Below are 567776 nucleotides of genomic sequence, written 5' to 3'. Positions count from 1 at the left end.
GAGTATCCTTTAGAAGAGCACTGAGGGAGTTCCCTGACCGTCCAGCAGTTAGAACTCCACGCTTCCACTGAAGGGGGCCAGGGTTCGATCCCTGGTCATCAGAGAACTAAGATCCCACAAGCCATGTGGTGTGGCCAATTGAAAAAAAAAAATTGGAGTCAAATGTTAAGAATGTTAAGAGGGCATTGAGGGCAGGCAGCTCAGCTGGAAGAGGGGACACACCATGCCCACTGAGCACTCACTGTGTGCTAAGGCAGGGCCAGAGGGCAGAGTGCCCTTGACTGGCCACATCCCAGCCAAACAGGCCCTGACTTGTGGTCTGGTTTCTAGTCTGGCCTCTGCCATTGACATCATTAATCACAAAAGCACAGATGAATGAACTAAAACACAGAGAGGGAAGAGGGCATTGACTTGAGTCACACAGATTAGTCCCCAAGGCTGGACTGGAACCTGATGTTCTGTATTGAGATACCTAGAATCTGCCACCCAGGCTTCACCCATCTTTCAACAGCTTGGCCCAGCTCCTGTCTATACACATCCAAGGTTGTGAAATCACGGAAATGTATGCCTTTGAAGCAGCCACCCAATGGGTCTGATTCTAGACCAAGAAGTGTTTCCCTTTCCCCCACTGACAACAAAAAAGAGAGGTTCAAGAAGTTTGGGGTGGTGACTGGAATGGTAGGAACCATGAGAAAGAGCTGGTCTTGGGGTGGGGGGAGGGGAGGGACCAGGACTAAAAGCTTCCTCTACCCATTTGCTAGGATGCCAGAAACTCTGCCCCCTTGGAGCCTTGTCCAGTCCACCATCCCTGCTAGCACCTCTTGTACATTTCATGTTTGTCTTTCTGCACATCAGGGTGGGAGGGAGGGCTAGCCCCCCTCCATGGAGCTTCCAGCAGCCTTGTCATGGCCAGTTTCCCACAGGTCTTTTCTGTACCACTGAGGGTGGGGGTGGGGAGGCTGGTATGCAGGAACGGAGAGCTCCCTTCTCCAGGAGCAATAGGGGGGAGCTTGAGTGGACACTGCAGAATATCTGGGACTGGGGACTAACACTCCCGTTCTGTGACCGTGTGCAGCCTTAGAGTCTGCCCCAGTTTCCCTTCCAGCACTATATGAGTCGGCTGAACTCTGGCCAAGTCCTCTCTCAAGACCAAGATTTGAATTTTCTGGGAGGATCTTTGCTCTGTTCTCCCAGTTTTGGGCAAAGGATCCCTCACCCTGGTTGGCTACAGAGCAAGTAAGTCTTATTTTTTTGGTTCCCCTCACCAGGATTTCTGGTTCCTTTTCTCAAATCCAGGGCAGTATTGACTTCTCCATCTCCTGGCCACTACCCCATGTCAGATCTTATCAGTTCTAGCCTGGACCATTGCAGTGGATTCCTAACTCTGTCCACTCTTGAACCCTTAAATTCAATCAGTATAGCAGGCAGCCAAGGAAATCTTTCTGAAATTCAATCAGGTCATTTAGGAAAAAATTCAAGCTCTGATGTTCAAGACCTCTAAGATCTAAATTCTTCTCACACTTCTGTTTTGCTCACACACACATGCTTATGAGCATATTTTGAAAATCATTTGAAGAGATACTCCCTTCTGTTCTGGGAACAGCTGCACAGCCCATCCCTATGAGAGGAGGCCTACCCAGACCAGCCTTGAAGAAGACTGCAGCAGCAACTGGGTGATTTCCTTTCCTGCCATTGTCCGACTCAGTGGGACTTCTGCTGACGCCCTCCCCTCTTTGGTACACACCCCAGCTCCCAAGGAACAACGTGGTTTTTATCTTCAGGCTAGCTATTTTAGTTCATCATGCCCAAGGATCTTTCCAGCAGCTTGAGGGGAGGAGAGAATTTCTTTTTTTCAAAGTACTTTACCATTTTAATGGACTATAGGGGAAAAGAGAAACTGAAATTTTTGTTAAAATGAGGCATCAGTAACATTATATTAACTTCAGGTATTCAGTGTAATGATTTGTTATTTGTATATATTGCTAAATGAGCACCACAGTAAGTCCAGTTAACAGCTGTCATCAGTTACAAAAAAATTTTTTTTCTTGTAATGAGACCATTCAAGATCCACTCTCCTACCTACATTCAATACAATACAGTATTAACTATAGTCACGGCCATGCTGTTCATTACAGCCCAAAGACTGTATTTATTTATTTTATAACTGAAAATTTGTACCTTTTCACCCCCTCACCCATTAGGAGAGAGGAGAAATCTTGGCCTTATGAGGTTAAGCCCTGAATCTGAGGGTGGGCCTGGGGGAGGGGGGAAAGCTGAAGAGGAAGAGGCTCAGTCCCTGGGCGGGGAGGGGGAGTGGGTCCCAGTCTGAAGAACAGGAAGAGATTGTGCCTCAGTACTCAATATCCTAGTGCTGTCTTTCCCCTCCATAGCCCCTTTCCCCTCCTCAGGGGGTTCTGTTGAGAGCTTCCTATTACATAATCTGAGGTGGAGGCAGGGTAGGAGGGGAAGGAAGCGAAGGGGGAGGGTTAGAAGGAAGGTGGAGAGCAAGCTTCGCTGGACTCTAGCACAGCCTCTAGGGGGCAGCAGTGAGGTTGGCACCGCCCTCTAGAGCTTAAGGGACCCGCTGGATTACTCAGGGAGCAAGTCAGCCTCTGCTTCTCACAAGTGGGGGCTCCACTTGGGGTCCCACACCAGCACCAGTATTTCAATTTAAATTCTAGAATTAAAATCACCCCTATAGCGCCATGCCTTTAGGTCTTCAATTCAGCAAACAACTGCTTACTGTGGGGGTGTAAGATACTGCTTCTGAGAGTCAAGAGGGCATTTTGGTTTTCCAGAGCCTCTATCAAAGGCCCCCAAGAGGGGGCAACTTAGGACCATCCTCGTGCGGATTAATTTACTAGACGCTTCTTCACCCCGGGATGGGCTTCCCTGGTGGCTCAGAGGGTAAAGAATCTGCCTTCGATGCAGGAGACCTGGGTTCAATCCCTGGGTCAGAAACCCCTGGAGAAGGGAATAGTAAACCACTCCAGTATTCTTGCCTGGGGAATTCCACGGACAGAGAAGCCTGGTGAGCTCTAACCCATGGGGTTGCAAAGAGTCAGACACGACTGAATACTTAACATTTCACCCTGGGGTGGTGCAGGTGGTAGTCAGGAAAACAAGTGCAACTCCAAGAGAAGCCTCTTTGGGTGTAGGTGGGGACAGAACCGTGTTTACAGAATGAGTGGTTGTCAGGGAAAGCTCCCAGGAGGAGATGCTCTGGAACCTGGTGGGAGGGCCTGAGACTGAAGGGGAAATTGCAGTCTTAGCCCCATGACCCTTGAACAAGCCCAGGCAGCCAAAAGCAAAGTGGTGATGACAACAAAGCCCACTCACCTGTTAGATCCCAGTCTCAGCTCTGCTCTCACCCTCCCTCATCCACTACCGGTTAACATGCCCCAGTCACACCTGTCAATTCTTCCCACAAAGCGAGCAGCTGAGAGCAATTTATCCACCCCCCTTCTCCAAAGTACCTGTGTTTTAATGGAAAACTCTGTAACGCCTAGAAGAATGACTCCAAAGCTACACAAGATATTCTAAAATAAGAGTCCCCTCGGGCACCTAATTCTCAAAGGACCTCACATATAGACAATTGCCAGGGCCATCTACCTTCTTAAGCCTCAATATTCCTAGCTTAAAAAAAAATGAGCAGCAGAATCAGGTCATTTTCCAGTTCCCTTCAAAGTCTGATGTACAAGCGCTGAGCATTTTGAGATTCCACAGACTCCCTCAGACTCCCATGCTGAGAGCACAGGGCTGGCCAGCCCTCATTAAGAGGCAGCCAGTCTGTGGTTTGGCACCACTGCCCAGCAGGCATTTATTAAATCAGTAGGATGTGGTCCCTGCTGGCCTGGAAAGAGAACACTAAGCTCCAAAAACTTCCTGCAGCAGGCCTCCTTCAGGGAGTGCCGCTCAGAGGGGTGAGGAACAAAACCGTTCAGGCCCCTGGCAGGGCTCCAAGATCCTGTTCACTAGTACTTCTGCCCTGTCTGCACGGAGAATCGGTGACTGAAAACATCTGGAAGCCTGTCAGAGACCGGGGCGACTTCTCTATTTTGTCTGGGGGTGCCTGTTCTTGACCCTGGTAATCCAGGTTGACCTTTGCCAATGCCCCTTCCCAGCCAATCTTCCGCACTTCATTGGGCAACAACCCTCAAATGAAATCCACATGAACCCAGCTGCTAACAGCTCCTGGAAGGGCTGTAGGATTTAACACCTTCCCTGCGTTCTGTGAGCCCTAGTAGCAAGGGAAAAGAGGGCCAGGGCCTAACTCTTGCACCTCTGGATCTTCCAACAGAATTGTGGAGAAAGGGAGTAGGTAGGAAGAGAGGAATGGCAATGAGCAAGGCCTGCTAAAGGTGAAGGCCGCAGTAGGCGAGGACGGCACAGGGGAATGGCAGGGCTGCAGGTGGCCCAGCAGAGGCCCCAGGCTCATGCCTGCTCCTCGCCAGTGACCTCAGTCACACTGACACCACACTGACTGTGGGAGTCAGGACTGGGCCGGGAGGCTGGAGTGTGTGTGTCATTGACCTGGTGGCCCAGGGCTCCCTGACCCTCCTGTCCCTGGTGTGACCGGGGATCTGTTCCAATGTTCTCTGGGTCTCTATTTTAGGAAATACTTACTGAGCACCTGCAACATGTGTCCCTGGTGCCAGGAAAAGATACATTAGTGAGTACAATCGTACTCCATTATCTGTGGAGAACTGGGGGACCCACTATGGATACCAAACTCCACAGATGTTCGAGTCCCAGTGTGGGTCCTCGGCATCTGTGGATATGGCGGGTAGACCCAATTCCTACGCTCCAGTCCCACTCACTTGTATGTCCATTCTGAGGCATGTCAGTGGGGTGGGTAAGAGTGCTTGGAGGTTCAGGGACAGAAGAGCTACCCTGGTCATGTTGGGTCTCCCTGATTCTGACTCCCTCCCTCAGCTTCTCTGGGGCACAGTGGTTGGACCCAAGGTTCCCTCCGGCTAAGGTTGGAGCTCTGATCCACTCTAGTTTTCTCCACCGCCCCTCCACGCCCAGGGCAAGAGTCCCATGAAATAAATACAGCAGGTTAGAGGGAGAGAGAAGCTGCTTGAAGTTTATTCATAAAGTATAAGGAGGCACTCACTGGACCTGGGCTTTTTTTTTTTTTTTTTAAACTCCTCCTTTCCCTTCTTTTCCACCTAGCAGAGATTCTTGCTTGCTCTCCTCTGAGAGTCCTCAGCTGATTTTACTAGCCTCTCTGCTCTCTGCTATAATGAGCCAAAGACCAAGGAAGTGAAATGAAGTGAAGGCAGTTCATCTCAGAAGGCCCTGAAGGATCCTACTGAGGCAAAAGACCCGACTCTGGTCAGTTCAGGTCGCTGTGGAACAGAGAAACTGGTGTCCTTCTTGGAGTGCTGCCTTCATCTCCTCAAACTGAGCCAACTGGCAGGCATCCTCCAGCTCCAGCCAGCGGTAGGCCTGGTGCTCGTGGGAGAGGCGGACCTCCACATCGCAGTCCTTTACCTCCGCCAGCCAGTAGATGACGATTTTAGGCTTCTCTCTAGCCACGTAACTGAGCTCCCTTCTGAAGCCCTCAATGATGGTCAGCTGGCCTGCTTCTATGCCTGCTTCCTCCTGGGTCTCCCGAAGGGCTGTTTCCAAGTCACTTTCTCCTGGTTCCACATGGCCTGGTGAGAAAAAAAGAAGAGGAAGCGAATATAATCATCAACAAAGCTAGATTTTCCAGGTCAGATGATTTAAAGCTGGGGTCTCTGGTGACTTTTCTAGGTGTTGCTAGGCTTTGGCAATATCCTAAACTGGCAGGGAAAAGGGTACAGGGCAGGTAGGGTCTGGCTCTGTGGTGTCTGGGCAAGCCCCTTCCCGACCCCATCTTCACTACAGAGAGTGAAACAAACCAGATATTTGGCAAGTCTGGTCTAGAATGCTGCTCCTCGATGTGGAAATCGGCCTCCCCCAGACCTCTGCTCTATTTTTCTCTGGAGCTCTCTTCATCCCATGTTCTCAGGGAGACCCTTCCCTGGGAGACCTTAACGTGACTTTCCCAAGGAAGGGTGGTCCTTTCTTGCCAGGTGGGAGCTGGCTGAAGAGGGAGTTCTTCGCTTATAGCCCACAGTGAGGACTTAATATTGTCTACAGTTGGTGCCTGAAGTCCCAGGGCCAATGGACAGGCTCTAAACCCTATACCAAGGCATCGGCAGCTGTTTCCAAGTAGCTATCAAGGCTCTTCCAAATTGTTTTCATCTTTCTGAGTAAGGCCAGATTCTAGTTTCATAGGGAAAATCCTGATGGGAACTTAGACTAAAGACAAGCCGAGAGCCAGTTCTAAGAAAATTTGTTGGCAAGGCCCAAACTCAAGCAGACAACTGCCAAGAAACTGTTGTAAGAGAACTTGAAGCTCTGCAGACTGGAAGCAGCCCTCGGCTTTGCCTCAAGGCCCTCCCTGCAAATTCTCAGCTTGCCCAGGGGGGCCAAGAAGGCCTGGGAGGGGTCTGGCAGCCTCGATCAACACATGGTTTCAACAAGTTGTTGGGGGCCTCCTGGTTCGGGAGCTCATGGGAAGCAGGAATTCTTAGCTGTTCTCTTCTTAGCTCAAAGACAGGGCTACATCCTAGTCTCCTCCTTCCCAGGGGTCCCCAGAGCAGCGCTCCAGTCAGCTGCTGCTGCATAGCTCCCACAGAAAGCAACCAGGAGTCTGGACTTAAAATTCCATTTCTGTCCCTGGCTGTTGGGGGATTTTCTCTGGAAGCACCTCATATAGCCGTGGACACAAAGCCAGACAGGTACTGCATCGGGGGAGGCAGGTGGGAGGGATGCTGGTGGGCAGAGAGGTGACACTGATTCGGGATGCCTAACCTTCCCTCAGAACTGTGTGCGAACCTCTGAGCACACCCCACCCAACAGCATCTATTTAGCATTCTGCCCATCAGTGCTAAGACGGTAACTTCTCTCTCGCCTAAGGCAGGGAAATTCAATGATATCCTTTGAAATCTTTCATCGAGAGGCACCATGCAGTGTGACTCAGGTGATCAGGAGGCAAGTGTGAATATTCCTATTCATAGTATTGGTGACATCTCTTTTTTTTTTTTTCCACTTTGTTTCTCCTCAGTGGAACTCAAATGTGCCAATTGTTTTTCCTGTTCCCACTTCCTTGTTCTCCAACCCTAAGATGTTAGTCGCTCAGTCGCATCTGACTCTTTATGACCCCATGGACTATATAGCCTGCCAGGCTTCTCTGTCTATGGAATTCTCCAGGCAAGAATACTAGAGTGGGTAGTCATTTCCTTCTTCAGGGGATTTTCCCAACCCAGGGTTCGAACCCAGGTCTCTCAAACTGCAGGCAGATTCTTTACCATCTGAGCTATCACGGAAGCCCTCCTCCAACCCTGGAGGAGCCTTGTTCACCTCTCCCCGACCCCACTTTCCCTTAAAGTCTGTGCTCCCTTCTGTCTGGGGGCTGTTCACTTTTAACGTATAGCCCGGTAATGACCTGGCCCCAGGGTCCCCAGCTGCCAGCCCAGTGCCTCTTCTTCCCCACCATTCACTGGAGAGGCTGACGCTCTGGTGACCAATACAAGAAAACCTGGTATTCAGTCACAGAGTTCTATTTCGGTTCTTCTCTGGCCTGGCCTTGTAGACCTTGTATGCAGAAAGGGCCAAGAGTTTCTCCTCACACACCCACCTCCTGCTACACAATCACTGGGAAGCAAGTGTTGTAGGGTGCCTGGCAGCGTGGATTTCTGAACAGCGCTTGGCATTTCCCCACAGCCCACCCCCTGGCCTCTCACCTTTGGGAGGAGTCCAGTGATGAATGCCATCTGATGCCTGTAGCAGGAGAAACTCAATGGCAATGTTGTCCACCTTGGGGATGAGGCGTCTTCGGAAGATGATCAAGCCACATGCTCTCAGGGCCATGGTCTACCTGAAGGCGTAACAAAAGATGTGCCAAATTACACAAAATAGGAAGATCCATACTGAGGAGGCTAGAGGGGGGCAGCACTCTGGCGCCGGGGAGTCACACAGACCAGCTAACAGTGACCTCGTCACCTACATGCTGAGGACCAATGCGGGGAAGCCAGGAGTCAGACAGGCCTTTGTGTCTAACTGCAGGCCCTGGCTTCTAGCTGGTAGTGTGGGTCTGTCCCAACTCTTCCGGGTCTCCCTGCTGGAGCAGGGCCCATGTGTGTATGTAGAGATGGGAGATCCTCAGATGCAAACTCACCAAAATTGGAGAGATGCTGTGAATGGGAGAGATGCAGTACAATGTCATCATCAAATCCACAATCCCATTTCCCTCAGCCTCCAGCTTGAGACTCTGGAGCAAAGAGACCCCAAAGTATGGTTTCTTTGTATTTTTTAACTTCTATCGTTTATTTATTTTGGGGTATAGCTGATTTACAATGTTGGTTAGTTTCTGCTGTACAGCAGAATGAATCATTATACATATACCCACTCCATTTTAGATTCTTTCCCATATAGGCCATCACAGAGTATTGATTAGCATTCTCTGGGAAACAATGTGGTTTCTGATGGCTTAGAAGGGTCACTTAGGAATGGTGGTTTAGTGTTCTAAACATTTATTTGTTACTGATTTTTTTCAGTCTTTTATGTTTTGGAATGTGATACATTCACATGGTCCAAAATTCAAAATATAAAGGAGCACCCATGGTAGAAAGTCTCCTTCCCATCCCATCAGAGGCGAACCAGCAGAGTGGTCAAGAGTATGAACCTGGAGGCTGGGTTCAAGTTCGGGCTCTGCCACTCATTCACCATGTGATGAGCTCCTAAGGCTCAGTTTCCTCAGCTGTAAGACAGGATAATGATTGCTCTGCTATAAAGGGTTGCTGTGAAGATTACATGACTTAACTTTGTCAAATGGTTTAGAACAGTGCCTGCTGATTAATAAGCACTCAGGAGACTTCAATATGCACAGAAAAATGTCTGGAAGAGGATACACATCATTAATACTGTTTTCTTGAGGATGAGATTATGGGGAAACTTTCATTTTCTGCTCCATATATATCTGTATTATTTGGAAATTTACAGAGAACATTAACTTTATAATCAGCTATACAATAACAGACTTTTTTAGTCTTCTTTCCACTGCAGGAAAAAATGTCAACAACAAAAGACAGGAGGGACTTCCCTGGTGGTCCAGCCTTTAAGACTCTGAGATTCCACTACAGGGGGTGTGGAACTAAGATCCTGCATGCCATGCATGCAGCCAAAAACACACACACACCAAAAAACAAAAAACATGGAAGATCTTTTCAATAAGGCTCTGCTAAAGAAAAACTTGTGGCATTTGTTCATGCAGCAAATATTTATGGAGCACCTACTATGTACCAAGTACTGTGCCTGGCCTTTGCCCTCACATGAATATAGAATATAGTTTATAGTCTAGTAGGAGAGGAAGACTTTAAACAAATAGTTAAGCAAATTTAAAAACATTTGTCAATAAGGTCTGTGTTCCAAAGGGAAAATGTATGATTGGAAACTTGACCTTGCCTGAGAGATCAAGGTATGCTTCTTACACTTGATCCTAGCCAAAAGGCCAAGAAGCAATAAGGAATGCTTCCTGAAAGAAAGGTATTTGAGCAGAGAAGTAAAGGATGCATAAAAGGTAAACTGACAAAGGGAAGGAGGAAAGTGTGTTCCAGGTGGAGGGAACAACATGGACAAAGATTCCCAGGTGAGAGGGCAGAACTGAAAGAAAACCAGGGGTCTAAAGTGCAGTTGAGGTCTGAGAGACTGGCCCAGGCAGGGAAAGGCCTGAGCTGCAGGGCCTCATCTGCAGGATTCCAGGGCCAGAGAAGAAGCTGGTGCCCCTAGGTGGCACAACTGATGCTGAGAGGAGTGGCTGGAATAGGAGTTGATGATCTCCATGGCCCCCTTGATGCTGCTCAATCAGGATGAGCTTCCCTGGCAGTCCAGTGGTTAAGAATCTGCCTTCCAATGCAGGGTTCAATCCCTGGTTGGGGAACTAAGATCCCATGTGCTGTGGGGCAACCAAGTCCATGTGCCATGACCACCAGGTCTGAGCTCTATGGAGTCTGTGCCCCTTAACAAGAGAACCCCTGCACCACAATGAAGACCCAGTGCAGCCAAAATAAATAAGAATTAAAATGTGTTTTTTAAAAAATGAGGTAGAGACAAATGTGCTGCTTGTAAAAAGATTTTCAGACACACTAAGTGGAAAAAGAGTGGCTCATAACAGTATGTAAAGTGTGGATCCTTCTGAGTTTAAAATTCATACATAAACCGGTATCAGGGCTTTTATTAAATGTGGTATTCTGTTCCCTGGTCTCCCAGGGAATAAATACATGCTGAAGACTTTATTCTGGAAGCCAGAAAGAACCTTGTCACCAAAGAACTAGTGAAGAAAGATTTCAAATTACTGGCTACAGGTTTAGGTAAGAATAGGTACCTGATCCCAGGCCTTCCTATCGTGATGATCAGAAAGCATCAGCAAGTTACAGGTGCAGGGTACCTTGCCCCTGGTTCGAGCAGAGTCCCATGAGATGGATGTTGGGACAAGCTTAGGCATCCAAGGCTAGAGGGCACAGCGCCCTGCCTAGGACAGGAAGCCCCTGGGCATTCTTTCACACCACTGCTGTCACCAACACTGCATGAGGAAACAAAGATGCCTCCATGGGGGCCAAGAGAGACAAGCCTGCAGTGGCCATGTGGCACCACTGGGGAGAGGGCAGCAGGCCAGTACTGTCCTATGGGGAGGAGGCTTAGGTTAGTGATAAGGGTGCACCCTAGCAAAACTGTATCTCAGTAGATACCTGTATTCAGCAGTGACCACAGCTAACAGCCAGACCAGAAGAGCTAGGATCAAGAGCCAGGATCAGACAGATGTTCACTTTCTACCTGTGCTCTGTACCCAGAGAGGACAGAAAGGCAGAATTCCTGCTCACCCTCCAATCATGGCTTGAGCCAGCTGAACTCTACAATTTCTCCTTCCTTCCCCATCCATGCATCCATGCATCCAGTCACCTTCTGGCTTCTAATCCCTCCATCTTCTTGGCCTTTTACATGGCCTGAATAATCTACTACTGTCATGTTTGATAAGAGAAACAGAATACTATAAGAATTCAGGGTAGGGAATAGACCTTGTCCAATCAGGAAGTTGATGGAGAAACCCATGTATCTCTGTCACCTCCACATCTGGTGTTAGGCCTGAAATCTCTGTAAGCTGGTGATGCCAGCAGCTGGAAAGGAAAGCTGACTGTGAAGTGGAAGACAACAAGGAAAACTGGAACCTGTGAGAACAAATCGACTTCTGTCCACTGTCTCCAAGCTCATTGACTTGGATGACTTGCAGGAGAAGCTGGTGCCCTTGCCACAGAGCTGAGTGTACACCCAACCCAGGACTCAAACAGCTGAAGGAGGCGATGCAGCAGGAGTTGGGGAGCTGCGGGCCTGGGTGCTGTCCTGCACCCTAAAGTGAGCCAGCAGACCAGAGTGTCCAGAGGTATGTCCTGCAATCATGCCCAGGATCCTGCTCTGTCCTTCACAGTGGACTGGCTGCTACTTCACTTCAGCCTTCCAAATCTTGCACAAAATTCTCCTGAGGTCAGCCCTAACCTGGAACTATCCAGGAAGGGACCCCTGGGAAACTCAGTTCCAGCTTAGCTACAAAGCCATCACAAGCATGCACACCTAGTATGGTAAATCTCTGTACCTCTGGCAGATAAGAGCCAGACTGTGAGCTATCTCCTGCGACCCAGCACAGCAGCTCTCAACAGATGTTCATTGACTCAACAGAACTGTCTCCCCACCTCCCACTCAAACAAACGCTCAGGTTATATTCTGGGACTTTGGGAAATAGCCCAGTGTTTTCCTGAAGAGTGCCATTTACATAAAAGTCAATGGAGCTATTGTTGGAGGTTTTCTGTTTTTCTGGAGACCATGGAGCTGAAACTGTCCTGGGGTTTTAAAGTATCCAAATTTCTTTCTTCCTCTCTCTCTCTCACAGATACACATATATACACTCACTCCAGCACACAAACTCTGAGTGGATTCAAACCTCAGGGGGTTAAAGAACACACCATCTAATATGCAAATATGCCTGCAGCCAGATTGCGGAGGTGAGAACTCCAGGCTGACAGCAGGCAATTCACACTTCAGCAAAGTGGCAAAGTGCCTTAGGTGGTTTAAAAAAACCTGAACAAACCCCCTTCAATGTCATCAGAAGGTTCCAGAAGCTCAGGAAAAGTGCTCTTGGCTTTCTCTGTAGATACAATTCCCTCACCACCTAGGAGGTTGAGGACTTAGGTGCCAAAAAATAATTCACAGATAAATGTCTACACTGATGTGTTGTGGTCCAATATTTTCATCAAATTAATCAGAGTGCTATTGCAAGCACAGCTCAACCACAGGAGCCGTCACAAATGTACCTTTAGAAAGAGCTCTCCAAATCCTCCTGCAACCTGTTCCTCCTAGTCTAAAATCCCTCTAGCAGAAACGGTATTTCATCCCACCATGTTATCAATTAAGAATCTACCCCATGCAAGGTTTTTTATCTTTTATAATGCTCAAGACAACTCTTCACAATAAGCATTGTTACCTCCAGTTTAAGATAAGGAAATTCAGGTTCAAAATGTTTAAAATACTTCCCCAAACACATAACTGGTCTGTGAATGCTGAGATTTGAATCTAAGTAAAAGTGAAAAGTGAAAGTATTAGTCATTCAGTGGTATCTGACTCTTTGTAACCTCATGGACTGTAGCCCTCCATGCTCCTCTGTCCACAGAATTCTCCAGGCAAGAATACTGGAGTGGGTACCCATTCCCTTCTCCAGGGGATCTTCCCAACTCAGGGATCTAACTTGCGTCTCTTGCATTGCAGGCAGAATCTTGACCATCAGAGATACCAGGGAAACCAAGTCTAACTCCAAAGTTTGTATTTTTTCCATTATACAACTTTGCTTACCACGAAAGAGCAGGGCTTAGGGCACAAGTGGCCCTGAGAGAGGATACGAAAATGATTTATTAAATCGCTTCCAGCCCCCAAATTCCCACACTTTGATCTACATTCATATGGAGGATTTTAAAAATGTCTAACTGGAATCCTATTCATAGACGTTTTAGTTGGAGGCTGACATAGATGAAGATCCTGTTGCCCAAAGACAACCCTGGAGGGGTATAGTCTGATGCCCCAAAACTTTGTCTCTCTGATAAAGGTTTCTATGCCTCTGCTTTTTTCCTTTTCTGGGAAGCTGGAGCCTATAACCACACGTTCAAAACCATACCCAGTGTAGCCTGAGGGTTCTCAAGCACCAAGTACTGGGGACATGCTTGATGCCAACCTTGGACAAGCACACAAGTAACTAACTTGGGGCACTAGTGTCCAGGAAATTTGCCCAGGCCACTCCACTATGAGGAGGAAGGTCAGCTCTGCCTACCTACAAGCAGCTAGCTATGTGACTGCTCAGCTTCTCTTCACATCCCACATCATAACGGTCTCTTCTCCAATTCTCCTAGTCCCTTCTTCCCTTTCGAAGAAGTGAACAGAAATAAGGCTCCCATCCTTGAATAAAGCAACATCAACAAAAAGATAAAACTATAAAAGAAAGAAAAGAAAAAGCCCCCAACTACCATAAACTGGTGAGTTGAGACAAAGAAAATGTTCCCTCAGCCTCACCTTTACCTGGACATCTGCCACTGTTTCAGCGACTAAGCTGCTGAGTCATCTTGCTATCTTTGCTGTTTGGCTGAGGGAGGAAATGGGAGATTTCACCTGTAATGACATGAATACTGGCTTCAAGGATGAAGTCAAAGTCAGACAAGGTTGGGACAAAAGTCATTTCTGGTGAAGAACTGTTAAGTGGCCTATTAGTGCCATCTGCTGTACAATTCTGGAAAGCAAACATGAGGAATTCTAATACTAGAGCCTGAAAGGATTTATTCTCTCATCTAATGTCTCTTGAGTGTGTTCCATTCGACAAGCAGTGTGACAGGACTGAAGAATAGATAAGAAGCTGAATACTAGTGAAAGTGGAAGATATTTAAACAGACAAGTCACTAGATGTGTTTTGTGCATCACAAAGGTATGTGTGAGATGTAAAGACAGCAAAGAAGGAATGATTATCTTTAGGTCATGCGGTACTCCATAAGGGTTTTAAAGGATGACTAGGAGTTTGCTTGCTTGCTAAGTCACTTCAGTCGTGTCTGACTCTTTGTGACCCCATGGGCTATAGCTCTCCTGGCTCCTCTGTCCATGAGATTCTCCAGGCAAGAATACTGGAGTGGATTGTTATTTCCTCCTCCAGGGGATCTTCCCAGTCCAGGGATTGAACCCCCTTCTCTTATGTCTCCTGCATTGGCAGGAGGGTTCTTTACCACCAGCATCACCTGGGAGGCTTCCCTGGCGGCTCAGACGGTAAAGACTGCCTGTATTCCAAGTATTTTCATGTTTTCTCAATCAAAAACAGAACGCACAACACAGAAATGCATGGCTGGCTTTGCAGTGAGAAAGACTTAGCTCCCTAATTCAACAGCATGTTATTTTGAGCAACACACTTCTCTAGGGCTCATTTTCCAAATAAGGAAATACCAACCTACTATTAACAGTTGTTGTAGAGTTTAAAATAAATAATGTATACGTAGGGTCTGACATATCAGAAGTACTAGATATATGTCATACTTAACCCCTGTATAAAATGTCATCAGAAAGCTTCTCTGTTATGTTTTAATGGCATGCTCTTAGCTTTCATTAAGTTGAATTAAAAAATGGCTTTTCATATTTTCTACAAAACTGTCAGCGAACACACTGTTCATCACACCATGTACATACATCCCTCACAGACCCACAAGATGTTTTAATATAGCGACTAGGAAGAAATTTCGCTCTTTTGAAGAATGGATTGTTTCCTTAATTATTATTTAACTAACAAGTTTTGAACTAAATTGGCCAATTACAGTACATCTACTGGTTCCACTGGCTAATATATTTTCTTATTTCTAGTATGAAGATAATAGCTACCACTTTTGGAAGAGTTACTACTTGTCAGGCATTTTGCCAAGTGCTTTACCTTCATTATTTCACTTAATTTTCACAACAACCCCATGAGGCATTACTCCCCGTTTTCAGAAGAGGAAAAAGAAAATTACAGCTCAGAGATGAGTCTGGGTAGAGACTCAAAAGCAGATCTGCCCATCCTGGACTCTACACCAGCTACATTTGGCTACTTGACTGCATTCAACTTATTTAATGTCATTCATATATTTCCCCCCTTAAGAGATATAATAGATACATAAGGTCCAAACTAGGCCACAAGAAAAAAAGTTTTTAGGTAGTAGGACTCTCCTGTGACTTTCTTTACTTCTGTTGTAACTGTCACGATAGTATCCATTCAATAAAGGAAGCAATTAGTAAATATAAAACCTCTCTTGGAAAGTAGGCAGGGTTTAAATAGTAATAACAAAGTTAAAACTGAGGCCCAAGGAAGGGAAGGTATGGCGCTCGGATCGCTGGGCCCCACACCCAGTACTCTGGGTTTCCGACGACCTTCCCAATCACCACTCGTCTCGGGACAAACAAGGCTCGCGGGGCCCCCAGAGGGTCCCTCCCTTCTCTCTGCAGCGGCTGGAGTCTGGCCTGCTCGCGCCCCACAGCCAGCTGGAGAAGGGCAAGTCCACTCCTGACCCTACAGCTACCGGAGGTTAGTCAGCTGCAGACTCTCATTGCTCCGAGACTCAGTTTCTCCACGGAGAACTAAACCCAGTAATCCCTCTGTAAGGCTACTCACCCCAAGTAGAAGAAGGCAAAAGGCGGACCTTGGGCAAGACTGGCAGTCCGTCGACCAATCCCAAGAGCTGGGTTGCGCTTTGGAAGACCAACAGCTCGGGGCGGAAGGATCCTGAACCCGCCTCAAAAGTGCGTTTCTCTCACTTAGAACATCGCGAGATTTTCATTTCAGTGGAACGATTGGTTGAACGACGGAAATTGAGAGTTACGCCCACTGTTTAATCGGGTTTCTGATTGGCCTTCTAGAAGAGAAGGCGGTTCACGTCCACGAGTTCCCTCGATGCTCATTGGTGGACTGTGTGGGACTGCCGGAGCGCGGGCGTCGGCGCGGGCGTTCGAACCGGCGCTTGGCGGCGTTGCCATGGGGATGAGGCCTGGCCGCAGGCTCCAGCTTGTGAGCAGAGAGGGCTCCAGTCGCCCTCTTTGGGGCTTTCTCCTCTCAGCGTTATCTTCAGTCTTCAGACAAAGTTGACCGAGGAGGAATTTGGAAGCCTCCTAGGTGAGAAATGGCGGAAGAGAATCAAGGCGGGTTGGCCTGGTCGAGAGCCTTAGTGCCTGCCCTCGCCGGAGAGGGTGAGCAGGGCGCCCGCCGAGCGCGTGAAGAGGCGGGCAGTTGTAAAGGAAACCGGGAGTTGACCTCTCCCTGTCGGCCATTCACCCACTCGCCTACCCTTCTTCCCCACTTCTCCTGTGAAACCTTTTCTGAGTCTCGGGGTCTTGCTTTTGAACTCAGCCCTGACTGGAAACTCTCTCAGAGCGCTTCTGTTCTGCTTTGGGTTATTTGTGTACTTCCGTGAACCCCGTTCTTCTCCCTTCTCCCATCTAATTCTGAAGTCTCTGAGTCAAGGCAAGCATCTTACATATTTCACACATAGTAGATTTTTCAGGAAATATTTGTTGAGTTGAATTTAGATTCCACAAATAGATTGGATTTCTCTGTATGCTCTGCCCCGTTTTTCCTCCCATACAGAGATTATTTTTTAGTTTTTATACAACTAGGAGGAGGGTATTCTAATCTCTTAATGCACAAAGACCTGAAAGTTCACGGTTAATCTTTCCACTCTGTGAAATGGAGAACGTTTTGGTTGCTTACTGGAACTCTTCCTACCTCGTGGCTTTTAGTCTTGGTCTCCCAGTGTTTCTTATTGAACTTTGTGTTAGTGTTGCTTAAAACAAACCATTCTGTTGTTGCTGTATGCCAAGAGACATAATGTCAGTTTCTTAGTGACCCACAGCTATTGTCACATTTTCAGTGTGTTCTGGAAAACGTTTTATTTAAATCCTTTTCTCTTTTGTATTTGTATTCTGCGTTTAGTCTCCTTCAGCACATATAACAGCTGCTCTGGTAGCCTTTCCATTTATCAGGTGTCCCTGATAGAATTGCATTACCAAGACTGTTGTTTCGTTTTTAACTCATAAGACTATATGTTGCCATTATGCTTTGCTGATTCTTATATAAAAATCATAGCTCAATGCTGACTTTAATAAAAAGATTGAAAAAAGTTAGGTATAGCAGCTCTGTTCTTAACTACTTTCCTATGACAGTTTGAATAAAACCCTATAGCTAAGCCACAGACCTGTGACATGTAATGGAAACCCGACTGGGGATTCAGGGTTTGGTCTTGGTTCTAACTCACTCGCTATGGCTGGCTTTTCAGGTCATTTAGCTCTTTTAGATTTCTCTTTTTCCATCTGGAAAATCAAAAGGTTAAATTAGATTAGAAGTCCTGTGGCTCTATTATCAATTTAGTCAAGCAGTTGTTGCCAGGTAGATATCATGCACTCAGCCTTCCAAAGACCATACAGCTAGAGGTAATAGCTACCATTATTGAGCATTTACCATGAGAAAAGCACTGTATCAAGGCCTTTATATAAATATTACATTTTTCTTAGCATAGTACAGTAATGTACTACCCACATACCACTTCGTTAAAAACTTTTGGTTTCTGTTGTAAATGAAAATCTTTTAACTATTCATAGTATGGCCTTGGGGCAAACTAGGGTATGGTTCTCTCATCTTCCCATTGAGGAGAAACAGCAGTTTCTTTCTCTGGGCTCCAGTTTTGTTGTTTGTAAAGTGAGTTGAAATATTCTTCTCAGATCTGTTTAATTGATAAATTAATCCAGTTTCCTGCACTGGTTCAGCAAGCCTATTCATAATTTGTTCAGAGTAGGTCATCAACAGATATTGTTAAATGAGTGATGGATTTCTACTTGTATTTTGTTGTAATCATTATATACTTCCCAAGATGATGTCTCAAGGACTTTGATGTTCATCATCCTATTAAACAAGAAGACTTTTCCATAAGCATAAACTAATAGGTACCATTCATACTGGAAAAATTCATTTTTCCACCAGTATGTCTTTTTTCCTGTGTAGGGAAAAACCACATGTGTCAGGGTTCCCCCTCCCCGCCAGAACAATTCTCCATGACACCAGCTGGGTGTTCTGCAATTTACCTCAATCCAGCACTGTTTACCTGGAGGTAGTGTCAGATCCTAGAGGTTAAGGGATCCAAGACTGGTCCCATATCACTTGAGATACCAGTTACAAGTATTAAGTCCTCAGATACCCACAACTTCTGTCAGATTTGACTACGAATTGGAGGTTCCCAAGCCCCCTCCTCAGGTTCAATTAATTTGCTGCAGTAGCTCCCAGAACTCAGAGAAACGCTGATGTTGACCAGTATATTAAAGGATATGATAAAAGATTCAGATAACAGTCAGATGAAGAGGTAGACAGGGGAGGTTTCAAGTGCAGGAGCTTCTGTGCCTGTGGATTTGGGATGTGCCACCCTCTCAGTATGGATGAATACGCCCACCCGAAAGCTCTCTGAACCCTGCACTTTTGGGATTTTCACGGAGGCTTTATCATACAGACATGATCAGTTATTAACTCCATTGCCAGCCCTTCTCCCATCTCTGGAGACTAGGAGCCTCCAGAGTGGCTGAAAATTCTAAGCTTCTCTTTGTGGTTTAGTCTTTCCATCCAGGAGCTGACCCAGAGTTGCCACTAAGAGATACTCCTAGTGCTGTTATCACTTGGGAAATTACAAGGGTTTTAGGAGCTCTGTACCAGGATCTCAAGGCAGAGACCAATGTATATCTTCTATTCTTAGTCTTTGTTTGTTTTTTTTTGAGTGCTTATGTTATTTGATTGCTTATTTAGCACTTTATTACATTATCCCAGTTAATCCTCACAAAAGCAAAAATCTCTTCCAAGTCACTATCATTTTTTGCCTGTTTAACAGTAGGTGACTAGATGAAAGGTTTTTATTACTGTAACCATAGCTTTGTCCATAGCAATTCGTTTGTGTGATAGGAACTTCTTTCATTTTCTTGCTCAGAAGCAGTGAGTCAAGGCACTGCCAACTCTGCTATAGTTTTCCTAAGTAATCAAACTATGCCTGATATAAAAGTTTCTACTACCTGTGACTGCAAATGGTATCAAATGCTTTTTTATAGTTTTAAAAATAGTGTAGGGATATTTATGCATTGAATAATTATTGAATGTTTATTATTCCCAGGACTCTTTAGGTTCTAGGGATAAAAAGATTAATAAGACACATTCCTTGACCACAAGATGATATTCTAGTGAAGAAAATAGACATACTCATAGATAATTATAACAGAATGTAGCTTCAATAATAGAAATATGCAAAAAGTATGATATGAACATAGAAGGGAAATCCAACCGCATCTGGGGAAACCAGAAAAAACTCATTTGTGTTTTAATCAGTGGGTAAGAGAAAAAGTGAGGTTTGATGAGAGTCAGAGGAGGCCATTTAAGAGTACAGTGTGTATAAATGCAGAGATAACAGTCTAAGAAGTTGACTGAACTAAGGAGGGAAGTGGGGAGAGGAATGAGCTAGACTGTAGAGCTTTGTTGTTGTGTCTGACTCTTCCGCGGTCCCCTGGACTGCCGCACACCAGGCTTCCCTGTCTCGTACTATTAGTTGTTCAAACTCATGTCCATTGAGTCAGTGATGCCATCCCACCATTTCATCTTCTGTTGCCCCCTTCTCCTTCTGCCCTCAATCTTTCCCAGCATGAGAAGCTTTGTAGGACATGCTAAGGAACTTGGATTTTGGCCTTTAGATAGGATGCCACTGAAAGGTTTTAAATAAGGGAGCAGCATGGTCATAACTGTGCTTTCAAAATAATGATCTGGTTCTCTAGTGCAGTCAGTGGCTTGGAGGGGGCAAAACTGGAGGTGAGGACAGCAGTTAAGAGGCACGTGATGATCTAGGTGAACCACCGTCTGAGGCTGAACCATTTCTGTGGTAGTAGGAATGAGGATATCTAAGGGGAGATGTGACAGATACTTGGGAGATTAAATTGACTGGACCTGTTGATTAGGTTTGGGATTAAAGGGGAAGGAGTCTAAAGATGCTTCCCTGTTTAGCTCTGAGTGTCTAGATAGGTGGTATTTTGTCACTTACCTCACCCCAGCCCCCACTTCTCCAAGGCACAGAGAAATGGAGGAACAGATTTTGTGGGGAGTTAATGAGTTTAGTTATTGACAGATAGTTTGGATGTTCACTCTTGAGGACATTTTGATGTGATACCTGCATATTTTTGCTGCAGGTTGGTGGAAAAGATACTATAAGATGGTTAGTTTTATTGTGAGGTGAGATAAAGGTACACTGAGATTCTGAAGTAGCTGGTGAATAATATTGCACGATATCCAGGCCAAAACGACTAGTAGAGATTTCACAAGCAATGGGGAATAGTAGTGTCTATTATAGTCTTTTAAGTTTCCTGCTTATGTTGAGATTTGATTGGTTAGAACTTAGAACTAGTGGTATAGAATTGTGTAGCCAACATACAGATATCTGATTGCTGTCAAAACAAATTCATATAGCTGTTTTTAATAAATTTATGGATTGGTTTCATTTATATAAAGCGAGGTGATGATAATTGCCATCTCTCACAAAAAGTCTTGGAAGATTAATCAGGTAGCAGAATTAATTCAGTTCAGTTCAATTGCTCAGTTGTGTCCAACTCTTTTGAGACCCCGTGGACTACAGCACGCCAGGCCTCCCTGTCCATCACCAACTCCCGGAGTTTACTCAGACTTACGTCCATTGAGTCAGTGATGCCATCCAGCCACCTCATCCTCTGTCGTCCCTTTCTCCTCCCGCCTTAGTCTGTCCCAGCATCAGATCCCAGTGAATTGTTTTAGTTGTTTTAGTTGTTCTTTGTTTTCTCAGCAGCATTCCTTTAGAAATAATTTCTAGTGCCATTGTGGTAACAGTTCCCAAGAGAGTATAACCCTGAGTAAAAGAATCTCTTATCATCTTAGTAATTTATAAAAACTATAATAGTTATTTTTTCTACAAAAATATCATTATAGGAAACCATAACTATATATTATATAAAGTTATGTAATGATACAAATATAGCTATATTGTAATAGCTATTAACCATGTGAGATGTATTTTATGATAAATATTTTATAACTGCAAAATGACAACAAATCTGAAAGTGACCAGCATCTACAATTGGATTGTACATGTGCACTGTTGCTTCAGTGGTGTCCGACTCTGTGCAACCCTGTGTGTAGCCTGCCAGGCTTCTCTGTCCATGGGATTCTCCAGGCTTGAATACTGGAGTGGGTTGCCATGCCCTCCTCCAGGCATCTTCCCAACCCAAAGATCAGATCCATGTCTCTTACATCTCCTGCATTGGCAGGTAAGCTTTTTACCACTAGCACCACCATAATTGGATTAGACCAAGATTTAAAAAATAAAACACTGAGTTTAAACCCAATATTGGTTACCACCTGTTGCAGGGAATTCTTTCAAAATTAAACCTCTGTATTTAGAGAGAGCAATACTTGCACTGTTTTAAAATAACTGAGTCCAGCAGTTTTGTTATGCTTATTTTTAGGTGATTGCTTCCATGCTTTGCACCAAACTTAGAAATTTTAAAGTGTCATAGTGGGGCTCTTGAATGAAATTGCAGTAATTGCAAAGCATTAGCTACTTAACCATACACCTTGAAACTTTTTTTTTTCAGTTGCAAAAATAATCTTTCACAAGGTACTTTTGGGTATAACTCATATGATTTGTATCCCAAAGTTCACATCTAGCCTTAAGAATTACATTAGGAATCATATTCTTATCCCTTTGCAGCTGTTGTTTTAAGCAGGTGTCTAGTATCCCTTTCTTAAGACCAATGGTCTATAGATAGAACAATATCTGGAGCTTGAAATAACTTAATTCCCTTGTTGGAGGAAGAGTATATACTCTGTTATCCACCTTTTAACCTCCCACTGGCAACATTGAATTCTTGTGTTCTTAATTAGGGATCTTATGCCTATTGTAGGGTATACAGACGTCTTAATGCAGTTTCATTGAGAATATTGGATTTGTATTGTATGCAGTTACTAACACTACTGTGTGACTTTGTGACTTTTAAAGTGGTCATTATTACCTAGGGCCAGGTGGATTGGTGGTTTAGTACTACACATACTAAAAAGGTATATACTAAAAGGCTTTGGAACATTAAATGGGTTAGTTGTATGGTATATGAATTATATCTCAATACAGTTGTTATATAGGTATGTATTTTTTAAGTGGCTATTGTCACAATTTAGGGGAACTTAGATAAAGAAATACTTCTTGTCAGTCAGAAGCTATTTTAGTCCTTGAATAATATTTCACATCACCTCTATATTAATGAGAGCATATAGTATGTTCTAATGCCTGCTGACCTGCCTATGTAGTCCCTTACTTTCAGAAACAGTATATTCATTTAAAACATATATAACTCAGTAAATAGAAAGTGGAAAATAGTAAGGTGTTTGAAAAGACCACTGAGGTTTAGCCTATCAAAGCTGTGTAACCTTAGGCAAGTCACTTAATCATTCAGTGCCTCAGATACCACATAAAATGAAGGTGTTGAAGCAGATCCTAGTTCTCAAACTCTGATGTACACAGGGCTAACCAATTAATGGAAATGAATAAAGTTGGTAGGTATAAAGGAATGGGGAGCAGGGGGACTATGGTGTATAGGGTAGTATATGTCCTTCTAAAGAGTACAGCCATAACTTAATTTTAATTGTTCCTGCTTTTTAAATATTGAAATTTTAAAATGTTTTAAACATTCAAGCCAGACTACAAGGTGTGAGGAAATCCTTCATGGGCCTAGTATTATAGACTTTGTTGTTGTTGTTTAGTCTCCCAGTCATGTCCAACTCTTTGCAACCCCATTGTCTCCAGCATGCCAGGCCTCCATGTCCTCCAGTCATCTCCCAAAGTTTGCCCAAGTTCACATCCATTGCATCAGTGATGCCATCCAGCCATCTCATCCTCTGATGCCCTAGATCAGCTATAGACAGGATGGTCTCTGTTGAAGGGGAAAGCTGTAGGATTCTTTTTTCCCCCTGTATCTTAATGTAAATATTATGTGCTACATTCCAAAGGGTATTATGAAGCATATATATGTAAGTTACAAAGCATAATACAAAATGAATAAATACCTAAGACCTAGTGGATAATATCCTGTATTCTCTTCCTGTTCACCATTTTCTTGCTCTTCCATCAGAAATAACCTTTATCCTACATTTTCTATTTTGATACCTAAATAATGCAGTGGATTTGCTTGCTTTTGAAGCCTTAGGAAAAGGGACATTGTTTTCTGGGATTTGTTTTTTTCCTCATGATGTTTCTGAGATTTGATAAGTTGTTCAGTATAGTTTGTTCTCTTACCACTGCTGTATAATGTTCCATTGTTTGAATATACCCAAGTTTGTTCATCCTCCTGCCAGTGGGCATTCAGGTTATGTTGTTTTTGGCTTTTGTGAACAGTGCTGCTCTGAACATTTTCTGTGTGTGCCTCATGAAGCTCCCGTGCAGAGGTTTTTCTAAGGAATATACCTAAGAGTTGAGTTGGTTGGTTGTAGGCTATATAAACACTCAAAACACCACACTGTTTTTCAGTGTTCTTTACCCCCATAATCCTTTGTTCTGAATGTTCTCCATAACTCTCCCTTCTTTAATTTGTTTTCTCTTCTGCCACATCTTTTTCCCCTTAGTGAAGATAACCTGCCTCACTGCCCCTTATTTTCTCTTTCTGGAAAGCTTTATGTTCTCTGCCATATCATTAAAAATGTTTCCTCTAACATAATCGAATCATATTTAGAAGTAAATATTACTCTTTTACACTTACATTATAAATAACTTCCTAAAAGTGTCCTTAAAAGGCTTGTCCATGTGGAATATTTATTTTAAAATTTAATGGTCTTTTAAAGAGCTTGTAAGTTTTATTTGTCAGGTTTGATCTAGGATTAATTATATTTAAGTTCTATTTACTGTGTGTGTGTTTTTAATTACCTCACAAATGATCTGGTTATTTGTAGCATTGGTGAAATTTTAGTTGTTTCCGGGATTGCTCAGCATAAATAATTTGAAATTTTGTTGTTGAATGGAGTGAATTTTTTAAAACTTGAGAATATGAGTTATTTCTGAATTAACTTTGAATATTTTTCTTTTAAAAAGTCTGTGACACACAAATGTTACCAACTTTTGTTTTTTCTACCATAAAAGTTACCCAAAACCACATTTTACTTTCCTCTTCATTGTATTCTTTAAAACAAAAATAAATACCCCTTTAAAGAATTATTTAGTTAAACATTATAAAAATAACAGATTATTTGATATGTGAAATACATGGACAATTGAGTCAGATTTTCTTTCTGTTTTAAACAGGGTGATTTATTTAAAATAAGTGAGGGTAGAGTTCCTAATATTCTTAATAAAATGAAACTGGCTTTAGTTTATGCATTATTAGGTTTATATTGAATTACTTCTTAAAAACTATGGCCATAAACGCCCACCTGGAACATGTTCGGAATGCTCTTCTAATTTATTCAACAAAGCTCTTGAGATTTCATTCTGTGCTACAAGAGTCTAAAAAATAATTCAGCCTGTACCTTCTTAACAGCTCTTAACCACAGCCTAAATTTCCACAGAAACTTTCAATACCTTTTCTTGATTTCTTCCGTGATTAATTTTGTTTTTGTTAATTACAGAAGTAAATGTTTTATTATATCTCAAAAAAGTTATTAAAGTTTAATGATGTTCTGGGGGGGTGTATTGACCCTTTTTTTCCTTTTTCTCTTTGATAATTTAAGTATTTGAAATGTAACATGAATTTGAGAAACTGATAATAGCTTGGCTGCTTTAGAACTTGGGCGATTTTCGCCGTTTTTCTGATTGACCAGGAATATATAGACCTTAGATTTGGGTTGTCTACTTTTATAGTGAGCAATAACCTATTGGAAATATTAAATAGTCTTAAGGGACTTCTGTGATGATCCAATGGCTAAGACTCTGGGCTCCCAATGCAGGGGCCCTGGGTTTGATCCCTGGTCAGGGAACTAGATCCCACACGGTACAGGGAAGATCCCATGTGCTGCAACTAAGACCTGGTGCAGCCAAATAAATAAATACTTTTTTAAAAAAAGAAAATTGAGATTTTGAATTGACATTTATACAGTCAAGCAGCAGTAGATTGTGATATTTTCTTCAAATTTGTTTCACTATTCATTTTTCTGTTAAATTAGACTGATATAAGAAAATTTTTCCTTATTAGCAGATGTCATTTAGGTCAGTGAAAAAAGAGCTATGAAAAATAGTATAATCATTTTAACTTTTTCCCAAAGACCTAGGAAGGGAAAAATCCCCCAAATTTCAGTCTTTGTATATTAAATAGATTTAAACTAACAATGACACTATATGATTTTATTTTATGAAAAATTGCAGAAAATACACTCGCCATAGTGACAGAAAGCAAATCAAAGATTAGCTGGGACCATGGGTGGAGGAGAGTATTGACTCCCAAGGGCGCTGGGAAATCTTTTGATGGGACTGTCTTGGTTGTATTGGTGTTTTGATTGATATAGTGGTTACACAAGTATGTATTTGTCAGAACTTATGAAACTGTTCTAAAATTGGTCTGGTTTGTTATACATAAATTATACCTTAGTATTTTGGTATGTAGCATCATCTAATATCTCTATATAATACATAGTAACTAAGTGTTTGGACTTTCCTGCTGGTGCAGTGGTAAAGAATCCCCCTGTCAGTGAAGGAGAGGAAAGTATTTGTACAGTTGTTATCGATGAAATAATAAGTTAGTAGAAGCCTACACATAGTACTGCTATTAATTAGTGTATTTTGCAAGTATAATTCCTCTACTTCCATATCTCTAATCTCTTACCTTTTGAATCTCTTACATACTCAACTTTTTATAAATCAAATAATAGAAACCACCTTTTAATAGTTCTAAAAATCTTTAATATGATGTATCTGTTTCTAATAAGTCAACACTTCTTACAAACCAGGCATAGTGACCCAGTGCTGAGTAAGAGCATGGCTCCATTTTTATGGAGTACTTTAAAATTTTCAAGTTAGTTTTACATAAATATTTTATCACATCCTTTGAGAGGGGGAAATGAAACTCAGAGAAACTAAGTGATTTTGCCCAAGGTTACACAGCTAAATGACTGAGAGTTATCTGATTCCAACTTCAGTTTCAGGCAGTTTAGGTGGGTAGAGTTACATAGTTTAGATAGATGAATGAAAAGTTTGAGGGGACATGTTAAATAGTTGGATCTTATCCACATCCTGGAATGTGAATCAGCTTCCTTAATTGTGTATAAAGTTGCATGAATTCCCCTTCCAGTTTATTTTCTCTGCCACCAGGATAAGAAAATTTGAATTTCTGCCAGTTGGATTTCTTCCAAGACTCTATTTCTGATTGTTACCCCAACAGCTGAGACCTAGCATTCTCTGAGTCACAAAGGAGCACTGTGCATACTTGTGGCATTGAACGTGAGTGGGCCCTCATGTAAAAATCTGCCCATCTGGCCTCCATTGGGTTTTACTGATTTGCAGGACATTTTCCTGGTGGTGGCAGCTGTGAGAGATACCATGCTGCAGCACAGATCTGCAGGAGGCAGCCATTCTGCTGAGCAGGGTACATAGTGGGCGTCTTAGGGGAGCTGGCGGGGAGCTGTCTTTGCAGCTGCTTTTGATGGAGGCCTCATGGAATAGTGCAGAGAACATGGGACTAGCCACGAGAAGACCTAAGTTTGAATCTGAGAACTGTTCCTTGAGAGCTGTGTTAAAACTTGGGCAATTCACTGATTTATTCTAGTCTTTTTCCTCCTGAGTAAAATGAGGGTGTGACATGTGCATTATGGATGAATCTCATAATCATTATGCTAAATAAAAGAACCCAGATACAAAAGAGAATATATTGTATACTTCCATTTACATAAGCTTTCAGAAAAGCAAACATATGTAATGACAGAAACATCATACAGATCAATTCAGTCGCTCAATCATGTCTGACTCTACAACCCCATGGACTCAGCACGCCAGGCTTTCCTGTCTATCACCAACTCCTGGAGCTTGCTCAAACTCATGTCCATCGAGTCGGTGATGCCATCCAGCCATCTCATTATCTGGCATCCCCTTCTCCTGCCTTCAGTCTTTCCCAACATCAAGGTCTTTTCCAAGGAGTCAGATCAGTCGTTGGCTAGGGCCAAGGGCAGAGGGTAGGATGCAGTGCAAAGAAATGTGACGAATCTTCTGAAGGTGATGGAAATATTCTGTATTTTAATTGTGGTGATGGTTTTACAGGTGTTTACAACTGTCAGAACTCATGGAATTGTACCCTGTCGTGCACTCACACCCAAAAGGAGATTTTGAAGCTGTTTCAGAGCTTAATAAGAAAGAATTGAGGGAAATTCCCTGGCAGTCCATGGTTAGGACGCACTGCAGGGGAATAGATTCTATCCCTGATAGGGAACTAGGATCCTTGTGCCTTGTGGTTCACCAAAAAAAAAAGAGAGAAAGAATTGAAATAGATTTGGATTATTTACCATGGGTACAGGAAGAGAGAAAAGCAAACCAGTGAAGTTATAGCTAATGTAACAGGAAAGCTCAAACACTAAGCAAAATCAATAGTCATCCACCTTGACTTCTAACTCATCTTTTATCAGTTTGCTATTTTTATCTGAATCTTTATAAACTAGTAATAGTAGGGGATGTTTAAAACAGACAGATTTCTTAAAATACTTAATTTACTAAAAATTTTTATCTATATTCCATTGTCTGGTCCTTCCACTTCTTAGTGATTATTATATCCTGTCACTTTTATACTGACGAACTACACTGACATCCTTATTGTCACAGTGCGACAAAGGTGTCGGTGGTACATTTTTAACTTCAGTATGTAAGAAGGGCTGCAAGAAATAAAATGGAAATGACTTGCCCTTCCCAGCCCCCAAATTCTCATCTTGTTTTCTATTAATGATTGTAAATGCCTCAACATCCTTCTTAATAAAGCTTTCCAGAAGCCACAACTAATTTTTGGAGTTGACACTGAAGTCAGAAATTGACCTAGAGAGAATATTTAGTAACTCAAATATACAGTAGTTCAGTTCAGTTCAGTTCAGTCACTCAGTCATGTCCGACTCTTTGCAACCCCATGAACCACAGCACGCCAGGCCTCCTTGTCCATCACCAACTCCTGGAGTTTACCCAAACTCATGTCCATTGAGTCAGGGATGCCGTCCAACTATCTCATCCTCTGTCGTCCCCTTCTCCTCCTGCCCTCAATCTTTCCCAGCATCAGGATCTTTTCCAATGAGTCAGTTCTTTGCATCAGGTGGCCAAAGTATTGGAGTTTCAGCTTCAACATCAGTCCTTCCAATGAACACCCAGGACTGATGATCTTTAGAGTGGACTGGTTGGACCTCCTTGCAGTCCAAGGGATTCTCAAGAGCCTTCTCCAACACCACAGCTCAAAAGCATCAATTCTTCTGTGCTCAGCTTTCTTTGGATGTCCAACTCTCGCACCCATACATGACTATTGGAAAAACTATAACCTTGACAAGACAGACCTTTGTTGACAAAGTAATGTCTGCTTTTTAATATGCTGTCTAGGTTGGTCATAACTTTCCTTCCAAGGAGTAAGCGTCTTTTAATTTCATGGCTGCAATCACCATCTGCAGTGATTTTGGAGCCCCCCAAAATAAAGTCTGACACTGTTTCCACTGTTTCCCCATCTATTTGCCATGAAGTGATGGGACCAGATGCCATGATCTTCGTTTTCTGAATGTTGAGCTTTAAGCCAACTTTTTCCACTCTCCTCTTACATTCTCATCAAGAGGCTCTTTAGTTCTTCTTCACTTTCTGCCATAAGGGTGGTGTCATCTGTATATCTGAGGTTATTGATATTTCTCCTGGCAATCTTGATTCCAGCTTGTGCTCTTCCAGCCCAGTGTTTCTCAAGATGTACTCTGTGTATAAGTTAAATAAGCAGGGTGACAATATACAGCCTTGAGGTACTCCTTTTCCTATTTGGAATCAGTCTGTTGTTCCATGTCCAGTTCTAACTGTCGCTTCCTGACCTGCATACAGATTTCTCAAGAGACAGGTCAGGTGGTCTGGTATTCCCATTTCTTGAAGAATTTTCCACAGTTTATTGTGGTCCACACAGTCAAAGGCTTTGGCATAGTCAATAAAGCAGAAATAGATGTTTTTCTGGAACTCTCTTGCTTTTTTGATGATCCAGCGCATGTTGGCAATATGATCTCTGGTTCCTCTGCCTTTTCTAAAACCAGCTTGAACATCAGGAAGTTCACGATTCACATATTGCTGAAGCCTGGCTTGGAGAATTTTGAGCATTACTTTACTAGCGTGTGATATGAGTGCAATTGTGCAGTAGTTTGAGCATTCTTTGGCATTGCCTTTTTTTGGGATCGGAATAAAAACTGACCTTTTCTAGTCCTGTGGCCACTGCTGATTTTTCCAAATTTGCTGGCATATTGAGTGCAGTATTTTCACAGCATCATCTTTTAGGATTTGAAATAACTCAACTGGGAATTCCACCACCTCCACTAGCTTTGTTTGTAGAGATGCTTCCTAAGGCTCACTTGACTTCCCATTCCAGGATGTCTGGCTCTACGTAAGTGATAGGCAGTAAGTAGTGTCTATTCTAGATTAGCTACTTGTGGCTGTATAGAATTCTTCCTATCTGCAAAAGGAAGATAAAAGCCAGTGTGGTTGTGCTCATTCTTTCCCCTTTTTTGCTAATGCCCAGGCCCTCTCTGCTTAAGACAGGCATACATAACCTTTAGCTGGATGTGGGACAAAGGGCAGTTACTTCCAAAACAGAAATACATATTTCTTGAAAAAAAGCTGATTTTAGATTTTGGCTCTCAAGACTAAGAAAATTGATTGAAACACTTGAAATATATAAAAACCCATGAGTTAATAGTGAATTTGAACCCCCCCACCTCCCAAAAAAAGAAAAGCAAAACTCCAGAACTCCTCATTGGATACCATCCAAAATAACTAGCCACTACTTAACTCTGAAAATTAGAAATTAAAAAGAAAGAATACTCATGCCTGCCTTCATGTGCTAACTCTATTTTGGATAATCAAATAGCCCTAGTTGTTGACAGAAAGTTTTTCTTTATAGGAAAATTCCAAAAAGAGTGATAGATTCAGAAAACCACCATTTTGCAATCCCAGTGAAATGATTGAGGCAGATAAGTCATCAGTGGACGAAACCATTGGATTAATTGGTTGATGAGATTGCAATGAAGGAAATCAGTCTGCAATTTGCAGACATTGAATGTATTCTGGTGTGATATACTATGAAGCACATGGTAACACCTATGAAATATTTTTGCCCAAATTGTGGAACTTGATTCAAATATAGAGTTGCCAGCTTAAGCCAGCATAAAATAGGACACTTAGTTAAATGTGAATTTCAGATGAACAATGAGGAATTTTTTTAGTGTAATATATCCCATACTTAGGACATATTTGGTTTCTGTGTTAAGTCAGTGGAATATAAAGGAAAAAAGAAAGAATGGGGTACTGCCCTGTGAGAAAAAAGGAGACATAACAATGAAATTCACAATCCTTGTTTTTATTCTGATTTGAACAAAAAAATACTTTTGTAAAAAGATACTTTAAGATATATATGCATTATATATTTAAATATAAATAGAGATTTTCTTTTAGATAATTGGGTAAATTATATTATGGACTGAGTATAAGATACCAAAGAATTATTTTTAAACTTACTAGGTTTTCTATATATAGGTCTTTAGTTTCTTTAGGTAGATATATTCCTAAGTATTTTATTCTTTTCGTTGCAATGGTGAATGGAATTGTTTCCTTAATTTCTTTTTCTTCTTTCTCATTATTAATGTATAGGAATGCAACAGATTTCTGTGTGTTGATTTTATATCCTGCAACTTTACTATATTCATTGATTAGCTCTGGTAATTTTCTGGTGGAGTCTTTAGGGTTTTCTATGTAGAAGATCATGTCATCTGCAAACAGTGAGAGTTTTACTTATTCTTTTCCAATTTGGATTCCTTTTATTTCTTTTTCTGCTCTGATTTCTGTGGCCAAAACTTCCAGAACTGTGTTGAATAGTAGTAGTGAAAGTGGGCACCCTTGTCTTGTTCCTGACTTTAGGGAAAATGCTTTCAATTTTTAACCATTGAGGATAATGTTTGCTGTGGGTTTGTCATATATAGCTTTTATCGTGTTGAGGTATGTTCCTTCTATTCCTGCTTTCTGGAGAGTTTTAATCATAAATGGATGTTGAATTTTGTCAAAGGCCTTCTCTGCATCTATTGAGATAATCATATGGCTTTTATTTTTCAGTTTGTTAATGTGGTGAATTACATTGGTTGATTTGTGGATATTGAAGAATCCTTGCATCCCTGGGATAAAGCCCACTTGGTCATGGTGTATGATCTTTTTAATGTGTTGTTGGATTCTGATTGCTAGAATTTTGTTAAGGATTTTTGCATCTATGTTCATCAGTGATATTGGCCTGTAGTTTTCTTTTTTGTGGCATCTTTGTATAACATCATGTAGGAAACAAATGGCCAGTCTAGGTTCGATGCAGCATACAGGATGCTTGGGGCTGGTGCACTGGGATGACCCAGAGAGATGGTATGAGGAAGGAGGTGGGAGGGGGGTTCAGGATTGGGAACTCATGTACACCCATGGCGGATTCATGTTGATGTATGGCAAAACCAATACAGTATTGTAAAGTAAAATAAAGTAAAAAAAAAAAAAACAAAAAAACTTACTAGGTATAATAACGGCACTAGGGTTACATAAGAAAATATCTGTTTAGAAAATTTAGAAGTAAAATGACATATCTAGGATTTACTTTTAAAATATTTCAGGAAAGGAAAGAATAGGAGAAGCAAGTGTGGGAAATTTTGATAACTGAAGAATCTATGGGTAGATAACATGGGAGTTCATGGTACAATTCTGTTTACTTTTGTGATGTTTGAAATTTTTTATAAGGAAAGTATTTTAAAATGCTATAGGTTGATCACTATGCCTGCTGTTTTTTGGGCACTTAGTAAATGCTTTACAGAATCTGTGTACTGCATAATGAATACATTTATAGAGTACTTTTTTTAAAAAATTCATTTTTTTGATTGCAATGAGTCTTCATTGATGTGCATGGGCTTTCTTTCATTATGATGAGCGGAAGCTACTCTCAAGTTGTGGTGCACGGGCTTCTCATTGAGGTGGCTTCTCCTGTTGCAGAGCACAGACTCTAGAGCATGCAGGCTTCAGTAGTTGCAGATCATGGGCTCGAGAGCACAGACTCAGTAGTTGTGGTACATGGGCATAGTTGCTTCATGGCGTGTGGAATCTTCCTGAACCAGGGATCAAACCCATGTCTCCTGCATTGGGAGGCAGACTCTTAACAACTGAACCACCAGAGAAGTCCCTGTTTTTTTTGTTTTCTTATGGATCTGGGATGGGGCTCAGGTATCTATATTTCTTAAAGTTCCTGGAGTGATTCTGATCATTATCGCAGAAGAAGGGAGGAGCTGGACTTTTTGTGACATGGAAAGAAATGTGATACAAAGCGTATCTATTTAAAAAAATTTTATTGGAGTAGATTTACATTGTTGTATTAGTTTTTGGTGTACAGCAAAGTGGATCACAGCCTTGTTGTGATGAAGGGGCTTTCATAACTCAATAAAGCTATGAGCCATGCTGTGCAGGACCACCCAAGACGGCCAGGTCATAGTGAAGAGTTCTGACAGAAGATCCAGTGAAGGAGGAAATGGCAACCCAGTCCAGTATTCTTGCCATAAGAATATGAACAGTATATAAAGGCAAAAAGATATGACACTGGAAGATTACCTGACCCCTCAGGTTGGAAGGTGTCCAGTATGCTACTGGGGAAGAAGGGAGGGCAATTACTAATAGCTCCAGATAGAATGAAGCAGCTGGGCCAAGAGGAAACAACACTCAGTTGTGGATGTATCTGGTGGTGAAAGTAAAGTCTAATGTTATAAAGAACAATATTGCATAGGAACCTGGAATGTTAGGTCCATGAATCAAGGTAAATTGGACATAGTCAAGCAAGAGATGGCAGTGCTGAACATCAACATCTCTAGGAATCACTGAACTAAAATGGCTGAGAATGGGCAAATTTAATTCAGATGACCATTATATTTACTACTGTAGGCAAGAATCCCTTAGAAGAAATGGAATAGCCCTCATAGTCAACAAAAGAATCTGAAATCCAGTACTTGAGTACAATTTCGAAAACAACAGAATGGTCTTATTTCGTTTCCAAGGTAAATCATTCAGTATTACAGTAATTCAAGTCTATGCCACAGTACTGATGCTGAGGAAGCTGATGTTGAATGGTTCCATGAAGACCTATAAAACCTTCTAGAACCAACACTAAAAAAAGATGTCTGTGTAATCATAGGGCATTGGAATGCAAAAGTAGGAAGTCAAGAGATAACCCGGAATAACAAGCAAGTTTGGCCTTGAAGTACAAAATGAAGCAGGGCAAAGGCTAACAGAGTCTTGTCAAGAGAACATGCTTGTCATACCAGACACCCTTTTCCAACAACACAAGAGACAGCTCTACATGTGGACATCACCAAATGGTCAGTACCAAAATCAGATTGATTATGTTCTTTGTAGCCAAAGATGGAGAAGTGCTATACAGTCAGCAGGAAAAAGACCAGGAGCTGTGGCTCAGATCATGAACTCCTTATTGAAAAATTCAGGCTTTAATTGAAGAAAGTAGGGAAAACCACTAGGCCATTAAGGTATGACCTAAATCAAATCCCTTATTATTATGCAGTAGAGGTGACAGATAGATTTAAGCGGTTAGATCTGGTAGAGAGAGTGTCTGAAGAGCTATGGACAGAGATTTGTAACATTGTGCAGAAGCCAATGACCAAAAACATCCCCAAGAAAAAGACATGCAAGAAGGTAAAGCAGTTGTCTGGGGAGGCTTAACAAATAGCTGAGGAAAGAATAGAAAAGGCAAGGGAGAAAGGGAGAGATTTACCCAACTGAATACAGAGTTTCAGAAAATAGCAAGGAGAGATAAGAAGGCCTTCTTTAATGAACAGTGCAGAGAAATAGAGGGAAACAATAGAATGGGAAAGACTAGAGATCTCTTTGAGAAAACTGGAGATATCAAGGGAACATTTCATGCAAGGGTGAGCACAGTAAAGGACAGAAACATTAAGGACCTAACAAAAGCCGAAGAGGTTAAGGAGAGGTGGCAAGAGTACACAAAAGAACTATACAAAAATAATCTTAATGACTTGGATAACCACGATGGTATGATCACTTACCTAGAGCCAGACATCCTGGAATGTGAAGTCAAGTGGGCCTTCAGAGGCATCACTATGAACAAAGCTAGAGGAGGTGATGAAATTCCAGCTGAGCTATTTCAAATCCTAAATGATGATGCTGTTTAAGTGCTGCACTCAGTATGTTAGCATATTTGGAAAACTTAGCAGTGGCCATAGGACTGGAAAAGGTCAGTTTTCATTCCATTCTTAAAGACAATGCCCAAAAATATTCAAGCTACCGTACAATTGTGTTCATTTCACATGCTAGCAAGATTATGCTCAAAATGCTTCAAGCTAGGTTTCAGCAGTATGTGAACCAAAAACTTACAGATGTACAAGCTGATTTTTAAAAAGGCAGAGGAACCAGAGATTAAATTGCCAACATTCCAGAAAAACATCTGCTTCACTGACAACACTAAAGACTTTATGTGGATTACAACAAACTATGGAAAATTCTTAAAGAGATGGGAGTACCAGATAACTTTACCTGCTTCCTGTTAAACCTGTATGAAGGCCAAGAAGCAACAGTTAGTACCAGTCATGGAACAACAGATTGGTTCAAAATTGGAAAGGAAGTATGTTAAGACTGTATATTGTCACCCAGCTTATTTAACTCCTATGGAAAGTACATCATGTGAAATGTCGGGCTGGATGACTCAGGAGCTGGAATCAAGATTGCTGGGAGAAATATCAACAACCTCAGATATGCAGATGAAACTACCCTTATGGTAGAAAGCAAAGAGGAACTAAAGAACCTCTTGATGAAGGTGAAAGAGTAGAGTGAAAAAGCTGGCTTTGAAACTCAAAAAACTAAGATAATGGCATCTGGTCACTTCATGGCAAATAGATAAGGAAACAATGCAAACAGTGACAAACTTTATTTTCTTGAGCTCCAAAATCACTGTGGATGGTGAGTACAGCCGTGAAATTAAAAAACGCTTGCTCCTTGGAAGAAAAGCTATGAAAAAACCTAGACAGTGGATTAAAAAGCAGAGACATCACTTTGCCGACAAAGGTCTGTATTGTTAAAGCTATGGTTTATCTAGTAATTATGGACGAATGTGCGAGTCAGACCGTAAAGAAGCCTGTCAGTTCAGTTCAGTCTCTCAGTCTTGTCCAACTCTCTGCGACCCCATGGACTGCAGCACGCCAGGCTTCCCTGTCCATCACTATCTCAAAGAATTGATGCTTTTAAACTGTGGTGTTGAAGAGGACTCTTGAGAGTCCCTTGGACTGCAAGGAGATCAAATCAGTCAATCCTAAAGGAAATCAGTTCTGAATATTCATTGGAAGAACTAATGCTGAAGCTCTAATATATAAGCCACTTGATGCAAAGAGCTGACTCATTGGAAAATATCCTGATACTGGGAAAGATTGAAGGCAGGAGAAGAAGTTGGCAGAGGATGAGATGGTTGGAAGGTCACCAACTCAATGTACATGAGTTTGAGCAAACTCCAGGAGATAGTGTAGAACTGGGAAGCCTGGAGTGCTCAGTCCACAGGGTCGCAGAGTCGGACCTGACTTAATGACTGACAGCAGTACAAGGGCTGTTGACTAGGCCTATAAGTCACATAGTGTCATTTCTACCACTTTCTGTTGGCCAAAACATGTCACAAGGCCAGCCTAAATGCAACAGTAGTAAATTTCATCTCTTGGTGGAAAGCCCTGCAAAGAATTTTTCTTTTTTCATCTACCACAAATGGAAAAGGGCAGGATGAGTTTAGAATGTGCTTTTTAGCCCCTTTGACTGTTTCCTCCGAAGTTTGTTACTCAGGGTCCTTTAATTAACACTTTTACCTGGCCCTGACCTCTTTTTCTGTTTCTCCTAGAAGGAAGATAAAATATAAATTAAAGTGAAAAAACAGAAAAGCTTTACTAAGAACTAATAGAATTTTGAAAACTCTGAATTATTAAAAAAAAATTTTTAGAGAAAATGTAGTTTACTTACCTTTCAATATTCTTATGTACTTGAACTTGATTAACAGTGATACGAAGAACTCCCCAGGGTCCTGACTTTAATAATAGACTAGGATTATGTGTTATTACCACATTGTTTGTTAGTATTTAATTAAATAGCTTGTGTTAAATTTTTTAAACATTTTAATGTGTGGCCATTAAAATTTTTGACCATGGTATTAATTTCCTAAGTAAATTCTTTTATTCATGTTCTGTATATAGGTAGACATCTATAAACACCTGCCTTTTAGAATGATCTGAAAATCCTGAATTAGTAGATTCTGGATTAATGTTTTTACCTCTTTATTCAACTAACTTCTACCAGTACTCAGTGTATACAAATGTGATTTTCTCTGAATTATATTCATGATCCTCTGTGAGTCACTATTTAATTCTGCTTTCCATTTTGAAATAGTTCTTAGCCTTTGTTCGTTAGTCATGGGAAACAGTTGTGCGACATGCCTTGACATTAACTTGAACATCTAAAATTAGTCCCGTAACAATCAGCAGTTGGGGAGAAGGTTTCAGTAGTTTGTGGTATATGTGAAGTAGACATTGCAAGACTGGAAGGAACTCCCTAGAATAAGTAAGTGATTTGTGTTATGTGTATGTGCACGTACCTGTGTGTATACATAACTGAAAGTCTCTCTTTATTAAGCAAAGGACAGATTACTGCAAATGCGTTATAAGCATGTTTATACATTATGCTATTTAATCATTTTAAAAGAAAAATGTATTTATTGAAAACCTGGAATGCTGGGATGGATTTTGCTGCATATTTCTTTTGTGGGTTTCTTTTTTTTTTTTTCCCAAGGAATAATTGTATTATATATACTATATTTCAAGTGAATGAATTTTTTTTTTTCTCTACAGAGTTTATAGAAACAAACCTATTCACAAAAATGACATCCTGGTTGTATGAATGTCTTTGTGAAGCTGAACTAGCACAGTATTATCCTCATTTTACTGCCCTTGGCCTTCAGAAAATAGATGAATTAGCCAACGTTACAATGAAGGACTACTCCAAATTGGGAGTCCATGACATGAATGACCGCAAACGTCTCTTCCAACTTATCAAAATCATTAAGATTATGCAGGAAGAAGATAAAGCAGTCAGTAGCCCAGACTATCGTCTTCAGACAAGCAATCTGTGTGTCAAGCCTCAGAAATCCAGATCTGGCCCTCGAAGGCAACTGCATTTTGAGTCTCCTACTGACAACAAAGACAGAACTACCAGCAACAATCAGTTTGAACTGTGTGATTTATCAGACTTTTCTGCAAGTGAACAGAAGTCTAACTACATAAAAGTACTGGAGCACATGCTACCAGATAATTCCCAGTACCATATACAAACAGGAATTCTGAATGCCACAGCCGCTGATTCCTACATACAAAAAGAAGCTAAGACTTCATCCTTTTCATCTAATTACTTTTCTCCAGTACAGGGGGATTGTGATAGTTCAGTTATTCAAAGAATCTCTCATGTTTCAGGGTATAACTATGGAATCCCTCATTCCTATATCAGGTAATAACTTTTTATCTTTTTCTTTTTTCTGGAGGGAAAGGAGCCTTAGGCAAGGGCAGGGTTCTCCATGAGCAGAGGAGACCAACTACTCCGTATTTACAGAAAATAATAGTGAACAGCTTCTGTGGTGATAATGCAGATACCTTGACTGGGGGAAATTGATGAAGAATTTGGACTTTCCAGATGGGAGAAAGATGATTGTTCATGTGCATCAAGCAGCTGCTACTTACCAGGGTCAGCTGCAGACCTGTTTTTATTATAGCATGACATGATATATTTAGTGCATCCATGAAGGTAAAATAGTTAACTTTCCTCTGCAGTAGAAAAAAAAAATTACAAAATCCATAGGATTTTTTTTTTTTTAGATTGTCAAATTAACTTCAACCAGGGCTCATGAAGCTTAGTTTTAAAAAACCACTGCTTTGGGGAGGGTGGGAAAAAAAAAAAAAGCCGCTGCTTAATTCAGCTAGTTGAATTAAATAGGTCTTTGGAGCAGTTGATTTACCTGCAAAATTTGAAATATGGTCCTGATTTTGAGTGCTTTTTACAATTCCAGCCCTGGAAGAACAGATGAGTTTGGTCATTCCAAATAGTAAGATACTTTTGATAGCATTTACAGTTTGGGAGCCAGAGTGACAATAAGTTATTTTCACTTAGTGGTATGAGTTAGAATTTGAAAAAGGTCCCTAAGAGTTGAAATATCAAGTAATCCCTAATACTAACCTTGGTATAATAGAAAATACATTCTTTTAAAAATAATGTGTATTGCCTGTTTTGTTATTTTAAAAGTTACAGTTGGTGAGTTACAGAGAAACAAAATACATTCTTAAGCCACTTTAAAAAAAAATTAGGGCTATTATTCTACCTTAAAACAGAGTATTTCCATATGGTCTTATATTGGCTACGGTTTCAGAGGATTTCATAACCAACCAGTTCTTTTATTCTAAAAGAATAGAGGACCCAATTTTAAAGGTAAAAATGTCTTCAGTAATTTGAAATACATAAATGAATTCTATAGTTTTTCTGAAAATAAAATTTTTTTGGCTTGGTTTAGCAAAGCACAGAGCATATAGTATTTTTTTCTTCTTTTAGTTGTGAAAGGACTAGATTGTTCTATGACCATCAATACCATGATTGTTGCTGTCCTGTTGGTTAGCTCAGCAGTGAAAGAGCAAATACTTTTTTGAAAGTTAGTCTTTTATTGAACAAGATATAAAAATCTAAATTGGAATTATTTATAAATAGAATGAAGATATTACTTTCCATTATTTATTTAGATAGAATGGATATTTTAGTTTAAATATTGCTGCCTTATTTATTTCACATATATAGAATACCCCCTCTGCCTGTCCTGATTCTAGATATAAAGATCATTAGAATATCTGGAGACTCTGAGACTCTTAGGGGGCAGGGTGAGTGGGAAGTCAGACAACCATAGAGTGAGCTAAGTGCTCTCACAGAGGTTTATACATGCCAGACGCAGGACGAAAGGTGTTCAATTGAGCTTTCTCACCTTTTGTATCATCTTACTCTTTCCATTCCTTATTATATTAGAGAAATGGAGGTTAAGAAAGTTCATTGTCCCAATAATTCTAATATTGTCTTCTCCCCTAAATTCTAAGTAGGAGCCAGAGTTTCAGAACCCTGAGAAACTCCCTCACCAACTTGAAGCTTCCTGTTAGTGAGTCATCCCTATCCGAAGAGCATTCTCTTTGGATACCTCAAATTAGGTAAGTTCAAAATAACTTATTGGACTCTGAATTTTAATGAAAGTAAGGCATTTAGAGGACTGGTTGCCCTGACTTATTTAAGGTTGTGAACAGACCTAACTCTAGCTGTATTAACTTTGCATGTCAGACAGATATAGTTTATTTCTTCTAGGGAATATTGCACATTAAAACTAGAGCCTTAAAAAAAGAAAAAAGCTAGAACCTTTTCGGAGAAGGCAATGGCACCCCACTCCAGTACTCTTGCCTGGAAAATCCCATGGACGGAGGAGCCTGGTAGGCTGCAGTCCATGGGGTCGCTAAGAGTCGGGCACAACTGAGCGACTTCCCTTTCACTTTTCACTTTCATGCATTGGAGAGGGAAATGGCAGCCCACTCCAGTATTCTTGCCTGGAGAATCCCAGGGACAGAGGAGCTTAGTGGGCTGCTGTCTGTGGGTCGCACAGAGTCAGGCACGACTGAAGTGACTTAGCAGCTTAGCAGAACCTTTTAGGATGCTTTAAAAAATGTGTTTTATTCTGAGAAATTCTCAGTGGCCCAGTGTTTAAGACTCTGTACTTTCACTGCTGGGCTTAGGTTCAGTCCTGGTTGGGGAACTAAGATCCTGCAAACCCCACAGAATGGTCCAAAAAAACCCCAAAAAAGTTTTTTTTTTTTCTTATAAAAAATAAAACACATGCGAAAGAAGAGAAAATACAACAGTGAACCCCCACATGCCTGTCATTCACTTTTAATGATCGTCAGGATTTTGCCATACTTCAAGCCAAAATGGTTCTTTTTTTAGATGTCTGCTATACATTGGTTAAAAAAATAATAACATGCTTCAAAAGCCTTGAGTAGTTTTTTATGCATTATATTAGAAATTTTATTTCTTACTTTTTACTAATTTAGATCCTGGCGAAAAATAATTTTCTAGCCAGTTAGAGGTATCAGAAAATTGAAATTGATATGAAACAATTATATAGTGAAATATCCTGTGTAAAATCTATTATAAAAGGCTGTTTAGGGGTTATTAATCAAATTCTAAAGTGTAAAGGAAGGGAATGATTTGTCTCTCTCAGACATTCTAAGTATATGTGCCAAAGGCATTGGTCTTGGTAAAACATCTACTTTCAAGGATTCTCTTTTCTTGTTACCTTGCTTAAGAGGCATTTCTACATAGGTAAAGTGGTCAGTGCTTAGATGTATCATATATGCCACCATTAGGCTCAGCTAGTAAACCTGATGAATTTTGTACTCTTAACCCAAGGAATATTGCCTCTCTTCTGGATGTTAAGGTAGATGAGTTCACTGAAGACAGCCAGAGAAGAAATGTGTCTGAATAGAAGGATGAATTAGTGGTGGACAGCACCAGTCATAAAATTGTCCTGGGAGTAGGATCATGTTCTAACAAATAAACACATATCAGGGTAGGCAAAAAAAAGGAAGCAAGAGGGACAAAGGGAGGGTCAGAATATACCTGGGAGAAACACGGGGGAAATACATTGAAACCTACCACCAAATTCAAGGTGTTTAATAAACCCAGGTAGGATAAAAAAAAAATTAGATTGAATGGTCAAGAAAACAGTAAATGTACAATAATAAGGATTGAAAGGAAGCAAGAAATTTGCACTTGGATGGGATTGAGTAGAGATGGAGATAGAAGTAAATCAGGAGGATTTAGAGCTAATGAAAGAACTTTCTCAGTGTCAGCACTTTAGTATATAACAGATATTATGTGTATATGTGTGTGTGTGTGTTTGTATTACACCTAATTTATAACAAAATATACTGATACTTTGACCTCTTGGGTAGCTTTATTCCGTTAACTAAAAATTAAAGCCCACTTATAAACATATATCAGACAGAACACTTCAGAGAAAGAGAATCCTTGGACTGAGATGGAGAAAATCAGAGTTTGTGTTCGAAAACGCCCTCTGGGCATGAGGGAGGTACGTCGTGGAGAAATCAACATTATTACTGTGAAAGATAAAGAAACTCTACTTGTTCATGAGAAGAAAGAAGCAGTTGACCTCACACAGTATATTCTACAGGTATGATACTTTCCTTCGATGGAACTAACATTATCAAGTGTCAGGTTTTTTGTTTGAATAGGAGTACAAATTCTGAAATTCAGTTTTTAGGTTTGAGTGTTGGCATTCATTCTGTGTGACGCTGCATCAGTCACTGATAACACTTAGCCTTCATGTTTAAAAAATACAGTGCAGTAGGGGATAACGCAAGCATAATTCCTCCTCTCTCGTGCAATAGAGTTGCATTATACATTCACTCACCATGCTTTATGTGAATTTAATTATACCTATTTAGTCATAAAAGAGCAAATGGGAGAATAAAAAGAGTTTAAATAATGAACTGCTGGTAGGAAGGACTGTCACTGAGTTGCCCCAGACCAACTGTGAGATGGTCACACAGTCTCTGTTCTCTCCTGTCTCTCAGTGTGAACTTACTTTGCTGAGCGCACGTCTGAAGTTTAAAGATGGAGAGCAAAATGGCCCCAGGTTGCCAGCCAACTGCTTATTTTGATTCTTAATTATGTTTAGGCATAGAGTTAAGTTGGTAGAAATTGGGTTCCTGAACAGGCCACTTTGTATAAGGTAGATTGCAGTGAGTAAAGATAATCCAGGAATGTGATTTCACATTGAACATGTATGGGTTTAAGTAAAACACTGGTAGCTCAAACACATTAAGAAATGTTCACTCCCTGCCAGGATGATTATGATTAAGTCCAAGAACAAAGAGTTTGATATCGAAATGAATTTATTCCTGGCTCTTAGGTACCCTTTCAATAAGTCCTTCAGTCCTTCAGTCCTCCAAGCAGCATTCCATTGATGGAAGATATTATAATTTAGGCACTCTTAAAATCATGAAGCAGTTAGGAATAATCTATTAAGATCTGGGAATTCAGAGTTTCTCTTACCCTGAATGTTCATATTATGTCCATTCTATTCTCTCTGTCTCTTGCTTCAAAACTCAATGACTAAGAGTTTCCTGGTGGTCTCATGGTTAGGATTTGGTATTTTCACTGCTGTGGCCAGGGCTCATTGCCTAGTCTGGAAACTGAGATCCTGCAGGCCAAGTGGCATAAGAAAAAAAAAAGTACAAAACCCAGTGATTAGTAGGAAGGAGAAAAAAAAAAAGAGATGGTGAGTAATCTGGTGTGCAGACAATTCACCTTGGTCAGCTGAGATTTTACTCTACTGAAACAAATCCTTCAACACTGAAGTCAGGTTGTTAATCCTCTCCCCTCTTTAACACTTGCATTGTTCTTTGTTTTCTTTGCTTACCAAAATTGGGTTTCTCAGTAAGTCAAAGCAATGCAGAGTCTTTCTATGGGCACTAAATTACTAGGCCACTGTCTAACCAACTCAGTCACTTTAACAGCCTTATCGATTGCTGGTCAGTGCACAATCTATTAGCTCTAGGTGGGAGGTATTTATATTGAAGATGGTCCAAATGACCAATTAGTTGTAATGCTATCTAGTTCCATGGCTACTTATAGCCATAGTAATAGCCCTATCCAGTCACCATCTACCCAAGACTGCCTTAATGATGCTTCTGTCACAGTAATTCCCTCAAGGAGACATCATTTTATCTTTTGTATTTTTCCATTATCCCAAAACACAATAACCTTACTTCTTTGTCATTACCATTGGTCAATACTTATTGAATATCCATAGTTTCCATAGCTCTTTCTCTGCTGTTTGAACTTTGGACCTTTGCTGTCATAGGTCAAACTCCTTACTTGTCAATGCTTATAATATGTGTTGAGAGGCCTTTTTTCTCCCTCTCTTTCTTCCTTAAGTAGAAAGAAGAAAAGGGAGGTTCATAGCAAACGTAGCAAGTAAATATTTATCCTAGATTCTTTGGGTTTTATTTTTAATCTTATTCAGGTATTCAAACAATTGATTCATTTGTCCTTTAATTAAATATCTTATCCTTTCAGATCTTTTGTTACTTAATATATGTGATCATATACATACATTGTGCTGTCATACTTAACCGTTAAATTTTATGATAGCAACATAATCAGTGAAAAAAACAAGGAAACAGAGCTGTTTCTTTCATCCCCAATTTCTTAAATAAAGGAAAATATATATAGATTAAAAAAAGATGGTACTGAAATATATCAAAGTCAGTAGTGGCCCTCTCAGGGTAGTAAGATTTACAGATAATTTGATATTCTTATCTGTTGTAATCCATGTTTAAATTTTTTTCTGCCATCAGCATTATTACTCTCATATCAATAAAATCAGAACTTTTGAATAGGATATAGATCATGCTATGAAGAATGTCTCTAATCTCATTTTGTCCTTGAAGACAATCGATATTCTAAGTGTATCTTTCCAGAGATATTTTAGAAATACATTTATAATCTGAAAAAAAAAATCTTTAAAATATAAGCTATGCAACTCTTATCATATCAAGGCTAAAGTGATTTTTTATTTTTTGGCTGCACCCAGAGCAGCTTGCAGGCTGTTAGTTCCCTGACCTGGGGTTGAATCCAGGCCATAGGAGTGAAAGCCCAGAATTCGAACCATTAAGCCACCAGGGAACTCCATGAAGTGAATGTTAATCAAACTTCACTGATAAAATATGGTCAAATCAAAGTGTATGTGTTGCAGAGGACTTTATGAATTACAATAGTAATCTTGCATGTTCCCATATCTTTCATGAGAGACTCTTACAGAAGTATTAGAAAAATCAATACTTAAGTTCTATTGGAAGGAAAAATTGTTGTTGTTGTTCAGTTGCTAAGTTGTGTCTGACTCTTCGCAACCCAATGGACTGCAGCACGCCAGTCTTCCCTGTTCGTCACTATCTCCCGGAGTTTGCTCAAGCTCACTGAGTTTGATGGCATCACCAACTGGAATCAATGATGCCATCCAACCATCTCATCCTCTGTTGTTCTGTTCTCCTTCTGCCCCCAATCCTCCCAGCATCAGGGTCTTTGGCAGAGAGTTGGCTCTTCTCATTAGGTGGCCAAAATATTGGAGCTTCAGCTTCAGTATCAGTCCTTCCAACGAGTGTTCAAGGTTGATTTTCTTTAGGGTTGACTGCTTTGATCTCCTTGCAGTCCAAGGGGCTCGCAACATTCTTCACCAGCACCACAATTCAAAAGCATCAATTCTTCAGTGCTCAGCCTTCTTTATGGTCCAGTTCTCCCATTGGTACATGACTACTGGAAAAACCATAGCTCTGACTATTATGGACCTTTGTCGGCAAAGTGTTGTCTCTGCTTTTTAATACGCTATCTAGGTTGTCATAGCTTTTCTTCTAAGGAGGAAGCATCTTTTACTCTCATGGCTGCAGTCGCTGTCCACGGTGATTTTGGAACCCAGGAAAATAAAATCTGCCACTGTTTCCATTTTCCCCATCAATTTGCCATGAAAAATCAATCTTTAGTTCTATTAGATGGAAAGATACTAATTCCTTTAATGAATAAATGTTTTCAAAAATGTTTACCCAAGAGCACTTATAGAAAGAGGAGAATAGCTGTATACTCATTGAAATAAAGGAAAACCAAAACCAGTTTATTCCTACATTTATTTCTCTTCCTTTTTAAAAGTTTTCTGAGAAATGCCAAAAATGCTTTAGATATCATCAGTTCAGTTCAGTCTCTCAGTCGTGTCTGACTCTTTGCGACCCCATGAATCACAGCACACCAGGCCTCACTGTCCATCACCAACTCCCGGAGTTCCCTGAAACTCATGTCCATCGAGTCGATGATGCCATCCAGCTGTCTCATCCTCTGTCATCCCCTTCTCCTCCTGCCCCAATCCCTCCCAGCATCAGGGTCTTTTCCAGTGAGTCAACTCTTCACATGAGGTGAACAAAGTATTGGAGTTTCAGCTTCAACATCAGTCCTTCCAATGAACACCCAGGACTGATCTCCTTCAGAATGGACTGGTTGGACCTCCTTGCAGTCCAGGGGACTCTCAAGAGTCTTCTCCAACACCACAGTTCAAAAGCATCAATTCTTTGGCGCTCAGCTTTCTTCACAGTCCAACTCTCACATCCATACATGACCACTGGAAAAACCATAGCCTTGACTAGACAGACCTTTGTTGGCAAAGCAATATCTCTGCTTTTCAATATGCTGTCTAGGTTGGTCATAACTTTCCTTCCAAGGAGCAAGCGTCTTTTAGTTTCATGGCTGCGATCACCATCTACAGTGATTTTTGGAGCCCCAAAAAATAAAGTCTGACACTGTTTCCACTGTTTCCCCATCTCTTTCCCATGAAGTGATGGGACCAGATGCCATGATCTTCATTTTCTGAATGTTGAGCTTTAAGCCAACTTTTTCACTCTCCTCTTTCACTTTCATCAGGAGGCTTTTTAGTTCCTCTTCACGTTCTGCCATAAGGGTGGTACCATTTGCATATCTGAGGTTATTGAGATTTCTCCCTTGACTCTAACTTGTGCTTCTTCCAGCCCAGCGTTTCTCATGATGTACTCTGCATATAAGTTAAATAAGCAGGGTGACAATATACAGCCTTGATGTACTCCTTTTCCTATTTGGAACCAGTCTGTTGTTCCATGTCCAGTTCTAACTGTTGTTTCCTGACCTGCATATAGGTTTCTCAAAAGGCAGGTCAGATGGTCTGGTATTCCCATCTCTTTCAGAATTTTCCACAGTTTCTTGTGATCCACACAGTCAAAGGCTTTGGCGTGGTCAATAAAGCAGAAATAGATGTTTTTCGGGAACTCTCTTGCTTTTTCCATGATCCAGTGGTTGTTAGCAATATGATCTCTGGTTCCTCTGCCTTTTCTAAAACCAGCTTGAACATCTGGAAGTTCACGGCTCGCGTATTGCTGAAGCCTGGCTTAGAGAATTTTGAGCATTACTTTACTAGCGTGTGAGATGAGTGCAATTGTGCGGTAGTTTGAACATTCTGTGGTATTGCCTTTCTTTGGGATTGGAAAAAAAACTGACCTTTTCCAGTCCTGTGGCCACTGCTGAGTTTTCCAAATTTGCTGGCATATTGAGTGCAGCACTTTCACAGCATCATCTTTCAGGATTTGAAATAGCTCAACTGGAATTCCATCACTTCCTCTAGCTTTGTTTGTAGTGATGCTTTCTAAGGCCCACTTGACTTCACATTCCAGGATGTCTGGCTGTAGGTGAGTGATCACACCATTGTGATTATCTTGGTTGTGCAGATCTTTTTTGTACAGTTCTTCTGTGTATTCTTGCCACCTCTTCTTAATATCGTCTGCTTCTGTTAGGTCCATACCATTTCTGTCCTTTATCAAGCCCATCTTTGCATGAAATGTTCCTTTGGTATCTCTGATTTTCCTGAAGAGATCTCTAGTCTTTCCCATTCTGTTGTTTTCCTCTATTTCTTTGCATTGATCGCTGAGGAAGGCTTTCTTAACTCTCCTTGCTATTCTTTGGAACTCTGCATTCAGATGCTTATATCTTTCCTTTTCTCCTTTGCTTTTCACTTCTCTTCTTCTCACAGCTATTTGTAAGGCCTCCCCAGACAGCCATTTTGCTTTTTTGCATTTCCTTTCCATGGGGATGGTCTTGATGCCTGTCTCCTGTACAGTGTCACGAACCTCCGTCCATAGTTCGTCAGGCACTCTATCAGATTGAGTCCCTTAAATCTTTTTCTCACTTCCACTGTATAATCATAAGGGATTTGATTTAGGTCATATCTGAATGGTCTAGTGATTTTCCCTACCTTCAATTTAAGTCTGAATTTGGCAATAAGATATCATACTTAACTATTAAAACATACAGTGATTTCTGAGCAGAGAAAGGATTTGTCTCCTTGCTTAAAGACCCATTTATGAGTTAGGTATAAATCATGTCCATTAAAATGGGATTTTAGAAATGTATTTTGCTCTTTATTATTGCCATTTTCAAGCCTAATCAAAAGTATAACCGCCATCTACCTATGACCTAGCTTCAAAGTTAGATTTTACTGTTCTTAAAATCAGTCAAATGTTTCAGAACACTAAAAGTTCACAGATCTCTTTGTCCTGCTTCACAGCTTCATGTTTTTCTCACCTCCTAACTTTCGGAGACTTTTTTCTCTTCTTTTTTTGGCCACACTGTGCAGCTTGCAGGACCTTAGTTCCCTACCCATGCAGTAGAAGCTGGAGTCCTAACCACTGCGCTACCAAGGGATTCCCTGGAGAATTTTTTCTATTGATAAATTTGGCTTTGTGGCTCCAATTTCTTCTCAAATGACCTAACAAATTTCCATTCTAAAGTAATGTATATGAAACAGAATCATACTTGGGGTACAGTGACCCATAGTAAACTGGCTTAAGCCCATTTCCACCAGAGAAGCAGCTCAAGACGCAGACAGACCTTGTTTTTTAATTAGGGAAAAACCAAGGCTAGACCATAGACCTTTGTAAAAAGAACCTTCTATGTTAGTGTTCTAGTATTGCTGAAAGATCTGAAATCTAGGGGATTCGATGATCAATGGATGAATGTAGACACAAAACCGTAACACTTGTATGAAGATATAAAGTGCTGAAAATATTTTTCCTGTTTCCTTTCCATTTTTTTAAAAAATCTTAATTGTGCCCTGTACTGCAGTTGTTAAAAGTTTTATTGCAAAAAAAAAAAAAATTCCCCATAAAATTTTGTCTTAACTGAATATTTAGAGTAGGCCCAAAAGGTAGTATAAAATATGACTTCATCTCTCATTCATCATGTGTGGACTGCCATTATGATACTACAGTCAGACTTGAAATTATTAGGATTTTTTACCCAGATATAGTTGGGCTGCCAACTTGGTAAGCCTCTAAATTATGCAAATAATTATGGTTGCTGAACTAACACTTTCCAGACCCAACCTAGTGGGGTCTCCTACCTCTCCTCTTTCAGATTACCATGGTTTTTCATTTGGGAATAATCTTGGATTCCTTTCTCTCCCCAGCTATCACATCCAGTCAGCTGCCAAATTTCTTATGCGCTCATTTCTTTTTATTTACATTGTCATTGTCTAATTTAGACCCTTCTTAACCTAATCTAAAATTCCATGGATGGAGGAGCCTGGTAGGCTACAGCCCATGGGGTCGCAAAGAGTCGGACATGACTGAGCGAATTTCCTTTTCTGTCTTTAACCTAACCACTAGTGTTCATGTTTCCAATCCACGCACAATATAAGGCAGATTAATCTTCCAATAAAATGGCTCAGCTCATCCCTCTCTTTTGCAAAGTTTTTTGCCTTCCCACTTGTACTAAATTAAATATAAGCATTCCCTCCTCTCCCTTAATGCTGGTGTCCCAAGACCCCTACAGTATATATAGTCCTAACTCCTTATTCTCACCTGATATTTCACTTTTCTACCTGCCAGTATCCTGTATTTCAAACACAGTAAATCCTCCCTGTCTTCTAAACATTCTTTGTGCTTTCCTGCTTTGCCTCTTTGCTTATGTTTCCCACATCCTCAGGCTGGGCTATGAGAATAATCTCCATAGAATTCAGTAATTCAGTTCCTCTCCTAGACTTAAGGAGGATTGGCTCACTGTTAACACTCATTAATTTACTTCCCTTAAGAGAGAACAAAAATCATGTGGCTTAGTTTTTCCAGTATAAGAACATGTCTACAGAGATCTCAAGTAAAACTAGCCCCTGTCATTTGACAGTTGATAATTGCTTATTATCTCTAACTTTGTCATGGACAGTTACTATTAGTTAAAAATGTATTTCCACCTTTATCCTGTGTCAGCTAAAATAGTGATGAAGAAAATCCAGAATGTATCTTTCTCTAAAATCAAATTTCTTTTTCAGCATGTTTTTTATTTTGATGAAATCTTTGATGAGGCGTGCACTAATCAAGATATTTACATGAAGACTACTCACCCACTCATTCAGCATATTTTCAATGGGTACGATAGAAATTATTTTCTCCTCTTGCCTTTTATTTTCTATTTTCCGTAAATCATATTTCTTTGTAAACATTACTTATGCTTTTCTATTATTTTGAATTAAATATGAAATTGTGTTTTGACCTAATGAATTTAAGTTAGACTCTTCTGGAAAATTCCATGTCTCCTTATGGGATTCACAGAACATTTAGGAATAGTCAGAATTTTCATTTACATTGATGACATTGATTCTCTGTGCTTAGTGGAAAAATATAAGCTGCCAACAATATTATTTTTTCAAAGTCCTTAGAATAAAAAGATGTATGTGGTTGTAATTAGTTTGAACTTTTGCTGATAGGAATTATGTATTCTAGCTATAGTTTCATTAACTTTTTTTCAAGTAGGATAGATAGGTGACTATCACTCACTTTTCATAGATGTATTTTTTAATTTAAAAATAATTATTCACACTTAGTAAACATTAAATGGGACAGAGTAGGTACTTGGTGGGGCTCTGTTATATATTTAAAATATATAATAGTCAGGTATGGGTAGAAAATGTTGGGTAGTTGATTTCAGGGTATTTTTACTTTCATTTTTTAAAATAACTTTTATAACTTAAAAATTGAAGTATAATTTACATACATCAAGATGCACAGATCTTAAGAAGTATGTAGATTTGATGAGTTTTGATGTATCCAAGTAACCAATATCTGGAATAAGATATAGAACGTTTCCACCACCCCAGAAAGTTCTCCTACCTTCATCTCCAGGTCTTATATAACCACTGACTTGCTCTCTGTCACAGTAGATTAGTTTTGCCTATTCTAAAATGTCATAGAAATAGGGTTGTTATAAATCTTATGCCTGGCTTCTTTTGCTTCACATAATGTTTTTTGATATTAGTACATGTTGCATGTAACTAGTTCTATTGCTGAGTAATATTTCCTTCTATAAATATTCCAGTTTTTTTAAATCCATTCTTTTGATGGACATTTGGGTTCTTTCCAATTTTGGAGTGTTATGAATAAAACTGTATGAACATTTTTATCCAAGTCTTTTTATGGATATCTCTTAATTTATCTTGAATAAAAATCTGTAAATGGAATTACCAGGTAATTGGATAGGTCTATAAGAAACTGTCAAACAATTTTCCTTGCTCTATTTTATATTCCCAACAGCAATATATGGGAATTGAAGTTCTGTACCATCACCGTATTTGATATGGTCAATCTTTTTTATTCTAGCCAGTTTAATGGGTATGGAACTGTATCTCATTGTGTGTTGTTTTTTTTTTTAATAAATTTACATTCCCCAGGATCTAATACTGAGCATCATTTCATGTGCTAATTTGGCCACTCAGATATCTTCATTTGCCTGTTTCTTATTGTCTTTTTATTGTGGTTGTATGGAAGTTTGTATTTTTATGAACAGGTTAAAGTGAACTTTCTTTCTGGTTCAGTTTCTTATGTACCAAATTTAAGAAGTGCATTTTGAGAGAGCAGGTTTCTAAAATAAGTCAACACTTAAATGTTAAGACATTACCAATAAAGAATAAGAGAGTTGCAAGTTAGGTGAAATTATTAGGTTAAGTTCTGTAAAGTGTAGTAAGAGCTTTCTTCATTTTTTTTTTTTTGACTTGAAGTTCATCACAGAAATGTTCAGAAGATAAGATAGATGTTGTTCTTTATTATTCTTATTCTGTTAGATCTTCTTCAATGTGTTTACATTTTTCTCCTGTAATTCTTTTCCCAACTGTGACTCTGCCATTGTATTCAAATGCCCACACTGTTGGGAGCCATGATTTAAAAGACAAGGAGTAACCAACCAGTCTCTGCTTCTAAACAGCTTACATTTTAATTTGCTCCCATGTCTTGATTCTCACACTTCTATGATTACTTTGCTCTTGGCAAATCACTGTTTCTTTGGTTTCTGTCTGGCTTCATGTCCTTTCTGTGTATTCATCTCTTTGTCCACCTCCAGCCTCCCCTTCCCCTGTGTCCATACGTATTAATAGAATATTTTTCTTGCTACTTTTGTCATCAATCCATAGGATGCCTGTATAAGAGTCTAGCTACTTACTGCATAACATTATGTTCACTGTTTAGTACTACATAGTACTAGGACTACATAGTACATAGGATCCCATAGTACTCAGGTAATCTTGGCCTCATCTCCTCCTAAAATACACTATGGCTGGCAGGTTGGTCTCCCAACTTTTCTGTCCACCTCTTATTTTACAGTTTTTCACACCCATCCAGCTCGTGTACACACACATATCCACATGCAGGAACAGTGACTTCCACTTAGAATCATAGGACATCAGGGCTCTAAGGGGTCTTGAAAATCAAGTAGCCCAGTAATTTATTGATGAAAGTGAAAACCAAGGCCATAAGAGGTCTTTTGTGAATCCTCCTTCAAATATTTTGCTTCTGTTGATTTTGCCTGTGTTTAAACTTCCTTAATATTCTTATAAGTGATCACCACCATATTGTATGATCTTCTGTTATTTATTATATTTAGTTTTCTATTACTTCTTTCACTGAACTTATCTTTAAGGATTAACACAATTTTTTTTTCCCCCTCAAGGATCCTCTAAAGCACCTAACATCAGGTCTTTGTTACCATATCTTCTAGAGTTGTCTTATGGTCGTACCAGTTCCATGAAAAATTTCTATAAAAAAAACTTAAATACTGCTTTGAGAATTCTTTTCCTCCTCCTATATTTTTATAATGTAAAGCCCTCTTAAAGGACTGTATATTTTATAGTTGAATTTTATGGAGGATTCTTTTTCCACCTGGCTTTTGTCATTTAAAAATCTGTGTTAGCAGTTCTCTTAAAATTTAAAAGTAAATACAGATGATTCTTCCCCCAGAGGCAATGCCACTTGCTTCTCATATGGACAGACAGGTGCTGGAAAGACCTATACCATGATAGGAACTCATCAGAACCCAGGACTGTACGCTCTGGCTGCCAGAGACATCTTCAGACAACTGGAAGTGTCCCAGCCAAGAAGGCATCTTTTTGTGTGGATCAGCTTCTATGAAATCTACTGTGGACAGCTTTATGACCTTCTAAATAGAAGAAAAAGGTACTGGGTATGAGTGGGAAACTGTAAATCTGTTCTTTATTCTTTTAAGCCAGAGTCCCACTGAAGCTTCAATACTTTGGCCACCTGATGCAAAGAGCCAACTCATTGGAAAGACCCTGGTGCTGGGAAAGACTGAAGCCAAAAAGAGAAGGGGGTGGCAGAGGATGAGGTGGTTAGATAGCATCATCGACTCAATGGACATGAATTTGAGCAAACTTTGAGAGATAATGGAGGACAGAGGAGCCTGGAGTGCTACAGTCCATGGGGTCACAAAGAGTCTGACACGACTTAGTGACTGAACAACAATAACAACCCAGTGAATTGTGGGATTTAATGAGAGGCTTTGGTATACCAGTGCCCTTTTATGAATGAGGGTCTCCTGAATCAGAGGCATATTTTTTAAAACTGTTAATTCAGCTACAGAAAAATGTAAATTAGCCTTCCAGTAGTATTTTTTAAGTGATCAATATCCTTATGTTCATCAAAAGACTATGTCTCTTTCATTGTAGTCTTTGAAAAGGTCATAATTTCAGGAAGTCAGGATACCAACATATACTTAAATCCCTTCCTATTCTTTTGATCTATTATTATACTGGAAGAACTATAAATAATGTTTTCCCACTTCCTCTTGTTTTTTCTCAGTAATCTTAGGGTAAACTTAATGATAGTATTCTGATATCAATAAAAATAAAACATTTTCTTCACAGTAGACTTTTATAAGGCTTAAACTATTCCCTTTACAACATAACACAGTACTTTAGAAATGTATTCTTTCAAAAACAGATTTTAAATCCCTCTTGTATTCTTCTGGCATAGAGTTTTGCTTAGGTTGAAACATGATTTTAACTGAGTAGGAGGCAACAAAGTTGTGAAGGTATCAACTGATGGGGAGAACAGGGAGGAGAGAGGGGCTAGGGGAAGTGGAGGGATAGAAGGTTGCCATGATAGAATTAACCAGACCTGAGACCTGTTGGGAGCAGCCACACCAGGTGGAGAGGAGAGAGCTGAGGCTGAGCATGGTGGAAGTCTGGGAAAACCAAATCAAATGATAGACACTATCCTGCTGTAAAGGTATCCAAGCCCCATAGAGTTGTCTAAAAGGTCGTGAAAGCTTCATGTGCTCCAGGACAACACTGGAATGGGAAGGAGGGGTGGAGGAGCAGCTCCAGTTCATGGAGAGCGTGATAGGTAGACTCCCATCACAGAGGGGCACTAGTGTAGTATAACTGGAGAGGTCACAGAAGTGGGCTTAGGCAGGCCACCATTCTGTGGACTATTTCAACTGAAGAAAGGACCTTCAGTATGCCACAGTTCAGAGAACGTACTGGAGTTGAGGGTTCAGTCATGACACAACTGCCAAATAAGGAAGGGTTCTACTTTGGGGTTACTTTCAGGAAGAGATGCTTTTTTCTGTTCTCTGTGTTGGTTTTGAAGCTTCAAGTTAGCTTCACCACAGCTTCTCCTTCTAGCTTAATACCCTTATTTGGAGCCTTTTCCAGTCAAAATGGCCACTTCCTTTAAAGAATAGTTGCTATAAGAATAAAAGCATCTGTTGTGCCGTGCTGTATGTGTGTGTGGTTTGTTTGTGAGTACAATTCTTTAATGATATTTTTGTGAGTACAGTTCTTTATGTATTATTGCCCTGTATTTCTGCCTTTTTTGATGATAGCTACAGGAATGGGGATATGCTGACTTCTGGGTAAAAGCTTCTGTGGAGTTCCCTAGAGAAAACTCACTCTGAAAATGTCTTCATTTTCAGACATTTTAGGGTTTTGGGGTTTTTTTTTAATGTCTTTGGTCAATTGGCTTATATCTCTTTTTTCCTACTTTCTGAGACTTCTGAAATGTCCTGCTTCAATGATAGCACCCTTTCTTATTTGTTTAGAGCTGTTATAACTTATCCTGTTGTTTCTTTTTTTTTTTAATTTTTATTTTTACTTTATTTTACTTTATAATACTGTATTGGTTTTGCCATACATTGACATGAATCCACCACGGGTGTACATGCGTTCCCAAACATGAACCCCCCTCCTACCTCCCTCCCCATAACATCTCTCTGGGTCATCACCGTGCACCAGCCCCAAGCATGCTGTATCCTGCGTCAGAAACTCAGAAATAGACTGGCGATTCGATTCTTTTTTTTTTTTTTTTTACATGGTCCTGGGTTTCTTTTATTTATTTATTTAATTTTAAAATCTTTAATTCTTACATGCGTTCCCAAACATGAACCCCCCTCCCACCTCCCTCCCCATAACATCTCTCTGGGTCATCCCCATGCACCAGCCCCAAACATGCTATATCCTGCATCAGACATAGACTGGCAATTCAATTCTTACATGATAGTATACACGTTAGAATGCCATTCTCCCAAATCATCCCACCCTCTCCCTCTCCCTCTGAGTCCAAAAGTCCGTTATACACATCTGTGTCTTTTTTGCTGTCTTGCATACAGGGTCGTCATTGCCATCTTTCTAAATTCCATATATATGTGTTAGTATACTGTATTGGTGTTTTTCTTTCTGGCTTACTTCACTCTGTATAATCGGCTCCAGTTTCATCCATCTCATCAGAACTGATTCAAATGTATTCTTTTTAACGGCTGAGTAATACTCCATTGTGTATATGTACCACAGCTTTCTTATCCATTCATCTGCTGATGGACATCTAGGTTGTTTCCATGTCCTGGCTATTATAAACAGTGCTGCGATGAACATTGGGGTACATGTGTCTCTTTCAATTCTGGTTTCCTCGGTGTGTATGCCCAGCAGTGGGATTGCTGGGTCATAAGGTAGTTCTGTTTGCAATTTTTTAAGGAATCTCCACACTGTTCTCCAAAGTGGTTATACTAGTTTGCATTCCCACCAACAGTGTAGGAGGGTTCCCTTTTCTCCACACCCTCTCCAGCATTTATTGCTTGCAGATTTTTGGATCGCAGACATTCTGACTGGTGTGAAGTGGTGCCTCATTGTGGTTTTGATTTGCATTTCTCTAATAATGAGTGATGTTGAGCATCTTGTCATGTGTTTGTTAGCCATCCATATGTCTTCTTTGGAGAAATGTCTATTTAGTTCTTTGGCCCATTTTTGGATTGGGTCGTTTATTTTTCTGGAATTGAGCTGCATAAGTTGTTTGTATATTTTTGAGATTAGTTGTTTGTCAGTTGCTTCATTTGCTATTATTTTCTCCCATTCAGAAGGCTGTCTTTTCACCTTGCTTATATTTTCCTTTGTTGTGCAGAAGCTTTTAATTTTAATTAGATCCCATTTGTTTATTTTTGCTTTTATTTCCAGTATTCTGGGAGGTGGATCATAGAGGATCCTGCTGTGATTTATGTCGGAGAGTGTTTTGCCTATATTCTCCTCTAGGAGTTTTATAGTTTCTGGTCTTACATTTAGATCTTTAATCCATTTTGAGTTTATTTTTGTGTGCGGTGTTAGAAAGTGATCTAGTTTCATTCTTTTACAAGTGGTTGACCAGTTTTCCCAGCACCACTTGTTAAAGAGATTGTCTTTTCTCCATTGTATATTCTTGCCTCCTTTGTCAAAGATAAGGTGTCCCTATGTGTGTGGATTTATCTCTGGGCTTTCTATTTTGTTCCATTGATCTGTCTTTGTGCCAGTACCATACTGTCTTGATGACTGTGGCTTTGTAGTAGAGCCTGAAGTCAGGCAAGTTGATTCCTCCAGTTCCATTCTTCTTTCTCAAGATTGCTTTGGCTATTCGAGGTTTTTTGTATTTCCATGCAAATCTTGAAATTATTTGTTCTAGTTCTGTGAAAAATAGCGCTGGTAGCTTGATAGGGATTGCACTGAATTTGTAAATTGCTTTGGGTAGTATACTCATTTTCACTATATTGATTCTTCCGATCCATGAACATGGTATATTTCTCCATCTATTAGTGTCCTCTTTGATTTTTTTCATCAGTGTTTTATAGTTTTCTATATATAGGTCTTTAGTTTCTTTAGGTAGACATATTCCTAAGTATTTTATTCTTTTCGTTGCAATGGTGAATGGAATTGTTTCCTTAATTTCTTTTTCTACTTTCTCATTATTAGTGTATGGGAATGCAAGGGATTTCTGTGTGTTGATTTTATATCCTGCTACTTTACTATATTCATTGATTAGCTCTAGTAATTTTCTGGTGGAGTCTTTAGGGTTTTCTATGTAGAGGATCAAGTCATCTGCAAACAGTGAAAGTTTTACTTCTTCTTTTCCAACTTGGATTCCTTTTATTTCTTTTTCTGCTCTGATTGCTGTGGCCGAAACTTCCAGAACTATGTTGAATAGTAGCGGTGAAAGTGGGCACCCTTGTCTTGTTCCTGACTTTAGGGGAAATGCTTTCAATTTTTCACCATTGAGGATAATGTTTGCTGTGGGTTTGTCATATATAGCTTTTATTATGTTGAGGTATGTTCCTTCTATTCCTGCTTTCTGGAGAGTTTTAATCATAAATGGATGTTGAATTTTGTCAAAGGCCTTCTCTGCATCTATTGAGATAATCATATGGCTTTTATTTTTCAATTTGTTAATGTGAATTACATTGGTTGATTTGTGGATATTGAAGAATCCTTGCATCCCTGGGATAAAGCCCACTTGGTCATGGTGTATGATCTTTTTAATGTGTTGTTGGATTCTGATTGCTAGAATTTTGTTGAGGATTTTTGCATCTATGTTCATCAGTGATATTGGCCTGTAGTTTTCTTTTTTTGTAGTATCTTTGTCAGGTTTTGGTATTAGGGTGATGGTGGCCTCATAGAATGAGTTTGGAAGTTTACCTTCCTCTGCAATTTTCTGGAAGAGTTTGAGTAGGATAGGTGTTAGCTCTTCTCGAAATTTTTGGTAGAATTCAGCTGTGAAGCCGTCTGGACCTGGGCTTTTGTTTGCTGAAAGATTTCTGATTACAGTTTCAATTTCCGTGCTTGTGATGGGTCTGTTAAGATTTTCTATTTCTTCCTGGTTCAGTTTTGGAAAATTGTACTTTTCTAAGAATTTGTCTATTTCTTCCACGTTGTCCATTTTATTGGCATATAACTGCTGATAGTAGTCTCTTATGATCCTTTGTATTTCTGTGTTGTCTGTTGTGATCTCTCCATTTTCATTTCTAATTTTGTTGATTTGATTTTTCTCTCTTTGTTTCTTGATGAGTCTGGCTAATGGTGTGTCAATTTTATTTATCCTTTCAAAGAACCAGCTTTTGGCTTTGTTGATTTTTGCTATGGTCTCTTTTGTTTCTTTTGCATTTATTTCTGCCCTAATTTTTAAGATTTCTTTCCTCCTACTAACTCTGGGGTTCTCCAATTCTTCCTTTTCTAGTTGCTTTAGGTGTAGAGTTAGGTTATTTATTTGACTTCTTTCTTGTTTCTTGAGGTATGCCTGTATTGCTATGAACTTTCCTCTTAGCACTGCTTTTATAGTGTCCCACAGGTTTTGGGTTGTTGTGTTTTCATTTTCATTCGTTTCTACACATATTTTTATTTCTTCTGTGATTTGTTGGTTATTCAGAAGTGTGTTGTTCAACCTCCATATGTTGGAATTTTTAGTAGTTTTTCTCCTGTAATTGAGATCTAATCTTAATGCATTATGGTCAGAAAAGATGCTTGGAATGATTTCGATTTTTTTGAATTTATCAAGTTTAGATTTATGGCCCAGGATGTGATCTATCCTGGAGAATGTTCCATGAGCATTTGAGAAAAAGGTGAAATTCATTGTTTTGGGGTGAAATGTCCTATAGATATCAATTAGGTCTAACTGGTCTAATGTATCATTTAAAGTGTGCATTTCTTTGTTGATTTTCTGTTTAGTTGATCTGTCCATAGGTGTGAGTGGGGTATTAAAGTCTCCCACTATTATTGTGTTATTGTTGATTTCCCCTTTCATACTTGTTAGCATTTGTCTTACATATTGCGGTGCTCCTATATTGGGTGCATATATATTTATAATTGTAATATCTTCTTGGATTGATCCTTTGATCATTATATAGTGGCCTTCTTTGTCTCTTTTCACAGCCTTTGTTTTAAAGTCTATTTTATCGTATATGAGTATTGCCACTCCTGCTTTCTTTTGGTCTCTATTTGCATGGTATATCTTTTTCCAGCCCTTCACTTTCAGTCTGTATGTGTCCCTTGTTTTGAGGTGGGTCTCTTGTAAGCAGCATATAGAGGGGTCTTGTTTTTGTATCCATTCAGCCAGTCTTTGCCTTTTGGTTGGGGCATTCAACCCATTTACGTTTAAGGTAATTATTGATAAGTATGATCCTGTTACCATTTACTTTATTGTTTTGGGTTCGGGTTTATACACCCTTTTTGTGTTTCCTGTCTAGAGAATATCCTTTAGCATTTGTTGGAGAGCTGGTTTGGTGGTGCTGAATTCTCTCAGCTTTTGCTTGTCTGTAAAGCTTTTGATTTCTCCTTCGTATTTGAATGAGATCCTTGCTGGGTACAGTAATCTGGGCTGTAGGTTATTTTCTTTCATCACTTTAAGTATGTCTTGCCATTCCCTCCTGGCCTGAAGAGTTTCTATTGAAAGATCAGCTGTTATCCTTATGGGAATCACCTTGTGTGTTATTTGTTGTTTTTCCCTTGCTGCTTTTAATATTTGTTCTTTGTGTTTGATCTTTGTTAATTTGATTAATATGTGTCTTGGGGTGTTTCGCCTTGGGTTTATCCTATTTGGAACTCTCTGTGTTTCTTGGACTTGGGTGATTATTTCCTTCCCCATTTTAGGGAAGTTTTCAACTATTATCTCCTTAAGGATTTTCTCATGGTCTTTCTTTTTGTCTTCTTCTTCTGGGACTCCTATAATTCGAATGTTGGAGCGTTTCATATCGTCCTGGAGGTCTCTGAGATTGTCCTCATTTCTTTTAATTCGTTTTTCTTGTTTCCTCTCTGATTCATTTATTTCTACCATTCTATCTTCTATTTCACTAATCCTATCTTCTGCCTCCGTTATTCTGCTATTTGTTGCCTCCAGAGTGTTTCTGATCTCATTTATTGCATTATTCATTATATATTGACTTTTTTTATTTCTTCTAGGTCCTTGTTAAACCTTTCTTGCATCTTCTCAGTCCTTGTCTCTAGGCTATTTATCTGTGATTCCATTTTGATTTCAAGATTTTGGATCATTTTCACTATCAATATTTGGAATTCTTTCTCAGGTAGATTCCCTACCTCTTCCTCTTTTGTTTGGTTTGGTGGGCAACTCTCCTGTTCCTTTACCTGCTGAGTATTCCTCTGTCTCTTCATCTTGATTATATTGCTGCGTTTGGGGTGGCCTTTTTATATTCTGGTAATTTGTTGAGTTCTCTTTATTATGGAGCTTCCTCACTGTGGGTGGGGTTGTATCAGTGGCTTGTCTAGGTTTCCTGGTTAGGGAGGCTTGTGTTGGAGTTCTGGTGGGTGGAGCTGGGTTTCTTCTCTCTGGAGTGCAGTGGAGTGACCAGTAATGGGTTATGAGATGTCAAAGGTTTTGGAGTAACTTTGAGCTGCCTGTATATTGAAGCTCAGGGGTGTGTTCCTGTGTTGCTGGAGAATTTGCGTGGTATGTCTTGTTCTGGAACTTGTTGGTCCTTGGGTGGAGCTTGGTTTCAGTGTAGGTATGGAGGCATTTGATGAGCTCCTATTGCTTAATGTTCCCTGAATTCAGGAGTTCTCTGATGTTTTCAGGCTTTGGACTTACGCCTCCTGCTTCTGGTTTTCAGTTTTATTTTTACAGTAGCCTCTAGACTTCTCCATCTATACAGCACCGATGATAAAACATCTAGGTTAAAGATGAAAAGTTTCTCCACATTGAGGGACACTCAGAGAGGTTCAAGTTGATATGATTTCCTCCACAGAACAATAAAACAAAAGAATCTTCCATGCAGTGACACCCATCCACTGATGCCTGGTTGTGGGGAAGTTAAGCCCCACAACTCACGCGGAAAAACCCTAGCTCCCCCTATCCTGTTGTTTCTAAATTAATATATTTTCTGTAAAAGAGGCTTTGACAAAGGTAGATAGAAGTACATGTGCTCAGTCTGCCTCTTAAAAGCCAAAGTTTATAGATCTTAAAATTAACTCTTTAAAGTAGAAGATAAGGTGTCTATACCTTTTTATTAAAAGTTGTACAAACATACTTCTTGCTTATATGATTTGAAGATACAGCAGTACACTTTAGGCTATTCATTAGGAATTTTCCACGGTGAGCTCAGGGAATAGGGTCTGGGAAATATGTTCAGGAATGATGTGAGGGCACTGAAAGCTTGATCCTTTTATTCCCAAAGCCCAGCTGTTCCAGTAGAGTTGTCTTCTTAGAGGTCATGAGCATCGATGAGGCTGTTTCCCTATCCTTCTCTAAAAATTTGGAAACTTGGGGAGAGGGATAGACAGAGAAAAACATTTTTTGAGAAAGTCTTTTTGTTTGGCTACGAAGTGAAATTCCAGTATTCATTGTAATCACTATCTTACTGAGGGAGAAAATAATCTTAGTGTCTTTGATAGATGCAATACCTGCCCCTTGGGCAGATCTAGCTTGATGGTGGTAGATGTAACCATTCATTACACTGTGCTCAGGCCTGAGGCTTTAGTTGCAATACCAACTCTTCCTTGCTTCTTCAAAAATGTATCAGAACTCCTTATGTTGCAAGTAGTAAAATAAAACCATACTGTTAACTGGCTTAAGCATTTAGGGAAGTCATTGACTCGTATAACTAGAAAGCCTAGAGAAGCTTTAGGGTCTTTTGACTCTAGAGGTTCAGAGATGTTATAAGACTCCGTTTCTTTGCATTTCTGTTCTACCTCCCATGGTGTTAGCTTCATTCCAAAACGGTCTTTTTTTGTGGATGCAAAATGGCTACCGCTGCTCCCAAGGCCACACGCTTTTCACTTCTAGAGGGAAAAAGGAGTACCTAACAGCCAGAGACTGAAACTTTATTTTGATTGGATTAGCAGAGATCCTGTATCAACTCCTGAGCCAGTCACTGTATCCAGGAATCCACTGATTGGCATAGGTCTGGGTTAACCACTCATTCTGTTCCTTGTAGCCAAAGGTGTTGATTTATTTATGTACAGCAATCAAAGACCACCCCTGAAGCCTAGCATTGGAGTCAGGAGGTGTGGGGGTAGGCAAGGAGAAGGCATATCAATCCCACTCAGTAGCAAAACTGCTACGTAATGGGGGAGTGGTGGAATGGGTTACGAAGAGTCTATTACTGGAGCTCTGCCAAACCAACCATCTTCTTGTCTCTGCAGGCTCTTCGCAAGAGAAGATAGCAAGCACGTAGTACAAATAGTGGGACTGCGAGAGCTTCAGGTGGATAGTGTGGAGCTCCTCTTAGAGGTAATCTTCCTCCTTTACTACCCCACTGTAGCAGCCCAAGTACAAGGAAAGACTTCATTTTGCTGTCTCACAAGTATAATGGACTCAGATTTAGGGCGGACTTCCCTCGTAGTTCAGTTGGTAAAGAATCTGCCTGCAATGCAGGAGACTCCAGGTTGATTCCTGGGTCAGGAAGATCCACTGGAGAAGGGATCGACTACCCACTTCAGTGCTCTTGGGCTTCCCTTGTGGCTCAGCTGGTAAAGAATCCACCTGCAATGTGGGAGACCTGGGTTTGATTCCTGGGTCGGGAAGATCCCCTAGAGAAGGGAAAGGCTACCCACTCCAGTATTCTGGCCTAGAGAATTCCATGGATTGTATAGTCCATGGGTCTCAAAAGAGTTGGACACAACTGAGTGACTTTCACTTCACTTAGGCAAATGGCAATGACAAACACGCCATTTCACATTTATAAAATAAAAATCCTCATCTGAGAGGATGGCTCCTTTCTCTACAAGGTCTCAGTGCCTTGATAGTGGGAAGTAAGGTATTTGGGAGACTTGAGAGTCCCTTGGACTGCAAGGAGATCCAACCAGTCCATCCTAAAGGAAATCAGCCCTGGGATTTCTTTGGAAGGAATGATGCTAAAGCTGAAACTCCAGTACTTTGGCCACCTCATGCGAAGAGTTGACTCATTGGAAAAGACTCTGATGCTGGGAGGGACTCGGGGCAGGAGGAGAAGGGAACGACAGAGGATGAGATGGCTGGATGGCATCACTGACTCGATGAATGTGAATCTGAGTGAACTCCGGGAGTTGGTGATGGACAGGGAGGCTTGGTGTGCTGCGATTCATGGGGTCGCAAAGAGTCGGACACGACTGAGCGACTGAACTGAACTGAACTGAATGCAGGAGAGGATACTTTAGGGCCAGTTTCAAAGGCTGCTAATGTGCTTTTTTATGGTAATAGGCTCTGGTAAAGGCTGCTAGAGAGGGAGTCATATTTTAAATAAAAATTTTAATGGATAATACCTTCACATAAATTCAAAATTCAAAAGTTACAATGAAAATGTTCCTTTCATTCCCTATTCTTGTGGCAGCTAATTGATTTTTTAGTTTTTTTATGTGTCCGTCCAAAGGTACTTTACAATCTGTTTTTTCACGTTCACCCTTTTAAAATACACAAGCTAGTGATTTTTTTTAGTATTTTCAAAAAGTTGTGCAGCTGTCACCACTATCTAATTCCAGAACATTTTCATCACACCAAAATGAAATCCTGTATCATTAGCAGTTACTCTGTTTCCCCTGCACCTGGTACCTGAAAACCACTAATTTCTATCTGTATGGATTTACCTCTTCTAGCCATATCATATAAATGTAATCATACAATATGTAACCTTTTGACTCTGGCTTTTTTCACTTAGTGTAATGTTTTCAAGGTTCATCTATGTTGTTGAATGAAGTATTGGTAAATGTACTTCATTCCTTTTTATGGCTAAATAATATTCTGTTGTATGGATATACCATATTTATTCATTTATCAGTTGATGGGCATGTAGTTTCAACCTTTTGGCTATTATGAATAATGGAGCGACAAACATTCATGTACAGGTTTTGTGTGGACATATGTTTTCAGTTTTTTTGAGTATATGTGTAAGAATGGAACTGCTGAGTCATACTTTTTGAGGAACTGCCAAACTGTTTTTGAAAGTGGCTGCACCACTTTATATTCCTACCAGCAGTATAGAAAGGGGGGTATTGTTTTAAAAGCTCCCACAGTGATTCTAACATGTAGCTATCATAGTCATTCTAGTATATCCAACAAGCCTGGCTAGAGGCAAAGGGAGAAGCCTGAAAGGACAAGTTGGGTACTTGACAATAACCGCCTGTAGAACAGCTTCACAGTACATCCCTCCAGGGACTTGGGTATGTGAAATGGCAGAGTGGCCCACCATTGACACCAGTCTTTTTCTAACAGTTTCTTTTTCTTGGGACAAATAGGTAAATTTTATTTAAAGTCTGGGACCTTGTATTTATGTGATTATCAGACTCCTGAGTCCTGATATCCAAAATCCAAGGATGGCACCTTTTGTGGCTGTTTTTAACAGTCACCTGAGAGCCGAGACCCTCTTTCCAGTGATCTTAGAGGCAGATGCAGAACAAAAGTGGGTGGGACATGTTGAAGGGCTCCCTTGAGACTTGACTATTCTTGACCTGTCCAGAGCTCCCCCCATGGCAGAGTCCTAAGGAGAGTGTTTCTCATATGCCTGTTCCTTGTGGTCTTCATGCCCCCACTTCCCCTAGTCATTCCTTTATTTGGCTGGGAGTCTCAGGAGACTTGGTCCTCATGATGCTGTTGTTCCTGGAAATTAGACCAATTGAATGGGAAAGGATCAAACACTAAAAGGAAGTCCCTTTTCCTTGGCTATGGGTCATAACTGTGTTAGTGGGCAATCTAGTGTCAAATCACTCTCACCCTGGAAGAGTTTATGGCACTGCTCTGTCCTAAGGTATATTTTCTAAGACCAGCAGAGGGAAGTTTCTTGTTAGTGAACATATCACCGTTATCGCCACTAACCTCAGTCTGTAATACATGTGAGGTAGTACAAGAAGGAAGCCAGCTGAGACCAAGGTGGAAGGTTGATGTAAATTATGTATCTCTGGCATGGCTACCCTCATAAGCGTTTATTGACTTGAAACAGCAGCCCTTGCTAACTCAGGTGTCGTGCTTCCTCTCAGGTGTCCCCATTCCCCTCACTCAGGTGTCATCTATGCGCTTGCTCAAGTGTCACCCTCAGGTGTCACCATCGCAGGTCACCCACAGGCTCACGTAGGCGTGGCCACTTGTTGCCTGCCTGCACAACCAGCAGCTTCATTTTTCACACAGGGTTGTCCTTCCTCCAAGAGGTTTCTCCTTCCAGGTATATTTATTACCTGGTCTTAACAATCCAGACACCAGGGTTTCCCTGCCTTTATAGAGGACTAGCTAATTCATCCAGATTTGGAATCAAGATTTTGTCAGGCAAACGATGGGCATTTTTTCAGTTATATAGGCTTTCAGGTTTTTAAGTCTTTCTTACAGACATTTCATGTACTTATAGGTATCCATTCCCAAACTTCTAAAAAATCTTCATGTTTTAATGCTGCCTTGGCTGTAATTGGTAGCAGAGGCCCACAGAGCAGAGCTTCCCTAAGATAAGTCTCAGTCATATGCCAGTGATAGAGACTTAGTCTATACACAGTGCCTCTCCTGCTCAAGTGCTCACAGCCCATCTTTGGTATTTGTGCTGGAAGCTTAGTGATTAAAGCCTGGATGGAGCTGGGTCCCAGCGCCATGTGTCCTTGAACACGTCTTACCTTTCTGAGCCTGAAACATGTGGATATAATATGATTGGGTTGGGTGATAGAGAAGGAAATGAGATAATGTACATATAATGCTTACTGTGATGCTAGTTGAATTTGTCATGTCTGTTATTCTTTTTTTTTTTTAATATATTTATTTATTTGTCTGTATCTGGTCTTCGTTGTGGCATGAGAATCTTTAGTTATAGCATGTGACCTCTTAGTTGCGACATGTGGGATCTAGTTCCCTCAACAGAAATCAAACCCAGGCCCACTGAATTGGGAGCATTAAGTCTTAGCCACTGGACCATCAGGGAAGTCCTCACATCTATTAATCTTATTAATAAGTCCCCAAATATTTTCCATTGCCAGAGAATTCAACAGTTGTCTCTCCTTTCTATTGTAGCAGGTCCCCATTTTACTACTCATACGACATGTTTGTCTAAAGGGTCTAGGTTAAGAAACTTGCCCAGTAGACTTTATAATGGAAGGAGGACTTTGAAAAGAAAGAGGGAGTGAGAGAAACGGGAGGCCTGTGATTTTTAAGGTGATGCATTAATTTTATTCTGTTTCCTGACTTGCCTTTCTCTCAAATAGGTTGTCTCTTTTTGTTCTTTATCCTCTTCCTTTCCTTTTCCTTCCTTCGTTCTTTTTTAAAACTTTTAATTGTACTTGGGAGCCATGGAATCTCATGTTGATCCATAAAGCTCTATTTCTCCATAGATCTCTGATTATTTTACATTTTTTAAAAGAAATAGTTTATGTTTTGGAAGTTTACACAAATATGTTAGTTCTTTAGTATATATTTTTAATTAGTATTTATTGAGAACTTATATGTGCTAATCGTAGTACTAAGTGCTTTACTATGTATTATCTCTTTTTGGTCTCAAAAATAACTTATGAAATTACCATTTTATAGGTAAGAAACTGAGGCCCTGAAAAGTTAAGTGATTTTCAAGAGTGCAGACAACCGTATTGTCAGAACTGGCATGTGGACCCAGACAGTTTAACTTCATATTTTTGTTTCTAACTGCTACACTTGAGTTGTATGCCACTTACAAAGTTTGTCTGATGATCTTTGCAGACTGCCTCATTTTCCTCCTCAGAGCTCAGCTGCTTTATTCCACAGTTTCTGAAAAACATGGTGATTACAGACTGCTACTGAGGCTGAGGTCTACTGGACCATAGACCAGAAATTGCCTCATGTCTTCCTAAAAGGCATTTAGTCAGGAAAGGTCGTGCCAACATGTTAGATTTTCTGAGATACACTCACAGGTACCTAGTACATCGTGGTGAATAAGGTGTACTGAAAAGTCAAACATAAAACTCTTTAACAGAACCTCAGAAGACAGTCTTTCTTAACTCCCCTGGGAATGAACCACAAGGCCACCCCCTGAGCTTCCTGTCAGTAACCACAGTTCCTGACTAGGTATGACCTTGAGGCCTCTCTGAGCTCTCATTAGATTCCAGCAGAAGTAGCATCATTGCTGCCATCATGTGGCAAAGGGTACCTGGCTTCTATCCCTAGCCTGACCATATGCTGCCTGTGTGACTTTGGATAATTAACTTCTCCTTTATCTATCAAGCATATCACTTACACAGATCACAAATGTAGACATTTAAAAGATCTCTGTTTCTTCGTGAAGTTTGTAAAAGGCTGTGTGTGTGTGTGTGTGTGTGTGTGTGTGTGTGTATCAAAAGAGCTGTGAGAACCCTGAAACTCTGGGAGGAGGAAATGCACCAGAATCTTTTTAACTCTGAAGTTATGGAAGATATATATTTTCATTTTTATATTTTTCCTATATTTTCTAAGTTTTCCACAGTAAGCTTGTCTTTCTAATGAAAAAAGAGAAGTTTAGTAAAAATAATACAGATTTAAAGTAATCCATCATCTTTGCATTATAATCTTTGAAAGTGTGAAATCAGAATGATAGGAATTCCCTGGCAGTCCACTGGTGAGAACTTGACACTTTTCACTCCCGTGGCTCCAAGTTCAATCGCCAGTCAGGGAACAAAGATTCTGCAAGCTTCATGGCATAGATAGAAAAGTAAACCAGATGGTTCAGTCATAGATCTGGTCTTAAGTGACCTAGCCAGCATCCAGCCTTATTTATCAGTATTTTGGGGGAGGATTTGTTGTTGTTGTTGTTTGGCACTTACCACAACCAGTATAAGGGATACTACTATAACTCTTCTGATTTCTGATTAGCAGCAGCAAGCTGTCCATGCAGTTGATAATCCAGTTTTGTAAATTAACAAGTTCTGCTCTTTACAAAAGGATTCATAAGGTAATCCCTTTAAACTTTTAACAAGCTATTTACAAAATGAGTGCATTTAAAATCTGGTTCTAAGATACAACTCTAAATCGCACAGGTAATCTTTAGAGACATAACTATCACTTAGGCCATGAAGAAATTTAATATTAGTTAATTTTTTTTTAAGTACTTACCCCTGCTAGTTAAGGTATTTTATAAACTGTTGTTGAAGTTTGACTTCATCAACTTTTGAACTCTTAATTTGGAAACGGTAGCTATGTTCAATATGATAAAAATTAAAATTCTGAGAGATTGAGGAAAAATGAGATAGGACTTCCTTTAGTCTAGTTCACACTGCAAATAGATGAATTTATCACAAGTGTCCCCACAATGTAGTGGAAACCACATGGGCTTTGGAATCAGCCACACTAGGTGCTAGATGTAGAATTTGGTTCTGCCACAAAACAGTTATTTGTGAGCAAGTCTACCTTTGAATTTATTCCTCAGTTATATAAACTGAGCATAATAACCATACTCACGACGTCTTAGACTACTGAGGATTCTGTCAAATGTTTTTAAAGTCCATCACCTATTTGATTCTCAGTAATTAACACTTCCCCAAATCAGGGCAGCATATTCATATATGGCTATGTTTTCAGTGGCTTGAGGCCATTCCTGAGGCTTCACCTCTTCTCCCCCATTCCTTTGTGACCAAAGGTATCCACATTAGTCTTCACTCCCATTTGAAGCGGCAGTGGTCTCCAGGGTAATCATGGGCTTGTAGCAATTGTGATAACTCATTACTTCCATGTTTCCACGTGTCAGGCCTGGTCTCCTTTATGACTGCATTGTGGTGGAACAGGTGGATGTGATTATTCATTCTGGGATGCACATTTCTGTCCTTTGCTTCAGTTACTACGACAGATGGGTATTATGGGACCTTACTCTGGAGCCAAGTTATGCCCTGTGGAGTTGAGTCAGGATAAATCCATCAAAGATATTAAAAAGAGTGTATGAGATCAAGAAGTAAATTAGCTCTTGAGCTGTTGAATGTTCTCCCCGAAGATTAGTTTTCCACATTGTTGTCATTGCTCTTGGGTACTTACTCTTTATGATTTAGTGTTTAGGCAGTTTTCCACATAGAGGGAAAAGACTGCAGTATACTGACAAATTTCTGTCTGGTCTCTGCTGCTCTCAGCCAGCTCTTAGGAGCCAAAGGGCTTTGTTTACTCCTTGCAGAAGTCACCCTACGGATTTTATTTTCAGGTGATCCTCAAGGGCAGCAAGGAGCGCAGCACCAGGGCCACTGGAGTTAATGCAGACTCCTCCCGCTCTCACGCGATCATCCAAATTCAGATCAAAGATTCAGCCAAGAGGACATTTGGCAGGTGAGCTGGAAGTATGCAGAGAACTGCATTGTCTGCCTTTCCTTAATGTGACTTTGAAATATGTGTTGTCAACAACAGGACATCCTGCCCCATAGAGTTCTTTATTTCAGGGATACACCATAGAGTTATTAACTCTGAAATAAATCATTGTACCAAAGTGCCACCAGTTGATTAACCATGAAGTAATGACCTATTGTTGGTCAACTCTAAGTTATTAAAAGGAACATTGATTGCTTCTAGTGTGAAACACAGTATCAGCAGAGGAATAGTAGGAAATGCATCTCAGAGAGCTTACAGGTCAAAAAAAAAGGAAAATTAATCCATCCTTCTTGAAAGAAGCCATACGACAGATGGGTACATTCATCGCCTCTCTGGTGCTATCTTAGCATCACTCTGCCACAGTGATGGATGAGCCTATCTCACCTCTAAGTAATGAGTCTTTTGGGGGGTGGGGAGCTGGAAAGCAGCCCACAAAAGTCTCTATTTAATTATCTAAGTGGTCACCTAAGTGATTTGCATTGTAGTCATTTAGCCTTATGGGAAGAATGTTTAATGAATTTCAATCATACTTTCTCACAAATGGTTAAAGCCAATAGAAGAGTGTAAGTGAACAGTGCCAGCTATAACTGACAGATTAAAATCTTGTGATACTTTTGGAAAACTGACAGTAATGTCTTTAACTTTCCTGAGGATGGGCCTGTGTTGATTTCTTCCTGCCATCACAAAATGTTGGCTGATATAAGAAGATACCAAAGCCCCAAAGAAATCTTGCCTGCTATGTCTGTTCTCTAGGATCTCTTTCATTGACTTGGCTGGCAGTGAAAGAGCAGCGGATGCCAGAGACTCAGATAGACAGACAAAGATGGAAGGCGCAGAAATAAACCAGAGTCTTCTGGCTGTAAGTTGTTTAAACCTTTCATCTAAAAGTCCTTCTTGAGAGATTTTGCCCATCTTTACATGCCGCCAAAGTGGGTGAGGGTGGGTTGGAATAAGGCAGTGGAATTCCAGGGGTGGAGATGGAGGCTGCCCAGTCAGATTCTCGGCAGTTCTAGACAGCTCTTCCTCTCTCCCTGCCTTCTCTTCCTCTGGTCAGTCCTGCCAGTTAGAAACAAAGAAGTATTTCTGCAGTTGCGTGAATGGTTCACTTAAGTACATTTTCTGCTCTCATCAAGTTTTAAAATTACCATCAGGAGATACAGAATGTCTGATTATCTCTTCTTGTGATTTTGAGAATTAAGGAAGAGTCAAGTGTTACCAATCTAATTCCTCCATTATTATGTTTCCTATCAACTTTTATGCCTTGTGGTTTTAGCAACTGTCAGTGAGCATTACTTTTATCCCATTGCTTTATTAGGGATTCCAAAATGGTGATATTCTAATTGTAATATTCCTTCTGTATTTATTAGCTGAAAAGAACTTTCTCCCAACTATCTGATTATCCTGAAGTCTAGCTTATGCAATGGAGGCAAGATAAATGCTTGGTTCTTTGCCTTCACTCACCAGTTTTCAGAATGAGTTGATGTCCTGGTAACCTGAACATGACCATGAGTTTGTTGGTCTTTACTTTTTTGTTTGTTTTTATATTATTATAAACTCATTGTCCTCCTCTTTTTTTTTTTTTTTCGCTTTTTAATTTATACATTTTTGGCTGTTATGTTCCTGTGTCTTTTTGACACAACCCTACTAATCCCTGGCTTTCTAGTATGACAAAATGTTGTAGGCTTATCTTGTACATTTTTTTCGCCAGAACTTAAATCAGCCGTTTCTTCAACAAGCCTTGGTTTTAGAGGGAAATGGTAGTTAGGGAGCATTTAGGAGTGCTAGTGGTGTTTATCACCACTGAGTTAGTTCTTACTTCTAGGTCTTTTTGATGGACAGAGAAGGGAAAAGTATATCATGGATTCATACTAATAAATTAATTAATATTTCTCTCCCTTTTCTCTTATGCTAAAATTCTTAGTTCCTAACAACATTAATATAATTTATTTGCTCTACCTCAATATGTATGTATACCAAAATAATGGTATATTACTTTTAATATGGTTACTGAATTCAGATTAAGATTTCTTTGCAGTTGTCTTTTTTACCCTTATGTTGTATCCCTCTTGGGATGTACAGTCATAATATTATATTGCAAAGTCTCTCTAAATAATTCTGTGTGTTTAAGCTCACCAATTTTGTGTTCAGTTAAAGAAAAATTATAAAGTAAGCCACGTTCAGAGAAGGCTAGTGTTCATCTCAGTCCCCTCACTCCTGTCATTCCCCTCCCCTTAGGTAACCAGTTTCTACCAACATGTTTGTTTGTACTCACCCCTTTCTCATGGGAAAAAAGAAAAGGCTAGTATACTGTTAACACTGCTCTGCAGTTTGCTTTTTTCACTTAACAGTATCCTGGAGCTCATTCATGACTGTGTTAGAGACCCCCATTCCTTTTTAGTACTGCCCTGTTTCCATCCACGTCAAGTCTTTTTGATTAGAACTGAAATCTCCTACTAGACACATTACTCTCAGGTCTCATGAGGGGTAAATTGAGAGGCTGAGAGAGGTGAGAGAGTCAGCATCTTTTTTTTTATTATTTAAAAACTTTGAAAAATTTTAGATTTTAAAAAAGCTTCAAAAATAAACATGTAGCATTCCTTCACCTAGCCTTCCCAGTGTTAACATTTTATGTAACTAGAGCAACTTAAATCAGGAAATGAACATTAAAACAATTCTGTTAGCTGTCTATAGACCTTGTTTGAATTTCATCAACAGTCCCACTCGTGTCCTTTTTCGGGTCTAGGATTCTGTGCTACCTTTAGCTGCCTTGGCTCTGTAGTCTCCTCAGTTTTGTCAGTCTTGACCTTAACACCTTTGAAAAATGCTGGCCAGTTATTTTGCAGACTGTGTCTGAATTTGGGTTTGTGTAATGTTTTCTCATTATTAGGTTGAGATAATGAATTTTTAGCAAGAATAGTACAGAAGTGATACCCTTCTCAGTGTATTGTAGCAGCCAATATCTCATTACTGGTAATGTTAAACTTGATCACTGAGTTAAGGTGGTTTCTGCTAGGTTTCCCCATTGTGAAGTTATGATTATTCCCTTTGTAATAAGTACCTTATGGACAGATACTTTTAAACTATGCTTATTTACATCATAATTTTGCTAATTTTAATGTCCATTGATGATTCTTACCTGTAACAATTATTACTGTGGTGTTTACATGATGAGGTTTTTCTGTGTCCATCATTCTACATTAGGGGATCCCCTTGTGGCTCAGTGGTAAAGAATCTGCATGCCAATGCAGGAGATGCAGGTTCGATCTCTGGGTCGGGAAGAGCCCTTGGAGAAGGAAATGGCTACCCACTCCAGTGTTCTTACCTGGAGAAGCCCATGGACAGATGAGCCTGGCAGGCTACAGTCCATGGGGTTGCAAAAGAGTCAGACACGACTTCGTGACTGAGCACACAGTCTGCATTAATTAGTTGGATTTCTACTGCAAGAAAGAGCTGTTTTTTTTCTCTTTATTTATTTACTTACTTACAACAGTAAATGATCTGAGCCACAGTCAGCTCCCAGTCTTGTTTTTGCTGACTGTATAGAGCTTCTCCATCTTTGGCTCCAAAGAATATAATCTATCTGATTTCGGTGTTGACCATCTGGTGATGTCCCTGTGTAGAGTCTTCTCTTGTGTTGTTGGAAGAGGGTGTTTGCTATGACCAGTGCGTTCTCTTGGCAAAACTCTATTAGCCTTTGCCCTGCTTCATTCTGTACTCCAAGGCCAAATTTGCCTGTTACTCCAGGTGTTTCTTGATTTCCTACTTTTGTCTTCCAGTCCTCTATAATGAAAAGGACATCTTTTTTGGGTGTTATTTCTAAAAGGTCTTGTAGGTCTTCATAGAGCCGTTCAATTTCACCTTCTTCAGCATTACTGGTTGGGGCATAGGCTTGGATTACTGTGATATTGAATGGTTTGCCTTGCGAACAGAGATCATTCTGTCGTTTTTGAGATTGCATCTAAGTACTGCATTTCAGACTCTTGTTGACCATGATGGCTACTCCATTTCTTCTAAGGGATTGCTGCCCACAGTAGTAGACATAATGGTCATCTGAGTTAAATTCACCCTTTCTAGTCCATTTTAGTTCACTGATTCCTAGAATGTCAGCGTTCACTCTAGCCATCTCCTGTTTGACCACTTCCAATTTTCCTTGATTCATGGACCTGACATTCCAGGTTCCTATGCAATATTGCTCTTCACAGCATCGGACCTTGCTTCTATCACCAGTCACACATCCACAGCTGGGTATTGTTTTTGCTTTGGCTCCATCCCCTCATTCTTTTTGGAGTTATTTCTCCACTGATCTCCAGTAGCATATTGGGCACCTACCAACCCGGGGAGCTCCTCTTTCAGTATCCTATCATTTTGCATTATCATACTGTTGATGGGGTTCTCAAGGCAAGAATACTGAAGTGGTTTGCCATTCCCTTCTCCAGTGGACCACATTCTCTCAGACCTCTCCACCATGACCCACCCGTCCTGGGTGGCCCCACAGGGCATGGCTTAGTTTCATTGAGTTAGACAAGGCTGCGGTCCGTGTGATCAGATTGGCTAGTTTTCTGTGATTATGGTTTCAGTGTGTCTGCCCTCTGATGCCCTCTTACAACACCTACCGTCTTACTTGGGTTTCTCTTATCTTGGACGTGGGGTATCTCTTCACGGCTGCTCCAGCAAAGTGCAGCCGCTGCTCCTTACCTTGGACGAGGGGTATCTCCTCAATTGCACTCATCTCACATATTAGTAAAGTAATGCTCAAACTTCTCCAAGCCAGGCTTTAGCAATACATGAGCCGTGAACTTCCAGATGTTCAAGCTGGTTTTAGAAAAGGCAGAGGAACCCGAGATCATATTGCCAACATGTGCCATCAAAAAAGCAAAAGAATTCCAGAAAAACATCTATTTCTGCTTTATTGACTATGCCAAAGCCTTTGACTGTGTGGATCACAATACACTGTGGAAAATTCTGAAAGAGATGGGGATACCAGACCACCTGACCTTCCTCTTGAGAAACCTATATGCAGGTCAGGAAGCAACAGTTAGAACTGGACATGGAACAACAGACTGGTTCCAAACAGGAAAAGGAGTACATCAAGGCTGTATATTGTCACCCTGCTTATTTAACTTATACGCAGAGTACATCATGAGAAACACTGGGCTGGAAGAAGCACAAGCTGGAATCAAGATTGCTGGGAGAAATATCAATAACCTCAGATATGCAGATGACACCTCCCTTATGGCAGAAAGTGAAGAGGAACTAAAAGGCCTCTTGATGAAAGTGAAAGAGGAGAGTGAAAAAATTGGCTTAAAGCTCAACATTCAGAAAACGAAGATCATGGCGTCTGGTCCCATCACTTCATGGGAAAGAGATGGGGAAACAGTGGAAACAGTGTCAGACTTTATTTTAGGGGCTCCAAAATCACTGCAGATGGTGATTGCAGCCATGAAATTAAAAGACACTTACTCCTTGAAAGGAAAGTTATGAGCAACCTAGATAGCATATTAAAAAGCAGAGACACTACTTTGCCAACAAAGGTCCATCTAGTCAAGGCTATGGTTTTTCCAGTAGTCATGTATGGATGTGAGAGTTGGACTGTGAAGAAAGCTGAGCACCAAAGAATTGATGCTTTTGAACTGTGATGTTGGAGAAGACTCTTGAGAGTCCCTTGGACTGCAAGGAGGTCCAACCAGTCAATTCTAAAGGAGATCAGCCCTGGGTGTTCATTGGAAGGACTGATGCTAAAGCTGAAACTCCAGTACTTTGGCCTCCTCATGCAAAGAGTTGACTCATTGGAAAGACTCTGATGCTGGGAGGGATTGGGGGCAGGAGAAGAAGGGGACGACAGAGGAAGAGATGGCTGGATGGCATCACCGACTCGATGGACATGAGTTTGAGTGAACTCCGGGAGCTGGTGATGGACAGGGAGGCCTGGCGTGCTGCAATTCATGGGGTCACAAAGAGTCGGACACGACTGAGCAACTGAACTGAACAGTAAATGGGTATTTCTTTCATTTGCTAAATTACAATCCATTTCTATCATTACTTATTTTCTTGCTCACGTTTTCCCAAATGGCTATTGGGAGTTCTTTCTGGGGTTCTGTCCATAAGTTCTTTCAGGTTGGTTTTGTATCCTTTTGACATGCTCATCAATTTTTTAGCATCTTCTTGCCTTTTAGCACTACAAGGTGTTACACACTCTTCCTTGCCCTTGCCCTGAAATCAATCATTTCTCCAAGGAGCTAATACACTTTTGAATACATACTACATACTAGTGAGTTTAATCTTCACAACAGATTCTCTTATTCCCACTTTATAGATCAGGATTCTGAAGCTCAAGTAAATTTGCCAATGGTCTAAAGCCTCTAGCTGGAAGTCTTTAATTATTATGTTTAAATTTATGGTCCAGGAATTAACTAGGAAACCTAAGAGGTACCTGTTGAGAGGGCTTCCCAGGTGGCGCTAGAATCTGCCTGCCAATGCAGGAGTTACAGGTTGGATCCCTGGATCGGAAAGATCCCCTGGAGGAGGGCATGGCAACCCACCCCAGTATTCTTGCCTGGAAAATCCCATGGGCAGAGGCGCCTGGAGGGCTATAGTCCATAGCGTTGCAAAGAGTCGGACATGACTAAAGCAACTTAGCATGGCATGGCATGGCACCTGTGGAGTATCCTTTGGGGTTTGACTGTCCATCTCACATGGGAGACAACATGTAAAGGAGCCTGGAAACAAGCCTTAAAGAATAGGATCAAAATCTTGTGCTTTGTGAGGCGTACAAAGATGCCCCTTTTTTCTTTCCTGGATATGTCCCTTGCTCTTCCCTTAGAGCTTGGTAAAGTCTACTTTCCATTCTGATTCAGCAAGGCTAAAGGGACCCAAGGGCTCATAGAGATTGATGGCCACACTTGGATTTGAATATGTAAGGGGCAGGTGCAACTCAGGGGCCAGGTTTGGTTACCTGATCATCCGTTCTATAGAATCTTCCCAGTGGGGATATTGGACTGACTTGTAATAAGAGTGGAAATTCCTTTATACCATCTTATAACCTTGCAGCTTCTTGGATAGAGAAGGGTTAGCTGTGGACATCTATGGCTGCTGCCAAGAACAGTCACAGGAGACTCTCAAGGCTAATTACCTTTTCTTGGTGAACTCCCAGCACTGGCACTTCCAAGGGATCCCTTCCATTCTCTTCCCTCCCTTTCTTCTCATTTACTGTCGCTTACCCTAGATGCATGACTCAGAAATAGAAGGTGTCTCCTCCCTGGTCTTGTCCCCTCAACCCCTGCTCTTTCTGATGGGCGTGTTGCCCTTGGAGATGTATATATTCAGATTTATGCTGGCACTAGTGATGTCCAGTGAGCACTTCTTTGAGAGGCTCTGCCCAGGAGCAAGTGACATACCCTTCTTTGCCTTTGGGCCACCATCCCTACTTTTTTTAATGAGGGTATAGACCTAGGTGATTTTCCAGTTCCTTCCCAGCTCTCCCTGTAGGATTTCTCCTGTTCCATTCAGACTACTTGTATCTGAATCTGCACTTGAAGCTGTACCTGCCGGTGTGCATGTGTGAGCAGGGAGGCGGGGTTGTGGCATGAGTATTTTCTCTATTTAAGTGCATCTTGTAGTTGGGAAGAGTGAGGAGAGAAAGGAAGCTGGCAAGCCAGAACTGCCACCACATAAGCTGGACTCTGGGACCAATGGGAGGGTCCCTGGGTTTGTCAATTCTGCGCTATCAGCTCTAATCCTAGGTTCACAGCCTTTAAGTTGAGAGGGGGCCGGGGGCAGGGTGCTTAACCAGGCATAGCTAGCATAGAATGATGTTTTCCAGTCTACCTTGATTGTTCTTGTTGAGCAAGAAACTACCAGGGCATTTTGACTTCCTTTTGGAGGAAGGTTGCATGAGTGTGGTTTATTAAAAAAAAAAAAAATCTGATCTGTTATTCTCACTTTGCATGTGATATTTGATGTGCTTGTTATTCTCCCACTTTGCAGCTGAAGGAATGTATCCGTGCATTGGATCAGGAACACACCCACACTCCTTTCAGGCAAAGCAAATTAACTCAGGTAAAGTTAAATATGAGCTTTGAGTTCTGGTTCATTCGTGTGTTCCTTCTTCCATTCATTGAATCATTCAGGAGAGTATCCACTGCCAGCAAGGCATAATGTGGGGGAGGGAGAGGGAGGAGGAGAGGAGTCACCTTCCGTCTAGGAGCTCTGTCTTGAAGAAGAAAGGGCATCCTCAGGCAGGGATCCCTGCAGTACACACACAGCAGCCAGGAAGCAGTGGTCACTGTCCAGCAGCTTTCCATTTATTTCTAACAAAAAGAAACCTTGTTGATTTAGTGGTATCTCTGAGCCTTTGAAGGGGATGGTAATGTAGCTGTCTTGGTACTCTCTTAGTTGAAGACTTAGATAGACCAGTGTTTCAAGACAAAAAATAATGGCAGCATTTAAAAAGAATGAGATGGATTTTTGACATGTCCTTCCAGGAAAGATGACCAAGATCTATAGTTTAAAAATATGAAATGAGAAAAAAAACTACACAGAAAAATTATGCATCTCTGTCAGCTGATTATTCTGAGTAGTAGGACCATAGCTTTTTTTTTTTTTTTTTCCATTTTTCTGTCACGAAAACGTGCTTTGATAGGAAGCACCAAGGAGAGTGGCCCATGGAGGGCTCAGCCTCGGTACAAATAGCTATGAAGACAGTTACAGGGACCCCTGGTTCCCTTTTGCACCAAGACTGCACAGTAGAGCAGACTGGGTAGGAGGCAGTCTAGGTGAGGCTCTCTGGGTTCTGGGAGCAGTTTTCACTGTGCAGCTAGACCAGCAGCTTCACAGGAACCGGGGCAGAGTCCATGATAACATAGCTCCTAACTTACTAGAATCAGTCATCTATGGGTTAGATGGTTTCTTCTCAAACATGACTACAACTGGGGACTCGGGAAACCCTTCTTTTGGATGGTTAGTCCTGATTCTGACATTGGCTTTGTTATTTTTCAAAACATGTCCTCCACCCCCAGAAATTGTGTTCCTATTTAATTAAATCAGTAATTTCACACATAAATCCACCTACAGAAACATACGCCTTTTTCATGCAAACATAAGTTTTAGATCTTTCCAGGTACCTAAGTACATATATCCATAATTCGTTTTTATGGTTGTATGCGGTTCATAATTTTTTAGTGTTACTTGTTTATAGACTTAGAGATTTTCCAAATTTTACTATTATAATAGTGTAATGAATATCCTGTGTATACTTTTTTTTTTAAAAATCAGTTGAGCAATTGTCTGTTAGGATAAAGTCTTTGAAGTGTGATTGCCAAACCAAATATAGGAACATTTTTTTTACCAGGTTTTTACCATATTACCAAACTGCCCTCCCAAAGGCATGTACCAATTCACACTGCATAGTACGTGGGCAGCATAGCAATGTACAGGAGCACCCTTTCCCTAGACCCTCACCAGAGCAGGTTCCTGTGAGTCTTTCTTAATCTTATAGCCCCCCAAATTTTATTTTTTTAATTTAATTTATTTATTACTTGACTGCACTGGATCTTAGTTGAGGTAACGAACTCTGAGTTGCAGCATGTGGGATCCAGTAGACCACCAGGGAAGTCCCCACAAATGTTAATTTTGTAAAATGGTTTCTCTGCATTTCTTTGATTAGTGGTGCAGTGAGTACCTGTTTTGTTTGTTTATTGATCATTTGTGTTTCTTCTTTTGTGAATTGCCTTTTTTAGAAGGTGGTAGATATGAGTATGGCCCAGTGTCCTGAACACAGGAAGTAGTCAATATGCCCTTTGTTAGTTGATTTCACTGACCTGCCTTCTGTTTCGAATAGGTGCTGAAGGACTCTTTCATTGGCAATGCCAAAACCTGCATGATCGCCAACATTTCACCAAGCCATGTGGCCACTGAACACACTCTGAATACTTTGCGCTATGCTGACCGGTGAGTCGCCCTCAGGTGTCAGAGTCGGGGGGTGGGGGTGTGTGAAAAATGCACACACAAGGATCTGACCTTGAGCTCCCCAAACCTGTTCTTACTGCCAGGGGAATGTGCAACTGGCCATGTGAAGAATGTGTTTTGGTAGGCCCTGTCATTTTACCAGTGTGAATGTGACAAGAGGAAGGTGACATGTTCCTTTGTTCAGGAGACAACTCCATCAGTGGCTCTTAAATAGCTAACCGGAGATGAAATATTTCTCCAGGGTGGAAGGCTTCATGAGGTTTTCTTCCTGCCAGCCTCAGCCCTAACTGTTAGGGATAGAGTGCCTATTGTCAAGGCAGAAGTACTCAGAGCTATGTAGGTCCAGAAGAGATCAACCTTGTTTTATGGAAGGAGAAACTGAGGCCCAGAAAAGAGCAGGAACCTTCAAAGGGCTCACTGGGCGTTGGTGGCAGAACCAGTGCATCTGACTGCCAGACCAAGGCTCCAGTGACTTTGGCATCTGCCAGGGTCCCTCCCACTCTTACCCAGGTCAGGTGTCTCCTACTCGTTTGACAGTGCTCTCGTTACCATCCTTTCCTCTGGCTGCTTTGCTGCCTGGTCCTACCATACAACACCTCCTCTCAGTCTCTCAGAAGCTGCCTCCAGAGTTAACAGACTATTTGAGGGGAACCTGGTTTTCTTACAATTGCTGTTGAAGAATCTTTCGTATCTGTGGCACTTTATGAAACTCACTGGGAAGGAAAGATAAGCTATCATTTAAGTTCCATGAGAACAGGAACCTTATCTTTTTCTCCACTGTCTCTGTCCTGCCTAGACAGTACTTGGTACCTAGTAGGTGTGTTATTAATATTAATGAATGAAAGGAGGAGCTCCCCCTGGGCGTCAGGGCTTGAGTGATGTTCTCTGTGTACTTTATCTCAGTTCAATAGGAGAGACCATTTACAAAGTGGCTACTAGAATGGACTCTAGAGTGAAACTATCTGGGCCAGTACCTTGCCTCTGCCACTAGCTAGCTGAGTGATCTTGGCAAGTTTGCAGCTTCTCTGGACACATTAAGTTCCCTTAATATGAACACGGATAATGATAACACCTACCTCATGTAACAGTTACATGGATTCAGTGAGGTGACATGTGTGAAGGGCTTAGGGCCACACCTGGCACAGAGTGAACACTCATATATGTTAACTTCAACAATGATAGTAATATTATAGGCATATGCTCAGTCGTGTCTGACTCTTTGTGGTCCCTGGACTATACAAGTTCCTGTCCATGGAATTTCCCAGACAAGAATACAGGTATACTGCGGAGATACTGCAACTTTGGTTCAGACCACTGTGATAAATCGCACTGAAGTCTCAGATTGGTTTCCCAGTACATGTAAAACTTATATTTACACTATACTATGGAGTTTATCATGTGTGCAGTAGCATTATGTTTTTAAAAAACAATGTACATACCTTAATTTAAAAATAATCTTGTTGGAAAAGTGGCACTGATAGACTTGCTCATGCGGAGTTGCTATGAACCTTCAGTTTGTTAAAAAAAAACTCTCCTGATCATGGAATATTGGATGCAAGCTAATATCCTCAGAGAAGACACTGATCTTTGTTCAAGTAAAGTGACGTATTTCATGTTGAAATAGAATATCCTCTTTATTCTTTCCTTTATTCTCTCCCAGATGAAAAAATAATTCCCAGTTCTTGTAATACTTTTCTTTGGTTTTTGTTTTCTCTGAAAGCTATAGGAAGGGAATTCCAGGAATGTACATTAACATAAAATGGTCATTTACAGGGTCAAAGAACTAAAGAAAGGCATTAAATGTTGTACTCCAGCTAACAGTCGAAATCGAACATCTGGAAACTCTAACTCTTCTCCAAAACGAATTCAGAGCTCTCCTGTGGCCCTGCCAGGGGACAAATGTTCTCCCAAAAAAGTCAAGCTGGGGCTTCAGCAGCCGCTCACAGTGCCATCTGGCTCCATGAGAGGGAAGGCCCATCCTCTGGCTAGTCACCCAGCCAATATCCCTTTTGCTTCTGTACCTAAGGTTCCTGGCAAAGAGGGTGGCTCTCGAGGGAGTCCTCCCCGAGAGTGGGTCATTCAGACTAGCTCTAGCAAAGGAACCGTGCTGTCTGGACATGTAGCCATAAAAAGGGCAGAAGAATCAGCTGCATTATGCTCTGAGAAAAACCCAATTGGCAACAAAACCGCCCTAGGCTGGGGAAGCAGGGCGCCAGGCCCAGGAGGGGACCTGGCCCATGGTAAGCCACCCTCCCGGTGCAAGAAAGTGCAGCCTGTGCAGCCTGTGCAGAAGCAGCTTGTGTCTCGAGGTGAGCTCTCCTTTGGCAGCGCCCAGCGCTTAGCGGAGTACGGTCAGGGCAGCAAGGAGGGTGCGCCGAGCTGGCCTGCCTCTGAAGCCTGGACCAACATCCCTGCGCAGCAGGAGGCAAGGGAGGAGCATTTGCGCTTTTACCACCAGCAGTTCCAGCAGCCGCCTCTCCTCCAGCAGAAGTTACAGTACCAACCCCTGGAAAGGTTTTTATGCCGGTCCCGGCCCCCAGAAGGGCAGCTCCAGAGTGACATCCCTCCTCCCTTCCACCCTCATCGTGCTGAGAGTCATGATGGAGCCCAAGTCCCTCAAGCCGAGGACCCTGATGACAGCGACTTCAGTGAAGATTCTTTTTCACATGTCTCCTGTCAGAGGACCACAAAGCAGGGAGAGAGCCCAGAGAACAGCGAAGGCTCGTTCTTCCTTCATCAGAGGGAGCAAGGTCCTGAGGAGCAGGTGGCTGAAAGGCAGCAGAGTCTGTTTCTCAGCCCAGATGGTGACAAGGAGGGTGTAACTAGAAGCTGGGTGTACTCCAGGGACCCCGCAGGCCACAGAAGGATAGCACTCAATCACAGCCGCAGCCCAGGTCAGGTGCCCTTGGACTGGAGCAGAGAGGAGGACTCAGGCTCCTCAGGGCCTCCTCCCAGAGAAGATCTGGCAGGGAAGCCTTACTGCTCACAGGTGGACTCTGTGTATGATCGGGAAGGAGGTGGTGGCCCTGCTTTTGACCTCAGACAGGAAGCCTTCAGAAGTGAGGTTCCTGGGCAGGCCGAGGGCAGCTTGCCATCCCTGGAGGAAGATGGTTTCACTTGCTCACTATCCCACATCGCAGTTCCTGGATCCCCAGACCAGAGAGACACAGTGAGCACACCCCTGAGAGAAGTCAGTGAAGACAGCCCAATTCTGGAGACCAGACCAAGGAAAAACAGTAACCCTTTCCAAGGAGAAGACTCTAATGGTGAATTAGGCACGTGCTCTGAGTATGCTTCCGGACTGATGGCTCCACTCACCATGTCCCTCCTGGAGAGCCTGGATGATGGGGGGGCTCCTTCCTGGGAGCAGCCGGCCCAGGATGGAACTGCGCATGGTCTCGTGGCAGTGGACACAGAGGGGCCGGCAGTGGGCCGCGCAGTGTCATCGGGTGATCCAGAGGCGGTCCTGCCAACATCTTCGGCAACCGAGCACCTGTGGCTCTCCTCATCTCCCCCCGACGACAAGCCTGGGGGCAGTCTTCCAGCTCTGTCCCCATCACCGATCCGTCAGCGCCCACCTGACGAGCTGCCCAACGGGGAGGCTGACCCGGGGGAGGCCTGCCAGAGCAGAGGGACCGCACTCTTCACCCGGGGGCACCGTTATGCCAATGCTGAGACAGAGCTGGACAGCTCCCAGGGTTTCCTGGGAAAGCCCTTCCTCACCTTACATCCTGGAGGACCTCACGCTGGGCCTAGACTCACCCCCCGAGCAGGAAATAGTGATGTGGCTGACCAGCCTGGGGCCCAGGAGAGAAAGCAGCTTACTGGGCCCAGCTGGCTGGAACTGGGTTTCTCCACAGACCCCATCACACTGTCTTGCTACAATGAGGACATTGCATGGCTCAAACATAGGCCAATCCCAAGGTCCTTAGCAAGGCCAGGCTCTCCCCTGGTGGCCAGCTGCTCTCCCAAGACCGCTGGGACACTCCGTCAGCCTGCCCTGGGACATGCACAGTAAGTTGGACTCTCCTACCTAGACTTGGGCCCTTTGGCATCCCTACTCCCACGCCAGCTTATTGTCTGTTCTGGGAATAGCTATGGTTGGCTCAGAGACAGGCTTTGTCCACCTTTTCAAGGGAGCCTGCCTAGATGCATCTGACATGAGCAGTAGGAGTAAAATGTATTGGAGCAGGCCTGCCAGGGTGGGTGGGCCCTCAGCCTGGGAAAGCTAGATGTGAGGGAGAGAAGGGAGGATCTGATCCCGTGACCAAGCCTGAGACCCGAGGTGAGACCAGAATCCTCTTCATTCTGGTGGGTATGTATTCTTGGAAGTGCTGTCCCAGGATACAGCAGCAGCAGACTGTGCCCCCAGAGCCCCAGCATTCTAGGCACCTTCCAGGATGGCAAAGGTAGGAAACAGGGGCTGCTGACTGTGCTGCTTTCCCCAGAGGAGGCTGGATGGTACAGCAGAATAAGACAGCCTTAGAGGATGTGAAAGGAGCGGGGCTCGAGGGCTAGAGGCGCAGGACGGCAGGATGGCAACAGATGCTTCTCTGTGAGGCCGCAGCCCTCCACTCTGGCTCGATTCCCAGGGCCAGCTGTCTGCCTGCTCACTGGGGCTTGGCCTGGGCCTTGGGCAAAGAGAAGGGCATGCAGGGATGTCCAGGGCAGGAGCCCACCTATAGCCAGGGGACAATCATGCTGTTGTGTGGTCTCTACCCATAAGGGGGTCTGACAGAAGGCAGATCCTCCAGCTTCTAGCCCAGACCCCTTTGCTCTGGTCCCTGAACTCCCCACAGAGAGGAGAAATGCCCGCAGGCTAGGTGGCAGGCTCTACCTTGTGCCACGTGCGGGCTCCAGTGGCACAGCCTTTAGCTTCTGTGCAAAGAAGCTGTGAGCAGCTCCAGCGGAGAAGCAGCATCCAGCCCTGTCTTTCAGTGAACCCGGGAGGCCCTGGGGGGCAGCTCCCAAAGCCACTGTCTCTTCCCAGTACCTCATGGCTACTCCCTAGTCCCTTGACAAGCCCTTAAAAGAACGGGTGAAGAGGCAGGAGATGGTGGGGAGCTTATTCCCATCAAAGCCTTGACCTCTTTGGGAAGCAGCAGCTCCTGGCCTAGAGATGAAGCTCAGTTCCAGAAAGCTGCCCATGAGAGATGGGAGGCCCAAGGCTCACAGCATCCCTTCTGCTTCCCAGGCAGGTGGTCATCCAAGCACACCAGGAACAGCTGGATGAAATGGCTGAGTTGGGCTTCAAGGAGGAGACCCTGATGAGCCAGCTGGCTCCTACTGTAAGTGGTCTTGGCTGGAGCCTCCAGGGCTGTTGGGACTTAGCTTGCAGCTAGTTTGACGTTGTTTAGTCACTAAGTCATGTCTGACTCTTCTGCAACCCCATGGACTGTTGCCCACCAGGCTCCTCTGTCCATGGGAGTCTCCAGGTAAGAATACTGGAGTTAAGTTGCCATTTCCTTCTCCAGGGGATCGTCCCGACCCAGGGATTGAACCCACGTCTCCTGAATTGGCAGGCCTGTTCTTTATCACAGAGCCACCAGGGAAGTCCAGCTAGTTTGATAGTCATCCCTGTTTCCTGCAGTGTGTGCAGAAAGGGTGTGCTGCCACACTGTAGCTTTGTTGAGGCTTTGAGCCTTCTCTTGCCACTCCTCTGAGCTGACTTGAGGGGCGCAGACAGGTGGGAGATAGCGTGACACTCCCTATTCCCAGGCCACTGTTTCCAGCCTCTCTCCTTGCCATTCTGCCTTCTAGTGGCTTATTGGAGGCCCCTCCCTGTGATGGTAACAGTGACTTGCCTTATGCAGACCAGAGGTACTTCTAGAAAAACACCCTTGTGCCCTGCAGATACCTCTCTGTAGAGAAGGGGGCCCACCCTATGCCATGGTGACTATCCTGCAGGTTTTCCAACTGGAGAAAGGGCCTGGGCTCTGAAATCCTCCTGCAAGAGAAGGGATTAGAAAAGCAGATATGACAGAGGGCCAGTAACAGCAAAAGCTCCATTTGACCTTTGTTTCCTTTCTCAGGATTTTGAAGGTTTTGTGATTCAGCTAGATGAAATCATGGTTCTGAAGTCCAAGTGCATCCAGAGTCTGAGGAGCCAGCTACAGCTATACCTGGCCTGCCACAAGCCAGCTGCAGGCCCGGAGAGGACAGCGGTGTCTTAGAGTGGAGTTGGTACGGGGTGGCTGGGCTCTCAAGAGCTGGAGGGGCCTCCACCAGGTCCCCCTGCAGATCTCAGCACCCACTCCCTTGTCCCTCCCATGCTGGTCGCTCCCTCACCACTCATGGCCTGGGCTGGGGCCCAGCTCCTCTCTCAGAGCAAGCATCTGTCCAATTCCAAGCACCGGGGCTTCTGCAGGGAAGGACAGATGAGCCTGAACAACTTCTAATAGGTCTCTCCCTTTTCTTTGGGGTGGAGGATTTGCGTTACTGACCCTTTGTGGAAACACAGTTGGGTCTAATAACCCTGTAGATGTTTCTGAATTTGGGGGTCTGAGGATGGGGGGCGGGGGCGGTGGTCAGCGGTAACCTACAGGTTGGAGGTCGCAAGCTAGGGGAGAGGACATGCTGAGCCTAGAGGTTTTACCAGCTGGATTCTGTGCCTTCCTCCAGGACTTGGTCAAAAACTAAAACGCTGGTGCTAGTGGGGTGGGGGTTGGGTGAGATCTGCCCCACCAGCCCTTGGGAGGTTAGCTTTGAAAACGTAAAATGAATAAACCGTAACTCAATGTCTTTAACAGGAGCAGATGCGGGACAGGTCTTTTGCTTCCAGTTCCCCTCCCTCTCTGCAACCCAGTATTTAGACGGAAGAGGGCGCTTGCATCACTGCATTCTTTACCAATCTCTGCCTTTTGCTGAGACCATCTGCCTGCATCATATTCCTAAGTCCTATCTGTGAGTCCTCACCCACTGTACTCCCCCACAGAATAGCTGAATGGCTGGAGTATCTCAGGCAAGTCCATCATCTCCTAGCCTCACCTTTATCCAGGGTCGCCCTGGCCATCTACTCGCCCTTTCAGTGGCCTGTGTTCAGTGCCTTGGCATTAAGTGCTCTGGCCAGTGAGACTCTAAAGCAGTTTTACACACATACATGCACCCCTTCATGTGAGTTGTTTGCTGTGTATCTTTTTAGCAGAAAGAAGCTTAAGAAATACCAGGTAGTCCATCACTTACCAAGGCCACCTTGGATCAAGTTGAGATTCACATGTCAAAGCCTTGGCCCTGACACCCATTTTGATATGAAATTTTGATCTCTTGTAGAAGTTAAAGGATAACTTCTACAAATTTTAAAAGAAGGGTTTAATTAATTTTAAAGGCCAGAAGAGGAGCCAACTGGCTTTCTGAGACAATGGCCATGCCTCATCTGACCACCAGAGGGTGGCCTCTTTCCAGCTTACTGCTCCCCAGCCCAAAGGTTCTGTATCCTCATATCATCACTACAAAAATTAGAGACCCATCCAAGCCAAGAGCACAGGGAGGACTGTGGGAGAGAGAGTATTACAACTAAGGACAAGAAGCTAGGGATAAATCTAGTACCACTGAGAGCTAGTGAAGAAGTCTGAATCCCCGTCCTACCTGTGGAACACATAAATATGACTGATGCTGCTCACAGGACAAGGGACTTAGTCCTCACTTCTGAGTGCGTCTCCCAAAGGCCCAGCCCGTCTCACTTCCACAGTCAGTCTTGCAGGAAGGCACATGTCTATGTCCTTAACCCAGAAACCGAGCTATGCCAGGTTTAAACAGACCCTTGTGTCTAGGCCTGCCTTTCCAAACCAAAAACCTGGGTTGCACAGGCCTAAGAGTTGGAAGAAAGGAGTGAAATGACAGAAAATGGTTAGCTTCTGTTCCATCCCCAGCAAATCCGCTTACCACTCACTAACCTCCACCCTGCGGCGAAACATTCCTTGACAATAAAGAAATCATCACAACAGGATATACCTTTTAGATTTTTATTAGTAGTTCTCTCTGAAGAATCAAAATAGTTAGCAAATTACTTTAGATTCATCAAGACTGTATATCCTTTGTATTTAGATCTTTAATGATGTACAACATAATACAAAACCAACCAAAGAGACTGATTTCTATGACTAGGTGTTTGTTATTCGTTGTGTCGTCCTAGAGCAGGGACTGGAGGGAGAGGCTGTTCTCCAGGGAGAACTGAGGTGGAGTTAGTGCTGGGGGACTAAATCATGGCCTGCTTTTCCCCCACTTGATGTGCTGGGAAGCGACAAATGATTCCTTAAACTGACAACTGTTTCCTAGAGTAGGGGGCTCTAAAATCCTGGGTAGCAGGAGATTGTAGTCCAAACCAGGCCAAAAGAAACAGGCTGGGGCAGGGAAGTGTGGTAACTGCCTGGCAGAAAAGGCAAACTCAGGGCCCCAAGGGGTAAAGGGCATTCTCTGCACCTCAGAGACATTGCAGAACCAGTGTCACACTAAGTGACATTGTTAAAAAGGGAAAGAAAGAAAACCCTGGAAGAACCTTTCAATTGCACTCAACTTGGATTAGAGGTCAGCCCACTCTTGCGGACGAGGGAACATCTAGCCCCGAAGCAGCACTGAGTCTGGCCCCACCACCTCCTCCTCCCCAGCTCCTTTTGGCAGCCGGGCCAGGTTTCAGCTGAAGCCATACAGATCCCAAAAAGACCAGAGAAGTGGATCTGGAGGGCCAAGGCGGGAAGGACACTTCTCAGGATACAAATACTTTTAATATGGAAGGAGCCAGGACAGTTCTGGGGGCATGTGCATGCCCAAATCTTACCCACTTTCTCCCCAACTCAGGACCTAGGCTTGTAGAGACTTGGCAAGCACAGTCTCCACACCTGACCTTCCACCCCCAAAAGAAAATCCGGAAGTGTGTCCCTTCTCCTTCCCCACAGGTGGGCTCCTCAGGGCCTCCTGCAGGGGTGGTTCTGTGGCAGGGCCTAGGCAGGGCCTCATCTCAGCTGGCTCCCGCCCGAGCCATGAGGTCTTCCAGAGCATTGTCCTGGTCGTTGTTGTGTAATAGCAGAACTTCCTTAATATCTTTCAGTTCAAAGCCCATTTCCTTAAATTTGCTCATTAACTGAAGAAACTCCATCATCTAAAGAGAAGTAAGAGAATACAGATTCAAGAAAGGGTTCCGGCCACATAGCACAGCCAAGTAGCAGAATACATGCCTAAGGGGCTGCTTGGGAGGGCATCCTTGCCGGAGCCTCTCAGGGCCCCAAGCAAGCAGAGGAGGGCCGTGGAGGAAGACAGGTTGATGCCACAGCCAGTCATCCCTCAGGGGCCACACCCAGGCCCCAAATCTTAATGACCTTCATTCAGGTCCCAACATCGACATCCATGCTCCCATCCAGCCTAGGCAAAATGACTAGACGTCTCCCCCATCATCCGAAAGTACAGCTTTTGCCCAAGTCATTTTTTCCCATCCCTTCTCTGGGATCGTTGACGGTCTTCAACCTGATACTTCCATGTGAGCCAAACATCCACATGCCTGTCTGGACACAGGAGATTCTTGCTCCAACTAGTTCTGCCTACAGTCAGTGGGAGGGATGAAGGCTGTGGAACAGGAGTGCCCCCAAGACAGACTGCTTTGTCCCTTCTTTCCAGAGGGTTCCCATGGAGCATGGAGGCGCCTACCTTTTCCTCTGAACACTGCTGCATTTCCAGAGCCTCTTCCACCAAAAGAGGGTCAAAGCCCTTCTCACAGAGCTGTCCATGTGCAAAGAGATAGTCGAGGATCTAAGAAAACAGAAAGGGTTTAGCACCTACTGCCACTGTTTTCTGTGCTTCCCAAAAGTCTTACACAAATCAACACATCTGCTCCCCACCTTGACTATTACATCCTGGATAGGACTTGACTTTGTACCTTGAACTGTGTCCAACACAGCAGGACCCCAGTGACTATTTGCTGATAGACACACCCTTTTAAATATGCATTCACAGTCTTCAAAGGAGTTCCTGTCACAGCTGACTCACATCTCCCAACTGACGTCAACCCCACAGCCTGGGCAGGATATTCTCCTAAGAAACCACCCAAGTCAGAAAGTGCTCCCAAGACTTAGGGCTCCAGTACCCTATATTAGAACTGCCTGGGTGCTTCTGACAGGATAGACATTTGTGGAAGACGACATCTGACCATACCTCAAGCCTATTCTGCCACTGCCTCAGGAGACGCAGAGAAGAGAAGAGGGGTAACCGGGTAAGGTAGTCCTCAACGCCAGTACTCCCAAGTCTGTCCCTCAGCCTAGGTCCCAGAGCCCCCAAAACAAGCACTGCTGGAAACTCCCAACAAAGCCCCCCGAGTCCTGCCTGCCCTCCCTAATCATAGGAAAAGACAATGGTGCTGTGAGTCTGAGGGACTCCAGGACGGAGGCAGGACACTCCAGCTCCCGAGATCGGGGGCCTCTCCCCTGCCCCGGCCCTGTGGCTGGCCAAGCACTCACCTGCTCAATATTCTCTCCTTTCTTCTTCATGGCTCTCAAGACACACTCGTATGAGTAGCCCATGCTGACCACTGTCTCCACACAGTGCCGCTCGCTGGGGGACAGCGCCTGCAGTTCAGAGTAAGCCTGGGGACAGCTGGGAGTGTTGGGCACTTGTGACACTGAGAGATTAGGAGGTGTGACCTAGTGGGAGAGAGACAAAGGATTAAGGCAAGCAGACAGACCCAGGCCCCAGAAGACAAGTCACTGAGGTGGCCCAATCCAGGGGTTTATCAATCCTGACCTAATCAAGCCTCCAGTCAAGTAACCTGCCTGCAAGAAAGGGCCAGATTTCTGGCCAGACATCCTGAGGAAGAACAAGGGGGCAGGGGAGCTCCAGCTGAGGGACAGAAAAGTTGGGAAGACACCTGCAAGTGTGACTGTCCTCTGACCTCATCCTGCCTTGCAGAGTGAGGAAGCCTTGCTTTTGTAGCACATGAAATCACATGCCCTTCCCTGCCCAAATCCCCTGGGTTTATAGTGGAGAAAGAAGTTCTGAAAATCGCCTTTGGTAGCACCCTGCTGGCTGCTACGACTTCTCTCCAGGGCTCCATTATCCCTTTCCCAAACTGCTGTATCTGAGTACTAGAGGGATCATTAATCTCAAATCCCCTCACTCCAGAACTGACTGTCCAGTAACCGTGTCCATCACCTCCCAGTGTCCGTCATCACGTCTATCACTGGGCTGGTAGATCGCCAGCTCAGGGCTCCCATGCTCTGCTACAAAAGCAAGGCTGAAGACTACCGCCCCTCCAGGCTGTACCCTCAAGGACTGGAACATGGTCCCTAGGGCCCAGCCTCTACTGCACTGGCCACAGGCGGCCTGCTCCTACCACCGGCCCCCAGCCTGACTGGACAGATTCCCAGACTTAAACCCTACCACCATTTCTGATAATCAGCCCCAAGACAAAAAGGCAGCTCACTCCCAGGCTGAAGGACAGAACCACCATGGGAAAAGCTGACAACTTGGCTCATCTCCCAAGAACCAGGAAAAATCAAGAAAATTTTATTTAACCCTCTCCTTTTTGGGGGGTTTGGGGGAGAGGAAGAGAGGAGGAAAAGAGCCTGCTTATCCTAGAAGCATGTTCAAAATTCTATAGCTATAACCAGATACTCTCCTCCAGGTCAGCTGGGGGAAGCCAAGAAGCTTCAAAGCTTGCAGTGTCTGCTGAACCCTCTCACCAGAGCACACTCCAGGCAGTACAGTCCTGGGGCTCAGTCATCAGGGTGCAAAAGTCACGACAGCACGGGAACTGGAGCACACCAGTCCAGCCACTTTACGGGCCCCAAGACTGTCTTTAGGGACAGGTTCTGCCTGGGCCTGGAAATACCAATAGCCAAACGGCATCTTCACATTGCTGGCACAGTACTACTCACACAAGGAGCTCCCAGGCATTAGGTACAATGTCGCGTGCAGTTCTGAATGCTCGAAGCCTGGCTCTGAGCTTGAAACTTACACGGCCCTGATACGCCTGTCTGTGTGCTCAGTGGCTCAGTCATAATTAACTCTGTGACCCAAGGACTGTAGCCTGCCAGGCTTCTCTGTCCTCGGAATTTTCCAGAATGGGTTGCCATTTCCTTCTCTAAGGGATCTTCTCAATCCAGGGATTGAACCTTCATCTCCTGCGTCTCCTGCACTGGCAGGCGGATTCTTTACCACTGAGCCAGCTAGAAACCCTGCGCCCTGATACATTGATTCTACCTTCCAAAATCCACTGAAACGATGATAAAACTGTATTAACCTTAGAAAAAGAGGGCATAACAGAAGACGATGTATTTCAATGAAATTTTAGAAGGTGGAATGATAACGGAGGCGGAATAACTGGCAGAAGCAGTGAAGTTACAAGTGGGAGATGGGAGAGTCACGTCCAGCGGGAGACCCCTGAGAAGGTTTCAGCATTTGGAAGCACCAGGTACTGTTGGGGTAAGGCAAAGTACGAAGGCAATGATCAGCAGAAAACCCTCAGGAAGACCTTCCCCAACCCACCTTCTGTGGAGATAGAAGGTTTAATCTAGAAAATGGGAATCAATAAAAAAAGGACAGATACCAGGCACAGCATATGGCAGAGGGAGGTAAAAGAACCAAAACGGGATTAAGTAAGCCTATCTCAGTATCCTCACTTTCTTTAGCCTTCAAGCAGAATTCTTAGATAAACTTTAATAGCCCCCAAGATCTTCACATGTTGATGTTTGACAGAGCTCCCTTCAAAGCCCTGGTGGCTCAGACGCTAAAGCATCTGCCTGCAATGAGGAAGACTTGGGTTTGATCCCTGGTTCAGGAAGATCCCCTGGAGAAGGAAATGGCAGCCCATCCTAGTACTCTTCCCTGGAAAATCCCATGGATGGAGGACGCTGGTAGGCTACAGTCCATGGGGTCACAAAGAGTCCGACACGACTAAGCAACCTCACTTTGACTTTCTTCAAAGCCTTCTCTGGTGGCTCAGATGGTAAAATCTGCCTGCAATGCAAGAGACCCACGTTCAATCCCTGGATTGGGAAGATCCCCTGGAGAAGGGAATGGCAACCCACTCCAGTATTCTTGCCTGGAGAATCCCATGGACATAGGAGCCTGGAGGGCTACAGTCCATGGAGTTACAAAGAATCGGACACAACTGAGTAACTTTCACTTTCACGTCAAAGCCAACTAACTAGTCAATCTTAACGATCAGCAGGCACACCCCAACATACATATTCCCCACATTTTGACTGTTTTTCTTTTAGTGACTCACTCTGAAAAGTGAATAGAAAGCCAAAGCCACAAACATAAGACCAAACCAGAAGAGGGAAAAGACAAAGCACCTGGAAATTTAAAATAAAGTAAAACTTTTATTTAAAATATTGTGAGATTTTGTTTTTAATGGTATGATAGTCAAGGATACATTTCAGATAGTAAAACATAAAGTCAAAGAGAAAGAAAAAAGATAGCAAATTAGAAAAACATCAAGGAGGTCCAACATCCAGCTTATAGGAAGAACAGAGAAAACAGAAAAGTATAATACCAAAAACAAACCACAGCAACCAGATTTTGAAGAGTGAGCTGAGCCTTTGCTTGAAAGGATCCAGGAGGGTCAAGCACAATAAGTGAAATTTACACTGGTAAATGTCAAATCTCCAGAAATGAAAAAAAAAAAGGATCCCAAAAGCTTGTGGGAGCAGGGGAAGAACTCCAAATGGCACAGTATTGCTAGAAATCAGAGGTGCTTGTACTTCAGTTTGAGAGCTTTCTGGTTTTAGTTTTTATTTATTTATCTGGCTGCATGGGGTTTTCACTGCTGTGTGCGCACTTTCTCCAGCTGCATCAAGCTGGGGCTGCTCTTGAGCTGGGTACACAGGCTTCCACTTTGGTGGCCTCCTGTGTTGCGGAGCACGGCTCTAGGCGCGCAGGCTTCAGTAGCTGCGGCTCCCGGGCTCCAGAGCACAGCTTTGGCACACAGGCTTAGTTGCTACAAGGCATGTGGAATCTTCCCGACCAGGGACTGAACTCACGTCCCCCTGTTGGCAGGCAAATTCTTAACCAGTGGACCACCAGGGAAGTCCCTGAAAGTTTGTTTGTTTGTTTTCTTTTTTTTTAGTTTGTTTTTAAGGGAGTAATGTCTTAAAAATTTTTTAAAGAAAATGATCTTCAACTAAGAAATCTAAATTGAGCCAAACTAGTATTCATACATGAGGATAAAATTTAGACATTTTTGGATATTCAAGGATTCAAAAACAATAGGTTAACCAACAAAACAATGTATTTGAATGAGAAAATTATCATTAGGGTCTTTGACACTCTTGGAGCATTTGGACAAAACTAGCAACAGGCATAAAGAAATTACACAATTTTTAATGGGGCAGTTAAACTATAAGAAATAAAAGCTACCAAGAAAATCCTCATCACCACCACAGTATTCCATCCCAATCATAATATTAACTAACATTAATTGAACCAAAACTTGTGATATAAATATGACGAAAAATACAAGAAGGTGGAGGAAAGGCTACTATAAGGGCTAAATCCTCAACTTACTGTAACAGGAAGTATAAACCTGTCTAGAATTAATAAATTTAGAAAATGCAATGTAAGCATCCAATTTAGAAAGAGATAAATCCCAGTATACAGTTTGAAGAGTTAAAAGTACCTGACTATGGGAAGCAAAACTGGAATCAGAGAGAGGTGAGGCAGGAAACTACTCTTTTTCAATATAAGCCTTTTAAATGCTACTTGGTTTCATTAAAATATTCTTGTATTACTTTGATAAAAACAAATTCATTTTTTACTTTTTAAAATTTTTCGTTCAGTTCTTTGTGTCTTTCTTTTTCAAAGCTTCCTATTTTTTTCCTATTTCTTTTTTTGGCTGTGCCACGTGACTTGTGGGATCTTAGTCCTATCCATGAATGGAACCCAGGGCCACAGCAGTGGAAGTGCCGATTCCTAACCACTGGACCGCAAGGGAAGCCTCTCCTTTTTTTAATCTAGAGATGGAGAGTGACTCTCTAAGTATTAAAACAATGGCAACATGAGAAATGATTAACAGATTTAAGCACCAAAAAGCTTAGAGAATATATATTATCAGAAATCATTTGAAATACAATTTAAGAGTGAACTGGCACTTCTCATATCCTTCCTGGCCACAATAAGTAAATTGAGAACTCAAGTACAAGGAAAAAGGCAAATGTTTCACTGAAGTAACTCTGACAGAGTGGAGAATATACACCCACACCTGGAGAAAGAGAACCCGATGGCAGATGAGCCTAAGCTGTGAGCAGAGCAAGGCCTCTGGCGGGGCTGAGCCACGGTGGGAAGACACACTGATAAGGGCTAGAGCAGGCAGCTCTGTGCTGCACACACAATAAGGGCGCATCTCAAGACTGTTCCTCTCAAGATGACCCCTGGAGTTCTCAACTGCTAAGATTAGTTTATACAAACAATGACACATGAAAATCTGAAAACCGAGACCCAAACACTGGGCCTGAAATAGATGACAAGAACTAAATTCCGGAAGTTCCCTGGGAGTTCCCATGTGAAGGATGTATATGGCCCAGCTGACGACCATCACCCCCTACCTCCAGTCACTGTCTTGAGGAGAAGTGCTTCTCTCACCAGGAAAGGTTCCAACTAGCAGCTTCAAAGACTCACCAAGACAGAAAGCCAGGATGGAACTAGGCTTTGCTCCCTAGGAGTAAGGGCCTCGACTTCCTTAAAGAGCACCACAACTCCAACTCTGTTTAAACCTGCCCCCACAGGGCAGCAAATCCCCAGGCCAGGATGAAGCAGGGACCCTCGTACCCTAAAATGGATGGGCCCAAAAGAAACTGCACCATCAGATGTGTCAAAGAATGATGAGTGTTCTGGTTTGAGAAATACCCTCTGCAATTAGTTCACTGGCTTTGGTCTCTCAATGGTTCACTTTAACACTCAAGTTAGATGGGGGTGAGGGTGGGGGATGGTGGTGGCTGAGGATCCCTAACCTTCTGGAGTGTATTTAATTTCTCTAAAGCATACAATGAATTAGGGAGCAGAGAGGAGTATCCTGCTGACCAGAGCCCAAGCATAAACCAGGGGGAGTTAGGGTAAGGCCCAGGCTAACAGATGTTACAGGCTTCACTGGGGACTTCAACAGTAAAGAATCCACCTGCCAATGCAGAAGACATCTCTGGGTCGGGAAGATCCCCTGGAGAAGGAAACAGCAATCCATTCCAGGATTCTTGCCTGGGAAATCCCATGGACTTGAGGAGCCTGGTGAGCTCCAGTCCTTGGAATCGCAAAGAGGTAGACATGACTGAGCGATTAAACAAAAACAAGAGATGTTTATGCACTCTATTGAGGTTCTCTGGGCCAAGGTCCATGGACATTTACAGGCAGCAGTAAGCTCTCTGACAATGGAAGCACTCACACAGAAACAATCATTTATCAAGAACGTTACGGCTGGGAACCTGCACTCTTTCTAAGGCAGGCCAAAGCTCATCTTTTCTACCAGCTAAGAGCAGGCTGATTATGGTCTCAGAGATATACAACCAATACAATCAGGCTCCTTTCTGACTCTAAATACCGCCCTGATATCCTGTTACTTAAAAATCTGAACTGGTATAAAAAAAGGTTCTTGAACTTCTATGATTTCTATTCTATAATACAATAACGTATTGTTCTGTGCTGCTAAAACCACCACATAAAGTAACCTCCCTGTATATGCAACTTCTCTGTGTGACCAAATCAGATTTCCTTCAAGATGATACAGTTCAGCTCAGTCACTGAGTCATGTCCAACTCTTTGCAACCCCATGGACCGTAGCATGACAGGCCTCCCTGTCCATCGGCAACTCCCAGAGCTTGCTCAAACTCATGTCCTTTGAGTCGGTGATGTCATCCAACCATCTCATCCTCTGTTGTTCCCGTCTCCTCCTGCCTTCAATTTTTCCCAGTATCAGGGTCTTTTCCAATGAGTCAGTTCTTCACATCAGGTGGCCAAACTCAAGATAACACAAGTACAATTTTTCTATCAATCCACCCTTCAACACTAAATCTGTTCCAATCTTCCCCTCTCCCTCCCTTTGAAGAAAACTGCATAATTCTTAGTAGTAAGCCAAAAAAGAGGAAAAACAGTAATTGCAGTATTAAAATCCACAGGTTTAAAAATGGCAAATTTCAACCTCTGGCTCAAACTTCCCCAGTTACTAAAGTACCACCTAGTTTAAAGAAACATAACCCCAAACCAGTCAAACACACAGAAGCCAACGTCAAGGCAGAATGAGATGGGAGGAGGGAGGAGAGGGAAGTAGAAGATAAAATAAGGAGTACCAAAAGTAAGTGTAAAAAAAAAAAAATTAATAGGAAAAAGTAAACAGGCACAAAGAGAGCAAACCTTGAAAAAGTGCAAACACAAGACACAGCAGCATGGAAAACAACAAACTGATTAGGCAGGAAAACATCATTCACATGCTACACATTATCTTTTTGAAGGAAAAGATTAAAAAGATACAGGGAGGAAAAAATCATTACCAGGTTAGCTGCAAAGCTAATAATCCATGTCCTCAAAAGAATAACCAGAACTATATGTACTTAATGTGATCAAGGTCAATTTGGTCATGCCCCATCCTTCCCTAAATCTTGAAAAGAAGAATGTGAGGGTGGCAACTGCTAGGTAGGATCTAGAAATCTGTGGAGGTTTAATACAGGGCGATTTAAAAGGCTTACCGTGGGACGTGTATTTGGAGGTGCTGATTCTTCTGTGCACACAGACAAGACAGACAGGGAAGGCGTCTGGGGAGGGGTCAGGGTTGGCACCTCTGTGCCACTGTCCAAGTTCAAAGCTGAGAGCCCAAGGGTAGGATGCCCATTGAGCTCACTGGCACTGCTTTGGGTGGAAGGCTTTAGGAAATTCCAGAACGTGCCACTGCGGAGGCAGGATGTGCTATGGAAAGTGCTTGCCATCTTGGGTGTCTTCTGACTGCTGTCATCAGAGTCAAGTTTGGGGAAGGACAAGGACTTGATATTGCTCACTGCAGGAATGGGGGGGAGGGACACTTTGGAAGACAGCGACATCTTTTCACAGTTGCCCAGCTGTGGTAAGGTTACAAAGCCATTGGGTTTGTGAAGAGGCTTGAAATCTAGGGTGGCCCGCTCCAGGGAGGCCAGGACCTCCTCCTCCTGTAGCACAGACCCAGAGCCGCCTCGAGGCAAGTTACTGTCCAATAACTGGGCCATAATGGGTCCACTGGTTCCCACCAGAATGTTTCTCAGCTCTTCCTTCTCATCAATAGTTTTTAACTCCAGATTATCAAACGGGTCTTCTTCACACTCAAAGTCAGCAGGATTGAAGTCTGCCTTTGTGTGGGGCGGGCTGAGAACTTTCTGTTTTGGGGCACTGCTGCTGACGCGAGTCGGGGTGAGGATGCTGTTGTGCTGTAAGCTGGCGAGGATGGGGTTCACAGGAGGCGGCATGGTGGCTGCACTGTGCATCTTGGAAAAGCTCATCTTGCTGTCACCCTCTGGGCCACTCTTAGAATTCACTTTAGCTTCTGCTTCCTCAGCCTTGCGCTCTGCTTCCCACTGGGCTTCTTGGATCTTCTTAAGATCTTCAGCCCACTCAATGGTTTTCTTTTCCAAGGAGAAGTCATACTGCAAAGATATATCAGAGAAAGGTGTGAACCCAGGAGGCCATCGCTCCCCCACCGAATTCACTTCTTTCTCACCCTGGGACAAAGGAACTGGACAAGGCAGCATTTAAGATGTATGGGAGGATCCCACCTCAGGAAAACTAAGACTTCCTAAGCTTATAAGATTTAATCAGACTTTGCTCCCTGGTTACGTAGAGAAATTAATGAGAAAGAACTCCCACCATCTCTAATCATATACCGAGGTCATATGTACCTTGCGGCTTCCTGTGCTTCTCTCCCCTCAGGCCATTTCCCTTCCTAGAATTCTTCACTGGTGGCTCAGGCAGAACTCAACCACCTCCTCTATGAGGCTTTCCCGATGGCCCATTCCTTCCTCTGAACTCTTACACAGTATCTGTCTCTACCATTTGATGCTGAGCACATGTGACCACATGAAATCTTTCTCTAAAACATTTCTGCAACACTACCACAAGCCTCCTGTGGGCAGCAACTGGGCTTTAGACACTCTTAAGATCTCTATTATCTAACACAATGTCCTCTGTGCTCAATATAACAACAGGCTCTAGTATTTAAGAAGGACTTACAAGGTGCCATGCATGATTCTAAACACTTTTTATGTATTAGCTCTCTAGATTTCCTCAACATTACAACGGCTATGCTCAAGTTCATGACGCTGCTAAATGGTAGAGCCTGGATCTGAACCCAGGCTGACAATATAGTCTATGCTCTAAACCACTACCAAATTACAATGAACAGATTGTACTCTAACTGTAGGAAAAGTGCTTATTAAGAAATCTAGACATATTCAAATTAAGATTTTTACAGTGCAAACTCAACAAAAACAAACCACCTCATAAAAATATGGCCAGAGGATCTGAGTAGAATCTTCCAAAGAAGCCATACAAATGATCAGAGGCACATGAAAAGATGTTCAACATCACTAATTATTAGGGAAATGCAAATCTAAACCACAATAAGGTATCACCTCACGCCCATTAAAATGTCTATTATCAAAAAGGCAAGAAATAACAAGTGTCGGAGAGAATGTGGAGAAAAGGGAACCTTCATACGTATTGTTGGTGGGAGTGTAAACTGGCACAGCCACTGTGGAAAACAGTATGGAAACTTCTCAAAAGAATTACCATATAATTCAGCAATTCCACTTCTGGGTATTTATCCAAAGAAGACACAAAGACCAATTCAAAAAGATATAGGCACCCCTGTGTTCATCACTATTCACAATACCAAGATACAGATACAATCTACATGCCCATCAATGGATGAATGGATAAAGAAGATGTGGGGGAGGGGTATGTGTTTATGTATGTGCAATACACACACACACACACACACACAATATGAAATTAAAAAAAGATGAAATTTTGTCACCTGCAACAACATGGACAGACCTTGATGGCATTATACTAAGTGAAATAAGTCAGAAGGTGAAAGATAAATACTGCGTGATTCCACATGTATACACACACAAGCATACAAAACAAAACAAGGACACACAGAGAAAACAGATTAGTTATGAGCCGAGGGACAAAAATTGAGTAAAGAAGGTCAACAGTGTAGTGAGAGATGGAAACTAAATTCTGGTGGTAAAGGTACTGCAGGGTATACCCAAGTCAAAACATAATGCTGTATACATGAAACTTCCACAAAGTTATAAATCATTGTTACCTCAATTTTCGACAAAAAGATTTTACAATATAAACTGCACAAAAATTCCCTTCAAGGTTCCTTAATAGCTTTAAGCACTGTTCAGTTACTAAGTCATGTCTGACTCTTTGCAACCCCATGGATTACAGTACACCAGGTTTCCCTGTCCTTCACTGTCTTCAGAATTTGGTCAAATTCATGTTTGTTGAGTCGATGACACCATCAAACCATCTCCTCCTCTGTCACCCTCTTCTCCTGCCTTCAATTTCTCTCTCCCAGCACGAGGGTCTTTTCCAAAGAGTCCGCTCTTTGCCGCAGGTGGCCAAAGTACTGGCGCTTCAGCTTCAGCCATCAGTTCTTCCAATGAATATTCAGGGTGGATTTCCTTTAGGATTGACTGGTTTGATCTCCCTGTTGTCCAGGGTACTCTCAAGAGTTTCAGTGCTACAATTCAAAAGCATCAATTCTTAAGCACTCAGCTTTCTTTATGGTCCAACTCTCACATCCAAACCTGACTTACAAAAACCATAGCTTTGACTATATATAGACCTTTGTCAGCAAAGTGATGTCTCTGCTTTTTCATATGCAGTCTAGGTGGGTCATAGCTTTTCTTCTAAGGAGCGTCTTTTAATTTCATGGCTGCAGTCACTGTCCGCAGTGATTTTGGAGCCCAAGAAAATAAAACAGTCACTGTTCCCACTTGCAGCTTCAAGTATAAAGTATAGATCAATTTATAAAAATTTCATTTGTATACTTGGAAAAAATTACCTATTATATTAAACAAAATTCACCTAGAACAGAAGTAAAAACCTCTGGTGTTCACCCTAAGGCATCAAAGCTAAACAGTGTGTCTGGAGACACAATAAGAGTAAAGAGGGGAGAGAGGAAAGAGGCCTACCATGACAAGAGTCTCAGAGTAGAAAAAACACTGTAGAAGAAAGTAGGGTTCATCCCTAAACCTTTCAGCTGCAAACAGCACAAGAGAAGCCTGGAAATGCACACATCCAGAAGTTCATTTACACACTCCTGAGTCAGTTACTGGGCCTCAGAAAAACACCTGGGGTATCACAGGGCTTCCTTTCTCCCTCTAACGGAACAGTGAGAAAACACTGGCCAAAGGTTGCTGCTTCTAACTAGGGAGGAAATTCAATTTTGCAACTGGTTTTACCCACCAAAAACAGGCGTGACCAACTTCCCACTACCTGTAAACACAGGTCTCTGAAGTTTTACTCCCGAAAGCAACTGGAAATTTCTTTCCTCTGTAATAAAACCTTGAGTTTTTTTTAAAGTTACCAAAGTAATGTAGAATACTTGGCACATAGTAAAAAAAAAAAAAAAGAACAGAAAAAATTAGGAGAATTACTATAGTGAAAAAATGTGATTTTTGAGTGCGCAGTAATAAGTAACAGCATCTAATATTTATGGAGTACTAGGAATCAGAGTAAGCATTATAAATGCACTATTTTACATAATCCTTATAACAATCTTTTAAGATTACACAGCTATTACTCGGCAATTCCAGCCCATGAATCAGTGAACCAGAGTCTGCTCTGAGCTGTGACACTAAGGGCCACCCTCCACTACTGCGGCCGCCACTACTGTTTCATTTTCAATGAAAACTTTCTGGGCCTGGGTAGAAGGTCTCCGTATGATTTACTGACTCGCTTTGAGGACTTTTGATCTGAAACCCAAGGGCAAATATGAAAAAGTTACACGAAGCTTCAAGCTACCTGTTTAGGGCTCTAGGTCTGATTCCTTTCTGGATGGAGAGGGAGCAGCACCAACACCACAGCCTAACCGCCTCCCGGAGACCCGAAGCAGCCAAAGTTTAAGGGAGCTAGCTGCAGTCCCAGAACAAAAACACGGCAGCTAGCCCACACAGGAATGGAGCTTGGAGCCTTGATCTCCTCTTTTGTCATTAGTGGGCACGGGGAGTATGGCAGGCAAAGAACCAGGCACTCATTAGGGCTTCACACAGCTCAAAAAGAAAATTCCCCGCAAAGCCAACAACAGCAACAACTGTGGGATTCTAAACAAATTTTCTGAATGATTCAATGAGGCAGTGAATAATATGAGAACTACTGAAATAAAATGCAGGTGTTATTTTATTGCTAATAATGTCCTGCACACAGGGTACTATTTACTCAATATTTGTTGTTGCCAATAAAAAAGCCACTAGGCAAACAGAACAAGGTAAAACTTCATATGGGAAACTGCCATCTCTCCTGGCTCAATAAATTCTCCATACAAAAGGAGGATCAATTCAGTATACAAAAACATGTAAGATATTCAACATTACCTGAAACTAGGGAAATGTACATCAGAACCACCATAAAGAGGGACTCCCCTAGCAGTCCGGTGGTTAAGACGCACTGCTTTCACTGCAGGGGATGCAGGTTTGATCCCTGGTCAGGAAACTAGGCCTACATGCCACACCGTGAGGCCAAAAAGAAAAAAAAAAAAAAAAACCATGAAACCACCGCACACCCATAAGGATGTATACAACCAAAAAGACAGATAACAAAAGTTGGCAAGGATATGCAGAAACTGGAAACTTCATGCAGTGTAGGCAAGATTATAAACTGGTACGGCCACTCCAGTCTGGCAATTCCTCAAAAGGTAAAGCAATTAATATATAATCCAGCAATTCCACTCCTACGTACATACCCAAGAAAACTGAAAGCATCCGTCTGCACAAAAACCTGTATACAAATTGTCACAGCAGTATTGTTTCTAAAAGCCAAAAAACTGGAAACCGTCAAAAATGTCTATCAATGGTGGACTTCCCTGGAGGTCCAATGATTAAGACTCCTAGCTTCCACTGCAGGGTGCACAGGTTCAATGCCTGGTCAGGGAACTATGATCCCACATGCCACTCAGTACGACCAAAAAAAAAAAAAAAAAATCACCTGATAAATGGATAAACAAACTGTGGTATATCAACACAATGGAATTATTCAGCTATAAAAATCAATGGGTAAAACTTGAAAACATCATGTTACATAAAATAAACTTATCACATATGTATTTATATAGTCATATATAAAAGACTAAATATTCTATTCCATTTATATGATATTCCAGAATAGACAAATTCATGAAAACAGAAAGTAGTTTTAGTGGTTGCCAGAGTTTGATGGGAGGAGAAAATAGGGATTGACTACTAACGTACACTGGATTTCTTTTTGGAGTGATAGAAATGTTCTGGAATTAGATGGTGGTAATGGTTATACAACTCCAAATATAATAATAAAAAGACTCCACTTATTTGCATACCTTAAAAGGGAAAATTTTGTGGGTATGTGAATTATTTATCAATAAAGCTATTATTTAAAAATGTAATAAGTTCTCCCACTATGATTATTCCCTACAAAGACCAGAAGAAAAAATAAAGTTTTTATTATTTTTTGGCTGTGCCATGCTACTTGTAGGATCTTAGTTTCCCAACCAGGTATCAAACCTAGGTGCTCAGCAGTGAAAGCACAGAATAATCCTAACCACTGGATTGCCAGGGAATTCCCAAATATTTTTTTCTCCCAAAGAATACACTTTAGAGTAACATGGCAATGCTTTAGTAAATTCCCTGTCTTTACCAAGAGGTTGTATTTTAAAAATCTAAAGTCACAGAAATAAGTATTTGGGTGAGTAGTGTACCCCTCTGTTTTCCCATGTAACTTCTTCTCTAAACTATAAGCTCCTCAAGGACAGTGTAAGGCATTTGTCTCTATCCTCAGCCACAGCAGTGTCCCTCAAAGCAGGCATTCAGTAAGTGTAGGAAGTCACATAGCATGGGGGCATTTGCTGCTTTCAAGATGTAATTTTATACACTTATATATAACTGAGCTTTAAAGATGCAAGGACTGAAAAAGAAGCTATTGAGGGAATGGCATTTAAGCACAGTCGAGAAGAATAAATAGATTTTTAACAGGCAGACCACTTTCAGTATGGTGAGAAAGAGGAGACTATTTCAAGTGGATATAACCACTCATGAGAAAAGCATGATACAGACAAATAATACATGTAGTACATTCAACAAACCACTAGTATCCTGGTTTGGAGGGAATATGGAGGAGATGATAAGCTAAGGTACTCGACCATTATCTTATATCTAGACTTGATTCAGTAAGGGTTGGTGAATCATTGTAAGTTTTTATATTCAGGGATATTATTCTAGAAGCAGTATGAAAAATAGAAGAAAAATTCTGTAAGCTTCTCTGTAAGCAGAGGAGCCCATTGAAGAGACTACGGAAATAGCCCAGGTGAAAAACTAAGGTAAGGAATAAACTGAATGGCAAAGGGAAGACACAGTAGAGAGAAAATATTATGTAACTTGAGTGACCAAGAAGGTAATGAGCACATTTATAGAAGGGAAGAGGAGAAGAAGCAAATCAGATGAGCAATAGGAATTTGTTTTGCATAAGGTACAGAACCCCAGGAACATACAACCTAACAGATTATACAAGATCTGTAAAAGATATAGAAACATATACAAGGTGCTGGGCAGGGGGGGTGGGAGGGGCGCGGGGGGGGGTGTGCACATGTGCATGCCTGTGTGTGAGAGAGACAATGTGAGCCAAGCAATAACAGGAGCTATCAGAAACATAAACAAGAGATAGATTTTTTTTTCTATTGCACTATACATCAAATTCTTACTCCTTAACATTGTAAATGTACTAAACTTTAACTAAAAATTACCACTTACCTGTACTTCTCTGACAACCTGCAAACAATCAGGCAAGGAGAAGCCAATAGGAAGACCAACTTTAGCTGGTGTTTTGAATTTGTCTCCTATCTTAAATGGGACATCATCAAGGTAACTGAAAGTCCCTACAATCAAAAATAAAGTAGAAAATATCAGCAAAGAACTTATTATTTGTTTTTGTATAATCTTATGTCTAGGATACAACATTAATTTATGCTATCCTAAGACTAGAAGTTACAGAGTTCCTTCTCTGACTGCTTACCTTTTCCTGACCAAATATCTCTAAGGAAGAACTCTCACTTGAGGCTACTTGATTTTACTTTGGTTGGGAAGATCCCCTGGAGGAGGGCATGGCAACCTACTCATTTTCTTGCCTGGAGAATCGTCATGGACAGAGGAGCCTGACGGGCTACAGTCCATGGGGTCGCAAAGAGCAGGACAGGATTAAAGTGACTTAGCACACATGAATACTTGGCACAAAGGCCAAAGTACCCATAGCAACCTAAAAGGCCTCCCCAAATGCCATTTCCTCTCTTGCCCTCAACTCCTGGCTTACTGCATTAGGTCACAGTGATTCTCTATTCCTCAACCATGACGTGGTCAAAACTACCTCAAAAAATCTGCACTGGCTGCTCCCTCTATCTGGAATGCTCTTCCCTCAGACAGTCACATGGCTTACTCCTTCACCTCCTTCAAGTCTTTGCTCAAATGTCACTTTCTAAGTGAGGCTTACCCTGACCACCCTTTAAAAAATTACTCCCACACCCTAACCACAGTAATCTCACATTACTATCTATGTTTCTCCATAGCACTTATTAGCTTCTAACACATTATGTAATTTTCATTTTAATTGTATTTATTGTCTGTCTTGCCCAATGGAATACAAGCAACTTGCAAGTATTTAAGTTTTATTTACTGAAGTAGTCTCAAAACCTACAGTACTGCCCAGCACATATAAGGCACTTATTAAATACTGCTGAACTGATGACAGAATCTTGATAGAATCTCCACAAAAGAACCTCTTTGGTTAGGATTTCTCTACTCCAGTAAGGATCATTTTTTAATTAATACAAAGAACTACCCTAAAAAAATTTTTAAAGTGATATTTTGGAGATATGGAAGGAAAACCAGACAAGACCAGAGGAATCAAGACTAGGATTATCAGGAGACACAAACCATACACAACTGAACTGCTTTTAACTCCCTTAATGTTCTCTGTCCATCACAGATGAGTAATACAGAAAAGACGGGACATTATAATCTACTGACAGGACCAGACAAAATGAAGTCGTTCCTGTCTATGAATCTTACGAGGTATACACTTCAAATCAGACCATCTTTTCTTTTCTGGATCAAGTCTGGGGCTAACATGCTGGCAGAAGTATCAGGGACAATGAAATACAGTTGATAAAATAAATTTTGCTTTTTTAATATTAGCAGCTGGTAGAATAAGGCTTGTTTCTGGGTCTCACACACATACATCTTCTTGAGTATTCTCATGGAAAGAGTAAGACAATTACACATCTTCCATGAAGAGGCTTCTCTTAATAAAAACTCCATAGATTTCAAGACTTATCAAGGTCAGGATATATTTGTAATCTTGTCATCATTCCCATTTCCCAAGAGTAGTAGACACTGCTCTGATACACCTGAAACCTCCAACAGAAAGAAGGCTCCTGTTCCTACCCTTGGGGGAGAGGTTCTACCTCTTTCCCATATAACCTCTGGCTAGAATTAAAACATCTTAACTGTCTCTCACTTAGATAGTAAATTAAATCCACAACTGTGTTCAATTTAATAATTTTTCTGAGGCACAACCATAATTGTTAACATTCTCGGAAAGTTTTCATATTGGTCATATTTGTGTAAGTGTTTGCTCAGGTGCCAATGCCTGTCACATTCCTACCCTTATTTACTTGATTAACTATGTCTTGTTCTTTAAGAATGAGCTTAAGAAAAACTTCCTTCTCAATCTCAGAACAGGTCTTATCACTCTGTATTATTAAGTGTGTTTCCTTATACCCCCTGCCTGCCTCCCACCAAAGACTTTGATCAACACTTTGATCAAATTGAGCAGATCTCATGAGAGTAAAGACCATATGGTCTTATACTTCTCTTAGTATTTATTAAAACTCAAAATTATTTACCTAAAATGGCAAAGCTAGTGATGAAAAAGTTTTAACAGATATTCATGCAAGATGTAAGCACATTTGTAAGGTTCTGCAGAAAGTCACAAAAATGTACCAGAGGTACCTCAGACAGTAAAGCGTCTGTCTACAGTGCGGGAGACCTGGGTTCAATCCCTGGGTTGGGAAGATCCCCTGGAGAAGGAAATGGCAATCCACTACAAGACTACTGCCTGGAAAATCCCATGGACAGAGGAGCCTGGTAGGCTACAGGCCACGCGTTTGCAAAGAGTCGGACACGACTGAGCAACTTCACTTCACCATCATAGCTTGCCAACAAAACCCTGGTTACAACACTAAAACCTTCTGTCACTTAAAATGCTTTACAGTATAGAGATCAAAAGCAAGGTTCTTTTTATTTGTAGAGAAGTTTTACCTGTTTTCCATGAAAACAGGTGCTCAAAAGTTACTGAAAGAGTCTACCTTCAGCTAGCGCCCTGATTAACTGGAAACAAAGCTGGAACTGGTATTTTCTAAGAAGCACTGGAAAGACTTACAGTCAAGTTAATAATCACAAAATTAAGTCTTCTGTTTAAGAAAATTTTAAGTACACAAAGTAGGTCAATTATATGACACATATATATTTTAAAACGCCTATGTATAATAATACTTATGTGCATATATGATACACAAATATAAGAAAACCTATCCACGTTAATACTAACAAAAATTTTTTTAATGAATAGTTCTTTTAGAGTTTGGTAATGGGGAGTTAAGGGGGGAAAACTATTTTAAAAAGTACTTAAGATATGTGAGCGAAATGATAATATCTTTAAAGAAAGGTGTTCAGTTTCCCTGCACACCTTTCAGTTAGAAAATTATGACAGTGCTGTATATGCACACGGATGACTTCTATTCTAAAAACGGAAGTAGGTCCTGGCTTAAGGACGGACCAGATCAAGTAGCACACCTTGAAACAACTGTGATTCCCCTTTATTAGCACCAATTACAGGTAACTGGTTTAAAAAGCAGTTTCATTTCACTAACATAGCCAATCCCCCAGTGATTTACCACATTCTCTAACCTTCTGCCCCCTCCCCCAAGCTTTGTTAACAGGGAATGAGTAAAGAAGTTTCATGATTATTGGGAGGAGGGGTTAGAGCTAAAAGGCAAAAGGGATTTAAGAGATAGCAACAAAAAGCAACTTTTAAAATAATGGACAGAGATTAGTACAACTGAATAAGGTTGCTTTGAGGATTACAAAGAATAATTTTACAAATATAACCAACTATACCTTAGGAACTATTCATTTTTAGCCAATATATCAGAATATCTATTTAAAAACATCAATTTCTCTTGTATCTCAATACATTTTATTATTAAATAGATTCAATAAAACCTCAACCACACGGCCAAGAGAATTAAGCTCTGTGGCTAACAATTTTCTGGCTCAACCCAAGTACCTTTTAGTTTCAGTCTTTATTACTGAAGATCCTTCTAAAACATCTGAGACCATTACCCTCAGTTTCATTTAAAAAAACAAAGTACATCTCTGATGGAGGGGTTGTTCCTTGAGGTCAGTTTCTGCACACCGCTTGCCATTATGCCATGGCAGAAGGAAACAGGCTCAATGTGTAAACGACTCAGGATAAATTCTGAGAAGTTTTCATTCTGTTTCCCTTCTTTCTAAATTGCTGATACATTTATGATCTTGTAACCTGCCTGATTTTCTGGAAAAAAAAAAACAAAACAAAACACTAATTCTACATGGGGATAGAAATTCCTAATAGAGGGTAGCAAACAGATTACGCTTAATGCAGATTTTACTGTGCGTTCAAATTGAGGTTTTTGAAAAAGACTAGATCAAATTTAAAATTAGGTGAAAATGGCAATTCCATTAACTATCATTACCTTAAAGCTATAAATCAGGTTAACAGTTGCAAAATCAGATCCATAGATAAATGGAGAGACAAACATACACACATATACACACATACAATTATGTAAGTATCACTACAAGATAAGAAGTCAGAAGGAAATGGTATTCATACCCTAACAAAAAACAAGATAACCTACAAAATCAGCTTTTTAATATGCAGGGTCTGGCGTTAAATCAAAAATAAGACAAAAAACAAACAAGAAAAAGTGATTCACCATCAAAAGAAGAACCCAAATTCAGGGATAGCAAAGGTACTGGAATTCTCAGAGAATTTTAAAACTGTAATCAATGTGTTAAAGGATCTAATGGAATAATAGGTGAACATGTGTGAGCAGATGGGGAATTTCAACAGAGAAATGGAAATAGAGACAAATGAAAACACTAAAAATTCAGTACCAGAGAATAAAATTTTTGATAGTTCATAAGCCAGACTATGCTAATCAGAAGAAAATACTCAGAAGAGGAAAGAATTAAAGAATTTGAAATTAGGTCAAAAGAAATTAAAAGAATTAAAACACAAAGAGAAAAAAAAATGGAACAGAGTCTTAAGAGATCTCTGGGACAATATCAATCAGCCTAATGTGCATGTGATTAGTCTCAAAAGGCTGAGAGAGAGATATGTAGCAAAAGAAATGAGAGAGGAGATAATCGCTGTGAATTTTCAAAAGTAGTAAAAGACATCAACCCATAGATCCAAGAAGTTTAGCTAACTCCAAGCAGGGTAAATATGTAGAAAATCACACCAGGGCACCTCATAGTCAAAATGTTGCAAACAAAAGCTAAAATCTTAAAAGAGGGGAGATGGGCATCATATTTTGTACACAAGAAAGTGATTAAATGATGGCTGACTTCTCTATATTACACTGTTACTTACAGCAGTAACACATCAACTTTTAAAACAATCTATGGGCTTCCCTGGCAATTCAGCAGTTAAGTCTCAGCTTCCACTACAGGGGCACGGGTTCCCTTAGTTAGGGAACTAAGATTCCACACGCCACATAGTGTGGCCAAAAAATAAATATATACATTTTTTTCTATCATTCAGCAGAAAAAGTAATTCAATATCTTAGTAAAAATGACACAAAGAGCAAAATAAACATTTCTAAAAGTTAGCTAAAAACGGTCATAAATATGACAGCTTGGCCTTTCAAAGGAGGGAGTTTAGTTTTATTAAGCCCAATTACATTTTTTTTTTCAAATTAGAATCTCAAGGCATTTTTCCAGATACTAAAAAGTAATTTATTTGTGGAATCAGTTTTTAAAAAATCGTTTAAAATTCACCTCTGGAAAATAACTTTTTCTCAGATAAAACAAGCGGAAAATTAATTAAAAATTAAAGACTGATATTCAGAAAGGCCAGCTCTAAACGAGCCAAAGGTTTGCAATTTACATAATATAAGAAAAATATTTTTAAAGGTCTTTGAAAAGTTACTATATCTCTTATTCTATTATTTAGGTGTATATCGTTATTGATGACAGTGAAAGAAGTTCAACCTCAGATGAAAAGAATGAACTTGAAGAAAAATAAAATACTAGTTATAAGACAGCGTAGTATAAGATATAGTCAGCCCAAATATTTAAATTTTTTAAAAAGTATTTTCATATCCAGTCATGAGAGCAGCTGTTACCTCCTTGTGCACACTCCCAAATGACCTAGAATTACACACACACACACACACACACACACACACACACACACACACACACACACACGTATTATCTAACCCCCAATCAGGTAATACCTAACTTAGGGGGGACGAACCCAGAGGCTCATAAACTAAATAGTGTCAAATCAGATACTCACTTGACCAGGAGATACAAAAACTTTAGCTATATGATACTAGCCACTTAAGTTCAAAAATCAGGTGTTAAGAACCAAACATAACTAGGGAGGCCATTTTTGGCCCTGTGCACTCTACACAAGTAGGTCAAAGAAAGCAAGTCTATAAACAGAATAAAAATGGAGCACATCCGCAGAGAAGAGCACGAGAGATGGACAGAGCTGTAGACTTCGTTTCCTGGGTTTCTAATTTCAGCCTTGTAAGGCCAGGTGGAATTTGATTTCCTGCATTCAGATGCCTACAAGATTGCCTATTAAATATCCTCCACTCATTCCCTTTAATTTCTATTCCTTAAACTACACAATATCTAAAAATAAGATTATTTATTTTAAAAACCGAACTAAAGCCACCAAAATTCAAGTAGGAGCTCAGCAAATTAAAGCAGAAGCCAAAGAGAGAAAGTCTTCTCAAATTTTACTTGGATAGAATGAATGTCTCATTTAAACAATATTTCGGTTAGGAATGTAAAGAGGAGGAGGAAGTTCTTAAAAATTAATCTTCACTGATCAGAATTATAATCTTCTCTCTAGACTGCTTAGCTGGAATACCTAATAAACTAAGGTCCAACCTATTTTCACTCCAATGAAAATGGAGTTTCCTTGTTCTTTTCTCTCCTAGGTCTTCCCTCTCTCCTTGGCTCTGTCCTCTCTTTTCCCTTGAAAAAGTGATCCAGAGGCAACTAAGATCTGCCTCTCTGTATCATGTGAATACTTTGAAAAAGCCCTGTAATAATCCTTAATGGAGTTAGCTTACCTAGAAGATCTGATGCCTGACCCATTACACAGAATACAAATTCCAGAGTTTGAATGACTGATCCAAAAGGATTTAACAAAACATGCAAGCAATGTATGTAAGCATATGCACAGTGGTGGTTCAAAATATTAAAGCTGTTGCATAAAATATATAAACAAGTTAAAAACCATAGTAACTGTTGCACTACTCTGACTTAGCTAGTGATATTTTGTACATCAGAAGAGCGTAATGATACATGTTGCCATCCAGTCTAATAAATCACTTTTACAATGACAATTTTTAGAATGAAGATTAGTTTTAAAACCCCTTTAAAATAACTGTGTTATCTGGATATTTCTGGTGTTTCTTATCTTTTACTATATGAAAAGATGGTCTAATTTTAACTTCCTAGGTACTTCCATTCCTATCAAATGCAGATAACAAAGTTTACTCATGTATTCATTTTGGAAGGTTGTATCTCAGAAAAAGATGATAAACTATTAGCTTTTAAATGCAAAATTGTAATTCCTGTTGGTTAGTTGCTAAGTCATGTCCAACTCTGCCACCGCATGGACTGTAGCCTGCCAGACTCTCTGTCCATGGAATTTCCCAGGCAAGAATACTGGAGTGGGTTGCCATTTCCTTCTCCAGGGGATCCCAACCCAGGGATCAAACCTGTGTCTCCTACATTGGCAGGAGGATACTTTACTGCTGAGCCACCACAGAAGCCCAATTTGTCATTACAACTACCAATACTTCTGTAATATATTGACCTGCTAATCATGCCTCATTTGTTGTAAATTACTTCTTTTTATGGGGGAAAAACACCTAAATCAAAACATTATAAAATGTTAATTAAAGGCTTAGAATTGTTCACACCTGACTGGAGAAGAGATGGACCAGCGAATAAGAAAGGGCATGGTAACTACTTCAAAATACTGCTGAAGAACAACAGAAACAGGCTCCCTATCCAGCTCCATTAGTTTCGAGTATAATAAACACAATGACACTCCAAAGCTTAACTATCTATTTGAAGAACTGCTTCAATATTAAAGTTATATGTGAAGTTCTATGGAATGCATATATGCTACACTGTTGTACAACTTTATTTTTCTCAATCGGTTCATTTAAATAAACAAAAAGGGACATTTACTAATGTGATTTCAAATTATCTGATCAGATCAAAACTTAAACCATTAATATCTAACAGTCCACTTACCATGAAAATCTGCACCCAACTTCTTAGAAGCCATTTAGAACCTGAAAAACAAAGAAATATGTCTTAGCCACATTACACCTCAAGGGGATGTAAACAAACCATCATAAGAAAATTTAGATACAAAAAAATACCCAGAAGACTAAAGAGTTCCAGGACTGATACAACCTCAAACTTCTCAGTCCCAAAGTCTTAAAAAAGAAAGCAGAAAGGAGGAGAAACCACTTTTCTATACAAAAACAATCCTGTAATCTACATGTTCTGGAAACAAACAAAATATTAGAACAGCAAACTGGCCACTGACCAGTTTATACGCAAACTGTCAAAAAAAAACCCCTACTAAACACTTATCTTCCTGATATAAACTACAAATGTCAATATTTGGCAGTTTTCTCAAGATTTTTAAACCATCTCATTTAATTCAGTTATGTAAATACAGACCTTTTATTGACAATGAACTGTAACTGTTAAGACTGACACTTCTGAATTAAGGAGTCCATGACGTACAATCTTACCTATCTGTTTGGCTACGCTGGCCTTAGTTGCGGCACGCAGGATGTCTGTTCTTCGCTGTGGCATGTAAACTCTTAGTTATGGCATGTGGGATCGAGTTCCCTGACCAGAGATTGAACCTGGGCCCCCTGCACGCACTGGGAGTACAAATCTTAGCACCTGGACCACCTTTGTACTGTTTCAATTTTGTAAAAAATTCCAAAAAGGGGAACCTTCCTGACAATTCAGTGGTTAAGACTCCATGCTTCCACCGTGGGGGCCAGGATTTGATCTCTGGTCAGGGAACTGAGATCCCACAAGCTGTAATTCCACAGGCTGTGTGTGTGGTGCTGCCCCCCAAAACTGAAAACACCAAAGAGGAAAATCCACCAAAGCACACATCTAGCTTAATACTATCTTTGCACTTCGCCCCTACATAAGCAGTTACAAAGTCCTTCTCTTGCACAAACAACCTGAGTTCTTCAATTTAAAGTTTATTTACCTTGATGCAGTGTTTATACTTTTAATGTAAGATATAAGAATAATGAATTTATAGCATGGTCTCTACCAACTTGCATTACATACAGTACAATGAGAAGCATCATACTCAAAATGATCTACAAGCATATCCTATTCTACTGCAATTCAATTTACTGCACAAATTAAAAGTATGCTCAACCTTACATTAGCAAGTCTAAGGAGTGAGGTGCCATTTTTTCATAAGTATTGTTCACCTCACATCTGGTCACTTTTAGGTAATTCTCACACTATTTCAAACTTCTTCATTATATTTGTCATAGTGATTAGTGACCTTTGATATTGCAATTGTTATGGCATTTTTTTTTAGCAATAAAGTATATTTTTTAATTGAGGTATACATATTGTTTTCTTAAATGATGCTATTATTACACACTTAACAGGTTACGGGGTAAACATAACTTCTCTATGCACTGGACAACCAAAAACCTGTGTGACTTGCTTTACTTTGATACTTGTCTTCTTTAGTGGCCTGGAACCAAACCCACAGTATCTCCAAGGTATGCCTATATTTTCCACTTTTTTTTTTTTTTTTTTTTTTAAAAGAAGGCAAGAACATCACACCTACCATGTGGAAAACCTTCAGAATAATTAAATCTGTACACGATTTTAAGAAATTGACAAGTTGATTTTAAAATTTACATGTAGAACTTCCCTGGTGGTACAGTGGGTAAGAATCTGCCCACCAATGCTGGGACACAGGTTTGATCCCTGGTCTAGGAAGATTCCACACGCCAAGGAGCAACTAGGCCCCATGGACCACAACAACTGAAGTCCACATGCTGCAGCTATGGAAGCCCATGTGCCTAGAGCCTGTGAGCTGCAACAGGAGGAGCCAACACAGCGAGAAGCCCACGCACTAGCAGTGAAGAGCAACTTCTAGCCGCAACTAGAGAAAGCCCATACACCGCGACGAAGGCCCAGCACAACCAAAAATAAATCCTTTAATAATCAATTTTTTAAGTAATAAAATTTACATATAATGGCAAAGGAAACAGCCAAAACGATTTTGAAAAAGAACAAAGTTGGAGAACTTACCACCTAACTTCAAGTCTTGCTATTAAATTACAGTAATTAAGACAGTATGGGGACTTTGCTGGTGGTTCAGTGATTAAGAATCCACCTGTCAATGCTGGGGACACAGGTTCGACCCATGGTCCAGGAACTAAAATCCCACATGCCACAGGGCAACTACTGAGCCCACACAGTGCAACTACTGAGCCCACGAGCTCTAGAGCCCATGCTCCGCAACAAGAGAAACCCATGTGCCACAACCTGAGAGAAGCTCCCACTTGTCTCAATTAGAGAAAGCCCACACATAACACAATGAAAAGCCTGCATACCACGAGGAAGTCTCAGCACAGCCAAAATTTAAAAAAACATTTTTTACAATCGAAGGATAATAAATTAACTCCCTTTAGTGAGGGGGGAAAAAGCAGCTACCAAACAAACAGAACAAACCACTTCCAATAACCCATTCCTGATTCTAACTTAGCAACGCCATCTCACAGAGGCAGTTCTATAGCTTATTTCACATCCCAACTTATCTGCCCCACACTGATTAGAAAGTCATGCTATATACTGTCCTGATATTCAGTGACCCAACACTGCAGGTAATGTAGGTGTTCCCACATTAAGACCTACTACTAGCCAGCAAGTGTCATTCAACGGTAGTGTTAAGTGTCAACAGCAAACAATTCCCACGCCATTTCCATTACTCATTAAAAGTTACTGGTTAGTTAACTGCTATGGACTTAACCACAACACTGAGCAGAAGATAAAGGTTGTCCTCAACCCCATTAAGAATAAAAAGTATTATGGAAAAAGTACACACTTGCAGATTTTAAAAGAAGATATATTTTAGAATATGTGAAAAGAAAAACATTGGAAGGAAATACATTAAAAATATTTAAAGTGACTGCCTCTAAGTGGCAGCACTGGGAATAATTCATAAAATTTCTCTATAGTTTCTGGACACTCTATGGCAAGCAAGTACTAATTTTATAGTGTCTTTAAAGCTCTACTTTAATAGTTTCAATTTCCAGTATGATGTTGGGATGAAGCATTCTGGTTGCCATTCTACTAGTTAACAAAATTAATAATTTTAAAGTATATGGATCATCAATTTTCAAAGAAGCAACAAACCATACTGAAAATGACTTAATTTTTTTTTGTATGAACCGAAGACTTCATAGAAACTTACAGGCTTCAATATCATTATAATGTACCTAAACCACAATAATACAGGGAGACTTTTAAACCTGGAAGCAAGATTCTTGGCAGCCTCAATCTTCCCACAGAGGCACAGACCAGAAATGCGTTTTTTTCTAAATCTCTGTTGAAAGCAGGAGAATCTAAGCATCTAGATACTCACAGACAGGTGCAGGAAATTAGTGTTTTCATGTCTGTTCCTAATATTTATTGATATTGTGGGATATCAGCTATTTGAAGCAGCAGCTGTTTTTGAGCGGTAAATGGCTTAGCAGAGGCTCTGATTTTTTTTTTTTGAGGCAGTGATTTAGTAAATTATTTTGTGAATAAGCTAACATCAGGAATGTCTTAGAGAAGTTCCACCAAATTTAAATGAATTTTTAATGACTTTTTAAAAAAGGTTCGACCAACGACAACGCACTGAACGGGAGAAAATGATCTGCAAATTTGATCTGCAAATCATCTATCTGATAAAGGACTTTTATCTAGAATATATAGATAACTCTACACTTCAACAATAGAAACAAATAAGCCAATTAGAAAGTAGGCAAAATAATCTGTATAGTCAATTTCCCAGAGAAGATATACAAATGACTAAGAAACACATGCTGCTGCTGTTGCTGCCAAGTCACTTCAGTCATGTCCGACTCTGTACGACCCCAAAGACGGCAGCCCATCAGGCGCCCCTGTCCCTGGGATTCTCCAGGCAACAACACTGGAGTGGGTTGCCATTTCCTTCTCCAATGCATGAAAGTGAAAAGTGAAAGTAAAGTCACTCAGTCATGTCCGACTCTTAGCGACCCCATGGACTGCAGCCCACCAGGCTCCTCCATCCATGGGATTTTCCAGGTAAGAGTACTGGAGTGGGGTGCCATTGCCTTCTCTGAAGAAACACATGAGAAGATGTTTAACACATCATTATTCACCAGTCAAGGAAATGCAAATCAAATAACTATACCCCCACCCCATTAAAGCACACATATTATCAACAACAAAGCAAAATTTCTCTTAAAGTAAGAATAATAAATGAAAATTAAAACACCATACCCCTTTATTACTAAACAATTATAAAGTATTAAATAAACAAACAATTAAAAATTCTTTAAAATAATGCCTTAATAAGGTGATAAAACATAGATTATCTAGGGGTCTTCTTTAAATATTAAAATAGCTCACTGAATGCAACTCTGATTATATTTTTCACAAACCTTAAGAATACGAGAAATTCATCCATATTTGGTCACTTTAAGAAATTTTTTAATGTCTGCTATGCAGTCAATCTCTGAAGTATCAAAAGTATTTTAGGGACTTTCCCAGGGTCCAGTGGTTGGGTCTCTGGGTTTCGAATGGAGGGGACACAGTTGGATTCCTGTTTGAGGAACTAAGATCTCACAGGCTGTACAGCGTGACCAAAAATAATTTTTAATTAAAGTATTTAACAGCTACTTGGGATCAACTTTCTTTTCCTGGAACATCTGAGCAAAATCAAGTGCTATGTGTATGTGTACAGAAGGTTCCACATAAACTTCCTATATTTTAATCATAAGCACTTTTTTGTAACATTTTCCTATAATCTAAATGTTCAATCATGGAAATGATTAAATAATTGGAAATAAAAAAAAGTTTGTGATGGCATGAAGAGTATTCACTAAAAGCACATGAATGATGGGAAATAAATTTTAAATTGTTTTTACAAGTTGAACTGAATTACTTTTACTATGTAAAAAATGTACACAAAAAAAGACTGAAAAAAATAAATTTTGCCCCAAATAGAATTATAAATGCTCCCAGGAGACAATAAATTCATAAGCAATTATAAATTTCCACTAAAATAAATATAAATGCTTCTATTAAAGGAAAAGTAGAAAGCAGAACAACAACACATTTTAAATTCATAAACTTTACACTAATAAAGTGCAGAACTCCCTCATATGGCCAAGAATTAAAAACAATGTTCTACTTTACTAGCTGAGTGCCATTTCAGTTCAAATGCTACAGGAAAATAACCTAATAATTTAAATTTTTGAATCACTGATGGAAGACATCTAAGAACAAAGAGAGATGGGGAAACAGGTAACAAGAAGAGAAATAACTGCAGAGAGAGAAGGAGCTAGAGGGCAAAAGGCAGAAGAGATAGATAGAGTAAGGAATGGAAAAAGGGAAAGGTGAGGAGGGTAAGTGAAAGGAGGTAAGGGTAGGAGACCAGGAGAAGAAAAACATTTTAAGCAAGCCCCCGCCAGCTTCACAAGGGGAAGAAAAAGCCCAAGAGCAATTTAATATTAATGTCCTAAATTTCTTTTCTTTCTTGTACCATCATCAAATTACTACTGCAAGAAATTACGCTCTACAAACAGCTTCATAATACACAGCAGCAATTTACTCACTCAGTAAGCTATCCCAGTCACACACAATATGAGCTATAATCATCAGGAGTATCCCAAGATACAAAGTAATCAGGAAATCTCCAACTTACAGGAAAAGATGGCTTGGGGATCCAGAAAACTGCAAGTCTGAAAACAAAGCTAACACCCATACAGCATATATATGACCAAAAATCACAAATGCAGGGGCCTTGGCAGTCCGGTGGTTGGGTCTCAAGTGTTTGTGACTTCTCGTTTTCACTGCTGAGGGCAGAGATTCAATCCCTGATCAGGGAGCTAGGAACCAATATGCCAAGTGGTATGGCCAAAAAGAAAAAAAAAATCACACATGTAAATGCCATTTAAATGTCAATACCAGGCTACCCTATACTCATGACAAAAAGCTTTCTTTTCTCTCAGGTCTCAGAGACATTGTGGGGCCTTAGCTTTTCTCATGGGTAAATAAGGGTAGTAGACTGAATAATCAACCAAATCTAAATGTACTATAAATCTATAATAGTAGAATTAAGGAAATTTTTCAAGATGTCCTTTCCATTATAGGGGACCAGAATGCAAAAGTAGGAAGTCAAGAAAGACCTGGAGTAACAGGCAAATTTGACCTTGGAGTACAGAATGAAGAAAGGCAAAGGCTAATACAGTTTTGCCAAAAGAACGCACTGGTCATAGCAAACACCTTCTTCCAACAACACAGGAGAATACTACACATGGACATGACCAGAGGGCCAACATAGAAATCAGGCTGATTATATTCTTTGTAGCCAAAGATGGAGAAGCTCTATACAGTCGTTAAAAACAAGACCAGGAGCAGACGGTGGCGCAGATCATGAGCTCCTTATTGCCAAATTCAGACTTAAATTGCAGAAAGTAGGGAAAACCACTAAACCATTCAGGTATGACCTAAATCAAATCCCTTATGATTATACAGTGGAAGTGAGAAATAGATTTAAGGGACTAGATCTGATAGACAGAGTGCCTGATGAACTATGGATGGAGGTTTATGACACTGTATAGGAGTCAGGGATCAAGACCATCCCCGAGAAAAGAAATGCAAAAAAGCAAACTGGCTGTCTGAGGAGGCCTTACAAATAGCTGTGAAAAGAAGAGTAGCAAAAAGCAAAGGAGAAAAGAAAAGATATACCCATTTGAATGCAGAGTTCCAAAGAATAGCAAGGAGAGGTAGGAAAGCCTTCCTCAGGGATCAATGCAAAGAAATAGAGGAAAACAACAGAATGGGAAAGACTAGAGATCTCTTCAAGAAAATCAGAGATACCAAGGGAACATTTCATGCAAAGATGGGCTCAATAAAGGACACAAATGGTATGAACCTAACAGAAGCAGAAGATATTAAGAGATGGCAAGAATACACAGAAGAACTGTACAAAAAAGATCTTCACGACCCAGATAATCACGATGGTGTGATCACTCACCTAGAGCCAGACATCCTGGAATGTGAAGTCAAGTGGGCCTTAGGAAGCATCACTATGAACAAAGCTAGTGGAGGTGATGGAATTCCAGTTGAGCTATTTCAAATCCTGAAAGATGATGCTGTGAAAGTGCTGCACTCAATATGCCAGCAAATTTGGAAAACTCAGCAGCAGCCATAGGACTGGAAAAGGTCAGTTTTCATTCCAATCCTAAAGAAAGGCAATGCCAAAGAATGCTCTAACTACCACACAATTGCACTCATCTCACACGCTAGTAAAGTGATGCTTAAAATTCTCCAAGCCAGGCTTCAGCAATACATGAACCGTGAACTTCCAGATGTTCAAGCTGGTTTTAGAAAAGGCAAAGGAACCAGAGATCAAATTGCCAATATCCACTGGATCACTGGAAAAGCAAGAGAGTTCCAGAAAAACATCTATTTCTCCTTTATTGACTATGCCAACGCCTTTGACTGTGTGGATCACAATAAACTGTGGAAAATTCTAAAAGAGATGGGAATACCAGACCACCTGACCTTGAGAAGCCTGTATGCAGGTCAGGAAGCGACAGTTAGAACTGGACATGGAACAGCAGACTGGTTCCAAATTGGGAAAGCAGTATGTGAAGGCCGTATATTGTCACCCTGCTTATTTAACTTATATGCAGAGTACATCATGAGAAACACTGGGCTGGAAGAAACACAAGCTGGAATCAAGCTTGCTGGGAGAAATATCAATAACGTCAGATATGCAGATGACACTACCCTTATGGCAGAAAGTGAAGAAGAACAAAAGAGCCTCTAGATGAAAGTGAAAGAGGAGAGTGAAAAAGTTGGCTTACAGCTCAACATTCAGAAAACGAAGATCATGGCATCCGGTCCCAGCACTTCATGGCAAATAGATGGGGAAACAATGGAAACAGTGTCAGACTTTATTTTTTTGGGCTCCAAAATCACTGCAGATGGTGACTGCAGCCATGAAATTAAAAGACACTTACTCCTTGGAAGGAAAGTTATGACCAACCTGGACAGTATATTAAAAAGCAAAGACATTACTTTGTCAACAAAGGTCTATCTAGTCAAGGCTATGGTTTTTCCAGTAGTCATGTATGGATGTGAGAGTTGGACATCCAAAGAAAGCTGAGTCCCTTGGACTGCAAGGAGATCCAACCAGTCCATCCTAAAGGAGATCAGTCCTGGGTGTTCATTGGAAGGACTGAGACTAAAGCTGAAACTCTAATACTTGGCCACCTGCTTCAAAGAGCTGACTCATTTGAAAAGACCCTGATGCTGGGAAAGACTGAAGGTAGGAGGAGAAGGGGACGACAGAGGATGAGATGGTTGGATGGCATCATTGACTCAATGGACATGAGTTTGGGTAAACTCCAGGGACTGGTGATGGACAGGGAGGCCTGGCGTGCTGTGGTACATGGGTTGCAAAGAGTCAGACACGATTGAGCGACTGAACTGAACTGAACTGTGACCTCAGAGAGAGGAAAAAAGAATACATCAGAGGTTTCTAGACCAGTAAGAATACTTGAAAACACACAAATGGTTCTAGGTAACAGACTTCACAGAGTTATAATGCTGGCAACGGAATGAAACACCAACACTGCAGAGTGGTTTGAATCTTTTTACTTTTAACCCCTTGCTTCTTACAGCTGCTTTATTTTATATCCCTTGCACAACAATCTACAGGGCAAGTTGCCAAACACCATAATTCAGCGACTATACAGTACACAGGCGCAGGGCGAGATAACCTTTACCTTGACTTATTTACAGCAGCTAAGACTTTGTTTTGGGGAACTTCCTTATCAACTTAGAATCCGTTTTGTCCCTGGGTCTGTTCCTTTTGAGGAATCAGAGAAACATCCTTGTGTGCAAGAAATGTTATTTTCCCACGGGAACAAACAGAGGATTCTTAGCTGAACATCTCATTTGCAAGAATGTTCAGCCCTGGTTGAGAGTCTCGTTTGCAAGCACTTTTCAACCTTCCTTATACCTTGTTCCCTACAGTATAATATAGGTGTTTTACTTTACTGACAAAGAATGGAGTTCATGACAGATAGCAGAGGAGGCCTCAGTGAGGGCAGACTGATTTTACAACCGAGCTGGAGGTGGGCAGCGAAGACAGAGGACAGAAGTAGCAGTGCAGCCTGGCCGTGGCGCTGGGGGGCCGGCGGGGCAGGGGGAGCAGGGGCGGCATCAGCGGGAGTGGCGGAGTGAAGCAAAGGGAACTGCACCCTCATAGCTGAGGTCCTGGTAACAGGAAGCGGCTAGCTAGGCAGAGCTGCCTCTGGCCCCTGACACAGGCCCTACAATTTGGCTCCTTTTCCCTGGGGCTGCAGACACTGTGGCCTTCTCCCACTTTCCCTCCTGTCTGGCAGTCTGGCTCCTCTGCTGAGCTATCAGCGGATTCCTGGAGGGCCCCAGCTACCAGCCTGAGCCATACCTGTCCAGATCTGTTCGGATCCTGACAGCAGACAGGCCTTGAGCTAAAACCAGACCCCTGCTGTATACGCATCCTGTGAAGAACAGCCTGGGCTCTTCCTGAAGAAAGAATTATTTAACATTTCTTTTCCTTTTTTTTTTATTTTGAGGGGGAGGAGCCACTAAACACACACAGGTGGTCCAAATATGTCTTCATATTAATAGAAAGGCAAAGGAGAAACATTTTAAAGTACTCCCCTCTGAGGGCAACCTGGGCAACCTATAGCCACCAAAGGGCCCAAGAATAGAGACTCAAATTTTTGCTTCTGTTCTGTGGTCAAGTTTCTGTCTAGCTGTAAAAAAAGATGAAAACCAAAAAATAAAAAAGAAGAATGCAATCCATGATGGGCTAATGTGACAAAATGCTTCAAATAACATAGCATCAACACTCATAAAGCACAAACTATAAGAAGAAAATAACTAGGTAGAAATACATAATTTGTAAGATAAATCTAACATATTACGTCAAAAGTACCCTGAAATCAGAATATACCTTTTTAAGCATCCACAGAACACTATATAAAAAACTTGAGTAATTATTAGGCCACAGAGAAAATTCCAATGAATTTCAAAAATCAACAGTAGTACAGCCCATAGTCAAAAGGCAAAAAAATTATAAATTACATCAGAAAATAAAAAAGCCCTACTGCCTGAATTTCTAAACTGTCTCTTAGAGAAATCATGGCTCAAAGAGGGCACCAGAAGGGAATTCCCTAGCAGCCCTGTGGTTAGGACTCCGTGCTTCCACTGCTGGGGGCTCAGGTTCCATCCCTGGTCAGGGAATTAGGATCTTACAAGCCAAGTGGCACAGTCAAAAAAAAGGCAACCAAAAATAAAACACAAAAGATAACGACAATGAAAATACTACAGTTGAGAACCTACATACTATATGTGGCTAAAGTGGTACTCAGGAAAATCTACAGCACATAGCAGTACTCAAGAGGAAAATCCACAGCATGAGAACTTAGGGAAAACACGAGAGTGCAAACAGCAAAGATATGGGCAGAAAATAATAACTTATCAACTAAATAAACCCAAGAGCTGATTCTTTGGAAATTAAAACCATCCACCTAAGGTAATTTTAATGGAGGTTGGGGGGAATATGTATACAAAACAGAGGAAATTAAAATAATCCCAAATCACTGCTTTGTTCACCTGCTTTCAAATACATTTGAGAACCTGGATAAAACAGATCATCTTCTAGAAAAATATTATCAAAACTGACCACAGAAGAGGCAAAAATCTTAACATATAACCAAAGAAGAAATTGAAAAAATTATCAAAGCACTCTTGCCACCCAAAAGAAACCTTAGTCCAATGACTTTAATGGTTCAAAAACATAAAAGAAAAGTTTCTAATTTTTTTTAGAAGTAAGACTACTGGGACTTCCCTGGTGGTCCAGTGGCTAAGACTCCATGCTCACCAATGCAGGGGGCCCAGGTCAGAGAACTAGATCCCACACACCAAAACTGAGGATCTCACATGCTGCAATGAAGATCAAAGATTCCACAAGCCACAACTAAGAACCAGTGCAGTCAAATAAATAAATACATGTATATATTGTTTTAAAAATTAAAACAGTAGGACTATTGATTACATAAAAGAAAAAACTACAGAAAAATCTCATGTATAAATACAGATTAAAAAATCCTCAAAAAATGAAAATTTATAGGAAAACATCATGTCCAAGTGGGATTTATGTTATGAATACAGGACAGTTCAATGTTAGGAATCTGTTGATGTAATTCACCATATATTAATACATCTAAAAAGAAAAATCATATAGCCATCTCCTTAACGTAACATTAAAAATAGTAACAAAAATCATCTCACTCAATACCAAAGCCAGAGAATACTAATGGAGAAACTATACAAAGACTTCACTAAGCATAGGAATAAGACAAAGATGTCCATTATCACAACTGCTTTATTTAACATTAGATAAAAGGTATAAAAGTCAGAAGACAGACTTCCCCAAGGAGGTCCAAAAACTGAAAAACTATTACAAACAAGAGAATACAAAAAGGTGTTACTCAGTACAAAATTAACATTCTGAAACAAACAGCCTTCATACATACAATGATCAGATAAGAAGTACAATGGAAGCAAAATGTACCATAAGAGGTAAGACAACAAACTGCTAAAATTTCTCAAAGAGATGGGAATACCAGTTCATCTTAACCTGCCTCCTGAGAAACTGTATGCAAGTCAAGAAGCAGCAGTTAGAACTGAACATGGAAAAACAGACTGGTTCAAAATTGGAAAGAAGTATGTCAAGGTTGTATATTGTACTCTGCTTATTTATCTTATATGCAGAGTACATCATGTGAAATGCCAGGGTGGATAAATCACAAGCTGGAATCAAGAATGGCGGAAGAAATATCAACAACCTCAGTTATGCAAATGATACCACCGAGATGGCAGAAAGGAAGACAAATAAGCCTCTTGATGAAAGTGAAAGAGGAGAGTGAAAAAGCTGGCTTAAAACTCAACATTCAAAAAACTAAGATCATGGCATCTGGTCCCATTACTTCATGGCAAATAGATGAGGAAAAAATGGAAATGGCGGCAGACTTTATTTTCCTGGACTCCCAAATCACTGTGGATGCTGACTGCAGCCATGAAATTAAAAGATGCTTGCTCTGTGGAAGAAAGGCTATGACAAACACAGACAGCATATTAAAAAGCAAAGACATCACTTTGCCAACAAACTCTATAATCAAAGCTATGGTTTTTTCCAACAGTTATGTTCAGATGTGAGAGTTGGACCATAAAGAAGGCTGAGTGCTGAAGAATTGATGCTCTCAAACTGTGGTGCTAGAGAAGACTCCTGGGAATCCCTTGGACAGCAAGGATATCAAACATGTCAATTCTAAAGGAAATGAACCCTGAATATTCATTGGAAGGACTGATGCTGAAGCTGAAGCTACAATACTTTGGCCACTTGATGTGAAGAGCTGATTCATTGGAAAAGACCCTGATGCTGGGAAAGATGGACAGCAGGAGGAAAAGGGGACGACACAGGATGAGATGGTTGAATCATCACCAGATCAATGGACATGAGTCTGAGCAAACTCCAGGAGTTAGTGAAGGACACGGAAGCCTGGTGTGCTGCAGTCCATGGGGTCGCAAAAAGTCAGATATGACTTAGGAACTGAACAACAACAAAAAAAGAAAAAACACTAAAACTATTAAGACACAAAAAAAGACACAACTGCAAAAAACAATTGATAATCTTGGCTAAAACATACAATATCATTAAGATCAATTCTTCCCTAAGTTGCTGTTTTTGTTTTCCCTAATCTTGTTTTTGTTTTTTTAACAAGACAAGCTGATTCTAAAGTTCATATGAAAATATCAGTTAACAATAGCCAAGAAAATTTCGAAGAAAATAATAAATGGAAAACAGCCTATCAGATACTAAAGTACTTATTACAAGAAACAACACTTAAAGCTGTCCTGTACTGGCACATAAAATCAATGGAAGAGAGTAGAAATCCCTAAAAATATCCTAAAATAGACATTTAAAGTGCCATTTGAAATCTGTCAAGTGATGAGACAACCAAATAGCTACCTAGAAAAAAGCTGGATCCTCATCTCACACTTCCATACCAAATTCCAGACAAAAGTACAGTATCAGTGCACAACTGCCCAAATAGATAAATCCTATTTTCACTCTATACGGAAAGCTAACAATCAAAAATAACTTTCTGAAACATAAAATCCAATGTAATGCTTGCTTCATGAAAAACTTCAAAAACAAAGATTATTTTTAAAGGCAAGTTGTTGACTGTACAAGGTTTTTCACTAATTTCTCTTGCAATTGAGGTTTTCACCAAAGCTACTAATCATGTAGTATACTAAAGACTTTAAGAAAAGCAAACAGTGAAGTAAGAGGGAGGCTTAAGAGGGAGGGATATATGTATACTTATAGCTGATTCATACTTGTTTGAAGTATGGCAAAAACCAACACAACATTGTAAAGCAATTATCCTCCAATTAAAGAAAAGCAACTAGTGATTCAGTGCAAAGTTCATTTCACACAATTTAATAAACACCAATTATAGTTAAACATGGGGACTTCCCTGGTGGTCCAGTGGCTAAGACTCTGAGCTCCCAGTGCAGGGGGCCCAGGTTCGATCCCTGGTCAGGAAGCTAGATCCCACATGCTACAACTAAGACCCAGAGCAGCCAAATAAATAAATAAAATTTAAAAATATATATATATATCTATATAGTTAAACATGAGCTTGCTAAAATTTAGAAAGCAACAAGTAGGGACTTCTTTGGCAGTCCAGAGGTTAAGACTCTGTGCATCCAATGCAAGGGATGCAGGTTGAATCCCTCGTTGGGCAAAGAAGATTCCATATGCCCTGCCATGCAGTTAAAAAAAAAAAGCAGTAACTAAAAAGATAACATAGTACTGTCAAGACAAATTACTGACCCAATCTGATGTTATTAAAACTGCAATTAAGAACTCTACCTAATTCCAAAATGGGTCAAGAAAAATCCAAACAAGGATTTTCCTGGACTCTGGATGCCTCTTAATCCTCCAAACATCTAGCACAGCATCTAATCTTTAGTAGAGGTGGCTTTTCATATCTTCCTGCCCTCTCAAACTTTCTGAAAATATGATAATTCTATATCACTAACTAATACATAATTTGGTAATGAAACCAGACAAAACAATGCCCTTAAAATCAAAAAGTTAAACAATGATTTCCTACAGTTACCAATAAATACTCTGAAATTATTAGGCCTATGAGACTAACCTATGTAAGAATAGAAATGTATTGACTAGCTAAAACTTAGTATTGGAAGTGATAACCTAAATCATTAGTCAATTAAAAATTTCAAGTCAGTATCTTAGCCAATTCATTAAATTCACTTAAAATGTTTTCCTCTATGTAATTTAGAGTTGTGATTAACAGTACAATATCCCAAGAGGAAATACAGCCATAAACCTATTCCATTAAATTTTTAAAACTATGAATAAAAAAATTAACTGGGAAAAAATAATTTCAAGAAATTGTTGAACCAAAATATCATCTGGAACCTCCCTGGTTGTCCAATGGTTAAGACTCTGCCTGCCAACACAGGGCATACATGGGTTCAGTCCCTGGCCCGGGAAGATTCCACAACCACAGAGCGACTGAGCGTATGTTCTGCAACTACTGAGCCCGTGTGCCGCAACTACTGAAGTCCATGCACCACGGAGCCCGTGCTTTGCAACAAGAGACGCTGCTGCAGTGAGAAACTCATGCACTGCACCTAGAGAGAAGCCGCCACATGCCATAGCTAGAAAAAGCCTGCGCACAGCAACAAAGACCCAGCATAGCCAAGAATAAATAAATAAATAAAATCAAAAAACTTGGGTTCTGGTCTCACTTCTTTCATCAATTCGGGATGGTTTGAAATCAGTCAAAACTTCTGAAAGAAAGAAGGAAAAAAAAATTCAGGGCTTCTTCTGTAAAAAGAGAAGCATGGAGTAAATGATCTCTGACAATCTTTTCAAAATCTTTAAGGGTCCAGACACATACTTTTATAACTTTGTACTTCAATTGTTTTTACAGTCATATATATATAAGGGGCTTTCCTGGTGGCTCAGATGGTAAAGAATTTGCCAGTAGAAGAAAATCTGACAGTAAAGAATCTGCAACACAGAAGACCCCAGTTCGATTCCTAGGTCGGGAAGATCCTCTGGAGAAAGGATAAACTACCCACTCCAGTCTTGGGCTTCCCTGGTGGCTCATTCAGTAAAGAATCCTCCTGCAATCCGGGAGACCTGTGTTTGATCCCTGGGTTGGGAAGAGCCCCTAGAGTAGGGCATGGCAACCCACTCCAGTATTCTTGCCTGGAGAATACCCATGACAGAAGAGCCTGGCAGGCTACAGTCCATGGGGTTGCAAAGAGTTGGTCATGGCTGAGCAACTAAGCACAGCACAACATATATATATATATATGAAAGATATCAGAAGACTTTCCATTCTTAGTTATGAGGGCACATAAAAACACGTAATCACTTGGTGAGTCTATGACTCAGTAAGTGTACATAGTCCACACCCATGTTTTTCTCAAGGAGAAAATGCTTACTATTTGACACTAATAATACTATTTCACTCTACAAGAAGCCAACACAAAATAACTGGTTAATGTAAAATACAAAGCAGCTAATTATCATACCAGATGCTATTAATCTGACCTGAGAGAAGTAATCACAAACATAACTTTTCGTCCTTTCAGCAGTCTTCACACTCAGTGGATTACTTCAGTCTGACTGTCCCAGTCATGTGAAATCTGAATGATTTTTTTCCCATAGAAACAACGAAATAACAGAGCCTTGTTCCCTAAACTTAAGAACTCATTACCCTCAGGGGAACACTGTGCAATAACAGGGAACAAATAAAGATGGTGCAACATCATAGAATATCAAGGATCTGAGGTTAGAAGGTTAGGGTTGCTAAGTAATTTCACAGGCAAAGAAAATCCCTTTATGTAAATATAAGTACCAGAATAATTTTATTTAAAGTTCTATCAAGTCTTTAAGAAAATAATTATTCCAACACATAAATTATCCTTAAATTATCCTTATGCATAAAATGGAAGCAGACAAACACAGCTTTGCAGTTTAGTTTTATACAGGATTTATTTATTGCCTAGCTTTCTCCCCCAGGCTTTAAGTACTGCAAGTACAAGAACCACTTTGGTTTTGTTCACTATTTCACCAAACATACTGCCCTGTGAGTAGTGCTCAATAAGTACCTACTGAATGAATGTTGCCAAATTTCCAAGTTATTATATGAGATTAGCATAATACTGACACCAAAACTTGACCAGGGAAGGAGAAAAACAAGAAAATAAGAAATAAATGTATGCATGGGTGCTAAGTTGCTTCAGTCGTGTCCAACTCTTTGCAACCCCATGGACTGTAGCCTGCCAGGCTCCTCTGTCCATGGGATTTTCCAGGCAAGAATACTGCAGTGGGTGGCCATGCCCTCCTCCAGGGAATCTTCCTTACCCAAGGAATGAACTTGAGTCTCCTGCATTACAGATTCTTTACATCTGACCCACCAGGGAAGCCCACATATACTTATCACTAATTTCTAATTAAAACAGTATTAAATTGAATTAAACAGCAGACTCCTGGCTGTAGGATATTTTCCAAGAAAAATATTGTGTTGACTTCAACAAAAAATTTCAAAGGAGGAAAAGAAAAAGGAAAAATAGAAAGGAGGGAATCTATAAGTTAAAAAAAAGAGGGTAAGAGATAAATCTAAAGCAGTCACAGTATACAGATTTCTTTATTTGGATACCAGATCCCAACCCAAATAAACTGAGAAAAAAGACAAAACAATTGAGAAAATATTAACACCCACTGGACATATGATAATATTAAATAATAAGTTAAATTTTAAGGTAGGATAATGGTATCAGGTTTTTTTAATTTCTATCTTTCAGAGATACACCAAAATATATTTACAATTAGAAAGCTACATCTGGGATTTGTTCCAAAATAACTCTGAAAAGGACATGTACATGAAACAAAATCATTATAGTAACTATAAATGCAGTATAATCTCTAAAATTTGTGAATCACTATACTGCACACCTGAAATTTATTTTTTAAAAAAGGAACAAAAAAGATTAACACCTGTTACAGTTAGATCTACATTTATAAGTTTAGAACATTATAAAATAAAGAACCAAAACAAAAAGATGTTACTGCCATAGTGTAAAATGACAGGCTGCAATTAATCACATTTTAATTTTCTAAATTTTCTAATTTTAATTTTCTAAAACTATGAATTAAACCTAATATAATTGGCAACCATCATTATCAATAATCTATAGTTTCAGCAAATGCTAAAACTACTGGTTCAAGTTCCACAAGAGTAACAGAATATGTATATGGTCTCAAAGTATCTCCCCCCAATATATTTTTTTATTAATTATAGTGGAGAAAACAGTAACTTTCTCTTGGCAGACACCACTTTAACCAAGTAATCAAAACTGATTAACACCACCAGTAACAAGACAAACTGACACCTCCATATATGATATACTGAAAACACATCAATTCTGCAGTATTCCTGTCAAACATTAATCTATCATGAGAGGGTATCAAACAACCTGAATCTAATCATGAAGAAGTATCAAAACAAACTGATCTTGAGGGACATTCTATGAATGATCTGTACTCTACAAATATATCAAAATCATGAGACAAAGACTGAAAAACTGTTTCAGATTAAATAAAGTCAATTTAAGTGACAAAACCACTAAATGTACTACATGAACCAAGATGCTTTTCTGTTGTTAAGAATATTGCTGGACAATGGGTGACTCAATAACAGTTAATTTCCTGATTTTTATCACTGATATCTAGCTATGTAAGAGAACATTCTTATTTTTAGAAAGCACACACTGTAAAGTAGTACTAGGGTATCATGCCTGCAATATTTCAAGCAATTATGAAAAAGACAGTATGTATAATGTAAATACAAATTTACAGATAGATGACACAGGAGGAGAATAAATGAAGATAAAAAATATGAAACACTTAGGTATCTCAGTAAAAGGTATACAGGAACTCTCTGTACTATTATTGAGAGTACTCTGGTGAATCAGAAACTATCAAAATAAAAACTTAAAGATAAACTCAATAAGCACATATATTTGCATGGTTTTTTTATCAGGAAGGATTCATACCAAACTGTTAACAGTGGTTAGTTCTAGAAGAAAGTAAAAAGAAAGCTTTGATGTTCTTTTTTCTATACTTCTGTATTTTTATTCTGGAGCTGAAAAATTCAATAACTGAAACAAAAAGTTGACTAGAGGAATACAAGAGTAGATGTGAACAGGCAAAAGGAAAAATCAGCAAACTTGAAGATAGAGCAATGTCTACAAAGAAAGGAAAAAGAACAAAGAAAAGCAAACAGAGTCTAAAGGACCTGTGAGATGCCTTTAAGCATAACAACATCCCCTTTAGAGAAGTCTCAGAAGAAAAAGGATGACAGAAAGACTATCTAAAAATATAATGGCCAAAATCTTTCCAGATGTGATGAAAAATGTCAATCTACAAATCCAAGCAGCTCAATGAACTCCAAGTAGGATAAACTCAAAGAGATTCAAACCCAAACACATTATAACCAAACTGTTGAATGACTCTTTAAAACCAAGAGAAGGAACTCATCATTTACAAGAGAGCCTCAATAAGATTAACAGCCAATTTCTAATAAGAAACTATGAAGGACAGAAGACAGTAGGATGACATATTTAAATTGCAAAATAAAACAAAACACTGTCAACCAAGAATACTATATCTGGCAAAGACTATCCTTCAAAAACGAGGGAAAAGCTGAAATATTCTCAGACATATGAACCTGAAGGACTTTCTTGCCAGTGGACCTGGCCTGTAAGATACATTAAAAATGCTTCAGGCTAAAATGGCAGAATACTACACTAAATCAAAGCCCTAAGAAGAAATAAAGATCTCTGCTAAGGATACATAGGCTAAATAGCTTTTTTGGTTTCCAACTCCTCTTTTTTCTTGTACAGAATTTTTAATACACAAGAATTATTATAAATCTATGTTACTGTCGTTCCATGTCTGGTTTATTTCACTTACCATAATGTCCTCTAGGTTCACTCATGTTGTATATAAAGTTGCACTCTGTGACAACAACATTTAAAAGGGACAGGATGCAACCATACAGGAACAGAGTCTTTATATGACACTGAAGTGGGTTATCAGTTCAAACTAGACTATTAGAAATATAAGAGGTTAAATATAATCCTCAAGAGAAATGAAAACATACACCCACATAGACAAAGTGAAAGCAACCCAAATGTCCATCAACTGATGAATGGATAAATAAAATATGATATATCCACACAATGGAATGTTATTTGGCAATAAAAAAAATACTATGGCATGGTTAAACACAGAGAACATGCTGAATTAGTAAGAAGTAAGTCACAGAAGACTACACATTATGTTTTCATTTATGTGAAATGTCTAGAATAGGCAAATCCACAAACAAAGTAAATTAGTGGCTGCAAGGGGCTGTGCTAAGACAGTAATAGGGAATGAATGTTAACAGGCATTAGGATTCTTTTTAGGGTATTGAAAACTCTCTGGAACATTTTCAATAGACTGCAGTGGTGGTTTTACCACACTGTGAGAATAATAAAAATCACTGAATTGTACATTTTTAATGAATGAATTTTGTGGTATATGAACTATATCCTAACAAAGCTATTTTTTTAAATGCAGCCCCAAATACAGTACAGGACAGAAGGTAGAAAAAACTACCACAATTAAAGTGTTTCAAGCTCAGGATCAATGGTTTTAAGCAGTTCCCAAATCTGTCTAACAACTTTCTCAGGAGAGAACTGAAATAATGAAAAAGAGAAATAAAACCTCTAAGAGCCGGTACTCACCTCTTCCAATTCAAGAGGTGAGTACCAAGCAAAATGCACTTGTAAAAACTGAAATCTAGACACATCATAAAAATTTAGATCACCAGATTTTTTATAAATCTGAGTAACAAATAGCTTCCAGATAGACAGTGGTTATCTTCAAAGGAAAGAGTAAGACTAGCCTCAAGAACTTTCACTATCAACAGCTGAGGCTATAAAAGTATGGAGCTATTATCTTCAAAAATCTAATTAAGAATAGTTCTAAGGATTTCCCTGGTGGTTCAGCAGTTAAGAATCCACCTGCCAATGCAGGAGAGACAGGTTCAATCCCTGCTCCAGGAAGATTCCACATGCCACGGGGCAATCTTGTGGAATGTGCACCTGTGTGCCACAACTACTGAGCTGGTGCTCTAGAGCACGTGCTCTGCAACAAGAGAAGCCACTGCAAGGAGAAGGCCACACACTGCAACTAGACAGTAGCTCCCCCTCGCCCCAACTAGAGAAAGCCCCGCACAGCAACAAAGACCCAGTACAGTCAAAAATAAATACATAATAAATAAAATATTGTTCTAAAATTAGAATCCCAGTATCCAAATGAGTTGGCAAAATGAAAACATTTCAACATCCAAAGACTGAAAATTCACCTTTCATTGATTTCTCCCTGAAAAAAGAATCCAGATAAATAGTTCAGCAAAGCATAAAATTAATCTAAAGTAGGTGAAATGGTGCTCACTTCGGGAGCACATATACTAAAATTGGAATGATACAGAGACGATTAGCATGGCCCCTGCGCAAGGATAACATGCAAATTTGTGAAGCATTCCATATTTTTAAAGTCTACAAGCAATAAACGCTGGAGAGGGTGTGGCGAAAAGGGAACTCTCTTACACTGCTGGTGAGAATGCAAACTAGTATAGCCACTATGGAGAACAGTGTGGAGATTACTTAAAAAACTGGAAATAGAACTGTCTGATGACCCAGCAATCCCACTGCTGGGCATATACACTGAGGAAACCAGAATTGAAAGAAACACATGTACCCCAATGTTCATCGCAGCACTGTTTATAATAGCCAGGACATGAAAGCAACCTAGATGTCCATCAGCAGATGAATAGATAAGAAAGCTGTGGTACATATACACAATGGAGTACTACTCAGCCATTAAAAAAATACATTTGAATCAGTTCTAATGAGGTGGATGAAACTGGAGCTGATTATACAGAATGAAGTAAGCCAGAAAGAAAAACACCAATACAGTATACTAACGCATATATATGGAATTTAGAAAGATGGTAACAATAACGCTGCATGCAAGACAGCAAAAGAGACACAGATGTATAGAACAGGCTTTTGGACTCTGGGAGAGGGAGAGGGTGGAATGATTTGGGAGATTGGCATTGAAACATGTATAATATCATATAAGAATCGCCAGTCTAGGTTCAATGCAGGATACAGGATGCTCCGGGCTGGGGCACTGGGATGACCCAGAGGGATGGTATGGGGAGGGAGGTGGGAGGGGGGGTTCAGGAACATGTGTACACCCATGGCGGATTCATGCTGATGTATGGCAAAACCAATACAATAAAGTCAAAAAAAAGGAAAAAAATAAAGTAGGTGAAATGTAAAACATCAGAAAAGGCAATGGGCAGGGACTTCCCTGGTGAAAAAATGGTTAAGAATTCACCTTGCAATCCAGGGAATACGGGTTCGATCTCTCTTCAGGGCCTAAGATCCCGCATGTCAAAGAGCAACTAAGCCTCGAATTCTGAGATTGCAAGCTCTGGAACTCTCACACCACAACTACAGAGTCCATGTACTGCAATGAAAGATCCCGAGTGCCACAACTAAGACCTGATGCAGCCTAATAAATATTTTTTAGAAAGAAAGAAAAAGCAGTGGGCAGATAAATCAGTAAAATATATTTAGTCCAACTCCCAACATAAAAGTAATAGATCTGGAACTGAAATCTGAGATGACCTAAAATGGGAGAAATATGGGAAAGGAAGAAGTAAAACAAACTTGTCTTATTGTAGAGATCACATATGCAGCACACATAGATTTAACATATAAAAATTATATATAAAAATTTTAACAACCACCAACAGGAATAAAGAGTAAGATAAGCAACTTTCAAGTAACTAAAGAAGTCAAATATAGAAAATTCATCAAAAGGAAGAATGAGTTTGAAAAACAAGAAAAAAGGAAGGAAAACAGAAAATGTAGAATAAGAATGAAACTAAATATATTTTTAATCACAATTAACATGAAAAAATTTACTCCCTCTGTTCAAAGACCGATTTTCAGCCTGGGTTCCAAAAAGAAAAAGTATAAAAGATAAGCTTTTTAGAAAATGGGCGAGGAACTGTTATGGAAAAGATAACTGTGTGTTTCAAGTCTAGGAAACAAAATCAACAAAGGCTCCTCATCCTTTGAAAATATCAACTAACATATTTTGCTTCAGATTACTGCATGCAGCAATTAAGATAACAAAATTATTAGCAACTGTCATAAGGTCTATACTTCTAAAGCTGAAGGTACATTCATGTCTATCTATGTTGACTTGTGAGTACCTGAAAATCAAACAGAAAACCCTCCAAAAGGTAAAAGATTTTTTTTTTAAAGTTAAAGATATAATTTCAGCATTCAGTTCAGTTCAGTCACTCAGTCGTGTCCAACTCTTTGCAACCCCATGAATCGCAGCACTCCAGGCCTCCCTGTCCATCACCAACTCCTGGAGTTCACTCAGACTCGCATCCATCGAGTCAGTGATGCCATCCAGCCATCTCATCCTCTGTCGTCCCCTTCTTCTCCTGCCCCCAACCCCTCCCAGCATCAGAGTCTTTTCCAATGAGTCAACTCTTCGCATGAGGTGGCCGAAGTACTGGAGCTTCAGCTTTAGCATCATTCCTTCCAAAGAAATCCCAGGGCTGATCTCCTTCAGAATGGACTGGTTGGATCTCCTTGCAGTCCAAGGGACTCTCAAGAGTCTTCTCCAACACCACACTTCAAAAGCATCAATTCTTCGGCGCTCAGCTTTCTTCACAGTCCAACTCTCACATCCATACATGACCACTAGAAAAACCATAGCCTTGACTAGACGGACCTTAGTCGGGCAAAGTAATGTCTCTGCTTTTGAATATGCTATCTAGGTTGCTCATAACTTTTCTTCCAAGGAGTAAGCGTCTTTTAATTTCATGGCTGCAGTCACCATCTGCAGTGATCTTGGAGCCCAAAAAAATAAAGTCTGACACTGTTTCCACTGTTTCCCCATCTATTTCCCATGAAGTGATGGGACCAGATGCCATGATCTTCATTTTCTGAATGTTGAGCTTTAAGCCAACTTTTTCACTCTCCTCTTTTACTTTCATCAAGAGGCTTTTTAGTTCCTCTTCACTTTCTGCCATAAGGGTGGTGTCATCTGCATATCTGAGGTTATTGATATTTCTCCCGGCAATCTTGATTCCAGCTTGTGTTTCTTCAGCATACATATGTATTAAATCTTTTGAAACTCCTCTCGAAAATAACCAAAGCTCTACCACCCTCCAAAGAGTATAAAAGTATTCCATTAAGTTTCTCCTCTCATCATCACATAAATTTTTAAAAAGAATGAAAATACTGGCATATTTTATTCTAGGGCAAAAAATAAAATCACAGCAGATAAAAATGTCAACACAGTGAACTTTGTCTATTAGTAAAATATTAATATTACCTTTTCATATCCATGTTGAATAGAAATACAAATCCTACCAGGTTACTGGCCCAAGTTGCTTAAATATAGCATCCCAGTGTCTAACCTGAAATTTCCAACTACAAAGTCAGAAATATGACATATTGGTTTGCTCTACTACAGAAATGGAAGCTTCTGTTAAAAGTATATTTAGGAAATTCCAAACATAAAAGATTTGCTTAATTTGCAGCATTTACATAACACAGAACTATTTCTAAGGCAAATGTAAACACAAGTTGTAAAAATCCTCATTTCCTAATAGAATAATATTATGACTCTATCAACATGGTGTACAAATTATCCAACTATGTACAAGCTAGTTAATTTACCTATAATGCAATTACTGTATATTATTTTCACAAAAATGAGAAACATTGACAACTGTAAGCAAGTACAGTGGTCTGGAAAAATACCTATAGCACAATGAAACCATCAGTGCCTGGACCCATATTAAAAATCAGAATACCACTGATTTCAAATTTTAAACATGTCAATTCTTTTCTAAATAATCATTAAGAAAAACAGAAGAGAAAAAATAATAAAGACAAAAGTTGATTCTTTGCAAAGATCAATAAAATTGATAAAACCCCAGACCAGGCTATTTAGAAGAAAACAAAATGACTGATTGCAGGAATGGAAGACTTCGGAACATCACTATAGATCTTATAAAGACTAAAAGAGAATATAATACAGAAACAATTTTATGCCAAAAGTTTGGCATTTTAGGTGAAATGAATGAACCAATTTCACAAAAAACACAAATGACCAAAGCTCACCCGAAATGAAATAAATAGCCTCAATAGCCCTATACCTTTCAAATAAACTGAATTTGAAGTTAAAAATTTTATAAAGAAAACTCAGGGCCCAGCTGGTTTTACTGGTGAAATCAATTATTGAACACAAACTCTTTCAAAATATTTAAGAGGAAGGAATAATTTCCAAATCAGTTTATACAGCAAAAAATTATCTTGATACAGAAACAGCCAAGACATTATAAGAGAAAACGATAGGACAATATCCCTCCTAAACATCAGTGCAAAAATTCTTAAAAAGTTTAGTAACTCAAATCCAACAATATATAAAAGTATACCATATAGAGACAAAGTTGAGTTTTTCCCAGGAATGCAAAATTGGTTGCATATATTGGTTGAATATAATTTAAAATAATTGGTTGAATATCTTTCTAAAAAATTAATCAGTGCACCGGCTTCCCTGGTAGCTCAGAGGTAAAGAATCTGCCTGCCAAAACAGGAGACAGGTTCAATCCCTGAGCTGGGAAGATCCCACATGACGCCAAGCAACTACCTGGTGTACCACTACTCCTGAGCCCATGTGCCACAACTACAGAAGCCCACATGCCCTGGAGACTCTGCTCTGCAACAGGAGAAGCCACCGCAATGAGAAGCCCCTGCTCACCACAATTAGAGTAAAGCCTGAGCAGCAATGAAGACACAGCACAGCCAAAAATTATTAAATATAAATAAAACTAAAAAAACATTAATCAGGGAAATTCACCATACTGGCAAATTAAAAAAGAAAAGCCATACAATTATCTCAAGAGACACAGAGAGTTCATTTAACAAAATTCAACACCCATTCCTGAAAACCTGAGTAAACTAAGAATAGAAGGGGATTTCCTTAACTTTAATAGATGCCCTCAACGATAAAGGGCATCTATTTAAAAAAAAAAAAAAAGCCTGTAGTCTACATCATACCTAACGGAAAAGACTTTTCTCTTAAGTTCAGGAATAAGGCAAGGATGTCCATGTTCCATCACTTTTATTCAATCTTGTATTGGAGGTTCTAGCCAGTACAAAAAAAAAAGAAGAAAATAAACAAGAGGCATCCAGATTGGAAAAAAAACTATGAAACCTTATTCTGGACAGCAAGGTCTGTAGAAAGTCTAGTGGAATCTACAAGAGAATAATAGAACTAGTAAACTATACACAAGTTTAGCAAGATCGGAGAACATAAGATCATTACGTAATTATTACATTTTATACCCTAGCAATGAACAATGAAAAGCTGAAATGCTAAAACTCATCATGTACAGTTTCAGTTCAGTTGCTCAGTGGTGTCCGACTCTTTGTGACCCCATGGACCACAGCACACCAGGCCTCCCTGTCCATCACCAACTCCCAGAGCTTGCTCAAACTCATGTCCATTGAGGCAGTGATGCCATCCAACCATCTCATCCTCTGTCGTCCCCTTCTCTTCCCACCTTCAATCTTTCCCAGCATTAAGGTCCATTTCAAATGAGTCAGCTCTTCGCATCAGGGGGCCAAAGCATTGGAGCTTCAGCTTCAACATCAGTCCTTGCAGGACTGATATTCAGGACTGATTTCCTTTGGGATTTATGGGTTTGATCTCCTTGCAGTCCAAGGGACTCTCAAGAGTCTTCTCCAACACCACAGTCCAAAAGCATCAATATTTTGGCGCTCAGATTTCCTTATAGTTCAACTCTCATATCCATACATGACTACTGGAAAAACCATAGCCTCGACTAGACAGACCTTTGTTGCCAAAGTAATGTCTCTGCTTTTTAGTATGCTGTCTAGGTTGGTCATAGCTTTTCTTTCAAGGAACAAGCGTCTTTTAAGTTCATGGCTGCAATCACCATCTTCAGTGATTCTGGAGCCCCAAAAAATAAAGTCAGCCACTGTTTTCACTGTCTCTCCATCTATTTGCCATGGAGTGATGTAACCGGATGCAAAGATCTTAGTTTTCTGAATCTTGAGCTTTAAGCCAGCTTTTTCACTCTCCTCTTTCACTTTCATCAAGAGGCTCTTTAGTTCTTCTTCACTTTCTGCCGTAAGGGTGGTGTCATCTGCATATCTGCATTATTGATATCTCTCCCGGTAAACTTGATTCCAGCTTATGCTTCATCCAGCCTGGCATTTCACATGATGTACTCTGCATATAAGTTAAATAAGCAGGGTGATAATATACAGCCTTGACGTACTTCTTCCCTGATTTGGAACCAGTCTGTTATTTCATGTCCAGTTCTAACTTGACCTGCATACAGATTTCTCAGGAGGCAAGTAAGGTGGTGGCCTGGTATTCCCATCTCTTCAAGAATTTCCCAGTTTGTTGTGTCTACACAGTCAAAGGCTTTGGTGTAATCAATAAAGCAGAAGTAGATGTTTTTCTGGAACGCTCTTACATTTTCGATGATCCAACAGATGTTGGCAATTTGATCTCTGGTTCCTCTGCCTTTTCTAAAACCAGCTTGAACATCTGGAAGTTCACGGTTCACATACTGCTGAAGCCTAGCTTGGAGAATTTCGAGCATTACTTTGCTGGTGTGTGAGATGAGTGCAATTGGGCAGTAGTTTGAACATTCTTTGGCATTGCCCTTCTTTGGGATTGGAATGAAACTGACCTTTTCCAGTCCTGTGGCCACTGCTGAGTTTTCCAAATTTGCTGGCATATTGAGCACAGCACTTTAACAGCACTGTCTTTTAGATTTGAAATAACTCAACTGGAATTCCATAGCCTCCTCTAGCTTTGTTCAGAGTGATGCTTCCTAAAGCCCATTTGACTTCACATTCTAGGAGGTCTAGCTCTAGGTGAGTGATCACACCATCATGGTTATCTAGGTCATGCAGATCTTTTTTGTATAATTCTTCTGTGTATTCTTGCCACCTCTTGTTAATATCTCCTGCTTCTGTTAGGTCCATACTGTTTCTGTCCTTTATTGTGCCCGTCTTTGAATGAAATGTTCCCTTGGTATCTCTAATTTTCTTGAAGAGATCTCTAGTCTTTCCCATTCTATTGCTTTCCTCTATTTCCTTGCATTGATCACCGAGGAAGGCTTTCTTATCTCTCCTTGCTATTCTCTAGAACTCTGCATTCAAATGGGTGTATCTTTCCTTTTCTCCTTTGCCTTTAGCTTCTCTTCTTTTCTCAGCTATTTGTAAGGCCTCCTCAGACAACCATGTACAAGAGCACTCAAAGTTATGAAATACTGTGGAATATATCTGACCAAAAAAATGTGAAGACCTGAACACTGAAAACTATAAAGCACTGCTGAGAGAAACTTAAGACTACCTCAGTCTGTTCAAGTTCCTGTAAGAAAATACTTTAGACTGGGTGGCTTAAAAAAACAGGAATGCATTTTTCACAGTTCTCAAAGCTTTGGAAGTTCAAGATCTAGCCAAAAGCAGATTCGGTGTCTGGTTACAGACTGCTTCCTGGTTTGTTGATAGCTGTTTTTTTGCTATAACCTTACATGGCCACGGAAGGGGGTAAGGGACCTCTTTTATAAGGGTACTAATCCCATTCCTAAGCGTTCCTCCTCATAACCTAATTATCTTCCAAAAACCCAATCTCCAAATATCATCACATTGAGGTTTAGGTTTCAACATACAAATATCGGCGTACACAAATTTTCAATCTACAGCAAAGACCTAAATAAATGGAGAGACAGATATATCATGTTCACAGGTTCTAACTCAGTATCTTTAGGGCACTGACTCTCCCCAAATTGATCTGTAGATTCAATACAATGGCAAACAAAACACTAACATGTTTTCTGTAGATAGTCTAACAAGCTAATGCTAAAATTCACAGAAAAATGTGAAAGGCCTGAACACCCAAAACAACACTGGGAAACTTCCTGATTTCAGAATTATACAGCTACAATTATCAAGATAGTATGATGGCATACAGACAGATAAGTAGATCAAAAGAACAGAACAGAATCAAAAATCAGATCCTCATACACACAGATGAAATATTTTTAAGGTGTAAGAGCAATTCAATAGAGAAACGGTAATCTTTTCAACAAAAGGTGCTGGAACAAAGAGATACCTATATTGTTAAAAAAAAAAAAAAAAAAAAACCTTCCATTCATACCTCATACCACATATTAAAAAATTAACTAAAAATGGATCACAGACTTTGTAAAATCTGAAACCACACGTCTAGAAGAGAACATAGAAAATCTTTCCAACCTGTGATTAGGTAACATCTTCGATATACCACCACAGCACGAATCATAAATGAAAAAATACACCATTAAAATTGAAAACTTCTCAAAAGACACTGCTAAGAGAATAACTCTCAAATGCATGAAATATAATTTTAAATGTTTATCAGCACAGAAAACTCAACAGTGGCCACAGGACTAGAAAAGGTCAGTTTTCATTCCAATCCCAAAGAAAGGCAATGCCAAAGGACGCTCAAACTACTGCACAATTGCACTCATCTCACACGCTGGTAAAATAATGCTCAAAATTCTCCAAGCCAGGCTTCAGCAATATGTGAACTGTGAACATCCAGATGTTCAAGCTGGTTTTAGAAAAGGCAGAGGAACCAGAGATCAAATTGCCAACATCTGCTGGATCATGGAAAAAGCAAGAGAGTTCCAGAAAAACATCTATTTCTGCTTTATTGACTAGGCCAAAGCCTTTGACTGTATGGATCACAATAAACTGCGGAAAATTCTGAAAGAGATGGGACTACCAGACCACTTGACCTGCCTCTTGAGAAATCTGTATGAAGGTCAGGAAGCAACAGTTAGAACTGGACATGGAACAACAGACTGGTTCCAAATAGGAAAAGGAATACATCAAGGCTATATATTGTCACCCTGCTTATTTAACTTATATGCAGAGCACATCATGAGAAACACTGGGCTGGAAGAAACACAAGCTGGAATCAAGATTACTGGGAGAAATATCAATAACCTCAGATATGAAGTTGACACCACCCTTGAGGCAGAAAGTGAAGAAGAACAAAAGAGCCTCTAGATGAAAGTGAAAGAGGAGAATGAAAAAGCTGGCTTAAAGCTCAACATTCAGAAAACTAAGATCATGGTATCCGGTCCCGTCACTTCACAGCAAATAGATGGAGAAACCGTGGAAACAGTGGCTGATTTTATTTTGGGGGGCTCCAAAATCACTGCAGATGGTGACTGCAGCCATGAAATTAAAAGACGCTTACTCCTTGGAAAGAAAATTATGACCAACCTAGACAGCATATTAAAAAGCAGAGACATTACTTTGCCAACAAAGGTCCGTCTTGTCAAGGCTATGGTTTTTCCAGTAGTTATGTGTGGATGTGAGAGTTGGGCATCCAAAGAAAACTGAGCACAGAAGAATTGATGCTTTTGAACTGTGGTGTTGGAGAAGACTCTTGAGAGTCCCTTGGTCTGCAAGGAGATCCAACCAGTTCATTTTAAAGGAGATCAGTCCTGGGTGTTCTTTGGATGGAATGATGCTAAAGCTGAAACTCCAGTACTTTGGCCACCTCATGCGAAGAGTTGACTCATTGGAAAAGACTCTGATTCTGGGAGGGATTGGGGGCAGGAGGAGAAGGGGCGACAGAGAATGAGATGGCTGGATGGCATCACCTACTCGATGGCCATGAGTCTGAGTGAACTCCGGGAGTTGGGGATGGACAGGGAGGCCTGGCGTGCTGCGATTCATGGAGTCGCAAAGAGTCAGACACAACTGAGCAATTGAACTGATGGTAGGTCAATTTTTAATTTTGGGGGGAATCTCTACACTGTTTTCCATAGTGGCTGCAACAATTTATAGTCCTACCAACAGTGCATGAGGGTTCCATTTTCTCCACATAGTTGCCAACACTTGTTATTTGTTGACTTTTTGATAATAGCCATTCTGAGAGGTGTGAGGTAATATTTCACTTTGGTTTTGATTTGCATTTCCCTGATGATTAGTAATGTTGAGCATCTTTTCATGTGCCTGATGGCTATCTGTATGTCTGCACTGAGAAATGGTTGCTTTCAGATATGGATAAAGAACTTATAAGATAAACCTGGGCCATTTGTTGTACATGAAAATAAGAAAATTTCCAAAGATTTACAGGTTATATCAAAAGGCTACCCATTTTTAAAAACTTGTGCATCAAAAATAATGACTATAGTTGTTTTAAACACACATTATAAAGCCACAAGTCTATGATGATATTCAAAGGTCCATAGAAAACTATCAGAAAAAAAACAAACCACAAATAACCTACTACTATTAAGAGATAGCTATTATACCAACTTTGAAACTGGTAATTAAAAGAAAAGATTAAGCATTCCTCATTCCTTTCCAGTAGGAACTACACTTCAGGGTAACCCTGCTGATGAGGGAAAGCTCTTCTTCATAGAAGAATGGGATCTCATAAACATAAATGTGAAAAAAACAGTGTGATGATACAAGTTCATAACTTCTAATTATATAATTGATTCAAGTAAGTATCATCAATGGATGTTAAATTATTAGGTAAAGATCAACAGGGAGCTTTATAATAGAAGGATGGGGCTGACACCATCTGAACATAACTAGAATCACAGAAAGTGGGACAACCATTCATTACATACCTCCTGATGGGATGTAAAAAAAAAAGGACACAGCACCAATTCTATGATGGCTGCTACCCCCAACCAAACAACAAAAACATGAATTAAATCAAGCTTCGAACCCTTTCTTTACAAGAATGAGAGGAGCAAGCAAAAAAGACAACACAAGAACACACAGACAAATCCTCAATTTGGAATACCTTCAGGACAAATGGCCTGGTTTCTCCAATGAAAAGGTGATAATTACCATATCACAGAAGAAAGTTAACAGACCTGAAAACCAAATAAGTGATAAGTATGGACCTGACCTGAGTTGTGAATGGAACAAACTATCTGTAAAGTGACAGTTCTAAGACAATAAGAGAAATTTTCATATAGGATGGTTATTACATTATATTAAGGAATTACTAACAATTGTTAGATAATAGCATGATAATTATATTTTTTAAAGACAGTTATCTGTTTTATCAGTTAGAAACACATTATAATGTATTTATAGGAAAGTTTGAGATTTGCTTTAAAATATTTCAGGCACTTCCCAATCCCCAAAAAAGGGAGGAGAAAAGACTTGAAAAAGATCAAATGGTGATCTTTGTGCAAGCTGGGCAATGGGCACATGGGAGTTCATTACACTTTCTCCTTACTCTCTGGTACACTTTTAAATTCCCATAATACTGAAAAAATGAAAAGGAAACCTAAGATATTTTTAAAGTGGTTTTATTGGACCTAGAACTGAACAAACCATTTTGTACAATAAAGAATTTGGTTAGCCTTTGTCTCTGGTTCTGGGAAGTGAAAGTGAAAGTCACTCAGTAGTGTCCAACTCTCGACGACCCCGTGGACTGTATAGTCCATGGAATTCTCCAGGCCAGAACACTGGAGTGGGTAGCCTTTCCTTTCTCCAGGGTATCCTCCCAATGCAGGGATCGAACCCAAGTCTCCAGCATTGCAGGTGGATTCTTTACCAGCTGAACCACAAGGGAAGCCCCTTTTTCTTAGAGGTATCCTCTAAATCCTTGGAATTTCCCAAGTGATACAAAAATCTTTGTTTTTCTTGGTGGGCCCCTAGACCATACTTGGATGTTTATGTTAACAAGATGACTTAGGACAGAGGATGACCATACCAGAAAGACAAATCATGTGATTAGAAGGTAAAGATTTTAAGCCATGTAACATGTTCAGCCTTGAGGGAGGGGAAGAGGAGGGCTGGAGATCAAATTCAACCTTGTGGCCAATGAATCATGCCTATGTAATAAGTCAATAAAATGAAATCTGGACACACACTCTGCTGAGCTTCCCTGGTTAACAATATTCTGTGGATCTGGTGACACAATGATGAGTCAAGAGGGTGACACATCCTGCTTCCACCAGGAGAGTATTTTCATGTTTCTGACCTTCCCAGGTTTCACCCTGTGGCATCTTCTGACTAGCTCTGATTTGTATACTTTTTGCTATAACAAGTCTGTAATCATAAATATAGCACTTTTCTGAGTTCTGTAAGGCATTGTAGCAAATTATCTAACCTGAGGGCTGTGTGGGAACCTCTAAATTTGTAGCCAGTTGTTTCAAGATGTTCTGGGAACCCCTGAGCTTGTGGCTGATATCTGGTCAGTCTTCTGAATGACTATGCCTTTAACCCGTGTGCATGTGTGCGTGCTTAGTCCCTTAGTCATGTCCGACTCTGCAACCCTCTGGACTGTAGCCTGCCAGGCTCCTCTGTCCATGGGACTTTCTGGCAAGAATACTAGAGCAGGTTGCCATTACCTCCACCAAGGGACCTTCCCAACCCAGGGATCAAACCCACATCTCCTGCATTAGCAGGGGGATTCTCTACCACTGTGCAACCGGGGAAGCCCATTAACCTAATTCTAGGTAGTGTCAGAATTGCACTGTGAACTCATAAAAGACATTTAGGCGACAAGTGAGGAAATGTGAGTAAGTACTGGCATAATATGATAATATGAAATTATTGTTGGGAGTTCCCTGGGGGTCCAGTGGTTGGGACTCAGCACTTTTACTGCCATGGCCCAGATTCAATCCCTGGTCAGGGAACTAAGACCCCACAAGCTGTGTGGCCTGGCCAAAGGAAAAAAAACAGAAAGAAACATTGTTTACCATAGATGGTTGGGCATGGTTAACAGTAGTGTATTTATGAAGAAAAATGTCGTCTTTTTAAAAAGTTATATAACATTCTAGTGTAAAAGGACTATAATTTAACTCTAAAATATTTCTGAAAATAAATCAGACAGCAAAAATGTTGTTAAATCTTGTTAAAAGGAAACCCACAAGAAATTGTACACAATTAACTAAAATGAGTCAAAAGAGCACAGTAAGAAAACACAGGAATATGCAAACAGAATTCTAAAGTGAAGAGGTATGTTATTTGGCTTTCATTTTTTCCCCTCAATGGAAAAACTAGCTATATAATTACTTTTGTGAGTGTGTGTGTTAGTCATGTCTGACTTTTCGCAACCTCATGGACTGTAGCCTGCCATGCTCCTCTGTTCTTGGGATTCTCCAGGCAAAAACTGGAGTGGGGAATCATTTCCTTCTCCAGGGAATCTTCCCGACCCTTTGTTACCCGCTTAAAGCTGGTTCCCAATCAACTTCTGTTGATTTAAAAAAATATCCCTGCCTGGTCACAACAAAAGGCAATTAATTTCTGACTTATCTGTCTCATTCATTCAACATCTGTTTAAGGTGTACCTACTATTACTGCCTGATACTTCTCTAAGTACTCTGCCCACAAAGTTTCATATAATCAAAGCTATGGTTCTTCCAGTAGTCATATACAGACGTGAGAGATGGAACAACTGATGCTGAAGCTGAAGCTCCAATACTTGGCCACCTGATAAAAAGAGCCGACTCACTGGAAAAGTCCCTGATGCTGGGAAAGATTGAGGGCAGGAGAAGAGGATGCCAGAGGATGAGGTGGCTGGATGGCATCACTGATACAATGGACATGAACTTGGTCAAACTTAAGGAAATGGTGAAGGACAGGGAGGCCTGGTGTGCTACAGTCCATGAGGTCACAAAGAGTCAGATATGACTTAGCGACTGAACACACACACACACACAAACACACACACTTCTCTCAGTGGCAGCTATAACAGGACAAAACATCTCATTGAAATTAATTCTAATGGGGGACGTTCTCTGGTGGTCCACGTTGGGAACCGCCTGCCAATGCAGGGGACACGGGTTCAATCCCTGGTCTGGGAAAATTCCATATGCCATGATGCAACTAAGCCCATGTGCCACAACTACTGAAGCCCGTGCTCTACAACAGGAGAAGTCACTGCAACAAAAGGCCCTCACACCACAATTAAGGAGCAGCCCCCACTAGCCACAACCAGAGAAAAGTCCACGCACAACAACAAAGACCCAGCACAGCCAAAAATTAAACAAACAGATAGACTATTAAAAGAAAAATCCAAAAAGACAGACATTAAACATAAAAGAAAATTAAACTTACTGAGAATCACTGGATAAAATGTAGTATATTACCTTTAGAGAATAAGGATATTAGCTGACAGTGAAAAGGTATTATGCTTCTATTGAAGCACATGTTAGAAACTTTACATAATTTTCAAAACTATATGTTGAAGTCTTACTTAGTTTTGAAAATACCATCACATACATCATCTTATGCAAAACTTACATTCTATGAGATATAAACAAGTATTCCTATTCTCGTTTCACAAACTAAAAAGTTCAAGTCTGAAAGAGATGGTTAGTTTTTAAAAAGGAAACCTGGAACTACAACTTTAGACCTTTAAACTCACTCTACAGTTCTGACCATTGCAATATAATCTCTCCAGGCAAAAGACACTAATTAAAAAGCTTATAATAAATTAAAAATTTTAAAAATTTCATAAAAAGTCCCAAATCAACCTCACATTATAGTAAATTCAAAAGTTTACTATTCAAAGTATGATCCTTGGGCCATCAACATAACCTGAGAATTTTTTTAAAAATGCACAATCATAAACCTACCCAGAACTACTGAATCAGAATCTACATTTTACCACAATCTCCAAGTGATCTACATGAACAATAAAATTTAACAAGGATTGAGAACAATTTAAAAGAACTTTTCACAATGATAAAAATGTTTTATATATCCACTATCTATGTGGCTATCATATTGGACCGATCAAGAACATTTCAAACTAGAATTCTGCCTAAATATAATTTTCTTACCCACTAAATAAAATAAGCCTGTTACCGTAACATGTACTCTTTCACTGAATTCTGTCAGCAATACATACAGACCAAAATCATCTTTTTTAAAAACACAACTCAAAATGTATAGCTTCCTAGAGACATTTGGAGTAAGACCTATATTATTATAGAGTATGTCATACATTATTACTGGCTGCATTATATAATCACATTTATAAAAGACTCATTTAATAATCTTCCAATAATTTTAATATGGGCTTTCAAAGAAGAAATGTTCCATTATCTTTAAATTCTGCTTATATAAAATGCTGAGATCTCTGAATAAGCCAGGTAAGTGAAATATTATTATAAAAACTACCTACTACAAGGATAAAGTTAGATTTCCTATTAAATTATAAGAACTAGGTGGAATTTCCTGTTTTAGAAAATGGATGGGACATTTGAATGAATGAGTAACAATAAACAATCAATAAACAATTCAAGACCTTCAGTGATTTTGAAGTATTTCAGAACAAGTTGGTTTACTATTGTTATTATCACTTGGAAATAGAATAACCTTTGACGGAATTCTTTGAGATTTCACTAGCTACCCCTAAAACCCACTCCACATGAAAGTGAAGTGAAAGTGAAAGTCACTCAGTCATGTCCCATTCTTTGCCACCCCATGGACTATATAGTCCATGGAATTCTCCAGGCCAGAATATTGGAGTGTTTAGTCTTTCCCTTTTCCAATGGATCTTCCCAAACCAGGAATCGAACAGCGGTCTCCTACATGGCAGGCGTATTCTTTACCAACTGAGCTATCAGGGAAGCTCTAAAATCCACTTCACATAATAATTTGTAATCCAACATTGGACTTTGAATTCCGCCCACAGAAAGGAATCATTTATCATACATGGCGTGGAATAAGGTATAATCTACCAGAAGGAGGAAAAAAGGAAGCTACTGCCCATATCCTTCCCCAATGAACCCTAAAAGGAAATGTTAACACTCCCAACTACAGGAAGGTATTAGGATTAGGAAGATCTCATTCTTACCAAATGAAGGAAGAAATGACAAAGAGGATATGAACTCTGCCTGGGACTAAGACCATGATGATGAGATGCAGCACAAAACAAGCAAAGCCAGTCTGACCTTGAGTTTCCAAAGGATTAATAAAGGTTAATTTATTAATAAAGGTTAATAAAGGTTAGGGATAGGCCATCAAGCCTATCCCAACAAACAGTAAGAGACTGAGAATTAAAGGTAGCCAAAGATGGAATTTAGCATCACGATCTTTAAGTTTGTTTTTCTTATCTATTTACCCATCAAACCTGAGGGTAACTAAAAATTTTGTATTATACTTTTCTATAAACTATGAGGGACATTCTAAAGTATGGTATTTATGCAAGGACTCTCAAAAATCTAGGAAAATAGCTTTTACAAATATCAAAGGTGTACTGTATAACACTATACAGTATTTGCAGTATAATTAAAGCCTGGTGGATGTTTTATATTTCAACGTGATCTTTGCCAGGATCAGGACATCCAACTCCCTAGAAGAACAGTTCCTTCTTATGAAAAGAAAAAGAGTTTTTAAGAGGTTTTAATACACAAAAGAGAAATTCAAATCCCTCAAGATTTTAATAAAAATAACCTAACAGGTAAGAGTTTAATGTGGATAGGAGACACAGCCTAAAGAACTGGGCAGAGTTTAAAAAACAAAATAGAACAACTATATCCTCCATCACATATTTTCTACCTGATTTGCAATTTTCATCATAACTTTTTTCTGGTCACGCGGCACGGCCTGCAAGATCTTAGTTTCCTGACAGGGATTGAATCTGAGCCCTCAGCAGTGAAAGCACAGAGTTGTAACCACTGGACCACCAGGGAACTTCCCATCATAAATCATAACTTTAAATAGTTTCTCCAGTACTAAGAAGAGTTATTTCATTCTTTTAAAAGTATCTAACAAAATTTAAATACCATAAACATATGATACTAATCCCACCTCCCCAAAAAATACCCCCCATATAAACAACTCATTAACTGTGAAAATGGACATATTTCTTTTTATTTAATCGTGTAATTACATTCCACCTAATTATATAATACTATATTACTTGAAAATAAAGACAAAATACTCTTCCAAAATGTTTCCGAATCAGCCCTTTGACAATTCACAATTATTCTTGATAAAACCCAACACTAGACAGACTAGACATCAAAAAATCTTTATGAACATATTTTAGTAGAAATCCTACTGCTCAGAATAAGTGACTCATTATGAATTGTTCACACAAGAAAAAACTCTCACTGTCAAACCACATGGTTAACATTTAGTAAAACATATGTGTTCACTAAGTTGCTTCAGTCGTGTACGACTCTTTGCGACCCTACGGACTGGACTGTAGCCTGACAGGCTCCTCTGTCCATGGGGATTCTTCAGGCAAGAATACTGGAGTGGTTTGCTATGCTCTACTCCAAGGGATCTCCCCAACCCAGGAACTAAACCCGACTCTCTTACATCTACTGCATTGGCAGGCAGGTTCTTTACCACAAGCGCCACCTAGGAATCCCAATAAAATGTACACGTCATTCACAAACCTGTTAAGTTTCCCAGCTTGGGGAAATATATATAACCTGTGTGTACAATTCAGGTTGTGCTTTTAAAATCCTTTTAAAACCCCCTGGCCCGGGATTTCCCTTTCGGTCCAGCAGTTAGTATACCAAGCTTCCACTGGATGAGGCATGGTTTCAATCCCTAATCAGAGAACTAATATCCTCCATGCCACACACACAGCCAAATAAATAAATATTTTTTAAATAAAAAATAATTTTTAAAAAACCCTCTGGTTCTTAAAACTCCAAATACAATACGAGCACAACTCCTGAGAAGCTGGCCTTTCTCATCAAGCAAATATTGGTATTAAATGTCAGATTAGATGCCACATGACACATAAACTTTAGTACTTATTAAAATAACATGCCCAGCAGAAGAGGATTTCCTAAACATGATACAAAAAGCATAAAAGTCTGAAAAGTTCATTCAGTTCATTAAAATCATGAACTTTTCTCATCAAAAGACTATGAAGAGATGGTAAGACAAGTTAAAAACTGGGAGAGAATATTTGCAAACCATAAATTAACAAATAATTAATATACAAAATACATAAAAATGTATTAAACTCTCAAAAATCAATCAGAAAAAAAGACGACTCAAAAATAGGCAGAGAACTTGAACATACATATCACAAAGGTACAAATGGCTAATGAACATACAAAATAGATGCTCAACTTCAGGAAATGCTAATAAAACATAGTAGATACTCTTTCAAACCCAAAAGATAAGAAAAAAATTTAAAAGTCTGACAATATCAAGTACTGGGGAGGAAGTGAAGCAACCAAAACACACACTGCTGGCTCTTAACTCAGTAAACCACAAGATTCACAAATACCATATACCAACTCAGTGAGTCAAACACTGGAAGTGTTTAGTAAGCATTAAGCAACTGACAATGACCAATCCAAAATTCTGAGAACACAAGTGGATTACTGCCAAATACAAATTTTGGCCCTTGATGAACCAGGTCTAACTTGACTCAGCAATTACAATTATAAAAACTTTTAGTCCTTTATCCAATTTACACAGTTCATTTTGTTAAGTACAAAACATTCAGGTATTTATTTCCTCCTAGAACTGATGACATCTTAAGTGACTTAAACTGTAATGAACTATTTGTCATTCCAGCTACGCTATTTCAATTAGAACAAGCAGTTTAAAATGACATTACTTTTAAAACTCATGCTTATAGTTTAAATTTACTTCATAGGGATTGGAGTGGCCCTGTGACCATGTAAGAGGGGCAAAATGATGTAACTATGACAGAGTCAGTGAAGTTCACTGAAGTTGCTCAGTAGTGTCCAACTCTGCGATCCCATGAACTGAAGCCTACCAGGCTCCTCCATCCATGGAATTTTCCAGGCAAGAGTACTGGAGTGGATTGGCATTTCCTTCTCCAGGGGATCTTCCCGACCCAGGGATTGAACCCAGGTCTCCCACATTGCAGGCAGACGCTTTACTGTCTGAGCTAACAGATAGAGTAAGAGCACTGAAACTGGACGAATTTAGAGCAGTACCTTAGTTTAAGTTACTTTTCTGATCCTCAGTTTCCTCAATACCTAAAAAGCAAGCCTATCTTTGCCTATCCAAACAAATCATATGAATAAAAGTGAGATGATGTAAAGTGTTTAACGATGCCTAAGCTCATTAATATAGACCCAGTGTTAGCACCTATCCCTTTGTAAATCTAGCTCTCACCTAAAATTTTTAAAATCTGAAATGTTAACTCTCAATTCATAGGAAAATAATATTCTTACATTCAAATTATTTTCAAATACTACAAGACACTGTGTGCTAAGAAAAGCAACACCCTGATTACATCTTTCTCTAACTGAAAGGCTCTTTTCCTATTAGAAATTAGATTCTGGAAAAGAGGACAGATTTTCAGTTATCTTCATGACACAGAAGTAAGGATTCTCATGCTATGTGGGAAACTAAATCCAATTGATTTTAAGCTTCAATTCAAGGTTTTCTTGATTCTAAGAAGCTTATTTAATACTTAATGGTGGAGGTGGTTGTTTAGTCACTAAGCTGTGTCCGATCCTTTTGCAACCTCCTGGACTGCAGCTCTTTAGGTTCCTCTGTCCACGGGATTTCCCAGGCAAGAAAACTGCAGTGGGTTGCCATTTTCTTCTCCAGGGAATCTACCCACCCAGGGATCAAACCCGAGCCTCCTGCACTGGCAGGCAGGTTCCTGACCAATGGGCCACCAGGGAAGCCCTAATACTTACAGTACTGCACGCTAACCTTTGCATTTCTTGAGAAAGGCTATCTGAAGAAAATTACCTGTAATGATGACCAGATAGTAGCTTGTTTTTGGTTTTGGTTAGTCTGTGGAAAATATGGTTATGCTTAAAATAATCTACATATGGAAAAAAACCTCAAACCATTCAACAATATAATTAAATAACAGGAAAAATGTATAATACTGACAACTACACTCTACAGTAATGAAGATACATTTATAATGGTGAAAAAATTCAGAGAAATTTGAATTAAACTTCAGGAATCCTCATTTTAAATACCTTACCATAGTCGAGATATCAAAGAAAAGTAGTAGCACAAGATAAAGAGATATTTGCCAACCTAAGAAATGGGAACAACTACTAATGAGAACTCATTACAGACGTAATACAATCATATCAGGATACTGCCTTCTTCAAAAGAAAAAGAAAAGCTTTCAGATATACAAAAAATATGTCATGATGAAAAAAAAAGTATGTCACGATGAAATACTGAGTCAAATACTACACAACGGAAAAATTCAGGAAGTTCTTATATTTACATAATTTTCTTCCATAGTCTTCATTTCCAAAAAAACATTGTTTCTTCCAATGAAGCTGTACAGTGATAGAGTCTAACTAGAGAAACATTAATTTTCCCATTTCCATAATTATAATGACTTATTAATGCAACACAAAGTAGGCAGTAATAAACACTGAATAAATAAGTCACAAAATGAATAGGATGGATTAGAAACAAAACTCTAATTTATAAAAACCTACTATAAAAACACACCAAAAAAATCCTACTTTATAAAGTAGATTAATGTAGACAAAGGAATTATTTTAGACCTCGGACATTTTACATTCTTTGCTACAAAATAATACAGAAACTTTCAGTTTAACTTTCAGTTTGGGACACTTACAAGAACGAACTGGCTATCACTAAAGACTAAGTGCCGTTCTTCTTATCATCAAATAGGGAAAAATTCTAAAGAGAAAAATCCATCAAATCTACCCACTACCCACCATTCTAAAATACTAATAATTAGAACTGAGGAAAGAAGCCCTATTAAGTGGAGTTAGAACAAAAGCTACTTAACAGATAACTAAACTACCAAATCTGGTTTTGCAACACTCCATGGATCTAAAAACTCTTAAAATTTTATCTCACTTTAATATAAAATGTATTTTTATGGCCAGCCACACTTTAAACATGTGAAGACAACACAAAGGTCAGAGATCACTATTAGAGATCAAATAAATGAACTGTAACTTCATGTTTCACAAGAAAGATTAGGAACTGTTTCTGAAGTCCAGGTGGACTGGACAGATAAGTCTCTACCCAACAAACAAAAGCGGCAAGACTAACATACCTGGAGAAGACCAGGCAATGTCGAATATATCTCCAAAGATCACTCGCCCCGAGTCTGGTCTCCTCCCTTTCCCCCTAATCTCATCGCCTCAGAGAAAACTAAATCTGTATCTCAGGTCCGCAGCTCACTCTCAACTCCCCATCACTCACCTTTACTAAAACCTAGGTCCCTCTCTCTCCCCGACATCCTCTATTTCCCACCGAGCTCTCGTTCCAGACAGCTACGTACTGCGCCTATTTTCCAGCAGAACATTAGTCCCCTTAATCCGAACTCACTTATTTTTCCGCATCCCATCTGCCCTCCGCCCCTTCAATGCTGGTCCCCTCACCCCGTCCCTTCTCCCAGAATCCTTCCCAAGTCACCCATCTCTGGCCCCTTGGCCCTCACACCCCCTGAGCTGCAGCTCCTTCCTTCCACTCCGTCTCCAGCTTCCTCCTTGTCCCTCCCCCATCCGTCTCCCGGTACCGGCTCCCACTCCCAACTCCGCCCCTCTCCTCCCTCCCCCAGCGAGAGGCCCCCTCACCTGAATGCTGCAGCCGCCGTGCCAGAAGCCGAAAGGTGCTGCCGCCGACCGGCCTCCCTGGCTCGGTCCCTGCTGAGCTCCTGACGGCCCCTAGGAAGAGCGAACACTACCACCTCCAACTCTGCCCGCCCCGGGCCAGACCGTCACCGTAGTCACCCCCAGTACCACAGCCGCCATGTTGAAGTCCCACTTCCCTCCTCCTTCTCCTCACCGCTCCTCCCCTTTGGGCGTCTGACGTCGTGGCGTCGCGCCCCACCCCTCGAGCCAATGGGAGGAGTCATGGTGACGTAGCTAATTTCCCCCAGGAGCGAACATCTGCTGGTATCTGGAGGGTTGCAACTGGAACAAGTGAACCCGGCTGACTGGAGGGTTAGAGGAAAGCTGCGGGGGTCACCGACAGGGTAATGCGTAGGGATTAGAAGAGCCTCCCAGGAGGAAGCCCGCGATCCCTGAATCTCAAAGAGAAGCACAAAGGCTTTCCAAGGGGACCTGCTTAGAAATCAGAATGTCTGGCTTCAGATCCTGAGTCATGGACTTGGTACAAAGTCCTACCCTTTCTGGGCCTCACTTTCCCAATTTATAAATTGTAAGGGATTAGGATCCTATAAGGCCTTTTCAGAACAGACCTCCACCCATGTCCTCCTCCTGCCTTTTGTCTGTAGAAAAATTTAGTCAAGGAATAAATTTAATCAGACAAGTGGAAAAAATACAGAAAAAAAGAAAACAAGCATTACAAACTAATACTTTAGCCATTAAACGAAGTTGAGGACCTTTAGTTCTTCCTCAAGGACTATAGAAAATATTCTGAGCTATGTCATTTAAGCTGTCTTGCAGATACTGAAGCCCCTACCCCCACCCCTCGCCCCACACCACCACCACCACAGAGTGGGAGAAGTTAATTATAGGCAAGCGAGAAGGAAATGGCAACCCACTCTAGCATTCTTTCCTGGAGAATCCCATGGATAGAGAAGCCTGGCAGGCCATAGTCCATGGGGTCTCAGAGAGTCAGACACAACTGAAGCGTCTAAGCACACACGCAAGCACATAGACCCCAAACAAGTTGGAACCAAAAGCTTTTGATTACCTCACCACCATCCAATCATAAGAATGCCCACAAGCTGACCACGCCCCGCTTCTTAGAACGCTATAAAACTTCTTACTACCCCCACCAGGGTGGGACACACAATCTTGAGGGCATAAGCCCACTGTGCCCCTTTTGCCTGGCAAAGCAATAAAGCTGTTATTTTCTATTTCACCCAGAACTCTGTCTCCGTGTTTCTTTTAGGCACTAGTGAATAGAGGCCAAGTTTCAGCAACAAAATGAATGAGTTGAAAGGTGACCTCTAATAAATCTCCCTCCAATTCTGACATTCAATGGATTTAAACCAGGTAATCCAATCCCAAACCTTTACTTCCTTCTGTTTCCTAGAATCAGGTGCCTGGATGTTCACAACTGAATGAGATAAATCTATGTTCCAAAAAGTTCCTAGGTGGTGGGAGAAATAGAAGCATAAACAGTAACTCTAGAAAAAGAGTGATGGTGGCTTCAGTTGCTCTGGGAAAAAACTGAGTTTTAGCTAAAGGATTAGGAAGATTTTCATCTCTACAATTTCTTGATTCTACAGGTAAAGAATGTATACATTCTGGTATCTAATTCTCTAGCCCTATTTTCTGTCTAGAACTCCAGAGCAGGTAATTGTATTTTGAAGAGTGCAGCAGTTTTATTGAGAGAAGGTGGGTATTCCAGAAGGGGGGCAGTCAAAATGAACAGAAAATAGGAAATCATCAATTCTGGACAACTTACCTGCTTAATTCAAACACAGCCACAGAAGGTTTGTGGAGAGAGCAGTGATCTGAGCAAATCTCCTCAACAGGAGAATTTAAATGGTTCAGTTCAGTTCAGTCCCTCAGTCGTGTCGGACTCTTTGCAACCCCATGAATCGTAGCACGCCAGGCCTCCCTGTCCATCACCAACTCCCGGAGTTCACTCAAACTCATGTCCATCGAGTCGGTGATGCCATCCAGCCATCTCATCCTCGGTCGTCCCCTTCTCCTCCTGCCCCCAATCCCTTACAGCATCAGGGTCTTTTCCAATGAGTCAACTCTTCGCATGAAGTGACCAAAGTATTGGACTTTCAGCTTTAGCATCATTCCTTCCAAAGAACACCCAGGACTGATCTCCTTTAGAATTGACTGGTTGCACCTCCTTGCAGTCCAAGGGACTCTCAAGAGTCTTCTCCAACACCACAGTTCAAAAGCATCAATTCTTCGGTGCTCAGCTTTCTTCACAGTCCAACTCTCACATCTATACATAACCGCTGGAAAAACCATAGCCTTGACTAGACAGACCTTTGTTGGCAAAATAATGTCTCTGCTTTTGAATATGCTATCTAGGTTGGTCATAACTTTCCTTTCAAGGAGTAAGCATCTTTTAATTTCATGGCTACAATCACCATCTGCAGTGATTTTGGAGCCCCCAAAATAAAGTCTGACACTGTTTCCACTGTTTCCTCATCTATTTCCCATGAAGTGATGGGGTCGGATGCCATGGTAGCAGTGAATAAAATGGATTGGAGACTACCAGGTAGACTTCTTTGTGTGCCTGCATGCTTAGTCGTATCCAACTCTTTTGCAATCCCATGGACTGTAGCCTCCAGACTCCTCTGTCCATAGCATTTTCCAAGCAAAATCACGAAGTGGGTTGCCATTTCCTCCTCTAGGGGATCGTCTCAACCCATGGCTCAAACCTGAGTCTCCTGTGTCTCCTGCATTAGCAGATGGATTCTTTACCCTTGAGCCACCTAGGAAGCCCAAATGTTTATTTATTCATTTTGGTTGCTTCAGGTCTTAGTTACAGAATACAGGATCTTTCTGTGTGGCATGCGGGCTCAGCAGTTGCCCAATCTTAGTTGCCATTTGCCTTGGGGGATCTTAGTTCCCTGACCAGGAATTGAACCCTTATCCCCTGTGTTGGAAGGTAGATTCTTAACCACTAGACCACCAAGGAAGTCTGGTAGACTTCTACATTGAGTTGAATACTTACACCTGGACTAAAACAGAGACAGTGGGAATGAAGACTAGATCAACTGGAATAAGACTTGGGAAATAGACTCACAAGATTTAGAGAGTTTCTACATGGGAGGAGCAATCATGAAGAGGAAAGAGCCAAGTTCTGGGGGAGTCTTATTAACAGAAGTAAGACCTAACTTTTACTGAAGTACCAAGGGAAATAACAAAGAGTGTAGCTGGCCAAACTGAGATTAGGATGATGGCAGATTTTCTGGACAGATGCTCAGAAGGAAATGTGAGCTTGAAAATCAGGAAGGAGGTAAGGAGCACATAGGTATAGAATAGTGGTACTCCTTAAACAAATGAATTTTTCATTCATTTATCCAGCAAGTATTTATTGAATGCCTGCAGTATGCCAGGCATTGTTCTATGCACTGGTGATACAGCAGTATATAAAAAGACCTCCTGCTGCAACACCCCCCCCAAAAAAACCCTGCTCTCACAAATCTTACATTTTAGAGGAAAATAATAATAATAATGGTTACAGTTGTTACAAAGAATAAAGCAGGGAAAGGGGATAGAAAATATCCAGGATTGGAATGTATAAAGGATGGCCAGGGAAAGATGGCATCTGAGAAAAGACCTGAAGGAAGTGAGGAAATGAGTTAGGCAGATACCTAGGAGGACAAAATGCCAGGCCAAGGGAACAAGTACAAAGGCCTGAGATGAAAGCTCACCTTCTGTGTTCTAGGAACAATAAGCAACCCAGTGTGGCTGGCATGGAGTGAGCAATGAAGAAAATAATGGGAGCTGAAAGCAGAGAGGTAACAGGGGGCTAAATCACATAGGGATTTGTAGATCATTTTATGGACTTTAGCTTTTTAAGTAAGCTGAAAGCCACTAGAGAATTTTGAGCAGAGAAGGAAAATGATCAAAATTTTTATCAGGATACTCTAGTGACAAGACTGAGCGTAAACCAAAGAAGGACAAGCAAAGAAGAAAGACCACTTAGAGGTTATTGCAGTAGCCCAGGCAGGAAATGACAGTGCTGTAGACTGAGAGGCAATAGCAGTGAAAGTGATAAGAAATGTTCAGGTTCTGGGTACATTTTAAAGGTAAAGTTGTAAGAATTTGCTCACAGATTAGATGCACAGTGTGAGAAAATCAGAAGACTCAAGGATGACTTTTAAAATTTTTGACCTGAGTCAAATTTGCACGTATGGCTAGAAGAATGGAAAATGAGATTAATTAAAATTTCTAGGACTGGGACCCTTTGGAACACTGACAAATAGGGCATGGGAAGATAAAGTAGAGAGATGCAAAGGTAGTAGCAAAAAGTAGAAAAAGAATGAGAAGACCATGGTGCCATGGAGGATTAGGAAGGAAAATCCTCTGGAGGACTGGGTGTGTGCCTCTCCTCTCAGAGTACGACTCTCTGAGACCAGAGACAAACCTCCTCCATCAGACAGGGGCTTTCTGAGATTCCTCATCAGCCTTGGTCTCCTGATCTAGTAATTTTTCTTCTCTATCTTCTTGCTTTAAGTGGGGACCAAGTAGCTAACTGGAGCTTCCCAGGTGGTGCTAGTGGTAAAGAACCTGCCTGTCAATGCAGGAGACATAAGAACTGTGGTTTCAATCCCTGGATTGGGAAGATCCCCTGAAGGAGGGCATGACAACGTATTCCAATAGTCTTGCCTGGAGAATCCCGTGGACAGAAGAGCCTGGAGGGTTACAGTCCCTAAGGTCGCAAGGAGTAGGACACGACTGAAGAGACTTAGCACACACACAAGTTGGTGACCACCTACTCCTGAGCCAGCCTGCCATGTCCCCTCAGCCTCCATGGAGGCAACTCATCCTTAAGAAATGGAAAAATGGGATTTCTGTGGTGGTGCAATGGTAAAGAATCCGCCTGACAACCAGGAAACATGGGTTTGATTCCTGGTCTAGGAAGATCCCACAGGCCTTGGAACAACTAAGTTCGTGTGCTACAACTATTGAGTCTGTGCTCTAGAGCCCTGCAAGCTGCAACTACTGAGCCCACGTGCGGCAGCTACTGAAGCCGGCTCACCCTACAGCCTGTGCTCCACAACCAGAGAAGTCACCCCAGTGAAAAGCCCTACCACTGCAACGAAGAGTAGCCTCCACTTGCCTCAACTAGAGAAAAGCCTGACAGCAACAAAGATCCAGCACAGTCAAAAATAAACAAATAAATAAAAAGTATTTACAAGAAAAAAAGAATCCACCTGCCAATGCGGGGTCACAGGTTTGATCCCTAGTCCAGGAAGACCCCACATGCTGTGGGGCAGCTTAAGCCCTTACGCCACAGCTACTGAACCCCACACACCTAGAGCCTATGCTCTCCAGAGAGAAGCCACTGCGATGAGAAGCCTGCACATCACAACTGGAGAGTAGCCCCAACTCACCCAAACTAGAGAAAAACTTCACACACCAAAGAAGACCCAGCACAGCCAAATCAACAAATAATAAATCTTTTTTAAACAAGAAATGGAAAAGCATAGAGAACTGCATTCAGTTTACCATGATAAACCATAGTGAAAAAGGATATTACCAAAAAAAGAATGTGTATATATATATATGTGTATATATATATATATGTTTATATATACATATCAGTTCAGTTCAGCTCAGTCACTCAGTCGTGTCCGACTCTTTGCGACGCCATGAATCACAGCACTCCAGGCCTCCCTGTCCATCACCAACTCCCAGAGTTTACCCAAACCCATGTCCATCAAGTCAGTGATGCCATCCAGCCATCTCATCCTCGGTCGTCCCCTTCTCCTCCTGCCCCCAATCCCTCCCAGCATCAGAGTCTTTTCCAATGAGTCAACTCTTTGCACGAGGTGGCCAAAGTACTGGAGTTTCAGCTTTAGCATCATTCCTTCCAAAGAAATCCCAGGGCTGATCTCCTTCAGAATGGACTGGTTGGATCTCCTTGCAGTCCAAGGGACTCTCAAGAGTCTTCTCCAACACCACAGTTCAAAAGCATCAGTTCTTCGGCACTCAGCTTTCTTTACCATTCAACTCTCACATCCACACATGGCTACTGGAAAAACCATACATAAAAAACTGAATCACTTTCCCATACAGAAGAAATTAACAGAACATCATAAATCAACTAAACTCTAATTTTTAATTTAAAAGAATATTTTTTAAAAAGAAATGGAAAGAAAGTGGGGAAGTTTTCTAGAAAAACAAATAGTTCTTTATCTTCCTAGGAGTGACTCATACTTGTCAGTTTCCAGGTGTTGATTCCAGCGGTAACTCGCCTGGGGTCAGAAGATGGTGAACAGGGTGCCAGTCCTCTCCTTTTCCTATCCTGTGTCTTTCACTTCCAGTGCCAGCACACCTGGTGCCTTAGAAGGAGCACTCCAGACAAGCAGCACCAAGTTTGCATTCCTCCTGCATTTCTTCTTCTTTCTCTCTCCCTTCATACACTAGGATTTGGAGACAGGAAAGACATACAAGCAGCTCTACACTCTTTCATTCATTTAGCCATCCAACATTGACAAAGTCCTACTATGTGCCAGGAGCCATGAGTCTATAAAGATGCTCTAAAGACAGTTAAGTAAGGAAATTAGAGAGTTGTACAGATAATGAAGTACACTGAGCGCCAAAGAATTGATGCTTTTGAACTGTGGAGTTGGAGAAGACTCTTGAGAGTCTCTTGGACTGCATGGAGATCAAATCAGGCAATCCTAAAGGAAATCAATCCTGAATATTCATTGGAAGGACTGATGCTGAAGCCCAAGCTCCAATACTTTGGCCGCCTGATGTGAAGAGCTGACTCATTAGAAAACACCCTCATGCTGGGAAAGATTGAAGGCAGGAGAAGTATATACAATTTATATAATGACAATACAAACTGGTGAAAACTTTGTAGAGCAATTTGGCAGTGACTATCACAATACATTGTGGAATTTAAAAAGCAAATTGCAGAATAATGCGAATTGTATTCATTTTTGTAAAATAAAACTACATATAGATAGGTATTAAATGCCTAGATTAAAAACTGAAAGGAGGGAATTCCCTGGTTAAGGGTCCTTCTTCCAATGCAAGGGACATAAGTTTAATTCCTGGTCAAGGAACTATGATCTCACATGCTTCGGGGCAACTAAGACCATGCACCACAACAAAAAACATGCCACGATGAAGATCCCACGTGCCATAACTAACACATGACTCAGCACAGCCAGAAACAAGTAAGTAAATATAAAAACTGAAAGTATACACACAGAGCTATCAACAGTGGCTCTGGAGGGGGCAGGACTTAGCTGAAGGAAGATGGGCAGCAGGACATGGAACCAAGCAAGGAAGGGAAGTAGAAATCATGTATTACAGAGGATGGCAGGCCCTGCTGGGAAATACTCCCACAGCTACAAGAGAGAGGAAGAATCACCGGGACTTCTCCCTTCCCTCTTTTCTGCCAGTGCCTCACTGGCAGTGAATGAATCTAGCTAGTATCCAGTCAGCAAAGGAGCTTGGAAATGCAGTTTTCAGGAGAAAATAGAGAATTGGCTTGGAAATTACAATGTTATGACCAATTTCAAAAAGTTATTGTGTAGTTCACGAGATCAGTGAGAGAGATGGATATGAAACACAGGAGAAAACAACAGAAGGCAAGGGAAGAGTCTTTCTGTGAAAGAATAAAAGTAAATAGTAGGGCTTTTCTGGGGCCTCCCACGTGTCTCAGTGGTAAAGAACCTTCCTGCCAGTGCAAGAGTTGTGGGTTCGCTCCCTGGGTGGGGAGACCCTAGAAAAGGAAATGGCAACCCACTTCAATATTTTCACCCGGGAAATTCCAGGGACAAAGGAGCCTGGCAAACTATAGTCCATAGGGTCGCAAAGAGTTGGACATAACTCAGCAACTAAACAGCAACAACAAGGGCTTTCCTGGTGGTCCAGTGGTTAAGACTCTACCTGCCAATGCAGGAGAGGAGATGTGGCTTCAGTCCCTGGGCCAGTAAGATTCCACATGCTGTGTGGCAACTGAACCTGTGTGCCACAACTGAGTCCAACCTCTAGAGCTCTGCAACAAGAGAAGCTACCTCAATGAGAAGCTCGCACACCAACTAGAGAGTAGCTCCCGCTCATTTCAACTAGAGAAAGTCCAAGCGCAGCAACGAAGAGCCAGCATAGCCAAAGGAAAAAAAAGACCAGGTTGGTGGCCCAGTGGTGAGGACTTGGTGCTTACATTGCCAGGGCTCACGTTCAATCCCTGGTTGCGGAACTAAGCCATGTGGCCAAAAAAAAAAAAAAAAATTTTTTTTTTGGAGGAAGACAAACATGTAAACAGACAACTACAGTAGAGTTAATTGCAGCAAGCTCAAGGGCAAGGCCGGCCACTAAACTGTGCCTTGTGTAAGATAGAAAAAGGCACCCTCTCTGAGTGGATGCCGTGCCAGGGTTTATAATTTGGCCGGCTGAATGCAGCTGGATTTTAGCTCTCTGGACCCTCAGCCAGGCACTTTCATACAGAGAACAAAGTGAACATCCATGCACAGCTGCCTGGCTTAAGGAGACACTTATGGAGAGTGGGGCTTCATAGGTGGCTCAGTGGTAAAGAATCCACCTGCAATGCAGGAGCCACAGGAGATGTGGGTTCAATTCTTGTGTTGAGAAGATTCCCTGGAGGCAGACATGGCAACCCACTACAGTATTCTTGCCTGGGGGATCTCATGAACAGAGGAGCCTGACAGTCCATAGGGATCTACAGTCCATAGGATCACAAAGAATCTGACAATACCGAAGCGACTTAGCACACACGCACAGAAGTAGCCTATAAGGATGTACACCTGTGGAGCAGGAAGCTCTGGGAGCCCGGCCTCCTGGCCCAGAACATCATTAGAAATCTCAATGATTTCATTTGTTTCTGGTGTTAACTGTGACAAGGAGTTGGCAAAGAGAACCCCTGGAAATTTGGAAAGGCTCTTTTGGAAGGCAAAATTGACAGATGGTGTTTACAGCTTTGCTTTGGTTCTCCCATCAGAGTGAATGCCAGATGTTTTCCTTGGTTTCCAAGACAGTGTGTGAGATCTAAAAGGCTCCTTTGCCCCAAAATAATGAAACATCGGTAAGAGTTAAGTATGAATATCTCAGCAAGCGAATTAATTGTGTGCCCAAGGTCAGCAAAATTTGATTTGCTGCTGTGTAAATCCAAGGTTTAACATCAGCATTCTAGTCATTAATGTAACAGAATGTAACATAAATATAATAGAATCAGTGTCCCATAGTAAACGGGTGGTTTGATAAATCCATATGAGACAATGTTATGCAGCCATCAAAAAGGAAGTTATAAAAGACAAAATTGTTGACACAGTAAGATCAGTGGTTGCCAAGGTTTGAAGAAGGGGAATGAGTAGGTGAAATACATGACATTTTTAGGGCTGTATCTGTATGATACTGTAATGGTGAACACATAACATGCATTTGTCAAAATCTACAGAACTGTACAGAGTGAACCTTAATGTCAACTACGGACTTTAGTGCTTCAATACTGGTTCACTAATTGTAACAGATGTACCACACTAACGCAGTATGTTAATAGTAGGGGAAACTGCAGTGGAGCTGGGGGAATATGGGAACTCTGCACTATCTACTCAATTTGTTTCTGTAAACCTAAAAGTGTTCTAAAAAAAGGATGTTCCAAAGAATGTAAATATGAGACGATTATTCTAAAACATTACTAAGTTAAAAAAGAACTACTAACAATGTCTACAATATGGTCTCATTTTTGTAACATGATATATACATGCACAATATAATTTTGAATCTGAAATTCTGAAAGCACATATGCCAAAATATTTACAGTCGTTAAGTCAGAGGAAAGATTATGGGTAATTTCTAATTTCTTTTTGTTTGCTTATTTAAAAATGTTTTTGAACACTTTTATTAGACAAATGCATGAATACTTTCCTGTTGTAAATGGTTCAAACAATCAGTTCAGTTCAGTTCAGTCGCTCAGTCGTGTCCAACTCTTTGCGACCCCATGAATCGCAGCACGCCAGACCTCCCTGTCCATCACCATCTCCTGGAGTTCACTCAGACTCATGTCCATCGAGTCCGTGATGCCATCCAGCCATCTCATCCTGGGTCGTCCCCTTCTCCTCCTGCCCCCAATCCCTCCCAGCATCAGAGTCTTTTCCAATGAGTCAACTCTTCACAAGAGGTGGCCAAAGTACTGGAATTTCAAACAATAGGAAGCATATTTTAGGACTGTTGTGGTAGCTCCCTCATATCTCCACCCTTCAAAAGTGAAGTGTTCATTCCCCCAGCTGCTACGAGTGTTAATGACTGATCATTTCCAGTTAAGCTCCCCAGGTAAACTTACCTGAGGTTCATTTCAAATCATGCCTTTTTCCCCAGGGCAGCCCACACTCAAAGACTGATTGACACAAGGGCATAAAGGCCCAGTTACCTTGGCTCCAAATAGAGACAATTCTGCAGGTTCATCCTAACTCCAGTGCTCTGCCTGGAATAGCCCGAAGCTCCTTTGTGAATGCCTTTCACCCCATAACTTCTTCTGCCCACCCTTGCTTTCTTCACCCTCCCACAATGAACCTGAAAATTCTCTACAATAAACTTTCAGGATTCAAATCTCTGCTTCTTGGAGAACCTGACTGACAGGGATCGGGGCCAGGAGTGAGCCAAGAAAGCAAACTCTAAAATGGGATTTCATGCTTATGAATAGCCTGGTGAGCTACAGTCCATGGGGTTGCAAAGAGTCAGGCACACCTAAGCATGCACAGGCATGCTCACACACCATCAGTTCAGTTCAGTTCAGTCGCTCAGTCGTGTCCGACTCTTTGCGATGCCATGAGTCGCAGCACGCCAGGCCTCCCTGTCCTCCCCAACTCCCGGAGTTCACTCAAACTCATGTCCATCGAGTCAGTGATGCCACCCAGCCATCTCATCCTCGGTCGTCCCCTTCTCCTCCTGCCCCCAATCCCTCTCAGCATCAGAGTCTTTTCCAATGAGTCAACACTTTGCATGAGGTGGCCAAAGTACTGGAGTTTCAGCTTTAGCATCATTCCTTCCAACGAAATCCCAGGACTGATCTCCTTTAGAATTGACTGGTTGCACCTCCTTGCAGTCCAAGGGGCTCTCAAGAGTCTTCTCCAACACCACAGTTCAAAAGCATCAATTCTTCGGTGCTCAGCTTTCTTCACAGTCCAACTCTCACATCCATACATGACCACAGGAAAAACCATAGCCTTGGCTAGACAGACCTTTGTTGGCAAAGTAATGTCTCTGCTTTTGAATATGCTATCTAGGTTGGTCATAACTTTCCTTCCAAGGAGTAAGCGTCTTTTAATTTCATGGCTGCAATCACCAGTTCTAACTGTTGCTTCTGCAGTGATTTTGGAGCCCCCAAAAATAAAGTCTGACACTGTTTCCCCATCTATTTCCCATGAACTGATGGGACCAGATGCCATGATCTTCGTTTTCTGAATGTTGAGCTTTAAGCCAACTTTTTCACTCTCCTCTTTCACTTTCATCAAGAGGCTTTTGAGTTCCTCTTCACTTTCTGCAATAAGGGTGGTGTCATCTGCATATCTGAAGTTATTGATATTTCTCCTGGCAATCTTGAATCCAGCTTGTGTTTCTTCCAGACCAGTGTTTTTCATGACGTACTCTGCACATAAGTTAAATAAGTGGGGTGACAATATTCAGCCTTACCGTACTCCTTTTCCTATTTGGAACCAGTCTGTTGTTCCATGTCCAGTTCTAACTGTTGCTTCCTGACCTGCATACAGATTTCCCAAGAGGCAGGTCAGGTGGTCTGGTATTCCCATCTCTTTCAGAATTCTCCACAGTTTATTGTGATCCACACTGTCAAAGACTTTGGCGTAGTCAATGAAGCAGAAATAGATGTTTTTCTGGAACTCTCTTGCTTTTTCGATGATCCAGCACACCATAAGTCTAGTTAAATATATTGTCAAAGATAAACAAAGCCAGACACTAGTTAAGGTGAAAAGGACAAATTTTGATCTGTAACGTACTATTGCAACAGGGAAGGGAGTTCAGCATGAACCAAGCTCAGCTTTGACTGGTAGAGAAGTGACGAGGAGAAAATGAGGGAGAAGGCAGGGGGAAAGGTAGAGGCTTGAGTAAAACTCAGGGAATTGAAAAATCACAAAGGGCTGGTCAGTGTAAATGCCATTTAAAGCAACTATGTTTGTTACTGGCCATTATCTAAGTCAGGATTCTATCCTTCCACAGAGTGTGGGAGAGTCTTATCTATTCTGATGATTACATTTCAAAGGAATGGCTTTCAGTCCTTGAGAAAGACACTATGGAGTTATAAGAGATAAAGATACATCTCAAAGGGACAGGAGAAAGACTCATAATTGAAACCCCTTTTTAGTAAATGCTCTAAGAAAGAGTGGTCAGGGGCCTATTGTCAGGTGTGGGATTAAACAAAACAAATTTTTTTTGGTAACTGAGTTTTCTCGGGCACTTTAAGGAGGATTATTCTAGGGCTGCTCCCTTGAGCTGTTAAAAACTATGTTAGTGTTTTGTAAGACTTTCATTGTGAGGGAAGGGGACTGAAAAAATAATTTGTGCTAAGAGTCTATAGTTTTTATAGGCTCAAATTGAGTCCTAAACAAAAAGAGGGCTCAGAGGAGCCTGGCTAGAATTTAATCAAAGACAACCTTTGTCAGACTGTAAGAGAACTGTCAGCTGAACAAGTCCCAGAGCTCACACGGGGCTGGAGGAGTTTAGTTTTCAACCAGAAAGGAGAACCCATTGAAATGTGGGGAATTTAGTAGAGATCCCCAGAGAATCTCACACTTAAAGTTATACTGAACCAGCCTTAGAGAAAAAGCTGCTTTAGACCTTCCATAATAAAGGTTAAAAATAAGCCTTGATAGGATCAAGCTTATCTGGAAGTAATTTAACAGCAAGCCAAAACAAAAGTCAATGCTACTAAAAGCGGGGAAACCCAGACTCTCAACAATGTTACATTCACAATCTCTGGAATGAAAGTTTTTTAAATGCAAGACATGCAAAGAAGCCAAAAAAAATGTGACCCAGAACCAGGAGGAAAAAAAAAAAAAATCATTATCCAATCAAAAAATGGGCAGAAGACCTAAACAGACATTTCCCCAAAGAAGATATATAGATGGCTAACAGAAATATGAAAAGATACTCAACATGGCTAATGGTAAGAGAAATACAAATCAAAACTACAATGAGATATAACCTCACTCCAGTCAGAATGGCCACCATACCAAAAAGTCTACAAATAACAAATGCTGTAGTGTATGTGGAGAAAAGAAAACTCTCCTACCCAGTTGGTGTGAATGTAAGTTGGTGCAGCCACTATGGAAAATAATATGGTAGTTCCTCAAAAAACTAAAATAGAGTTGTCATATGATCCACTAATCCCACTCCAGGACATATATCTGGACAAAACTATAATTCAAAAAGATAAATGTACCCTATGTTTATATCAGCCCTATTCACAATAGCCAAGACATAGAAACAACCTAAATGTCCATCAAGAGATGAATGGAGAAAGACAACATGGTACCATATATACAATGAAATACTACTCAGACACAAAAGAGAATGAAATAATGCCATTTGTAGCAACGTGGTTGAACCTAGAGATTATTGTGTTAAATGAAATACATCAGAAAGAGAAAGACAAATACCACATGATATCACTTGTATGTAGAATTTAAAATTTAACACAAATGAATTTATCTAAGAAACAGAAGCAGACTCACAGACATAGAGAACAGACTTGTAGTTGCCAAGGGGGTCGGGGGGGAAGGGAAGGATGAAGTGGGAATTTGGATGCAAATTAATATGCATAGAGTGGATGAACCACAAAGTCCTACTGTATAACACTGGTAACTATATTCAGTATCCTGGAGTAAACTATAATGGAAAAGAATACAAAAAAGAATGAGTATGTATATATATGTTTAACTGAATCACCTCTCTGTACATCAGAAATTAATACAACATTGCAAATCAACTATAAGAAAAAAATTAGTCATTAGAAAGATAGGTGATAGAATTAACAGGCAAGGACTTTAAAAGAATTATTATAAATATGCTCAAAATATTTAAAGAAAAGTGTGAACATAATGGAGTGAGATGGGAGATGTAAAAGAAGAACAAAATCTTACTTCTAGATATGGAAACTACAATAGGCCAAAAGAAAATTTTACTGGATGATAAAATAGCAGATTAGATAGTACTAAAAGGAGACGCCAATGAAACTGATGTCATTGCAATAGAAAGTATACAGTATAAAACACAAGGGAAAATAAGACGGAAAAAAAAATGAATAGAGTCTCACTCCTCTGTGAGACAATATCTAGTGTTCTAATACATGTGTAATTGGAGTCTCAGGAGGAGTCAGGAAAATTTTTTAAATAATGTCCACATTTTCTTAATTTTTCTGAAAAATCATTTATCCAATTAGGATGAAGACAAACCATACCAAGGCACATTCCTGGAAAACAGTAAGATAAAAAAGAATCCTAAAGGCAATTAGAAAGAAAAAAGAAAATACATAGGAATAGATATAAGAAAGATCAAAGATCTCTCAACTGAAATTATGCAAGCCAGGCAACAGAATGACATCAGTGAAGTTTTTAGTTGCAACCCATAATTCTCTACTCACAAAAAATATCCATCAAAAATAAAGGGAAAAAATGAAGGAAAAAATAGCACATTTAAAAAGTGGTTATACATATAAAGGAATATTTTCAGCCATAAAAAGGAAATTCTGGGAATTCCCCTGCAGTTCAGTAGTTAGGACTCAATACTTTCACTGCGCTCAGCCTTCTTTACAGTCAACTCTCACATCCATACAGGTGCTTAAAGAACATAATAACACAGAGAAAACTAGTGGATTACATTTCTGTGGCAGGGAAATTACAAGGTAAACTTAGGAGATGTTACATGGAAAAATCAAGGACGCTTTCAGACACCAATGGAGTTACATCAAAAGTTCACAGGAGTTGATCTTGAAGGAGCTCCTATCGTCCAAAGCTAGGTAGATTTGAAAACTGAAAAAGTAGTGACTGTTATTGAATGAAACACAATGAATCTCTAAAAATCCAAAATAAAATCTGAAAAGTAAAGTGAGAAAAAAAGTACTTTTACCAAATGAAGCAGCTACAAACTGAACAGAAAGAATTAAACATTTATCCTACCTTTTCAGTAGAAACCATATTTCATTGAAACTAAATTGTCCAAGTAATGAGATAATATTCTTCTATATCAAAGATAGCTTGCTAATAAATGTATAAAAAAGTAGTTAAAAATTATCATTTCCCAGTACATAATTGTATTATTAATTCAGGTAAAGTTTATTAATTGATGCTAATCATTAATGAGTGGTTGATAGGGAGCTGTGCCTCTGTATCTCCAAAGCAACCCCACTCTGATGGTAAGGTGAAGAAAAAAATAAATTTCAAGCTGTCACCTTCTCAGTCCAGCAATCAAAATAGGTCTTACTCTTAATAATGGTGGGACAAACCAGTGTTATGTATCTCCTTGGAAGGTGAGGGGCAATATACAATATCATCTGTGATGTATTTTTGTTGAAAGTGTTTAACTTGAACTAATGAAGCCTTTAAATCTAACTTTCACTTACAAGAAATAGAAGAACAAATTGAATGACAGCTTGAGGAAGCAATCAGAATAATTTATAAAGTCAAACATTCGGCAGGAAAAATGGTCTAGTTTCCAGTATTACTTTTTAAAAGGAAAAAAGAAGAGAAAATACATAAATAAAAGGAAAGTAGATTTTAAAATAGTTAAAATGGTAAATTTTATGTGATATACTGTTTACCAAAATAAAAAAACCTACTCTCCTGTGAGATGTTGATAGTGGGGGAGGCAGTACAGGGCCTATGGTGCAAACTGCTGTCCTTTCTGCCCAATTTTGTCATGAATATAAAACTGCCCTAAAAAATAAAGATTTGGTGTTTTTTTTTTTTTTTGGCTGCACTAGGTCTTTGTTGCTGTTCTGGGGCTTTCTCTAGATGTGGTGAAGCGCGGTCTACTCTCTAGTTGTGGTGTGCGGGCTTCTCATTGCGGTGGCTTCTCTTGTTGCAAAGCACAGTCTCTAGGGCATGTGAACTTCAGTAGTGACACTTGAGCTCAGTAGTTGTGGTGCATGGGCTTAGTTGTCCCAAGACACGTGGAATCTCCCCAGATCAGGATTATAACCTGTGTCTCCTGCATTGGCAAGTGGATTCTTAACCACTAGACCACCAGGGAAGTCCTAAAGTTATTTTTAAAAAGTACTCTCATAAATTTAAAAAGGCTTAAAGGGATATAACAACCAGATTCGCAGTCTTGTCTGTGGTTGGATCCTACTTTGGACAGACCACCTGTGTAAGTCTTTTTCGGTACAGTTGGAGAAATATGAATAGGAAGTGAGAATTAGATCAGTTGAGAATGCAAGAGACTTAAGAATGGCTGCTTGCATATGTGCTAGGTTGCTTCAGTCTTATCCAACTCTTTGCAACCCCATGAACTGTAGTCTGCCAGGCTTCTCTGTCCTTGGGATTTTCCAGGCAAGAATACTGGAATGGGTTGCCATGACCTCCTCTAGGGAATCTTTCCCACCCAGGGATCAAACCCAAGTCTCTTATGTCTTTTCCATTAGCAGATGGGTTCTTTGCCACTGAGCCACTTGGGAAGCCCTTAGGAATGGATAGACTGCTTTAAAAATAATTCAGCATTGGGATTCCCTGGTAGTCCAGCAGTTAAGACTCTGCCCTTCCATGTCATTCCATTCCTGGTCCAAGAAATAAGATCCCACATGCTGCTTGGCGCAGCCAAAAAGTAAAGTAATAATAATAATAATAAATTTTAAAATAAAATACTTAAGGATAAAAAATTGAATTGAAAAGGGAAAAAATAATAGACTAAAATCTAAAGAAGTTTAAAGAGAAATATTTATCTGTTCCTAAATTAATTACTCCTTTCAAAAATCATTATAGTTAAATTTAAAATTCATAAATTAAACAAAAAATTTAAAATACTATAAAAATATGTGTTTCTGAAGAACTTTCCTGATTAAATTTATTTTGACCTAAGTTATCACTGTAGATTAATTTTTCACCATATATAAATTAAAAGTTATGAAAGAGAGACTTCTCTGGAGGTTTAGTAGTTAAGAATCCACCTACCAGTGCTAGGGACATAGGTTCGATCCCTGGTCCAGGAACTAAAATGCTGAAGGGCTGCTAAGATCATGTGCCCTAGAGCTCTGCTCCAAAGCTAGAGAGTAGCTCCCACTGGCTGCGACTAAAGAAAGCCAGCACACAGCAAGGACAACAAGCCCTTGTGCCTTATCAAAGACCCAGCACAGCCAAAAATAAATAAAGTTAGGAAAGAAAAAAGTGAAAAAGGAACATTCTAGGTCAGCACATTTTATTACAGTTAACACTATAAACTCAAGCAGACTTGAAAAAACATTACAAAATTAAATGTTACCAAATTATAATAATTACTGTCCTTGGGCTTCCCAGGTGGCTCAGCAGTAAAAGAATCCACCTGCAATGCAGGAGATGCAGGTTCGAACCCTGGGTGGGGAAGATCCCCTGGAGGAGGGCATGGCTCCTAGGTTTCAGTTCAGTTCAGTTCAGTTGCTCAGTTGTGTTCGACTCTTTGTGACCCATGAACCACAGCACACCAGTCCTCCCTGTCCATCACCAACTGCTGGAGTCCACCCAAACCCATGTCCATTGTGTTGGTGATGCCATCCAGCCATCTCATCCTCTGTCGTCCCCTTCTCCTCCTGCCCTCAATCTTTCCCAGCATCAGGGTCTTTTAAAATGAGTCAGCCCTTCGCATCAGGTGGCCAGAGTATTGGAGTTTGAGCTTCAACATCAGTCCTTCCAATAAACACCCAGGACTGATCTCCTTTAGGATGGACTAGTTGGATCTCCTTGCAGTCGGAGTTCACTACTAATTTTTGCAATTAGTAGTTTTTATTGAAGAAGCAATATTATCATGAATATTATTTAAAAAATTAAGCAGGAGGAAAGGATATACACAGACCCAGCACAGCCAAAAAAAATTTTTGAAGGGTGGGAGAGTGTTTGGCTAGCCTGAGTTTTTCGTTCGGGGCAGAAGGTCATCTTGACCGGCAGAGCCCCAGAGTGTACATTCTCCAAAGATAAATCAAACTACACTATTAGAATAAGGGAAATTAATTACTGGAACTGGCAAAAACATAGATTCCACCATTACTTAGCATGTGGTTGGCATACACATACATCATCTCATTTACTCTTCACAATAACCCTGGGTGCTAGGTATTAATCTCTCTCTTACAGAGAGACTGTAAGAGGTTACTGATCAAGAAGCAATTCAGCAGCCTAATCAGCATTTGAAGTCAGGTCAAACCCCTACTTTCTTTCTTTTTGGGGCTCACCGTGTTGCACATGGGATCCTGGTTCCCCGATCTGGGATCAAACTCATGCCCCTTCAGTGCAAGTATGGAGTCCCAACCACTGGACCACCAGGGAAATCCCAAAACCCTACTTTCAAAACTCAAGTTCTTTCTATTACAGCATGCTATTCCACTGGGGAAAAGATTAAATTTCCACTCCTCAGTTTTCCCAACAGTAGAAAGAAGTAATGACTTGCTCTGGGTGTCCTGAGTGACTTGGGTCTCTCAGCTAACAAGTTTGCAGAGCAACCAGTGCTCCCTTGGATGTGAGGGGCCTCCTACTTCCTTTGTATCTTCTGTCATTGATTCAGTTCAGTTCAGTTGCTCAGTCTTGTCCGACTCTTTGCGACCCCATGAATCGCAGCTCGCCAGGCCTCCCTGTTCATCACCATCTCCCGGAGTTCACTCAGACTCATGTCCATCAAGTCAGTGATGCCATCCAGCCATCTCATCCTCGGTCGTCCCCTTCTCCTCCTGCCCCCAATCCCTCCCAGCATCAGAGTCTTTTCCAATGAGTCAACTCTTCTCATCAGGTGGCCAAAGTACTGGAGTTTCAGTTTTAGCATCATTCCTTCCAACGAAATCCCAGGGCTGATCTCCTTCAGAATGGACTGGTTGGATCTCCTTGCAGTCCAAGGGACTCTCAAGAGTCTTCTCCAACACCACAGTTCAAAAGCATCAATTCTTCGGTGCTCAGCTTTCTTCACAGTCCAACTCTCACATCCATACATGACCACAGGAAAAACCATAGCCTTGACTAGACGGACCTTAGTTGGCAAAGTAATGTCCCTGCTTTTGAATATGCTATCTAGGTTGGTCATAACTTTTCTTCCAAGGAGTAAGCGTCTTTTAATTTCGTGGCTGCAATCACCATCTGCAGTGATTTTGGAGCCCCTAAAATAAAGTCTGACACTGTTTCCACTGTTTCCCCATCTATTTCCCATGAAGTGATGGGACCGGATGCCATGATCTTTGTTTTCTGAATGTTGAGCTTTAAGCCAACTTTTTCGCTCTCCTCTTTCACTTTGATCTAGAGGCTTTTTAGCTCCTCTTCACTTTCTGCCATAAGGGTGGTGTCATCTGCATATCTGAGGTTATTGAGATTTCTCCCAGCAATCTTGATTCCAGCTTGTGTTTCTTCCAGTCCAGCGTTTCTCATGATGTACTCTGCATAAAAGTTAAATAAGCAGGGTGACAATATACAGCCTTGACGTACTCCTTTTCCTATTTGGAACCAGTCTGTTGTTCCATGTCCAGTTCTAACTGTTGCTTCCTGACCTGCATACAGATTTCTCAAGAGGCAGGTTAGGTGGTCTGGTATTCCCACCTCTTTCAGAATTCTCCACAGTTTATTGTGATCCACACAGTCAAAGTCTTTGGCATAGTCAATAAAGCAGAAATAGATGTTTTTTTGGAACTCTCTTGCTTTTTCCATGATCCAGCAGATGTTGGCAATTTGATCTCTGGTTCTTCTGCCTTTTCTAAAACCAGCTTGAACATCAGGGAGTTCACGGTTCACGTATTGCTGAAGCCTGGCTTGGAGAATTTTGAGCATTACTTTACTAGCATGTGAGATGAGTGCAATTGTGCGGTAGTTTGAGCATTCTTTGGCATTTCCTTTCTTTGGAATTGAAATGAAAACTGACCTTTTCTAGTCCTGTGGCCACTGCTGAGTTTTCCAAATTTGCTGGCATATTGAGTGAAGAAAGGAAGAAAAAAAAAAGCTTAGTGTAATGGCATGCATAATATTCACTGTTTTCCAAATGCTTAGTTTTGGTTGCCTTTGATTTCGTTCACCAATTCAGAGGCTCTGGATCTCTGGGGCCACCAGTGCTAACTGGAGTACGAAAACAAAAGCAGGAGTCCTTCCCATCACACAAGAGCTGGTCTGAGGTGGGGTGACCTGCTTCCTTCCCAGGGGTCTCAGTAGTTTATCACTTTATCACTCCAAGCCCAGCTCTGCCCACAGTCTCCTGTAGCCATAGTCATGGTGATAGATGAGGCCTGCCCACCCTCACCTGCCTGAACCCCATGCAGATCCTAAAGTCCCAAATGAGGGTCTCCTGATCAGATGACTGCATATGAGCCCAGACCAAAGCAGTGGCTAGAGAAGGAATATAAGTAATAAGATTTCTGATAAATCAAGTGAAAAACAACTAAGGTGGTTTTTTGTTTGGTTGGTTTTTGTCTGTTTTGCTTGTTTCGTTTTGGCTGAACATTTGGAAGAGCTGAAATGGAGAAACTGATGTGGCAGCAGACTTCAGGGGAAAATGAGGAGCTGGATTTTGCCCTTGCTCTTTCTGAGACCCCAAGGTAGAGATGATATACAGGTAGCTGGGACTCTGGTCTGGAGTTGAAGGAGGGATAACTAACACAGTGATGTCTCTGGGGTGACAGCTTAAGTCTGAGACCAGGACCAAGGCTGAATCTCAAATGTAGGATGGAAAGGCTTGTCACTTTTCTGTGAGACAGGCTGAGAAAGGAAAGAAAAGAGGGCTGGGGCTATGGGTTGTAGGGGAGGGAGGCAGGGCAGGATGGGTGGGATTTTCTGAGGCCAGCAGCAGAAGGGAGGGTCCTGTGGCTCCCAGGCTTTCTGCATGAAGATGGAGATGGATGTGTGATGCAGTGTCTATTTACTGTTCTCAAGACTCAGAAGACTGCCCACCCCTGTATATCCAGAGAAAGTTCAGCCAGGCTGATGGAGCAGCTCAGGCTCTAAAGAGCCCAGGTGCCTCAGCTCTCCCAAAATCTTACAAGTTAAAGCTATATGGCTTTATATTAATGGACATCCCTGGTGGCTCAGATAGTAAAGCGTCTGCCTGCAATGCAGGAGACCTGGGTTCCATCCCTGGGTCGGGAAGACACCCTGGAGAAGGAAATGGCAACCCATTCTAGTACTCTTGCCTGGAAAATCCCATGGACAAAGGGGCCTGGTAGGTTACAGTCCATGGGGTCACAAAGAGTCAGACATGACTGAGCAACTTCACTTTCACTTTTATATTAATATTTCTCAGCCATAAAAAAGAATGAATTTGATCAGTTCTAGTGAGGTGGATGAACCTTAAGCCTGTTATATAGAGTGAAGTAAATCAGAAAGGGAAAAACAAATATTGTGTATTAACCTGTATATATGGAATCTAGAAAAATGGTATCTATGAACATATTGGCTGGGAGGGAATGGAGACGCAGGTATAGAGAACAGACTTGTTGACACTGGAGCAAAGAGAGTGGGACAAACGGAGAAAGTAGCATAGACATATTTCCATGTGTAAAACAGATAGCTGGTGAGAAGTTGCTATATAACACAGGGAGCCCAGCCAGGCACTCTGTGATGATCTAGAGGGGTAGGATAGGGGGAGGGGAGGGAGGCTCAAGAGGGAGGGGTTATATGTATAATTATGGCTGATTTGTGTTTTTGTATGGCAGAAACCATGACAACATTGTAAAGCAATTTTCCTCCAATTTAAAAAAAAAAACAAAAAACTATGACCTTAACAAGATAAAGTTATACAAGCCAAACTTTTGATCTTTGTCACCAGTTCCTGGTAGTAAAAATCTTTGAAATTTTGGGAGTGTTAGGAATAGTTTCTGGTTTTCATAACCAGCCCCTGTCATCACATAGGAGTTTATACTAAGAAGGTGATTTAGGGTGGGGATCCTAGATAGTCATAGGGTCGGGCTGATCACTGAAAAGATCAATGAAAAGAAGTTTACACTTTCAGCTTGGGAATTCCCTGGTGGTCCAGTGGTTAGGACTTGGCACTTTCCAGGCCCAGGTTCAATCCCTGGTGCAGAGCGTGGCCGAAAAAACAAAAACAAACAAAAGAGCTTTCAGCTCTACACTAGATCTCCCGAGGACGGAAAGGGAGCCAGGGAGGAGGTATAAAAACTGTTTAATATAGAGATTCTCAGAGCCTCTAGGTTGATAAACACATTTAAAAAGTGGAAGTGCTGGGAGATGGGTGCACCTACAGAGGGAATGGAGAGTCCCCAATACTACCCCCACCCCCACTCTTTGCCCCAGACATCTCTTCCATTTGGATGTTTCTCCTGAGTTGTATCCTTTGTCACAACTGAGTAAAGGTAAAAAGAAAAAAAAAATATGTCCTAAGCATAGTGTTTTATATTCCTCTTTGCATTTAATTCTGTTAATAGTCCCAGAAAGTAGACAATATCATTAACCCCAATTTACAACAAAGGAAACAGGTTTAGAAAGTGTACGTTTTTGCTTAGCACTTTCAAACCCTAGTCCTCCTGACCCCAAAACTGGTGCCCTGAACTGCTATACCGCCCTGCCCACCTGAGGCTGTCCTGTCCTTTATGTACTGAGGCCAGAGAACCATCTCTTTGCCAATTCTGAAGGTACCCTAACTCTGATTTCTGCTTCCACTGGCAAGACAAAGAGCTGAATTCTGTGTTAAGCAAAGAGCTAAATTTTGTATTGTCCGAATCACTTCCTAAAACTATTCCTTAAAATTAGCACTGGTACACAACTTCATGGGTTTCCCAGATGACGCTAGTGATAAAGAACCCGCCTGCCAATAGGAGACATAAGTGATGTGGGTTCGATCCCTTGGTAGGGAAGATCCCCTGGAGGAGGGCATTGCAATCCAGTATTCTTGCCTGGTGAATCCCTATGGACAGAGGGGCCTGGCGGGCCACAGTCCATAGGGTCGCAAAAGTCGGACACGTTGAAGGGATTTAGCACGCACATAGCTTTACAGGTGCTTCAGACACTGATTCCTCAGGCCTCAGGGGCTCCTCACTCCTGTACCTCTGGTTCGCAGGAGCAGCCTATTGGTCAGGTGATTGAAACTCGTGATTGTAACTCAGGCCAGAAGGTTTACCAGGAAAAAGAGAAGTGTTTCCAAATTGTGAGAGTGGTTAGAAAACAAAACAAAAACTCTTGAGCTCACTCTAACTCTCGGGGCACATCACACTCAGAAACTGGGTGAAGTTTCTGTAGAACCCAGAGAGAGGTAAGAGCAAAGTCTCATTTAATGGACTTTGTGCCAGGACCAGCCCTGAACCAAGCTCTGAACCAAGAGGTAGGCGTGGCTTATTCCAGTAAAGAAGGAGGTTCTGGAAGATTGGAAGTGTGGAGATGGTCTGCAGATCAGTCAGAGAAATGGCTGGATAGGGTGAACAGTGAGATATAAGAAAGAGAAGTTGGAAATTCCCTGGCAGTCCAGTGTTTAGGATTCCCAAGGGTCCAGCATTCAATCCCTGGTCGGAAACTAAGATCCCATGAGCCATGTGGCATGGCCAAAAACATAAATAAATAAAGAGAAGTTGATAAGAAACATGAGCCACCCTCTGAAGCAACTTTCTTCAATTTTCTACTACTCTTGCCCTCATCTTCAGCTCTATTTTCTTTCTATCCCATATTCTTGAGAGAGTAGGAAGGAGTCAATGAAATTGATGGGAGTTTACTGCTCAACAGCAAAAAAAAAAAAAAGATGCAATAGTTTAAACCAACTTTGTCCTCTTCTTTGCTGCTAACTCGCTTCAGTTGTGTCCGACCCTGTGTGACCCCATAGATGGCAGACCACCAGGCTCCCCCGTCCCTGGGATTCTCCAGGCAACAACACTGGAGTGGGTTGCCATTTCCTTCTCCAATGCATGAAAGTGAAAAGTGAAAGTAAAGTCGCTCAGTTGTCTCCGACTCTTTGCAACCCCATGGACTGCAGCCTACCAGGCTCTTCGTCTGTGGGATTTTCCAGGCAAGAGTACTGGAGTGGGGTGCCGTTTGCCTTCTCCGGTCCTCTTCTTTGTCAGTCCACAATTGATGTCATTGTAAATGGTAAATAGAAATCTGAAGAAATCCACTTTTGCTCAGAATTTTTCATTATAGAGGCTGATTTTAACTAGATCAATATATGGTAATTACTAGAATTCTGCTATCATGTCATTAACCTGCATTTAAGCCTAGAAAAGTTATTTCCTTTCTCACCCTGATGACTCAGCCTTGAACTTAAGTCAGGTCTGCAAAAGGGAGATAAAGGAGTAGAAGTCTCCACAGAGGGAGGAGAAAAACACTCTTTCAGCCAGAATCAGTTTCCACCCAAAGGCAGCTCTTGGATATTGGTGGGTGGCCAAGAGTGGGCTGATGTCAAGTGGTCCCCTGATATTTGCCAGTCCCCAAGCTACCCGGAACACAGCTGGGTGGGAAGGACCTCTGCCTAGAGCTTCATCCCCCAGTCCTACTCTCTAACAAAAGTGATTCCACAGCCAGATGGTAGGGAATGGGAAGTAGGGAAGACTGGAGAAGAGGAGGACTGGCCAGATTAGCACGTGGTTCCTTCATCAGAGCCAGGGTTTAAGGGTCAAAGAAGGGCACAGATGGTCTTCCAAGTAATTAGAGAAATTAAATCCCCAGTATTTTTAAATCCATGTACATCCTGACTGTTAAAAAAAAAAAAAAAGATGACAAAGAAAGGAAGGAAAGGGGGGAGAAAGGGGAAGAGAGGAAGGAAGGAAGGAAAGCAGAGGAGAAAAACAAAAAGAGAGAAAGAAAGGGATGGAGGGAGGAGGGTGAAAAGTTCTTTGAGTCTTTGCTTGGGCAAAGTGCTAGTCTTGACATTCCTTCCCAGAAGCACTAGAGTTTTCTCATTTCCCTCTTTTACAATTTCCTGAATCATGTTTTATCCTTTATCTCTTCCTCTGGCCCCCACCCTCTCCCATCTGGCTCACATACTTAGGAGAATTGGCTGAAATACAATCTCTTGGCTGCGGCCAGAAATCTCTCTCTTATGGGTTCTTGCTGATTGTTTCAGCTGAATTCCCATTAATAGTAGAAAAATTTCATTATCAATACACTCAGTAATTTTACAACTTGACCTGGGAGCTTAGGGTACTGCTTGATACTCTATCCTTAACTAATTGTGAAGGATGAGGGACCCTTTCTCACTAGCACTGTCTACACACTGATGATGACAGGTGTACAGGATCTAAGGTAAGAGAGACCTCGTGGTTCTGGCCAATAAGAAGGGGTTTTACAAAGAACCAGAGGGGCAGATGGCCTTACAGAGCTACCGGTGCCTAGAATGAACTTCCTAGACTGTGATGGGCCTTTGTGAGTGTTGATTTCACTGCTACAGAAGGTGAATGGCATCCCTAGCAGTGTGATAAAGGAGAAAGACTGTTGACATGGTTTTAGTCCTGCCTCTGCCATAATTCTGGAGAAGGAAATGACAACCCACTCCGGTATTCTTGCCTGGAGAATTCCATGGACAGAGGAGCTTGGTGGGCTACAGTCCATGGGGTCACAAAGAGTCGAACATGACTGAGCAACTAAGCAGACACACACAGACACACGCTGTGTTGCTTCTGCAAGTTGCCTTACCTCTCTGGAACTCAAATTCCTCCTTTGTAGAATGGAGATGACATTGTCTTTTTTCTCAGGGCTTTTGAAAGTTTCAAAAGAGTGCTGTGATAGTGTTTTAAAAAGCATGAAGAGTTACAAAATAGAGTAGAATATTATTTTATTCATCTTTACCTCTAATCATTCTTTTATATTTTAAATGTATGAATAGATCCTTCATTCCAGATATCAACTCCAGGGAGAACAAATTTGACCTGAATCATGCAATGATTTCAGAAGTTACCAAGCATGGACTGAAACGGACTTGAAGAGATGTGGATCACTGGGTCATGATTTAGCAGTTTCACTGAGGGCATGTGTTCACTTATTCACACAACAAAAGAGGCAGAAATGAAGAGGTCCCCAACAGTTTGTAAGGGACTCTGGCCAGGGCTTCCCTGGTAGCTCAGTGGTGAAGAGTCTGCATGCCAATGCAGGAGACATGGGTTCAATCTCTGATCTGGGAAGATTCCCACACGCCAAGGAACAACTAAGCCTGTGTGTCACAACAGTTGAGCCCGTGCTCTAACGCCCATGCTCTGCAACAAAAGAAGCAACTGCAGTGAGAAGCACTGAAACTAGAGAGTAGCCTCCAGTCACCGCAACTAGATAAAAACCCTCGCAGCCACAAGGACCCAGCACAGCCAAAGTAAATAAAGAAAAATGTTTTTAAAATAGCCTCTGAACCAATACAGCATTGTAAAGTAAATAAATAAAATAAAAAATTAAATATTGCAAATAAATAAATAAAATAGCCTCTGGCCAACTATCTTATCTAATTACCATGCTGAATAGTCAGCTGGTACCAGGGAAGGAGAAAAGAAGTTGCTTTTCTGCTATTTGTGTAGACTTTAGGATTCTTGTTTGGAAGATTTTTTAAAATACCTCCAGCTGCCTTGAAAGCACCATTCAGAAGGCGAAAATGTAGTAATCAGGCTAAAATGTTTTTAGTTGTTGTTTTTTTTCAGACTAGCAAATATTTTAAAAATTCATAATACTCAGTGTTGGCTGAGATTTGAGAAAACAGACACTCTCATAAGGAAAGTATAAATAGTAGAATCTTTGGAGGAGGATGTGGCCTTTCTACTCAACTCTAGATTTTACAACACAATCAGGCTGTAGAAAGGAAGAGGGATTCCCTAGGTCCTAAAAGTCCACTTTATAATAATTCTTAACATTTTAGAGCATTTTATAAGTCATATATGTGATCTTATGTGACCCTCAGTATAATTCAATAACACATTCATTTGAAAAATAAGGAAACCAAGGTTCAAATGTATTCCCTTGATTTGGTTAGAGTCTCACTGTTAGGAAGTGGTGGAGGTAGGATTAAAATCCCTGAAATCCAGCTGGTGTCCTTCTTCCTACAGAACAAAATGGACAGAAAACAAAGGAACAGACTTCTTACTAGATGGGACCAACAATACTTGCCAGAATATGATGGAATACAAGTCAATTAAAAAAAAAAAAGGAAACATCTAGGTAGGGATAACATCTGCCGAAGTGTCACTTAGGTATTTTTTTAATTAAAATTTTTTGTTTATGTAGTGGCTGTGCTGGGTGTTTGCTGCTGCCCAGGCTTTTCTCTAGTTTCGGTGCATGGGCTTCCCTTTGCAGTGGCTTCTCTTGTGGCAGAGAACAGGATCTAGGGCACTTGGGCTTCGGTAGTTGTAGCACATGGGCTTGGTTCTTGCAGCTCCCGGGCTCTAGAGCACAGGATCAACAGTCGTGGTGCATGAGCTTGGTTGCTCCACCCAGGCGGGACCTTCCCTGATTAAGGATCGAACTCATGTCTCTTGTATTGGCAGGCAGATTCTTTACCACTGAGCCATCAGGGAAATCCGTAGACAGGTGTTTTTGATATGTTCTATGGATTATCAAGTTTTGTTTGGTTCCAGTGACAGAAACTGTATTCACACTGCAGCAGGTTTCCCAGAGGTAATCATGCTTGGCTTTTATCCCTAGCTTCTGCTTTCCTCAGTGTTGACTTTATTTTAAGATAGGCTCCCTCCTGCTGGATCCCAGCAGCTCCAACATTATATTTACTCTTCTAGTGTCATGATCTTAGCGTTATGAAAGCAATTCCCCCCAACCCCCACCTCCAGCTTTGAGCAGAACTGGATTACGTATGCATTCCTAGGGTTAAACGGTTGGGTCAGCCCCAGTCCAAAGCACAGGAACCGAAATTGAAAGTAAAAGCAGATTCTGTTACCAAAAGCAAGGATATTGAAAAGACCAAAACAATACTTAAAATACCCTATGAAGTAACATAAAGAAGTTAGATGTTTTGATTGGAAAAAGGAAAGTAAAGGCATTTGTGATTCTCACATTGAACACTTCCTCAAAAGACCCTTTTGTGGAAAGACAGAAAGCTTCCCAGGAAAATTACGGTTCCTCTGTTCCCTACAAATTGATTTGTACAAAGAGAACAATACCCTCCATCCACAGTGACAAAGAAGATGAGCCTGTCCACAGCTCATCCACATGCCTACTCCCTCACTATGCTGAGGCGGGGAACCTCTGAGGAACCTCTGTAAGTATGGTTTCCATACTTACAGCTATTTCACTTGTAGCCAGATTAAGCAGGAAAAACATAGAAGATATGAGTCTATTGATATGTCTAGAGCTAAAAATCTGGTACCAGTGGGATACGGAAGAGCAAATGTGTGTGTATACATGTATTTGTGTTTGTGTTTGTGTGTATGTGTGTATACATTTATGTATAACTATAGGAAGCAAGTGGCTTCCCAGGTGGCTCAGTGGGAACGAACCTGCTTGCAATGCAAGAGATACCAGAGATATGGGTTCAATTCCTGGGTTAGGAAGATCCCCTGGAGGAGGGCATGGCAACACACTCCAGTATTCTTGCCTGGAGAATCCCATGGACAGAGGAGCCTGGCAGGCTACAGTCCATAGGGTTGCAAAGAGTCGGACGTGACTGAAGCGACTGAGCACAGCCCATAGGAAACGAAGGATAGATTAGAAGAGGGGAAGGAGGGGAGAAAAAAGAAGAAAGGAAAAAGTGAGAGTTTGCCTTTCTTAGTAGGTTTCATATCCTCATTACCTTTCCTGTCTTCTTCCTGCTTTTATTAGTTAGGATATTGACTAGATGGAGACAAAAATATCGGTGGCTTAATCAAAGCAGAAGTTCTGTTTCTGTCTCAGGTGAAGCTCTGAATTAGTAGACTGTGCAGGGCTGATCAGAAGCACTGTTCCCCAAGGTCACCCCTGGGTCACCCAGTTCTAGCCATCTCATTACTCCACCCATAGTAATATATTTGTCCATAGGGTCAGTGTTGACTCACCATTATTATTTCCCAAAGATAGAATGAGAAGTTATGCCACTTCTTGTTAAACATGTGACCTGGGGTTGCCAGCATCATTTTGGCTTACTTCCCTTTTGACCAGAATGTAGTCATATTGTCATTCCCAACTGTAAAAATGTACTATCAGGGTTAAAAAGTGTATTATTATTATTTTTTAAAAAGGGACTTCCTTGGTGGTCCAATGGTTAAGGGCTTCCCAGGTGGTGGTGCTAGAGGTAAAGAACCCACCTGTCAGTGCAAGAGACTCATGTTCAATCCCTGGGTCAGGAAGATCCTCTGGAGGAGGGCATGGCAACCCACTCCAATATTCTTGGTTGGAGAATCCCATGGACAGGGCAGCTATGGTCCATAGGGTTGCAAAGAGTTGAAGCAACTTAGCACACACAGCACACCAGTGGTTAAGAATCCGCCTTTCAGTGCAGGGGAAGTGGATTCAATCCCTGGTTAGGGAACTAAGATTTCACATGCCACGGGGCAACTAAGCCCTCATGCCTCAATTAGAGAGCATGCCAGCTGCAATGAAGAGGCAGCGCAGCCAAAAAATAAAAAGTGTTACAGCTGACTGCCAAGCACCCAGGTAAGAAGGATTCATTACTAACTGAAAGATGGGGTTATTGGAGAACAATTAGTGGTCATTCTCCTTCACTCCTCCAATCAAAGACAGATTCTACTCATCTGTCTCCCTTGAAACACTCAACATCCTTCAAGAATTAGTTTATATGACCTCTTTTAAGAAGGCGTTCCTGGTCCTCTCCCTTGATTGAGCTCCCATGGTCCTTTCACACATCTTATGTCCCTTAGGCTGTCTGGCATTTTAGGTAGATGGGTTCTCCTACCAGCCTATGAGTTCCTAGAGGACAGAGATGAGGTCCAAGTCAGATTTCTGACATCCACCACACCCATCACACAGTAGAACCCAGAAATGATTACTAAATTAGCAAACCTGCTTCTCTTTTCTGAACCTCTTGAGAGTAAGTTGGAAATATTAGAATGTTGAAAAGTTAGAAACTCCTAAATAATTCAGCGTTTGTTTTCTAAAAGCAAGTAACATAATCGTATTTCTTCATTGTAGTTGGATAGAGAGATTTCCTTACATTCTTGGAGGAAAAGAAAGAAGAAGAAAAAAGGAGCAGAAAAGGGGCAAAAAAACTCTCCATGTCTTTGCAGTAATCTGTGTTGTTTCACTCCCATGCTTAGACAGGTTGTTTGCAACCCTGACTTAACCTCCACTTCCTGCTTTCCCTGAGCCTAATGGCCAGAAGTGAAAACGTATGGTTTTCTCAATTCTTCTCTAAGCATGTGTCCTTCCCTTTGCATGTATATGGCTTTCTGGATTCCAGTATATACAGGAAACTTTCAAAGTCCTTATTCCCTCCCCTCTTTGAATATCACTCCCTGCATTTTCCTCCCTAGAATTTTGGTGTGCCTGTCATTTGCTCCAACTATTATTTTTTTGTCCAGGGAAGTGCTAATTTGTTCATTTGCCTTTCAATGTTTTTAAGGAAAGTCCTCTGTATAGCTTCTCTGCCCCATAGAGTTCCAGGTTAAGTGAAACAAAAGAAAGCCCTTTACATCAGTCCTTTGAGGAAACCTCAGTCAGGTCAAAAAGACAAACTGTTCTTTTGGAACAAGGTCCCCTCTGCTTCTTCCAGAAGCAGGTACCCACACCAGGAATATGGGCTGCCAACTTTAAAAATGCTACCGCACCAGAGAGCAGTGGAGAGGGTGGGGCTTGGATAAGATAAAGCATCACAAAGATCTCCTGCTGGGTTTCAGTGGCCTTTCTCTGTTTTAGCGTTTAGTTGCTATAAACTTTTGACTATCTCCCAGAGTTCTGGTAAAACTGAGACAGTTTTTGCCAGGTCTTTTCAGAGTTTCTAGAGACAGAACCCATACTTTGGCATTTTTTCCACTAATGCCACTTCTATCCTCCATGTCTTTTTACTATATATTATCTTTTTGTGACATCCTCTCAGTGAATTCCTCAGATCAACCTTACAATTCACTAAGTCTCTCTTTGTATCAATTCAAATTATGTCTCTTGTATTGATGGCCACCTCGACCCCTCCCCCACCAATAACTGTATTTTTCCACTTAAGGAAATCCTTTTAAGGATTTTTAATTGATTCATTTATTTATTTACATATTTTTCTTAATTTTTGTTTATTTATTTATTATTTTTGGCTGCACTGGGTCTTCGTTGCTGTGTGTGGGCTTTCTCTAGTTGTGGTGAGCAAGGGCTACTCTCCAGCTGCAATGTGAGGACTTCTCATTGTGGTGGCTTCTCTTGTTGCAGACCATGAGGGCTTCAATAGTTATGGCACATGAGCTCAGTAGTTGTGGTGCACAGGCTTAGTTGCCCTGTGGCATGTGGAATCTTCCCCTACTAGGGAGCGAACTCATATGCCCTGCATTGGCAGGCAGATTCTTAACCACTGGACCACCAAGGACATCCTCTTTATATTTTATAAACTTCCGATTTTGAGGTAACTTTATATTTACAGAAGAATTATAAGATCATACAGAGATTTCCTGTATATTTTTCATCCAATGATAACATCTAACTGTGATACATTTATCATATAACAATCTAAAAAAGTAGCATTGATTCGATGCTACTAACTTTATTCAGATTTCCCTAATTGTTTCACTAACGTCCTTTACATGTTCAGAATCCACCAAGATATTACATTACCTCCTATAGTCGAGTCCCCTTAGTTTCCTCCAGTTTCTTGGTCTTTCCTTGTCTCTCATAACCTCAGCACTTTAGAAGAGTACTGGGCAGATATGTTGTAGAATGTCCTTTAATTTAGTTTTTTTTTTTCATGTTTTCTCATTGTTAAACTAGAGTTATAGATTTGGGGGGGAAATACCATAAGCCTGAAGTGGCTTCTCATCTCATCACACCAGGGAGTATATAATATCAATCTGTCAATATTATTATATTTTATCAATTTATCTGCTAAGTCTCTCTACTGAAAAGTTATTATTTTTCCCTTTTCATACTCTGTCTCGGAAGTGAGTCACTAAGTCTAGCTTATACTCAGGAAGAGGGAAATTAAGCTCCATTTCCTGGAGGAAGAAGTATCAAGTAATTTGTGGACATTATTAAAACTACCATAGTATTTATTAATTAAATTGATTGATTTTTATGTATACCTGTTCATATTTTTTGCCTGTTTTAATTTCACAATATTTTATTCTCTTTATGCTTTATTCAATCTCTTGTTCTTTCTTTGACAATTCAGAGCATACTTATGTTAAAGTCTTTTCAAGATTGTTCTTTTTACTTTTTCCAGAGAAAAAGATAAATTCACTTGTTCCAAATTACAGGTCCTCCATGTTGGATCAAATCCATATTGGGACATTTCAAGGTAATGGTGCTACCATTTCAACCAGTTATTGTCATGACTGTGGGCTCTTGGATACCTCTAAGTGGTGAGAGGTATTATGGAACAGCCAGAAAACAATAGCTTCTTCATTGTGTATGTGCTCTGTTTATGTAGGGGTCTTGTGTTATTGTGAATATGTATGTGGTATGTGTTCTGTGTGTTGAATGATGTGTTATATGTCTTGTGTGTATTGTGTGTGGTATGTATGTGTTTCTTGTGTATGTTGTGGGTACATGGTATGTGTCTTATGTGCTGCGTACGTGTATATTACTATCTTGTGTATGTCTTTTTTTCCTAATTTTTATTTATGTATTTATTTACTTTTGGCTGCACTGGGTCTTCGTTGCTGCACATGGACTTTCTCTAGTTGTGGCCAGCAGGGGCTACTCTCTAGTTGTGGTACTCTCTAGTAGTGTGTACATCTCATTGCAGTGGCTTCTCTTGTTGCAGAACACAGTCTCCAGGTGCTCAGCTCAGTAATTACAGCTGATCGACTCTAGAGTACAGGCTGAGTAGCTGTGGTGCACTGGTTTAGTTGCCCTGCAGCATGTGTGATCTTCCCAGACCGGGAATCGAACTGGCGTCCCCTGCATTGGCAGGCGAATTCTTAACCACTGGACCACCAGAGATGTCCTGTGTGTGTCTTTTTAAAGTATAACTGGGGACTTCCCTGGTGGTCTTCACTTCCATTATAAGGGGCACAAGTTTAATCCCTGGTTAAGAAATGAAAATAGACACAGGGATTCTTGTTCCAGTTCCAAATCCCTGTTTATTCATTAGGCTGTTCCACAATTTCATTGCATTCAGTTCTACAAGATACAACTGAGATGCTACTTCATTGCAAACTAGTTGTTTTTACCTATAAGAGGGTCTTTCTAATCACAAGCTAGCTTTTGTAGGATGATTTTTATTGGCCAACAGCAAACAGAATGTGTGCTACCTGCTCTATTGAGGTTGGAGGTGATGATGTTAAGTAGAAGGTGAGGTTGCTTTGGAAATTTCTTTATCATAATTGCAGCAATTTTCCAACTAGAAAAGACCTCATCAGTCTTTCTCTATCAATGTACTATGCCTAAAAAAGTCCGGCTTATGTTGGCTGTAAGATTTTTGATTTACCTCCTCAACAGAAATCTCTTTTGAGAACAGTTTATTCAAAGTAGTTGATAGTGACAACATGTAGTAGCAGAATTAATAACAATGTGTTGAAATAGACAATGCTCATGTTTCTAAAGGGTATGAACTCTGACATGATCTTCCTGAAAGGCAGTGGGATTTAATCTATCAAGAACCTTAAAAATGCTTATACCCATTGACTTAGCACTCTTCCTTCTGGGAATTTATCCCCTGAAATCAAAGATATGCACAAAGATTTCCCCAGGAGCCTGCATAATTCATTGTGCTATTTTGTCACTATCCAATATTCATAGGTTGAGGAATCAAGGAGTGGAAATGGAAGTGGTGCCCTCACTATGATGCCTAGTAATCTACTACCAAAATTTTTGCTTTCTGTGCCCATAACATTGCAGAAACAAGGAAAGGATTGTAATTTTATGTATATTTCTTTTTGTTGTTGTTCTGAACATGTTTGTTCATTTCAGTCACTCAGAGGTGTTCGATTCTTTGCAACCCCATGGACTGCAGGACACTAGGCTTCCCTGTCCATCACCAACTCCCGGAGCTTATTCAGACTCATGTCCATCAAGTCAGTGATGCCATCCAACCATCTCATCCTCTGTCGTCCTCTTCTCCTCTCGCCTTTAATCTTTTCCAGAATCAGGGTCTTTTCCAATGAGTCAGTTCTTCACATCAGGTCACCAAAGTATTGGAGTTTCAGCTTCAGCATCAGTCCTTCCAGTGAATATTCAGGACTGATTTTCTCTAGGATGGACTGGTTAGATCTCCTTGCAATCCAAGAGACTCTCAAGAGTCTTCCCCAACACCACAGTTCAAAAGCATCAGTTCTTTGGCGCTCAGTTTTCTTCATAGTCCCACTCTCACACCCGTACATGACTACTGGAAAAACCTTACCTTTAACTAGAATACGTTTGTGATGTGTATCAAATACCTTTGTTTCTTATCCTTTTATATAACATAAGACACATTAATGAAGTTAACTTTACGTTGAAGTGTTTCACTAACAAGATATCAAAGTGAAGCATGGATGTCACCCAAAGATTTTGTGTCCTTTTCTGGGGAAAGAGTTGGTGTATTTTTGGTAGTATGCGGGATAGTTGTATTACGCTAGGCGGAAGTATGATTTTGTTATTGTTCTTATCTGAAGATTAAGTCTAACTTGACCTAAGTTTAGATCTTAAGTTGACAAGGGGTGGACTGGGATTAGTTGTATGTGTCAACTTTGCTAGGCTGTTATTGTTGTTGTTTGTTGTTTAGTTACTGGGTCGTGTCTGAGTCTTTTGAGACCCTGCAGACTGTAGCCTGCCAGGCTCCTCTGTCCATGGGATTTCCCAGGCAGGAATGCTGGAGTGAGTTACCATTTCCTTCTCCAATCTAGGTGTTGTTGTGAAGGTATTTTGTAGATTAGATATGGCTGGTCAATATTCTACATAGTTTACAATACCATATTGTACAGTTGAAAGTTGCTAACCTGACCTGCCTTTTGAGAAACCTGTATGCAGGTCAGGAAGCAACAGTTAGAACTGGACATGGAACAACAAACTGGTTCCAAACAGGAAAAGGAGTACCTCAAGGCTGTATATTGTCACCCTGCTTATTTAACTTATATGCAGAGTACATCATGAGAAATGCTGCGCTGGAAGAAGCACAAGCTGGAATCAAGATTGCAGGGAGAAATATCAATAACCTCAGATATGCAGATGATACCACCCTTATGGCAGAAAGTGAAGAAGAACTAAAGAACCTCTTGATGAAAGTGAAAGAGGAGAGTGAAAAAGTTGGCTTAAAGCTCAACATTCAGAAAACGAAGATCATGGCAACCAGTGCCATTACTTCATGGCAAATAGATGGGGAAACGGTGGAAAGAGCGGCTGTCTTTATTTTACTGGGCTCCAAAAACACTGCAGATAGTGATTGCAGCCATGAAATTAAAAAGCGCTTACTCCTTGGAAGGAAAGTTATGACCAACCTAGACAGCATATTAAAAAGCAGAGACATTACTTTGTCAACAAAGGTCTATCTAGTCAAGGGTATGGTTTTTCCAGTGGTCATGTATGGATGTGAGAGTTGAACTATAAAGAAAGCTGAGCACTGAAGAATTGATGCTTTTGAACTATGGTGTTGGAGAAGACTCTTGAGAGTCCCTTGGACTGCAAGGACATCCAACCATTCCATCCTAAAGGGGATCAGTCCTGGGTGTTTATTGGAAGGGCTGATGTTGAGGCTCAAACTCCAATATTTTGGCCACCTGATGTGAAGAGCTGACTCATTGGAAAAGACCCTGATGCTGGGAAAGATTGAGGGCAGGAGGAGAAGGGGACGACAGAGGATGAGATGGTTGGATGGCATCATCGACTCAATGAACATGGGTTTGGGTGGACTCCAGCAGTTGGTGATGGACAGGGAGGCCTGGCGTGCTGCAGTTCATGAGGTCACCAAGAGTCGGACACAACTGAGAGACTGAACTGAACTGAAAAGAGTAAATCTTAAAAGTTCTCACCGCGCATAAAGAAAAGTAACTACGTGAGGTGATGGATGTGTTAGTAAACCTTTTAACTTTGATGCAGTAATCTTTAAAAAAAACCCTGTCTTCCTCCTTTTTTTCCCTAACAGTTAACTCAAATCTGACCTTACAGTGTCAGATCCCGCAAGTTAAGGGTTCAGTCCCACAAACTGCCCTCAACTTCAGGTTTGAATGGCAAGTGGTAGGTCCCCAGGTTACTGAAAACTTCTGTTTCACTTGGATATAATCAGGGGGTTCCCATGACCTCCTCCCCTTTGGATTTATTTGCTAAAACAGCTCACAGAACTCAGGGAAACGCTTACATTTACAGGTTTATTATATAACGAAGGATATGATAAAGAAGACAGATAGACAGCCAAATGAACAGCTACATCAAGGTGGTCTGAGAGAGTCCTGAGCACAAGAGCTTCTGTTCCTGTGGAATTAGGGGTGCATCACCCTCTTCGTAGTACATGGATGTGTTCACCAACTTGGGAATTTCTTGAACACTATACAGTTGGGATCTGCATGGTTCAGTTCAGTTCAGTTCAGTTGCTCAGTCGTGTCCGACTCTTTGCAACCCCATGAACCGCAACATGCCAGGCCTCCCTGTCCATCACCAACTCCCAGAGTTTAACCAAACCATTACAAGTTCAACCAGGCCCAGAAATAGTTGAAAACATGGCAGAGGTCCTGGGTTCCATTTCCCACTCATGGATTTTCTGCCTATGTGACTTGACTTTTTTGGCTTCAGTTTCCTATAAATGTAAGAATTCAGTGAGATGAGCTATCTTTATAATGGGCTTCCCAGGGATGCTAGTGGTAAAGAACCTATCTGCCAATGCAGGGGACATAAGAGACGTGGGTTCAATCCCGTGGGTTGGGAAGATCCCCTGGAGGAGGGCATGGCAACCCACTCTAGTATTCTTGCCTGGAGAATCCTACGGACAGAGGAGCCTGGCAGGCTACAGTCCATAGAGTCGCAGAACTGGACACAACTGAAGTAACTTAGCACACACGTGTATCTTTATAGTATTTTCCACCTTTAATAATCTATGACCCAGGATCAGAAAAATATTTCCACAGGGGTGAAATAATTACCACTCACATGCCTTGGGGACTTCTAACATTTTCACATCACCAGAGAGCAGTTGTTGAGCTGCCATCTGTGCCAGTTCATGCTCCTGTGTCTTTCAGGTCTCTTTTCTTTCTATGTTCTATTATGGTTTGTATGAATTAAAATTCCAAGTACTTTTGCTAACAGAAATTATTTCCTCCTGAGCCCTTTGCTAGCAAAGAGAATTAATTAGCTCCAACACATTAAGGGAAATGTGTTGTGACAACATCTGCTTTGTTTGTTCCAAAGAATCTCTGCAAGTAAACATGAGGAATTATTGTTACTAAGCATGTATAACACAATCCAATTTGTCCAGAGTATTAAAGTATTTTATAGCATTTCTTGTTATTTATTCTTCCTGGCAAGACCAAAACAAAGAGAAAGTAAGAAACAAGCAGGTCCTTTGTCCCCACAACCATTGATGGGCTTCCTTTAGCACACTGCATTGTGATGGAATGGTTACCAGGGCTGACTTGGAGGTTTGGAAGTGAAGATAATGGGAATTACTTAGGTTTTTATTTAAAAATATAAAATAGTATAGTTTAGGGCTTCTTGGTGGCTCAGTGGTAGAGAATCCATCTGCCAATACAGGAGACACGGGTTCGACCCCTGGTACGGTAAGGTTCCACATGCTACGGAGCAGCTACACCTGTGTGCCACAACTATTGAGCCTATGCTCTAGAGCCTGGGAGCCACAGCTACTGAAGCCCTAGAGCCTGTGCTCCATAAAAGAGGCCACTGCAATGAAAAGCCCACACACAGCAACTAGACAGTAGCCCCCACTTGCCGCAACTAGAGAAAAGCCTGTGCAGCAATGAAGACCCAGTCCAGCCAAAAATAAATTATAAAAGTTTTTAAAAACAGTATAGTTTGAAATAATCTTTTAAAAGAACCATTTATGGATATATAAATACAGATACAGTTACATTAAAAAAAAGAATTAGGAAGTTTCACATCCATATGTAAACAGTGGTTGGTTATCTGAAAGGTGGAATTATGGGTGATTTATTTTGTGTGTATTTTAAAAACATTTATTTATTTGTTTGTTTCATTTTTAGCTGCATCGGGTCATAGTTGCAGCACTCGGGACCTTCGCTGCATGATTTTGGATCTTCCCTCGTGGTGCACAGTTTTCTCTCTAGTTGAGGCTCCTGGGCTTGAGAGTTGCAGTGCTTGGGCTTAGCTGTCCTACAGAATGTGGATTCTTAACCACTGGACCACCAGGAAAGTCTCTTTTGTGTTCATCTTTTCCTTTCTTGCTTTCCAAGATTGCACTTTGAACACATTTTTTTAATTAGAAAAAAAAGCTATTTTAAATAAGTAAATAGATTTACTCAGGATTCTGAAAGCAAGTTATGGCAGCATTACTCTCATCATAGTCTCTTCCCTGTACCTACTGTTGACATCACTATGAACATACCTAGAGGACTTTGAGAAACATACATTTGACTTACTCTTCATTCAGTCATTCAACATCTAGGGAATATATCGAATGTGGTAGATGCCTTCCCAGGCACTAGGGATGTGGTGGTAAATAAGGATGTCGTTTGTTTGAGTAGCTCTCAAGCTAGCTGGAGAAACAGTCATATTGGGAGAGAAAACAGACCATTACAATACAATGTGATAAATTAGCCATAAAGAGTTTCCGTGGGCGCACAGAGGAAAAGTATCTTAGCCAGATTGAGAGATGAGTAATGGTAGTAGGAGACTAGTCACAGAAAAGATGATGCTCAGGTCCAAGAAATTATTTACTAAGAATGAGTGATTCTGGGATTTCCCTAGTGGTCCAGTGGCTAAGACTCCACCCTCTCAATGTAGGGGGCTTGGGTTTGATCCCTGGGGAACTAGATCCCACGTGCCACAACGAAAGATCCTGCATGGCGCAACTAAGACCTAGCACACCCAAATAAATAAATATTTAAAAAGAAAAAGAATGAATGATTCTTATTAGATACTAGAATGAGTAGACAAACAAGGGACACATTAATCTTGGAAGTTTCAAATTGCACTCATTCATTAATTTATCCATTTAGTCAACAATTATTTGTAGAGAGCTAGTATGCGCTAGGCACTAGAGATATAATGGTAGCAAAAATAACTATAGTTCTTGTTCTTGAGGAGCTTATCTTCTAGTAGGGGAGACAGACATTAATCAAATAATCATATAAATAAACATAAAATTCTAATTGTGTTAAGTGCTACAAAGAAGCATATGGTGCTATGAAACTGAATAATTCAGAGGGGAAGGATTATAACTAGTCAAAGAGGCCAGGGAACACTTTTCTGAGGAAGTAATGTTTTAACTGAGATCCAAAGAATGACTAAGTATTACGATAGCAAATAGTCAAACAGATGAACTCAGTTCAGTTCAGTCACTCAGTCATCTCTTTCCGACCCCAGGGACTGCAGCAGGCCAGGTTTCCCTGTCCATCACCAACTCCTGGAGCTTGCTCAAACTCATGTCCATCGAGTCAGTGATGCCATCCAACAATCTCATCCTCTGTCATCCCTTTCTCCTCCTGCCTTCAATCTTTCCATGAACTAAATAGAGGTAAAGCTGTGCCCAGGTCCTGGAGTAGGAGGGAGCATTTTGGTTAGGAAGAATTGAAAGAGGGCCAGTATGGCTGGACCTGAGAAAGGAAGAAGAGTATGGTATGAGATGTAGCTGGAGTCAAGTTAGGAACCAGATCATGCAAGGTCTTATAGGCCAGATTAAGGATTTTATCTTGATCCAAAGAACAAGAGAAAGACATTGAAGAAAGTTAACCTGGAGGTGAGAATGGGGATGACTTATTCAAATTTGCATTCAAAAAATCTGCAGAACGCAGAACAGAATAATAAAAGAGGTAAGAGTGGATATTGGTAGTTCTTTTAGGAGACCTTCACAAATGGTGGGATCAATAAGTGACAGAGTTGGACTAGGGTAATAGAGAGATGTGAATTGACTCAAGATACTTATAAAATAATTAGGGCTTGGTGATGGAATAGATGTGTGAGTATGTGAGAGGGTATGAGAACTGGGAGAGGCAAAGGTGATTCCCAGTTTTTCAAATATCTGGAGAGAATTTTTGTTTTGTTTGCAAAGCTGAAGGCAATGTGGTAAATTCAATGTCCTCTCAGGTTCATCTCAGCCTATGGCTACGGTTTTAAAAATTTTCCCCTTCCTGGCCTGATTGTCTCTTATAAATTACAGAAGAATCCAGGTGAAAGAATTTAGAATGTTTCTTTTTTCCTGGCTGTTCCACACAGCTTGCAGGATCTTAGTTCCCTGACCAGGGATCAAACCTGTGCCCCCTATAATGGAAGCACAGAGGCCTAACCACTGAAATGCCAGGGAATTCCCATAGAAAATTTATTTCCTTATATTGAGGTATACTTACTTAAACTGCACAATCATTAAATCTACAGCTTGATGAAATTTTATATATGTGTACACTAGTATAATCATCACCAAGATTAAGATATAGGTATTTCCAGCACACCAGAAATCTCCTTGGGTTCTCTTCCCAGCTAGTAACAACCAAGAATAATGACTATTTTGATTTCTATTACTGTAATGTAGGCTTCCAAGGTGGCAGTAGTCATAAAGAACCTGCCTGCCAGTGCAGGAGACACAGGAGACTCGGGTTCAATCCCTGGGTCAGGAAGATCCGCTGGAGGAGGGCATGGCAACACACTCCAGTATTCTTGCAAAGAGTCAGGCACTACTAAAGCCACTTAGCACACATCCGTTACTGTAATACTGTGATATAATAAGAAATACATATATCTGGTTTCATCTCTGGTTCAGCAAGAGCTCTTAAAACTCTCATAACTTACCAAGTGATAATGTTTAGAGAAGAAGCTTTTGTTATTCATAATAAGTCCCTTTCAACCACACTTGAGTTTATGTTAGTAAGGTGACTCAAGATGGGCCCCTAGGGCTTCCCTGGCAGCTCTGAGATAAAGAATCCACCTGGAGATTCAAACAGGAGACATGGTTTGCTCCCTTGTTCTGGAAGGATCTCACAGGCCTCAGAGCATAAGCCCGCGAGCCTGTGCTCCAGAGCCCAGGAGCCACAAGTACTGAGTCCATGTGCCTCAAATACGAAGTTTGCTTGCCCTAGAGCCCGTGCTCTGCAACAAAAGAAGCCACAGCAATGAGAAGCCTGTGTACCACAGCTAAAAAGTAGCCCCTGCTCTCCACAATGAGAGAAAAGTCTGCACAGCAACGAAGATCCAGCACAGCCAAAAAGAAATAAAATTATTTTTATTTTAAATTTAAAAAGGGCCCCTGGAGAACTTTAGGATGGGGGCTGTTTACCAGAGAAATCAACCTTGTAATTAGAATGTTGAAACTTTCAATCCCAGTCTCCTAATTGTCAGGAAGGAGGGAGGGACTGGGGACTGAGTTAATTATCAAGGGCTAACAATTTAATCAATCATGCCTACATAATGGGACCTCCATATAAACTGTAAACCATAGGGTCTGGAGAGCTTTCAAGTTGGTCAACATATCCACGTGTCATGAGGTGGAACACCCCCAACTCCATGGGGACAGAAGTTCCCATGCCTCAGGATCCTTCCAGATCTCTTGTACCTCCTCATCTGTTTATTTGTATCCTTTTTAATATTCTTTATGTGTGTATGCTCAGTCATGTCCAAGCCTTTGTGACCCCATGGAGTGTAGCTTACCAGGCTCCTCTGTCAATGAAAATTTCCAGGCAAGGATATTGGAGACTAGGTTGCCATTTCCTCCTCCATGGAATCTTCCTGACTCTGGGATCAAACCCACAGCTCCTGCATTGGCAGGAAGATTTTTTACCACTGAGCCTCCTGGAGGTCCCTAATATCCCTTATAATAAACCAGTAATAGTGTTTATGTTCAGTGAACCATTATGGCAAACTATCGAACCTCAAGAAGTCATGGGAATCCTGTTAATCTATTTTACTATTGATTGACATTTGAACTACTTTCAACTTTTATAATTAGGCATCTGGTCCCATCTTCAAGGGAAATAGGTGGGGAAACAGTGGAAAGTGTCAGACTTTATTTTGGGGGGCTCCAAAATCACTGAAGATGGTGACTGCAGCCATGAAATTAAAAGATGCTTACTCCTTGGAAGAAAAGTTATGAGCAACCTAGATAGCATATTGAAAAGCAGAGACATTACTTTGCCAACAAAGGTCTATCTAGTCAAGGCTATGGTTTTTCCAGTGGTCATGTATTGATGTGAGAGTTGGACTGTGAAGAAAGCTGAGCACTGAAGAATTAATGCTTTTGAACTGTGTGGAGAAGACTCTTGAGAGTCCCTTGGACTGCAAGAAGATCCAATCAGTCCATTCTAAGGGAGATCAACCCTGAGTGTTCTTTGGATGGAATGATGCTAAAGCTGAAACTCCAGTACTTTGGCCACCTGATGAGAAGAGTTGACTCATTGGAAAAGACTCTGATGCTGGGAGGGATTGTGGGCAGGAGGAGAAGGGAACAACAGAGGATGAGATGGCTGGGTGGCGTCACTGACTTGATGGACGTGAGTTTGAGTGAACTTCGGGAGATGGTGATGGACAGGGACGCCTGGCGTGCTGCGATTCATGGGGTCGCAAAGAGTCGGACACGACTGAGCGACCGAACTGAACTGACTGATGACTATTATGAATAGTAAGATATTCTTGTAAATGACTTTTGGTGGACAAAAACACTCATTTCTATTTGGGTTTACAGCCAGAAGTAAACTACTCCTACATGTGTTTAGCTTTGGTAGGTATGATCATAGATTTTTTTTCCAAATTGTACCAATTTACCACACCCACTAGCAATGTATGAGAGTCCCAGTTGTTTCTCACCATTACTTCATATTATCAGTCTTTTAAAAACAACTGTAAACTTTAAAACTTCCAAATGAAGTTTGGGAAGACCGAGGCAAAAGAAGAGGGCAGCAGAGAATGAGTTGGTTGGACACCAATACCTATTCAATGAACATGAACTTGGGCAAACTCCAGGAGATAGTGAGAGACAGGGAGATCCATGGGATCGCAAAGAGTCAGACACGACTTAGCGACTGAATAACAACAACCCACTTTCAAATAACTCTTCATTCTATTTTATTTCCACAGAAATGGTGAGCTCCACTGGAAGGTACATTCAGGGATAGCTCCTGGGATGTCAAGATGAACTGCACCAACCTGGAGGATGAGCCTATAGCCTATGACAGCAGCAGAGGAGACCAAGATCTAAGCACAGCCCAATATGACCCTAGAGATTCTCAAAGGAATTCCAGACTCTTGCCCAATGAGCTCCTGAGTCATCCAGGGCATTGTGAGGCAAGACAGAAGTGGAACAACAGGCTCAGAAAAAGGAAGCTGACCCACTTCTGATCCACTTACTGTGTGTATGTCTCTGAAGGTCTAGACCTGACCAAGTAAGATGGAGCTGCCTTTCCCAAGGTGGAATTAAGTGTTAGTGGCAGTGCTGACTTGGGATGGCGGAGGACACTGTCTCAATCTGGTCTTTGGTTCGGCTTGGAAAACAAACCCAGATCTCCTCCTAGGCAGAACTTCAGATGGGCCAACAGAGCTCCCTGGAGGTATGAGGCCTGAGGCCTGAAGCCTGAAGGGATCAGCAGGTAACTGGGCACTAACAGCCTGAGGCCCATCAGGAAGCTCTCTGCTTCCTCAAAGGATTTCTTTGCCTGAAAAAAGGTGGGGGCTGGCACTCACACCCCTACAGAATCTTCTGAAAATGGAAACAAAGGTGATCCTGAAGAAGGCCCCTTGCCTGGTGACCAATGTCAGCCCTCATGGAACTGAAAAGTCAAAAGCGCCTCTCTTCTCTGTGATTCAGATTTTCATCCTATCTGCCTTGATGGAGACACAACCTGGGCCCTGGGGGACAGGCAGGCAGTGGCAGTCCCCTGTTCATTCCAGTCCTCAGGACTGCGTGGGAGACCTAAGAAAAAAATTACGGTGGCACGCCTATTTCATACAGCACAAAAGACAGGGTGACCGGCAGGTCACGGGACTCTAAAGGGAGGCGAGGTCTCACGCAGCAGCTAAAGGAGACGTGACTCAGGGGCGGTTGCGATTAGGGCAGCAGAGACTGTAAGGCGGCGGAGGAGGCCAGTGGAGGGAGAAGACTGTGGAAAATGAAGCCTGAGAGCTCCCCAGGGGGTGTTGAGGGGTACCTGGGCTGATTGTGGCAAACAGGGTAGGTTCTCTACAGTGTGCAAGTCCGGTATGCTGGCAATGATTTCGAGTCAGACTCTACTTTGTGGGGTGGGGTGCAGTGTTAGCCTGACTCTTTGTGACCCTATGGACTGTAGCCCACCAAGCTCCTTTGTCCATGGAATTCTCCAGGCAAGAATACTGGAGTGGGTAGCCATTCCCTTCTCCAGGGGATCTTCCCGATGAAGGGATTGACCTGGGGTTCCTGTATTGCAGTTAGGTTCTTTACCGTCTGAGCTACCGGGGGTGGGGAGAGGAAGTTAACTCCTCCTCTCACAGAGTCCAGCCTTTGGCGCCAGGGTTTGGTTTCATAGGTTCCGGAAAACGCACAGGGCTCGAGATATAACTAGCGGCGACTGCGGGGTAAAGGCGTGTTGGGAGGGAGTCCTTCCGCGAGCGAGGTTAAACATCCTCACTTCCGGGTACGTCCGGATGGGCGGGTGGGGCTCCAGTGTCGGCGGCCAAAACCTAGATTCCTTTGCCCCGAAGTCGCGAACCTCCAGCGGCAGTCAAACGGCAGTTGAAAAAGAGCGGGCGGCCGTGAGCAACAGCCGCGAACTCTACGGCCAGCCCTAAACCCCGCCCTTCTCTCCGGACTGCGTCTCCGTGGCGACGCGAAACGAACTGCGGCTGCGCGAGGGTGACGGAGCGCGGGCGAAAGGGAGGGGGTGTTTTGGTTCCAGCCGCTCGCCGTCCTTTGAAGACTTGGTCGTCTACAAGCTTCGGGTTCCTGTCTCCCCTTCCCTTTCCCTTCCCTTTCCCTGCCCCGGTCCTCCCTCCCTCCTTCCCTTCTGCCTGCCTTTCTTTTTCTATTGCCGCCCGGAGTCCGGGCCATTTTCCGGGCCGGGCGCACGAAGGTGCGCGGCCCCGGGGCCCAGTATATGACCCGCCGTCTCGCTCCCCCGCGATTTGCCCGCCCCATGTGGCTGCGGGGCCGCGGCGGCGCTGCCCACTATGGCCAGGAAAGCAGTTAGCAGGAAGCGGAAAGCGCCCGCCTTGCCGGGAGCTGGGAGCGACGCTCAGGACCCACAGGTGAGGGCCGAGACGCCTGGCCCCGGGTGATAAGGCCGAGGCACCCAGAGGGTAGGGTTCGCACATTGGGAACCGGAATGAGGTCCAAGGTCTTGGCGGGGGGCGGGGGGAGGGGTGGTGTACGGAGGTGCGTAGAGCGGTGTTCTAGCCTATAGGATCAGGCCTGGGTCCTTAGGAGTTCTTGGGATAGCAGATAGGCCCGCAGGGGTCAGAAACTAAAGGGGAACTTGAAAATGAGGCATGTTCCGGGGAGATCTACAGGCGGGAATGGGGCTTGAGGAAAGAACAATCTGGGCTTCGGAGAAAGGGAAACCAAAGTCGAGGAGAATCGGGGACAAAACCTCGCCTAAGATATTGGGAGGGAGAGTGAAGTCTGTCTTTCGGTGGCCGGGGGACGGAGATGGTTGCGTCTCTCAGGAATGAGCCTCCCTATGGGTACCCAAGCCCCCTAGATAAACAGTTTACCGATATCACCCTGTCCCGCTCTCTGAGACTTGAGTCTCTTCAGACTCATATTTCCCGTTCCTGTCACCCCGTTGGTGTTTGATTTTTTGAATTCTACAACTGCCAGGAGCGCGGACCTGGTGACAGGCAGACGGCCATTGCTAGGGCATCCCTGAAACACCTGGGACCCCAGCTGGGCTTCTTGGGCCGCACCTACCATGCTCCGCGTAGAGTACAGGCTGAGAGGGAGAAGGGGGTCCATTAGAGATGCAGCCCAGGTCTGTATGGTAATCTCTGGGCCCTTCATTCCCTTCCCTATTAAGGATAGTTTTAAGGTTAAGGAATCCATCTGGAATGTGGGAGACCCTGGTTCGATTCCGGGGTCGGAAAGATTCCCCTGGAGAAGGGATCGGCTACCCACTCCAGTATTCTTGGGCTTCCCTTGTGGTTCAGCTGGTAAAGAATCTGCCTTCAATGCGGGAGACCTGGGTTGGGAAGCTCCCCTGGAGAAGGGAAGGGCTACGCACTCCAATATTCTGGCCTGGAGGATTCCATGAACTGTATATTCCATGGCATCGCAAAGAGTCCAACCGTACTGAGCCGAGTTTTACTTTCACTTTAAGGTACCTGAATCCTTCACTTTAAAAGGCCTTAAAAAACCTATTGTCCTCTTTTATTGTCCTGCTTTCATTCCTTTGTCTTCCAAGTCCTTTTTTCCCATGGGTATGACTATGAGCAGCATCTTTTCTGTGGCCTTCAAGATTGACTTTCCTGTTGCATTGTGTTTGTAACTCTGTTCTATGTAAGTCCTGCGAGATGAGTTCTATAATATGGGAGGATCCCCAATTCTGACAAAAGTTGGCAAAGCCTTGATTTCTCCTTTTGCTCTCCACAGTTGGGCTGGGATCACTCACTTCACAAAAGGAAGCGACTCCCCCCAGTGAAGAGATCCTTAGTGTACTACCTGAAGAACCGAGAAGTCAGGCTACAGAATGAAACCAGCTATTCCCGAGTGTTGCATGGGTATGCAGCACAGCAACTTCCCAGTCTCCTGAAGGAGAGAGAGTTTCACCTTGGGACCCTTAATAAAGTGTTTGCATCTCAGTGGCTGAACCATAGGCAAGTGGTGTGTGGCACAAAATGCAACACGGTAAGTGTCTGGGTGGATATGAACTTTCTCCTGGCTCTGGATATATGGCTCCACATGCCCTAGTATCTCTCACTGCTGGTTTTCCCATCAGTTCTTTGGGGAAGAGACTGCCTTATTCTCTGTTACGTCCCCTCGTATCTGTCCATGACTTCTCTATTCCTTTTTCCACTTCCACATTTCTTTTCTGATAAATCTTCAGAGGAGTCTAGTCCTGCAGGCCTCTTGTATTATGGTTATGCCACTGCTTCTAGATTTTTTTTTTTTCCTTCTTATGTTGTTTTTCTAAGTCAGAGACCTCAAAGGAGAGGAAAGAATGATGGTCAGGGCATCATTCAGGATACAGGATAGTGAAAACCTTGGTGTTGTCTGCTAGCCTAAGGGCATATATAGATGTATTTAAACTCACACTTGGCTGAAGATAGTTCAGTTGCTCAGTGGTGTCCGACTCTTTGCAACCCCATGAACCGCAGCACACCAGGCCTCCCTGTCCATCACCAACTGCTGGAGTCTACCCAGATCTGTGTCCATTGAGTTGGTGATGCCATCCAACCATCTCATCCTCTGTCGTCCCCTTCTCCTTCTGCCCTCAGTCTTTCCCAGCATCAGGGTCTTTTCAAATGAATCAGCTGTTTGCAGCAGGTGGCCAAAGTATTGGTGTTTTAGCTTCAACATCAGTCCTTCCAGTGAATACCCGGGACTGATCTGCTTTAGGATAGAGTAGTTGGATGTCCTTGCAGTCCAAGGGACTCTCGAGAGTCTTCTCTAACACCACAGTTCAAAAGTATCAGTTGTTTGGCGCTCAGCTTTCTTTATAGTCCAACTCTCACATCCATACATGACTACAAACCATACCCTTGACTAGACGGACCTTTGTTGGCATAGTAATGTCTCTGCTTTTTAATATGCTGTCTAGGTTGGTCATAACTTTCCTTCCAAGGAGTAAGCGTCTTTTAATTTCATGGTTGCAGTCACTATCTGCAGTAATTTTAGAGCCCAGAAAAATAAAGTTGGCCACTGTTTCCACTGTTTCCCCATCTATTTGCCATGAAGTGATGGGACCAGATGCCATGATCTTAGTTTTCTGAATGTTGAACTTTAAGCCAACTTTTTCACTCTCTTCTTTCACTTTCATCAAGAGGCTTTTTAGTTCCTCTTCACTTTTCCATAAGGGTGGTATCATCTGCATATCTGAGGTTATTGAGATTTCTCCGGGCAATCTTGATTCCAGCTGTTGCTTCCTCTAGCCCAACATTTCTCATGATGTACTCTGCATATAAGTTAAATAAGCAGGGTGACAATATACAGCCTTGAGGTACTCCTTTTCCTATTTGGAGCCAGTCTGTTGTTCCATGTCCAGTTCTAACTGTTGCTTCCTGACCTGCATAGGAATAAGGCAAACACTTTATTTTAGGGGATAGAATCTAAAGATGTATTTTTTATTAGAAAGGGTAGGGAAGTGTGTTTGGTGCTATATTTCAGGAAATAAATGCTTGGTCTTTGCAAAGTAGCCTTCTGAAAAGGTTTCAGAAGCAAGAAAGTTGAATATGACATGAGTAGGAGAGTATTTTTTACATAGCATGACTTAGATAATTATTAGTGAATGAAGGGAAAATTTTATCAGTAAATTTAGCCAGAACAATTAAAAGCATGGATAAAATAAGTCAATTCGTGATTGGATATTGTGGATATTGATTGGGATAGAAGAGTACAAATAGCATGATGTCAGATAAATAAAGACCGTGGTTCGGATACCAATTTTCACATCAACATTTTCAGGCTTAGGTTTAAGAAGTTGTTTATCTTGTTTACCTCGAAGGTGTCAGGGTGAGGGGGGCCTGGGTGGGCTGCAGCTTCCTCTTGCTTACAGCCCAGACAGTGGCCTGGACAAAAGCCAACATCCTCAGCACCTTGTGCTAGAGCTCAGCCACCTCAGCCTCTTTCCATAGACATGGTGAGCACATTTGCAGGCGGATTCTTACGCACTGTAGGACCAAGGAGGTCTCCACAGACAAAGATTTACATAGTAGTTTTAAGGAAGAGTACAGTACCATGGTGGTTGAGGCCAAACTTTCATTTCCTCTTCTGTTGAAGGCTGCTTATTATAAAGAAGCCTTTCAAAACCAAATAGTGGTGGCAGGCTCCTGCAGAACTTCTTTTTCTTAGTCTCTCAGGCTACTATTCTTGTTTCAAGCGAACTGTCATCATTGTCACTTGACGCAGAGGAATTTAGAGGAATTCATTGCACACCCTACACAAACCATAGTCTTTTGCCCAGCAAATGTTGCTAATTGTAAACTGAGTCATTATAGTCTTCTGTTTCTTGAATTTATTGACGACCTTTTGAAGGTGAGAATAACATTAAGTAGTAATTTAACCTACTCTTGATATGTTCCTTTTTCTGTCTTCCTGTTTCCTCATGACTTAAAGTATATTTCCTTCCTAGGTCCTTATGGCTCAAAGTGGAAGCTTGTTTTCTTTTTTTTTTTGCTTGTTTTCTTTTTGTAGTGTTTTTCTTTGCTTAGCTTTCAGAACCAAAATTAGGAATCAGAAACAGTGCTCTTCTCTGCATTTTGTAATATTTGGCAAATGGTTCCTTCATCTGTGCCTTTGTTTTCCAATCTGTAAAATGGGAGTGGTAACATCCAGTGCTGAGAATGTAGCTGTAAACATCTTCAGAAATATTTCAAGTTAGCAATATCTTATTCTTCAAAAGGAGTAGTGGTGATAATGAATCCAAAGCCTTTTCCCATGTTCTTAGCACTCCCTGGGACTTCCCTCAGTTTAAAAGGAAAATTACTTAAACAGTTAGAACTCTGTTTGGCTAACAGTTGAAGATTTTGGAGAGGGAGGAGATCATGTCTGATTCTTGGTAGTAAAGTTTTGATGTATTGAAATTTTACTGTCAATGAAATGATTTAAATGTAGGAAAAATATACCACAACTATTTATATTCTAAAATAATCTTTTAATATGTATCTGTGGGTTAGAAGCTGTTTTTCTCTTGGCTGCTGTTGGTATTTATGAGCTATGTGCACACAGGTCATTTGACACAGATCATTTCCAGACTAACTGACTTGGGGCTGTAGTATAGAAACATTCACTGAGGCAGTGGGTCGTCCTCTGTGAAAAAATTAGCAGAAGTATCGTTAATTATTCTGTAGCTTGATTCCTGCAGTGGGAATTTCCCTGTGCTGTAGGCTAACACTCAAACTAGAGGCAGTCCTTCAACCTCTCTGAATTCCCTGGGCCTAGTAATTACAGGAATTAGATGGCCAGCTTATGTTGTTGTGGTGATTGTTTATTTTTTCCCACACCACACAGCTTGTGGGATCTTCGTTCCTTGACCAGGGATCAAATGTGTGCCCCCTACATTGGTAGTGTGGAGTCCTAACCACTGGACCACTGGAGAATTCCCACATCGATGTCCTAATCATTAATGACATTGTTCATTCACTAAGTTCTGTCTGACTTTGTGACCCCATGGACTGCAGCACGCCAGGCTTCCTGTCCTTCATCGTCTCCTGGAGTTTGCTCCCACTCATGCCTATTGACTTAGTGATGTCATCCAACTGTCTCATCCTCTGTCACACCCTCTGTTTCTGCCCTCAGTCTTTCCCAGTATCAGGATCCTTTCCACTGAGTTGGCTCTTCACATCAGGTGGCCAAAGTATTGGAGCTTCAGCTTCAGCATCAATGCTTCCAATGAATATTCAGGGTTGATTTCCTTTAGGATTGAAACATTAGTACATTCATATTTTTACTAAATTATTTAAAGAAGAGGAGGTAGTCTAACCTTAATTGGAATATGGGTTGGGGAACCAGGATGAATAGGTATATTTTGCTGATATAGTGTTACAGACTCAGGTTATGTGCAGAACTATACAGAAAAGCTAAATAAGAGTAGCTTGCCAGGCACAAAAAAACATTTGAAGAGAAAATATTTAGTTTTGTGCTTTTAATTAGTTGAAGTTTGAGAGGGGGTAAAGATTGAAGTTGGTGGTTTAGGAGTCACCTATGTATAAGGGATTATTAAAACTGTTCTGTTCTGTTACCATGGAGAGAGGGTAGAGAGGTCTCTCTTGGGTTTTATAAACCTTCCCTAAAATTGCAAAAATGTCATTTTATGTATATTTTCTGGGCATAATGTGGGGAGAGTGGTGTAGGGGAGCAGATTTTATTACATTTTCTTTATTTATTTGGCTGCACTGGGTCTTTGTTGCAGCACTTGGGATCTTTAGTTGTGGCACGTGGGATCTAGTTCCCTGACAGGGATGGAACCCAGGCCCTCTGCCTGCATTGGGAGCCTAGAGTCTTAGCCAATGGACTACCAGGGAAGTCCCTCACTACATTTTGAAAGGGTGTTGGGAGCCAGAAATGGTTAAGAACCATTGATATTGACAGAGAAGTTCAAACAGACCCTTGAAGAACACCTGTATTTATGGGGCAGGAAGAACTGCTATAGGGGGTGCAGGGAGGTCAGAGGAAAACCCAGAGTATACCAAAAACAAATCAAGAAAGTGGATATTTTGAGAGGGGTCAGTTTGGGAAGAATGGTGACAGGCAGAGTGATAAGGTATCCAGAGTTTGGGGAATTAATTTTAGACATGAACTCTTTATTTCCCATTTTTTGACTTGGAGACTCACTCACCTATAGTAGATAAAATTGCTCCTTGCAGTTAGGGTGACCTCCACCATAGGGAACTGTGGAGCCTCAGTAGAGGATGTTGGGAAAGACTTAAGTAATAATAAATTGGATTTTCGCAGGAAAATCTCCTATGAAATTATTTTCACCAAGACCCTAAAGCCTGACCCAGGCTAACTCCTGGGTAGCCAGAGCTACTTTTATCTTTCTCACCATCTCCCAAGTCATGGTCAGAGATATACTGCTGACTTCACTGTTAGGCTTGGTGAATCATTATGATGCAGACAAAATGAACTTGGGCTGCAGTTTGCTGCCAGATAAGACGAAGAAGGACCTTGCAGAAGCCTAATTTGGGGGTGGAGTGAAATGGTAGTTACCAGAGTTAAGAAGACAGCTAAACTTTTTTGTCCTTGAGGTGACATGTTCAGATTCCTAAAATCATAAAAGCAGAATATTAAACTCAATTTGAGATACATGGAAACGAAGGAAAAATGTGGGAGTTTGTCCTGACCAGATGTTTTTTATTCATTCCTCCTTGTCTCACTATTTTATTTTCCCAAAGGGATTACCTTTAAAAAATGCTTTAAAATGCTTGCAGAATTCCTTGGGTTCAGCCAGATGTACATCTCAGGTTAACAGCATTCTTATCTGTATGATCTGCCTGTATTTTGTAGTTAAGATATTAACCTGCTAACTAGGTTTTTCGTTTTTTAAATGGCATATGGTTATTCTTTGTCTAGTAAAACATGTTCACAGTTATCCCAGAATTAGTCTTCATTTTATTTTGGAATATTTTACTCTTTTGAGAGGAAGATTTTAGATGTGAAAGCCATAGAATTGCTATCTCGGCAAGTTCATTCTGCTGGGGCACGTGTGCAGAAGTGTATCTAGATTGAAAATCATCGTGGAAATGCTTCCAAAAGTCTGAAGTTCTCTGTCAAGTTAGTTGATGTTATAAGGCTTTAGGAAGAGGAGCAGTAGAAATAAGTTCATGCCTATTATATGTGATGGTGTTAGAGTTGGCAGCTCCTTTCTGACTAGGCTTCATCTTGAGAAGACCTTGCTTGGCTTAACACAGGTATGTGCTCCAGAAATCCTAGTGTATTGCAGGCTTTGGTCACCCTCTGTATGTGAGAGAATTAATGGTCAAGAGTGGTAGGGCCTGACCTGTGCACTGGAAAGGCAAGAATATACAATGGACAAAAGACAGTCTTCAGTGAAAATTGATGCTGGGAAAACTGGGCAGCTACAAGTAAAAGAATGAAATTAGAACGTTTTCTTATATACAAAAATAAACTCAAAATGGATTAAAGGCCTATGTTTAAGACTGGAAACTAGGATAAAACACCTAGACGAAAACATAGGCAGAAAACTGACATAAGGACTTCCCTGGTGGCCCAGTGGCTGAGACTACACTCTTAATGCAGGGGGCCTGGGCTCAATCCCTTGTCAGGGAACTAGATCCCACATGCCACAACTAAGAGTTTGCGCGCTGTAACTAAAGATCCTGCATGCCACAGCAAAGATCAAAGATCCTGTGTTCCACAGCTAAGACCCAGCACAGCCAAAAAATAAATATTAAAAAGAAAACTGACATAAGTCACAGTAGTATTTTTTGAATATATTGCCTAAGGGAAAAGAAAAAGAGCATAATAAGCAAATGGGACCTAATTAAACTTTTAAATTTCTACAGCAAAGGAAACCAGCCACAAAATGAGAAGACAACCTACTAAATGCAAGAAAATGTTTGTAAATGATATAAACAATAAAGGGTTAATACCCCAAATGTGTAAACAGCTTATACAACTCAATATCAAAAGAACAACCAACCAATTAAACATTGGGCAGATAAGACATTTTTCCAAGAAGAAATACAGGGACTTCCCTGGTGGTCCAGTGGTTAAGAATCCACCTCACAGTGCAAGGGACACTGGTTTGATCCCTTGGCCTGGGAAGACCCTGCATGCCTCAGAGCAGCTAAGGCAGTGTGCCACAGTTACTGAAGCCCATGTGCTTAGAGCTCATGCTCTGCAGCAAGAGAAGCCACCATGATGAGAAGCCTGAGCACAGCAACAAAGAGTAGCCCCCATTCGTCACAACAGGAGAAAGCCAGCTAGGGGCAACAAAGGCCCACCACAGCCGGAAACTGAAGATAAGCCTTTAAAGACAAGATATACCAGGTGGCCTAGAAACACGTGAAAACATGCCCAGCGTTTTTAGTTACAAGAAACATGCAAATCAAAATCATGAGACATCACTCACACCTGTCAGAATGGCTGTTATCAAAAGACCACAAATAACAAGTGTTGGTAAGGGTGTAGAAAAAAGAGAACCCTTGTATGCTGTGCATAGGAATGTAAATTAGTACAGCCGCTATGGAAAACAATATGGAGGTTCCTTGCAAACTGAGGATAGAACTGTTGTAAGATCCCAGCAATTATGGATCATAATTTGGATTTCTGACCAAAAAAAAGTAAAAGTAAAAACTCTAATTCAAAAAGAAACAAGCACCAGTGTTCATAGCAGCATTATTTACAGTTGCCAAGATATGGAAGCAACTTAAGTTTCTTATCAACTGATAAATAAAGATGTGAGGGACTTCGCTGGTGGTCCAGTGGCTAAAGCCACCACATGCCCAGTGCAGGGGGCCCGGGTTCGAGCCCTGGTTGGAGAACTATATCCCACATGCTGCAACTAAGATAAAAGATCCTAAGTACTGCAACTAAGACCCACCACAGCCAAATAAATAAAAAATTTAAAAAAAAGGACGTGAGATACAAGCACACACCCATACATACATACATGTGTGTGTATGCTCACTCACTAAGTCATGTCCAACTCTTTGAGACCTCATAAACTGTAGCCTTCCCGACTCCTCTGTCCAGGGGATTTTCCAGGCAAGAATACTGAAGTGGGTTGCCATTTCCTCCTCCAGGGAATCTTCCCAACCCAGGGATCAAACCCATGTCTCCTGCGTCTCCTGTACCAGCGAGCCACCTGGGAAGCCCATATACACATACATACATACGCACACAATGATGGAATACTACTCAATCATAAAAAATGAAAACTCGCCATTTGCAACAACATGGGTGGACCTGGAGGGTATTATGCTTAGTGTAATAAGTCAGAGAAAGACAAATACACTGTATGTTATCACTTACATGTGAAATCTTAAAAATTAAAGTATGTACAGAACAGAAACAGATTCTCAGATATCAAGAATAAACTAGTAGTTACCAATGGGTAGAGGGAAGAGAGGGGAAGGGAAAGATAGAAGTAGGGGATTAAAAAGTACAAACAAAAGAAAAAGAAGTACAAACTACTATGTGTAAAATAAACTACAACACAGGTTATATAGCCAATATTCTATAATAACTTTAAATGGGAGTATAAGCCATAAAAATTGTGAATCACAGTGTTGTATACCTGAAACAAATATAAGTAAATTAGCTATGCTGCTGCTACTGCTAAGTCGCTTCAGTCGTGTCTGACTCCATGCGACCCCATAGACGGCAGCCCACCAGGCTCCCCCGTCCCTGTTATTCTCCAGGCGAGAATACTGGAGTGGGTTGCCATTTCCTTCTCCAGTGTGTGAAAGTGAAGTTGCTCATTCGTGTCCGACTCTTAGCGACGCTATGGACTGCAGCCCACCAGGCTCCTCTGTCCATGGGATTTTCCCAGCAAAAGTACTGGAGTGGGTTGCCATTGTCTTCTCCATGAAATACTTAAGTAAAAATTTTTAAAAAAAGATTAGGGCCTGAACAGCAATCGTATGGAAGGATTCAAGAATTTTAGGGCAGCTTTTCGTAACCAGAATATTGATAAGTGTTTTGGTGGTTTCTTCCTTCTCTGGGACTTTACCTCCTGTTGCTGGATGTTTCACATTCTTGGCTTCTGCTCCATACATGACAGCAACCCTGGACCTTGAACCCTCAGTTATTGTGACAGTCAGGCCACATGCACAAGTGTACATAGGCAGACATGCCTTTTTAGGCATTGTGCCCTCAGTTGACAACCACCTCAGAGCTTGAGGTATGCTCTTTATTTCATAAATAGTCTGTTGGAAGCTTGGGATGTTGGAGAATGAACATAGAGTTAACATGTTGACTCTTACCCTCCAGGCTGTATTTTCTGATGTGATCCTTGATAGGTATTACAATCAGAGAAAACTGTCTTTACTTCTGGTCAAGCTGACATATAGGCATTTTTTTCTGTTGGACTGTGAGTGGTACCTGGATCTGGTTCAAGGTGAGAATCAGAGGAATGAGTTTTTCCTGGTGATATCTAGGAGTGTTGCTCTCCAGCTTGACCTTAAGCAAGATTCTTCATGTGTTTCCTGGTCTAGGAGATAAATGGAAGAAACTAACCCAAAAGTGGCAACTGGGTTCAACCCAGAATTATGGTTGGACTGCAGCTTCTGGTTTCTTAAACTGATTCCACTTGAATGGCCTTACAGGCCTTCAGATCCTTAGAGGCCATCAGTCTCTCTTATACGTTAAGTGGGGATGTTTTCATCAGGACAGTTTTTGAATGTGAGAAGAAATAGGATAATGTTTCTCCATTTCATTGGCTAGAATGTAGTAGGACAATTTTGTGGTTTGTGTCTACTTTTACTAAATTTATAAATATTTATTGATTTTCTCCCAAAGATAGCAGAACGCTACTTTGTGTGGGATTGGAGAAGCCTCAGCAATGAGAAGTCCATGCACTGCAATGAAGAGCAGCCACCACTTGCTAGACAAACCCCGCTTGCAGCAACAAAGACCCAGCGCAGCCAAAAAAAAAACCTGTTCAGCAGCCAGTTAGATGTAATCACTTTGAGGAAGCCCTTGATAAATAATTATTTTCTCTATATGCCTGTTACTGGTCTCAACAGCTACTGGTCTCAATAGCTATGGACAAAGTGAATGACAACATAGATACCTCACTAGAAGTGTCAGCCAGGACTGCTCCAAGAAGGAAGTCATTCCTAGCTAGGATATTCAGAGGGGATTTCCTGGAGGAGGAAGAGGCTTCTGCAGTGGAAAGGAAGCAGGGATGTCCATTTTATAGCAGAGTCCAGAACACACAAGGAGTGTGGAGGGACCCTAGATAGACTCATTTGGCTGATGCTGGGCAGAAACAAGAGAAAGTTCAAGTCACGGGGTGTTTGGTTGATGAGACTAACTGAATCTCCTTTGGATAACATTTTTTCTTTTTCCTAGACTCATGTGTAGTCTTTAATAATAAATAATCCTGTTAATCACCTTTCTCACCTGGAGAATTCAGTCACATGCTTCGCAGCATGTCCCTGGTGAATTTATGGCCTGTTCTGGCAGTCCTGGAGGCTTGGAAGGTGGGAAAACCCAGGTTACTGAGAGTGAAGGTTTGCTAACTTCCTGAGGAAAGTTAATAAGATAGTCTAGTTACTTCATTTGGTTCCTGTTTTCCTTGGACTTTTCCTTCAGTCTTCCTTTGCAAGTCCATATTCTTCTAAATTGATGTGTATTTGATTTCTTTCTGATTGCATAGGCCTTTGTTATCTGTATCATAGTCACTTGAGGTATGTGTTTAAAATGCAGGTTTGCTGGTGCTGACTAATTCAGGATTTTTCCTTCATTGAAACCTAGAAATTGGAATTTTAAACACACTTATAGGCAGTTTTTATATGAATCACTGGCTTAGACTTGATGCTTTATAGCAGTAATATATATATATATTTGTCATCTTTTTAAATCTAGACCATTTGTTTGAATCTTCCTTGTATTTTCTAAACCACACTCAGGGCACAGATGGGACATCATGTTTAATGGATCTGGAAGAATTTCCTTGTAGGCATCTTGGTTAATATCTGTTTAGTAGGACTTGCCTGGTCCAGTGGTTGAGAATCCGTCTGCCAATGCAGAGGACACAAGTTCTATCCCTGGTCTAGAAAGACCCACATGCCACGGGACGGGGCAGCTAAGCCCATGCACCCAAACTACTGAGCCTGAGAGCCACAATAAAGAGAAGCCTCAGCAATGAGAAGTCCATGCACTGCAATGAAGAGCAGCCACCACTTGCTGCAACTAGACAAACCGCGCTTGCAGCAACAAAGACCCAGCGCAGCCAAAAAAAAATATGTTCAGCAACCAGTTAGATGTAATCACTTTGAGGAAGCCCTTGATAAATAATTATTTTCTTTATATGCCTGTTATGGGTCTCAACAGACAGAGCAAGAAATTCTTTTTTATTTTTATATTTTGACCTCACCATGAAGCTTGACCAGGGATTGAACCTGCACCCTACTGCATTGAAAGTTTTAACTACTGCACCACCAAGGGAAGTGCCTGCCTGTTGTTTTTTTAGGTCAAATCTTAACTTAGGTCATTAGTTTCCAATTTCTTAGTCTCTCTACTAGAAGAGTTAGAGTAAACTTTAGTCAGGGGCTTCCCTGGTGGCTCAGAGGTAAAAGCGTCTGCCCGCAATGCAGGAGACCTGGGTTCAATCCCTGGGTCGAGAAGATTCCCCTGGAGAAGGAAATGGCAACCCACTCCAGTATTCTTGCCTGGAGAATCCCATGGACGGAGGAACCTGATGTGCTACAGTCCACGGGGTCGCAGAGTCGGACACGACTGAGTGACTTCACTTTCACTTTCACTTTACTATGAATAAGGTTCAGTCATTCTGTATTGTATATTTGGATTCAGAGATTCATGAGTTGAATCTAGGCTCCATTTCCTATTTATTTGGCTGCACCAGGTCTTAGCTGCGGCAGTCAGGATCTTTGATTTTCCTTTCGGGATTTTAGTTGCAGGATGTGGAATCTAGTTCTCTGACTAGGGATCAAACTTGGACCCCCTGAATTAGGAGCATGGATACTTAGCCACTGGACCACCAGGGAAGTCCTGGGCTCCATTTCTTATTAGCTTTGTACCCTTGAACAAATATCTTCTCCTAAACCTTTCTTTCACCTTTAAAATAAATGGAACAAGTAGTATCTGCCTACCAGAGTCATGAAGAAAATTACATAAGAGGTCGGTTAGCGAAGTGCCTAGAATATGTGCTTAGTAAATTGTTGATGTGATTAATGGCAGTGGTGGAGGAGGAAGTGGTAGCAGTAGTTTGATGGCTCTACTCTTTAGGTGTATTTCTGGCCAGATTCATATACACCAAAGATAAGAAGCTGGCATTTTTCTACCCTGTGAATGACCTGTTTTTTGTATGTTAGTCTTATCCCAAATAGCTTAAGCATTTAAAAATTACTCATGTAGATATTATTTATATGAGAAAATATAATTAAATTATATTTAATTTCATCATGAAAAGGATTCAGATAAAAGATGTTTTCTGTATACAAATTAAAGTGTTACCTAGTTCTGATAAGAATACAGCAGAATAGATAATACATTTATAATGCCACTAAAACCCTTTTTTGAAAGTAATTTAACATGTTTCAAAGACCTGGGATATATTATTTGTTGAATGAAGAGCCTAAAATATTATGCCCTTTGACCTAATCATAACAATAATTATTGGAAGCTATTTTTAATCAAAATGCTAATGCTAGAATACTTAAGTAATTTATGGTAAATCAAATCTGTGTGATACTATGGAGCCATTGACATGATTGTGAAGACTGTAATAACATGCAGAGCTTTTGATACGTTAAATGTAATGTACAGAATTCTCTCTCTCTCCTGATTATAGCTATGCACCATTATACACGCATGTGGTTAACTGAATAGGCACTTGACAAATGAAAAACAGACAACAGACTTGACAAGAGATACGATTCTGAACAATATTTCCTGCGGTTTTAAATTTCCGGTATTGTAGATAAAGTATTGTCAGTAAACTCTATAATTAAAAAAAAAAATTGTTACCTTCAGCTAGGTGAATCTTGTATTTTCTTATCCTAAAGCAGTGGAGAAAGTGGCCTTGCCCAGTTTCATTCATTGCTTGTCTTGTTTGCTGACAAAGATGGAGCAGTTATGTAATATACCTCCTCTCTGGGGAAAGGATGTAAAGAAGGAACTTGGAAATAAGGTGGTGTAGGATATATGGCATTGGAGAAGGAAATGGCAGCCCACTCCAGTGTTCTTGCCTGAAGAATCCCAGGGACAGCGGAGCCTGGTGGGCTGCCATCTATGGGGTCGCACAGAGTCGGACACGACTGAAGTGACTTAGCAGCAGCAGCTGCTAAGAAGGCAAAAGAGTTTCCCCTCTTAGTCACACAAGTGTTTTGAGCTCCAAATAACACCTGGAGAGGGGTCTTGCCTTTCAGTGGGCAGTATATAACCATATTATTATTAAGTCTTTGTGCTATAATGCTCAGGAAATAAGAATGAGGGGAAAAGATTATATTATTGTTTTAATACTGTTATTATTAAAAGCTTATGATCTCTCAGTATACCAGATAATTAGTTAGTGTATAATGACAATCTGCTCTTTAGTAGTTTGCAGTTTAGAGAGAAGGCTTCCTGTTAATTCTGAGTAAAATAGCTTATGCCTTAAGATTCTCTAGGGAACAAAAAGCTGAGAGTATCTTGTTTTCTTCTGAATAATCTATACACTAAGTATTAGTATCTTTCAATGCTATAGAATTTATTTTTCATTATTCATGGCAAGAAATGAAGATTTGTGTAAAATGAGGCTAGTTGGTCAATTCTTTTGCTTATCCTTCAATCTTCTTTTTAAATTATTTTTTTCAAAACTTAATTAAAATTATTTATGTATTTTTTGGCTATGCTGAATCTTCCTTGCTGCCTGTAGGCTTTCTCTAGTTTTGGAGAGCCAGGGCTACTCTTCGTTGCGGTGCAGTAACTTCAGTAGTTGTAGCACGTGGGCTGGCTCCCAGGCTCTAGAGCATAGACTTTACCGTTGTGCTCGGGCTTAATTGCTCTGGGGCCTGTGGGATCTTCCTGGACCCAGGGATCAGACCCGCATCCCTTGTATTGGCTGGTGGATTGTTAACCACCAGAAAAGAAGTCCTCCTTTTCTTTTAAAATAATGCATGTCATATGTGTTTATTGAGGGAAAAAATTAACATTCCAGGACTTAGGTCTTTAAAAGGGTATTCATTTAATAACAGCATGAGAAACTTTCCGTGTTAGTAAGTCTCCTCCACTCCATCATTCTTAAAGGCTGTATCATAATCCACTGAGTGGTTATTCCTCATCGCCTGTGGTGGTTTACTAGTTTAAAAGTCACTGTAACTTGGGACTTCCTTGATGGTCCAGTGGTTAAGACGCCATGCTTCCATTGCAGGGGGCATGAGTTTGATCCCTGATTGGTAAATTAAGATCCCACGTGCCACAGTGCAGTTAAAAAAAAAAAAAATTAATAAATAAGTAAATGGAATTCATTGTAATTAAAGCTATTCACTTGTCATGATTTCCTTAGCGTAATTGCAGCATTTACACATTTTTAATCTTTGATGCGTATTGGCTAACCATTGTTTTGCTGTGTTTCTTGGTCTTGGCTCTCTCCTGTCTCCTGTCCCCCTCCATGTCTCTGTTGGGGACAGAGAATGTATTCCTCTGCTAGGTTTCAGTCTTCCCTTTCTCAGACTTAAGCTGCCCTCTGGCCTTTAATTATCTGACTCCATACAGTTCATCTTGATATCTGTGCCTCCCGTGTGGATTTACTTTCCTTTCTCTACTAGCTTCCGCCTAACACACTCTGAGTTTTAGAGACTTTGTGAATCTCCCCTCCCCCCATTTTATTAAGCCATCCTGGCTTTCTGTGTAGGCACAGTTACATATGTCTGTAGGCAGATACATGCAGGCAGAGGTGTCCTCGCTGGTCTTAGAATCTTCCTGATTGTAAGGCCTTTGCTTTCTTTTTTTCCCTCTGCCCTAACTTATAAGCTGCAGGGAGCCATTAAGCCTCAAGCCTACCCTGCCATGCTGCTGGTTGCTGGCAGGTATCCCAGTAGGTGAGTGGGGAGCAGTCCCATTCTGGGAAATATTACAGGAGCTGTATGAAGCCTTGGCCCCTTGTCACACAGCTTGGGGAGACACTATGTGGCATCCCATCCACATTTCTTAAACTTCCTTTGAAAAAGCAAGGGGGCTCCCTCCTTCACATGCTGCTTTGTCATTCCTTGGTGAGGGTGAGGTTGTAGGTAAACTCGGTTTCCTCTACAGAGCCAGCCATTTGCATCTCCCTTGTATGAAATTTTGTTCATCTATTCTGTCTTATAACCTGCGAAATGAAACAAAACATTAGAATAGACTATCTCTGAACCAGTACTTGTAAGGCACCTGTTCTGTCCTGAGCCCTGTACTAGATACTTCACATTTTATTAAATCTCTTAGCAGCCATATTAGATAAATAATATTATTTAAGTTTTCTAGATAAGCAAGATTCAGAAAGGTTAAATGACTGATCAAGTTCACATAGCTGCTAAGTAAGCATTCTTAAACCTAGACCCCTCCCAAGTCCAAAACTGGAGAGGTTGGACATAAGACTCTCTTGGATGCAAATAAATAAAGCCGTTTCTCTTTTCTTTTCTGGGAGGCAGAAATGGAGACTTGTTTAAGGTATAGGGTTGTTTCTTATCAAATACATTGTCCTTAGTGTACAGAGCAGATTGTCTCTACGCCAGTGCTTCTCAGACACTTCCGTGTACTTGGAGATCTTGAGAAACTCCAGATTCTGATTTAGTAGGTCTAGGGTGAGGCCTGAGATTCTTGGTTTCCAGCAAGCTTCCAGATGTTCCTTTGACTAGCACAGCTCTAGATCAGTGGTTTTTAAACCTGAGCAGTCAGTAAATTCACCTGGAGATTCTTGACAAAAATTCAGTTTTACTGGCCCCAAATTCAGAACTTTCTACTTGAAGGAGTTTTATGGTAGACTATGGGAATTATTTTTTGTTTTGTAGTTTTTTTAAAAAGAAACTTCCCCAGGTTATTGTGATAAGCAGTTTGAGAATCACTGGTCTAGAAGCTGACATATTACGGGTACATTGTCCCATAAAACACAGAGGCGTAAGTGGGCAGTAAATTTTGCTGTATTTAATATTTGAGGGGCTGTGTTGGTTAGGTTAGGGCTTCCCTGATGGCTCAGATGGTAAAGAATCTGCCTGCAACGCCGGAGACCCAGATTCAACCCCTGGGTCAGGAAGATCCCCTGGAGAAGGGAATAGCTACCACTCGAGTATCCTTGCTTGGAGAATTCATGGACAGAGAAATCTGGCAGGCTGTAAAAGAGTAAGAAACACCATCATATTTCTTGGAAGGGCTAGCTCGCAAACCCCAAGAGCAGAAAATATTCCTGGATCTCAGAAGGAAACAGCTGGGAACTGGAAAGCCACTAGGACCCAGGGGTGGCTTCATAAATTTACTGTTTTCCTTTTCTCTGGGAATGGCTTTGGTAGAAAATGGCCACCCAGTTTGGTTTAGCACCAACAGCCAGTTCCATACAGCTGAGAGAATTTGAATGACCTAGTCTAATCTAGGCTCTAGACTGGTTCTCCTTGAGCCAGGAGGCCACCCCAGGACAATGCTGTGATCTGGACATCTGGGCTTATATCAGATGAACTCAGCTCCAGGGCCCCACTCTGAGTGCAGGGACATAGGGATCCCCTAACATCTTTGGGCAGGCCCTGGTAAGGTGGTTACTCTTTAAGTGCTTACTGTATAGCTCTGTGTTGTTGGGGCAGGAGAACAGAACCAGATAAGATAAAGCCCCTGCTCTTGGAATTGAGAGGGCATTATTAGCTTAATGGAGAAGAGAGACAAGTGAATATTTTAAAACTGTGATAAGATCTAAGTATTGTGAGTAGAGGGCTATCTTGGAAGCCTGCAAGAGAGGAACTTAATCAGCCTGGACATTAAGAAATATTAGGAGAGGACATGTCTGAACTGAATCATGAAATGTAAGGACATAATGGCCAGGTAAAGAAAAGAGTAGGCAAAAGCATTTCTGGCATTAGAACAGCCTAACCATGAAATAAAGTCACTATATATCATTGAAGATTTTTGTGTGAGTAATAATTTATAAGACTTCCCCAGTGGCTCAGACGGTAAAGCGTCTGCCTACAACGCGGGAGACCTAGGTTTGATCCCTGGGTTCGGAAGATCTCCTGGAGAAGGAAATGGCAACCCACTCCAGTATTCTTGCCTGGAAAATCCCATGGACGGAGGAGCCTGGCAGGCTGCAGTCCATGGGGTCACGAAGAGTCGGACACGACTGAGCGACATTTACTATTTACTACTATAAAAATTTATAAGCACCTCTTTCTATAGTATAACGTCCATGGAAGGATGTGAAGCTGGAGAGATAGATAGGGGCCACGCTGAGGAAAATCTTGATGCCATGCTGAAGGGCTTGAATTTAGGGGAAAGTGAAAGTGAAGTCACTCAGTTGTGTCCGTCTGTTTGTGACCCCATGGACTGAAGCCTACAAGGCTCTTCTGTCCATGGGATTTTCCAGACAAGAGTGGGTTATCATTTCCTTCTCCAGGGGATCTTTCCAACCCAGGGATCGAACCCAGGTCTGCATTGTAGGCAGATGCTTTACTGTCTAAGCCACCAGGGAAGTCAAATTTAAGGGAAGGGGAACTATTAGATATTTTTTAATGGACATGGGAGGATTTCCATTCTTTAGGAAGATGAATGATTATAGTGTGGAGTAGAGTTTTGTTGATGGCCTTTCCTGAAGGCAAGTCGTGCGGAGAAGAGAGGATGAAGAAGAAGGAGCCAACTGTAAGAATATTTAGGAGGAAGTTAGGAGTCTAGGGTGAATCCCAGGCTTGAGTGAGCAGATTGTGGTGGTATCAGATGAAATGAACAATTAGGGGAAGAAGATAATTTGTTTTAGACACATTGAGTTTGAAAATTTGAAAATGCCTGTCAGACACATCGGTGATGGTGCCAGTTAGGTGGGGCTTGGCCTTAAATAGTTGTCAGGGTTTACAGGTTTGGGAGTGGTTCCCCTCACTATTCCTTTCTTTTTAAAATCCGCACCCCTCCCCACCAGTCTCTGCTTGACACTTTTATTCTAGCTACTCTTCCTTTTCTTTTTCTATTTTAAATTTAAGAATTACCTACTTCCTCCTTTCATAGATCTTCCTATGCAAGCAGTAGGTTGTTTATACAAAGATTTGACATGTTTTGGCTTCACGCTGGGATTTGCTGATAGAATTTTAAATGAACTTCCTAGACTATAAGGTATATGAGGATAGAGATCATTCCTAGTAGTTAGGTTTCTCACACCTAGAACAGTTCTTGGCATTGAATTGGTGCTGACTCAGTGAGCAAATAAAGGAATGAATCATTGACACATAAAGAGTTTAATAATAGACTCCATTGGGAATGAATGCCCTTTCTCTAAGACTGATCTTTTCTATCAATCATTTCTCTGAGTTGAATTTTGGAGAATGAAAGAGGGTTGGTTTGTTGCAGAAGTGGATAAGGGCATTTCAGGCAGGAGGAGCAGCATAAGCAGAGACATGGAGACACAGGACAGATGAGTAGTTGAGATGTGAATGTCTTTTTCTCTCATATCTCAGGTCACTCTAGCAAACCCGGTATGGTTTATACTTAGGTCTAATAGTGGTTGTGATGTGTTTTGTTTAGTTTTCTATACATGTGTTGCTAAGAATTAGTGATACATAATACGGTTGCACTGGTAGAAAACCTTTCATCAGGTTTATTAGGTCCCAAGTCTAATACAAGTCTTCTTTGAAGCCATCTTTGAATATCAGGCAGAATTTACTTCTTCCTCTTCTGTGTTTATATAACATACTACACCTATCTCTGTTATGTTTTCTTATTTACATGTTTCATTTGACTAGTGTAGCCCTGACTTTGCAGTTAGTAGACATTAATTAAATGTTTGATGGATAACTGAGTGAATGAATGGATATTTATACCCAAGGTCAGCCACACTGAAGAGAAACTTCACTTTCTTTATCTCTTTTCTCTTGTAGCTGTTTGTAGTGGATGTCCAGACAAGCCAGATCACCAAGATTCCCATTCTGAAGGACCGGGAGCCTGGATGTGTGACTCAGCAGGGCTGCGGTATCCATGCCATCGAGCTGAATCCCTCTAGAACACTGTTAGCCACTGGAGGAGACAACCCTAATAGTCTTGCCATCTACCGGCTGCCTACACTAGATCCTGTGTGTGTGGGAGATGTAAGTTTTTAGACAGAGCCCAGCAGGTAACATGGACCTTCCTCCCGTAAGCCCTTCAGGAAGGAATAGTTTGCTTACTGCTGACTCGGGGGCTGGGGTGGGGGTGAGGAGTTGTAATGGTGAGATGTGGGTGTGGAGATTTCAGAATGGGTACTGCGCTCCCCACAGAGAGCTTCACATGTTGGCAGAAGGTATGTTTGATAAAGGTGCGCACAGCACACCTCAGATGCCAGCAGCAGTGGCTTGGTGTTTGAGTCCACAGTGTTTACACATCTCCTACTGCCCATGGTCAGAAAAGTTTGTTAAATTATTCATTTAGCAACTATTTTTTGACCCTTCTGTGGCCAGGCATTGTTTTAGACTCTGGGGATGTAGCAGTGAATAAAAGAGACAAAGCCCACCCACCCCCCCCCCGCCCCATCCTCTTAAAGCCTGTGCTCAAGTGAAGGGAGGCATATAAACCAACAGAAATGTACCAGCAGTAAGTCAGAGCGGTGAGTGCCATGGAGAAGAGTAAAGGCAGGCTAAAGGGAGAGAGTGTGGTGGAGGATGCTATTGTCTGGGAAGGCTTCTTTGATAAGAATAACACTGAGCAGGGAGGCTTAAAGGAAATGTGGGTACAAGCCATGCTGATGTCTGAGGAAGAGAGTTCAGAAGATGGAAGAACATAGAGGTCGGTTCTAGCTGTTGTCCCAGGAAGCAAAGGGGAGAGTGCCAGGATGAAGTTGGAGGGATGAGAGGTGGGTAATGGTGTGTAGGAGCCGCAGGTAAGACATCGAGAGATAGAGTGCTGGAGCAGTGTGTCCACCGGCCATGTTTACAGCCCGTAGGCCAGCCAGTTTCATTCCAGCTTTGAGCTTCTCAAGACAGAAAGTTAAAAGATTGTAGGATCATGCCATTTGGGTTGTGATCACCAGAGATGGGAATTGTAATTTTTAGAGATACTTCCATTCAGCCTTTTAAGCTTTTCAGGGGCGTGCATTGCTATCCTCATTTTACTCGTTTCTCTTCCCCCCTCGCCTCCCGCACCCGTCGCGCCCTCCTCTTGAAGGACGGACACAAGGACTGGATCTTTTCCATCGCGTGGATCAGTGACACTATGGCCGTGTCTGGTAAATTGCCCTTTTGCAAGGAATTCTGGTGTGGCAGGGTGGGAGGGAGGCTAGAAGTTACAAAAGGGATAGTAGGGGGACTGGAAATAGCCCAATAACCGACCATCAGCCAGGGGCCAGAAAACCTCGTATTGTCTTTTTCTCTGACTTAGCATGTGACCTTGGATAAGTCATGTCCCTTGTATGTTCCTAATCTGGAAAGTACTGGAAGTACTGGCACACTTATTACTCATACTCTGCCTTTTTTAAAAGAGCCTGTGTGATGGCCCCTTAGCTTCAACATTTTGTTGCGATTTGCTGAGACAGTAGTTGGGAAAGTGCTTTTGGAAAAGTTGTGCTCTGGAAAATATTAGGAGCAATTATCATTTTCTGTACAACTCTATAATGTTAATAAAGCTGTACAGGATTGGGGGAATTCCCCTCCCAATGGTAGAACAGTCAGGAAAAATACATGGAAATGAGTGAAGAGATACTCAGATGCTTTCTGAATACCCACAGCAGCCTAGAACGTAGGCTCAGAGTGCCAGCCAGCTTTTCTGGGTACCTGGCTTCCCAGGTGGCACAGCAGTAAAGAATCCGCCTGCCATTGCAGGAGACACAAGAGATGAGGGTCAGGAAGATCCCCTGGAGGAAGAAATTGCAACCACTCCGATATCCTTGCCTGAATAATTCCATAGATAGAGGAGTCTCAGGAGCTATGGTCCATGGGGTTGCAGAGAGTCAGACATGACTGAGGGATGGAGCATGCCTGCATATATATGTAAAAATATAATCGCCCATTCCAGATTCCCAGATTTTTAAAAAAATCACAAGAGTTGCTAAATTAAGTGCTTCATATGTTATTTCTTAGAACCATCATAACAATCCTAGAAGGTTTGCATTGTTAGCCTCATTTCACAATTAAGAAGATTTAGATTCTGAGAAGTTATAATTTGCCAGAGGCTACAGAGACAGTGAGGGATGGAGTCAGGATCTGAACCCAGCTCTCAGTTCAAAGCCCATGTTTAGAACTGCTACGAACAAAGCTAAGGAAACATAAATGTTTCTTTCTTTGGAATTTTTGCAAGGCAATAGAAAACAGCAAGGAAGGAAGAGAAGTCTAATGGACAAGCATCGTCACAGTTCAAAATTTTTCAGTAGTGGTTCAGAAGCTTTTGGATTCCCTGTCATTTGTCTCCCCAAGAATTGAGAGTTCCTGGAGGGCAAAGTCTGAATCACGTTCCCTCTATAGGGACTATGTGTATGACAGTAACTTGAACTAAATGGGCTTGTTGGGAGCCAGGACTTGGCTTTTTTGGAGAGCTTTCCTTCTCTTTTTTAATATACCCTGGGAGCGTTCTATGTTTTCAGACTGATAGCTTCCAAGACTACATTTTGTGAACAGTAAGCAGGTTTTAAGAATACTGGCTCTGAAACAGGAACAGACTCACAAATATAGAATACAAACTTAGGGTTACCAAAACAGAGAGGGAGGGAGTCGGGACAGATTAAGGGTATGGGATTAACTGATATAAACTACTGTATATAAAATAAAGCAGCAAGGATATACTGTATAGCACAGGGTATTATGCTCAGTATCTTATAATAACCTATAATGGAATATAATCTGCAAAAATACTGAGTCATTTTGTTATCTACCTGAAATTAATATAGTGTTATAAATCAATTATATTTCAGTTTAAAAAGAAGAAAGAATATTGATTCTGAGAGAACTATACTCTGAAAACTGTACAACATTTATGAAGGAAATTGAAGATGTTATAAAGGGAAGGAAAGATATCCTATGGTCTTGGATTAGAGGAATTAATGCTGTTAAAATATCTGTATTTCCCTAAGCAATCTACAGATTTAATGCAGTCCTTACCAAAATACCCATGACATTTTTCATCAAACTAGAGCAATCCTAAAATTTATATGGAACCACAAAAGACCCCAAATTGCTAGAGCAGTTTTTTAAAAAATTTTGTTTGTTTGCTTGCTGGCTTTTGGCTGCTTTGGGTCTTCGTTGCTATACACAGGCTTTTTCTAGTTGCAGAGAATGGGGGCTACTCTTTGTTGCAGTGTGCGGGCTTCCCATTGTGGTGGCTTTTCTTGTTGTGGAGCATGGGCGCTAGGCACTTGGGCTCAGTAGTTGTGGCTCTTGGGCTCTAGAGGACAGGCTCAGTAGTTGTAGCACATGGGTGTAGTTGCTCCACAACATGTGAAGTCTTCCTGCCCCAGGGATCGATGCAGGTGGATTCTCATCCACTGTACCACCAGGGCACTCCTGCCAGAGCAATCTTGAGATAAAAAAAAAGAACAAAGCTGGAGATAGCATGCCCCCTGACTTCAGACTAAACTACAAAGCTGTGGTCATTGAAACAGCATGGTACTGGCACAGAAAGACACTCAGATCAATGGGACAGAACAAAGAAGTAAAACTGGTCAGTAAATCTGTGGCAAAGCATATGCAATGGAGAAAAACCAGTCTTTTTAATGAGAAGTGCTGGGGAAAATGGACAGCTATATGTAAAAGAATGAAATTATTGATAGAACATTTTCTCACACCAATATACTAAACTAAACTCAAAATAGATTAAAGACCTAAATGTAAGACTGGAAACCATGAAACTCCTAGAAAACATAGGCAGAACTCTCTTTAATATAAATCATAGCAATGTCTTATTTGATCTCCTGAGGCAAAGGAAACAGCAAAAAAAGACAGCCTATGGAATGGGAGAAAATGTTTATAAATGATATGACCAATAAGGATTAATATCTAAAACATATAAACAGCTCATACAACTCTATAAAAAAATAAACAGCCCAGTTAAAAATTGGTCAGGGGACGTCCCTGGTGGTGCAGTGGGTAAGAATGCACCTGCCGATGCAGGGGATACAGGTTCAACCCCTGGTCGGGGAACTTAAATCCCACAGGCTGAGGAGCAACTAAGCCCACGTGCTCCGGAGCCCCACAACTGGAAAATCCCTGCACCATGATGAACAGTGCCACATGAGGCAGTGAAAATCCCATGTGCCACAACCGAGACCCAAAGCAGCCAAAATAAAATTTAATAAAATAGGTAGCTGTGGAATTCCCTGGCAGTCCAGTGATTAAGACTCTGCGTTTCACTGCCACGGGCACAAGTTCAGTTCCTGGGTAGGGAACTAAAATCCCATAAGCCACGTGGCACATCTAAAAAGCTAAAACAGGTAACGACAAGGACCTATTATATAGCACAGGGAACTCTGCTCAATATATTGTAATAACCTAAATGGGAAAATAATTTGAAAAAGAATAGATAGATATATATATAACTGAATCACTTTGCTGTACACTTGAAAGTAACACAATACTGTTAATCAACTATATTCCAATGTAAAGTAAAAATTGAAAAAACAGAAGATGTGGTATATATACACAATGGATTATTAGTCAGCTATTAAAAAAGAATGAAATTCTACCATTTTCAACAACATGGATGGACCTGAAGGGTATTATGCTTAGTGAAATAAGTCAGTGAAAGACAAAAACTCATCACTGGAATGTGAAATCCAAAAATAAAATGAATGTATAAAAACAAAAAGTTTCACAGAAAAAGAGAATAAACTAGTGGCTACCAGTGGGGGTCGGGGGCCAAGATAGAAGTATGGAATTAAGTACAAACTACTATGTATAAAATAAGCAACAGGGATATATTGTACAGCACAAAGAAATATGGCTATTATTTTATAATGACCTTAAATGGAGTGTAATCTATAAAAATATTGAATCACTGTGCTGTACACCTGAAACAAATAGAATATTGTAAGTCAACTAATACTAATACTAAAAAATTAAAATCTAGGGACTTCCCTAGTGGTTTAGTGGTTAAGACCTCTAATGCAGGGGGCCCTGTTTAATCCTTAATTGGGGAAGAGCCCATATGCTTCATGGAGCAGCAAAAAAAAAAAAGAAAGATTAAAATCTAAATGCGCTATTCTCATCTTCTATAATATAGAACATACCTTCCTTTTAAACTGTAGAATAAATAAAAACTATATACACAACAAAAACCCATCAATGTTCCTAATATATAATTTTGCCATCTAAATTGAGGAAATCTAAGTTGGTACACCTTCCTACCCTAGTGATGGAAATGCCCTGTGACAAGCTGTGTGCAGGATACACACCACCACATACAGTTGTGGAAGCTAAAGAGTAAAATCACAGTATACATTTTAAAACTATAATATGTGCAGAGACAATAAGAAGCCTAATTTGGAGGAGTGATATATATAAAGAGAAACGGCCTCAAAATTTTGCAGTAAGCAGCTCAGTTGCAAATATTAATAGCTCCAACATTCAGCTGTGCAGGAGAGCAGGGGGGAGATTTTTGGGGAGGAACTTCCCTGGTGGTTCAGTGGTTGAGACTCCACGTTTTAGCTGCAGAGGGCCTGGGTTTGATCCTTGGTTGGCATCCTAAGATCCCATAATCTGCACAGTGCAGTAAAAAAAATAAAGCTGTTGAATTTTCAGTTATGCTTCATTTACCTCCAAATCAGGAATTTCATACTCTGAGAGGTCACATCAGCAAGAAAGTTCAGGTAGTTCTAAGTCAATGTAGATGTCTTACTTAATTGGGTATAAACAAGGTTCTATTATTTACCAAAAAAGAATGTTTGATGTACCATTAACATTAAAATAGGTTTTGCTGCATTGTAAAAAAGAATATTGGCTCTGATAATAAAGATGTGAATTTGAATCCTGGTCCTACCGCTTATTAGCATAGCGGACAAGTTACTTAAGTCTTTTTAAGACTTGGGTTTAAACATGGATAATGATTATACATACTTTAAAGGGTCATTGGGAAGATAAATGATTTAGTGTTTAGTGGCTGCCATAGTAAAAATGCTCAATACTTGTTAACCAGTGGTAATGTTCACATTTGATGAACATCAACCCCTTGATGATGAACATTCCCCTCAGATTCAGGGTATTCAGACTCATCCTCTCCCTCCCAGGACCACACCTCTCCCTACCGTTGACATATTGGTAAATGCTCCTACCTTCTACCTAGGCACACAGCCAGGGAACTAAGACTGTTCAGTCTCCGTAGATTACCAAGCCCTGTTGATATGATTTTCTACAATATCTCTTACACCCATCAATTTATTTTCTGTCCTCTCTGGGTGCTTGTCATCTGTCTTTTGAATTATCCCAATGTCCTTCCATATTTTCTCTCTGATTCTAGTCTTATCTCCTCTAATCTAATCTTCATGTTGCTGCCAGATTAGTTCTTTAAATAAATTTTTCCTTACTGCAAAAGTAACATATGTTTGTTATAAGAATTTTAAAAATTCAAATAAAAAAGGAAAGCATTACCCACACAATCTCTGCCTAGAGATAGCCACTGTTAACATTTTAAAATACATCTTGCTAGTCTTTTTTCAGTACATATTCCAGTTGTTAAAATGGGATCATTACTAGGTTAAAATAGGATCATTTAGAGGGATAGATAGATGTGTGATATACCAAGTATAAGAAAAACATTGATGGTAGACTCTAGATGTAAGTATATAATTCATTGTAAAATTCTTCCAACATTTCAACATGCTTGACATTTTTCATAATAAAGCTTGTGGTGGTTTATTTTTTTAACTTGCATTGTAACTCTTACAAGATATGCCCTTCTCTTGGTGTCCTTTTCTGGATTTCACACACATTGAACCCTCTGTTTTGAACCTGTCCACAGACCTTACGGTGCAAACAAATTGAGTGATATTTCTCCCATGTTAGACAGTTTTTATTGTGAAGTATTCAGGAGATTTAAAGTGTGGGAGGGGCACCTTCTGGTCTGAAAGGAATGTTGGTAAATATTGATACTGAAAGGAATTTGAGGATTTTTTTAATGGTTCTTGATACTGTTTTACATCTATCCAATAGACCTGTTTTAAGTGCTTCATTATTGTTTCCTAAGGAAAACAATTTATGTTTAAGCATTCATCTTATGTAGAACAATCATTCTTAATTCAGGAGTTGTGGTCCTTTTAAGGGGCCTAGGAACCTCCCTGAAGTTGAGTGTGCAATGTAGATCCTTGGTATATTTTTCCACAGAAAGAAGTCTTTAACATTCCTAAGTCTGAAGAAGAGGTACTGTGACTCAGAAAATGTTCAGCACCACTGATCTAGAGTGGAAGTTGCCAGACCTGTTGCCTAGTAGAAATCACCTGTGCATTCATGCCCCAGTAACCTGAGCATTTGGCTTGGAACATTACTGAGCTTTGTCAAATGTATTATGTTCTCTTTTGAAAAGTCTCACCAACCACATTACACTTAAAGGTTACATTTTGATGTAACCACTTCCCTGGCAGTACAGTGGTTAAGACTGCGCTTCCAATGCAGGGGGTGCAGATTCGATCCCTGGTTGGGGAACTAAGATCCCACAGGTTGTGGGACAGGCATGGTCAAAAAAATATACATATACATGATTATATATCATCTCCTACACTTCAGTTGAATCATCCTCTCAGTGTAGCTGTTAAAATGCATACTGCTCTCCGTTTTGGTTTGGGCCACTGGCCAGACTTCTGCACATGTGAACATGGTGCCCAGAGGACTAGGCTAAGAAAGTCCTTCTGGCTTCTGTGGGACTGTCTCATGGCGAGTTGGTATGTCTGATACCCATGGTTTCCTTGCCTGGCAGGCTCGCGTGATGGTTCTATGGGACTCTGGGAGGTGACAGATGATGTGTTGACCAAAAGTGATGCAAGGCACAATGTGTCGCGAGTCCCTGTGTATTCTCACATCACTCACAAGGCCTTAAAGGACATCCCCAAGGAGGACACAAACCCTGACAACTGCAAGGTCCGGGCTCTGGCCTTCAACAACAAGAACAAGGTATGAGCTTGCCAGAGGTCCCTGAAGCCTATTCCCCTTGCTTCAGTTTCTTGGCTTATGTCTTGGAAGATGCACTTCCCTTCTCTTTTCCCGAGTCAGAGCTTACTGCATAACTCGGTTCTGAGCCCAAGTGGCATCTCTTGAAGACTGAGGGATGCTCAGTAACAATCTCTCTCTGAGAAAGAGTATAACTAAAATTACGAAACCTACCCCTTGCAGTGAGTATTCTTTGCATGGTTCATGTCTGTTAATCTCTCAGAGTTTCCCCAGGGCCATTCTGATCTGTCTCTCATCTGCACGTGACCTTGCAGGTGCTTTGTTTGGGGTATGATTTTCCTATGTGCACTCACTTTCTTCTCTCTTGTATTCAGTTTCTTTTCATTCTTCACAGCCTCTTCTCAATGCTTCCATCAAGTCTTAATCATCTGAGTCAGATCTCCTGAAACTGAACTATTAAATAGACTGCTGGTTTGAAGACCCAGACCCATAAGAGAAGAAAGGCTTTTCCCAAAATTTGAGTCAGACCACAATTTGAGGGCTAGTTCCCTTAGCCTCCCATCTCTCATCCATGTTTAGGGGTTGGGATAGACTTATCTCCTACCTTAGACCCTCTACTTACAGAAGCTCTCACACTGAGACTTACAAAACTGGCTTTCATGTGTGTGCTCTGTTCTAACTGTCAAACAGGATGTCATGTGTATGATTGTATGCTGCTAGTTTTTTGAACCTTGAGTGTCTCCGTTCAAGCCTGGACTAGCTTCTTGGGTTCTCTCAAGAAGCAGCCTTGCTTTACTACGTTGTCCAGCTGCATTTCATAGAGTGAGATGAGGGGCTGATAATCCCTGGCACCATCATGGGATCCAAGTGAGGAATGGAGGACCCCATCCTGCAGGTATTCTGCTTACTGTTGTATGTTAGTTGCTGTGTGTATGACCTGTTTTTCATTGCTTTTGCAGGAATTGGGAGCAGTATCGCTGGATGGCTACTTTCATCTCTGGAAGACTGAAAATACCCTATCTAAGGTGTGATGAACATGACTTAGTAGTTTCACCTTTAAAATACTGTAATCTTCTCGGAATTTTTCATTCTTATCTAAAACATGGATTCTTGAAGTGTCTGGACGTGTGATCACGTGGTACATGAACTTCTGAGTCTAGCCTGCCTCTCTCGAAAATCTTAAAGAAGTCAGTGGGGTGATGCTTTCACATTGTTCACATTGCAAGGGCCTGCTGAGAGACTCCTCTAACTCGCAGTCCTCCATTCCACAATGCATCTCAGTATTTGCTTATGCATTGTGCACTATTTGCAGCATTGTAAGGGCAGGCAAACCTAAATGTTAGGAGTTGTTGACAAAAATCAATTAAAAGAAGTCATCTCCAAAATAATCATGTAAGGTATGTGTGTTGGTTGCTTAGTCGTGTCCCAACTCTTCGCAACCCCATGGGCTGTAGCCTGCCAGGTTTCTCTGTCCATGGAATTCTCCAGACAAGAACACTGGAGTAGGTTGCCATTTCTTTCTCTAATGCAAGGTATGAATTTACAATATTTGCAAGCAGCTTTTGCCTAAAGCTAAATGTACCTGTCAATCCTTTGCTCTGTTCTTGTCCCAGAGGCCTTTGAGACTTATTCCTTCTTTGATGGAATCTCTTTCAAGAGGAAGCAGAGCTCCAGGAATCACTGATTCCTTCATGTCGCAGGAGCCTTTGGGCTCCACCACCCTTTCTGGGTGCCTCAACTTCAGTGGGCTCTGAAGATTGGCTAAATGATAAGGATCCAGGGTCAGCGCTGATTGGGCTGCCTGGGTTGAGCCAGAGCCACGAGTGTGCTTTCTGTAGTGTAAGCTACCACACAGTGGGGGATTTAGGCTGCAGGTAGCCAGAAACGAGGTCTCCTACCTGAAGATCAGTGAGAAGGTTAGGCTTTTCCTGGGAGAGAAAACAGATGGGCCCTTGGCTTTAGTGCCCTGGAGTTATCCCTGGAAACAGCCTGTGGTTTTTGGCCTTTCTCTCTGCTTCTCATTATTTAATTCCAGCTTGACCTTTTCCCCTAACCAGTCCTCTTCAGTACCTAGATCTTGTTTATTATCACCACCCTTTATTTCTCTAACATGCCTTGGGATGGAACAATACATGTCTTTTGATCTCTGACTTTGCATGTCTTGTGTATGAGGAAAGCCCACAGAGGTGGGCAGCAAAGAACAGCGCCCTTCTGTATACACTCTAGTATTACCATGGTTACCTTTCTCCCCTCTCTGTTTTCAGCTCCTCTCCACCAAACTGCCGTATTGCCGTGAAAATGTGTGCCTGGCCTATGGTAATGAATGGTCAGTCTATGCAGTGGGCTCCCAAGCTCACGTCTCTTTCTTGGATCCACGGCAGCCATCATACAACGTCAAGTCTGTCTGCTCCAGGGAGCGTGGCAGTGGTAAGAGTCCTGTGTGCCCCTCAGGCTTACAGCTGCATGGCCATTGGTTTTTCACCTTCTGTTTCTATATTGGTTTCCAGACAAGTAGAGAGATCTTTATGAAGGTGTTTGGTAACACAGGGGGGAGCTGGAATACCTGCATGGCAGCCAAGCTTCAAACACTTTAGACAAATGTGTGGTCACAGAAGCCTTTGATGGAAACCAACCGTCAGGATATTGGTGGTTTCCGTACTCCCTCACATCACCCTACTCTCTTTCCTGTGTTAGTTTTTTTGTTGGAACTCTGCCTGAACTAGAAAATTCATTTTATGCTAAGGGATGATGCAGTCGACTGAGGGGCATTTTGCAGAGGGCTATGAGGAAACTTCTGGGGGTGATAATGATTATTTTGGTTGTGGTGATGGTGTCGTGGATATATACATATGTTAAAATTCACATTGTGTACTTTGAACATTTGCAGTGCATTGTATATTGATTGTATGTCAGTAAAGATAAAGAAGATATTTAGTTCTGACCACTGGATGAACTAGACTTCAAAACCCCACCATCACCACCACCACCAATCTTTAATAGCATATTCTGTCTGAGGGCACCCTCATTCTTTATTGAGGAATAAAAAGGCATGCTTGTACTGTACTTAAAGATTTTAGAATACTTCAGTCAGCCATCTCATTTCATCTTACAAAGAACGCTGTGGGAGACAGTTTACACCCCGTTTTATAGAGGAGGAGACTAGGACCCAGATCGGTTAAATAACTTGCCCAGCATCACACTGGGTTGGTGGGGGAACAGCCCAGGGACCAGAATCTAGAGGATCCAATTTAACAAAGTGTGTTTTCTTCTTCTCTCTCCTTTGTCCCCCTTGTAAAAGCGTGGCTGCAGTTAAAAGGCACTGCATGGGTTACACTTTAGCTTCCCTTCTCTCTTTCAAGTAGTATTTATTTTCATGCAGATGTTGCAGATACGGCCTTTGTTTGGGGCTTGTTTTTAGTTATCTTTGAAATACTTACATTTCAGAACTGAGAGAGTAACTGTGTGTAGGTAAGGGCAAGAGTAAATTGCCTTGGCAGGAATGATGTCTGCAATGAAGAGATTTTGGTTACTGTTATAGGAGTGGCATTCAAACCTAATAAGAAGATACTGATTTCACAAATACTAGTGAAACCTCTTTGCATCGCATGCTCTTATTTAATCCACAGATGCAGCAGATGTGTTTTCCCTGTGACCTAAAGGGATTAGGTGACTTGTCTTAAATTCATAAGTGAGAGACTGTGCACCTTTGAGTCTTGAGTTCTAGGCGATTTGCCACTCTCCTAACACACTTAATACCAGATAAAGACCTCTTGCCGTGCCATGGTAGTGGTTTTAGGTCAAATACAAGAAAGTCCTTGTTAATGTAATGATTTATAAATATGCACATTACCCTCAGTTTCAGTGTGGGTTAGAAACATATGATGGAGAAGAGCTCAGAGTGATGAAGGATGATACAGAGTGAGCCAAGGGGAGGCAAGAAGGTTCAGGGCAGACTTGCAGTCCTAAGCCACAAGCATCTCAGGCATCATCAGGCACTTCTCTGAGGCTTACGGGAAGGGTCCTGTTAATGTGTGGAGGGCCAGTATGGCATCACGGTGCTTTGGCTTGTGCGTGAGCTAGGTCTGCCGTAGGAAAGGTGCTGTGGTATGTCGGGGTGGCATGTGAACTCAATGCCAGAGAAATTCGGGCTCGCAGATCGGATCGCCCTTTTACTTTTCTCTCTCTCAGGGATCCGGTCAGTGAGCTTCTATGAGCACATCATCACTGTGGGCACAGGGCAGGGCTCCCTGCTGTTCTATGACATCCGAGCTCAGAGGTTCCTGGAAGAGAAGCTCTCAGCTTGTTACGGGTCCAAGCCCAAACTCGCAGGAGAGAACCTGAAACTAACAACTGGCAAAGGCTGGCTGGTGAGTAAGCCCGGGCCTCACATGGTTACTGGCCAGTGACAGAAAAGTTGTCTTTACGTTCCCACCCCTACTAACACATCATAGTTTTTCACTAGTAAGAGGCAGGTAAAGACACTGTCCCGTGATTTTTGTTTTTGTGTCTGCACATCCATGGGAAAACTGAGGCCCAGAAGACACACCAGTTGACCCAGGATAACCTGCAGGTGATAACAGTCAGAAGGAGAAGGAGCCTCCCCCTGACACTGCCAGTGAATTATTAAAGCATTGGTTCCAGCAGTCCTGAGAAGACCTTAGGCTTGCGTAGCATTTCTTCATCCTACTTGGCTCCTCCCTAATGTCATTTGGAAAAATGGGGCCCCAAGTCCATGAGCACCAGTCTCCTGGGATCCATTGATACCTAACAGGACCTTCTCCTTTCAAGGGGCCCAGAAAGCATTCTTGTCCCTTCTTTCACCTTTTCTGCGCACCCCCCCCCCCCCGCAAGTGCTAACAGAGTCTCTTTTTTTTTCCCCCATAGAATCATGATGAAACCTGGAGGAATTACTTTTCAGACATTGATTTCTTCCCCAATGCTGTTTACACCCACTGCTACGACTCGTCCGGAACGAAACTCTTTGTGGCAGGAGGTCCCCTCCCCTCAGGGCTCCATGGAAACTATGCTGGGCTCTGGAGTTAATGACAACCAACTCTCTCCCAAAATGCAGAGATTTACACTAACTTCCATCTTCAGTTTCCATTTCTTCTTTTCATTTTTTTCCAATTGTGTGAGGCCCTCATATTTTAGTGGGAACACCAGAGTTTGCCTATGCTTTAAGCACTTGATAGGAAGAACCTCTGTACAGAAATCTAAAGGACTTTTTGTTTTTTTTGTTTCGTTTTTTCTTTCTTTGGTAAACAGAATTTAACTTTACTATCTTTTTTCTTTCTGGCTTCTCAACTAGACATTGTTAATTCCTGTTTGTATTTTTTCTTTAAGTGACACACACTCTCCCCTTTCTGGGTTCCTTAGATTGACATAGTCGTTCTCACCCTTACTTCACTCTTGAGAGGTAGGGCTCTTTTATAATTATATAATTGCTGTCCTAGACTTTCTGTGAAAGTTTGGGGGCTGTGTGTGTATTGTATGTGTAGTGTGTGTGTGTGAGAGAGAACTTGTGTGCCTGCAAGTACCGTGTGTCATTGAAGTTACCTGGAGTGAGGATTACTGTAATTAAAATATTTATAAAAGAAACAACTTTATTCACAGAGTCCAGCTTTGGGACTGGTCTTTATCTTGTTTTGTAAAGTCTAACAACACTGATTATAGGAAGTAAAAATAGAAAGGAAAACAAATCACCAGTAGGAAACCCTTTGAGTTCGATTGAAAGCTTCCTGGGACTCTGATGCCAGGACCCCAGAGTAATCCATCTCCCACCTGCCTCTCCCCTTCTGTGTGTCCCCTGGGGGAGGACATTGCTGTGTGTGTGTCACTTCCACTTCAATTTCCCATCTGGTCAAATCCATGGCCACTACCCCCAAAACATCAGAGTCTCAGTTCAAAATGCGGCTCTGGCAGTTGCAGAAGGTCTGGTGGGACTTGGTAAAAAGAATTTCCATCCCAACCTCCCTCCCCCTCCTTTCAGACAAGACCTGATATGGTTTCTCAGGGACCTGGAATGGGAGACCTCAGGTCTGCTAAAACTCACACGCTTTGGTCCCTTTGGCTTTGAGGAGAAACTTCTTTGCCTTTCTTCTAATCTCCCCAGTGGGTTTTGCTTGTGTTTTCTAAAATGGGTTCAGTTCAGGAGGGTGGGATGAGCAGGGGATTTATCTGTGTGTAGTGAGTGCCTCATGTGTGGAATGTGTGTTTTCTGAAGACAGTGGAGCCACTCTGTTGGCTCAGCCCTGGGATGGCGACGGGGTGGCCTACAGCCAACAGCGTTGTGCATGTAAAAGCAGCAATGTGATCAGTGATTTGTTCCGCCCTTGAACTGTTTAGCCTGAGGTTTTTGAACTCGCAGGCAACTGACTGACCAGTTACTCCTTGGTTTTTTATACATCATATTGCAGATAAGAGCTGTTCCCACCCACACATTCCTCCACCACTCTAAGCACATACTCTGGTAGCAGCCCATTCTGGGGGAAAGAAGTCATATTCCTGCACTCTAGTGTCCAAGTCGCTTTCCCAGTTGTCCCCCCTGCTCTGGGTGTAGCTGAGGAGATTGGAAAAAAAAAACAAGAGTGTCTTCTCTTTGGCGATGGGGGCTGATGGGGAGGGGAGACAGCAAGTCCACCCTGTATAGTGTTGCAAGGCATACACCATAGGTTCTAGAATTCTCATCTTCTAACCTAGAGATATAGGTGCTATAAACAGGGAATTAAGCAAAAATGCTGGATGCTACAGATCTTTTAATTGTCTTAATTTTTTTCTATTATTAAACTACAAGCTGTAGATTTCTTAGTTCTCACAGAACTCATTTTAAACCTACTTGTATAAAAAAATAATTTTAGAATGTTTTGTACTGTTGCCAGACCCTCTTCTGTGATGGGTAATGCATTTGATTGTTTGAGGTTTTGTTTTTCAAAATGTAGCACTTGACTTTTTGCCAAGTAAAAATAAATAAATATTCCAGTGCAAAGTGGTTTGAGTATGTGTAGCCAAGAGGCAGCAGGAAAAAGGTCCCAAGTGACTGGTTGGAAGGTCAGTTTGGGGTTCTCGGATTGCTTGAAGCAGAACACAGGAGTTTCCTCAAGGGTAAAGGTGGGTCACGGGCAAAACACACTAATACCTGCTTGCTCCTGGTCCCCAACCCTGGCCCAGGAGCATTTGCTCTGGAGTCCAGTTGAGAGTAGGTATGCCTGGAGGAAGTGGTGTGGTGCTTGGAGAAAAGTACAGACTGACAGGGAGGGAGCATGCTAGTCCTTGCTCTGAGTGACTGGATGAGCAAAGTGACCAGCTCCTCTTACATAAACCAGGGGTGGTGATGGGCCCCATCTGCTTCAGTGGAGGGGCCCTGAGAATGACTGAAAGTGCCCCAGGAACAGGCTTTCATTTTGTTGAAGTTGGAACCATAGATGCTCACTGTAGGAGGAGAAACCAGTCTTTAGTGAGTGATGTTCTTCCCAGCGGGCTGTTGCTGAGAGAAAGGTGGACTGCTGAACCCTACCACTCCTCACAGTCATCTCTGGAGGACCCATCAGGACTGGGCCACAGAGTCAGGCAAGCTGGATACACAGCTGCTGTTAGAGACTGCTTCAGAAGATGATTCATACAAGCAACCACCTATTGATACATGATCAAAGGCTGCAAAACAGGAAAGGGGAAGTGAAGGAGTTGAAGCAGTTGAAAGGGCTTCCCAGAGGAGAAGAGCTAAAGCATTTGGAAAGGGACTGACATTAGCCTTTCCCAGAATGAGATTTTTCAGAATCCCCAATCCATAGAATAGTAATGGTTGTTTGCAAAACGTCCCATGTTCAGATTACTTGGGGGAAATGCAGATGAAAACAAAGACATGTTTCTTCACAACCTGAGGTTTGGGGTTACCATGGGACTTGTGCATGAGACATGCTCAGAAAAAGGTGACAGAGTGTGGGGAGGGCCTGGCCTAGACCTCTGGCCTCTGTGGAATCTTGGCCCTGCTCCCACTTTCCAGCCAGACTTTGCAGCATGCTATGTATCACAGAAGGGCTTTGTGGACTTATGTGGTCCCTCCCATTCCTGCCAGCAGGCCTTACTCCCAGGCCGTGAAAGAAAGTCCTTGTTTTTAGGCACATGCCTCATTCTAAATGGTCTACTGGCTCCTCCCATCATACTTTGGGTCCTTTTGCAGATGGCTTTGGAATCTCATTTATGCTCCAGGTTCCCCCATCCCTGCCACTCCAAAAGTGGATTAGTATTAGTCTGGTCCATTAAGATAACTTTTATTACTGTTCCTAATAAAGCTAAAGATTGCCAACCCAGGGCTCTGATCCTAAACATTTCCTAGAGCAGGTACCCAGGAAAAGAAGTCAGGGTGTCAAGATCCTTGGTTTAGGATTGTGGAGTCAATCTTCTAAGATCCTACAATCCAAGTGTTTTCTTCCTTTCTTTTCAGTTGGCTAGTGTCTCAGAGACAATTTGGGGGCACAGGGTATGAAGGAGAGAAAACAAATACTCCATGTTTCTTGCTTTTACCCACGTCTCATTTCATACTATTGTGCTGAAATGGCTGGAAGCTTTGGAAGGGTAGAAACATGGGTTTCTAATTCTGTAATTACTGACGAAGACAAAAAAAAGTTCAGGTTTGTTAACTTGATTCTCCTGCCTTCAGTTCCTCCAAAGAATTATCTAGAGAAACAGATGGTAGAAATTTGTTTCTAAACTACCTCTAGAGAGAGAGAGGTGTGAACTGAACTCAAGATGGAATTGTGTAAACTTATGATTCAGCTCTCCAGACAGGTGTGAGTTGTCCTCTTAAATTCCCCCTGGGTTGAGCCTCACATCTGAACACTCCTCTTTATTAGTGTGTAATTGCTGAAGTCAGAACTTTTAAACGATAATAATACTCATTAGCTGAGCTCAGTGTCACATGTTTACTGCCTTTGTTAAGCAGTATTCAGAATTGTAATTAACATCCCTAGTGCTATGAACAGGAAGAAAACAAATGATCAACTCCCATCTTAAAATAAACTTCCCTCACTCGTAGCTACTTTTTCCTTAGCTGATGACAGCTTGGATAGAGGATTGGAAATAATAATCTGGCTTCTTTGTTCCCCAGGGTCAAGGCCATTTGTCAATGCAGAGAACACTGTGCTGGGTACCTTGGCCTGAGGTGTAGCAGTTTGGGCCCTACAGTGTGTTGCTTACCTAAGAAGCATCCTTCACCACCACCACCACTACTCTGCTTCCCTTGGCCCTTCTGCTAAAAACACAAAATCATTGCTCCAATCACCATGCTTAAGTTTCCACCATTAGATCTTTCTCTTTTCTTGAGGGAAGAGGATGTTATATTACCCGATTAAAGATACTGGAAGGGAAAAAAAAAAAGACACTGTTGCTCTTCCCTGGAGGAGGTAAAGTGCCAATTCCCCAAGGTGAGTGTGGCCTGCAAGGGGAGGATGTGGGTTCAGTTACAGTTCTACCACTGATGCTTATGGACATGAGTTTAAACAAGTCTTTACTCCTCTCTGGATATGAGTTGTTTTTTTTTTTTTTAAATCTTACACAATGAAGACAGGAATTCAAATTAGACATTAGATTTCTGTTATCCACAACTATTGTACTAGTGCAGGGAAGCCTAAGAAGAATTGGAATTGATCCTCTACTAGTGTTCTCAAAGCAAGTAAATAGAGTAGGGTTTATTAAATGAGTCTTATTTTCCTAATAGTTTCCAATAAAACACTGGAAATTGTAGGTTGAATGGTGTGCCCCCAGAATTCAAGTCTACCAGAACCTCAGAACAGTGATAGGGTTAGTCATTCAGTTGTGTCTGACTCTGTGATCCCATGGACTGTAGCCCGCCAGGCTCCTCTGTCCATGGGATTCTCTAGGCAAGAATTGTGAAGTGGGTAGCCATTTGCTCCTCGAGGGGATCTTCCCAACCCAGGGATTGAACCTGGGTCTCCTGCATTGCAGGTGGATTCTTTATGGTCTGAGCCACCAGGGAAGCCACCAGATCATCAGTGTGACCTTTAAGGTCTTTGTAGATGTAATTAGGAAGGATTGAGATAGGCTTATACTGAGTTAGGGAATGAGGGCTTCCCTGGTGGTTTAGACAGTGAAGAATCTGTTTGTAATGCAGTAGACCTGGGTTTGATCTCTGGGTTAGGACAATCCCCAGGAGAAAAGGGTAGATTCCAGTCTTCTTGCCTGGAGAATTCATGGACAGAGGAGCCTGGTGATCTACAGGCTATGGGGTCACAAAGAGTCGGACATGACTGAGTGACTAACACACACCCATACACACCAATGAGAGTGACTTTATGAGACAGAAAAGGACATACGGGATCAACCAGAGAAGATGATGTGAAGACAGAAAGAGATTGAAGTGATGCATTTGTAAGCCAAAGAATGCCAGGAGCCACCAGAAGCTGGAAGAGGCCAGGAAGGGCTCTTTAGAGCCCTAGGAAGGATTGTGGCCCTGCTGACATCTTGATTTTGGATTTCTGGCCTCCAAAACCATGAGAGAATGAATTTCTGTTGCTTTAAAGCCACCAAATTCGTGGTAATTTATTTCAGCAAACGTAGCAAATTAATACAGAAGTATTCTGAGGAATTTTCAGATGCCAATTTTTACAAAATCACTTGAGATTTAAGAAAAACTTTTTTCTTTTCTGATAGTACAAAGAGGAACTATACTTACATAGTAGTGCTAAGGCTTATAAAAGCAAAAATTAAAGCTCAAGGATTTTCCTGGCAGTCCAGTGGCTAAGACTCCATCCTCCCAATGCAGGGAGCCCAGGTTCAATCCCTGATCAGGGAACTAGATCCTGCATGCTGCAACTAAGACCCGGCACAGCCAAATAGATAAATAAAAATATTTGCTTCTGGCTGAAAATCCTGTTCCTTCCAGAACTGAGGCAGTAATCCCCAAAGCTGCCTATCCCCGGTTGTTTTTTCCTATCTCAAACTGCCTCAACATTTTAAACTTTTACTCTAGGTCACCTTTTCACAGTATAGACAGTAGAGACTCAGGGTGCTTTCTCATTCTTACTGGATTTATTAGCCAGTAAATATGGACAGCTCTCTGCAGTCCCCTTTGAAAATAGAAAATAGAAGATCTAGTTAAGGCCTAATACACCTAAACCTGCTTTATGATAGGATCTGCTCCGTGCCTGTCTCTGTGGACCTGGAGCTGCTAGCCAGAGTAAGAAGGATGCCCAAGTCAACAGAAAAGTCAGCCCTGACTTAATTGTTCCTAAGCTAGTGGTTTATTTTATTTACTATGGTCTTAATTGGGAAGACAGCCTAGCAAAATGGTATTTATTGCATTGAAAAATTCTTATCTCAGGACTTCCCTGGGAGTCCAGTGGTTAAAATTCCACACTCCTAATGTAGGGAGTGAGGGTTCGATCCCTGGTCTGGGAAATAAGATCTCACATGCCGCACAATGCGGCCAAAACAAAAAACCACAACAAAAATTATTGATTGCCTCCACTGACCCAGACTTGTAGAAATTTTAGGAAATATTCTAGACAAGTATGCGAAGAGAGATGTATAAGAATGGTTGTTGGGCATTATTTCTTTTTAATATGTTTTCTCAACTTATCAGAGTATTTTTTATCTATTTATTATTTTTGGCTGCACTGGGTCTTGGTTGCTGCACACAGGCTTCCTCTTGTTGCTGAGAGCAGGGGCTACTCTGGTTGCGGTGCATGGGCTTCTCATTGCAGTGACATCTCTTGTTACAGAGCAGGTGCTCTAGGGCATACAGGCTTTGGTAGTTGTCGCCCACGCTTAGTTGCTCTGAGGCATGTGGGATCTTCCTGGACCAGGGATCGAACCCATGTCCTCTGCATTAGCAGGTGGATTTCTAATCACTGGACCACTGGGGAAGTCCTGTCATAGCATTAATTAGCAAAAAGACAAAACAAACAACTGGAAGTTCATGCTCAGGCTCAGTCAAAGGCTGTAGCCTCAACAGGCTCCTCGACCCATGGGATTTCCCAGACAAGAATAGTGGAGGGAGGAGCATGATTTGAGATGGTGGAACAGAAGAACATTCGCTCGCCTTCTCCTGCCAGAGCACCAAAATTGCAAACAGATGTTGAATAGCCATTGACGGGGAACCCACCAAGAAAAGATACCCCACGTCCAAGGACAAAGAAGCTGCAGCGGAACAGTAGGAAGGGCACAATCAAGATAAAGTCAAATCCTATACCTGTCAGGTGGGCAACCCACAAACTGGAGAATAATAATACCAAGGAAGTTTTCCCACTGTTGTGACAGTTCTAGGCCCTCCATCAGGCTCCTCGGCCTGGGGATCTGGACAAGGGACTGGGAATCCCCGGGGAATCTGACTTTGAAGGCCAGTGGGATTTGATTACAGGACTTCAACAGAACTGGGGGAAACAGAGAGTCCACTCTTAGTGGGCACAGACCAAATCTTGTACACACCGAGACCAAGGGGAAAGGAAAAGTGACCCCACAGGGAGCTGAGCCAGACTACCTGTGAGTGTTTGAGGGTCTTCCTGCAGAGGCATGGGTTTGCAATGGCCCACCACAGGGACGGGGGCACTGGCAGCAGCAGTCCTGGGAGCTACATCTCTGGTAAGTCGTCTTTGAGGTCACCAATAGCCCTCCCATAGAGCCAGTATGGGCTTCCCTTGTGGCTCAGCTGGTAAAGAATTTGCCTTCAATGTGGGAGACCTGGGTTTGTTTCCTGGGTTGGGAAGATCTCCTGGAGAAGGGAAAGGCCACTCACTCCAGTATTCTGGCCTGGAGAATTCCGTGGATTGTATAGTCCATGGGGTCACAAAGAGTGGGACACAACCTTCACTTCACTCACTCTAGAGGCAGTAGACTCCAGGACTGGGTCGCCTCATGCCAAATAGCTAACAGGGTAGGAGCACAGCCCCCACCCCCTCATCAGTAGACAACTGGATTAAAGTTTTACTGAGCACAGCCCTGCTCACCAGAGCAAGACCGAGTTTTCCCCACAGTCAGTCCCTCCCATCAGGAAGCTTGCATAAGCCTCTTAGCCTCATCCACCAGAGGGCACACAGAGGAAACCGGGCAAGAATACCAGAGTGGGTTGCCATTTCCTTTTCCAGGGGATCTTCCCAGCCCAGGGATCTAACCAGCGACTCTTACGTCTCTTGCATATTGGCAGGTGGATTCTTTATCGCTGCGTCACCTGGGAAGCCCATTAATAAGGAAAGAGTTAAATTTTTAAATTAAAAAAAAATTATATATTTATTTGGCTGCCCTGGGTTTAGGTTGCAGCACCCAGGGCCCCTGCATTGGGAGCACAGAGTGTTCACTGCTGGACCACCAGGGAAGTTCTAAATAAAAATGTTAAATATTCTTGGTTAATCTTACTACAGAGACAGACCACCACATTCTGTGTTCCTCCTGATGGGTTGCAATAGGAAATTAACAGGATTGCTTAAGAACTACTGTTGCCAGAAAATCAAACTTGATCTGAGCAAGCTTTTGGATCTTTAAGTTTTCAGAAAATCCAGTGGCTAGAAGAACATATTAATGGTATAGCAGGGATGCAAACAACCAAATGCAGAACCTAAGGAAAATGTTCTACTTTTTTCAATAAACAAATAGCATGAAAAAAGAGAACTATTATATATTAAGGGAGACTTGAGACAGGGATAGGAAGCAATGTAATGCATAAGGGTGTTTATATCCTAATTCAAAACAATGCAACTGAGAAAGATAATCAGGGAGAGAATTCCCTGGCAGTCCAGTGGTTAGGGGCTTTCCAGGTGGTGCTAATGGTAAAGAACCTACTTGCCAATGCAGTGAGCTTAATCCCTGGGTCGGGAAGATCCCCTGGAGGAGGGCATGGCAACCCACTCCAGTATTCTTGCCTGGAGAATCCCGTGGACAGAAGAGCCTGGCAATCTATAGTCCATAGAGTTGCAAAGAGTCAGACATGACTGAAGTGACTTAGCATGCATGCACCAATGGTTATGTCTCAGCACTTTCACTGCCGGCAGGGTTCAGTCCCCACAAGCCATGGGGCACGGCCAAGAAAAAAAATGCCACTAAAAAAACACAAACACTGATAATTAGGGAAAACTTAACACTGACTGGATATTAGATAATAGTAAAGAATTACTATTACTTTTTCTAGGTATAATAATGATACGAGTATGGACTTTTTTTTAATAATTACATTTTCTTTTAATCTTACCTCTTAGAGATATTTTATTTATAGATGAAGTAACATGATGTCAAGGATTTGTTTTAAAATAATCCTAAGGGAAACTTCCCCACTGGTCTAGTGGTTAAGAATCTGCACTTCTACAGCAGAGGGCACAGGTTATATCAATGGCTGGGGAACTGAGATCTCCTATCCTCGAGGTGTGGCCAAAATTAATTAATTAATAATAATTCAGAGGGTTAGATTATTTTAAAGAGCTATGTTGATAATCGTTGAAGCTGTCAGATGGGTTTATGGAGGCTTATTATGCTAGTCTTTCTAATTATGTAATATTAGGGAATTTTTTTGTAATAAAAAGTGTTTTAAATGGTACATAACAGGTAAGCCTATATGCAATGACATAGAATAATTAAAACATAGGCTATATTATTAATTAAGAAAGTTATAAGGCAGCTTCCATCTCTTGTAAAATTCATACATACTAGATTTAAGTATAGGAAAAATCTGAAATGTTATCACTAGACTATCACTAGTGGATCTCTTGGTGTGTGTGCTCAGTTGCTCAGTCATGTCTGACTCTTGGTGGCCCCATGGACTGTAGCCCGCTAGGCTCCTCTGTCCACAGAATTTTCCAGGCAAGAATACTGGAGTGGGTTACTGTTCCCACCTCCTGGGGATCTTCCTAACCCAAGGGTAGAACTCGTGTCTCTTTTGTCTCTTGCATTGGCAGGCAGATTGTTTATTGCTAAAGCCACCTGGGAAGCCCATGGGTCTTTCTATTACCCCCTTTGGAATTTTGGCAGCAGAGTTTTAATGATTTTTTTTAAATTCCCTTGCTCATCTGTATTATCTACTAGTGTCATTTAAGATACACCTCTCCCAGGCTTCGCTGGTGGCTCAGTGGGAAAGAATCTACCTGCCAGTGCAGGAGACATGGATTCAATCCCTAATACGGGAGGATCCCACACGCTACTGGAGCAACTATTGAGCCTGTGCTCTAGAGTCTGGGAGCCCCAACTACTGAGCCTGCATGCCCTTGAGCCCCAGTTCTATAATAACAGAAACCTCTGCAATGAGAAGCCCTCGACCATAGCAGAGAGTAGCCTCGGAGAGAGTAGCTTCTGATTTATGCAACTAGAGAAAAAGCCCGAAGCCCCAGCTCAGCCAAAAATAAATAAATAAAATTTTAAAAATAAAATGGAAATAAAACACACCTCAGTTTTTTCCCCAACATGTGCTGGTTGTGAATAAGTAGTTAGTAATAAAGGAGGAGAGAGATTTTTAAAAATGTTTATTTATTTATTTGGCTGCACTGAGTCTTAGGGTAGCACATGGGCTCTTCAGTACTTGTTGCAGCATGTGAGACCTTTTAGTTGCATTATGTGAATTCTTAGTTGCAGCATATGGGATCTAGATCCCTGACCAAGGATGGAACCCAGGCCCCCTGCATTGGGAACATGGAATCTTAGCCACTGAACCACCAGGGAAGTCCTGAGGAGAGAGAATATTGATTGCTCCTTTGCTCAAAAAAACCTAGAACAAAAATTCCTCACTTCCCTTTTCTGGGGCATGAACCTTTTGCTTAGGCCAGCCAACTCATCCAACCCTCTCAATTCACACAGCACTTCCCTTGTCAAAACTGCTCACAACCAGACTTCCCTGGCCATCTAGTGGTTACAACTTTGAGCTTCCAATGCAGAGGGTACAGCTTCAATCTTTGATGTGGAAATTAAGATCCCACAAGCCATGCAGCAAGGCCAAAAAAAAATTGCTCACAACCAAAATCTTTCAAGGTGTGGTTCAGAGCCTAACTCTTTTAGGAAGTCTTCTGTGATCACACCCCTCTCAGGGAGCCCAGCTTCTCAGGGTCTTTCCAAGCTCAGGCAGGTACATCATCATTCCCAGAGCCCCAGAGTCTTCTGGAGAGGCTGAGTAATTCCTTTGGGCCAATGAATTCATCATACACCCAGTAGGGGGAGCCAGAACTTACTTCCCAACCTCTGGAGGCACCACCCCTGTATAAGCAAACTCCATATGGAGTGTGATCAGAGATAGGTACAAAACATGTTTTTTAAGAGGGGAGGAAGAAGGAGTAGGCTGGGCTGTAACGTAAAGTCTTAAAGAAGGTTTTCTTGTTTTGTTTTCTATAATGGACTTTTCAGAGTGACCATTCTTGAACCAAACTCCTCTATGCATTTATGTACAGATTTAACTTACAAAAATGTATGCACACAATTTCTCAAAAGTGTGTGTGTGTGTGTGTGTGTGGGTTTAAAGCCAGATAGACCTCACCATGCCAGGAATGAACAGGATGTTGCCACTGAATCTCCAAATTCAGTAAACTGAGCGTTGGAGGAATGAGGTAGGAGGCAGTCTGGAGAAAGACCACTGGGTCTAAGGTTGATGTTCCTAGTGGCATCCTGAATCCAGTCATAAACCAGCTATTTGACTGTAGGCTGTCTGAATCTCTCTGGGCTGATGGGGAACTTCTGCGATAAGAGGTGTGAAGAGGCTTTGAAATAGGGCACAAGTGTGAAGCATTCTTAGGGTTCCCAACAGGCTGAGCCATCTGTTGAGATTTCACAGTCTCAGGAAGATGGCCAGCCTCCCTCACTCAAACTCAAGTCTAAATAATTATAACTATGGGGCAGCTAGGAGCATGGGAACTAGCTGGAGTTAACTTGGACAAAAAGCTCCAAGCCTTCAAGCATCCAGCCAGGCCTTTACCACAGCAGGAACCAGGAGCCCCTTTACCCTTCCTGTGCTCAGCCTCCTGTTTTAACCATGGAGAGAAGGAGGCTTAGCCACATTGCCTATGCCAAAGGAAGCCATTATTTGGCCTTTCCCTAGGACACAGGGGACCTGAACAACCCTGGAGAAAGAAGCTGAAAGCAGGGCTCCTAGAGTCATAGATGGGATGTAACTTCTCTAAGAACTCTACTAGGAGCTGAGCTGGTAGAACTGGAGCTCAAGGAAAGAGATGTTTTTTAACTAATTAGGGTTAGGGCTTGATAAACGTTAGCTTTTCCCTCTATAGGTCCAGTTTGGGTTCATCTATGTTTGGCCACCTGATGTGAACAGCAGACTCATTGGAAAAGACCCTGATGCTGGGAGAGATTGAAGGAAGAAGGCAAAGAGGGCCCCAGAGGATGAGATTGTTGGATGGTGTCACTGATTCAATGTACATAAACTTGGGCAAACTCCAGGAAATGGTGAGGGACAGGGAAGCCTGGCATGCTGCAGTCCAAGGGGTCACAGAGTCAGATACGACAGAGCAAGTGAACAACAGCCATAATGTTTGGAGTCAGGTTCTGACTTGTGTTTTCTCTGAGGTCTTTCCCCTCTTTCTGCACTGTTAGTAGCTGACCGTGGCTACAGTTGAGGCCAGTTGTTTTCTGCAGGGGCTATTCCTCAACGGGACATGTTCAGGCCTGCAGGAACTGGCTTGACTTGCTTCTGAGAGTCTTAACTCCACCCCAGACTCCTCTGGCTTCAGGGAAAGGAGGAATCAGGGAAAGGGAGGAGGAGACAGGATACAGTCAAAGGTAACTGTGAAATCAAGAGAGGTAACTTTACTCTGAGGAAGGAGAAGTTTCCCGAGGTCTCCCTGAGCTTTCACCGAACTGTTTCCTCGCACAGCCCAGGACAGACTGCAGCCCTCTCTGTCTCTTGTCTAGTGGGCATCTCTGTTGATTCTCCAGAAAGTCTTTCCTGCCCGAAACCATCACACAGGTCTCCAGGAGGAGTCATCTATGGTCAGGCCTCACCCTTTGTAGACTAGACTCAGATTCCTTGAGGGCAGGGCCTAGGCTGTTGTAAGGTTCTCCCCCAGGTCTGTGTGGAGTCAGCACTGGGCTGAGGAGCAGAGCAGCCCCTGGATACTTCCATCCACCTATCTAGTCTCTGCTTCCCTCAGCATACGAGAGCAAAGTGCTCTAACTTGGAGCTTTGTTGCATCCTGTTATATGTTATATTCCTGGCAGCTTGCTGTATTGCACACTTTAAGGCAAATTTATGGGGCATAAATAGCATTGTTAAAAAATGTCAGTAAATAAAATGATGACAGGTTGGGCTTCCCTGCTGCCTCAGTGGTAAAGAATCCACCAGCCCATGCAGGAGACACGGGTTCCATTGTTCCTCGACCCGGGAAGATCCCATATACCTCAGATCAACTAAGCCTGTGCTCCAGAGCCCAGGAGCCACAACTACTGAGGTTACATGCTGCAACTACTGAAGCCCATGTACTCTAAAGTCTGTGCTCCGCAACAAGAGAAGCCACCACAATGAGAAGGCTGCTCACCACAACTGGAGTGTAGCCCCTGCTTGCTGTAACTAAAGAAAAGCCCCATGCAGCCACAAAGACTTGGCACAAAAATAAATAAACAAAACAATTTTTTTAAAAAAGAAGCCAGACACAAAATAAAATATTGATTAAAAAAAAAAAAAGATGACAGTTGCTTCCTTTTAAGTTCCAGATCTGTTCAGGGCTGCAGTTTGGTCTCTTACCAACACACTTCCTTATCCTCTGGCTTCTGGTTAGTTTCAGCCAATGAAGGCTAAAGGAAGGGGAAAGAGGGATGTGAGATTGTTTATTCCACATCACAATCACACACCCCACCTTTCTAAAAGCAGGGTCTGAAGACACCTTTCCATATACTCTCTTCTCCATCCCATTGTCTCCTCAGTTCAGTTCAGTCGCTCAGTCGTGTTCGACTCTTTGCAACCCATGGACTGCAGCATGCCAGGCTTCCCGGTCCATCACCAACTCCTGGAGCTTGCTCAGATTCATGTGTATCAAGTCAGTGATGCCATCCAACCATCTCATCTTCTGTTGTCCCCTTTTCTTCCTGCCTTCAATCTTGCCCAGCATCAGGGTCTTTTCCAGTGAGTCAGTTCTTTGCATCAGGTGGCAAAAGTATTGGAGCTTCAGCTTTAGCATCAGTCCTTCCAATGAATATTTAGGACTGATTTTCTTTTGGATTGACTGGTTGGATCTCCTTGCAGTCCAAGGAACTCTCCAGAGTCTTCTCCAACACCACAGTTCAAAAGCATCTGTTCTTCGATGTTCAGCCTTCTTTATAGTCCAACTTTCACATCCATACATGACTAGTGGAAAAACCATAGCTTTGACTAGATGGACCTATGTTGGCAAAGTAATGTCTCTGCTTTTTAATATGCTGTCTAGGTTGGTCATAGCTTTTCTTCCAAGGAGCAAGTGTCTTTTAATTCCATGGCTGCAATCATCATCTGCAGTGATTTTGGAGCCCAAGAAAATAAAGTCTCTCACTGTTTCCATTCTTTCCTCATATATTTACCATGAAGCAATGGGACTAGATGCTATGATCTTTGTCTTTTTAATGTTGAGTTTTAAGCCAGGTTTTTCACTCTTCTTTCACTTTCAAGAGGCTCCTCAGTTCCTCTTCACTTTCTGCCATAAGGGTGGTATCATCTGCATATTGAGGTTATTGATATTTCTCCTGGCAATGTTGATTCCAGCTTGTGCTTCATCTAGCCCAGCATCTTACATGATGTACTCTGCATAGAAGTTAAATAAGCAGGGTGACAATATACAGCCTTGACATATTCCTTTCCCAATTTGGAATCAGTCTGTTGTTCCATGTCCAGTTCTAACTGTTGCTTCTTGAGACCAGCATACAGATTTCATAGGAAGCAGGCAAAGTGGTCTAGTATTCCCATCTCTTTAAGAATTTTAAGCATTGTCTCCTCAGGTCCCATAATGATCAATTTCCCCTTGTCACTGGCCTGGGGATTATCCTTTGTCTCATGCTGGGACCCTGATAGACGGGGCAAGTACCACTGAGATGTATGAATTACCACCTAACCTAGCTCTGTCACTTATCTGTGGCACCTTACGTTACTCAGCCTTCCTGAGCCTCGGTTTCCTCCTTTGTAAAGCACTGCAGGGAGGGAAAGAGTGAGCTGAGATCATTTTCAGCTTTTAGACTCTTCAGTTCCAAGGTGATAAGTGTAGCTCCTATTAGAATTTAACCAGGAGACTCATAGGCCTGAATGAAAAAATATGTAGAATTATTCCATTGGGCATCTGGATGTAGGAGTTACAGAGGTTACCTCAGAGTTAAGAATTGGTGGGAAAAGGCAAAGAATACCTCCAGGGATTTCCCTGATGGTCCAGTAGTTAAGAATCTGCCTTCCAATGCAGGGGACATGAGTTTGATCCCTGGTCAGGGAACTGAGCCCCCACCTGACTCAGGGCAACTAAGCCCCATGATTGGCAACTACTGAACCCTTGCACCACAGCAGGAGAGTCTGCGTGCTGCAACTAACACCCAAGGCAGCAAAATAAAAATTGTTTTTTATTTTGGAAAGGAAAGGAATATTTTAAAAGGAAAGGAAGAAATACCTCCATCTGTGCTGCATGTGTGTTTATTTTAAACATGATCCTTTCCAAGAAATTCTCTAGCGCGTGGTCGGAGTCTGCTCTTAGCTCATCTTCAGCCCTGTTTGTATTTGTTTTCTCTTGTTAGAAAATGTAGGAAAAATCTTTTTCTCTTGATGTTTTTTTCTTTTCCTCAATCTCTCTGTTTCTATTAATCTAGTCTCTCTCTGTATTTGTTTTCTTCTTTTTATTCCTCTTTCTCTCCAATAAAACAAAGAAAAGGAAAGGAAAAAAAGGTATTCCCCTCAGCACCTACTTAGCTGGGGAGAACGGAAAGTTCCTGAAGGAAGGCTCCTGGCAGGCATCCAAATGAAGTTGAAACTGACCTGCACCTGGAGCTGCCAGTCACAGGGAGAGTCCCAGTGTTGGAAACTTTTGGCTCTGGAGGAGTTTTCCCAGACAGACCCAGACTGACAATTTTAACTTTACACTTTGGACTGAGTCCACTGTGGAATCTACCTGGCTGTCTCTTGTACCCCTTGGTGGCTTGTACCTGTGATTTCAGGAAAAGTACTTGAAAACCAGAGAGGGAGGCTGAAATTTCTCTTTAACTGGAGTCATAGAAAGCCCTAAGATTTCTAGAGCTGGAAGAACTTCAGAGATTATTTATACTGAAACCTCTATGTTTTACAAATACAGGAACTAAGATCCTGGAAGAGGAAGGGTCTTGCCCAACAACACACAGTAAATTAACAGCAGTGTTGAGCTAGTCACTCAGTTCAGTTCAGTCGCTCAGTTGTGTCCGACTCTTTGCCACCCCATGAATCGCAGCACTCCAGGCCTCCCTGTCCATCACCAACTCCCGGAGTTCACTCAGACTCGCGTCCATCGAGTCCGTGATGCCATCCAGCCATCTCATCCTCTGTCGTCCCCTTCTCCTCCTGCCCCCAATCCCTCCCAGCATCAGGGTCTTTGCCAATGAGTCGTCACTGTCATGTCCAATTCTTTGAGATCCCTTGGACTGGAGCCCATCAGGCTCCCTTTGTCCATGGGTTTTCTTCAGGCAAGAATACTGGAATGGGTTGCCATTTCCTCCTCCAGGGGATCTTCCCGACCCAGGGATCAAAACCCTGTCTCCTGCATTGCAGGCAGACTCTTTACCATCTGAACCACCTGGGAAGCCAGCAGTTTAAAAGGTACAAAATTAAAGGTACAAAATGCCTGTTAATCCTCATCACAACCCTATGGAGGCAGTATTAGTATCATCACCTTCTTATTTTACAGATGAAAAAACAGGCCCAGAGAGGAAAAGGTGTTGCTTGCACTGAAGTCTATGTTCTCTGCTAATTCACGCTACCACCCCCAGGATGATGATGTAGCTTGCTGTAGCCTGACAAACTCTGAGACTTGAATGATGGGGGGAATATTCCTATCGCAGAAATCAGCAAATGTTACAATTAGCTTGTTTTGTTGATTGTTATGGCTTAAGAAAGTGATGAAGGACTTCCCTAGTGGTCCAGTGGTTAGGAGCTCACTGGCTAAAGCAGAGGACATGGGTTTGATCCCCAGTCAGGGAAGATTCCATATGCTGTGGGGCAACTAAGCCTGTGTGCCACAACTACTGAGCCCATGCTCTAGGGCCTGCAAGCCACAACTAGTCCGCATGCTGCAACTACTGAAGCTCACACGCCACAGAGCCTGTGCTCCACAATAAGAGAACCTACTGCAATGAGAAGCCCGCATACCACAAGTAGAGAGGAGCTCCAAGAAAGTGATGAAGACCCAGAGGAACAGGAAGATGCAGAGTCTCCCCCGACCCCACCGATGAGAAAGATGGAAGGATCACTCCCCAAACAGCCTTGGATTTAAACTAGTTTCCAGATGGATCTTATTCTCTCTCATGTATAACCTTTAAAGTAAACTCCTTTGTTCTGAAGTCTTCCCCATATCAATAAAGATCATTTCTGGGCTGTGTGTGTGTGTGTTTAGATATAATTTCTATAAAATAAAATGCAGAGATATTAACAATTGAGTTTTTACAGTGTATATCCCCAGGCAACCACAAGTCAAAATGAGACATAGATCATTCTCATCATTCCAGAAAGTTCACTCAAGCCTCTAACCAATAAAATATACACCACAGTATCCAACCTGCCCTTCCCCAACCACTTTCTGATTTCTTTCAAGTACATAGGATTTCAGCCTTTCAGCTGCTCAGGCCAAAAACCTTAGAGTCATCCTTCACTCATCTTCTCTCACATCCCACATCCATCGTGTTTCTTGTCAGGTAGATTTTCAAAATATACCCAGCATTGAATCACTTCTCATCAACTCCACTGGTGCCTCCTTAGTCCAAGCCACATCATCTCTTGCATTCTGACTGGTCTCTGCTTCCTCATCTTCCCAAGCTCCTCTGTTCTCTCTACAATCTGTTCACACAGATACCTGAGCCATCCTTTGTCATGTAAATTCAGATCATGACACAACTCTATAAAACTCTCCAATACTTACCATCTCTCAGGATAGACTCAACCTCAGTCTCTACCATTGGCCTTTTTGGATCTCGATCTCCTGTTCCCCACTGGTTAACTGGGCTCCAGCCAAACCAGCCTCTTTACTGTTCCCTGGTTACACAAGCATATTCCCTTCTCACAGCTTTGGCCCTTGCTGGTTTCTCTACTTGAGATGCTCTTCACATGGCTTATTTCCTCAGTTCATTCAGGTCTCTGCTCAGCTGTTATCTAATTATAGAGAACTTCCCTGACTGCCCATTCGAAATAGCATATTCCCTGACATTCCAACTCCAGACTCTGTTTATTTTTCCTTCCTAGTCCTTAAGACCTTACATTATACTACATCTGCTTATTTGTCTTTTTTCCCCCCAATGAATGTGCTGGCAAAATGTTTAACAACTAGCTGTCTGTAAAATGTGAATGTGTTATAAAACAGTTCATGTGCCTGACGCACAGTGAAGGTAAACAAACCGGAACATCGGCCTTTTGAGGAGAAAAAGGCTTATTGCAGGACCAAGAAAAGAAAACAGATGGCTCATGCTCTAAAACTCTAAACTCTCTCATAGTATTTGGGGAAAGGTTGTCTTTTTTTTTTTTAGGCAAAATTTGGAGTGAGGGCTGCAGGATGTGTGACTTTCTTCTGATTAGTTGGTGGTGAGATAAGAGGGCGTTGCTCCAAGGATCTTGGATCTTTGGGATCCAAGCTCTTCAGGATCTCAGCCTGAAGTTACCATCCTCTACCTGGGTAGGGATCCTAGTTCCCACAGAATAACTCACAGATGTTATTTTCTTTGCTGTTAAAGTGCTGCACTCAATATGTCAGCAAATATGCAAAACTAAGCAATTTCCACAAGACTGGAAAAGGTCAGTTTTCATTCCAGTCCCAAAGAAGGGCATTGCCAAAGAATGTTCAAACTAACTACTGTACAGTTGCGCTCATTTCACATGCTAGCAAGGTCATGCTCAAAATCCTTTAAACTAGGCTTCAGCAGTATGTTAACCGGGAACTTCCAGATGTACAAGCTGGGCTTGAGAAAGACAGAGGAACCAGAGATCAAACTGCCAACATGTTGGATCCTGGAGAAAGCAAAGGCGTTTCAGAAAAACATCTACTTCTTTTTCATTGACTATGCTAAGGCCTTTGACTGTGTGGATCACAACAACTGCGGAAAATTCTTAAAGAGATAGGAGTTCCAGACCACCTTACTTGTCTCCTGAGAAACCTGTATGTGGGTCAAGAAGCAGAGTTAGAACTGGACATGGAACAACTGACTGGTTCAAAATCAGGAAAGGAGTATATCAAGACTGTATATTATCACTGTGCTTATTCAATGTCAACTACAAACTGGCTCTTGCCAAAGGCATTTGCCAGTGACTGAACAACAACTACAAGGGTATTTGCCATCTGCATCTGCGGAGATTGAACCCTGTGCTGCTGCAGCTGTTGACCTTTGACATGCCCTGAAAGGAGTTCAGGGTGAAGAATGAAGCACTCTGTGCTCCAGGGAAACTGGTGGAACAGGTCTTCAGATAGATATTTTCAGGAGCTGGTTTTCATGATCCGAATCCTTGCACCTCCTCATATCTAGAAAAGCACACTAAATCCCTTCATTGTGGCATCAGTTCCTCATGACCAACCAGCAGAAAACCTTTTGTAAAATAAGCACTTGGCTGCATTAAACTCCTGCTTCATCAAAATCATATGTACTGACCTTCCCCCACTACCTTTTTGGAACAGTTTCTCAGAGCTATCTGAGAGGTGTTAGCTAGGACTGTCTCCCAGACTGCAGTCTTCATTTTGCCTCAGATAAAACCTAACTAGCAGCTCTCATCTTGTGCATCCTTTTTTAGTTGATATTAACTTATATGCAGAGATTTTTATTGTTGTTGTTTAGTCCCTAAGTCGTGTCCAACTCATTTTCAACCCCATGTGTTATTGAGTCCAAGGACTGTCTGCTCACTGCACAACAGGCCAATTAACCAAGAGAGAGGAGGTAAGGAATATGACTTTATTCAGAAAGCTGGCTGACTGAGAAGAAGGCAGACTAATATCTCAAAATAATCATCTTGTCAAGATCTGGATTTGTTGTTCAGTTATATTCGACTCTTTGCGACCGCATGGACTGAAGCACGCTAGGCTTCCCTGTCCACTATCTCCACGAGTTAGCTTAAACTTGTGTCTGTTGAGTCGGTGATGCCATCCAACCATCTCATTTTCTTCTTCATTTGTTAAAACAGGTCACAAGAGTCAGGAAAATATTTATTTATGTTTCTCAGTTTATTGTAAAGGATATTATAAAGAATACAGATGAGCAGCCAGATGAAGAGGTACGCAGAGCAAGGTCTGGAAGGATCCTGAGTGCAGGAGTAGAACTATGGTATGCCACCTTCTGGACCAGAAGCTCATAAATCTTCCCTGAGGTCAGTGGGCAGGACTGAAACTCTCTAATCATTGGGACTTCCTGATCACCAGTCCAATACTGAGCCTGTGTAGGAAACCTCCCCAGGTCAACCAGCAGCATAACTAAGATGGGAGAGAGTAGTAGTAGCAGTCGTCGTCATGGCTCAGTCGTGTCCAACTCTTTGTAATCCCGTGGCCTGTAGCCTGCCAGGCTTCTCTGTCCATGGAATTCTCCAGGCAAGAATACTGGAGTGGGTTGCCATTCTCTTCTCCAGGGGATTTTCCCAACCTGGGGATCTAATCTGGGTCTTCTGCATTGCAGGGAGTTTCTTTACCATCTGAGCTACAGGGAAGCCCTAAGGTAGGAGAGAAAGGGCTTATTGTGAATAACAAAAGACAGACAATCCTACCACTGAGATAAATACAAAGATTTTATTAGCTTTCTTCCAGGAACCAGGGCTCAAGTACAGATGGTCTTCTAGCCCTCTGTATCTGTGCATTCCCATCTGCAGATTCAACCAAGGGAGGATGGAAAACACTCAGGGGAAGAAAAAAAATTCCACCAACTTCCAAAACCTAAAACTTGAATTTTCTGGACACCAACAACTGTTTACATAGCTTTAAATTATATTAGGTATTATAAGTAATCTGGAGGTTAAGTTATAGTATACAGGAGTGGGAGTTCTCTGGTTGTCCAGTAGTTAGGACTCTGAGTTTTCATTGCAGAGAGTGTGTATTCAATCCCTGGTCCAGGAAATAAGGTCTAACAAACTGCCGGTGCAGCTGAACAGAAAATACAAGGGAGAATGTTAAATGCAAATACCATGCCATTTTATATAATGTACTTGAGTATCTATGGATGAATCCTCTGGGTGGGTGGGGTGGGGTGGGATCCTGGAGCCAATCCCCTCTGGATATTGATGAAATGAAATTCATATTTAATCCCAAGACAAGAAAATTTAAACAAAATTTTTCTTTGCCTGTTTGGGCCTCCTCCCTCCCCTTTATTGTGTACTATGCATCTACATAGGAATTCCCTGGTGGCTCAGATGGTAAAGAGTTTGCCTGCAATGAGGGAGAACCACGTTCGATCCCTGGGTTGGGAAGATTACCTGGAGAAGGGAAAGGCTACCTACTCCAGTGTTCTGGCCTGGAGAATTCCATGGACTGTGTAGTCCATAGGGTAACAAAGAGTTGGACACCACTGAGCGACTTTCACTTTCACTTTCTTTCAAGAGTCACTACTCCTTAGGAGATAGTTCAGTTCAGCTGCTCAGTGGTATCTGACTCTTTGTGACCCCATGGACTGCAGAACACCGGGCCTCCCTGTCCATCACCAACTCCCAGAGTTTACTCAAACTCATGTCCATTGAGTCGGTGATACCATCCAACCATCTCATCCTCTGTCGTCCCCTACTCCTCCCACCTTCAATCTTTCCCAGCATCAGGGTCTTTTCCAGTGAGTCAGTTGTTTGCATCAAGTAGCCAAAGTATTGGAGTTTCAGCTTCAGCATCAGTCCTTCCAATAAATACTCAGGACTGGTTTCCTTTAGAATGGACTGGTTGGATGTCCTTGCAGTCGAAGGGACTCCCAAGAGTCTTCTCCAACATCACAGTTCAAAAGCATCAATTCTTCAGAGAATTCTTAGGAGATAATCTTCCTTCTTAATCTTGCAAGGGGCCAACTCCACCTAGGACCTGCTACTTTGTACCTGTAGATCTGGATTGTGTAAACAGTCCATGATACATCATTTGTCTCAAAAACTTCTACAATTGTGCTTTGACTTCCAAGGGGAGAATAGTCCTCACAGCTTTCTAAGAGACTGTCTCCCAGACTATAATCCTCAGGTTAGCTCTAGTAAAATTTTCCATTTCTTTCTTAGGTTGACTTTTTTTTAAACTGGAGGATAATTGCTTTACAATGTTGTGTTTACAATGTCTTTACAATGGGCTTCTCTGGTGGCTTAGCTAGTAAATAATCCACCTGCAATTCAGGACCTGGGTTCAATCCCTGGTTTGGGAAGATCCCCTGGAGAAGGGACTGGCTACACACTCCAGTATTCTGGCCTAGAGAATTCCATGTACTGTATAGTCCATGGCGTCGCAAAGAGTCAGACATAACTGAGTGACTTTCACTTATTTCACAGTGTTGTGTTGGTTTGCTGTACAACAACATGAATCAGCTATAAGTACACACATATCCCCTCCCTCTTGAGCCTCCCTTCCACTCCTGCCTCATCCCACCCCTCTAGGTCATCACAGAGCACCAAGGTGAGCTCCTTGTGGTGCCTGTAGATTGAATTTTTTTTTTTAAGTAATTTATTTATTTGGCTGCATCAGGACTTAGCTGCAGCATGCAGACTCTCTTTGTGGTGTGTGGGCTACTTGTTGCAGTGCGCCAGCTTCTCTAGTTGCAGTGCATGGGCATAGTTGCCCAGCACCATGTGGGACCTTAGTTTCTCAACCAGGGATTGAACCTGTGTCCCCTCCATTACAAGGTAGATTCTTAACCTCTGGGCCACCAGGAAAGTTAATTTTCCTTAGATTGACTATTATTAACTTTTTCATCAACAGTACTGAGGGACAACTATATATTTGGCTTTAAGTTTTTAAAAAATTTCACTGGAGTATAGTTGATGAGGAACCTGGCGGGCTACAGCCCATAGGGTTGCAAGGAGTCAGACACGACTGAAGTGACTTAGCATGCATGTACATGCATAGTTGATGTATAATATTATGTGAATTACAATTGAGTAATATAGTGATTTACACTTTTTAAAGGTTATACTCCATTTATATTTATTATAAAATATTGGCTATATTTCCTGTGTTGTACAATATATCCTTCTAGGTTTTTTTTTTTTTTCCACACTGTATGGCTTGTGGGATCTTAGTTCCCTGAAAAGGGATTGAACCTGGGCCCACAGCAGTGAAAACACCAAGTCTTAACCACTGCATGGCCAGAGAATTCCCTGTAGTTTAATTTATACATAATAGTTTGTACTTCTTCATCTTTTGCCCTTATATTGTCCTTGCCCCCTTCCCCTTCTCCACTGGTAACCACTAGTTTGTTCTCTGTATCTGTGAATCCGCTTCCTTTATGTTATACTCACTAGTTTGTTGTATTTTTTTTTAGATCCAATATATTACTGTTATCATACAGGGTTTGTCTTTCTCCATCTGATTTATTTAACTTGATATGATGCCCTCCAAGTCCATCCTTGTTGTTGCAAATGGCAAAATTTCATTCTTTTATGGCTGTGTAGTATTCCATTGTATATACGTACTGCACCTTCTTTATCCATTCATCTGTTAATGGTTAGGTTGCTTCTATATTTGGCAACTGTAAACAGCGCTGCTATGAACATTACTGTGCATATATCTTTTTGAATTAGTGATTTTGTTTTTTTCTATCATATATTCAGAAGCAGAATTACTGGGTTACATGTGTATACTTTTTTCCTTGGTTGGGGGTGGTTCACCACCCTGCTTGCCGGATCTCAATTCCTCAAGCAGGGATCAATCTGTGCTCCCTGCAATAGAAGTGTAGAGTCATAACCACTGGACTTCCAGGGAATCCCCAACATGTGTATACTTCTTATCACACAATAAACAGGAGAAAAGTGTAGGGACTTCATCAGTGAAGTGAGCACCTTACTAGCTGAATAATACATTTTGAGTACTGGAAAAATATTTCTTTAATTTTTGTGGTATCCACAGTGCAACAGCTAGAGACATGAGACACTTGTAATTTGCATTGTTCATATTTTTTCCATCACTTTCTTAAGTCTAGACAATGAACAAAACTAACTCTGATTTGTAGCATTTGCTGATTTCTGTGGGTAAATACTCCCACCATAGCCTATTTCAAGCTGCCAACAATGATGTCACTGACCATGAGTTAGGAAGAAATGCACTGTAGCACACCATTATATGGTTTCTCCTCCATACAAATATAATAGAGTAGATAATAGTAACATTGGAGACAGGAATGGCAACCGACTCCAGTATTCTTTCCTGGAGGATCCCATGGACAGAGGAGCCTGGCAGGTTAGTCTAAGGCGTCACAAAGGGTCGTACGTGACTGAAGCCACTTAGCAATAGTAATATCACTAGAAGGCAATGAATTGGAGTATTTATTATCTTTATTTTTATATAACTTTTAAAAGTTTATGTAATTCAATTTTTGAGGACTTCTCAAATTTCTGAAAATTTAGCAAGTGGCTCTCGTGAGCCCAGGAACTGGCAACCCACTCCAGTGTTCTTGCCTGGAGAATCCCAAGGATGGCAGAACATGGTGGGCTGCTATCTATGGGGTCGCACAGAGTCGAACATGACTGAAGTGAGTTAGCAACAGCAGCAGCTCGTGAGCCCATAGCAGCCATCTCTAGCATACCCTGGTTTCTTATGAGACTGTAAGATCCACGAAAATAAGGCCTGGCACATAATATATAGTCAATAAATGCTTCTTGCATAAATAAATGAAAGTAATTTTAGTGTTATTCAGTTTCTTGCCACCTAAAGAACTTGATTAAATTAATTTGACAGGGAAGAGATGGGTACTGTTTGAGCTGTTGTCAGACACTCATGCCATTTCTAAAGAAATCTGGGAGCAGGTTAGATAAAGGAGTAAATTGGTCAGGGAGGCCTGAAAACACCGGATTGAGAATGAGGGGGAGTGAGAATATCCATAACACCATCACTCAGTCACCCTCCACAATGTCGCCATCAGTTATTTTTTGTTGCTGTTTTTTCTTTATCCTGCTGCATTTGTTTTGATTTTGACATTATCCACTGGTATATCTCTTTATTATTTTTGGCTCCGGTGGGTCTTCACCGCTGCACTCAGGCTTTCTCTAGTTGAGAAGAGTTGGGGGTCCTCTCTGCTTGTGGTGCACAAGCTTCTTACCGCAATGCCTTCTCCTTTATGCAGAACACGGGCTCTAGGCACTCGGGCTTTAGTGGTTGCAGCACAGGGTTTCTACCAGTTTTGGCTCTTGGGCCCTAGGCGGTGCAGGCTTCAGTAGTTGTGGCTCTCAGGTTCTAGAGCACGGGCTCAGTAGTTACAGCGCATCGGCTTGCTCAAGGCATGTGGAATCTTCCCAGACCAGGGATCAATCTGTGTACTCTGCATTGGCAGGTGGATTGTGCGTATAGTTTCTAGTCTCTGAGGTTTTAGCTGCTGCCCCATCCTCTCTGGCATAATTAATTCTCTAGTATTTTCATACACTGGATTGGGGAGATGTTGGTCAGGATATAAACTTTCAGTGATAAGAAGAATAAGTTCTGGGACTTCCCTGGTGGTCCATTGGTTAAGAATTTGCCTGCCAATGTGGAGGACACCAGTTCGATCCCTGATCCAGGAAGATCCCACCTGCCTCAGCGCAACTAAGATCCTGAATCACAATTACTGAAGCCCAAGCGCCTAGAGCCTGTGCTCCTCAACAAGGGAAGCCACTGCAATAAGAAGCCCTAGCACTGCAACTAGAGACTAGTCTCCACTCACTGCAAACAGAGAAAGCCTTTGTGCCGCAACAAAATCAGTGCAAGCAAAAATTTAAAATGAATAAATTAAATTAAAAAAAATAAATTTTAGAAGAAGTAAATTCTGAGGATCTAGTGTACAGTACGGTGACTACAGTTAACAATACTGTCTTGTATACTTAAAGTTGCTATGAAACTAGAGCTTTCACATTCTCACCATAATAATACAAAAAAGGGAATTTCCTGGTGGTCCAATGGTTAGGACTCTGTGCTCCCACTGCAGGGTGCCTGGGTTCCCTCCTTGGGTGGGGAACTAAGATCCTGCTGTAGAGTGGCCCACAAAATAAAACAAAAGCAAAAAGCAAACCAAAAAACATACCAACACAAAATGGTGTTAATGTGAGGTGACGGATTTGTTAGCTAACCTTATTGTGGTAAACATTTGGCAGCATCCATATATATCAAATCATCACATTGTATATCTTAAATTTACACAGTGTTGTATGTCGGAGAAGGCAATAGCACCCCACTTCAGTACTCTTGCCTGGAAAATCCCATGGACAGAGGAGCCTGGGAAGGCTGCAGTCCATGGGGTCTCCAAGAGTTGGACATGACTGAGTGACTTCACTTTCACTTTTCACTTTCATGCATTGGAGAAGGAAATGGCAACCCACTCCAGTGTTCTTGCCTGGAGAATCCCAGGGACGGGGGAGCCTGGTGAGCTGCTGGCTATGGGGTCGCACAGAGTCAGACATGACTGAAGTGACTTAGCAGCAGTATGTCAATTATATCTCAACAAAACTGGAGAAAAAAAGAATTGACATATCTGTTTCCCTGCTAGCCTGTGAAAGCCTTGAGGACAGAATCTGATTCATCATCTCCCGTGGCCCAATTTAGTCTCAGGAATTCACTTAGTAGGCAACAACAATTGTTTATCAAAGGGATAGTCTAGGGAGAAGAAAGTACAACAGCTAATCTCTCTAGGCCTCAGATCTTCCTCTTTAAAGATAATGTTTCCTTGCCTGCCGGGAAGCTGAAGGAGATGAGCTGACAGGTCATTTCTCAGATCCATGAGATGCTTCAGAATTTCCCCTAGAGTGGAGCCCAGTTTCAGACATGTTGAGAAGCACTGTGGTTTTATCCTTCACCCCAAAGGTATTTGATCTTACTTTAAGAAGCCAACAGGTGTAGCCATTCTGTTGCTGCCAAAGGCCACACTGAACTATCTTTGGCCCGGAAGAGGGCCCAAACTGTTGGGAGATTTGTGTTTGGCTGGGGGAATGTCAGGGAAGATCTGGGCTCAACAGGTTGTCAAGTCCCCTCCACAGCCAGGCTGGGAATTTTCCTCGTCTTTCATCGGAGCAGATTTCTCCTGGCAACTACCGTGTGCTTGTTCTTGGAAGCGCGATAGGAAAGTTTTGCTCAGGTTTACTCAGGAACTGAAAATTGACATGCAAGTGAGTGTTGAGGTATTCTTTCTTTAGTGACCACAGCTGGCCCACTCTCAAGATGGCAGAACTGGCACCGTATCAGCAGAGGATCTGAGGGGGTGGCCTCCTCATGTAGAATATCCACCCTTCCACCTGTCATTCCACCATTCAATCTGAATTCCTCAGTGTCTCTAAGGAGGCTTTTCTGCTTCTAGAAACCCATGACATTCCACTTCCTCTGGAGAGAGCATTTTAGCCAGAATGAGTAACAGGAGGAAATAAAATTCCTTAGCTTAGCATCAAAATACTACACAATCAGATACTACCGAGCTCTACAATTTTATCTGCCACTGCATTGATCCCCAAAGAAGTCTCCTTTAGCCAAACTGGTTTTTGAGCCTACCTTGCTTTTATTACCCCCTCTGCTGTCCATGCAATTTCCTCTGCCTGGAATATTTGGCCACCCATCTTCCCCTAGTCTGTCTCTCTTTCTTTTCTCAGTAGACATTTAAAAAAAAAATTATTATTTTTATTTGGCTTCGCCAGGTCTTAGTCGGAGCATGTGGGATCTAGTTCACTAACCAGGGATCAAACCCGGGCCCCCGGCACTGGGCACTCAGAGTCTTAGCCGCTGGATCACCAGGGAAATCCCCTCAGTAGATACTTGTTTATCATCTACTCCATGGGAACGCAAAGACATGTTCCTTTCAGACATGACTGAAGCAACTGAACGCGCACACACAGACACACACAGTGAAGCACTGTGTAAGGGTTGGGTTTTTGTTTGTTGTTTTTCAATTGTTTACAGCCCCCAGAACAAAGCTAGACACATACTGGGCATACAACAAACCCAATGTGAAACTTGCCTTATATTCCTTCCATCTCTAGAATTTGCTGGGCTTCCCAGAAGCCACTGGTGGTAAAGAACTTGCCTGCTAATGCAGGAGACGGTAGGAGCTGGGGGTTCAATCCCTGAGTCAGGAAGATCCCCTGGAAGAGGTGGGCATAGCAACCCACTCTAGTATTCTTGCCTAGAGAATCCCATAGAGAGAGAAGCCTGGTGGGCTACAGTTCATATGGCTTGAAATGACTTAGTACCCATGCTAGAATTTGCTAAGTTATAATTTGGATATGCAGCTGGGTATGTATTGGTTTCTGCATTTCCCTTGTAAGCAAAACATAGAAAGTAAAAAATACAATTTTGTAAGACTGAAAGCATCACTCTTCATTTTAAAAATACTGAGTATGCTTGCTATGAGCTAGAAATAAAGACATGAAAGGACATGCTCTCTTGTCTCTAGAAGGTTATACTCCCATGGGAAGAGGCAAGCAAAAACACTAGTGATGTTGGAGAAAATTAAGTACTATGTTTGGAATTAGGGAGATCTGAGTGTTAATCTTGACTCTGCAACTTGTTAGCAGTATGTTTTGAATTAACCCTTTCTGAGAGGTGATGATGCTGATGATACTTCTGAGTTGCTGTGGGAAAATAATTTCTATTGAACATCTTGCACTGGACCTGGCACTTCACATGGGCTCAATAAATATTAGTTTTCCTTCATTTTTCCTTAAACCACAAGCATTCGTTGAGTCACTCTGAGTCTCATGAGGAATACAGGCCAAGAGTGGATTTAGAACAAGTACCAGGTGTGATTTTCTGCTAATTTATAGTCTGTTAAAATAGACTGTGAGACAGGATCAAGGAGGGCTGGGATTTCCTGGAGAGGTGGGCCTGGAGAGGAGATGAGACCTGTGTTGTGGAAAGGTAGGTATCGGGGAGGGACAGTAAGGGTATGTAGCCATGAAGGTCTTGGGATGAAGCAATGGAGGTGCTTTGATGGATAGAAGTGAAAAATAAAGTGGAGCAGGGAGTATGATTGCTGAGAGAAATATCACTAACCTCAGATATACAGAGGACACAAACCTTATGGCAGAAAGTGAAGAACTAAAGAGCCTATTGATGAAAGTGAAAGAGGAGAGTGAAAAAGTTGGCTTAAAATCCAACATTCAGAAAACTAAGATCATGGCATCTGGTCCCATCACTTCATGGCAAATAGATGGGGAAACAATGGAAACAGTGAGAGATTTTATTTTCTTGGGCTCCAAAATCATTGCAGATGGTGACTGCAGTCATGAAATTAAAAGACGCTTACTCCTTGGAAGAAAAGTTATGACCAACCTAGAGAGCAGAGAGACATTACTTTGCCCACAAAGGTCCGTCTAGTCAAAGCTATGGTTATTCCAGTGGTCATGTACAGATGTGAGAGTTGGACTATAAAGAAAGCCAAGCGCCAAAGAATTGATGCTTTCGAACTGTGGTGTTGGAGAAAACTCTAGAGAGTCCCTTGGACTGCAAGGAGATCCAACCAGTCCATCCTAAAGGAAAGCAGTCCTGAATATTCATTGGAAGGACTGATGCTGAAGCTGAAACTCCAATACTTTGGCCACCTGATGCAAAGAAATGACTCACTGGAAAAGACCCTGATGCTGGGCAAGATTGAAGGCAGGAGGAGAAGGGGACAACAGAAGATGAGATTGGATGTCATCACCAACTTGATGGACATGAGTTTGAGTAAGCTCAGGAAGTTGGTGATGGACAGGGAAGCCTGGTATGCTGCAGTCCATGGGGTTGCAGAGTTGGACACAAGTGAGTGACTGAACTGAGGGAGTATGAACTAGATTATGGAGGGTTTTGAGAAGTGGTCAGAGTTATTTTACGCTGTTTTTAAAGCACTATGTTGATTTTTGAACAGAAGAGTGGTGTGTTTTAAAAATATAATTCTCTATACATTTAAAATGTACTTACTCTGTAAAGGATAAATATACAGTTACCTTTCTTTTTGGCTGTGCAGCATGTGGCATCTTAGATTCCAGACCAGAGATCAAACCTATGCTCCCCGCAGTGGATGCACAGTCTTAACCACTGAACTGCCAGGGTTTAACCACTGAACTGTCCCCTGTTTAAAAATTTTTTTAATCATAAAAGACCTGAGTATTAAAGGCAATTTGAAAATATAGAAGTGAAAAATGAGAAAATGTTATCTATAATCTCATTGTCTAAACACTTGTCTGTGCCAGGTCCCTTTGGTCCTGCTGACACTCTGTGACCCTGTGGGCCATAGCCTGCCAGGCTGCTCTGTCTGGGGGATTCTCAAGGCAAGAATACTGGAATGGGTTGCCATGCCCTCTTCCAGGGGATCCTCCTGACCCAGGGATCAAATGCATGTCTCTTAGGTCTCTTGCATTAGCAGACAGATTCTTTAACACTAGCGCCACCTGGAAAGCCATTGCCTGCCCCCTCCGCCCCCTGCCCAAATAAATAAACATGGCCCATATTTATATTGTTTTGATACACTTTTATAGCCTTTCCTATCTGTAGTGATCTTACATAGTTACATTCTTTTAGCAGGTTTTGGCTTTTTATACCTAGCTCTATACAGCCAGCATTTCCCCATGTTTTGGCATATTCTTCGTAAATGTTATTTATAAAGGCTTCGTTGTGTGGGCTCTCATAAGAATGCCATAATTTACTTACCCATTTCTCTACAGTCAGACATGTACTAATTAGATGTTTCCAATTTTTTGCTGTTATAAATAAAGCTGTGAGAAATGTTTTTTTGGCATAACAATTTTTCCATATTTAAAATTATTTCCTTAAGGCAGGGTACCAGAATTGCTTTGATTGAAGGAATTTTAATATATTATGACTTTTGTAATGGTTTATGCCAGCATATATTTCTATTAGCCGCATAAGAGAGTGCCTCTTTTACAAAATACCAGTTAGCATTGGGTAACATCATTATTTTCACTGTTATTAATTTGGTAGGCAAAATACATGTTATTGCTATGACTTTTGACTTAAAAACTTATGAGCGAGCCAAACATTTCCCTATGTTTTTTGATTGTCTCTATTCCGTCTTTTAGAAATTGTTGACAACTTATGTACAGAAATTTCAGGGTTCTCCATTTATACGAGCTTTTTTGGTAAGTATTATACATCAAAAATTTGTTTCCCACCATCTATTGTTTCTTTTAATTTTTTTTAATGTTACATAAAGAAGTTTTCTATTTAAGAGTAGTTTTATCTCTTAATTACTTCCTTTCTGCCTCTCCATGGTTTAAATATTTATTTCTGTTTCCTTTAAGCTTTTCTATTTTTAAAAAATGACAATTTTTGTTCACTAAACCAGGCTGGTTTTTCGACTAAATCAAATTGAGCATAGCCTGGTTTAGTGGAAAGAGCACAAGTCTTCTCCTCTCTGTTCTGTGAAATCTAAGTATCTACCTAGAATATTTGTAATTGGGATAAAAATAAGATGGACATATATAGCACTGTGCCTGACATACATTAAAAGCTTACCTTTTATCTTTAAACCATTTCATCACAGAGAATGCAGTGTGGCTCTCAGTCTTTCCCCTAGATTGGTAATAGATTATATCACTACTTTTTAAAATGATGATGATGATGATTATTATTATTATTCTATTTGGCAGCTCTGGGTCTTCGTTACTTTGTATAGACTTTCTCTGGTTGTGGTGTGTGGGCTTTTCTTAGTGGCTTTTGGCTTCTCTTAGTGAATGATGCTAAAGCTGAAACTCCAGTACTTTGGCCACCTCATGCAAAGAGTTGACTCATTGGAAAAGACTCTGATGCTGGGAGGGATTGAGGGCAGGAGGAGAAGGGGACAACAGAGGATGAGATGGCTGGATGGCATCACCGACTCGATGGACGTGAGTTTGAGTGAACTCCGGGAGTTGGTGATGGACAGGGAGGCCTGGCGTGCTGCGATTCATGGGGTGGCAAAGAGTCGGACACAACTGAGCGACTGAACTGAACTGAACTGAACTGTGGTTCATGAGCTCTAGGGCACTTGGGCTTCAGTAGTTATGGAGCAAGGGCTTAGTTGCTTCGCACAAACACATGGAATCTTCCCAGACCAGGGCTCGAACACATGTCTCCTGTACTGGCAGGCAGATTCTTAACCACTGGGTCACTGGGGAAGCCCTCTCACTACTTACTGTAACTACTGTCTGCAAAGGCAGAATTTGTTTCATTAGCGGACAGCAAGCATGCTCCTTTCACAGTTGTGGATGTTTGTGAAGTCTAACTTAAGTTAAATTTTTTTGTTTCCCTGGGTCTTTTTCTGAAATATTTCCTTACCACCTTAATGCTAAGAAGAATATATATACTGAAACTGGAATTTCTCAGTTTGCTGGAATATTTTAGGCATAACAAGTTTGAGAATATGGAAGTAGAGTTATGATGAACTATTTTATTTTATTTTTGGCTGCACCATACAGCATAGCATATGGGATCCTAGTTCCCTGACCAGGAATCGAACACAGGCCCTTGACAGTGAAAGCATGGAGTCTTAACCACTGGACCACCAGGGAAATCCCTGAACTATTTTATTACACCAAATTAGTGTCTGTCTCTTCTACTTTCGGAGAAGGCAATGGCACCCCACTCCAGTACTCTTGCCTGGAAAATCCCATGGACAGAGGAGCCTGGTAGGCTGGAGTCCATGGGGTCGCTAAGAGTTGGATACGACTGAGCGACTTCCCTTTCACTTTTCACTTTCATGCATTGGAGAAGGAAATGGCAACCCACTCCAGTGTTCTTGCCTGGAGAATCCCAGGGACGGGGGAGCCTGGTGGGCTGCCGTCTATGAGGTCGCACAGAGTTGGACACGACTGAAGCGACTTAGGAGCAGCAGCTCTTCTACTTCAGCCTGAACTGTGGTTGGCACAGAGGATACATGCCATTCTATATTGAGGTCCATGCATTTTCAGCCACTAAAGGCAAATCTGTCTTGAAAAAAAGAAAAAGTTAACCTGGCAGAAAATAAACAATATTTTTGGATCTTAGTACTAATATTTGCTCAGCACTTATAATGTGCCAGACAATGTTCTAAGTATTTGTATTAATTCATATAATTACTGTGAATATTATAAAGGTGAATTTTCTCTCATTCCTCCCATGTATATTAATTGGAATTCTTCTGTATGGAAGAGTTTTCTCTTCTCCTTATTTACTCTTCCATTTATTTATATCAGCATTTACTACTGGATGTTTACTTTATTCCTTGAGGTATAATTAAATACCATCATTATTTATTTTGCTGCTCAAGTTGTTCCATTTTTGGTCATTGAATGCTCTTTCTACTTTTAAAAAACAGAAATAGAATAGAATATCAGAGTTTAATGTGCTGTGATTTTGTAAAATGTTAACATTAAGGGATGCTAGATAAAGGGGATGAAACTCAGAGTACATAATTATAAGGACAGCTACTGTTTTATAAAACTTATTTCAGTTTTATATGTATGAGTATATATTTCTTCTGATGATTCAGTGGTAGAGAATCTGCCTGCATTGCAGCAGGTGAAGGACACTCGGGTTCAATCCCTGGGTCAGGAAGATCCGCTGGAGAAGGAAATGGCAACCCACTCCAGTATTCCTGCCTGAGAAATCTCACGGACAGAGGAGCCTGGCAGGCTACAGTCCATGGGGTCACAAGAGTCAGACCTGACTGAGCATGCACATTTCTTCTTCTGGGTTGCAGTCAAAGAGTACTGAACCCTGCCTTCTTCCCAGTCCCTTCTTTGCAGTCCAAGGAACTCTTAAGAGTCTTCTCCAACAGTTCAAAAGCATCAATTCTTTGGGGCTCAGCTTTCTTTATAGTCCAACCCTCACATCCATACATGACCACTGGAAAAACCATAGCTTTGACTAGACAGACCTTTGTTGGCAAAGTAATGTCTCTGCTTTCTAATATGCTGTCTCAGTTCAGTTCAGTCGCTCAGTCGTGTCTGACTCTTTCTGACTCCATGAATCGCAGCACGCCAGGCCTCCCTGTCCATCACCATCTCCCAGAGTTCATTCAGACTCGCATCCATCGAGTCCGTGATGCCATCCAGCCATCTCATCCTCGGTCGTCCCCTTCTCCTCCCGCCCCCAATCCCTCCCAGCATCAGAGTCTTTTCCAATGAGTCAACTCTTCGCATGAGGTGGCCAAAGTATTGGACTTCAGCTTTAGCATCATTCCTTCCAAAGAAATCCCAGGGTTGATCTCCTTCAGAATGGACTGGTTGGATCTCCTTGCAGTCCAAGGGGCTCTCAAGAGTCTTCTCCAACACCACAGTTCAAAAGCATCAATTCTTCGGTGCTCAGCCTTCTTCACAGTCCAACTCTCACATCCATACATGACCACTGGAAAAACCATAGCCTTGACTAGACAGACCCTAGTTGGCACAGTAATGTTTCTGCTTTTGAATATGCTATCTAGGTTGCTCATAACTTTTCTTCCAAGGAGTAAGCGTCTTTTAATTTCATGGCTGCAGTCACCATCTGCAGTGATTTTGGAGCCCCCAAAAATCAAGTTTTACACTGTTTCCACTGTTTCTCCATCTATTTCCCATGAAGTGATGGGACCAGATGCCATGATCTTAGTTTTCTGAATGCTGAGCTTTAAGCCAACTTTTTCACTCTCCTCTTTCACTTTCATCAAGAGGCTGTTTAGTTCTTCCTCACTTTCTGCCATAAGGGTGGTGTCATCTGCATATCTGAGGTTATTGATATTTCTCCCAGCTATCTTGATTCCAGCTTGTGCTTTATCCAGCCCGGCATTTTGCGTGATGCACTGTAAATATAAGTTAAATAAGCAGCCATAGACAGTACATAAATGGATAAGCGTGACTGAGCTTCATCAGAACTTAACACTGAAATTTGAATTTAAATTCTGTGTGTTGTGAAATATTTCTAATCCATTAAAAAATGTAAGAACAATTCTTAGCTAGTAAATTGTAGAAAACAAGAGGTGGGCTGGACTTGGCACACAAGCTGTAGTTTGCTGACCCTTGTTCTGCAATCCAGGCCTTCTTGGATTCTTCTAGAACTCATGCCTTTACCACTGACTAGAGCTATATAGGTCCTGGTGTAATCAAAGTTCTTCCTGATAATAATAGCACCCTATAATTTTTATGGTCCAATTATTTTGGGGATTTTCATAGGCAGTATCTGATATGAACCTGACAATGCCTTATAAAGTTAGCAGTATTTAGCTCCTTTATATAGATGAAAGAATAAGTTTAGAAAGGACAAGTTATCAATTAGTAGAGTTAGAAAGGAACTGGACTGTTAGAGAAATGAGACACAACAGTGTTACCAAGGAGTTTTTTTTTTTTTTTCCTAAATAAATCATTTTATTTATTTATTTATGGCTATGCTGGGTCTTCATTGCTGTACATCAGCTTTTCTCTAGTTGCAGTGAGTGGAAGCCACTTTCTAGGTGTGGTGTGTGGGCTTCTCATTGCAGTGACTTCTCTTGTGGAGCACAGTCTCTAGAGCTTGTGGGCTTCAGTAGCTGCTGTTCCCAGGCTCTAGAGCAAGGCTCAGTAGTGGCACTTGGGCTTAGTTACTTTGTGACGTGGGATATTCCTGGACCAGAGATCGAACCCATATCTCCTGCATTGGCAGGTGGAAACTTTACCACTGAGCCTACAAGGAAGCCCCACCAAGGAGTCTTTTTGGCTATTCCACACAGGTCTCACACAGACTCATTCACACATTAACTGTTTGTTTACTATTTTCAAAGGTCAGAGTGCCCACAGCTGGCTCTGGGCATAAACATACTTCAGAAACTGATGGTATATTCCAAATTGTCATTGTCACTATACTAATTTTCAGCCAAACAAAACAACATATGGTCTTCCAGTTAATAACACATTCACACCTCTGGAGGAAAAATCATGAGAAGCCAAATTTTAATTGTAGCTTGTTGGTGAGTTGGGAATTTCGGGGTATCTTTATGAATAGTAAGGCATGGAGCACTCATCTCTATCTGCCAAATGCAGATCTGCCAAAGGGACCAGAGTGTCCCACATATGGGTCCGGTCACCGTCTTCCCTGCATGATGTATATTTTTGCTTAAGATTCTTTTTAAGATTCTATACAGACCATTCTTTATGAGTTATCACATTCTTCATGCAGGGTATAATGCATTTGATTATGATCATTTATTTTACTATAAGTGAATAATTAGATTTGAAGTGTGATTAGCTTTATCTATATTGTGAAAATCCTTTATGAGCCTATATTTTACCATAAATGAGTAGATTAGACTTGAAAAGTGATTCATTTTGTCTAGATTATGAAAATCCTTTGAAATTTATACACATTGATTCAACCTTCCTAAATGGAAGCTACCAGTTACTGATTTTTTTCTGAGATGGGCCTTATTTCAGAATGACTAATTTCACTCACCTACCTTAGGTACAGACTTAAAAACCCAGGCTTCTGAGAATTTCTCCAGTGTATTTTCTATCACCTTGAAATGCTCTCCCTTCAGTCCAGCCAAGAGCACTTAAACAAAAGCTAGTGAAAGGGATGGTAGTGTGAAATTAGTTTCAATTTCTCAGGCTGGGTAGAAAAAGGTGGTGGTGATATCCCTCAGGAGAGATTATTTTCAGAGGATAGTTCTATTGCATTCAGGTGGTAGGAACTATAATCAGAGTGGATTTAGGACTTTGATGCCCTTAGTTTTCCCCCTTATTCTAAATCTTAGGTAGGACTTCTTCCTTGATAATTTAGTGAAAGCACCCAGTGCAGTATGCCTGGAATAGAAAAACAGACATTTTAAAATATAATAACAAGAGATAATTGAGGCCTGGAGAGGAAACATAGCTTGTACAAGCTAACACATGGTCTCTGGTTTCACTTTTCTTAAAAGTTAATCTTCAATTAAAACCAGTACTTTCTCCATGTAGAAATGAAAACATTACAGATTAAATTATAGTTTCTTTCAACTAGCACTCTCAATCACAAACCTCTTCCCACTTCCCAGAGACAGATGTTATCAGGTTTGTCCACATCCTTTTGGAAGAGCTTGGGCTCTCTCCATTGTCTTTGCCTCTCGAGGGTGGTTTCCATCTTTGACTCTCCCACACATTTCTATACAGCAGAAATACAAAAAGGAGGAAGACTGAATTGCCCAGACACAACCCTAGCTCAGTGTCAAAAGAGAGATAAGACATATCTACACATGAAAGGTCATGATAATAAGCTCTGTTTGTTAAAGGCACAGGCTGAGCATTCTTTGATAAATTCAGATGAATAACAAAGGCTTCCCTGGACTGAGTGGGACAAGGTTTCAAGTGTTTTTCAAGTAATTTAATCTATAGCTAAGAAAGGCAATGTCAAAGAATGCTCAAATTACCATACAATTGCACTCATCTCACATGCTAGCAAAGTAATGTTCAAAATTCTCCAAGCCAGGCTTCAACAGTACGTGAACCATGAACTTCCAGATGTTCAAGTTGGATTTAGAAAAAGGCAGAGGAACCAGAGATCAAATTGCCAACATCCGCTGGATCATCGAAAAAGCAAGAGAGTTCCAGAAAAACATCTGCTTTACTGTGTATGCCAAAGTCTTTGACTGTGTGGACCACAACAAACTGCGGAAAATTTTTCAAGAGACTGGAATACCAGACCACCTTACCTGCCTCCTGAGAAATCTGTATGCATACCCAGAAGCAACAGTTAGAACTGGACATGGGGGGCTTCCCTGGTGGTTCAGTGGCTAAGACTCTGGGCTCCCAGCGCAGGGGACCCAGGTTTGATCCCTGATCAGGGAACTAGATCCCACATACTGTAACTAAAGATCCCATATGCCACAACTAAGACCCAGTACAGTCAAATAAATAGATTTAAAAAAAAAAAAAAAAAAAAAAGAACTGGACATGGAAGAACAGACTGGTTCCAAATCATGAAAGGAGTACATCAAGGCTGTATATTGTCACCCTGCTTATTTAATTTATATGCAGAATATATCATGAGAAATGCTGGACTGGATGAAGCATAAATTGGAATCAAGAGTGCCAGGAGAAATATCAATAACCTCAGATATACAGATGACACAACCCTCATGGCAGAAAGTGAAGAACTAAGAGCCTCTTGATGAAAGTGAAAGAGGAGAGTGAAAAAGTTGGCTTAAAACTCAACATTCAAAAAACTAAGATCATGGTCCCATCACTTCATGGCAAATAGATGGGGAAACAATGGAAACAGTGACAAATTTTATTTTGGGGGGCTCCAAAATCACTGCAGATGGTGACTGCAGCCATGAAATTAAAAGATGCTTGCTCCTTGGAAGAAAACTATAACCAACCTAGACAGCATATTAAAAAGCAGAGATATTACTTTGCCAACAAGGTCCATCTAATCAAACTAATGGCTTTTTCCAGTAGTCATGTATGCATGTGAGAGATGGACTGTAAAGAAAGCTGAGCGCCAAAGAATTGATGCTTTGGAACTGTGATGTGTTGGAGAAGACTGGAGAGCCCCTTGGCCTGCAAGGAGATCCAACCAGTCCATCCTAAAGGAAACCAGTCCTGAGTATTTATTGGAAGGACTGATGCTGAAGCTGAAACTCCAATACTCTGGCCACCTGATGCAAAGAACTGACTCACTGGAAAAGACCCTGATGCTGGGCAAGATTGAAGGCAGGAGGAGAAGGGAAGAACAGAGGATGAGATGGTTGGATGGCATCACTGACTCAATGGACATCAGTTTGAGTAAGCTCCGGGAGTTGGTGATGGACAGGGAAGCCTGGTGTGCTGCAGTCCATGGGGTTGCAAAGAGTTGAACACAAATGAGCAACTGAACTGAATTGAGTCTATTAGTAACTAACAAGTTAGTAATCTGCATAGTATCCTACGCAAATATCACTTTATGCTTAACTCCCTTTTTACCTTTATTAAACTTGTTGTGTCCAAAGGGTATATACAAGGTGTGAAAATGATTACTAGTATTTATTGAGGGATTGCGTGCACGTAAATCGCTTCCGTCTTGTCCGACTCTTACTACTCTGTGCCGAAGTGGTACTTCATGTAATCTCATTTAATTTCACAAGCAGGTGAAATGTTGTCACAAAGTAATGCTGGAATTGCGGTGAGGCCTGCTGGGCTCCAAACTCTGCGTGTCTAACCAATTTCGGATATGCCTGTGAGGATCCAATAGGCCAGCAAAAGAGAAAAGACTAAAAACCACTGTGCCATAATTATGACCCACTATCTTCTCTACAAGACCTTTTAGAATTAACACCCCCCCAAAAGATGTCCTTTTCATTATAGGGGACTGGAATGCAAAAGTAGGAAGTCAAGAAACACCTGGAGTAACAGGCAAATTTGGCCTTGGAATATGGAATGAAGCAGGGCAAAGACTAATAGAGTTTTGCCAAGAGAACACACTGGTCATAGCAAACACTCTTTTCCAGCAACACAAGAGAAGAGTCTGCACATGGACATCACCAGATGGTCAACACCGAAATCAGATTGATTATATTCTTTGCAGCCAAAGATGGAGAAGCTCTATACAGTCAGCAAAAACAAGACTGGGAGCTAACTGTGGCTCAGATCATGAGCTCCTTATGGCCAAATTCAGACTTAAATTGAAGAAAGTAGGGAAAACCACTAGACCATTCAGTTATGACCTCAATCAAATCCATTATGATTATACAGTGGAAGTGAGAAATAGATTTAAGGAACTAGATCTTATAGAGTGCCTGATGAACTATGGATGGAGGTTGGTGACATTGTACAGGATACAGGGATCAAGACCATCCCCATGGAACAGAAATGCATAAAAGCAAAATGGCTGTCTGGGGAGGCCTTATAAATAGCTGTGAAAAGAAGGGAAGCAAAAAGCAAAGGAGAAAAGGAAAGATATAAGCATCTGAATGCAGAGTTCCAAAGAATAGCAAGAAGAGATAGGAAAGCCTTCCTCAGTGACCAATGCAAAGAAATAGAGGAAAACAACAGAGTGGGAAAGACTAGAGATCTCTTCAAGAAAATTAGAAATACCAAAGGAACATTTCATGCAAGATGGGCTCGATAAAGGACAGAAATAGTATGGACCTAACAGAAGCAGAAGATATTAAGAAGAGGTGGCAAGAATATACAGAACTGTACAAAAAAGATCTTCACGACCCAGATAATCACGATGGTGTGATCACTCACCTAGAGCCAGACTTCCTGGAATGTGAAGTCAAGTGGGCCTTAGAAAGCATCACTGCGAACAAAGCTAGTGGAGGTGATGGAATTCCAGTTGAGCTCTTTCAAATCCTGAAAGATCATGCTGTGAAAGTGGTGCACTCAATATGCCAGCAAATTTGGAAAACTCAGCAGCAGCCATAGGACTGGAAAAGGTCAGTTTTCATTCCAATCCCAAAGAAAGGCAATGCCAAAGAATGCTCAAACTACCGCACAATTGCACTCATCTCACATGCTAGTAAAGTAATACTCAAAATTCTCCAAGCTAGGCTTCAGCAGTACATGAACTGTGAACTCCCTGACGTTCAAGCTGGTTTTAGAAAAGGCAGAGGAACCAGAGATCAAATTGCCAACATCCGCTGGATCATGGAAAAAGCAAGAGAGTTCCAGAAAAACATCTATTTTTGCTTTATTGACTATGCCAAAGCCTTTGACTGTGTGGATTGCGATAAACTGTGGAAAATTCTGAAAGAGATGGGAATACCAGACCACCTGACCTGCCTCTTGAGAAATCTGTATGCAGGTCAGGAAGCAACAGAACTGGACATGGAACAACAGACTGGTTCCAAATAGGAAAAGCAGTACATCAAGGCTGTATATTGTCACCCTGCTTATTTAACTTTATGCAGAGTACATCATGAGAAACGCTGGGCTGGAAGAAGCACAAGCTGAAATCAAGATTGCCAGGAGAAATATCAATAACCTCAGATATGCAGATGACACCACCCTTATGGCAGAAGGTGAAGAGGAGCTAAAGAGCCTCTTGATGACAGTGAAAGAGGTGAGTGAAAAGGTTGGCTTAAAGCTCAACATTCAAAAAACAAAGATTATGGCCATCTGGTCCCATCACTTCATGGGAAATAGATGGGGAAACAGTAGAAAAATTGTCAGACTTTATTTCTTTGGGCTCCAATATCACTGCAGATGGTGACTGCAGCCATGAAATTAAAAGACACTCCTTGGAAGAAAAGTTATGAGCAACCTAGATAGCATATTGAAAAGCAGAGACATTACTTTGCCAACAAAGGTCCGTCTAGCCAAGGCTATGGTTTTTCCAGTGGTCATGTATGAATGAGAGTTGGACTGTGAAGAAAGTTGAGTGCCAAAGAATTGATGCTTCTGAACTGTGGTGTTGGAGAAGACTCTTGAGAGTCCCTTGGACTGTAAGGAGATCCGACCAGTCCATTCTAAAGGGGGTCAGTCCTGGGTGTTCATTGGAAGGACTGATGCTGAAGCTGAAGTCCAATACTTCGGCCACCTCATGCGAAGAGTTGACTCATTGGAAAAGACTCTGATGCTGGGAGAGATTGGGGGCAGGAGGAGAAGGGGACGACAGAGGATGAGATGGCTGGATGGCATCACCGACTTGATGAACGTGAGTTTGAGTGAAACTCCGGGAATTGGTGATGGACAGGGACGCCTGGCGTGCTGCGATTCATGGAGTCGGAAAGAGTCAGACACGACTGAGCGACTGTACTGACTGACTGATCTTCTTTACGCTTAATTATAGGAGTTAAAACAGGTGAGGTCATTTTGAGAGGCGGGTTATTCATTGTTTGGAGATAGAAAACTTGGATTTGGGTCAGTGCAGCTGGGAAACTGAATTCTCTACTCCTAAAACCGGACAATTCCTGCCTGAAAGGGTTGATTCTATGACTTAATAAAACAAGTTGTATGACGACCGACAAGAGTAGGCTTTTCAACAAATGCTAGTCTTTTCGGGCAGAAGAGGCTTGGGAATGCAGAATTCAAGGCCGCATTGAACAGGACAGAACCTGCGAGGTCCGCCCGCCCCGTGGAGGCGCTTCCTGAATCCCGCCGGGCGCAGCGGCTACCTTTGCAAGCCGTTGGCGTTTTCCCGCGCAGGGGGCGGGGCGGAGCGCGAGCCCGGGAACGTGTTCGCAGAACCCCACGCCTGGCCGGAACTACATCTCCCAGGAGGAGGCACCTGGCAGGCGGCGCCCACTGTTATCAGTCTCAGGTGGTAGCCCTGTCAACTTTTCGCCTCGGCCTTCCCTCGGACCGAAGTCACAGGCGCACCATCTAACGAATCCAGGAGGGAAAGGATGTGGTGGTGGGTGCCTTTGCTGTACAGCAGTTTGGGAGACGTAGTCCCCTCGCACAAGGTTTGGGAGGCTGGGTTTGTCTTGAGTGGTCGGACCACATCACGTGATGACGGAAAGGCGGCCGTAGGCAGGGGAGCGACCGGTGGTGCCTTGTGAGGTCATCACACAGCGACGACGAGCTGTTCTTGGGCATCCTCGAAGCGGTGGGTAGTACGTCTCTGAGAACTCCGAGTTCGAGAAACTCCATAAAATCTCCCTCGTTGGCTCCATCTGCGTGCCTTCCCCTGACCCGCAGCTGTTGGCCTCTCGGGGTGGGAGTTGGGGGGTGGCTACAGGAAACAGCGCGCTGTGTAGGCGGGCTGATGAGCCGCGCGGCGAGCTACGTGTGTTGGCTCCTCCTTCGGCCGTGACGCGAAGTCACGTGACGGGCCGCACCGCCTCTGCCGCCGCCGCCGCTTTGTAAGAGGCACATTGGCAGGTAACGAGCGGCGGCGGCGGCGGCTGTGGTGGTGGTGGTCGTGGGTCCCGAGTCCAGCGAGAGCAGCAGCGGTAATTGGCACCTTCTCTCGCTCCTTCCCCGTTCCAGCTCCTTAAGGGCTACAGCCTGTGCTTAGTAGACCAGGGTTCAGGTCTTCTTTCCTCTAGAGCCCTTCCTACTGCCCCAGCGTCCACCCTGAGGTCGGGCCGAGCTTCCCTCGCCGGTTTCGTGCGTCCTCAGTTTGCCCAGGCCTGGGTGCTGTCCTCCCTCTCCACCGCAGGTTGTCCTGCGCTCGTTTCTGCCTACCCCTTCCCGGTCAGCCCAGCCCCACCCAGCCCCAGGGGGCGCCTACCCCTCCCCCCTTAGGGTTTCTGTCCTGGAGGGTGTGGTTTTTCTCTCCCACCGTTGTCCCTTCCTGCCTGTCCGCTTGAGCTCCCGCGCCACGCTGTCAATGACCACCTTTCCGCGTTCACGCCTGTCGCTAGTCCTGGAACTGGACATCTCAGAGCCCAACTTCTGCACTCTCTAGGCTTTCCCGGCAGCCCGGAGGCGTAGTTCAGTTCTACTTCTCCTCCTCATTCTGGAAGGCTTTGGTGCCAGACTCTTGGGATTCAGTTTTCCTCTTCGGTCCTAGCTCCTGTAGGCTGGCTGTGTCACGGTTGTTCTTTAGTGTAGGTTTGAGAGGGGTTTCTAAACTAAAACGCGCTCTTTTATTTTATTCCAAATGTTATTCTTTTCATTGGTGCATTGCATCTCAGTTTTCTTTGCCGCTGAATCACTTTTCCCATTCGGCATTCCCACCTTTTCCCCTGGGTTTTCAATGTAATTAGTTATCCAAGTATCTCAGGTACCATCACTGTTCTCACCACTCTGGTCTCTTCCTTTTTCTAGGAGTTAGCTGATTCCATCATCATTCCTTTTATTTCCTATTTGATCTAATCCTGTAGTTTACTTCCACCTGTGTTGGATATTGTTTCTGCCTGTATTCAAGGTGTCTTCGCCAGTATTTAGGCTTGTTCTACCCTTGTGTGCTGTAACTGTTGAGAACTTTTTTTCTTTTTTGTGGTCTTCAACATTTTATTTTTTATTTTTTGATGGCCCTTATCAATTCGCTTTATTTTACTTTACAATACTGTATTGGTTTTGCCATACATCAACATGAATCTGCCTCGGGTGTACATGAGTTCCCAATCCTGAACCCCCCTCCCACCTCCCTCCCATACCATCTCTCTGGGTCATCCCAGGGCACCAGGCCCAAGCATCCTGTATCCTGCATCGGACCTAGACAGGCGATTCGTTTCTTACATGATTTTATACATGTTTCAATGCCATTCTCCCAAATCATCCCACCCTCTCCCTCTCCCACAGAGTCCAAAAGTCTGTTCTATCAATTGAGAACTTTTAAAGGTCTCCACAGGGTACCTAAAGATCATGTTTTATTTGAAGGGCATATAATTCACTTTTTGAGTGAGCCCAATTGCTTTATATTTTCTCTTTGATTATGATAGTATTTTTAAAATCAAAAGTGTCTCAGTAATTAGTGTGTTCCTCACTTTTCCACTATGAGTTGTACATTCATAATTTTTAGTTGTAGTTTAGTTTGTCTAATAAAAGTGAAAGGAAGGTGAATGTAATCCTAAGGATTGGGCGACTCTTGGGGTGGGATCTGTCTGTCTCAGGAAAGGGAATAAATTCACTCGCTGGAGATGAAGGGTCTTCCCGTACCCCAGCATCTCTTACTTGCAGAGCCCTTGGCTAGGACTGCCCTCTCATTGCGGTGGCTTATCCAGGCAGAAGTGATTAGTTTCTCCTACACTACTTTTCTGCTTGCTTCCAGTATGTTCCTCCTGAGTTTGTCTCAAGGCTAGTTCACATGTGTGGTGAGATTTTTTTTCCTCCACTCCTGTCCTTGTTTCCCACAGCTCTGATTTCCTCCGTCTGCTTCCTTGTTTCTGATCTTCAGTAATTAAGAAAGCGATTGAAAGAAGGGAGGTTTTTGTTATGATTGAAATATGACTGGAAGTGGTGGCATGGGAATGAGGCCATGGGAAAGGCTCGTGGTAATTGCCCCTCCTGCCTATTTCCTGCTGCTCTGGTTTCCTCTGGCTTCTCTCCTTATATGTGGGGTGGACCAGCTCTCAGAGAGAGCTGCCTTTAGAACTGGGCTAGAACAGCGGTAACACCGCTGCTTCCCTTTCCTGATAACTGGTCAGCCTGTGCAGTGCTCACCAGTGGTGTCTCTTGGTATTAACCTGAGTGACTTTTATTGTTTGGTGAGAAATGGTAGGAGAACCAGGAGGAGGATGGGTTTATTTCAGGATTTGTGTTTTGACAGAAACTGGTTGCCATCTCTGTTCCCATGAGTATAAACTGCATATAGAGAGTATAAACCAGTCCTGAAGGTTTGAACTGGTCTGAGGTGAAGCCTGTACTTTTGCAGTGTTGATTCCCCAGTCCTCTTTAAAAATGAAAACTTACTACTGTTAAGGTTTTGTTGTCGTAAGAAACTTTTTGTGGGGGGTGTGTGTAAGTGCATTATAAAGGATTAATGTCTGCTCAGAAGTGGTCTGCACGAATTCACAGGTTGTGAAGTTCCTTTGCTTTTATTATTTTTTAAAATTTATTTTATTTATTTGGTTTTGATGGGTCTTTATTGCTGCGTGAGAGCTTTCTCTAGTTGGGGTGAGCGGTGGCTTCTCTTGTCGTGGAGCACAGGCTCTAGGGTGCACAGGCTTTGATAGTACTGGCACTCGGGCTTAGTTGCCCTGTGGCATGCAGGATCAAACCTGATCCAGGATCACACTTGTGTCCCCTGCATTGACAGTCAGATTCTTAACCACTGACCAATAGGGAAGTCCTTTGATTTTAAACAAACCTGTCTTTTATTTCTTCTTGTGAGGCAGCTACAAGTCAGCAATGATCAGTTAGCTCTTAGTTGTTAACTTGAGTATATGCAGTGTCCTTTAAAAGCCAAGTAGTATGGCACAGGTGGTGTTTGACTAGTGAGAAGGTGGATCTCTGATAGAGCTTAGAAACCATTGTTTTCTCTTTTTTCTTTTCCCCAAAAGAGTGGGAATATAACTTGAAGTAAGGTGAAGAGAGGGAATATCACCTTAGAAGCCTGTGGTAGGTTTTGAAATATTTTTGATCCAATTATTGAGAATCCCTTGGGCTGCAGGGAGATCCAGCCCTTCAATTTTAAAGTAAATCAGTCCTGAATATTCATTGGAAGGACTGATGCTGAAACTCAAACTCCAATACTTTGGCTGCCTGATGCGAAGGACTGACTCATTGGAAAAGCCCCTGGTGCTGGGAAAGATTGAAGGAGGGAGGAGAAGGGGACAACAGAGGATGAGATGGCTGGATGGCATCACCGACTCAAGGGACGTGAGTGTGAGCAAGCTTGCTGATGGACAGGGAAGCCTGGCATGCTGCAGTCTGTGGGGTCACAGAGTCAGACATGACTGAGCAACTAAACTGAACTGAACAAGTAGACTCCTTTTTTTAAGTCCAAGAATCAAATTAGTTTGTTTTGTTTTGACAATTACAATGTCAACTATGTATGCTGAAATTTCCTACTTTTAAAAATTTTATTTTTTTGGCCCCGTAGAGTGGTGCGTGGGATCTTAAGTTTCTCCACCAGGGATTGAACCCATGCCTGCTAGAGTGGAAGTGCAGAGTCTTAATCATTGGACTGTCAGGGAAGTCCCTCTCCTACTCTTGACAGTGTTTCTCTCAAAGATGCTTGTTCTGTACTTTTTAAAGAAAGTTATTTTAGTTTTGAAATTTCTTGGCCTAGGTTTTGAAGAGCAGGCTTGTGAAATTCTGGCTGACATAGCATGTGTATTATAGTGTGTTTCAGTTTTCAGAAAACTCATTTTCATACTGGAGTTATGAGCTCAATTAAATTGAAACCCAGTTCACTGTTTGGAATTAATTTTTGAAACGAGGCTTGGACCAAGGAGTAGGTGTTTCATTTAAGACTAGGCAGTGCTCTACTTTTAAAGGGTGTTAGCAGTGTGGCATTGGCACCCCACTCCAGTACTCTTGCCTGGAAAATCCCATGGACAGAGGAGCCTGGTGGGCTGCAGTCCATGAGGTCTCGAAGAGTCAGACACGACTGAGCGACTTCACTTTCACTTTTCACTTTCATGCATTGGAGAAGGAAATGGCAACCCACTCCAGTGTTCTTGCCTGGAGAATCCCAGGGACGGGGGAGCTTGGTGGGTTGCCGTCTATGGGGTCGCACAGAGTCGGACATGACTGAAGTGACTTAGCAGCAGCAGCAGCAATGTGTTGCTTGTTTTTTTTTCATTTGGAACTCTAAAAATAATAGGACGTATATTTGATTAGATTAAACTTTATTTTCAAGGATTTGTAGAGTAGAGAATTTTATTTGGATTTAGACTTGTTGCTATACCTTCATTTCTTTCGTTATTAACTTTTTACGTAAGTTGTCTCATAGTAGCTTACTCATTTAAAGTTACACTATACATACATAATCCACTAATACTTTATTTATATGTCCACGTCATGATATCTGGGATGTTAGTTCCCTGACCAGGGACCAAACCCATGCCTTTTGCAGTGAAATTGTGGAGTCCTAACCACTGGACTGCCAGGGAGTTCCCCCAGTACTTTAATGCTTTGCTCTTTACTCAGAATTTTTTATATGTCACGAAGAAAAGAAAGGAAAGAAAGAGAAGTTGCCCACTTGTATCCGACTCTTTGCGAACCCATGGACTGTAGCTGACCAGGCCCTTCTGTTCATGGGATTTTCCAGACAAGAATACTGGAGTGGGTTGCCATGTCTCAATCCTTTCATCAAATCAGTTCTAGGTATACCTATGGAGACTTCTGAAGCTCAGCGTTCCTTCTCGCTATTAATGTCTTTCTCCCTCTTTGTCTTCTTGAATTCTTTCCATTCCTGTCCTGTTTTCCTCTTCTTTCTCTCTTTCCCTTGTTTTCTCTTTCTTTTTTGCCTTCTGTTCCTTCAGCCACATACAAAAATACTCAACACGCAAGTCTCAACTGAGGAGGTTGTATTCCTTCTGACTCTGTTTGCCACCATAACATTGCTGCTTCCTAAGCAAGCAGATGAAAACTTGAAATATCTTTGCAGTCTCACGGGCTTGGGGAAGGTGTATAGTGCTGTCTGTATTGTACATGTCTACTCAGCTGGAATGTGTGCTGTTTGGAAGGTGGGATTTTTCATTTGATAATAATGTTTGTTGTCAGATCATAAACAAGAGAATAAGTGGGCTTAAAAAATACAAATTTAACTGAAATAAGGTCTAGGGAAAAAGTAACTGTCTTTAGGATTTATTGACAAGCCTAACTTGTTTCCTAGACCAAACCAGTTCTTCCCCCTCTCTTTTTTCAAGTTAATTTACAAATTTCCATTTTAAGATTGGTTTTTGGGTCAGGCTGGCTGGGATTGTTTTACGTAAGAAAATGCATTTTAGAAAATTTGAAAAAAAAAAAGTAGTTTATCATTGTTTAACATTTTAGTATAAATCTTTTTTCTTTTTTCCCTAGATAAAGTGTACACTTTGAAAAGAATGAGCTCACACCTTGCATACTTTTTTTTAAATGGAAAAATATAAACTACATGCCAAAGGAGGTATATGAAGTAGGAAAAAATGTGGAGTTTTCAAAACCAAAAATAAAATGACCAATCAAGAAATGGAACATTAATGCCACCTTAAACTCCCTTGTGTATTCCATCTCCTAAGTTAATTTTTCCCTGGGGGGTTACCATTACCCTATTATTTTGGTCTTACTATTTTTAAGAATAATTTTTACTTGATATGTATCCATAAATTATATATAGTTTAGTAGTGCCCATTTTCAGTCTTGATCTAAATGGGATTGTGTGATTCTCCGGATACTTTACATGTTTTAGATTCATCCATTTGATTCTCCTCCATCATTTTCAGTAGTATGTTACTCCATTGTAAGGATATGACGCATCTTATTCTATTGTGATGAATGTTTGTCTCATTTCCAGGTTTTTTTTCTTATTACAAATTATTCTCCTTGTGAACATTTGCACCCCACCTCAAAACGAGTAAACTAGTTTGCTGAGATTGTATGACTGAGAGTGGAATTTTGGGGTTGTGTGTAGGATATGTGTAACTTTACCAGGTAATCCCAAAGTATTAGCGTTGTTTTGGTCACTAAGCCTGGCCCTTTGCGACCCCATGGACTGTGGCCCCCCCAGGCGCCTCTGTCCTTGGGATTTGCCAGGTAGGAATACAGGAGTGAGTTGCCATTTCCTTATCCAGGGGTCTTTCTAATTCGGGGATTGAATCTCCTACATTGCAGGTGGATCTTTTTTTTTTTAAGGGGAAATTAAAAAAATTTTTTTATTTGTTCATTTTTGACTGTGCTTGGTCTTTGTTGCTGTGCATGAGCTTTCTCTGGTTGTGGCGCGTGGGCTTTTCATTGCAGTGGCTTCTCTTGTGGAGCATAGGCTCTAGGGCTTTTGGGTTTTAGTGGCACTTGGGCTAAGCAGTTGCAGTTACTGGGCTCTGGAACACAGGCTCCAGTAGTTGTGGCACATGGGCCTAGTTGCTCCAGGGCATGTGGACTCTTCCTGGATCAGGGATCAAACCTGTGTCTCCTGCATCTCTTTACCACTGAGCCACCTGGGAAGCCCATAGTGTTATACAGTCATTCTTAACTAGGCTCCTCATTTGAACCACTGTGTGCTGGGCTTAGTCATTCAGTCCAGCTCTTTGCGACTCCATGGACTGTAGCCCACCAGACTCCTCTGTCCATGGGATTCTCCAGACAGGAATACTGGAGTGGGTTGCCATACCCTCCTCCAGGGGATCTTCCCAACCCAGGGGTTGAACCCAGGTCTCCTGCATTCCAGGTGGATTCTTTACCATCTGAGCCACCATTTGAACCACAGAACATAGAAAGTTACTATTTCCTCAGTTCTCTTGAGGATGTTACATAGCTGGTCTCATTCTAGATACCTATAGGAAAATATAATTCGTACATACAATGGATATGTTTGACACTGGAGCTTAATTCTTAAAGACTGAATTGGTGAGAGCACCACATTCTTGCTAACATTTGGTATTGCTTTAATTTTTTGTTTTAGCCAATTCTAGTGGGATGTTTTAGATAGATCTTTTATGAACAACACACAGCTGGATTTTGCTTTGTTATTGCAACCTGCCAACTTCTCTTTTAAAAACTGGAGCATGGAGACCATTCATGTTTATGGTAATTATGGATGTTTCGGGTACATTTCTGCCATATTGTCCTATACTTGTCTTTGTTGTTTTTCTGTGCTTTTTGCAGTTTTAATTCTTTTTTTTTTGTTTGGCTTCCTCCAATTTAAAGACATTTTTCAAATTTATAAAAGCTGAAAGAGTATACTGTATACCTTTGAACTAGTTACTACTTAATATTCACATTGACTTTTTTCTGTATATACTCCATGTGTTATCTTTTGAGTCTAAATGATTTGAAAGTAAAATGCAAATATCTTGACAATTATGCCTAAATGTTTCCTTAGCAAGTGTTTCTTCACAATAAAAACTTCTCATAAATAGCCGCAATAACAGCTTTACACCTAGGAAAGGGAATGCTTATTTAAAATATAATGTATAATGTCAATAAAATTTGACATCCACATTCAGATTTTCCCAACTGTTCACAAAATATCTTTTATAATCTCCCTATTCAGTCAGGGTTTCTGTTTCTTTTTACCCTATTTAGTTATTGTCACTGAAGTATACTACTGAATAATAATCCATTTCTTAAGTGATTATTTTCTCAATTATTTATCAGATGTAACTGCCAGTCAGAAAGTCATCTGATAAGCGAGAGTTAACTATTGCTGTTACTTGTTCAGTCACTAAGTCCTGTCTGACTCTTTGTGACCCTATGGACTGCAGCACGCCAGGATTCTCTGTCCTTCACTATGTCCCTGAGTTTGCTCAAACTCGTGTCCATTGAGTCATTGATACCTTAATCCAACCATCTTATCCTCTGGTGCCCCCTTTTCCTTTTGTTGTCAATTTTTCCCAGCATCAGGATCTTTTCTAGTGAGTCAGCTCTTTGCATCAGGTGGCTAAAGTATTGGAGCTTCAGCTTCAGCATCAGTCCTTTCAGTGAATATTCATTCAGGGTTGATTTCCTTTAGGACTGACTGGTTTGATCTTGCAGCCCAAGGGACTCTGAAGAGTCTTTTCCAGCACCACAGTTCGAAAGCATCGATTCTTTGGTGCTCAGCCTTCTTTATGGTTTAACTTTCATGTCCATACATGACTACTGGAAAAACCGTATCTTTGACACTGTTAACTTAGTTAAGATAATTCTTGTAAATGTTAAATAAATTTCACTTTCTTGGACTCTTGGAAGTGTCAAAGTATATCCTGTTACTCCTTTGCCCACCCCAAGTTTTGAAACACTGATTAAAAGTTCCCTTTTTAGCGTGTGAAAATGAAGCCAAACTATTACATTTATAAAAACTTTTAGATAGTATAGTCTCATGACAATTCTCTGGAATGTTCAGAATGTAGGTTAATCCAGATTAGGTTTGAATAACAGTTTTTTGATGTTACTGGTATATGCTACTGTACAGGTGTTCAGTTGAACAAACGTGTACTGCTGCTACTTGTTGGCAGTTGTTAGATGCTAGGGATATAGGTGAATAATGCACTGTCCCTGTTTTTTTGGTGCTTAATTCCAGTGGGAAGACAGTGCAGTTAGGAATCAGGATGCTGTTGGGAGTGACAGAGAAACACACTGTCAGCTGATTGCAGGTATTGGCCATACTTCCTTGAAGTATTAGGAGTTTGAGCCTTACTTCTGGGTTCTTCCCAAATTCCTGAAGTTACCTTTGTTTCTTTTGTTAAAACATTTTGAAATTCATCATAACAAAGTTTTATTGGAATTTGGTGTTATTTGGGTTACCGTATTATTGTATCTTTTGTTTGGCCTTGACTTGGTAGTTTCTCTTAAGAGTTAGTTATTCTTAATGTAAGTTAGTTATTCTTAATGTAAGAGAAAGTTATTCTTAATGTAAGTTAGTAGCTTTCAACATTTTTTTAGATAAGTGTTTTATTGGAACTTATTGGATGTTTCAACATTTCTCCTCCAATGAAGATCTCATTTTATTTTGATGAGGAATTTCCTGTAATATCAGTTACTTGGTGAAATGCTTGTTTGAATTGTTGAAGATCAGATGACCTCTTAAAAAAATTCTTAGCTTAGGTACTTCACCTTATTTAGTACCCTTTTAATTCCTTGTGATTGGGAGTGCTAAGGTAATGGTGGAAAAAATACCCCTGTACAGAACATTCCAGGTAGTGGTAACAGGAATAAAATTCTTGTTAGCTAGAGGAGGCCATTTACTATTTTAATCAAAGAACTTTCAACTTTGATTTTTTTAAAAGGCAGTTTGAGCTGTTTAATTGTTCTAGTGCCTGGAGAATCCCATGGATGGAGGAGCCTGGTGGGCTACAGTCCATGGGGTCGCTGAGAGTTGGAGACGACTCAGTGACTTCACTTTCACTTCACTTTGATGCATTGGAGAAGGAAATGGCAACCCACTCTAGTGTTCTTGCCTGGAGAATCCCAGGGACAGGGGAGCCTGGTGGGCTGCTGTCTGTGGGGTCTCACAGAGTCGGACACGACTGAAGCGACTTAGCAGCAGCAGCAGCAGCAGTGCTTATCTCACTTTACCAAAAGATCCCAGCTGTAATGGGATGTTCAGCTGGCATACCCTGAACCAATTTATATTCTCTGGTCTAAATATCTGTGGGACAAAGAAATGACCAGGGTCACAAAGGATTTTGTTGCAGTGACTTTTGGCCTGTAGTGATAGTTGTACAGCTTCATAAATACTAAAAGTCACTGAGTTTTACACTTAAGAAGGGTGTACCTCAGTAAAGTTATTTAAATTGTTTGAATAAATCGACAATATTTTGAAACAGACTTAACAAAGAAAGTGGTCAGTGTACCTTAATTCTATAGTTGCTACCAGTTATGATCTAGTTTAACCATTTGAGTGAGGTACATTATCTTGTATGGTGTTCCTTACAGACTTGAGAAAGAGTAAAATGCTCAAGGTTACTTAATCTAGTAATTTGTGTGACTTCCAAGCCTGACTGGTTTGATCAACCTGACTGGTTGACCTAATCATAATACTATACTACTTTATCTATCTGAAATACTTCTGTCAGGAGTACAGCCAAGTGTTAGCTGATAAGTCAAACAATGTCCACATTTGTGGTACGTAAGGCTGTGGTTTTGTAATGGACGGGGAATGAGGACAGGATATATGCAGGTGGGGCCCTTGAACTCCTGTGCCTAGTTCCTCTAGACCCATTTCACTTTATCTGCTTTATGTGTTAGGATTTAGTCACTGGTTTGGTTGGACTTGGTTTCTGTGGTTTAAAAACAAAGCAACACACTTGCCTTTGCTTGAGTTTTCCATTCTGATTTTACTAGCTGTTCTCATCAGCATGATGAGCTGGTCTGTAAGCTCTGCCAGTTTAGGTGTGTCCTTTGAGGAAGGTGAGGCACACAGTGCTGAGAAGCTGCCATTGATAGCACACTAGCACATCCTACGAAGAATAACTGAAGGCTGTAAAAATTACGCTTAAGAACTCAAGCTGCTGTTAAGTAGGGGTGTTTAGTATATTGTTAAGAAACAGTAAAATAATCATAGTTATTATGGACATCAAGTAAAGACTAATTGCTGTTTACATTGACGGACAGAAAATGAGAAAATGGAGATATGTTCAGTATGCTGTTGAGAAAATATGTCTTATGCAGGGTTGATGCAAAAAGCAAAATAGGAACTTCCGTAGTGGTCCAGTGGCTAAGACTCCATGCTCCCAATTCAGGGGGACTGGGTTCGATCCCTGGTCAGGGAACTGGATCCCACGTGCTGCATCTAAGCTCCAGTGCAGCCAAAACAAAACCAAACCAGGTGCCGTTTGGAAGAATGACAAGGCCGATTTGATCAAAGTGTAGGGATCAGAGTGGAATAAAGGCCTTGTATTTGTGATGATTGATGGTCTGTGAGCAGAAGATAATGAAGTTTGTTGTCGTTTAGTTGCTCAGTTGTGTCCTGCGCTTTGTGACTCCATGGACTGTAGCCAGCCATGCTCCTCTGTCCATGGGATTTCCCTGGCGAGAATAGTGGAGTGCTTTGCCATTTCCTTCTCTACGGGTTCTTCCTCTGGGCAGGTGGATTGTTTACTGCTGAGCCACCAGGGAAACCCAAGTGATACTGTTGTTTGATAGAGTTTAGCAGTATTCTGAAAGATTAAACATTTTGATCCAGTTTGGCATTAGTTTCATAAATAAGATAGTTCAGACAGGTAAATAGGGGTATGTCATTTCAGTGAAGTAGAGAAGAGGCAATTACTGATACACTAGTTGATAAAGATGCCTTAGAACTGCTTAGAACCTTAGAGACTTTTAAGTATAAACAGTAACCCTTAATCAGGTACCTGTTGTAAGTTGATGGCAGAGAATGTAAAGGAAGGCATAGATTTCAGGCCTTAAATCCTTAAATGGGTATAGGAAGGAGTTCATTAAAAGAATGGCTTAAAGGTTTTGAGCTCTGGAACACTTGAAAAATGCTGTTGGCTACTTGGAAAATTTCGGAAATCTCAAGTAAGATCGTTTTGGATGAACTCCATTATAGGTGTAACTATCTAATGGGCAGTTACTTGGAGGCTGAATCTCTAGAGAGACATAGTCTTTAGCTTTTGCTTTGAAGTTGAAGGTAATAATTGATGCCAGTAGGGCATAACACTTCTGTGGGAAGGGAGAACGTGCTTACGAATTACAATATTCTTTCAGAGGTGGGAGAAAGATGTGATGCCGCTGAGTATTTGAGGACAAGAGAGAACTAAGATGGTGTGGTATCTTAGAAACCAAGAGAAAAAGTTATACAATGTGTCACATGCCAGAGATAGGTGAAAAAATGAGGAGAACAAGAGAAATTTGACAGTTACTAGGAGTCAGTGATGGCACCCCACTCCAGTACTCTTGCCTGGAAAGTCCCATGGACGGAGGACCCTGGTGGGCTGCAGTCTATGGGATCGCTAAGAGTCGGACACGACTGAGCGACTTCACTTTCACTTTTCACTTTTGTACATTGGAGAAGGAAATGGCAGCCCCCTCCAGTGCTCTTGCCTGGAGAATCCCAGGGACAGGGGAGCCTGGTGGGCTGCCACCTATGGGGTCGCGTAGAGTCGGACACGACTGAAGCAACTTAGCAGCAGCCGGAGTCAGTGATGACTTGGGGGAATGGTATCTTTCCTTTTGTTGGAGTGTTAAGGTGGTGGAGACAAGACTGAAAGTCAAGGAGATGTTTGGTGAGGAAATGGAGGCAGTGAGTGTATTCTTTTTGAGAAAAGCAGCTTATGTAGTGACTGCTTGCGAGATAGAACATGTCGTTTCTAAGAGGACTGAGAAGGTAATTTTTCTAAGCCATTGTTTTTGGAAATTTGGATGTAGAGAACAGTTGAACAGGTTTTTGTGCACATTCTTGTGAGAACTAAAAGAATATGGAATATTTTCTCAGTGTAGCTGTTTGAGATTTCCTCGCTAAGGAGTTTTCTGTTTGGTTTGAATGAAAACTGAGCATGGTACATAAGTGACAGGTGTGTTAACATTTACATGGATTGCATGACTGTTTAGGTAGGTACATTCTCCAGGTAACTGGTATTTTTTAAAAAGTTGCTTATGGCATGAGCAAAACAGTAATAAACATGCCGGTAGAATAAAACAAATATGCTTTAAAGAAAAGAAAAAAATGTCAAGCAGTTCAAGACTGTGTATCCTGAGGTATATGAGGAAAGTTGAAAAACTGTAAGGAAAAGCTGTGGGTACGAAGTACTTAAAAAATTAGTGTTTATAATTTTGGCTTATGATAGAGCTGTTTTTAAATAACAATGAATATACTGAACCTTTTAAATCAATTGTAAAATGCTTATGTATTTGTAACAGTTGAGTGCCAAATGTTTAAATGATTTGTGAAAAATGAGAGTAACTTGAAATATTTTGTTATCTGTTTTCAGTAAGAATTGAAGTATGTAATTAATATAGATTTGTAATATAATATTGTAAATCAACTAAAATTCAATTAAAAAATAGAACTGAAGATTTGTAAAGTTTTGTCTGTTGAGGAAGTATGCTGCTGCTGCTGCTAAGTCACTTGAGTTGTGTCCGACTCTGTGCGACCCCATAGACGGCACCCCACCAGGCTCCCTCGTCCCTGGGATTCTCCAGGCAAGAACACTGGAGTGGGTTGCCATTTCCTTCTCCAATGCATGAAAGTGAAAAGTGAAAGGGAAGTCGCTCAGTCGTGTCTGACCGTCAGCGACCCCATGGACTGCAGCCTTCCAGGCTCCTCCGTCCTTGGGATTTGCTAGGCAAGAGTACTGGAGTGGGGTGCCATTGCCTTCGTTGTTGAGGAAGTATAGTGGGGATTTAATCACTTTGAGCAGTAATATCCAGTTTACTGTATGAGAGTGGTTAGCAGAGATGCCGCTTTGCCCAAAAACCAAAACAATAAATTAATGTGAGATAATGGGTTAAAGTTCATCCTAAAGGAGATCAATCCTGAGTGTTCATTGGAACGTGATGCTGAAGCTGAAACTCCAGTACTTTGGCCACCTCATGCAAAGAGTTGACTCATTGGAAAAGACTCTGATGCTGGGAGGGATTGGAGGCAGGAGGAGAAGGGGACGACAGAGGATGAGATGGCTGGATGGCATCACTGACCCAATGGACATGAGTTTGGGTAAACTTCGGGAGTTGGTGATGGACAGGGAGGCCTGGTGTGCTATGATTCATGGGGTCACAAAGAGTCGAACACAACTGAGCAACTGAACTGAATGGATTAAAACTTTTTAAGTGATTATGGGTTAAACTGGGTAATATTTTGAGTGCTGTTGAATAGGGAAATTTCCTGAAGTTCTTTTCACATCTTGAGGAGTTTGGAGGTTTTCCTGTGTTGGGTATTGTTACGGCTTTTCTGTTCTTGAAAATAAGAGGCAAGAATTAAACTGGCATTACAGTTTAAGACAATGTTTTGGCCTAGCGTTATCTTTGTAACTTGTTCTGGTCAATATGACTTGACTAAAACAAAGATTTGGTGTATTGAACTTGTATCCCCAAGAATGGTGAGGTAGGTTAGCCTACCCTTTCTCAGTGGGTCTCAGGAAGAGAAAATAACCCAAAGGAAGAAGGTGACTTTTCCTTGCTTATCCTCTTCGCTAGAAAGGCCTTGGGAATGAGCAACTAGTGAGAAGTTCATCTTTCTCCAGTGGAGGGTGGTGGCAAAATGGAAGTGAGGGTGTGAAGGCAAAAACTTTACAGAAATATGTCTCAGTCTTCATCACAGACTAAGACTACTGTTGGCATGTCTGTTGTGTTCCAATGGCTCTGAGACTTCACTAGATTCTCTTGAGAGGGTAGGTGGGGATAAATGCAGCTGAATGTGGTTGGGGAAGAGCCAAGTCAAACTAGGAGGTGGATAGGCGAATTTGAGATGGGACCATCCAGCCGGCAATTTATTATGACTTTTTAATACCCAGGAAATAGACCTTATTTTTTATTTTTCTGTGGGGGTTTTTTTTTTTTTGGTGCCTGATGTATGTTGATATCAGTGGCTCAGTGGATGCTTACAGGTAGGTAAGGTTGTCTCTTAATCTTTCAGGCTACCATAGAATGACCTGCAGAAAGCGAGGAAACACTTAAGGGCTTCTCACAAGAATGTTTAAGGTGGAAAGTGGTTGTCTTACCTCCTTTCCCCCTCAAGACAGTGAAACAATGCAGACGATTCTAAAACGAACAAGGAAACAGCCTGAAAGATCCTATTGTCCTTGGGTTCAGAAATATTTTTGGAACGTGGTCATACTGTGCTGCCCAGAAATCATGCAGATGTGTAAATGCTGCCACTTTGAGAAAGAAGCCAAGACAGGAAAGATAATATGATGAATTTATTTAGGAAAGCAAATTCCTGGGCATGCCCCGGATTTAGAATAGATTCAAACTAATTCCTCACATTTACCCATCACATGGTTAGAATAACTGATGTAGAATCAGGAAAAGTTAAATCATGTTTATTGTACTGTGTTTGCCAAGGAAGAGAAATACTGCATTCATTTTAGGAGGCAGTTATATCAAATAGGCTTGGAGCCAAAAACATGTTGGCACCTAAAGAATTTTCTTTCATATTCTTGTAATATACCTGATTTCTCAACTGACTAGGGTAATTGAGGTGCAATAATTATATTGCCACCTTGCTCTTACATAATAGTTTCTATTTTAATGTTCTGTGATAAAAAGCGTGATGTAGTCATTTCTCGTGGATTACAATGATGTAAAACAAATAAAAACAGTGGAAGGCTATTCACTAAACTGTTAACAGTAGTTATTTTGGGGTGGTGGAAGTGTAGGTGGTGGTTTTATTTTTTTCCACTTTTCATTTTTTTTTTTTTTTTTGGAACTTTGTATGACTGAATGACTATTATGGGTAAAATAATAAAGTGAAATTATGTTTTTTGTAGTTTTCTCACCTTTCACTTGGAAGCAACAGGATCAACGTTTTCATCTAAGGTTCTTTGAGGGCAGCAATTCTCAAACTTCATTGTGCATCAAGTCTTGTTTAAACATTTCTGATGCATCAGGTCTAGGGTGACCTTTAGAATGTGCATTTGTGACAAGTTCTTAGGTAGTGCTGATGCTGCCGGTCTGGATACCACACTTTGTGAGAACCACTGCTCCAGAGTAGTTGGTGTGATATCCTGGGTGCACATTAGAAATCTGCAGAGCTTGTTTTTTTTAAAAAATTGATGTATGATTTGTATATCATAAAATTCATTATTTTAAAGTATGGAGTTCAGTATTTTTAGAATATTCACAAAATTACGCGAGTATCAGTATTTCTAGAACATTTTCATCACCCCAAAAAGAAGGCCCCCCCATTCTCATGAGCAGTTTGCCCATTCTTTCCTGATCCCAACCACTAATATACTTTCTGTCTCTATGGATTTGCCTTTTCTGGACATTACATGTAAATGGGGTAATACAGTATACATATCTGGTCTTTTGTGACTGGCTTCTTTCACTTAACGGTTTCAGTGTTCATCCATGTTGTAGTTTTCATCAGAAATTTGTTCCTTTCAGTACTTGACTAATCATTGCATGGTTATATCACATTTTGTTTATCCATTCATCATTGGATTGTTTCTACTTTTTGGCTATTATAACTGATGCTCCTTATGGACATTCCATGTGTGAATTTTTGAGTAAATATATGTTTTCAGATCTCCTGAGTATGTACCTAGGATTGGAATTGCTTGGTCATATGGTAACTCTTTGTTTAAGTTTTTAAGAACTGCTTGGAGAACTTTTAAAACACAGTATTGCTGTCTTAACTATTTTGAGCCTGATGTAATAGGACCTGGTTTCATTTTTTAGAAATTGCTCAAGTGATTGCACTACGCAACTAGGGGTGGTGATGGATGGTGATCCACTCACTATTCCAGAGTCTTAAACTTTGTTTATTTGATGATGGGAAATTCCTGATGCTTCTGGAAGTATCACCACTTAAGAGTGGAGATTTAGACATGGTTGGAAAGCCACATTAGGTCATGAGTAAGCTGACAAACCTGGGTTGACTTTGTAGCGTTTTTGCAGAATGGAGTTTTTCTGGGCTCCTGCTTTACTTGTTTCACCATTCTGTTGGCTCCTTAGGCCCATTGTGCAACCACAGGATCAGAACAGGGCAGGAGATAATGGCATCGTTATCTAGTAATTGTTTTAAAATTTTGAAGTATAGTAGCTTTACAATGTTGTGTTAATTTCAACATAGTGATTCAGTATCTTTTCAGATTATATTTCATTATAGGTCGTTAGAAGATAATGGGTAGATAAGATTATGGGTAGATAGTAATTCCTTGTAGCCACGGCCTGTGAGGTGGTTAGAGGGTTTAGAATGTGGGTAGAAAGCAGACTCTAGATGTGTCACTGTTTATGTGGGTGGGCACTGATTCTGGGAGAGCAAGACCAGAGTATATAACGTAGGAAGAGGAGCAGAATCTGCTATAAGGTGAGCAAGGAAAAAAACGCGAGTGTCTGTTTAGCAAGAATTATTATGGGTTTATGAGAAAGCTGTTAATATTCTGATAAGTGGATGATTTATAGAAATTCTATTTTAATCTAGTTCCAGTGTTGTTAAACAACTCTTTACTAGTCCTTGTCTGTGGTGTAGTAACTCTCTACTGAAGGTAACATCCTGGTATTATTTCGGGAGTGCTTGTTTGAATACAATGTAAATAAAAAGTACAGTACTATAACTTGTAGATCTATTAAAATGCTGTATAGTATAGGGACCCCCTCCAACATCTCCTCTTTTTTAAAAAAGATTTTTATTTTTAAGAGTTTCTTTTTTCCCCATGCTGTGAGGTGTGTGGGATTTTAGTTCCCCGACCAGGGATGGAAATGCAGTCTCAACCACTGTACCGTCAGCGCAAAGTCTGAAACCCTCTCCCCTGCCCTTTTTTTTTTTTTCTCTTAGAGAAAAGACCTGAAAGGGTTAAGACTATAGCTAGGAGCTTTTCAAGGGATAGGAGGGCAAAGCATCATGAGGTGGCTGCTGAACTAAGATCTTAGTTAAAAGCCAGGGTTTAGAGCCGAGAAGTTAGCAGTGGAGCAGTGGGACAGATGTGTGGAAGCAGCTATTAGGCAATTAAATACTTTCTCTTGACTGACCTTAGATAACTACAAAGAGAAATATGACTATGCCAAATACTTCTTGATGTCCCATAATGTTCAGGGTTTCACCAGCACTCATCTTTTCTGTGGGCTGATTATGTGTACAGAATAGCAGATACATTGTGTGTGACGCCTCGGTGTAAGGGAGTTAACCTTGTCCACCAACTGCTCGAGGCCTGACCCTGCCCTCAGCAGCTGCGGAGAATAAAAAAGTACCAGCTTGGTCAGCTCCTGGCACGCACGGCACAAGCAGTTTAGCTGTGTGGAATTGGGTCTCACGTTGGAGTTCCTTGGCACTGTAGCTGCCTTACTCTTCCCTGAGTTGACGTTGTAGACTTCCCCTTGCTGGCTGCTTTGGGCCTTTCAAATTTGTTGAGGTCCTTAGTATAAATCAGTGCTATTCTCTGCAGAAATGAAAAGATGAATTTTCTCTGCAGGAAAAGGTTGAGAATAATGGATATTTTCTCGCTAGAAAAAGCAAGAACACATATTGGAGGTTAAGTAAAAATAATAAAACAGATCCGATTAGCAAAACATTACAATAGAGAGCTAAGGGAGCCTCTCTGGGTATCTGAAAGGCTGGGAAGTTAGGTGAGATTTGGACCCAGAACCAGATCTTTTGCATCAGAGGTGAGTTATTAAGGTTGCACTGACAGTAGTAATGCTGTCTTCAAGACAAGGAAGCTGACTTGGAATGTGTTGTTTATCTATAATTGATACATATTAACGCATAGCCTGTGGGATCTTAGTTCCCTGACCAGGGATCAAACCTGCACTCGTCTGCCCCCCTGCCGCCCCACCGCAGTGGAAGCACAGTCTTAACCACTGGACTGCCAGGGAAGTTCCTTTGTGAGCATTCTTGATGGAGGCTTGCTTCTGTTCTTAGTAGTTGAGCCCTTAGCTGATTACATAATTCATGTTGTGTGGGTGTATTATCTTCTATTTGGGGGGAAAAAAGACATTCATTTTGCTGTTTCTGGAATATAATTTTTTCTTGATGCAGTCAGTAGATGAAATACTCTGTGAACCTCCTGGTTTCAGAGGTATCTTCCAGTGCTGACACTTTGTGATACTGTCTTCAAGCCCTTGGTCTTTAACCAACATCTTCACAGTTCTCGGCATGTTATCAGCAAGTGTTCTGTAACTCCTCAGGATGACCAAATGTACCCTTGTTTTTCTTTTAGGGTTTATATGGTTTTTAGATAAATTTTTACCCAACTATTTTTTAAAATGTCTTTTTTATGTCTGATTATAGTTACCATCTTCTTATGGTGAATTTGTGCTATTGCTCATGTAAACTTTAATAGAAGTACAGGTAGCTGTTAACCATTTTGAGTTCATTCTGAAATTCTGGAATACTTGAAAATGCTGCTGAGATAACTTATCTACAAAAGGTTCTTGAAAATAACAGTTAATAAACCATTTTCTAAAAATGACCCATTACAGAGAAAATCTTTGTACTTTAATCAAGTTGGTTTATTCTGTTTTACTTTCTTTATATTGGAAGTAATTTTAGACCATTCTTGGACTTTAGATAATCTAGGAGCTTTATGTGGTATTTTGCTGATTTTGTTTTTAAAGATTTTGTTTATGCGGTATTTGCTGGTTTTGTTTTTGTTTTACAGATGTAGTAGCATTTCTTATCCCTGTTAAAATCTATCACATTTTTAATTCACTTTGAATGAGGTGAAGTAAATATGGTTTTTAAAATTTAGTTGTATGGATTGAAATAACTTGGTGCTCCCTGCCACTTGAGAACCTGAGATATGTATGTTTGAGTTTCTACTGCATTATTTTTAGAATCTCTTGCTCTTGTCTGTTTCTATTCTAAGAATTCTCTTGGAACCTGTTGCATGGTAGTAGTCCTTGGGGGTAGAGAGTGATAGAGGGGATGGAACACAAGTGTAAACTGAATTCCTGTGGTCTGGCAACTGGGTGCTTATTGGAGAAGTACTGTCATTTACTACACAGAGCTCTTTTTCCAGAAAAGGAAACAGAATTTCCCCATGTGAGAGTATGCTGAAGGTGTTGATTTTTACATCTAATTTCCATGCCTTATTCATTTTCATAATTCATTGGTGGTAATTTTTAAGGATGTTGGTAGTGATTTTGGTAACTTAAACTTTTTACCTTGCTTTAAGAATGCACTGACTCCAGAACCTTTATGTAAAATACAAGAAAATTTGTCTGTTGAATCATATATCCTGTTAACTTGGCATTTTCTGAGCTCTGTTTTCTTTTCCCAGAGGATTCCATTATATTTAAATATTGTTGTTTGGAAATAACCATTTTTCTCTTTTAATTAAGATTTACTGCTCCAGGTTATTCATAAACTATTGCTGCCAAAGACCTTTGGCATAAATATTGCAAATGGTTATTTCCAAACAACAATATTTAAACATAAAGTAAGCAGTGTACTTTTCATGTTTTACAAAGCAGTTATTTTGGTTTAGCTATGGAGCAGAAGCCTAATCACCTACTCATTGTTGAATGTGGATTAAGAATTGATGATTGGAATGGAGATAGAAGATGGCGTTAGTGGTGAAGAACTCTTCTGCCTATGAAGAAGATATAAGAGACTGTGGATTTGATTCCTGGGTAGGGAAGATCCCCTGGAGGAGGGCATGCAGTCCACTCCAGTATTCTTGCCTGGAGAATCCCCTGGTCAGAGGAGCCAGCAAGCTACAGTCCATAGGGTCACAAAGAGTCGGACACGACTGAAGCGACTTAGCACACACACATGGAGATAGAAAGTCTTAATGTTTATGTTTTGAGACAGTGAATTAGTAAATTTTTTATAGTTTGAAACATAAGGAGCTTATGGTTAATCTGATTGACAAGTGAGAATTTGGATATATTACATCAAAATGTTTGGTTGTTGTAATAGCAAGGCTATTAAGACTAAAAGTCTTTTGTAAATCAAAAAACTCAGTCTTAATCCATTCAATTTAGCTTATTTCTGTACTTGCAGATTTTCATCACCAGATGGCACTGCTGTAAGAAGAAAGTTTCATTTTGTTATTTTTAATATACCTAGTTTATTTTCATAGAGGGCACTAAGGGATAAATAGTTAAAGATAAGTGAGAAAAGGATCACATTATTCAATTAAAAGAATAACTGTTCTGAAATCTGTGGATAAACAAAAGATTTTTAAAAAAGGTTTTACCCTTGGAATACCCACTCAGCCAGGCAGATTTTGGTTGGATGCTTAACTTTAGATATTTAGCATAGAATTATGGAGTGAAGAATTACAGGGTATTAATGCTGAAAGTGATTTTAGAAATAAGTAATCTCTTTACTTCAGAAATACTAGCATGTTTCACATGTGTATGATGCCTGATAGTTAAAGTATTTGTATGTATGTTTTCAAAGCTGCGAATACTAAACTCAAAGAAAGCTTTTAAGATAATCATGACACAACAACCTTGTTTATATAATACAACCAAAAGAATAAACCCAAACCAACAAAATCTTCAAACCTTTTATCTCAAAAAAGGATGCAAAGTGTGTTATTCGTACTGACAGTGAGAGATTCAAATAGAGAAAAAAGTTTTAAACCATAATAGACACACATATGTTCTCATTAATTGGTTGTTTGCTATTAGAGTGCAGTAACATGCCTGTAGCTTAAGCATTCCAGTTGACAGAGGACATATTAAGAAAATAAATGATGTTAGGACACCTAGTTCAGTACTTTAGCTTTTTTAGCTAAAATCGTTTTCAGGGACATAATTTTCCTTGTGATGCCTGAAATGGTATCCTGAGTTATGATGTCTCCTCTCTTTAAATTTAAGATACTCAGGTCCAAAAGATAACTAGAAATGCTTGTTTAATGTCATTTCATTAACCTGAGATGTGTAAGATTTATCAATAAGGGTACATTGTTTCACATCATGGGAGTGTTTGCTTTGGGGTCTCCATAACTGATTGTTTTAGAAAACAATTTATGTATTGTTCTTTTTTGGAATCATTGACTCTTATGATTTGGTCTTTCTTAGGTTATTCTTAATTTTTACAGTTGGAATATACATGTATATATAGTGACTCACATTATTGTACAGTATAAATGAATACAACATTGTAAAGCAATTATTCACCAATAAAAAAAGATACCAGCTTCTATCACATGTCATTTCAACACATTTGTCAAGTGTCTCTTCTATTGACACCTACAGAGTAGTAAAGGGAGCAAAACAAAATGAGTTTCTGGTCTTGTTTATGATTTAAGTCTGGGAAGGCAAGTTAAATATAGAAGAAATAGAGAATTTATAAGCTGAAATATGAATTGCATGTATATAGTTTAGAATTCAGAGGAAAGTCGGTAGATAAAAGGCATTAGGAAATAAAATCCTAGTATTCTGTAGGCTGTTTTGGAATATTTTAAATGGACTTAGATAGAAACTCAAGGGCAGTTTAGGTTATCTGCTGTAAACTTCTGGTCAACTCTTGCCGGTTTTCCTGTTGGATAGTTTTCTATTGCTTCTTGTTTCATAGTATTTCTTTCTTTTTTCTTGGCTGTACTGAGTGGTTTGTGATATCTTAATTCCCCTACCAGGGATTGAGCGTAGGCCCTCAGCAGTGAAAGCTGAGTCCTAACCATGGGACTGGTGGGCATTTCTCATAGTGTTTCTTCCTTCCCTCCTTTCTCTTTAATTGAAATATAGTTGATTTACAATGTTAGTTTCTGGTGTACAGTGAAGTGATTCAGTTTTACTTATTATATTCCTAATATTTTCTCCATTATGGTTTATTATAGAATATGGAATATAGTTCCCTGTGCTGTACAGTAGGACCTTGTTGTTTATCCATCTTAGTGTTTAATAAAATCCAAATACTACTACTTGTCAGATGTATGTTGATAAAAAAATTTCCCAGTTTATGGCTTGTATTTTTACAGGGCCAGCTGCCTTTTTATGAACAGAAGTTTTTAATTTTAGTTATTAATCTTTGGGACTTCTCGGGTGGTACAGTGGTTAGGACTCCACGTTTCCACTGCACAGGGCATGGGTTTGATCCCTGGCTGGGGAACTAAGATCCTGTATGCCACATGGTGAGGCCAAAGAAAAAGTTATTAATCGTTGCAATTTTAAAACCTTTTGACTCTTAAGAAAATAATTACTCTCATGAGATAAAAATTCCTTTCTTGGGGTAAAAAAAATTAGCCTTATTTTCTTCTGAAATCAATAGTTTTGCTCTCTGTGTGTTCTTAGAGTACCTGTAAAGTAACTTTTATAATGTATGGTTTAGGAAAAGACATTTTAAAACCTATACTCAACCAGTTCTTTCAGCCTCTTTGAAAGTCCATCTTTTCCTGACCACATGCATCTTGTTGGAAATCATATTTCTGGGCTTTCTCTTCTGATCCATTGCATGGATTGTCTATCCCTGTACCAGTTGTGTACTGTGGTAAATACTGTAGCTTATAATCCTTGATACCTAGATGGTCAGTCTTGTGCCTTGTTGTTTTAAGAAGCATCTTAGCTGTTGACTATTCCCTGTGTCATTTTAGAATCACCTTGTCAGGTTTGAGAACAAAACCCTTGTTAGACTTTTGTTGGAAATTCAGTTGAATCTAGTTGAGGAAGAATGATCACTTTTACTGAGTGAACCATTTAAAATAGGAGTTAGAGCACTTTTTTCCAAGGACCAGATAGTAAACATTTTCTGCTTTGCCTGTGTTATAACTTAACTATTCACTACTGCCATTGTAGTGAAAAAGCAGCCATAGACAACTTATGTAGAAATTTTTTTTGTTAGCTGATATTTAGGTGTAACCCTTGTACGTTTACTTTCATTTTGTATCTAAAATTTTGCTGAACTTACTAATTATAATAATGTATCTGAAGATTCTTTATATTTTTTATTAAAGTATAGTTGGTTTACAGTGTTTCAGGTGTTTACACTTTTCTTTGGGAACTGTGGTTTTTTTTATTTTTTAAATTTATTTTTGGCTGTGCTGGGTCATCGCTGCACGTGGGTTTTCTCTAGTTCTGGCGAGTGGGGACTACTTTCTAGTTGCTCTGCATGGGTTTCTCTCTTGTGGAACAAGGGCTCTAGGGTGAGTGTACTCAATAGTTGTGGCTCCTGGGCTCCAGAGCACCAGCCTCAGTAGTTGCGGCACACGGGCCTAGTTGCTGCATGGCACGTGGGATGTAACTGGACGAGTGATTGAACTCGTGTTTACTATTGAATCTCCGGGGAAGTTCTTGACCAAAAGAATACTAAGGAAATGGTTTCCAACTGGATATTCTTGTTTTACTGCTACCTTTTTGTAGAAATGCTTTGTCACTAAAATGGATTCTTAAAAACTTTTAACATGTTCCCTAAGCATGAAATAATATGACCATTCTACATTATTTTGCCATATATATTGCCACTCTACATTTTCAGCTTTTCATTTAATTTGATAAAGCTTTTTATGTGTAGTTATTGGAATTGGATTTGTTTTGCTGTTTTCTCTCTTTTTAATATTTATTTACTTATTCGGCTGGCTGGATCTTACTTGTGGTATGTGGGATCTTTCGTTATGGTGCACAGACTCTAATTGCAGTGCAAGGGCTTAGTTGCCCTGCAGCAAATGGAATCTTCCCGGACCAGGGATCAAACCGGGGCAGCAGAGAGAGAACTCTGTGAGTTGGGTTTTTAAAAAGAGGACCTTGAGAAGGCTGATAATGAGTTTCTAGACTTCCGTGAGCAGATGGATATGATTCAGTCTAAACGAGATAGGTTGGATCAGGAAATAGGTTGGATCAGTTAGGGCATTGTAGTATTCTTTTGCTTGGACATCTCATTCATTGAATCATCTTTTAAGTGGCAGACAGTTAAATCTCAGTTTACATTTTCAATCTAGTAGGCTAAAACATTAAAAATTTAAATCAAGTACATTATTATTATTATTTTGTACTTCTCCAGGGAGTGTTTTATTTTTGTTTTTTAAAATTGAAGACTAGTTGATTTAAAATCCTGTGTTTCAGGTGTACGGCAAAGTGATTCAGTTATATATAAATTTTTCCTGGTGATATTCCATTACAGGTTACTATAAGATACTGAATATAGTTTCCTGCTATACAGTAAATCCTTGTTACTTAGCTGTTTTAATTACAGTGATGAGTATCTGTTAATTCCAGATTCCTAGTTTATCTTCTCCCAGCTTCCCACTTGGTAACTGTATGTTTCTATGTCTGTTTCTGTTTTGTAAAGAAGTTCATTTTTTTTTCTTTTTTTAGATTCTACAGATAGATGATGTTTGTCTTTGGCCTACTTCACTCAGTATGATCTCTGTGTTACTACAAGGGGCAATATTTTATTCTTTTTCATGGCTGAGTAATGTTCCATTGAAGCACATAATTTTCTGTGTGCTGCATTTAGGCCAGTTGAGTCAAGCAGATATTTGTAGGCCATAGATGATTAGTCTGTTTCTGGTTCATGCTCCTTAAGTGTGGTTCAGAGGGGAAGATGCATGTGTTTTCCAGTTAATTATATTCACCTAACAGCAGACTTGTAAAAAATATTTTAATTTTAATATAGAATCTTTATTTATTTTTGGCCATGCTGGGTCTTCGTTGCTATGCTTGGGCTTTCGCTAGTTGCAGCAAGCAGGGTCTACTCTACAGTTGTAGAGCATGGGCTTCTTGTTGCAGTGGCTTCTCTTGTAGATCATGAGTTCTAGGAGCTTGGGCTTCAGTAGTTGAGCCTTGGCAGGCGCAATTGGTTGTGGTGCTTAGTTACCTTAAAGCATGTGGGATCCTCCTGGACCAGGGATCCAACCAGCCATTGGACCATCAGGGAAGTCCTGCAGCAGACTATTTTAACACTACAATTAGTTGATTGAGTTTATACCATGTCAGCAGATCTTGAAAACAATGTTTCTTCAGAAAGAACATAGGTAGTATGTTGATTAAATACCATGTGTAAGTTTATTGAGGGTCAGCATTTTTTCCTAATAGTTCCTTTGGGAACAAGCAGGTACCTTTTGTTCTTAAGGAAGCATAGAGCCTGTTAAAACAGTGTGTGAATTATAGGATTTTGTTTAATGACTGAATTAGCAGTTACAGTCTGCATTTTTCCTGGAAAGGAATACCCTTAAGCTTTAAATACATTTTAGAGCTCTACTAAATTCTTAGAGCAGAGTTTTTCGCCTGGACATCCATCAGCATTGAACAGGTGGAGTGGGTTGTTCCTGGATGGGTTTTGACGGGAGAGGGAGCGAAGATGAGATGTAATTCTCTTGACATTTCAGGCAGAAATTTCTGTGGATATGCCTTTTTCTGAGGGGAGGGGCCATAGTTTTTATCAGTTTGTCTAAGTGCTTAATGACCCAAAAGATTGAGTCACCATATTATATTAGAGTGAAACACATGTTTAATGACAGACATGAAAGTGTTATTTTTACCTTTAATGAGGTTGTGAATCTGGCATCTGAGATTGTAATAAACTGGAGAGAAAACATTCTTTAGGAAGGGATGTTTTCAAATATGTATTGAAGCTTAAAGTGTATGAGAAAGGCACCAGAGTTAGCAGCTCTTCACCTAGTGACATCATGTATGACTTAAGTGGACTCTTGTTTAAAATTCAAGTTCTTTTTATTTTGTGGGATGTTTCAGCAAAGGATCTATTCACCTTAACTCACTTCTGCTTTAATTACTGAGTTGAGGTGTGACATTCTAATTACTTTCATGGTAACATGTGGATCATCAGTATCATTTTTTAATTCTTTTTCATGACTTCTTTCGGCTTCCTCTCCTATTCGTAGTGGTTAAAACCTTTGCCATTGTCTTTTGTTCCACCACCCCCCACTCATCTAGTATGTATTCTCTGCAGGTGTTTTGTCTCTTTTACTAAAAAAGTGAAGATTGATAAAACCAACTCTGTTGACTGTCTTTCCTAATCTTCAAATCTTCTTCCTAATCTTCGAATCTTTGAACCTTCTTCCTAATCTTTGAATCTTTGAATCTTCCTAATCTTCGAATCTGTTGCACCTGCCCTTTTATTCATTCTGTTGGCCTGCGGAGAGGGCACCCTCTTCTTGTCCAAGGGAGTCTTTTCCCTTTATTGCTATTTCAGTTTAATGCCTCTCAGTTACCTCCTCTTTGGCTTATAGATAGGCCTCTTTTATTCAGTTAATATGTATTTGGAAGAATAAAAGTGACAGGATGGATGTAATCACTGTCCTCATGGTGCTTACAGTGTATTAGGATTGCTCAGTGTACCTCATCCTTATAAAATTCTACTTTGTTCTGTATCTCCTTCTGGTTACTACTTCTTGCAAGTATGATTAGTTTACTGTCCCTCTCCCTCGTTCATCTTGGCTTTTTCCACTCCAGGGTTTCTAAGCTCTGTTGGCAGTGGTCACTAGTGACCTCCTAGTTGCAGAGTTCCAGTGGACCTTCGATTCACGCAGTGATTTTTAAAATTCTTGAAATATTAAAGGGTTTACTTTGTTATTTTAAATGTTCATGTTGTTTGCTATTTTTCTGAGTGTATATGACTGTCAGGAAAAGTTAGGGAGATGGTGCTAAGGTGGGCTGCAAATTACGGTGTCTCTAGCCACAGGTCTTGTTTGTTGGAGACTACAACAGTGTCTACAGTTGGGTGTTGCGTAGCTTGTTTACATAAATAAGAGTTCTGTCACCTCCATCCTTGATGTTGGGCTACTGTTTTGCTAGTATAGGTTATGAAGGCAAGAGTTACTCACTGGTTTGATTTGTATGCTCTGTACCCTAGGAAATAAGCAATTGGAGCTCACTGTGTTGCATCTCATTGGTCTGTAGAACCTTTTCAAGTTTTATTTCTGATTCTTAAAATGGGGATTATGCCAGATTCTATAGTGTTGAGGATTACAGTGAGTAATTTAAATAAAATATTTAGCTTGTTGTTCAGCATGTAATAACTTTAAATAAAAAGTTGCTGTCACTATATAAACATTACAGTTGAGCCATATTACCTTTTATGGGGAACAGTAATTGGTTTTTTTCCCTCACTGTTATTTATGTTTCTGTGTACCCACCACTGATTATACTTTATCATATATACAAATTCACTTCTTAAGATGGTCAGAAACATTTTCTTGGAGGCATCTCTTTGGTATCCCTCTATATTCCTGCTCTGATTCGATCTGATTGCTCTATAGGCCTCCTGTAGTCAAGATGTCATCTTGATAATTTTTCACTGTCATCTGAGGGAGCCACCTCTCCTGTCTCCTGTGTTAGACCTCCTTCTTATCCCCTAGTTTTTGGCAATCACTGATCTACTTTCTCTAATTTTGTCTTTTCTAAAATGTCATAAAAATGGAATCATACAGTATGCAGCTTTTTAAATCTGGCTGCTTTCATTTAGTATAATGTGTTTGAGATTCATTCATGTTCAACAGTTGGTTCCTTTTTATTGCTAATTAATAGCTGTATGGATATGCTACACATACTCACTCTTTGAAGTACATTTAGCATATTTCCAATTTGGGGGACGGTGAATAAAGGTACTGTGACTTTTCAGATTATTTTTGAGAAAAGTGGCCTGTGGCCATCCCAAGTTACAAGGGAGGCTGAAAAATTGAATATTTAGCTTTTCACCCTCTTTGCAAGAGGACTGCGAGAGAAAAAATATGTTGTAAAGGGATTTCGGTAGGTAATTCATGGTGTCAGTTGCAAATGGCCTTTTCTTAGAATGCTGTTTCAGAGATTTTGTTTGTTCCAGGAGCTTCCTGAGTATGAGGTCCACAACCTGTTTCTGTCTTCACATTGATTGGAATCTTTGCTGAGTATAGGATTCTAGATTGGAAATTGTGCTCTTAAGGCATTGTTGCACTGTTTTTTAAATTGGGGTAAAGTATACAGAATTTACCATTTTAACCATTTTTTAAGTGTACATTTTGTACATTTTATGTTAAGTACATTCACATGGTATTGTGGCCATCCATCTTCACAACTTTTTACGTTTCTTCCTCAACAAAAATTCCATACCCATTAAACAATAGCTCCCCATTTCCCCAAGCTCCCAACCTCTGGTAACTATTATTCAACTTTGCCTATGAATTGGACTACTCCAAGTAACTCATATAAGTAGAGCCATAGGATATTTGTCCTTTTGTGGCTGACTAATTTTGCTTAGCATAATGTCCTCAAGGTTCATTCATGTTTGTTGCATGTGTCAGAAATTCCTCCCTTTTTAAGGCCGAATAATATTCCATTTTATGTTTATATTCCTTGTGTACTTAATATTTTATCTGTAGTTAGAAACCTGGGTTGCTTCCACTTCTGAGCTGTTGTTAGCTGTTTTTAGCTATGGACATGGGTGTACGAATATCTCTTTGAGACCCTGCTTTTAATTTCTTTGGTTTATACTCAGAAGTGGAATTACTGAATGGGATGGTTTTATAGGAACATGATACTGTTTTCCATAGCGGCTGCACCATTTTATATTCTTAACAGTGGTATTCAGGATTCTAATTTTTCTGTATCTTCTCTAAAACTTATATTCTGTTTAAATATATTTTTTTTATCATAGTAGCCATGCTATTCAGTGTGAAGTGGTGTTTTGTTGTTGTAATTGTGTTTTGATGGCATATTGAATTATGTGCCTGGCACTTGCTATTGAGTAAGTGTTGAGTAAATAAAGGAAAATTACAGTTGTTTTTGTCTCACTGGAAGATTTGTCATTTATAAGTGGTTTTTGCCTTAAGGTATAGCTTGTCCTAGACATCACATTTTGAATTGGATTATTGGCAGTAAAGTCTCCGCTGGACATAATATTGCCTTTGGGTTCAGATACCAACTGCAAATGGAAAGAGGCAGTTAAAACTACATATGTTAATAGTAGTAACTATATACACTTGTCCCTTGGCATCTTGCACAGGGTTGGTTCTAGGACCTCCCTCAGATAACAGAATTTTGTGCATGCTTGTCTCCCTTACAGAAATCGCATAGTTGGGACTTCTCTGGTGGTCTAGTGTTTGACTGTATGCTTTCACTGCAGAGGACGTGGGTTTGATCCCTGGTCAGGGAACTAAGATCCCCCATGCCAAAAAAACAAAAAAAAGGGCAAATAATATTTCTTGAATATAACCTACACGCATCCTGCTGTATACTTTAAGTCATTTCTGGATTACTTATAATACCTAGTACAATGTAAATGCTATGTAAATAGTTGCCATAGTGTGGCAAACTTGAAGTTTTGCGTTTTGGATCTTCCTGAAAAAAATGTTTTTCTAATATTTTCTATTTGTGGTTGGTTGACTCTCTGGATGCAGAGGGCTAACTTTATAGTGGTAAACTAATTGCTGGTTAAAATTGAGATATTTTATATTTTTGTTTAGAATTGCTGTAATCACCATTGAGAATAGTGTTTGCTGTGGGTTTGTTGTATATGGCCTTTACTATGTTGAGGTATGTTCCTTCTGCGTCTACTTTCTAGGGAGCTTTTATCTTAAACAAATGTTGCATTTTGTAAAAAGCTTTCTCTGAATCTATGGAGATGATCATATAGCTTTTATCTTTCAATTTGCTAATATGGTGTATCACATTGATTTGTTATGTTGAAGAATCCTTGCATCCCTGGGGTAAAGCCCACTTGATCATGATGTGTGACCTTTTTAATGTGTTGTATTCTGTTTGCTAGAATTTTGTTGAGGATTTTTGCATCTATGTTTATCAGTGATACTGTCCTGTAATTTTCTTTTTTGTGGCATCTTTGTCTGGGTTTTAGTATCAGAGTGATGGTGGCTTCATAGAATGAGTTTGGGAGTTTTCCTCCTGCAATTCTTTGGAAGAATTTGAGCAGGATAGGTGTTAGCTATTGTCTAAACTTTTGATAGAATTCGCCTGTGAAGCCATTGGCCCTGGGCTTTTGTTTGTTGGAAGACTTTTGATTACAGTTTTGATTTCCATGCTTGTGATTGGTTTATTCGTATTTTCTATTTCTTCCTGGTTCAGTTTTGAAAGATTATATTATTCTAAGAATTTGTCTAATGAGATGAACCTGGAGCCTATTACATAGAGTGAAGTAAGTCAGAAAGAAAAACATATGTATATTAATGCATATATATGGAATCTAGAAAGGTGATACTGGTGCTCCCATTTGCAGGGCAGCAGTGGAGATGCAGACATAGAGAATGGACTTACAGATATGGAGGTGAGGGAGGGGAGGAGAGAAAGGAGACGATGGGATGAATGGAGAGGGTGGCATAGAAACATATACACTATTATATGTAAAATAGATAGCCAGTAGGAATTTGCTGTATGACTCAGGGAACTCAAACCAGTATTTTATAACAACCTAGAAGGGTGAGATTGGATAGGAGGTGGGAGGGAGTTTCAAGAGGGAGGGCACATACGTATACCTATGGTTGATTCATGTTGATATATGGCAGAAACCAACACAATACTGTAAATCAATTATCACCCAATTAAAAATTAATTTTAAAAATTGCTATAATCGTAAACCATAGACATTTAGACTGCCTTACTTAGTAAAATTGGCTTAAAAGCTACCAGGGGAATCTAAAATCCTTAGTGGGTAGTTTCTTGAGAATTTCCTTTCTAGAGGATCTTTGTTTTATCTCATATTTCTTCCATATCCCTGAATTTTATCCTTGCTGTTTTTTTGTAATCTGGAAGTTTTGCTTACCATGTCTGATTTCTTGCAGATTTTCTATTTTGTGCATACGTTATTTTGTATATACTGTATATGATGACTTCGGTGAGCAGTGACCGGTCCAGAGGCGCTCGGGAAAAACCACAGATTTCAGCAACACAGGCAACACAACTACAGAAACAAGTGGTACAGGTAAGTTTTTGTGGAACCCTTGTTTTCTTTGTTTAAAATTACAGAAATTAAGGGGCATATATGCGTTAATGTTCTCCTTTGTAGGAAACCCAGGATTTTGAAACTTGTTTTTAAAAAGATAGTTTAGGGATATCTCTGGTGGTCCAGGGGTTAAGAATCCACTGCCAAAGCAGGCAGCACAGGTTCAATCCCTGGTCTGGGAAGGTTCTACGAGCCATGGAGCAACTAACCCTGTATGCCACAAGCACTAAAGCCCACACACCTTAGAGGCTCCACAAGAAGAGAGATCACCACAGTGAAAAGCCTGCCCACCACAACTAGGCAGTAGCCCCCACTTGCCACAACTAGAGAAAACCTTTACACAACAACCAAGATGGAGTGCAGCCAAAAATAAAGTAATTTTTTTTTTTAAAGAAAAAGATATATTGAATTTTTTAAACAAGTAAATAGTCTATAATAGGAAAGAGGAAGTACAGATTCAGGTAAACTTGTTCCTTAACTGTTTAATCCTGAACTTTTTCCTGCTACTTATTAGCACCTAGGTCATCTCCTTTTTGTCATTAATCCAGGTGTGTCCCTGGAATGTAATATGAAAATCTCAACTGGAAAACACTGTGGAAAACAATACTCTGAAGTAGAGAGAAATCTGAATTACAAGAGATTTTTAAAATGCTGTCTTTTCTGGGACTTCCCGGGGGGTTTAGGAGTTGGGACTCCATGCTTCCACTGCACAGGCATGAGTATGATACCTGGTTGATGAGCTGAGATCCCTCATGACGTGCGATGTGGCAAAAAAAAAAAAAAAAAAAAAGTGAGTTGTTGGGAATGCAAACTATCTCCATCTTCCACCCAAATAAAATTTTTGGAAAGCCATCCATTGAGGTTTGAGAAGGATTTCTAGACCCTTAGATTTTTGATTTCCAGAGAATCAAAGTCTACAGAATGGAGGAAGGAGGACTGCCAAGTATTGTTTCTCCTAGCTTTTCCATTGGCCCTTTAGGGGTGGCTCATTTTATAGAAGAAAAAAGCTGCCCACTGAACTGTGAGAAGGATTCCTAGACACTTAGATTTCTGACTTTCCTTGTAAAAAAAGTTTGGTTAGAATTTCTCAAAACAGTAAAATCCTTAACCCTATTCTGGAAAGTGTTTCTTAAGGGAACAACCTGAAATTGGGGGTAGAATGTGTGTCCCTCATTCCAGAAGATACTTCCTGCCCAATCTAAATGTCTAATGGTAGAGGTGTCCTGAGACACCCTGTCGAGGCAGCAGGGTGTAAGAAGACCATGAGCTCTTTTGAATCTGAGTAAACCTGGGTTTGGGACCTAAGTTTGCCACTTTACCATTGAGATGTTATTACTTAAGTCTCTTTGAACCTCAGTGTAAAAGAAAAATTGCTTGGAGAGTTAGAGAAACATTTTGAGAGTAGTACATATAATTTCTGAATATCCTTCTTCTAGATTCCCCCCAGATTTTAACATTTTTGCCATGTTTGCTAATTTATCCTGTTCTCTCTCCTTCTACAAAGGAGAAACTACACACAACTTTTCCTTCAAACTTTTTGAGAATAAATTGCAGATATGGTGCATCTCTACCCCTAAATATTGCAGTATATAATTTTTTAAAAAGTGTAGTGAAGTCACTCAGTCTTGTCTGACTCTGCAACGCCATGGACTGTAGCCCACCAGGCTCCTCCATCCATGGAATTTTCCAGGCAAGAGTACTGGAGTGGGTTGCCATTTCCTTCTCCAGGAATCTTCCTGACCGAGGGATTGAACCCGGGTCTCCCGCGTTGCAGGCAGACACTACCATCTGAGCCACCAGGGAAGCAAGGATCTTATTTTATGTAGTCACAAAACAATTATCAAAAATAAAAAAATCAGCTCATCTAATGTAACCTGTACATTGTATTCATATTTCCCCAATTGTCCCAATAATGTCCTTTTTAGCTAATTAAGTCCTTGATTATACATTGTATTTAGGTGTCAGTTCTCTTTATTTAGTCTTTCTTTTTTGAAATATCATTTATTTATTTGGCTGCTGTGGGTCTTAGTTGTGGCACATAAGATCTAGTTCCCCAACCAGGGTGTAGACACAGCCACCTGCATTGGGAGCACGGAGTCTTAGCCACTGGACCACTAGGGAAGTCCCTCTTTAGTCTCTTTTAATGTAGGACTTGCTCTGTTTCATGACACTGATGTATTTGAAGAATATATGCCATTTATTTTATAGAATATCTCCCAGTTTTAGTTTGTCTGATACTTTTTCATGATTAGAGGGAGTTTATGCATTTTTGGTAGAAGTACCACAGAAATGATGATCTGTACTTAATGCATCATATATGATGTATAGAACATAGGTTTGTCTTATAAACTGGTAATTTTGTCACTTGATTATCTAGTATCGTGTGAGGATGATGTTTTAAAACACTCTAGTTTTAAAAAATTAAAATGGAGTGTGATAATGTTAAACTTAAAAAGTTATTTTATGAGGAAAAATGGGCTTATTTGGGAATAGTAGAGAATTGCAATTCAGAATAAGCAAGCCATTGCAGAAACCATAGGCAAGTCTCAGAAACAGAGGAACCTTATTTTATAGGGAAAAATGAGAAGTTGGGAGGGGTTGTTTTGAACAAAAGTCCATTAGAGAAAAGTGAGGTACAGGGTAGTAAGGGTTTCTCGTTAACTGAGTTGCTGAAATAGTTGATTTCTTGTAGGGATGCAATGTATATCTTTTCCCATTGGGGCCTACCTGCAATGTTAGTTTTTCCTGTAATTGACCTCTAGTGGTACTGCCTGAGAGTTTCCCCTTCTGGTCTCCTGATTCCATTTTAGTGAATTTTCCCTTCATTAATTTCACAATATTTACTTTACAGCATGCTTGGAAGGAATTAGAAATTATTGAAGTTCTATTCAGGAAGTGGTAGCTTTTATTCTTATTGTATATTCTGCATATGTTATGAAGTGATTATAATAATATTTGAAATTTTAATGAAAAAGGCCTGGTTACTGAAAGAACCCAGTGTTTTGCTTATAACGCAACTGTTAAAACATTTAAGGAAAAAGAATAGTTCTTAACTGTTCAGTCGCTAAGTCATGCCCGACTGTTTAGACCCCATGGACTGCAGCACACCAGGCCTCCTTGTCCCTCACTATCTCCCAGAGTTTGCGCAAGTTCATGTTCATTGAATTGGTGATGCCATCCAACCTTCTCATCCCCTGTTGCCCTCTTATCCTTTTGCCTTCAGTCTTTCCCGGTATCAGGGTCTTTTCCAATGAATCAGCTGTTTGCATTAGGTAGCCAAAGTATTGGAGCTTCAGCATCAGTCCTTCCAATGAATATTCAGGGTTGATTTCCTTTAGGATTGACTGGTTTTATCTTGCTGTCCAAGGGATTCTCAAGAGTCTTCTCCAGTACCACAGTTTGAAAGTGTTAATTCTTTGGTGCTCAGCCTTCTTTATGGTCCAGCTCTCACATCTGTACATGACTACTGGAAAGACCATAGCTTTGAATATACAGACCTTGTTGGCAAAGTGATATTTTTGCTTTACACTGTCTAGGTTAGTCATAGCTTTCCTTCCAAGAAGCAAACATCTTCTAAGTAATTAATTATAACTCACAATACTTATCTTTAGATGGTGGGCATAAGGGTGATTTAGAAAACAAAATCTGACTTCATTGTATTTTCCAAATCTACTAGGTGACAGATCCAGCCCAAAACTTTTGGCTGCGCTAGAAAAGCTATGAACACATTGTTCATTGTGAAAGTAGCTTTAGCTCATTATGAGCCAAGTGAATGGAAGAGAGATCCAGAGGAAGAGAGTTAGTAATGCTGTTTTTCTTGGCAAGACTTTTATTTTTCCACTCAACAGTTGTATGGTGGATGTCACTAATGTTTGTTGTAGGGCAGGGTGTGTAACCTTGTTAACTTACCCCTTGATTCTGCTTTTTTTCCTCTGATTTCAGAAGCTGAACAGATCTCTGTCACATTCTAGAGCTCAGCCTGGCAACTTTCCTATCATACTCTTAATTTGGTGCTTTGGTTATTGCATATTTAAAGTAATTTTCTCTTGACTAGGGTAGTGAGCAAAGGAAAAGAATATTTAAGGTTCTGATTTAAAATGCTTTATATTTCATCAATATGCTAGTGTTGCAATACTGGACTCCTGTTAAGTGCATCAGCTGTGTTGTGTCTAGATGGTCTATAATCGTAGGAATAAAATGATGATACCACTGAAGAGAAATACAAAGAATATTTCAGTCATAGTATTTAAGCTGAAAAAGCTGAGTCGGAATAAATTAGTGATTAGTATTTACCTTACATATGGTACTGAAGAATGATTTTATCGGTAGAAATGTGTGGATGGAAAAATATCAAAATGAAAATAAGGAAATATATAGAAGCCCTAGACTATTGCCTGCAGCAAAATGCTGTTGGCAGTAACTTTTCTGCTTATAGTCTTTAGTGAAAGTTCGTCAACTTGAGTGTTTTTATTACTGATATTTTATAAGATATTTTAATAGAGTTAGAGGAGTGTTCTTTGTTTCTGTAACTTGTGTATATTTAGGAAGCACAGACAATTCTTTAGCAATTTTTAAGTTTAAATATTGCTGCCTTTAGAGGTATTATTGTGGCTATTTCCCTCCCTGCCCTATTACTTTTCATTGATCCCGCATCCCTTTTTAGAAAGATATTATAGCCAGAGTCCCTGTCCTTGGTGTATCATATACTCTGTTAAATTGTTGTATGCCGTATTTTCTCTGTGAAATGTCTTGAACTAGGCATATTCCGCTAATAAACATCATACAGTGAGTGAATTTTTCCAACTGGTCTATGGTTCACTTTCTTGGATATTTTCCCCCATTTAGTGTGTGTGTGTGTGTGTGTGTGTGTGTGTGTGTATTTAATTGAAGTCTAGTTGATTTACAACATTGTTAGTTTCAAGTGTACAGCAGAGTGACTCAGTTATATGTATATATTTCAGATTATTTACCATTATAGTTACTAAAAGATACTGAATACAGATCCCTGTGTTATTTAGTAATTCCTTGTACCTTAACTATATTTTGTATAGTAGTTTGTATCATTAATCCCATACTCCTAATCTATCTCACCTCCACGTCCTTTCCCCCTTTTAACTGTCAGTTTTGTTTTCTACGTCTGTGGGTCTTGTTTCTGTTTTGTATATAGGTTCATTGGTATTATTTATTAGATTTCATATATAAGTGATATCGAATAGTACTTGTCTTTCTCTGTCTGATTTTATTTATATTTTTAATTTTAGCTCCTGTTTAACATCTGTTTTTCCCCCTTCTTTTCCTTGGTCCTTTATTTTTTACCTTCTTCCCGGCCTTCTTTTCTGGTCTGCTGAAATTCCCCCCCTAATATTTTATTATGAAAATGTTCAAATATAAAGAGAAGGTGAAAGACTTGTACAGCGAACACCCACAAGTTCACAGTTACCTTTAAAAAATTGTTTATGTATTTATTTGTCTACCCTGGGTCTTCGTCGGTGTTCACGGGCTTTTTCTAGTTAGAGCGAGCTGTGAGCTACTCTCTAGTTGTGGTGTGCAGGCTCCTCATTGTGGTGGCTTCTCGTTGCAGAGCACAGGCTCTGGGGAACGCAGGCTCCATAGTTGTGGTGCGTGGGTTTAGTTGCCTTGCAACATGTGGGAATCTTCCTGGATCAGGAATCAAACCGGTGTTCCCTGCATTGGCAGGTGGATTCCTAACCGCACACCACCAGGACAGCCCCCTCACAATTACCTTTTTGCTCTATTTGTTTTTATCACATTAGGCTAGCTATCCATCATGCTATCTTATTTTTTTATGCATTTCAAATACATCTATATGATATACCCCTGGACACTCTTGCTTATATGTCATTAACTAGAGCTTAATATTTGTCTAGGTTTCTCTTTTTTTTTTTTTAGGTGAAATTTACATACAGGTGCATTTTAATGTATCAGATCACTTAAATATATTTTAAAATATATATTTTTTGTATACATTTTGAGTAACCCAGTCTCCTATCAAGATACAGAACATCACCTTCATCCCAGAAAGTTGTGCTCATTTTATTTTCTTGGTATAGACACCTGCTTTAGGGTCCTGGTGATTTTACGTACTATTGACTGCTTTCCACTTTGCCCCCCATTCTTGTTTCTCTCATTCTGTGTGCCTCTTTTCATTGGATTCTCACAGGTTTCTTATGACGAATGTAGGCAGAGTTCTCCCAGATCTTGCACTTGTTGCGGTCACTTTTCTCAATCTGCAAGTATAAAGTGATAAAAGAAACATCTCCTTTTACATCCCTTCCTTCTCTTGGCCGCACTAGCCTGGACTCTCATGACTGCTTTCTTAAAGACTGTTCAAATAGCTTCTTCCCTAGTTGGGAGGCAGCATGGTTGTTAACACTGGATACCCCACACCTCTGGTAGGTAGGAGGCCTGTGCCAGTAACACTTAGCATAAAGCATGAGTAAATTACATAGGGGTGCAGTATGCAGTTGAACTGGATTACTACCTCTGCGATCTTCCTAGCCATAAAACAGAAGCTGTTCTTTGTGATTTAATAATTTTTATAATAGGAAGTTTAGGATCTTATAGGAAGATAATTCTTCATTGATGAACAGTTTCATGATGGTTATTTACCAAATTACTGTTGGCCCTATACTGTATAATACTTGTACTATGTTTTTCAAGTTTGGGCGTTTTCCTGAGAGAGAGAGATTGAGTGAGTGAGTGTGTGTGTATGTGTGTGTTGGCATTTTAGCCATAAGAATTTAGTTCATGAATATATTCTACTTTCCTCACTTAATTGTTGAAAGACTTTGTTTAGACTCTCCAGCACAAATGGCTGGAACAAACATCCTTATTTTGTTCTTGATGTTAGGAGGAAAGCTTTCAGTTGTCTTTCACCAGTAAGTAGATTGTTAAAGTTGTTGGTTTAAGTTAAAGTTGTTATTAAGTTGAGGAAGTGTTCCCTTCTATTTCTAATTTGTTGGAGTTTGTTTATCCCAAAGGAGTTCAGTTCAGTCGCTCAGTTGTGTCCAGCTCTTTGCGACCCTGTGAACCGCAGCACGCCAGGCCTCCCTGTCCATCACCAACTGCCAGAGCCTACCCAAACTTGTGTCCATTGAGTTGGTAATGCCGTCCAGCCATCTCATCTTCTGTCATCGCCTTCTCCTCCTGCCCTCAATCTTTCCCAGCATCAGGATCTTTTCAAATGAGTCTGCTCTTCACATGAGGTGGCCAAAGTATTGAAGTTTCAGCTTCAACATCAGTGCTTCCAATGAACACCCAGGACTGATCTCCTTTAGGGTGGACTGGTTGGATGTCCTTGCAGTCTAAGGGATTCTCAAGAGTCTTCTCCAACACCACAGTTCAAAAGCATCAATTCCTTGGTGCTCAGCTTTCTTTATAATCCAACTCTCACATCCATACATGACTACTGGAAAAACCAAAGCTTTGACTAGATGGACCTTTGTTGGCAAAGTAATGTCTCTGCTTTTTAATATGTTGTCTAGGTTGGTCATAACTTTCCTTCCAAGGAGTGAGTGTCTTTTAATTTCATGGCTGAAGTATCTGCAGTGATCTTTGGAGCCCATAAAAATAAAGTCAGCCACTGTTTCCCCATCTATTTGCCATGAAGTGGTAGGACCTGTTGCGATGATGTTAGTTTTCTGAATGTTGAGCTTTAAGCCTGAAGGGGTACTAGATCTTATTAAATTCTTTTTCTGTGTCTACTGAAATAATCATGTTTTGTCTGTTATTCTCTTAATATGATATATTATGTTAAGATGTTAAACAACGTTGCATTCTTGAGATAAACTTAACTTGTTCACAGTATATATTCTTTTTTTGTGTGTTGCTGGTATGCTAGGGTTTGCTGGGATTTTGTGGGGGGAATATTTTTATATAGTTGTGTTTTCTTGTGATGTCTTTGCTTTTGGTATCAGGGTAATACTGGCCTTATAGAATGCATTAGGATGGTTCCCTTCTCTATGTTTTGGAAAAGTTTGTGAAAAATTGATGATTGGTGTTCTTTCATTGTTTGATAGGATTTACCAGTGAAGTCACCTGGGCCTGAGTTTCTCTGTGGGAGCTTCTTTTTGACTAATTCAATCACTGTTACAGATTTTCAGTCTTTCTTGAGTCAGTTTCAGGAGTTTGCATCTTTTTAGGAATTTGCCTTTTAGACAGAATTGTTGACTTCTGTCTAGGTTATTTAGCTAGATGGCATAAACTTGTACATGGTTATTTTCTTACAATCCTTTTAATTCTTCTGAAGTTTGTAGTGATGTTTCTCATTTCATTCCTAATTTTAATAACTTGAGACTTATGTCTTTTTTCTTAGTTGTTCTAGCTAAGAGGTTTATAATTTTAAGATTTGGGAAAAAAAAAAGTTGGAAAATGATAGAGGTCTCTACAGCATTTATCCAGCTTCCCTTAATCCTAGCATTTTATATTAAATATTGGCAAAGTTTTTCCAGAAAGGGCCAGATGACAAATACTTTCTGGCCTGCAGGCCACACACAGTCTCTGTTGCATGTTCTTTCTTTGTTTTTGTTGTATTACAACATTTTTAAATGCTAAAAACCTTTCTTAGCTGGCACACTGTACAAAATCAGATCTTAGACTGTAGTTTACTGACTTCTGTCCTATGTAATTATTTGTCAAGAGGAAGATAACATTGGCACAATATTATTAAATAAATACAGACTTTATTTGGACTTCTCTAGTTTTTCCACTAAGGTCTCTTTTCTGTTCCAGGATCCAATCCAATTTGTTGTCATGTCTCCTTAGTCTCTTCTGATCTGCAGCAGTTTTTCATGACCGCTTACACATTTGAAGAGTATATTGATATATTTTAAAAATAATTTCTTGGTTACCTATCCTCCAAAAATGAATACTTAATATTAAAAATATTATGAACTTACAAGTTTTACCATTTAAAGGGTTTTAGTTATTCCTAGTTGTTTTTTTTTTTCTTTAAAGTTGAAATTATCCCATCTTTAGCCAGGGCTCTTGAAATTGGATCCTGAGGACTTTTGGACTTGTTTTTAGTGATCTTTGATAGTTTCTTCATAAGCTGGCATTATAAATTACTCCAGACTTCTCTTGTATAAGAGACTTCTCTCTGCATACCTTGATCAGACATTGTGCTAGGGTATCCTGGCATCTTTTAGTGGGAAATGGCACTTAGAGACCTCCATCTGGTAACGGATTTGGGTTTGTCATTGTTTATAGGTCTCTCCAGTGGACAGACTGAAAAGTAAAAATGCCTCATGAGTTAATAATGCTGATGGTTCAAATTCAGGACTACAGAATTTTCATTTTCATTTTTTATATTACATTTTCATTATTTCTACACTGAGAATCCTAGTTTCTTCAGAACCCAGGGGTTGGCGTAATTAGAATATCCCCAAATTACTCATTTGCTTTATCTCACATTATGTGTTTATACAGCCTTTAAAATAGCAGTGCTAAAACTATTACCATATCGTCCCCATTTTTACACCATCTCTCCTGTGTCCAGTGCTATTTTTATTTATACACAGTTTTCAACTTAGGGAACTTGACCTTTTTCATTCCAGGGGCCTCCATAAACGTTACCTTGTTTTTATGTAATATCTTGGTCATTGGCATCAGGTTTCAACATACTGAATATAAATGTTTACATTCTTTGCTGGAGCAACAATGTGTGTATTAGTTCTGATTCTGTAAAAAAAAATTTTTTTTTGAATTTAGAATTTTCAGCTTTACCTTGAAATCAGTTGATAGAAGAAATGCCTAGTTGAATAGTTTCTTCAGATGTGAAATTTCAATGAAACTGCTTAGCTTATTTGCTTTAGCTCCTTCTGCAGCAGCTTTTAAACTAACAGCATTAATTTGCAGGATAATCACACTTGTACATCTGAGTGCCTCAGTTTTTATTAGTATTGGTGAAAATTATTCAACAACCGACAGGCACTCTGTGTATAGACCTGGGAAGTAAGTGTCTCCAGTTCTTGAATACAACAGGGGTCTCATAGCCACACTTGTTTTGGCCATTTGCTGTCTCATAATGTGACTCATAACGTGGAACCATTGTCAGCTGCCATTCTATTGTTTCTTGACACAGCCAGCGTTTCTGGTTATCTTGAATAGTCACTCTGCTAGACTTTAGTAATTTGTCATCTGCTCTCTTTTATGAGGGTCACTACATGGTTTTTTGCTATGACAGCCTTATTAATAACCTTGAAAGCATATTTTACTTGATAGAGGTAGCTGAAAGTGAAAGAAATGAAAGTGAAAAAAATGATGTGACTGGTAATGCCAGCACAAAGGACAGATTGGTACACTCACTGTTCCAGGGTATAGCCTTTGGTATTCATGGCACCTGAATCAGCCGATAAGCTCCATCTGGAACTTGTGGGAGTGCCCTTCTATCCCTCTTTAAATAGTATCCTGTACCTACATGCCCTGTTCGTGTGCCAGTTAGTTGTATACTGTACTTTCTCCATTTGAGACATCATTTAGTTTTACGTCTACAATAGATATTGTGACTGTTAAGCATGTACTTAGGTCAGTATCTCTAGTCATTTAGATTATTTACCTGAAGCCAATGCTGTTGTTGATTCCCCAGGAAAGGCTCATGGGAATAATCATCCCAGTGTTCTGTGGTGCTGGTAATGAGTTATGCCCTTTGTATTTGACTTTAAAGTCATTTTTTTTGGCTATACATGTTTGGCTCTTACTTCCTCTACTTGAATATCTTAAAATGTTTATCTTCTTTTTGCATTAAAGCATTGCACTTGACAAGTTTATTGATAACTCTGATTTCTTTCCCTTAGAAGTCTTGTTATTTCTGCCTACATACACATGGATATTTTTGTTTTAAAGTCCAGCTATTTTACTAAAAAATATCTAGTGTGGATTGTTATGCATTGATGTTCTTAAGTATGGTGTTTTTGTTCAAAAATTTAAACATTATTCTATTTGCTTTCCAGACATTTTTCTTGAATTTTAGTTTTAAATCTTTGTACTGTTCCCTTTCTGTCCTTGTCATCTTCAGAGACTTGTATTCTCCACAGATTGAGGTTGGGTTGTCTTTTGCCTATATTCAACATTTGACACTTTCTTTTCTCCCATTCCTTTATTAAATTTCCTTTTTTAAATTTCGTTTTTACTTTTAAGTATTTTTCCTCTTTTGCCTTTTATTTCTCTTATAGCATTAATTGTTAAGTTTATTTTTGTGTTCTTTTCAGTTTAGTTTTCACTTTCATTTCTAAGTTAGAAAAATGTAGACATAAAATGTTATTCTTTTATGTTTTTATCTTTTTCTTCATGCTCAGTCTTTTAATACATATTGAAACAGAAGATAGCAGTTTTACTTTTTTCCCTAGGCACCTTTTTTGGTGTACTGTCATTGGTTATGGGGGGGTATTACCTTGCTTATTCTTTTTCTCTTATACTAACTTTGTATTGGGTTTGACCTTTAGTTTTAGATTGCTCATTTTTATGTGAACTGAGTCTTAAACTTTTACATGGCAACATGGTTCAGAGTGGCTTTTCTCATTTCAGTGTTTCCTCTTTACCTATGTAATTATGTTGGTTTGCTTTCTGAGATTTCCTGGCTTTGTTCTGTTCCCCTAGTGTGGACTTTTTTTGGAATTTTCTGTATATGTGGCCCAATTTTGAGTCTACTTCCAGTATTTTCTCTTGATGGGAACTTTAGCTGGTCAGTTCAGTTCAGTTCGGTTGCTCAGTCTTGTCTGACTCTTTGACACCTCATGAACTGCAGCACGTCAGGCCTCCCTGTCCATCACCAACTCCTGGAGCCTACCCAAACTCATGTCCATTGAGTCGGTGATACCATCCAACCATCTTATCCTCTGTCGTCCCCTTCTTCTCCTGCCCTCAATCTTTCCCAGCATCAGGGTCTTTTCAAATGAGTCAGCTGTTCGCATCAAGTGGCCAAAGTATTGGTGTTTCAGCTTCAACATCAATCCTTCCAGTGAACACCCAGGACTGATCTCCTTTAGGATGGACTGGTTGGATGTCCTTGCAGTCCAAGGGATTCTCAAGAGTCTTCTCCAACACCACAGTTCAAAAGCATCAATTCCTTGGTGCTCAGCTTTCTTTATAATCCAACTCTCACATCCATACATGACTTCTGGAAAAACCATAGGTTTGACTAGATGGACCTTTGTTGGCAAAGTAATGTCTCTGCTTTTTAATGTGTTGTCTAGGTTGGTCATAACTTTCCTTCCAAGGAGTATAAGCGTTTTTTAATTTCATGGCTGCTGGTCAGTTTCAGTAGTTTATGATGGTATTCCTCCTGCCTATTTCAACCTTTCTGCAATCCTGTAACTTAGTTTGCTATTGGAGTTGTCAAAAACCCTTTAGTACCAGATGCTGTTCACAAATTGCCCAACCTTACTTTCAAGTAAATGCCACTTGGCTACATGGGGTTTCCTGTTCTTCGACTAGTCAGACACCCCAGTGCTGGCCTCTGTCACAGTTAAGTCCACACAGGTGTTGTAACTGTTGTTTTTTTCTTGTCATGTTTGTATTTTGAGGTTTGTAAGAGATACCTTGCCACCTAGTTTTATGTTGTTGTTGTCCCTGGGATTTTAAAAAATATATATATTCATTTATTTATTTGGGTGTACTGGGGCTTAGTTGAGACACAAGGGATCTTTTAGTTGTGGCATACAAATTATTAGTTGTGGCATTTGAGATCTAGGTCCCTGACCAGGGATCGAGCCTGGGTGCCCTGCATTGAGAGCACAGAGTCTTAGCCACTGGACCACCAGAGAAGTCCTGTCCCTGGAATTTTAGTTTTGCCATAAAGTTAGAACTAAGATGTTTCTTTGTGCCAACACACTTTCACTATCAAATTTCATAAATTTATCATTGCTGCAGTGTTCTCTACAGTTAATGTTCCAGTTTTGTCAATGTGGAACTTTCATTTATTCCAATATAGTCATTTACTCCAATAATGTCTTTTATATCATGTTTCTTTCCAGTACAAAATCATTATATCCTATTTGCTTGACAAGCTTTTTTAGTCTTCGTTAATTTGGAACCGTTCTCAGCCTTTCTTGGTCTTCTGAAATAATAGCAATTTTGAAGGAATACCAGTTAATATAAAAAATGTTTAGTTTGAATTTGTTTGATGTTTCCTTATGATTAGATTCAGGTTATAGATGTCTATTTGGAATGCTGTTTAACTGACATGGAGTATTTCTGAGTCCCACGTGTAACATCACATGGTGTTTCTGCCTCACTGAGGATGTTAATTTTGATCACTGTCAAGGTTTTCCCCATTTCCCTTACTGTTATGATGTCTTGGCCAACAACTAAAAAATAGTCTTTGTGGAGACACTTTGAGACCCTGTGTAAATAACCTCTTCCTCATTGAACTTTCCCCTTTAGAATGAGCATTCATTGATGATTCTTATTTGAAATAATTTTTCCTGTGGTGGTTGCAAAATGAAGATGTTTCAGCTCTCCTACGCTCTTCTCTCATAGTCTTTTTTATCATCAGTATATTAGTAAGTTTATTTTTAAAAAGATTACTGTTACTAATGATCTACGAAGTAAAATGAAACCAAATAGAGACCATCTTTATTTTCAATTGGTTAAATTTGCATTTTTTAAAAACTGAATTTTGAGAAAGCAGACCCTTTTACACTGTTAATTATAAATTTTTGCAGCCTTTGTGAGGAGCATTTTTGAGCAGATGTATGAAACTTCTTTTAACGTTTTTCTAGACACTTCTTTGACCCATCTTTGTATGTATTCTAAGAAAGCTATCCTGGATATATATATAAAAGATTAAGTGTAATAATGACTCCTGTAGTGTTTAGATTGTAATGAAAGTTTATAGAGTAAAATGCAAGACCTATCTAGTAGATTTTTATGCAGCCAATAAATATAATACAGGTGTTTACAATCGATAATGTGACCCTACAAAGTAGTAATGGTTAGTATTTTGCTTTTGATGTCAGAGAAAATTATGTAAGTGCCAAGTAAGTAGTTTTTGGTATTAGGTAGTTACATTATGAGTCACTGTGATTTTCTTGTGGGCTGTGTGTAAGTTTTGTTATTTAAGGAAATTTATGGTACGCAGTGAGCATTCGTATGCTTGGATTGGAGCAAGGCTGAGTGAATATGAGTGAGGCACGATTTTTAGACTTGAAGTTCAGAGAGTAGGAGGGATTGGTATTAGGGAAAATGGACAGAAATTAATCATGTGGGATTTTAGCACCAAGAGCCCCAATGGTTTACTTTTTTAAAAAAAATGTATTTTTAATTTTATTATTTATTTTTATAGAAGTATAGTTGATTTATCGTGTGTTAATTGCTGCTCTACAGCAAAATGATTCATGTATATATATACTATATATATTCTTTTTTTATCCCAGTGGGTTTTTAAAAATTGTTTATTTTTATTTTTGACTGCACTGGGTCTTTGTTGCTGTGCTCAGGCTTTTCTCTAGTTGTAGCGAGTGGGGGCTACTCTCTGGTTGTGGGGTGTGGGCTTCTTGTTGCAGAAGCTTCTCTTGTTGAGCATGGGTTCTAGCTGCACGTCACATGGGCTCAGTAGTTGTGGCTTGAGGGCTCTAGGGTGGAGGCTCAGTGTTTGTGGTGCATGGGCTTAGTTGCTCCGTGGCATGTGAGATCTTCCCATACCAAGGATTGAACCTGTGTCCCCTGCATTGTGAGGCAGATTCTTAACCATTGGACCACCAGGGAAGCCTGTCCCAGTGGTTTACTTTGACTCATAAGTGGTTGCCACTTCCCAAAACTCAGATATATAATGTGGAAGTGCCATCTTTCCAGAACTCATTTTTCCCTTTTACCTCATTCACTTATTGCATACCTTGGTTCTTTAGGCTGCAGCACTGGGACTTCTCATTTGAGGGTGTATGTAAAGAAGCCCCTTATGTATACTGATGAGGATTGAGGTAAAGTTGGCTATATGTGTAGACAGTGTTTCTGTAATGTAAACATCTTTCTGTAATATACTAGCACTTCAGCTGAGATCACAGCAGCCATAGGTTGGGATCAAAGGATTGGCCATTTGGTTGGAGGGAACTGGCCAAAGCTATCTGGAGCTTGAATAATCAGCCACACACATAAACTGGAAAGGTCTTATGAAAAGTGTTTTTACATTGTAAGAAATACTAACAACCTCCTCACCACCACCATCAAGATTATTATGAATCTATATTAAAAGCAGGCCTCCCTGGTGGCTCAGAGGTTAAAGCATCTGCCTGCAATGTGGAGAAATCCCATGGACAGAGGAGCCTAGTGGGCTACAGTCCATGGGGTTACAAAGAGTCGGACACGACTGAGCGACTTCACTTTTCTTTTCATATTAAAAGCAAAGATGAAAAGCTGTTTATTATTAGCATTTAGTGAATCCCCCACCCCAAGCTCATTCATTAATTTATGTGATTTAACTTTAAAAATGTTTATGTTAGGAGTTAGTATAGATTTTAGCTAGCAGTAGTAACTTTACTTAAACAAAATTACTCCAAAAGAGTTTATTATTTATTTTGTCTGTGCTGGGTCTTCGTTGCTGCATGGGCTTTTTCCTAGCTGTAGGGGCTACTCTCCAGTTGAGAATCCCGGGCTCTAGCGTCTGTGGACTCGGTCGTCGTGGCTTCCAGGCTCTAGAGCACAGGCTCAGTAGTTGTGGTTGCCGTGCTGCATGTGGAATCTTCCTGGACCAGGAATCAGACTTGTGTCTCCTGCATTGGCAGGCAGATTCTTCACAACTGAGCCCCCAAGGAAGCCCTGAAGTAATTTTAGATTTATTAGAATGTTGCCGAGAGACCAGAGATTTCCTGTGTATCCCTCATTTGGTTTTATTGTCACAATTATGGTACCTTTGGGTATGTTGCTGTTACCTTTTCAGATTTTCTTTCAAGTTTTTAAAAAAATATTTTTATTTTTGTTTATTTATTTATTTTTGTTGTGTCATGAAGCTTGTGGGATCTTAGTTTCTTGACCAGGAATTGAACCCATGCCCTCGGTAGTAAAGCGCAGTTTTGACTATTGGACTGTCAGGGAATTCCCAAGAATTACTTTTTTTTTTTAATGCCTTTCTAAAGTTTTAATTGGCAGGAATACTACAAAAGTAAACCTCAAAAATTCAGTAACTTGGTCTTTTTTTTTTTTTTTTTTTTTAGAAAAATGGTTTTGAGTGAAAAAAGCAGCTGGAAAAGAATTTTCTCTGTAGCTGTGACTAATTTTAGTGTTTGAAAGTTGGTTCTTTTAAAATTCTGTTAAATGAAAATCATTAAAAAAAACTGTGGCTAAAAATGTAACTTAAAAGTTTTCCTTTAGGTAAGTACAGCCTTCTCTTCAGAACTGGTCTTTTTTGAGTTGATAGGAAAGCTCTTTTGCTTTTTGACCGCAAGGCTGGGTCTAAGCCTGTATTCTGGAAGTTTGCACTGTTCCTGTTCTTCCACTTTCTGTTATGCTGTAACTTCATCTCCTCAAGGGAAAGAAAATTCAAAAAAGAAAATTTAAATGAGTCACATGGCTAATGAAAATGAACAGGACTTCATTTAGGTCATTTGGCCAAAGGAATGGAACCTTTATGCTATTTAATTGGGTACTTATTTACTTTATGGGAACACATTATATACACTTAAGAGGTCTAAATGAAGAGTCCTTTTGTTTTTTTAGTTAATCAGTATTTTTGTAACCATAGTGATTGAGAACTTTTATCTGTTTGCACCAGGTTTTGGCATTAAATCTTTTAACAGTTGTATTTGATTTTACAGGCAACAGCTGAACAGATGCGTCTTGCTCAAGTGATCTTTGATAAAAATGATTCAGAGTTTGAAGCTAAAGTTAAACAGGTATGTTTTTGGCAAAGGATACTGTTATTTTTGTAATCTCTTTTACTGTGCTGTAAAAGGTAATTTCACTAGAGATTCTTACTTTAAATTATGTTTTTTGCTTAGTTGCAAATAATTGGATTTTTGAACTGGTGATTAAATACCTGTATTGGTGGCTAGAATGAAGCAATTTTAGCAGTAGAGAGCATTTGTGAAAGCAGGCTGACATTGTATATATTTGTGCATAGGTAGTATATTTAGTATTTGACAAATTCTCAGAAAATTTTGTTTGATGTTAAGGAAGAGCTGAATTGCCTTTTCACATATTGTGATGATTGTAAACATAGATTGGAAAAGTTATTAAATTTTAGGGTGATGTCTTCGTTTAGAATTTTGGTGAGATAACATAATTTCATGCTATTCTTTTTTGATAAGAGTTTCTTTCCATTCAAGATTCTAGAAACCAAGCTATAACCCTTACCTTACCTTGGTAGACGTCTCCCAGTAATTCCTTGTAATGAAAGTCCCTTGGTGAATCTTCTAGCACTTTACTGTGGTAAACTCTGTTCTTACCTAAGTTGCTGTCATCAGACTTAGTGATGTTTTTGGAAAGCCATAGAAAGGATTTCTTAAAAAGTCATAGAACTCATTCACTGGAGTGAGGTTTATGAATTATTTGAGACATACTTCTACATATTTATCTGAAGAGTATGGCAGACACACAAACAAGAGCACTGGTACACTTCAGAGCTTTAAGTTTTAACGATGGTTCTCTCTTTTACTAATCCAGTCACTGGGGGAATTTCGACAGTAACTGTACATCTTAATAACTGCATGTGGTGGGTGTTGGGCCACTACAGATTCTTGATAAAAATCTAACCTCGATAGTAGACATCCAAATACTGAAGCACTGGAAAGCTATAGAGTATATACAGTCTTGCTGGGTAACACAGGAAGGAAATCAGATGGAATAGGGTGGTGTAAAGAGCTGTATTTACGAGATCAGGAGACCTGCCTTTTTGATAGGCTAATTGTTTTATGACCACAGAGAAATCATTTCAGATGTTGGGGTCAAAGTATTTTGAAATGCAGCTGATATTGGTGCATATTGAAATAGTTAAATGTAAACAGATATTTAGATCATATATTTGCTCACTAATAATTGAGAAACCTATATTGTGCTTAATCTGTGGTTGTTCCTTGTGTTGAACATATTAAATAGCTTAATATTTCTTGTAGGGAGCCCACCAAGGAGATTTCTTTAATTTCAAACAGTAGTACCCTGTTGAGGCCACTTGAGAAAATAGTATGTCCACGAGTGAGTTTTGTGATAGCTGCCAAATTGTAATTGTGAGACCTTAGAGTGTTATAGGGCTTCTCTGGTGGCCAGGTAGTAAAGAATCCACCTGCAATGCAGGAGACCTGGGTTCGATCCCTGGGTTGGGAAGATCCCCTGGAGAAGGGCATGGCAACACACTCCAGTAATCTTGCCTGGAGAATTCCATGGACAGAGGAGCCTGGCAGACTCAGTCCAGGGGGTTGCGAAGAGTCAGATACGACTGAGTGACTTTCACTAAAGTGTTATAGGTTATTTTGTATGTGGAATGTTTTAAACCAAGCAGTAATAGCCCAGGTAGGGAATGTCGTCAGAGACTGCTAGACTATTGTACAATGCAAGCAGTTAGACTGGATGTTTGGCAGTTGTGGCCATATACTCATTCTTGGTCTTTGGGAGGGCTTCTCTGGTGGCTTAGACTGTAAAGATTCTGCCTGCAGTGTGGGAAACCCAGGTTTGATCCCTGGGTCAGGAAGATCCCCTGGAGAAGGAAACAGCAACCCACTCCAGTATTTTTTGAAATATATATAGTCCCACTTAACATTTGAGCAGTTTAGAAACTTGGGAATCCCAGGCCTGTGAACTAGTTTGAGCAGTCATAAAACTAATCCTGAATGTTCTGAGAATGTTGGTATGTATGTATGTATGTATGTATGTATGTATGTATGTATATGCTGCTGATTAAGAATCTGATGCTTGGTCAGCTTGGAGGAAGGTTGATTTGTAGCTTGACTTTGCCAGTTTTGGTGAAAAGACATGGAGTCACCAAAAAAGCAGGTAAACCTGATCTTAGATTGTACACGCAGAGTCTGGAAGAGGCCATCTTCATATGGAAGGATTGCATAATCTTTGTCTTTATATAGTAGAATCTTAAAATTAATATCAAGTGCCAATTTTTTGGATTCCCCTAATCATTTTCTTATAATTTCAACAGCTTATGGAGGTGACAGGAAAAAATCAGGATGAATGCATAGTGGCTCTCCATGACTGTAATGGAGATGTCAACAAAGCTATCAACGTATTGCTGGAGGGGAATTCAGACACTGTAAGTATTATTAATTGATTTGTGTTGCTGAACGTTGTCTCCAGTTTCATATTGCATTTTCAGCTTTATCTCTTACTTGGTAGGGGTAGAGAGGATTATGGGTGCCATTCCATATATATTTTAGAACCAGAAAGAACACTAACGAGAAATGTCTGTTTTGTTATATACGTATGGTTTCTTCATGACATGGTAGAATCTGAAGACTCTAAAGAGAACTTGGTCATCTAGTCCAGCCTTACACAGTTGCCAAAATTCTCTGGGCCTGTGGACATTTCACTACCTGAAAAACTTAACTGGCTCCACTGCTCATGTTGCTTCATCTCAATCATCACTGCTCGCTACTCCTTATATCGCTAGGTTAACAGAAAATCAGGATTTGCTGTTATATCTATTTGCTTATGTGTCAGACACATTTTCATGACAGTCTGACAGCTATATAAAATAAGAAAAAAAATTTTTTTTAAGCTTTGTAAAGTTTGAGGAATGCACATGGCACACGAAAGCTCCTCCCTTTGTAGTTTAGAAAGGGTGCTGCTAAAGCCACACCAGAGGCAGGTGTCAGTTCTGGTCTTTTGATTTCTAAATAGAAATTACACAATATTTCATTTGTATTTTTTTCATTGAGGAAATAAATTTCAGAGCAGATGAAAATAGTTATTCACCTAAATGGGATATAAAGATGAGCACATCAAAAAGTGCCTTCCTTATCATTGTTTAGGTTTAATTGGGTTCTCATTTTTACAGATAGACTTTGTTAGGCATAGGTTGTATTAAAATGAACTATTGTGGCAAGCTCAAAACTGAAATGAGTATCTTTTTATTTAATAAGAAAGCAAGTGGAAAGAAATTTATAATTATAAACATCAGATAATTGGGAAAATACTTCATTATTTGAGTATAGCAGTATCTGTGGCTAAAATTCTGTGCAAGATAACACTGGTCCAACATGATAAAACTATCAAATATGTCAGTTTGTCAGGAAAATGCATGCTGTTAAGTGAGGAAATCAAATTTTGAAGAGTTCTTGTTTGCTGACATTTAGGCATGTATTTGCTGGATTTTACAACATATGGGGAGTGTTCAGCCCATTGCTAATGAATGCAGTGTAGAATGGGTCTCACTTATTTTTTAAAATGGACTGAAGGACTGAATTGGCCTTATTTTTTTCAAAAGAAGCACTAAATAAATGAAATAGTTCCAGATTGTTAATTGAGGGGCCTGTTTTCTTTTATATGGTAGAGATAGGCCTGGATGCTGTTTTCTCTTGCCTTTCCTTTAGCTCCCACAGATTCATCATTCATTTTCTGTGGTGGCTGGGCTAATCTTTTAAGTCTTAAATGAACATCCAGTTCTATCTCAATAAAGAGTTTCAACTTTCCTTTTCTCGTTTGGAGCTGAACTCGAAGGAGGTGCTTGTGGGCTGAAAGTTAGAAGAGTCTCTTTGATTACCTCTAGAACCTAGAAATCACACAGTTGGGGGGTAGATCTGCCATGTTGTTTTCTAAAAGATTGGAAACTTGCAAATTAGGGCCTGAACACAGACATAAAAGACCTTTGCCTGTTTGGAGGTGAGAGGGCTATAGGGCAAATGGAGAGGCAGAGAGAAAGTCCTTTTGAAACCCTGGTTTGTTAGGATCATTCTGTGGTCCATCTTTCATCCTGTTTGCCTTGTTCTTTGTTGTCTGCAGCGGCCATGGGTAAGCAGCTGTAAGGAATATCTTCCCCTGCGTGCGGTAGATGATTTGGAGTGGGCAGCTGGAGAATGTGAGCATGGTAGGCTTGATTGCTAGAAGCAGGAACTGTTCAAAATAAACTATGAGAGCAAACAAATTGGCTAATCTTGTTTTGTAGCAAGGCCTTCTGAAAGAAAATGGTTACTTTGAAAAAATAGTGGAATTGTCCTCACTATTTGTAGGGGTGCATTTGTCTATCTAATAGAGTAGTTGTCAAAGGAAACCACTGAACAGAATCTTAAGTACTGAACTTTTCATTTCATTATAGTGCTGTTCTGTTTGTGTGACAAAATAGTTTTGAAGTTTAAGTCACTTGCATTAGTGTGCTTAAATATATACATGTTTGTATTTCTTATATGTATGTATGTATGGTGCGTGCTCAGTTGTGTCCAGCACTTTGTGATCCTATGAGCTGTAGCCTGCCAGGCTTTTCTGTCCATGGGATTTTCCAGGATTGGGTTGCCATCTCCTCCTCGAGGGGAAGTTTCCGACCTGGGGATCGAACCTGGATCTCTTGTGTTGCCTGCATTGGCAGGTGGATTCTTTCCACTGAGCCACTTGGGAAACCTGTTTGTATTGTTTAGTTCTTGGCAAATACAAAGGGGTAGGAGAGTGATTTTGACTAAACTGGCCTAGACAGCTCTTTTTTTGATTGCTAAATATGCTATCTTGAAAGACGGTTTCTGTTAACATTTCTTCAAACCTCTTATACAGGTAGCAAAATATAGATGACAAAGGTTGCCAGAAGTTCTGTTGAAAATCTTTTGTAATTATTTGGTTTTCTTTGAAAGCCTGTGTGCATGCATGTAGACTTGTTTTGCAAAATGTGTGGTTGTATTCCTTTTAGCATTCACTGTGGTGTTAGTCTGTTTGCCCCTTAAAGGTTCCTTGCCCTGCTTTCCTCCCCATATAACTTCCGGTTAGTTTTTGATCACAAGCCAAGACTTGTAAGGGTATCCTTTGCTGAATGAAAATAGGGTAAGATGTTACTGTCTCTCAAATGTGTTATATAGAAATCTTACATATTTGTCATGTTTATTCATATCAGCAAACATAATAGATGGAGTTTATATGCTGTGGGATTTCTTTTCTGGAATAAATAAGCTTTATTGTTTTTGGCAATTAAAAAACAATGCAGAACAATAAAAAAGGTAAATGATCTTAAAAGGCCCTCACTTAGATAACTACTACTTTTTCCAGCAATACACAAGCTCCTATTTGAGCTTAAAAATGTAATCCTATTTTATACAGTTTGCTGATAACTTGCGTCACTTATATATTATGGCTCTCTTTCTGTGAACACGTGGATTACTCTTTAACTGGCTATATATTTCTCACTTTATGAATGTTCTAGAGTAGGTAGTCTGTTAAGCTAAATATTTGGGAAATTTTCCATTCTTTTGTTCTGTTGTTCGTTGTCTGCATATAAATGTTTGTATAATTATCAGATTATTTCTTCTGAATAAAAACCAAAAAGTAGAATTACTGGGCCAGAAGTTTTGAACCAATATAAAATTTGGACACTATTGCCAGGTAGACTTCCTGGAAGGTTAGAATGGATGGATGTTCATCACAACTGAAAATACCTGATTATTCTACCATAACTATTGGCTGTTGATTTTTTAAAAAATTTATCAACGTTTAGAGGTGGAAAATAACTTGCTTTAATATGTATTTTTTTTCACATCCAATCATTTTATGCACGTACATTTATTTGGATAACAATTTTTTTTAAGTTTAAAATAGTTATTGCTTAGTTTGAAATTGAATCACTTCAAATCCCTGTGGATTTGGAAAATTATGGGAAAGTAAATAGAAACGAATGGGTCAGTTTTGGGATCTCCCAGCAACATCCTGATGGATATCCTAATACTCATATCTGTAAGAACATAGTGTTTCATTCTTTTCTCCACGATTTTTCTGCATATGATTTGATTTGTGGGAGAAAGGAGGTTGTATAAATCATTTAACTTCTCATTAGAACAGGTCTTCGGGGGTTGAAATTTTCTGTATTTAAAAACTAACCTCAAATTTGTCAACCACTAAATTCTTTAAGATGGTTATCTTAGACAACTGAATAGCGAAAATTGTATTCCTGAGATTTTAGGGTAAAATCTTAGTCTTTGAACTAGTTCTGTATATTATAGGTGTTTGGCCAACTACTGAGGTAGGTGGGGATGGTATAGAGTGGGAGCTTGGGGAAATAACATTTGCTTTATTCTTATCAGTATAGAAAAAGGCTCTGTCGTGGGACAACATACAGTATGTTGTCAATTAGGCTAGTGCTGTAATCTTTTGTGCTTTCCATAGCAGTAGGAACCTAGCAAGAGATTTGCTGTCTTTGTCATCAGAAAGTACAGTATGTTTATGGAGAAGAGTTAGACTGGTAGGCATGCAAGGTGTAAGGTAGGGGTAATTAGTTTCAAAAGATAAATGCATACACCCTTGATGATTGTACACACTTCAAATGACAGTTCTGAATAAATGCTCTTATTTTCGGTAGACTTCATGGGAGACTGTAGGAGGGAAGAAGAAGAATTTTGGAAAGGAAAGTTCAGAAAACAAAGAGAATAGAGAGAAGAGAAGTGAGAGAGAAGTGAGCCGTGGACGTGGAAACAACAACCGGAAAGTAAGAGGTGGCAATCGTGGGAGAGAGTGTAAGTACAGACCTTTAGCCTCAGCTTTGCTTTATAAAAATTTTCATGCATGCTAAAAAGCTGTCAGAATGATTCAGTGAATGTCCATAAATCCACTTCCTTAATGCAATATTTGTTAATATAAGTAACACATAGCTACAACTGAGTTTGTTAGAAACCCAGCTGATGCCGTTTCATATTAGCACTGACCTGGGCTGTAGATAGTTCTGTTGTGTCTTAAGGCTGCCTTCTCTAATCTAGTGCATCTTCTAATTTTAAAGAAGGGTTTTTTTGTTGGCAGATAGATAAAGCTGTTTATTCTTCCCTACTTACGGATATTCATGGTATTTGCAGGGTTTAGATTAAAAGGAAAGTTGTTGAATAGAGAATATTTTTCTCAGTACTTTCCATTCAACTCAGGTTTTGGCATCATTCACCCAGAATGACACTACCTTCTGTGCAGGCATACCAAAGTAGCTAAATTATGGATGAATAGAATATAAATATTTAACATGTCCCCTTACAAACTTTCGCTAGTTTATTCCACAGATGTTTATCGAGCGTCTACAATGTAGAAGAAATTCTTAAAGGCATACAGCAATGAAGGCATACAGTTTTCTAAGACTTTTAAAAAACATATATACTTTTATTTATGTATTTATTTGGCTGTGCTGGGTCTTAGTTGTGGCATGCCAGATCTTTAGTTGCAGGCATGTGGGATATAGTTCCCTGACCAGGGATTGAACCTGGGGCCCCTGCAGACCTGGGAGCACAGAATCTTAGCCACTGGACTACAGGAAAGCCCCTGCCCTTCTAAGACTTTTAAGGGAAGTAGTGTGAGATGTAATAATAAAAAAGAGTAACATTTCATATTAATATTACAGTATTTTAATGGCATTATGTAGAAATAATGTTCTGGGGAAAAACAAAGGCAGAGAGATGGGAATTACAAATAGGGGCTTGACAAATTTAAAGAGAGTGCCCATGGAAGGCCTCACTGACAACTCGCAGAGTTAAGCCCTGAAAGAGGGGACCAAGCTGTGCCAGTATTGTTTATAAATAGTCTATATTATATAGAGTCACTAATGCCAATATAGGAATGAGGAGAAGAAAAGACTGTGTTAACAGTTAACTTCCCCAAGAACTCAGTATTTCCTTGGTATTACAGTTGGCTAGTCTTTGCCTTTCCAGGTTTTGAACTTAACCAACGAGCAAATTTTGTTGTATATCATTGCATAACAAAGGTAGTTTTTTGGAAGTAAACTTAACTTTATGGGAGGGTAAGTCCAAACAACAAAAAAAGTAGTATGTCATTTTGATTTCTTTTTGAATTTTCACCTACAAATTAAGCAAGTTCTTCTGTCACTTTTTTGAGCCACTCTGGCTTGGTTTTGTTTATCGTATTTTCTAAACCCTTTGGTTAAATTTTAACCTTTTTTAAAACACATCTTTGTTGTTGTTGAGGGGCAGAAGGAGTCTTTTTGTCCTTGTCTTTAGTAGCTGTTTGCTCTTTTCCACTTTAGTTAGAGGTGAAGAGAACGGAATTGATTGCAATCAAGGGGACAAGCCTTCGGATCGAGGCAAGCGAACTCGTGGTAGAGGTAAGAGAATGAGGAGGAAGGAGATACTTGTGATGGGGAGAAGGAGGCAGGCTGTTCATATACTCAGTTCACTAAGGGCAGTGTACTCGGAAAGAACGGTTGATCTGAAATGTTTTGATTCATTTACTGATGCCTATAAGTGAAATATTTGAATTATATAATTTTGAGGAACCATGTTGGTGGTTTTCAGATGAGCTGAGAAAGGCCCTTTGTGTGAATAATTTAAAATTTGAAGGTCTGACCAAAAAGTTACTAAGTTCTCCTGTGTTGGACTTTAACAGATGTGTTTTACCCATATGATAATAGTTTTAAAATTATTTGCCCATTGGTTACCCCCATCCAGAAAATACAACAGTGTTTTCTGTTAGTGATCATTTCTTTGCATTTATTAATTCAGGATGTCATTAAGCCACTTCAAGAATATAGTTCCACATATTTAGAGTTGTAACTGAATTTTCTTAGGGTTCTAAAAATCAAGATACATAATGTAGTAGGAATATCTTATTTTGGTTCAGTAAAGCTACCTGAATTGACTGACATTTTGTTTGATCCATTGTTCCACTCAGTTGTGACTGTTCTCCAAATGAGCGTTTTACAGTGGCACAATTTCTTTTGATCAGAAATATTAGGGATAGAAATTAATGTAGGTATACTGCATATGCTATCAATTCCCTTGGCTATTCATCCTGTTATCATTACTAAATTTCTACTATGTGGGCCAAAAGTAAATAATTTTCAGAGATCAGAAAAGGGCAGAATTATATACTAATTTGTTGGGCATAGTGAAAAGAAGGTTGTGCTTTAAAAACAGATTTCAATTATAATTTCCTTTTCTAGATTTTTTTTCTTATTAATTTCAAGCACAGAAAAATGGAGAGAATAAATGAACCCCGAGTCCCTTCATGTTTAGTCAGTAATGTTTAAGGATTTTAGCTCTATATCTGCAGAAATATTTAAAGTAGATTTTTGTGGATATTTTATCATATATTACTGTGGTAAGCACCTCTAAAAAACGTATGTGATTTTGTATGTAACCATAATGCTGTTTTCACACTTAAAAATATCATTTAATAATCTATACATATAGTTTCCTGATTATTTAAAAAATGCCTTTGTAATTGCTTTCTTTTTCTTAAAAACTTTTTTTTATTTGGCAGTATCAGGTCTTACTTGAGAGCAAGGGGGATCTTTCTTTGCAGTGCGTAGGCTTCCCTCTCTAGTTGTGGTGCACTGACTCCAGAGTGCTCAGTTAACATAATGCGGGTTTAGCTGCCTGACCACATGTTGCACAACCAGTGCTTCAAAAGTTGAAAAAATTGGGCTCTGAAGTTTTGTCTCATGCTCCATACTCACCTGACCTCTCAGCAATTGACTACCACTTCTTCAAGCACCTCGACAACTTTTTGCAGGGAAAATGCTTCCACAATCAACACAAGGCAGAAAATGATTCCCAAGAGTTCATCAAATTCTGAAACATGGATTTTTACGCTACAGTAATAAACTTATTTCTCATGGCAAAAACATGTTGACTGTAATAGTTCCTATTTTGATTAAAAAACATGTGTTTGAGCCTAGTTACAGTGATTTAAAATTCATGGTCTGAAACCACAATTACTTTTCCACCAACCTAATATTCACTGGATTACACAATATACACAGAAGTGCTCAGGGTATGGTTTTAACATTTTATTTTAAAATAAAAAAACAGCAGAGTTTTGTAGAGTGTTTACCCAGAGTTCCCAAACTTTGTAATATTTTGCTATATTTGCATTGCCATTTTCTCTCTATATGTACATTTTTTTTTCTTGAAACCATTGTGTGTGCATTTCAAACATAATGCCATTTTACCCCTAAATATTTCAGTGTGTAAACTCCTAAGAAAAAAGATACTGCTTACAGAACTACCTTAAAATTATAAAATCAAGAAATTACTGTTGTTACAGTCTATTGGCCTTATTCAGAACTTTCCAGCTGTCCTGCTAATGTCCTTCAGTTCAGTTCAGTCGCTCAGTCGTGTCTGACTCTTTGCAACCTCGTGAATCGCAGCACGCCAGGCCTCCCTGTCCATCACCAACTCCCGGAGTTCACTCAGATTCATGTTCATCGAGTCAGTGATGCTGTCCAGCCATCTCATCCTTTGCCGGCCCTTTCTCCTCCTGCCCCCAATCCCTCCCAGCATCAAAGTCTTTTTCCAATGAGTCAACTCTTCGCATGAGGTGGCCAAAGTACTGGAGCTTCAGCTTTAGCATCATTCCTTCCAAAGAACACCCAGGGCTGATCTCCTTCAAAATGGGCTGATTGGATCTCCTTGCAGTCCAAGGGACTCTCAGGAGTCTTCTCCAACACCACAGTTCAAAAGCATCAATTCTTCGGCGCTCAGCCTTCTTCACAGTCCAACTCTCACATCCATACATGACCACTGGAAAAACCATAGCCTTAGATGGACCTTAGTCGGCAAAGTAATGTCTCTGCTTTTGAATATGCTATCTAGGTTGGTCATAACTTTTCTTCTAAGGACTGGTATTAGAATTCATTTAATTTTTTCATGAAATAATTATTGTGGCACATTTATAATCGGACTTTTTTGCTAAAGCAAAGCTAATACATGAGACATGACAATAGACTCTATGCTTTCTTCCTCTTTGAATTCCTGGGGCATTTGCTGTTGTCATTTGACTCATTTATGCTACTTTACAGTTGGGGAAGATGTATTCCTATCTTTCTGTAGATGAAGCATGAACCAGGGACAACTTGCCTGAGTCCTAAGTCTCTGAGTGAAGCAATCCCCAGAGATGCCTTGTTGGGCTGAACTGGTCTCTGGGCAGGTGAGCAGCTCATCGTCAACACAGCAGCCATCTTTATCATTGAACCAGCTCCGAAAATCTGGAAACTTTTGCCAGTACAAAAAACTTTAAAACTAACTTTAACTAAACTTTAAAATCTTTAGGATCTTAAAGATCATGACCTGGAGTGTGCAGTGATAAATTCAAGTGCCCACAGTTTCTGGCAGATTTGGCTGTTATCAAAGCCCTGCTTACAGTCTCCTGGGGATGAGAGAGGGATTGTTTTCTATTTTTCTTTCGGTTGCACATGTTTGGTCCTGGGGGAGTATCTGTTATTTGGATTTGCCTCTTCTAGTAAAGATGATTAGGTGTCCTCTGTGTTTCCGCTTTTTTCAAGGAAAGTGAGCAACTTTTCTACTCTGGTTCTCAGTGTAATACATAATATTAAACAATTAAAAACTTGAGCAGTTATTCAACATAGATGTAGTACAGAGTCCCTAAAGAGACCTATATGAGTACAGTTTTAGCATTTATCATAACATTGATTTATTCTTTATGATTATCTACTTTAATCTTGTTTTTCTGTATTTTATGAACCCAGGTCTGTCTTCTGAGGTATTAGATGAAAACAGGTATTTGTACCAGGTCATGATAAAGGGAAATGTATACATATCAAAAACAATATTGCTGGTAGCATTACTGGCCAGGTGAAAAGGAAAGAACAGTTTTGTTAGCTTGTTAAAATGTACGTGAATATGGGTTTTATTTTTATTTTTTGAATATGTTTCTATTTAGTTTGGCTGCACTAGGCCTTTGCAGCATGTGGGACCTTGCGTCTTCATTGTGGCATGCAGGTGCTTTTAATTGCAGCATGCAGATCTTTAGCTGCAGCATGTGGGCTCTAGCTCCCTGACCAGGGATGCAACCCAGGTCCTCTGAATTGGAAGTATGGTGTCTTAGCCTCTGAACCACTGGGGAAGTCCTGGATTTGATTTTTGAAAATCTGCTGAAGATATTTGGGTTGTTCCTGTTTCGTAGTTGGGTGTGGTTGCTGCTGTCTGGAGACATGGAGATACGTAGTTGGTACTGACTTTTTCCAGGAAACTCGCAGGATTTTTTGAGTTTTGGTCCTTAGATTATGGTTTTTTGTTTTTTTTTTTTAAATAAATTTCTTTCTTTTCTTTCATGTACATATTGCTTTCTGGCTCAAGGATTAGATATTATTTAATGATGTCTTAGCAGAATCATTTTTTAAAAATTTACCACTATTAATATTTAACCACTTGTTGGTGCCTTTTGTCACACAGTATGCCATTGAATGGGTGCACTTATCAAGAGCAGTTGTATTGTTTAGCTTTCTTCACTGGTAACAGTGTTTATTGTAGCCTAAAATGTTTTACATACTATACAATTCACCCGTTTAAATTACATAATTCAGTGGGTTTTAGTATATTTATAGAATTATGCTAGAGGCAGATTTTATTTTCTTGGGCTCCAAAATCACTGTGGACCGTGACTGCAGCCATGAAATAAAAAGACGCTCCTTGGAAGAAAAGCTGTACAAATCTAGACAGTGTATTAAAAAGCAGAGACATCGCTTTGCTGACAGAGGTCAACTATAGTCAAAGCTGTGGTTTTTCTACATTCTTGTACGGATGTGAGAGTTGGAGCAAAAGAAGGCTGAGCGCCAAAGAACTGATGGTTTTAAGTTGTGCTGGAAAACACTCTTGAGAGTCCCGTGGACAGCAAGGAAACCAAATCAGTCAATCCTAAAGGAAATCACCCTGATTATTCATTGGAATGACTGATGCTGAAGCTCCAATATTTTGGCCACCTGATGCAGAGAGGCTACTCATTGGAAAAGACCCTGATGTTGGGAAAGATTGAGGGCAGGAGGAGCAGGGGTGACAGAGAATGGAATGATTGGATCACCTTAGCAACTCAACAGATATGAGTCTGCGCAAACTCCGGGAGATAGTGAAGGACAGGAGGGAAGCCTGGCATGCTGCGGTTCATGGAGTCGCAGAGAGTTGGACAGGACTTAGTGACTGAACAAAAACAATAATACAGTTATGCATAATCAAAACTATTGATTCCCAATTCCTTCCTCGTCCTCACCACCCCCATTCCAGCAATAAACAACTGGTGATCTGCTTTCTGTGTTTATAGATTTGTCTGTTCTGACATACAATGTAAATGGAATCTAGTAGTATGTGCCCTTTCTGACTGGCTTCTTTGACCTAATGTTTTAAAGGTTCATTGATGTTCTACTTCATATCAGCACAATTTTGTAGCATGTATAACTACTTCATTTCTTCTTATAGCCAAATAATATTCCATTTTATTATATACTGAGATTTGCCTTTTTTTTTTAAAAAAGCTTGTATGGTGACTCTCCTCCTCCCATCTTATCGTCCTTAACTTCAAGGATAAATTACCTTATTCCTAAATTTTGGGTTGTAATCTTGCCCAAACTTGTACATTGAAAGCTTTCTTTTTTTTTAAACTCTGGTTTCTGACCTTCTTTTAGACTGTGATATGCTGCGTGAAGTCTTACCTTTGCCTTTTGATGATGTTAAAATAGACATTTCTAATAATAGGTATTATTAGAATTCTACTCTTTAGGACATTTCCCTCTGTTCCCCTGTCTCTTGTAGATTTTTGTCAAGATCATATGTTTTAATAGTTTACCTTGGACTACTGGATAAGTTAACTGTACATGATTAAATGTACATTTAATTGTATTAGTATGGTGAATATATCCCTTGACAACAACTTTTCTCTGAATTTGAGTACTCTTAAGTACTGAATGGAATCATGAAATATTTGTCTTTTTGTGACTGGCCTGTTTTCACACAGCAAAATATCCACAAGTTTCAGTCATATTGTAGCATTTATCAAGATTTCTTTCCTTTTTTGAAAAAGAATTACTTACTTTTGGCTAGTCTAGGTCTTTGTTGCTGCGAGGGCTCTCTCTAGTTGCGGCAAGCCGGAGGTACTCTGTAGTTGCGGTGCATGGGCCTCTGGGCTCTAAGCTGTGGGCTTCAGTAGTTGCAGCTCCCGGGCTCTAGAGCACAGGCTCAATAGTTGTGGCACATGAACTTAGTTACTCCGCAGTATGTGGGCTCCCCCTGCCAGGGATGGAACCTGTGTTTCCTGCAATGTGACCGTGGGTGTACAGAAACACTCTGCTTTCAAATTCTCTTGGAGACACACACCCACACACCCACACCCACACCACCCCCCCCTTCAAATTCTCTTGGAGATACACACACACACACACACACACACACACACACACAACACTCTGCTTTCAAATTCTCTTGGAGACACACACCCACACCCACACCACCCCCCCCTTCAAATTCTCTTGGAGATACACACACACACACACACACACACACACACCACACACACACACACACACACCACACACACACACACACACACACACCCACCCACCCAGAAGCAGAATTACAGGATCATATAATTTTTTTCCCCTTAAAATTTTTTGTTTTAATTCTACATTACAGGATCATATAATTTTTTTTCCCCTTAAAATTTTTTTTTTTTTTAATTCTACATTGGACCACAGTTGATTTGGGCTTTCCTGGTGGCTCAATGGTGAAGAACCTGCCTGCCAATGCAGGGGACACAGGTTCCATCCCTGGGTCAGGATGATCCCCTGGAGAAGAAAATGGTAACTCACTCCAGTCTTGACTGGGAAATCCCATAGACAGAGAAGCCTGGTGGTCTATAGTCCATGAGGTCACAAAGAGTCTGATACCACTTAACGACTTCAACAACAACAACAGTTGATTTACAATGCTGTGTTAGTTTCAGGCATACAGCAAAGTGATTCAGTTATACATACATCTATTCTTTTTCCAATTTTCCTCCCGTTTAGATTATTACAGAATATTGAGGAGAGTTCCCTATGCTATAAGGATCATAGAGTTCTATTTTTAATTTTGAGGGGAATTGCCAAACATATTGTTTTCCACAGTGGCTACACTATTGTACATTCCCATCAAACAGTGTACAGAGGCTTCAATTTCTCTCTGTTCTTGCCAACACTTGTTATTTTCTGTCTCCTCCACACACTCACACCCCCGCTTCAGCCATTGTAATTGGTTCTGGGTTTACGTAATGATTAGTGATGGTGACAATATTTTCATGTGCTTATTGACCATTTTTACATCATCTCTGGAGAAATATCTATTCAAGTCCATTCCCTGCCCACCACGCCTTTTTTTTTTTTTTTTTAAGAATTTTGTTTATTTTTGACTGTTCTGGATCTTCGTTGCTGAGAGTGCTTTTCTCTGGTTGCGGCAAGTGAAAGTTACTCCTCTGGTTGCCCTGCATGGTCTTCTGATTGCGATGGCTTCTCTTGTTGCAGAGCGCAGGCTCTAGGGCATGTAAGCTTGCGTAGTTGCGGCACTTGGGCTCAAAAGTTGTGGCACACAGGCTTAGTTGCTCCGTGACACGTGGAATCCTCCCAGATCAGGTATCAGACATTTGTCTCCTGCATTGGCAGGCAGATTCTTTACCTCTGAACCACCAGAGAGGAGACCCCTTGTGCATTTGTTAATCTGGTTATTTGTTAGTAGTAGAATTTTGTTAGTATTCACGATGTTACTTCCTTAACAAATGTATAATGTGCAGATATTCTTTGGGTTGCCTGTTTACTCCGTTCATGTCTTTTGATTCACCTGTTTAAAATCTAATTCTTTCCTCTCTTGCCTTTCATTCTGGGGGTCATATCTAAGAAATTATTACAAAATTCACTGTAATAAGCTTTCACTCTATATTTTCTTCTAAGGGTTGTATAGTTTTAACTCGGGTTTAGTTCATTAATACCCAATTTAGGATTCAGTTAAGAAAAACCAAAGAGTCACTGAATAAAACTATTTCTTTTGCTTGCTTGCTGTCTTGTTTGCTGCCCTCTTGGTCATTTATCAAAAATCTTACTATTTAAAATGGTATGTAATAGTACCTTCAGCTTCCTTAGTAGATTCCTCTTTTTGTTTCTCATTTCATTTTATAGTAGAGGCTTATGATGTCATGGTGTTTACACTAGATGTGTTTAAAAAGATTCAGAATTTTTAAAAGTATAACCTGCCTATGTTAAGCTGAAGTGTATGTTAAATGTTGTACAAGCAGAATTAAATTCTTTTCTCTCCTTTGAGCTCAATAGGTATTTGTGTCATTGGGGACCTGCAGATTGGGTGTACTGGTTGGGAATGTTGGTGCTGTTAGGAGCAATGTCAGTAATGTTTGGGCAGGTGTGTAAGGGATGAAGTTAGTAGAGTTATAGTTGTGTGGAACATAAATACTATTTTTATACTTTTTTGTTTTTAAAGGATTTGGGCGTGGCAGAGGGAGAGGGGCAGGAAGATTCTCAACCCAAGGCATGGGGTAAGTCTTAGCTATCCTGTTTTTGAATTTGATACCTTCTCTTTTTGTTATCTCTAAGGCTTTCCTTCCTCTATCCTGTACCTGATTAACCATTCTGGTGAGTCAGATGTTTTCTATATTTAAAAAGAGAAAATACTAAAGAAATGAAATAGAACAAATGACATTGTATTGCAGTAAGCCTTAGAGCAATTTTTTAGTCCTGGCTTTATTGACATTTTGGATTGGACAGTGGTTTATTGAGGTGGTGGGATTCCCTTTACATTGTAGGATGTTTAGCAACATCCCTGGCCTCTCCCTACTAGATCCCAGTAGCACCCCTCTTCAAGTTGTGACAGTCAAAAATTTCTCCAGACATCGCCAAATGTTCCCTGGGAGGGAGGTGCACAACCACCCCAGTTGAAAACCATTGCTTAAGAATTATGTTGGTAAATCCAGCAGTTGTCTTTGAATGGTAAGTAAATGCAATGTTTTTTTTTTTTTTTTTTTATGAAGAACAATCATTTTTATCTTGAATTGTAATACTGAAAGATGAGTATATTATTTTTAAATAGATGGTACAGTCAGTTATTTACTCATTATTTCTGATTATTCTTTCACTTTTTGCTGTTATCTAAAGCATTAGCCACCACCCCCCATTATAAAAAGTATTTAAGCATCTTATAGAGGCTGTAGGTAGATGATAGTCAAGAAAGGAAAAGTCCTTTGTGTGTCCATAGCTTCCCGGCAGTACTGTTTTGGGTCACTGCCTAGAGATGGTGACTCTTGCCATCTCTTTTCTGCCTAAGCTCCCTGTGGACAAAAGAAGGATGAAAACACAGGAAGCAAATTGGATGGAACATTTGGACATATATTCCCAGCCTTGTAGCTCTGAAGGATTTTGTAGATTTTGTCCTCCACTTCAAAAAAAAAATGCTGTTGTGATTCTTTTTGTCAGTGACACCCCAATAATGCTAAAATATTTTTTTATAAGTTGTGAAAATTTTGGTGATGTTATTTAATTTGGTTCTAGTTAGGCATCTCATGCAGGACACTGTGGTTCAATTCCTGCTTGGAAAGATCCCCTAGAGAAGGGATAGGCTACCCACTCCAGTTTTCTTGGGCTTCCCTGGTGGCTCACATGGTAAAGAATCTGTCCGCAGTGTGAGAGACCTGGGTTCGATCCCTGGGTTGGGAAGACCCCCCTGGAGGAGTGCGTGGCAACCCACTCCAGTATTCTTGCCTGGAGAATCCCCATGGACAGAGGAGCCTGGCAGGCTACAGTCCATGGAGTCGCATAGAGTTGGACATGAGCGACTAAGCACAGCACGGGCATCTGAATCATGGGTATTTACGGTTTTAATTTAAAAAGAAGCACTGAGCAAAATGTTTTCTTTTTATTTGTATCCATCTAAACAAAATGGATCATTTATTGTAAGAGGTTCAAAGCCAATTTGGATTCTGACTTGGGAAGAAAAGACCTGTTGCCTATTTAGGTCTAGGCTTAGTTGGCATGGGGTGGGTGGGTTTTTTGTGAGAGCCTTTACCCTGCCTAGAACTATTATAGGTCTCCACGCCTACTTTAAGATGCAGAGGACGACAATTTAGGCAAGTAGAAGCATCATACAAGAGTGTATGGAAGTCCCTAGTCAGCCTCTGCTTTTTGGAAGCTCTAGATTCTGATGGCCAGAAGAATTGGCTTATGGTTAAATAGGAAAAGGAGAATGAAGTCTCCTACAGTGGTTCTTGAGAGGGACAGGGCTCATTTCAGGGAAGATGATATACAGTTAATTTTGTGATTATTTCATTTGCCTTTATTTTTTATTTCAAACCCAAGGACATTTAATCCTGCGGACTATTCAGATTCTGCATCTATAGATGGGTGTGGGACAAAACCAGTAGTTTGGGAAGCTGCTCAGAATGGTGCAGATGAGGGAACTGGTAAGTGTTTGTCCTCACCAGAGATGTATTTTAATTGTTTGACCTCTTAACAATCAAAGATGACATAAAAGTGTGCTGGTGGAGAAAAATGAAAAACAGGTAGCTCTTCTTCCTCTGAGGCTACTCTTAGCTGGTCCTTAGCTCCAAAGTTTCTCATTTACTAAGCTTATTGACAATAAGGTATGTGGTTTTTTTCCTCTTTTGCACTCTGAAGAAGATGCTGTAACAAACCTGTGTAAGGCAGTACAAACCCACACTCAAATCTTGGTGTCAGAGATACAGAGAATAATTTCTTAGTGGCAGACTTCAAACAAAGTATTCACTGTTCACAGTGGTAAACACAAATATGGCCAGATTAAGAGATTGATCATGATAGGTGAGTTCAGGGTAATAGTTGCTTTTGCAGGTTTTTTTGTATCCTACAACTTTGGGGCTATTTGTTTACTGAAGTTCATAGATAAATACTTGTTAATTGGCTTATTTATTTAATAGAACTCTTTTGAATATTTGTTCCTGATAATATATATTAACTGCTGTGACTATATTTGTAAAAACATACTTTGATACTTCATGAATTATAATCCCAAAGATAAAATCATAGCTCAGTAATTACCTAAAAAAGACAGTGGCACCATCACAGAAGCAGAGAAAACTAGGAATCAAATATACCATAGAGAGGACCAACAAAAGTTATAAAAATGGAAATGAAAGGTTGTTGTTGAGCTGTGAAAGACGCCGGGATTCTTGGCCTCCAGAGGAGAGGAATTCAATCTGGGGCCAATGACAAGGCTTGATCGCTCAGAGCTTTTGTGTAATAAAGTTTTATTAAAATACAAATGAGATACAGAAAGCTTCTGACATAGACATCAGAAGAGGGCAAAAAGAGTGCCCCCCTGCTAGTCTTTAGCTGGGTGTTTTATGTCTGTTAGAAAGTTACTAATCAGATAATAGAGACACCTCAAGGCTGATGGAGTTTCATCAGGCCCCTCTCCCACAACATGCATTTTTGAGATAGGATGGCATGAGGTGTGTCATCCCCCAGCCATAAAACAATTGATATGAATACTGGTTTGTTAATCTTTATCAGCCAAAACTTAGTCTTAGGTGGAACCATTTTGAAGAAAGGCAAATTCCAGAGCAAATACATAGTTTCATTAACATAGCTTAAGAAAAACATTTCCATAAAAAAATGGATTGGTTAGCTCAAGGTTTGAGAAAAGTTCAGGTGGAACCAGGTGTCATCATGGCAACACAGAATTTTAAGAGAAAAAAAAAAAAATCTGAGACTTGTTGTTTGTTGTCTCCTGCCGCTTAAGGGAGAGAGAAAAACATCTGACACTTGCAGCCTATTTCCTCTTTTTTGGAGATCCCCTAGCCTTCCTGCCTGTTACCCTCTCAGTAGTTTGAAAACACTAGTAAAACTGATAAGTTTATCATGAGACTGATCAAGGAAAGCAGAAGAAACATAATTGGCTATAGGAATGAGAAAAGGAATATTGATATAATTATTATAATTAATATCATAGCTATTAAAAGTTGTCAGAAGATATTTTGTTGATAAATTTCTTTCCAACATTTGAAATTATAGATTAATCTCATTCTTCAGCACCAATGTAAAAATTTTAAATCACAATATTGGAAAACAATTCAGTAAACTAGAAAAAGGATATATCGTGGCCATGTTAAGTTTAAACTTAATATTTTAACATTTAAAAAATCAAACTACTCCTAGATATATACCAGAGAGAATGGAAGATATAGGTTCACATAAAAGCTATGTGTTCTTCAATGGATGAGTGAGAAAGAAAAATTATCCAGATTAGTCAGATAGAAGCAGAGGTAGATTGGTAGTTGCTGAGGGCTGGGAATGTTGGGAGAAATGGGGAGTGGCTACAGATGGGTTCTAGAGTTTTTTTGGAGTGATGAAAATATTCTGGAATAGGTATTGTGGTTGTTGTACACCTTGTGAATAGACTGAAAACTAGTCAGTCCTGTGCCCTAAAAGGGTGGATTCAAAAGTCACAGCAAACTTCACAATAATTAGTGATGTATAGAATATCTTTTTGTAACAAGATAAAGGACCTTACCTTTTTAAAAAATATTTATTTTTAATTGAAGGATAATTGTTTCATAGTATTGTGTTGGTTTCTGCCAAACATCAACATGAATCAGCCATCGGTATACATATATTCTCTCCCTTCAACCTCTCTCCCCATCCCAGCCCTTTAGGTTGTTACAGGGTCCCAATTTGAGTTCCCTGAGTCATACAGCAAATTCAAGGGGCTTACTTTTTTTTCTTTTGAATAAAGGCAAAAGATTTAGTCAAAACTGAAGAGAAACAGGAGGATTGCCCTCATTATTTCTGAACCATTGAAATAAAGAATGAAAAAGAAAAGGATTGGAAAGGGAGGAAAAAAACCTGTCATCTCTGGCAATGATATAAAGTAATCTATAGATAAATTAATGAAATTAGCTAGAAAGCTTTAAATGATGTAGCTAGTTCACTTAACAGGTAATATTTCTATAATCAACAGAGAAAATGGGGAAAAAATGTAGCTTCAAAAAATGTCAAATGCCTGTGAAGTCTAATGATAATGCAAAATAAGACTTCTATCTATTGAAATGCAAAATATGAAATCTTACAGTACAATGTAAAAATTGAGTGTCTGAAGAAACATTAATGAGCAGAAGAACTACCATTTATAGTAATACAAAAGCATGAAACCCCTATGTCTAAATCTGACAAAATATGTGTAAGATTTGTATGTCAAAAATTATGCAACATGAAGATAAATATCAAAGATGATCCATAAAGGAGGTGAGATACTCAGAGGTATTTATGAGTTGGAAGACTCATAAATGTTATTGTTATTAATATATCATTGATATTGTTATTAATATGGCATTTCTCCCCAAATTGATATATAGGTTTGAACATACAAGTTTGTTCAAAATCCTAGCAGGATTTTTTGGTGTCAGTTGATTCTAAACTTGATTGTGAAATTTTTATAGTAAAGTGTAGGTGTGAACATAGTCCAAACAGTTTTGAAAACTAACAGCATTCAAAGACTCACACTCCATGATTTCAAGAAATTACCCTAAAGTTACAGTAATCAAGACTGTGGAATTGCAGATAGATCAATTACATAATACCAAATCTAGAAATAAACACACAGATACAATTGGTTTTGGACAGATGTTCCAAGACAATTCAATACAGCGTACATTATACTGTATATTAAAAAAATAGCCAAAAGTGGATAATAGCTATAGATGTGAAAGCTGAAACCACAACTTCAAAAGAAAATACTAGCGTCAATCTTAGCCACCTTGGATTAAGGAAAAATTTCTTATATAGGACATAATAAGCATGAGTCTAAAAGAAAAACATGGTTCTTCAGAAGAAAGCAGAATGGAAGACCAAGGCATAATTTAGGAGGAAATATTTATTTAAAACCTCTACTTGAAAAAGGACTTGTATACAGAATATATAAAGAATTCTCAGAAGTCGTTAAGAAGAAAACAAGTAACCCAATGAATATAGCAATTAAAACAACAGAAAATGAAAAAGTTGTGGAAATGGATGGTGATGGTGGCTATACCACATTGTGATTACTCAGTGGCAGTGAATTGTAACTTGAAAAAGGTTTGTTGTTCAGTTGCTCAGTTGTGTTCAACTCTTTGTAACCCCATGGACTGCAGCACACCAGGCTTCCCTGTCCTTCAGGGTTAGCATGGTAACCCTAAAAAAGATGAGCACGGTAAATACTATTTACCACATGCACACTATTTTACCACAGTAAAAAACTGACATAGAACGGTATACACATTTTTTATCTATGGCAGTTGTTCTGGTATTAAATTTTACTGGAATTATGTGAGGTGTAATCATCGTGGAGACTGAGGCAAAGATAACTTCTTGTGAATTTGTAATTATTTCAAAATAATAAAAAATGAGCAAAAGATTTGAACAGATGCTTCATAAGGGAAGAAACATGGATGGCAATAAGCAAACAAAAATGTGCTCATCATCATTGGTCATTGGGGAAATATAAATGTACAGTGAGTGCGTGCATGGTAAGTAGGCTACCTCCATTCATCCACTAAAACAGCTTTGAAACTGACAGTTCCAGGTGTTAGTGAAGGTGATGGTGTAATTCAAACTTATTCCTGGTGTGAAAGCATACATGGAGATGCTATACAGTCTTAAGATCTCAACCCTGGGTTTTTACTGAAAAGAAATGAAAGCACGTCCATACTAAGACCTGCCTGTGATGTTTATAGTGGCTTTACTTAGAACCTCCACTGAGTTTTAAATTGGATGTTTGAAACAATATTGAATTAATCCATTAACTGCTACTTTTCTGTTTTCTTATTCCTCCTTCTTTTCTTCCTTTTCCTTTTGTCTTTATTTCTTCCCTCTCATCCCTCTAGTTTTCATTTAGAGTAGAAGATTCCTTCCTGGAAAACATTTAGATAAGCAAAATATGTTTGATGCAAAATACAATTAAAGATGTTGTCATCTGATGGGATTCTGGCTATTTCTCTAGAAGCCTCACAGACTGGTATTGTCTTATTGATAACACAGTGTTCTGAGTCTAGCCCACAGCTTCATAGGCTCAGAAGCCTGACTTGAAAGGATGATAATCAAATCCATCCTTAGGGTCAGACTCAAGATTGACCAAAACAGAAAGACTGAAGGATAGTCAAAATGCAAATTTATAAATATACTAAAAACATACCATTTAAACTGATTGTAATGTTTTCTTTGACAAATGGGAAGGGAACTTGGTGAACATGGGAATGAGAACAAGCATAATTGATGCAAATTGAATGTTTGAGATCTATCTGGCTGGTAAGATGCATAGTTGGGCCACAACAGTCTGTCATAGCATGGAGAGCAGAAGTTTCTTTTTCCTTGGACACACAGCATATACTTAGCTGTGAGGCTGTCCCTTCATTGTTTAATTTACTTACTAATTTCTCTTCTGATGAACTTCTGATGATAGTTGAAACCTTACATTTTACATTGATCCACAGAACTGGCATCAGATGCTCAAAATGTAGCTCAGAATCTACCAAACAAAAATTCTTTTGGAATCAAAGGTATGGATTTTTAAAAAAATTCCTTAGTTAATATTCTTATACAATTCTTTTAAATAACTTCCCTTTTTATCAAGGCTAGCTAATAAAAATTCATCAGGTGAATGTAAACTATTTCTACAGTTCCTTGATAAAATAATTATCAGCTTTTGATAATGGAAGAGTTTTTCACACTGGCCTTTTGGGCAGTGCAGAGTTTGGATTATTGTTGCTCCTTTTCCTGTAAGTCTGCCTTATTTGTGTTTTTGATAGAGGACTAACATCAAGTTAAACTGAACACAAAGCATACATTTCAGATTATTGTTTTAAGCTGAAAATAAATGAATGTCATTGAATTTTTCTCATAGTTTGAGGTGAAGCTCTGTAGGTATACAATGGGGGATAAAGTCTTCCTGTAAAAATTTTAATATTCCATAGTAAGATTAGGACCTGACTCTGTAGTCTTCTCTATCTAATGTCGTGTAGTTTTTACAGTCCATGTATCTAGGGTGGATCACTGCAACAGTTTGGCCCTGGCTGCTGATACGGGCATTCTTCTCTGTGGCCTGACGTAACGCCTTACCATGTAGGATGTCTGCCTACAACTTCATTCATTGTCTTCTGCCTGCTTTTGAATCTACTCAGCTTCTCGTCCTCTTCTGCATGGCTTAGTTTGTGTTTTAATTATTTTCATAATACTTCTAAAATGGTAGGCCAGTCTCTTTACATATCATATATAAGAATGTATGTTTTATTAATTACTGAATTGTACACTTAAAACATCTTGCCACAACTTATATTGTTTTTTTGGGGAAAAAAGGCATATTCTCAACTTAAGGTTAATTTTAATATATTTTAGTTCTTTGTAATTTCTCATCACTGTTTCTCTCTCCTGGAATATCCTTTCATTATATATCTGGTTATTCAGCCTTCAGGATTTTTGCTGTGATTCATCTTCCCCATAAACTTTCGGTTAGCATTCTGGCTTTCCTTAACTTTTGTGTCCTGCAGATTTCCAGTGTGTTAATCATGTAATTCATGCAATTTATCATTCACATCACTCACTAAATTTTTAATGGTCTTTTCAGTGAGATATTTGATATCTAGCATCAATGCTTTATGTGTAGGCTTTTAACCCAGTATTATTTGGTTGCTGACTGATGATGAAGGAGATCCTAAGAACAATTCCATCATACATTGTTTCCTATTATAATTTTAATTGCTTTGAAGGTGAAAGTTTTCGGAATGATTTTTGAGGCAGAGTGTTCCTAAATCTCTGTAGATTGAGCCTCAGATTTTTGTAGAGTTTGCAGTCTTTGGAGTGTTGTCTCCTGTGATGAATGTGACAACATGAATTTGGGGTAGGTGGGATGGAGGTGGCACGGAGAATATTATGTACTGACCAGCTTCAAAACTAGCCCACTTTGTGAACTTTTTAAAAAATATATAAATTTATTTATTTTAATTGGAGGCTAATTACTTTATAATATTGTATTGGTTTTGCCATACATTGATATGAATCTGCCACGGGTGAACATGTGTTCCCCATTCTGAATCCCCCTCCCATCTCCCTCCCCATACCATCCCTCTAGGTCATCCCAGTGAACTTTTAAAATATACATGTACTGAGACAAAAGTCTGGCAGGAAGTACATTAGAAGGTTGGAGATATATGTGTTAGTACTTAAGAAAGGCACTAGTTAGTACTTAAGAAACTATGATGATAGTGAAGTGTAGGTGGATAGCTTGCCTTGGATCCCTTTAACTTCATGTAAAGCATGCTCTAGAGATGTAAGTTCTGGTACTGATTTCCACTTAGGACTAATTGTACCTTGTGTTTTTTAACTTAAGCTATTACATCTTTCTGCTTTTGTTTATGAAAATATTTTAATTCAAAGAGATGTTTTAGGGACAGAAATTGATACTTGCTTTGTGACATTTCTGAGGAAATTATGGAAACCATTTAAAGATAGGATAAATTAGCCAAAGCAGTGGATCAGATTATCATTTCAAATATTAGAACATTCCTCTATCAAGTTTTACTATTATTACAAGGGTGCATGCAGTCGAGAGGGACAGAAGAGTAGGGAGTGCTTTCCTGTAACACACGTGCCCCATGATCCACAGTATTGGTGTGACGTGTGTGGGTTTCTCTCACACCAGGGAATGTGTTCATGTTTGAAACATCTCCCTTTTTATAGCCACAAAATAGCATTTTGGGGGTAATATTTTATAAGAAGTCATGTTCCATAAATCCGTAGATTCTACTTTTGTTTGCCATAATCAGTCTTGAATTAGGGACATGCTGTTGAAAGCCTTCCACAGAGAAGGCCTCTTTTCTTAGGTTTGCAGCATCAGTTTAGTTAATAGGTTACTGACATGATTCCAAGGTAGTTAGATCTGTTCATCTGCCCTTTTTTTCCAGGGGTGTGCCCTTCCTCTTCCCACACACAAACCTCACTGCAGGTCAGATGCTCAATTATTTCTTCCTATTGAAGGAACTGAAAACATTCACACTCCTGCTTCGTGATGGTGGTTATAGTCAATATCTTGGTGTGTTTCCTTTTAAAACTGTTTTATCTGGATATGTGTTTGTACATATGTTTTAAAATAATGGGAATGGACACAGGATCACTAAGCACTAATATCAGCATATCTGAATTCATATACTTTTCTTCAAAGTACTTAATTGCTTTCTATATAGAAGATTATTCTGTAAGAACTGTGTGAACACATTTTCTGCACCTACTTATCAGGGGTATAGCAACAGACTTTATATGAACAGGACTAATGCTCAGCTTTGCTGGAGAACTGTTAGGAAATGATACAGTGGAGCTAATAAACACTTCTCTAAATCTGATAATCTGCCTGAAATGAGGGCCCAAAGCAGAGCTGCCTTATATTGAATTGTATTCTTTTTTAAATAATGTATCTCCTTGTTAAATATATTTATTTTGCTGTGCCTTACTTTCTTAAGGCAGTGGATATTATCCAAAAGCAATTTGAGACATGATTTGTGTGTGTGTGTTTAGTACTTAGCCAAGCTGCATTTGAAAACATGACTGATTTTCTTGAGATAGATTAAGAACATCATATTTCTTGGATTGTAAACTATATTGCTAATGAGATACGTGATATGTCTTGTGCTGTACACAATGGAGAATCATTTGGAATCAGACCTTATTTGACTTTGTGGTATAAACTGTGATTGTCAACAGGGGCCTGGAAGAATTCTGTGGAAGAATGGACAGCGGAAGACTGGACGGAAGATGTAAGTGTTTAGCATCGCATGTGACTATCTCTCTTTTGGATTCTGGCGGGAACACATGTACTTTTGAGGAAAGCTTGAGATATCTTATGACTATTCTAAGCTCCCTTTCAGACTTCTATGATTAATTTTTTTTTTTTAAGCAGATGATTCTCAGAAAGATGTTGGTGTTTCCAGATTTTTGAGAAACTTGGTTTTAAAGCAGCTATTTAAAGATGACCAGGCATTAAATAGGAGCGACATCATTTTTTCACTATCTTCGTTTTATTTGGCCCAATAACCAGCTGATGCTATTACCCTGGCCTGTGAATGATTATTTACTCTTTATAACCTTTTTATTGAAGGAGAGAGTCTATGTTTTAGGTTTACAGTTGAAATTAACCTCAATAAACCATTCTGGTTCTAGGGCCAAGCAATTCCCCTTTCAACTAGACTGGCTCTTTGTGTATTCATTTATTCCACAGACATTTTTGAGTATACTGTACTAGCTTCTTGGTATTAGTAGTGTTCATCTTTAAGTACTGTGTTCAGCATGCTGCTGCTACTGCTAAGTCGCTTCAGTCGTGTCCAACTCTGTGCAGCCCCATAGACGGCAGCCCACCAGGCTCCCCCATCCCTGGGATTCTCCAGGCAAGAACACTGGAGTGGGTTGCTATTTCCTTCTCCAGTGCATGAAAGTGAAAAGTGAAAGTGAAGTCACTGAGTCGTGTCCAACTGACCCCATGGACTGCAGCCTACCAGGCTCCTCCGTCCATGGGATTTTCCAGGCAAGAGTACTGGAGTGGGGGTGCCATTGCCTTCTCCATAAGATACTCTTAACTATTTTTCTGTTTCACTCTTAAGGTCCAGAACAGAAGTATGTACATGTTAGAGAGTTACAGCTGACTCTAGGTGGGAGAGAATAAAAGGTTTATAAGTACTGACCTTCAAAATTGCATAAAATGACCCAGAGTTTGGGATTTTATTTTTCTTTTTGAGATTATCCTCTCTCCCCGCATTTGTACTTAAATTTTTTGAAAGAAGATACAAAACTGCACTTGAGCTTTCTTTTATCACTATTTTATCTGACTTATTAGGGAGTAAGCTGGATAGGGTGTCAGAAAGGAGAAGGATATACTGCTTTGGAACTTCAGAGACTTAGGTGTTTTTATTTACTTATCTCACATACTAACCATAAGACCTTGGGGTATGATGTCACCAGATTTTCTGTAACCTGTAATCTGAGGAGAGTGGACAAGATGGGTGGGTAACAGAGTCAGTGGAAGGATGGTTCCAGTGATAAGAGGAAGTCAGAGTGAGTAACCTGTGGGCACCATACCTTATTTCGAACAGATCTGTCCTAGTTTTACATGTTTTATGTTACTAGAATTTTTGCTAAGAGTTTGTTGGGAGGAAAAAAAGGCTTCTAGAGCTAAAAGCTTTGTCTGGGGCAGCAGGCAGGATAGAAAGCCAGCCAGCTATCAGAGGGTGGATGACTTATATTCATATTCTAGCTGGGTTGACCTGTTGACCTTAGGTGAGGCATCTACCTTTCTTAGCCTCCTATTTTTCATCCCTAAAATGATTATCATAATAACCATCCTGCCTAACTGATGGGGTTTTTCGGTGCTTCAGGTGAGGTCTTAAGATGTAAGTCGCCTAATAAGCAGTTCAAATGCACACACATATAGGTAGTAATACTCTGCTGTGTAGGCTGTGTTGTATCACAATAGAATTACTGAAAAGAATTACAGTAGGGAATTTAGAAATCTTTTAAAAAAAATTTCCCAAAAACTTTAAACTTTTTATTTTCTATTGGGGTATATAGCCAATTAACAGTATTGTGGTTTCAGGTGAACAGTGAAGAGACTTGGCCATACATATACATATATCCATTCTCTCCGAAACCCCCTTCCCATCCAGGCTAGGACGTATCATTGATCAGAGTTCCATGTGCTATACAATAGTGGACATGTTCTTTTTCAGGAAATACCAAAATTACTTAAAAGTTTCTGACATTTACAAAGTAATAGTGATTGAATGGTGAGTTATCTAAAATGCAGATCCCGAGTTCCTTCTAGAGCTTAGGAGGAGAAAACAATGCAAGTTTTCTGTTCTCTAGCGGATAAGATAGGATTTCAGTGATAAATGTATAATAGTTCTTATTTACCTTGAACTTTATATTTTAAGGCTTTAGATCTTCTGTTACTACTTTTAATAGAATTACTCCTTAATTGCTTCTTTTTCTTAATTTAACTCATAAAAGATTCTTTAGCAAAAATAGATTCCGTGGAATTCTTAAGATACTATCTTGAAATAGAGTGCAGTGCATAGTATAAGCCTTTCTTGTTGAAACAGTGTAATGAATTTAGCACTTTTTGTTTTTATGGAAAGTGAACACCTAACTGCCTACTCTGCTCCTGCCTTAATATTAATGTCTGAGGAAGTCTGATTTTAAGTCTGAGGCACTTAGCATTGTTAAGAATAGCATTTTCATTAGTTTTCAACATTGTCATTAGATCAACAGTATTAACGTTTACAAGACCGTGCCCCATTTTGAAAATATAAGTCTGCCTTTCAGCAGTGTCAGTTGAGGTTTCAAGAAATTGTATCCTGTGCACCTTAAAACAATATGCATGAAACTCAAAATGATTATGTTCAGTGAAAAAAAAATCACAAAAAAGATTGTGTGTTTAAAAATTCCACTTAAAATTCTGGAAAATACAGCTTAAGCTATAATGACAGAAAACACACCTATGGTTGTCTAGGGACAAAAGTGAGTACTCAAGGAATTGATTACACAGGGATAGGAGCGAACTTTTGGGGTAATAGATATTGTCTTGATTTTGTGATGGAGTATATATATGACACACCTTATTCAGTTATTCAGTTTGAATATCCAGTTTATTATTTGTGTTACACCTCAATAATATTTTGATAAAAGCAGTAAGGAAATCCGTGACTAGTAAATCTATTACTAATAAAGAAAATACTAAAGCCACCTGTCTTTAGGAAAAGAGAATGTCAGTAATTTACCTTTTCAAACTTTTCCTACTCCTTTTTGGTGTTTATAGTAACATTAGTGGTAGTTTTTATAGGAGTTCTCATTTAGTATAATGTGAAGTAGAATAGTGAGACTGGGACTTAAACTATTATCTGACTTTACTTCACTTTCTTGTTGCCCTGATGTGGAATCCTTATTGTGGAATTATCCATCTAAAATTATCTTCACCTTAAGAAAATTACATGGCCATGATCACTTGTTTATTTCTTTTCCTTTAGACTGCCTTTTGGGTGAACTAGAAGAAGAGTACTGATGACTAAAAATTATCAGGAATTTGTTACATTGTTTGGTTTTATATTATATAAAATAAGATTAAAATGTTTTTAATCCTCTTGTTACAGCTTTCTGAAACAAAGGTCTTCACTTCCTCATCTGTTCCAGCAGAGAATCATGTCACACCTGGGCAAAGGTAAATGCTTTTCCCCACCTTTTTAAATTCAGAGCAGAATTAAAATTTCTTGCGGTAGGAGAGTGGTTTTCTTCTTTAGATCTCCCTATTTTTTACCCTTTTCTTGAATCTTTCTGTTTTTCTCTTTTCTATCTAAGACTTCTGTTTTATCCCTTATCTGGTAAGCTGACAGAGCCTCCATCATTTCCTAATTTGTTGTGTCTGTTGATGAATTAAAATAGCAGTTATGGGCTTCCCAGGTGGCTTAGACGATAAAGAATTGCCTGCCACTGCAGGAGACGTGAGTTTGACCCCTGGGTTGGGAAGATCCCCTGAATTAGGAGGTGGCAACTCACTCCAGTATTCTTGCCTGGAAAATTCCATGGACAGAGGAGCCTAGCAGGCTGCAGTCCAGGGGGGTTGCAGAGAGTCAGCGTGACTGAGTACGTGGTCACACACGGCAGTGATAACGTTAAATCTAACAATTTGTTTTTTACTTTCGTAAACATTTTTTTGACAGATAAACGTAATAGAAATCTCTTTTGGTTTCTTCATATAATGCCGTTTATTTAGATCTTAGGATAGTACAAAGTTGTCATTTTAAATGGGTTCTAATAGTTTTAATCTACTAATTTCGTAGATTACAGACAAGGAGGAGCTTTTGGGATGATAGAAACATTGTTAGAATGTGTGCAGAATTGAATTATTGAAGAGTATTTATTTACATTCTTGGATTTACAATAACTCTAAAAACCTTTGATTATGGTTTCAAAAAGTAGTGATCTAGAAGGATGAGAGCGTTGATATATATGATACCTGAGCATTGAAGGCAATTTTGAACCTAACATGCTCAATCTCTTGCTAAATGAGGTGGTGATAAGACTTCATTACAGGGAAATAAAAATCAAAGGTTATGTCTTGCAATATATTATTTTGTGACTTGCTCAGAATTTTTCCTTAAATGGATGTATCTTCTTCATTGTATTTAGTATTTGATGAATTGCATAGCATCATTTTCATTTAAAAAATAAGTGGACCTTTTAGACTCCACCAGAAAATTACTAGAGCTAATCAATGAATATAGTAAAGTTGCAGGATATAAAATCAACACACATAAATCCCTTGCATTCCCATACACTAATAATGAGAAAGTAGAAAAAGAAATTAAGGAAACAATTCCATTCACCATTGCAACGAAAAGAATAAAATACTTAGGAATATGTCTACCTAAAGAAACTAAAGACCTATATATATAGAAAACTATAAAACACTGATGAAAGAAATCAAAGAGGACACTAATAGATGGAGAAATACACCATGTTCATGGATCGTAAGAATCAATATAGTGAAATTGAGTATACTACCCAAAGCAATCTACAAATTCAGTGCAATCCCTATCAAGCTACCAGCGATATTTTTCACAGAACTAGAACAAATAATTTCAAGATTTGTATGGAAATACAAAAAACCTCGAATAGCCAAAGCAATCTTGAGAAAGAAGAATGGAACTGGAGGAATCAACTTGCCTGACTTCAGGCTCTACTACAAAGCCACAGTCATCAAGACAGTATGGTACTGGCACAAAGACAGACATATAGATCAATGGAACAAAATAGAAAGCCCAGAGATAAATCCACACACATATGGACACCTTATCTTTGACAAAGGAGGCAAGAATATACAATGGAGTAAAGACAATCTCTTTAACAAGTGGTGCTAGGAAAACTGGTCAACCACTTGTAAAAGAATGAAACTAGATCACTTTCTAACACTGCACACAAAAATAAACTCAAAATGGATTAAAGATCTACATGTAAGACCAGAAACTAAAACTCCTAGAGGAGAACATAGGCAAAACACTCTCTAGGGAACCCTCCTACACTGTTGGTGGGAATGCAAACTAGTACAGCCACTATGGAGAACAGTGTGGAGATTCCTTAAAAAATTGCAAATAGAACTACCTTATGACCCAGCAATCCCACTGCTGGGCATACACACCGAGGAAACCAGAATTGAAAGAGACACATATACCCCAATGTTCATCGCAGCACTGTTTATAATAGCCAGGACATGGAAACAACCTAGATGTCCATCAGCAGATGAATGGATAAGAAAGCTGTGGTACATATACACAATGGAGTATTACTCAGCCGTTAAAAAGAATACATTTGAATCAGTTCTGATGAGATGGATGAAACTGGAGCCGATTATACAGAGTGAAGTAAGCCAGAAAGAAAAACACCAATACAGTATACTAACACATATATATGGAATTTAGAAAGATGGCAATGACGACCCTGTATGCAAGACAGGAAAAAAGACACAGCTGTGTATAACGGACTTTTGGACTCAGAGGGAGAGGGAGAGGGTGGGATGATTTGGGAGAATGGCATTGAAACATGTATACTATCATGTAAGAATCGAATCGCCAGTCTATGTCCGATGCAGGATACAGCATGCTTGGGGCTGGTGCACGGTGATGACCCAGAGAGATGTTATGGGGAGGGAGGTGGGAGGGGGGTTCATGTTTGGGAACGCATGTACACCCGTGGTGGATTCATGTCAGTGTATGGCAAAACCAATACAGCATTATAAAGTAAAATAAAGTAAAAATAAAAATAAAAAAAATAAGTGGACCTGTTAAGGCTTATTTTTTCGACAGTAGTGCTGCAGTGTTCTTCATATATATATTTCATCAGTTGTTTGGAATAGAACTTCTGGTTTTTGTAGTTATGGAACTTTTGAGATGGGTCATATGTAATATAACTACCATGAATTTGTATCCCTGGAATTAGGTTATCATAAGCTAGAACATTCCTTAGGGTCCATAATACTGGATCCCATAACTGTTTCTCAGTTACGGGGACATGAGAGTGGGTAGTGTGTAAGGAGAGGAACTCAAGCCTAGGAACTTGGCTGTATATCACGAGTGAGTTTTGAATTATTTGACCTTCCAGAATCTGCCTCATTGGCATGGTGAGTTTCCCTTAGGAGAACTGCTTGGGAACTGCCCTTTAAAAGGATTTAATGGAGCAGATTACCATGTTAGGTCATTCTGTGGAGAAATTAGTAGTTCATTCTCATGTCAAGAAATATATTATCTGAAAGATCATTTCTTCCTCATGCTTTCAGGTTTTAAGGCCATGATTCCGAACTTGGAATCTCAGTCTTCCTAGGGACGTTATAGGAAGTCTAATTAACAGAGTATTTTAATATGTTGTGCATTTTCCCCCTAAATACTTACGAGCGAAATTATGAGATTTATATTAACCTAAATATATCATGGGATAGAATGCAAAACTTATAGGAATATTTATGGTAAATATCAAAACTGCTTGAATGGTCTAGCATGGCTTTGGTCCTCATTTCTCAAAAATATGGGTTTACTTTCCTTTGGGAAAGTTTAAGAGAGACTGGTTTTAAGTAATGAAGAGGGCCAAATATTCTAAAGGAAACAAGCCAAGAAAACTGTTGAGGTGTACTCTGTTGCTCCAGGTTTTCTAATCAGTTGTCATTGTGCCATTTCTGTGGAAACATCTCAGTGCACCTTTCTTTTCTCTTCTCTGCAAAGCCCTATTTGGGTCTCGGTGGCTTGGTGTGCCTTCTTGGTAGGGTAGGCATGTGGGGGGATGATTGATAATTTCCTTTTGCTGCTCTTAAACTCCAGTTTCCAAAGATTTTCCTCCCTGGGATTATTTTTAGCATGAACTTATTTATAGTGATTCATTTCTCAAGTTTATTTTTTGGCAAGATTTGCCTCTGACTCATTCTTTCATTTGCTTTTTGTCTGCTTAGTGTTGATCTGGTAGCCTTGCTCCAGAAGCCTGTTCCTCCCAGTCAAGCCCCAGAAGTCAACTCGTTTGAAATTTCTCAACAACAGAGCTTTGGCCAAGCCCTTGTCTTCACGAACTCTCAGCACAACAATCAGATGGCACCAGGGACTGGCAGCTCTGATGCTGTCAACTCCTATCCGCCTCAGAGTTTGGTAACTCACTTTTCTCTTAGTATGGGATTTTAAGGAATGGTCCCATGAATAAATGTATTCTTGAATGGCACTTGCCTTATCATTATTTTTTTGCATATAAAAATCTCTACACTAGATCTCAGTCCAGAAAACAATGATGTCATAATTTCCAAGCACATATCTGACAGTTCTGTGTAGAATTCAACCACTGAGTTTTCTGGATGAAGATAAAAAGTACTTCTTTATGATTAGTTGAATTATGAATTAGTTCAGTCATAATCAACTTAGGGATCCTTCTAGTAAGAAGGATGATTTTTTTCCTTGGGTTTGTTTCAGAGTCTGTCTCTATACTTAAGATGTTAAATTTTCATTTGTTTCCCAGTTTACTTAAATGCTAATGTTTGTCAGTATTGATTTGCTAATCTGCAAAAGCAGTTATTTCTAGATCTGCCTAGGTTCTTAAATTTTTAGCATTTTGGTTTTGTTATTCCAAACAGTTGTATAGTAGAGGCCCTTAAAAATTGAATATGCTTTTATTGGAATAGTGCCATCTGCTGCTGCATATATGACTTTGGCTTCTGTAACAGTTCAGCTCCCGGGTCTTCACTAGTGATCCAGTGGTTAAGGCTCTGTGCTTCCACTGCAGGGGTGAGGGTTCAGGGAACTAAGATACCTCATAGTTTGTAGCATAGACAAAAAAAGAGAACTAACTAATGTCAGAGAAAAGCTCAGGAACTGTTAGTGAAGCAAATGAAGATAACTGATGGGAGTAAAAAGCTTAGAGCGTAGAATGTGAAAGAATGTAGCTGCAGAATGGTAAACTCAGGTCTCCGTCCAAGTGTGGGCTGTTCTGAGTTGCAAGACTCAAGGTTGAAAGGACTATAGACACAAATCCATAGCTTTCACTAGTGATAAAACTTTGATTCATTCTTTGTTGTGTTTAATCTGAAATCTACAGTTGAAAAATGGCATTTCTTATTAATATGATCTATGATAATCACACACACACCCCACCCCCACACCCCTCACCCCACCCCCACACCCCCGCCTTGATTCAGAATTCTTTGCCATTCCCTAAAAACTGGAGGCTTGAATATGAGAACTTCTCATTGTCATCTTCTCTGCATAGTCATGTCATGCCAAGTATAACTAGCTTGGGAACTTGGCATTTTTAGCGTCATTGTTGATAGCGTTTGAGAGGGTGTCACTGCTTGAAGACGGACAGACCCAAGGCAGACTCTGCTTTGAGAGGGCCCATTAATACCCCTGAGTTTGATTGAAGAGTTCAGTCTGCCAATGGTACACTGATGTGATGTCCTTGCTGACTTGCTGGAATCATAGGCTACTTGAAAATGTAGATAGGACATGAGGGTTTTTATTTTAACAGCATCCTTCAGGCATGTTGCTTTTTGTCGTGAACAACATCTTGAGAAACCAGAGTACAAATTGTTTGTTTTGCATATGAGAGCAGTGATTCTCAGTGATACTATGCTTTTACTATCATTGGGAAACTTCAGTTATTACTATCTGGCATATTTAGTAATTATAAGATTAAGCCAGATTCTACACAAGACCGGTCAGGATCTTTGGCACTGGGAGTTGAGCATTTGTATGTGTTTATGTGAATGCATGTGCACAAGTGTACCCGTAGGCACATTTGTAAACTGTTCCCATTGATTGAAATGTGGAGGTGGAATTGAAGCCCTGTGCTAATAGGTATTACCTGAAGCAAGGCTTTAGTCATTGATGCAGTGATGTCATCCTGTTGTGAAACACACAGAAAGTGCGCTACAATTAAATTAGCTGATGCAGGGTAGAGATTGGAGAAGAAAAGAAGATGATGCCTGTTTTTGAGCAAGTAGGCTTGAGCTAGGTTTTGATGCATTTATAAGCGACATAGGAGTGGCGTAGTGGGTGGCATGAGCACAGAGTCAGGAGCAGTGGTAAGTAATGTTATCACAGCTGTTTTAATAGAAGCAGATTCTGTGTTTGAAGTGGAGTAATTGCCCACAGCCTGAAGTTTTTTGCTCACATTGGAGAATTTGGATATCTTTAAAAACAACTGGGACAGATAGTCCATGGCTTTGGAAATTGATACCAGAAATAATTGATTCAGCTTTCTAGATCAGGCCTCTTGATGGAATGTAGATCATTTCTATTTTTAACATTTATGGTGGTTGTGGATTTATATTTTGACTTAATCTTTTCAGTAATTTAATGATATTGATAAGTAAAAATGCACTTGACCTGCCACTCTTAGGTTGGCTGGTCATTTGCTCTGGAAGTCTATTTGGTGTACTTGGTCATCAGAACATCTTGAAATAAACACAGCAGTGTTCAGGGCATCTGCTCAGTACACACATATATCCTTGTAATTTAGTGTCTGATTCTGGAACACAAACCATTAAGTACTGTGATGTGCCTTTAACCTTACAGGATGATCTGATGGCTGATCTCTCTGTGACTAACCCTAGTAAAAACTTTGCAAAGTTAAAGATGATTACCATTCCACACTTAAGAAAATATTGTATTTTGTTTTTCAACCTTGTCTTTGTCATTTATTAATGATATTTCTCTCTACTTTAAAAAAAAGTAATGTGTTTCTAAGCTTAAATGATACCACTTTTTGAATAAAAATAAATTTCTTAAAATCTAGGAAACTTAAAATCTAGGGAAATTCCTCTTCCCTCAAAGCTCTCGTATCAGAAGCAGGAAGGATTGTTAGGTTTATTTAGTCAGATCTTGTTACTTGGTAATATTTTTGTGTAGTATTTATTCAGATGAGTCTTACTAATTCAGAATGTTCTAGGCTATAATTTTTAAAATCCTTGTGAAAATACAATGGCATGTAGAAATTCTGTATTGCTGAGGATTTTTGTTTTTCTTTCCCTTTAAAGTCATCAGTCCTTGGTTCAGGATTTGGAGAGCTTGCCCCTTCAAAAATGACGAACATCACCAGCTCCCAGATTTTGGACCAGTTGAAAGCTCCGAGTTTGGGCCAGTTTACCACCACCTCAAGTTCACAGCAAAATAGTACGAGTTCTCCCACAACCACTTCTTCTTGGGACCTCAAGCCTCCAGCCTCCCAATCCTCAGTCCTTAGTCATTTTGGTAAGTGTGCATTTTCTACGGTGGTTTGCCCCTAGTGAGGACATGCCAAACACTGGCAGAGTAGGTTGACTTTTCGACACTAATGTGGATTTGACCAGGCATATTTCTTTCTTTCTTTTTAATTAATTTTTTTATTGAAGGATAATTGCTTTACAGAATTTTGTTATTTTCTGTCAAACCTCAACATGAATCAGCCATAGGTATACAAATATCCCCTCCGTCTTCAACCTCCCTCCAATCTGCTACCCCATCCCACCCCTCTAGATTGATACAGAGCACCTGTTTGAGTTTCCTGAGCCATACAGCAAATTCCCATTGGCTATCTGTTTTACATATGGTAATGTAAGTTTCCATGTTACTCTTTCCATACATCTCACCCTCTCCTTCCCTCTCCTCATGTCCATAAGTCTATTCTCTTTGTCTGTTTCTCCATTGCTGCCCTGAAAATAAATTCTTCAGTACCATTTTCCTAGATTCCGTATATATGTGTTAGAATATGATATTTATCTTTCTTTTTCTGACTCATTTCACTCTGTATAGGTTCTAGGTTCATCCACCTCAACAGAACCGACTCATATATGTTCCTTTTTATGGCTGAGTAATATTCCATTGTGTATATGTACCACAACTACTTTATCAATTCATCTGTCAATGGACATCTAGGTTGCTTCTATTTCCTAGCTATTGTAAATAGTGCTGCAATGAACAGTGGGATACATGTGTCTTTTTCAGTTTTGGTTTCCTCAGGGTATATGCCTAGGAGTGGGATTGCTGGGTCATATGGTAGTTTTATTCCTAGTTTTTTAAGGAATCTCTCTAAGTCTTCCATAGTGGCTGTATCCATTTACGTTCCCACCAACAGTGCAAGAGCTTTCCCTTTTCTCCATATCCTCTTCAGCATTTATTGTTTGTAGACATTTTGATGATGGCCATTCTGACTGGTGTGAGGTGATATCTCATTGTGGTTTTGATTTGCATTTCTCTCATAATGAGCGATGTTGAGCATCTTTTCATGTGTCTGTTAGCCATCTGTATGTCTTCTTTGGAGAAATGTCTAAGTCTTTTTTCCCCTTTTTTGATTGGGTTGTTTGTTTCTCTGGCATTGAGTTATATGAGCTGCTTGTATATTTTAGAAATTAATCTTTTGTCTGTTGTTTCATTTGCTATTATTTTCTCCCATTTTTAGGGTTGTCTTTTCACCTTGTTTATAGTTTCCTTTGCTGTGCAAAAGCTTTTAAGTTTGATCAGGTCCCACTTGTTTACTTTTGTTTTTATGTCTGTTACTCTAAAAGATAGGTCATAGAGGATCTTGCTCTGATTTATGTCATCAAGTGTTCTGCGTATGTCTTCCTCTAAGAGTTTTATAGTTTCTGGTCTTACATTTAGGTCTTTAATCCATTTTGAGTTTATCTTTGTATATGGTGTTAGGAGGTATTCTGATTTCATTCTTTTACATGTAGCTGTCCAGTTATCCCAGCGCCATTTATTGAAGAGGCTGTCTTTGCCCCATTGTATATTCTTGCATCCTTTGTTAAAAATAAGGTACCCATAGGTGCATGGGTTTATTTCTGGGCTTTTCTTGTTTCCTTGGTCTGTATTTCTGTTTTTGTGCAAGTACCATACTGTCTTGATAACTGTAGCTTTGTAGTATAACCTGAAGTCAGGAGGGTTGATTCCTCTAGCTTCATTCTTCTTTGTCAAGACTGCTTTGGCTATTCAGGGGCTTTTGTGTTTCCATATAAATTGTGAAATATTTTGTTCTAGTTATGTGCAAAATGCCATTGGTAATTAGATAGGGGTCACATTGAATCTGTAGATTGCATTTGGTAGTATAGTCATTTTCATAATACTGATTCGTTCTACCCAGGAACATGGAATATCTATCCATCTGTTTATGTCATCTTTGATTTCTTTCAGTAGTGTCTTATGATTTTCTGTGTACAGTTCTTTTCTCTCCTTAGGTAAGTTTATTTCTAGATATTTATTTATTTTTGTTGCAGTGGTGAATGGGATTGACTCTTTAATTTCTCTTTCTGAGTTTTCACTGTTAGTATATAGAAATGCAAGTGATTTCTGTGTATTGATTTTGTGTCCTGCAACTTTGCTAAATTCACTGATTAGTAATTTTCTGATACTATCTTTAGGGTTTTCTATGTACAGTATCATGTCATCTGCAAATAATGAGTGTTCTGCCTATGTTTTCCTCTAAGAGTTGTATAGTTTCTGGTCTTAACATTTAGGTCTTTAATCCATTGTACTTCTTCTCTGATCTGGATTCATTTTATTTCTTTTTCTTCTCTGATTGCTGTAGCTAGGGCTTCCAGAACTGTTTAATAATAGTGGTGAAAGTGAACAACCTTGTCTTGTTCCTGATCTTAGGGGGAATGCTTTCAGTTTATCGTCATTGAGAATAATGTTTGCTGTAGGTTTATCATATCTGGCCTTTACTTGTTGAGGTAGGTTCCTTCTATGCCCATTATTTTGAGAGTTTTAATCATAAATGGGGTGCTGGATTTTGTCAAAGGCTTTTTCTGCATGTATAGAGATTAGCATATGGTTTTTATCTTTCAGTTTGTTAATACAGTGTATCACTGTTTAATTTGCATATATTAAAGAATCCTTGCATTCTTGGAATAAACCCGACTTGACCATGATGTATGAGCTTTTTGATGTGATGTGATGAAAAGAAACTATCCTAAGTTCTTTTCATTCTTTTTACTTTATTCTGTGCTTCAGAAGTTATTGTCACCATTTTATCTTCCACCTCACTGATTTATTCTTCTGCTTCAGATATTGTGCTGTTGATTCCTTCTAGAGTATTTTCGATTTCAGTAATTGTGTTGTTTGTTTGTATGTTTATTCTTTAATTCTTCTAGATCTTTGTTAATTGGTTCTTGCATTTTTCTCCATTTTGTTTTCTAGGGTTTTGATCATTTTTACTATCATTATTCTGAATTCTTTTTCAGGTAGTTTGCCTATTTCCTCTTCATTTATTTGGACTTCTGTGTTTCTAGTTTGTTCCTTCATTTGTGTAATATTTCTCTGCCTTTTCATTATTATTTTTTTAACTTAACTGTATTTGAGGTCTCCTTTTCCCAGGCTTCAATGTTGAATTCTTTCTTCCTTTTGGTTTCTGCCCTTCTAAGGTTGATCCAGTGGTTTGTGTAAGCTTTGTATAGGGTGAGATTTGTGCTGAGTTTTTGTTTGTTTGTTTTTCCTCTGATGGGTAAGATGCCTGAGGTGGTAATCCTGTCTGCTGATGACTGGGTTAATATTTTTCTTTTGTTTGTTGTTTAGAGGAGGCATCCTGCACAGGGTGCTCCTGGTGGTTGGGTGATGCCAGGTCTTGTATTCAAGTGGTTTCCTTTGTGTGAATTTTCACTATTTGATATAAACTGTGGAAAATTCTGAAAGAGATGGGAATACCAGACCACCTGACCTGCCTCTTGAGAAAGGTCTTGACCTGTATGCAGGTCAGGAAGCAACAGTTAAAACTGGACGTGGAACAACAGACTGGTTCCAAATAGGAAAAGGAGTACGTCAAGGCTGTATATTGTCACCCTGCTTATTTAACTTATATGCAGAGTACATCATGAGAAACGCTGGACTGGAAGAAGCACAAGCTGAAAACAAGATTGCCAGGAGAAATATCAGTAACCTCAGATATGCAGATGACACCACCCTTATGGCAGAAAGTGAAGAATTAAAGAGCCTCTTGATGAAAGTGAAAGAGGAGAGTGAAAAAGTTGGCTTAAAGCTCAACATTCAAAAAACGAAGATCATGGCCATCTGGTCCCATCACTTCATGGGAAATAGATGGGGAAACAGTAGAAACATTGTCAGACTTTATTTTTGTGGGCTCCAAAATCACTGCAGATGGTGATTGCAGCCATGAAATTAAGACGCTTACTCCTTGGAAGGAAAGTTATGAGCAACCTAGATAGCATATTGAAAAGCAGAGACATTACTTTGCCAACAAAGGTCCGTCTAGCCAAGGCTATGGTTTTTCCAGTGGTCATGTATGAATGTGAGAGTTGGACTGTGAAGAAAGCTGAGTGCCAAAGAATTGATGCTTTTGAACTGTGGTGTTGAAGAAGACTCTTGAGAGTCCCTTGGACTGCAAGGAGATCCGACCAGTCCATTCTAAAGGGGGTCAGTCCTGGGTGTTCATTGGAAGGACTGATGCTGAAGCTGAAGTCCAATACTTTGGCCACCTCATACGAAGAGTTGACTCATTGGAAAAGACTCTGATGCTGGGAGAGATTGAGGGCAGGAGGAGAAGGGGACGACAGAGGATGAGATGGCTGGATGGCATCACCGACTCTATGGACATGAGTTTAGGTGAACTCTGGGAGGTGGTGATGGACAGGGAGGCCTGGCGTGCTGCGATTCATGGGGTTGCAAAGAGTCAGACACAACTGAGCGACTGAAGTGATCTGAGGGTTAGTTCTCTGATTGTCTAGGCCCTTGGAGTCAGTGCTCCCACTCCAAAGGCTCAGGGCTTAATCTCTCCAAAGACCAGGCTAGGTCCAATCTACCAAGAGGAATTTCATCTGAAACGAAAGGGCCTTTACTTGAGTTCCAAAAGCCAGTGCACAAGAACACAACAGAGATCTCTGACTTAGCAGAAACTGGGAAGAAGTTATTACCACCAGCAAATGCCAAGATAAAGTCCCTCCACCTTTGGTCCACCTTGATAAGTCAGCCAGAGACTACCCCTCTGGTCCTGACCACTCACCGCCCCAAACCACAGCTACCCAGCACTCTTAGCCATTTTACCTGCCAGCCAATTCACAAGCGGGAGACTTTGTGAAAGTGAAGTGAAGTCGCTCAGTTGTGTATGACTCTTTGCGACCCCATGGATTATAGCCTACCACACTCCTCCATCCATGGGATTTTCCAGGCAAGAGTACTGGAATGGATTGCCATTTCCTTCTCCAGAGGATTTTCCTGACTCAGGGATCGAACCTGGGTCTCCTGCATTGTAGGTAGATGCTTTACCATCTGAGTCACCAGGGGCGACTTTGAGGTGAATGTCAATTGTTAGTTTTAATGGGTTCTGTCTTGACTAGGCATATTTCTTTTTAGTAGAACTTCTGCAGTTTCTGAATTAAATCCTTCAGCTTGGCATTGTATAAATATCTATATTTGTTTGTTAATATTAATAGTAGTAGTAGTCCATACCTTGAACAGATGTGCAAAAGCATGATAGTAGTCAAGCAGATATAAGGAAACAACACTTTGAATAAATACCTAGACAGATTTTTTTTTTTTGAGTTTTATTAGAATAAGAAGGTGGAATGTGGACAATACTTTAAGTCATATTCTCTGTTGCGTTCTGATTCTAACACATGTGTGTATCTGCCATGATTTTGTCTAGCCTTAATGTCTGTGGTTTGTATTATAAATATTTTCTAAGTTAGATGTTTTCCAAGCTGTACACCCATAGACTTTGTAACATTAACTCTCTATTTCCCTCCAATACACATGCCACAATAGCAGAGGTGTACTTTAACCATAGGGTTGGCTGTCTGGTTTATGTTTAGGGTATACTGAGAGACATGGAAATACATTTTTCTGCTGAATGAAATGGTTTACTGTTACAGGGGTACCTGAGACGACTCTTGGTTTGAAGTCTTTGTCTTTTTTACCAAAGCATTCATTAAAGACTCAACATCCAAGGGGGGACGTTTTTATTGGGGGACTGGTCACATGGGCACCCTCTACCTAGTATAAACCAAAATTGTAGAATCCCAGAAGGAGAGAGAACATTCAACATAAACCAAATTGTATAAATAATCGAGGTAAAGAGAGTCCCTTTTATCAGTTAGAGCATTGGCATCCTTTGGAACATACAAAAATTTTGTGTTTCTTGACAGAAGCTGATGTTTCTGATACAGGCCTCCTGTGTATGTTAACTTTTTCTGTGCCTTTAACTACTGAGTGGTATGAGCTTTTAGATCTGAGCATGCTATTCCCATATTCTTTGAAAGTCTGTCCTCTTTGTACTTTGCTCTAATATCAAGACGAAAAGAGATTCATCTATGATGGAAATAGACAAAGACCTTTGACTGGATTTGCCCGCTATTTGTGGAAGTACGGTCTTATTGGAACACGGCCATTTATTTACGTTTTATCTGTAACTACTTTCAGTCTGCAAAGGCAGAGTTGAATAGTTGCTAAGAGATGACCTTCAGGGCCTAAAATATTTACTGTCTGGTTCTTTGCAGAAAAAGATTCTCTGTATGATAGAGGTAGCACTCCAAATCCATGGTGGAAAGATGGTTTATTTCTCTTGGGTATCTAGCTGGAAAATGAAGTTGGATCCCTAACTCCTACTGTTCAGCAAAGTGCCAAATGGGTGAAAATACCTCAACATAGATAATGAATAACAATAACAGAAAAACATAGGAAGATTTTTATGTACGCTGTGTGAGGTAGACCCTACCTGTCTGGATGTAATAGGAAATATCATAACCAAATGAAAAAGGAGACAAACTATGAAAAAAAAATCATGTTATAGGCAAAGGGTGAAGTTCCTTAATATACAAAATATCAAGTCACTCTTTGAACCAGCAAGTCTGTTCTGGCAGTTGGTCCTGCAGCTGTGCTTACACTTGACCAAAATGTCTTACATAAAAATATATTTATTTGCAGTATTGCTTTTCGTATCAAGAAATTGGAAAACTTCAAAGTTTATTAACATAATACTGGTTTTAAAAATCAGAACTTGTGTATAATATCTGACTTTGTAATTATAAAAATGGAGCAGTTCTTCATGCATTAATGTGGCACAGTTTCTGAAAACTAAATACCTTTAATATTTTTATTCAAGAAACTGAGTACAAATGTCTGCTTCTGGGAACAGGGTGGAAGGGTGATTTTTATTCATCATGTATATTTTTGTATGTTTTGGATTTTGTAGTATCACATATGTTATTGAAATAGTAATTTTCAAAAGTTAATATAAAATATGAATACCCATTCTCCACCCCAGATGCTTTAGCATGAACTGAATCTCCTCTCTGCATAAGACATTAGCTACAAACTCATTCAGGTGTCCTTTTCCATTTGTCACAGGCCAGTTGTTAAAATATTATAGACACACGCACACACCATGTTTGGGATTGAGGTAGAAGATGGTTGGGAGAAAGCAGTGGTGCCAGCAGCCCTCCACCGTCAGGGATGGCGGAAGAGGGAGCTGTGAGCTCATGTGCCTAAATGATTGATTGTTGCCTTCCCCCACCCCCACCCTGCTTCTTAGACTTCAAATCTCAGCCTGAACCATCCCCTGTTCTTAGCCAATTGAGCCAACGACAGCAGCACCAGACTCAGGCCGTCACTGTTCCTCCTCCTGGCTTGGAGTCCTTTCCTTCCCAGGTGAAGCTCCGAGAGACAGCTCCCAGAGACAGCAGTACCTCCACTGTGAACAAACTTTTGCAGCTTCCCAGCATGACTGTCGAAAACATCGCTGTGTCTGCCCACCAACCACAGCCCAAACACATCAAACTCCCTAAGTCTCGGCGAATACCTCCAGCTTCTAAGGTGGGTCTTTTATCAGGAAGTCATAGTACCAAAGGTGGATGCATTTTAACACGTAGTTCGTGGGGTATTTTCAAGTACATAGTCTCTTGATTTATGAGGAATCGGTCATTTCTGAGTGACTAATGGGTTTGTGCTAAGAGACAGGACTGTCCATTCAAATTACAGGTCTCGCTCAGGAAACCTGATGATCTTGTGCGTTTAGTTAAGAGAATCTGATGTTCTTCTATGCTTACTTAGCTCTGTTCTGTAGAGGTAGGAGTGGTTCCTTGACCAGGAGATGCTTTCATTAGAGGCCCCTCTTCCTCATCCATCACCACAATCCCGTGTCATACCCTCCCCTTCCCCCCAACTCCTACCCCCCATCCTAAGAAGCATTTGGTGGAACTGACCATTCTGTTAACTTTTTAATTTTTCTTGGCTCTGTTCCTTTCTCTTTAAAAAAAGGAATCCTATTTCTTTTTCCTGCCTTTCACTCCTTGTTCCTCAGGCCTCCCCACAGGGCCCTGGGAACCCAGTGCTTGTTAGCTCTGCAGGCCTTTGGGGCTGGGAATCTCTCACTTCTGTTGCTAACATCATGGTTTTGCTTTTACAGATCCCAGCTTCTGCAGTGGAAATGCCTGGATCAGCAGATGTCACAGGATTAAATGTCCAGTTTGGCGCCTTGGAATTTGGATCAGAACCTTCTCTCTCTGAATTTGGATCAGCTGCAAGCAGTGAAAGTAGTAGCCAGATTCCCATTAGCTTGTATTCAAAATCTTTAAGGTATACAGTTTCCCACTTCTCTTTCTAGTTTTGATTAACTCCTTTGCAAAGTTAAACACAGTAGAGCCTAAGAAATCACCTGGTGGAGAAAATAAACCCTATAGTGATGGGTTTGTGTCACCAGTGGCTAGCTCTAGAATGTGTCTTCCATCCCCCTAAAAAGAAAGCCTGTGCCTGTTAGCAGTCTTGCCCAGCTTTCCCCCTCACTCCACCCCTTGAAAACCATTAATTTGTCTCCTGATTTGCCTGATGTGGGATTGCATATAACTAGGGAAACGCAGTAAGTGGCCTTTTGGTTCTGACTTCTTTCATTTAGCATAGTGTTTTCTAGGTTCATCCATTTTATAGTGTGTGCATTTTGTTTTCCAAATAGTATTTCATTGTGTAGGTACATCACATTTTGTTTATCCACTCACTAGATATTTGGGTTACATCCACTTTTTGGCTGTTATGAATCATACTAATGTGAAAATTCAGTTAAGTTTTGTGTGCTTTCATTTGCTTTGGATCTGTACCTGGGAATTGCTGGATCCTTTGATAACTCTTGAATTTAACCATTTGAGGATCTATCAGACTTTCGCCCTAGTGGCTGAAATACTTACATTCCTACCAGTAATCTATGAGCGGTGCAGTGTGTATACATCTTTGCTAACACTTATTTTCTTTCAATGGAATATTTTATAAATAGAAGAATCTCAGATTTTAGATTTTATTTTACTACATTTTTTTACCTTCTAGAGCCAAAATCTGATATTTGCTTGAGTTCCCTTTCTAAGGACAGACTCAGAACATTTAGATTCCTTTAAGTTTCTTAACAATTCTTAATAATGTCATGCTGCCTATTAGTTAAACTTGTTCAATCTTTAAGTCGTGTCCGACTCCATAACCCATGGACTGCAGCATGTGAGGCTTCTTTGTCCTTTACTGTCTCTCAGAGTTTGCTCACATTCGTGTCCGTTGAGTCAGTGATGCTATCTCACCATCTCATCCTCTGCTGCTCCCTTCTTTGGCCTTCAGTCTTTCCCAGCATCAGGGTCTTTTCCAGTGAGTCAGCTTTTTGCATTGAGTGGCCAAAGTATTGGAGCTTCAACATTAGTCCATCCAATAGAATATTCAGAGTTGATTTCCTTTAGGATTGAATGAATGGTTGATCTCCTTGCTGTCCAAGGGACTCGTAATAGTCTTAACACCACAGTTGAAAAGCATCAATTCTTCGGTGCTCAGTCCAGCTGAGCACCAGCTCTTACTCTTATGGTCCAACTCTCACATCCATACATGACTACGGGAAAAACCATAGCTTTGACTGTATGGACCTTTGTTGGCAGTGATATCTCTGCTTTTAATATGCTGTCTAGGTTTTTCATAGCTTTTCTTCCAAGAAGCATATATCTTTTAATTTCATGGCTGAAGTCACTGTCCGCAGTGATTTTAGAACCCAGGAAAAGAACATCTGCCACTGTTTCCACTTTTCCCCTTTCTGTTTGCCATGAAGTGATGGGACCGGATGCTGTATCTTTTTGAACATTCAAAGTTTTTCGAATGTTGAGTTTTATGCCTGATTTTTCACTCCTCAAGAGGCTCTTAAGTTCCTCTTCATGTTCTGCCCTTAGGGTGATATTATCTGCGTATCTGAGGTTGTTGATATCTCTCCCAGCAGTCTTGATTCCAGCTTGAGCTTTGTCTGACCCATTGTTTTGCGATGTACTCTGTATATAAGTGAAATTAGCAGGGTGACAGTATACAGTCTTCTGACATACTCTTTTCCCAGTTTTGAACTGTCAAATTAGGTTGCTCTGGTTGGGGAGGAGGGGTTAATTGTTCTTTTAATCTTCATTTGCCTGATATGAATGGCGCAGCAGTGTAAACTTTATAGTTACAGAGATGTTTATTTAATTTAAAATATGACAAGAGATGACATCGTTCTGCCTCATGAAAACAGTGAAGTGACACAGATTTATGTCTCATGTCTTATTCTCTGTAGTGATTCTTTGAATACCTCCCTACCAATGACCAGTGCAGTACAGAACTCCACCTACACAACTTCCGTCATTACCTCGTCCAGTCTGACCAGCTCCTCTTTGAGCTCCACTAGTCCAGTAACCACGTCTTCCTCCTACGACCAGAGTTCTGTGCATAACAGGATCACATACCAAAGCTCTGTGAGTCCGTCGGAGTCAGCTCCAGGAACCATCACGGCAAGTGGTCTTTCAGGTTTACTCTCACAGGAAATTCCAGTTGGAGCTTGATATGTAGTTTGGGAAATTTCCTTTTAGAAAATTTCATTTTAGAAATCGGCTAACCTTTTGAGAAGAATCCATATATATAGTTTGTGGCCATCTCGTTTGAAACCTGTGTTTCACGCACCCATACACAGGGATTGTGTGAATGGCCCCAGACGCCTGGTATACGGATAGTGTAGGATACACTCTGAGTTGTGCAGTGGTTTCGGTGGGGTGGGTAGGGACTCTAGCCTAATGTTTCACTGTCCTGTAAGGCAGACATTCAGGCATTACTACTGAGAGCTACTTTAGAGTGCTGAGAACATGGAAATAATAGAAACAGTTGAATTGCCGTAGCAGACATTTGGATACATTTTTTTCCCTTAAGTTTCCTTCTAAGATTATGAGGAAATATTTGCATGTATTGACTTAAGAGTTTTTTCCTCCCTTTCTTTTCCATCTTTCATGTTGGATGTTTTCCTCAAATGTCTGATGAATCTATTGTGCCCTGCTGCTACTGCTAAGTCGCTTCAGTCGTGTCTGACTCTGTGCAACCCCATAGATGGCAGCCCACTAGGCTTCTCTGTTCCTGGGATTCTCCAGGCAAGAACACTGGAGTGGGTTGCCATTTCCTTCTCCATGAAAGTGAAGTCGCTCAGTTGTGCCCAGCTCTTAGCAACCCCATGGACTGCAGCCCACCAGGCTCCTCCGTCCATGGGATTTTCCAGGCGAGAGTACTGGAGTGGGTTGCCATTGCCTTCTCCGTCTATTGTGCCCACTTAACACTAAAACTGTCTATAGGGGTAGGTTGTTGGACATCGGCTTCAGTGAGGGACAGTGTGGTTGGCCGTTTCTGTAGGGGTGGAAGCTCGTTCATCAGCTCTATGGGCCTTTCCTGTTGGGTTTATTTGGATTCTTCAGGGACTCTTCTTCCAGTCTCTTCCCTGTAGGACCTATACCTGTCTGTCAGTGTCTTAAAAGCCTAGTGTGAAGAGAAGGCTGCCGTTAAATATTCATTGATGAAGTTTAGAGCCTGTGGGAGAAGGTGGAAGGGGGCATTCACCCTTCTGTGCAGAGTTTAAAAAATTCTCTAACATTTAGCCCTGCCTTGACACCCAGTTCCAAAGTTATGTGATATATATTAGTACTGAGTTGCTTGGTATGGTTCTTGGATATAAGTTGAGTGGTTTTCTGGTTTTCTCAACTACTTGCTTAGGATTTGGCTTTACCAGGTCAGCTAAGTCAGTTACTATCTGGCATCTGCTTTCTACTGTATAAAATCTTGTTGCTCTCATTTTCCACCTGTATTTCTCTTTCTGGATTGATACTTTTTTAAAAAGCCATGTGTTTTCGATATATATTGTGTAAGAAGAAGTTTATTTTTGTGACTTCCAGCATGGTAGCCACATGTGGTAGTTTAAATTAAATATACAATTAAAAGTTCAGCTTCTCTGACACACCACGATTTAAATGTTGTCTGTCTAGATATGGTTGGTCAGTCACTATAGTAGACGACCAAGTACAGACAGACAGTATTTCCACTATTGCAGAATATTCTGTTCCCTTGGAAAGTGCTGGTCTTTAGTGTGTAAGACATAAATCAGACCATTTCTTTAAATCTCTGTCATCTGCACAACATCTCAGTTCCAACTCTAAGTTGACCTCTTGTTCTTGTTGTCCATATCACTGTTCAACTCATTTCTTGCTCAGCTAATTGAACCAGATTTCTGATCTCTTTGGATCATTTGATGTTATTTTTGTTCCCAGCATGCTTCTGCCTAGAATTTCCTTCATCCCAAATAACATGGCTTCTTTATTGTATCAGTTTGTCCATTGCTCGTGAAATTTTTGTTTCTGTTTTTAATAGTTTTAAATTCAAAGTTATTTAATTAATTTAGTTAATTTAAATTAATTGTAGTTAATTTACAATGTTGTGTTAGTTTCACATGTACAACAAAGTGATTCAGTTATATGTGTATATTCTTTTTCAGATTCCTTTCCATTGTAGGTTATAAGATATGGAACATGGTTCACTGTGATACACAGTGGGACCTTACTGTTCGAATGTTTGTATTTTTTTTAAGGTTTATTTATTTAAAATTTGAGTATAATTGCTTTATAATTTTGTGTTGGTTTCTGCCATACATCAACAAGTCAGCCTGGGGCTTCCCTGGTGGCTCAGATGGAAGGAATCTGCCTGCAATGCAGGAGACCCACATTCAGTCTCTGGGTCGGGAACATCGTCTGGAGAAGGGAATGGCAACCCACTCTAGTATTCTTGCTAGAGAATTCCATGGACAGAGGAGCCTGGAGGGGACAGTCCATGGGGTTGCAAAGAGTTGGACACAACTGAAGGACTAACACTTTCACTTTTACATACACACATATCCCCTCCCTCTTGAACCTCCCTCCCACCTCCCACCCCATCCCACCCCTCTAGGTTGTCACAGAGCAGCAGTTTGAGCTTCCCGCGTCATACAACAAATTCCCAGTGGCTATCTATTTTTACGTGTGGTCCAGGGTTTGTATTTTAAAAATGATTTTCTAGATGAAATGTTCCCAAGATGTGATGGCAGCTGTTTCATTCTTCTTTTCCTCTCTTTGTGTCTAGTGAGATTTTTCAGCTCTCTGGGTCTTCCTTGCTGCAAGGACTTTATCTTGTTGTGGTGTACCGTTTTCTCATGGTGGCTTGTCTTGTTGCAGGGCATAGGCTCTAAGGCATGGGGACTTCAGTAGTTGTGGCTCTCAGGCTCTAGAGCACAGGCTTAATTAATAGTTTTGGGGTATGGGGTTAGTTGCTCCAAGGCATGTGGGATCTTCCTAGATCAGGGATTGGACCCATGTTTCCTGCATTGATAGGTGGATACTCTACCACTGAGCCACTAGGGAAGCCCTGGTATAGTTTTAAGAAGACTTTGTATGTCGGTTTTGTGCTGTCTTGGAGGAATATGCTTGATGTCACGTGTGTATACGTACCGAGTGGTGAGCCATTGTTGAGAGGAAGGCAGAATGACGGAGCTTTGACTGCTCTCCATGTGCCCTTTGTACTGATGTTCCCTTCTCTGAGTCTTTGAGCTCTTGTTGTACTTTGTTTTTTTCCCTAGCAGTTCTGTTTTATTGTCTACATTTCTTGTAAATAATCTCAAATTGTTTTAAGAATAAAATGTATGTAGGATTTTATGAAAAGAAAGTGTACTGAATTTCTGTTCTGAGAAGATCATCCCCTCAGCTTCCTTGTCCCATCCAGAGCCTGTCTGAGCCCTGTAGGCTCTTCTGTCAGTTACTGGTTTTTTTTTTAATAATAACTTTATTTTTTAATTGATTGGCTGTGCTGGGACTTCACTGCCACAGAAGCTTTTCTCTAGTTTTGGCGAGCAGGGGCCTCTCTCTAGTTGGGACGCACGGGCTTCTCATTGCCGTGGCTTCTCTTGTTTCTGAGCACAGGCTTCTGGGCACACGAGCTTTAGTAGTTGCCTCCCAGGCTCTAGAGCACTGGCTCAGTAAATGTGGCACATGGGCTTAGTTGCTCTACTGCATGTGGGGTCTTCCTGGATCGAGTCAACCCTGCATCTCCTGCCTTGGCAGGAGTGGCCCTTTACCAATGAGCCACCAGCGAAGCCCTCAGTCTCTCTGCCGGGTCTCCACACCCCATCTGTGGAAGTAAAGTTTTCTTTGTGAGGATGCCTCCTTCTGTTTGAAAGTTCTAGGGAAGTGCTTCATGGTTAACTGAGACCAATTGAATGATATAAAATATGATAATTCCTTGCATGAAAGTTATCTTCATTATAATTTGGAAACACGTTCTAGTATGTGGGGTACTCAGGAGACAGAATGTCCATTAGATAGAAAGGCTTGTGGTGATTTCAATATAGTGAGAGTTCCCAAGTCCTGCCTATGGCTTAATAATTTTTAGGACTGTTTCATTGCTTCCTGTGCTTTTGGTCTTATTTTTTATTCTTATTACTTCCTTAAATAACCAGTTTGGGGATTTATTAAGAATTTGTTGTATTGCCTCTCCTTTTCTTAAGAAACAAAATAAAACAGGTCATAGTTCTTTGCTAAATTCATAATCTTCATATGTTTGTGGTTAAATCCCAACTTAGGTTGTCATTCGATGGAGGGTTTACTTACTTTATTTTCTCTTTCTTATAGAATGGACATGGTGGTAGTCGAAGTCAGCAGACAGTAGACGGTAAGTATATGAGCAAACTATTCTTGTTGTGGCTGGTGGAAACCACAGACAGAAAAAGAGCATAGCTGATGTGGTGGGGAAAATGATTGGCCAATGGCTAATTCTGCAAAAGTAGTCCTTTTCCATCTTTCCTGATAGCTATCTCTGACTCACCATTGGCAACATTTCTTTCAGTTTAGAGTTGAGCTAAAGAGGCCCTGTGACCAGACTGTAGGTGATGGTATTACTAGAAATATATCTACAGGAAGAAGGGGGTCTTGCATCATTCTGCTGTCTTAAGACTGCATCCCAAGTGTGGTGTGTAGGTTGGATTTAAAATATGCTTTTCTCAGAGGCCCAGATTCCAGGAAGTTTCAGAGGGCTTTCACTTCAGTAATGTGAAAGATGTTTAAAGCAGAAATTGGCATGCTGGTTCAGGAGAGAGAGAAAATGTTGCTCACTATAAATACTTGGGAGAAATGGAGGGAGAGCCCACCAAATCTAGTATAGCTCAGTTAATGTAGGTGTTAATGTAGGTGAATTCCCATTAGTTGTTCCCTTTGTTCTTGGCTTCTTTATCAACGACTATGGTCATAATCTAAAATGAAATCGATTTTCATCGATCATTCAGTGAAGCAAATGGATATCTATTGGGTATGGAAGCCAGAAAGACCCTCTTTTTATTTAGAAATTTGGGGGAGTGTGGCTGTGGAATTTTGCCAGACCAGGAATGGGCCTCAGTTGGAATTGAAATGACACATTGATTTACCCAGAGTTGGATTTGCTGTTGAGGGACCGCCAGAGCAACAGATAAGGGTACATCTAAGAACACTAGATGTCACAGGAAGTGTGAATTACTTAATCTGTGGTGGAAAGTTTCTTTGGCCCAGGTGTGGGGTCGAGAACACACAGAGGTTTACTAACAGATTTTATTTGGAGATTTCAAGTGAGATAATGAGATGTGAGATGTCCATAAAACAGTGTGCATTTTAGGTAGGTTTTTATCTGCCATGTCCTCTTCTCCAACCCTCTCTCTCTCTCTCTCTCTCTCTCTCTCTCTCTCTCTCTCTCTCTCTCTCTCTCTCTCTCTCTCTCTCTCTCTCTCACACACACACACACACACACACACACACACACACACCCCCGTCACACTCAATTCACCACACACTTTTTATGAACCTGTCATTGATGTGATCCAACACCCAGGGAGGTGAGTTTTGGGCCAGGGACATCTGTGGTGTCTTTATCTGATTTCTGGAAGAACAGGTGCCATTTGGGAAGGCCTGCCAGTGACAAGCCTTGGGTGTGAGGACACTCTAAGAACTGAGCATGCCCAGTGTTGCCCTGTCACTGCCCGTGCTGGCTGTCGAGCTGTCCTCCCTTTCGGAGACTAGCTCATAACCCCTGGACTCTCAGGGCCTCCCGAAGCAAGGGGCTGCCCCCTCCTAACTGCAGAAGACAACGATGCTTTATTTCCAAGCACATACCTGAGTTGTATGTGTGGAGGCACGAAAACTGAGTCTTTTCTGCAGCTGGGATTGATTGCATTCTTATTCTTCTGAAAGCCTAATGCGTGCATTTATGTGCTCTAATGTCTGTTCTGTTGAAGTGTGTGCAAAGAAAATGCTCACTTTTGGAAGTAGCCGTGGAGGGCAGGGGTGTCTTCCTCAGGTTTTAGGTGTATGTGATTCCCCGTTGTATGTACCCTGGAGAGGACTCTCAGCCCCTTGCTCCCCTCTACTAGCAATGAACTTTCCCAAGGTCAGCCTGCTGTGATACTCATTTGATAGAAGCAGACCTAACCCCTGGGTGGGTCCCCCACCATGTGGTCACTGTCCCTTGTTGTGTTCATGTTGTGACCGTATTTGTCAGTCTCTGAGCCTCTTTCCGTGTCTGGGTGCAGCTCAGGGTCAGGTTCCTTTCGTCGGGAGGATTTGACCTGCACATCGGGGCTGTGTGTGATGGTAAAGATGTATCTCCCTCCTCACCTGGGGCCTGTGTTCCAACCATCCTTCCCACCATCACAGCAGACAGGGCAGGGCCTGCCTGCAGCCTACTCATGCATTGTCCCCTGGGGTGTCACTTTGTGTGTGTAACAACCCAGCCAGCCTGTCACAAAACATTGAGCATTTCTCTGATACTCACAGTTGGTTCTAGAGCTAAACTGATCTGTTTCTTACAGCTACTTCATCCGTTCCAGCTCCAAAGACAACAGACCCTCCTTCTGCCCTCCCATCTGTGGCCTCCTTGCCCAGCACCACCTCCTGCGCTCCGCTTCTGCCCCCTGCATCCCAGCACACTGCCACTCTGCCCTCTCTCTCCCAGCCTGGGGACCTGTCCAGCAGTCCCCTTTCTCAGCTCAGCAGGTACGGGGACAACAGGGACCCAGAGTCCGAGGCACCAAGGCCAAGTCCTGGAGCTTCTGGATGGCTGTGTCCATGGACAGAGCCCACGTGCCCCTGCCTGTCGTCCTGGCCGTTTGCAGTGATGCTGTGTGGCAGGGCTGGGGTCTCAGGCGCCGGGTGTGAAAGCCTTGCCGGCCTGTAATGCCTCTGCTGTCACACAGCTCTGGGTCTTTGGGGATGGGGTGGGGCCAAAGGGTCGCTTCTGCTCCTCTTCAGCCCTCAGGAGAGGGCCCCATGCCTCGCCCCTGCCCCACATTCTGGGCCCCATCACTGTGATGTGGGGTGAAAGTGCTAGGGGATTTCTGAGCAGGTCTCTTGTGTGGCACTTGCTGTGGGTTCAAAGATGTGTGATCAACACAGGCATGGGAGGACCGGACTGGTGGGTCTTCACCTACCTTCTGAGCAGAATTCTCCTCTTGCCTCATGCAGCCTGGAGCAGAAGCCAGGCTTCTTGAATTCTGCATTTGATGGGCATTCAAGCTCTGGTGTTCGGGGCCGACGTAGGAACTTTCTTCCCACACACACAGATTTAAGGAGGTCTCCAAGGCTGACTGTTCTTAGTACAATCCTGTTCTTACCATTTACAGTCTCAGAGCAGATGGTTAGAGCTGCCTGAAGCAGGCTCTGTAGGTTCCCAGGGAAGGATGTCCTGGATCCTCATGGCGAGTGAGCAAGCCTTTAGGTCATTTATAACCACGGAACACCTGTCCGAGGTGATGTGGAATGAAGGGTGTCCAGCCAGGCCTTCCCGTGGGGAGACAAGGCGAGCTCGTGGGTAGCCTGCCTGGCCAAGTGGCCCCTGGTATGGAGGGCCGTGGTGGACACGTGGCGCCGTCTTGTTTTCCAGCTCCCTCTCCAGCCACCAGAGCAGCCTCGCCTCCACGCACATGCCGCTCTCCGCCAGCACATCCCACACAGTAAGTGTTCCTGCTTCCCCACCCACTCCCTCCTTAGCCAGCTTGGGGCCTAGGCATGGGCAGGGTTGGGGGAGGCTGTAGTTGTGAATCTGAATATCCGGATACTCTAATCACTTGGCTGTGCTGTCTCATCTTGGTTCGTGATTTGAACAGATAATTTCCTAGGCCCCGCGGAGGACATGTGGTTCATGCCTCTGTGGTGAAATCGGCTCTCCAGACCTGATGCGATGGGCAGGGCTGTCAGGTGGTGGATTTGTTCCTCAGAATTCACTGTTCATTCTAGGAGACCTTTCTGCCTGGCAGGGTTGGTTTTATTTTCTGGGGCTTCTTATGTTGGGGTCTTTGCAAGCTTTATTAGAGGAAAGTCGACTTGTTGCCAACTTCTGCTTGGCACCTGTTGCGTGTGTTCTCAGTCATGTCTGACTCTCCGTGACCCTGTGGACTGGGCTGTGCTGAAAGTCCAGTTTTATCGAGAGCAGTGCTTCTGGAGAATACTCTAGTACTTTGTGAAGTCCATTGTAGGGAGAGTATGTGAAGGGAAAGGAAGAGTCTGTGTGTCTTTGAGACGGACCGATGGTCCAGCCAGTGTTACCACATCCAGTGTGTGTGGTCATGGGGCCTTCACTCCTGGCAGCCCAGGCCGTCTTCTCCAGCTCAGGGGCGGGGGCTTTGGGCAAGTCCTGTTGCAGAAACATGTGTGGAGGGGCAAGAACAGAAGTGCAGGCGGGGTCCGGCTGGGAGGTCCTGATGTGCTGAAGGGTGACCCTGGATCATGGCTACTGAAGTCTTGGCATCTAAGCTTGGAGCTGGGAGCATGGTCTCGGCTCAGTCTAGACCGTGGGATGAGGCAGCGTAGGGGGTGGAGACAGTTCCAAAAGCTGGAAGAGACTGGAACATGGAAGGAAAGGTGCCAGGAAAGAACCAAGTGCCCCCTCCCAGGAGACAGCAGGCTTCCACAAGGTAGGAGTAGGTGGTCTTCAAGCAGGGAGGGAAGTTTTGGGCCCAGGTGAATGGGGGAGTTGGGAAATTGGCAAATTAGTTTCTTCTGAAGAAGAAGTCAAATCTTTTGCTATAGAATGAAGTGGTGGGAAAGGTTCAGTCCTGTCTTTCATCAGTATCTGGCCAACATTGTGGCATTCCTATTCTAGCTTAAGTGAAATTGGTTTATACATAATTCTTTGCTTGAAACACACAGATCACTGTCTTCCTAGCAGAGGTTGGTGTGACTGTCTCTGTCCTTGGAGTAAGCTGCCTGCCCACCACCTATACCCTGTATTTGGCCAGTGGGTGCCCTGAGATGTCCCCTTTGTGAGCCCTGGAGCGCTGACCTCCCATCCTGGGCTCCCATCTCATGGTCCGCTGCACTGTCTTAGCAGGAACCGTGTCATACGGTCCCAGTGGCCACAACCAGAACTCGCTGTGTAGTTGCTAAGGTGGTCACTGAGTCACAAGACTCAATAACAAAAGACATAAAAGACACACACTGAAAAGTTTTTGTCTTTTCTACTTGGTTTTGCCCCTTTTCCTATTATTTTCTTGATCTTCTAGAGTTTGTTTTCTTAACCTATCAAATGCATACACAGTCATTTCCCTTTCTGCTCTTTGCCTTGTCCTGTAATGTAAAGGGCAACGTTCTATACAGTTTCCTGTATCTTTTCCCCTCACTCAACAGTGTATCTTTAGGTTTCTGTGTTGGATCAGAGTTCTTTGTTCTTTTTTCACAGCTCTGCTGCATTGCATTATGTAGTAGTCCTCCTCTGATGGAACTTGAGGGCCATTTTCAGTTTTGATATCCCAGAAATACTGCGGGTTTGGTTTTAGACCACTGCTATAAAGTGAATAATGTGGGAGAGTCGGTCACAGAAATCTTTTGATTTTTTTAGTGCATAGAAGTTTTGTTCACACTCTAGTCTATTACATGTGCAATAATGATATGTCTAAAAAATACAATATATTTATCTTTTTTCTTTTTGCCTCTAAAAAATACAACATATTTATCTTTTTTTCTTTTTGCCTTGCTGCAATAACATTATGTCTAAAAAATACAACTTATTTTTCTTTTTCCCTTGCTGATCCTGTGGTATGCAGGATCTTAATTCCCCAACCAGGGATCCAACCCATGACCCCTGCAGTGGAAGCATGGGGGTTTTCACCAGCAGACTGCCAAGGAAGTCCCCCAATATATATATATCTTAGTTAATAAATACATTAGCTAAAAATGCTGGCCATCACCTGAGCCTTCGAGCAGGCTGTAATCTTTTTGCATTTGTAACATCACAGGTCATTGATCATCATAACAAATATTATGAAAAGTTTTGAAATATTGTGAGAATTACCAAAATGTGACACAGAGACGAAAAGTAAGCCAGCGCTGTTGGAAAATTGGCACCAGTAGACTTGCTTGACCCCCCAGTTGCCTTGGACCTTCACTTTGTAGGAAACGCAGTACCTGCAAAGCACAAGAACATGAGATGTACCTGTGCAGACAGTGGTGTACAGCCTTCTGCACATGCTGTGTCTGCAGGATAGACTCCGAGGTGGCATTGCTGGGCATTTATCATATTACTCTGCATAGTGATTTCAACCCACTTACCTCTCATTGGCAAACAGTGAAGTGTCCTCTTTCCCCACTGCCTCCCAAAATGATGTTACCAAATATTTGTATTTTTCTAATATGTTAATAGAAAAATGACCTGTCAGTATAGTGTTTAACTGAAAGAGCTTGAACCATCTATTTTATACATTGGTAAACCATTAAATTTCCTTTTGGCTGAGATGTTTACATTTTTATGTCCAGTCTTGGTATTTATTTCTATAGTTGGGAGACTAGTAAGTAGCCCTTTGTGATGGGAAGTGCAAATATTTTTCCTAGGTTTGTTGTTTTAGAAACAGTTTTGATTTTTAAATAGTCAGGTATATCATAATCTGTCAGAGCCAGATCTCTCCCACTTTGTAAAGGATCTCGCCTTTTCTCCTACCCCTCGTGGTCTGGGGAAGGTGTGGTCAGCTGTGCTCTCCTGGGCCCATCTGGAGAGCTGAGTGACGGCCCCATCACATGGACTAAGCGGGCCAGCAGCCTGTCGTCTTCACAGATTCGAGAGGTGGAAGGGCAGATTCAGGGACCCTTTCAGGGCCCACTCAAGGCAGGAGAGGCTCTCTGGATGACTCCTGAGTGCCTCTGGATTCCCCCTATTCCCCACACTGCCAGTTTTTTTTTTTTAATCCTGTGGTTGAAAGGTTGGGTGGCCAGTGACATCACAGTGCAGTGGTCAGAGCTGTTTCTGACTCTGGCTGGTGTCCTTGGATGGAAGCTGGGCTCTGTGCAGGGGATCGTGAGGTGTGGGTAGTGGGCGCCTCAGCCCCACTCTGGGCCCTTCTCTCGCTGGTCTGTCTCTCCATCTCGGTAGAAGGGGCAGGAGTCCTGGGGAGCCCCGGGAGACCAGAATTTTCGGAGTCTGCACTTGCTGAACCGGATCTGGTTGCTACTGCTTAGGCGGGCAGGGCAGCCTGTGGGGCTGGGACCTGCACAGTCATCTGGGCCCTGGAAGACAGTGCACGCTGTCCTTTCTCCTGGTCTTTCCTGTTCTTCAGCTTCGCGTCAGTTTCCCAGCTACTTTGTGGTGCACATGTTCAGTCTTACAGAGCCTTTTCTTCTGTCTTCGGCCCTCACTTTGCCTAACTAGGTATATCTCGTCTAGCTTCCTCTCAACCCTCAAAACCCTCCCTGCCACCTTGGTACTTGGCGCTCAGGCTCTTCAAAGCTTTCGCTGGGCTTTGCTCTTCTTTCCTTGGTGGCTCTTCTCAGGAAGGCCTAGGGCAGGGCCATGCCCTTCCTGGTGTAGACCCTGAGGACCTAGAGAATATCCTCACATGCTGGAGCAAAGGCCACCTGCGGCTTCAAGTCAGAGTGCCCAGGAGGCCTTGCCTTGGGCTGGGCTGCTGTGGCCCTGGGCTCCATTCTCCTGATATTTTATGAGGTGGGTTTTCACCTCCTATTGAGATTCTCTATGTTCATCTATAAACTAAGGTTTACTTGAGGTTTCTGTGCCTGTTTCAGTTACCAGAGCATGAGCAACTTGAGCGATTTTTAGGACGATTTTTGGTCATAAATCTCAGTTGTGGTGGTCTTGATACTCAGCTGACCAATTGTGTCCCCATGGCTTCAGTGAGGGGCCAAGGCGAGCACACAGGTCAGCCTGAGGCCATGGGCCCACAGCCCAGGCCAGTCCTCGTGCATTCTCTGCTCTGCCCCTAGATCCATGTGCCCTGGCTTTTCTGTTTTGCCAGCACGCCAGCGTGGACAGCGCCCCTTCCCTACAGCCCTCGGCCACCTTCTCAACGGCAGCAACTTCCGCCTCGAGCGCCGTGTCCTCAGGGCTCAGCTTGCCAAGCGGCATGAACACGGTCAACAGCCTGTGCCTGGGCAGTGCCCCCGGCAGTGCCCCCAGCAGCAGCGCCAGGGCTGCGCCTTTGATGACCTCAGGTGTGTCCCCGTGGCCTGGGAGGAGACCCCGGTGGGCAGCCATGGGGGTTCACAGGCATTGAAAGCGCACAGCTGTGTCCGGCTCAGCCCCTGTGGGGTTCTTTTCTGTCCCACTGACCTCCTGAGGCCTGGTTCTTCCAGAGCTGGGATTGGGGTGGGGGCCAGATCCTGGCTGATGGTGAAATCAGTTTTGCGGGGGAGGATGCTCCCTGGACAGCATTTCCGGCAGCCTTTCTGCTTGGAGCGGTCCATTCTTTCCTGTCCTCACTCATCCCTGCAGCTGAGATGAGGGGGCAGCTCTCATGGGCTGCTCCTGGTCACTTTGTGTGACTGCCCATCAGCCAGACCTGGGCAGGCTGCGTGGGCCCAGCCGACAGTGGTTTGCCAGCAGCTCACCCCCTGCGGCCTAGCCTGTCCCTGTCCTGGGGCTACCCAGTCTGCTGCGTTCTGCTATGCCCCAGAAGCTGAGGAATTGTACTCGTGTGGGGGCCATGTTACTCCATTTGATTTTTGCCCTGTAGGCAAAGCGCCCCCTAACCTGCCTCAGGGGGTGCCTCCCCTGCTGCACAACCAGTACCTCGTGGGCCCCGGAGGACTGCTTCCTGCCTACCCGGTAAGTGCTCCTGGCTTCCCTCAGCCCAGCTGGCCTTGGGGGGTCTTGAGTTGCCCCCGTTGCCCCTGAGGGCAGCTCTGCCCTCAGACCCTGGGCCTTTCTCTAGCTGGACTCAGTCAAGGTGGGGCGTCTGCCCACAGCAGCTCATCCCCGTCTGCTTCCTGCATGTGTCCTCCACCTCCAGCCTTGTTTTTGGCCCCATATCGGGTGGCCTGTGGCCTCTTACAGCTTTTGTGTCCCCACGCAGATTTACGGCTATGACGAGCTCCAGATGCTGCAGTCACGGCTGCCAATGGTGAGTGGGGTTTGGGGGAGGCTGGGGGCTTCAGGCTCTGAGTCTCACGTACCCCACCTGCTGGCTGGCCCTCGGGACACGTCCTGCCTGAGGACTCCCTCAGCACCGCAGCCGGGAAAGCTGCTGTGATGGTGGTGCCTGGAGCAGCTATAGTCTGGGCACCTTGAAGTTCTTTGGGACCTGGGCCCCAGTAGGCAGTGCTTCTAGCAAATGTGGGTCCTTCTCTCCCCTTAAGCCTCCCCCCATTAAAAACAAAACAACCGACCAGGATATGGGGTTACTTGCCTGTCCCTAGGCTTTTTATAAAGTCCTGTCCTTCAGAGTGCCATCTAGTGTCTAGCTTCTGCAGTGGCCATCGGTGATGGCAGCGTCGTTCTTTGGAGTGAGTGGCTGGAGCAAAGGGCCCTTCCAGGTTTAGCCTGCCATCTGTTTGTAAGATTGCTGGCCCTGGGATCTCTCTGATTGCTGCAGCCTCACTCTGAGGTCAGTGTTGCCTGTCTGTCTCGGCCCTTGCTTCCAGGATGAGGCACTGGGCCTTCTCTGGGATGTGGCCGCATGAACAGGACGCAGTGCAGGAGTGGGACATGAGGAGGCATGCGCCCTGCCTGGACAGCCTGCAGGCTCCTGTCCTGCCGCCCCCTTCTTGGTCTGCTGCTGAGCAGACTCCTGCTCATTCTCAGCGGTCTGGGCATCTGTCGCGTTGTCAGGGAGTAATGCTATCTGGACACTGATGTCAGCTCTGTTGGGCACGGGCTTTCCTTTTCCCCAAGTGAAGGTGAGGTGTCCTTTGTCAGACTGAAGACTGGAGTGGAGTGCCCCCTGCCCCCCAACCCCGACACTCTGTGCAGGTTGAGGTGGCCTCCACAAGTAGTGTTGCCTGCTCTGGGCTGACCGCAGAGAGCTCAGGGAGCTGTGGGCACCGGGCCCAGTGGCTGAAGCTTGTTTCTCTTGGGAGACTCTTTCATCTGCTGGAGTATTTCCCGAGGCTTGGAGCTGGGCTGCTCTTCCCCAGTGTGCAAACCAGCAGCCACTGCAAACCCATGCTACTGCCTGAGGGCCTGTGGGGCTTTCTGCCCACATCCCCAGAGGGCCCAGAAAGGTATTGAGGATGTCCTGGCAGATTTCTGTGGTGTAAAACAGAACTTCGGGTTTCTGGGGATGCCTTAAGCCCTAGGGCTTCGCAGGGAAACCAGGAAACGCGGCCCAGGTCCTCCTGACACTCAGGAAACCTCGCAGCCCCAGGGCCTCAGGGATGGAACGTGAGAGCTGGTTCTGAAAGACGAGTCTGTGTGTGGTGCTGGGTCGGGCCCCTCAGAGTGGCTTGGTGGGATTCCAGGCCCGGGAGTCGTCCTGCTTCATACTCCGTTCATCTTTTTGTGCCTTAGAGGAAATCACTTGTAAGCCTGTCTTTCGAGGTAGAGATTTCTCTTTCCTCTTGGTCGTTTCCTAGGCTCTGGTGTGTTTTTGCTCGTTTCCATCTTCGGGTTTTCTTCTGTGAAAGAGCACCGCCTCCTGGGTTTCCTGCAGGCCTGTCCCCACTTGAACTGTACCAGCTGTGCTTTCCTAGCACCCCCTCCTCTCAGCCATTTTATGTCACAGGTGGATGCTGCTGAGGGTCATGGGCCAAATGAATTCAGTGCCTTCTCCAGTGAGAGGGACTCTAAAGGACAGCTAGGAAAGTTACCTGGACAAGTAGAAACCTGAGGGGGAGGAGGAGCCCCAAGGGTTTAACAGATCAGGGCAGCAATTACAGGCAGGCACACGTCAGTCCTGAGCTAGGAGAGACCAGCCCTCTACCCTAACAGCCCGGACACTGCACAAGAGCTTGGAGAAGTGTGTGCGCAGAGGTGAGACACAGTGAAGCCCTGTGGAGAAGGGGAGGCCTGCCGTGACCCTTAACACCCAGGGCTTTGCCAGTCCTCGACATTCTGCACCTGGGGCCTCTGAGCTGAGGGAAAGCCCTCCTGCTTTCCTCATGGGCAGCAGTGTCCCGGAAAAGCACCCACACCCTCCTCTGGATCCACTGGCTTTATTGCCAGGAAATCTCCCAGGAAATCCACAGCATCTTCAGCCCAGGATCATGTTGTGTGATTGGGATCCAGTGGCTCTGCCGGGGAAGGCTGAGGGACTGGTCAGTGAGTCTGCGTGCTGTGTGGCTGCCACAACTCTGAAGGGCACCATGTTTTTATTTCCCGAGTGCTGCCCTCTGGTGGTCCAGTCAGGAACGTGGCCTTCCCTGGAGCACCCAGCTGCCTGCAGGGCCCTGTCCTAGGAATGGGTGAGGCCATTCCGCTGATCGAGCCTCTGGTCTCTCCTAGGATTACTATGGGATCCCTTTCGCTACACCCCCAGCCCTCGCCAGTCGAGATGGGAGCCTCACTAATAACCCGTATTCAGGTTAGTCTTCTTCAGGGGGTTAGGAGTAGGGGCTGCTCAAAGGACTGGCCTGTGGCCCATCCCAGGAGCCTGGAAACAAATGGAAGGGCTGCAGAGACCTGCCAGCTTCCTGTTGTTGAGCCAGCAGCCAGCCCTGTTCCTATTTGCAGGGGCCTGTCTGACTTTTTCCTCCTGCTGGGATGAGGGGTGGGGACTGCATCAGTGCCCCTGTTCCCCTAGGTGATGTCACCAAGTTTGGCCGAGGTGACTCTGCTTCCCCTGCACCCCCCACCACCCTGGCTCAGCCACAGCAGAGCCAGTCCCAGGCCCACCACACAGCTCAGCAGCCCTTTCTGAGTCCCGCCCTGCCGCCTGGCTACAGCTACACTGGCCTCCCCTACTACACAGGCGTGCCCAGTGCCTTCCAGTATGGGCCCACCATGTTTGTGAGTATCGGTGGGGGTGTTCCTCCAGCTCCGGGGAGCAGAAGCAGGGAGGGGGGACGGGTCCCCACTCGGGCTCACCTGGCCTTGAAGAATGGGTCAAGGCTGGGGTTCCTGTTTCATCTGCTTGGAGACCTAGCGGGTGTGGCACTAGTAAAGACACGTTCCTGGTGGTTGTGCCACCTGCTCCCCTCACTCTGTTCTCCACTAATGCCTCTGCTGCTTTTCCCTCACCCAGGTCCCTCCGGCTTCAGCTAAGCAGCATGGTGTGAGCCTCAGCACCCCCAGCACCCCTTTCCAGCAGGCCAGCGGTTACGGCCAGCACAGCTACGGCACAGGTGAGGGGCGCTCCCAGCCCAGAGAGGCACGGGCAGGACTGGCTCACCGAGCTCACACACGCCTCTTGTCCCTGCCACGCTAGGTTATGACGACCTGACCCCCGGCACTGCAGCCGGAGACTACAGCAAGGGTGGCTATGGTGGATCATCACAGACACAGAACAAGGCTGCAGGCTCTGGGCCTGGCAAAGGTAGCATCACTCTCTTCCATCCGGGACTGAGGCCCAAAGCAGTTGTCTCCCACCCTGACTCCTCAGGCGAGGCCACCCCAGAGGGCCTCTGGAGGTGGGGGAGACCGGAGCTGGGCCCTGCTGCCATGGGAACCACCCACCGCTTTTCCTTCCAGGAGTGTCGGCGACTTCGAGCACCTCTGGCCTTCCTGATATGACTGGGTCTGTCTACAACAAGACTCAGGTGAGCGGGGCCTGGCGCTGGGGGGCCAGGCTGGGGCAGGTGCCGCCCGGCTGGCCCTCACTGTTGTCTCTCTGCCCTGCAGACATTTGACAAGCAGGGATTTCACGCAGGGACTCCACCCCCATTCAGCCTGCCCTCGGCCTTGGGCTCCACCGGGCCCCTGGCCCCTGGAGCAGCGCCCGGGTACGCGCCCCCGCCGTTCCTGCACATCCTGCCGGCACACCAGCAGCCTCCCTCGCAGCTGCTGCACCACCACCTCCCGCAGGATGCTCAGGTGAGCTGTCGGAGGCAGCGGCTACCTGGCCCTGCGCACCCAGGCGGGGGTGATGGTGGTCCGCTGCAGCCTTGACCACCTTCTCTCCTCCTCAGAGCGGCTCCGGTCAGCGCAACCAGCCTAGCTCACTGCAGCCCAAGTCACAAGCCTCCAAACCTGCCTACGGCAACTCTCCATACTGGACAAACTGAACCCTGAAGCGGGGCGGGCTTCCCCTGGGCAGGAGAAAACACATGGAGCCCATTTCTCTGGGAGCCCGGCGCCCTTTCCTAGAATTCCTGAGACATGTAACTGTGTCAGCCGAGCCTCTCTGGGGGAGCCTGCCTCCCAGACTCGCTATTGTATGTAATGTATTTATGTACGTATTTGTAAATGTGATACAAGTCTTAGGGGAGTGGGGAGCAGCTGCTACTCTCCCCACTGAAGCCCCTTCTTGCTGTAGCAAAAGCAGTGCCCCCTCCCCTCTGCCTTAGGCCTTCTCCATAGCCCCCTGCACGGGCAGTGTCTGGAGGGGCTGGCTTAGGGCAGTTCGGGTACTAGGGTCAAGCACCAATGAAGAATCACGATTTATCTCGCTCCCTTGTAAACCATTATTTGAGTTTTTGTCCCTGTGTAATTACTTTCTCCCTCACTTTTTGAGAAACTGGTCCTTTTGTCATTTGTCATGTTCCCCTCTCTCCAAATCTTGATCTGGGAATAGCAGAGATATATCCCCCACCCAACATGAAAGTGGCACCTATTTGTCTCCATAGAGAGCAGGGGCGTCTGGTCTTGTCCCCAGACTTGCCTTCCTCTGGCTGACCATTCTTAATTCTGAATTTGCGCTCAGATATTCAGCCAGTCAGCTCCCCCCTTTAAAAAAAAATCAGATATGCTTTCATTTTGGTGAGAGCACATCTTCAGCAAAGGCTCCTCTATTCCAGTTGTCCTGAACCAGGAGGGTGACTATTCTGGAGGTTTTCTCTTTTGGCCGAACTCCACCTAATAAAGTTCTGAGAGCATGCTTGGTCTCTTGTATGGTGTGACTGAAGGAAGGGGTCAGGGCAGAGGCGTCTTTATTACAGTGCCAGGTACCCTGGACTTCACAGGGTTGAAGCAGAACTCAAGTCTTCTGGTAATAGGTCATCAGGGCTTCAGTGGGTATTTGGGTATTCTTTGCTTTGCTGGGCCCTTCTCTTGCTCCAGTCAGCATTCAGGGAGATGGCAAAGGTAAAGGATACAGCTGACAAGGTAGCTCACCTCGCTGACATAGCAGACATTGCCCATTACCTTTGCTTTTCTTGCAACTCTGTAACAGACCTAGGGGACAAGCAGGGTAATTTCTTTTCCAACCAAAGGTAAGAGCTGAGAACACAGTTCTAGGCCTGTGAGAGAGTTTAAGTTTGAATAGTTAAACTCTTGTCCTTTGCTTTTCATCAGCCAAATGCCATCTTGACTGATAACTGTTAACAAGTGAGTCAAGGTGCTGTGAAGTAGGTAAGTGGGTCCTGAGCTAAATTGCTCTAGAAGGTCCCAAGGAACTATTCACCTGAGGCCAGGATTCTGACTTCCCTTAAGCTCCTCCTTCTTGATTTCAGGCCACCAGTGCAGAAGGAACTGGGGCCATAAAACATCCACATCTCTTGCCAGGAGGCAAATCTCCATGCTTGTCAAGGCACAGATGTAGTGCAACCTGGCAGCTAGTTCAGGGCCTTGAGGTGCTGCCCAGAGCATTAGATTATAGCATCTCGTTTCAGGTCAGCATGCTGGACGGAACCAGCCCGGGGCACAGTCCTCATTTTCGCTGCTTTTGACCTCGAAAATTAAGAGGTCAGATATGTTGAGCACTGCTGGCTGGCTTAAAAAAAGGTTAAGTGTCCACAATTGAAACGTATCACTGTCATGGCACCTACTGCCTCCTAATCACTGATTAACAGCAGGAAGTTAAGATGACAAGTGACAAGAAAAACAAAAACCTTGCCTAAGGAGGGCAGTGGAGCACCTGTCCATCAGTCCACCGACCTACTTGTACCAGCAGATTGTGCCCTATTTCAGAATTAAGGTTAACAAATGGCTTTGTCTTTCTTGTAACCTTTCTTAAACTAGTAAGGATTTGTTTTTTAAAAAATTTTCAGCTGAGTCCTGTATATAAACTGGGAACATAGGAAGTATTAAGACCACCTTTTAACACACAAAAAAGAAAAGGGTCATTCCATGGGGAAGTAGCAATACAGGTATATTTTATTTCACATTTTATTAGTAGACAGATGGGCAGAAAAAGACAAAAATAAATCACTAAAGGGGAAGTTGAACACAAAATGCATCAGATAATCTTTTCTCATAAGTTAAACTGAAGAAAAACATCTACAATTTCAGCTAAGAAAACTATTAAAGTCAGGTGTGTCCTGCTGGTTTCAGAAGAGTTGAAAATTGCATCTGAATCTTTGTAAATGTAAACCTTTTTTTTAAAATCAGGATGGGGGTGGGGTGGGGTGGAGGGTTAATTTTCAGTGGAGAACTACACATTTTCCCCTTCAATCACTTACTATGTATTTTCCAAACATAAGGAAACCAGCAAATAAAGAAGCAAGTAATTACCAGGAAAGAAGAAGGGACTACAAAAAAGTTTGGCTAACAGAAAAGAACTCTGGAATGATGTGAAAGTGGGGAAGACTGTGAGAAGCAACGACAAAATCACGATGATACACTTTGTCCACCCAGCCTCAAACACAGACCTGAAGAGCATCCAGAGGCCTCCGCTACAGTCTGAAGGAACCTCAAACTGCAGGGTGGTTTCTGAATTCATGTTACACCAAACAGCACAACTGTACTCCCAAGGTTGTGGCCTGAGCCTAAGATCTCCACTCCCAAAAGCAAGCACGTGCTCAAAGTCTCCTGTGTCGTGTTACAGAGCTCTGGAACCAGCACCTGGGTTTACAAGTCAGAGCTATCCGAACGTCCACCTTCTAGCAATTCTAGCAAATCAACACACACCCCAGTCTTTTCTAGAATTGATTGTACTCTCATCAGAGGCAAACCTAACCCTCAAAAGTAAAACCCCAAAGGGCTGAGAGGTACAACCTCCACCTGGCTCTCTGGCTCCCTGAGTCAATGTGCAACAGAGGCCATAGGGCCTAATGGGACAGCACCTCCCACAATGCCAAAGTGTCTGGCCTGCGCTGGGAGAGAAATGCTTCAGCAGGAAGGGGAAGGCTTAGTTTTAGGGTTCCAAGAGTAAGACCAAGCTACTGGCTGTAAACGTGTGTGTGTGTGTGTGTCTAGTAGTGGAGGGTGGGAGTACATGTGGGGCGTAAAAAGCTACTTTCAACATCACTGTTTCATCACAGGAGAGCTGCTTTGTTTTCTGAATCTGACCACAGTTGCTGATTCAGAGGTGCAGGTAGCCCCATGGAGTTTGGACAGATTCTGGGACCAGGCTCAACATTGTCCCATATGAACCTTAGCACATTTAACATTCCCGATTTAATACTAGACCAAACCTAAGATTCCAAAGAGGGCTGCTGGGAATTAGTCAGCAAATGTTTGGAGAGTCTGAAGAGCGAATGAAAACCCTGAGATCAGAAAGGAAGGAGGAACTAAGGACCTAAGCATCACTTACTCTGTCCTAGGATCCATCCTACCCCTGTCCCTCATCAACCCTTTTGTTCTTTCTGAGCTGTAGGATCTGAAGAAAAAGAGTTGATGCTAGCGCACAGGGATCTGAAGTAAGTTTATAGCGGTATTTTTCCCACTGATAAGAACACTGCCCTCTTATGCACTGGCCCGCCCCCACAAGAAACAAAAATCATCGCCACGTACAGAAGTCCCTGGTTGGTGAAGGCTGATGGAACTTGATATTGATTGAAGTAACACACGATAGGCACAAGGGGAATCAAAGCTGCAGCAACTGTGCGGCAGGAAGATCGAGCGTTGCCTGGACACTGCCTGCAGCCAACTCCCCTGGCCCTGCCAGAAGAGACAAAGCAGCTCAGGGGAAAGCTCCATGCACAGCTGCTGCTTGCACTCCGCAGCCCGAGTACATCACAAGACAGAAGTCGGGGTCACATCCAGTGAGGAAAGCAGGAACCAGTCACTCAGGTCTCACATATATCCACAGTTACCACTATCAGTATAAGCAGCTCAATGAAAACCAAAATCTTAAACACATGCACCTAGTATTAATACTGAGTAATTAAAACCTCGCTACTTAAAAAAAAATGCTCGTGAGAGTGTATCTTTCAGGGAAAGGCCATGTTACATATATGAAACAGATGTTTTCTCTCCCAACAGTGGTCACCAGCAGTTTGACTTTTCCCCCAGCAGCATCAACCAAAACTGGCATAGTGATTTAAAATCTTTGTTCCCATCACTAACTCTCCACACACTCACGCTAATCCCCCCACTCTCTCCCCACTCCCTGGGGGGCAAAAATAACTCTGCCTTCAAAATAAATAGCAATCAGTTCTATGTAAAGTATGAATATTTATTTCAGGCTTTAGATCCCAATTTCAAAAAACAAAATCTGATTCCTCTCTTCTGTGTGAGGAGGATTTCCTGGAGGCTGAACAGTTCTGTGCCCTTAGGAACATGTCTCAGGTTCAGAACAAAGTCCCTGACGCCCACTGTACCCCAGCCTTAAGAAACAAAACTCACCATCATGGGGCTGAACAAATGCACACACACGTAAATGAGCAGCTAAACCTTGGCAAATCTGCTTAAAAAAAAAAGTTTGTTTTCTGGGGGTTTTGTGGTTGTTTTCTTTTGCTACCCAGCATATGCAGCACTTGTGAACTCCCAATGGGTTCCCAGCTTTAAACACATTAAATGTCTTGGTGAAAGACTAATTCTTCAAGAATCTAAAAACAGACCAAACGTGTTTCGCTGTGAACGCTTTGTAGAGACGAAGTGAGGCAAGAGTTTGGATTTAAAGAAAGGAAAAGAAAAAAAAAGAATCAATACAGTGATGGAAGGGTAAAGAATGCAAGAATTCAGACATTCTGTGGAGGATTACTTTCTCTCCATTAAGAGGTCCATAAAAAGGAGCAAACTGAGATCCATAAGGGGAGTCAGCAGGAGCCGTGTTTGTTTTCCCCACCCCCGTAATAGCTTTTTGCCGAGGGGCCACTGCTAGGTCCCCACTTGCTCCCCTCCCTTTGGCCTGAGACGGCAGGGCAGTACAGGGGCCTTGAAGGAGCACGTCACGACTCCTCATTTCCAGAATCATCATCATCGTAACAGTCGGCATCTTCCTCCTCCTCATCTTCATCATCAATGTCATCGTCGTACAAGTCGTCATAAAGCAAATCTGAGCTGTTGTCATTGGAAGGCACTTTAGTTTTGATGCAGTATTCCGCCAGGGTCGTAGGGACCTTCACTCCATCCTTTTCTGCTTCGGCTTTAGTGGCTGACACCTGTTTCCTGAAGAGAGGATAATTTATGTAAGTCTCTGGAACATGGATTTATAATTGGCCAAAATAATCCAAAAATCTTTGTGACTCGGGTTTTTGAACTTTAGAACCTATCTACTTAAAAGCATCTTCGACAAATACCCTCTACTACACCAAAAGTTCTAGCCCATCAGGTACCCGTCGGAAGGACACTTAATAATGACCCTTCGGAAGGGTGTTTGAAGCCATGGATCTCAAATACTGGTTAACTGGCGATCATCTCACATTTTTTTTTCCAGTTGGTCTCAAACTAAACCTAGAATACAGGCCCCAACAACTCAATAATCCTCCTACTCAGAGTAAAATCCAAATATCTCATGTTAAATTCAAAGTCTTGCATGATCCACCTGCCTACCACTTCACTGCTTTCTCCAATTCCAAAACATTCAGACCCCTCTGGGGTATTTTTTAGTACCTTCAAACACACCTAGTTTTTCTGTGTGGATCAGTTGTCCTGCCCTACACGTAAGAACTTATGAACATATGTCACCTGAGAGGAGGCTTGTTCTGACAGAAAAGAAGCCATCTTGTCATTCCTTCATATTATCCTACGTCCTCACTTGTTCACTTTTCTGTCATTCTCACCCCTGAATGTGAGCAAAGACCTTGTCTATCTTAGTTAATTCTGTTCCCCTGCTGCTTAGAGTGCAGTCTGTCATACACAGCTGTGTGACAAATACTGATTGTATGAATGCATGAAGGTTGTTTCCTTCAACAAGAATGAAAATTTGATCCCTCAAGGGGTTAGAGAAACTGAACTTAAAACATCAAACCACTATTCTCCCCGTCTTCCTTTTAATTAGACTCCTCTCGGTTGATCTTGCTGCCTTGCATGCTGGTGTTGAGGCTTTCAGGCTTGAATCTCTCTTCTCACAATCTTCTCCTGGGACCACATTATCCATTCTCATGGTTCTAACCCTTCATACTGACAGCACTCAAATCATCAGGGTCCAGCCTAGACTTCTCTTCGGAGCGCTATACCCTTCTCCGTCCTGATGGAATCCTAACGCAGCAAGTCTTCATCTGTCTGGTCTGTTGCCATCCTCCTCTATGGTCAGTTTCTCCCATCTTTCTTCTTGCAGCTCCTTACTTCAAAGTCCTAAATATTTTCAAATCTGTTTTCTCATCCTTGTTTGTCACTTCATCAGTTTCGTCTTCATCTCAGTCTCCTCAGATCTCAGCTGGTCTCCTGGTCAATCACTTTCCTTTGGAACTCAAATAGGATTATCCTTTCACACAAAGTCTTTAAGTGACACTCTATCACCTTCTGACTTCACTGTCTTTTAAGCCCTGATGCCTTTCTTAATTTCCCATCAATTCTCAAATTAGAATTTATGATTCTCTTGACATGTCATGCTGTCATACACCTGTGTTTTAGTAAACATGTTTCTCCCTCTCTCTGAGAAATTCTTGGTTAAGATGTATTCTCTCTCCTAGGAACATATTACATATCCCTTCCACTGTATCTTGTTTATGGTTCTGTAGCTGCACTTATCCTATTACACAGTCATTTGTTTACAAACAGGAGTATGAATTCCATCAAGGAAAAGGATTGTGCCTGACATCCAACCTTCCCATGAACATTAGACTTGCGTCTGACGATTTTATGAAGAATTCCCGTTTTCAAATCCTCAGTCCACTTCCACACTCAACTTCTTACTACTTACACTAGTTATCTTCAATCTTTGGTATAAACCAGTCACCGAAGTGGCTGGTAAAAACAAAATACAGATGCCCAGATTCTATCCTTGTAATTTCATTAAATGACTATGAATTAGAGAGAGGGTCTGAAGGTGATTTACAGATAACTTATTCAGCTGTCAGATGACATGCATTTAAAAAAAAAAATCACATAATATTGTGCCAACTAGATTTACAGAGAGGGACTTTTAAAATAAATTCTAGTGCTTACTAAAATTCCTATACACAGAATGGGCTGGGATTGTCCCTGGGGCTCTACCAATCCTTAAGTACTGTTAGGAAAACCTTTTATTCTATGCAGGATATAACTAGAAATGAATGGCTGAACCTAATACCATCTACCTTTTTTTTCCTTCTCCAGACGGGAAAATTAAAGACCCTCAAAAGTTAACTGATAGGGGCTTCCCTGGTGGTCTAGCAGCAAAGACTTCACACTTTCAGTGCAGGGGATGTGGGTTTGATCCCTGGTTTGGGAACTAAGATCCCACAGGCTGCAACTAAAGATCCCGCATGCCATAACTAAGACCCGGGGTAGTTAAATAAATAAATAAATAAATAAATAAAGTTAACTTATAAAAGGTCATATGAGGCATGGCATGATTCTTACTCCGTTCTGTTAAATCATGTACTACAGTTGCTGATAACGATTGTAGGGTAAGGGAGTTAGAGAAGGTGAGGATGATTCTTAGAAGCAGTTGCTGTGGTTAAAAACATCAATAATTTATAGGATTTCATTAATAAAAATTTGAAAACAAAAATATCTGGAATACCTTGGGTGTTTGCTACACTTAAAGGACATGTTGAAAGCCTAGAACAGTGTCCCTAAACTGATCAGAAGGAAGAGTTTGCAAACTTGACTAGCCAGAACATGGACGTTCTCACATGTACACCCATGGAGGATTCAAGTCAATGTATGGCAAAACCAATACAATATTGTAAAGTTTAAAAAAAAAAAAAAAAGAAGAACATGGAAGTTCTGGAAATCAGATCTGCTGCTCTCTCAAAAGCCAGTATCATTAGGCTCAGGCACAAATCTCTTCCCAAACGATAAATCTAATTGGCAAACACAGAGTCAACCTTTAAGTTCAATTTAAGCCCTTGGTTCTAGTATATACTTTGATTTTGTATGAAGACTTGAAGCAAACAGAAGACAAGACAAAATACCTTACCTAATGATTTCAGCATATTCTTTGTCTTTTCCTTTACTGTCCCTCCATTTCCTGAACATAACCGAAGCATCCACATTGGCTGGGGAGAAGGTGTTGGGCTCATTAAGCAATGAGATTACACTTAACAGGATAGTCCTAGAAACAAGAAAAAAGGGTCAGCTATGAATATTTACATTCACAGTATTCACAAGTTTTTGTTTTAAATTTAAGACTATAATGTTTGAGGCTTTAGGGGAGTATCAAAATTTTGTTTCCAGTACTGGTTAGACTAGGAATAAGTTGCTATCTGGGAGACAACGCAGAGGGAATCTGAGTTTAGCATGAAGGTGGGTTTGCAGGCCAAAATATGAATTCTGTAGAAGGTACTGTCTTAACTGGCAACATGTTCCAATCTACAAAAATCGGACGTCTGGAAGCTTTTCAAATAACATTTTAACAATGAAAAGTTCTCTTTTTTAAGGTTTAAAATTTTTTTATTGCAGTGTCTTATTTTTTAAATGCCATACAGTTTTTATATGGGTGTGTATATATAGATACACTTTTTAATTTTTACAATGATGTGCTGGTTTCTGCCATACAACAACACAAATCAGCCATAATTATACCTACATTCCTTCCCTCCCTAGCTCCCTCTCCTCCCGCCATTTCCCCTTCTAGGTCACCACAGAGGGCCCCACTGGGCTTCCTGTGCTACACAGCAACTTCTCACCAGCTATCCATCTTATGCCTGATAGTGTGTATATGTTGATGCTAATTTCTCCATTAGTCTCACTCTTTCCCTCCCCTACTGTGTCTACAAGTCCATTCTCTGAGTTTCCATTCCTTCCCTGCAAATAGGGAAGGAATTGTTTTTCTAGATTCCATGTGTTAATGCTGTATTTGTTCTTTTTCTTTCTGACTTACTGCACTCTGTATAACAGACTCTAGGTTATACCTCACTAGAACTGACTCAAATTCATTCTGTTATGGCTGAATACTATTCCTTTGTGTATCTGTACCACAGCTTCATTATCCATTCATCTGTCGATGGACATCTGTTGCTTCTGTGTCCTGGCTACTGTAAACAGAGCTGCTGTGAACATTCGGGTACATGTGTCTTTTTCAGTCACGGTTTTCCTGGAGTAGGGGGTAGTATATACCCAACAGGGGGGTTGCTGGGTCATGTGGTAGATCTATTCCTAGTTTTTTAAGGAATCTCCAAACTGTTCTCCATAATGGCTGTATCATTTTACATTCCCACCAACAGTATAGGAGGTTCCCTTTTCTCTACATTCTCTCCAGCATTTATTGTTTGTAAATTTTTGGATGATGGCCATTCTGACTGGTATGAGGTGAGACCTCATTGTAGTTTTGATTTGCATTTCTCTAATAATTAGTGATGCTGAACATCTTTTCATGTGTTTATTGGCCATCTATATATCTTCTTTGGAGAAATGTTTAGGTCTGCCCATTTGTTGATTGGGCTGTCTGTTTTCCTAATGTTGAGCTGTATGAGCTGCTTATATATTCTGGAGATTAATCCTTTGTTAGTTATTTCATTTGCAATATTTTCTCCCATTCTGAAAGTTGCCTTTTAATCTTGTTTACTGTTTCCTTTGCTGTGCAAGAGCTTTTAAGTTTAATCAGGCCCCATTTGTTTATTTTTGTTTTTATTTCCATTACTCTGGTTAAGAGCAAAAGGAAAAAGCAGAAGCAAAAAATACTTAGCTTGAAGGTAATCTTTTCATGGCAAAGGGTAAATATGATGCTAGACTCCATATATCTAATTTGTATCATGGCTGCTTAGAAGATCTGAAAACCAGTATTACATACAAATGTATTTCTTTCCCATACTTCTAAGGAAAGCAAGTAAGAGTTAAGCAGGAGAATGGAGAAAAAGCAACAGTCTTAACATGGAAGAACTAATTTCTTAATAATAGAAATCTTATTCAAGAATACTTACTAAGCACTTACTATTGTACCAGAGGCACTAAGTGAGATGCTGAATGTACAACTGTGAGAGAGTTAGATGCCATCCCTGATCTCTTAGGGCTCAGAAATTCTGTGAAAATTTTTCATCCACAGATAAAACTAGATACCTTAATTACAGGGAATGAAGTTTCTGTTAGATGAAACTCAGTAAGATCCAAAAATGTCTGAAATAGTTCTCATGCTTTTTTCTTCCCTAAAAGCTATGTGCATGAAGTTAAGAAACGTGGGACAAAAAATTAAATTTCTCTACCTTTTCTCATTGGTGCGAGGTTACAGATTGTGTTGTTGCAAAATAGCCTTTTGCTCCTGACTCCAAGCAAAAAATAAAGGGAGGGAACCGGGCAATTAGATGTTTGATTTGATGAAACCTTCTCCTTAAAAGGGTAAAGAGTTTCTGTTACGTGATTATACAAGATTACCACAAAGGCACTTTCAAAGAAAACTTTCCCATCTAGTTAAAATCCATTTATCACATATATGCAGCCCCCCTTTCTATTAGGTTAACTCCTTGTTGTAACTCCCAAACCCATCCTTCCGGATTTCTTCAGTAGTTACAGTAAGAAGATTCAAAGAAACTCATCATTGCCAAAAATGGGACTGACAATATCCTAGAAGCAAAAGAAAAATATGGGTAGAAAATTCTGTAAGGATTGTTTCAGAAGAAAACATACAAAATCTGTTTGAAAAATAAGCAGAATAAGGACAAACTCTGGTATAGATTAATGGTCCTGATCAGTACTGTATCTTCACAACTTTCTGTGATGGAAACATATAATCTGTGTTATCCAATATAACAGTGCCTACTGGACAACACAGGTCCAGATAAATTGTATTAACAGAATCAGGAGACTTTTCCCAGGAGTGTTCATCAAGTAGATTTTTTATATGTTGCAATGTAAATACCATATTGAAACACCAAATTGGAAAGTACAATTTAAAAAAAGGGTAAATCATCCATCTCTATGAAAAGAAAATCACTTCCAGTACCACAGACTCCCTAAACTGAAATCCATAATGCTTTCAGAAGCATCAGGCACTAACTATAGTAGACTGTGATAATATTTGTTAATAACAGTTATTAATCCAGCTTTCACTTCCTCCCTTTGTCTGGAGAGCAGAAATCATTTTTTTTTTTTTTTTGGGGGTACATGGAATCCATGCCATTGGTTCAGATGGGGTTAACCTTCTTCATCTAGTACACCTTCAAACAACAATGCCACACCTTCATAAAAACAACCCACCCACAGCAGTAGACATACATCCAAGTGCTAGCAAAGGACTCAACACTAATGAAGAATCCTGAAGCAATTCCATTTGCAGTATCCTATTCAAAGCTTCCCAACCAGTATGTTGTGACTGGGTTACAGAAAAGTTGTTTGTCATTCCCCTTACGCAGATGGGTGGGGAGGACCTGGGACAACCTGAGCCTCTGGAATGGTAACCTCTGGCCAAAGGAGCATTTTCAGTTTAATACACTGTTATCTACAAATAATATAATTTCATTTTTCCTATGTACTGTGACTCAAAAAGGTTGGTGAGTATATTATACACACAGTTTAAGCTGTCCAGCACTTGTGCCACTAGCTCCCTTCCCTTTCAGTGGGTTGTAGAGAAGACCAGACAGGAGAACACCCTAGCCTACTCCTGAGAGACCCTTGTATGTGACAGTGTGTCCTCTGGAGTGGATCCATAAATCTGGTCCCATGGCAAATTAAACACTTTTCTATCCTTTGGAGGAAAGCAAATCCTTAACAAAGACCACTTTCCTATCCAAGAGCCTGCAGTAGATATGGCAGGTAGTTCTGAGGGTGGTTCCTCAGAGAAAGCACTTGTGAATCCTACTGCAAAGTCTAAGAGAACCCCCACCTACCCACGGAAAGCTCTCATTTGGTTCTTGAGAGAATATGAATTAAGGCACATTTTGTTTCTTCCACTGAGAAGAGGAGGCATGGTGCTGTGGGCCCCTAATCACAAACACGTGGCAGCATCAGGGGTCCCAACCCTCCCAACTTCATTTTTTTGTTGACTAATGCCTACTTCTCCAAAACTTCCCAATTCTCTAAGGAACTCCCGTCCTCTAAACTTAATCCTGGACATCTGAGGACAGGGCTATGGATCTCTTCTTCCAGAAAGTATGCCGGCTTCCTCTAAGAGGAGGAGACTACTGAGCTCTTAGTGGAAACTAGTTGGCTGATGCTCTGGATCCCTACAAGTGTAGCACAGAGCATTTTCCCTGCTTTCCCCTTTAGCCAACTCTCACTACTCAACAGGTCTTGTGATATAAATCAACTTAGGCTTGCAAAGGTAACTGGAATTCCTTCCTCTTCCTCAGGTTACAAAAGCTTGCACAACTTTATCTTCTGAGTATGTTCACTGAGGTGCTAAATCAAAGACTAGTGCACGTGGTCATGAAGAAGTCCAAACACATGTGAACATGGAACCACTTTCAGATAACAGAGCCATTCAGCAGTCAAGACCCTACAACAGGCTGAAATGAACCTTTTGCCGCTTCCACTGCCTTAAACTCGATATGGAGCTTAGAATCCTGAGGCAGACAAGTGCTAGATAATTTAGCAACAAGCAGGTATCAACAATAACCTTTGGTACCTCATATCTTGCCTCTTGATATTTCAGTGCCATAAATAACCTATGAGAAATACATACAATTTACTACCTTAAAACAAATAACACACTGACAAATGTGGTGTGTTTCACATTAGGTAGTGCTTTTCTGACTTTTCAGAGTTCTGGGCATCACCAGGAGTTCCAGATGAGGTTCCACAAGTCATACAAAACACCATGCCCTCTCTAGAAATACACAAACACCAAAACTCTCCCATTACTTGCCCACTCCAAGATCAATACATTGAAGAATCATCCAATAATTACATGGAATGAAGAAACAAAAAGATCCGAGAAGTTCACTAATGACTTCCAATGCAAATACCTTTTGGAGTGGTGGGTAACGATCAAGGGGACAATCTGAAGATAACTAAGTTCTGGCTGTAAAGATTCTAAATAAGAAAGCATAAAGGCAAGGAAAGCAATCTCTTGATGTGAAGTCCAGGTGCTTCTCAACTGGGGCTCAGGTCACCTCAGGGTCCAGAGAGAAAAAATACTGATGCTGGTACCCAAAGTAGTTAAGGTAGTTTTAGAGTGCAGAGTAATACGAAAGGAGTTCCTTGCTCCCAAAGGACTGGATTAAATGAGAAACAGGCCTTTCTCTTCTTTCTTTAGGCCATGCTGTGTGGTTTGCAGGATCTTAGTTCCCTGACCAGGGATTGAACCCTGCTAAGGCAGTGAAGCGCTAAGTCCTAACCAGTGGACCACCAGGGAACTCCCCAAACAGGCCTTTCTTCTGAGGGGGAAAAAAAATTATAATATTTTAAGCTGAGACAAGGCAAATACAGTCTTTGTATATTTGCACAGTAGTAAAGGCAAAAAATTTGAATTGCTATGGGCAATGGTAATAGGTTTTCCATCTAGGCAGCACATGAATACAAAGAAAAATCTTGTTTTGGGCTTTGCATCTGAAGAATGGGAAGGCTTCAGATTCTATGCTGTAGTTTTAATCCCCAGTACTTCAAACTATATATGGAGCAGAGTCTCTAGAGAGGTAATCAAGTAAAAATAAGGTCCTCAGAAAAGGTCTTAATCCAATATGACTAATGTCCTTATAAGAAGGGGCAATTATGACACATATATGAACAGAGGGAAGACCATGTGGAGATAAACTGAGGACAGAGGCCTCAGAAGAAACCAACCTTGCCAACACCTTCAGTTCAGTTCCATCTTGCATGACTCTGCAACCCCATGAATTGCAGCACGCCAGGCCTCCCTATCTATCACCAATTTCCCGAGTTCACTCAAAGTCACGTCCATCGAGTCGGTGATGCCATCCAGCCATCTCATCCTCTGTCGTCCCCTTCTCCTCCTGCCCACAATCCCTCCCAGCATCAGAGTCTTTTCCAATGAGTCAACGCTTCACATGAGGTGGCCAAAGTACTGGAGTTTCAGCTTTAGCATCAATCCTTCCAAAGAACACCCAGGGCTGATCTCCTTCAGAATGGACTGGTTGGATTTCCTTGCGCTCCAAGGGACTCTCAAGAGTCTTCTCCAACACCACACTTCAAAAGCGTCAATTCTTCGGCGCTCAGCCTTCTTCACAGTCCAACTCTCACATCCATACATGACCACTGGAAAAACCATAGCCTTGACTAGACAGACCTTTGTTGGCAAAGCAATGTCTCTGCTTTTCAATACGCTATCTAGGTTGGCCATAACTTTCCTTCCAAGGAGTAAGTGTCTTTTAATTTCATGGCTGCAAACACCATCTGCAGTGATTTTGGCGCCCCAAAAAATAAAGTCTGACACTGTTTCCCCATCTCTTTCCCATGAAGTGATGGGACCGTATGCCATGATCTTTGTTTTCTGAATGTTGAGCTTTAAGCCAACTTTTTCACTCTCCTCTTTCACCTTCATCAAGAGGCTTTTGAGTTCCTCTTCACTTTCTGCCATAAGGGTGGTGCATGTCCAAAAGTGTGAAAAAATAAATATCTACTGTTAAAGCCACACTCAAAAAAAAAAGAGAAAGAGAGAAGGCTTGCTTTCTCAAAGAGTGGGTGGGGTCGTATGGGAAGCATCCGATTCAACATTCAACCTCCAAAAGCAAGAATCACTAACACCTCAGAACTCCTTCTAGTCTAGGGTTAATGCTAGCCCTGAAAAACAAGCACCAAAATCACTTAAAGAACAACTCTGCAGTTTTGGTTCAATTTTTCAACAAATCTTCCCCAGTATTTAAATCCTTTTCTTGAAAGAGATGAGAAACAGGGTAGCCAAACTTTTCCACAGCAACCACAGAGTAATGCCAATAATATCCTCAAGGAAAGAAAGCATGATCCTGAAATCTTACATTCTAGTCAAAATCTGTCATTTGAAATATAATGGCAAATACACTAGTATACACTAATAAACACATATACACAGCACATAATATTTTGCATGTGTGAGAATTCAGGGAATGAAATATGGCTCCTAGGAGCAATCCCTTGAGAAATTACTAATGAACAAATTTCAGCCAATTAATAGACCAAAGGAAGTAAAATAATGAGCAGCAAATAGTGACTTGATCTAACAACAGGAATAAGAATTTTAAAAACTGGGATTATGTCACATTATAGTACAGATCGTAAGTTTTATAACCCTGACAATGCAGAAACAATAATACTTAAAAGCTAGAGGGGGAAGGGGGAAGCAGAAGATTTCCTTTTCTTTTATATCCAAGCGTCAGTGTATTATTTGATGCTGAAAATTCAAGTAATAAAGTATGTATGAGCTAAAGGTACAAATACTCAGCTAACAGTGGTATGATGCTTAGATACGAGGGGATGAGGCAGAAAAATACTAATTTTCCTAATGATCCTAAAAGATCCTGTGTAAAGCAATCGTCTTGAAACTAACATACATGTGACCCTGGAGATAATATAAAATATTACGTCAGTTCCTTCCAGCTTCCCTTTCCCTTCCCACAAGAAATGCATATTTCCCAAACATCCCAGGTATTTTCATGGTGCTTTGCTTAGTGGGGATGAAACGCCAGAAGTGTAAAACAAAGAGAAATTTACAAATAGAGATGTTTTTCCTTCCTCATAAATAATTTTGTTAAAAGCATACAGTGATTTTTTTGAGTATTTTGCTATTGGTGGAGTATAATAAACTCAGATATGTACAGATTGGGGCTGCTGGAATTACATCTTCACTAAAACAAACTCAGTAATTCCATCTCTGAATACTGTTGAGAAATGCTTCAAACCCAAGGGAGAATCCCATTAAAGCAAAGCAGAAAGTATAGGAAATGTGTAATGATTCTTTATTTCATAGACATTATAAACTTATGGCAAGTCTTAGAACACCTGATCTGAGAATTATTCATAGGCATGATGCTTGTCAAGGTGAGGTGTATCAACACATTTAGTTGAATTAAAAAGGGAAGTCATTTTTTTCTGATTAAGAAAATATACTTGCAAGATGTGGTGAAGTCCAAAATATACCCATTTTTCCCAATCCTGTATACTGGATAGAACGAAGTACCTAAAAAGAATTGAGTAACTAGCATAATCAAAAGTATCTCATATGTCTTGAACAGTCTTTTAGGTATACTCATTACAGAGAGTGGGAAGCAAATACATAACTTGAAGAAACAGGTAAGAGAGGCTTGCATACATCAGGAAGCTTCTAATTCTTTGCTTTTGACAAAAATGGAGATTCTAATTGAATTACTAGATTCCAGATCATTAAAAAAGATTAACAAGTGGGAGAGCAGATTAATTTCCTATACAGAAGAACCTGAAAGATATCCCAGCCTCCTGGGGATATAGTTCCCCACTCCTTAGTGTGGGCTGCACCTACAACTTCCTTTATACAGAACAGAAAGTAGGAAATGAGGAGTTTTACAGTGGAGAAATCCTAAAAGCAAGTCTCAGCCAGGTGACGAATGTTACCATCAAGAGTGATAAGTCATGCTGACAGTATGTAACCTTGATATGACATGATAAAAATGTACTTTACCTTAATTTCTCCCAATACTCACAACTCCAGTATAATAAGCAGAAAAAAGCATCAAACAAAATCCCAGTTGGGGGACATTCTATAAAACACCCTTCAAAATTGTCAAGGTCATCAAAACCAAGGAAAAGTCGAAGAAACTGTTGCAGTTGTCTAAGAAGAAACATCTATTAAATATAACGTGCTATCTATAATGTGTAGGATCTTAGAGCAGAAAAAACGACATTAGGTAAAAATTAAGGAAACGTGAAAGAATATGGACTTTGATCAATCATAATGTACTAATACAAGTTCACTAATTGTAATACATGAACCATACTAATGTTAGATTTTAGTAACAAAGAAACCTGGCAGGTGTGGGGAACATGGGTACTATCTGTACTTCATAATTTTTCTGATAATCTAAAATCATTTTAAGTTTTTTGAAGTTATTTTAAAAGAAACACACTGATGACAAAACTAAAGTAAGAATACCCCGTCAACCTTCTGGGATAGTTATAATAAGAAACATGGAAAATAACAAGTGCTAACAAAGATCTGGAGAAATTTGAATTCTCTCACACTGCTGGTGGGAATGCACTAAAAATTTAGTGCAGGCATGTTGGAAAACATGGCAGTTCCTTGAAAAGTTAAACATTGAGTTATGACCCCACAATTCCATTTCCAGGAATAAGTCCAAGGAAATGAAAACATATGTGCACATAAAAACTTGCATGCAATGTTCACAGCGGCATTATTCATAATAGCCAATGAGTGGAAACAACTGAAATGTCCATCAACTGATGAATGGATTAAAAAAAAGTGTAAACACTAAGACTTTTCAGCAAAAAGTAGTAAGAGTCCTAGAACACAGAAGCAACCAATTCAAACACAGAAGTCATGAAATCTAAAGCAGCAGGGTGGAACTCAGATAATGCAAGAGGAAGAACTAAGAGTAGAATAATTCTTCCAAAGTGAACACAGAAATGAGCAACATATGCATTATTAGCCCATAAATACAACTCTTCAAAATGATGCACGCATGCTACATAAAGCTCTAGCATAAAACAAAGCAATCATATATAGAAAGGATTCTTTTGTACTTGTTAAAAGATTATATCCAATGTTAAGAGCCAGCTAGAAACCAGATTATTCCTTATGTAATTCCTTACCTGACATTTTGAGTAGGATTCCACCTTTCAGAGGGCAGTTCTCCACTCTGTGGGTCATCTACAGGTGGATGAAGAATTGAAATGCACACATCTCCATTCTACAAGACACAAATAACACATTCAGTAAATACTCAAAAGTAAAATATAAAAAAAAACAATTCTGCTGAAATTTCTTTTATTCCTAGAAAACTTGTTTTCTTACCGCTGGGGAATAAACTGCTTTTTCTTCATGTTTAGATCCAATGATAGAGAAGAATTAAGCATTTTTATATTATAAATATTCATTTTGACCAATCTCTAAAATACTTTTCTTACTTTTGCCTAAAATCTGCCTAGAGACAGCATATATGACAAACCTACAGCAAACACCATCTCACTGGTGAAGAACTAAAAGCATTTCCTCTAAGATCAGGAACAAGACAAGAATGTTCACTTTTGCCACTATTATTCAATTTGGAAGCCCTAGCCACAGCAATTAGAAAAGAAAAATAAATAGATAAAAGGAATCCAAATTGGAAAAGAAGAAGTAAAACTGTCACTGTTTGCAAATGACATGATACCCTATATAGAAAATCCTAAAGATGCCACCAGAAAACTACTAGAGCTAATCAATGAATTTGGTAAAGTTGCAGGATATAAAATTAATGCACAGAAATCTCTTGCATTCCTATAACACTAACAATGAAAGACCAGAAAGAGAAATTAAGAAAACAACTCCATTTACCATCGCAACAAAATAGAATAAAATAAGTAGAAATAAACCTACCTAAGGAGGCAAAAGACCTGTCCTCAGAAAACAAGAAGACACTGAAGATAGAAATCAAAGACAACACAAATGGAAAGACATACCATTTTCTTGGATCGGAAGAATCAATCCTGTGAAAACGATTATACTACCCTAAAGCAATTTACAAACTCAATGTAATCCCTATCAAATTACCAATGCATTTGTCACAGAATTAGAACAAAAACTTTATAATTTGTATAGAAACAAAATAGATCCCAAATAGCCACAGCAATTTTGAGAAAGAAAAGCAAAGTTGGAGGAATCAGGCTCCCTGATTTCAGACTATACTACAAGGTTACAGTAATCAAGACAGTATGGTACTGGCACAAAAATAGACCTATAGATCAATGAACAGGAGAGAAAGCCCAGAGATAAACCCACGTACCTATGGTCACGGTCATGTAATCTATGACAAAGGAGATAAGAATATACAACAGAGAAAAGACAGTCTTTTTGGTAAATGCTGCTGGAAAAACTGGATAGCTACATGTAAAAGAATGTAATTAGAACTCTAACACCATTCACAAAAATAAACTCAAATGGATTATAGACCTAAATGTAAGATGGTACACTATAAAACTCTTAAAGGAAAACATAGGAAGAACACTCTTTGATACAAATCACAGGAAGATTTTTTTGTATCTACTCCCTAGAATAATGAAACAAAAATTAAACAAATCTAATTAAACTTAAAAGCTTTCACAGAGCAAAGGAAACCATAAACCAGATGAAAAGACAAGGTTCAGAATGGGAGAAAATATTTGCAAACAAAGCAACTGACAAGGGATTACTCCAGAACATACAAACAGCTCATGTAGCTCAATATTAAAAGAAAAACAAACCCTAAACAACCCAATCAAAAAAATGGGCAGAAGACCTAAATAGACATTTCTCTCAAAAAGACATACAAATGGCCAAGAGGCACATGGAAAGATGCTCAACATCACTAATTATTAGAGAAATGCAGATCAAAACTGCAATGAGGTATCACTTCACACCAGTCAGAACAACTATCATCAAAAAATCTACAAATAATAAATGTTAAAGAGGGTGGGGAGAAAAAGGGAACACTTTTGCACTACTGGTGGGAATGTAAATTGATACAGCTGCTATAGAGAACAGTATGGAGGCTCCTTAAAAAAACTGAAAATAGAACTACCATTCGACCCAGCAACCCCACTACTAGGCAAATACCCTGAGAACACCATAATTCAAAAAGACACAGGCACCCCAATGTTCACTGCAGCACACTATTTACAATAGTCACAACATACCAGCAAACTAGATGTCCATCAACAGATAAATGGATTAAAAAAGATGTGGTGTATATATATATATATATATATAAGAGGCTCAGTGGTAAAGAATCCACCTGCCAATGTAGGAAACACAGGTTTGATCCCTGGGTTGGGAAAGGGAAATGGCAACCCACTCCAGTATTCTTGCCTGAAAAACCCCACAGACAGAGGAGTCTGGTGGGTCCATGAGGTTGCAAGAGTCAGACACGACTTAGTGACTAAACACCACCACCACATATATGTACAATGGAATATTATTTGGTCATAAAAAAGAATGAAATTGGGTCATTTGTAGAGATGTGGATGGATTTAGAGACTGTCACAAAGAATGAAGTCAGAGAAAAATACCACATATTAACGCATATATGTGGAATGTAGAAAAACTGTACATATTTGCAGGGCAGGAACAGAGACAGATGAAGAAAATGGATGTGTGAACATGGGTGGGGGAAGGGAGGAATGAATTGAGACATTGGAACTGACATAGATACCCTACCATGTGTAAAATAGATCACTAGTGGGAACCTGATGTATAGTGCAGGAAGCTTAGCTGGGTGCTCCATGGTGACCTGGATGGGTGGGATGGGGGTAGAGGGTGTGGTAAAAGGAAGGGAGGTCCAAGAGGGAGGGAATACATGTTTATATATAGCTGATTCACTTCACTGTACAGCAGAAATTAACACAATGTTGTAAAGCAAATATACCCCAATTTTTTTAAAAAGAAAATCTGCCTATAACCTGTCTACAGAGAAGCTATAATCACCTTTAATATCAATGATTGGCTTCAATAAGTATGGTTTATATAAACTGATACATGCCTCCTAACAATTATATATAACTCCCTTGGTATATGGATAGAAGAACTCACCACTATGTATAATATTCTGGTTCATAAATTTAAATTATAGGATCTAATTCACAAGTGCTAAGTTAAAACACACATGGACTCTCTCATATGCAATAGAGACTGTTAACAAAAAAGACTGAGAAAGATGTAGTAGCCTATTGGTTTAAAATAAAAGATTCAAATGTTTAAAAAGAGAGGTATAATCATATAAAGTGGAATAAATCTTATATATAAACCTAAATTTATATACATGTACACACACACCAAGATAAAAGAACATTTTAAAAAGGAAAATAAAATTTTAATAACATCAACGTAAAACACTATATTCCAAAACTTTGTATTAATGTTAGATAACATGAAAAAGTTTAAAAAAAAAACACACTATGGAAACGAGGAGAGAGAAACTAGATATACGTGGAGAGGACACCTAGGAGGTACTTTGGAAGAAAAATGAAAGGCTTAAAGGTTGAAGAAGCTTAAATAATGATTTCAATTTTAATAACCTAAAGGAAATTTAGACATGAGATTGCCTGAAAAAATAAACCAACATCAGAAATATGTTTGGGTAGTTGTATTTATTTTGTACTATTATACCAATTACCATAAAATTGGCTGAAAACAACACAAATTTATTATTTTACAGTCTTGTAGGTCTAAGCTTGACACTGCTCTCCACAGGGTTAAAATCAACTGTGTGGGTAGCAACACATTCCTTACTGGAGGCTCCAGGAAAGAATCCCTTTCCTTGCCCTTTCTGGCTTCTAAAGGCCACCCACATTCTTTTGTTCTTGGCCCTCTTCCTCTAATCCTCAAAGGAAGCAATGCTGCATTTTTGGACCCTTTCTTCTAAAGTCACATCTCCTTCTCACTCTGATTTTCTTCCTACCCTACCTCTTCCACTTTAAGGCAGTGGTCCCCAACTTTTTTGATGCCTGGGACTGGTTTGGCGGAAGACAATTTTCCATGACCAGGGGTGGGGAGAATTTCCCTGGTGGTTCAGACGGTAAACGTCTGCCTACAATGCAGGAGACCAGGGTTCAATCCCTGGGTCGGAAAGATCTCCTAGAGAAGGGAATGGCAACCCACTCCAGTATTCTTGCTGCCATCCCCACCCCCCACCAAAAAAGGGGCTCAAAGAAATATTTAGACTTCCCTGGTGGCTCAGATGGTAAAGTATCTGCCTACAATGCAAGAGACCTGGGTTCAATCCCTGGGTTGGGAAGATATCCTGGAGAAGGAAATGGCAACCCTCTCCAGTATTCTTGCCTGGAAAATCCCTTGGACAGAGGATCCTGGCAGGCTAAAGTCCATGGGGTTGCAAAGAGTTGGACATGACTGCTGCTGCTGCTGCTAAGTCGCTTCAGTTGTGTCCGACTCTGTGCGACCCCACACACGGCAGACCACCAGGCTCCTCCGTCCCTGGGATTCTCCAGGCAAGAACACTGGAGTGGGTTGCCATTTCCTTCTCCAATGCATGAAAGTGAAAAGTGAAAGTGAAGTCACTCAGTCGTGTCCGACTCTTCGAGACCCCATGGACTGCAGCCCACCCGGCTCCTCTGTCCATGGGATTTTCCAGGCAAGGGTACTGGAGTGGGGTGCCATTGCCTTCTCCGATGGACATGACTGAGTGACTTCAATTTCAAAGGGGTGGGGGTGAGGGGTGATTTTGGAATGATTCAAGCACAGTAGGGTTTGCACTCCTATGAGAATCTAATGCTCAGGCAATAATGTGAGCAATGGGGAGCAGCTGTAAATACAGATGAGGCTTGGCTTGCTCGCCCATCACATGGGGGCTTACTCACCCACCTCATTCTCTGTGGCCTGGTTCCTAAAAGGCCTAGGGATTGGGGACCTCCTACTCTAATAGGGACCACCTAGATTGTCCAGAATAATCTCAGTTCAAGGTCACCTGATAAGCAAGCCTAATTCTTCTTAACATGTGAAGGTACATATCGCAGATTCCAGGGATTACAATGCAGATATCTCTGTGGAAGCATTATTCTACCTACCACAGGAGTGAAGAACACAGTTTGAATGAAAAACAGAACAAACAGAGGAGTATGTTACTTTGTTCACAGTTTAGTGTGTGTGTTAAGTAAAATTTTTGAGTAGTGAAATGATATAAACAGATATGTATGTAGAAATGACATATCAAAAGATGGGCATCTCTGAAGGAGGGCATGGCAACTCACTCCAGTATTCTTGCCTGAAAAATCTCATGGACAGAGAAGCCTGGCGGGCTACAGTCCATGGGGTTGCAAGAGTCGGACACAAGTCAGTGACTAAACAACAGCAGCAATTTTACAACAACCCTAAATGAGCAACAGCAGGATGGACAATTCCAGCAAAAGTCTCATCATCAGTGAATTCAATGAAGACGTCAGCAGTTGTATTTGTCTTTTGAGCCCAGATCACTGGAAGAGAGCAATCAGTTTCACCTGCTGGATTTAACTTGGAATAAAAACATGGTTAAGAATAAAGAAAATGCCCTTGTTTCCATTAAAAAAAAAAAAAAAGAAAAAAAAAAGGATGGGCATCTCAACTGATTCAGGCAAAGCACTCGACAAGACCCAACACTTATTCATAATAAAAACACTCAGAAAACGATACTTTCCAGCTATCTTAAAAGTGTAAATGGGAGTTATATTAAGAAGATAAATAAATTTAAGAGACCAAAAAACCAACCCACAGCTAGCATCCTCAATGGTGAAAACTTTCCTGAGATCAGAAATAAGACAAAGGGCACCCACTTTTACTATTGCTATTTACAATGTACTGGAAGTAGTAGCCAGAGGAATTAAGAAAAATTCTGAAAGTGTACAAATTGAAAAGGAAGAAGTAAATCCATTTTTATTGTAAAAGTCAAAGAAAATTCCAAAGAACTCACAAGAAAACTACTAGAGAGAATCAATTCAACAAAGTTGTAGGATATAAGATGAACCCTCAAGTCAGTTCATTTTGGGATTTTTGAAATTCCAGTGGAGGCATCTCTGGAGGAGGGCATGGCAACGCACTTCAGTATTCTTGCCTGAAAAATCCCATGGACAAAGGTTAGAACTCTGCGGTTTCACTGCCCAGGACCTAGGTTCAATCTCTGGTAAGGGAACTAAGATCTCACAAGCCATGTGGCATGGCAAAAATAAATAAAACAGATTCAATCCAATCCCAATCAAAACCCTAGCTTCCCTTTTTGTAGAAACTGACAAACCGCCCATAAAATTTATAAGGAAATTTAAGTGACTCACAAAAGCCAAAACAATCTTGGAAAATAATAAAGTTGAAGGATTCATACTTCCTGATTTCAAAACTTACTACAGAGCTACAGAGAATAAGACAATTTAGGACTGGCATGACAGATATATATAGATCAAGGCAACAGAACTGAGAGTCTACACAGATTCATACAACATGGCCAATTGATTTCTGATTAAGATGGTAAGTTCATTCAATGGGGAAAGAACAGTCTCTTTAGCAAATGATGCTGGGACTGGATTTCCAAAAGAATGAGGTTGAACTCCTACCTCATACCATATACAAAATTAACTCAAAATGGAACAAAGATCCAAGAGCCTAAATCATAAAGTCTTTTTATAACAGTGTGTCTGTGTCTGTCTGTATGTGTGTTTAAAATCCTCATGACTTTGGATTTAGCAATGGACTTTTAGGTATGACACCAAAACCATGCATAAACAAGATAAACTAGACCTCTCCATCAAAATTCAGCACTTTTGTGCAAAGGACATTATCAAAGAAAATGGGAAAAAAACAATCGATACGTACGAGAGGAAATATCTGCAGGTTATAGGGAAGTGACAAGGGTTTGATCCCCGGGCCAGGAAAATTCCACATGCTGTGAAGCAACTAAGCCCATAAGCCACAAACTATGGAGCCAGTGCACTAGAGCCTGCAAGCCACAACTATTGAAGCTCAAGGAGAAGCCACTCCAACGAGGAGCCTGCGCATCACAACAAAAAGTAGCCACTGCCTGTTGCAAATAGAGAAAGCCCATGTGCAACAACAAAGACTCACCATAGCCAAAAATAAATAAATCTTAGGAAAAAAAAAAAAGGAGGGGGGAGGGAGAAGTTCTAAGCTTTGAGAAAGGCAGTTCTGAGATGTAAAATGAAAACAAATACAAAGAGCAGTGAGATTTTGAGTTGCCATAGCTGTGAAGTTCATACTGAAGAGTTTGTGTACAAAAACTTCATTTGAATACATGATTTGTGAAGCAAATGGGCTTCACTGGTTATCTACTTCTGAACACATACAACACATGTAACCAGGCAAACTGTTACTGAGATCACTTAACATATAAAGTAAAAAGGAGTCAACTGTGTAGCATGGTCATTGATGACAAGTTCATATTAAATTTCTTTTGTTCTCCAAGTTTCCCCTTGGTATTTATAAATTTCACAAATATGGCAACGATAAATGTTGAAATTGGTAACAGCAGTTTATTTATAACTTTGGGGGCTACAGTAATATCTGTGAATGTATTTAACACAACTATACCAAAGCTCTAGTTTTTAAAAACTTGATAAACTATTTCTACCAAAAATAGTCCTTACAATATTTTTAATGCTCACAAAGTTAATACACAAAAAATTCATCAATTCATATATTTTAGCATTTGAGTAGGCTTTTGCTTTAGTATTATTTTGTTGCTGTTGATATTGTTGTCACTGTTCCCCCATTTCAATCCCAGTTCTATTAAAAATAATTCTGTAGTAAACAATTTGGTGACTAGAACAATTTGACACTGAGGTCCGTTGTGTTTCTAGGTGACAACATAGATGGATGAGTAGAGAGCAATTTCCAAGAATATCCCATCCCTTTGGCTAAGAACCATGAGCCCTAATGTCTAAAATCACAAATACATACTTGGGCCCCCAAGTTCAATTCTGATACCATTTCCAGAATGTAGCAAAGTAAACTAACAAATGTGAGCAAAGTCTCTTGTGACTCATTTGATTACATCAAATTTAATGCTTAACTATGACAACATTTGTTTACAAACAACTTATACAGCATGGTAAACAACTGCATATCCGTAAGATATGCATATATTATTTTACTGCTAAAATTTTTATGAATATGAAAAATATTTCTAAAAATAATGATCCAGTGCTAAATCTTAAGAGACAGAACTAGATTGCCTACCTAAGTGGTGAAAAAGCAATGGAAAGGGGACTGTATCTACCTACATTTTCTTCTGAAAAAGCTTTGGTTCCTTTATCATGCTTTTTCTTCTTTTTTGACAAAAGTTTGAGAATTAGATAAATGAGATGGAAACAGGCAAGTGTGTGGCTCTAACGTGAATGCATTCTCAGTGGCAAGACAAGGTATATATTTGTTACATAAAACAGTATAACATTCAATGTTGTTTTCACTTCTCTTTTATTATCTAAAACCTATATATACCACCTAGTTTTGAAGGCAAGAATTTGTGATTATTAAATGGAGACAGACACAAAAATATTTCGGTATTAACTGAACTAAGTTTTAACTTATGAAACAGTGAAATATTTCTATAGTCTCTCTCCTACAACAGGATAACTTTGTTATACAGAACGGTATAACACATTCAGTGTTGTCTGTATTATGGTTATGTCAAATACTAAAGATACTAAAGAAAACAATATTCTGGGAGCTTATTTCTGGAAATGTTACAATGTATCACCTTTTGAGCACTCTTTGTCCCGTTTTAAGAAAAGAAAAATGAAGATAATGACTTACAGAAAAAAGCAGATTGTGAAAAACAATAATGCTGCTCCAAGGTGTTCTTTATATAGACTGAGATCTATTCAGCACTATAGAATAAGTAAAGGCCTTGTAGCTCTATTTCTGGAGCACAGGAGCTTGCCAATATACATGGTGACCAAAAAAAAACCCCCAAAATTATACTACTAAAGTCGCAAATTTAGAAAAACAAATTTAATGCTTGGGCCTCAGTTACAACTTCAGAGTCCTACTGTAATGAAACAGACTACAGAATGGTAAAGGAGTAGACTCAAAGGATTTATCAGTGGGCCTTGACATATATCCCAAGAAACATAAGGAATCATTTCAGGATCCTTAAAACTTAGCACAAAGCTAAGTACATTTCATCAAAAAAGCTAGAAATTGTTTTCCCAGGCATGTGCACTTGTCCAACAGAAGACCCTAACCCTGAATTTATTTCAGAAGAGACTCTCAGCCAGTATGCAGCAACTCCTTAAAGGAGACCAGTACAAATGATTCCCACTCCCTTTGCCACAAGCTGAATCTCTGATCAAAGTGACAAATTGTGAAGCTAGAGTCTGTGAAGCTAGGGAACAGGTACACAAATAAATTTGTATAACTTTATTAAATTTTTAAAAATGTAAATGCTAACACATATGAATTATAATCTTAGCAATGAGCAGCAAAGTTTTAAAGTCCCAATCTTAAATTAACCGTAATATGGAACAGTGTGTGCTCAGTCATGTCCAGCTCTTTGCGACCCCATGGACAGTAGACCGGCAGGTTCCTCTGTCCACGGAACGCTCCAGGCAAGGATACTGCAGTGGATTGCCATTTCCTACTGCAGGGGAACTTCCCAACCCAGAGATCGAACTTGTGGCTCCTGAGTCCCCTATACTGGCAGGAGGATTCTTTACCACTGAGCCACCTGGAAAGCCCCAACCATAATATACACTGGTATAATAAAAGCCACAAATAGTTCTTTGTCACCACAGTATACTGAGCTATGGAGGTTATTTTAAAGGACAGTGTCAAAAAATCAAATCTTCAAAGAAATTCATGATAGATATCTCTTACCTCATAAATGTTGGGGTGCCACATTTTGGTCAAGAATCTGAAGGTAGGTGGTGAATATGGGTAGTCAATAGGAAATTTAATATGCGCCTAAAAAGAAAAAAAAAATGAAATGCTAATAAGTAAGACTACAGGTTACTTATGTGCCTAACAATTCACCCTAATATACTCCAGTGAAACTGAGTATTTTTCTACACCATAAACTCTGGAGATTAAAACAGTTCATATGTATTTTGTTAGCCCCAATGCTAGGGTTATTAGCATGTTTTTACAACTCTCTCTTTATTTATAAAAATTTATGTTAAATTGCCAATGCTCAACAGTTATTTAATTTTTACCTGAATAAACATGAATGAAAAAGTTTAATATGTGTGTCACATTAATGGCTGCATTTCATATTAATAACAATTAATACAACCTTATGGTATAATATAGAACAAAGATAATTTGTTTTACTTAACATCATTTAACTATCACCAAGGAGTAACAAATGCTATCATTTTGATAAGGCTCCTTCAGGAGTTTTTCATGCTCAAGTATGCTTATCTCTTTACAAAGCTTATTTTCAATTACTGTATTTATATTGTTTCTTTCCATCTGTATTATATCTTAAACATTTTCCTTTGTATCTATGATTGTCAGTATTTGCAAAATGTTTCCATCAAATGGATACATAGATGAACCATTAAAAAAAATCTATTTCCTTATTTTGGAACATATTGGTGGTTTTGCACTCTTTTGCTATTGTAAATACAGTTACAGTGAATGTCCTCAGCAGAATCCCACATTTCAAATATGAATAAATCCAAACAAAGTCTCATCTAACCGTACCAGTAAAAGGGAATGAGGACAGGAATGAAAGGACAAGCTGAGAGTAAAGCTGAGGATAGTAGTGAAAATGGGAGTTAGGATCCTCAAAAATTCTGTCTTCAATAAAAGCAATGAGAAAAATAGCAAAAATTGTAAGAATTAACTTCTTCAAAATCTAGAAAATCACGTGAGGCTTGTAGCAATTCAGGGAGGATCTATTCAAGGAAAATAGTTGAACTGGTTTTTATAGTAAACTTTGTGGTATTTTAACTTGCTCTAGTTAAAAGATCTCCAGGAGATCGTCCCAATCCAGGGATCGAACCCGGGTCTCCTACATCACAGGTGGATTCTTTACTATCTGAGCCACCAGGGACTCAGCAGGTCAAACAGACTAAACAACTATTTTAATAGGAAAGGGTGGGATATGAAATGTCTGTATGGCTTTGAAAATCTCTGACCAATTTCTAACTAGAAGATCAGGCCAATGTATAAAGCCATGAATATGCCTCAGCTATGCACATGCTCAGAAAAGTCACAAGAGGTCATTAGATGGCCTTCAACTAGCACCTCTGGTGAACCTGAGATCTGCACAAGCAGGAAGTGAGAGCTAGGCTGAATTTGCAACTACCTAGCTGAGTGTTAAAGGCATGCCCCCAAATGCACACAGAGCTCCTCTAAAATGCCCAGGAGGTTTGTTGATTCCAAGAAAACAACTGCATTTCATTTAATAAGGTAACCTTCTGCCCAATCACTGGGTGACCACTCAGCTAACCAAGTGAAGACTTTACTGGCCACACACAACCAAGAACACAGACGTTTCAGAATTAGGTCAGAAAAGTCATTAAGTAAGGAAGCAACTACAACAAACAAGAACAACCAAATTCCTGTTGCCACAATATACTATTTAAGCATCCAGTTTTCAACAAAATATTACAAAACATGAAAAGAAAGTATGGCACATACAAAGGGTAAAAACAGCAACCAACAGAAACTAGAAGGTCAGATATTTAATTTATTAGAAAAAGACTTTAGATCAGCTGTATTAAATATATTCCAAAGATTAAAAGAAACCATGGCTAAAGAAATAAGGAAATGTATATGGAAAATCTTTCAGCATATGAACATGAAGAAATTGTAAAAAATAAGCAAAAAAAAACTTTGGAGGAAAAGAACCAAATATAAACCACAAAGCTGCAAAATACAGTAACTGAAATTTAAAAAATCTGCTAGATAGGCTGAACAGCAGATTTGATGAAACAGAAAAAAAGAATCAGTGAAACTGAAGAAAGCTCTGTTTAGATTAACCAGTCTGAGTTAAGAGAAATAGAAAGTAACTAATAGAGACCTATGGGACATCAGGTTATCAATATATACATATTAAGAGTCTCAGAAGAGGAAACAAAAGGGGCAAAAAGAGCATTTGATGAAATAATGGCCAAAAATTTGCCACATTTGATTAAAACAATGACTCTAACAATCAAAAGCTCAACAAACTCCCAAGAGAAAAACTCAGAGATACACATCTATCTATCTATATATCATAATCAAACTGTTCACAACTAAAGAATGAAACTTGAAAGCAGCAAGAAAAGAAACCATCCATCAAACAGAGGCTGTCTCATCAGAAACTAGGAACCCAGAAAGCAGTGGAATAACATTCAAAGTACAAAGAACAAAATCTGTCAATTGAAAATTCTATATCCAGCAAAACTATTCCTCAAAACTCAAATAGGCAAATTAAAACATTCCTAGGTAAACAAAAACTGAGAACTAGCAGATGATGACTAGCGGACCTCACCTGCAAGAAATACTAAAGGGAGTTTTTTAGGCTGAAAGGAAAGGACACTAACTACTATGTGAAACAAGATGAAGAAAGAGCACAAATAAATATATAGTACAAGTACAGGATAGATACAGAAGATATAATAAATGTTCTTTTTGTTTATAACTTTTTCCTCCCAATTTGAAAAACAGGGCTTCCTTGGTGGCTCAGTGGTAAAGAATCTGCCTGCCAATGCAGGAGACATGAGTTTGATCCCTGATCTGAGAAGCATGATCAAATCACATGATCAAACACAGCATGAAGAAATTAAGTCCATATGCCACAACTATTGAGCCTGTGCTCTAGAGCCTGGGAGCTACAACTACTTAGCCCACTGGCCACAACTACTGAAGGCAACATGCCCTAGAGCCTGTGCTCCACAACAAGAGAAGACCCTGCAGTGAAGAGCCTGCACAGAGCAACTAGAGAGTAGCCCCCACTCCCCACAACTGGAGAAAATTCCAGTGTGATTTGGATGTGAACAGCCATCACAGCCAAAATAAATAAATTAAATTTAAAAACTACATAGCATAATAATTATAAATCTACTAAAGAGCACAAAGCACACAAAGAAGTAATTCGTATACCAATAAATAATTGAACTGTATAGTTATATGATGTTGATTATAGAAATAACTCCACAAATTCAACACCCCTTCATGACTGAAAACACCCAACAAACTAGAAATACAAGGGAAATTCCTTGCTTTGACAAAGGACATCTAGTAAACAAAACTGCAACTAATATTATACTTAATGGTTAAGGAATTTCAGAAATTATACAGGGATGTCCACTCTCATCACATGTATTCAACACTGTATTGGAGATGCTAGCCAGGGCAACTGGCAAGCAAATGAAATAAAAGGTATCTTGGTTAGAAAGTAAGAAGCAAAGTTATTTCTATTTGTAAATTAGATAATCCTGTATACAAAAAAATCAAAAGAATCCACTAAATATATTAGAACAGCAAATCAGTAAAGTTGCAAGATAAAATTTATAATATCAGCATCAATTATATTTCTATACAGCAGCCCTGAACAAAATCAAAATGAAATTAAGAAATTCTATTTATAATGGCAACAAAAATAATAAATACTTAGGAATGAATTTAATAACAAGAAGTGCAAACTTGGGACTTCCCTGGCAGTCCAGTGATTAAGACTTCCCCCTCCAATGCAGGGGGTGTGGGTTCAATCCCTGGTGGAGGAGGGAAGATCCCATGTGCCTCATGGCCAAAAAAACCAAAATATTTTATAACAAAAAACAAACAAAAAACTCAGAATAAAGACTTTAAAAATGGTTCACATAAAAAAGAAAAAATCTTTAACAAAAACGTGTGCAAAACTCACTCTAGAAAGTACAAAACATTTTTAAAAGAAATTAAAGACTTAAGTAAATATTAAATATCCATGTTCATGTAGTTTCCCAGATGGCATAGTGATAAAGAATCTGCCTGCCAATGTAGGCAACCCAGGAGACGTGGATTTGATGCCTGGGTAGGGAAGTTCCCTTAGAGAAGAAAATGGCAACCCACTTCAGCATTCTTGCCTGGAAAATTCCATGGACAGAGGAACTTGGAGGGCTACAGTCCATGGGGTCACAAAGGGTTGGAGACGCCTGAGCAAATACACACACACACATGTTCATGGACTGCGAGATTTAATATTCTTTTTTTTTAAATTTTTATTTTTACTTTATTTTACTTTACAATACTGTATTGGTTTTGCCATACACTGACATGAATCCGCCACGGGTGTACATGAGTTCCCAATCCTGAATTAATATTCTTAAGATGGTAATCCTCCCCAAGTTGATCCACACATTCAACATCACTGTATGGAAATCTCTGCTGCCTTCTTTTCAGTTCAGTTGCTCAGCTGTGTCTGACTATTTGCAACCCCATGGACTGCAGCACAATAGACTTCGCGTCCATCACCAACTCCCAGAGCTTGCTCAAACTCATGTCCAGTGAGTCAGTGAAGCCATCCAACCATCTTATCCTCTGTCATCCCTTCTTCTCCTGTCTTCAATTTTTCCCAGCATCGAAGTCTTTTCCAGTGAGTCAGTTCTTCACATCAGGTAGCCAAAGTATTGGAGTTTCAGCTTCAAAATCAGTCCTTCCAGTGAATATTCAGGGTTGATTTCCTTTAGGGATTGACTGGTTTCATCTCTTGCAGTCCAAGGGACTCTCAAGAGTCTTCTCCAACACCATAGTTCAAAAGCATCAATTCTTTGGCACTCAGCTTTCTTTGTAGTCCAACTCTCACATCCATACATGACTACTGGAAAAACCATAGCTTTGACTAGACGGACCTTTGTCAGCAAAGTAATGTCTCTGCTTTTTATATGCTATCTAGGTTGGTCATGGCACCCCACTCCAGTACTCTTGCCTGGAAATCCCATGGACAGAGGAGCCTGGTAGGCTGCAGTCCATGGAGTCGCTAAGAGTTGGACACAACTGAGCAACTTCACTTTCACTTTTATGCAGTGGAGAAGGAAATGGCAACCCACTCCAGTGTTCTTGCTGGGAGAATCCCAGGGACAGGGGAGCCTGGTGGTCTGCCATCTATGGGGTTGCACAGGGTCGGACACGACTGAAGCGACTTAGCAGCAGCAGCAGCAGCAGGTTGGTCATAGCCTCTCGTCCAAGGAGCAAGCACATCTTTTAATTTCATGGCTACAGTCACCATCTGCAGTGATGCTGGAGCCCAAGAAAATAAAGTCTGTCACTGTTTCCACTGTTTCCTCATCTGTTATCTATTTGCCATGAAGTGATGGGACTGGATGCCATGGTCTTAGTTTATTCAATGTCGAATTTTAAGTCAACTTTTCCACTACTTCCTTTACAGAAATGGCAAAATTGGTACTTGGGGGACCCAGAATAGCTAACATAATCTTGAAAAAGAACAAAGTGAGACAACTCATACTACCCAATTCCAATATACTACACATCTGTAGTGATCAAGACAGTTTGGTATTAACATAAGGACAATTCAATGGGGAAAAGGCCTTGTCAACAAATTATGCTGAGACAACTAGATTCTACATGCAAAGGAGTGAAGTTAAATCCTTTTAAATACACCGGAGGATTCCGCTTTTAACTAGGCCTGCCCTCAGGAGAAACTACTTAGAACCTAACTTGGAAGGATTATTGTCAAAGCATAACTAACCTTGGGGAAGAGAAATATAGAACTCCAACCCTAATATTCCACCTCAGGGGCAAAGAAAAATTGAGAAACTCTTTTGAAAAGTTCACAGTCTAGAGGCAAAGCCTCGCTAAAAGGCTGAAACCTAATCACAGAAGTACACAACTCTTTCCCTTCCCCTCACACCCCACCAATATATTACTGAGATACTTACAGCATATTCCTTTAACAGAGTATATCACAGCTAAGTAACAAGAAAAAATTACAAGGCATAACAAAAGGATGTATCACACAAGAAACAGAGCAAATTATCACAACCAGATATGACAGGGATGTAGGCATTACCAGAATTTAAAACAACTATGATTAATATTCTAAGGATTCCAGTGGACAAAGTAGACAGTATGCAAAAACAGATAGGCAACATAAGCAGAGAGATGGAAATCCTAAGAAAGAACCAAAGTCAAATGCTAGAGATAAAAACACTGAAGAATGCCTTGATGGGCTGCTTTCTAACACTGGACATGGTTTGAGGGAAAAAACCCTCTGAACTACAGGATATTATGCATAGAATCCCTGAAAACAGAAAAGCAAAGAGAACAAAGAACTGGGGTAGGATGGACCAGAACAGACTATCCAAGGACTGTGGGAAATGCAAAAAGTATAAGATACATGTAACAGGAACACCAGAAGGAATGAAAGCGATCATTAGGAAAATGAAAATACAACCAACCTACAGAATGGAGGTAAATTCTTGCAAATCTGATAAAGGACACATACCCAGAAAACATAAAGAATGCTTATAACTCAGTAATAAAGAGAAATAACTCAATTTAAAAATGGGCACAGTATCTGAACAGACATTTCTCCAAAGAATATAAACAAATGGCTAATATGCATATGAAGAGATACTCAGCATCATTAGCCATCAGGGAATTGCATTCTAAAAGTAGAATGAGATATCATTTGACATACACCTACTGGCTATAGTTGAGAGCGATTAAAAAAAAAAATGTTGTAGGATGTCATGAAATTAGAATGCTTTATACATTGCTGAGGGGATACTAAATGGTAGTCACTTTGAAAACAGTCTAGCAGTTCCTTGAAAGAATAAACTTGTGCCAGACCAAGTCCGCTACCAGGTATGACCAAGAGAAATGAACTACATAAGAACTTGTACAGAAATGTACACAGCAGCATAACAGACAAAATGTAGAACAACCCCAAATGTCCATTACCTGAGGAACGAATGTACAAAAGGCATTATATATCCATACACTAGAATATTATATGACAATTAAAAGGAATGACGTACAGGAGTTTCCTGGTGGTCCAGTTGTTAGGACTGAGCTTCCCTGTAGGGGAAAAGAGGAATGAAATACTGACACATACTACAATGTAGATGAACCACAAAAACATTAGCTATGTGAAGTAAGACAGTCACAAAAGACCACATATTTATGAAAACGAGAGATTAGCGGTTCTTGCCTGGAGAATCCCAGGGACGGTGGAGCCTGGTGGGCTGCCGTCTATGGGGTCGCACAGTCAGAGACGACTGAAGCGACTGAGCAGCAGCAGCAGGGTAAATTGGGAGGAAACAGATGCATGAACTTTTGGGATGAGGAAAATGCTCTAAAACTGTTTATGGTTATGGTCACAAAATTTAATGAATATACTAGAAACAGATGAATTGTGTACTTTAAATGGATGAACAGTATATGTACATTAAAATCACAAAAAAAGCTGCTTATTTTTTAAAAAGGGGCAGGTGTGGGGAGGGTTTCCTGGTGGTCCAGTGGTTTAAGAATCTGCCATTATTTGTAACGCAGGGGACACCGGTTCAATCCCCAGTCCAGGCAGACCCCATATGCTGCAGGGCAAGTAAGCCCATGCTGTGCTGTGCTGTGCTCAGTTGTATCCAACTCTTTGTGACCCCATGGACTGCAGCCCGCCAGGATCCTCTGTCCATGGGATTCTCCTGGGAAGAATACTGAAGTGGGTTGCCATTTCCTTCTCCAGGCCATCTTCCTGACCCAGGGATTGAACCCACGACTCCACACTGGCAGGCAGATTCTTTACCATTAGTGCCACCTGGGAAGCCCCAAATAAGACCGTGTGCCACAACTACTAGAGCCCGTGCTCTGCAATGAGAGAAGCCACTGCCACAAGAAGTCTGTGCACCTCAATTAGAGAAGAGTCCCTGCTCGCCACAAGTTGAGAAAGCCCAGCATAGCCCAAAATAAACCTGGAGTCCAAATGCAGTCACATCCTAATAGCAACAAGAATACTCAGTTCCTCAGATCTTAGTTTCAAAATACCATTTTCTAATAAAAAGAATCAAGGCTATTTGGAGGAATACTTGATACTGGATCTGGGGGAGTGAAATACAGCATGAGCATGGAGCATCTTACAGTGCCTGAAAGTAAGGAAATGTTACAATGGGAGCATGCCAAAAACAAAAAGCAAAAACAAACACACACCACAGAAGCCAACCTGAAAGAGCCCCTACTGGCCAAATGTAAAGCAATTTATAGTACTGGGTGATAAATCAAGGTAAAGAATAAATATAAATGAGTGCATATTGGTATAAATTATTGAGTGAAAAAATATTATGGAATTATTATATACATAGGTATATCCCATTAAGGAGGTGGAGTTTAGTTCCCCTCCCCCTGGAGTGTGGGCTGGGCTGAATGACTCACTTCCTAGGAATAGAGTAGGGCAAGGAAGAAATACTAACTTTACAGTAGAGAAACCTGGCAGACAACACCTTAATCAAGTGAATAAGATTAACATCACTGGTGTCAAGTCATTGAAATCATGACCTCCTGGTAAGATGGGAGGAGAAATGCAGCCCATCTTGGTGATGCTCTTACCCCAAAACCCATAACCCTTCTAATCATGAGAAAAACATTACACAAACCCAAACAGAGGGACATCCTACAAAATATCTGACCAGTTCTTTTCAAAACTGTCATGAAAAGCAAAGAAAGATGGAGAAATCATCAAATACTGGAGGAAACTATAAAGAAGACATGACAACTAAATGCAATACAGTATTCTGAAGTGTATCCAGGAATAATAAAAGGCAATTACGGGTGGTAGGGTAGAATTGAGCCTGACTGCTAATGGATATGAGATTTCTTTTGGAGTTGATGAAATTAACTGGAGTTAGATGGTGATGATGGCTGTATGACCTTGTGAATTTTAAAAAATCCAATAAACTGTATACTTTGAAAGCCTACAATGTACTGGTCCTATGGCTAGGTGTTGCCTTAAGTAACGCCCTGAGTGGATTAGAGCAGAGGAAAGAGCAAGAAGGCACCAGTGCACAGAATGAGGAGCCGCAGGTGCGGCAGTGAGATGCTTGGTGGGTTAACTACAGGAGACTGGATGAAGGCAGGCTGAGGCCATGTTTATGGGTTTTAGGGGAAAGCTGTACATGCATGCTCAGTAACTCAGTCATATCCAACTCTATGCGACCCTAAGGGCACAGTCTGCCAGGCTTCTCTGTCCATCGAATTTTCCAGGCAAGAATACTGCAGTGGGTTACCATACATACAGACAGAAAAGGCCAGATGTATATTCTAGAAAAATGACTCTAGGACAGTACTGTAAAAGATGAATTGAATGGGATTTAAAAAAACAGATGTAAGTTAGAAGTGGTTTCTTTTCTTTTTCATTTTATCTGTTTCATCTTCCGGATCTGTATATACTTTAGAAAGCTTTAATATTTATTACATAGTTATATGGGCTTCCCTGGTGACTCAGACAGTAAAGAATCCACCTGCAATGTGGGAGATGTCGGTTCAATCCCCGGGTTGGAAAGATCCCCTGCAGGAAGGCATGTCAACCCACCCCAGTATTCCTGCCTGGAGAATCCCCAAGGACAGAAGAGCCTGGTAGGCTGTAGTCCATGGGGTCACAAGGAGTCAGACACGACTGAGCAACTGAGCGCACACAGCACACACTCAGTTATATAATGCATGTTTGAATAAAACAGGATTATAAAAATTTCCATAAAAGATTGGAACTCTGGTGCTTGAAAATGTAACCTCATCATATTTCTATGAGAAATTAGATTATCCTTTCTAAAAATTATAAAATTTAGTACCGTTAGTCAAAATCTTGAGGTCTCCCAAAATGTTTTCCTAGACTACTACTATATTAAAAGAAATTCTTCCAGAGTAACTAAGTATGGCAATATGAAAATTTATAAAGAATGTATGAAATTCACCAATGCAACAGCATGAAAGAATAGTAAAGAACATCCGTTCAAGAAGCTAGAGCACCTGGGTTTGAATCCTGGCTCTCCCACTTATCAGGATTTTTTCGAAATAAGTTATTTGTGTCTCCAATTTCCTCATCAGTAAAATAAAGTTTATAGTACTTATTAAATGGCTTGGTACAAGGAATGAGTAAATGCTTGTAAAATGCATTAGAACAGTGCTTAACATATAATAGGGCTTCCCTTTGTGGCTCAGCTGGTAAAGAATCCGCCTGCAATGCAGAAGACCAGGGTTCGAACCCTAGGTTGGGAAGATCCCCTGGAGAAGGGAAAGGCTACCCACTCCAGTATTCTAGCCTGGAAAATTTCCTGGACTATATAGTCCTTTTCACAGCTATTTGTAAGGCCTCCTCAGACAGCCATTCTGCTTTTTTGCATTTCTTTTCCATGGGGATGGTCTTGATCCCTGTCCCCTGTACAATGTCACGAACCTCCGTCCATAGTTCATCAGGCGCTCTATCAGATCTAGTCCCTTAAATCTACTTCTCACTTCCACTGTGTAGTCATAAGGGATTTGATTTAGGTCATATCTCAAATAGGAAAAGGAGTACGTCAAGGCTGTATATTGTCACCCTGCTTATTTAACTTATATGCAGAGTACATCATAAGAAATGCTGGGTTGGAAGAAGCACAAGCTGGAATCAAGATTGCCAGGAGAAATATCAATAACCTCAGATATACAGATGACACCACCCTTACAGCAGAAAGTGAAGAGGAACTAAAGAGCCTCTTGATGAAAGTGAAAGAGGAGAGTGAAAAAGTTGGCTTAAAGCTCAACATTCAGAAAACTAAGATCATGGCATCTGGTTCCATCACTTCACAGGAAATAGATGGGGAAACAGTGTCAGACTTTATGTTTTTGGGCTCCAAAATCACTGCAGATGGTGACTGCAGCCATGAAATTAAAAGACACTTACTCCTTGGAAGGAAAGTTATGACCAACCTAGATAGCATATTCAAAAGCAGAGACATCACTTTGATAACAAAAGTCCATCTAGTCAAGGCTACGGTGTTTCCAGTGGTCATGTATGGATGTGAGAGTTGGACTGTGAAGAAAGCTGAGCGCCGAAGAATTGATGCTTTTGGACTGTGGTGTTGGAGAAGACTCTTGAAAGTCCCTTGGACTGCAAGGAGGTCCTACTAGTCCACCCTAAAGGAGATCAGTTCTGGGTGTTCATTGGAAGGACTGATGTTGAAGCTGAAACTCCAATACTTTGGCCACCTCATGTGAAGAGCTGACTCACTGGAAAAGACTCTGATGCTGGGAGGGACAGGGGGCAGGAGGAGAAGGGGACGACAGAGGATGAGATGGCTGGATGGCATCACTGACTTGATGGACATGAGTTTAGGTAAACTCTGGGAGTTGGTGATGGACAGGGACGCCTGGCGTGCTGCAATTCTTGGGGTTGCAAAGAGTCGGACATGACTGAGCGACTGAACTGAATTGAACTGATATAGTCCTTGCGGTCCGGAGAAGGCAATGGCACCCCACTCCAGTACTCTTGCCTGGGAAATCCCATGGATGGAGGAGCCTGATAGGCTGCAGTCCATGGGGTCACTAAGAGTCGGACACGACTGAGCAACTTCACTTTCACTTTTCACTTTCATGCATTGGAGAAGGAAATGGCAACCCACTCCAGTGTTTTTGCCTGGAGAATCCCAGGACGGGGGAGCCTGGTGGGCTGCCGTCTATGGGGTCGCACAGAGTCGGACACAACTGAAGCGACTTAGCAGCAGCAGCAGCGGTCTTTACGGTCACAATGAGTCTGACACGACTAAGTGACTTTCACTTTCACTAACATATAATAAGAGATATGTAAGGGTTTTGTTTGCAAATTAAACTGTGACGGGTTATGGTCATGAAATCTTTTTTTTATAAAAAGTGTCTTTAACAGACTACTCATTTTCACTTTGTTTTATTTTATCTCTTTTACTTACTTGCCTTTTGATTTTAACACTACCAGCTTTAGAAAAGTCAACTGGAGAGATGCTTCCCAACCTGAATTTTATGGAACCAGTTTCTTAGAGCTTCACCAATCCTGATTACTTTTTACTTAAATATAATTAACAAACATCAATTACTTAATATTTTAATTGGGTTTCTCTATTTCCTCTACACATCAACAAATATTTTGAATTATTTCTTTTGAGCTTTCATCTGTAAACAATCTCTACCTTGAACACTAGTTTTCTCTGCAAAAATTTTAAAAGTAACATCTCCAGGCTAAAGTCAAATTTAAACTACTATTGACTGATTTTTAAAAGTATCATGCTGGAGAGTTCACTGGCAGTCCAATGGTTAGGACTTGGTGTTTTCACTGCTGTGGCCTGGGTTCAATCCCTGGTCAGGGAGTGAAGATCACGGAAGCCGAGTGGTGCAGCCAAAAGGAAATATTAAGCCTAAATTATGCTTACATTACAACTGAAAAAGGTTAACATTGGGTAGTGTACCCCCACATAGCTATCTAAAGTTCTTGAACTCTTTCAATGAAATTTACAATTCTAAAGAGTTTAACTGAAGTTAAAAATCAAGGGGACTAGTCTGCTATAGTGCTTCCCTGAGATTACACACATTTTTATATTTTTTTCCATTATGGTTTGTCACAGGATACTGAATATAGCTCCTTGTGCTTTATACAGTAGGACTCTGTTTTTATCCATTCTATGTATAATTAGAATCGGTTTTAAATCGCTAAATAATACCTGACAGTTCTACAGGCACGCAGTAAGAACCAACTTTAAGCCCTTTTAAACAACTTTCATCAGTGAGTATGTTTTTGCAAGCCTACCTATCAGTAACAGTCCCTTGCTTCTGAAAGCCAGCCAACTGGGAACACACTCCTGTCAACAAACACACTTCTGAATACCAATCAGTAATGCTCTCAGCCAAGTACCCATGCTTCCACAGCTAATGCCAACTGCACAACAACTATGAAAAATCCACTAATCTCTAAACTTCACACTTTTCAAATGCCCTATAATAAGATTAGCTGTTTGTTCTACATGGAGAGATTATGACTGACTAGCAAAGGTCTCTTTTCTTAAATAAGCAATAAACTGAGCTTTGTGGTTTGGGGTTTAAACACTAAGGTCTGTTATACCTTTAACAAATTAATTCATGAAGTACAGTTTTAAATTTCATATATAACTATATCAAGAGATACAAGAAATAAATGTGAAAAATCACACCTACAATTGTTTTACAAGTAATTTAAACTCTCTCTTTGTAGGCAACTCCTCATTTTTTCTTAGCTCACTTGCAAACTCATAAAGTCAAGTATCTCCAAAATATTTTCTGTACCATTACAATATATGCCTTCTCTAAAATGCTCAAGCTACTCCTAACTCTGTCCTTAACGAAATCACTGAACTCACTAATCTATGATTAGTTATTCACACATTGAGCATTTGTTAATATTTTCATTTAGTCAATCATTCAATACATCACTGTTGAAAATCAATCATGCTGCCAGATACCAATATGGGAGGTAAGAAACAAAGGTATTTATTATAATAACTTATTTAGGGGCTTCCCTGATGGTCCAGGGGTTAAGACACCTGCAGGGGGCATGAGCTCCACCCCTGATTGGGGACCTAAGATCCTGCATGCCAGGGGGCTACACATGCCACACAACACAGCCAATAATAACAACAAAAAACAACTATTTGCTTATATCCCTACCCCAGAATGGCTGTGAACTAACTGAAAACACAGACACACAAATAAATGATCACAATTTAAGTGTCTTAAGAGAGATATTTTGGCTGTGGATCCCCAACCAGGGATCAAACTCACACTCCTGCAGAGTTTTACCCTGGGGACCACCAGGGAAGTTCTATTTTTAAAAAATATTATTTATTTATTTTTGGTTGCACTGGGTCTTTGTTGCTGGATGCCAGCTTTCTCTAGTTGCTGTGAGCAAGGGCTACTCCTTGATTGTGGTGCGTGGGGCTTCTCACTGTGGTGGATTCTCTTGCTGCAGAGCATAGGCTCAGCAGTTGTGGTGCACGGGCTTAGCTGCTCTGCAGTACGTGGAATTGTCCCAGACCACGGATCAAACACAAGTCCCCCGCATTGGCCGGCAGATTTTGAACCACTGGTCCACATGGGAAGTCCTCAAGGACTTTCAATGCATCTAGAAATATAATCAATGAGATCTAGTAATTGATTTGATTCTGGGATTGAAAGAAAGGGAAAAACAGGATGAGGATGACTCTTTTGATGTTTTCTGGATTGAGGAAATGGGTGAACAATGATAGCTGGAACTGCTAATAAATAATCATTACAAAGTATGTACTAAATGGCTGTCACTGAACTAAATGTTTCGTATGTATCATTTCATTACTCAGTTGTAAAATCAAAAGGTGAGATGTACATACACCCACAAACACAGATGACTTTTAACTGAGTAATATATTATTTCCAGTCCACATTTCTGACTACCAAGAAGCATCTCTCCATGTTTATCATTTTGTGTCACGATCTATTTCCTGTTGTTGTTATTCAGCCGCTAAGTTGTGTCCGACTCTCTGTGACCCCATGGACTGTGACATGCCAGGCTTCCCTGTCCTTCACTACCTCCCAGAGTTTGCTCAAACTCAGGTCCACTGAGTCAGTGATGCCATCCAACCTTCTTGTCCCATTGCCCTGTTCTTCTTCTGCCCTCAATCTTTCCCAGCATTAGGACTTATCCAATGAGCAGGCTCTTCACATCTATTTTCTAGGCGTCACCAATTCCATTGTCTCCTCATGCTCTCTCTTTTCTGCCCGTTCTTTATCACACTCCTTAGCTCTCCTTGTCTCCTTTTTAATTTGATGTGCTCTCATATAACTTTTCCCAGATTCTTTATTCACCCCAAATGTGACACATCACAAAAACCAAAAACTTCTGGGCAAAGAAAAAGAAACCCTACAATGCACAACACCAAAAAACAATTTAGATAACATTACTATATGAAGTACACATCTGCTTGGGACAAAATTTTGCTAACTCCAATGTGCAACATTAATTTTGTTACCCCCTATTTCTATACAAAGGGAATTTCAGCTATAACATAACAAAAAACAAATATGAAGAGCGAAACATATTCTAATTATTCCTGTTACCTTGTTATTAACATACTATTAAACAGTAAGGAAAAAGTTTCCAGTTCTAAACATAACTATATTTGGTAGTAAGTCAGTTGACTGCAAATGCAGAGTTGCTGCTGCTTTTGGATTAGTGCCTGAAGATAGTGTGAAATGAGGACACTCCCACTGCTGAGTTTTTCTGCTATGTCATCAGCTCACATCTGCTATAAGATATGTTTCCAACATGACACCAAAAGCAATCAAAACATATTTTCTTATTAACTTGCTGAAAGTTTCAAAAATCTGTCAATTACCAGTACAAACGTAAATTGTCCATTAATAGTATACAAAAAACATACCCAGTGATGCTATTAATATATGCCACAGACTTTTAAAATCAAGAAATTATGTCTTTATTTGTTGTTGTTTAAGTTGCTAAGTCACGTCCAATTCTTTGTGACCCCATGGACTGCAGCCCACCAGGCTCCTTGTCCATTGGATTTCCCAGGCAAGAAAACTACAGTGGGTTGCCATTCCCTCTCCAGAGGATGTTCTCAATTCAGGGATTGAACTGAATCCACACCTCCTGCATTGGTAGGCAGATTCTTTACTGGTGAGCCACAATGGAAGCCCCTTTACTGATTATAAATCTCAATATAAAAAGTGAATTTACAATTACTATAATACTTAATGTAATTATTCTAAAGTTAAAATGAAATAATAAACAGCAGTAAACCCATGATGCTCTTACTGGACTCTTTTTTGGGGGTTGCATTGTGTGGCATGTGGGACCCTAGTTCCTGGACCAGGGATCAAACCTGTGCCCTGCTGTGGAAGCATACAGTCCTAACTTCTGGACTGCCAGGAGGTTTCCTGGACTCTTAAAAGTAAACCTCTGACAGTTAAGGAGAAGTAACTCTCAGTATTAATGCTGATAGTCTTATCTTTTTTAACAGAGTAATATAAAAATGTTCCTCTCTGCTTAGAAAGCAAAGCCTTACTATTCCCAAAACACACTACTAGATTATAAGACTGGGACTTCCCTAGCAATCCAGTGGTTAAGACTCTGCACTTCCAATGCAGAGGACTCAGGTTCAATCCCTGGTCAGAGAACCAAGATCCCATGCCTTGCAGTAAGGCCAAAAAACTTAAAAAAAAAAAAAAAAAAAAAAAAAAAAGGCAACGAATTCAAAGAGGAAAGTTAAGAAAATAATTCTGTTTACAACCATATCAGCAAGAATAAAATATTTAGGCATCTGGAATTCTCTGGTGGTTCAGTGGTTAGGACTTGACACTTCCACCGCAAGAGGCACTATTTGACTCTTGGTCAGGGAACTAAGATCTCATCTGCCACAAGGCGCAGCCAAAACAAAAAGAAAGGAAGAAATGAAATAAATACTCTTTTTTTTAATTTACTGCTGAGCCACCATGGAAGCCCCCTTATTGATAGAGGATGCTCTATCCTTACAGGTATCTCTATAATAAAGTATTTACATATATTATACATACACACACACACACATATATATAAAGAATAAAAAGAATAAAATACTTAGACATAAACTTAACCAAAGGTGAAAGATTTTCACACTGATAACTACAAAACATGACTCAAAGAAATTGAAGATGACACAAACAAATGGCCCGACAACCCATGTTCACGGGTTCGAAGACTTAATGTTGTTAATATATTCCATACTACCCAAAGTGATCTACAGATTCAATGCAATCCTTAGCAAAATCCCAACTATAACTTTTGGGGAAACAGAAAAATACTTCTATACTTTCTTCATTCTAAAAGTCAAACGGGATCTCAATGGACTCTGAATAGCCAAAATCATCTTTTCCAAGAACAAAGTTTGGACGTCTGATACTTCCTGATATCAAAACTTAATAAAAAGCTACAGTAATCAAACAACATGACAAAGGCATAAAGCAAAGACACTAATGGAATATAATTCTAGAAAGCCCAGAAATAAACCCTCACATATGTAATCAAATAATTTTTGCCAAGATAGTCAATGGGGAAGGTACAGTCTTTTCAACAAATGATAGAAAAACTGGACATACACATAGGAAAGAATGAAACTGACCCTTACCTTACACCATATGCAAATATTAACTCAAAATGGATCAAAGACCTAAACGTAACACCTAAATTTATAAAAGTAGAAAACAGGAAAAGCTTCATGACACTGGCTTTGGTAATGATTTCTACATGGTGACATGTAGGTGACAACAGAAGTATAGTAACAGAAGGAAAAAAATATAAACTGGGCTACATAAAAATTTAAAATATTTATCCATCAAATGACACTATCAACAGAGTGAAAAGGCAATCCACAGAATAGGAGAAATTATCTTCAAATCATATATCTGATAAGGAATTAATATCCAGAATATATAGTGAACTACATACAACAATAGGATTAAAAATCAGACAAAAGACAAGTAGATATTTCTCCAAAGAATATTTACAGACGGCCAATAATCACATGAACAGATGCTCAACAGCAACACTCATTAAGGAAATGTAATAACTAAACCACAAAATCACAATGAGATACCACTTTATAACCATTACAATGGCCAAATCAAGACAAAACAACAAAATAAATGTTGGTGAGGATGTGGAGAACCGGAAAACACTTCCCATACAATGCCAGTAGGAATGTAAAATGGTGTGACCACTATGGAAAACAGTATTATGGTACCTCAAAATATTAAAAATATAATTACCATATGAGTCAGCAATTTCACTTCTAGGTATATACCCAAAAGAATAAAAAAAAAGTCTCAAGCAGATATTTGCACTCCTACATTCACAGCTGCTTATTTGTAATAGCCAAATATAGTAAAAGCAACCCAAGTATTCATCAATGAACAAATGGATAAACAAAATGTGGTACATACATAGAATGAAGTATTTGTTTAGTTTCTAAAAGGAAGAAAATTCTAACACATGTATGAACATGGAGAACCCTTAAAGACATTATGCTCAGTTAAAGTGAAGTCGCTCAGTCGTGTCTAACTCTTTGCAACCCCATGGACTATATAGCCTGTCAGGCTCCTCCATCCATGAGATTTTCCAGGCAAGAATACCAGAATGGGTTGCCATTTCCTTCTCCAAGGGATCTTCCCAACCCAGGGATCAAACCCGGGTCTCTGGCATTGCAGGCAGACTCTTTACTGTCTGAGCCAGCAGGGAATCCCAAGTTAGGCCAGTCATAGAAGGACACATACTATATGACTCTACTTACATAAGTTCCCTAGAATAGTTAATGATTCAGGGACAGAAAGCAGAACGGTGGTTGCCAGGAGCTAGAAAGAGGGGTGGGGGTGAAGAGTTATTAATTTATTTCATGGTTCAATTTAAGACGGTCACATTCTGGAGATAGATGTTGGTGATGGTTATTCAACAACATGAATGCACTTACAATGCCACTTAACTGTAAATTTAAATATATGTTATCACACACACAGAATATCTTCATGACACTGGAGAAGATAAAAGTTCTCAAATAAGACACAAAAAGCACTAACCACAAAAGAAAATACTGTTAAATTTCACTCCATTAAAACTAAGAACTTCTGGTTCATCAAAAGACATCAAGACTGAACAAGCACAAGCAGAAGAAAATTCACAATACATATATTCAACAAATGATTTGTATCCAAATTAAATAACTCCTGCAAATTAATAAGAAAAAGGAAAAACAATAAAAATGGGCAAAAGACTTAAACAGGCACACCATAAAAGAGAATATCCAAATGCCAAGGATAAAATAAAAAAAGATATTCAACCCCATTAGTCATTAGAGAAATGCAAGCTTAAAACAGAATACCTCAAATGAAAGAGACTGGCAAGGCAATGATGCAGTACAGTAACTCTCACACGGTGCTTGTGTGAATATATAGCAATTTAGAAAGCTGTTGGTAACTAAACAGCAATAAAAGCATTTAGAAATATGGGGGCAAATGCCAGCAGACAAGGTTGAGAAGATTCAAAGTAGCTTTCTTTGGGGAGAAGTGTTCAGGGATAGGAAATGGACAGTGAAGCTCTTGTAGGATTATCAGTCTTCACACTACTTACATGTATTAATTTGACAACTTAAAAAAAAATAGATTTAACTGTTATTACCAATCATGCAGCATTCTGGCCTCTCACAGAGTTCCTACTATATAACTATGTGTTACAGGTTATCCATGAATGATTTGTTATGGCTAACTTAAGAATGATGGAACTCCTGGCAGGCAGGATAAGACATCCTGAGTTCCTGATCTGAACACATGACCTCAAAGCTAAAAACAAAACAACAACAACAAAAAAATGCTTTCAGTCACAAGAAAAGGCATTCTACTGCTAAGGGATTTTTCCTCTCAGCTCTCTCTGCCTTTATTAACAAGGTATCTTTTAGCACCTCATATATTTAAATATGTGAACAATGGCAAATAAAATTACTAACCAGTTTTGATGCTGAACTAGGTGAGCATACCTCAGACAAGTAAAAATTGATTATATGTAAACATTCCTAAAATGGTACCGTAAGATAAATAATAAAGATCAGTTATAGGGAATTCCCTGGAGGTGCAATGGTTTGGATTCGGCATTCTCACTAGCAAGGCCAGGGTTCAATCCTTGGTTGGAGGAATGAAGATTCCAAGCTACACGACCAAAAAGATTGATTATATTCTTTCTAAAATTTTCATGAAAAACTTTAATTCCATCATGACACCAAAAGTTAAAAACCCTGATGAATTTTATAATGTGAAAATTAATTCCATATAACACAGCAAACATACCATAAATATGGATAAAAGCAAAAGCACAAACTGGGGGAGAAATATATAACTTTTCTGACAAAAATATATAGACTTATGCATAAAGCATAAAGATAAAACTATCTACAGTAAAACAGGTAAAGGAAATGAACAAGCCAAAACAGAGAAATATATTCTTAGCAGCTTTTTCATGAACTCTCCAAGACTGAGAAATTGAGATAGAAAGCCACTCCTATATGCAAAATGAGTCAGCAACTTTTACAAATATAGGATATTTTTTTATGTATATTAGTGGGAAATGAAAGTACACAATACAACATATAATTCAGCCAAGCAGAGAAATACATGCCAAGAATCAACTTTATCAAAACAAGAAAAAGAATCTAACAATATTCTGCTTATATACTATCTTCTGCATTCCTACCTAACTAAATACTAGTTTCTTGAGTAGGAGGCTAACAGGAGAGAGGAGGTATTTGATAAGGGTATGCATGACAGCTGAAGGGGGTTAAATTAACTCACCAGAAAGGAGGGCGGAAAAATCTAAATTTTAATAGTGGCAATGACAAAAGAGAAAAAGGAACAAATTGCTAATTCTTGGCTCTGCTTCTCTTATCAAATGACAAGCATAACATTTTATTACCAAAGAAAAAAGCATATCAACAAAGGATACCTCCTTTGAAACAACAGAATGAAAAGATTTAAAACCCTTTCTTCATTAATCCATATTTTACTGTCAAATAGTAATGAAGTTTAATATAACTATGTCACCTTTTTTCAAAATCAGTAATTTCTCAGGTACAGAAAACAGATCTTCTGGGAGGTGGGTTCTGGATGGGGAACACATGTGCACCCGTGGCAGATTCATGTCGATGTTTGGCAAAACCCACTACAATATTATAAAGTAATTAGCCCCCAATTAAAATAAATAAATTTATTTAAATAAAAGAAAGAAAGAAAATAGATCGTCACTAAAACTGCAGAGGAGGAAACATAGATCTTATCTTGGATTATTAATTACTGAAGAATACTTCCTAACATTGAGTTAACTCATAGTGTTTACCAGACCACCCCAAGGAAAAGAAAAGTAGGTGTCAGACATGACAAACAAGTAAAAAATGGGTATACAATCATGGATCTGTGAAACTCTGATTTCAAACACACATGATTTCTCAACAGTGAACAAATGACAAAAGAGGAACTCATTTATTAGAAAAGATATCAGCAGCAAAGATTTTACTTTGACAAAAAGTGATTGGAACAGTGCTATGGAATGTTACGCCACGCCAACATAACAAGGTGCTGCATCCTCACGCTCTCAAAATGGTACTTACTGTTTGCAAACTAATTAATCATAGAAAAAGGTTAGAGCGAAGCCACTAAGACTGATGCTGAAGCTCCAATATTTGGTCATCTGATGTGAAGAGACGACTCACTGTAAAAGACCCTGATGCTGGGAAAGATTGAGGGCAAAAAGAGAAGGGGGCAACAGAGGATGAGATGGTTGGATATCATCACCGACTCAATGGACATGAGTTTGAGCAAACTCCGGTGACAGTGAAGGACAGGGAAATCTGGAGTGCTGTAGTCCATGGGGTTGCAAAAAGGTGGACATGACTGAGCAACTGAACAACTAGGAATCAGAATGCAATAAAATACACACTTATACCAAAGGCTAAGATGTCAGGAGAAAAAGAGACTTAGGTACCAATATTTGACATGTGAGGAAGTGTTACGCCCAATTAAAAGAATTTCCTTTCACAAAATTACTTGGAAAATGTGTGTTCCTAAAATGCACTATTAAAATAAAATAGCTTGAACTCCCACCACAAGGATTATATACTAAACACTAAATTTATTTCTAAATAATCAAATTGTGTTTTCTTGACTACAAAAATCATCCTGTGAAACAAAACAAAAAAACAAGGTCTCCTATGTCACACACAAGCACAGGGGAAAAAAATCCTAGTTCTAAGAAAAACAGTATCTACAAATCTATCCCAGTCTTATGATTTTATCAGTCTGTTTTAATAATTTACACAAGTCATTCTGTGGGCACTCTGAAAATATGATGACCTTCCATGTTAAAACAAGGATATTCTCAAGGGTGTAAAACTATCAGGTAGGGCAGGAATTCTAAATTAAACTTAGGCAATGAGCCTAAACAAATTTAAACATAAATTGTCATTCCTGGTTCTGCTCTTTTCATGAGGACCCAAGTGTGTCAACTTAGGACAGATATTAATCTGATTAATCTAATTACAAAGGCTACATGGTTTTCAAAGTATTTGCACTTCTGCTCCCAAATACAGAAATCATAACTTACAGTGTATTTCTAAAAGACAATAAAATGAACTCTTCCATAAACTGAAATGTAAAGAAAACAGACTATTACATGGCATAGTCCAGAGTGGAATGCAATTGTTTAGTAATGATTATAATTAGTATAATTAGTATAATTATAATTATACTGTATTATTATAGATCATCAATTTCCAAAAACCTAAGCTTAACAAAATATAATTATTGCCTTCACCTGTTCCCCTGGTAACAGACCAGTAAGAAGGCATTTTATAGAATAAAGAGCACTATCTCATGATAATGCTAAGCCATCTTTCTAACTCTAATTTAGCCTTCCTGAGAGGATTCTGAAACTTCAGGAAACTACATCAAAACTATTATTTATATCACTCAATAATGTACTTAGGTAGGTATGTGAAAGTGCGTATTTTATGTGCAAGAAAAATGCAAGTTCAAGAAAAAATAGGTTAGCTTTTATTACACACAATTATTCCATGAGTTCAAAAAAAATTCAAATGAGCATAATTAGTGCCTTAAAAAGTGTCTTAGCCTTATAGTAGTAGAAAACAGAATACAACCCAAGACTTCCTAACTTACATGTAAGAAATGAAAATAGCTACTCCCAACAATTCCTTAAGTCACTGTGTATTACAAGCAAAATAGCTTGCACGCCTTTCAACAATTAGCCAATCTTTTGCATAAAGCATAAAAGGCTAACAATCTTATCAGTCTAATCAACTAGCTGAGTTGTTTCTCAAAGCTAAATATTATTACCTTATAAATTAAAAAATACCTAATGTGACTTTCAAGTATATTATCACAGGAAACAACACTTTGTAACCTAAAATAATTTAAGTCAATACTAATTGTGGTTTGAACACAAAAGAACTTAAAATTCTAAAACCCTAACAAAAAGATCATAAGAAGAATAAAAATACATATAACCTCAAAAGGATAAAGAAAATGGAAGAGGACAGTAGACCAGATATTGAGAGAATTTTGCAATATGAGAAAGATGAAGTTAGCAGACTGGTAAAAGGCTGAAACCTAACGGTGGGGGGGGGGGGGAGGTGGTGGGAGGGGAGGGGGAGTGGTGCAGAATGAGGCGCTAAAGCAAACTCTTGTGTATAAATAAACCTGTAAAGGCTTAGGATCCAAACAGTTTGAAAGTCAAGGTGTGAGATGGGGCTGAAAAAAAAGGATGAAAGGTTTTAAAAAACACAGTTAAACATATCTCTTCCTCTAGCTCTTCAGTCAGGTGACTACCCTTATAAGGCAGAAGGTTTGTACTATGGGAAGGTTAAACAAGAGAACCTCTAGCTGACAACAGAATTAAGATTTATTGAAAAACACAGAGACTAAATAAAATTATGTAACTGAACACTAAAACCACAGGCTTCTCTCATTCATCTACCCAATCCAAACACTAGTCTTCTCTCTCTCTCGGGTGAAGATTAGAGAATTCTTCTCCAGAGAAACTAAGAGAAGAGGCCTACAGATACTGATGCTTGTGGGTCCCCCATAAAAAGGTTGATGCTCTAACCTAAATTTGTTGAGCCCCACAAATCAATAAGGTACACTCAGTTTCCCACTTGCAGCTTCTTAGTGACTCACTTGTAAATATAAACCAAGAGCAAAAGAAAACTAGAAATTTAAGGAAAACCTCCAGAATGAGAGGCAAAATTAGAACAAAAAGTAAAAAGCAACTAAGACAGATAAATGAAAAGAAAAACAACACTGTAATTAATATCTTCAGATAATTTTTGTTTCCCAAAACAGTAACATGAATGGGAAAACTTGCAAAAACCAAGTCCCCCAGTTAATAAGACAATCACAGTTAGAGAAGCATATTCAGTTATTTATGGGTAACATGGCACGATATCTAAATCTGCTCTCAGAAACTATAGAGAAATGAAATATTGGTAAAAAGTTAATCACTAAACTGAATGATAGGTGCAGCACTGTTTTAAGATTCTATCTCCACTTTTTTTACAGTTTCAGTAATAAAGTTTTTTAAATGATAAAATTTTAAAAAACAATTCATAAAACTGTAAAGATTAACGCTGAGAAAATCATTGAGCAGACAAAAATGTAGAAAATAAGAGTATAAAAATTAAAGAATTAATCTAACTCATCAGGCAAGTAATACAGGAGTTTCAGAAAGAGAGCAAAGAAAATGTCAGAAAGAGAATTAAAGAAGTTAATAAAATTTCCCAGGAAAAAGGACTAGAGTTTTCAGATAGAAAGAAGCCTCTAAGGTAAACACCTTAGAGGTGTGCATTCTTGCATGCTAACTCACTTCAGTCCTGTCCCACTCTGTGCAACCCTATGGACTGCCACCCGCCAGGCTCCTCTGTCCACGGGATTCTCCAGGCAACAATACTGGAATGGGTTGCAGTGCCTTCTTCCAAGGGATCTTCCCCAAGGTAAGTATCAGTTCAGTTCAGTTCAGTCGCTCAGTCGTGTCCGACTCTTTGCCACCCCATGAATCACAGCACGCCAGGCCTCCCTGTCCATCACCAACTCCCAGAGTTCACTCAAACTCACGTCCATCGAGTCAGTGATGCCATCCAGCCATCTCATCCTCTGTCGTCCCCTTCTCCTCCTGCCCCCAATCCCTCCCAGCATCAGAGTCTTTTCCAGTGAGTCAACGCTTCACATGAGGTCGCCAAAGTACTGGAGTTTCAGCTTCAGCATCATTCCTTCCAAAGAAATCCCAGGGCTGATCTCCTTCAGAATGGACTGGTTGGACCTCCTTGCAGTCCAAGGGACTCTCAAGAGTCTTCTCCAACACCACAGTTCAAAAGCATCAATTCTTCGGTGCTCAGCCTTCTTCACAGTCCAACTCTCACATCCATACATGACCACTGGAAAAACCATAGCCTTAACTAGACGGATCTTAGTCGGCAAAGTAATATTTCTGCTTTTGAATATACTATCTAGGTTGGTCATAACTTTTCTTCCAAGGAGTAAGCGTCTTTTAATTTCATGGCTGCAGTCACCATCTGCAGTGATTTTGGAGCCCCCCAAAATAAAGTCTGACACTGTTTCCACTGTTTCCCCATCTATTTCCCATGAAGTGATGGGACCAGATGCCATGATCTTTGTTTTCTGAATGTTGAGCTTTAAGCCAACTTTTTCACTCTCCTCTTTCACTTTCAAGAGGCTCTTTAGTTCTTCTTCACTTTCTGCTGTAAGGGTGGTGTCATCTGCATATCTGAGGTTATTGATATTTCTCCCAGCAAACTTGAGTCCAGCTTGGGCTTCCTCCAGCCCAGCGTTTCTCATGATGTACTCTGCATATAAGTTAAATAAGCAGGGTGACAATATACAGCCTTGACGTACTCCTTTTCCTATTTGGAACCAGTCTGTTGATCCATGTCCAGTTCTAACTGTTGCTTCCTGACCTGCATACAGATTTCTCAAGAGGCAGGTCATGTGGTCTGGTATTCCCATCTCTTTCAGAATTTTCCACAGTTTCTTGTGATCCACACAGTCAAAGGCTTTGGCATAGTCAATAAAGCAGAAATAGATGTTTTTCTGGAACTCTCTTGCTTTTTCCATGATCCAGCGGATGTTGGCAATTTGATCTCTGGTTCCTCTGCCTTTTCTAAAACCAGCTTGAACATCAGGGAGTTCATGGTTCACGTATTGCTGAAGCCTGGCTTGTAGAATTTTGAGCATTACTTTATTAGCATGTGAGATGAGTGCAATTGTGTGGTAGTTTGAGCATTCTGTGGCATTGCCTTTCTTTGGGATTGGAATGAAAACTGACCTTTTCCAGCCCTGTGGCCACTGCTGAGTTTTCCAAATTTGCTGGCATATTGAGTGCAGCACTTTCACAGCATCATCTTTCAGGATTTGAAACAGCTCAACTGGAATTCCATCACCTCCACTAGATTTGTTCGTAGTGATGCTTTCTAAGGCCCACTTGACTTCACATTCCAGGATGTCTGGCTCTAGGTGAGTGATCACACCATCATGATTATCTGGGTCGTGAAGATCTTTTTTGTATAGTTCTTCTGTGTATTCTTGCCAGCTCTTCTTAATATCTTCTGCTTCTGTTAGGTTCATACCATTTGTGTCCTTTATTGAGCCCATCTTTGCATGAAATGTTCCCTTGGTATCTCTAATTTTCTTGAAGAGAACTCTAGTCGTTCCCATTCTGTTATTTTCCTCTATTTCTTTGCATTGATCGCTGAAGAAGGCTTTCTTACCTCTTCTTGCTATTCTCTGGAACTCTGCATTCAGATGCTTATATCTTTCCTTTTCTCCTTTGCTTTTCGCCTCTCTTCTTTTCACAGCTATTTATAAGGCCTCCTCAGACAGCCATTTTGCTTTTTTGCATTTCTTTTCCATGGGGATGGTCTTGATTCCTGTCTCCTGTACAATGTCACGAACCTCATTCCATAGTTCATCAGGCACTCTGTCTATCAAATTTAGGCCCTTAAATCTATTTCTCACTTCCACTGTATAATCATAAGGGATTTGATTTAGGTCATACCTGAATGGTCTAGCGGTTTTCCCTACTTTCTTCGAGTCTGAATTTGGTAATAAAGAGTTCATGATCTGAGCCACAGTCAGCTCCTGGTCTTGTTTTTGTTGACTGTATAGAGCTTCTCCATCTCTGGCTGCAAAGAATATAATCAATCTGATTTCAGTGTTGACCATCTGGTGATGTCCATGTGTAGAGTCTTCTCTTGTGTTGTTGGAAGAGGGTGTTTGCTATGACCAGTGCATTTTCTTGGCAAAACTCTATTAGTCTTTTCCCTGCTTCATTCCACATTCCAAGGCCAAATTTGCCTGTTACTCCAGGTGTTTCTTGACTTCCTACTTTGGCATTCCAGTCCCCTATAATGAAAAGGACATCTTTTTTGGGTGTTAGTTCTAAAAGGTCTTGTAGGTCTTCATAAAACCGTTCAACTTCAGCTTCTTCAGCGTTACTGGTTGGGGCATAGACTTGGATAACTGTGATATTGAATGGTTTGCCTTGGAGACGAACAGAGATCATTCTGTCATTTTTGAGATTGCATCCAAGTACTGCATTTTGGACTCTTTTGTTGACCATGATGGCTACTCCATTTCTTCTGAAGGATTCCTGCCCGCAGTAGTAGATATAATGGTCACCTGAGTTAAATTCACCCATTCCAGGTGAATAAATTCACCCATTCCAGGTAAGTATAATACATTATAAAAGATTTAAAATGAAACCAAGAATAATTTATTTGACCATGTAGAAAATAGTATTCAAGGGGGTTTTACAGTTCTACAATATTAAAGAATTTGGAATCATAAATGAAGAGTGACAAAGAAAACCAAGTAAAATGGAAAAGCAAGACAACTATTAAGTTCAGGAAAAATTACAGAATTTCTAAGAAAGGAAATGTAATCATACTACACACTGGGGACACAGTCAACATAATACTTACATGTAGAGCCATCTCTCAGTATCCATGGTGGGGACTGGTTTCAGGACCCCCATGAATTCCAGAATCTGAGAATGCTCAAGTCCCTTATATAAAATGATGTAGTATTTGCATTAACCCACACACATCCTCCCATATACTTTAAATCATCTCTAGAGTACTTAAAGTGCCTAATACAATGTAAACCATTGCCAGCACATGGCAAACTCAAGTTTTGCTTTTTAGAACTTTCTGGAATTGTTTTTTTCCTGAATATTTTCAATCTTTGGTTGGATCAATCTGCTGATGTGGAGCCCATGGATGCAGAGGGTCAGCTATATTAAAAATAAGGAATATGTATGCATCAAATGAAAAATAAACTAGAAACTGCTATAACCATATTAGGAGAGACAAAGGAAGGGGTAATGGTGATAAAAGTCCTGGAGTGGGTTGCCATCTCCTTCTCCATAACAGCAATTCAAAAGAAAATATTAAAAGTTAACAATCATTTATAGTATTAGCACACCATTTAGAAATCTGGAGGAAAAAACCGTATAAGAAAACAAGACTGAAGAAAGAAAATGTGGGAGAGATAGGTAAAGCAGTGTACTGCTATTTAACAATATTATATTTAACTGCTATCATGGGGCTTCCCTGGTGGCTCAGATGTTAAAGCGTCTGCCTGCAATGCGGGAGACCTGGGTTCGAACCCTGGGTCAGGAAGATACCCTGGAGAAGGAAATGGCAATCCATTCCAGTATTCTTGCCTGGAGAATCTGATGGACGGAGGAGCCTGGTGGGCTACAGTCCACAGGGTCACAAAGAGTCAAACACGACTGAGAGACTTAACTTTCACTTTCTTTAACTGCTATCATAAATCTAGGGGCATTTTTTTAAACTATGTACATAATTATTCGCAACAGACAAAATATCCCAATAACTCAAATATCCATCAACGGACTAATGGACAAAAGAAAATGTGGTATATATATACAACAGAATATTATTCATCCTTAAAAAAGAAGGAAATCCCACCATTTGTGACAACATGGATGGCACTGAACTAAGTGAAGTCAGTCACAGAATGACAAATACTGCATGATTCCACTATATGAGGTATCTAAAATAGCCAAACTCCCAGAAGCAGAGAATAGAATGGTGGCTGCCAGGGAATGGGGGGGAGGGGAAATAGGGAAGTTGATGTTCAATGTGTATAAAGTTACCACAAAAAAAACCCACCCAGAACTATATATACACATCACTTTGATAAGGGGGGGGGGGGAACCCCCAAAACTTTAGAAAACAGTGCTTTGCTGAGTGCTGCTGCTGCTAAGTCGCTTCAGTCGTATCCGACTGTGTGTGATCCCATGGACGTCAGCCCACCAGGCTCCCCCGTCCCTGGGATTCTCCAGGCAAGAACACTGGAGTGGGTTGCCATTTCCTGAGTGCTACCTGGGAGAAAAAGACTGCCTAACAGAAGCAGTGATAAAGAACAGGATGGTGAGAGGTTTTACATTTTCATTCTTAGTTCTTCCCTATTTACGCTTTGGGATAATGACCACCGGTCCCTTTCTCCAAATAAATCTACAGTTTAATCTCACTTTACAAGTGTCTTCAGTGTAAAGTCAGGACAGTGCAAAAGCCTTGCTACTGTAAGGCACTGACAAAAATGCATACAAAGAGCCTACCTTACCCTCAGCATTCACTTTTCCAAGCCTTTCTCCCTTTCCTCCTCCAGATCCCCAGGAAAGATAGACTATAATCTAAGGCTTCCTTCCACTTTTTCCTGTGAGTCTCAAAGTAAAACCCTGCCCAATGTTGTTGTATAGCAGCAAACAGGAATGACTAACACAGATTTTATGGTGCCTAGGGCTCATTCTTTCTCTAGAAATGTACACAGACTTGGACCTGGACTTTGATTATTTCCATTCCCCACAATAGTTTTAATAGCTGAGAACTAACAAACACAGTTGCTAAAAACCTCAGAAAAAAGCTGCTCATGAAACAAAACAATCACCTAAAAATATATACAACTATTATAAGAGACAGATAAAACCAGGCAACAATACAATTTTAATCCTTTATTTCCTAAAAATATTATGATAGTCCACACAGTTTTCATCCCAGATGCCCTGAGGAAGGGGAGGGGCTTAGGAAGCCCTACCTTCTTGAATACCATCAATAAAGTACTGTATACCCCCCAAAATTATCATGCTTATTTTAAATTCTCGATCTATTTCAAAATCCAACAATTTGTTATCTATAAGACTAAAAAATATTGGAAAAAACAAAAGGGTAGAATAATGTACTAAGAAAAAACATGCTAAAAGTTGAGAAGCAATCTGATAAAATGCAATTTAAGACCAAAAAATGCCTTTAAGAGACTAAAAGTATATACATTTATAGATTGGCCAAAACAAGAAAGCTGCATATTGTTAAGTGTTGGCAAAGATAAAACAAACATCATGTACTGCTACTTAAGAGTGCAGATTCATTTCTTCCCTATTTTATTTGCTAGAGAAAAATCCTACACACTTCAGTAAAGTTAAGCTGGCATCCCTTATAATCCAGCAATTCTGCTCCTTGTTCTATATTCCAAAGAAATTCTCAAAAAGGTATGTAACAAGACCCATATTTGGATGTTCACTATAGCAGTAATGATCACAAAGTAGAAAGTCAATCTGGATGATTATCACTGAAAATGAACAGCTAAATTATGATGGACTCATACTATAATGGGGATGTCCCTGATGGTCCAGTGGCTAAGACTCCATGCTCCCGATGCAGAAAACCCATGTTCGATCTCTGGTCAGAGAACTAGATTCCACATGCTGCAACTAAGAGTCCCACATGCCACAGCTAAGACCTGGCCCAGCCAGATAAATAAATATATATTTGGGCTTCTCAGATGGCTCATTGGTAAAGAATCTGCCTGCCAATGCAAGAGTCTGATCCCTGGATCAGGAAGATCCCCTGGAGGAGGAAATGGCAACCCACTCCAGTATTCTTGCCTGGAAAAAGTTCATGGACAGAGGAGCCTGGTGGGCTGCAGTCCTGGGGAACCAAAGAGTCTGACACAACTGAGAAGCATGAAGCAGCAGCATACTACAATATTAACTGAAGCAATTAGGTATACACAGAGCATGCAGCATGGATGGATCATTAGAACAAACTACTTAGGAGGAAAAAAATTAACATAAAGGAATACATAAAGTACATATACATGAAAACACATTTTATAGGAACAAGAACTTTAAGTTAAGTAGAACAGCTGCCAAATGAAAGTGGAGTTTGGGGATAAAAGGAAAGATATGGCAATAGAAGTATAATTTGCACAAACTGGTGACAACAATGGCCATAAACTAAGGACTGTGATTCATTCTCCATTAATCTGCATCGAAGATACAAAAAGAAAATTGTTTGTGGTAAATAATCAACATAAATTTGAAAATAATTCAAGAGTGGCAATAATACATAATAGAATTAAAATAGAAAAGCTGAAGACACCATGATTTGCTTTGGAAGAGAGAATTCTTTTACATAGCCAGAACAAGTCCTGAGAGTAGGCCTTAAATAAATACTACCTGAAAGAATCTTTTGCAGTGCTGGAAAAGTTTCTACATAAATTACCTACTCACTTGGCTCATTTCATACATGTCAACTTATCAGAAAGTATAGATACTAAAAGAGAAAATTAAAACCACTGATACTACAGTAAATATATTCACCTACCATTCACCTCTGCCCTAAAAAAGACAACAGTGAGGCCTGGAAGAGAAAACCAGGCCCTGTGTCTCAGAAAGCAAGGAGGCAGAAAACAGTCTTCTCATTCTCAGTATTTGCCCGACCCAATCTCCTAAGATTTTGTCAAACAACCTGGCAACAGCTATCCACACCTAAAACTGGGGCTGACACCAGAAGTCCTAGCCAGCCAAATTGTCTGTTTATATTTATCCTGAAGTGGACAAATGCCACCAGGTGGCACCAAACTGCAGTCATGATCTAATCAGATCAGCATCAAGCAGCTGGATTTTTTGTAACTCCAGGCCAGCTACAGGCGTCTCTTGGGGCTCAGCTAGTAAACAATCCACTTGCAATGTGGGAGACCTGGGTTTGATCCCTGGGTTGGGAAGATCCCCTGGAGAAGGGAAAGGCTACCCACTCCAGTATTCTGGCCTGGACAATTTCATGGACTGTATAGTCCATGGGGTCGCAAAGAGTTGGACACAACTGAGCAACTTTCACAGGCCAGCTAGAAATAACACTAGGCTCGTATTTTGTATGATGAAATTTTTGCAACTCCACCTATCTATGGTGGAGTTCTACTACTCACTACCAACCAGATAATCATTCTGAATATTCTAGAATATGACCTTCTGGATTCACATCCCATTTTAATACTTTAATATGCTGCTGCTGCTACTGCTACTAAGTCGCTTCAGTCGTGTCCAACTCCGTGCGACCCCAGAGACGGCAGCCCACCAGGCTCCCCTGTCCCTGGGATTCTCCAGGCAAGAACACTGGAGTGGGTTGCCATTTCCTTCTCCAATGCATGAAAGTGAAAAGTGAAAGTGAAGTCACTCAGTCGTGTCCAACTCCTAGCAACCCCATGGACTGCAGCCTACCAGGCTCCTCCATCCATGGGATTTTCCAGGCAAGAGTACTGGAGTGGGGTGCCACTGCCTTCTCCATTAATATGCTGCTATATATTAAAATAAAATTAAACAGTATCATTTACACCATTGTAATATGCATGCATATAAATGCATATTTTATCTGAATGCATAGCATTACCCACTGAATAAAACACAAAACTATGAATCCATACAGACATAAATATTAAAAAATTCAAAGTTGAGTAGGAATTGAGACTGGTTAAAAACTGGGCAAGGAATAAATCAAGGCTGTATATTGTCACCCTGCTGATTATTTAACTCACATGAAAAGTACATCATGTGAAATGCCAGGCTGGATGAATCACAAGCTAAAATCAAGACTGGTGGGGAAAATATCAATAACAACACATATGCAGATGATACCACTCTAATGGCAGAAAGCAAAGAGGAACTAAAGAGCCTCTTGATGAGAGTGAAAAAGGAGAGTGAAAAAGGTGGCTTAAAACTCAATATTCTAAAAACTAAGATCATGACATCTGGGGTCGCATTACTTCATGGCAAATAGGGGAAAAGTGGAAACAGTGGCAGATTTTTTCTTGGGTCCAAACTCACTGCAGACAGTGACTGCATCTATGAAATTAAAAGATGCTTGCTCCTTGGAAGAAAAGCTATGACCAACCTAGACAGCATATTAAAAAGCAGAGACACTCCTTTGTTGACAAAGGCTTGTATAAGTCAAAGCTATGGTTTTTTCCAGTAGTCATGTATGGATGTGAGAGTTGGACCATAAGAAGGGCTGAGTGCCAAAGAACTGATGCTTTTGAATTGTGGTGCGGTGTAAGACTCTTGAGAGTTCCTTGGACAGCAAGGAGATCAAACCCATCAATCCTTAAGGAAATCAACCCTGACTATTCATTCGACGGACTGATGAAACTCCAATACTTTGGCCACCTGCTGTGAAGAGCTGTCTCTTTGGAAAAGACCCTGATGGGAAAGATTGAGGGCAGCAGCAGAATGGGGTGACAGAAGATGACGGGGTTAATGGCATCACTGACTCAATGACCATGAGTTTGAGCAAACCCTGGGAGATACAAGGAAGCCTGGTGTGTTCTAGGGTCTCAAAGAGTTGGACATGGCTTAGCAACTGAATAACAACAGGAAGTGAGAATGTATGCAGTTTCATAATAGCTTCCAACAAAATACTTATTAATTAAAAGGGGAAGGGTAAAACTTTATAGAACCCTTCTAAGTCACCAGATCTCTCTTAAGTGACCAAAGTGGACATCATCAGTAATGAGACAAATCAAAACCATGTGCCACCCTAAGTAAACATGAGGAAATTTTCCTAACTCAAACTGAAGGATATTCTACAAACAGAATACTGTCAAACCTATAAAGGGCATGCAAGTCCAGAAAAGACTAAGAAGGAATGATTACAGTCTGCAAGAGATTATAAGAGATGGGCAACTACTAAAAGCAACACATGATTATGAACTGGATCCTTCCACTACAAAGAATAACATCAAGATAATTCACAAAATAGAATGGAGCTTGAGGATTAGATGCCAGTAGTGTCTCAATCTTAATTTTGTTACTGTTGACAATTATGATTATGTAGAAGGATCCAGTTTGTAGGAAATAAATTCTAAAATATTCAGAGGAATGGTGGGACATCAGAGATTGGCAACTTACTCTCAAATGGTTCAAAAAGAAAGCTCTAAGTATGTAACTATTGAAAAAAAATTTTTAACCATTAAAAAAAAAGTACCTACCAAAGGATATTCATAAAGTTGCTAGAATGGTTGCCCACGGGATAATGAGAGGGAGAAAAATGGGAATGAGAATAAAAAGAAATGGATACATATATACATATCAACCATCAAAAGAAAGGTCTAGTATAGGCAAAATAATATAAAGAGCTTTGAACTGAGAAGTATGATTACTTCAATCCTAGGAACAGTAACCAAAAAAAAATGGTTTAAATAAATATGTGATTCAGTCTTGGGGTAGGGCTCACCTAATGTGTGGCTTTATGCTAGAAATAGCACAGGAAGTAACCTAAGACTCACTTTCTCTCCATTTCTTAAACAGCTACAAGTCACTGCTTTTGAGTAGCGGGGGACTAGTAGTAAGGGACTAATGTCCCTTTATAAGTTTTATAGCATGTTTGACTTTTAAAACTATATATGTGAGTTATTTTTATAAATGAGAAATTTAAAAAAGGAGTAAGCGTCAAATCAGTAATGAGAAGGTAGTAAAGAATCTAAATTAGGATTTGAAGGATCAAGAGTAAGTCAGAAGTCAGGAATCCAGATTGGCAGGTCAGTTAAGTTGCCAGCCATCAGGACACAGGTTAAACTTGTTATTGCAAAGGGGATCTAAACCATGAGTTCAGCAGCTCACAAATCCAGTGGATATCAGGGCACAGCCAATCTGGTATCATGAGAAGAAAGTAAATACTGCTAACTTAGAAATGAAGTAACTAATGATGGCCTTGTTCCCAGTTTCTGCTTTAATCGTACCTATAGCTGGCTACTGCCACTTTCAACACCCAGAGAATCTGGGCATCCTTAACTCCCAGGGACAACTCTGACTTGATTACTATTTAAAGACCTCAATCCTCAGACTCAGTTGAATCCTGAATGGTCTAGACTCCAACCTATTTCATCCAGCCCAAATGCCAAAGTATGCCAACTCTAATGATGAAGTTCTTGTTCTAAAAGTATATTCAGTTTCTGTTATGGCCAATATCTTACTGAAGGCTGTATCTGTCCAAACTCCAGTGGCAGGGATCTATCTGGTCCTCTAACCAAACAACTTCCTGGAAAACCTCTCTTTCTGAACATTCAAGTATCCTGCTTTGGGAGCCAGGGCAAAATTAAGGCAGACAGACTTATTAAGCTAAAGAACCAGGAATCTGTATAACCCTAGACTCAAACTCCCTGCAAGCCTTAGTTTACACACACACACACACAGAGGCATACATCAGAATTCAACATCCATTCTTGACCATTTTTTTAAAAAGTCAGATACTTCAATAGCATAGTAAAAAAAAAAGTGTGTGTGTGTGTGTGTGTGTGTGTGTGTATATATATATATATGGAATCAAGATTGCCAGGAGAAATATTAATAACCTCCGATATGCAGATGGCAGAAAGCAAAGAAGAACTAAAGAGCCTCTTGATGAAAGTGAAAGAGGAGTGTGAAAAAGTTGGCTTAAAACTCAACATTCAAAAAACTAGATCATGGCATCCAGTCCCATCACTTCATGGGCAAACAGATGGGGAAACAATGGCAACAGTGACAGACTTTATTTTCTTGGGCTCCAACATCACTGCAGATGGTGACCGCAGCCATGAAATTAAAAGACACTTGCTCCTTGGAAGAAAAGCTACAATAAACCTAGACAGCATATTAAAAAGCAGAGACATCACTTTGCCGACAAATGTCTGTCTAGTCAAAGCTACGGTTTTTCCAGCAGTCATGTATGGATATGAGAGATGGACTATAAACAAAGCTGAGTGTCGAAGAATTTGAACAGTGGTGTTGCAGAAGACTCCGAGAGCCCCTTGGACTGCAAGGAGATCCAACGAGTCAATCCTAAAGGAAGTCAGTCCTGAATATTCATTGGAAGGAGGGACGCTAAAGCTGAAACTCCAATATTCTGGCCACCTGATGCGAAGAACTGACTCATCTGAAAAGACCTTGATGATGGGAAAGACTGAAGGCAGGAGAAGAGGATGACAGGATGAGATGGTTGGATGGCATCACCGACTCAATGGACATGAGTTTGAGCAAGTTCCGGGAGTTGGTGATGGACAGGGAAGCCTAGTGTGGGGCAGTCCAGGGCGTTGCAGAGAGACAACTAAGCGACTGAACTGATACATACATACATAAAATGAGAGAGAGAAACTGGCTCAGTAAAACTTACCTCATGGGGGTGCTGTAAGGAATAAAGACAGGAGCAGCAGCTCTCACTTACCGACTGCTTATTATGTGCCAGGCACTGTTCTACATTTTCTACATCTGTTAACTCATTTAATTTTATTTATTGGCCACACCGTGCAACTTTGCAGGATCTTAGTTGCCCAACTAGGAATTCCACCTGGGGCCTCAAGTCAGTGAAAGCATGGAGTACTAATCACTGGACTGCCAGGGAATCCCCTTAACTCATTTAATTATTAAAACCACCTACAAGGTAGGTATTATTATCAAACCTCTATTGCAAAGAGGAAGATAAATAAAAAGAATTTTAGAAATTTCCATCAAGTCACATATCTAGTAACTAGTGGAGTGGAGATACTAATATATATTAGTATATAGTACTGTATATAATTTTTACTTGCACTTAGCACAGAGCAGGGCACATGTCAATCACTCAATAAACAGTGCCTAGTATTAACTTTGTAATTCTCTGTTAAGATAATATACTCATCTCAGATTAGACTCATCTTGGCCTGAAAATTGCCCAGTCCATCAGACTGAACTATTTTTCTACATGTGTGAAGTTGGTTCAATTCCAGGCAGTCTTAGTTCAAACAAGTGGGCAAGTGTAGACCCTTCTCCACCTTCCTTACCTGGTTCTAATTAATAACCATACACCACCAGGTTTATTTATCAAATCATTTAATGATTACAGAACTGGGAGTAAAAAATCAGATGATCATCCTCAAAGATCCTGAAAAGGCATGCAAGAGAATTCAACATTCATTCTTGACTATTTTTTTTAAAAAACAAGATACTTCAATACCATAGTAAAGCATATTATGTCTAACCCAAAATCCAACAATCTTTGCTAAGTGCTCACAAGCATTCTCAGCAAAAGTTAGAAAAAAGGATATTCTTTACTATTAAAAAGTTTTTTACATTATTCTGCATGTACCAGTCAATATAATTAAAATAGGAGAAATAAAAGTGCAAAAATCAGAAAACTATCAGGATTTTCAGTGATATGATTTACTTGGAAATCTATAAAGAATCAACTGGAAGATTATTTCAATGGTAACAGAATCCAGTTAGGTGCTGGTACAAATTAACAGCAATAAATTAAACATTACCTCCACATACAAATATCTATTTAGAAAATAAAAGCAAGTACACCTGTGTTTGAAATAACAATAAAAATTAATTACTTTAGCAATAAAACTGAAATGTGCAAAAACTAATAACTAAAGGAAAAAAGAGGATACTCTTTAACAATATGGAAAGTATGCATTAAGTGTAAAAAAGGGTGCTGCAAATTAACTGTGCAGAAAAAGGAATCTAGACACAGGCCTTACACCCTTCACAAAAATTAACTCAAAATGTATCACAGATCTAAAATAAAACATAAGATCACAAAACTCCTAGAATGTAACGTAGGAAAAATTTCAAATGACCTTGGATTTGCTGATAACTTTTCAGATACAATGCCAAAAGCACAAAAGAATTGATCAGGTGGACTTTGTTAAAATTAAACACATCTTCTATGGAAGACACTGCCAAGAAAATGAAAAGACAAGCCACAGAGTAGAGAAAATATTTGTGTAAGATACATCTGATAAAAGACTTGTCAAAAATATAAAGAAAATAACCTTAATTTAAAAATGGGCAAAATATCTGAACAGACATCTCACTAAGGAACAGATATCTCAACTAAGGAGCATATACAGATGGCAAATAAGCATATGAAAATATTTTCAACATTCCACATCACAGAAATTTCAAATTAAAACAATGAGATTTCACTACATATCTATTAGATAAAAAACAAGGACAGACACCAAATGCTGATGAGGATATAGTGCAAACAGAACTCTTATTTATTGCTGGTGGGAATGCAAAATGATACAGCCACTCTGAAAGACAGTTGGCAGTCTCTTACAAAATTAAACATACTCTTCCCATATAATCCAGCAATTGTGCTCCTTGGTATTTAAAACCCAAATCAGTTCAAAACTTATGTCCACATAAAAACCTATACATGAATATTTATATAACAACCTTATTCATAACTGCCAAAACTTGGAAGCAACCAAGATGTCTATCAATAGGTGATGGATGAGCAAATTTTGATACATCCAAGCAATGGAGTATTATCAAGTGATAAATAGGCACAAGGTATCAAGGCACTAAGAAGACATGAACACTGGTTATCCATTTTAAATACAGCAGTGTGTACATGACATTCCCAAAGTCCCTAACTATCAGCAAGGAGCTCAAACTAGTCAATCCTAAAGGAAATCAACCTTCAATATTCATTGGAAGGACTGATGCTGAAGCCCAAGCTCCAACACGCTGGCCATCTGATGTGAAGAGTCGATTCACTGGAAAAGACTCTGATGCTGGCAAAGATTGAGGGTAAGAGGAGAAGGGGATGAAAGAGGATTAGATACTTGGATAGCATCACCACTCAATGTACTTAAGTTTGAGCAAACTCTGGGAGATGGTGAAGGACAGGGAAGCCTGGTATGCTGCAGTCCATGGGGTCACAAAGAACAGGACACAAATTAGCTACCGAACAGTAAGCAGTAACAGTACTGATGGCTGACTGGTCAAAAGAAAATAAGGAAGAGAGAGTGTGTGTTTAAGTACACACAGTGGAATATAACTCAGCCATTTAAAAAAAGGGGCGGGGGGGAATCCTGCCACCTGGGACAGTATGGATGAACCCTAAGACCATAATGCTAAGTGAAATAAGTTAGAGAACCACAAATACTGTATGATCTCACTTATATATGGAATCTAAACGTCACAGAAACTAGAGCGTAGACTGGTGGTTGCCAGGGACTGGCAGTGAGGGGAAGTAGGATGGGAGAAAAGAAGAGATGTGGTGAAAGGGTATGAACTTCCAGTTACAAGAGGAATACAAACGGGGACCTAATGTACAGCACAGTGATTACAGTTAACAGCAATGTATTGTATACTCGAAAATTACTAAGAAAGCAAATTTTAAATCTTACCACAATATGGTTATTATGTGAGATGAAGGATGTTAACAAACTTTATTATGATAATCAGTTTGCAATACACATATCAAAATTATCATACCATATACCTTAAATTTACACAAGGTTACATGTCCAAAGGTCCGTCTAGTCAAGGTTATGGTTTTTCCAGGGGTCATGTATGGATGTGAGAGTTGGACTGTGAAGAAAGCTGAGCACCGAAGAATTGATGCTTTTGAACTGTGGTGTTGAAGACTCTTGAGAGTCCCTTGGAGCGCAGGGAGATCCAACCAGTCCCTTCTGAAGGAGATCAGCCCTGGGTGTTCTTTGGAAGGAATGATGCTAAAGCTGAAATTCCAGTACTTTGGCCACCTCATGTGAAGAGTTGACTTATTGGAAAAGACTCTGATGCTGGGAGGGATTGGGGGCAGGAGGAGAAGGGGACGACAGAGGATGAGAAGGCTGAATGGCATCACCGACTCCATGGGTGTGAGTTTGAGTGAACTCCGGGAGTTGGTGATGGACAGGGAGGCCTGGAGTGCTGCGATTCATGGGGTTGCAAAGAGTCGGACACGACTGAGCGACTGAACTGACTGACTGACATGTCCATTATAACTCAATAATGCTAGAAAAAAGAAATCAAGTCAGAAAACAGTGGAATGACAACTTGGAGGTGCAGAAAGGAAAGACACAATGAAAAAAAAAAAAAGCCAATTTAGAAATCTACACCTAGCCAAAAAGACTTTCAAAAAGTAGATGCTTTCAGGCAAACAAAATCTGAGAGGGTGCTGCACAAAATTTATTAAAGATTCTGTAGACTGAAGAAAATATCTTAGACAAAAGTACCACTGCAGGAAGGAATGAAAAATGAAAAACTGGAAAGGGAAATCCATAAATACGAAAGAACATTCGTGACACATGAAAAAATATATAAAATTCAGTTACTTCCCTGGTGGTCCAGTGGTTAAAAATCTGCCCTACAATTCAGGGGGACAAGAGTTTGATCCCTGGTTGGGGAACTAAGATCCCACATGCTGCCAAGCAACCAAGACCTGAAACTAAGACCTGACACAGCCAAATAAATAAATAAACAATATATAGATATATATGAAGTTCAAATTTCAGTATCTGTAAGATAAAATTTTATTGGAACAGTCATGTTCATTTATGACTTGTCTGTGGCTGCTTTAATGCTGTAATGGTAAAATGAGCAGTTGCAACAGAGACTATGTGCAGTGCCCTTACTGCTTCATACTGCTGCGTCATGGTACACTAGAAGCTGCAGTGATACAGATATATCCAACAGCATTTTGATTGTCACAAATGCTGCTGCACCATGACAATTTTATTTATGAGTACATAAGCCATCATGTCAAAATAAGAAAAGTGCACTTCAAATGCCACACATTAAGCCACAGTGGAGTGTGTTTTGTCATCAAATTAAATGGCATAGCCTTGTCTTTACTATGCAATAACACTATACTATGCTAAAGAATACAATATACATAGATATTACTAGATGGCACTCACCACAACAACTCCCAAACTGACAGGAAAGCTACAGTCAGAAAAATTAGAAAATTTATACTGTAGTGGAATTTTTTCATAAAACAAAATATGCAACTGCAAATAAAGTAGGTGAGTGAGCGGCTCATTGGTCAGCCTAGCAAAAAACCCCATTTACTATTCATAAGTTAATTAAATTGTGCTTGATTACACAGAAAGTAGTCAAAGTGTTGGATTACACAGTAGTCAAAGAAATGCATCCAGAGAAAATAAACTTGTTTATTAGCTTTGGGCCTTCCCTGGTGGTCCACTGGCTAGGACTCGGTGCTCCCAATGTAGGGGGCCGGGATTCAATCCCTGGTCAGGAACTAGATCCTACATGCCACAACTAAGACCTTGTATAGCCAAATAAATGAATACCGGGGGAAAAAAAAAAGACTGAGCTTTTTGGTGAGAATGGTCGTTCAACCAAGTTGAGATTATTGGAAACAACATCAACAGTCAACAAAGGGAATGTTCCTGGTGATCCAGTGGTTAAGACTCCCCACTTCCAATGCAAGGGGTGCAGATTTGCTCCTTGGTGCAAGTAAGATCCCACATGCTGCTTGGTATGGCCAAAAAAATTTTTTAATTAAAAAAAATTCAATTAAAAAACAAGACAAATGGTTTTCACCGGGTTTCCTTGACTCTAGAGGAGTCAAAGATGTTACTGATCGCTGCCCAGTTGTTTGAGCAGTCAATACAGAGTTCGAAGTGACTACAGAATTAGCCTCTAAGGTCTACGTCAAACCACAACACGAAATAGTATTTTCAAACTTGAGAAAACACCAAGTTAGTATAACCTGAAGCAGAATCTGCTGAAGAATATTACAAGTGATGGTGGCAAAAAATATGTATAGAACAGAAAAGGGCTTATTGGACAAATTAACAAAACCTGTGAAAATGTAAAATATGTAAGCTTATAGTTGTCTTGCAAGCTTATAGTTGTTCATCAGCAGGTACTTTGTGGAAAATATTTGAATTAATCATGTCTTATTTATCAATAGTGCCAAAAGATATATATTTCATTTGCTTTCATGGATTTAGCCATCTTCTGTTCCAAAACAGAAGCCAAATATCCTGACTTGCCACTACACAGATCATGTTGATAATGCGGGTATGAGCACAAATTTTTTCTAAAGGAAAAGAGCTAGCCTCAATCATTATTACAAAACACTAAAATGGCTTTGGAATTTTTGCTTACAAACATGATAATGTATCTTAATAAAATTATAAGGTAAAATACCACTTATATGCAAAACTTACACAGTAGTAAAGCTTAAAATATTCTGATGACAACTAAAGCCGGTTGGAAACACCTGTAATGTTGAACGTTTTTAATGTTAAGTGAATAGTGCTTTATTCACTTCCTAAACAGTCAAAGTTTAAAACAAGTGAGGTCACCATTCCTAAAAATTTGCAACACATACATTTTCTGAGCTCAAAGGATAGTTTCAGTAGTGTTTCTAAACTCTGAGCAAAGTATAAGAGAAATTTACATATTCTTAAATTCATTCAACCGTGCAATCTGAAGTGATTGGACCTTCAACTGAAGGTGAAACCCTTCGATTGAAAGTGATTAATCTGCATTGTAACAACATGCTAAAAGACAAATATCAAGAGGAGAAATCTAACAGAATTTCACAAATGACTTCCTAGTAATCAATATCCCAATTAAAATCATATTCTGGTGGACTGATACCTGTTTTTGGTAGCACCAATCTCTGAAAAGACATTTCAAAGAGGAAACCTCATTAGAGATCAACACAGATGAACATTTACAATCAAGTTTAATGATAATGAGTAACAACTGAACCCAAACTAAGTGAAGTATTATCTAACCCTCCCAAATTAATTCCATTCTTCTCATTAGCAAACCTGTATTTAAAAAAAACTATATTCAATTACTTGTATTTTAAAACTTTTCAATAAAGATTTATAGAAATTTCTCATTATATAACTAAACAGTATCTTTGAGTTTGCATTTTGGCCCACGAAGCCCAAAATATCTGCTCTAACTTTTTACAGAAAAAGTATGTCAATCTCTGAACTAGCTAGTTTCCCTAAACTATATATTAATTACTTGCTAAAAATAAATGAAGGTTAAAAGAGTACAGTAGTGGCCCCTTATCCACAGATTTACTTTCCTGAGGGCAAGGAGTCCAAACACATTACAAGGAAAATTCCAGAAATAAGCAATTCAATTGTTGTTCTGAGTAGTATGATGAACTCTCACACCATCCTCTCCATCTTGCCTTAAATATGAATAATCTCTTTGTCCAGTGTATCCATGCTGTACATGCTGCTAAGTCACTTCAGTTGTGTCTGACTGTGGGTGACCCCATAAACGGAAGCTGACCAGGCTCCCCAATCCCTGGGATTCTCCAGGCAAGAACACTGGAGTGGGTTGCCATTTCCTTCTCCAATGCATGAAAGTGAAAAGTGAAAGTGAAGTCGCTCAGTTGTATCCAACTCTTAGCGATGCTATGGACTGCAGCCTACCAGGCTTCTCTGTCAGTGGGATTTTCCAGGCAAGAATACTGGAGTGGGGTGCCACCGCCTTTTCCAGCTGTACATGCTACCCACCTGTTAGTCACTTAGTAGCTGTCTGGGTTATGAGGATCAACTGTCACAGTACCACAGGGCTTGTATTCAAGTAATCCTTACTTTACTAAACAATGGCCCCAAAGCACAAGAGTAATGATGCTGGCAATTCAGATGTTCTCTTACTGTGCCTAATTTATAAATTAAACTTTACTTTATGTATATGATGAGGCCACTCACTGGAGAAGACCCTGATGCTGGCAAAGACTGAGAGCAGGAGAAGAGGCCAACAGAGGTTGAGATGGTTGGAAGGCATCACCAATTCAATGGACAAGAGTTTGAGCAAACTCTGGTAGATGGTGAAGGACAGGGAGGCCTGGCGTGCTGCAGTCCACGGGGTCACAAAGAGTTGGACATGACTGAACAACCGAACAACAACTATACATAGGGTTCAGTACTATCCACATTTTCAGGCATCCACTAAAGGTCTTAGAACATATCCCTCACAGAAAAGGGGTGACTACTATACAGTGGTGGTGGTGGTGGTTTAGTTGCTAAGTCATGTCTGACTGTTGTGACCCCATGGACTGTAGCCTGTCAGGCTCCTCTGTCCACAGATTCTCCAGGCAAGAACACTGGAGTGGGCAGCCTCTCCTTCTCCAGGGGATCTACCCAATCCAGCAATCAAACCCAGGTCTCCTGCACTGTAGGCAGATTCTTTATCAACTGAGCCACAAGGGAAACCCACCATATACTATGTAATGGCAATATAATCTGATAATAGTACGGATACAAAATGAGAAGAAAATGAGGATAACATGTGCAAAATATTTTTTTAACTGTTCTCAGTGATCATATTGGAAATGGTAACATTAGTATTGCTATTCTGAGACTATTGTATAGTGTGGAATAAAACAAGTGACTAATCAATAATGATTAAAAGTCTAATTCATTATCCCCTATATCCTTGAGAACCAGAATTTTTGTTATGGAAAAAAAGAGCTATAGATGTAGCATAGAAGAGAGTAAATTTTTAAAACCTTTTATGAGTGCAGGTATGTATATACAGATATACAGATGTACCTGTATCACCCTTAACTCTGTCCAAGACACAGTAACTCACAGCAATGAGCATACTCAATACCCAGATTACATCCTCAAACACCATTTCCCACTAAAACCAGGACTTGGAGAAACTAGTTGGTTACAACTTTGGAGCTATAAATATAAAAGATAAGCCTAGAACACTTGGTCATAACATAACAAGGATGCTACAAAGACTACCTGAGTGGATCCAGTTATTTAGAAACGAACTTCAGGCTCCAACTGACCAAAGATATGACAATTTTAGCATAAATAATAATAACTGACATTGATTAAAAACCATCAAATATGTCTAAATCCCTGAATTCACACTGATATTTAAAAAAATAGCTTACAAAATTCAAGAATTCCCTAGTGGTCCAGTGGTTAAGGACTTCACACTTCCACTGCCAAGGGCCCGGATTCAATCCTTGGTTGAGGAACTAAGATTCCACAAGCTACGGCACAGCAAAAAAAAACAAAAACAAAAAAAAAACCCACACAACTTTCTCTTAAAAGGAGAATTAATAAGAACTATTTTGCTATCCTGAAAAGTAATAAAACCAAAGAATCAAGCATCTATCCTACCTTTCCTATATAACCTCTACTTCAGAGTAACTACAGTTGAACAACATTCGGGTTACGGTACCGACTCTACATGCGGCTGAAAATTTGCATACAACTTTACAGTTAGCTCTCCACATATGTCATTTTGCATCCATGAATTCAAACAGTGGATTGGGTAATACTCTAGTACATATCTATTGGAAAAAACCCACAAATGAGTGACCCACACAGTTCAAATCTATGTTGTATAAGGATCAACTGTAGTAGATAAGTAGTCAGTAAAATTCAAATTTTGGCAAGAGTTCTTCAACAAAAAAACTAAGGAAAAGAAAAGGACAGAGAGGTAAATTGTACACTAAAAGGGATTTATAAGAAATCAAATTTTAAAAACTGAGTAACATTACAGTGTCTAGGAATGCACACTTGTGATAAAACTTAGAAAGAAAAGGAAATGAATTACTGTAAGAGTTAGAACCGTAACTATGGGAGCAGGGAGGGAGGGAGTTATAACTGAAAGGGGTTAACTTTTTAATTTTGTATTCGAGTATAGCGGATTACAAATAGCTGAAAAAGAAGAGAAGCTAAAGGCAAAGGAGAAAAGGAAAGATATACCCATTTGAATGCAGAGTTCCAAAGAATAGCAAGGAGAGAAGAAAGCCTTCCTCAGTGATCAGTGCAAAGAAATAAAGGAAAACAACAGAATGGGAAAGACTAGAGATCTCTTCAAGAAAATTAGAGATACTAAGGGAACATTTCATGCAAAGATGGGCTTGATAAAGGACAGAAATGGTCTGGACCTAACAGAAGCAGAAGATATTAAGAAGAGGTGGCAAGAATACATAGAAGAACTATACAAAAAAGATCTTCGTGACCCAGATAACCACGATGGTATAATCACCCACGTAGAGCCAGACACCCTGGAATACGAAGTCAAGTGGACCTTCAGAAGCATCACTATGAACAAAGCTAGTGGAGGTGATGGAATTCCAATAGAGCTATTTCAAATCCTAAAAGACGATGCTGTTAAAGTGCTGCACTCAATATGCTAGCGAATTTGGAAAACTCAGCAGTGGCCACAGGACTGGAAAAGGTCAGTTTTAATTCCAATCCCAAAGAAGAGCACTGCCAAAGAAAGCTCAAACTACCGCACAATTGCACTCATCTCACACACTAGCAAAGTAATGCTCAAAATTCTCCAAGCCAGGCTTCAGCAGTGTGTGAACCTTGAACTTCCAGATGTTCAAGCTGAATTTGGAAAAGGCAGAAGAACCAGAGATCAAATTGCCAACATCCGTTGGATCATTGAAAAAGCAAGAGAGTTCCAGAAAAACATCTACTTCTGCTTTATTGACTAGGCCAAAGCCTTTGACTGTGTGGATCACAACAAACTGTGGAAAATTCTTCAAGAGATGTGAATGCCAGACCACCTTACCTGCCTCTTGAGAAATCTGTATGCAGGTCAGGAAGCAACAGTTAGAACCAGACAAGGCCAAATCAGGAAGGGAGTATACATCAAGGCTGTATATTGTCACCTTGCTTATTTAACTTCTATGTAGAGTACATCATGTGAAATGCCGGGCTAGATGAAGCATAAGCTGGAATCAAGATTGCCAGGAGAAGTATCAATAACCTCAGATACACAGATGACACCACCCTTATGGCAGAAAGCAAAGAAGAACTAAAGAGCCTCTTGATGAAAGTGAAAGAGCAGAGTGAAAAAGTTGGCTTAAAACTCAACATTAAAAAAAAAAAAAAAAACTCAACATTAAGAAAACTAAGATCATGGCATCCAGTCTCATCACTTCATGGCAAATAGATGGGGAAACAATGGCAAAAGCGACAGACTTTATTTGCGGGGGGGGGGGGGGGGGGGTTCCAAAATTACTGCAGATGGTGACTGCAGTCATGAAATTAAAAGACGCTTGCTCCTTGGAAGAAAAGCTATGACAAATCTAGACAGCATATTAAAAAGCAGAGACCCACTGTCGACGAAGGTCCAACTAGTCAAAGCTATGGTTTTTCCAGTAGTCATGTATGGATATGAGAGGTGGACTATAAATAAAGCTGAATGCTGAAGAATTGATGCTTTTGAACTGTGGTGTTGAAGAAGACTCTTGAAGAGTCCCTTGGACTGCAAGGAGATCCAACCAATCAATCCCAAAGGAAAGCAACCCTGAATATTCATTGGTAGGACTGATGCTAAAGCTGAAGCTCCAATAATTTGGCCACCCGATGCAAGGACCTGACTCACTGTCCAAGACCCTGATGCTGGCAAAGACTGAAAGGAGGAGGAGAAGGGGACAACAGAGGATGAGATGGTTGGATGGCATCACCAACTTGATGGACATGAGTTTGAGGAATCTCCAGGAATTAGTGATGGACAGGGAAGCCTGACATGCTGCAGTCCACGAGGTCACAAAGAATCGGATATGACTGAGCAACTGAACTGAACTGATAGCTGATTAACAATGCTGTAACAGTTTCAGGTGGACAGCAAAAAGATTCAGCCATAACATACATGTATTCATTCTTCCCCAAACTCCCCTACCATCCAGGCCACCACATAACATTGAGTAGTGTTCTCTGTGCTATACAATAGGCCCTTGTTGGTTATCCATTTTAAATACAGCAGTGTACATACGTCAATCCCAAACTCCCTAACTATCCCTTCCTCCCATCTTTCCCTGGCAACCATAAGTTTTTTCTCTAAGTTTGTGAGTCTATTTCTGTTTTGTAAATAAATTCATTTATATCATTTCTATCTTATTAATTATTTTTGCCTGTGCTGGGTCTTTGTTGCTGCATGAGGCTTTTTCTAGTTGCAAGCAAGTGAGGGCTACTCTCTAGTTCTGGTGTACAGGTTTCTCACCAAGGTGGCTTCTCTTGTTGCAGAGCACAGGCTCTAAACACACCGGCTCAGTAACTGTAGCACCGGAGCTTAACTGCCCCTCAGCATGTGGAAATTGTTCCAGGTCTAGGATCAAACCTGTGTCTCCCTGCATCAGCAGGCAGATTCTTAACCACTGGAGAAGTCCTGTATCATTTCTTTTAGATTCCACACATATAAGGGATGTCATACGATTCTCCTCAACTGTCTGACCTACTTCACTCAGTATGACAATTTCTATGTCCATCTACAAAAAGTTCTACTTCTTGACCTAGGTGGTGTGGTTACAAGGATGTCTGCTTTATTTATTTTAAAATAAGTTTGTGTGTGAGTGAGATTTTCTGTTTACTTTACAATACAAAGGTTAAAATTATAAACTATGTAAAACAACAATACTATTGCCTTAGAGGTTTATAAAACATGTGAAACTAAAATATACAACAGCATTGATAGCACAAAAGGCGAGAGGCAGGGGTGGGATGGAGTTAAATTGTTACACGGTTTCTTGTATTCTTTAAAAAGCATTAACTTAAACTGTAATAAATTAACAAGGCAGACTGAAATATCTAGGGCCATGGTTCTTAACCAGAGGGTATTTTTGGCCCCAGGAGGACAGTTGGTACTATCTGAAGACATTTTTGGTCATCAAAACTGGGAGATTGGGGAATGCTAGTGGATTGTGCTAGTGGATTGTGACCAGGGATGCTGCTAAACACCCTATAATACACAGCACAGCCCTCTCCACCCCAAAACAAAAAATCACCTGGCCCCAAATGTGCTAAGACTGAAAATTTCTGATCCAAGGTAACCACTGAAAATGAAAGTGAAAGTCACTCAGCTGTGTCCGACTCTTTGCGACCCCATGGACTGTAGCCTGCCAGACTCCTCTGTCCATGGAATTCTCCAGGCCAGAATACTGCAGTGGGTAGCCTTTCCCTTCTCCAGGGGATCTTCCCAACCCAGGGACTGTACCCAGGTCTCCCACACTGCAGCAGATTCTTTACCAGCTGCACAATTAAACAAACAAGTAAAGAAGGAAAAAAAAAAAAAGAACAATTTCACTTACATCAAGTTGAAAAACAGGCAAGGCTAAATCACAGTGATGTAAATCATCAGAACAATTACTGGCTATAGGAGAATGAAGGTACTAAGTTGAAAGTGGTACAACAATGCTTTCTGGGAAACTAAAAATGTTCTCTCTATTGTTCTAGGCAGTGAATATATGAGAGAGTATACAGTGAAAGTTCATTAAGCTGTACACTTAAGATATACATACATACACACACACATATATTATACCTTTTACTGTACATGTTATGTCTCAATTGAAAACTACTAAGCAGATACCCAGAGATTACAAGACATTTGGTCAAAGTATTTAACACAAAATATACCTATCAAAAACAAATAAGAACTTGGAAGAAAACAGCCTACAAGAGAAAGCAAACTTTTAAAATATACATATTATATACTACATTGTGTGCATGCTCAGTCATGTTGAGCCTTTGCAATCCAATGGAGCCTTTGAGGCTCCTCTGTCCGTGGAATATTCCAGGCAAGAATATTGGACCGATTTGCCATTTCCTACTCCAAAAGATCTTCCCAATCCAGGGACTGAATCCAGATTTCCTGCATCTCCTACACTGGCAGGCAGATTTTTTACCACTGAACTACCTGGGAAGCCGATACATTACATTTTACACACACACACACACACAGATGCATTTTACACACACACACACACAGATGCATTTTACAAACACACACACACACACACACACACACACACACACACACACACAGTGTCCTCAGAGAGTTAGAGGAGACACTGCAACCATGACTCAACTCAAAACCAGAATGTTTTTATTTTCTAATGTTATTTTTAAAAATCAGATATCAAGACAGCTCTTAGAAATTAAAATGTACACAACAAATTCTACTCCTAAGCATTTACCCAAGAGAAATAAATAAACGCTCACTAAAAGACCTTAACATGAATGTTCATAATAACTGCTCTATTCAGAACAGCCAAGAATTGCAAGCAACTCAAGTATCTAGAAGAGAAATGGACAAACAAATTGATGTAATAAAAGTGGAGTACCACTCATCAAAAGGAACATACATGTACATATGTGAATCTCAAAAACACTATGTTGAGCAAAAAGTAGCTAAACCCAAGAATACATACCATATGATTTCATTTGTAAAAAGCTCTGGAACAGGAAAAATTAAGGGCAATGGTGACAGAAAAGAACAGTGGTTGTCTAGGATGTCTTGGGAAAAATGACTGGAAAAGAAGGGAACTTTCTGGAATAGTGGAACGTTTTATAAGTGTACTATCAGTTTAGTTCAGTTCAGTCGCTGAGTTGTGTCCGGCTCTTTGCGACCACATGAATCACAGCACGCCAGGCCTCCCTGTCCATCACCAACTGCCGGAGTCCACCCAAACCCATGTCCATCAAGTCAGTGATGCCATCCAGCCATCTCTGCCGGCCCCTTTTCCTCCTGCCCCCAATCCCTCCCACCATCAGGGTCTTTTCCAGTGAGTCAACTCGTCGCAGGAGGTGGCCAAAGTATTGGAGTTTCAGCTTCAGCATCAGTCCTTCCAATGAACACCCAGGACTGAGCTCCTTTAGGATGGACTGGTTGAACCTCCCTGCAGTCCAAGGGACTCTCAAGAGTCTTCTCCAACACCATAGTTCAAAAGCATCAATTCTTCAGCGCTCAGCTTTCTTCACAGTCCAACTCTCACATCCATACATGACCACTGGAAAAACCATAGCCTTGGCTAGACGGACCTTTGTTGGCAAAGTAATGTCTCTGCTTTTCAATATGCTATCTAGGTTGGTCATAACTTTCCTTCCAAGGAGTAAGTGTCTTTTAATTTCATGGCTGCAATCACCATCTGCAGTGATTTTGGAGCCCAAAAACACAAAGTCTGACACTGTTTCCCCATCTATTTCCCATGAAGTGATGGGACCAGATGCCATGATCTTCATTTTCTGAATGTTGAGCTTTAAGCCAACTTTTTCACTCTCCTCTTTCACTTTCATCAAGAGGCTTTTTAGTTCCTCTTCACTTTCTGCTGTAAGGGTGGTGTCATCTGCATATCTGAGGTTATTGATATTTCTCCCGGCAATCTTGATTCCAGCTTGTGCTTCTTCCAGCCCAGTGTTTCTCATGATGTACTCTGCGTTTAAGTTAAATAAGCAGGATGACAATATGCAGCCTTGACGTACTCCTTTTCCTATTGGAACCAATCTGTTGTTCCATGTCCAGTTCTAACTGTTGCTTCCTGAGCTGCATACAGGTTTCTCAAGAGGCAGGTCAGGTGGTCTGGTATTCCCATCTCTTTCAGAATCTTCCACAGTTTATTGTGATCCACACAGTCAAAGGCTTTGGCATAGTCAATAAAGCAGAAATAGATGTTTTTCTGGCACTCTCTTGCTTTTTCAATGATCCAGCGGATGTTGGCAATTTGATCTCTGGTTCCTCTGCCTTTTCTAAAGCCAGCTTGAACATCTGGAAGTTTACGGTTCATGTATTGCTGACGCCTAGTGGCTAAATGGGGTATATATGTTTTTGAAAACTAATCAAATCACACACTTGAAATTGGCGCATTTTGCTGCATGTAAATTTTACTCAAAAAAATCAGACAAAACATAAAAAGTTCCATAGAAGGGATGAAAGATGAAGATGAGATAAAAAGTAGTAAAAACAAAAAGAAACTGAAAAAAACAGAGAAAAAGACTTTTTAAATTAAAAAAGTAAGCCAGGCAATCCAATATCCAGATAATTGGTGCTTCCAAAAGAGAATAGCAAAAATTAATAGTAGAAAATATCATTTAAATAATTCAAGAAAAATGTCCAACTCTGAAGAACATGAGTTTCTAGACTTCATGTACCTATAGTACATTCTGAAATTTCAGAACACTGGAAACACAAAGAAAACAGTTTACATACAACAGACAGGACTTAGAATGGCTTTGAATTTCAAACAGCACTTCTAGAACCAAGAAAATAATGGCTTCAAAATTCTAAAGCTATGTGATTCTCAATCTAGAATTCTTTACCCTGTCAAGCAATATAAGTGTAAAGTTAGAGGAGTTCAAAAAAAACTTACCTGCTATACATATTTCCTCAAAAATCTACTCAAGGATATGATAAACCAAAACAAGAGAATCAACCAAAGAAGACAGAAGATAAAGGAAAGCACTCCAACACAGGTAGAAGGAGCCTCCATAAAGTACCCAGAACAATTGTCAAGAGGGTGATCTCAGGTAACAGCTGTGAACTAGGTATAGAAAAAGCAACCATGCAGAATGAAGTTCAGAGTTCTCCAGGAGACTCAAGGGAAGGTAAAATGATGCAGTCACTTTGAAAGACAGTCTGGCAATGCTCCAAAAGGTAAAACATAGTTACCATATGATCTAGTAATCTGACTCCTAGGTATACATCCAAGAGAAATGAATTTAAGTCCACACAAAACTTGTACACAGTCACAGAAACATTATTCATAACAGTCAAAAGGTGGAAACAATCCAAATGTTCATCGACATATGAATGGATAAACAAAATGTGCCATGTCTATATAATGCAATATTATTCAGCAATAAAAAGGAATGAAATACTGATACAACATGGATAAACCTTGAAAAATTATGCTAAGTGAAAGAAGTCACTCTCAAAAGATCACATATTATATACTGGATAATTCCATTTACATGAAATGTTCAGAATAGACATATCTATACAGACAGAAGACTGATGACTGCTTAAGTTAGAAGAGGGTGAGGGGAAATGGAATGTGACTGCTAATAGATAAGAGATTTTCTTGGATAATCATTTTTAGAATATAGATAAAAATATGTATTTTAAAAATGACTATAATAATGGCTGCTGCCGCTAAGTCGCTTCAGTCATGTCCGACTCTGTGCAATCCCATAGACGGTAGCCCACCAGGCTCCCCCATCCCTGGGATTCTCCAGGCAAGTACACTGCAGCGGGTTGCCATTTCCTCCTCCAATGCAGCAAAGTGAAAAGTGAAAGTGAAGTTGCTCAGTTGTGCCTGACTCTTCGCGACCCCATGGACTGCAGCCTACCAGGCTCCTCCGTCCATGGGATTTTCCAAGCAAGAGTACTGGAGTGGGGTGCCACTGCCTTCTCCGATAATAATGGCTACACAAGTCTAAATATATTAAAACCACTAAATTATACAAATTGGTGAATTATATGATAATGTGAATTATATTGCAACGAAGCTATTATTAAAAGTTCTTAGTAGTAAGTAGAAAACTAAGGAGAAAAAAATTAACTACATGGAAAACAAAATATTACATGAGAAATTAAAAATATATAATTATACCTTAAGATGGTAAGCACTGAAAATCATGTAATTATGACATAACTTTACTGGGAGACTGGAGATATCTATGTGCATGTATGTATCAAAGTATGTACATGTATGCTGGAGGGAGAAAGAAGGACGTGGAGGGAAAATAATGAAATCCTTATCTTCCATGGGGAGCTATCATATATAATGAATAAAATTTAAAAAGCAAAAACTAGTGGCAATTCCCTGGTGGTACAATAGTTAAGACTCTACATATTCACTGCCAAGGGCCCAAGTCGATCCCTGGTCAATGAATTAAGATCCTATAAATCATGTGATGCAGCCAAAAAATAGTGTTTATAAATAAAACACAAAAATCAATGGTATTAAGCAATGAACTACACACTTTTGTTAAATGGTCAAAACTGAAAAATTTCATGTTATGTATACTTTACCACAACTTTTAAAATAAATAGAAAGAAAAACCTCTAGATTATAATATTTTTACCTTGCACATATATTAACTTATAAAGTGAAAAGTAACATTCAAAACAGTGTAGCTAACACTAGTAGCAGGTAACACTGGGTGCTTTTTATACAGCGGGCACATTCTATGTACTTCTACATGTACTAACATACAGCATTTAATTCTCACAGTATCCTTAACAGAGTAGATGCCACACTTTCCTCCATTTTACAGATGAAACAAAGACAAACAGGATAAATAATCTGCCCAATATCATAATCATAGACCCTGAAGTGGAACCTAGCTCTCCAACTCCAGAGCTCACATTTTTAACCACTATCCTATACTGCCTCTCTGTTCTTCAACATTAAGAATGAGATTTAGGACTTTCCTGGTGGTACAGTGGATAAGAATCCATCTGCCAAGGGAACGGGTTCAATCTCTGGTCTGGGAAGATCCCACATGCCACGGACCAACTAAGACTGTGGACCACAACTGTTGAAGCCCATATGCATAGAGCTTGTGCTCCCCAACAAGAGAAGCCACCGTGATGAGAAGCTGAAGCACCACAAGGAAGAGTAGCCCCTGCCTGCTGCAACTAGAGAAAGCCTTCCCACAGCAACAAAGACCTAAGGAAACCAAACCTAAATAAACAAAAGAATGAGATTTAGCACAAAACTCAAAGGATCACTAAAATACATAATGCCTACTCTCTTTACTCCAATGAGAAATAATATTAGTTTTTTTCCAGTGGCAACCTTGAAGCTATACTAAAGTTGCTTGCAGACTCTAAAATCATAACCCATAAAAAAAAACAACCAACAAATTAGCTACAATGAACAGCACTTTAAAAGATCTTACCACAAACCTTTGCAACAGAAAAAAAAAAATCAACTTTTACTCACTGCCTTCTACTTGATTAACCCCAGGAACACATACACTAAAGAATAACACTCTTTAGCTCTCCAGTAAGATGCTCTTCCATGGATCCTCATGGTTAGCTCCATCCCATCCTTATGATTTTACTCCAAGTCACCTTCATCTTTCTTCAGAGAGGTCTAAAATGTGACACACAAAGATTTTTTTATAACCTCTTCCCAACTTCAGACTCTCCCTCGCCACTTCACCCTTTTTTTCACTAGAGAACTTACCACTTCTAAGATGTCACATACTTTTTTGTTCATTGCCTGTCTCTCCCATGAAGTAGTAAATTTTTGGTTTTGATTCACTGTATCCTCAGCATCAACAAAAGTGCCTGACACAGAGTAAGTGCTCAATAAATCTTTGATGATGAAACTACCAATAAAAACAACAAACTTTAAAATAAATGTTCTCGAAGTGGCCTGGAGGCCGTTGTGGTGGCGTCGTTAACTTAGCTCCGCGGGGGGCTTGGGGGGGGGTTGCTGTGCGGACATGGCGGACCTTGACCCCCGCTACCCCTGCTCCTCCATCGAGGACGACTTCAACTATGGCAGCTGCGTGGCCTCCGCCAGCGTGCACATCCGAATGGCCTTTCTAAGAAAAGTCTACAGCATCCTTTCTCTGCAAGTTCTCTTAACTACTGTGACATCGGCGATTTTTTTATACTTTGATTCTATACGGACATTTGTGCATGGAAGTCCTGCCTTAATTTTGGTGTTGACCCTTGGATCCTTGGGTTTGATTTTAGCCTTGACTGTAAACAGACATAAGCATCCCCTTAACCTATACCTGCTTTTTGGATTTACACTGTTGGAATCTCTGACTGTGGCCTTCGTTGTTACCTTCTATGATGTGTATGTTGTCCTGCAAGCTTTCATACTGACTTGTGCAGTATTTCTTGGTTTGACTGTATATACTTTACAGTCTAAGAGAGATTTCAGCAAATTTGGAGCAGGACTGTTTGCTGGTTTGTGGATTTTGTGTTTGTCAGGAATCTTGAGGTTGTTTTTTTACAGTGAGACAGTGGAGTTGGTCTTGGCTGCTGGGGGAGCCCTTCTTTTCTGCGGATTCATCATCTATGACACACACTCACTGATGCAGAGGCTGTCACCTGAAGAGTATGTATTAGCTGCCATCAACCTCTACTTGGATATCATCAATCTCTTCTTGCACCTGTTACGGGTTTTGGAAGCAGTTAATAAAAAGTGATTGAAAGCAGTATATAGAAACTGATTCATTAAGTAATAAAGTTTGAGATATAATTGTTAAATACTTTTAAGATCTTATTTGTATGCTGTGTATTATAAAGTATAAATCTCCTTTGACTAGATTTTAATCTTATTTAGAAAGGAAAAAGTATGAAAGATAAATTACAGGGAATTATTCAGTATTACAATAAAATTATATTAAAATGTTAATTACATTTCATTACAGTATGATGCATTAAAAATTAAAAGTGTGCTTAAGTCAGGTATTTTGACATAAAAGTTAATGTTCTTAGTTTTTAAAGTACAGGTTTCATTTAAAAATTATAGCAGTATACCAGTGACCAATATAACTTTAGCAAATTCCTGACAGCATTCATTTGCTATTCATTCATAACAAAGTACCACCGATTGCATGGATTAAACAGAAATTTATTTTCTAAAGTTTTGGAGGTTGGAAGTGTGAGGTCAAGGTAGGGTTGATTTCTTCTGAGGTCTCTCTCTTGCCTGAATGATGGTCATCTCCATGTGTCTTTACATGGACTTCTCTCTGTACTTGTCTGTATTCAGATTTCCTCTTCTTGTAAGGATACCAGTCATACTGGACTAGGGCTCACCCTAATGACTTCATTTTACTTTAATGACCTCAATAAAGATTCTGTCTCCAAATACAGTCACATTCTGAGGTACCAGGAATTGGGACTTTGCACTGGTCGTAAATGTTTGCATTCACTAAAAAATTTGTTGAACCCTAATGCCCCCTGGGATGCTATGAGGAGGTAGGGCTTTGGGGATGTGCTTAGGTCATGAGGATGGAGTTCTCACAAGTGGGATTAGTGCTCTTTTTATAAGAGAGCCCACAGACACCCCTTACCCTTTCTGCTACATGAGCTAATGATGAAAAGACAGTCTGTGAACCAGGAAGAGGACCTTTAAACTAGACACTAAATATGCCTGCACCTTGATCTTGGACTTCACAGCCTTTAGAACTGTGAGAAGTAAATTTTTGTTGTTTATAAACCACCCAGTCTCTATAGTGTTTTGTTTTGGCTGCCCAAATAGATTCAGACAGACTTTATTATCTGAATTTTCAGCGGGTACAACTCAGCCTGTAACACTCACTAAGCATTGTTTCCCAGCTACTAAACTGAAATAAACTAGTAGTATATGGATACAGCCTTTGCTGAGTTTTAGATGTAAATTTGACTCCCATCACTATCAATTAATTATTGACTATCCAGTTGCATAATGCTATACTCAAGTTAACATAGCATCGTAGGTAAGAGAATCTAGATTGGAATTCTTACTGTGTAATCAACTGGTGATTTGACCTTTGGCACGTTACTTATCCTTCCTTCCTTAGGTCTTTACCTCATCTTTATAATAGGAAAAACATCACCTTCTTAATTGATTGTTGTAAGGATTAAGTGAGATGAGTATGTCATATAAACTAAGTGTTTATTAATGTCAGCTGCTGTTATTATTGTTATTGTCGGTCCAAAGGGAGAATGTACTGAATTGTGACTAAAGATAATAAATAAGCAAATGCAGATAATGACATTTTAAAAATGTAAAATAAAATAAAATAAAATAAAATAAATGTTCTCCATAGTTCCAATACTAACAGTTTTAATTATATATGAGAAAGAACATATTGATGGTTTACTTAGGCCCCCAAATTCTTCCATAAGTGATTAAGAATTACCTAAGAAGCTAAAATATTCAGTTTAGCAATACTTTCTACCCATGTTCCCATTTACTAAGGAGATGTATTCAGTTCAGTTCAGTTCAGTCGCTCAGTCGTATCCAACTCTTTGCAACCCCATGAATTGCAGCACGCCAGGCCTCCCTGTCCATCACCATCTCCCAGAGTTCACTCAGACTCATGTCCATCAAGTCAGTGATGCCATCCAGCCATCTCATCCTCAGTCGTCCCCTTTTCCTCCTGCCCCCAATCCCTCCCAGCATCAGAGTGTTTTCCAATGAGTCAGCCCTTCGCATGAGGTGGCCAAAGTACTGGAGTTTCAGCTTTAGCATCAGTCCTTCCAAAGAACACCTAGGACTGATCTCCTTTAGAATGGACTGGTTGGATCTCCTTGCAGTCCAAGGCACTCTCAAGAGTCTTCTCCAACACCACAGTTCAAAAGCATCAATTCTTCGGCGCTCAGCCTTCTTCACAGTCCAACTCGCACATCCATACATGACCACTGGAAAAACCATAGCCTTGACTAGACAGACCTTTGTTGGCAAAGTAATGTCTCTGCTTTTGAATATGCTATCTAGGTTGGTCATAACTTTCCTTCCAAGGAGTAAGCATCTTTTAATTTCATGGCTGCAATCACCATCTGCAGTGATTTTGGAGCCCAAAAAATAGTCTGACACTGTTTCCACTGTTTCCTCATCTATTTCCCATGAAGTGATGGGACCAGATGCCATGATCTTAGTTTTCTGAATGTTGAGCTTTAAGCCAACTAGATGTATTACTGACTCAAAAATATATTAGATATGCTATGAAACAACTTCTGTATCTGAACAAAAATCAAAACTGTCAACTACTCATTAAAAACATACATAATATTGTAAATTAACTATACTTCTATTTTTTAAAATCATACAAAAAAATCACTGGAATAAAATTATGCAAGCTATTAACAATAATTCCAAAGCTTAAGAAAACTTTACAATTTCACAGGTGTGTCTTTCACAGTAGGAGGGGAAAATAGTATTTGGCAATTAGAGAGAAGCCACATAATAATAATTTTAAAGTATTCTCTTTTTTTCTGGCTAATAAAGAATTTATAGATACAGTACCTTTGGAACATAAATGCATTCTACCCACAAACTAAAGCAAAACACAGAATCATACTGAATCTCAGAACAGGACAGGAACCTTGCTTTACATTAGAATCACCTGGAGATGCCCACCAGCGTCCCTGGTCCCTTCTCAAAAGACTGATTCTAGGGACTTTCCTGAAGGTTCAATGGTTAACATTCCATGGTTCCACTGCAGGGGATGGGTTCAATTCTGGTTGAGATTCTGCATGCCAGAAGACATAGCCAAATAAAAAAAGATTCTGATTCTACCAAACAGTGTGAGGATAGAGACAAGCATCTTTATTTCTAAAAGTTTCTAACATGATTCTAAAGCAGCTTAATCATTCATCCAGATCATTAACATCCTCTTAGAACACTGTCCTTCAGAGTCATCCAATATGCATTTGACTACCCCCAGAGACAAAAAATTCACCACCTTCTCAAATACTGAATTCTAATGGAAAGCACTAAATTTGGGGAATCTTACAGTAAAATATCATCTGCCTCCCTTTACTTTTTTTCCTCCTCCAGTTTCTATGTAATTGGTTATTAAACTGAAAGTTGTTAGTATTCCCTACCAATACTACTCAGGCATTGGCTATCACTCAGGAAAGAAAATTAAAATCTAAATACACTTCAGCAACTTGTATCAAACTAATTTTTGTGAATATTAAATTTGTAACAGATATCTTTAGATGTGAACACATTTGATCCATAAAATCTATTCTTAGGAATTTATCCTAAAGATACAACTAACTGTATTTACAGTATTTTGTGCCAAAACTGAATATTGGTTGCAATGGACTAAATTTATGTTGCCCCCAAAACCCATGCTGAAATCCTAACCCCAAATGTGATGATATTAGGAAACAAGGTCTTTGAGCGCAGAATCTTCGTGAATGGTACCACCCTTAAAATAAGGAAACCCAGAGAGCTCTCTAGACCTTTTCTTACCATACTTATTGTACCATATACAGTCAATCTACAACCTGGAAGAGAGACCTCACCAGAACCTGACCATGATGGCAACCTGATCTCAGAGTTCAAGCCTTCAGAAGTGAGAGAAATATATTTCTGCTGTTTATAAGCTACTCAGATATGGCACTCTTATTTGTAACAAAGTAATTTTTGCATCCTTTTTAAACGAAGGTACTTTTAATTCTTTAAAATTTTTACTGTATCTTATTTTTTCACCCTTACTGAGGTATAATAGGCAAATAAAATTATGATTAAATGTATAATTTTTTATATTTTAAATTATATCTAGCAGTATTCATTTTCTCAGCACACACTATTATAAGTTTTAGCATGTACACAGATACCTGTAAAAACCACCATAAACAGAATACAAAACACTTCCAATATTCACAAAGAATTCCCTCTACCTCTTTGTAGTTAAACCTCTTACCTCCATCCCTAAACCCTGGTAACCAATGATCTGTTCTCTATGCCTATAGCTTTGTTTTTTTAAGAATATCATGTAAACAGGGCCATATAGATTATAATTTTATGGAACTGCTATTATGCCATTGATACTTCTCTGTATTACTGGTATGTCAACAGTTGATCCCTTTTAATTGCTAAATAGCATTCCATAGTATAGATGTATCAGTTTGTTTATCCATTATCCATTTACCCACTGAAGGACACTTACGTTGTTTCCAGTTTGGGGTAATTAGGAATAGTGCTGCTATAAACATACACACACATATTTTAGTGTAAACAGTAAGTTTATATTGCCCTAGGGGTTGGGGGCAGGAGGAGAAGGGGATGACAGAGGATGAGATGGCTGGATGGCATCACTGACTTGATGGACATGAGTCTGAGTGAACTCCAGGAGTTGGTGATGGACAGGGAGGTCTGGAGTGCTGCGATTCATGGGGTCGCAAAGAGTTGGACACGACTGAGCGACTGGACTGAACTGAACTGAAGACGTAATCCCTAGAAGTGGGCTTGTTGAAACCCATGTTAACTGTATACTTTGCAACAAACTGACAGATTTACCCAGAGTTTGCATTCTCACCAGAGTTTCAGTTAATCCTCATCCTCAGCAATATTCAGTATTGTCAGTATAATATTTCTATTATTTTAGCCATTCTAAAAGATATGCATGATTCCCAGAGATCAAATTGCCAACATGTGTTGGATCACTGAAAAAACAAGAGAGATTCAAAAAAACATCTACTTCTGCTTTATTGACTAGGCCAAAGCCTTTGACTGTGTGGATCACAACAAACTGTAGAAAATTCTTCAAGAGACAGGAATACCAGACTACCTTACCTGCCTCCTGAGAAATCTGTATGCAGGTCAAGAAGCAACAGTTAGAACTGAACATGGAACAACAGACTGGTTCCAAACTGGGAAAGGAGTACATCAAGGCTGTATATTTTCACCTTGCTTATTTAACTTCTATGCAGAGTACATCATGTGAAATGCCAGGCTGGATGAAGCACAAGCTGGAATCAAGATTGCCGGGAGAAATATCAATAACCTCAGATACACAGATGACACCACTCCTATGGCAGAAAGCAAAGAACTAAAGAGCCTCTTGATGAAAATAAAAAGAGGAGAGTGAAAAAGTTGGCTTTAAAACTTAACATTCAGAAAACTAAGATCACGGCATCTGGTCCCATCACTTCATGGCAAATAGATGGGGAAACAATGGCAACAGTGACAGACTTTATTTTTTTTGGCGGGGGCGGGGGGGTGCTCCAAAATTACTGCAGATGGTGACTGCAGTCATGAAATTAAAAGACACTTGCTCCTTGGAAGAAAAGCTATGACAAATCTAGACAGCATATTAAAAAGTAGAGACATGACTGTCAACAAAGGTCTGACTAGTCAAAGCTATGGTTTTTCCAGTAGTCATGTATGGATGTGCGAGTTGGACTATAAAAGAAAGCTGAGTGCTGAAGAATTGATGCTTTTGAACTGTGGTGTTGAAGAAGACTCTTGAGAGTCCCTTGGACTGCAAGGAGATCCAACCAATTAATCCAAAAGGAAAGCAACCCTGAATATTCATTGGCAGGACGGATGCTAAAGCTGAAGCTCCAATACTTTGGCCACCCGATGCAAAGAACTGACTCATTGGAAAAGACCCTGATCCTGGGAAAGATTGAAGGCAGGAGAAGAGGGTGACAGAGGATCATCACCGACTTGATGGACATGAGTTTGCACAAGCTCCAGCAGTTGGTGAAGGATAGGGAAGCCTGGCGTGCTGCAGTCCATGAGGTCTCAAAGAGTCGGACACGACTGAGCAACTAAACTGAACTGATGGCTCCCCTGGTGGCTCAGTGGTAAAGAATCCGTCTGCCAATGTGGGAGACACAGGTTTAATCCCTGATCTGGGAAGATCCTATTTGCCTCAGGCAACTAACCCCACGCACCACAACTACTGAGCCTGCAAACCACAACTACTGAGCCTGCAAACCACAACTACTGAAGCCCATGCTCCACAATAAGAGGGGCCACTGCAATGAGAAGCCTGTGCACTGCAAGTGAAGAGGAGGCCCCACTTGCCGCAACTAGAGAAAAGCCTGCATAGCAGCAGAGACCCAGTGCAGTCAATTAAAAAGTAAATAAAAGGTATGTAAATGGTACCTCACTGTGGCATAATAACTAAAGATGAACATCTTTATGTGCTTACAAGCCATCCAAACATCTCTGAACTATCTGTTCAAATCTTTCATCCATTTTAAAAATTGGGATGCTGGTTCTTTAGGGGTTCTCCCCGACTATGTTGAGCTTTGAAAGCTCTTCATAAATTATGGTTAAGTCCTTTCTCAGACATGTGGTTTGTAAATATATTCTCCCAGTTCATAGTGTCCTTCACAGAAAAGTTTTAAATTTTGATGAAGTTCACTTCATCAATTTTTTCTTTCATGGATCATGCTTTTGGTACCGTATCTAAGAGCTCCTTGCCAATCCAAGGTCAAGAAGACTTTCCAATGCTCTCTTCTAAGAGTTTTACTACTTTATGTTTTACATTTAGGTTTATGATCCATCTTGAGTTAATTTTTGTATAAGATATGTTGGATAGGTTGAGGCTCACTATACATATGGATACTCAGTTTTCTAACATCATATATTTGAAAAGACTATCCTTTCTCCATGGAAATATGTTTGCACCTCTGTCAAAAAATCACTTGACTATATCCAAGTAAGTCTATTTCTGGGCTCTCTATTCTGTGCCTTTGGTCAATACACCACACTGTCTTGATAAGTGTAGCTTTACATAACATCTTAAAATTGGACAATGACTCTTTCAATTCATTCTTTTTTCAAAACTGTTTTGGCTATATAGTTCTTTTTCAAAATTGTTTTGGCTATTCTAGTTCCTTTAACCTTTCTATATATAATTGTTTAAAACTAAAGCCATAATAGCTACCTCTTAAATGGTTTATTTGCCCCCTAGAAAACTGGCAATTTTTACTGTTGCCTTTTATCTTGTCAAAACTAGTTCAAAATATAACATGTAGGCATCCAGAACTTTCGACCCAATATATCCAGTACTAGGAAACTTATGTGGAAAACCCAAATATAGATATAAAAATGTGTTCAACATAGTCTTGTTTAGAAACCAAATCTCCAGGTCCAACAAAAGGGGAAAGGTTAAATAAAAACTAGCTGAGGAAATGGTCAAAACATGTTGCTTTTAAAAAATGGATACACAGTATCCAACTTTTTAGATGAAATATAGTATATTTCAGAAAAAATATATATTAAAGTATTTTTGGATAGCATCATTATAAGTGACTTTTTTCTTCACAGTTTAAAGAACTTTAAAAACTTTCTACCATGAACACATGTTGACTTATAACTGGAGATAATACTGAGTTTAAAAAATGGTTATTGCCACTTACACAGAAAAATCCAAGCACCTCTGTATCACCCTGTACATTATTAGTATCAAGCTTGTTCATAACATGAATAACCCACATGACAAGTTAAGAGAGTTTAAACTATAAATTCTTCTCTGCTGTCACAACAGTTACAACACAATTTTCTCTATGCTTGACTCCATGTTTAACTTTGCACAGAATTCTAAATATGTTAATTACATTATTAATAAATGACACACAAATATTTGCAACATGCAATACATCTGACCAGTGACTAACTTCCTTTACACAAACAGCTTTTATCTATTAAAAAAAGAAAAATAGGCAAAGGACAAATATAGATAACTTGCATAAATATTACAAATGGCCAGTGATGTGAAAGTAAGTTAGATTTCACTCATGATTAAAAGAAACAACCATCATAAAGACCGATTTATCATGACTGTAAACTTCATATTTGACAATCCCTATGTTACACTACAGAATATAAATTAATATTTTTGAAGGGTAATTTGACTATCTTGTAAAATTTAAATACATAAACCCTTTAACTCAGCAAATGCACTCAAAAAAGTAGATGTACGAAAAAATGCCCCTTTCAGCTTCACTTATCAAGAGTAAAAAGCTGAAAATAATTGATTTTTCATCAATAGGGGAATAAAAAAAGTACTTCCTTAACAACTGGAATATTGTACAGCAGTTACAAATTATAAGATAATTCATAAATAATGGAAAGATCTCCAAGATAAAGTTTTTTTTTTAAAAGATGCAGAAAAATACTTGTAGTCTAACTACATTCATAGTTTTAAAATGCTTAGATGTGCCTGTAGATAAATGGAATATTTCTGGAGGATTACATTCAAACAGTTAAGTAATTTTCAGGGGCAAGACTTTCTTACTGCTTGTTTTTCTAGACTGATTTTAAGAAAAATTATTAAATCAACACCCTCAGTAATATCCCTCATTACATCTTTTGGGCTTCCCTGGTAGTTCAGCTGGTAAACAATCCGCCTGCAATGCAGGAGACCCTGGTTCGATTCCTGGGTTGGGAAGATCCCCTGGAGAAGGCAATGGCAACCCAGTCCAGTATCCTTACCCGGAAAATCCCATGGACAGAGGAACCTGGTGCACTACGGTCCATGAGGTCACAAACAGTCAGACACAACTGAACAACTAACTCAAACACATTACATCTTTTAATGTTAGGAAATATATATCCCTATATAGCACCTACATGATAGATTAATCTATCATGAACTTATTATTTTCCCCTAGCAAACCTACTATACTAAATTTAAGTGGCTCCATGTTGAAGCTGAGATATGACAAGGTCCTACATGAGGTGGTTTATGAATTAAACTAGGTTAAGAAATAATGTGGAAAAATTAGGTAGCTAACTAGATTTGGTGCTGGAGAAGACTCTTGAAAGTCCCTTGGACAGCAAGGAGATCCAGTCAGTCAATCCTAAAGGAAATCAATCCTGAATATCCATTGGAAGGACCGATGCTCAAGCTGAAGCTCCAATACTTTGGCCACCTGATGCAAAGAGCTGACTCATTGGAAAAGACTCTGATACTAAGAAAGACTGAGAGCAGGAGAAGCGGGCAACAGAGGATGAGTTGGTTGGATGGTATCATGAATCTACAGACATGAGTTTGAACAAACTCCAGGAGATAATGAAGGACAGGGAAGCCTGGCCTGCTGCAATCCATGTGGTCACAAAGAGTCCAACAGGACTTAGCAACTAAACAACAACTAGATTTGGGGCCAGAGCTTACCATAATTACTTTATAACAAATGTATGGTGACCTCCAGTTAGAAACATGGTAACTTTCCTTTACTTTTAGTACTATAAAAGTATCTTTAGTTTGGAATAAAATATAATCATCAGTCCAGTTTCAAAGTCTTAAAACTGAAGACAGGAGTTCAGCAGTTAAATATATTCAACTGCAAACAAACAATTTTTGGAGAGAGAACAAGCGTTTGTGCAGATATAGAGAAACTAGAATCTTCTTTCTACTACTGGGAATGTATTTTGGAAAACAGTCTAGCAGTTCCTCAAATAGTTACACACAGAGTTATCAGATGACCTAGTAATTCTATTCCTAGGTAAATACTCAAGAGAAATGAAAACATATGTCCACAGTGAAACTTGTACACAAATGTTCATATCAGCATTATTTATAATAGCCAAATAGTGGAAAACAACCCAAATGCTCATCAACAGATGAATGGATAAATAAAAGGTCCACACAATGGAAGATTATTTAATAATGAAAAGGAATGAAGTACTGATACATGCCACAACATATATGAACTTTGAAAACATGGTAAGTGAAAGGCCATATATTAAATGATTACATTTATATGAAATACAAATCTACACATTTAGAGATGAGGCAAATTTACAGTCCCAGAAAGTAGACAAGTTGCCTAGAGTGTGGGAGAAATGAGAAGTGACTGCTGATGGGTATGGGGTTTCATTTTGGAGTGAAAATGTTCTAAAATTGTGGTAATGGTTTTGTACATTTAAATGGGTAAATTGTATTGCATATGTTATATCTCAATAAAGTTTTTTTTTTTAAAGTAAGAAGAGAAATCAATTACAGTCTTAAGAGGCACATCACCAAAAGCAACAGGGGGTCTTGATTCAAATGAACTTACAAGTGTATCTATGACACAACTGGGAGAATATGAACACTGGATATCAGATAACATTAAGGAATTATTATTTATTCAATAAGTATAAGAACAATATAATTATTTTTTAAAAAAGATTCCTTATCTTTTAGGGACTCCAGTATTTAGGGGTGAAAGGACATGTCTGGAATTTACTTTAAAATAATCTAATTGGAAAGAGTAGGAATTAACAGGAGAGAACCCAAGAGGTCATTCATAGTGAATTGGGTCTTAAAGATATAAATTAGAGTTCAAGGACTAAAGAGGGCATGAGAAGAAATGAAAAAGACAGGTAACAGCTTAAGAAATGGCACTGTCAAAGACCACCTATGGGGCAAGAACAGAAAACACAGAAAAGTAAGGAACAACCAGATCATGAAGAGTCTTATATGCCATACAAGGAATTTTTATTTAATTTTATGTAAGACGGACTGCTTCCCCCCCCACCTTGGTGGGGACAGGTCAGATTAGAGGTTTAGACAGGTTACTCTGATGGCATTATAGATTGAAGGGGCACAAAACAGAGTAAAGAGGCTACTGTCATAGTCCAGGGGAGTGACAACTCAATGGGAACTCATATGGTGGGAGCAGAAATAAAGATTAGAGGCTAAAACCTGAGACATGAGATACTAAAAATAATTGCATATGCAGAAAGAGGAAGCAGAGACCATCTGAACTGATTTCTAGCATGTAGGCTTGTGCAACTAGATAGACAATGTCCAACATGCAGGAAAGTGAACATAGAAGAGGATTAAGGAAAAAGGTAGAGTTCAGGTTAGTGTTTAGTGTAAAAGGACATACTGGTGGAAATGTGTTAATAGCCAGGCAAAACCTCAAGAGAGGCTAATTAGAAAATACAGACGTAAAAATCTTTAGGACATATTTGGTAGCTGGAACAATAACCAAGGAGAGCTTGTTACAACTGACACAACACAGAAATTTAACCTGGGCAAATTTAATTTGGGCAAACTCCAGGAGATCGTGAGAGACAGGAGGCCTGGCATGCTGCAGCTCACGAGGTCGCAAAGAGTCAGACACAACTTGGCAACTGAACAACACTCCCTACTCCACCTTGTTAAAAATTAATTATTTTAAAGTGTTTATGTAAACAGAATGATCAAGATGTGTTAATTTTATATTTAGACTATATATTGAAGGCAGGAGGAGAAGAGGACAACAGAGGATGAGATGGTTGGATGGCATCACTGACTTGATGGATGCGCAAGCTCCAGGAGTTGGTAAGAGACAGGGAAGCCTGGCATGCTGCAGTCCATGGGGTCACAAAGAGTCAGACACGACTGAGTGACTGAACTGAACTATACAGATACAGATATAGGAGAAAGAAGAACATATACACATTTGGCTAAAAGTCATCAAAATTATTCTTTAACACATTGCACACATGCAGCATTATTTTCAAAGAACAGCTATGAAAATGTACTTTTCTAATTATTCTGATTCCTTTAATGTATCAAGAACATTTAAAATATTCATAACATTTACAATCAATATTTAAAAATCCTCCACTGTATAAAAAATTCTGCACTTCTAGTCTGCTTTTAAAATATCTTATCGAACTTCCCTGGTGGCGACTAGATTCTTCCCTGGTGGAGAATCTATCTGCCTGCCAATACAGGGGACATGGGTTCAATCCCTGGTCTGGGAAAATTCCACATGCCATGGGGCAACTAAGCCCATGCACCACAGCTACCGAGCCCATGTGCTGCAGCTAATGAAGCCCGAGTGCCTAGAGCCTGTGCTCCACAATGAGAAGCCCAAGCACCACAATGAAGAGTAGTCCCCAATCATACTGCTATTACAGAAAGCCCATGCAAAGCAACAAAGACCCAGCACAGCCAAATATAAAAAATAGTAAGTAAATAATAAATAAAACTTTTTAATGATTCAAAAAAATAATAAAAGATCTTATGTCTTCAGATATTCTTTAAAAAGGCTAAAACAACTGGATTTAATTATTTTGTTTTATTCAGTAGATTTCCAAATGAAGTTAAGCAATCTTTATCTTCATGGGACTACAAAAGTCAAAGTTGCTATTTCTAGCCAGTTTTCCCAATGCCTCTCGTTATTACCGCTCCAAAAATTCTTAACCTCTCTTAAATAAGTTTTCTAACACTTAAATTATAAGAGGAGCCCTTTACAAAGATCCTAATTTCCTATATTACTATAACCAAGATTTCAGTCTTAATTAATTTTTAGCTAACCTTCAGTCACTAAGAAAATTAGATTTAACTGAGGCAACCCAGCAACTACAGAAAAATGTCATTGATGGAAAAATCCAAATAAAATCAAAGTTCTCCAAAAGGGGAAAGCACAACTAGAGGAACTAAGCAGTCCAAATACTGAGCCACTAGTCTTACCACTATATTCAAGACACGGGATTAATCACCTAAGATCTATGAAGAAACTCAGGTAGCAGTTATTTCTTGAAACTGCCCAGAGAACTGGGCAGGGGGACAACTGTCATTCTTCAAAGACGTGGCCTCGCCAAGAGATCGAGTATTACTCTTTCAACTCCTGTGCCCGATGCTAGGGAATGTCAAAGACTGGAGTAAGATCTAGTCATTTCTTAAGAAGCCCATAATCTAATGATTTATTTAGACTCTCACACTACTAGGTTTGGACACAATAGAGAAAAAAATTTTAAGCTAAAAATATCTTCTTAGTATAATACATGACCTCAAGTAACTTTTTCAGTTTTACCACTTACACTTTCAGTTTTACATCATTTTTATTTAAAGAAACTCTCTGTACATTACTTATTCAACAATTTATCACTGAAAAAAAAACTTTTTAAAAATGGTTATATAAAAAACATAGTAACTCATCAAATCCAAACTCAGGAAGTGCACTCCCCTTAAAACCCTTTTAACATAAGATTCCTTAGATACTATCTAAATTCTACAGAATTTCCATATCTTCAGTTTAAGACGTCTTTTTTTTTGTCTAGCTATTTTTCCTTCATTCTTAGAGTAAATGTTGAAACATGATTAACAAAGTGAAAGAACTCAGGGTAAAAATCCTGAGGACAGTTACTGTATATTTTTTCCCTTTGAGTTTTATTGAAGTACAGTTGATTTACAATGTTGTATTAATTTCTGCTGTACAGCAAAGTGACTCAGTTATATGCATATATATTCTTTTTCATGTTCTTTTCCATTATGGCTTATTATAGTACATTCAATAGTTCCCTATATTATCCAGTAGGACCTTCTTGGGGTTTTTTCCGTTCTTTTAATTTTAGGGAAGTTGTGGAAGTTTTCCACAAGGATTAGCTTATATTGTTCCTTTCCCTATTTAGCCAATGGGAGAAAGAGCAGTTATGTGACAAAACCAAGATGAGCCTTAAGTAATAAGGTTTTTTGTTTGTTTTAAACTCAACTACCACAGAACTCAAATGAGCTTTGTCCCCTTCAAAGCAAACACCTCAGAAGGTTGGCTATATATCCACTCCAACAGTGCTAGACTGCCACTGTTCAAAACTCTTTTTTGAGAACTGCCCTCAGAAATCTATTGTACAACTTCTTAATGTCCTTATTAGCGGCAAACCTTTGCTCCTTGTGGACCTTGTTTTTAATGTCCAAAGGTGATTCAGATTCAACTTGGTAAAGGAGGAAAATAATCTGAGTAATACTATATTTTAGCCAAAAACAAATGTGTGGCTTCCCTCATTGCTCAGTAGTAAAAAATCTGCTTGCCAATGCAGCACATGGGGTCAGTCAATAGCCAATCCAGGAAGATCCTGCATGCCACAGGGCAACTAAGCCTGTGTACCACAACTGTTGAGTGTTATGCTCTAGGGTGTGGAATCCACAACTACTGGGCCTATGTACCACAAATCCTGAAGACTGAGCGCCCTAGAGCATGTGCTCAACAAGAGACACCACCACAGTGAGAAGTTTGTGCACCACAACTAGAGAAAACCCCACATAGCTATGAAGAGCCAGTATAGTCAAAAATAAAATAAATTTTTAAAAAAATCAAATATGAATGTGAAGTATTACAGAAATTTTACCTGTGCCTCTACCAACAATTTCAAGTTTCAAATCATATAAAGGATATTTTTTTGAATAACGAAACTTTTTTGTTTCGCCACATATAGTATGAAGTATGATTTCCAGTAAACTTAAAAATCTGTATTCTAAGCTTTAAATCACTCTTCTATAAAGAATCACTAAATATTGTCCAATTTTTTGTGACTTTGCCAATATTATCTTATAAATGGTTATTTTCAATGAGATAATAAACATTCAATGTTTACAATCTGAATTACTATGTATGCTACTAAGTGAGTCACATAATCCAAATTATTTCAAGGGATTTATCCCTCAAATTAACCATCAGCTGTCCATGCAGCAAATATAGCAAACCAGATAACTAAATAACTGTGAAATCTGATTTCCCTGGTGGCTTAGACGGTAAAGCGTCTGCCTACAATGCAGGAGACCCAGGTTCAATCCCCTGGATCAAGAAGATCCTCTGGAGAAGGAAATGGCAACCCACTCCAGTATTCTGGCCTGGAAAATCCCCTGGACTGAGGAGACTGGTTGGCTACAGTCCATGGGGTCTCAAAGAGTCGGACAGGACTGAGGGACTTCACCTTCACTTTCTTTGTGAAATCTGAAAATCCAAATACACATAGACTGAAACTATGGCAATGATCTCAAGATGCTATAAAATGCATGAATATATGGCTTCCTCTGATGATTAATTTTTTAACATCTTATTTTGGAATAGTTACAGATTGACAACATATATTTGAAAAGATTCACAACATATATTTGAATAGTACACAGAAATCTATTTTTCACTGAATTTCCCCCAAGAGGCTGCATCTTACATAATTATAGTCCCATATTAGAACTAGGAATTTGACACTGGTACAATATATAAGTGCAGTTCTGCATCATTTTATGGCCTGCGTAGATCTGTGTAAGTACCAACACAATTAAGATATAGAACAATTCCATCCACAAAGATCTTATGCTCCTCCTTCATAGTCACATCCACCGCGTTCCCATAACCCAAACATCTCTAATCCCTCCTCCCTCACCCCCCCCACCCCTCTGCACTCACTGGTTTGTTTTAATCTTTATACTTTTGACATTTTAAGAATGTTAAACAAGTGGGACCATGTAACCTTTCAGATTGACTTTTTCACTCAGTGTAATCTTTATTCAAATTATTATGTATATCAATAATTAAAAAAAAAAGATGCTGTAATAGAGATAAGGAATACAAGGTAAAACTCAACTGAAAAAAACAATAAATTCTCAACTTTACACTGCTCAAGTTTCTTATGACGTTTAAATATACTTGGAAAAGTACTGACATTATTTTAAAAGCATAAAGCAACACTGTATTAAGAAATTTAACTTCCTCTATGATCCAGTATGACTTCAAAGATGTTTACTATCATCTCTAATCCCAAAAGTAGCTTTTTAGATTTATATTTCTGAACTCTAGCTCTAGCACCATCCCACTCTTCCCATAATGAAAAAGTTGCTATCAAAGGAGTTAATTTGCTAAAAAAAAAAAAAAAAAAAAAATCCTTCTGTAATATGACTTGTCACTCTCTAATCCAAGTGGTCCAAGAACAACATCAAAATCCAATTCTTCAGTCAATTTAAGATTTATAAGCAGAAGTCGTAATAATCTCCCTGAAATTTGAAGGAACAAATTACCCTTGTGACCTTGAAACTTGTACAATTTAAAATAAAAAGTTCCTTTTCAAATGTTCGCAAAATTTCATTTATTTATTTACTTTTTGACTACACCATGTAGCATGTAGGATCTTAGATCCCCAACCTGGGATCAAATCCGCAATCTCCTGCAGAGCAAGTAGAGTCTTAACCACTGGACCACTAAAAGTCCCGTTCATAAATTTTATTTTCTTAAAGCTCCATTTCTGTACCTTCAAACATCATCAAAAATGATAAAAGATCTCATCAAGAGAATACACAGGCTTTAGAACCAAGCAGTCTGATAATCCATCTTGATATTACAACTTCCTAGCTGAGGACCCCAGGCAAGTTAAATAAGTTCTGTGATTGTTTCTCTATATAAACGTGAGAGTAATAGCAGCACACCTCACAGGAGAATTGTATGAACTATTCTATATAAAGTACATGGCACATAGTAAGTACTCAATAAACGTTAGCTACTAACATCTACATTACTGTAATAAGGATGGTAGCGTGTATTTGCAATTAGACATGACATTCAGAGTTTTGCATGTTTTCAATTACCCTGCCAACAAGTTTACAACAGTAACTTACTGTGTTGTAACAAAAACATATTTAATTTGTTATTAAAACAAATCAACTAAAGGTGCTTAAAGTGGATATTCACTTTCTATGTTAAATACATATCCCCAAATTTGAATATTCCAATTCTTTTTTTTCCCCCTAATATTCTAATTCCCATATGGAGGAAAATTTATGTAAAATCAAACCTTAGCAATCCAAACTAAAATTTTCTCTTCAGTTAAGTATTTATCATCCCATAATTTCAGAATCAATTCATTTAAAGATACTTAAGCATAAACTCAATAATAATTTCTCACTGAACGAAGCTGAAATGAATTAATTCTGTGCTGACAAAACACTTTCAAAGAGGTTCAGCTTAGTCTTATTCAGATATATATGTAGCTGTATATGATGAAACGTCCAAAAGAATTTCAGGAACATGAAAGAATTAAAAAGTTTAAATGTGACCCTTCAGCAAGATAGGAGTTCTGTTGTCTTAAATCCTGAATTTATAACTCTGTTTTCCCAAACTATATTAGCAGAGGTGGGCCAATTTCTTAGATAATCTCTTTTATTTCACCTGTCTCCAACAGACAGATTCTTCTGGAACCTTACTTAGTCTAGGACCACTAAAACTGTTTTAAAAATGGAGCAGAATATTTAATCACGACAGACTGTGGTTATGTTGGCCAATGCACTAACTGGCCTTAAAACTTTGATTTTAACTACCATTACAGTTCTGTCAGTAACACCTACCCCTCACATTTCTGCACAAAGACTTTTATGAAGATTATTCATAAAAGTTCTAAGGTTATCAATGTCCTAATACTTTCCCTTACTATCTGAAAGGCAGTGACACTTCCTATAGTGCTTTGCCTTTGGCGTGTGTTCAGTAATTATTGTTGACTAACACAAATCTCTGAAAAAGAGGAATCAACATGCAGCAAAAAAGTACTAAGGAAACAAATCATTCAAAAAGAAATGATTCTTATTGATCAAATTTAAGACACTGATGCTGGCATTTAAAAAAATTTTATCAGATGATTTCAATGCAAGGGTCTCTCACAGCTAGGTCACAAGTGCCACCTAGCTGATGCCAATTCTAAGAATTCCTGGACTCATCCCAAATTTGAGATGTGAAACTAGAAAAATATGCATCTTAGAATCAACTTAATATGGTAAAAGTATAATCTATGAAATACTGGAATGCTGCATTTGCCAGGGATGCAGGCTGGGGACTAAAATTACACTCAGTGTCCCAAATCAATGGACATTAACCATGTTTCCACCTAAAATGTTTCTTTAGTTTACCCAGCACTCAAGACAAGGGTACAGCTTCAAGAAAAGGGTACAGCTAAAAGTCCTAAGACGTGTTCTTAAACTGACTGAGAAAAAAATTTTAAATTAAGAAAATTTTAACTGAAAGACTTATCATATATTGTTTTTTTTAAAGCAGTATTTTTTTACGACGTCAAAGGAGTTTAATTTTGTTTTTAAAGCTGACGATCAAAATCCGTTAAAACAAGGATTCAGTTAACCCTCCTACATATAAGCTAGTTTGTGTGTTCTCATTGTCTTCTGAAGAAAATTTATAAAGTTCTCAAAAGGATCCCTATGCCAAAAAGACAAAGCTACTTACAAAAATTGTTTCAACTATATATTAAAAATTTCAGAGTCATAAAATAGTTTTTATGGGGCAGGGAAGGGTGGCACGTGAAGAATAGATTCCAGAACAAATGAAAATAATGTATGTCCTTTATCTTAAACAATTACTATTGAAGAGTTTCTTTAATATAAAATGAAGTGCTACATTTGATAAAGAATATCCTATTAAGGAAAACTCTGAAAATATAACAAATACTTCCTAAATTTTATCTGTTGGGAGTAATCCAAAAATGGAACACACCTGTATTTCATTCCCATACATTACTGAATAAAATCACAACTACAAAACCTGCAATACTTTAAGCATTCTGTAACACTTAAATGTTATGCCTATCATGAAAGAGTCACTCTTTCTGATCTCCAGACTCATTGCTATTATATAAATAATGCAGGAGTTACAAGGAGGTTCTATACAAAAGCAGCCACACTAAGTTATGATCATTATCAGGAGTTATTTGAAAATATAGTTGTTTCTAAAAGAATAGGGGTAAACCTGTTAAAAGTCATTACTACTGCTCACGTGATCAACAAGTTCCTCTTCCAGTAACATAACAGAATTCCAACTCGCTCCACATTAGCAAAATTAAGATCAGAAGTGTTCTGGGTATTCTAAGTCATCTCCTACTTTGTGTTCTACAATGATTGACCCCAGAGAAAAAATTTGAAGCAGCAAAGAAATTCACTCTGTGAATCAATGAGATCAAGAAACTGGACAAACGACTCCCCTGGAGGTCCAGCGGTTAAAGCTCCTGGATTCCAAAGCAGGGTTACCAGGGTTTGATCCCTGGTGGGAGAACTAAGATCCTACATGCCACGCAGGGGAGCCAAAAAAATAAAATAAAAATAAATTTTTAAATTAAAGAAACTGGACAAAAAGATAATGAGGCCAAAGAAGAGTTTATAACATGCAGAAAGTCAGACACAAGAAACTACTTTTGCCCACCATACATCTATATTCCTCTCAATCCCCAACCCAAGCTAAGAATCATACAAATTCAAGATATTTGAAAAATAAGTTGAAAAAACAAATTTTGAAATACACGTCTCTCAAGTCTCTACTACAACAGATGCCACAGTTAAAACAGACTAGGGTCAACTATTTCATGGTGAATAAGATCAGTTAGAAGTCTATTAATATGTAAAAGGTAAAGGAGTTAAATTATGAAAAATTTAAAATGACTGGCAGCCCACTGCCTTTGGAAACTATAACACACCATAAAGAAAATAGTTTCACTTGGAAATAAATTACATTAAATGTTCAAGAACCACCATTTGATCAGAGAGAATAACAGTAGAGAAAGATCTGTGCCAACTTTTAACTGCAGCTGTAGTAGACACACTAAAAGCCTTGTTTCACAAAAGCAGTGAAATAAAAAACAATGGTTTTAAACCTGTCACCAGTGTTAACTGCTCATGACCATAAATTTGCCTTTTCCAATGAAAGACTTTGGAATAAAAACCCATTTAAAAAAGAAAAAAAAAATGAAGACGAGAACAAAATTGAACAAAATTCTCACATAACACTAAAACACTAAATCTGTTTAAGAATTTTCATACATTTTTTACATGTCACAAAAGTAAAAACATATACATCTAAACATACAACAAAACGAGATTCTTTTTAAATAAGACTGAATTTAAAAAGCAGTTAATTTAAATCAGTGCATGCTTCAAGGAATCCTCCTTCCATATTACCTATGCCAAACTGAGAGGGTTCACCACACTCCATTCTCAATTACCTAAGCAAAACTATTACCATTTTAAACCCATTATTTCCTTTGTTTGTTGTTGTTTGTTTTTAATGCATTGCCTAGGAGTAAGATAATTCTAACTAGTAACCATTTATCCTGACAAGTGATTGTCCCAAATAATGATACTTTTTAGAAATTAAACTTCATTTCACTAAAGTTAGCCAGTAGATTTTGCAAGTATTTTCCTCTGAAGAGTACAGTGTATGGTTGGTATATACAATATTCTAAATACTAAACGCTTGCTTTTAACCAGCTATTAACTATCACAGACATGAATAGTAAACATTCCACAATCAATTCTTCACATTTTCTACAAAACAGACCCAATCTCAAGCCTGAAACTGAGGCTTCTACCTTTAGAAGAGTAGAAACTAAACTAATTGGGCAGTCCTTAAAAATACACGTAACTACATGACTAAGATACTCATTTAAAACTTATGCCAAGATAGCCCCTCCCTTCAAAACAAACTAAGACTGACTCACAGACCTATTTTACTTAATTTTGGAAATTAAAAAAAAAATTAACTTAAAAGCATTCTTAAGCACTCATTTCCTCTCTGTCCCCCATCATTTAAAACTTCGACCTTCAATCTGTGATTTTCCCCTTAAAAAATGGTTAAATAAAAACAAAAACAAAAGACCCTCAATATTCCCAACTATCTATTTGGGAACTGAAAAAAATGCTGAATTCAGGAATGATAAAAACCACTGTTCTAACATCTTGGAAAACAATAGAAAGTATAACTACGGTCGCTAAGGAGCGGTCCTACTTTGTGAAACCATCCCACCGCAGATGTCACTCTTCACCTGTGAGACCACCCCCCCTCCCTGTTTGCTAGAGTTAGCCATCTAAGCAAAAGGTTTCAATTTTGTCTCCCTGAAGTGGGAAATTATCAATCTCCCTATACAACATGTTCCGCCCTCAGTGGATATTTCTACACGGGAGGCCGGGGAAGGCGGGGGTGAGTGCAGTAAAGTTGGTGGCAGGGTGAGGACAAAGGGCATTTTGAAACAGCATTGAAGTAAATAGAAAATGAGGACAGAAAGAGGGCTAAATTCGAGTTCCCTCAAGTGGCTGATGGCAAGAAAACGCAGGCGCCCTTGTTTACCACCCCTAGGGTCCTATTCTCCATTACCACCCACTGGAATGCGAAGTTGGAACCACCACTATATGCAAGAAGCCCTCAAATCCCCAAAATGTCAGGTCAGTAGGCAGCCTCTGGAATGACAGGCCGATACCCCTCCCCCACCCTCCTACCCCACCCCCCCCACCCCAAAAAAAGGTCCAATCCCGTAAGTGCAGGTCACTCTGCCCTCTGGGGTAGTTCCAGCCGGCGCAGAGATGGCTCTGATGGGAGGCCGTGGGGGACCCCTTTCTTTCCGTACACCCTCGGCGGGGGAAACAAAACAAAGACCTCCCCCCTCCTCCTCCGGTAGCCACTACCCTAGCCACAGAGGCTTTCCTATTTCCCGGTGCAGGCTGGCCTCCCGCCCCCGCCCCCATGACAAAGAAAAGGCACCGGGTGAGCAAGCGAGGCCTTCCTGCCTCCACGGATGGGGGGAGGGGGCTGCCGAGGTGAGGAGCCCCCTCCGCTCCCCCGCGCTCCCACTCTCGGCCGGGAAAACAGCCGAAAACCGCGGCCTCCGCCCGGGGAAGCCTGAGCGGGGGTGCGGGTACCTTGAAGTAGCCGCCTTCGTAGAGCGTGTTAGGGGGTCCGAAGATGGCAACCTCCCAGTTGTAGAGGTCGGATTCATCCACCAGGGTGATCCGGAAGCCCTCCACCGGTTCCTCCTGCAGGGATTTCAGCTCGAGCATCAGGGCCTTCTGCGAACTGGTCATCTGCTGCTGGGCCATCGCGGCGGCGGCGGCGCCGGGCCGGGGCCCCAGTCCTCACGCACCAGCCGGGCCGGACCAGGCCCCTCCCCTCCGCTCGCCCTCTGCCGGGCCGCTCCGGGGCCCTGTCTTCACACACCCGGCGGCCCGGACCAGGCCCCACACGGCCCGTGGGCCGGCCCGGTTCCTCCTCACACACGACGCGGGCCGGGCCGGGCCCTTCTCCTCACACTCGGGCCGGGGTGGGGGGAGGGGTGGAGAGAGTTAAAGAAATTCGCTCCGGGTCTCGGGCCTCCCCCCCCCGGAGGGGGCCTCAACTTGGTTGGCGGTGGGGGGGGGGGAGAAGAGGTGGAAGCGGAGGAAGGCGGCGAAAGGCCGGCGACGGTGAGGAGACCGGGCCGGGATGGCCCGGGAGCGCCGCGCTCGCTCGCTCTCTTGTTCTCCTCGGGGGCCGCCGGGGCCGAAGGGCGCGCGGGGCCGAAGGGCGGGGGAAGCGCGACACGCGGGGGTCTCGCGGCTGCGGCGGCGGCGGCGGCTGCGCGGGGGGAGGGGCGACGGCGGAGGAGGAGGAGGAGAAGAGCGAGAGCGCCTCGCGCCGCGGGAGCGACGAAGCTGAGAAGAAGAAGGGAGGGAGGAGGGGCGCGCGTCGGGAGGGAGGAGGGGCGCGCGTCGGGAGGGAGGAGGGGCGCGCGTCGGGAGGGAGGGCGGCTCTTGGCCGAGAGCGGCTCTAGGCGGCGAGCGGCCCGACGCGACGCGCGTGCGCGCGCCCCTCCCTCCCTCCTCTCCCTCCCCACCTCCTCTGCCCCTGCCGCCCTCCTCTCCCTCCTCCCCCTCCTACTCCTCCCACTTCCCCGCCTCCTCTCCACCACCCCGCCAGGTGGCGGCGCTTTGTGACGCCGGCGCGCGTCCCCCTCCCTTAAAGGGCCAAGCGGCAGTGAGGGGGTGACGGTGAGGCCGGGGTTTGAGGGTGGCCCCTGGGGGTGCCCTTGTCCCCAAAATGACGGTTGTGCGGCTTGACGTTACGTTTCCAAAGGCGCGCCCGGGAAGGGACCTCTGTCCTAGAGCTGTCATCGCCCTCCTCCCCCTACTTGTATTCTCAGGCCTCCCGCAGTTGTCCTCCTAAGAGCCCTGATCCTCTACAGGCCTAACGTCCCCTCCCCACCCCGCCGTAACACACGGTCTGTCGTCCCAGCACTCAGTAGGTGCTTGACAAGGATGTGCTGACAGTGCGGGTTTTGTCGTTGGGAACAAGCGTCCTGACATTTCTGCGGGTCCAGTCCTCATGCCATTGTGTCTTTGGAGAGCAGCGTGTTGCCAACTTAGGGGGTTGAAGTGCAGTTTCCCATCCGAGAAATGGGGAAAGCAGATTGGTCAGTTTCTACTTCCTTAACTACAAAGAGGAAGCTGTGGGAAATAAAAAGAGAAATAATCATACAGACTGAACCTGGGTTCTTGCCCCTTTTCTGTGTGATTTGGGACAAATGCTGTGGCTATCCTCCATTTACCCATTTGTAAAATGAGGTACTTGGTTGAACTTTGACCCCCTGCAGATCTTAGAACTGGGGTTCTTTTAAAATAATCATGAGTGAAGTGAGATGTGGAAATTGTCTACAATCCCATAATTTAGGCCCTGTTTCTCTTTGGAAGGCCTGTCCTATGAAAACTGAACATTTTCTAGAAAAGGCAGGATACTGTGAGTTCCACACATTTAGAATTCTGGGATCAGAAACATCCCTGGTTCCAATCCTGGCTCCACCATTTATATTATATTACCACTTCCTTTTTCATCAGCTTCTGTAAAAGAGGTTAATTATGCCTAACATATAAATAATTATAAAAATTAAATCATCCATGTACAGAGTTTAGCACAATGACCAGCATATGGTAAATACTCCATAAATAGGAACTTTAAGAAAAAATGGGAGGGGGATTCAGGGTTGGGAACTCATGTACACCTGTGGTGGATTCATGTCAATGTATGGCAAAACCAATACAGTATTGTAAAAAAATAAAATTAAAAAAATAAAAAAAATTTTAAGGCATAGTTATATTCTGGATACCACCCCCTCCATTTTTTAATAGACTTAAAAAAAAAAGCAGAGAAAATAGTACAGATAATTTCCATATACTTGGCATCCAGTTTCCCCTTATTAACATCTTACATTAGTGTAGTACATTTATTACAATTAATGAACCAATGTTGATATATTATTAACTAAAATTTTAGTTACTCACATTTCCTTAGATTTTACCTAATGTCCCTATTCTCTTCCAGGATCCCATCCTAGATACTATATATTTTTTTTCTATATTTAGTTTTCATATTTTATTAAAGCTCCTCTTAACTATGAAAATTTCTCAGACTTTCCTTGTTTTTGATGACTTTGGAAGTTTTGAACAGTACTGGTCAAGTATACTTTAGAATATCCCTCAGCTAGAATTTGTGATGTTTTTCTCATGATTAAACTGGAGTTTGAGCTTCCCAGGTGGCTCAGTGGTAAAGAATCCTAATCTGCCTGTGAATGCATTGAACCAGATGCTGGTTCAATCCCCGGGTCAGGAAGATCACCTGGAGGAGGAAATGGCAGCCTACCCCAGTATTCTTGCCTGGAAAATTCTGTAGACAGAGGAGCTTAGCTGGCTACAGTCTGTGGGATGGCAAAGAGTCTGACATGACTGAGCAACTGAGCATGCCCACAGGGGAAGAGATCCCAGGAGAAAAATATTTTCATCACATCATATCAAGAGCACATAATATCAACAATGTTGTATTGATATGCTGATATTGACCTCAATCACCTGGCTGACCTAGTATGTCAGGTTTCTCCACTGTAAGTTCAGTTCAGTCACTCAGTCGTGTCCGACTCTTTGCCACCCCATGAATTGCAGCACACCAGGCCTCCCTGTCCATCACCATCTCCCGGAGTTCACTCAGACTCACGTCCATCGAGTCCGTGATGCCATCCAGCCATCTCATCCTCGGTCGTCCCCTTCTCCTCCCACCCCCAATCTCTCCCAGCATCAGAGTCCTTTCCAATGAGTCAACTCTTCGAATGAGGTGTCCAAAGTACTGGAGCTTCAGCTTCAGCATCATTCCTTCCAAAGAAATCCCAGGGTTGATCTCCTTCAGAACGGACTGGTTGGATCTCCTTACAGTCCAAGGGACCCTCGAGAGTCTTCTCCAACACCACAGTTCAAATGCATCAATTCTTCGGCGCTCAGCCTTCTTCACACTCCAACTCTCACATCCATACATGACCACTGGAAAAACCATAGCCTTGACTAGACGGATCTTAGTCGGCAAAGTAATGTCTCTGCTTTTAAATATGCTATCTATGTTGGTCATAACTTTTCTTCCAAGGAGTAAGCGTCTTTTAATTTCATGGCTGCAGTCACCATCTGCAGTGATTTTGGAGCCCAAAAAAATAAAGTCTGACACTGTTTCTACTGTTGGCCCATCTATTTCCCGTGAAGTGATGGGACCAGATGCCATGATCTTTGTTTTCTGAATGTTGAGCTTTAAGCCAACTTTTTCACTCTCCTCTTTCACTTTCATCAAGAGGCTTTTTAGTTCCTCTTCACTTTCTGCCATAAGGGTGGTGTCATCTGCACATCTGAGGTTATTGATATTTCTCCCGGCAATCTTGATTCCAGCTTGTGTTTCTTCCAGTCCAGTGTTTCTCATGATGTACTCTGCATATAAGTTAAATAAGCAGGGTGACAATATACAGCCTTGATGTACTCCCTTTCCTATTTGGAACCAGTCTGTTGTTCCATGTCCAGTTCTAACTGTTGCTTCCTGACCTGCATACAGATTTCTCAAGAGGCAGGTTAGGTGGTCTGGTAAAGTCTGGTCTCCAATGTAAAGTTACTCTTTTTACCTCGTTTCTGTCCTAAGAAGGAAGTTACTATGCACTATCCACATGGAAAGAGCCCCTTCATTTTGTTGTTGGTGTTAATTTTTTTCTCAGACACAAAGCCTCAATATTTTAAATAATCGTTCCTTAGCTCCCAACTCTATTCTCTTGATCTTGAGACCAAACTTCACTGGCATTAGAGCACATCTTAATCAGTGTAGCCCCTCCTTCCCAAAGGATGGAGTATGACTGATTCTGACTTCTCCTCCTCCCCCCTATTCAATTTAAGGACAAGAAGATTGCTGACCTGGAAAGGTAAGTGATGATGTTGACACTTTTAATAGCAAGGCTATGAGTAGACAAATAGGCAGAAAGTTCATCTTCAAAGCATTTCACCCACATAAACTCATCACAGCCCCACCCTTAACCCAAAAGATGGCAGATCCCTAGTCTTAAGTCACTGAAATATACACCTGGCACCCAGACCAAATGCCACTGCCTGGACTCAAATCAACTCTCAAACTCATACCAAGTATTCACAATGCCATGACCCTAAGATGGGTGACTAACAAACATATACCTATCAAGGAAGCTCACAGCCTAGTGTCTTAATGAGCTGTTTAAAGACTCGATCCTTAGGTCAGAGGAAGTCAAATTCCACAGGACTTCTATCATGCCTATTTATCTTAGCAGGTGAGACATTGTTTATTAGTAGGTTACAACTGTGTCTTATTCATCCCTGGATCCTCAGCAACTAGGACACTCTCTGACACAAAATAGATACTAAGTAGTTGTTCTCAAGGGCCCACAGCCAAAGGCAGGAAGATAATCAGTAACAACAACAATAACAACAATGAATCACAAATTAAGCCTCACCCTCGACCTCTGTAGTCTAATAGGGTCTCAAAGACACATAGTAGGTGCCCTGTTCTGTAAGGACAACAGGTCTTGCTCATATCCATATCAGTCCAGTCCCTCAGTTGTGTCTGACTCTTTGCGACCCCATGGACTGCAGCATGCCAGGCTTCCCTGTCTCTTACCAACTCCCGGAGCTTGCTCAAACTCATGTTCATCGAGTCAGTGATGCCATCCAACCATCTCATCCTCTCTCATCCCCTTCTCTTTCCACCCTCAATCTTTCCCAGCATCAGGGTCTTTTCCAATGAGTCAGTTCTTCTTATCATGTGGCCAAAGTATTGGAGTTTCAGCTTCAGCATCAGTCCTTCCCAAATTAAAGTAGTGATTTCCCTTAGGATTGACTGTTTTGATCTCCTTGCAGTCCAAGGGACTCTTAAGAGTCTTTTTCAACACCACAGTTCAAAAATACCAATTTTTTTGGCACCCAGCCTTCTTTATTGTCAAACTCTCACATCCATACATGACTACTGGAAAAACCATGGCTTTGACTAGACGGACCTTTGTTGGCAAAGCAATGTCTCTGCTTTTTAATATGCTATTCAGGTTTGCCATCATTTTTCTTCCAAGGACCAAGCATCTTTTAATTTCATGACTTCAATCAGCATCTGCAGTGATTTTGGAGCCCAAGAAAATAAAGTGTGTCACTGTTCCCATTGTTTCCCCATCTATTTACCATAAAGTGATGGGACCAGATGCTGTGATCTTAGTTTTCTGAATGTTGAGTTTTAAGCCAGCTTTTTCACGCTCCTCTTTCACGTTCATCAAGAGGTTCTTTAGTTTTTCTTTGCTTTCTGCCATAAGAGTGGTGTCATCTGTGTATCTGAGGTTATTGATATTTCTCCTGGCAACCTTGATTCCACCTTGTGCTTCATCCAGCCCAGCATTTCACATGATGTACTCTGCATAGAAGTCAAATAAGTAGGGTGACATATACAGCCTTGATGTACTCCTTTCCCAATTTGGAACCAGTCTGTTGTGCCTTGTCCGGTTCTAACTGTTGCTTATTGACCTGCATACAGATTTCCCAGGAGTCAGGTAAGGAGGTCTGGTATTCCCATCTCTTGAAGAATTTTCCACAGTTTGTTGTGATCCACACAGTCAAAGGCTTTGGCATAGTCAATAAAGCCTCTTGTTATTTCGATGATCCAACGGATGTTGGCAATTTGATCTCTGGTTCCTCTGCCTTTTCCAAATCCAGCTTGAACATCTGGAAGTTCACGGCTCACATACTGTTGAAGCCTAGCTTGGAGAATTTTGAGCATTATTTTGCTAGCATATGCTGCTGCTGCTGCTGCTAAGTCACTTCAGCTAGTGTATGAGATGAGTGCAATTGTGCGGTAGTTTGAACATTCTTTGTCATTGCCTTTCTTTGGGATTGGAATGAAAACTGGCCTTTTCCAGTCCTGTTGCCACTGCGGAGTTTTCCAAATTTCCTAGAATACTAAGTGAAGCACTTTAACAGCATCATCTTTCAGGATTTGAAATAGCTCAACTGGAATTCCATCACCTCCACTAGCTTTCTTCACAGTGATGCTTCCTAAGGCCCACTTGACTTCATATTCCAGGATGTCCGGCTCTAAATGAATGATCACACCGTCATGGTTATCTGGGTCATGAAGATCTTCTTTTGTTTAGTTCATCTGTGCATTCTTCCCACCTCTTCTTAATATCTTCTGCTTCTGTTAGGTCTATAGCATTTCTGTCCCTTTTTGTACCCATCTTAGCATGAAATGTTCCCTTTTTTCATTATGTTCCCTTTGCATAAAATATTCTAATTTTCTTGAAGAGATCTCTAGTCTTTCCCATTCTATTGTTTTCCTCTATTTCTTTGCATAGATCACTGAGGAAGGCTTTCTTATCTCTCCTTGCTATTCTTTGGAACTCTGCATTCAAATGGGTATATCTTTCCTTTTCTCCTTTGTCTTTAGATTCTCTTCTTTTGTCAGCTATACATAACTGTATTCAAGCTACTATAATGTTTGGCTACTTTACAGCACAAATAATGAATGGCAGAAACAGCTTCCTAGAGCTTTCTTAGTTTCATGACAGGTAGAGATTGACTTGACTGACTGGTGCCCTCTGGTGGCAAAGAAAACAAGACGTTTATCCCTAGTGTCTATGGCATCACCTAGTACTCTAGCCAGGGCTCCTCTAAAAAATCTATTACCTTTCTTACAAAGAGAAAAGATGTGGAAATAAATGAGAGGGAGGGTCTTTGCTTTAGAAAAGTTAATTCTGACTTTACAGAATAACTTTTTTTTTCCACACTGCAGCCATGAAATTAAAAGATGCTTGCTCCTTGGAACAAAAGCTATGACCAACCTAAGTAGCATATTTAAAATCAGAGACATTACTTTGCCAACAAAGGTCCGTCTAGTCAAGGCTATGGTTTTTCCAGTAGTCATGTATGGATGTGAGAGTTGGACTCTAAAGAAGCTGAGTGCCGAAGAATTGATGCTTTTGAACTGTGGTGTTAGAAAAGACTCTTGAGAGTCCCTTGGACTGCAAGGAGATCAAAACAGTCAATCCTAAAGGATATCAGTCCTGAATATTCATTAGAAGGGCTGATGCTGAAGCTGAAACTCCAATACTTTGGCCACCTGATGCGAAGACCTGACTCCTTGGAAAAGACCCTGATGCTGGGAAAGATTGAGGGTGGGAGGAGAAGGGGATGACAGAGGATGAGATGATTGGATGGCATCACTGATTCAAAGTCAGCATCACTGACTTTCATGGCTGCAGTGCCATGCAGTGCGCAAAAAAAAAAAAAAAGTTCTTCTGTAAAGTCAGAATTAACTTTTCTAAAGCAAAAACCCTCCCTATCATTTACTTCCACATCTTTTCTCTTTGTAAGAAAGGTAATGGATTCTTTAGAGGAGTCCTGGCTAGAGAGTACTAGGTGATGCCATAGACAAATGAGTTTGAGTAACCTCTGGGAGTTAGTGATGGACAGGGAAGCCTGGCCTGCTGCAGTCCATGGGGTTGCAAAGTCAGACATGACTGAGTGACTGAACTGAATTGCATGGCTTTTGGGAAATTGTTTCCCTGGTCAGGGATTGAACCTGGACCATTCAGTGAAACCCCAGAATCTTAATCATTAGGCCACCAAGGAATTCCCTAGAATGACTTTTTTTAAAAGCCCACTATTTTGTTTCATTTTGCATATGTTAATACATGTAAGTCTTAAACGGTGCTTCTAAGGAGGCACAATCTTCCTTTAAAAACAACAGCTAAGAGTTGCTATGCATCAGTATGTGACAGCCTCTCCACATGTGGTAAATCTCACTTAATTCTGACAAAAATCCATGACATGATCATTACTAGAACTATCTAGGGTTTCCCTGGTGGCTCAGACAGTAAAGACTCTTCCTGCAATGCAGGAGACCTGGATTTGATTCCTGGGTTGGGAAGATCCTCTGGAGAAGGGAATGGCAACCCATTCCAGTATTCTTGCCTGGAGAACCCCATGGACAGAGGAGCCTGGCAGGCTACTGTCTGTGGGGTCACAGTGAGTCAGATCTGACCGAGGGAGCAACTAATGCACAGAGGAGCCTGGTAGGCTACAGTCCACGGGGTCGCAAAGAGTCGGACACAACTGAGCGACTTCACCATCACCATCACAGGGAGGTTAAGAAAATTACTCAAGATGAAACAGGAGAGAGGGGGGCAAGGCACAAACTTTAAAAGAATGATGTAGCCCAAGGACATGATATAAACTGACTAGAACCAAATGGGTCCAACATAGTGGATGAGACAAGTTGCACTAGACATTGAGCCTCAGTATACACTCACTGTAACATATCTGCAAGCTAAATGACACTCCCATGGGCGCCATGAAACTTTAAGGCCAAGCATTAAAGACCAAAAAGGGTGTGGTGGACCAATTCCTGGAAATCTTTGCCCCTTCCCTAAAATAGTTGGGATAATCCTCCTGCCCATTAGCCTATGAAATTACCCAGACTGTAAAAGCTAACCACATCATATTTTGAGGCCAGTCTCACATTTTGAAATGGTCTACCCTCTGTTTGTAGAATATGTTTCTCTCTCTAAATAAATCCACTTCTTACCTATCACTTTTTTGCTCATAATTCTTTCTGCGATGAGCTTCATTAAGTCCTGAAATCAGGTGTGTGATATCGGTAGGAAGACTGTAGGGTCTGGCCATGTTTGAGCTCTGGTACATGGGTTCAAGGCCTAATGTGAGGTGAACAGTTTTAAAGGTTACCCAGTGAGTGACTGGTAGAACCTAAAGTTGAACCCTGGCCATCCCACCTTGGTGTGACTGCTTGTAAGCACCATGCTCTTCCTAGTCTAATGTGCCCACAGCAATCTGTACATATGTGCTCTACTGCAACTATTTGTTTACCTCTTTCTCTCAGCCTCTAAAGTGCTTCTAGGAAAGAGACATTCATGGAGGAGGAAATGGCAATCCACTCCAGTATTCTTGCTTTGGGAAATCCCATGGACAGAGGAGCCTGGTGGGATATAGGCCATGGGGTTGCAAAAGAGTCAGATATGACTTAGCAACTAAATAAGACCATGCTAACAAGATTTTCAAGAGTATAGGATATTTTCTTACCTCTGTCATTTCTTTAAAAATAGAATTAAAAATAAAATAATTTTGCCCAAACATTGTTATATAAAAGTAGCTAAAAATTATTATATATCCAGGGCTTCTCTGAAAGACAAACATTATACATTGCCTTCTACTTTAAAATTGCTCATTTTATAAACATGACTTTGGTTGATCTTTGATGTAAAACAAATTTGATTTTCCTCAATTCTGTGATTTAGATATTTCCCACATTGAACAAATAATAAAATTTGTATTTATGTTTTTAAAAAGTCATTCACTCATTCAACAAATATTTATTGAGTGCCTGCTATATGGCAGGCCCCTGCTTAATGCCAAGGATACAGTAGTGAATGAGACAGAAAAGACTGGGTTCTGCCCTCAAGGAGTTTATATTCTAGCGGTTGAGACAGAAACAGACAAAAGCAAGTAATTAGTAGACAAATAAGATTATTGCAAGTTTTGGTGAGTACTAATGAAGGTGATTAAAGTGGACAGCCAAGACTGAAACCACCAGGGTGGATGCAATTTTAAATGGAGACAGAGTCAGAAGAAACCTCTCTGAGATTATGTTCAAATGAATACAGGGATCATCAACCTGTGAAATGTAAAGGCAAGAGCATTATTCCAGATTTCTGGCTTGTGATCATTATGTCTTGTTTATCTTTATCCTTGACATAGCACAGGCCTTGATGTTGTGGAATGAAAAGTTGACTAATCTCTGGCCCTTTCGGTCTTCCTCAGACTTCCAGGATGGCATATCCTCCCTTGATCAGTTCAAACTCAAATCATACTTCTGGACTCAGCACCAGTCCCATCTCCTCCAGGAAACCTTACTTAACAATCAAAATACTCTCCAACTATAAAGAAGGAAATGTTGCCATTTGGGACAACATGGATGAACACTGAGGGAATTATGCTGAGTGAAATAAATCAGAGAAAGACAAATACTATAGTGTCTGGTAGTCCCTGATGGCTTAGCGGTTAGGATCCAAACTTTCACTGCCATGGCCTGGGCTCAATCTCTGATCAGGGAACTGAGATCCTGTAAGCTGTGTGGCCTGGTCAAAAAGAAACAAACACTGTAGTATCTCACTGACATGCAGAATCCAGAAAAGTCAGACTCAGAAACAGAAAGTAGATTGGTGTTTGCCAGGCCCTGGGGGGTAGGGGAAATGAGATATTGGTTAAAGGGTACCAGCTTCCAGTTATAGAGGAATAAGTTCTAGGGATCTAGTGTACAGCACATGATGACTATAGTTTAAAATATTGTATTGTAGACAGCATATTAAAAAGCAGAGACATTACTTTGCCAACAAAGGTCCATCTAGTCAAAACTGTGGTTTTTCTAGTAGTCATGTATGGATGTGAGAGTTGGACTATAAAGAAAGCTCAGCACCAAAGCACTGATGCTTTTGAACTGTGGTGTTAGAGAAGACTCTTGAGAGTCCCTTGAACTGCAAGGCGATCCAACCAGTCCATCCTAAAGGAAGTCAGTCCTGAATATTCATTGGAAGGACTGATGCTGAAGCTGAAACTCCAATACTTTGGCCACCTGATGCAAAGAACTGACTCATTTGAAAAGACCCTGATGCTGGGAAAGATTGAGGGTGGGAGAAGGGGACGACAGAGGATGAGATGGTTGGATGGCATCACTGACTCAATGGACATGAGCTTGAGTAAACTTTGGGAGTTGGTGATGGACAGGGAAGGCTGGCGTGCTGCAGTCCGTGGGGTTGCAAAGAGTAGGACATGACTGAGCAACTGAAGTGAACTGAATACTTGAAAATAGCTATAAGAGTAGATCTTAAATGTTCTCATCAAAACAACAAATGGTAATTAGGTGAGGTGAAGGATATGTTAAATGTGTTAACTAATCTTACTGAGGTAACCATTTTGCAATATGTGTGCAACAAGTCATCACGTTGTACAACTTAAACAGTTATATGTCAATTTTATCTCAATAAGGCTGTGAAAAAAATATCAAAACATTGGTAGCAAAGAAGGTGGTAAGCTCAAAAGCACAGGACAAGAAAGCAAGATAGAGTAGGGAAACTCCCTAGTAGTTCAGTATGGCTGGGCCTTAATATTTGAAGGAGACAATGATGACAGACAAGGTTGGAAGGTTGACAGTGGTCACATCATTCAGTCAGTAAACACTTACTGAGGATGTACAGTATACTGGGTATTGGACATGTACACCTGATACTTGTTTTCACAGACTCACAGTCAAGGATGGAGTGATAGACAATTGATAAACAACAAAAAATCATTTTTAAAACTGCTAAAAAAAGGAATCAGTGGGGTGAAGAGATAAGGGAAAACATATTTCAGGTTGGGTGATCAGTGAAGGCCTAACTATAGACATGTTATTTACACTGAAAGCTGGGGGGATGAAAGGGAAAAATTTTCAGAGCAGCATTCCAGGCAGAGCAAACAGCTTGGCTCCAGTCTCTGAGATAAGAGAGAACTTGATACAACCAAAGAATTGAAAGAAGGTGGATATTGCTGGAGCTCAGTGATGAAGGGGTAGAATGCTGAGAAAAAAGATGGGCTAGCAAATGAGGGAATATATTGATCGTGGCCTTGTAGAAGTCTGTATTTCATTCTAAGTGCAAGGTAGCCACCCACTGATGAGTTTTTTTTTTTTTAAACATTTTTTTAAAATTATTTATTTATTTATTTATTTATTTGGCTGCTCTGGGTCTTAGTTGTAGCATGTGGGATCTAGCTCCCTGACCAGGGATCGAACCTGGGCCCCCTGCACTGGGAGCTCAGAGTCTTAGCCACTGGACCACCAGGGAATTCCCCACTGATGAGTTTTTAAAAGGAGCGTGACATGATAGGGTTTCAGTTGCAGAATACTCATTCTGGCAAGCATGCGAAAATATATTGAAGAATGACAAGACCACTTTTGTGAAAATTACTTTAAAAGTGTGCATAAGCTAACTTATGCTATTAGAAGTCAGGACAGTGGTTATTTTTCCAGGGTTGTGACTAAAAGGCAGCATGAAGGGAGACTGAAAAGGTGCAGAAAATGTTCTTTTAAATTAAAATTTATTTTTGTGTTTATTTTTGGCCTCACTGGGTCTTCGTTATTGCTTCTGGGCTTTCTCTTGTTGCAGTGAGCAGGGTCTATTCTTCATTGTGGTGCGTGGACTTCTCATTTTGGTGGCTTCTCTGGTTGTGGAGTACTGGCTCTAGGACATGTGGGCTTCATATAGTTGTGGCTTGAGTGTTCTAGAGTTCGAGCTCAGTAGTTAGGGTGCACATGCTTAGTGGCTCCGTGGTGGGCGGGGTCTTCCTGGATCAGGAATTGAATCTGTGTCCCCTGAATTGGCAAGCAGATTCTTAACCACTGGACCACGAGGGAAGTCCCTTTTTTTTTTTCCCCCTGTGAGTTGAGTACATATGTATGTTAAGTTTGTGACTATCCAAGGTGTATACTTGAGATATGTGAGTTTTTCCATATGTGTGTTGTGCATGGGTGCTCAGTGGTGTCTGACTCTGCGACCACATGGATTGTAGCCTGCCAGGTGCCTCTGTCCATGGAATTTTCCAGGCAAGAATACTGAAGGGGGTTGTCATTTCCTACTCCAGGGGATCTTCCTGACACAGGGATTGAACCCAGATCTCTTATGTCTTTTGCCTTGGCAGGCAGAGTCTTTACCACTGCATACTTCAATAAAAAAGATTTAAAGAAAAAGCTATCAAATGAAACTGCTATATTCTTCAAAACAGTTGTTAGTGGGGGAAATGGACTTCCCTGGCAGTCCAGCAGTTAACATTCTACGCTTCCAATGCACAGGGCAAGGGTACCATCTCTGATCAGAGAACTAAGATCCCACATGCTGCACAGCGTGGCAAAACCAAAAACCAACACATACACACACACAACAAAAACAAAAAAGGCAGAGAATATGTTCCAGATTAATTCAGACTGAGAGGGAAAAGAAAGATGAGGCCTAAACAGATGCCTGATCTTGAACCAGGAAGTAAAACTCTACTATGTAAAGGGTATTTTTGAGATAATTGGCAAAATTTGAATATGGACTTAATACGTGAACCATGAACTTCCAGATGTTCAAGCTGGTTTTAGAAAAGTCAGAGGAACTAGAGATCAAATTGCCAACATCCGCTGGATCATTGAAAAAGCAAGAGAGTTCCAGAAAAACATCTATTTCTGCTTTATTGACTATGCCAAAGCTTTTGACTGTGTTGATCACAATAAATTGTGGAAAATTCTGAAAGAGATGGGAATACCAGACCACCTGACCTGCCTCTTGAGAAACCTATGTGCAGGTCAGGAAGCAACAGTTAGAACTGGACGTGAAACAACAGACTTGTTCAAATAGGAAAAGGAGTACATCAAGGCTGTATATTGTCACCCTGCTTATTTAACTTAAACGCAGAGTACATCATGAGAAACACTGGGCTGGAAGAATCACAAGCTGGAATCAAGATTGCCGGGAGAAATATCAATAACCTCAGATATGCAGATGACACCACCCTTATGGCAGAAAGTGAAGAGGAACTAAAAAGCCTCTTGATGAAAGTAAAAGAGGAGAGTGAAAAAGTTGGCTTAAAGCTCAACATTCAGAAAACGAAGATCATGGCATCTGGTCCCATCACTTCATGGGAAATAAACGGGGAAACAGTGGAAACAGTGTCAGACTTTATTTTTGGGGCTCCAAAATCACTGCAGATGGTGACTGCAGACATGAAATTAAAAGACGCTTACTCCTTGGAAGGAAAGTTATGACCAACCTAGATAGCATATTCAAAAGCAGAGACATTAGTTTGCTGACAAAGGTCTGTCTAGTCAAGGCTATGGTTTTTCCAGTGGTCATGTATGGATGTGAGAGTTGGACTGTGAAGAAGGCTGAGCACCGAAGAACTGATGCTTTTGAACTGTGGTATTGGAGAAGACTCTTGAGAGTCCCTGGGACTGCAAGGAGATCCAACCAGTCCATCCTAAAGGAGATCAGTCCTGAGTGTTCATTGGAAGGACTGATGTTGAAGCTGAAACTCCAGTACTTTGGCCACCTCATGTGAAGAGTTGACTCATTGGAAAAGACTCTGATGCTGGGAGGGACAGGGGGCAGGAGGAGAAGGGGACAACAGAGGATGAGATGGCTGGACGGCATCACCGACTCGATGGACATGAGTTTGAGTGAACTCCGGGAGTTGGTGATGGACAGGGAGGCCCGGCGTGCTGCAATTCATGGGGTCGCAGAGTCAGACACGACGGAGCTACTTAACTGATGATAGTATTGAATGAAAGTTACATTTCTTGAATTTTATAATCGAATTATGACTACATAAAGGACAGGGAAGCCTGGCGTGTTCCAATCCATGGTCGCAGAGTCGGACACGACTGAGCGACTGAACTGAACTGAACTGAAGAGATCGTCCTGGGGCTTCCCAGGTGATGCTAGTGGTTAAGAACCAGGCTGCCAACGGGCAGGAGACCTAAGAGAGGCTGGTTTGATCCCTGAGACAGGAAGATCCCCTGCAGGTGGGCATGGCAACCCACTCCAGTATTCTTGCCCAGAGAACCCCAGTGACAAAGGAGTCTGGCAGGCTACAGTCAGTACGGTCGCAAAGAATGGGACAAGACTGAAGTGACTTAACACACACACACACACAAAATGAATAAACTCAAGACATATTTTGCAAGTAGAACTGACAAGATTGGTTAATTGATAAAGCAAGAAGAGGAATCACTTACGTAAACAAACCCTCCCCAAAACGCCCAAGCTAGCCCCTCCCTTTCCCCGGTGTTCCAAGAAGAGGAAGTGAGGAAACGGAAACAACTGCCAAGTTGCCGGCAAGCTTCCGGTCTGCTGTCGCAAAGAGGCCGTAAATCGGAGAACTCTGGCCCCTCCCCCGTGATGGGCGGTCCTGGAGAGTGACAGGAGCCAATGGCGAGCGAGTCGTCGGGCACTCACCCAATGGCTCTGGAACTGGGCGGGGTTCTTTGCCATGAGGCTTGCTAACACCGGTACCCGCATCTCTGCCGCGGTTTGGGCATTTCTGCCAACGTGGGTAGAATCTCTTCAGAGCAAGTGGACTTTACACCCAAAGTGCGAGAGCAATACATGAGGGATGGGCCCCGCACCTGCGAGAGCGGAGCATCGCGGAACTGCTGGGGAGCCGGAGGTGGGCGAGCGGCCTGGGAGGAAGGGATGCGCAGCGTGCCGGAGACAGCAGAACCTAACAGTTTGCTAGCGAGGGACACGAGAGTGGCCCCTTAGGGAAGAGCCTCATTTCCCCCGATGCTTCCAGCTTAGGATACCGAGGCAGGGCTCGGTAGAGGGAGGTAGAACTTGGCTTTACTTGCAAAGTAGTAAAGCCTATAGACCGTCTCTGTTCGTTAGCTCTACACCTTGAAATTGAAGAGTCCCGCCCCATTCCCTTCCGCGGCTTGGGTCTTTCCCCAAAGTCTTTCTGGACCTTGGGCAGGATTTTCTCCCTTCCTGTGTCTAGTTTTGTGCTCCCCACGTGGTGGCAGTCCTGCTGCGCTACAGTAAGGCTCTTCCGGCTGTGGAACCATGGAGGGGGGCGGAGCCCAGGGCTGCAGGGTAGAAGGTTTGGGATCCCGCAGACCAGGGTTTGAAGCCTGCTCACAGTTTAATCATACCAACTGGAACCATAAGCTCAACGGAGCTTCGTTCAGGTGTTTGTTTTCTGTTAGGATTATTATAAGGATTGAATGATTTATTGAGTATATTCTTCAGAGCCAGTAGGCTCCATCACTGAGCACTTAATGTATACTGATATAGCCTATAGTAAGGGCTTGCTGGGGCAGGGGGTGCGTGTGTGTAACCTGGCAGGATTTGGATAGAGCAAGAGTGGAGTTGGTATTTGCGACGTTCCAGAACTAACTCAGCAGAAGAGAAAGTCTTGTTGCTTGGAAGTACAAGGAGCTCAGGCATTGCTTCCAGGGCCCATTCAGCTACTACCCCTATGACTCCAAGCAGAGTTACATGCTTGTGCTGTTAGATAGATGGGAACCCTCAACTCAAGGAGTTTTCAGTCTAGAGCTCAGTAAGTTCTTTTAACTAAAAATTATTCTGTTTTACACAATCTGATTCCTGTTCAAGAGAGACCAGGAGCAGGTGAAGCCTTTACCTGCATCTGGTCCTGGTGGCACATCAGGCAGTGGATGCTGGATGTCTGTGATGTCACCCTGGCTTCTCCCTCTCATTGGCCACAGGTGATGGAGTCAGCTCTGGAAGGCACAGGCAAAGAGGGGAAGAAAGAATCCTTAAAGAAACGTAAGATGGCTGGGTCTCCAGGGGAGGGCCTCCTGCAGCCCGTGAAGCTCAGCCGGGCAGAACTGTACAAGGAACCTACCAATGAGGAGCTCAGTCGCCTTCGGGAGACTGAGAGTCTGTTCCATTCCAGCTTGCTTCGTTTACAGGTACTGTTGGGTGGTTGGGGCTTGGGTTAGAGGGATGGGCTGAGACCCTGAGGCTGAAATACTACTCTCTCCTGCACCATCTTACAGGTAGAGGAGTTACTAAAGGAAGTGAGGCTGTCAGAGAAGAAGAAAGAGCGGATTGATGCTTTCCTACGGGAGGTCAACCAGCGGATCATGAGGGTGCCCTCAACCCCTGAGACAGATGTAAGTCAAGTAGTGGAGGGAACTGGAAAGCCCAGAAAAGGTCCTCAGGGACCTTGCTATTCTCTGAAGGGGATGGGGTGCTAGGGAGCTCATTCTCACTGCCAGGAGGCTCAGCTGGGAGAGCAGTCACTTATTAGTTCATTCAGCAAACACTTATGTGCCTTGCAGTAGTTGTGTTCTTCGGATGTGTTGTGCTTAGTCGCTCAGTCGTGTCCGATTCTTTGCAACCCCATGGACTGTAGCCTACCAAGCTCCTCTGTCCGTGGGAATTCTCCAGGCAAGAATACTGGAGTGGGTTGCCATGCCCTCTTCCAAGGGTTCTTAGGATACATCAGTGAACAAAGCAGCCTGTGTTCTAGTGTTGGAATATGGACAATAATATAATGAACATGACAAGGAAACTGTATGGCAGTGTTCGAAAGTGGTGGTAAGCACTATGCAGAAAGGAAGGACACATTAAGGGGATCATGGGAATATCAGAGGATGAGAGTGGTTGGCAACTTTAAATAGGGTAGTTGAGGTAGGCCTTACTAAAATGACATTTGTGTAAAGAAAGTGAGTCAGCCATGTAGATATTTAAGGGAAGAAGACTATTCCAGGAAGGGGAAACAGCCAACACAGAGGCTCAAAGGCAAGAATAGGTCTGGTACTTCTTTGGAATGAGTGAAGGGAAGATAGAAGGAGGTCAGTTTAGAAAGGTAATGGAGGAAGTGGGTATATCATGCAGGGCCTTGTGCACCAGAACAAGGACTTTGAGCTGTTGCTTTGGGGCTTCCCTGGTGGCTCAAATGGTAAAAAATCTGCCTGCAATGCAGGAGACCTGAGTTTTATCCCTGGGTCAGGAAGATCGCCTGGAGAAGGGAATGGCAACCCACTGCAGTATTCTTGCCTGGAGGATTCCATGGACAAAGGGGCCTGGCAGGGCTACAGTCCACGGGTTGCAAAGAGTTGAATACAACTGAGGGATTAACACTTTGGGTGAGATGGGGATAACTACAGCATTTTTGTTTTGTTTTGTTGTTGTTGTTTTGTAAAGTGATTTTGTGATCTAACTTCAGTTTTAAGAAGTTCACCCAGACTATTAAAAGTAGAATGGAAGGGAACAAAGATGAAATCAGGGAGACTAGTTAGGAACCTGTTGTGCAGTGATCCACTGAAAAATGGCTCAGACTAGAATAGAGTAGAGAAGTGATCAGTGTCTGGATACCTTTTGAAAGTGAAATGGGTGTTTTTTTCCTCTTAACCTGTATTCATTTATTTGGCTGCACTGGGTCTTAGCTGTGGCATGCTCACTCTTAGTTGCAGCATGTGATATCTAGTTCCCTGACCAGGGATTGAACCCACACCCTTGCACTGAGAGTGCAGAATCTTAGCCACTGGACCATCAGGGAAGTCCCAAAATGGGGGTTCTTAACAGAGATGAGTCAAGGTGATTTAAACGTTTTTAGCTTGAGCAGCTAGTATGGAGTTGCCTTAATGGGGAAGACATACTTATAGGAAGATCAGGAGCTTGGTTTCAGACGTTTTGACATGGTGAATTTGAGATGTCTACTAGACATTAAGGGGACATGTTAGGAAGGTCATCAAATATGTGTCACTGTCTCTGTCCCTGCAGCTGACCAACCAGGCATGGCTCCCAGATGGGGTTCAAGTCCCTATCCACCAAGTACCCTATACTGTGAAGGGCCGTTTCCATTTCCTGCCCCCAGCCCAGGTCACTATTGTGGGAAGTTACCTTCTGGGCACCTGCATCCGGCCGGACATCAATGTGGATGTGGCACTGACCATACCCAGGGTAAGATCCAGAGTTTGGGACGGAAAGGTCTGCCATTTCACCACCTACAAATCCTGGATCCCTTTCTTTTTCCCACCTCGCACTTGCCAGAGGATTGAAATCTGAATTTTGAATCCAAAGAACAGACCACTGCAGTTGTCTTGAAGGAGCACCACTTTGCCTTCCTCATCCAAGATGTGGTGTTGCTGGCCTTGACTTTGGCATCCTCGCCAGCAGATGGGGTTGCCAAGCTTTGCTCTCACTTTGGCTTCATCTTGGCCCCCAAGTCCTCCATCAGCAAACAGTTAGGCAACTTGGCCGTCTCTCTCTCTTCTCCTGACCGCCTCCAGGAGATCCTACAGGACAAGGATGGGCTGAACCAGCGCTACTTCCGCAAGCGTGCCCTCTACCTGGCCCACTTGGCTCACCACCTGGCCAAGGACCCACTTTTCGGCAGTGTTCGCTTTTCCTACCCTAATGGCTGCCACCTGAAACCCTCGCTGCTGCTGCGGCCTCACGGTGGGAGGACACTGGGTGGAAGGCACAGTATGGGGTGATGGGCAGATCTGGTAGGGGAGGCACAGGGGCCTTAAGTCCATGGTGAGAGAAGACCTGGGCCTCAAGTCTCAGGGGAAAAGTATTGGGACCTCAAATTCTGAGGTGGGCAGGCATGGGGCCCTTATGTGGGGGGATAGTGCAGGGGCTTCTCTGACTCCAGGGTGGCTGCAGGGTCTTAGCATCACCTGTGTCCCCCCAGGGAAGGATGAGCGTTTGGTCACAGTTCGTCTGCATCCCTGCCCTCCACCTGACTTTTTCCGCCCGTGCCGCCTGCTGCCGTCCAAGAGCAATGTGCGCTCTGCCTGGTACCGAGGGCAAAGTCCTTCAGGGGATGGTGAGTAGACAGTGATGTCAAGGCTGGGTTGGAGGAAAGGGTATTGTGCGGCCCTCTCCTCTCACGGCTTCCCCTTTCCTCCCACAGGTAGCCCAGAACCCCCAACCCCCCACTACAACACATGGCTCCTGCAGGACACAGCCCTTGAATCCCATGTGCAGCTGCTGTCAGCTGTGCTGGGCTCAGCCTCAGGACTTAAGGATGGGGTGGCACTTCTGAAGGTCTGGCTGCGGCAGCGGGAACTGGACAAGGTGAGCTGGAAGTGGCCCAGTTACCCTGGGCCTCGCTGAGTGGTGGGCTGGCTCTGAGCTTCGGTCTCTCCATCCGTTTCTCTCTCAGGGCCTGGGAGGGTTCAGCGGGTTCCTTGTCTCCATGGTGGTGGCCTTCCTCGTGTCTACACGCAAGATCCACACCACCATGAGCGGCTACCAGGTGTTGAGAAGCACCCTGCAGTTTCTGGGTGAGGCAGCTGGACTCGGAAAGGCCAAGGGTCCTAATCATCCCCATCAGGGATCGTTTGCTTTACTGTCCTCAGACAGAGGAGTAAAACGAACCTCAGAGGTAGACAGTTGCAGTCACCTGCCTGGAGGGTGGGTGTCACGGGGACTGGGTCCTTAGAAAGGGGGATTCCTTCTGACACAACCACCTTCTCTGGTTCATTTCAGCCAGTTCAGATCTGACTGTCAACGGGATCAGTTTATGCTTCAGCTCAGATCCCTCCCTGGTGAGTAGGGCGGTGCTGAGTCTGGTCTTCCAAGGTGGTGCTAGTGGTAAAGAACCCACCTGCCAATGCAGGAAACATAAGAGACAAGGGTTTGATCCCTGGGTTGAGAAGATCCTCTGGAGGAGGCCATGGCAACCCACTCCAGTATTCTTGCCTGGAGAATCCCATGGACAGAGGAGCCTGGTGGGCTAGTCCACAGGATCACAAAGAGTCGGGCATGACTGAAGCGACTTAGCACACACACACAGGTCTGGGCCCAGAGCCCTGAAGTTAAGGCCCAGCCCTGACTGCCTTCTCTCTCCCTCTCCCAGCCAGCCCTGGCTGACTTCCACCAGGCCTTCCCTGTTGTCTTCCTGGACTCCTCGGGCCGTCTCAACCTCTGTGCTGATATCACTGCCTCCACTTACCACCAGGTACCAGTTGTCTCCCACTGTCCTGAGTTCCCCCAGTGTCCCAGCCCAGCCCCTGTCCCTTCTGCCAGCACCAGGACACCAGCAACTCCTCTCTAGAGCATGTCTCTGTGTCTGGGCCCTGGGTTCAGTAAGGGGAGAGAGCAGTGCTGGTGGTCTCACATGGCGGGTTCCTTGCTTGCTCCATGACTCCAGGTGCAGCATGAGGCTCGGTTGTCTATGGCACTGCTGGACAGCAAAGCTGACGATGGATTCCAGCTGCTCTTGATGACTCCCAAACCCATGATCCAGGCTTTTGACCACATCCTGCAGTGAGTTTCAGGGTGATACGTCAGTGAGTCCTGTTGCCTCAGGGCTAGTGAGGGGGCTGAGATCTTCAGACTGGTGCTCTGGTCGATCTCCCTAGTGATGGCGGGGGTGATACCTGGGGCCAGCAGTACTTGATGCCCCCTCTTTGTCCCTCCGTGCCCCAACACCTCCCAGCATCCGTCCGCTGAGTCGCCTGCAGGCAGCGTGTCACCGGCTGAAGCTGTGGCCAGAGCTACAGGATCTTGGTGGGGACTATGTCTCAGCGGCTTTGGGCCCACTCACCACCCTCCTGGAGCAGGGCCTGGGGTCCCGGCTACAGCTGCTGGCCCACTCTCGGCCTCCAGTCTCAGAGGTGAGGTGGGGTGGGTTGGGGAGTTTGTGGGACTGAGAGAGGAGGACCCTGGGACCCAGGGGATACACAAGATGCCCCATCTTATGTAACTAGAAAGGGGGTTTCCTGACCCAGCTGGGGGGCACTTGGACTGAGCTCGGCCTCTCTACACCCTGCAGTGGGACATCAGCCAGGAGCCACCGAAGCACAGAGATCCGGGCGTCCTGACCCTGGGGTTGCTCCTCCGGCCTGAGGGGCTGACCAGTGTTCTTGAGCTGGGTCCTGAGGCTGACCAGCCTGAGGTGAGCAGCTGGGGGTCTCAGGGGTGATTTTGCCCTGTCTTGGGAAGCTCGGCGTGTGTACTGGCAGGAGTAGGGAGGACTATCCTCTTGCCACCTGACTCGAGGCCTGTCAGATTTCTGACAGAACCCCTTCCTTGTTGATCTCTCCCACCATTGTCTTCTCCCTAGGCTGCCGACTTCCGCCAGTTCTGGGGCTCTCGCTCCGAGCTTCGGCGTTTCCAGGATGGAGCCATCCGGGAAGCTGTGGTCTGGGAGGCTGCCTCTATGGCCCAGAAGCGTCTCATTCCCCACCAAGTGGTCACTCATCTCTTGGCACTGTGAGTGTTAGCATCTGATTGCCAGGAGGTGGGCATGGGCTGTGGAGCCTTTTAGGAGGCTCTGGCCCAAGCTTTTGGGGTGAGCTGCTCACATCCAGCAGCTCTCTCCCTGGCCCCCAGTGCCCATACTCTCTGTGCCCCTTTTCTAGCCACGCTGACATTCCAGATACCTGTGTTCACTATACGGGGGGCCTCCTGGATGCACTGATCCAAGGCCTGAAAGAGGTGAGGGCCCTGGTTCAGGGCTGGGGTCAAGGCTAGGGACGGTTGGGCGAGTAGCCTGTGTGGCTGGATTTGGGGAGGGCGCGAATGGGGCTGGAGAGTCCTCACCTCCTTAGCTAGGTTGCACTTCCCTGAGTGTCCAGCAGGGGGCCCTCTGGCTCTGCAGCAGCAGCCTGAGCCAAGGCTGTATCCCAGTTGGTCCGGCCCTCCTGTAAGGTCCTGCCCTCCTGATTGTGTTTTCTCCCCTCAGACCTCCAGCACTGGTGAGGAGGCCCTGGCAGCTGCAGTGCGTTGCTACGATGACCTCAGCCGCCTGCTGTGGGGCCTGGATGGTCTGCCGCTGACCGTGTCTGCCGTGCAGGGAGCTCACCCTGTGCTGCGCTATACTGAGGTCAGGAGCAGGGAGCCCTTTTCACTAGGTGACACCCCCCTCTGCTTCACCCACCCAGTTCTCTCCCTTCCAGCTCCCCATCCTCTTCCTCAGCCTCCCTTCTCCCACAGGTGTTCCCACCAACCCCAGTCCGTCCAGCATACTCCTTCTATGAGCAGCTGCGAGAGCGGGCCTCACTGTTGCCCCGGCCTGACAAGCCCTGCCCAGCCTACGTGGAGCCCATGACTGGTGAGGGAGCTCTTGCAAGGGGCTGAAAGGGACCGCTCTGTACCCCAGGCAGTAGACTGAGGCCTCTCCCTCTTCTCCACAGTGGTGTGTCACCTGGAGGGCAGTGGGCAGTGGCCCCAGGATGCCGAGGCCATTCGCAGGGTCCGTGCTGCCTTCCAGCTGCGCCTGGCAGAGCTGCTGACTCAGCAGCATGGGCTGCCATGCCGCGCCACAGCCACGCACACCGACGTCCTGAAGGTTAGGTGGGCACTGGGCGGGGATACAGGGGGAGAAAGGGACAGGGCTCTCAGGGTGCCCTATCTCCCATCCCCTCCCCTCTTCCAACAGGATGGGTTTGTGTTCCGGATCCGTGTGGCCTACCAGCGGGAGCCGCAGATCCTGAAAGAGACGCGGAGCCCCGAGGGGATGATCTCACTGAGGGACACCCCCGCCTCCCTCCGCCTCGAGAGGGATACGAGGCAGTTGCCCCTGCTCACCAGTGCCTTGCATGGGTAGGGCCACCTGCACAGGCTCTCACAGACACTCTTCCAGTCTCATCCTGCTCACCTGGCCATCTGTCTGGAGAGTTAGGCCAGTTAGGGATATGAGTGCTGGGTTGGAGTCAGGCAGGTGTTAGAAGTGCTAGGATTCTGGCCCTGCCACTTAACTGCCTTTGGCCCTTGAGCCCAAATCCTCCCACACACACACACCTGATTTTTCTCATCTGTAAAATGGTAATCATGCTAGGAACAACCTCTTGGGGTATTAGGAAGACATGAGATCATACATGTATGATCATATAGCACATTAGCACAGAGGCCAGTGTTGGGTGAAAGTTAAGTGAACAGTTGCAATCGGCTGAAAGTCTATCCTTGGGCCCAAGTGCCTGCACCCCACCGCCTCTACCGTCTTCTTCCCACAGGCTCCAGCAGCAGCACCCAGCCTTTTCGGGTGTGGCTCGGCTGGCCAAACGGTGGGTGCGTGCCCAGCTCCTGGGTGGGGAGCTCACCGATGAGAGCCTGGACCTGGTGGCTGCTGCCCTTTTCCTGCACCCTGAGCCCTTCACCCCTCCCAGGTGATGCCCTCCACCTTTCCCCTAGCCAGGAAGTTCCCCTGGGGTCAGCTGTCATCCTTCCTGCTTCAGTCCACATGGGACAGGTGGCCGAAACTAGGGGCAGAAAGGGTTCTAAGACACCCCCACCCCCCGCAATCCAGACTAAGGGCTCTAGGCTCCCCAGACTGTGGGGGGCTGGGCACATGTGGCTGGGCCCCTGACACTTTGCTCACTCCTTCCTCTCAGCTCCCCCCAGGTGGGCTTCCTTCGGTTCCTTTTCCTGATATCAACCTTCGATTGGAAGAACAACCCCCTAATTGTCAACCTCAACAATGAGCTCACTGGTAAGTGGTACGATGAAAGTCAGACTACTAGAAGAACTATCCTTTGTGGGTTGCAGAGGCAGGCAGACAAGGGTTTTCCCTGTCAGTCTGTTAGGTTTTCTCTCTGCTTACCCCACCCAGGATGTCTACTCCTGATTCTGGCTGCCTAGGGGTGGGGAAATGTTAAAGAGGAAGAGGACCAGATCCAGCCTTCAGGGAGCTCTGAGACTGTAGAGATGTGGTTTGCCCACGTGATGATCAGAAACAGAATGCACTGGGGGCAGTGAGCAGGCTACCTAGGGGACTGTGGAGGGAAGAGGAGAGAAGAGGGACCCTGCAGCCCAGGTCGGAAGTCTTAAGGTGGGGGAGCAGGGAACTGTGCAGGTGGGGATCGCGCCCAGGCCTCAGAGTGTGAGTGATGACTTCTGTTTGTAACGTGAGGAGCTCCTGGTCCCAGCAGAGAGGAGGGTGTCCGCTTTCTAATTCCCCAGGTGTGTGGGAGCCCAGGGGAGGAGGGGGCCAGGGGCAGGCCTCAGCTTGTGCAGGCCCGGAAACTAGACCAGGATGCCAGGCAGTGGAAAATTCTGCTTCTGGGCCCAGGCTGGGAGTTTACCACCCTGCCCAGTTGAGCCAGATGCGGTGTCCCTTTCATCGCTTAGGCCATGTGGGGGATGTTGGAGACTCCCTGTGGTGGGCACAGTGAGAGGACTTGGAGCAGTAGGGGGTGTCTGGGGAGAGGGGTCAGCTGACCCAGGACCCCTTCTAATTCACAGCGGAAGAGCAGGTGGAGATCCGCAGTGTCTTCCTGGCAACCCGGGCAAAGCTCCCCGTCATGGTCATCGTTACCCCCCAAGATCGCAAAAGCTCTGTGTGGACACAAGATGGACCCTCGCCCCAGGTTTCATTGCATTCCTGCTCCCAAATGTGTAGTTTTCTTCCTCAAGGAAAAAGCAGGCCCAGCCTGAGCTAAGAGAGACCCGTAGTCAGGTCTGACCTGCGTGACCTGTGTGTGCCTCCCCAGATCCTCCACCAGCTGGTGGTCCTGGCAGCCGAGGCCTTGCCTGTCCTAGAGAAGCAGCTTATGGATCCCCGGGGGCCTGGAGACATCAGGGTAAGCCCCTGACCCAGACTGACTCTGGGGGCTCATGGGGCTCTGCCTTTGAGCCATGGAAGCCCAGAGTTCTCGGGCCCTTGTTCAGTGAGACTGAATTCAGAGAAGGCACCATAGCTTCCCACGATGCCTGGCTGTGGGCTGGAGGAGGACTGTGGCCCCAGCTTCGCTCTTGTAGCCCACCCCACAATCCTTCTGTGGAACCCAAGCTGCCACCAGCTAGGCCCTGGTGTTCCCACCTTGAAATGAGCATTTGGGCCCCTAATGGGGGGTCAGACAGAAGGGAAGGAAGGAAGCAAAGTGGGCCTGTGGAGGGGTTTGTGGTCCAGTTTCCAGCTCCCCAGTGGGCACTGCTGAGCCCTCCCTGCCCTTCTTCAGACCGTGTTCCGACCACCATTGGACATGTACGACGTGCTGATCCGCCTGGCTCCCCGCCACATCCCCCGGCACCGCCAGGCCGTGGACTCACCGGCTGCCTCATTCTGCCGGGGCCTGCTCAGTGAGCCAGGGCCTTCCTCTCTTATGCCCGTGCTGGGCTATGATCCACCTCAGCTCTACCTGGCACAGCTCAGGGTAGGTCCTTGAGGGCTGGCTGGCCCTGGGGAGGAGGCTTCCAGGTGAGCTGGGGCCATGGCATTGGCTCTCAGGTTCCCACTTGTAGTCTTTTTCCTGTCCTGCCCTTTCCTAGGAGGCCTTCGGACACCTGGCTCTTTTCTTCTATGACCAGCATGGCGGAGAGGTGATCGGTGTCCTCTGGAAGCCCACCAGCTTCCAGCCCCAGCCCTTCAAGGTGAGCTGGCTGGTGACAGTTATCTGTTCGTGAGTGTGCATGTGTGTTCTGTGTGGGCGTGTGTGCCTGTGTGTGGCTCCACAGGTGACCCTGTGTCAGGTGTGAAACGTATGTGTCTTGGTGTCTCTGCATATATGCCTTTTATGACACTTCAATCCATATGTCTGGCTCCCCCAGGCCTCCAACACAACGGGACGCATGGTGGTGTCTCAAGGCGGGGAGCCAGTGATGGTACCCAATGTCGAAGCCATTCTGGAGGACTTTGCCATCCTGGGCGAAGGCCTGGTCCAGGCTGTGGAAGCCCGAAGTGAGAGGTGGACCGTGTGACCTCCAGCCTAGGAGCAAGCTAGATGGACAGACCTCTGGAGCAGGATGTCAGTGGCGTGACCACCCTCACTGTGGATAGACCCTCCAAGGAGGGCTTGCTGGCCCGAGCACGCTGACTTGTCCCCAACAAATCCCCGTCCTGATTTCCTGTCTGATGCCCCAGCACTGGGACAGGGGCCATGGTGGCCCGTGCAGTTCCCTGGACCTGACTAGAAGAGGACTGGGGTCAGCTCAGAGGGGACACCGAATGAACCCAGGAAATCCAGCTACTTGTCAGCCTGGCCTGGGCCTTTTGTTCCTTCTCAGGTTGCTCCTAGAAGTCCAGAGAAGAGACTGTGTGCCCAGGGCTGAGGCTCTGTCCCCACCCCTCTGCCAGGATGTGGGCCTTGACCTCAGGATGCTCTTCGCTGCAGCGTCAGGGCTTTTAAATGGGGCCCAGAGAAGGTGTGGCACTGCCTGAGTGTCATAGGGCGGCAGCACTGAGCAGAGGAGAGGGGGCTTCACTGGATGAAGAGACCGCACTGAAGGGGCACAGTGCCCTCTTGTATTGGTTCCGCTGCTTCCCAGGATGGGGACATGGAAAAGCACGGAAAACAGGAAAGGGCTGGGTGGGCGAAGTGGCGAGAGGGACTGGTAGTCCCCCATCCAGGAGGGAGGCAAAAAGCACTGAATGCTGCCCTGGCCTCTGGTGTTGGAGGCTCCATGCTCCCACCTTGGGAGTGCAGAGGTGAGCGGGACCACGACCTGCTCTCCAGGAGCTCCAGTGCCCTGAGGGAGGGGGTGCTGCTTCCTTTCAGCCTGGTCCACACCCCCCCTCCCAGCAGCTTCTCCCTAATCCTGGCTGTTTTTCCAGATTCAGCTCAGTGACTCCTCCTTAAACCCTTCCCTCGCCCTCAGCCTAAGGTGCTCTTCCTCTGAAACATCAAAGCAATTACTGTCCATTCACTTCTCTTCACAGTCACATACAGTGGCATAAACTCTTCTCTTGTCTTAAATTCTGATTTAAAATTAAATCGTTTTAAGTTCCCCATGGCTTCGGCTTTTCTGCCTTTTCCACATGGTTTCGACCTTGTCTCCTGCAGGTCAGCTCTTTGGGGGCAGGAAACATATTTGAACAGATTTCATGACGGCTAGTACAGTGCTCTGCCCAACCAGGACACAGGTGTGGGCAGAAGGGGCCCCTCGCTCAGGCAGATGGAGGGCAGGGCAGGCCTCCTGAAGACTTCAAGGAAAAGAGAATCCTGATTTGTGATCTCTGCCTAGAATGGGTAAGGTTTTGATGGTGAAAGGCCTGAGAAGTAATAAAAAGTTGATGTTGGGACTTCCCTGATTTGTCCAGTGCTTAGGACTCCACAGGTCTCACAGCCAAGGGCCCAGGTTCAATCCCTGGTCAGGCAGGGAACTAAAATCTCATGAGTTAAGCAGTGCGGCCAAGAAAAAAAAAGTTGATGTTTATTGAGTGTCTACCTAATAAGGGCTGGGTGTGCTTTGTTATTTTCCATATCTTACATAAGGAAATTGATTATACAATCATACCAGCCCTACGAAGTACTGCTTTTCCTCATTATCCTCATATTCTGAGTGAGGAAACAGGTTCAGCAACAGGCGGGGGCCTGTTTGTAGAGGGACTTTGATGCTTGGCTAGCTGGCTTTATCCTCAAGATGCTTAACCACATACGGGAACTCTGATTTCCAATTTTGTCCCAATTCTGTCAGTCTGTGAATCTGTGTTGATCTCTGCCTGTCACTGTCGTGAGACAGCTTGATCTGGGGTTGAAACTAGCATAGGGAATACACTGATGGACTGTGTGAACTGAGATTTATGTCCATCTCCCTCCCTGTGCCATTCATGAACTCCAGACTTCAGTGCACCAGGCTGGATTTTCAGGAAGATGCCAGAGATGCAGTCCCAGCCCTCACAGAGTCCCGCAGTCTGTGGTTGTCCCTGGCTTCTCAGCTTCCCTTTCCTTTGGTCCCTCACGTGGTTTCTCCATAGTTTCTCCATGGGCTCTGGGGAGGGGCATGGGATGCCGGCTGTTTTAAACCATCCTGCATCTTTCCAGGGGCGGCTTCAGGTCTATAGCTTCTTTCACAAACCCAGTGCGGGGAGGGGGTGGAATCTGCTCCCAAGCAAGCCCATGGCTCCAGGAAGTGCAGACACCAGTTCCCCATCAGGGGAATGAGCTTGGCCCTGCTACCTTGCCACGTGGTCCTAGGCAAGTCACCATCGCTGGGCTCAGCCTCCCCATCCTTAAATTGGGCACAATAGGGACTTCCCCTGGCGGTCTAGTGGTTAGGATTCACCCTTCCTCTGCAGGGAACACGGGTTTGATTCCCAGTTAGGGAACTAAAACAGAAAAAAGCCTCAATGATGGTTTTCTCAAGTGCCCAGTGTGACAAGAGAAGAGGGTAGGTCACTCAGAAAGCCAAGGAGGTACGTACACCATGCTTTCTGCACTCCCTGCTCCAGCTTGGTGTAGAGGGTGAGGGAGCTCGAGCCCTGGGCTCCAATTTCAAGGCCTGCTCCAACCTGTTTCCTTGGGATTTTCTCTCCCGGAAGTAGGTAAGGAGGCTGGTGTGTACTAATGTGACCTTGGGGGAGGGGGGACACAAGAAGCTGGAACTGGAATGTCAGGGAAAGAGAAGGAGAAGCGTCTAGGAGGAACTCTGATAGCGAGGGTGTGCAGGGTTGGGTGGGGGGAATGTGTGTTATGGTGCAACCCGTGGGTATGTCTGCCCCTGTGGGCCTCTGGCCTTGCAGGTAGACGTGGATGGGGTGGGAGGCTGTCTCACGTATGGTGTGATGCTCTCTATGTGTTGGTTGGGGTGGTGGAGTGGGGCTTGTGCGCATCTCTATACACTAGTCTGTGTGACCAGGTTTTTGCCTCCAGCTCCAACGTGGTGTTACAGGCAAAATCTGCTCTATTTTTAAAGAGGAGGAAAAGCTCCCAGGAGGCAGGAACTCTGGATCCTTTCCTGCAAATGTGTGTGTGTGCGCTGAATTGCTTCAGCCATCTCCAAGTCTGTGTGACCCTATGGACTGTAGCTCACCAGGCTCCTCTGTCCATGGGATCCTCCAGGCAAGAATACTGGAGTGGGTTGTCATGCCCTCCTTCAGGGGATCTTCCCAACCCAGGGATCAAACCCAAGTCTCTTGTGGCTTCTGCACTGTAGACAGATTCTTTACTGCTGAGACACTGGGGAAGCCCCCTGTAAATGTTAAGTGGCTTTAAATAAAGCCTTCCCCTTTTGGGGGCTTCAGTTTCCCTGGTTCTGTCAGACCTCCTAAGGCTCTCTCTGTTGTCACATTTAGTGAATTCTCAAAGAGTCATCCCTTCAGGTGGTGCTGACAACCTCCTTTAAATCAAAACCCTTTTAGCTGAAGACCCTGTTTTCCTCTGCCCAGCTCCTAACTTTCGAGGAAAAGAGACAGATCCCAAAGCCTAGGGGTCCTTGCAGCAGGTTACATTTCAGTGAAATCCTGAGGCTGCTCAGTCCCTGACCTAGTAAGTCAGATTGGGCTGGTCTTGAGCCCCTCCACTTCCACCCCCAATAAATATGTACCTCATGTTGAGGGGGTTCCTCAACTTCCGGTCCTTGCTCTGTGAGTCACAAATTAAAATCTAGGTGAGCGATAAAGGGGAAGGGAAGCCTGGGGCACATGAGTCACCCCCATCTTGCTCAGGGAAGGCCAGCCTGCCCATCCCTCTGTTGCAGACAGAAGGCAGCATCTTGAGCTGCCCCAGGGAACTAAGGGGGACCAGGGTGTTCCAAACCTAGAGGGAGATTCACTTCCCTCTCCCACTTCAGTTTTTGGAAGAGGGATGGAGAGGATCATTTTTCTGGTTTGCAAGAAGCCCAGAGGTGTAGGAACTTGACCAGTGTCACACAGGGAGCTACAATCTAGGTATCCTGGCGCCAGGCCTTGCTTCTGAGCTGGGCTTTCCTGGGGCCCAAGAGTCAGGTGATGAGGAATAAGAGTAGAAAGGCCAGAGCTCTGGATGTCTCCAGTAAGGTGGAGAGGAGAGAAAAGCCAAGCCCCCTCCCCTGTCCTGGGCTGCCTGCCAGCCTTGCCCCTTCCATTCTGCCCAAGGCAGCAGAATGAAGCTGTTATTAGACCCAGGGAAGCAGGGTCAAGGATAGGTGTAGCACATAGGAGCACGTACACTCTGGTCTACCTCAGTTCAAGCCTACATCTCTGTTCCCCTGGCTGGGACTCTCCTCTGTTCTCTCAAGCTAGAGACCTGCACAGGACAGAGTTGGGGTCTCCTAGAGACTGACAAGGCCAAGATTGGACACTGACCAAGGGATCATTGAGAGGCACTGAGATGCAGCCCCTGTTTTTCACCTGAGGACCAAATACAGCATCCTGGCCTTTCTCCAGTCTCCCGCTACCACACCCCTGTCTCCCAACAAATAGGGTCTCCTTGGAGCCCAGCTCCCACTGCCCCAAGGTCTGGAGACCCTCAGGAAGTCCTTCCTGAAGTCTGACTGCAGAATCGCCTGCCACAGCTTGTCCCCTCCTCTGGCTCCTCCTGTGACTCCGCCCATATGGCTGGCACTGGTGGCTGCCCTGTAATTAGCACTCAGACTGGGCTGGGATGAGAGGAAAGTATACTGGGGCTCACACACCCATCACCTTTCTGGAACACCGGATGCAGAGCCTTCCACCTCCTGTCCCGCCCCCCACCCCTTTCACAGCACAGACCTCTCAGATAGCAGTTGTCCTGGGCCCCACCCAGGGTCATGTTCCTGTGTCCCCTTTTCTGCCTGCCTTCAGCTTCTTGCTTACCGCCCTGCCCACTCTTCCTTCTAAATCCCAAACCCCACTCTCAGCATGTTGGACCAGGTCACTTCATCTCCAGACTCCTCTACAGATCCCCACCTCCTATCCCTGACTTTTCTAAACACCAAACCCAGGTCTGCAGCCAAGCCCAGATGGGGACACACAGAGATATACATGCAGACTCCCAGGGTCACCCACATGCACACACAGACCTCCACAGGTGCCCACATACACAGAGCCCAGAACATACATGGATGGACGTGATATGCATACAGGAGGAAACCTGACTCTGATTAAGGAGGGAGTTTCTGGAATCGAACCTTTCCTTCTACATTGACTGTATTACAGTTTTCAAGGCCTGAAACATCCATAATCTTGTCTGATTCTTACAGAAGCCCTGAGTGTGTGTGTGTGTGTGTATGTGTGTCGGGGGACTCCACCTGAGTGAGTGAGTGTGTGTGAGTGTGTGTGTGTATGTGTCTGTGTGTGAGTGTGTGTGTGAGTGTGTGTGTGTGAGTGTGTGTGTGTGTCGGAGGACTCCACCTGAAACCTGCAGGTGACTGATGAGGAAACTGAAACTGAGGGGTGGGGGAAGGGAGCTGGCTTGGTCTCCTGACTGATCAGTGGTCAAGTGAGGCTTGGGGCTGAGCTTCTGGGTCGGCAAGAGGGCTTGCCGCATCAGCCCTGCCCCTGGGACACTGGGCTCTTTCTTAGAGCAGGCTCTATCCCCTATCCCATTCTTCCACCCCCTCTCTGGGACCGTCTGCTGTCCTCAAAGGGTGCTGAGGGCAGCCCAGGGACAACAGAAGGGAAACTATGGGTCAAAATCTATCTTGAGATAGATTATCTCAAGTTCCAGCTGGACACCTGACCAGAGGTACCCTGGGGGGAGGTTTACACTCATGGATTCTCCACCATCTCATCTGTCTGGAGATACGGGGTGACTGCTGGCACAGGAGGAGAAACTGCCTGCCTGGCCTCCAGTCTGGGGACGCTCATAATCAGGTGATTCATCTCTGCTGTCCACTCCTCATTCCTGTCCAGAGCCAGCCCCCTACTCTCAAGACTAAGAAGCAGAGAGAGCATCCCTCAGTGGCCTAAGAGAGGGGCACAGGGCTGAAGCATGGGGAGACCTGTGGCTTCCTGGCCTCCTTGCCTTCTTCCTGGCTCCTACCCATCCCCGTGGGATGTATCCAGCTCAACACTTAATGGCTGAGTGAGGTCTTAGCAGGTGTTTGCATGCGTGCTAAGTCGCTTCAGCAGTGTCTAACTCTTTGTGACCCCAGTGGACTATAGCCTGCCGATTCATCTGTCCATGGGATTCTCCAGGCAAGAATACTGGAGTGGGTTGCCAGTCCCTTCTCCAGGGGATCTTCCCAATCCAGGGATTGAACCAGGGTCTGGTTCAAGAATCCACTGCAGGTGGATTCTTTACCATCTGAGTCACCAGGTGACTTCTCTCCAAACATCAGTTTTGTCATTTGTGGAAGGGGAGATTATACACCCACCTCTGAGGGTTTTTTGCAAACTGGAGGAAGAACTTTCTATACTTGAAAAATGTCTGTATGTCTGTTTTGGTCTGCCCCCCCCTCACCACACTCCAATGCAGGGGAAGAGGTTAAGGGGTTTAGGGAGGCTGTGGGGGAAGGTAGCGTGATTTATTTCCTATGTTTACACTCTTCTCTGCTTGCTGACAGCAAGGCCCATGTCTCCTCTGTTGGTTCAAGCTACTCCCTTTCAGGCAAAAAGAGTTTGGGGGGCAGGAAATGAAGGGCGTGCCGGCCCTCCCCCTTACAGGGCGCTAGCCAGCCCCTCTGGTCCAACAGGCTGGGACTTGAGTCTTCAGCCCTTCCCTTGCCTGGGAACCCACTCCCCCAGCTCTGACCTCAAGGAGTCACAGCCTCCCACAGGGTGAATCGGAGGCCCCTTCCTGGGCCCAGCCCTCCCGCCCAGGTGAGACACAGACCTTGCTCAAGATGCCTTGAGGGTAGGTGGGGCCTCCTCATGTGCCTCGTCCTGGAGCTCCCGGGCAGGTGGGCTGGCTTGCAGCCCATACTCAGCCTGGCTTTCTTTCCAGAAGAGCAGGAGGGAGCCCAGAGGGCCTGGGTAAGCTGCATGACTCAGGGTCAGGGCCTGCCTCACCAAGCTCAGGCTCTTCCTGAAGAGCTCCAAAAGCTGAGCTCTGGGGGCTCTTGGGCTCCAGGGGGCCCCATTCATAGACTACAGTGAGAATGAGCCCCCCACCACCCTCATTGCCTGCATCCAGTTGTGCAGTGAGGTCTGCTTCTGCCTCTCAAACTCAAGGCCAGAGAGTCCGGGCCTTCTGGACGTGCATTCTCAGGCCCTGACCCATCTTATCCCCAGATGACCCGAGGAGGGCTGACAGGAATTAGGGGCCCTTGGAAGGCATTGCATCCTTTTCCCTCCTCCAGGCAGGGTCCTCTCAGGAAGAAGTCTTCCACTAAGAACCATGAAGCCCTGCCCATACCTTCTCAGCTCCAACTCTAACCCATCCCTGTGTGCATGCTGCATACATGTGTGTGGACCCGTGTGTAAAAACTAGTTATAGACAGCAACAAGTTTGGTGGGAGTATATGGGGTCATGATTCTGAAGGATGGGCTTTTTAAAGATTTCTTATTTATTTATTTATGGCTATTCTGGGTCATTGTTGCTGCCTATGGGCTTTCTCTAGTTGCGGTAAGCAGGGGCTACTCTTCGTTGCTGTGCAAAGGCTTCTCACTGCGGTGGCTTCTCTTGTTGCCAAGCACAGTCTATAAAGCACAGGCTCAGTAGCTGTGGTGCACGGGCTCAGTTGCTCCAGGGCATGTGGGATCTTCCTGGACCAGAAATTGAACCCTTGTCCCCTATACTGGCAGTCGGATTCTTAACCACTAGACCACCAGAGACTCTGATTCGAGACCAGGGGGCACTGGGATCCAGGTCCTGTTCCACATGCCCAGCCATGTGCCTCAGCATGGGGCTGCACCCACTAGGGGAGAAGGGGTCACAAACGTGCTCTATGATGAGCTGCAGGCCCAGAGTTACAGGTGACCACAAACACACATGTGTGAGTACACACAGGTACACATATATATACAGATACTACTTTTAAGATACACAAATCTACAGTTATATGTACAACCTGCTCCCTCAGGGTCGAGCACCGTGAACACCTATGTGAACTGACAGCAAACACATGTGTGTATGGAGGGCAGTGCTCTACCTGCAAACAGTTGTGTGTATGGGGAGGGGAGGGTGCTCTGCCCACTGAGAGCAAAGCTGTCCCCTGTTTCACTCCCCTGCTTTGGTTTCTGGGCTGGGCTTAGCTGCTGGCAGGCCTGGGATCAGGCAGGGGTGAGGATAGGGTGCTGTGAGCTGGGGTTCCCTACTTTCTCTCAGCGTTGAGGAGCCCCTTTGCCAGTTCTGCCCTGCGCAGCTCCATCTGGGGCAGCGAGGGGCTGAGAAACATACCAGGGAGTGGGCAGAAGAGAGGACGGCCCGGTGGGGGGGTGTTCCCCTCTTCCCACACTCTGGGTTCTGACACCAGGACTCTAGGGTTTTGTCTTGAGTCACAGATGGGCAGTGGGGCCGTGGGCAGGCACTGGGTGATGGCTCCCTGATTCACCATGGGGCCTCCCAGCCCTTGAGGTCCAGGGGGCAGGGTGCTTCTTTCTGGCCCACGGGCCCTGGGAGACCTCCTGTGTGGGGGTTGCATATCTGTGTAAGGCAATGGCCAGGCTCTCATGGGACTGCCATCCCAGGAGTGCATGAACAAACCTCAGGGTCTATAGGCGAATGTGGCTGCCAGCCCCAGGGTACAGTGAGTGCGCAAGCCTGCACGACACGTGCGACTCTATGTGTGTTGCTAAACCCCATCTCTTTGGGCATGAGTCACCTCTGGAGCCCTCATTTCTGACAGCTGCTGCTCAAAGGACAAGTCCCCAGGCTCCTCAGCCCACCTGGATTAAGTCCCTTCTGGAAATGAGGTCTCCCTGGCAAAGCTGCCTGCTGCCAGTCCTGTGGGAGTCAGGTCCAGGCGACCAGACCTCAGCTCCCCAGTTATTAGATGCGGCACAGGGAGCAAGACTGCCCCATGACCCCCCACCTCTGATGGGTCTGACACCCCCACAGCTCAGACAGCTTCATTTCTTAAAGGAATAGATTTGCCCCTGGCTAGGGATCAGCCAGGGTGGGAGAGGAGAGGGTTAAAAACAGCTGGAATTCAACCTGCCGGCAAGTATATAGCTGGCGGCATGTCTGGACAACTGCAGCTCGGCCCCTAGAGCTGTACTCAGTACTCACGCAGGTACACGTGTGACAAGCTCTGTTAACCCAGCCATGTTCCACTGCCACAAGCACAGCCATGATGCCCCAAAAGTGTGATCAAGCACATGGGAGATGTCATGTGTGGACACAGCTGAGAACAGAGCTGTCAAGATAGGCAACATGTGACATGTACTAACCAGACAAGAAGCAAGGCCCCTAAGCTCTGGCTGGAACTCAGCCCATGTGTTCTGTGAGTCCACCTAGGTCTGGACTGTGTCCACCTGGGTCTCTTCTCCCTTGCCCCCCTCCCCCTCAGTCTCCTCCCTCCAGGCCCCTAACTGAAGACAGGAGAGGTCCAGCCATGGTTTAGTGCTTAGTTGCTCAGTCCTGTTGGATTCTTTGCAACCCCATGGACGTCCTGTAGCCTGCCAGGCTCCTCTGTCTATGGGATTCTCCAGGCAAGAATACTGGAGTGGGTCGCCATGCCCTCCTCCAGGGAATCTTCCCAACCCATGAATCGAACCCAGGTCTCCCGCATTGCAGAAGTCTTTATGGTCTGAGCTACCAGGAGGCCCATGAGCTGGGGCCAGTTCTTTTCCTAACTCGGTGGGAGTCTGCTCTCACTCCCACCGTGGTGGGGATGGCAGGGAGGCTCGCTGTGAGTGGGCCAGGGAGGTCTCTTCCGCAGTTCCTTTCTCCCCAGTGGCCCTGGTCCTGTACGTGCCTTCATCCCCGCATCGGCTCTCTGCCTCCATCATCCCGCAGTTCTCCCGGAGACAATCTTAGCCCTGAGGGCTCCTTCTCACCAGCCTCCCCCAAAACCCAGCGGCCCCTTCAGCCTTGGGGGCGGCCGCCCACCTTGAGGCCGGCGGGACGCGGCGGGCGGGGTTGCGGGCGGGCGGGGCACGTGCCTCCGGCTCTATAAAAGGGCGCCACCCGGTGCTGGCGGCCACTCTGCTGCCGCGGCCGTCCTTTCGCCTCCCTGCCCGAAGCGCCGTCGCCTGCCACCGCCATGGGTCGACAGAAGGAGCTGGTGAACCGCTGCGGGGAGATGCTGCATATCCGCTACCGGCTGCTCCGCCAGGCGCTGGCTGAGTGCCTGGGGACCCTCATCCTCGTGGTGAGTGGAGGGACCTGCAGAAGCCTCTTGCCAGCCCCACCTCCCCAGTCCCTCTCCCCTCTTTCAGGTCTGACACTCCCCCGTGGGGTCAGGGTGAGGGTCCCTCCAGGGTCCTCTTTGCTTATAGCTCTAACCCCCTCTGTGACAGCTCTGACTCTTGCCAGAATGACAGCTGTTACACCCCAATGACAGCTCTGAGCTTCACCCTGTCACCAGTGGGCCAGCCCACAGGCTGTGGGAGTTGGTCACCCCTGCAGTCTGGGACCTCCAGCCCTGTCTGGGTGCCACAGGTTCCTGGAGTCCCAGCCCCAGCAGGGGAGGGTGGTGGTGGGGGCAGTGGCAAATGGGCCCCTATTGAGTTATTTGGGTCCTGGGTGCCTGGCCCCTAATGAATAATTAACCCTCAGAAAGTCTAAAAGTTCCCCTGATGTGAAGACAGTTTGCTTCAGGTGGGGGCAGAGGGCAGAAGCCACGAAGCACACTGCAAGCAAGGAAGGAAGGAGGATCCTGAAGATAAGGATAGGGATAAGGCTGTGGAAGGCAGCTTTGCCCCAGGCACAAGGGACATGAAGTCACTAACGTCTCTCCTTGAGTGCTGGGCAACTCCAGGACAGTTACCCAGACAGATGCGGTCAGCTTCCGTGCACAAGCACACTGGTGTGCATGGGTCTCCAGGATCTGAGTTACTCTGCGGGTTACTCCCCAGTCCCAGTGACTCCCTGGTCATGCCAGTTTCAGTCTGGGTTGTTTCTGGGTGATTGTTTGTACTTCTTGGACCTGGCAGACAGATCAGTTATGGGCTCCGTTTCCTGTCCCAGTTAGTCTCAGATTTTCAGCCACGCTTGTGGTTACACCTGTTTCCCTCTTGGTTACTTCTGGGTTCAGTTGCTTCATTGCAGGGGATGGGATACTCCGTTTGTGCCCCAGTTCCAACCCTAAGTAGCCCCCTGTGGACTAGTGAGATTAACTAGGGGGAAGGAGAGCTGGGTGGCTCCCTACCATGGGTGGTGGTGGTGGAGCAGGTTCTATAGAGAGAGGAAAGCTGGGACTCACCTTTGGCTTCCAGAAACAGGAAGGGAGGATGCCAGGTAGGCTGTTTATCCACACCCCCACACCCCCACCCCCCGCCCCCCGCCCAGACTAGTGGTCCTTCCAGTCATCTGTATCTCTTCTCTCCCAGGAAGGGAATAGGACAGGTGCTTATCATCACCCTGCTCAGAGCCTTGTGTCCCCTGTCCCCATCTGACTGACAGTCCAGTCCCCTGCTGGAGAGCAGCCAGGACAGGGGATATTGTCTTCCCTTCACAGAGGGCCTCCCTAACTTCTCGCTAAGTCTCAGTTTGCCTTCCCCCAAAGGAGCAGTCGGGCCTCCTGCTGAGCCTCAGGATCACTTGGCTTATCCCTGACCACAGAAGGAGGGTGTTATGTTTGTGAAGGCTTTCAGGCTCAGGTGGTTGAGAGGCATTGGGTATCAGTGCCCAAAGAGGAGTGGCTGGGCCAGGAAGACCCCTGAGTGGTGGGTGAGGGCTTGCCTGCACCCCTCTGGGGGTTGGGGACCTAGGGCCTGCAGTGTCGGAATCAGGGCTGGCTTTAAAGCTGGGGAAGCCCCTTTCTCTGGGGCACCTAGTAGGGTGAGGAGAGGGAGAAGGAGGCAGGAAGAAGAGGAAGATTAGTCTCAAGGTGGTGGAACTGGCTCTGACAGCTTCTCCCTCCAAGGCCTCTTGGGATGGAGCCAGGTTTGTGCCTCGGGGAGGCAAGGCGCTGAGGCCAAGGCCTGCCAAGCTGGGCAGGGTGCCCCAGACCCTCACATGCCTGTTTCCGCACACACACAGATACTTACAATCTCTGACCTTTGCTCTCACCTGCCCGCACACCTTTGCCCTGCATTTGCTGCCTCAGGTTTCCTATCTCTTGGTCCTCCTGAAGGGTGATAACCAAAATTCATAACCACCCAGTGCAGCAGGACACGGAACCATCAGAATGAACAAGGGCCCTGAGCACAGGTCTTGTAAAATTTCTGCTGAATAGGCCTCAGAATTTAGTTATGGGGAGATGGGAAAGGAGAGCTGGGGCAGGGCTGGAGTAGCTTTGGTGGGCACCCTGGGGGCTCAAAGTAATAGCTCTTTACAGCTAGTGCAGGAGCATTCTGGGGGCTTTGCGGTGGCTTAGCCACTCCAGTATTCTTACCTGAAGAATCCTATGGACAAAGGAACCTGGCGGGCTATGGTCCATGGGGTCACAAAGAGCTGGACACGACTGAGTGACTTAGCAAGCGTACATAGGAGCATTTTTACATCTGAGCAAGCGGACTGACATACAGCGCACTCTGTACTTGCAGGACATCAGGCACTTTAGCCTCTTGAATCCCCCCATTTCTGGCAGAAAGCTTAGAACCAGTCTCCCCACTTCCACTGGACTGAGGGTCCCAGACTGGCTCGTGAGAGGAGACAGAGTCCTCTGTCTTTAGGATTCCCAAATCTGAGTGGGGAACCTGGGCCTCTGAGGGTAGGGAGGTCAAGGTGAGGGCAGAGAGGAGGCCCTGGGTCAGGGACATGTCAGGGAAGATGAGGGTTCTGAGAGGGAAGCCAGGGGCTCTGACACCCCAGATTAAGGAGAGGTGGATTCAGCCTAATTTGTGGCCTCTGCCCTTTCTCTGTGCCTTCTCCCTGCCAGCTCTTCTTTGGGGCAGAGAGAAAGGCAGCTGCAGGTAGGGGCTGAGTGAGAACTGTCCCACCCCTAGGGACCAGGCCTGAAGGGCTGGGGGAGGAACTGCTCAAGTGAGAGTGTCCCCTTTCCCTGGCTCTTATTGAGAATCGAGACAAATCAATGGAGACGGTTCCACTACCTTCTGGGCTCACTGTTGCAAACTCTGCTTCCAGTCCCTTCCACAGGACCCTGTTAGGGTGGAGCTGGGACCCTGGGGCTGGGAGGGCCTGTCTGCTTATGACTGCAGCGGGAGGGGAGGGATTTGATTCCAGGAAAGGGCTTCTGTCTCGGCACAAAGGCAGGGGGAGGTGGCTGGCTTCATCCCTTTCCTCTGGAGTAAGTGTCACTGGTCTTCACTCTCCCTGCTTTGTTCTGTTTCCTGACACAGATGTTTGGCTGTGGCTCTGTGGCCCAGGTCGTGCTCAGCCGGGGCACCCACGGTGGTTTCCTCACCATCAACCTGGCCTTTGGCTTCGCCGTCACCCTAGGCATCCTTATTGCTGGCCAGGTCTCTGGTAAGGCCTTGTCCCCACCCTCCAGCAACCCCACATGGTGTCCCACTGGGGAGTGGGGTGGGGGCGGGAGTGTTCTTCACAGGGCAGGGCATAGCCATGCCCCAGCTTTGGGCCCTTGAGAGAGAAGAGTGACGAAGGCACTTGATACATAAGAAACTTTGACTCTCACCTCAGAATCAGAGACTAGCAGAGTGGGTCTATTACATAGTCCAACCCACCATTCTGTGCAATAAACCCTTCTCTGCATCTCTGTTCAGCAGAGTCGAAGAGGGGGAGTGTGCGTGGGGAAGTACCTGGCCTCCCCACTGTGGCAGGCGGGGACTAATAGGCCCCATCTCCCTCTGCCCAGGGGCCCACCTGAACCCTGCCGTGACCTTTGCTATGTGCTTCCTGGCTCGTGAGCCCTGGATCAAGCTGCCTGTGTACACCTTGGCTCAGACTCTGGGAGCCTTCCTGGGCGCTGGAATTATCTTCGGGTTGTATTACGGTGAGCATTCCCACCTGCTCTCCTCCACGACCCTCTCCCTCTGCTTAGGACTGACCTACTGGCACCAGGCCTTTCCATGACAAATACCAGGGACCTGCCCAGGCCCCGGGCTTATGACTCATTCATGCACAGGCCCCAGGTTGGGGCCGTGAGAGGAAAGAAATGAGCTGGGCAACCGTGGAGTCAAGCCCTCCACCCTCCATCCTCCCACCCTGTCTCCAGTGACAAAGCAGTGATTACGCTCACCTGAGACCCCTGGGAGTGTGGGCACAGCTTGATGGGGAAGACAGGGGCTCAGGCCTCTCTCTCATGCATGTGGTATCTAAACTGTCACCAGATGCGATCTGGGCCTTCGCCAACAACCAGCTTATTGTATCGGGCCCCAATGGCACAGCTGGCATCTTTGCCACCTACCCCTCTGGACACTTGGACATGGTCAATGGCTTCTTCGACCAGGTATGGGCTGGGGATGGGTGAGGGGCTTGGGTTGCTCATGGGCTGGCTGGGGGACAGGACTCCCCGACTAGAGCAGACTCCTAGGACTCTGCTAGTTTAACCAGCGAAAATCTTAGCACCACTACCCTGAGGAGCAGAACACTGGAGATGCCAAGACTCTTAGAGGGAAGCCAGAGGGTGGAAGGCGGGGGCTCTCCTCACGCTGTTCTCCCCACTCCCCAGTTCATCGGCACGGCCTCCCTCATTGTGTGTGTGCTGGCCATTGTGGACCCCTACAACAACCCCGTCCCCCGAGGCCTGGAGGCCTTCACTGTGGGCCTGGTGGTCTTGGTCATTGGTACCTCCATGGGCTTCAACTCTGGCTACGCCGTCAACCCCGCCCGGGACTTCGGCCCCCGCCTTTTCACCGCCATCGCTGGCTGGGGCTCGGAAGTCTTCACGTGAGTGCAGTCCCCACCTGCGTGCCCCATCCCATTCCCTGCTTTGGCCTGCCCCACCCACCCCTGACCACATCTGTCTGCCCCCAGGACGGGCCGCCACTGGTGGTGGGTGCCCATTGTCTCTCCGCTCCTGGGTTCCATCGCGGGTGTCTTCGTGTACCAGCTCATGATTGGCTGCCACCTGGAGCCGCCCCCACCCTCCACCGACGAGGAGAATGTGAAGTTGTCCCACGTGAAGCACAAGGAGCAGATGTGAGTGGGCGGGGGCACGCCCCACACCCTCTCATGAGCATCCATTGACTGTGCAGGGGCTGCTCCCAGAAGCCCTCTTCATGACTCCCCTCCTGGACTCGGAAGCTTCTTGTCCACCACCTCCCACTAGACAGCCCCCTTCAGCCTTTTCCATCCTGAAGGAAATAGGACCCAGTAGGACCTTCAGCCTGTAAGCTGTGGTGGCACAGGGAGCCCGGCCGATCTAGCCCTTCATCTCCCGGAGGGAGACAGTAGAGAGCAGGTGTGTGAGTGTGTGTGCGGGTGCGTGTGCGTGGTTTTCCAGATATTCAGGGCAAAAGACCGAGTGGAAAAGATGCTGTCGGTGGAGTTGGGGTGGGGGTCCAGAGGAAGAGAGGGGAAGGTGTGGTGTCTATCTGTGCATAAGAAAAGCATGTTTCAGGGGCTCCATGTGGAGGAGGGTCCAGGTACAGGCGTTTCTCAGTATGTGCGTGTCTGCCCTTTCTTCTACTCAGGGGGTGTTATAGGCTTCAGTAGGGTTGGGAATATAAGTAGGGCTAGGAGGAGGGGGCCATAGCCTAGTTGTGGAGCTCTGTCTATTCATAAGTAAGGAACAGGAGAGTGATGGGCTCATGTCACAGTGTAGGCATGAGGGGAGAGGGGGGTGAAGTCCAGGTCATAATTTCATGTTTGCTCTTCAAAACATATATTAATATATATGTATTAATACATATATGTAGTAGATGTTACAGTTTTAGGGATGGGGATTGGGAGACTCCAGGGTCTGCCCTCCTTTAATCCTCCACTCAACACATGTATTTTTGCCTTTTATAAAAAAACAATAAAATGTATGCCAATTGTGTAAATAGCTCTCTGCCTGCTCTGCTGTTTTTCTGGCGCCAAAGAGCTTCAGTGAGTCTGGCCACAGATAACGGGGCACCCTGAGGGTTGTACTCGAACCTGTTCTGGAGGCAGAGGTCAGTCGCGTGGGTCGGAGAGTCCTTCATCTCCGCTTGAACTCGGTGGTCCCACCCCTTCCTCCAAGCTTCCATCCTCCCAGGAACCCCCCGTTGGTGAATCACATCTCCTTCCCGAGCCCTGTGCCCACCCACTACCCCAGGAAGGCAGACTGAAGCCTGCCCGGGGGGGAGGAACTTCCTCTTAAAGGAGAGGACTGCTCTCCAGGAAGTAGTGAGCTCCCTGTTTCCGGAAGAAACCAATCATACTGGGAACCTACCGTTGCCTTTGACACCTCACAGTTGTTTGGGCTTCATCACCTACAACAAGACCTTGGCCACAGCCCCTTTAGCAGCAGCTTCCCTGACTCCAGTCTAGATTGGTCAGTCCATACAGTAGCCAGAGGGATCTTTCTGAAAGCCCTGATGGAAGTGGGCCTCATTCCATGGCTCTCCCCGCTATCTGGAGACAATTCAAATCCCTCCATCCTGCATTCAGGCTCCCCCCCCCCCCCCCAGGACTTGGCCCTGGTCCCCACCCCTCCCCTCACAATGCTCCATCCACTCAAGACTATTCTGTGCGCCGCTGTGTCTTCCTACCTCACTGACCAGTCACTAAGACCCTCCTCATCTGCTCCAACACCTCCTCCAGGAAGTCATTACTGCCTTTACCCTCTCCTCCATTTTTACAGTCAGATGTCTGAACCCAGAGACCACAGCTGCACTCATTCCTCCTGCTTGCTTCAGTTCTTCAGTTTGAGGTACCCCCATGTCCTGTAAGGCAGGGATTGGACTGACTCTGACACCCTGACTTTGCCTAGAGAGGCAAAGGACTCGCCACATTTGGGCCTGGGAGGTTCTGTTGGGACATCATGTGCCCCTTCTCACCTCTTTTTCCTCCCTTACTGTGTGTGCATGCTAAGTCGCTTCAGTCTTGTCCAACCGTTTGAGACCCTCTGGGCTGTAACCGACCAGGCTCCTCTGTCCATGGGATTCTCCAGGCAAGAATACTGGAGTGGGTTGCCATTCCCTTCCCCAGAGGATCTCCCTGACCCAGGGGATGAACTCTGGTCTCCTGCATTGCGGCAGATTCTTTACCAGCTGAGCCACAAGGGAAGCCCTTGAGCTACAGCAAAGTCCTCAGATTTCACTGGAATAAAAAGGGAAGGCAGCCCCAACTCGAGCTCTCCTGCCAAGTTAACTTCACTAAGAGCCAGAGGATACCTTGGTCTGGAGAACTGTGGATTTTAAATAAGCCAACTCTTGCTCGCCAGCTCCTTCACAGATGAGGAGAACATGGCTCAGAGAGAGTGAGTGGCAGATGCATGGTCACACAGCCTGGGCCCTGGGCTGCTAGGGGTGGGATAAGGCAGTTCCATCTTAAGTCTCCACCTACTTGTTGTCCCCAACTCCCAAGAGGCGTGCCTGGAATGTTGAAAGGATCTGAGCCAGAAGGAGTGTCCCTTCTCAAGCCCTGGGGGAGGAAGGGCAAACCGCAGGAGGAGAATGAGGGCTACAGAGATTTATTCCAGCCACACAGGTTCCACCCACCCTGCTATCCTCCCCTGCCTGCCCCATGTCCTTTGTCATCGCTTCCTCTCAAAATCTGTAGTTGACCCTGACCAGTCAGCCCAGGGGGTGGTGGGAGGCCTTCTGGCCCAGTGGTGAACAAGTAGTCAGACCTGGCTTCCAAGCCCAGCCTGGCCTGTCTCTAGCTGTGTGGTACTGGGGTGGTCATCTTCTTTCTCTGAATCTCAGTTTCTTCATCTGTGAATTGGGAGATATTGAGAGGAGGAAGTATGGAAGATATTAGTCAATAAATGTCACTTGGTGATTTTTTCCTGCTGAACCGAGGGGAGGGGGGTTGGTGGTGGAGAGATACTGAAGGCTGTTTTTTAAAGGTCATTGAATTTAATATCCTCTTCTGCCTCAGATTCCATCCATGATTCTGAAGTTCTTGAGTGGTGGGGGGTGATGAAGAAGAGCGGGGTTATGGCTTGCTGTGCCCTAATTTGAAGAAGCTTTGGGAGGAATCGAAGGGAGACACAAGAGGGAGATCACCACGGGCACAGAGGACAGAGGATCATGCAGCCCAGGGAACAAGCTGGATGGAAGTTCACATCGAGTGAGAAAGGGGAAGGCCTGGCCGACCAGTGACAGAAACCAATAGCAGCTTGACCCCTGGGGGCAGGAGGAGGTGGCCCGCCTCCCCCACTCCCTGCTAAGTTATGCCTCTCACCAGGAGTCCTGTCTGGTTCTAAAATGAAATCTCCTTATCTCCTTCAGGAAAGTATCTCAATCCATTTTCCAGGGTGGACTTAGAGAATCAAGACCCTAGAACTCATCTCCTGTGCCTTCATCCTGAGCTAGTCCTCCCCACAGTACACTCTGGAGGAGCTCTGACCTGTTTGCATTGAAATCAGCCTCCCTGAAACCTGAGCTTGGTTTCCGTTTTCTTGTGTGCCTGTCTCTGTGTGCTCACATGCAAGTGTGCAACTCTCAGTGTTGCTGGGTGTGCCTGTCCTTCTCTCAGTCTCTCTGCTTATGGCTTTGGGTCTGTGCCCCTGGCTGGCACACCATGTCTCTGTCTCTTTCGGTGTTTCTGTCCCTGTCTGATGCTTTTGTCTGGATCATTCTATGTGTACTTCTAAGTGAACATCTCATGTACTCAAGTGCTTAAGAGAGTCTGAGTGTCTCTGCTGCCAACCTAGTTCCCAGGGCATTCCTCCTCCTTAATTCCTGGTAATGAGCTCCCTCCTTCTTGCTAACTCTTTCCCCTTGATTTTGTTTGTCTAAAGATCTGGGTGGGCCCCCCCCCCCCAAGGCTTGGGGAAGCATGGGTGAGGTAGAGTTGGGTGGAGTGGGAGGGGTGAGGAGGGACTACTCCACCCTGTAGAAAGACCCCAGAGGCCAGAGACACCCTTGATCCTCACTGGGAGGAGGGAGCCTGTCCTGAGGTGACCCTGAGTTGTGGGCCTGGGAATGCTGGCAGTGCAAAGGAAGGAGAGAAGGAGGAACTGGGGAGCCTATTGATAAATTCTCTAAAGTTGTGGGGTACAAAATTTACATACAGAAATCTGTTCCTTTTCTATACATTAACAATGAACTATCAGAAAGAGAAATTAAGAAAACAATCTCATTTATCATCACATCAAAAAGAATAAGCTATCTAGGGATAAATCTACCTAAGGAGGGAAAAGACCTGTACTTGGAAAACTACAAGACACTGATAAAAGAAATCAAAGATGACACAAACAGATAGAAAGATATACTGTGTTCTTGGCCTGGAAGAATTAATATTGTTACAATGGCCATACTACCTAAGGTAATCTACAGATCAATGAAATCCCTATAAAATGCCAATGATATTTTTCACAGAATAAATAATCTCTAGCAAACAATCTTAAAATTTGCATGGGAACACAAAAGACCCTGAATAGCTAAAAATAATCTTACGGAAGAAGAGCAAATCTGGAGGAATCATGCCTCTCCTGACTTCAGACTAAACTACAAAGCTACAGTAATCAAAACAGTATGGTAATGGTACAAAAACAGACACATACATCAATGGAATAGAATAGAGAGCCCAGAAATAAACTCATGCACTTTTTTTCAATTAATCTATGACAAGGGAGACAAGAATATACAATGGAGAAAAGACAGTCTCTTCAATAAGTGGTGCTGGGAAAGCTGGAGAGCTACAAGTGAACGAATGAAATTAGAACATTCTCCAACACTATATACAAAAATAAACCAAAAATGGATTAAAGACCTAAATGTAAGACCAGAGACCATAAAACTCCTAGAGGAAAATAGGCAGACCACTCTTTGATGAATTTGAAGGGTACTGTGCTAAGTGAAATGTCAGACAGAGAAAAATACTGTATATCACTTTTAAGTGAAATCTAAAAACTGTAACAAACTAGTGAATATAACAGAAAAGAAACAGACTCACAGATACAGAGAACAAATGTGTTTACCAGAGGTGAGAGGAAATGGGGGAAGGGAAATGTAGAGACAGGGGATTAAGAGGTACAAACTATTATGTATAAAATAAGCTATAAGGACATGTACAATAAAACACGGACTCCACTGGCAGTTCAGTGATTAAGATTCTGTGCTTCCATTGCAGGGGGCACAGGTTCAATTCCTAGTTGGGGGACTAAGATCCCACATGACACACAGTGTGGCCAAAAACAAACAAAAAAAAGCACCACCCCCCCACACACATACACATACACAAAACACAGGGAATATATACAATATTTTATAATAACTATAAATGGAGTATAGCCTTTACAAATTGGGAATTGAGTCTTCCCTGGTGGTCCAGTGGTTGAGAGTCTGTCTGCCAGTGCCGGGGAGATGTGTTCAATCCCTGCTCTGGGAAGATCCTGTAAGCTGAGGAGCAACTGAGCCTGTGAACCACAGCTACTGAGCCCATGTACTGCAATGACTGAAGCCCATGCATCCAGAGCTCATGCTTCACAACAGGAGAAGCCACCGAAATGAGAAGCCTGCTCACCACAGCTAGAGAAAGCCTGCAAAGCAACAAAGACCCAGCACAGCCAAAAATAAGCCAATAAATCTTTTTTAAAATTGTGAATTATTTTCACTCAGGGAACTCTAACAGGGGCTCTGTGACAATCTTAGAAGGGTGGGATGGGGAGGGAGATGGAAGGGAGGGGACATGGGTGCAGCTATGGCTGATTCTTGTTGATATATGACAGAAAACCATAAAATTCTGGAAAGCAATTATCCATCAATTAAAAGAAAATAAATAACATGGCAAAAAAATTGTGAAAAATTTTTTCTATGTACCTGTAGCATAATATTTTTTTCTTAAACAATAGTCTTTATTTTTGCATAAAATAAAGCCGTACAAAATGAGGCAGTTCTTCAAAGGGTGACTTGGAGCTAGAAAATCCATCCTGAGCGTGAAAGTGTGTTAGTCACTCCTCAGTCATGTTTGACTCTTTGCGACTCCATGGACTGTAGCCCGCCAGGTTCCTCGGTCCGTGGGATTTCCCAGGCAAGAATACTGGAGTGGACCGTCATTTCCTCCTCCATGCAACATAAAACATTGTGCATCAACTATACTTCAATTAAAAATAAAGACTAAACTACAAAAAAAATTTTTTTTTTAAATAAAAGGTACTGGGGCTCTCAGACGGCTCACCTTGGAACACTGAGTGGAACATCTGAGTCCTAAGCAGGCAGAGGAGTGGGTGCTGTGGCCCAGCAGCTGGGGCGGCCTCCTCAGGCACTCAGTGTCTCCTTGCCTGGGGCCTCAGCCTTTGGTGCCAGGCTTATTTGAAGTAAGAAGAAGGATGGCAGCAGAGACAGAGACTCCACCCGGTCTAGGCACTGTGGCTGTCCCAGAGTGGCACCCGCCTTGCATAAAGGGGAAACTGAGGCCCGGAGTCTCTTTCAGGGTCACAGAGCAGCGCAGCGAAGCCTGGACTAGAACTCGGCTTATTGCCCCCAACCTGGCTCCCCTCAACCGCTTTCCCAGGCAGCATTTTGCAGCATCTCAGGGAGCAGGACTCCCAGTCCAGATCACCTGAGTTTCACAAACCAGCCCTTCCCAGACCTGGGCCCTTGGGCATGTGGCCTTCATTTCCTCCAGATCCCATCTCCACCTGCTCTGTGCCCCTAGGAGGCTAATGTGTGTGGGCGGCCTCCCCTGGGCCCTCTTGCCCTCTGGTGTTCAGGTGGGTTTGGTCAGTGGGGGGCATGACTAGGAAATCAGAAGGCAGTGTGTGGTGAGGGTGAGGGAGAAATGTATTCCTGCCTTTTCCAGGGGAGGAAAGCTTTCACTGCATCCAGTAACCCTGCTTTCGCCTCTTGTCTCCTCTGACTGAGGGGGAGTGGCTGCCTACTCCTAGTGCCCAGGCCACCCCCTGCCCCTGCCCCACCTCTGTAAATAGTCCCTTCACAAGTTCTCTTCAGTGAAGCCCTCCTGGATATACCATTTCTGCTGGTTTCTTGACAGATTCCACATCTCTGTTCTTTAGTTTCTTCATCTGTAAAGTGGGGATAGTAATAGACATACCTTATTAAGTTGCACAAGGTGAGGATTGAGTGAGTTAACACATGTATGGAAGAGTGCCAGGGTAGCAGTAAGTGCTGTAGAATATACAATAGTAATAATAGTATTATTGTCATGCTTCTTGGCAGGAAAACAATGACAAACCTAGACAGTGTATTAAAAAGCAAAGACATTACTTTGCTGACGAAACTCCATAGAGTCAAAGCTATGGTTTTTCCAGTAGTCATGTATGGATGTGAGAGTTGGACAATAAGGAAGGCAGAGTGCCAAAGAATCGATGCTTTCTCACTGTGGTGCTGGAGAAGACTCTTGAAAGTCCCTTGGACAGCAAAGAGATCAAACCAATCAATCTTAAGGGAAATCAACCCTGAATACTCATGGGAAGGACTGATGCTTAAGCTCAAGCTCCAATACTTTGGCTACCTGATGGGAAGAGCTGACTCACTGGAAAAGGCCCTGTTGCTGGGAAAGATTGAGGACAGGAGGAAAAGGGGACGACAGAGGATGAGATGGCTGGATGGCTTCACCGACTCAAAGGACATGAACTTGGGCAAACACCAGGAGATGGTGAGGGTCAGGGAAGCCCAGCATGCTGCAGTCCATGGGATCCCAAAAATTTAGACATGATTTGGTGATTGAATAATAATAACAACTGTCATGCCTCCTTCCTTGCGAGCTCCAGTGCACTGTGGGGAGGGAAAGTGTGAAGCCAGACTTGGAGAGAGATGCCTGACTGTCCAAGTCTATCTCCTCCAGCTCCTGGCTGCTTGGTGCTTCCATGGGGCCTTGGTTACCTGGTTGTTTAGCCTCAGTCCCTCCAATTCAAGTGGAGCCAACTTTCCCGAGGAAGACTGGGGCCAGGGGAGATGAAACCAGAGACCCTTTGCCATCCTGGCTCTTCTCCAGAAAGTTCAGGCTCCTGAAAAAAGGCAAAGTAGACACCCCACATTTTGTGGAACTCTGGGGATCCAGTAGAGGTTGAGAATGGTTGTGGTGATGCATTAGGGGTTTAGAAGGAGAGAGTTAATTCCAGGGAGGTTGAAAACAGAAGCAAAAACCCTAGTCCGCATATTTCCAAATCTGGTCTCTTTGCTAACCAGGAAGCCCTTCCTCAGGGCTCACTGCCTTCCTGCTTCAGGTCCCAGGACAATTATCATGACACTGGGGGGTCTTCTCCAGCTCTCACCAACACATTGGGAGTTCCAGCAGCTTTGGGAGGAAGAAAAGGGTCTGTGTGCCCCCTGCCAACTCTGCATATGGCCAAAGGAGAGGAGGCCTGAGGGTCACTGGTGTCTATGGATCAGCTTGAGTTTGCCAGTGAGGTGAGCTTATGAAGGAACTGAAAACTGGCAAACCTGACACCTGCCTGGACCCCTGGTCACACCTTCAGGTCAGACACAATGTGATGTAGAGAAGGGGTGTGTGTCACTCATCTCTGTCTCCAGAGGTCTCTGGGGATGAAGGCTTAAACCAGATGCTATCATCTCGACCAGCTTCTCTGATCCTTGCTCTGGGAAGCCTTTTTGGTCCACTAACCTCTGTGCTGTGCTATGCTTAGTTGCCTAGTCGTATCCTACTCTTTGCGACCTCATGGTTTGTAGCCCACCAGGCTTCTCTGTCCATGGGATTTTTTTCAGGCAAGAATACTGGAGTGGGTTGCCATTCCCTTCTCCAGGGGATCTTCCCAACCCAGGGACTGAACCCAGGTCTCCCGCATTGCAAGCAGATTCTTCACCATCTGAGTCACCAGGGAAGCCCCTGCCTTTTTTCTGGATGCCCCTGCGGGGAGTGACAGGCTTATTTTGGCAGTCTTCCTCACTGTGCTCAGAGTCCAGCGAGCCTGACTGGGCAAGGGGAGGGAGGACTCTGGGAATCCTGATAATCATCTGGACATGGTCCACCACTCATCTCCATGGAGATGCCCTCCCATACCCAAGGAGGTACCAGGAATGGCCTGCCTACCACCCTCATCCTTTGCCTCTCTGCTCAGGGTCACTGCCAGGGCCTGGACAGAAGCGGATGAAGGTGGAGAAGTGGGGTGGGGACTGGTTTAAGCAGGGAGGCAGGCTGCGGTCCCCATCTGAGGAAGCTCTTTCCCAGGAAAGGTAGCCTTTAGCAGGGGGACCCGCAGTTCCACATCAAGGATGGAGAAGGGAAATTGACCCTGGCCTGTGGACAAAGTCTCCCCTTGATTGGACTAAAGGTTGATAGCTTGAGCTACCTTCAGCCCTAAGATAAGCGAGTGTGACCACATACACAAGAGGGTGTGTCTGTCATAGCTGGTGACAGACTGGAGGGACATGTTCATTTTTCTTAGTTCCCTGACCGAGGATTGAATCTGCGCTCTCAGTAGTGAAAGCTCAGCGTGCCACAAAGTCAGTGGACTGGCAGGGAATTCCAGAGGGGTGGGGGGTGTGTGTGTGCATATTCACACAAGCACATTTACATGCTCACTCGCTCACTGACTAACACATTGAGGCACACTCACTTCACATTCAATCCACCTATACTCGTAGTACATGCACTCTCATACTCTTTGACAGTGACTCATCCACACTCAGGTGCTCAAACACGCCTAGATACACTCCTGTGCACCCAGCACATCCACATGCAAGCTCTGACACACACCTTCACTCCATGACCTCACACACACATACACTTTCAGCCATGCGTGCTTAAGCACACATCAACACACTCACTCACACTTGAATACACATTTACCCAGCTTGAATACACTCCTGCTTGCAGGTTGCCGGAAGCTACACAGTGTGCAATGAGTCTGATGTGGGTGGTGCTGAGTGTAGAGATAAGGGGGAAAGAGGTGGACATCACAGAGGTCAGGGTGTGGGCTTGGGGGAGCCTTTAGGTGTTGAGGTCACAACCCAGAATTTCAGGGCAAGGGGTTAGGAAGCAGGAGCTTTAGAGCAAGTGAATGAGAGTCTCAGTGGCTGGGCGGGGCACCCAGTAACTCCTGACAAATACTTGCTGAAAGAGAACAGCAGGACAGACTAAAACTCCCCATTTCCAGCTGGTAGAGCTGCCTGTCTGTGTCACAGAAGTTTAGAATCTTGGGCAACCAGAGAGTCAGGTCTATCTCACCGTCTGAACTCAGTGGCTCCACATTCTCACTGCCATCCTGCAGAGCCAGAGGGCTGAGTTTCAGATGCAGGTGGCTGCAGACACAGAGAACGGATTTGCACTTGCGGTTTCCCAGGGGGATGGCGGAGAGGAAGGGATGGAGTGGGAGTTTGCGGTTGGCAGATGCAATCTATTATATAAAAGTCCTACTGCATCACACAGGGAACTATATTCAATATCCTATGATAAATCATTATGGAAAATAATTTTTTAAAAGCATTTGTATTTTCCGGGGGACTTCCCTGTGGTCCAGCGGTTAAGAATCTGCCTTGCCATGTAGGGGATGTGGTTCGATCCCTGATCGGGAAGTTAAGATCCCACATGCCTCGGAGAAACTAAGCACACGTGCAGCAACTACTGAGTCTATGAGCTCCAGAGCCTCTGGGCCACAACTAAGGAGCCTGCATGCCACAACTAGAGAGTCTGTGCGCCTCAAGGGAAGATCCTGCCCAACCCAAAGAAGATCGCATGTGCCACCACAGAGACCCGATGTAAATAAATATTTTTAAAAGTTTTGTATTTCCCAGCTTTCAGAACTGTGAGAAATAAATATTTATTGTTTAAGTAAGAAAATAAATGAATCAACAAACACAGGTGACTTGCATGAAGCTACTGGGTCAGATGGTGCCAATGCAGATCTAGGTCCCAGCCTCAGGGGATAAATTCTAAGCCCAGGGACACCTGACCGCGGAGAAACCAACAATAAACCGCCTGGGAATGAACAGGAAGTGAGTAAATTCTGGCCTGTCCCGGGGATTTGGGCTCTAACCAGGAAACAGGGGGACCTGCTGAGGTCGTTTAAGATACAGAAGGTCAAGGAGATATACAGAAACTCTGCAGAAAAGCTCCTAGAAAGGTCTCATGTGTAATGTAGTACCTCTGGTTTTTCTGCCAGAGGGCTTACATTTAATTTATTTATTTGTTTGCATATTACTTCATCAAATATCTATTGAGGATTTTTTTTCTTGCCAGGTTGTGGTAGGTACCAGGATTACCATAATGAATAAGATACATATGCAAGATCAGATAGGAAGTCTCTGCACAAAAGAGGAAATCTAATTTGATCTGGTTTGAGCAACTGTGGTGATTCATTGGCTCTGAAAAATCAGAGGGAAACTTCAAGTGAGGCTTGATCCAGCACTCACATTCACTCTGCTTTTCCTCTCCTCTTTCCATGGTGTCAGCCTCATCCTAAGCCTGGGTTCTCCTATGGTTCCAAAATACCTGGCAGGAGCAGGCTAGAGGGAGCATCTTTTTCATGGCAGTTCTAGTAAATATCCAGAGGCACACTCTGATTGGACCTGCTTTTTATCATACCCAGCCCTGAGTCACAAGCACAACTCAGCTGATTAGATCAGTTTAACTCACATATTCCATCTCTGGCCTTAAGAGAGATGTTGGCTCCATCTGAACAAAATGGATTCCCAAATGGAAACGAAGACTCTTAGGAAAAGGAAAACCAGGGACTACTAAATAGTTCCTGTCTTCATGGAATGTAAAGACTAATTAATGGAGGAGACTACACATATAATTGACCAGACGAAATTGGGAATTGGGACATTTTACCAGAACAAAGGGCTTCCCAGGTGGCGCTAGTGGTAAAGAACTTACCTGCCAATGCAGGAGACACAAGTTCAATCCCTGGTTCAGGAAGATCCCCTGAAGAAAGGCATGGCAACCCATTCCACTATTCTTGCCAGGAGAATCCCATGGACAGAGGAGCCTGGTGGGCTACAGTGCAGAGGGTTGCAAAGACTTGGACATGACTGAAGTGACTTAGCATATGCACATATACCAGAACAAAACACTTCTACAGGACTGGATACATAATTTGTGGGGCCTATTCTAAAAGGAAAATGCAGGGCCCCTTATTAAAGAATTGTTTAGAATTTCAAGACAGCAGCAGTATTAAATCAAATACAGGGCCCTTCTAAGGCCTGAGTCACCTGTCCTTAAAGACAGCCCAATTCCTCTCTATTGAAACCTGAAGGAGAGAAGGGATCAGCCAGATGGGGTATTCTGGGTAGAGGTAACAGCTTGTGCAAAACCCTGGAGGCAGGAGGTCAAGTTCCCTGGAAAAGTTGGAAAGAATTCAGTTGTGACTGGAGCTTAGAGTGCCAGATGAGATTGGAAAGTCGGTGGAGCCGGGGTCTGGTAGGAGCCCGGCCATGGTGTATCTGGGAAACTGAAGCTTCCTAAGGCTCTTGCTTAGTGGTCTCTGTAAGCCTATCCATCACCAAGTTAGGGGACAAGGAGGAGCCAGGTGGGTGCCAGACCCTGCCTTGGATGGAGTTCAGACGCACAGTGAACAGATCAGGAAAGTAAGGGAAGCATGATGAGAGGCCTGGGTGTCAAGAGGATCAGGCTGCTCAGAGACCCAAAGCAAGTTCCACCACCACCCTGCCTCAGTTACCCCTCAAAGACCACAGAAGGTGTTGCATGAGATTATTTGGTTCTTAACTTCCTCTCTAGCTCTAGGATTCTGTGATTCTCTTCTGAGGTTCTTAACAGTCTTAGATGATGGAAGGAAGGCAAAAAGGAAGTGAGGGAGGGAAAAAGAAGGGAGGGAGGAAGGAAGAGAAAGAGAAAGAAAGGGAGAAAGAAAGAGAAAGAAATCCCATTTTTGTAGCAGGTCTTTATGTTAGTAAAACACTGCTGGAGGCTTGGGGAGCTGGAGGGAGTTTACTTTGCACAAACACATTCAAGTTGGTATCAGACATTCTTGTTCTTGGAAACCACATTGGCTCCTCCCCAGTGGTGATTTCTCACTGGCCGTTTATCCTACTTGGCAGCCTAGCCTCTGGCCACATCATGGGTTTCTTTCCCTTCTTACCTTCCCTCCTCACGTTCTCCCTCTAGATTGCTCACTATACTGTAAACATTTTTGGTATTCAGCCGAGCAAAAAAATCACTAGCATAGATTCTGCACTTTGCTTTAATTGGAACTCACCCTCCTCAGGTTTTAAAAAGTAGTCTGCTCTCCTCCATTAAGGGTGTTCCCAGGTGGCGCTAGTTAGTGGTAAAAGAACAAGTCTGTCAACGCAGGAGACATAAGAGATGCAGGTTCGATCCCTGGTTTGGGAAAATCCCCTAGAGGAGGGACTGGCAACCCACTCCAGTATTCTTGCCTGGAGAATCCCATGGACAGAGAAGCCTGTCAAGCTAGTCTTTGGGGTCGCAGAGTCAGACACCACTGAAGTGACTTAGCACACATGCTCCTCCATTAAAAGGGAACAGAGCTTTCTCTCCATTGTGACTGCCATTTACTTGTCTGTCCTTGAGACAGCATCGGGGAGACAGGAAACACAGGTTTTGTTGTAAAAGCTAGCCCCTCATTTGTTGCAAGGGGCTCCCTAAATATTTGCAGGGTGACAATATACAGCCTTGATGTACTCCTTTTCCTATTTGGAACCAGTCTGTTGGTCCATGTCCAGTTCTAACTGTTGCTTCCTGACCTGCATATAGGTTTCTCAAGAGGCAGGTCAGGTGGTCTGGTATTCCCATCTCTTTCAGAATTTTCCACAGTTTCTTGTGATCCACACAGTCATAAGCTTGGGCATAGTCAATAAAGCAGAAATAGATGTTTTTCTGGAACTCTCTTGCTTTTTCGATGATCCAGCGGATGTTGGCAATTTGATCTCTGGTTCCTCTGCCTTTTCTAAAACCAGCTTGAACATCTGGAAGTTCACGGTTCACGTATTGCTGAAGCCTGGCTTGGAGAATTTTGAGCATTACTTTACTAGCGTGTGAGATGAGTGCAATTGCGCGGTAGTTTGAGCATTCTTTGGCATTGCCTTTCTTTGGGATTTACTTTGTTACTTTGCCAACAAAGGTCCGTCTAGTCAAGACTCTGGTTTTTCCAGTGGTCCTGTATGGATATGAGAGTTGGACTGTGAAGAAAGCTGAGCGCTGAAGAATTGATGCTTTTGAACTGTGGTGTTGGCGAAGACTCTTGAGAGTCCCTTGGACTGCAAGGAGATCCAACCAGTCCATTCTGAAGGAGATCAGCCCTGGGATTTCTTTGGAGGGAATGATGCTGAAGCTGAAACTCCAGTACTCTGGCCACCTCATGCGGAGAGTTGACTCATTGGAAAAGACTCGGATGCTGGGAGGGATTGGGGGCAGGAGGAGAAGGGGACAACAGAGGATGAGATGGCTGGATGGCATCACGGACTCGATGGACGCGAGTCTGAGTGAACTCCGGGAGTTGGTGATGGACAGGGAGGCCTGGCGTGCTGCGATTCATGGGGTGGCAAAGAGTCAGACACGACTGAGCGACTGAACTGAACTGACTGAAATATTTACAGGATGAATGAATGGGATTATCCAAACTTCCCCTTGCAGGCCATGTTCTTTTCTCTCTCCTTCCAGGGAATGGTTATGACAACGTATTAGAAGAGTCAGCTGTGGAAGAAACTGGTGGAAGCAACAAATCCTTGGCTACGACAGTTGTGGCAAAAGTTGCATTCTCCAAGGAGAGGGAGGCTGGGGATTCTTGGTGGGTCTCATATGGGGCTGGATGTGTACCCAGGAAGGAGGAGGCAGCAATGACACAGAGGTTACTTGATGAGTCTGGGCATAGCCAAGAAGGGCGCCCAGCCAGCCCTAGGAGCTGTGGCTGTGCCCAGAGATCTTATCTGAGCCTGACTGATGGGTCGGTACTGAGTCATGGGCCCTGCAACCTAGGAAAGAGTTCTGATGCTGAAACAAGTCCAGAGAAGGGGGCAGGGTGGGTATCGTAGTTTGCCACCAGCACAGACATCACCACCCACACTTCCTGTTATGCCTGGGTCACGTTTATGGTTATCACTCATCTCCCACCCTGTCATTTACTTGCCACCCTCCTCACATCCCTGCATCCCAACTACTACTGTGCTTTCTTAACCATGCTGTCACTTGACCCAGTTCCTGTCACCTCTGAGTCCTTGGGACTGTCACCTCTTTTCCCCATCCCCTGTTAGTTCACTGGCATTATCCATTTCTGTCTGCCCCCATCACGAACATCACCATCCTCCTGTCTCCCGCCCCTCATCTAAGTCTCAAAATGGGCTTTCCCCTCTGGTGTAGACCTTCTCATCATACACCCATTCTGAGCCTTTGCCCCTGCCTTTCTGGCCTCTGGTCTCCTCTGGGCTTCTGAATCTGGAATTGCCAAGCTCCTTACCTTTGCTCCCTGCTCTAGCCATGGGAGTTTCATTTCACTTTGTGTCTGGACCCTGGGGCCAGGCGCTTATTCCCAGAGTACTAGGTAGAGGCCGTGCCAGGAAACCATGAGTCTTCTCTGCCTGTACCTATGCCACCTGGCAGTTCCTTCCACTCAGCCTAGGTGTAAAATTTCCACGTATTAAATTGACTATTGGGAATTCCCTGGCAGTCCAAGGGTTAGGACTTGGTGCTTTCACTGCCATGCGCCTGAGTTGAATCCCTGGTTGGGGAGCTAAGATCTCACAAGCCACATGGAGTGTCCAAAATAAATAAATAAAAACTAATTAGACTATTTCCCTTTTTAAAATTCCTTGATGTTCTATCCCTCAGACTATTACCTAACCCCCATGATACACTATAGCAGCCCAGTACTTTGATATGTAATACTTGTGATCAACTACTTCTTCGTATAGTCATTTGTATATAAGATATCTTGCCCACCAGACAGGACGCCCTGGGAGGGGGGTAGCTGTGTTTGTCTCGGTCATTGCCAGGTCCCCAAAGTCCAGTACAATGACTGGCTTCTGGTAGGGATGCAATGAATGTCTGTTGACTGAATAAATACTATTTATTGAGCACTTAGCTACAGGCACTGTGCTAAGTATGTACATATCCATGAACTTGTTCATTCCCTGTTGTATGTTCGGTGTCCCTTTTAATTTTGTTTACTTTTGAGCACTTCAAGAGCTTTTTAGCTGATTTGGCACAAGTGCTTCTGACAAAGTTCAAGCAGAGAAGCACATTTCCTGTTACTCATCAGAAAGTGAGAACACGGAGAAAGTCAGTTACTCCCAGATCAAGGGATAACACTGTTGTAATCAGGGCAAAGAAAACCGCAGCTTGTAATGCCACCTCTTGATTTCATCTTTCTGCTCTCCAAAGGAGATTGAAGACGCAAGGGATTGATGGGAGGGGGGTACCACAAGAAGATCACTTCTGATCTCTGGAAAGCAAAAATTAGATCCTCTCCTCACATCAGAAACTAGTGGTTTTTGAGGGAATTCCTTGGTGGTCCAGTGGTTACAATGCAAGGGCTTCGCTGGTAGCTCAAGTCAGTGAAGAATCTGCCTGCTGTGCAGGAGGCCTGGATTTGATCCCTGGGTCCGGAAGATCCCTGGAGAAGGAAATGGCAATCCACTCCAGTACTCTTGCCTAGAAAATCCCATGGACAGAGAAGCTTGACCGGCTACAGTCCATGGGGTTGAAAGAGTTGGACACGACTTAGCAACCAAACCACCACGGGGAACTAAGATCCTGCAGGCTGTGTGATCTGGCCAATAAAGCAAAATAAAAGCAAAATTAACAACAACAACCAAAAAAAAAACACACAAAATGATGGTTTTGAGAGGTAAATATACAAAGAGTTAAAGTAAACTTGGATATTTTTCATATTATTTGTCCCTGTTATTTCATTTTTGGGAATTTATCTTTGGGAAAATAATTGAAGATGTAGACAAAGCCTTTGCCCAAAAATCTTCACTGCAATGTTATTTTACTATTGAAACATTGAAATACAAATATATATGTACCAATAAAAAAATGAAATATAAAATTTAAAAAGCTGAAAACAAACTGAATGCCCAATGATAGAGAACAGATTAAACAAAGTATGGTTTGCCTCTTTGTTATTAAAATCATGGTTCTGAAGAGTTGATAATTATTCTATAATCATGGCATTAGGTGAAAAAGGCTTTATACAAATAGACGTGCACAGAATTGTTTTCAATTATGTCAACAGATTACTTAGAACAATTAAAGAATCAATGGGTATTTTGTTGTTTCTGAATTGTGAGAATTTATTTTTATGATGGAAATTATTACTTTTATAATAAAAGTTCTATGTTTGTAAAAGAAAACAACAATAGAAAGGCAAAAATAATGTTTTATGTGAATGAGTATTTTACAATCTTAGATTTTTATTATTTTTTAATATTTATTTATTTGGTTGTACCAGGTCTTAGTCGCAGTGTGTAGGATCTTCCGTCTCCATTGAAGCATGCAAGCTCTTTAGCTGTGGCATGTGGGATCTAGTTCCCTGACTACGGATTGAATATAGGCCCCTTGTATTGGGAGTACAGAGTCTTAGCCACTGGACCACCAGGGAAGTCCCTAGATTACTTTTCTTTTTCCTTAACTTTTCTTTATTTTTCCTTACATTACTTTTTGATTCACTAGATTATAAATTCTATGAGGCCAGGCTCTTCTTCTTGTCTATTTCTCAGCATCAGCCCTGAATGAAAGAATGATTAATAAAGTGTGAATTAATGAGTTTCTTTTGCATCATCTCTCAATGTAATGGAGTCAATCAATATGGAGTCGGATTTGTTCTTCCCTATTACATTTCCCCCCACTCCAGTACTCTTGCCTGGAGAATCCCATGGATGGAGGAGCCTGGTGGGCTGCAGTCCATGGGGTCGCTGAGGGTCGGACACGACTGAGCGACTTCACTTTCACTTTTCACTTTCATGCATTGGAGAAGGAAATGGCAACCCACTCCAGTATTCTTGCCTGGAGAATCCCAGGGACAGGGGGGCCTGGTGGGCTGCCGTCTATGGGGTCGCACAGAGTCGGACACGACTGAAGCGACTTAGCAGCAGCAGCATTACATTTCCCCACTGTCAATGTCCATTCCTCATTCTTGTGGGAAAGGGGCGGCAACTGCTCTGGCTATTTCCTGCTCAACAGGGGCACTGATGGGATGATTGTGGAATGGAATTGATCAGCTTGGGACTGGAAGTATTCCTGAGTCTCTAGTTGGGCATTACATGGCTTTTCTTTTTGTGGTTCCCAACACTTAGATAAGCACTCGAATATCCACATAAACTCCAGGATGTTCTGCCTTATGCTAGCTTTATATCCTGCCAAAATGTTATAGAAAGTGGGGGGCTATTTTCTTCTTTGGTCCTTTTCAAAAAGTGGCTGTCACCAGTATAGTGAAACTAAAGAGAAGAGCAAAAGTCATCATTACTTATTTGGTAAGAGGCTTGGCCAAAATAGCAATTTATGATCACAAAATCAAGTCTATTTTTCTTTGCTCCATCCAGTTTCTAGAGGAGTGAGTTTTACTTGGGTGTGGTGAATCCCTGGTCTTATCCCAGCTAATTTAATAGAGGAGTGAATGTTCATCAGGGCCTCGTATCATTCTCTCCACTTAGCAGCAAGCTGATGTTTGTGCTAAGGCACTTCAGTAGTGACTTCATGGACTGTAGCCCACTAAGTTCCTCTGTCCAAGGGATGCTCCAGGCAAGAATATTGGAGTGGGTTGCCATGCCCTTCCCCAGGATGTTCAGGTCCTTGTTTTCTCCAGGTTTTGAGGAGACTATTCCTGGGTTGGAAGGGTTGTAGCACCACATTATGTGGGCAGGCAAACCTATAGGAAACAAAGTCACAGGCAGAAGTTAGTATAGTCCCTAATGTCTTAACATAGTTGGCTACCGCTAAGTCCTTTAAAAGACATTCACAGACTCCCCTGCCTGAGTAGACATTCCAGAATGGCCTACCATACAATATTTCAAGAGGGATTAATTTAAGTTTGCTTCTTGGAGCCACTCTAATCCATAACAGGGCAACTGGCAAGGGCTTATTCAAGTTAAATTAGTCTCCTGACACATTTCAGCAATGCTCTTTTTAGTGTAAACATAGATGAAACACATGATCGAGCAACCCTGCTCTTCACTGTTACCCAAGTGAAATGAAAACTTCTGTGCACACAAAATTTGTAACTTGTGGTTTTATTCCCAAACCTAGGAAACAATTAGGGAATGGATAAATATACCATGAAATTTAACTCAGCAATAAATAGGCACAATGACATGGATAAATCTATTACTATGCCAAGTGAGAAAGGCTATACATTATTCAATTCCATTTATAAGACATTTTGGAAAAGGCAAAACTATAGAGAAAGAAAACAGATTAGTAGTTACCTGGGGCTAGAGGTAGTTACCTGGGGCTAGAGGTAGTTACGGAGAAGGCAATGTCACCCCGCTCCAGTACTTTTGCCTGGAAAATCCCATGGGTGGAGGAGCCTGGTGGTGTGCAGTCCATGGGGTCGCCAAGAGTCAGACACGACTGAGTGACTTCAATTTCACTTTTCACTTTCATGCATTGGAGAAGGAAATGGCAACCCACTCCAGTGTTCTTGCCTGGAGAATCCTAGGGATGGGGGAGCTTGGTTGGGCTGCCGTCTATGGAGTCGCAGAGTTAGACATGACTGAAGTGACTTAGTAGCAGAGGTAGTTAAAATTTGATAAAGGAAATAACACAAATCAACAGGAAAGGGAAAATGATGTCAATAAATGATGCTGGCAAAACAAACTTTTCTTTTTTCCCACACGGCGCATCTTGCAGGATCTTTGTTTCCCAAACAGGGATTGAACACAAGCTGTTGGCAGTGAAAGCACAGAGTCCTAACCTCTAGACAGCCAGGGAATTACCAAAGTGAGCTATTTGAGGAGATTAAAACAGTCCAGTTTGCTTCTGTCTATGCCTCTACATCAGATGGTCAAAGGGGTAAGCAAACCACAAATAAACAATGCGAGTTTGGTCATCTACCAAGCCCCAGTGCTGGGAATTGAGTATGGGAACCAGAGGCAGTAGAAGGGGTGGATATCTGGGCATAGTGGCTGGAGTGGCTAGGATAGTAACAAATTCTCACTCTCATCTCATTCCTTTTTAAATTTTAATCATAGAATGGTTTTTTTGGAGGGAGGTATCATTTTGCACAGTTTGTGGGATCTTCGTTCCCTGACCAGGGTTTAAACCTGGGCCCCTAGCCAGGGAGTTGTCTTAATCACAGAATAGTTCTAATTGCAGGATTGTATAGAGCCATTCAAATGCCACCATTCCTCCGTGTTTTATTGTAAAACGATTGATCCTCTCTAACCATTAAAAAAATGCCTTTTTTGCCTTGGTATCAACCAACCAGGCTGAATTCTGGGCTGGGCATTTTGGTGATTTTTGGAACCAAGTATAACCTTTCTTTTCTCCCTGGGAATGTCCCACTTTTGGACAAGAGCACAGATGGTTGTTTTTGCTGTTGTTCTTTTCTGTTCCTTTCCTCCATTTGATATCGTGAAAGTTTTCAACATCACTAAACTGATTTGGCTATAAATGGAGAAACAGTACCAAAACAGAATGAAATTAAAAACCCAAAGGACAAAAGAAAACCCTAAATAAACTCTCAAGTTTGCACTTGTGGTTTTACATATCAACCCAACCCCATGCAATGTGACTCCTTAGAGAGCTGTTGGATCCAGATCAATGACACGGGAGACTGCAAAGAACATAATTAACACAGCAAGGGTGACAGTACATGGTATGCAAGATCCCAAGATAATCCTACATAAATGCGGAGCTCCTAATAGGGACTGTGACCACGCATTATTCATCTTCCTCTTAGTCATGGGTTGGGTTCATAGCTGAAATCAGACCACGTATCCACAATGCACCCCAGAGGACTTTCTTTAGGGATAGGTGAAACATTCCCCATCTTGTAAAGATAGAAATGCAAGACAAAACACAGATGGTGCACACAAATGCTAGCATCTAAAGAAACAAAAGAAGGTGTGTGTGCTAAGTCGCTTCAGTCATGTCTGACTCTGTACAACCCTATGGACTATAGCCTGCTGGACTCCTCTGTTTCATCGAATTCTCCAGGCAAGAATACTGGAGTGGGTTGCCGTGCCCTCCATCAGGGGATCTTCCCGACTCAGGGATTGAACTCGTGTCTTTTATGTCTCCTGCATTGGCAGGTGGGTTCTTTACTACTAGCACCACCTGGGAAGCCCCAGAAATAAAAATAGGAACTGGTCCACAAATATGGTAAATGTCCAGCAATTATTTCCTCTCTCCGACAGAGTACTCCACTCAAATACAAACAGGCTGGCTAATTTCTGAGGAAAAAGCCCCAAACAGAGAGGAATAAAGTTTCTAGCTGTAAACAGCAGAGTAATTTACCCTACTGTCTGGAGCCCTTCCTTGTTCCAACAGTCAAGCACTGGGGCAGTTACAGCTGCTTCAGAGAATTCTGAAGGGAAAATCCTCAGGGCAAGTGATCTCAGTAGCTGTTGAGCCTTACTTGAAAATTCCCCTACTGTGGCTGGCTGGCGGAGAGCAGCAAGGTTCCTGTTCAACTTTGCCAAATTTGTTACCGATTCCACGGCTGTGCTATTTGCCACAGGACAGGCCGATCAATCGGGAGACAAGTAGCAACTTTATTTGGAAAGCCAGCAGACAGAGAAGATGGTGGACTATTGTCCCAAAGAACCACCTCGCCTGGGATTGGATGCTAGTTTCTTTCAGAATACAAATGTAATAAAATGTAAACAAAATAAAGTAAAATGTAATAAAACTACATTTTATTTAATGTAAAATAAACAGATCCCATATGGAGTCAGATTTGTTCTTCCCTGCTACATAACTAATTTTCACTTTAATTCTTCAGAGTAATCCCTCCTTACACAAAAAGAGTGTTTGGGGTGGGGGTTGCCTTGATCAACAAAACCAAGAAACCTTCACACGTGTGATGGCACTTTTAAGAAGACATGTGATGCTACAGGGCAACTAAGCCCACATGTCTCAACTCCTGAAGTCCTCATGCCCTAGATTCTGTGCTCCACAACAAGAGAAGCCATTGCAACAAGAAGTCCACACAACGCAACTAGAGATTAGCCCCAGCTTGCCACAGTTAAAGACTGAGCACAGCAAAGACCTAGTACAGCTCCCCGCCCAAAAAAGAAAAAAAGCAATGTGAATTTGAGAAACTCTTATCAGAAACATGAAAATAAGACTTGATGATACACTGAGCCTATGCTTCCTCTTTTGTCCCCGTCTCAGAGAGGCACACCACCCCAACCAGAAACATGAAAGTCATTCCACCCTTCAGGCTCCTACACCCGCAGAGTCCGTCTTTTACAAGCCAGATCACTTTTTCTGTCCTTAATGCTACTCCCTGGTTCTAACCACCACCATCTCCTGCCTTCACCACTGTGTGGTTGCTCAGTGGCTCAGTTCACTGCTACAGCTGCCTCCTAACCAGTTTCTCTGCTTCCCACCTCAAATTCATGCCTTCTGAGCTCTAGTCATGCTCAACTTTCTAATACACTACACTAAGCATGCCACTTTCCTGTTTATGGCCTTTCAGTGGCTCCCATCACTCTCAGGAACAAGTAGAAAGCAGTTCACGGTCTGGCTCAGACTCACCTCTCTACCACCATCATACTCCCATGCTACTCCAGCTGCACAGAGTTTTGCTCTTAACATTTCGCCATGCTCCCTCCCTCTGGTCCTTTGCCTGAGTTGTCTCTTCTCCAGGGGAAATAATGCTTTTTCTGGTCCACACTCCTTTGCCTGGCTAACTAACTCCTTCTCATGTCTCAGTTGTTAAAGTGAATGCTCCTTCCTCCAGGAAGGCTTTCCTGGTGCCATCCACCCCCCAGCTTGATTATGTACCCCTTTTCGTACTTATTACCTCTGATATCTGCATTTTCACTTCTTGTTTGCCCATCAGCTTCCCTACAAGTCTTGTAAGTTCTCCAGCACTGGGCCATGACTTGTTTTCCATGGCAGGTCCAATACCCAACAACTGGTAGGCATTCCATGGCTGTTTAAGGAATGAGTAATGAATAATGAATGAATCAAGTACCCTTGAAGGAACTGATTTTTTTAAAAAATTTATTAATTACTTGGCTGCATCCGGCTTCCCTTGTGGCTCAGCTGGTACAGAATCTGCCTGCAATGCGGGAGACCTGGGTTTTACCCCTGGGTTGGGAAGATCCCCTGGAGAAGGGAACGGTTACCCACTCCAGTATTTGGCCTGGAGAATACCATGGACTGTATAGTCCACGGGGTTGCAAAGAGTTGGACACGACTAAGTCACATGCTAGTGACTTTCACTTCACATCAGATCTTAGTTGCAGTGCTTAGGGTCTTCATTACTCATGTGGGATCTTTCGTAGTGGCCCATGGACTTGCTAGTTGTGGCGCAGGTGCTAGGTAGCAGCTTGCCTGCTGGCTCCAGAGCACTCGGGTTTTAATGGTTGCGGCCCTCTGGCTTAGTCACTCTGTGGTATGTGGAATCTTAGTTTCCTGACCAGGGATCGAACCCGTGTCCCCTGCATTGCAAGACCAATTCTTAACCACTGGACCACTGGGAAAGTCCCAGGAACTGATTAATACTTTTTAAGATGCCTAGAAGTTGACATTCAGAAAAAAAAGATGCCCTTGAAGGATCCATAAATTCTCCAAAGGGGATGAAATTGTCTAATGATTTAAGAAATAATGTGAATTTGATAGGCAAGAATTTGGAAGTGAATGTGTAGTTAGAAACAGTGGTGTACTGGAGGGAGGGGGAGGCGGGGATTGGGAGCGATCTATCCCTTCTGTTGTTTAGTTGCTAAGTCATGTCCAACTCTGTGCAACCTCATGGACTGCAGCACATCAGGCTTCCCTGTCCTTCACTATCTCCTGAAGTTTTCTCAAACTCATGTCCATTGAGTCTGTGATGCCATCCAACCACCTCATCCTCTGTCACTGCCTTCTCCTCCTGCCTTTAATCTTTACCAGCATCAGGGTCTTTTCCAATGAGTTGGCTCTTTGCATCAGGTGGCCAAAGTATTGGAGCTTCAACTGCAGCATCAGCAGTATTTTATTACTGACATTGTTTAGAATTGTTGCTGCTGCTCATAATAAGAAGCATACTGACTTTTAGTCAGTTTGATTGCTTTTCAGTTCTCAGTGGGTCATGTGCCCCGCTATTGTTTGTCCCCAGGGAGGGCTGCTCCCACCCCACCCCCAAGTAGTATGCCACTGGTAAGAACCCTGATTACTGGGTAAACTGGTTTATTTTCCTCCCCTCCACAGTGAACTGGGAGTGATGTCAAAGGTATCCAACTTTTCAAAACCCTACAGGGCAAGGTGGTCCTCTGCCAGGGTTGACCTGGCCTGTGACTCCTCTGTCACCCCCAGCTTCTTTGGGGCAGCCTTCTGAGTCTCCTGGTTAGTGGCTGTCCATGGCAGGGAGGCCCTTCCTATGCATAGGATCCAGCCCTGAATCTTGTCTTGTCCCTGCCACTAGCCAGCCTACCCTGAGGCCTTGTGCTGGCTCTCAAGGTCCACACTCTCAAGCCCCTCTGGGGGGCCTCACTTTGCTCACTCATAAAACTGGGGCATTTGGTGACCTGTTCCTCTCACTGACCTGAGTGAAGTATTCTACCACAGGGGACTGGCTAGGTTGGGTGTGTTGGCCAACAGGACAGAAGACAAGTCTGGACAGGTGGACAGTGGAGCCTGAGCCCCAGGATGGGGTGTGTGTGCAGGTGTCACAGAGTGGGGTGGGAAGGGGTGGATCCCAGGCAAAGGTCGAAGATGGGAGAGGTGGCTCCAGCAGGTCGGCTGACCCTGCTTGGTGACAGCCTTCAGGAACTGCAGAGACACTAGCTGGGCTGGGCTAGGTCCTGGCTCTGCCCTGGAATTGGGGAGGGGCTGGGGATGGAGAACAGCCCCTTGGTGAGGTCACTTCTAGGGTGGGAGCCAACGTCCCTTTCTGGGAAGGATAGGTGGTGTCATGAAAGCAAAAGGGATTTAGGTGCGACTATAGGAGGGGCAGGGGATGGTGGATCAGGAAGGATGAGATGTGTCTACTTGGGCTGCTTCCCAGGAGGGTGGGGAAAATTCCTCCCGCCCAGCCCTGCTGGGAGAGTACTGTCTTATTAGAAGGCAGCGGAGCTAGACAGGACGACCTGGGAGACAAGGTAGCTTGCAGCTCAGAGCCAGGGCTTGGGGGACTCACAGTTGAAGAGGAAGCCCTGGGACACCTCAGGCTTGGTTCAGGTGCCTGCGAGGCCTGGACCTTGGCTGTTCCTCTGGGAAATGGGGACAGTCCCCTTGGTACTTGCCTACCAAAGACAAAGCATCCGCTGACTTGGTCACCAAAGATCAGGGAGTCTCTCTTATAAATTCCTTCTCAAGGTTTGGGGAGCTGAGAGAAAACTCAGTTGAAATTTGGGCTGAGTGAGATGGAGAATGGGGAGCCGGGACCCATTGGGGCAGAGGAATGCTTTAGAATACAAGTAGCCTGGTGAGATATCCCAACCCAAAAGCCCCCACAACAACTAGACAGCATTCTAATCCTGCCTTCCCAGACTTTCTGAACCCAGGGCTTAAGCCTCTCTCATCAATCCTCTTTCCTAATCCTGTTTCTTTGCTCCAGGATTCTTCTCCAAGGCTCTTCAGCCCCTCACTGCTCTATTCCATGAATATTTATCCAGCACCTGTTATTTGCCAGGTATTTTCTAAGCCCTTGGAATTTGAAGGTGAATGAGATTGTTGGTCCTTGTCCTCATTTTCCCCTCGGGGTAAAACAGCAGGAAAGTAAGTGAGGTAGTTTAGCCTTTACTGGATATGGGAGAGCCCAGATGGCTGTGGGAACTCAGAGAAGGCACCATATCCAGCCCGGGGGCAGTTATGGCCAAGGTATCAGGGACCCTGAGTCTGGAAGGGTCAGCGGGCGTTTGCCAGAGAGGCTGTGGTTTGGGGGACAGCAGAGGTGGAGGCGAAGGTTCTGGAGCCACTTCAGCAGGCTCACAAGAGCCAATTGTTACATTGTCAGGAATTTGGCAAACCCCTGGTTAAACACAGCCATTATTAAAAATTAAATTGTATAAATGTGTAATCACAGAAATTATTTTTAAAACAAAGGTAATAACTAATCAAACTCATTACTTCCTAATTATTATTACATCTTAGGTTTTTGTTTTTTTTTTTACCTGCACTGGGTCTCCACTGCCATGCAAGGGCTTCTCTCAAGCTGTGGGGAGGGGGGTCTTCTCTCCAGTTGCAATGCTCAGGCTTTTCATTGCAGTGGCTTCTCATGTTGCCGAGCATGGGCTCCAGGGACTTCAGTAGTTGTGGTACATGGGCTCTAGAGCACAGGCTTAGTAGTTTAGTTGCCCTGTGGCATGTGGATTTTCCAGGACCAGGGATTGAATCTCTGTTCCTGCTTTGGTAGGTGGATTCTTAACCACTGCACCACCAGGGAAGTCCACATTTTATACTCTTGAGGTTATTTATATCTGTTGAATATTTAAAGTGGAGGAGCTACATAATGGTGTACTGCTGCTCATCTCTGCATTAGTAGTTTGATAACAGCCATGGTGGCAGTGTTTGCATCATTGAAAAAATATTTTACTTTTATTTTTTGGCTACACCATGTAGCCTGTGGGATCTTAGTTCCCCGACCAGGGATTGAACCTGGGTCCTTGGCAATGAGAACAAGAAGCCCTAACCACTGGACCAACAGGTGATTCCTTGCATCACTGAAACTGAATGACGCTATACAGCAGAGCTCAATTTGTGGTTCTGTTGATTACATGGACCAGAGGTTGACACACTACAGCTTGCAGATCAAATCCATCCTGTGAGCTAATAATGGTTTTTATATTTTTTGACGGTTAAGAATATTTTGAGACATGAGAAAATTCAAATTGCAGCAGTCACAAACGAAGTTGTGTTGGAACACAGCCTCGCGCATTTGTTTGCATACGTGGCCGTTTTCACACTGTCATGGCAGAGCTGAGTAGTAGAACAGGGACTGTATGACCCAGAAAACCTAAAATATTCACTATTTGACCCTTAACAAAAATGTTTATTGACCCCCTTGTCTAGACTTAAGAAAGTGATAGAAAAAACATTAATGCAGATGAAACATGAAAGTTTGTCATGTCCTTAGCAATTATGTTGTGAATAGCACAAAATCCTAGGGATATATTCTTCCAGTATTTGAAAACCACCATCCAATTCAGCAAAAAAGATCACATGTCATTGGTGAATGACTGATGCTTCAATACATCTTTATTCTTTTACTTTTGTCCTGCTCTTTAATGTAAATGAAAATTATCAACCAACACTTATGATGAAACTGTGCTCCTTAGTCAATGATGTGAATGACTTTTTGCAGAACTGAATTGTAATCAAGCCTTTGTTCATGATCTGATTTTGTCAGATCCTAAATGAATTGCAACCAAAGGTTGGCTACAGATAGAGGGTTGGCAAAAATCAAAGAGAGCATTCTATCGAGCAATTGATGCTGTAGAATTTTCAATAAAGAACATCACATACTTTAATAGTGTTTGTAAGTCTTGTACTATGTTACAACTTTGTACCAATAAAATTTGTAATAGATTTGTGTATATATATAGACATACACATTATTTCTAGAAAGCCAGGTGTTAAGCATTTACCAGCACAGGGGGGACAGAGGGTTCAGACAGAAAGGGTCCAAGGGAGACCAGGTGCTCAGGGAAGAATGAGAGGGGAGATGGTGAGTCTGGAGCACTGGGATAGATGTGCGGGGCCTTGTGAGCAGGGCTCGGGAGCCAGACACTATCCTGAGGCATTTGAAGAGCCACAAAAAGATTTTGAGTGCAAGAGAGATCCCACTGGATTTGTGTTTAGATCATGTTGACCAGTTGTGTGAAGACTGGAATGTTAGGGACAGGTTTCAAGGCATTGGATTCATGGAGGGAGGGAGAACAGTAGCAGCAAAGTCTCAGCACTTATTATAGACCAGGACCTCTCTCGAGCACTTCGTATGTGTTATTACCTCCCTTTCACAGATGAGGAAACTGAGGCCCAGAGAGATTAAATAACTATTAAGTGGCAGAGTTGAGATTTGAACCAGGAGTCTAATTTCAGAGCCCGCATTCTTAGTCACTACATATGCTCAGACAAGAAAGACAGCAAGACTTGGAGTGATATTTCTTAATGCATGTACAAAGTTGATCAATATTTACAGATATGCTTGGCAGATAGGAGGAACTTGAGGAAATTCTTCAGACCCAGCAAGACTTGACTTGCTGATAATGGGGTGTGAGGAGCCAGGGTCGGTGGACCTTACCAGCTCCCTTCATCCCATGGACAGTATACTGACTGAGGCTGCTCTGACCTCCTGCTCCTGCCTATGTCCTCAGGGAGCCCCCAGTCTCAGGGACAGACTCCTGGACAGGCACACACATGTGGGATAGAGCCTGAATGGGCCCAGAGTGGGGCTCTTGGCTCCAGTGTACTCGAGCTCAGAGGAATAAGAGGTGTGAATTGTCATCAGAAGGAAGGGCTTCCGTGGAGGTGGCTTGGGATTTGGATGGAGAGGGGAGAGAGGATGGGTCCTGCTGCCATTGTGGTTTTTCTCCTTGGACATCTGTATTTAACAGCAGGAGTTTGATGGAGCCCTTGATACACAGATAATTCAGCTGCAGATACACACATTTCAAAGGCCTAGAGGTGTTTTCCTGGCTGGAGTTCTGGCTCAGGGTGTGGGCAGGAGGTAAAAAGGGTGGCAGTGGAGTGTTGGGGGGGGTACTATAGGTTGGTGTCAGGGCGGGCCCCACATGGGGTGTTGGTTCCTTGAGGCCACAATTGTCAGCTAGGGGCTCCCCATCATGCTGGCTCAGCAGGTCCCACAGGGTGACAAGTGACTCACCCTCACCTTAACATGACCCTGGTAGAGGTGGGGTGCGGGGTATGTGAAATGGAACTGTGTATTTATCCACGTGGAGGTACATGAGTCTGAGGTGCGTGCTCCTGGCCAATGGTGCACACAGGCCATGTGGGCTGTCCACAGATGCAGGCCACAGGGGTAGAGGATGTGCCTCGAAGATTGGGGGGGCGGTGGTGGTGAACACACAGCTCTTCCAAGACTACAAGAGCATGGGTGCAGGTGACGGTGCAGCTTTGGAGGCTGGTGAGCTGTTGGAGGAGATGGCCTGGGTGGTGGCAGGTGAGGAAGCTCCCTGGGGATGGCTCATCACCCATGAGGATGGCCTGGCTGGGCTAGACGACGACACCAGACACTCTAAGTCCGTGATGATGGTGGTGGCTTCCCCGAGCTTATCCATTAAGCTCCCCACTGCAGGCCAGGGTGGTTCCCCCATCCTAACCCCAAGAGGGCACACATCCCACCTCCACAGATGACAGGCAGGCAAGAGGCAGGGAGTGTGAGCATCCAGCTGGGGCTTCCTCTCACCCCTGATGTGGGAGGGAGACATGAGGATCCCAGTGATGTCTGGTCTGCTGGGGTGGGGGGAAAGCACAGCGATCCCAGGTTGCCCGTGCCCCAGGTGTGTGTGGTTCTGTGTGCACTGACATGCAGTGTGTGTATATCCACGTCTGGGTGTGCTGGCCCTGTCCTGGCACCCAGAGCCTAGTGCCACCTTCCCACTGGGTTCCACGATCTGAGAGATGCTTGAAGTGAGGCAAGGAGCCTGGGCTGGGAGCCAGGAAGCCTGAGTTCTACCCCAAGTGCTCTTAGTGACTGGAGAGGTCCCTTTATCCTCTCTGGGGCTCACGTTGTCCCTTGTAAAAGGTGGAGGGGCCATAATCCCTACAGTGCCACCTCACAGGCTGTTGAGTGACAGATTCTCATGGAGGTGTTTGGGAGGTCAGGAAGGTTTGGTTCTGGGGGCTTCACAGGGGGAATGCTCAATTGATTGACCAGAGGTGGAAGGCAGGGAGCATTTTCCAGAGAAATTGCCTTCTGCCTTTAAAAGGGGTATTCAAACCTCTTAGAGAAGTGAGATGTTTAGAGTTCTAGGGCTGAACTTCAAAACAAATTAACGTTACAGGCCAAGACCTGCCTGTGGTGAGGCTGGGAATGTCTGTCTACTCATCCTTGCCCCTCCCAACCCTGCTTGCCAGCTGGGGTAGGGGGTGGGGGGGTGAACAGCAGACTCCCCCAGACTGACGTTGGGAACAGGCTCACAGCTTCCCCCTCTCTCCTCCAACCCCCGACCCTACCCCTCCCCACCCACTCCCAGATTGCTGTCTTTCAGGCTCAAAAGTCCCGAGTTCAAGCTTTTCATCCTGGGGCTTAGCCAGAGCAAACAGCATAAAGTCAACAAAACAAGAAAGGAAGCATCACAGGTGAGGTGGAAAAGAAAACTTGGAAGCCACAATAAAGATGTGTGGGCTGAGCTGGAGTGAGCTGTGTGTCTCTCCTAAGAGCAAGACCCTGGGGCTAAGGCTGGCCCAGCCAGTCTCTCATTGGGTGTGGGAGGAGGGGGTTCCAGGGTGGCGCCCCCAGTGGACTCAGGCCCAAGGATTAGCTTAGGCCGCCAGCAAGGGCTGCTAGTGCCATGTCTCATGAATCCCGTTAAAAGCGTGTGATTGGGAGGGGGACAGAGTTAGACATCCCCCCCGCCCTCCACCCAACCCCGCTGAAGCCTAGGCTAGGCTGCCTCCGCTGCTGTGGAAAGTAACTGAGAGGCTAACTGGGGGCCAGGACTGTGGGTGGAGCAGGAGTGGAATAGGCTGGCACTGGAGCCAGAGTGAGAAGCTCCTGGCTGTTTGCCTTGCCTGGCTGTTTGCCCCAGGGCTCAGGGTCTTGGAGCCATGAATTCCTGGGGATGCCCAAGACTTCCCCTCATCCCACTACACCCATAGGCATAGTCGCCTTCCCTGACAGCCTAATTTCTCTTCCACTCGGGGCAGGGGGAGCTCTGTTCCCTCAATGTACATGTATTGTGCACCTGTTCTGCATGGCACGCTATGCAGGCTGGGGCATCCCCAGAAGGCTGCCTGCCCAAGACCCTCTCATGCCTGGATCCCCCTCTTCTCAGAGAGATGGCTGTCTGTAGATCCAGCCAGTGATTGCCGAATGCCTGGGGCAAGTCCCGATCCCTCCCCTGGGTTGAGAGGTGGGGGGTGACAACCAGGAAGTCAAGTCCTGATTGAGAGTTGAGAGGCCGAGATTTAATGGGAAGAGGTGGATGGAGCAACTTGAGATCTGGGTGGAAGTCTGTGGGCTTTGGTCTTGCTGTCTGCCTGCAGAATGAGCATAGTTTCCTCCATCCCATCCCCAGGCCCATAGCTCTGCAGGCTTTGGCTCTGGAGTCAAGCAAGAGTCAATAAGGGCAGAAGGGGTAGGGTGCAGTGTCCCTTTCCTCAAAGAGATATCCTATCCACCACAGAGTGTCTACTCCCCAGCAGGGACTCACCACCAACTCAGTCTATTCTCCTAGCCACCCTTCTAGGTAAGGACTGGTAACTCCATCATACAGAGGAAGACACCCAATTAGATATCTTGCTCAGAAGCACCCAGTACCAATTAAGAAGCCAAACTGGATACAAGCTCAGGACTGCTGGCTATAAAGTCTGAGTTATGAACCACATCTCACCAGGTAGATAGGAGGAGCCATCCCTGAACAGCCAAAGCCCACACCAGCCCCATGCTCAGACTCTTGGCCAAGAGGTCCCTGGGTTTTTCACTGCCTTGTTCTGCCACCACCTCACTCTTTCATCTTCTCATGAAGCATCCCTCTTTCTGACACCCCTCTTTGCTCTGATTAACTCAGTAACTGAGCCACCAACATTAATTAAGACTCTTGTTTTCTTGTGGATTAAGAATTTGCTGCTCAGAGCTTCTCCTTTTAAATGCTTTAGTGTAAAAGGATCTTGATACTGACTCAAGTAAAAATTAAAGGATGGAACCAGAAGGCGAATGGGGAACTTAACAGTGGTGGGACCAAGCTGCCCCCCTCTAAACCCACTGACTGGTCAGCGTCGGTAAATGGGACAACTCGGCATTACATGCCTCTGGATGAGGTACAGTAGGTAGCACGTGGCACTGTCCGCAAAGGACTCAATCCCCTCTAAACGGATCCTAAATAAAATCACACAACTGGAGCTAACTTCCTATACATCCTAAAAAAAATACAGAGGAAGGAGGAAGAGCTAAATGACACCACAAAGAAGCAAACACAAACCCTCAGTTGTGACTTCCTATTGAACCACATTAACTCAGCAGGGACAGCAACAGGAACAGCATGTGAACAAAACAAAGGGGAACTGCTCATGTTTAGGATGACATTTACCCCAGTGCCACATGATCTTGTTTGGAGCCTGACTCAAACAAACCAACAAATTAAGACATTTGGAAACAATGTGGATACTTCATAATTCCATGGAATTGTTCATTTTGTTAGGCATGGAATTGTGATTATGTGAGAATCCCTGGGACGGGGGAGCCTGGTGGGCCGCCGTCTCTGGGGTCGCACAGAGTCGAACACGACTGAAGCGACTTAGCAGCAGCAGCAGCAGCAAGAAAACGTTTATAGGTTTTAGAGATGAATACTGAAGAATGCAGGAGTGAAATGATATACCGGCTGGAATGTGTTTTAAAATACTTCATAAAAAAGAAAAAAAGTCTGTGACATCAGAGTGCCAAAAGGTTGATGATTTTATGGTGTGATGGTTATATGGAGGGTCATACACTACTTTGGTAATGTTTGAAATTTTCATTTAAAATGCTTTAAAGGGATATGGAGCCTGTCTCCAAATGTTGAGGTTGGGTATCTGAGCTGGTCTGACAGC

General features: G+C 41.6%; 9 protein-coding genes and 3 non-coding genes across 15 annotated transcripts; 9 read left to right on the top strand and 3 right to left on the bottom strand.

The window, feature by feature from the left end:
* Positions 1 to 5062: 5062 nt before the first annotated feature.
* On the bottom strand, positions 5063 to 15847 carry NUDT2 (nudix hydrolase 2). The gene is made up of 3 exons (XM_052645185.1): positions 15752 to 15847; positions 7782 to 7915; positions 5063 to 5663 (listed from the first exon to the last, which is right to left on the bottom strand). Exons 2-3 carry the CDS (start codon positions 7906 to 7908, stop codon positions 5347 to 5349), a joined length of 444 nt encoding a protein of 147 aa, XP_052501145.1. The 5' UTR covers positions 7909 to 7915; positions 15752 to 15847; the 3' UTR covers positions 5063 to 5346.
* Positions 15848 to 36915: 21068 nt separating this feature from the next.
* On the top strand, positions 36916 to 85598 carry KIF24 (kinesin family member 24). 2 transcript variants are annotated; one of them, XM_052644617.1, is made up of 14 exons: positions 36916 to 36977; positions 37265 to 37916; positions 39542 to 39646; positions 41487 to 41676; positions 49399 to 49496; positions 52352 to 52567; positions 61795 to 61882; positions 68724 to 68845; positions 69638 to 69743; positions 76868 to 76939; positions 78720 to 78829; positions 80621 to 82861; positions 84042 to 84135; positions 84880 to 85598. In XM_052644617.1, the coding sequence occupies exons 2-14, from the start codon at positions 37294 to 37296 to the stop codon at positions 85018 to 85020; spliced, it is 4206 nt and encodes a 1401-aa protein (XP_052500577.1). In that variant the 5' UTR covers positions 36916 to 36977; positions 37265 to 37293; the 3' UTR covers positions 85021 to 85598. The 2 variants fall into 2 exon arrangements, with proteins under 2 accessions (XP_052500577.1, XP_052500576.1); XM_052644616.1 differs by having other exon boundaries at positions 39539 to 39646.
* A 1204-nt stretch (positions 85599 to 86802) lies between these two features.
* UBAP1 (ubiquitin associated protein 1) lies at positions 86803 to 153744 on the bottom strand. 3 transcript variants are annotated; one of them, XM_052644619.1, is made up of 7 exons: positions 153029 to 153254; positions 111649 to 111689; positions 103792 to 103916; positions 96502 to 97425; positions 89290 to 89472; positions 88484 to 88585; positions 86803 to 87941 (listed from the first exon to the last, which is right to left on the bottom strand). In XM_052644619.1, exons 2-7 carry the CDS (start codon positions 111680 to 111682, stop codon positions 87801 to 87803), a joined length of 1509 nt encoding a protein of 502 aa, XP_052500579.1. In that variant the 5' UTR covers positions 111683 to 111689; positions 153029 to 153254; the 3' UTR covers positions 86803 to 87800. The 3 variants fall into 3 exon arrangements, with proteins under 3 accessions (XP_052500579.1, XP_052500578.1, XP_052500580.1); XM_052644618.1 differs by lacking the exon at positions 153029 to 153254 and adding an exon at positions 153552 to 153744 and having other exon boundaries at positions 86804 to 87941; XM_052644620.1 differs by lacking the exons at positions 103792 to 103916; positions 153029 to 153254 and adding an exon at positions 153552 to 153744 and having other exon boundaries at positions 86804 to 87941.
* Positions 132324 to 132430, top strand: LOC128052929 (U6 spliceosomal RNA). The gene has a single exon (XR_008199880.1). It is a non-coding gene; the product is annotated as a U6 spliceosomal RNA (small nuclear RNA).
* Positions 153745 to 198698: 44954 nt separating the features above from the next.
* On the top strand, positions 198699 to 234366 carry DCAF12 (DDB1 and CUL4 associated factor 12). Its single transcript, XM_052644934.1, has 9 exons — positions 198699 to 199084; positions 200424 to 200678; positions 219221 to 219427; positions 220479 to 220539; positions 227205 to 227398; positions 228355 to 228420; positions 229660 to 229822; positions 231584 to 231762; positions 232280 to 234366. The coding sequence occupies exons 1-9, from the start codon at positions 199007 to 199009 to the stop codon at positions 232436 to 232438; spliced, it is 1362 nt and encodes a 453-aa protein (XP_052500894.1). The 5' UTR covers positions 198699 to 199006; the 3' UTR covers positions 232439 to 234366.
* A 40925-nt stretch (positions 234367 to 275291) lies between these two features.
* UBAP2 (ubiquitin associated protein 2) lies at positions 275292 to 389304 on the top strand. Its single transcript, XM_052644872.1, has 28 exons — positions 275292 to 275407; positions 306746 to 306885; positions 323673 to 323750; positions 326000 to 326110; positions 330347 to 330500; positions 332003 to 332080; positions 340227 to 340281; positions 342095 to 342198; positions 350498 to 350550; positions 353932 to 353999; positions 357774 to 357963; positions 360840 to 361053; positions 368318 to 368598; positions 369191 to 369360; positions 371342 to 371555; positions 375732 to 375771; positions 377933 to 378116; positions 379003 to 379072; positions 383360 to 383555; positions 384077 to 384168; positions 384416 to 384463; positions 386782 to 386860; positions 387080 to 387285; positions 387521 to 387620; positions 387704 to 387811; positions 387967 to 388034; positions 388117 to 388308; positions 388404 to 389304. Exons 2-28 carry the CDS (start codon positions 306787 to 306789, stop codon positions 388497 to 388499), a joined length of 3348 nt encoding a protein of 1115 aa, XP_052500832.1. The 5' UTR covers positions 275292 to 275407; positions 306746 to 306786; the 3' UTR covers positions 388500 to 389304.
* LOC128052910 (small nucleolar RNA SNORD121A) lies at positions 358085 to 358165 on the top strand. Its single transcript, XR_008199869.1, has one exon. It is a non-coding gene; the product is annotated as a small nucleolar RNA SNORD121A (small nucleolar RNA).
* LOC128052911 (small nucleolar RNA SNORD121A) lies at positions 377200 to 377282 on the top strand. Its single transcript, XR_008199870.1, has one exon. It is a non-coding gene; the product is annotated as a small nucleolar RNA SNORD121A (small nucleolar RNA).
* Positions 389305 to 390510: 1206 nt separating the features above from the next.
* Positions 390511 to 494109, bottom strand: UBE2R2 (ubiquitin conjugating enzyme E2 R2). The gene is made up of 5 exons (XM_052644463.1): positions 493436 to 494109; positions 416027 to 416113; positions 406294 to 406391; positions 396605 to 396739; positions 390511 to 393705 (listed from the first exon to the last, which is right to left on the bottom strand). Exons 1-5 carry the CDS (start codon positions 493610 to 493612, stop codon positions 393486 to 393488), a joined length of 717 nt encoding a protein of 238 aa, XP_052500423.1. The 5' UTR covers positions 493613 to 494109; the 3' UTR covers positions 390511 to 393485.
* On the top strand, positions 470964 to 471900 carry LOC128051996 (protein lifeguard 4-like). Its single transcript, XM_052644464.1, has one exon. It carries the CDS (start codon positions 471029 to 471031, stop codon positions 471743 to 471745), a length of 717 nt encoding a protein of 238 aa, XP_052500424.1. The 5' UTR covers positions 470964 to 471028; the 3' UTR covers positions 471746 to 471900.
* A 14828-nt stretch (positions 494110 to 508937) lies between the features above and the next one.
* NOL6 (nucleolar protein 6) lies at positions 508938 to 521079 on the top strand. The gene is made up of 26 exons (XM_052644737.1): positions 508938 to 509101; positions 510159 to 510365; positions 510453 to 510569; positions 512185 to 512364; positions 512694 to 512862; positions 513101 to 513235; positions 513323 to 513486; positions 513575 to 513695; positions 513901 to 513959; positions 514271 to 514372; positions 514565 to 514680; positions 514853 to 515030; positions 515189 to 515311; positions 515480 to 515628; positions 515778 to 515853; positions 516101 to 516241; positions 516352 to 516469; positions 516552 to 516706; positions 516797 to 516960; positions 517371 to 517523; positions 517749 to 517846; positions 518599 to 518723; positions 518847 to 518936; positions 519315 to 519509; positions 519625 to 519726; positions 519904 to 521079. Exons 1-26 carry the CDS (start codon positions 509048 to 509050, stop codon positions 520051 to 520053), a joined length of 3441 nt encoding a protein of 1146 aa, XP_052500697.1. The 5' UTR covers positions 508938 to 509047; the 3' UTR covers positions 520054 to 521079.
* An 8997-nt stretch (positions 521080 to 530076) lies between these two features.
* Positions 530077 to 535918, top strand: AQP3 (aquaporin 3 (Gill blood group)). The gene is made up of 6 exons (XM_052644971.1): positions 530077 to 530226; positions 533321 to 533447; positions 533797 to 533934; positions 534272 to 534390; positions 534613 to 534830; positions 534918 to 535918. Exons 1-6 carry the CDS (start codon positions 530119 to 530121, stop codon positions 535084 to 535086), a joined length of 879 nt encoding a protein of 292 aa, XP_052500931.1. The 5' UTR covers positions 530077 to 530118; the 3' UTR covers positions 535087 to 535918.
* The last annotated feature ends 31858 nt before the right edge of the window (positions 535919 to 567776 follow it).

This window comes from Budorcas taxicolor, chromosome 8 (genome assembly GCF_023091745.1).
Source record: "Budorcas taxicolor isolate Tak-1 chromosome 8, Takin1.1, whole genome shotgun sequence".
NCBI classification, from domain to species: Eukaryota; Metazoa; Chordata; class Mammalia; order Artiodactyla; family Bovidae; genus Budorcas; species Budorcas taxicolor.
This window is presented reverse-complemented; position numbering and strand designations above follow the sequence as displayed.

Excerpts from the sequence above, each read along its gene's own strand:
- UBAP1 (XM_052644618.1), bottom strand. The coding sequence starts at position 111,682 with ATGGCTTCTAAGAAGTTGGGTGCAGATTTTCATG. Across the intron at positions 97,426-103,791 it reads AGGTTGTCAGAGAAGTACAG|TATGACTTCTCCTTGGAAAA; the intron begins GTAAGTGGTAAT and ends ATATCTTTGCAG. Across the intron at positions 87,942-88,483 it reads AGCAGTGTTCAGAGGAAAAG|ATGATGGAGTTTCTTCAGTT; the intron begins GTAGGCGCCTCC and ends ACTTCTCTTTAG.
- NUDT2 (XM_052645185.1), bottom strand. The coding sequence starts at position 7,908 with ATGGCCCTGAGAGCATGTGGCTTGATCATCTTCCGAAGACGCCTCATC. Across the intron at positions 5,664-7,781 it reads TCACTGGACTCCTCCCAAAG|GCCATGTGGAACCAGGAGAA; the intron begins GTGAGAGGCCAG and ends TTTTCTCACCAG.
- LOC128051996 (XM_052644464.1), top strand. The coding sequence starts at position 471,029 with ATGGCGGACCTTGACCCCCGCTACCCCTGCTCCTCCATCGAGGACGAC.
- AQP3 (XM_052644971.1), top strand. The coding sequence starts at position 530,119 with ATGGGTCGACAGAAGGAGCTGGTGAACCGCTGCGGGGAGATGCTGCAT. Across the intron at positions 533,935-534,271 it reads TATCTTCGGGTTGTATTACG|ATGCGATCTGGGCCTTCGCC; the intron begins GTGAGCATTCCC and ends AACTGTCACCAG. Across the intron at positions 534,391-534,612 it reads TCAATGGCTTCTTCGACCAG|TTCATCGGCACGGCCTCCCT; the intron begins GTATGGGCTGGG and ends CCCACTCCCCAG.
- UBE2R2 (XM_052644463.1), bottom strand. The coding sequence starts at position 493,612 with ATGGCCCAGCAGCAGATGACCAGTTCGCAGAAGGCCCTGATGCTCGAG. Across the intron at positions 416,114-493,435 it reads ACGAAGGCGGCTACTTCAAG|GCGCATATTAAATTTCCTAT; the intron begins GTACCCGCACCC and ends TTTTCTTTTTAG. Across the intron at positions 406,392-416,026 it reads GGCACCCCAACATTTATGAG|AATGGAGATGTGTGCATTTC; the intron begins GTAAGAGATATC and ends TGTGTCTTGTAG.
- NOL6 (XM_052644737.1), top strand. The coding sequence starts at position 509,048 with ATGGGCCCCGCACCTGCGAGAGCGGAGCATCGCGGAACTGCTGGGGAG. Across the intron at positions 514,373-514,564 it reads CTGCCTCCACTTACCACCAG|GTGCAGCATGAGGCTCGGTT; the intron begins GTACCAGTTGTC and ends CCATGACTCCAG. Across the intron at positions 516,242-516,351 it reads CTGTGCTGCGCTATACTGAG|GTGTTCCCACCAACCCCAGT; the intron begins GTCAGGAGCAGG and ends CTTCTCCCACAG.
- KIF24 (XM_052644616.1), top strand. The coding sequence starts at position 37,294 with ATGACATCCTGGTTGTATGAATGTCTTTGTGAAGCTGAACTAGCACAG. Across the intron at positions 61,883-68,723 it reads GTGTGGAGCTCCTCTTAGAG|GTGATCCTCAAGGGCAGCAA; the intron begins GTAATCTTCCTC and ends TTTTATTTTCAG. Across the intron at positions 82,862-84,041 it reads CCTGCCCTGGGACATGCACA|GCAGGTGGTCATCCAAGCAC; the intron begins GTAAGTTGGACT and ends TCTGCTTCCCAG.
- UBAP2 (XM_052644872.1), top strand. The coding sequence starts at position 306,787 with ATGATGACTTCGGTGAGCAGTGACCGGTCCAGAGGCGCTCGGGAAAAA. Across the intron at positions 323,751-325,999 it reads TTGAAGCTAAAGTTAAACAG|CTTATGGAGGTGACAGGAAA; the intron begins GTATGTTTTTGG and ends TAATTTCAACAG. Across the intron at positions 350,551-353,931 it reads CGGAAGACTGGACGGAAGAT|CTTTCTGAAACAAAGGTCTT; the intron begins GTAAGTGTTTAG and ends CTCTTGTTACAG.
- DCAF12 (XM_052644934.1), top strand. The coding sequence starts at position 199,007 with ATGGCCAGGAAAGCAGTTAGCAGGAAGCGGAAAGCGCCCGCCTTGCCG. Across the intron at positions 200,679-219,220 it reads GTGGCACAAAATGCAACACG|CTGTTTGTAGTGGATGTCCA; the intron begins GTAAGTGTCTGG and ends TTTCTCTTGTAG. Across the intron at positions 219,428-220,478 it reads ATCCTGTGTGTGTGGGAGAT|GACGGACACAAGGACTGGAT; the intron begins GTAAGTTTTTAG and ends CTCCTCTTGAAG.